Genomic DNA, 424,947 nt, shown 5'->3' on the forward strand with positions numbered 1-424,947 from the left:
TTATGAAGATGTTTTTGCATATACTTCCCAGAAAACTTATATCTGCTTCAAAGAGAATTACTAAGTCAAAGGGGAAACACATTATAAATATAAATATACTGCTAAATTGGCCTCCAAAAAGGCTATACCTATTCACACTCCAACCAACAATCCACGAAAGTAATCATGACACGCTTTCACCCACACTGAATATATCAATCTTTTAAGGTTTTTCCTAAAACTGACTGACCTCCCCCCCAAAAAATAATTTAAAATTGCAATTTCCTTATTACTAATAAAGATGGGCATTCTGTCTCTTTTCTCCCTCCCTCTCTCTTCCCCCCACCTTATTACTTTTTTCTGTAAATTGCTTTTTCATGGTCTTTGTCCATTATCTTGGATTGACTGAGTTTTCTCACTGCTCTATAGAAGTTCCTTATATACTTTGAATATTCTTTGTTATATTTATAGCAAAAAATGTTCTAAGTGGTTAGAAAATGTTCTCAGTGGTTATTTTTCTCTCCCTTTTGGTCATATGTGCTTTATGGTATCTTTTATTGTGCAAATTAAATTCTTTAGTAGTAAAACTTGTTAATCTTTTCCTTTCTAATCTCTGTGCTTTCTACCTTCCTTGGGAAAGTCTTACCCATGTCAAAGTGCTAAAAATTTCACTACTGTTTGTCACTAGTGCTAATTTTTAAATTTTGAAATGTTTTGAAATACCTAAAATATGGTGAAAGAAATAAGATTTAGTAATCTTTCCAATATAAAGTCAATTGTTGTAACACATCAATTAAAGCATTTCTTATTTTCTCAAGGATTGAAAGCGCCCATTTGTCATATGCACCATCCATACTCTTGGTCACATCTCCTAGGCCAGCTCCTTTGGCATCAGCTTTCAGAGAATCAGACAACTCCTAAAGTTGTTTGGAGAATTCATTTGGGCTGACACCCTAATACACACACACACACACACACACACACACACACACACACACATTTTTTTCCTGGTTCTAGATTCCTCATATAAATTAATCTATTTATTTCTTCCTTGCCCAGTACCGCTGTATTTTAATTTACCTTAACTTTATGGTTTAATTTGAAATTTCAGAGTGCAATTACCCTCTTATTTTTCTTTTAGCAAATTTGTTGTGTGTTTCTCTTACAGTTATCAAATTCCATGAAAACTTCTACCATGATTTTAATTTAAAATGAATCAAATTATGAATTTGTGAACTTTTGCTGTTATGAACTTCCCCATGCTAAAATATGGTGTTTTTCCATTTTTTTCAAGTCTCCCTTTTTGTCTCTCACTAAAGTAGTATACTGCAGATAGGATTTCAACACTTACTTACTATTTGTTCTGTTTTTTTCCTGAGATCTTTATAGATTGTTGGTGTTACTATAAATGGTATTCTTTTCCACGGACTTTACTTAAATTGGTTATTCTGGATATATGGAAAATTGTACCAATTTTGTATGTTGACTTTGAATCTAGACAGCTAACATCTTTTGGGTTTTTTTTTTCTTTGTTTATTTTGTTTTGTTTTTCCAATCTTATCATCTTCAAGTAAATACACAGTTATGACTTCTCTCTTAGTGGTCTAACGGCCTTTGGATGTATATGTGAATGTGCCCATGTGTTGTTCTTACCTCGATTTTGATATCAGTGTTATGCTCAAATCATGTTCTCACTTGTTTTTGCTTATAGTATAAATTTTAATTTCTCTTGATTTCCTTTTCAACCTGAAATTTATTTAGAAAGGATTAAATGTCAAAGTGATTAGATTTTTGCCATTCATTTATTTAGTTTTAATTTGATTGCTGATCAAATAACATACTCCTTATCACATCTATTTTTAAAGTAATTTTTATATTTTGTGGACTAATATGTAGAATCTTTTCTTAGTGAGACTGCCTATATATATATATATATATATATATATATATATATACACACACACACACACACACACACACACACATATGGATATGGATATATCCATATACATGGATATATGTATATGGATATATAGATATAGATGATATAGATAGATATAGATATAGATATAGATATATATAAAATGGTTGTATATTCTCAGTTCATGGATACAAAGTTTTCTATATGTTTATTAGATATAGTTTGATAGTTATATTATTTAAATCTGCTATATTGTTTTTTATGATTTATTAGTTAATTTCTGAGAAAAGTGTGTTAAATTGTTTTGCAACAGTTGTAGGTGTGTACATTTCTTCTTATATTTCTAATACTTTCGCTTACATACTTCATAGCTGTGCATCTAGATTTATATAGCCCATATCTATTTTTTGATATAAAATCTCTGTCCTCTAACATTTGCAATATCTTTGTCTCATTTAATACTCTCATTCCAGAAAAATGCATTATAATAATTCATAGAGATGTGATTTTTCTCTGTTAATATCACCACATTCTCTTTTATTTTGGTACTATTTTCCTAGTACATTTTTTTGTCATCTTATTATTTCCAGCCTTTCTGTGTCCTGATTTTCTTTCCCTTGGACGGGTCTCTTGAAAACAGGAATTAGTTGGATTTTCTTGTGTTTTTGTTTGTTTGTTTGTTTGTTTGTTTGTTTTATTTCTTGTTTTACTCAGGTATACTTTGATAGTATTTCCCAATCCAAAACTTGAGACATGTGCCATACATGTACATGGCATCTGATACGATAGCAGAAGATATGAAAATAAGGACTGTTTTTGAAATATGAGGCATATAACTATTGTATATATGTCATGGTGCTTGAGGATTTGACTCTGATAAGACATGTGATCTCCATCATGTTTAAGTTGATTCTGCCAACTAAAGCATCATCCTTAACATATACCTATCCTTTATTAGACATATTCTTTAATATATTTTTTAGGTATATACTTTTATAGCATACATATTCTTAAGCATCTATTTTTAGGACATGAGCAACATAAAGGAGCTCAACTGTGATTTTTGTTCTCTATAACCTCATTAAATTATTACACAGGTGATATTTTTATGAATGAAGGATTTCTTTTTTTTTTTAATTTTTCTTTAACATTTACTTGTTTTTTAGAGACAGAGCATGAGCAGGGGAGGGGCAGAGAGAGAGAGGGAGACACAGAATACGAAGCAGGCTCCAGGCTCCGAGGCATCAGCACAGAGCCTGACGCGGGGCTCGAACTCACGAACTGTGAGATCATGACCTGAGCTGAAGTCGGACACTTAACTGACTGAGCCACCCAGGCGCCCCTGTGAATGAAGGATTTCTAACCAAATGCAAAGAAAAGATCAGAGGCCTTGAAACCAGTAAGCCGGGTAAATCACTTTAGGTGAACATTTTCACAGAAAAACTCAAGAGAAAACTCCTTTTTAAAAAATCTTTATTGACTTTTGAGAGAGAGAGAGAGAGAGAGACAGACAGACAGACAGAGTACAAGTGGGGAAGGAACAGAGAGAGGGGGAGACACAGAATTTGAAGCAGGATCCAGCCTCTGAGCTGTCAGCACAGAGCCCGATGAGGGGCTCGAACTTACGAACCATGAGATCATGACCTGAGCCGAAGTCAGACACCCAACCAACACCCAACCAGGCACCCCAAGAGAAAACTCCTTTTAACTAATATCATAATTTCATGAAGCTATTATTAATCATTTAAGGGGTTATTTTCCCTTTTTCTATAAAACTTAGTTTTAAACAAAATCACATATACCCATAGGAATGCCTCTTTATTGGAATTCATTTCATTTCACTTGATTGCAGTTAGTTTTTTGTATATATGTTGACCCTTCATTCCTTCCCATTCTGCAATCCTCTGTACCTTAGGGCATCATCTAGTGACTTAGGCCCAGGGTATTTCCAACTCTTCATGCAGTATGTCATGAATAAACTACAAAAGCTCTAGTTAAATGATTAGTGAAATGTGTCCAAGGAGAAGAAAATTAGATAAAATCTGCTTCTGCAGAAGGAAAAGGAGTAAAAAGTCAGCTTATTAAATAGCTTTTTTCATTTAGAGGGTATTCATCTAAAATTGAAAGGGCTTTAGACTCTTGGCCTGGACCAGATATGTCCTGACCATGGAGAAGACATGGAAGAAGTGTTAGTCCAGGCTGCTGTAGTTTTGAGATACATGCCCGTAGTTTACAAGGTGAATGGTACATAGAAAGACCCAGAAACAGGCAAAACTGGGAAGGAGCCATGTTTGTCTCAGCATTATTTCTTGACTGGACATCTGGAGTTCTTTGATACATTTCTATATATTTATACATTCACATATAATATTTAATGGGCTGGAATGGCCAAAGGAAGGAGAGGAGAAGGGAGAGAGGCAAGGATGGACATGGGAATGGAAGGAGGAATACAATTTAGAAGTATGAGTTTGGATTATTTAGACATTAAGTTGAAATAAAATTTTTTGAAGTGATAAAAGATAACATGGAGGTGTTTAATGATCACAGAAGGGCGCAATGGAAAGCAACGTCTTAAAATTATAATATGAACATATTGATTAGGGTATATTACATAATCCCAGAGCCTCAAAACACACATTTCAGAAGGCATGATCTGGGAAGGCAGAGTGGTGAAGTGAAAAGTGTGCAGTTTTAGAATGAGCCCGGCCTGGGTTTAAGCACTGAATCTGCTACTTACTTCCAGTAAGCAAATCTCTGCATCTCCTGGCTTCCCTCTGTAGATAGCAGTGATAAAGATGCAAATGGAGTCTGGTTGTTTTGAGATTTAAATGAAATATTGTATAACAAGTTCCTGCATCATAGAAATCACTAAAAAAATAAGTGGAATATTAGTGCTTAATTGTTTGTATGCAAAATCAAATGTCAAGCAAATGGTTAATAAACTTTTTTCTTCTGATTATTAAGTACATGAGATCCCTTCTGAAATACCGTTCATCAGAAAACGGCATGTGACAGTGGCCACCCACAGAGTCCAAGGAACACTGCAAGATGCATTTCCATCAGAAATCCCTTCCAGAATGTTCATGAGGAGACTGTGTTTGAGTTGGCCTAGAGTTTGTGAAGCTAGAAGAGAAAACATTTAGAACTACTCTGTAATAAGCACACCAGATACTCACATATGCTTTACAACAGATCTATAAGGCAGGTCCTATGTTCCCCATGTTACATATGAGGCAATTTCATTTGATTAAAGGGAAGTAATCCCTAATTCCCATGGTTCATCAGTGGCAGAGACAAAATTCATGTTAGACCTTGTTGCAAAGCCCACTACCTTTTCATCACCTTATAATGCCACTGACAGCCTATTTTAGATAGGCGGTATAAATTTCAATTTAGACAGGTGGTCTTCTAACCACTGTTCAGAAAAACAAATGCATGTGCATGCTGAGTTTAGAGAACAGAGTTCTGGGTGACATGTCATCAAATGACAATGACATTCAGAATTCCATTCTGATCATTTCTCTCAGGAGAATTTTAAAGATCAGAGCTCAAAAATAGAACAAAAACAGTAAAATTGGCATGATGCGACAGAACATTGGTAACCATGAGAGTTGAATCTAATTCTCTTCATTTTAGTCTTAGAAACTATTTGTGAAACTGCCTGTGACATAGGTTCAAATTCTCTTTTCCAATGAATGTTTTTGCTCCCAATAGTCCATTTCTAGATGCAACAGATGTTCCTTCTAAATGACTCATTACTTGAAACTTAGAGAAAGCCTTCTGGGACGTCAGCTCCTTTGCTCTCTCTTGATGAGCTTCAAAAAATTCAATGTATATATTTTTTGTGGAGAGTTGTGGGATTTTTTCCAGTTTTCTACATAGGCTGCAAGGTCTGAAGAGTGTGTTGCATTCTGCCATCAGTCATGTGCAGTATATTCACCAGTCATTCCTCAACACTCATCTTCTGTCGCAGTGTTCAAAAATATCCACCTGATGCCCCCACCCCAAAACAAGTCTTAATCTGTGACTTACATCAAAATCGCTAAAATTCATACCATGAAGTACCCAATATTGAAAATTTAGACTATCTCCATTAGAAACATCTCCAAAGACATTCTTTAGCTCTCTTTCCAGAATGAATAATCTTTGATATTTTTGTATCAGAAATTTTGTTGGCTAGGAATATTGTAGATATGCAAAGCCTAGACTAGAACAATGGCCATAGGATTAGAGAGAAATGTATATATTTTATAGATACAAATGGGATACAGTCTATAAAGGCTGATGCATGATTTGATGTACAAGATGAAGAATAAGGAGAAGTCAAGATTGACTCCCACGTTTAGGGCTGGACTGGAGGATGAGAGAGGATTCAATTTTGAACATTCACTCAACAAATATATATTGAATACAGGCTATAGACCAGCATTCTCTTGGGTGCTGAAGGGAAATTTGTAAACAAAACATAGAGTCCCCATCCTCCCGTGACTTACAATCTATTAACATGCTAAGACATTCAAGTGGAAATGTCAGACAGCTGTCTTTAGCATTCCAGAGAGAAATCTCTGCTGAGAGGTGCCATCTGAAAGATCCCTCCACACATGTCCTGTAACTTTACCTGAGACCAATGTAGATTTAATAATCACTGATCTAGGCACTGGAAAAGCATCTATAGACAACACAAAGCCTCTGCTATATTAAAGGTTGCATTCTAGAAACAGACAATAAACCAAGGACTTTATGATGTGTCAGGTGAATATAAATACTACGAAAAAATATAAAGCAGAGTTAGGAGAGAGAGTAGAGAGGTAAGTAGAGATGGTGTTTTAAATGGACAGGGTCAACTTGTCTCTCCCATAAAGAAGGGAAGGGGGGGCCATGCCAAGACTCAGGAAATGGCAAATAAAACTGAGGTGTGTGGTGTGTCCCAGAAACAGCCAGGAGGCCAAACCATGTGAAGCTCAGTGAGCAGCATGAGACTGAGAAGCAATACTAATGGGGTACAGATCCCATAGAGTTTTCCAGACCATGACAAGGACGTTAGACTTTCTTAGTGAGTTAAGAAACCATTGGAGATTTCTAAGAGGGGTGACCTGCTCTAACTTATATAAGTAAGGATCATTGGCTACTGTGTGAAGAGACTTCACGCAGGGTTAATCCAGATAATTTATACCATAGCTCACTCTAAGTAGTTATGAAATAATTAAATGCTTTCCACTTCTGTCCTTTTCCTGCTCTCCCTTTATACAGTTCCCCTGCATACAGTTGGCCTGGAAGGACAGCCTTTGCAGTTTTGGGGACCATTTGGTGTCAGAATCTAACAGGGGCCAGGAAGGCACGCCTAGAGGAAGCAAGCAGGTTCTAGACCGATGGAGGCTTTTAGGAATTAAAGTCAAGGAGACATTTGCAATTCCTTCTACACTTGTGCAGGCAGTTCTGTAAAGGTAGACATTCAAAGCAGAAGTCTCTTCCGGAAATATTCAATTCTGTAGGGGCAAGTTTGGGTCCCTCAGGCACCTGAAGGCAGCAGTGAATAGGGGCTGGATTCGTTGCAGAAACAATAATAAAGAACAGCTCCCCGTGTTCAGCTGGGAATGAAGGAAGGCTAAGGCAGCTGCCTTTCAGGGGAACTCAGGTCCAACATAGGTGTGCAAGAGGAACTCCAAACAGCTGAGCTGTGTGGGGAAAAGCCTAAAAATGAGAAACAACTGAGAAAAAGAAGCCACACTGTGTTTTGCACCAAATTTGCTTATGCCCAGGGAGCTAGGAGCCTTGAAGTTGTTTTGAGCATGTTGGTTCTACCAACAAATAGTTTACTTATGCCTACATGGTTGAAGGTATGTTTGTGTGTACTTTTTAAACCAAGTGTCAATATTATTGTTTGTTTACAGATACAGTTCAACTAGAATCAAATAGAGCTTTTTAAAAGAAAAAAAATGCTTTTGCATTTTCTCAAACCCTTGAGAACAAACCCTTGTTCTCATGTAGACCTTGAGAGTTCTACAAGAATTCCTCTCATTTCTACTAGAGGTTCTCAACCCTGCTACATGTTAGAATCACCTAGGGAAATTTTTATTATTATTTGATGACCCATCACAGAAAGAAAGACAAGCCACAGACTGGGAGAAAATATTTGCAAAGGACATATCTGATAAAAGATTGTTATCTCAAATATACAAATAACCCTTACAAATTAACAATATAAAAATAAACAACCTGGGTAAAAAATAGGCAAAAGATTTGAATGGACACCTCACCAAAAAAAAAAAATGAAAATGAAAATAAGCATATGAAAAAATGTTCCACACCATACCTCATTAAGGAAATGCAAATGAAAACAATAATGAGATATTATTATGCACCTAATAGAATGGGCAAAATCTAGAACACTGACAACACCAAATATTGGTGAGGTTGTGGAGAAACAGGAACTCTCATTCACTGCTGGTAGAAATGCAAAATGGTACAGCTACTTTGGAAGACAGTTTGGCAGGTTCTTTAAAAACTAAACATACTCTTACCATATGATCTAGCAATTGTGCTTCTTGGTATTTACCCAAATGAGTAGAAAACCTATATCCACACAAAAACACATGGATATTTATAGCAGTTTTACTCATAATTGCCAAAATTTGGAAGCAATCAAAATGTCCTTCAATAGGTGAATGGATAAACAAACCATGGTACTTCCAGACAATGGACTATTATTTAGTGCTAAAAGGAAAAAAGCTATCAAGCCATGAAAAGACATGAAAAAATCTTAAATACAAATTACTAAATTAAAGAAGCCAACCTGCGAAGACTACACACTGAGTTCAACAATATGTCATTTGGGAAAGGCAAAACTATTGAGATAGTAAAAGGATCAGTGATTGCCAGAGATTAATAGGGAGAGAGGTATGAACAGGAGACCACATAGGACCTCTAAGGCAGTGAAAATGTATGATGCTACATTGTCGGGCACACGTCATCATACATCCATCCAAATCATAGAATGCATACCAAGAGTGAAGTGTGATGTATATTGTGGATTTTTAGTGACAATTGTGTGTTGATATAGGTTCATAAGTTGTAACAAATATACTACTCTGGTGTAGGATGTTGATAGTAGTAGAGGCTATAAGTAGAGGCAGGGGGTATGGGAACTCTCTGTACAGTTGACCTTCAAACAACTCATGGGTTAAGGGCACCAAGGCCCTGCGCAGTCAAAACCATGCATATAACTTTTGACTCCCCCAAACTTAACTACCAATAGCCTACTGTTGACTGGAAGCTTTATCTATACCATCAACTGTTGATTAATACAGATTTTGTGTGTTATATGTATTATGTACTGTATCTTTGCAATAAAGTATGCTAGAGAAAAGAAAATGCTATTAAGAAAATCGTAAATAAGAGAAAATATATTAACTATACTGTATTTATTTTAAAAATCCATTTACAGTGGGACTGTGCATTTCAAATCTATGGTTATTCAAGGGTCAAATGTACTTTCTGTTCAGTTTTTCTGCAAACCTGAAACTGCTCTAAAAAAGTGTCTACTTAAAAGGGGAAAAAATGATGTCCCAGACCCCATCCCCAAAATTCAAATTCAACCAGCCCATGGTAGGGCCAAAGCTTCAGTGCGATTTTATCTAAGCTCACCAAGTGCTTTTGAAGTGCTTCCAGGTTAAGAACCACCCTGCCAAATAAACACGACAACCAGGTGTCAGGCAGATAAATGATTTCTGGCTTTTGGCTTTCCTGCTGAATTCTAATTAAATTAGTATTTACACAGTTGTTTGTAATTCTCTACCAAAAGGCATTCATAACTTTTTCTCACTGTGGTACTAGCAAAGTGCCAAATGATCTCTCAAATGGAGGAAATAGGAAATTAAAAATTTTAAACAAAGGCTGTAACTTTATGGTTTGTTTATGCCTTTCAACAACATCTATATATCTCTTTGTGTTCATCCCCCTCTAAGGCTTAAAACTTATCTTTCTGCATCACAGCAGTATTTGAGGCTCTAAATAAAGTGAATTGTGGTTTCCACTCTGTCATTTTACTATTAAAAATGAAGGCCATCAGAATAAGCAAATAATGATCAAGGAGAAAATATAAGTACATCAATTGACGATAGAAAGATTTTGTTGGCTGGGGTAGTGACTAAGAGGAAAGGAGTGACAGATGACACTTTCATGTTTTTATTTTTTTATTTTTTAATATTTATTTCTGAGAGAGAGAGACAGACAGACAGAGCATGAGCAGGGGAGGGGCAGAGAGAGAGAGGGAGACATAGAATCCTAAGCAGTCTCCAGGCCCTGAGCTATCAGCACAGGGCCCGACATGGAACTCGAACCCACGAACTGCGAGTTCATGACGTGAGCCAAAGTCAGACACTTAACCGGACTGAGATACCCAGGTGTTCCCAGATGGCACTTTTTGATGTGCACAGAGCATGAGGACTGAGGACTGTTTTCTCTTCCAATTAGCCATGTCTTCCTTAAAGAGGAGTGTCTGAGAAACCTGGTCAGATGATGCTTTGGAAAATTCCAATAATTTGAAGGCTAGGCAGCATAAGTAAATTATTCACCACTTGCCTCTGTGTTGTGCTGTGATTTGCTTCGAGCCACTCTACCTCGTCCTCCTCTGACTAAATGCCTGCTGTACTTATATCTCTAAAGAATAGCTAAATATGGGGGCGCGTGGGTGACTCAGTCGGTTAAGCATCCGACTCTTCATTTCAGCTCAGGTCATGATCTCTGTGCTGAGCATGAAGCCTACTTGGGATTCTCTCTCTTGCTCTCTCTCTGCTTCTCCCTGGCTCATGCGTTCTCTCTCTCTCAAAATAAATAAGGAAACATTAAAAAAAATAGCTAAATATGGACTTTGAAACAAATATCTTGCTATTGCTGTGATAGGAGCCATTCAGGTCATCAAAGGATCCCATCACTAATCAAGCCAAAACAACCTGTCAAAATTATAACATTGATAATACCTCACATTTAATGAATACTTATTACGTGTCAGGCTTTCTGTTAAGCATCTAATATGAATTATCTCATTTAATTCTTACAACAATTATATGATGTAGGTGTTATTATAAACCCCATTTTACAGATTAAAGACAATAAGTTAGCTACGGTCTGACCTAGGGCCAGTCATTGTGCAGTCGAATTAGCAGACATCCCAGTGTGTGCAGGCTTGTTCTAGATATGATTCAAAGTTGGAGAATATATGTTAATTCTCCTACAATAGAAATTCATACCAAAAAAAAAAAAAAAAAAACAAGATTCCCTCATCAAGGTCATATAGACCACAGAGGCAAAAAAATTCCCTGGACTGCTAACAATCCACCAGAAAACCAAGGCCCTGGATCTTAACTTTGTTACATATGAGTCTCATCTATGGAACTTAGAAAATGAAAAGGCATCTCTGGTCCCAGCCTCAGAGACTCTGATGTGGTGATACAGGTTGGAACTTAGGCACTGGGACGTTTAAATACTCCTCAGGCAGGATCAGCTACATAATTTGCAGGGCTCATTTCAAAATAAAAAGTATAGGACAGTTGTTTAAAAACTAAGAAGGTTAAGGATGGCAACAGTGGAACGTGAAACCAAGTATGAAACCCTTCTTTGAACGAGGCCCCATTCAACTACACAGGTCACACACCCATGAGACTGGCCCTGCATCACATGATGTTAATAGGCTAAAAACTTCAAGAGCCATTGGACCAAGGGGTTCCCCATTTAGGCCTCAGTCCTGTAGCTTGGGTGGTCCCACCACCATCATCATCATCACTCCTCAACATCTTCACACATATTAAGCTGTTTGCGAGCATCGCATAATCCTTGCGATAAATAACATTTTGAAAATTGCAATTACATCCCCATTTTTCAGATAAGCAAACTAAGGCTTTGCTAAATTAAGTGCTGTTCCTGGGGTCTTTGAGGAGTAGGCAGTGGCCCTGCCTAGACTGAGACCTGGCCACCCAGGTTCTGGAACCTACACTCTTAATCATCACCCTAACCACAGCTCCATGAGTATGTAGTCGTATGTTTTAGAATTCTCTGTGTAACCCCAGTGCTGGGCAGAAAAGGGAAGATGCTATGCTCGGACACAGCCCCATGTCCAAAAATTCATGTGATTTAATTTATTCTTTTGATACATGTTATTGTACCTTTGTTTATTGTTTTTGCTTTGCTTATCTTTTTATTTTGCTGTTATATTGCATATACACTGGCTGGAATATACTAGACATGAATATACACAGATAGGAGTACAATTTGTATACATTTTCATTTACGAAGCTCAGAAAGGGACTCAGAAGCCCCCAAACCTATGTCTTCTCCAGCTTCTCCACTTCACAACCTCTCTGGGGTGGATGGCGTGTGCAGAGCCTGTGGAACCACTCTAAGGAAAATGATGGCTCCTTAACCTTGACTAAAGAATGTGAAATAGCCTTGTTCACTGACTCCACACAATTCTGCCCATGCACCCCACTCTAAAGATGAAGAGAGGATGCTGGAAATAAGCAGACGTTTATCCCAGGGATCATTTCATTCGGTCCTCAGGGACACGCTCGAGTGTGGCTCTATTTCATCAGTTTATAGTGTACACTTAAACATATTTGTTGACAAGAAGCCCAGTTCATGCAGCTCTCTCAAATAAAGATAATATAGTTTCCTCCCCACTCCCTTTCCCAGGCTGTGTGTGTCACAGCTATTTCTTCTTATAGCCTTTAGCTCCCAGTCTTACAATCATCTGTAACATGAAGGCATTACCTCAGACCATGAACTCCAGAAGTACACAGAATGAGTTCTGTTCAGTTTTGTGGCTTCAGCTTTTGACATAGTCACATACTTGGACTCTAGTGTTTATTAAGTGAACGAATGCACGCCTGAATGAATGGACAGCTTTCAAAAAGAGTGAGTTATGAAATTCAAACTTTCAGCGGCAATAGGAAAATCTTTCAAAGACTTTATTCTCCACCACCTCCCTGCTTTTAGTGACTTATTTCTGCAGCCACTTTCTATTCGTTTTTGACAACATTTCACTTATTTTCATTTATGTTCCTGTGTGGGTTCTAAATCACTCCATACTTTTCCAGTCATCATTTGTATTTTATGGAAATTCTTCAAAGAGTTTGCTTGTACAGCTTCAGAGAGTTGTCTTGGGAACTACTATTTATCTTAGCTTTTGGAAGGATTTTGATTCCTAGCAAAAGGCTGAAGCATGGAAAGTACAAATTCGTTATTATCCAAGCTCTTGACAGTGACTGGGGACTAGAATTATTAAGTTAGTTTTAGCTCACCTTTCCACTTTTCATTTCCTCCTATTTATATTCTCTCATATCTTCTGGTTCTTATACTTGCCAATATAATTTCAAAAGCACTGACTATCACAGACAGAAATTTGAATATATATTCATAATCAATCCCATAGCATTTTTATTTTATATGGATCATCTGCATATTTATGCAATACTACTTTTTTGCAAAGAGATTTGCAAATAAGGATAATCTCTAGTACAAGTCTTCTGCTTTTATTAGCATTTTTCAATTTGTGAGTATTGCCTAACGTAGAGTCACATACTGCAAACTTAGTCTTTCCGCCCAGCCATCATGGATACCTACAACACTGGGTTAATAATAAGGCTTTTTATCCCCAAAGTAGCATCAGCTTCCATGTCTGTGTCCATCTATTTCTGTGATTTCAACATTCTCTTCTTATTTTCTGGCCCTTCAAGGTTTTCTATACTTTCTTGTGAGTCACACACATAATTTTGAAAGTGTTTTGCTGTGGCAGGGAGCTAATAGTCTGTCAGTCCACAATACTGCTGGAAGTAAATGGTCTCATTCTGTGTTTTTAATTATGAACAGGATCCTGGTTTTAACTCCCTCTTCCTGCCCACACCTTCCCTTTGTTTATTTAGGCAACTCTTCTTCACTCTTCAAAACCCAATTTACAAATAACCTCACACTGAAACCTTTCTATATAGAGAATTAGTAACTTCTTCCTGTCTGCCATTTCTATAATTACACAACATTCCCTTTTTGTACTTATCATACTGAAATCTGTTTATATGTCTGTTTACGCCTGCTTTTCTCACTAAGTTCCTTGAGAGCAGAGGCCAAATCATACCTGTCTTTTCCCCGCCAGATTCCTAGTATAGTATCTAGCAGACAAGAAAGTAAGAAAAATATTACAGAAAGAATTTAAGTCCTGTTGCTTTTCTTTAGCATTTATTCATTTTGAGAGAGAGAGAGAGAGAGAGAGAGAGAGAGAGAGAGAGAGAGAGAGACAGAGCACAAGTGGGAGAGGAGCAGGGAGAGAGAGGAGAGAGAGAGAGAATACCAAGAAGGGGATTGACATAGCCCCATGTGTTAAAGAGAAAGCAAGAAAAAGCAAGAGATTAGAAGGCAGGCAGGTGGGAAAGAGGGGAAGGAGAGAGGTAAGAAGGAGGGAGGGAAGAAGGAAGGAATTCCTTACCCCTAAAAATAATTTGGAAGAGAAGACAGTTTCAATCCTATGCTTTTGCATATCTATCCTCAGCCCCATCCCCACCCCCAGGCCTCACTGAAGGGTGCTCTAAGGTTTGGACCAAGCCTGAGATCCTCTGTCAGGTCATAAGAGAGCTCAGGGGCCCCTGGATGGATGGTTCAGTTGGTTAAGCATCTGACTTCAGCTTAAATCATGCTCTCACAGTTTGTGGGTTCAAGCCCCATGTAAGGCTCTATGCTGACAGCTCAGAGCCTGGAGCCTGCTTTAAATTCTGTGTCTCCCTCTCTTTGCCCCTCCCCTACACTCTCTCTCTCTCTCTCTCTCTCTCTCCCAAAAAACAAATAAACATTAAAAAATTAATAATGAGAGCTCCAGTTAGTCAGTGACCTACATCCTAAAACATATACCAAATTATCCAGAAACACAACTTTCTACAGCACTATAGCACTGTGGCACTTAAGTAACTCTTAGGAAAGGTTTAAAGTCAATCTGTGGAGCATTTTTTAGTGTTTGGCATGTTTACTGGGTGTGTGTGCCATGCCATGCACCCACACACACACACACACACACACACACACAAACGATCAGGCCTAAGCTTCTAGACTATGTGGATCTATCATTTTTGACTTAGTAAGTTCCTTTAGCAAGTATTTCCTAAAGATTTTCTATGTCTCAGGCAATGTACTAGTTGCTGGGAAAATAGCAGGGGCTATGGCTGATATAGGCCTTCAGAAAAGAGCTCGCGTAGAAGGTTTGACAGTGCTATCTCCAGAACACCCTGCTTGTAAGATACACCCTTGTCTGGCATGTGAGTACTTGGCTCTCAGAGTGTTCCTAGTCAACAGTTAACTGACCAGGACTAGACTGTGGCTAGAAAGCTTACGCCATACACTTGCTTTCCTTCTGGGCATCCGGAATTTTGTTATGCGCTATGCAGAATGCTTATGTGACCATCCCCCATTAAGAGTTGTGGGCACTATGTCTCTAATGCACTTCACTAGGCAGAAACATTGCACACAGTTTACTTCCTTTTCATTGCTAGGGAAAGAGAAATGAGTTACATGTGTTACCTGATGGGATAGAAAAAACATGGGAAGTCTGAACATGGAGTCCTCCAGACTCTGCCAGTGTCTTTTCCCTTCACATCTCGCTGTGTATTATTAAGTACACAAGTTATAATAAATGTTAGTCATGAATGTATGAAGACAGGTAGCTAAAAAGCCCCTTATATTACAGTATGTGATTTCTGTGACAGGAGAAATTCAGGGCATCATGGAGCACATGGAAGGAACCCTTCACCTATCCTTATAGGGTCAGGAAAATCTTCTGGGATATATGGAAGCTCCCACTGAATCCTAAAAGATTAGGTGGTAGACAGATGGATGCAATTGATCTTAAGATTCTGATACATCCTCAAATATAATATCATATAATAGCCTTTAACATACCTCTCTAAACCATAATTGTCAGGATATGAAAGCTTTAAAGATAACAGAGGCATGCTCTCTCACAATAACAGGGTCTTCCTGGTCCGAATAATGCTGCATGGCAGCAGAAAGTCAACAAATTATTGTCTGCCACTGGTTTAAGAACCTAGGTTTAGCTTATCCATACTCAGTGATCTTGAATTCCTAATTGCTGACTTTCACATCTTTGCTCTCTGACCCCCACTTTGGCTTAGTTTCATCTTCATAGGTAAGTATCAGTTCCTCATCTTTTGGTCTTAGAATAGCCTTATTTTAGTTTTGCCACTGACCTCATGGGGCTTGAAACTTGTAAGAACCCTACCCTACTGTCTAGTTGAGATTGCATAATCATTTAAATGACTCACACCATATACATCAAGTCACATGCATATTTTAGAACACACCCAACAATATTGCCCTACTTTCATTTTCTATCCTGGGCAAATGGCATTTCCTCAGACAGTGATTCTCAAACTTTCATGTATGAAAATCACCTGAGAGGCCAAAACACAGGCCCTACTTCCAAAATTGCTGATTCAGTAGGTTCAGGATGGGGCCCATGAGCTACATTTCTGACAAGTTCTTGGGTGATGCAGAGGCTGTTGTTCTGGGGACAAACTTTGAGAGTCACTGGTGTCAGAATGAAAGGGGAGCCTACGATTTCTCAAACCACTATATGCAGACCTCTGGGGATCTCAAGTGTCCAATAGCTCTCTACAAAATTTTTAAATTTTGTGTATCTATTTGATAAGTATCTGAAGAAAACTAAACATGTGAATGACTGCCTCATTGCTGACTATTGCCATATAATTTTAGCTCCCATATTGGCATTTATGATTATAATTACATTGACACTGAGAATACTTCCTCCATTGCCAGTAATAAGACTGGCGAATGGCTTAAGAACAGAGATGGACTAGACACATAAATGGTGTATTCTTAGGAAAGACCAACTGAGATTATAAATGCTGTTTGGACAGACTTACCAATAATTTGAATAGAGAAAAGGAAAAGGACTGTCACAATTGGACAATTCCATGGCACAAGAAAGCATAAGCGTGTCAAATTCAAAAAAACGCATGTAATAGCAATCAGAACCATATTCTGTTCATGAATGGTGCTTTAGTTCCAGAAAAATGTCAGCTGTCACATAAACTTGATATTATTATTATGAATTGTATTAGAGTGAGGTATTGTTTGAATCCAGATAAATGAATGAATATATCTCTTTTCATTGAGATGCTTTGGCATCATTTAGAAAGAGCAGAGCCCATAATCTTTTGAGCCTTACCAATCATATCATAATCTTATCTGTCAACTTCACGGATAAACTGGAGGTCAGCCTTGTGAAACAAAGGTATATCTAAAGCACCAATGACAGAAACAAGAACCTGACTATTTCAATCTGAAGTTCAAATGCAAGGGAAATCTAATTTTTAAAATCCTCTCTATGAGGTGACAAAAACTAAGGAAAGGGAATGGATTTTAAAGAAAGACATAAAGGAAATGTAAATTGCAAGTAGATATGGGTGGAAAACAGGAGAAGACTGGGAAAATGACCCCCAAAAAGGACAATTAAATAAAGAAAGTCAATGGAAATATGTCTGGGAATAAAATATATCTGGAAAGGTCAAAGACATATTATGTCTTATATTCAATGAGAATATGAAATCTAATTATTATGACAAGGTTTAGACAAGAAACCCATGAATCTTTTTCTTCCTGCTGTGCTAGAATCATTCATCAAAGTTATCTGTATATAAACTTTATTCAAATGAGCTGAAAAACCAGCAATATCATACTGAGTAAACAAATGACCTTATTTTAAAGGAGTAGATATATTTGAACAATTTAACAATTCACAAATGTTTTTGAGTCCTTACATGCCCCAAAAGGGTGCTGGGCACTGGACATACAATGGTGAATAAAATATATGCAATCCCCATCTTAAGGGGGTTTACAGTATTGAAGGGGCTACAGGAAACAAATAACCAAGAAGTTCTAGGACACCAGAAATCATTTGGAGGGGAGATACATGAAACTATGAAAATATTAACAGAGACATGTGACCAGATTTAGAGGGTCAGAAATGCTTATATTAGGAAGCTGGACATGGAAGGATTTACAACAGGTCTGAACTCTATTTTCTTCCTCTGGGGGATGCCTAGAAAAAGATGCCACAGTTAAATCCCTTTGTAAACATGAGACCTAATGGTATATTTTTGGGCATGAGGCAAGTCTTTTTTTATGAAATTGTCTAACTATAGTGTACCTAGTGTGTTTTTTATAACTAAACTTGGAATTTACAGCTCACTAGAAAATGTCGTGTATGCTATGTGATTAATGGAGTGTATACAGGAGATATTCTGCAACTGAAATAGCTCCTTTGTACATATTATTCAAGCATTGTTTAGAACCTCACATTTTCTAATATGCATCCTAATATGGGACAACCAGACTTTGGTAACTTTGTTGATGGGTCAGGCATTTTCATGTTCCACTTTAGTGTTGCAATTACCCACGTGCTCTGAATTTGACAATTCAACCTTCAGTGTCATCTCAGAAATTATAAGATGTGACTTAAAGAATAAGTAGGAGTTAATCATATAAAATCATGGTGAGAGGGGCACCTGGTGGCTCAGTCGGTTGAGCGTCCAACTCTTTATTTCAGCTCAGGTCATGATCCTAGGGCCGTAGGATCAAGTCCTACATTGGGTGGAGCATGCTCGGGATTCTCTCTCTCCTTCCCTGTTCCCCTCTCCCTTGCTCATCTCTGTCTTTTCCTCTCTCTCTCTGTCTCCCTCTCTGTCTCTGTCCCTGTCTCTCTCTATCTCTCTCTCATAAATTAATTAATTAATTAATTAATTAATAATAAATGTATGTATGTATGTATGTCATGGTAAGGGGCATAAAGGGAGATGGGCAAGGAGTGACAGGAAACTGGATTTATAGCAGAATAAATGGTTTATGAAAGAGCACACTTTATGAAAGAGAGGTAAACAAGGCTTATCAAGAGCAGAGTCAAAGATGCAGTGAGCAGAAGGCAGATAATAGAAGGCCCTGTGGCTCATGTAAAGAGGTTGCAACTTATTCCCAGAGGAACAGAACACAACTGAAATGGTTTAAGAATATAAATGATCTGGTTTGAATTTTAGAAGGAGTGCTCTATAGTGTAGAAAAAGGCACTAGAGAAAGGCAAGAAGACAAGATAGGAAGCTATTAAAATACTAATAATGTATCTACACTAAACACTCTAACTAAAAGATGGAGATTGTCACTTGAAAGAATTTACCAGAAAGATATGCATACTGTATGTGCCAAATGAAAATGACAAGTGTAATTTGAGAAGTATTATTTACAATAGCCCCAAACTGGAAACAACCTAAATGTCCATCCACAATGAAATGGATAAATATCTTATGGAATATTCATGAAATGGAATGTATGGCTATATGAACAATAGCTCATACAAAATGAACTATTGGGACCTCATCAAAATAAAAAGCTTCTGCACAGTGAAGGAAACAATCAGCAAAACTAAAAGGCAACCAACAGACTAAGAGAAGATATTTGCAAATGATATATCAGATAAAGGGTTAGTATCCAAAGTCTATAAAGAACTTATCAAACTCAACACCCCAAAAAACCAAATAATCCAGTAAAGAAATGGGCAAAAGACATGAAGAGACACTTCTCCAAAGAAGACATCCAGATGGCCAACCGGCACATGAAAAAATGCTCAACATCACTCATCATCAGGGAAATACAAATCAAAACCACAATGAGATACCACCTCACACCTGTCAGAATGGCAAACATTAACAACTCAGGCAACAACAGATGTTGGTGAGGATGCAGAGAAAGAGGATCTCTTTTGCACTGCTGGTGGGAATGTAAACTGGTGCAGCCACTCTGGAAAACAGTATGGAGGTTCCTCAAAAAAATAAAAATAGAAATACCCTACGACCCAGCAATTGCACTACTAGGTATTTACCCAAGGGATACAGGTATGCTGTTTCAAAGGGACACATGCACCCCAGTGTTTATAGCAGCACTATTAACAATAGTCAAAGTATGGAAAGAGCCCAAATGTCCATCGATGGATGAATGGACAAAGAAGATGTGGTATATATATACATTGGAGTATTACTTGGCAATTAAGAAGAATGAAATCTTGACATTTGCAACTACGTGGATGGCGCTAGAGGGTATTATGCTAAGCGAAATTAGTCAGAGAAAAACAAATATCATATGACTTCACTCATATGTGAACTATAAGATACAAAACAGATGAACATAAGGGAAGGGAAGCAAAAATCATATAAAAACAGGGAGGGGGACAAAACATAACAGACTCTTAAATATGGAGAACAAACAGAGGGTTACCAGAAGGGTTGTGGGGGGGGGGTACGGGCTAAATGGGTAAGGGGCATTAAGGAATCTACTCCTGAAATCATTGTTGCACTGTATGCTAACTTGGAAGTAAATTTAAAAAACAAATAAATTAACAACAACAGAAAAAAGACTACAGTGAGATACCACCGTCAGAATAGCTAAAATTAACACAAGAAACAAGTGTTGGCAAGGATGCAGAGAAAGGGGAAACCTCTTGCACTGTTGGTGGAAATGCAAACTGGTGCAGCCACTCTGGAGAACAGTATGGAGGTTTCTCAAAAGTTAAACATAGAACTACCCTATGATCCAGTCATTGCATTACTAGGCTAGGTATTTACCCAAGAGATACAAAAATATAGATTCAAAGGGGTACATGTACCCTGATGCTTATAGCAGCATTATCAACAATAGCCAAATTATGGAAAGAGCCCAAATGTCCATCAACTGATGAATGGGTAAAGAAGATGTAGTGTATATACACAATGGAATATTACTCAGCCATCGAAAGGAATGAAATCGTGAAATTTGCAACCACAAGGATGAAGCTAGAATGTATTATGCTAAGCAAAATGAGTCAGGCAAAGAGACAAGTACCATATGATTTCACTTACATGTGGAATTTAAAAAGCAAAATAGATGAACATATCGAAAGGGTGAAAAATGACAGGGAAACAAACCATAAGTGACTCTTTACAAGAGAGAACAAAAGGAGGGGTGGAGATGGAGAGAAAGGGTAGAGGATGGGCTAACTGGGTGATGGGTATTAAGGAGGGCATTTGTTGTGATGAGTACTGGGTGTTATATGTAAGTGATTAATCACTGAATTCTACTCCTGAAAACAATATTACACTATATGTTAACTGACTAGAATTTAAATAAAAATTCAAAGAAAAAAATGAATGGAAAAATGAATAACTCAAGTCCAAATGCAAATCCAGTGATTTTTCTTTTCTATGACACATGCTTCCCTGGTTTTATTCTATCTTTAGACAGCCTTTTTACCGATGCATATTGTGTGTTTCATAATCCTTCTATTGGTCATACTTATAGCTGTGGAAGAAAATAACTCTATATTAATGACGATTCGAGGCTTCATTCCATGCTTTTTTAAGGAAAGAAATGTCACAACCTCTCTCAATATCCCATTTCTATCATCATCAATGCTAGAAATTTTTTAAGGCAATAACTATTTATTGGACTCACTGGGGACACTGGTGCTTTGATGCCATAATTTTAAATAAGGAATAGAAAACCAGGTTTTCATCTGCATTGTGTAAATAGTTTGCCCCTGTAAATCTGACTCTGCTACTTCCTGATATTCAAGCTGACAAACTTTCTTCAGACAAGAATGTAAGCCAAACTTCAGGACCCTGCAGTTTAGGTAGCTAATCAAAGCTTCAAACTATCTAGATGCTGAGAGCAAGACATGTTTTCCTATGTGGCAGAATAATTATCTTGACTGGTTGGCCACAAATCTGTATGTATTTAAAGATCTATTCAAAAAGCCCATAAATACAGGCAACATGAAGAGACTACCAAGCAAGGCAGGAAATCCAAAGGTTTCTGTAATTTTTCATCTAGAAAAAGATTTTTGCACACACATAAATCAGTAGGCAATTTACACATTCTCTTACTTCTAACACACTCCTTACCAAAGCTGGGTTTGTTAACTTTACTCAAGTGAAGGGAATAATCTCTTAAGCAGACTCTCATATGTCATTTGTGGGAGTGTATATGGATATGATTTTCTGGAGGTTATGTATCAAAGACTTAAATATTGATACAGAATTCTCTCTTCCACGAGTAATTTCCAAGGACATAACTAAGGGGATATGAGAAGATTTCGCTGCAAAGATGTTAATCACATAGTGTTTGGAGCTGTAAAAAAAAATTAAAAACAACTTAAAAATCCAACTGTACTGAAATGATTGATTAAATTGTGATTCAATAATACAATGGAACATTCTGCAGCTATTAAAAATCATATTGTAGAGGAGCATTTATTTAAAAAGATGTGCTTGAGCTGGAGAGTTAAAACTTTAATTTTTAAAATGGTTTGCATTGTTTAATTTCAAAGATAGATTTGTTGATATAGATAGATGATAGATGGATAGACAGGTAGGTAGATCTATATAGAATTAAACAAAATATTCACAGCAGTTATTTCTGGGTGTCAATATTTCTCTGGTTTCTTGCTATATTTTCTAATTTTTCTATTTTGTGCATGTATTTTGGGACTTTTTTAAGAAGATGTACTCAGTCTACAGTTATTACCTTAGCACACTAATTTGGTCATATTGCAATTTCCAATTGCTACTAGAGTGCCCTTGAAGGGCCAGAGTTGACACAACTAGAAAGAATAGCAATGTTACTAGAAACACTGGGTATGAGGTCAGGGGCATTATTTGTTGAGGAAAGATATGACTATAACAGGCTCTTTTCTTGTTCTCTGTTTTTCAAAGATAGAGCTAAAATATACAAAGCAGGAAATAGAGCAGGGATGGAATATCACTTAGCAATGTCAAGATAACAAAATTTCTGTGGCAAAAACAAAGCTGGAATGGGAACAGGATAGATATAAGCTGTGGTCTTCATATTCAGGCATAATTTTAAGGAAATCTATTTTCATATCCTCAGTTTTCATGAGCACTCTTTCCTATCATCAGATAGATTCCTTCCCCAACTTCCCCTGTTAAAGTAGGTCTTCTCCCATTTTGTATAAGAAATGGCTCATCCTGAATCTAACTGTGCCATTGTTCTAAGGTGTAAAAACATCTAGGGCATCAGCAAAAGATTAGGGTGTGCCTGCAGGAACGTCTCCTTGGTTAGTTAATAAAGATTCTGTCTCCCTATCTTCCTGCATCTTACATATATTTCTGATAACAATGAAGTATATGGTATTAGAAATATGGTAGTAGTTGACCCTTATAAGAATGTTCCAGAATTACATATATTACAGAGTGGGCAGTCACCACCTCTAGCCTTTCCCAGACTCTTTTCAAAAAATAAATTGCTCCCTGTGAGAGAAACTAAGGAGAACAAAGTAAAAAGAGCATTGTTAAAAAGCACTAAAAGCTAAAAATTGCTCTTATAAAATGAGCAATATTTTTGGATATTCATAATATTCTTAAAAGAAAAGTACCTTTTTGCCAAAGTAGTATAGCTTGGTGATGCTCAGTCTTTTAAGAATATTCTCTAAGTCTATTCAATTTTTTAAGTTTAAATGGAAAGTACTTTCACAAATAAAACTTTTATGATTTATTTTAGATTTATGTGCATTATTCAGTGAGGACATTAAAGTGGAGCTTATCAAATTAGACTGTAAAATATTTATTCTAATGATATAACAGTTCATCTTATAAAGTGGTTAATATTTTCTATCCCCTATTAAGTAATATATAATTATATGCCAGTTGCCAGGTAAGTATAATAATAAGAATATTTTTCTTTCAGAAAATACATAGAAAAATGTTATCATTATATGAAAAAATTAAGAGTTATGAATATTTATATATGATTATTTAACACTTCCCAGAAACTCATATTAGAGATCAATACATGTTTAAAAACCCATTGGGAAAGGCACACTGTGTTTGATTTATTATGCTTTTCACAACTACTTATTTTACCTATCCATCACATTGCATTAACACAAATTAAAAATGAAAACATGACATAAGCTCTCGGTTTCTAGTTCCACATGCAAGGAGCTTGCTGGTCGCCACTCCTAACTAACATGTAAAAAGATGGACAAACTGAATAATCAACAACTCTTCTTACCTAAGAACTCTTAGGTATAAGACTTAGGTATAAGGTATAAGAGAAGTAAGGTCACAGAGCACACTACTGCCTGCAAAGTCAGAGAGGATGATGGAAAAACACGGAGAATTGCAGCTTACCAGAGCAGAAACACATGAGCTAAAACCTCCGTGGAACCAGTGCCAGAGCAGGAAACTTCAAACTCTAATCGACAAACTGATAGAAGTTCAGAGTAGACATATTGGAGACTTAAAATCTCCAGGGGGTTCAAGTCAGAGGAGTCTCCCAAACTTTCCCTGTAAGAGCTTGACCAGGTTCTCACAGTAAATATTGGAGAAAACTCTCCCTCGTGCTGCTGGCAGGGTGAGAGAAAAATGAACAGTTTTTGAAATATGCCAGAGTTCTCTGTTCTTCACAAGGTCTGCCCTCAGGACAAGTTTTTAACCAGATCCTAATCTGCTGGGGTGGTATCAGATCTAATTGACCTGGGGGAAAGGAAATATCCAATGCCAGCTGTTTCTAGCCACCCTGTCTATTCCACCTAAGCTGGGGAGTGGTGGGGGTGAGGTGAGGGGATTGTGGGGAGGCCTGGGGGGAAGCAGAATAAGAAGCACTTGTGAAGTGTACAGCCCAGTGGCATAAGCTCATTAAAAGACTGAGACCTAATCATAGACCATAGAAGATTTCCCTTCCCTCACACCACCACATTACTAAAGTCCTGTTTACAGCAGTTTCTTTTCCCCAGTTCATCATGTGTAGTTATCATGAAAAACTTACAAGGTATACTAAAAAACAAAAACCACAATTTGCAAACACAAAGCAGGAATCAGAACCAGACATGGCAGGGATGTTGGACTTAACAGACAGAATTTCAAATCACTATGATTAATATGCTAAGGTCTCTAATGGATAAGGTAGATAGCATGCAAGAACAGATGAACAATGTAAGAAGAGAGGAGATTCCAAGAAAAAAAAAGTAACGCTGGAGATCAAAAACCATAAGAGATGAAGAATGTCTTCAATGGACTTATTAGTAGAAAGGGCACAACTAAAGAATCTCTGAGCTTCAGGATATCACAATAGAAATCTCCAAAATTAAAAAGTAATGAGAACAAAAACTGAAAAAAGGAAAAAAAAAATAACCAGAACAGGATATCCAGGAACTGTGGGACAAGTACAAAAAGTATAACATGTGCATAATAAGAATAGCAGAAGCAGAAGAAAGAGAGGAAATGAAGAAATATTTGGAAGAAAAATGACTGAGAATTTCCTCCAAATTAATGTCAGACACCAAACCACAGATTTAAGAAACTCACAGAACACCAACCAGGAAAATGCCAAAGAAAAAAAATATACCTAAGCATATTATATTCAAACTACAGAACATCAAAGATAAAGAAAAAAAAATCCTGAGAGAAGCAAAAGGAAAAAACACCTCATTTACAGAAGAGAAAAAAATTACATCCAACTTCTCCTCAGAAACCAAGGAAGAAGAGAATGGAATGAAATATTTAAGGTGTTGAGAAAAGAAAACCACCAACCTAGAATCCTGTGCCCTGTGAAATTATGCTTCTAAATAAATAAAGACTAAAGAAATAAAGACTTTCTCCAACAAACAAAAACTGAGGGAGTTTGTTGCCAGTAGACAAGACTTACGAGAAATGTTAAAAGAAGTCTTTAGAGAAAAGGAAAATAATATAGGTCAGAAACTCAGACCTATATACTCTATATATATGCGTGTGTGTGTGTGTGTGTGTGTGTGTGTGTGTGTATACATATTTGTATGCTTATATATAAGTGAATTGAATGACAGCAATGATACAAAGGATGGGAGAGAAGAGTTAGGATTATTTTATTATAAATTACTCACACTGCCTATAAAGTAGTATAGTATTATTTGAAACAGATTTGGATTAGTTGTAAGTGCATATTACAAACACTAGGGAGACCACTAAATAATAATAATAATAATAATAATAATAATAATAATGTGCTATGAAAGGAAAGGGAATCATGTAAAATGCTCAAATAAAATGAAAAAAATTGCAGAAAGAGCGGACAGCAAAAGTAGAAACAATGAACAAAGGCTACAAATAGAAAATGGTAACAAATATGACAGATATTAATCTAACTACATCAACAATAAATTTGAACATCACTGATCTAAGTGCACCAATCAAAAGACACAGATTGTCAGAGTGGATCAAAAAGCAAAACCAAACTATATGTTGTCTATAAGAAACCGACTTTAAATATAATGAACATATAGATTAAAGGTAAGTGAATGGAGAAAGATATGCCACACTAATTAAAAAAAAAAAGCGGGAATAGCTATATTAATTTCAGACAGAGCACACTTCAAAGCAAAGAATGTTATCAGGAATAAAGGTGTACATTACATAATAATAAAGGAGTCATTTCTCCAGGAAGACATAACAATCTTTAGTATGTATGCTCCTACAATGGTGTCAAAATTCATGAGGCAAAAGATAGAACTGCCAAGAGAAATGGAAGAATCCACTATTATATTTGGAGGCTTCAACTCCACTCTATCAGAAATGGACAGATGTAGTAGGCAGAAAATCAGTAAGAACATAGTTGAACTCAACGACGTTAATCAACTGGATATAAAGGACATATATATACTACTTTATCCAACAATAGCAGAATACACTTTCTTCTCAATCTCACATGGAACATTCACCAAGATAGACTACATTCCAGGACATAAAGCACATCTTAACAAATTTAAAAGAATAGGAATCATACAATCCTTGCTTTTAAACCACAATGGAACTAAAGTAAACATCAATAATGGAAAAATAACTGCACAATCCTAAAATACATGGAGAGTAAATAACATACCTTTAAATAATTCATGTATCAGAGAAGAAATCTCAAGACAAATTGAAAATATTTTAAACTAAATTAAAATGAAAATATGACTCATGAAAATTTGTGGAATATAGCAAAACTAGTGCTTAGAGGAAATTTATAGCAGTGATTGCATATATTAGAACAGAACAAAGATCTAAAATGAATCATCTGAATATCCATCTTAGGAAAATAGAAAAAGAAGAGGAAAATAAAAGTAAGCATAAAAGAAATAATAAATATGAAAGCAGAAATTAATGCAATTGAAAACAGGAAAGGAATACTGTGAACAACTCCATGCTTACAAGTATGAAAACCTTGAAGAAATGGACCAATTCCCTGAATGACACAATCTGCCAAAACTCACACAAAATGAAAATGACCATTTGAGTAGGCCTATAACTATTAAAGAAATTGAATCAATAATTAATAAACTTCCAAAACAGAAAGCACTGAGCCCAGATGGCCTCACTGGTGAATGTTATCAAATATTTAAGAAAGAAATCATAAGGAAGAAATCAATTCTATAAAATCTCTTTCATAAAATAGAAACATAGAGAATAATTATTAATGTATTCTATGAGGCATATTACCCTAATATCAAAACCAGATAAAGACTTTACAGGAAAAAAGCGTTCAGACCAGTATCACTCATGAAAATAAATGCAAAAATACTCAATAAAATATTAGCAAATAAAATCCAAAAATGTATATAAAAAGAATTATACACCATAACCAAGTGGAATTTATTCCAGGTAGGCAAGGCTAGTTCAATATTCAAAACTCAATTTGTGTAATGTATCAAATCAACAAGCTAAAGAAAAAAAAATCACACGATTGCATTAGCAGATGCAGAAAAAGCATTTGACAAAATCCAGCACAGATTCATGACAAAAACTCTCAGTTAACTACAAATAGGGTGCTATTTCCTCAACTTGAGAGAGGGTATCTACAAAAAACCCACCATCATACTTAAGGTGAAAACATAGGAACTTTCCCACTAAGATCAGGAAAAAAGCAAGGATGTCCCTTCTCACCCTTCTCACTCATTTCCAAAATCACACGATAAGTTCTACCTAATGTAATAAGACAATAAAGGAAAATAAAGGGTATATTTATTGGGAGGCAAGAAATGAAACTGTCTTTTTTCACAGATGACCTGATTACCTATGTAGAAAATCCAAGAATTGACAAAAAAAAAAAAAAAAAAAAAAAAAAAAACCAAAAAACCTCTTAGCAGTAAAAAGCAGTAAAGCAAAGTTTCAGGATACAAAGTTAATATACAAAAATCAATCACTTTCCTATATATATTAGCAATTAATGAGCAGAATTTGAAATTACAAACATAATACCATTTACATTAGCACCCTAAAATATTAATATTTGGGTATAAACTTAACAAAACATGTATAAGACCTATAAGAGGAAAACTATAAAACTGATAAAAGAATTCAAAGAGGAGCTAAATAAAAAGAAAGATATTCCATGTTCATGGGTAGGAAGACACAATATAGTCAAGATGTCAGTTCTTCCCAACATAACCTATAGATTCAATGCAATCCCAATCAAAACTCTAGCAAGTTATTTTGTGGATATTGACAAACTGATTTTACAATTTATATAAAGAAGCAAAAGATTCAGAATAGTCAACACAACCTGGAAGAACAAAGTTGTAGTACTGATACTACCTGAATTCAAGACTTTCTATAAATCGACAAAAATCAGACAGTGTGATACTAGTGAAAGAATAGACAAATGTATCAATGGAGTAGAACAGAGAGCCCAGGAATAGACCCACATAAATATAGTCAACTGATCTTCGACAAAGGACCAAAGACAATGCAATGATAAAAAGGTAGTCTTTTAATAAATGGTACTGGAACAGTTGGATATCCATGTGCAAAAAAAATAACTTAAGAAATAGAACTTATACCCTTCACAAAAATTAACTCAAAATTGATCAAAGACCTAAATTCAAAGTGCAAAACTATAAAACTCCTAGAGGTTAATATAGGAGAAAACCTAGATGATCTTGGGTTTGGCAATAAATTTTTAACACCTAAGACATGATCCATGAAAGAAATAATGGATTACATTAAAAGTAAAAATTTTTGTTCTGCAAAAGATAGTGCCAAGAGAATAAGAGGACTAACGACAAACTGGGAGAAAACATTTGCAAAAGAAATATCTGATAAAGACTGCTATCCAAAACATACAAACTCAACACTAACAAAACAAACAAGTTTATTTAAAAATTGGCAAAAGACCCTAATGAAAAGATGTTCCACATAATATATCATCAGAGAAATTCAAGTTGAAAGAACAATGAGATACCACTGCACTCTATTAGAATGGCCAAAATCCAGAACACTGACTGACAACACAAATTGTTGGTGAGGTTGTGGAGCAACAGGAACTCTCATTCATTGCTGGTGGGAATGCAAAGTGGTATAGCCATTTTGGAAAACAGTCACAAACATACTCTTACTGTACAATCCAGCTATCGTAACTCTTTGTGTTTACCCAAAGGGGTTGAAATTTCCACACAAACACCTACACCCATATGCTTATATCAGCTTTATTCATAATTGCCAAAACTTGGAAGCAACCAAGATGTCTTTCAATAGGTGAATAGATAAACTATGATACATCAAGATAATGGAATATTATTCAGCACTAAAAAGAAAAGAGCTATCAAGCCATGAAAAGACGTGGAGGAAACTTAAATGTCTATTATAAGTGAAAGAAGCCAATATGAAAAGGTTATATAGTGTATGAGTCCAACTATATGACATTTTGAAAAGGCAAAACTATGGAGACAGTAAACTGATCAGTGGTTGACAGGGGTTAGTAGGGAGGGTCGGAGGAATAGGAGAAGGGGATTTTTACAGCAGCAATGTATGATACTACAATAATGGATACATGTCATTATACATTTGTATAATGTATACACCAAGAGCGAACCCAAATATAAACTATAGATTTTGGGTGATGATGTGTCAATGTAGGTTCATCAATGGTAACTAATGAACTGCTCTGGTGGGGAATATTGATAATGGGGGATACTATGCATTCATAGGGGCAGGGATTATATGGGAAATCTCTGCACCTTCTTCTCAATTTTGCTGTGAACCCAAACTATTCTAAAAATAAAATCTATTAAAAAACAATAGCATGTAGATATATTTTGCTTTATGATTCACAAAGATACCCTGATTATATTTTGCTACATGATTTATAAAAATTGATACCCTGATTATATACAATTTTAAATAAGACTTGACTGCTTTTGGTGATCTATCCTGTAAGATTCATTCTGTAATTTGTTTTTCAGTGTTCATTATAATAGTTGTTGAAGCACATGTGTTAACCTTATTAGTTGAATTAAAAAAATAAAGCCAGACTTTTTCTAACAATGACTGAGCTTAATTTGATTGATTGGTTTGTCAATGAGGACAGGCTTTGTTAATTAGGTTGCAGAGTAGAAATTTTCAGTTAACTGAATGAACTAAACTTGAAGCCTCAGGTTTTGACAAAAATATATTTAAAGCATAGGGAATATGAAGAGACAAGCATTTTATAAAACTATTATATTGGCAACATATATTGAAATTATTATTTCATGGCTCAGTTCTTTCTGAGTGCACTGGATTAAGCCATACTCCTCTAAGGGCAAAAGTAACAGATATAATAAACAGCCATTTGAAAAGTATTGGAAACCATTTTTGGTACAGTTCCCAGAAACTGAGAAAATGAATGACCCCAACAATTGAGTGACAAATCTTTGCAAGTGAGTTGATTTTCAATTATCTGCTTTCAACAAAATTGAAGGCAAACCTAGTAGAATATTCATCTAATATATCATTAAAAATGATTTTTGATGCTAGACCACTTTGAGATGTTTGGTGTGTTACTCAAAAAGTGTTCAAAAAACTAACGAACATCACTATAACAAAATCCATTGCCATTTCATCTACTTATCTATGTGAATTGATGCTGAACCCTCCCTATGCTACTCAAATAATAAATATTTATCTAGGAGTACATTAATTGGTGAAAAAAGTACAAATTATTGATTAAGTGCTTAATTAAATTACCTTTGTTAAATAGCTATCAAAATTATAATATGCACATATTATTTAGATCAAATTGCATACCCCACAATTCAGTGAAAAGATCCAGATCATATGTTTTAATATAATAAAAATTTTTAATTTAAATGTATAAACATACTTTTGTGAAAAATAAGTATGATGAGGAGTCCATAAAAGAATTTTAAGAATAAAAATATGTTTTCTTAACACAAAACTCTGTGAGGGAAGTGAACTAAAATTTAGAGCTAAACGAGAAAATGATGTTCAATTTCCTACAATGAAAAAAGAGCTCCTTTTATTTTTAAACTGATTGGTGGTGGCTATGAAATTGCCATGGTATTTATGTTATATTGGGTACATTTAAAAGAGCATTTTCACAGTTTTGTTTAAAATATGCACATTGAAGTATTTCAGAAATTACATTCTTTACATTTCTTTAATGATTAAAAATTAAAATAATGATTAAAACTAATTACTCCCAGTCTAGTCCTGACAATAGACAAATCCCAGTAGAGGACCATCCTGCAATATATCTGACAAGTACTACTCAAAACTGTCAAGGTCATCAAAAACAAAGTCTAAGAAACTGTCACAGCCAAGGAGAGGTATGATGATTAACTGTGCTGTGGTATCCAGGATGAGATCCTCAGAACAGAAAAAGGACATTAGGTACAAATTAAGGAAATCTGAATAAACTATGGACTTTAGTTTATAATAATGCAACAATATGGGTTCATTAATTGTAAAAAAAAAAAAAAAAGTACCATAATAATGATAAGCTGTTAATAAGAGAAACTAGCTGTAGGAGTAGGGGAATTCTCTGTATTATCTTTGTAAGTTTCCTGGATATATTAAACTGTTCTTTAAAATAATCTTTGAGGCACATGGGTGGCTCAGTTGGTTGAGCAGATGACTTTTGATTTCTGCTCGGGTCTTGATTCTGGGGTCGTGGGATGGAGCCCGCATAGAGCCCTGCGTGTGGGCTCTGCGCTGAGCATAGAGACTGCTTGAGATTTTCTCTCTCCTTCTATCCCTCTCCCCTGCTTGTGCACTCTCTCTCTCTCTTTCTGTGAAATAAAAAAAATAATAGTAATAAAAAATACTCCTTGTTTAAAAATTAATAAATTAAAAATAGATGTAAACCTAACAATGTACAAGAAGGTACATCGTTTTTCAAAAAATATTAAGTGACTATCCACAAGAAAACATTTTAAGCACACAAATTATTGTTTCTGCTACTTTCTAACTGTATTTAATGGGACAAATGACCTAATTTCTCTCTGCCTGAGTTTTCCCATCTAAAAAATTACTTCTTAATAGGATTTTTAAAAGGGTCTTCTTGTAGTCAGCAAATACAAGTGGTTGTTATTGGTATTATTTTTGTTATAAATAGACATGTCAAATCCAGGAGTTGCAAGTAGAAGTTTATTAGTGTATTTGAGATCATAGCTGAGAAAAGGTTACAAGTTGGTAAGAACAAGAAACCCAATTAGATGTTGATAATCAAGAAACATGCATAAAAGGTGTTCTCAAGGTCTGAGCACCACCTTCCCAATATCCTTCTGTTATTCTCCAGTGCACAGTTAGTGCCCAGCCCCTGACACCAAGCACCAGCCCTGCACGCAGCCCAAGGGAACTTATGTCTACTCTTGGTGACAAGCCTTGGGCGTACCCCGATGGGAGATGGAAGTCCAGCCTCACAGCCACTAAGGGCTACAAGGTCAACCTCTATCAACTTTTCCTTCTCAAAACCATCCACCGGGAACTGGATATTAAATTGATAATGTCAAAGAAACTGATAATCAAAATATTGAGAAAAAGGCATAGTGAGGGCAAGGCAAGTCTGCAAAAGCATTCACAGTGCCAAAAGAGCCTTGCAGAAACATTTGAAACACTGCAATTTCACTTGAGTGGCTCCATGTCTGCCTCCGTTTTCAGAATGAAAACTCTTCAAGGGTAGAAACCATGGCTTTTTAAGTTCTTTATCTGCAACAAGCACAATGCCTGGTTGGCCCTTAGTAAATATTTGTTTAGTGAACAACTTTTCCCCCAAAGAGCATTTATCCCAATACAGTTTATGAAGCTAGTGGATAATATTTATGTTCTCCTTGTGATATAAACTGGTAGTGGTAACTGACAGCTCTTACATCAGATACTAAAGTTTTCAGTTCACAGTTACATCTGATATCTCATTTTTATTTTTGCAAATCCTTTGTAGAGCATGTATCATTTACTTTCATTTATGTAAATCATTTTTCCATTTTATGCAGAAGAATGCAAACATTTAAACATCTGCCTGTTTACAAGACACCAAATAATTGTTGTCTGTGTGAAAAAAGTAATTGAAATCCCATCCTGTTTTTACTTCATCACTTTTTTTAGTACTTTGAACAACTAACTTGGAACCATTGGTTCACGCAATCCTTCATTCATCAATCCTATAAATGTGTATCAAATGTCTAAGTTTGTGCGAGGCACTAGAGTTCATCAGTAAACAAGATATAGAGCTCTGTCTACTGGTAAGCACCAAAAACTTTTGCGCAAATAGATGAGATGAGATGTGCTTTGTGTTTCTATGGAATAAAAACAACGTCCTTGGAAACAGGGCCTGGCACAGTAAATGTTCTAGGTCCTTTATATGCTCCATCGTGCTGTTTGCTATAAACCTACAAGGAAGATATTATCCTTAGACTATTATTATCTGCATTTTAAGATGATAGTATACCCACTTTATAAAAGAGGAAACTGATCTGAGAGAGGTAGTTATCTCAGGTTCCATTAAGTGAAGGAGCTGAAATGTAAGCCCACATCTGTTAAATGCTCAAGCCTATCTTTTCCCCATCTTATCTGTGATTTCTAATACAATGATGCCACTTTGAAAATTCAGAATAGAAGAGAGCTTCTAACTCATGCTCTGCCTGTCATGCCCAAGAGAACATACAAAAGTTTCATGTTAGTGCAGCTGCCACGCTGCCTTTCTGCAACCATCTGCCATTCCCCATTTGTTGAGGTGCTTGGGTCATTCTTTTTTCAAGGTAGGACACTTGCCTTGAATTCTAGACTGACTCTTCGCTACTGTCTTCTCTTCTATCCTCTCGCTGGGCCGAAGTTGCACTTTTACAAAGGGCAGAAGATATGCAAGCCAAAATATTGGGGAAGTAGGCAGCAAGGGTGTCCTGATAAAGTGGGAAATGGTGATGGAGGTCCTAGGGGCAGTTGTAGCAAGGAGACCAGAGGGAAGGAGAAACAGTGTCAATGGCAAAGCTCTCAGAGCATAACAATGCTCAATTTGGTTTGGGTGGGAGTGGAAGACTAAACAAATTTACAAAAAGGGTTTTCCTTGAACAACTTCCCTTCCAGTCATCTTCCAAAATAATAATGATAGTAACCTACTGAATTAGTTTTTGCTGTATAACAACACAAAAATTTAGTGGTTTAAAATAATAACCACTGATTTGTTTCAAAAGTCTGTGGATGGCTAATTTAGATGAGAGTCAGCTGAGTGACTCTTCTGGTCACAAAGAGGCTCATTCATTGTCAACTGCAGAGCAGACTGGGGGCCTGCGTAAGGGGTCTTCAACTGTAACTACTGCCCTCTGCTCAGTTAGTTTCCCATCCCCCAGCAGGCTAGCGTTCCCATGGTGGGGGCAGGCTTCCCAGGGAACGGATGGAAGTATTCAAGGCCTCTGAAGAATGGGCACGACCTGCTTGCAGCTATATCCTATTAGTATACACAAGGCATGAAGCCAGCCCAGATTTAAGGCAGGAACAGATAGGCTCTTGATAAGAGGAGCTACAAAATCACATTGCAAGAGGGTGTGGATATGATGCACATGAAGTTTGCATTGTTAACACCAAGCAGAGTAGCTGATTCCAAAGAAAATGTGTCTTATACAAAGAATTTTCAATTTCCAGAGATTCCATTAGAACTTAGAAATAATCTCAGGGTTTTAAACTTAATTTTAACCTTAAACATTCCTCTTTGTTCATTAAAACAACAACAGCAGTAACTTTATTGAACACTCACAATATGCCAGAAGCTTTACATTTAATCCTCTGTATAATACTGCAAGATAAGTTTTATGATCTCTATTTTACAGATGGGAAAACTCAGGTTCAATGGCTTGCCCTAGGTCACAAAGATAATGAGTATCAGGCCTGTCCTATTCTGAGGCTCACACTTTTCTCTCTCTATTACACTCTAAATTGCCATCTGAATACTCCTTTGGAAATTTATTTTGCATCCTATGTGTAATAACATCTGCCCCAAATGCAAAGACCAGAAATTGAAATATTGTAGTGGATATAGTGAGTTGGTGTTACCTATCATTCTAGCCACCTCCTAGCATACCTTCCTTTATTTACTACAGAAGCTAGAAAGCTAAAGTCTGTATTTCCCACAATCCCTTGAGTGTAGGATTCTGAAGGTGATTTCATTGTTTGTGTAGGTGGCTTAGTTTATTTTAATAGCAACTATAAGGTTTCATTTTGGTTCATTTTTAAATTTTATTTTAAATAAAAATTTTATATATTAAAGGTATACATGATTTGAGATATATAGATATATATATATTTGAGATATCTATATATATAGATATATATATCTGTATTATATACATAGATATCTATATGTCTGTGTATACATAGAGAGATATATAGATATGAAGATATACATATACATATACATATATATATCTACATATATATATACATACAGAGTAAAATGATTACCACAGTCAAGCTAATTAGAATATCATCCCACATATTTATCATGTGTGTGTGTGTGTGTGTGTGTGTGTGTGGTGAGAGCACCTGAAACGTACTCTCAGCAAATTTCCAGTACCTGATATAATATTATTAATTATAGTCATTATGCTATACATTAGATCTCTAGAATTATTCATCCTATATAACTGCTCTTTTTTTAAATCCTTTTCTACCAGATACCAAGAGTCCTGTGAGGGCTGGCAGCACATTTTTTTTCTTTTTTTTCTTTTTTAATATAATTTATGGTCAAATTGGCTCACATACAATACCCACTGCTCACTCCAACAAATGGCCTCCTCAATACCTATCACCCATTTCCCCTCTCCCCCACCGTCCCTCCATCCACCCTCAGTTTATTCTATGTATTTAAGAGTCTCTTGTGGTTTGCCTCCCTCCCTCTCTGTTTGACACGATTTTTCCCCCTCCCCTTCTCCAATGGTTTTCTGTTAAGTTTCTCAAGATCCACATAGTGAAAACATGATATCTGTCCTTCTCTGACTGACTTAATTCACTCAGCATAATACCTTCCAGTTCCATCCACGTTGCCACAAATGGCAGGATTTCACTCTTTCTCATTGCCAAGTAGTATTCCATTGTATATATCAACCACATCTTCTTTATCCATTCATCAGTTGATGGACATTTAGGCTCTTTCCATAATTTGGCTATTGTTGAAAGTGCTGCAATAAACATTGGGGTATATGTACCCCTACGCATCAGCACTCCTGTATGCCTTGGGTAAATTCCTAACAGTGCTATTGCTGGGTCATGAGGTAGTTCTGTTTTTTATTTTCTTGAGGAACCTCCACACTGTTTTCCAGAACGGTGACAGCACATTTTTGTTTCTGTTTGTTTTCCCTTTGGTTATCTATCCTCTAGCACACTGTACCTAGCACATAGAATATAGTTCATAAATGTATTTTTTATTGTGGTAAAAAAAAATGCATAAGATCAAATCAATTCTCTTGACAAATGTTTAAATGGACAGTACAGTATTGCTAAGACAGTATAAGCAGAGTATAAGAGCCATGTCGCACAGCAGATCTCTAGAACTTTTTTATCTCGCATGACTGAAACTTTCTAACTATTGAACAGCAACTCCCCATTTCCTTCTCCCTCTTATCTCTGGCAATCGCCAATCTACTTTCTGCTCCAGTTAGTTCAGTTACTTTAAATCCTTCATGTAAATGGAATAATATAGTATTTGTCTTTCTGTGACAGGCTTATTTCACTTAGTATGATGTCCTCAAGGTTCATCAGTGTGGGAGCAGATGACGAGATTTCCTTCTATTTTATGGCTGAATAATATTCCATTGTATATAGATAGATACATTTAATCACATTTTCTTTATCCGTTCATCCTTGAAGGACATTTAGGTGGTTTCCACCTCATGACTATTGTGAATAATGTTGCAATGAACACAGGAATGCAAATATCGCCTTGAAATCCTAATTTCAATTCTCTGAAATAAATACCCAGGAATGGTATTGCCAGATCATATTTTAAATTTGTAATTTTTAAAAAATTTTTTACTGTTTACTTATTTTTGAAAGAGAGAGACAGACAGACAGAGTGCGAGCAGGAGAGGAGCAGAGAGAGAAGGAGACACAGAATCCAAAGCAGGCTCCAGGCTCCAATCTGTCAGCACAGAGCCTGATGCGGAGCTCAAACCATGAACTGTGAGATCATGACCTGAGCTGAAGTCGGATGCTCAACCAACTGAGCCACCCAGGTGCCCCTAAATTTGTAATTATTTTTAATTGTTTGAGGAACCTCTAGACTATTTTCTTTAGCAGCTGCATTATTTTATATTCTTGCTGACAGTATACAAAGGTTCCAATTTCTCCAAATCCTTACCAACCCTCATTATTTTCTGGGTCTTTTCTTTTTATAATGACCATCTTAACAGATGTGTGAGGTGATTTCTGACTGTGGCTTTAATTTGCATCTCCTGATGATTAGAGATGTTGAGTACTTTTTGATATACCTGTTGGCCATTTGCATGCCTTCTTTGGAGAAATCTCTGTTCAAGTCCATTTTTTAAGAGAATTATCTGAAGGGTTTGTTTGGGTTTTTTATTTTGTTTTGTTTTTTGCTTTTTGCTAAAAGGAGTTGTAGGACTTTCTTATATGTTTTGAATATTAACCCCTTATCATATATATGGTTTTAAATAATCTCTCCCATTCTGTAGATTGCCTTTTTACTCTGTTGATTATTCGTTTTTGTCCGTTTGTTGTGTTTTGTTTGTTTGTTTGTTTTTTCAGTTTTGTTACCTGTGCTTTTGGTGTCATATTGAAGAAATTACTGCCAAAACCTGAAGGTGATGTAGTTTTGGAAGTAAGAGTAACTTGCCTAAAAGTGAAAAACAAAAGTGAGAAATATGCCACTCTTCTCTTCTCTCGTTCTGGTGTCGTTTTTGTTTTTGCTGTCAACCAAGATTTTGGAGACATTTGTTTTCCATTGGCTATATTTGAAAAGGTTACAAAGGTTCCAGTTATCACCTTAATGAATGGTGCATACGAGCCATCCATTTTACAGGTATAGGTACAGATTGTAGGAGGTGGTGTGGTTCCAGCTCTGTCAGCAGTAGCAAGAATTTCCTAATCATAGACTATCCTGACTGTGGCAATGGTGGTTTGAGCTGAAATCAACAGCTTCCTGATCACAGAAAAAGCAGCAACATCTTTAAAGGTCCAATATTGCACGTGGCTTTGGGATTCATTCCTGAAAGCACAACATATTATTCGTTGCTTCATCCCACCCAACAATTCTGTAAGCCACTTGATATGCTAGAATAAATTCTTTTCTACATAAATTCACTAGGGTGGATTCCAACTATATAGCTAGACAATTTTGTTCACAGCTGAATGCTGAGCAATGCAGCCATTAACATTGTTACCTGGATTGTAAATATCCTTTTGCTTTAATTTTCGACAGTGCATAAAAGAGGGGAAAGGGGAAAAATAATCCCTCTCTGACCCATAGAAGTTCAAGCTGTAAATGACCTTCACACCTGCATGACTCTCTCCACTCCCACATTTACCGAATATACTTCTCCACAGGGTGCCCAGGGGAGACAGCTGGTAGCATGGTCTCATGGAGACAAATCTACACTTAATAACTTAGAAGCTATGGAACAGATATGCTGACTATATTTAGACCTCACAAAGCACAGCAGGAGCATTTAAATTGAAGCTATGAAACCAAAATTGAAAGGCTATTAGTTCTAACTTAGTCATTTCATCTAGATGTACCACCTGCATGCACCCAAGAGTTTCTTCTTCCACTAAGGATTTCATGTTTAAATTGTGTTTGTGGGGTGGGTTTGAATGTAAACCAACAACAATGGGAATGGAGTCACAGGAAAAGTGATGGAATCCTCAGCTCCTCTCTTGTTGCTTTTATTCCCTCCTCTCTTGGCCCCCACTCTCCTTTCCCTTCTTCATCTTCTCTATATTCCCTTCACTTCGGGTTATACATCACCCCCACTGCTTTTTGTCTCCCTCCTCTCCATCTTTGTCCTTTTATCTATTCTCAATCAAAAGAAGAAAGCAAATTAGGAGGACAAAAATGTCCTGCAAAAGGTAAAGCAAGTTCCTACTTCAACATTGAATATCTGAGTCTCTTCTCTTCTGCTTCATTTAACTATTTTTACATCTAAAAAATGACCCAAATGAAAGTAAATGAAAACATAAGAAAAAGAGAAAGTAGTGTTTAAATGGTCTCTACTACTTGCCATAATAACTAAATAAGAACACTTTTATTACTATTATTATTATTTTATTATTAATTATTATTATTATTCAAAGTCAACTCAGGACGATTTAGCAAGAATTTATTCCATTCCTACTCTATGAACCCTTACAATGGATTAAGAACTGGATAAAACATGATAAATAAGACCCAGTCCCTGCCTTGAATCAGCTAGTAGGAGAAGCATATTTACGCAATTATGAAAAAGTGTGATAAATTAATAATCTAGTTTGAGCCAGCAATCTCAATGTCATCCTTAAGACTTCTCTGGAAGGAGCTGAACCACCCTACTTTACCATATGGGCTAACACACTTCCTAATAAATTGTTATTGGATGTTTCATGTCTCCAACTCAAGTACACCCAATCTAAAACCCCAGAGAGCCTATTTGCTATGAGATATCCAGGGAGCATCTTTCTGATCTTAGCTTTTTACCCACAGAATCTTCCCTAGATACAACTATTTGTGTTTCACAGTAAAATAATATTGATTGTTGATTTTTCCTCCTTCCCTTCCTTCACCCATCCCCATATCTGGTCAAGTGAACAGGTCCCATTTTTTCTATCTTTGGAGAATGTCTTAAATTCATCCACTTCTCTTTATTTGCACTAAAAGTCCCTAAAAGTATCTAAGGTTGTTCTCATTTGGGCTGCTGCAATTAGCTTCCTAATTGGTTTCTGTGCTAGTTATTTCTATTTATCATCCCACCACCTTCTCTGGATCTAATCTAAATCCTTCTGTGTCCTGCTCTGTACCCCAGAAGTCCAGCTCTACAGATTCTGCCAGATTCTGGTCAAAGAAACACCAGCAGAAAATCAGAAAGTAAAAGAAAAGCCAAGGTATTTCTTTTCCTTTCCATCCTTCTTTGGCACTACATTTGTGGCTGAAGATATATCTCCCCTTGACTACAGTCTCTGTGGAACAACTTCTTGCAGCTCTGACTCTCCCAGAGCTCTGGTTCCATGATTTCTCACCATTTCTTTTCCAGGCCAAGGGAGGCCTGAAGCTTTCTGCTGTTGCCAGTCTTTTGGTGCTTTAATAGATTTGCAGATTGCCTTGAACGTCCCCACTCTTCTATAAGTAATGCCTTCACTAAAGTTTCTTGAACCTTCTGAGATGAGATCATTAGGCTATGACCCTAATTCATATAATCTCCTTATTTTCACTCTTCTCCCCTTTCAGTCAATTCTCCAAACAGTAACCCAAGCATGGTCTTAAAATGTAAATGCCATCACATCACTCTCCCACTTAAAACCCTCTAATGGGTTCCTATCACACTTAGAATAACTCCTCACCATGGGCATTAAAGCCTTGTAATCCTTCCCTTCTTAGCATTTCATATTTCTCTGTCAATTATTCTGTCTTTGGTACATCAAAAATACTGAGTTTGTTTCCCCACCTTGAAGCTACCTGTGAAGTAACTGCTTCCTTATTAAAGAATGTTTTTCCTCATAATCTTCACATGACTGGTCCCTTCTTATCTTTCAGATCTCATCTTAAATATCATCTCCACATGGAGATCTTCCCAGAACACCTGATATAAAATAATCTTTCAGTAAACCTGTTTGAGTCTTCTATATATAACCATCACTTTTTGATATTCCTTTTGCTTATTTCTTTGCTTGTTGACACCACCCTTCCACCATCTAGAATATAAGCTGTATCTGGCAGTCTAAAACAAAAAAATAAAATGAATTTATTGGATCATTTTAAAGATACCTAGTAGCTCAGAGAATTGGCAGAAAGATGAAGGAGCAGGTTGGACAATTAGGCTGGAACCAAGGAGGCTCTGAGGGCTACATGTCAGGAAGAATAATCCAGGACATCACCACCAGACACAGCTATGCACCAGTCGTATCGCTTGATATCATCATGGTACCTGACCATCACTGGCATTAGATGCATACACTGTTGCTAGACACTGCCACAGGGTACCTCAGCTGCTCCATCACAGCTAACTTGGGTCTCCTATCCTTGAGTGAGAGAACAAAGGCATCTTCAGGAGGAGACAACTATGTATGATTTAGTGGATAAAACACTGGTTTTGAACTCTGTTACAGCTCTGGCTAAGGATATAATCTAGAGGGGTCAGCTTCTTAAGATGTAGAGTGGGGGGAAGGCAGTGTGATTTCAGAAGAATAAATAGATGCCACCCATCAAAGTCTACTGCGTTTGTTCTTCAGCATCTATGTTTGTCCTTCATCTGGTTAAAAAGTTTATACCTTCAACCTAGGGGACTAAACATCCATCATAAGTTGATAATTTGGCTATACTACCACATTTCAAACATTAGAAATCACCAGTATTTTCTATATCAAGTAATAAGGCAAAAAAAAGAGGGATCACAAAATTATCAATTAATGTAAAACATGGCTGTTTTAGTCCCCACTCCTATAGCTGGTCAAGAAACTAAATTGCCTTCCTCCACTACACAGTCCATGTTTCTTTTACAGCCAAGGTACTTGCAGAGGGATTTTTATGTGGAAGTGTGACCTGTAGGATCTAAGTATTTGGTGGCCTTGTCATTTTGGGTCTGTTGGTATTTTCCTTTGAACAGAACTATTAGACAAGGAAGTATAAACAGGCACCCAAGAGAACCCCTGAGTTCCAAACACATTCCTTCTGAAAGATGAGAAGTCATGTGAAGATCATGGGGAAAAACATTCCTCAAAGAGGAAAAAGCCCTTCTAGGAGATCCAAGTATATATCTTTTCTTATCTTCAATTTTCCGGTTATATATATCTCCAAGAGCCTGATCCTCTGGCCTGCCCAGTAGCCCCTGGCCACAAATAAGTTTTGATCTGTGACTAAGGCTCTCTTTTTCCATACCCACTTTCCAAAGTGAGTTACCAGTCTGATCTAAAGTTCTGCCTATTGAAATTATATATATCCACTTTTACCCCTGTCTTTTGGAGCCTCCATTAAGTAAGGCTTCAGTGCAAGGGCATCTACTCCTGCCTGGTGCCAGTATACCATGCAGATACACTAGTAAGCCAGGCCCACATTTTTTTTCCCTCCTCCAGGAATTAGAGGAATTCTCTGTGACGCTAAAGATATGAGATGAGAGAGAGGCATCAAAGCAATAGAGCCAATAATATGAATCTGAACCACCTGCTTATGCAATTTCCTTATGCCTCTGGACCTCCTCAGACCCAATATCCAATAGCCATTACCATATTATAAGAGAATGTTGCTGCTCCTGTCTAATTTATGCTTCAGCAGCTCAGATAACACTAGTCAATAATGCAGTTTGAACAACTCAGTCACATTATGTTCCATGGTCAGGCTTTAGCCTCTACCAGAACCGAGTAACAAAATTATGAAGTAGGAAATACTATTACTACCATTTGCAGAGGTGAAGAAATTTGCACAGTTTTATCACTAGTTTAAGTGGCAGAGCTAGGATGCAAATCCAGAACCCATACTCTTTATCAGCACAGCATATTATCTAATAGTATTTGATTTGGACTTTGAAAGATGAGTAAGTTTGGGGCAATACTATCCACTTAACATTTTTATTACTTACATTATCACTAAGTCCCAGCAAGTATACTAAATGTGTTCCATTTATTATCTCATCTAATCTGTCTCAAAACTGTATGACATAGGTACATTATCATTACTTTCTTACACAGGAGGAAATTACAACTTAGACAGGTTAAGTAATTTTCTCACATCACAAAGCTAGTTAATGGTAAAACGAAGATTTCATTCCATTCAGTCTGACTCCAGATCAACATGATAAAGCTTGACAGACAAAGCAGAGGAGAAGAGCATTTAGACAGAAATACTAGATGTTAGCAGGATAGAGAATTAATTAGTTTGGATTCACTGTCTGAAGAGCCTTGAATACCAAGATAAGGAGTTTGAACTTCATCTGGTTGAGAATAGGGAGCTACTAAAAGGTAGCTAATTAATACAATTAATACAATTAGGAATTACCACCTATAGAGGGGACCTCTAGGTAAAAGTAGTAGAGTGAATCTGTTTAAGGGTTAAAGTTCATGCCCAATCCTATCACTGCTTCTGGTTATGGTTATCAACAACAGGTCCAGGGTAATCCAGCAGCAGTAGGGAAAGTAAACAGAGCTGAGACTAAAACTTTCTGTGTGTGTGTGAGACATGCTTTAGTAAAGAAAGGACGGTGCTAAGATCTTTAGCAAATAGTTCCAGCCTTGAGGGAACTAACCAACTATTTGGGATGCAATAGCTATCCTGCCTGGTCCCTTGTACTATTTCTGTTTCTGACATGGAGACTCAAGATCTTCCTTTTCTAGAACTTTAACTGTCTCACCACCTGATCCTTCCTGACTCACCAGAACCTTTTGAGCTTCCACTTCTTCCCTGCTCAACCTATAAAAACCACTGATCTTTCCACCCTATGCTTCTTTGAATTTGACCTTTTATCTGGCTGTCCTACAGCATTCATCAGCCACACCCTTTCTGGTCCTATTTTCTCATGATTGGTCTCAAGCTGTCTGTATTCCCTCTGGTTATTTTAATATACTAATTATGATGGAAGCGGTAGAACAAGCTGAAGGAGGAAAACACATGCCACAAGGAGGCCAGATGGGAAAGTTATTGTGGTTCACATATATGGGATAAGAGCCTCAACTAGAAGGGCAGAATAAACAGGAAGCTGCTAAAGACTTTTCAAAGAAACAACTGGATCAACTGACGGACAGATAGAGGTTAGAGGGAAAAAAAGACTTTAGCAGTGAATTTGCAGTTTCCAGTCAAGGTAAGCTGGAGAATGGTTACCATTGAAATAGTAGGTGGGAAGAATGGGAATTCAACAGTAGACATGCTGTAAACATGCTGAGCATTAATGTGGTCCAAGTGCAAATGTCCATTGGAAGTGGAGAATGAAGGACCTGAGCTCAGGAGAGAGATCACAGCTAGCTAGTGATTAGGAATTGTTTACACAGTGCAGGTCAGAGAAGCAAGGAAAGTGAAAAAGCTTTTCAAGGGAAAAAACATTCCACTGTGTAGATTCTTTCTGCATGTCCAGTAGATAAAATGTCAGAGCACTGTATGGCTAGTTTTCCTCTTTATCTCAACTGGTTTCTTTCACTTTTGAGTCTCAGATGAATGTGTGAGAGGGAAAAAAAAATGTTGACAGAGATCATGAGTACCACAAATAGAATAATGCTTCTCCCCAAAATATTTTCTTCAAAAAAATCTCAATTACAGATTTTATCAAAGCATATTTCCATAACCTCTTATAATAATAATGATAATATTTTAAAATATCTCTTATGTTTACAATAAATTTGTTTGGATATTATGGTACCAGAGTGAAGTGATCTAGTTGCTCAATCATTCATTCTAGAAAGATATAATATGAACTATATACATGGATTTTCGTTAGACTGGTAATGTGTCAAAACATGGGATTCATTGGTTTTTCTGATATAAAAATTCTGGGCCATCAGTTATACTCTACCTGAGCAAAGACAAATGAGTCTGGCCACAAGAATTTCCTGAGGAGGCATAATAATAAATCCATTAGAAATGAAATACATTTATAATGAAGTTAGCTTTTGCTATATCAAGGATCTTTTCAATGAACAGTAGAATGCTATCACTTCAAGAGTTCATCTTCTGGTACCTCATTCAACACAAAAGCTCTAAGTAAAAGTTTGTTGTTAATTTGATTGATTGATTCATTGATCATGTATTATCCTTTAAAGCATGTCTTAAGTTTGATTGATTACAACCTATGACATTCAAAAATTTATTTCAGGTATTAAAATAGAGATTTTTCAATTACTTTTACAATCTTAAATTTCCTCTGAAAATAACAAATGATAAAATGGATAAACCTAAGGAAGCCCCAGGGGGACTCCCTCCTACTATTTGGGCAACTTTCTGCCACTCTGACCCTAGGGGGGAAGAAAATGGCATTTCTTTGAAACTGGGAATACTACACTGTTTTACTTCTGCAATGGAATCCTTTGTCTAGTGTTTCCCCAGCAGTATAAATCACACTAAATCAATATATGGGAAAAAGAGAATTTAAATCTGTGCACAAAAACCTCAGATCGTAAATAATAAATTATAACAAAAGAACAAAATCATTGTCCCCACCTACTCCCCACATAGAGACCAGAAGAAGATTAGTCTTTGTCTAAGAAATCAAAATCTTGGGGCGCCTGGGTGGCTCAGTCAGTTAATCCTCCATCTGACTTCTGCTTGGGTCACCATCTCATGGTTGGTAAGTTTGAGCCCCACGTTGGGCTCTGTGCTGACAGCTCAGAGCCTGGAACCTGCTTTGGATTCTGTGTCTCCGTCTCTCTCTGCACCTCCCCCACCCCTGTCTCTGTCTCTCAAAAATAAAATCAATCAACAATCAAAAATAAATCAACATTAAAAAATTTTTTTTTTAAATAAAAGAAATCAAAACCTTAGAAGTACTACAGGCAGTCCCAGCTCAGTTATCAAAACAATGTGCAAAGCAAATACACAGTTCCGGTATGTGCAAGTTTGAGTTAATACAATGCTGCGCAAATCAAGGACTGCCTGTCTTTCAAGGAGAGGCTAGGATCTGAGCTCAGGGCTGAGGAAAGCTGACTTGCTCTACATAATCACTGGGTACATTTGTTTCCTTCTGATTTCTTTCTCTTTGGTCCTGAAAACACAGGCAGGGGAGAAACGAGAGAGAAACCAGACTGATATCAAGAGGCCAGAATATTCTACAGAATGCCAGGGCCTTTAAAAGTTCCTCAGGGGAAAGACTTTTGGAAACAAAGATATCTAATAATTAAATGTAAGTTGCCTGGCTCCCTAGACTTGCATTGTCCGATATAATGGCTACGATAGGTAGCTGTTCCGTACTTGAAATGTGACTGGAAAGAATTGAACTGCACTCCAAGTATAAACTATACACTAGATTTTGAAGGCTATATGAATAAGAAGAAAGTTTTAAAATCTCATTAATAATAATATCTTATTGGTCAAAACTGATTATATTGGTATTTTGGACATATTAAATAAAACATACTATTAAAGTTAATTTTATCCTTTTTAAAATGTGCTACTATGGAATTTTTAATTATATAGTTGGTTCACACTATATTTCTATTGGAGAGTACTGCTCCAGTAATCTTTGCTACATACTCAATGATTTCATGTGAATGGATCTTTGGTGAGAAACAAGAAGGCATGAAATCAAAGACAGCACAGCAAGACGGCATCACAAACTGGCACACACAAGGCACCGCTTTAAAAGCTCTACATATATCGATTTTTTTAAATCTTAATTACAATCCTGTAGGTACAAGGAAGGACTCCATTTTTCAAACTGTAGACTAAGGCACAGAGAGGTTAAGTAGTTTGCCCAAGGATACCCAGCCAATTAGTGATAAAAGAAGATTTGAACCGAGGTAGTCTGACTCCAGAGTGTGTGCTCTTTTCTGACTGCTTTATTGAATTACTCCTTTAGCAGCAGCAAGAACTTAGAATCAAAGAGGACCGTGAGAATGTAAGCATGCTGAGAAACTGCAGAAGTGTATCGTGAATGGGGAAACTTTCCACATGTCCTGTGATGGGCATTTGAGCTAATCTTCCTAGACCTATGTGAGAAGAATGGTTTTGTCTGAAACATGGATGGCATGGAGGTTAGGTTTGCTATAGGCCTTCCATAACACAACTAGTTTGAACACAAACAAGTTCTTTGAGTTTCTGTTTCTCTCCCTTTCATTAAAAAGGTCCTACCTTTGGGCCCCACTCCTGGTATAATTATACTTTCTTATTGGTTGTCTCTAAAAGTCCAAATTAAGTTCTTTCTCAGCAAGAGACTTCCCTAAATCTTTAGGGAAGTAGGGCTATTCCTTTTCCAATCTCCAGACCTAGTACTTTAATTTAGATCAATTGTTCCCTCACAGTCAATTGACCTACTACCTAGCCCTGTGTTTCCTGGACTCCAGCACCTGCAATTCCGTGACTAGCCTTTCTTCAGGTCTACAGTCCCTGTGCCTTAGTTTCCTTTGTTCTGCTTCAATTTCTCTGATGTAAAGTTCTCACTTCTAAATCCACAGATCTTTTAAAAGTTCCTCATTTTTTTTGGAACACTGCTCTGCAGTATTACTGCCGTGGCAACTCTCATTCCCTAAGCAGAACATAAATAACCTCCAGGTGGAGGCAGGACACCAGAGGACGATGTCTGTAGGAAACAGGAATCCGAAGGCAAGGAAAATACAAATGCTTATTAAATCTATGGGACAGTCATGCCTAGAGATCTTTTAAATATGCCTGGAATTCCTACTAACCAGGCACAATAGGGAGGTCATGGTGAATGGAGAAAAGACTTAGACATTATTAAATAGGATCTGTTATAATAGGCCTTTGTCCTTAAAACCCTGTAAGAGGGGCACCTGGGTGTTTCAGTTCAGTTAAGACTCCAACTTCCGCTCAGGTCATGATCTCACAGTTGGTGGGTTTGAGTCCCATATCGGGCTCTATGCTGACAGCTCAGAGCCTGGAGCCTACTTCAGATTCTGTGTCTCCATCTCTCTGCTCCTACCCCGCTCGTGCTCAGTCTCTCTCTCTCTCTCTCAAAAATAAATAAACGTTAAAAAAAAATTTTTTTTTAAACCTGGAAGAGACCTCTTACATGGAACTAAGTAGGTAGATTTGGACTGCTTTCTGATGAATAAGCTTACATCTTTGTGATGGGGTGACTAACTTTCCTTAGAGTACTAATAGACAATGGCCTCATACTCCATATACTAAAGTAAACAAATATTTCTTCCCCTTTGTGTTCCAACATTAGGCATAGCCCTGTAACATTCTATAAACATACCATATACCCTCTAAACCCCATAAATACACCATAACCGAGGAGAAGTCCATCTACCCACCAAACTCACTCCTCCCTGAATTGTCCCCCATTTCAATGGATAACGCCACATCATTCACTATTACTGAGGTCAAAGCCTAGGAATCAGCCTTGATTCTCTTTTTTTTAATTTATTTATTTTGAGAGAGAGAAAGAGAGCAGGAAGGGCAGAGAGAGGGAGGGAGGGAGAGAGAGAGAGAGAGAGAGAGAGAGAGAGAGAGAGAGAGAATCCCCAGCAGGCTCCACACTGCCAGCCTGCAAGGTTCAAACTCATGAACCATGGGATCATGACCTGAGCTGAAACCAAGAGTTGGACGCTTAAGTGACACCCAGGCATCCCACCTTGATTCCTTTTATTCAACACCTCACTCCTAATGCATCAACAAGTTACATTAGTTCTCCCTTTCAAATATTTCCTGTCTGACCATTTCTTACCACCTCCCTTGCTCCCCGACTTAGTACAACCTACCATCCCTTCTAACATCAAATATTTCAATCATCTCCTAAATGATCACCCTGTGTCCCTTCTTGCCTCTCCAATCTCCACACACGGCCAAACTGATCTTTTAAAATTGTAAATCAGATCACATAATCTCCCTCGTTAAATCCCTCTGATATCTTCCCATCTCACCCATGATAAAGTCCAAATCCTTAACATGTCCTGTCCCCTACCCACTTCTCTTAACTCATCACCTACCACTCCTCATCATCTACCTTTTGGCCACCATTCTCTTGCCACAAAAATACTGGACCATTTGTACACCAGGACCCTTATACTCATTCATACCAGTTAGGTCTCTATTCAAATGTCACCACTAAGATTAATTCCCTGATTATCCTATTAAAAATAGCTCTCTATTTGCTCCCCTCCCTCTCTCTTTAGCTCCTTAATTTACATTATATTTTTCATAGTACTTACTATCATCTGAAAATATTTTATTTGTGTATCTGTCTTCTCATTCCCTATGCTGATCCTTGGGATATTATGAACTATATGCTCTGTTCATCATTATATCTCCAGTAACAATAAAATACCTTGCACATAATAAATTCACAATAAATTACTGTTGAATGAGGAAATGAATGCATTTCCTTATCCAATAGAGCCAATTGATGACAAATTATTGTTGACTTTGTCTTAGAACGTTTGACCTTTACTTTTATCCTAATTAATACATGGAATTTTTTATTGTTAAAAAATCTCTGAATTAATTAATGGTGGATATAGGAAAGTTCCAATGAGATCGTTAGTGCCAAAACACAAGTAAAATGAAAATCTATCTGAAAACTTTTCATTTTCTGGTTCTGTAATGTGTCATAAGGTTTCAAACCATCACAGACATAAACGTAGAAGTTAAGGTGATATTTCTGAGGTCAGTTAAGATGAAATTTATTCTTTCTATCTCTTTTGACAATGAATCCACATTTGTCCACAGCTCTTATGGTAATTGAAATGATGGGAGTTGAATGTTATAGTAGGAGAAAAGGTTTTATAAAATGAAAGCCTTGGTCATGTGGCCTTTTGCCCTCTGGCCAAAGAATACCAGGAACACACCTACAGTTGATCAAAGTTTAGTTTATTGATTTGCTCCCAGTGGAAGATTACATACCATGGGGAACTATAGGACATCTCATTAGGGAGGTCTTACAAATGTCCTACAGAATTTGATTATTATTAGAATTTGATTATTACTAGGTTTGTTCGAGCAAGTAGTGGGAGCACGTGTTGGGCACGTCCAAACAAGCAGGGTTTTGCTCTGGATTGCATGTTGTCTGACTACAAAATTCTAGGGCTGGATATCTTAATAAATCTTATCTATAAATTAGAAGAAATGAAGCAAGGCTAAATATGTAATTAGTAAACTAATACTCATTCATATTATGCCAGGGGAATGTTTCACCATTTAGCTTAGACAATGTTCATGGTTTGTCTATTTTTAGACATGATTACAGAGTGGTCGTGTTTTTTCTTCATCAAGACTGCCACAAAATGGCCTTGTAACACGTGTTACTCCTTCTCAATGATGCTTATATCAGAGTGCCAGTTACCCCTCCTTTTCCAGTGAAGGCTTCAGCTCACTAGTGGCAAAGTGGAAGTCTATGGGTCAAATCAGGCCTGAAAATATGTTTTATCTGGGCTGCCCAGGATTTGTAATTAAATTAATTGCCAACATTCAAAATTGGGAAAGTTTATATAAATTAAATCCAAATTTCTGGCTTATCTGGAAAAAAAAATCATGAACTGGCCATATTGAGTATATATTCCTGCCTGGCAACACTCAACTGGAGCTGAGGAACAGGCTTTCATGTGGCCTGCTTCCTCATTTATGTGGGTGTGATGGATACTTGAGTCTGAATTTCTGGTTCCCTTCCTCTCCTTCTATCTCTGCCCCAATATATTATCTTTGCCAGTGGTTTCAACGGCTTCTGGGTGACCCGTCTAACACCTTGGGATCAAATTTCCTGATTTACCTACAACTTTGCCCCCCTTCATCTCAAGTTTCACACTTCTATATTGCCCCTAGCACCTTATCACCAGTAAATCACCTTCAGAATCCTCAAATAACCCTTTGTGACTACAATCTTCATTCCCCCAACTGCCCCACTCTATAACTCCTACTGAAATTCTTCATTTACCTCTTCTAGACTCTGAATTTTTAAGTCTCATCATTTTCCCTGTCCAACACCCTCTCTTCTTGTGATGGCTGCCTGAGCTTGGATTCCATGACTCATCATATCACTCATTTGCAAGTCATCTGCTCCAAATCCAACCAAACACTCCTTGAACTCAGCTATCATCTTCTCTGTGCCCACACTAGGCAGCCACATGCTGCTAGAGAAATCATACAACTGGACTAAATTAGCTACACTTTAAATTCATTTAACACTCATATACTCAACATAATATCAGAAATTTATTATATTTCCCTAGAGTATTCTGGGTTTTTTTTCTCTTCAAGCCTTTCCCATCTCCTCTCTCACCCATCTACCTCATTAATAACTTCACTTTAAACTCCTTAGCATGAGACTCCAAGGCAGCAGGGATTTTGTATGGCTCAGTGCTATTGCTTAGGCTAGGCGTGGTAATTTAATGCCTGGCACACAGTAAGAATTTAATAAATATTTGCTGAAAGGTTATTTCAAGGTAAATATTTTTCCATCATCATCATATCTATCAAGCTTTCTGTATATGTACCCATTCTTCACATTCCCTACTGTTCAATGGAAGAAGTAGCCCTATGGTCATTTGTGTGTTCTGCAATTTAGTCCTTCCTCATTATTTTGAAATGCTTAATAAGTTTGATTTAATTTGAAAATTCGTCCATGTTATCACTGGATATTTCAACATTATATCTGTCAAAGAGCTGTTATAGACAAGTCTCGTATAGAACATTTTATTAGGCTAATTATAATCATTGCTAATAATTATGGAGCACCCAAATTTGCTAAGTGCTGTTCCAACAGTTCTTTATATACCAACCCATTTAACCTTCACAATAACATGAGATAGACACTCTTTTTTTTTTCATCATTTAACTGAAGTGCAAAGAGGCCAAGTAGCCTACCCACATTCTTGTTGCCTAAAAGACGTGAACATCATTCTTATCCACCATGCTCTACTGTCTCCTTTTAAAAAATAAAAGGTGAAAAATTAGTACAAGCTCCCATAGTGACTTAAAGAAAATCACTGAGAAAAAGAATGGAAACTAGGGGATGAGGGGAGGAGGGGGACCTTGATGCTTCTACCTCTAAAGTCATTCCAAACCTATCCTCTCCTTCTTCTCCATTGCCACGACCCTAGCCCAAGCTGCCACTATTTTTTCACCTGGGCAATTTGCAGTAGCCACCCAACTATTCTCCATAATGATTTCCTCACCTCAGAGCAGCCAAAATCACCTGTTTAAAACTTGAACCATATCATCAAAGGATTTCCACTGCATTTACAATAAATCCCAAACTTCTTACCACAGTCTCCATCAAATGCTACATATTCTGGCCCCTGCCCAACTTTCCAACTACATCTTATCCAAATATCCCAACTGCCACACTGAGGAGAAGGAGTCTGCCTTCAGTCTCTGGAACATGTCACATTCTTTCCTGATTCAGGGCCTTTGCCTGGAATGCTCTTCTTCTTGACTGGCTTTTTTGGAACTCAGACCAAAATGCCGAGACATTCCCCAAGCATCCTACACATAGTAACCTCCTCCCTCAAGTTACCGCTTGTCATGTGACTCTTTATTGCCTCCATAATATTTAGTATCATCTGTTTTTCTGTCTCTGTGTCCTAGGCATCCACAACGGTGTCTAGAGTGTGGTTGGTACTCAGTAAATATATGTTGAATAATAAATGAAATGAGATATTTTATGTATTACTTGTAGCACAATTCCACAGTTCTTATATATATGACACTGACCAGCAATTGACCAATTATTGATGTCCTAAAAGAAGCCAAACTAATTTCTCAATATACTTTTTATCTATAAATAGCTCTCATTAAGCCTAAGTCTTCAAGTCTTCTTGTGCTTTGGTGGTTTATGAAAGAAAGTTGCCCAGTTCCCTGAATCATGAGCCTTGTCTTCTCCAGCCACACATTGCTTTTATTGTTGTTCTTGCTATTTATAATTTACTGAAATACATTCTCAGGAGATTAGGTTTTGCTATGACCATCTCTACAAATATCTATAAAGGATGATAAGAAATAGATGTCTTAATTTATCGTTTCCAAAGCATTTGCTTCAATTCAGGAGCAGTTCACATGGCAATGCCCTTTATTTCAATATGCTTTTATTTTTAAGAAATAAAACAGAAACAGTAATTTCCATTCTGAATAATTCTGGTTATCTCTAAATGGTTACTCAGACACCAAGAGAGTATCTGTAGAGAATGAGTAATGTTTTACTTGAAGTCCTTTTGTCAATTAGTACATTTTTAGAAATCAAATGATAAGCTCCTCAGTTTAGGGAAAAAGTAAACAATGGAGTTCCTCTAAATTGTCCAAGATTGTACACCCTGAATCTTTATTTATTCCCCCAATCTTATTTTCCCAAATGGTTTATGGTTTGAGGACCACACCATAAATTTTTCAAGTGCTATACCTGTGAACTCAACGTTTAAATTTTTTTTTTAACGTTTTATTTATTTTTGAGACAGAGAGAGACAGAGCATGAACGGGGGAGGGTCAGAGAGAGAGGGAGACACAGAATCCAAAACAGGCTCCAGGCTCTGAGCAGTCAGCACAGAGCCCGACGCGGGGCTTGAACTCACATACCGCGAGATCGTGACCTGAGCCGAAGTCTGACGCTTAACCGACTGAGCCACCCAGGCGCCCCTCAACGTTTACATAAAATCTACATTATGAAGTAAATAAGACACTTTAGTGGTCTAGTTCATCTAGTATATTTGTTTTTTCCATGCAAGAGAATTTTTACATATGTAGGAATTTGTCCCACATGTTAAATTCCTGAGAGTTAAGTGATTACACAGGCTTTCTTTGGGGTCACCACCATTCAGCTTGTAGCTAATAGGAACTCTACTTTGGGAGCAGTTTGTGATCTCCCACAAAGTCCCTTTTTTATATTTCTGTCATACAGATTATATAAATTAAATCCTTTTCTCATCCACTCAGTTTTTAATTATTAAATTATTACCCTAGCTCCTTTGTGGGCTGTTGAGTAATGCAGAGCTACACAATACCAGAATCATCCTGCCCGTACTTCCTATTCAAGGATGACGTCTCTGATGGTGTTATCAGGAAAAACTGAGATCCAGATTCAGCTCTTTCCCTTTTTGGTTCCTTTATAGACAACTGTTGGCTTTGGGACAATAATCAATATTAGAAATACTCCATCACCCACTACCATGCTAAGTCAAGAAGGAAATAATTTTTTGTTGTTGTTAAAACAAAAGACTGACACAGAGAGAAAATAGAAAAAAATGTTTTTGGCTTTTATAGGTTGGATGCTTTGCTCTGGAAAAAAAGATAAATGTCCAATGATGCTGTAGCTTCCCTAAAACTAGAAAAGTTATGGCATGAAAGCATTCTCTGAATTGGCAAACGGTTTCTTGCAGATTTGGAGTTGTGTTGTTGCATTTCTATTTTTGATAATCAGAGTATCCTTAGCAAATCAGCTTCTTCCTAGAAGGGTAGAGGAAACTAATTGAACCCACATTATAAACAACATTGAGAACAGCAAAAGAAAGACATGAGAGGAACAAGCATAATATGCAGTTGCTATTATTAACATGTGGTGCGAGAAAGGAAATCTCTGCTTGGTAGTAGGTCTATTTGGTGTTCTAAACAGTGTGATGACCACCAGGGACATGGCAGGAGGTGAAAGCAGCCACCCACTTTTGATTAATGAGCTCAGACAGGGAAGTGTTCTGTACCCATGTCCTGCAGTGTGTACAAGAGGAGATTCCAGGGGCGCCTGGGTGGCTCAGTCGGTTGGGCGTCCGACTTCAGCTCAGGTCACAATCTCGTGGTCCGTGAGTTCCAGCCCCACATCGGGCTCTGGGCTGATGGCTCGGAGCCTGGAGCCTGCTTCCGGTTCTGTGTCTCCCTCTCTCTCTGCCCCTCCCCCGTTCATGCTCTGTCTCTCTCTGTCTCAAAAATGAATAAACGTTAAAAAAAAATTTTTTTTAAAAAAGAGGAGATTCCAGGGGTTACCTTTAATTTCTGAAGCCATAGCTACTTCTGGCTGCATTTGCATGGCAAAAGCAAATAAAAATTAATGGAGAATTTTTGTTTTCAAGCAGCAGCTCTAGGGATTTAGGCTTCCCAAAGATCTATTTGTGGCTTCATATTACTAGGACTTTAGTTGCCTAAATTTTCTCAGACCATTCTCATTTTCTAAGATGGCACTCTAGTCGTATGAGATGAAACAAATACAAATGGTTATTTGGAAGTGTATTTTTTACAAAGTCTAGAAATCACATGCCTTTCTTCCATATGCTTCTTCACCATATGCCTCATTCATTTCTCCCCTTCTAAGCCAAGATTCAAGAAGCTGTGGACCTCACTTACTAACTTCACTTCTTTGCTTTATTGCTTTCTTTATTTCATAATCCATTGATCTCTTTTTCTGTCTTTGCCAAGACACTGAAACTGGCAAATGTCACCATGACCAGTACCCCTTTTGGTCATGTTCTTGTAAGCTGCTATTTTGCTGCTTTTGCTCATGTGCATTTCTCCCTTTCTTGGAACTCTTTACTCCCTAGACTTTTGTCACACATTCTGGACATCCTACATCTTTAACCATTCCTTATTAATTTCTGTTGGTTCCGCATTTCTATCTACTCTCTGAAAGACTTCTGCTCTTCCTAACTTCTTTAGTCAATCATTGTAAACCATTTTTATTTGTTTAAGCACTACTTGTGGAAAAAGAATTCACAAATTATATTTCTATAACTGTCCCTTTCTCTGAGCTTGGACCTGAACACCCAACTTCTTGTTGGATGGATACCCCTATTAGGTGTGGTTTTCCCATAGGGGTCAACCTCTGCATAAAAAAAAAAAAAAAAAAAAAAAAAAAAAGTTCATCAGGGCACCTGGGTGGCTCACTTGGTTGGGTGTCTGATTTCAGCTCAGGTGATGATCTCACAGTTCATGAGTCCAAGCCCCACATCAGGCTCTCTGCTAATAGCTTGGAGCCTGGAGCTTGCTTGGGATTCTTGTATCTCCCTTTCTCTCTCTGCCCCTCCTCCGCTCCTGCTGTCTCTCTCTCTCTTTCTCTCTGTCTCTCAAAAATAAGTAAACATTAAAATATTTTTTAAATAAAAAAAAAAAGTTCATCACTTTCTGTCCTCTTTTACAACCAATTTCAATAAATGATAGCAAAATTTATCCAGTTATCCAAGCCAGAGGCCTTGAAAATTTGTTGAGGCTACATGTTACCTCTTTCTTCACCCTCTCTCTCCACCCTTGTTTTATATATACCTCTGATGAAGTGCAAACAAAACCATCAAGACTTGCTGATTTTCCCTGAAAAATAATTTTACTCTCTACTACCTCCCTTGGGGAAAAGACAAATAATAGATGCCAATGCCAGGTAACACAGATGTTGGAATTATTTGAAAAATATTTCAAAGCAGCTATTATAAAAATACTTCAATGAGCAATCCTTATTATATTTTTTGTGATCCATCAATTCCTGAAAGATACATGTCAAATCTGCTATGATTGGAGATTTGTCAACACTTTGAATAAATTCCAGTATAAAGAACTGTAAACCTGTAAAATCTATGACAGTTCCTCAGTCTTTTCTTGTTTATAATAACCTTGACACTTTTGAAGAGCAATGGTCAGTTATTTTATACTTTATTCCTTACATTCTTCTGATGTTGTCTCCTGATTAGATTGAAGTTGTACATTTTGATAAGAATATCACCAGAGTGGTATTCCCTTTGTAATTAATATCTTGGGGTTGAGGGAATAAAACCTGTGCAAATATCCTGTTTCTCCTCAAACATTAGTCCACAAATTTTAGCATTGATTGAAGCTAGCTGATGCTTCTTGTCTGCAATAATTATTACTGTAATATCCTGATGATTATTTTTTTATTCTTCTCATTTCTTCAATATTTATGAGCTGGAATTCTTCTGTAAGGAAGAGCTATCCCTTCTCCCTTATTTTTTTATTTACTGAATAATGTATTTATAACAATATGAACTCATCCGTTTTAATTTTATTCCAGAGTCATAACTGAACACTATTATTATTTTGTTGTTGTTCAAAGTTCAAAGTATTCCAGCTTTGGCCAATGGGAGCTCTTTCAGATTGGCTCCATTGTTTTTCAACATGAGCCTCCACTCCATCCTTTTTTGAGTGTTTCTTTACTTTCTGACACCATAAGATGCTACGGGATAATCTTGTTTTTTCCATGTCTCAGTTCTGGAATCAAGCACATATTCCAGAATTCCTCATTCCTTATATTGGAGAGTGACCCATAGAAACCAAGATCTGGGGGCTAGGTGGAATTATTACTAATGGGATGTCATTGGCCATTGGCCCTTTTAGCAGACAGGGCTTATTTACACACACACACACACACACACACACACACACACACACACACACACACCGATGAATATACACAGCAATTTTATTTCTGTATCTATCTATTTGAATACATATATTAAGAAACAGTGAGTTTATATCAATGCCTCAGATTTCAAAGTATTTAATCCAGTCTGCCTTTCTTTATTTGTAACTTTATTCTCCAGCAGTGAGAAATCTGGTTTGCATAAGCTAAAATATATTTACTTATTTAATGAACCTTACTACATAGACTTGCTAATCCATATGCTGTGGGAAGCATTTACTAACTAAAATACTGGAATTTGTGCAATTCTTCTTGTCTTTACCCAGGCAAAATACTGTCTTGCAAAGTAACATAGGTTTATTCTTTACTCTTCCACCCCTCTCAGTATGGTGATGTTCATTTGCATTTCAATTAGGTTTATTTGTTACAGTTTGTATTTCCTTGAATTCTTTTCACATTCTGGTGGCAGGTGTTTACATGTTTGTATTTGTTTTGGGGGGTTTTGTTTTGTTTTAGCTGACATACAGTAAAATTTACTCCTTATACAGTTTCTGGGTTTTGACAACACAATTTGTTCACTACCACAGTTATGATACAAAACAGTTTATCACCTTAAAAATTTCCTCATAGGGAAGCATTTTTAAAAACAGCAAATTTTAAAAAGTAAGAAGACTAACCATAAATAAGACTATTGAAAATTTGACTTCATAAATATTTTTTCAAGTACTTGAATTTTTATTGGTTTATTTTGTGTTTATATTGTGTTCCTCAAATATCATATTTAGTCTTATAGTCTCATAAGTTGTATTTTAAATTAACCTTTTTGAGGATCATTTATAAAAAAAAATAAGTTGCACCTATTAATTTTTTATTTTTTATTTGAGTATACTTGACACACAATGTTGTATTAATTTCAGGTGTACAATATAGTGATTCAACAAGTGTATACATTATGCTATGCTCACCACAGGTATATATACAACACTATTATAATATCACTGACTATCTTACTTATACTATGCCTTTTATTCCCATGACTTACGTATTCCCATAACCAGAAGGCTGTATCTCCCGTACTCCTTCACTCATTTTGCCCATCTCTTCATCCCATGCCCTCGGGCAACCATCAGTTTGTTCTCTGTAGGTCTGATTCTGCTTCTTGTTTGTTTATTCATTTGGGCTTTATTAGATTCCACATATAAGTGAAATCACACATTATTTGTCTTTCTCTGTCTGACTTAATTCATTTAGATAATACTCTCTAGGTCCATCAATGTTGCCACAAGTGGCACAATCTGATCCTTTTTTGACTGCATAATATTCCATCACACATGCACATGCGTGCGCATGCGCACAAGCACACCTTTATCACATCTTCTTTATCTATTCATCTATTGATGGACTCTTAAGTTATTTCCATATCTTGGCTACTGTAAATAATGCTGCAGTAAACATAGGAGTGCATATATTCTTTTGAATTCATGTTTTAATTTTCTTTGTGTAAATAGTGGAATTATTGGATAATATGATATTTCTATTTTTAATTTTTTGAAGAACCTCCATACCATTTTCCACTGTAGCTGTACCAATTTATATTCCCACCAAATTGTACAAGAATTCCTTTCTTTCCACATCCTCACCAACACTTGTTATGAGTTGTCTTTTTTATTTTAGCCATTCTGATAGGTTTAAGGTGGTATCTCATTGTGGTTTTGATATACATTTCCCTGATGATTCGTGATATTGAACATCTTTTTATGTTTTTGTTGGCCATCTGTATGTCTTCCTTGGAAAATTGTCTACTCAAGTTCTCTGCCTATATATTAGTCAAGTTGTTTGTTTGTTTTTTGGTGTTGAGTTGCATAAGTTTTTTATATAATTTGGATACTAACCCCTTATCAGATATATCAGTTGCAAATATCTTTTCCCATTCAGTAGGATGCCTTTTTGTTTTGCCAGTGGTTTACTTCATTATGCAAAGATTTTTAGCCTGATGTGATCCCAATAGTTTATACTTGCTTTTGTTTCCCTTGCCTCAGGAGACATATCTAGAAATTTTTTTCTATAACCAATGTCAAAGAAATTACTGCCTGGGTTATCTCCTAGGATTTTATGGTTTCAGGTCTCACATTTAGGTCTTTAATCCATTTTGAGTTTATTTTTGAGTATGGTATAAGAAAGTAGTCCAGTTATATTCTCTTGCATGTAGCTGAAGCATCATTTATTGAAGAGACTATCTTTTCCTCATTGTATATTCTTGCCTCCTTTGTCATAGATTAATTGTTCATATAATTGTGGGTTTATTTCTGGAGTCTCTATTCTGTTCTATTGATCTACATGTCTATTTTTGTGCCAGTACCACACTGTTTTGATTGCTATAGCGTTGTAGTAAATCTTGAAATCTGGCATTATAATACTTTGTTTTAGCTTTGTTTTCCGTTCTCAAAATGACTTTGGCTATTGAGGGTCTTTTATGGTTCCACAGAAATTTTATCATTATTTGTTCTAGTTTTGTGAAAAATGTTATTGGTATTTTGATAGGGATCACATAGACTCTGTAGATTGCTTTGGGTAATATGGACATTTTACGAATATCCATTCTTCCATTCCATAAACATATAATATCTTTCCAGTTTTTGGTGTTACCTTTAATTTCTTTCATTAGTGTTTTATAATTTTCAGAGTATAGGTCTTTCATCTTTCAGTTAAGTTTATTCTCAGATATCTTATTCTTTTTGGAGCTGCACCTATTTAAAATATAAAATTCTATAAGTAATTGTAAAAGAGATAAGGTAGAAAGTGAGGTGAGAGAGATCTGAAGTGTGAGAAGCATTTAACAGGCATGGCTGGTCTTGAAGATGAAGAAAAGGGTTACAAGCTCAGGAATGCAAGTGTCCTCTGGAAATTGAGAAGGACCCCTGGTCAACAGCCAGCAAACAACAAGGCTGTGGAAATCCTTTCTCAAATATAAAGAATTAAGCAATACATCACATAAAGGTAATGTATGTTCTCTTTCCCTTTCTCTGTCCTTTTAAAATGTCTATCCCTTGCTACTCGTTTATAACAAAAGTAAACAAGCAATTGCAAAAGAAATGGCCAATGTGACTTAAGTCACTTCCTACTTAAATTCTCTAAGTTTGACTGTTTTACATTCTTAGTGAGAAAGTTTCATTAAATTTGTTCTATGTTTTTTATATTTTTTACATATTTATATTTTTTAATGAAAATTTAAAAAAAAACTCTTAGGAATAGCAACTCTAACCAAATTTTTTTAGTTATAACCAAGACACAGAAATAAAATAAATGATCATTTCCAAAGCCAGATCACATATGCATACATATTCCTTCAGTGTGAATTCTCAGCCAGATTAATTATATAAACAATTGTCAGAGTGAAGAAAAGAAGGCTTTATGGGAGTGTGTCTCCAGAAGATATGTTTTAATGCTGTGAGTCCCTCCTCTACCCCTGAGGGACAGGTGGGTTGCAGGGTGGTGGGAGTATTGCAGGGGTGTTACCTCCTTCACCTTAAGCCTACTGAGAAGTTAGTTTTTAGTGTCAACAGGCACAAACTTATCCAATTGCCCTTTACCCTAAGGTTTTCTCTCTGGGAATTTTATCTGGAGGCTAGGGAAGAGAACTTGCCTTTTTTCACTTCATCAAGATGACAGGTGGAACAGAAAAATGATACTGAACAGAAATGATACTAAAGGGGGATGAGAAAAAAGCAGCTACCTCAGTAGTGGTAGCCTATGAACCAAAGGCTCATAAAGTCACTTCTAGGAATTAAGGAGGAGAAAAGTATTGACAACCAATCATAGAGGTGTTACCGACTACTGTCCCAGGGGGGCCCATCTATTGCCTAGAATCCGAGATGAGAAAGATGTCACTGGTGATCCAGAGAACCTCACTGAAGAGAACATGTGAACCTGCACGGAGGACTTCTTAAGCTAGCAGAACAATATGACAAAGACAGGAAGATGTTATTCTGTCACTCTGCTCTGGGAGAACACATATTCACAGTTATTGCAAAGCTTGATGATTAGATGTTGATCATGTCTTTCCAACTGAAAGATGCTTCTCCACCTGTCCCTTTCAAGTGAAAGCTTTAATTGATTAACATGCATTTAATAAGTGCCAAGTGATGAGCTAGATTCCTTGAGAGATCATAAGAAAAAGATAGCACAGAGGGGGGAAGATGGCAGCTTAGGAGGACGCTGGGCTCACTGCGCATCCTACTGATCACTTAGATTCCACCTACACCTGCCTAACTAACCCAGAAAACCACCAGAAGACTAGCAGAACGGAGTCTCTGGAGCCAAGCGCAGACGAGAGGCCCACGGAAGAGGGTAGGAAGGGCGGAGAGGCAGTGCATGCTGCACGGACTGGCGGGAGGGAGCCGGGCAGAGGGGTGGCCCACCGGCCAAGCAGAGCCCCCGAATCTGGCTGGCAAAAGCAGAGGAGCCGGACAGAGTGTGTTCCGACAGCAAGCAGGACTTAGCATCTGGAAGGTCATAAGTTAACAGCTCTGCTCGGAAAGCGGGAAGGCTGGAGGACAAAGGGAGGGAGAGCTGCTGAGCCCCCCGGACGACAGAGCTCAGTTTGGCGGGGAACAAAGGCGCTGGCCAGTGCCATCTCCCCCGCCCATCCCCCAGCCAAAATCCCAAAGGGAACCAGTTCCTGCCAGGGAATTGCTCGCTCCGCACAAACACCCAACGCTGTGCTTCTGTGGAGCCACCCCTCCGGCAGCGGATCTAACTCCCTCCTGCTGCCACAGGGCCCCTCCTGAAGTGGATCACCTAAGGAGAAGTGAACTAAGCCTGCCCCTCCTGCCCCCGTGCACCTTGACTACCCACCCCAGCTAATATGCCAGATCCCCAGCACCACAAGCCTGGCAGTGTGCAAGTAGCCCAGACGGGCCACGCCACCCCACAGTGAATCCCGCCCCTAGGAGAGGGGAAGAGAAGGCACACACCAGTCTGACTGTGGCCCCAGCGGTGGGCTGGGGGCAGACATCAGTTCTGACTGCGGCCGCCCCCACCAACTCCAGTTATACACCACAGCACAGGGGAAGTGCCCTGCAGGTCCACACCACTCCAGGGACTATCCAAAATGACCAAACAGAAGAATTCCCCTCAAAAGAATCTCCAGGAAATAACAACAGCCAATGAACTGATCAAAAAGGATTTAAATAATATAACAGAAAGTGAATTTAGAATAATAGTCATAAAATTAATCGCTGGGCTTGAAAACTGTACAGAGGACAGCAGAGAATCTCTTGCTACAGAGATCAATGGACTCAGGAACAGTCAGGAGGAGCTGAAAAATGCTTTAAACGAAATGCAAAACAAAATGGAAACGATGACGGCTCGGATTGAAGAGGCAGAGGAGAGAATAGGTGAACTAGAAGATAAAGTTATGGAAAAAGAGGAAGCTGAGAAAAAGAGAGATAAAAAAATCCAGGAGTATGAGGGGAAAATTAGAGAACTAAGTGATACGCTAAAAAGAAATAATATACGCATAATTGGTATCCCAGAGGAGGAAGAAAGAGGGAAAGGTGCTGAAGGGGTACTTGAAGAAATAATAGCTGAGAACTTCCCTGAACTGGGGAAGGAAAAAGGCATTGAAATCCAAGAGGCACAGAGAACTCCCTTCAGACGTAACTTGAATCGATCTTCTGCACGACATATCATAGTGAAACTGGCAAAATACAAGGATAAAGAGAAAATTCTGAAAGCAGCAATGGATAAACGTGCCCTAACTTATAAAGGGAGACCTATAAGACTCGTGACTGACCTCTCTTTTGAAACTTGGCAGGCCAGAACGGATTGGCACAAGATCTTCAATGTGTTGAACAGAAAAATATGCAGCCAAGAATCCTTTATCCAGCAAGTCTTCATTTAAAATAGAAGGAGAGATAAAGGTCTTCCCAAACAAACAAAAACTGAAGGAATTTGTCACCACGAAACCAGCCCTACAAGAGATCCTAAGGGGGATCCTGTGAGACAAAGTACCAGAGACATCGCTACAAGCATAAAACATACAGACATCACAATGACTCTAAACCCGTATCTTTCTATAATAACACTGAATGTAAATGGATTAAATGAGCCAACCAAAACACATAGGGTATCAAAATGGATAAAAAAACAAGACCCATCTATTTGCTGTCTACAAGAGACTCATTTTAGACCTGAGGACACCTTTAGATTGAGAGTGAGGGGATGGAGAACTATTTATCATGCTACTGGAAGCCAAAAGAAAGCTGGAGTAGCCATACTTATATCAGACAAACTAGACTTTAAATTAAAGGCTGTAACAAGAGATGAAGAAGGGCATTATATAATAATTACAGGGTCTATCCATCAGGAAGAGCTAACAATTATAAATGTCTATGCGCCAAATACCGGAACCCCCAAATATATAAAACAATTACTCATAAACATAAGCAACCTTATTGATAAGAATGTGGTCATTGCAGGGGACTTTAACACTCCACTTACAGAAATGGATAGGTCATCTAGACACACGGTCAATAAAGAAACAAGGGCCCTGAATGACACATTGGACCAGATGGACTTGACAGACATATTTAGAACTCTGCATCCCAAAGCAACAGAATATACTTTCTTCTCGAGTGCACATGGAACATTCTCCAAGATAGATCATATACTGGGTCACAAAACAGCCCTTCATAAGTTTACAAGAATTGAAATTATACCATGCATACTTTCAGACCAAAATGCTATGAAGCTTGAAATCAACCACAGGAAAAAATCTGGAAAACCTCCAAAAGCATGGAGGTTAAAGAACACCCTACTAACGAATGAGTGGGTCAACCAGGCAATTAGAGAAGAAATTAAAACATATATGGAAACAAACGAAAATGAAAATACAACAATCCAAACGCTTTGGGATGCAGCGAAGGCAGTCCTGAGAGGAAAATCCATTGCAATCCAGGCCTATCTCAAGAAACAAGAAAAATCCCAAATACAAAATCTAACAGCACACCTAAAGGAAATAGAAGCAGAACAGCAAAGGCAGCCTAAACCCAGCAGAAGAAGAGAAATAATAAAGATCAGAGCAGAAATAAACAATATAGAATCTAAAAAAACTGTAGAGCAGATCAACAAAACCAAGAGTTGGTTTTTTGAAAAAATAAACAAAATTGACAAACCTCTAGCCAGGCTTCTCAAAAAGAAAAGGGAGATGACCCAAATAGATAAAATCATGAATGAAAATGGAATTATTACAACCAATCCCTCAGAGATACAAACAATTATCAGGGAATACTATGAAAAATTATATGCCAACAAATTGGACAACCTGGAAGAAACGGACAAATTCCTAAACACCCACACTCTTCCAAAACTCAATCAGGAGGAAATAGAAAGCTTGAACAGACCCATAACCAGCGAAGAAATTGAATCGGTTATCAAAAATCTCCCAACAAATAAGAGTCCAGGACCAGATGGCTTCCCAGGGGAGTTCTACCAGACGTTTAAAGCAGAGATAATACCTATCCTTCTCAAGCTATTCCAAGAAATAGAAAGGGAAGGAAAACTTCCAGACTCATTCTATGAAGCCAGTATTACTTTGATTCCTAAACCAGACAGAGGCCCAGTAAAAAAAGAGAACTACAGGCCAATATCCCTGATGAATATGGATGCAAAAATTCTCAATAAGATACTAGCAAATCGAATTCAACAGCATATAAAAAGAATTATTCACCATGATCAAGTGGGATTCCTTCCTGGGATGCAGGGCTGGTTCAACATTCGCAAATCAATCAACGTGATACATCACATTAATAAAAGAAAAGATAAGAACCATATGATCCTGTCAATCGATACAGAAAAGGCCTTTGACAAAATCCAACACCCTTTCTTAATAAAAACCCTTGAGAAAGTCGGGATAGAAGGAACATACTTAAAGATCATAAAAGCCATTTCTGAAAAGCCCACAGCTAACATCATCCTCAATGGGGAAAAACTGAGAACTTTTTCCCTGAGATCAGGAACACGACAGGGATGCCCACTCTCACCGCTGTTGTTTAACATAGTGTTGGAAGTTCTAGCATCAGCAATCAAACAAAAGGAAATCAAAGGCATCAAAATTGGCAAAGATGAAGTCAAGCTTTCACTTTTTGCAGATGACATGATATTATACATGGAAAATCCGATAGACTCCACCAAAAGTCTGCTAGAACTGATACATGAATTCAGCAAAGTCGCAGGATACAAAATTAATGTACAGAAATCAGTTCCATTCTTATACACTAATAATGAAGCAACAGAAAGACAAATAAAGAAACTGATCCCATTCACAATTGCACCAAGAATCATAAAATACCTAGGAATAAATCTAACCAAAGATGTAAAAGATCTGTAGGCTGAAAACTATGGAAAGCTTATGAAGGTAATTGAAGAAGATATAAAGAAATGGAAAGACATTCCATGCTCATGGATTAGAAGAATAAATATTGTCAAAATGTCAATACTACCCAAAACTATCTACACATTCAGTGCAATCCCAATCAAAATTGCACTAGCATTCTTCTCGAAACTAGAACAAGTAATTCTAAAATTCATATGGAAACACAAAAGGCCCCGAATAGCCAAAGTAATTTTGTAGAAGAAGACCAAAGCAGGAGGCATCATAATCCCAGACTTTAGCCTCTACTACAAAGCTGTAATCATCAAGACAGCGTGGTATTGGCACAAAAACAGACACATAGACCAATGGAATAGAATAGAAACCCCAGAACTAGACCCACAAACGTATGGCCAACTAATCTTTGACAAAGCAGGAAAGAACATCCAATGGAAAAAAGACAGTCTCTTTAACAAATGGTGCTGGGAGAACTGGACAGCAACATGCAGAATGTTGAAACTAGACCATTTTCTCACACCATTCACAAAAATAAACTCAAAATGGATAAAGGACCTGAATGTGAGACAGGAAACCATCAAAACCCTTGAGGAGAATGCAGGAAAAGACCTCTCTGACCTCAGCCGTAGCAATCTCTTACTCGACACATCCCCAAAGGCAAGGGAATTAAAAGCAAAAATGAATTACTGGGAACTTATGAAGATTAAAAGCTTCTGCACAGCAAAGGAAACAACCAACAAAACTAAAAGGCAACCAACGGAATGGGAAAAGATATTTGCAAATGACATATCGGATAAAGGGCTAGTATCCAAAATCTATAAAGAGCTCACCAAACTCCACACCCGAAAAACAAATAACCCAGTGAAGAAATGGGCAGAAAACAGGAATAGACACTTCTCTAAAGAAGACATCCGGATGGCCAACAGGCACATTAAAAGATGTTCAACGTCGCTCCTTATCAGGGAAATACAAATCAAAACCACACTCAGATATCACCTCACGCCAGAGTGGCCAAAATGAACAAATCAGGGGACTATAGATGCTGGAGAGGATGTGGAGAAACGGGAACCCTCTTGCACTCTTGGTGGGAATGCAAACTGGTGCAGTCACTCTGGAAAACAGTGTGGAGGTTCCTCAGAAAATTAAAAATAGACCTACCCTATGACCCAGCAATAGCACTGCTAGGAATTTATCCAAGGGATACAGGAGTACTGATGCATAGGGGCACTTGTACCCCAATGTTTATAGCAGCACTCTCAACAATAGCCAAATTATGGAAAGAGCCTAAATGTCCATCAACTGATGAATGGATAAAGAAATTGTGGTTTATATACACAATGGAGTACTACATGGCAATGACAAAAACGAAATATGGCCCTTTGTAGCAACGTGGATGGAACTGGAGAGTGTGATGCTAAGTGAAATAAGCCATACAGAGCAAGACAGATACCATATGGTTTCACTCTTACGTGGATCCTGAGAAACTTAACAGAAACCCATGGGGGAGGGGAAGGAAAAAAAAAAAAGAGGTTAGAGTGGGAGAGAGCCAAAGCATAAGAGACTGTTAAAAACTGAGAACAAACTGAGGGTTGATGGGGGGTGGGAGGGAGGGGAGGGTGGGTGATGGGTATTGAGGAGGGCACCTTTTGGGATGAGCACTGGGTGTTGTATGGAAACCAATTTGACAATAAATTTCATATATTGAAAAAAAAAAGAAAAGAAAAAGATAGCACATAATTAAGTTGGAATGGAGGAAATGAAAGGCCAAGAGAGGGCTTCTATGATTTACCCACAGTGAGGAAGGGCCAGGACTGAGTTCTTACCACCTGATCTTCAGTCCAGGTTCTTTCATGTCTGTTGATGATCTTCTACTAGAGATCATCTCAAGACCTCCACATCGCCAGGCCCAAGCTCACCGGTGCAGATGTTTTGTTATTGAGGAAATCGTTTTTCCCCCGCAGAGACTAAAATAAATTCAGAGAGAGCCCACCAATCTGAGCATACATGGAGACCCCAAATAGTGCCCATCTGCCCATGTTTCAGAATGACCAAGGGTCTCTCCTTGGATTTGACTTAACCCTATATTTTTAACAGATCCCTTGCACATACCTCAAATAGTCCTAAAAAGACCAAGACAAAAAATTTGATACATATTTCTACAAATTTAAATTGTTCAAAGGATTATGTTAAGTCTCTTCAGATATTCATTTGTTTTCCTGGTAGTAAGTACAAAAGTAAGCATCTGAAATGAATATAAAAGATTCTTCAAATATTTTTCTTATAAATTCTCTAAAAAAGAAGTTTTCTTGGGGCCGCTGGGTGGCTCAGTTCATTGAGTGGCCGACTTTGGCTCAGGTCATGATCTCATGGTTTGTGAGTTCAAGCCCCGTGTGGGGCTCTGTGCTGACAGTTCAGAGCCTGGAGTCTGTTTGGGATTCTGTGTCTCCCTCTCTCTCTGCCCCTCCCCCACTTGAGCGCGCTCTCTCTCTCTTTCTCTCTCTCTCTCTCAAAAATAAATAAACGTTAAAAATTTAAAAAAAAAAGTTTCTTCCCTCATTCACTTCACTTCTCTGGGCCTTGGTTTTCTTATTAAATGGCAGAGATTAGATTAACAAGTTTCCGATCATCTTTTTAGCAATAAAAATGTAATGATTATAAACTGAAATATTTCTTCATCCCACTTGAACTTCATTGTTTTTGTTGTTTGTTTTTCGTACATTTTCTATTTTGGCTTCCTGAGAAACCTCTGTTTTTTTCTTATTTAACTCACATGCACAGTGAATACTCACTTATCATGTGATCTTTTCCCCAGTAGAGTTCATTGAGATCAAGAATCTTACATTTTTAAAAAGCTTTAAGTATCATCCATTTGCCAGATTAAAAAACAAAACAAAACAAAAACCTGCAGCTAAACAATGAAGTAATCTTTCCAAGATTGTACAACTAGAATTGGAGGGACAGAACTAAATTTGAACATAGCATTTGGGATTCAGGACACTCTCCACTTATACCAGATTTTCCTTCTTTCTGTGAAGAAAACCCCATTCCTGCTCTCTCAAAATACTTATTTTGAGTATGCGTTTTGTTGTTGATGGCAACAACAGTATCCACCTCTGTGTTCTTTGTAATGTGACCTTGACACCTCTCCCAGCCTATCTAGAAGTGGAGTCACTCTCTGCTGAGGCAGGGCAAGCTTGTGAATGCTCCAATAAATAGAATACAGTGAAGTGATGCTCTGTAGCTACAGGGCTCAATCGTAACAGTGATATGCTTCTTCTGAGTTCACAGGAACACTTGGGCTTCAAGCCTTATGCTACCATTTAAGAAGTTTGGCCACTCTGAGAACGCCATACTCAGAGGAAGCCAGGCCACGTGGAGAGGCCATGGGTGGTGTTCTGGTCACCTTCCCTAGTCTTCGATCAACCCAAACCATAGATGTGAATAAGGGAGCCTCATGCTGCCAGCCTCTAACCATCAAGTCTTCCCAGCTAAGGTCCCAGACATTGTGGACAGGCATCATGTCATCCTACTATGTCCAAACTACTAAAGTTCTGACCCTCAGAATCCATAAGAATTATAAAATGTCATTGTTTTAAGCCACCACGTTTGTAAGAAATTTATTACACAGCATTAGAACCAGAAAAACCAAGAATAAACAGATTCACAGAACTCTTTCACTGTGGGATTTAATATCTTGAGAGTGATAACAAAGATGTTAACCTGATCATCCTCCAGATCAGCAATAATAATGCCCTCTTCTTATACCTCAGTAACTTTATGGAGGATGCCTGCTTTTCGCTTTGAGGATCCCCGACGTGGGTTCAAAGTGAATTGCATGCACACCATTTAAGCTGTATTTCAAGTCATATCATGTCCAACATATCCTTCATATTTTAACCACTATGCCATGTAACCAAACACTAGAAAAATTTTAAACCATTTATATTTATTTTTGAAAATTAGTCTCATTTCTTCTCTTTTATTTGGCCCATGGACACTTACACCCCCTCTATATTCAGGAATGAGATTTTCCTAGACAGATTATTATGCCAGTCATTTACTTATTACCTTTGAGATCCAAATCTACTCTTTTATGCTCTACTCTAATATTGTGGGGCAAAGACTGAAAACTTCACTTCCAAACTGCCTTCTCATCTGCCTTCATTTGGGTCATGCTAAAGCAAGCTTTCTCAACCTCAGCACTGTTGACATTTTAGGCTAGATGATTCTTTTTTTTTTAATCGAGTTTTATTGAGATATAATTGATATACAGTCCCATATGTTTAAGGTATACAGCATAATGAGTTGACTTACATATATTGTGAAATGATTACCACAATTGAGTTTAGTTAACATCCATCATCTCATATAGATACAAAAAAGAAAATAAAATGTTTGTCTCCTGTGATTAGAGCTCTTGGGACCTACTGTCTTAACAATTTTTAAATATACCATACAATGGTGCCAACTGTAGTCATCATGTTGTAAATTATATTCCTAGTATTTATTTATCTTATTTATATCCCTAGTACTTATTTTTCTTACTTACTTGTAAGTTTGTACCATTCCCCCTTCCTCCATCCCCACCTCTGTTCTCTTTTTCTAGGAGTTTGGTTTGTTGTTGTTGTTGTTGTTGTTGTTGTTGCTTATTTGTTTGTTTTTATTCCACATGTGAGATAGTACAGCATTTGTCTTGGCTGACTACTTAGCCTAATGCCCTCAAAGACCATCCATGTTGTCACAAAAGACAGGGTTTCCTTTTTTTTTTATGGTGAATAATATTTCATTATACATATATATATACACCACAACTTCTTTACCCATTGATCCATCAGTGGAAATTTAAGTTGTTTTCATGTCTTAGCTATTAAAAATAATGCTGCTATAGGGGTTCCTGGATGGCTCAGTCGGTTAACTATCGGACTTCAGCTCAGGTCATGATCTCATGGCCCGTGGGTTTGAGCGCCACCTTGGGCTCTGTGCTCACAGCTCGGAGCCTAGAGCCTGCTTTGGATTCTGCGTCTTCCTCTCTCTCTGTCCCTCCCCTGCTTGCACCCTGTCTTCTCTCTTTCAAAAATAAATAAACATTTAAAAAAATGTTTTTTTTAATAATGCTGCTATAAACATGGGGATGCATTTCCTTCAGATATGTTCTTAGAAGTAGAATTGCTAGATCATATGGTATTTCTATTTTTAATTTTTTGAGGAATGTTTGTTCATACAGTTTTCCATAGTAGCTGTAACGGTTTACATTTCTTCTAACAGTGCACAAGGATTCCGTTTTCTCCACATCCATGCCAGCATTTGTTATCTCTTATCTTTTTGATGATGGCCATTCTAAGTAGTATGAGGTGATATCTCATTGTGGTTTAATTGACACTTCTCTAGAAATTACTGATGTTGAACACTTTTTCATGTACTTGTTGGTAATTTATAAATCTTTTGACAAATGTCTATTCAGGTCATCAGCCCATTTTAATTGGATTATTATTATTATTTTCTATTGAGTAGTATGAGTTCTTTATATATTTTGGATATTAGGCTCTTATCAGATATACAATTTGTAAATATTTTTTCCCATTCCATCAATTGTCATTTCATTTTGTTGATTGTTTTGTTTTGCAGAAGCCTTTTTTGTTTGATGTAGTCGCACTTACTTATTTCCAATTTTGTTGCTTGTGCTTTAGGTGTCATACCCAGAAAATCATTGCCACCACCCATGTCAAGGAGCTTTTTCCTATGTCTTATGATTTCCAGTTTTACAGTTAAGTCTAATCCATTTTGAGTTAATTTTTGTGGGTGCATAGTATAGGGGTTTAGTTTCATTACTTTACATGTCAGTATCCAATTTTCTCGGTACCATTTATTGAAGAGACTGCCTTTCTCCTTTGAGTATTCGTGGCTCCATTATCAAATATCATCTGACCATATATGGGCTCTCAATTCTGTTCCATTGGTCTGTGTATCAATTTTTATGTCAGTACAATAGTATTTGATTACCGTAGCTTTATAATATCGTTTGAAATCAGGAAGTGATGCCTCCCACTTTGTTCATCTTTCTCAGGATTGCTTTAGCTATTTGGGTCTTTTGTGGCTCCATATAAATTTTAAGGTTTTTTTTTTTTCTTCTTTCAGAAATACCATTGGACTCTTGATAGGAACTACATTGAATCTATAGATACCTTTGGTAGTATGGATATTTGAACAATATCAATTCTTCCAATCCATGAACACAGGATACCTTTCCATTTATTTGTGTCTTCTTTGATATGTTTTATCAATGTCTTATAGATTTCAATGTAGATATCTTTCACCTCTTTAGTTAGGTTTATGCCTAAGGATTTTATTACTTTCTGTAAACTTGTAAAAACATTTATTAAATATAATAAAACCTTGGATTGTGAGTAACTTGTTCTACAAGTGTTCTGCAAGATGAGCAAACATTTCTCTTTTTTTTAACTTTTTAAATTTTATTTTTTTAATTTACATCCGAATTAGATAGCATATAGTGCAACAATGATTTCAGGAGTAGATTCCTTAATGCCCCTTACCCATTTAGCCCACCCCCACCTCCCACAACTCCTCCAGTAACCCTCTGTTTGTTCTCTTTATTTAAGAGTCTGTTATGTTTTGTCCCCCTCCCTGTTTTTGTATTATTTTTGCTTCCCTTCCCTTATGTTCATCTGTTTTGTATCTTAAAGTCCACATATGAGTGAAGCCATATGATATTTGTCTTTCTCTGACTGACTAATTTTGTTAGTCACTTCCATCCACATAGTTGCAAATGGCAAGATTTCATTCTTTTTGATTGCCGAGTAATATGCCATTGTGTGTGTTTCTTCTTTATCCATTCATCCATCGATGGACATTTGGGCTCTTCCCATACTTTGGCTATTGTTGATAGTGCTGCTGTAAACATTGGGGTGCATGTGTCCCTTCAAAACAGCATACCTCTATCCCTTGGGTAAATACCTAGTAGTGCAATTGCTGGGTCATAGGGTAGTTCTATTTTTAATTTTTTGAGGACCCTCCATATTGTTTTCCAGAGTGGCTGCACCAGCTTGTATTCTCACCAGCAGTGCAAAAAAGATCCTTTCCCCACATCCTCGCCAACATCTGTTGTTGCCTGGGTTGTTAATATTTGCCATTCTGACAGGTGTAAGGTGGTATCTCATTGTGGTTTTGATTTGTATTTCCCTGATGATGAGTGAGGTTGAGCATTTTTTCATGTGCTGGTTGGCCATCTGGATGTCTTCTTTGGAAAAGTGTCTCTTCATGTCTTTTGCCCATTTCTTCACTGGATTATTTGTTTTTTGGGTGTTGAGTTTGATCAGTTCTTTGTAGATTTTGGATACTAACCCTTTATCCGATATGTTGTTTGCAAATATCTTCTCCCATTCTGTCGGTTGCCTTTTACTTTTGTTGATTGTTGCCTTTGCACTGCAGGAGTTTTTATCTTGATGAGGTCCCAATAGTTCATTTTTGCTTTTGTTTCCCTTGCCTCCATGATGTGTTGAGTAAGAAGTTGCTGCAGCCAAAATCAAAGAGGTGTTTGCCTGCTTTCTCCTCAAGGATTCTGATGGCTTCCTGTCTTACATTGAGGTCTTTCATCCATTTTGAGTTTATTTTTGTGTATGGTGTAAGCAAGTGGTCCAGGTTCATTCTTCTGCATGTTGCTGTCCAGTTTTCCCAGCACCACTTGCTGAAGAGACTGTCTTTATTCAATTGGATATTCTTTCCTGCTTTGTCAAAGATTAGTTAGCCATACATTTGTGGGTCCATTTCTGGGTTCTCTATTCTGTTCCATTGATCTGAGTGTCTGTTTTTGTGCCAAGGATTTTACTATTTTTGAGGCTATTGTAAATGAGATCACTTTATTTCTTTTCCAGAAAATTCATTGTTAGTGTATAGAAACACTACTGATTTTTGTGTATTAATTTTATATTCTGCAAGTTAACTGAATTTATTGATTATATCTAACAGCTTTTTGGTGGAGTCCAGGATTTTCTATAAATAGTATCATGCCATCTGCAAATAGTGACAGTTTTACTTCTTCCTTTCCAATTCCGATGCTTTTTATTTCTTTTTCTTACCTGCTTGCTCAATCTAGAACTTTAGGTACTAGGTTAAATAAAAGTGGTGAGAGAGGACACCCTTGTGTTATTCCTGATCTTAAAGGTAAAGCTTTCAACCTTTCCCTACTGAGTATGGTTTTAGCTGTGGGCTTGTCATATATGGCCTTTATTATGTTGATGTACATTCCTTCTATACCTAATTTGTTATGAATTGTTATCATGAACAGATGTTGGATTTTGTCAAATGATTTTTCTATGTTTATTGAGCTAATCATATAAGTTTTATTTCATTCCATTAATGTGATATATCATATTTATTGATTTAGGTATGTTGAACTGTTCTTGCATCCCAGGGATAAATACACCTGATTATGGTAAATGATTCTTTAAATTCACTGCTGAATTCAACTTGATAGTATTTTATTGAGAATTTTTTCATCTATATTCATCAGGGATATTGGCCTATAGTTTTCTTTTCTTATAGTTGCCTTTTCTGGCTTTAGTATCAGAGTAATGCTGGCCTGGTAATGTGAGATTGGGAGTGTTCCTTCCTCTGATATTTTGGAGAAGTGTGAAAAGAATTGGTGTTAATTCTTTAAATGTTTGGTAAAATTCATCACTTGAGCCATTTGGTCCTGAGTTTTTCTTATTTGAAAGACTTTTGATTACTGATTCAATCTCCCTTCTAATAATTGGTCTGGTCAGATTTTCTATTTCTTCCCAATTTAGTCTTTGTAGGTTGTATTTTTTTTTTTTAAGAATTTTTCCATGTCTTCTAATTTTCCAGTTTGATAGCATATAGTCGCTCATAGTAGCCTCTTAATGATTTTTTGCTTTTATGCAGTATCAGTTGTAATGTCTCCTTTTTTATTTATAATTTTATTGATTTGGGTCTTCTCTTTTTCCTTTGGTTAGTCTAGCTACCGTTTGTCAGTTTTTAAAAATCTTTTCAAAGAACCAACTCTTTAGTTTCGTTAATCTTTTCTATTATTTTCCTATTCTTTCTTTCACTTATTTCTGCTTTAATCTTTATTACTTCCTTCCTTCTGCTAATTTGGGGCTCAGTTTGATCTTTTTTCTAGTTCCTTGAGTCATAGAGTTAGGTTGGTTATTTGAGATTTTTTTGATTCTTAAGATAGGTGTTAATTGCTATGAACTTCCCTCTTAGAACTGTTTTTGCTGCATTCCTTACATTTTAGTATGTTGTATTTCCATTTTTGTTTGTTTCAAGATACTTTTTTATTTCCCCTTTAGGTGTCCAGGACAAACTTTCTAGTCATACAGGGCCAGGAACTACACTCAGGAGTGGGCATGGCTATTAATTAGCTCTTCTGCCTGGGCAAAATGGAAAGGCCAGCCCCAGTAGCCTCTCAAGGGTTCTCAGTCAGGTTTCCTGGTTTGAAGAAGCCCAGGAGCTGCATTCTGCAGTAGGAAGGACTATGAATTAGCTCTCTTGCCTCAGTGAAACGTGAGAGTCAGCTTCAGGCAGCCTCCCAGGTGTTCCCAGTCAGGCTTTCTGGTTCAGAGGGGCTGAGAGCTGCACTCAGCAGTGGGTAGGGCTATCAATTAGCTTTTCTGCCTGAGTAAAACATGAGGACCAACTCCAAACAGCTTCCCAAATGTTTCCAATCAGGCTTTCTGGTTGGGAAGGGCTAGGAGCTGCACTCAGTAGTGGGTAGGGCTATAAATTAGTCCTTCTGCCTTGGTAGGACAAGCATACTAGTTCAAAGTTCTAAAAGGTTGTTTGTCATCTTAACTCAAGCCAACCTGCTCCTCCAGTTTCCTGGCCGATCTATGTGACTGGGCTCTGCTCTGGGGACCTTTAGCTCTGCTTGCTGAACTCTTTAGCCAAGCGTTGCTGAACTACACGGCTTCTAGGTGTTCCAACCAGACTTTTTGGTCAGTTAGGGCTGGGAGATATACTCAGCAGCAGGCCAGACTATGACTATGCAGTTGGCCTATGTAGCTACCCTCAGCTGTGGGTCTAGGACTATGACTCAGCTCCCCTGCCTTAGCAGGAACAGACCAGGCTCCACAGCTATCAAGACTCTTCATCTGAGAACCCAAACCAGGCAGACCTGCACCTACCAAGTTTCCTGGTCATACTGCACCACCATCTTGTCTCTGCAGATGGACAAAACTGCTGATTGGGACTACTACTTGAACACTGCAGGTAGGAATTCTGTCTTCCATGATCTGAGTGCTGGTTATTGCAAACTCCTCTCCCTGTCTCCATCACAATGAGATTCCCAGTGGTCAAGCCCTACAGATTCCCCCACAAGCCCTGTCTAACAGGACCAGAGTTGGGGTCCCAATAAGTGACCCACAATGCTGAGGAAGCTGCATGTCCACCCTGGATTCTCTTTTCCCACTGGAGGAACATAGGCTCATGGGAGAATTATGTGGTTCTGCACCAGCCTATCTTTGCCTCTGTGGTGCCAGGATGGTGGGGGAGTGGAGGTACTTCAGCCTCACCCCTATGTTCTAGGATTTTCTGTGGTGTCTTTTCCATGGATAGTTGTTAGTTATGTTTCTTGTGAGGTGAGAGCAACATCAGGAATGACCTATGTCACCATCTTGGTGACATCCTTCTCCTGTGTTGGGTAACATTGTGATGGGGGACTTCCACTGTCTGGCCAGAGCAGAGGAACTCCCCATTGTTTACTTGAGGTTCACTGGTCTCTACCATTAGATGTCAATAACATTTTCCACCCCAGTGTGACAACCAAAAATGTCTCCAGAAGTTGCAAATATCTTCTAGGAAATAAAATCATGCCTAATTGAAAAACACTGTACTCCAAGGATACTGAAAGGAGGGACAAATGGAGAAGAACACCTGTCAGCATTGCTTTAGTGGTAGTAGTTGCTCTCATTTCCAGTTTCCTTTAACACTACCTGAGTCAGAGACACTCTTCAGCCCCTCTTTTGGTCCTCAGGGACTCTGCTGTGACCTGCAAGGTAACCCCAACTGTTACTCCAACTGTTAACCCCTAACCCGACTATTTCATCAGCTCCAGGGGGCAATGGTGGAATGGTTTCTTCCTGGAGCTATCACCTCCAGCTTACTTCAGCATCCCCTTGCTGTGCTTCCACCTTCTATCACTCATGTAACTATTTCTTTGTATTAAATCCCCTCTGTTTGAAATACCTAATATAGTTTCTGTTTTCTGAAATGGCCTCTGACAAATAGAGTGATAATGACTATAACTTTGACAAAGACCAACAATATAGGTGGCAGGAGCCTAGGATATTTTTCTTTATTCGACTACCATTTATTAAACATCTATGATTTGACAGGCAGTGTACTCAACTTTGAGAATAAAAGGTAAGCAATAGGCAGTCTCTGCTATCTGGGCAATAAAGAAAAGGCCTATCAAGAGCCAACTGTAGGTGAATTAAGTACCTCAAAATTGTTTTTAATCTATTACTTCATTTGGCAACCCACAGATTGGGGTCAAGAGGAGCACTGTATTTTTTTTTCTTTATTAGTTTTGATTATTTTGGGTACATGTCCTATTTCTTCAGTGTGACTTTTCAATTGAAAATATACTTCTTCTGAAATATGCATGTTTATCTTTACTAAAGCTGAAAGTAATTCAAATATTTTGTAGTTACCAAATCATCCACAAAAGTGGAAGGAGCTTAAAAAATTATGTATTCTTTGTTCACAAATCTTTGTTTGTTGCAACTTGAGGAAATAGGCCAGATTTATTGAAAGAAATTGATGAAGAATAAAAGATACAACAGAGAAACCAGTGATGTTAAATGTTTAAAATTTTACAAAATCAAAATTTGAGACTTCGTAAGCTGAGTAGTGAAGAATTTGAAGACACAAAATTTTTTGTATCTTCTAATTTTATAAGAATGAGTATCTGAAGTAAAAATTCAAATTCTCTCCTTTGCCTGAATATGCCTGGGAAGACCAGAAAAGGACCTTACTTAGTCACTGTCTTAAATGCTGTCTTGATCATTGTTTTGAGACTAGTAACAAATGGGTTTTTTTGTTTGTTTTTTGGGGGTATTTTTTTTCTTACCTTTTGTGATGTAGTAGCCCTGCCAGTGTCTTAAGTAGGACACTTGCTAGCAAGTAATAGAAGCTGAACTCAAGCCAACAAAAGCCTAAAGGAGAATGTATTATGAGGATGTTGGGGGATCACACCACCATGTTGGGTTTCAGGAATATTGGAACTGGACTCCTGAACTTCATTAGGAATTGATATTTTCTCTCCTTGTACTTCTTTACCATTATTTTCTCTCCTTCTAGATCAGCTATCTAAGAAAAATTTCCAAGTTGTATAGGGTCCACCTTCAGCCACCAGAGAGAAACCTGATATGATGTGTTCATTCTCAAGTCCAAAACTATGAGGGAAGAAACTCAGGTTTTAACAGCTTGTGACCAATTCGGTCCACTTAAATTAATATAAGAATAATTATTTTTTTTAAAAAAGAACAAATATAGAGCCCACTTAATAGAGACAGTTAGTAATTGTACCTGAGGACATCAGGAAATGGTAACAGAGCATCTCACCTAAGCATTTAGGGATGCACAGGAGTTCTCTCCAAAGAAAGACATACCATACATACCTGACCAAAGAAACCACCTCTGCAAAAGTACTGAGGCCTACAAGGATCTGGAGTATTGATAGAGCGGTTTTCAGGGTGATTGGAGCTTAAGATGCCTGGTATGTGGAAGCAGGAGATTAAGCTGCAAAGAGCTAGAAGCTACATTGCAAAAGGCTTTATCTGCTGTAAAATTTCTCATATGACATTAAACTAGATTACACAAAAACAGGAGATAAGAGAGATAGCAGATAAAGGGCTACCACAATAGTCTCCAGACTCTAGTCTAAGACAGGGACTCTTAAATGGGGGTAATATTGCCCTCCAACACCCCAGGACATTTTGTAACCAAACTAACATGAGTTTGCTCCTTGATGAGTTACAGGTAGAAACTATACCAGGTGGAGTTGTCACACAAAGGAAACTTTATTTGCAGCAAGTAAGATGATCTTAGGGAATGACAGCCAAAGCTGTGAATCTCCCAGGCAGGATGAGTGGGTTCCTTTTATTTAGGGTTATGATGAATATTCAGAAAGGGAGGTTTTGTCATCGTATGTAGAGGTGGTTATATGATCATGTATATATATTTAGGAAACATGCCTATACATGCATCACATATTATGTTAGTGAGGTTTGTGCTCCTTCTTGGGCCAGAGATTTTAACATTATAATGAGTAGAGGTAACTGTTGGACACTTCATGGTCCATCTGTGCAGGTGTGAGCCGATGGTTGAACTCAAACTGACCAGATGGAGCTTTTCCTGTTGTTTGCCTCTAAAAGATTAGATTAACGTTCCTGTGAAGAAGAGGAGTCGGGAGTGGGGGTCTTATTGGTGACAAAATGGCAATATCCAGAAACATTTTTCATTTACACTATGCAAGGAGTGATACTGACATCCAGTGAGTGGAGGCCAGGAATGCTGTTAAACCTCCTGCAATGCACTAGACAGCCCCCATGACAAAGAATCATCCAGTCCAGAATATCAATAGTGTCCAGGTTGAGATCATGACTGGTCTGAGATCATGGCTATGGGGACTAAATGCTTTTTGTAGAGATCCAAAAGTGAATTGAATGTGGGAGTAAGATCATGAGAAAGGTCCATAGTGACTCTGAGGTAGCTGTCTGAGGAGCTTGGGTGGTCATTGATGCCATTAACTGAGACCAAGTGAAGCAGCTTTTGGGGGATGATAATGAAGCATTCTGACAGGTTCCTGTCCCATTGCTATGATGATGCTACCAGCAAGATGGGGATGGATAATCAGCCAAAGGAGAAATTGTGTGTTATTTGATTATTTAGCATCTCTGCTACAGTAATATAGGGATTAGTTCTTCAGTCTCTAAATTCTCATACAAGTAATGAATGAAGCCCACAGAATAGGGATGACTAGGTGGCTTTGTTGTTTAAGCATCTGATTCTTGATCTCAGGGTTGTGAGTTCGAGCCCTGCACTGGGCTCCACACTGGATGTGGAGCGTACTTAAAAAAAATGTTTTAAGCCCACAGAATATTGGTCATTTTATGGCTAAAGGAAATACTCTTAATGTTGCATTCAGGGAGATGATATTTATGATATTTAATACCACTAATATATATTAAAAGAAATAGTATGTATACTGTTTTTGCTCCTCTGGTTATTATCTCTTGGTTTCCAGACCTTTGGAATAAAGGTATAACAAGCAGGGATTTGAAATTGTTTTATTAACATGCTACTATATCCTTTATTGTATCATAAATATTACTTCTTTATACTGATTAGTGAAATATATTTAGAAATTGACAGGGACTCTCTTCTTGACTGACTTTAGTCAGGCTCCTCCAAGCTCCCTAGGTCTTGATCTTGATGTTCATCTTTGTCAGTCCTGCATCACTTAGTTGTAGAAAGAATCTTGCTAAGGCAGTTTATTATTTTTTTAATATGAAATTTGTTGTCAAATTTGTTTCCGTACAATACCCAGGGCTCATCCCAACTGGTGTCCTCCTCAATGCCCATCACTGACCCTCCCCTCCCTCCCACCCCCCATTAACCCTCAGTTTATTCTCGGTTTTTAAGAGTCTCTTATGCTTTGGCTTCCTCCCTCTCTGTAACTTTTTTTTACCCCTTTCTCCTCCCCCATGGTCTTCTGTTAAGTTTCTCAGGATCCACGTAAGAGTGAAAACATATGGTATCTGTCTTTCTCTCTATGACTTATTTCACTTAGCATAACACTCTCCAGTTTCATCCACGTTGCTACAAAAGACCATATTTCATTCTTTCTCATTGCCAAGTAGCATTCCTTTGTGTATATAAACCACAACTTCTTTATCCATTCATCAGTTGATGGACAGTTAGGCTCTTTCCATGGTTTGGCTATTGTTGAAAGTGCTGCTATAAACATTGGGGTACAAGTGCCCCTATGCATCAGTACTCCTGTATCCCTGGGGTAAATTCCTAGCAGTGCTATTGCTGGTCATAGGGTAGGTCTATTTTTTTAATTTTTTGAGGAACCTCCACACTGTTTTCCAGAGAGGCTGTACCAGTTTGCATTCCCACCAACAGTGCAAGAGGGTTCCCGTTTCTCCACATCCTCTCCAGCATATATAGTCTCCCGATTTGTTCATTTTAGTCACTCTGACTGACATGAGGTGGTATCTCATTGTGGTTTTGATTTGTATTTCCCTGATGAGGAGTGACGTTGAGCATCTTTTCATGTGCCTGTGGGCATCTGGATGTCTTCTTTAGAGAAGTGTCTATTCATGGCTTCTGCTGATTTTTTCACTGGATTATTTGTTTTTCAGGTGTGGAGTTTGGTGAGTTCTTTATAGATTTTGGATACTAGCCCTTTGTCTGATATGTCATTTGCAAATATCTTTCCCATTCTGTCAGTTGCCTTTTAGTTTTGTTGATTGTTTCCTTTGCAGTGCAGAAGCTTTTTATCTTGATGAGGTCCCAATAGTTAATTTTTGCTTTTAATTCCCTTGCCTTTGAAGATGTGTCAAGTAAGAAATTTCTGCAGCTGAGGTCAGAGAGGTTTTTTCCTGCTTTCTTCTCTAGGGTTTTGATGGTTTCCTGTCTCACATTCAGTTCCTTCATCCATTTTGAGTTTGTTTTTTGAATGGTGTAAGAAAGTGGTCTAGTATCATTCTTCTGCATGTTGCTGTCCAGTTCTCCCAGCACCATTTGTTAAAGAGACTGTCTTTTTTTCATTGGATATTCTTTCCTGCTTTGTCAAAGATGAGTTGGCCATACGTTTGTGGGTCTAATTCTGGGGTTTCTATTCTATTCCATTGGTCTGTGTGTCTGTTTTTGTGCCAATACCATGCTGTCTTGATGACTACAGCTTTGTAGTAGAGGCTAAATTCTGGGATTGTGATGCCTCCCGCTTTGGTCTTCTTCAATACTACTTTGGCTATTCGGGGTCTTTTGTGGTTCCATACAAATTTTAGGATTGCTTGTTCTAACTTTGAGAAGAATGCTGGTGCAATTTTGATTGGGATTACACTGAATGTGTACATTGCTTTGGGAAGTATTGACATTTTAACAATATTTATTCATCTAACCCATGAGCATGGAATGCTTTTCCATTTCTTTGTATCTTCTTCAATTTCCTTCATAAGTTTTCTTTTTTTTTAATTGTTTGTTAATGTTTTTATTTATTTTTGAGACAGAGACAGAGCATGAGCAGGGGAGGGGTGGAGAGAGAGGGTGACACAAAATCCGAAGCAGGCTCTGGGCTCCGAGCTGTCAGCACAGAGCCCAACACGGGGCTCGAACTCACGGACGGTGAGATCATGACTTGAGCTGAAGCCGGACACTTAACCAACTGAGCCACCCAGGTACCCCTCCTTCATAAGCTTTCTATACTTTTCACCATACAAATCTTTTACATATTTGGTTAGATTTATTCCTAGGTATTTTATGATTCTTGGTGCAATTGTGAATGGGATCAGTTTCTTTGTTTGTCTTTCTGTTGCTTCATTAGTAGTGTATAAGAATGCAACTGATTTCTGTACATTAATTTTGTATCCTGCGACTTGGCTGAATTTATGTATCAGATTTAGCAGACTTTTGGTGGAGTCTATAGGGTTTTCCATGTATAATATCATGTCATCTGCAAAAAGTGAAAGTTTGACTTCATCTTTGCCAATTTTGATGCCTTTGATTTCCTTTTGTTGTCTGATTGCTGATGCTAGAACTTCTAACACTATGTTAAGCAACAGCGGTGAGTGGACATCCCTGTCATCTTCCTGATCTTAGGGGGAAAGCTCTCAGTTTTTCCCCGTTGAGGATGACATTAGCTGTGGGCTTTTCATAAAGGCTTTTATGTTTAAGTATGTTCCTCCTATCCCGACTTTCTCGAGGGTTTTTATTAAGAAAGGATGCTGAATTTTGTCAAATGCTTTTTCTGCATAGATTGACAGGATCATATGGTTCTTATCTTTTCTTTTATTAATGTGATGTATCATGTTGATTGATTTGCGAATGTTGAATGAGCCCTGCATCCCAGGAAAGAATCCCACTTGATCATGGTGAATAATTCTTTTTATATGCTGTTGAATTCGATTTGCTAGTATCTTATTGAGAATTTTTGCATCCATATTCATCAGGGATATTGGCCTGTAGTTCTCTTTTTTTACTGGGTCTCTGTCTGGTTTAGGAATCAAAGTAATACCGGCTTCATAGAATGAGTCTGGAAGTTTTCCTTCCCTTTCTATTTTTTGTAACAGCTTAGAAGGATAGGTATCATCTCTGCTTTAAATGTCTGGTAGAATTCCCCTGGAAAGCCATCTGGTCCTGGACTCTTATTTGTTGGGAGATTTTTGATAACTGATTCAATTTCTTTGCTGATTATGGATCTGTTCAAGTTTTCTATTTTTTCCTGTTTGAGTTTTGGAAGTGTGTGAGTGCTTAGGAATTTGTCCATTTCTTCCAGGTTGTCCAGTTTGTTGGCATATAATTTTTCATAGTATTCCCTGATAATTGATTGTATTTCTGGGGGATTGGCTGTAATAATTCCATTTTCATTCATGATTTTATCTATTTAGGTCCTTTCCCTTTTCTTTTTGAGAAGCCTGGCTAGAGGCTTATCAATTTTATTTTTTCAAAAAACCAACTCTTGGTTTCATTGATCTGCTCTAGAGTTTTTTTAGATTCTGTATGTTTATTTCTGCTCTGATCTTTATTATTTCTCTTCTTCTGCAGGGTTTGGGGTGTCTTGGCTGTTCTGCTTGTATTTCCTTTAGGTGTGCTGTTAGATTTTTGTATTTGGGATATTTCTTGTTTCTTGAGATAGGCCTGGATTGCAATGTATTTTCCTCTCAGGACTGCTTTTGCTGCATCCCAAAGTGTTTGGATTGTTGTATTTTCATTTTCATTTGTTTCCATATATTTTTTAATTTCTTCTCTAATTGCCTGGTTGACCCACTCATTCTTTAGTAGGGTGTTCTTTAACCTCCATGCTTTTGGAGGTTTTCCAGACTTTTTCCTGTGGTTGATTTCAAGCTTCATAGCATTGTGGTCTGAAAGTGTGCATGGTATGATCTCAGTATTTCTATGCTTATGAAGGGCTGTTTTGTGACCCAGTATATGATCTATCTTGGAGAATGTTCCATGTGCACTTGAGAAGAAAGTATATTCTGTTGCTTTGGGATGCAGAGTTCTAAATATATCTGTCAAGTCCATCTGGTCCAATGTATCATTCAGGGCCCTTGTTTCTTTATTGACCATGTGTCTAGATGATCTATCCATTTCTGTAAGTGGAGTGTTAAAGTCCCCTGCAATTACCACATTCTTATCAATAAGGTTGCTTATGTTTGTGATTAATTGTTTTATATATTTGGGGGCTCCCGTATTTGGCACGTAGACATTTATAATTGTTAGCTCTTCCTGATGGATAGACTCTGTAATTAGTATATAATGCCCTTCTTCATCTCTTGTTACAGCCTTTAATTTAAAGTCTAGTTTGTCTGATATAAGTATGGCTACTCCAGCTTTCTTTTGGCTTCCAGTATCATGATAAATAATTCTTCATCCCCTCACTTTCAATCTGAAGGTTTCCTCTGTGTAAAATCAGTCTCTTGTAGACAGCAAATAGATGGATCTTGTTTTTTTTTATATCCATTTTGATACCCTATGTCTTTTGGTTGGAGCATTTAATCCATTTACATTCAGTGTTATTATAGAAAGATATGGGTTTAGAGTCGTTGTGATGTCTGTGGTTTCATGCTTGCAGTGATGTCTCTGGTACTTTGTGGTCCTTGCAACATTTCACTCACAGAATCCTCCTTAGGATCTCTTGTAGGGCTGGTTTAGTGGTGATGAATTCCTTCAGTTTTTGTTTGGGAAGACCTTTATCTCTCCTTCTAGTCTAAATGACAGACTTGCTGGATAAAGGATTCTCGGCTGCATATTTTTTCTGTTCATCACATTGAAGATTTCCTGCCATTCCTTTCTGTCCTGCCAAGTTTCAGTAGATAGGTCTGCCACTAGTCCTATTGGTCTCCTTTTATAAGTTAGAGCCTGTTTATCCCTAGCTGCTTTCCGAATTTTCTCTTTATCCTTGTATTTTGCCAGTTTCACTATGATATGTCATGCAGAAGATCGATTCAAGTTATGTCTGAAGGGAGTTCTCTATGCCTCTTGGCTTTCAATGGCTTTTCCTTCTCCAGATCAGGGAATTTCTCAACTATAATTTGTTCAAGTATACCTTCAGCCCCTTTCTCTCTCTCTTCTTCTTCTGGAATTCCTAGGATACGGATATTGTTCCATTTGATTGCATCACTTAGTTCTCTAATTTTCCCCTCATACTCCTGGATTTTTTTATCTCTTTTTCTCAGCTTCCTCTTTTTCCATAATTTTATGTTCTAATTCACCTATTCTCTCCTCTGCCTCTTCAATCCGAGCTGTGGTCACCTCCATTTTATTTTGCACCTCATTTATAGAATTTTTGAGCTCCTCATGACTATTTCTTAGTCCCTTGATCTCTGTAGCAATAGATTCTCTGCTGTCCTCTATGCTTTTTTCAAGCCCAGCGATTAATTTTATGACCATTATTCTAAATTCTTGTTCTGTTATATTGCTTAAATCATTTTTGATCAATTTGTTAGCTGTCTCTACTTCTTGGAGTTTCTTTTGAGGAGAATTCTTCCATTTCATCATTCATTCAGTCCCTGTGGTAGCTCCAAACTATAGGGCACTTCCCCTGTGCTGTCTGGAGTAACTTGTATTGGTGGGTGGGGCCACAGTCAGACCAGATGTCTGGCCCTAGCCCACTGCTGGGACCACAGTCAGACTGGTGTGTACCTCTCCCAGGGGCAGGACTCACTGCGGAGTGGTGTGGCCCCTGTCTGGGCTACTTGCACACTTCTAGGTTTGTGGTGCTGCTGTGATAGGATCTGGCCAAGAGCATATTAGCCGGATGGATCCACAAGGTGCACAGGGGCGGGAGGGGCAGACTTAGCTAGCTTTGCTGTCGGTGGCCCCCCGTGAGAGGGACCCTGCAGCATCGGGAGGGAGGCAGGCCCTTCAGAGGGACAGAACCACAGAAGCACAGCATTGGGCATTTGCGTGGTGCAAGCAAGTTCAGTGAGGGAAACTGGTTCCCTTTGGAATTTCGGCTGGGGGATGGGAGAGGGAAATGGTGCTGGCCAGCACCTTTGTTCCCCTGCTGAACTGAGCTCTGTCTTCCGGGGCTCAACAACCCTCACTCCCGGTGTCCTCTCACCCTCCCCACTCTGAGAGCAGAGCTGTTGACTTTTAACATTCCAGATGTTAAGTCCCACTGGCTGTCAGAACTCACAGAGTCCAGCCCCTCTGCTTTTGCCAGCCAGATTTTGGGGGCTCTGCCTTGCTGGGCAAGCTGCCCCTCCACTGCCCCAGCTCCCTCCCACCAGTCCATGTAGCATGAACTGCCTCTCCGCCCTTCCTACCCTCTTCTGTGGGTCTCTTGTCTACGTTTGGATCCAGAGAGTCTGTTCTGCTAGTCTTCTGGTGAAGACTATTTAGGCAGATGTGGATGGAATCTAAGTGATCAGCAGGACGAAGTGAGCCTAGCATCCTCCTATGCTGCCATCTTCCCAGGTCTTGCTAAGGCAGTTTACAGAGCTACTCCCCTCCCTTTCTTGATATCTGATCATCTTGATATCTGATGAAATTCCTCACCCCCAATCCTTGACATCTGATTACTTTGTCTTGCCTTTAGCAAGAATCCTGTTAGGGTTCCCTCCCTCCTCCTGATGTTTCCCTCTTAATTAATTTACATTCACTGATCCCTGCATTACTCCTTGGGTATAAATCTCCACTGACAAGGATGTATTTGGAACTGACCCCAATTTTATGCTGAGGTCTCTTTTTCCCTACTCCAGTAATTCCTGAATGGAATCTGTTTTTACTTTTTACCTGCTGTCCAGCTCTGGGTTTCTTTAGCAATCTCATCCTAAAGTACAAGTTTAAGCAATCTCAACAAAGCAAAGCAAATACTTAATATGTACCATTACAATGTTATGGGGTCATATCAGTTAGGGACTAAGCAGGAAACAGAGCCACCGGAACTTGTAAAAGATTTAATTTAATGCAGGGAATTGGCTACATGGGCACTGAAGAACTGAGAAGGTAAACAGGGCATACTAAGGCAAGGCAGAGATTCCTAAAGCAAAACAAAAAAACAAAAAACAAAAAAAAAAAACAACTAGGATTAATACTCATAGGCTAAGGGGAGAGAGAGGAGGAGGAATTACCAAATCCCAGGGGCCAGGGATCACATGGAAGAAGCTAACACCATGGTATATCTAACCATCAGGAAATGGGGCAATTAAGGAGACAGAATGTACCAGATAATATCACCCAAGGCAGAGAAGACAGGGAAAATACCTTGGCTCCTCTCTTAGTATACCTCTGATCCCAAATCAGTGTTCCCCATTGGCTGATTCCCCGCTGGAATCTGGGAACCTAGGGAAATGCAGACTGCAGAACTCCACACACTTGCAACAGAAGAGCAAAGTGTGGGGAAGGCAAGAAATGGAACTGAGGCTGGAAACACTCCAGCCTGGTAGAGTGGTTCATTCAGTATTTAATTTTTGCAACACTCAGTGAGGTATTGTTACCCACCTTACAGCTGTGAAACTTAAGTTCATTAAGAGAGAGACCCAGGGGGAGAAGTCAACATGGCAGAGAAGTAGGGGGACCTGAAGTTCCCTCCTCCCTCAAACACAGCAGTATTGAGGCCAGAAGTCTTGGAATTCCAGGAATCCAGGTTACAGAGTGACCAAAACATATCCAGGGGCCCATGGGGACAACTTGGTGAGCCATAGGTGCATTATTGCGAATTGGGAGAGATAAAACAGGTTGTGTAGGCACAGAGGGAAAGGATACCCTTCTGTGGAGAGACAAAAGGAAGAGGAAAAGAGGCTGTGGAAGTGTAGGACTGTATTTGGACAAGAAAAAGACCTCCCCAGACCATGGGCCAGGGTATGGGAAAAAAGAAAGAACCAATTTCTAACACGGTCCAGAGTTGCAGGACTTTCTCTGGACTAGGGCCTGCCACCCTGTACATGCACCTGGGGAGGGAGGGAGCCAGCCCCAGTCTCGGGAGCAAGCTCAGAGAGCAGTCCTCTTCCTTGAGTGCTCTGGGAAGAAGGTATATAGTGGCTCCAACGACAAAAGAGACCCTGTAGGTGCCTGTCAGCCAGAGGCCCTTTGTTGGCTGGGCAGAGTAGCAACACCCCTGAACCAGGGCACGTGGAATGGGATCCTTTAAGGCATAAGGGCTTGAAACCCAGACAAGTGCCTAGGGGGTGCGGGAGACTGGGGAGTTGAACAAACCAGCCAGCTTGTGCCCACACAGCACTGTGAGGACTGCCTGAACAGAGTGGTTTGGGACACTAGACCAGGGAGGAGAGACTGGGGTATCACCATTTTTCTCCCCGTCACTAACAGGGTGGGGCTTATGGGAATGCACAAGGGAACCACAGTGGAGGCAGGACCCACCTACACCAAACCACACCCCTCCATGCCTGGTAACTGCATATCTAACAGAGCAAGATTGACACTGACTGAACCAGACAGCCCCTCCTCCAGACCAGCACAGCCACTGGTTCCAAAGCACCATCAGATTTTTGGTCCAGCAGTTTTGCATTTTCTGATTTGATCCTTCTCTATTCTTATTATTCTGGTTTTTGGTTTGTTTCAGCAGACATTTTAAATCTATTCTTTTACACTTCTTCTGTATCTCCTTCGTTATTTTCCTCTCTCTCTCTCTCTCTCTCTCTGTCTGGTTTAAGAGGTATAGTTTCTCTGACTCTGCCTGGTCATTGTTTTTACCTTTTCTTTTTCCCTGCCCCTGTGTTTTCTCTCTTTGTATGGGATAAGTCTTCTTCCACCCCACCATACCTTTTTAAAGTTTTTTCAGGGTTACTTCAACAAACAAAATAAAGCACACCTGGTGGAAGGTCCCAATCACCACTACAAGTAGGGAGAAAGAGCAACCAAAGTCAAAACAGAGAGCACACAACATACTCCAAAAGCACCTTCTGAAGGACCAGGCCCTGGAGAGTATTTGACCCCTTTTTAAAATAGTAGTGCTCACAGGTGTAGGACACATAGCAAGCTATTAAAAGATGTAAAAGACAGCCAGCGAAAATGATGAAACAGAAGAATTCGCCTCAGAAGAAATTCCAGGAAGAAATGACAGCTAGAGAATTGCTCAAAACAGATGTAAACAATATATCTGATCAAGAATTTAGATTAATAGTCATAAAAAGGCTTGAAAAACATAGAAGACAGCAGAGAATCTATTGTTGTAGTGATCACGACAAATTAAGAAATGTTGTAAATGAAGTACAAAGTAAACTAGATGCAGTGATAGCAAGGATGGAGGAAGCAGAGGGGAGAATAAGGAAAATAGAAGATAAAATTATGGAAAATGATGAAGTCGAGAAAAAGATAAGAAAATACTAGACCATGAAGGGAGAATTAGAGAACTAAGTGATTCAATGAAACATAATAATATCCATAACATAGGTTCCAGAAGAGTTCCAGAAGAAGAAGAAGAGAGAGAAAGGGGTAAGAGGTTTACTTAAACAAATTATAGTTGAGATCTTCCCTAATCTGGGGAAGGAAAAGGACCTAATCCGGGAGGCACAGAGAACTCCCTTCAGATTTAACAGGAGTAGATCTCCATGGCAGATCATAGTGAAACTAGCAAAATACAAAGATAAAGACAGAATTCTGAAAGCAGCTAGGGACAAACAGGCCTTAACCTACAAGGGTAGACACATAAGGGTAGTAGCAGACCTGTCCACTGAAACTTGGCAGGCCAGAAAGGAGTGGCAGGAAATATTCAATGTGCTGATTAGAAAAAATATGCAGCCAAGAATCTTTTATCCAGCAAGGCTGTCATTCAGAATAGAGGAGAGATAAAGGCTTTCCCAGACAAAAACTGAAGGCGTTCGTGACCACTAAACCAGCCCTGCAAGAATCTCTAAGGGGGACTCTGAGTGGAATGCTGAAAAGACTACAAAGGACCAGAGACATCACCACAAGGATGAGAAGTACAGATAAACACAATGATACTAAATCCATATCTTTTAATAATAAATCTGAATGTAATGTGCTAAATGCCACAATCAAAAGACATAGGGTATCAGAATAGGTAAAAAACGAAGATCCATCTATATGCTATCTGCAAGAGACTCCTTTTAGACCTAAGGACACCTTCAGATTGAAAGTGAGGGGATCTATCATCTCTGGAAGATCTATCTGTCATGCTACTGTAAGTCAAAAGAAAGCTGGAGTAGCTATACTTATATCAGACAAACTAGATTTTAAACTAAAGGCTGTTACAAGAGATGAAGAATTACATTATATCATAATTATGGAGTCTATTTATCAAGAAGAGCTAACAAATGTAAATGTTTCTGCCCCCAACTTGAAAGCACAAGTATATAAATCAATTAATCACAAACCTAAGCAATCTTATTGATAAGAATATAGTAATTTCAGGGGATTTTAATACTCCACTTACAACAGCATCTAGGCAGAAAATCAATAAAGAAATAATGGCCTTGAATGATACACTAGACCAGGTGGACTTGACAGATATATTCAGAATTTTTCATCCCAAAGCAGCAGAATATACATTTTTCTTGAGTGCACATGGAATATTCCCTTAGGTAGATCACATACTGAGTCACAAAACACCCCTCAATAAATATAAAAAATTTGAGATCATACCATGCATATTTGCAAATAACACACTATGAAACTTGAAATCAACAACAAAAAATTTGGAAAGCCTCCAAATGCATGGAGGTTAAATAACATCCTACTAAATAATGAATGGGTCAACCAGGCAATTGAAGAAGAAATTTAAAAATATATGGAAGCAAATGAAAATAAAAACACAAGAGTTCAAATCCTTTGGGATGCAGCAAAAGCAGTCCTAAGAGGAAAATACATTGCAATCCAGACCTATCTCAAGAAATAAGAAAAATCCCAAATATAAAACATAACTTCACACCTAAAGGAACTGGAAACAGAGCAGCAAAGGAAACCCCAAAGCCAGCAGAAATAAACAATATAGAATTAAAAAAACAAACAAACAGTAGAACAGATCAATGAATCTAAGAGCTGGTTTTTTGAAAGAATAAACAAAATTGATAAACTCCTAGCCAGACTTCTCAAAAAGAAAAGAGAGAGAATACAAATAAATAAAATCACGAATGAAAGGCGAGAGGTCACAACCGACACCACAGAAATACAAACAATTAGAGAATGATTTGAAAAATTATATGCCAACAAACTGGACAACCTGGAAGAAATGGACAAATTCCTAGACACACACACTACCGAAACTCAAATGAGAAGAAATAGAAAATTTTAACAGACCCATAACTATTGAAGAAATTGAATCAGTTACCAAAACCTCCCAATAAATAGTAGTCCTGGGCCAGATGGCTTCCCAGGGGAATTCTATGAGACATTTAAAGCAGAGTTAATACATACTTTTCTCAAGCTGTTCCAAAAAATAAAAAGGGAAGGAAAGCTTCCAGACTCATTCTATGAAGCCAGCATTACTTTGATTCCCAAACCAGAGACCCCACTAAAAAGGAGAATTATAGGCCAATATCCCTGATGAACATGGATGCAAAAATTCTCAACAAGATATTAGCAAATCAAATCCAACAGTATATTAAAAGAATTATTCACCATGATCAAGTGGGATTCATTCCTGGGATGTAGGGGTTGTTCAATATTCGCAAATCAACCAATGTGATACATCATATTAAATACAAATAAATAAAATACAGTTTTTATTAATAAAAACCCTCAAGAAAATTGGGATAGAAGGAACATACCTTAACATCACAAAAGCCATATATGAAAAGCCCACAGCTACTATCATCCTCAATGGAGAAAAACTGAGCGCTTTCCCTTTGAGATCAGGAAGATGACAGGGATGTCCACTCTCACCACTGTTGTTTAACATAGTGTTGGAAGTTCTAGCCTCAGCAATCAGACAACAAAATGAAATACAAATCATCAAAACTGGGAAAGAAGTCAAACTTTCACTTTTTGCAGATGATATGAAACTCTACATGGAAAACCTGAAAGACTCCACCAAAAAGCTGCTAGAACTCATATATGAGTTCAGCAAAGTTGCAAGATATAAAACCAGTGTGCAGAAATAGGTTTCATTTCCATACACCAATAATGAAGCAACAGAAAGAGAAATCAAGAAAGCAATCCCATTTACAATTGCACCAAGAACCATAATTTACCCAGGAATAAACCTAACCAAATATGTAAAAGATATGTATGCTGAAAACTATAGAAAACTTATGCAAGAACTGAAGAAGCCTCAAAGAAATGGAAAAACATTCCATGCTCATAGATAGGAAAAACAAATATTGTTAAAATGTCAATACTACCCAAAGCAAACTACACATTCAATGCAATCCAAATCAAAATTGCACCAGCATTCTTTTCAGAGCTAGAAAAAACAATCCTAAAATTTATATGGAACCACAGAAGAACCCGAAAGGCAAAGTAATGTTAAAAAAGAAAACCAAATGGGAGGTATCACAATCCTGGACTTTAGCCTCTACTACAAAGCTGTAATCATCAAGACAGTATGGTATTGGCACAAAAACAGACACATAGACCAATGGAATGAAATCAAACATCATCCAATGAAAAAAGACAGTCTCTTTAGCAAACGGTGCTGGGAGAACTGGACAGCAACATGCAGAAGAATGAAACTGGACTATACCTTACACCATACACAAAAATTAAAAAATGGATGAAAGATCTAAATGTGAGGCAGGAAACCATCAAAACCCTAGTGGAGAAAACCGGCAACAACCTCCTTGACCTCAGCCACAGCAACTTCTTATTCAACACCTCTCCAAAGACAAGGGAAATAAACTTCTGCACTGCAAAGGAAACAATCAACAAATATAAAAGGCAACTGACAGAATGGGAGAAGATATTTGTAAATGACATATGGGATAAAGAGTTAGTATGCAAAATCTATAAAGAACTTATCAAACTCAACACCCAAAAAACAATCAAGTGAAGAAATAGGCAAAAGACATGAATAGACACTTTTCCAAAGAAGACACCCAGATGGCCAACAGACACGTGAAAAGATGTTCGTTCAACATCACTCATCAGCAGGGAAATAAAAGTGAAAACCACACTGTGATACCACCTCACACCAGTCAGAGTGGCCAAAATGACAACTCAGGAAACAACAGATGTTGGCAAGAATGTGGAGAAATGGGAACGCTTTTGCACTGTTGGTGGGAATGCAAACTGGGCAGCCACCCTGGAAAACAGTGTGGAGTTTTCTCAAAAAAATTAAAAATAGAATTACCCTACGACCCAGCAATAGCACTACTAGGAATTTACCCAAGGGATACAGGAATGCTGATTCATAGGGGGCACATGTACCCCAATGTTTATAGCAGCGCTTTCAACAATAGCCAAAGTATGGAAAGAACCCAATGTCCATCAACTGATGAATGGATAAAGAAGATGTAGTTTATATATACAATAGAATACTACTTCGCAATGAAAAAGAGTGAAATCTTGTCATTTGCAACAACATGGATGGAACTGGAGGGTATTCTGTGTGAAATAAGTCAGTCAAAGACAGATATCATACATGTTCACTTCTATGTGGAATTTGAGAACTTAACAGAAGACCATGGGTAAGGGAAGGGGAAAAAAATAGTGTCAAACAGAGATGGAAGCAAACCATAAGAGACAAATACAGAGAACAAACTGAGGGTGTTGGGGGAGGGGCGGTAGAGAGTGGGAAATGGGTGATGGGCACTGAGGAGAGCTCTTGTTGAAATGAGCATTGGGTGCTCTATGTAAGCAATGAATCATGGGAATCTACTCCTGAAGCCAAGCACACACTGTATACATTGTATGTTAGCTAACTTGACAATAAATTATACTTAAAAAAAAATAATAGGGGCATCTGGGTGGCTCAGTTGATTAAGTGGCCAACTTCGGCTTGGGCCATGATCTGGCGGGTTTGAGACCCGCATTGGGCTCTGTGGTAACAGTTAGGAGCCTGGAACCTGCTTCGGATCCTGTGTCTCCTTCTCTCTCTGCTGTTCCCCCACTCGCTTTCTATCTCTCTCTGTCTCTCAGGGGTGCATAGACATTTAAAAAAATTGTTTTGAAATAAAAATAATAATAATAATTTAAAAAGAAAAAAAAGAGAGAGACAGACGCTAAGTCACAAGGCCCATAAAGGGGTAGATCTGGAAGTTTTATAAGGTGTCTCTCTCCTGATTCAAAGGCCCTGCAGCTTGCTAGGCAGAGACTTGAACATCACAGCCATGTTTTCTATGCTGTGAATTCTGATTAACAGTTCCACGGAGGTCTGATAGGCTTTTGGGAAACAAAATAGGGAGATCATCTAAGTCATAGAGTAATAATCTTACAATGCAAGGCTACAGGACCTAAGAACCCAGCAGCAGACCCGTGAACCTTTTTATTGAACAGAACAAAGATTCTGGCTTAACTGCTTACATAAATCATTATTGTTCTGCTTAATGGGGCTGCCATAAACCTAATAACCTGAAGGATTTGAAAGCAATTTAATGAAAAATACACTGGCATTTTAGAGGAAAGTAATTTGGCCCAGGGGGACGGTTTGGATACAAGGTAGATTTATCCTTTGTAGTCAACAATAAGCCCTGTTACCTGGGTGAAGTTACACATTAGCACAGATGAGTTTATCTGATAAGCTGCTGCCAGCAAAGAGCAAAACCCAAAGACATGTAGAAGGGCACAAGAGAAGTGGTTTTTATGGAGTCTGAGAAGAGGTAAGGGGGAAGGAAGGAAGATTAGCTGTCTTGCAGAGAGATAAGGACTCCCTCAAGAATTATGGAATTGCTAGGGAAGCTTATTGGTTTTGTTATTTGTTTTCTTGTTTATTTATTTAGGAGATTTCCTATGTACTTATTAAATGCGTATTACATGATCTTCTGGTTGTCAGTCCATGTTAGAATGTGATCTCGTATGGATCTAAAGATTGAGTAATGTGGAAAACTGTTCTTGGATGATTGTACAACCGGCATCCACACATTCTGATCTTTATAGCCCGAAGGGTTAGTAGGCCTCAGACAATCCATGGTTATAGCTATTTCCCCTGGAGCCATATGACAGTGTTTAAAATTCCTGATTTACGGCTCTTTGTACTCTTTGTACTTGGGTGTTTTATTGCTTGCTTGTTTGTATTATGGAGACCAGCTAGGCTCTGAATCCTCCTATGGGCTCTGTTTGGCCTCCTCTAATCTAGTATCAGGCCGAATCCCTACTCCACAACTGAACCTTTAGAGAAACTTGCTCATTTAGCCACAGTGATTAAAAAGAGATGATTGCACACACACACACACACACACACACACACACACACACACACACACACAAAGATGAGCACACAAATCAAGTCAAGCCCATCTGTGCCATCAGCTGATTTTTTCCAACTTAAGCTAATCACAAAGCTGTTAGGATATAATACTGTAAAGTGTTGACAGTCACATTATAGCAGATGGAGAAATCCAGTGAGCATCAGGAGAGAATGAAGCTGATACACTAGCAATAGAGAATCAATAAAGCATGTGCGTCAGTGGTGTTTAAGTTCTCCTTCAAGCTCCCAGGTCCCAGATTCATGCAGCTCAAACCCTTTCAACAAGTGCTTCTGTCACTTACAATCAAATTCCTTGCTTAAAATAGTTTTTAATGTGGGTATAAAGCTGGTGATTCTAATGTGAGTGAAATTTCCTAACCACCCTCCAACTCTGTTCTGAACCCATCACTTATGAAAACCAAAACCATACACAACCCCTCCAAAGACATTAGTCAATTCCTGCAAAGTTTACATTATCTCCACCACTCCTGCAATGGGGACCCAGCATTGATGGGGGCCCAACATCCTGCATATTTCATGTATCACTCCATGAACAAACCCCAGCACATGACAGCCTCTTCTATCAACAACCTCTCTAAAAATCACATTTGTGAGTTTAGAAGACTGCACTACAGGTTTGATGAAGGCTGTGTCCTGAGGCACAGCCATGTTGCATATCTCATTGCCTTTTAACATCATTTCATTCTCTCCCATCTCCTACCCTTTTCTTTCTCCTTTTTCCCTTTCTCATTAGTAATACTAAGAAAATTAAATCCATTTCCCTGTACATGGAGATTTATTAATCACTATCTGTTGCCTTTACATCTCACTTATTCAACTTCACTTTGAATGTCTTTTTTTTTAAAATAAAACATGAATAAAACTTTATAACCCATAACAAGGGGATCTGGTGGTATAGTGTCAACATTCATTCATTTGTACATTTTTATTACTAATTTAATGTATACCAGACAATGGTAAAAAATTTCAGTGGTTCCTGTTGTCTGTTAGATCTGTGGTTTTCAACTGTAATTGATTCACCTAGAAACCTGTATTTGTCTTCCAAGATTTTATTTAAAGTTAGTTAACATGATGTAGTATTGGTTTTTATGGATAGAATTTAGTGATTCTTCACTTACACGTAACACCCAGTGCTCCTCACAAGTGCCCTCCTTAATACCCATCAACCATTCAGCCCATCCCCACCCACCTCCTCCCAGCAATCCTGTTTGTTCTCTATAGTTGAGCCTCTTATGGTTTGCCTCCCTTTCTGTTTTTATCTTATTTTTCTTCCCTTCCCCTATGTTCATCTTAGTGAACATATGAGTAACATCATATGTAGTTGTCTTTCTCTGACTTATGTTGCTTAGCATAATATACTCTATTTCTGTCCATGTCATTGCAAATGACAAGATTTCATTCTTTTTGATGACTGAGCGATATTCCATCTTACATACATATCACATCTTATTTATCCATTCATCAGTCAGTGAACATTTGGGTTCTTTCCACAGTTTGGTTATTGTTGATAGTGCAGATAAAGAAGATCAGGGTACATGTGTCCCATCAAAACAGTATTTTTGTAACCTTTGGATAAATACCTAGTAGTGCAATTGCTGGGTGGTGGGGTAGTCCTATTTTTAACTTTTTGAGAAAAACTCCATACTGTTTTCCAGAGGGGCTGCACCAGTTTGCACTCCCACCAACAGTGCAAGAAGATTCCTGTTTCTGCATTCTCACCAACATTTGTTGTTTCCTGAGTTGTTAATTTTAGCCATTCTGACGGGGGTGAGGTGGTATCTCATTGTGGTTTTGATTTGTATTTCCATGATGGTGAGTGATGTTGAGCATTTTTTCATGGTGTCTGTTAGCCATTTGTATGTCTTCTTTGGAGAAATGTCTGTTTATTTCTTCTGCCCATTTCTTAACCAGATTATTTATTTTTGTTGTGTTGAGTTTAATAAGTTATTTATAGATTTTGGACACTAACCCTTATGCAATATGCCATTTGCAAATATCTTCTGTCATTCTGTCAGTTGCCTTTTAGAGCTGTTGATTGTCTCCTTCACTGTGGAGAAGTTTTTTATCTTGATGAAGTCCCAGTCATTCATTTTTGCTTTTGTTTCCCTTGCTTCAGGAGATGTGTCTAGTAAGAAGTTTCTCCAACTGAGGTCGGAGAATTTTTGCCTGCTTTCTCCTCTAGGATTTTCATGGTTTCCTGTCTCACCTTTAGATCTTTCATCCATTTTCAATTTATTTTTGTGCATGGTGTAAGAAAGTTGTCCAGTTTCATTCTTCTGCATGTTGGTGTACAGTTTTCCCAATATTTGCTGAGGAGACTGTCTTTTTTCCATTGGATATTCTTTTCTGCTTTGTTGAAGATTAGTTGGCCATACATTTGTGGGTCCAATGCTGGGTTCTCTATTCTATTCCATTGATCTATATGCCTGTTTTTATGCCAGTACCATAGTTTGTAATACAGCTTGAAGTCCAGAATTATAAGGACTCCTACTTTGCTTTTCCTTTTCAACATTACTTTGGCAATTTGGGGTCTTTTCTGGTTTCATACAAATTTTAGAATTATTTGTTCTAGCTCCATGAAAACTGCTGGTGTTTCCAAATGTCTTATTAGGATAACTTCCTAATAAAATTCTCTTTCAAAGTCTGATGGTAGCTAGGATTTTAACATATTGTATAACATTTTCTGCTAATTTCTTTTTAAAAAGTAAAGTTTTGGATATTTGAGGTAATAAATCATACCCAATTTCATATTCTACCTTATTCACCTCACTTTAGACCATAAGCATTTTCCCATGTGAATAAAAGTTCTTCATAATAATATTTAATATCTTCATAGTATTTTATTGTATGAATATATGCTAGTGTACTTACAAAATTATTATTTCCATCTGAGTGAGGGTAAAAGCATAATAATGATATCAATATATAATTGTTTTTAAAATATGATTTTCAATATAATTCTTAGAGAAAATTAAGGAGTACAGTTGCCAAAGCCTCTCTTTAAACCACTTATAATGCTTATGGTAATGTTGAATTTTCTTATTTATTAAAAGTTACATTTCCAACTCAACCCTTATATTTGGTTTTTGATGACAATGAACTGACTGCAGTTTCTAATTTCACATCAGTTTAAAAAGTTAGTATGCTTGCCTTCAGACCTAGGATCAATACTGGTTAACATCAAAGTGAGAACACTTGCTAAGGGACAGATGAGTTGTACTGCTTTCTTTAGCTACCTACAATGAGTCAATTCTTAGGAGTCATCATTCCAGAGTCCTACCAGGAATGCTGTAGAAACCACTAGTTAAATTGCTACAAAGAAGTTCACTCCTTTCAAAAATCTGTCACTGCATCCGACTCTGCAGTGGGCAGATTTGACAAATAGGTCAACAGGCTCTCCTGCTTTCTTAATGACTCATGGATGCTGGGTAAATCTGGGGGCTTAGGTGGCTGCTATCTTTGTAAAACATGGTCTTTGGGTAATTAAATAAGTACCTTTAGCCCAGTATTCAACATAGATTGAAATTATTCCTTGAGAACTAAAATACTCAAGGTTAAAATAGGGGGGAGACGGGGAGCCAAAACCTGGAGAAAAGAGAATAAAAAAACTATGCAAGAAGGATTGCTTAATGAAGGTTGTTCAGAAGCAGTTGGATAGTAGTTTTTCTTCTCATCATCCCAAACTTTAATGACCCTGTTAGGCCTCATTAGAATTATCATATGGCTGGGGCAGGCCATTTGTCAGATCACTGGGGAAACCATTAAAAAGCATGCCCCTGGAAGAAATTCAAAAGCAATGGTATGGAAACCACAATTGAAATTATCTAGACCCACTGCAACAAGCATGGGGTGAAATCATGAATTTCTAAAATCGTAAACCAAATTTTCTCATTGATTAAACATTTTTAATTTATTTTTTGACTTAAATATGTTTAATTACTCACTTTCCCAAAGCCTCTGTATCTGAAGATATTGAATACAGATAACCCCAAGAAAAGTTAACCAAGCAATAAAATAAAAGCAATAATTGAGAAATATAATTATGTCCAAAATTCCATCTGTTTAAAATCCTAGAGACTTGGGACATATATGACAAGAAATCACCACCACCACCACCATCATCAAGAAGTATGTGGACAATTCACTACCTGTGCATGTAAAGCAGATTTAAAAAGTGGTTAAGAGCTCCCTAGAGTCCGTACTGCCTTGGTTCAAATCCAGGCTCTGCCACTTACTGCTATATAACTAAGGCAGGTTACTTAAATTCCATGTCCTAGTTTCCTCTTTAGTAGAATAACAGGATTGTTATGAGAAAAGAGTTAATATGTAAAGTACTAGAACAATGGCTGGTACATAGTAGGTGCTATTTACATATTAGCTGTAATATTGTTATTACCTTTAAGAAATAGATTTTTGAGGGGCGCCTGGGTGGCGCAGTCGGTTAAGCGTCCGACTTCAGCCAGGTCACGATCTCGCGGTCCGTGAGTTCGAGCCCCGCGTCAGGCTCTGGGCTGACAGCTCGGAGCCTGGAGCCTCTTTCCGATTCTGTGTCTCCTTCTCTCTCTGCCCCTCCCCCGTTCATGCTCTGTCTCTCTCTGTCCCAAAAATAAAAAAATAAAAAAAATAAAAAAAAAAAAAGTTGAAAAAAAAGAAATAGATTTTTGAAATGCTTGTGGCTCCTATGTACTTTAAGGCAAAGATTCCAACCTGTAATTTAGATGAATGTTTTTTTTTTTTTAAGATTTTTTTTTTTTAACGTTTATTTATTTTTGAGACAGAGAGAGACACAGCATGAACGGGGGAGGGGCAGAGAGAGAGGGAAACACAGAATCGGAAGCAGGCTCCAGGCTCTGAGCCATCAGCCCGGAGCCCGACGCCGGGCTCGAACTCACGGACCGCGAGATCGTGACCTGAGCTGAAGTCGGCCGCTTAACCGACTGAGCCACCCAGGCGCCCCTAGATGAATGTTTAAATTTAACATAGTGTTGTTAGTCTATCTTCTATTTCAATATCCCAAGGGGTTTATTTGTTGTTTTTGAAAGAATTTTCTGTCCTTAACTTACAGAAAGTTTTCAAAGAAGTTTAAAAGGTTGGACCTCTAGCACAGGATGTCCCAACTTAAAGACGATGTATTCCTTCTACAACTTGCCCCTAATCCTGAGTGTATGAATCTAAGCAGTCTGGTTGCAGTAGCCAGGTGCTGAATCACTATATCATGATCTATTGCTGCTATTACTAACGTGCAAATATCTAGCCAACTTCATTCCATCTCCCCTCATCCCTGAGACTTTCAGAATCAAGCTTTCTGGTTTTTTACCAGTTGCCCCTGTGAGATAGTCTACCTTACTCCCATATAACTGCACCCACTTTGCAGCTGCTCTCAGATATAGTGCTTCAGTGTCACGTACTGTGTCTGTCCTTGGAGAATCTCTGGCTTCCAATCTCATTGATTCTCTTTACTCCTAACACTAGTGCCTACAGCCATGAAGAGAACCTTTCTCCATGCTTCTTAGGCATCAGGAGCTCAGTTCAGGGTTCTTGTCCCTTTTCCTCACTGGTATCCCACCACTAAATCATCTGTCTACACTGCTCTTTACCCTGTTCCAGTAGCAAAGGACAGGTGGAAAACCCTGATAGCTAAGCAGAAATCTGACTAGAAAACAAATGCAATTATTCTTCTTTGATACCTCCAAGCTTTACAAGGAATTCTCAGCATCTCCTTAGGGAGGAAAACTTGTCAGGAATTCTCTCTCTCTCCCTTCTCCAACTGGGAAATTTCTCTCTCCATCTAAGTTCTCTAAAATTACCTAGAGGTAGTAGGAGTATGAATGCTGGTAGTATAGGTTCTGGGAACACTGGCCTCTCAGCAAGCCTTGGTGCCCTCAACAGCTGGTTCCTCAAGGCTACAAGTAACCTGCTTAACAATCTTTATTCTCTTTCTGTGAGCTTAGAAGCCAATTATAGGGGAAAAAACTTATCTAACATCCAATATCATGCTGTTGCAATTATTTCTTATTTATCAGTTGTGTATTCTTTAAGACACTATAAAGCCTTTTGAGGAAACCAGCATATATGGATAATTAGGCACTCTATATAATCTATAATCCTTACAACTCTGTGGGGAATGTATTATTGTCCCCATTTTACAGAGTAGGTATTGGAGAAAAGCCAACTCCCTAAATCATGTTTATTTTACTAAACAAAACTTGAAGATCTGTGTTCACATTTTGATATCTTTGACACTTAGCAAAGTTACTCAAAAACATAGCATATTTTCAAAGTTCATACATGCTGTAGTATGTATGCCTTTTTGTTGCCCAATGATATCCCACTGTATGGATCTATCACATATTTATCCATCCATCCATTTGTTATACTTTTGGCTATTATGAGTAATGCTACTATGAATATTTATGTACTAGTTTTTATTTCTTTTGGGTTTATACCCAGGCTTGGGATTGGTGGGTCCTATGGTAATTCTATGCTTAACCTTTTAAGGAACTGCCAGGCTGTTTTCCTTTTAGCTTTCCATTTTGTTTGCCATTCTTGATTTCTCAGTTGTTTTTCCTCCTATCTGGTTCCAACTGGGTTCCCGAAGTACCAGTAAAATCTATTATACCAACATTAGAGGATACACTTCATACTTTTATTACCTTGTACTTCCATTAAGATATCCTCATTCTTTTTTCCTTTAGCAAGGTATGTATTTGCAGACAGAGAAAAACACTGAAAACATATGTGCTATTGAGTAAAGGACCAGAGAAGAATAACATTTATTTCAGAGTTGTTCATTTCATAATTTCAGTGACTGAATTAACATTGCATGCCAAACCACATTTTTCCTGGGGGAAATACACATGGCAGGTAAAAGAGCAATATTTGTTTTAATGTCAAGAATATATTCAATCTTCTTCAATATTCCCCTGGTACCATTTTTCCAGAAATAAATACCTTTAATGGATATTTTAGCAAGCATTGAAATGAATTTCAAATTAAAAAAAATAATTATAGAAAACATTTAAATGGCTTAAAAATACAATATTCTACAGATTTTTCTCCCATTTAGAGTAAATTTGTAGTGTGGGCACATGGAAAAAATGGCAAAGTCAGAAAATATAGTTTCAGAATTGAAGGATCTCATAAATCTTTTATATTCCCTCCCTGGTACCAAATAAGTTGTTTTCTAAATTTATTTTCATAAATATACATTTTTGAGGAGAGTAGCAGAACTATTTTGACATGGAAAAAAATTTCCCCTTCTCAAAAGCACTTGTAATTTATTTAAATACCCATATTTACTGCTGCTGTTGATAAAAACATAATTTAACTATCATCCATAAACTCAGATGTAAAAATCTAGAATAAAATCTCAATGTGAAGAGCATAGTTACATATTAAAAGAATTTCTCATCTTGGAATCAGGCTTCTTTCGACCAAAAGTCTTAGGCAAAAAGATAACTTATGACTCACATTACCCAAACATCCAAGAATAGATCTAGCTTTATACACCACTAGGTACACTAGATGATATAATCAGGGTCTATTTTCTCTCACACAGCCTCTTAGCTCCATCCCTCTGTTGGTCCCATATTTTGAGACATTCTCAACTTACTATAGTGACAAATTTGGTTCTGTTTATATCGCTTCATTCTCCTATCCAGCAGCATGTCTTTGTGCCAGAAGTTACAGTAAATGCTCATCGTGAATCATTGGTTCTGAATGAATCAGGTGTCCTTTTATGAGCCAATCATCATAACCAGTGCATGACAAAGTACTGATTAGTTTAGCTTTAAGTAATGGTGCCAAGAATGGAGCCAGTGACATACAAGCACATGGTTTCAGAAAGAAATTATGGGATAGCTACCAAAATAAAGGGGCATGGATACTGATGCCCAAAATATAGGAAACGTGTACTAAAATGCTATTGCAATACAAGTTATTAATAAAAGAATAGAGTAAAAAACATGATTATACCAATAGAATGACATTTTGATAAAATTCAAAACCTAATCCTTAAAATTTTAATAGCATTATGGACATAATTCATTGATATAAACTGCACATTTATTTTTTTTTAATTTTTTTTTTTAACGTTTATTTATTTTTGAGACAGAAGAGACAGAGCATGAACAGGGGAGGGGCAGAGACAGAGGGAGACACAGAATCGGAAGCAGGCTCCAGGCTCTGAGCTATCAGCCCAGAGCCCAACGCGGGGCTCGAACTCACTGACCGTGAGATCATGACCTGAGCTGAAGTCGGACGCTTAACCAACTGAGCCACCCAGGCGCCCCTAAACTGCACATTTAAAGCATACTCTTGAATAAAGTTTGACTTACATATTCCCTCATAAAATTATCACAATTAAGACAACACATCTACTACCTCAAAATGTTTCCTTATGACCCTTTATAATCTTCCTTTGACCCCTCCCACTTAGCAACCTCTTATCTGTTTCTTATCAATATAAATTTGTTGGCACTTTATAGAATTTTATACAAATTAAGTAATTTAGTATATACTTTGGCTTGTTTTACTCAGCATAATTATTTTCTGATTCATCCATGTTAATTATATCAATAGTTTATTTTTTATTACCATGTCACAGTCTATTGCATAGATATCTCACAGTGAATTTATTCATCTGTGATGGACATTTGGTATATTCTCAGGTTTGACTATTACAAATGATTTGGCCATGTATAAGTCTTTGCATGGGAATATACTTTCATTTCTCTTGGGTAAGAGAATGGGTAAGTGAAATGGTTCAACCATGAGGTAGATATGTTTAACATTCTAGAAAATTGCCTATTTTCCAAAGTGATTTTCCATTTCACAATTCCAGTCAGCAGTGTATGAGAATTCCAGTTACTCCTTGCCAATGCTAGATATGGTCAGTCTTAAATTTGAGGCATTTCAATAGCTATGTAGTCATATCTTATTACGTTTTCATTTTGCAATTTTCTAACAAGTAATAATGTTGAGCATCTTTTCATTTGCATATTTACTACTCCTATATCTCCTTTGACGTGATGTCTGTTTAATACTTTGGCCCATTTAAAAACATTTATTCATTTGATTATTTTTTTTAAGTTTATGTATTTATTTTTGAGAGAGACAGAGCAAGTGAGGGAGAGGCAGATAGAGAGGGAGAGAATCCCAAGCAGGCTCTGTGTCAGCTGACTTGGGGCTCCAACCCACGAAATCGTGAGACCATGGCCTGAGATAAAACCAAGAGTTGGACACTTAACAGACTGAGCCACCCAGGTGCTCCTCATTTGATTATTTTCTTACCGATTTTTGATGAGTTTGAGTGAGTTATTTATAACTTTGGATACTAGTCCTTTATTAGATAAGTGATTTACAAAAGTTTCTCCCAGTCTGTGGCTTGTCTTTCATTCTAAATCTTACAAAGAACATAATTTCTTAAAGTTCAATTAATCAATTTTCTCTTCAATGGATCTTCCTTTTTGGTGTCCTAAGCAAGAAATCTTTGCCTAGCCTCATGTTACAAAGATTTTCTTTTATTTTCTAGAAGTTACAAAGTTAAAATGTAAATTTTAAATCTATGATCCATTTTAATTTTGGTACAAGGCTGTTTCTTATGACCATTATAATAAATTACCACAAAATTGGTGACTTAAAATTATAGAAACATATACTCTCATAGATCTGAGGTCAGAAATTAAAAATCAACATGTCAGGAAGGCCATACTCTCTTTGCATGATCTGGAGGAGAATCCATTATTTGCCTCTTCTAGCTTCTGGTGGCTGTCAGAATACTTACCTTGTGGACATCACTCCAATTTTGGTGTGCATCTTCACATAACCTCTTCTCTGTGTTTATAATCTCCCTCTATCTCTTTCTTATAAAGGCACTGTCATTGGATTTAGGGTCCACCTAGATATCCAGGATAATCTCTCCATGTAAAATCTTTAACATCATCATTTTTTCTTTATATGGTAATATTTATAGGTTTCAGGGATTATTACCTGATATTCACTCTAATAAAAAGGTGAAAATAGATATCCAATTGTTCCAACACCAATTTGGGAGATGAAATTATCCTTTCTCCAGTGAATTGCCTTCATATTTTTGTCTAAATTCAATTGATCATGTATGTCCATATATCTACATCTGTACTTGGACTCTCCATTTTATCAATCACTTCATCTGTTTTGATGCCAATACCATGTTGTCCATTGTCTTGATTACTATAGCTTTATAATAAACCTTAAAATCTGGTGGTTTAAGACTTTTTTATTCTTTTTGGTATTCTAGGTCCTTTGTACCATATTTTACCTAAAAAGAAAAAAGCATGTTAGGACTGTTTGATTGATTGAATCAAGTCTATAGATAAACCTGTGGAAACATCTCACCACAACTAACTGTGCTACCGTTTTTACATCAGTTTCTGATTGTTGGTTGGTAGGATATGGAAATAGTTGAGTTTTGTATATTGATATTGTTTCCTGCAACTTTAATAAACTAACAGTTGTAGTAGTTTGTTTTTATTTTGTATTTATTTATAAATTCCAAAGGATTTTCAACACAAATGATCATGTTACATGTGGAGAAAGACAGCTTTACTTCTTTTCAAATCTGGATGTCTTTTATTTTTCTTGCCTGAGTGTACAAATTAGAACCTGGTAGTACAATTTTGAATAGAAGTGGTGAGAGCAGACATTCTTACCCTGTTTCTGATCTTGGTGGGAAGGATAGGGGAGTGCAGCAGTGGGGAAAGCGCTAAGTCTTTCACCATTAAGTATTATGTTACCTGTATCAGGTTGAAGAATTTCCCTTTCATTTCCAGTTTGCTGTAAGTTTTTCACGAGAATGTTAGATTTTATCCAAAACTTTTTAAATACCTACAGATAAGATCTTATGTTTGTTAGTTTTTTTAGTCCATTGATATGGTAAATTTCATTGAGGTGTATTTAAAATCTAAACCAAACTTTCATTGCTCAGATAATCTCTACCTGGCCATAATGTATTATCCTTTTTATATCCTTTACATAATCCTTTAAGTTGCTAAAATTGTGATAAGAATTGTTGCATTCATGTTCATGAAGGATATTAGCATATAGTTTTCTTTTATTGTATTGTCTCTGCTGGGTTTTGGTATCAGGATAATGCTGGATTTTTTAAACAGATGGGGAATATTCCCTCTTTTTCAATTTTCTAAAAGTTTGTGTAGAATTGATATTATTTCTTCAAATACTTGGTAGAATTCACTTGTGGTGCCATCTGGTCTGTGAGTCTTTGTGGGAAGATTCTTAACTATAAGTTTCATTTTAGACATAGATATAAAGCTTCTTGACTCAGCTTTGGTCACTTGTGTCTTTTAAAGAATTTGTCCATGTTTTCTGAATTGTTCCAATTATTGGAATAAAGTTGTTTATAATATTCTCATATTTTAAAATATCTGTACAATTTGTAGTAATTTCACTTCTCTCATTCCTTTATATTGGTAATTTTTTAATGAAATTTATTGTTAAATTGGTTTCCATACAACACCCAGTGCTCATCCCAACAAGTGCCCTCCTCAGTGCCCATCACCCACTTTCCCCTCCCTCCCACCCCCCATCAACCCTCAGGTTATTCTCAGTTTTTAAGAGTCTCTTATTGTTTGCCTCCTTCCCTCTCTGTAACTTTTTTCCCCCTTACCCTCCCCCATGGTCTTCTGTTAAGTTTCTCAGGATCCACATAAGAGTGAAAACATAGGGTATCTATCTTTCTCTGTATGACTTATTTCACTTAGCATAACACTCTCAAGTTCCACCCAAGTTGCTCAAAAGGCCAGATTTCATTCTTTCTCATTGCCAAGTAGTGTTCCATTGTATATCTAACCACAACTTCCTTATCCATTCATCAGTTGATGGACAGTTAGGCTCTTCCATAATGTGGCTATTGTTGAGAGTGCTGCTATAAACATTGGGGTACAAGTGCCCCTATGCATCAGCACTCCTGTATCCCTGGGGTAAATTCCTAGCAGTGCTATTGCTGGGTCATAGGGTAGGTCTATTTTTAATTTTTTGAGGAACGTCCACACTGTTTCCCAGCGTGGCTGCACCAGTTTGCATTCCCACCAACAGTGCAAGAGGGTTCCCATTTCTCCACATCTTCTCCAGCATGTATAGTCTCCTGATTTGTTCATTTTAGCCACTCTGACTGGCATGAGGTGATATCTGAGTGTGGTTTTGATTTGTATTTCCCTGATAAGGAGCGACGTTGAACATCTTTTCATGTGCCTGTTGGCCATCCGGATGTCTTCTTTAGAGAAGTGTCTATTCATGTATTCTGCCCATTTCTTCACTGGGTTATTTGTTTTTCAGGTGTGGAGTTTGGTGAGTTCTTTATAGATTTTGGATACTAGCCCTTGTCTGATATGTCATTTGCAAATATCTTTTCCCATTCTGTTGACTGCCTTTTAATTTTGTTGATTTTTTCCTTTGCAGTGCAGAAGCTTTTTATCTTGATGAGGTCCTAATAGTTCATTTTTGCTTTTAATTCCCTTGCCTTTTAAGATGTGTCAAGTAAGAAATTGCTGTGGTTGAGGTCAGAGAGGTTTTCTCCTGCTTTCTTCTCTAAGGTTTTGATGGTTTCCTGTCTCACATTCAGGTCCTTCATTCGTTTTGAGTTTATTTTTGTGAATGGTATAAAAAAGTGGTCTAGTATCATTCTTCTGCATGTTGCTGTCCAGTTCTCCCAGCACCATTTGCTAAAGAGACTGTCTTTTTTCCATTGGATATTCTTTCTTACTTTGTCAAAGATTAGTTGGCTATACTTTTGTTGGTCCAATTCTGGAGTTGGCAAAAATGGAGTCAAGCTTTCACTTGTTGCAGATGACATATTATACATGGAAAACCCAATAGACTCCACCAAAATCTGCTAGAACAGATACATGAATTCAGCAAAGTCGCAGGATACAAAATTAATGTACAGAAATCAGTTCCATTCTTATACACTAATAATGAAGCAACAGAAAGACAAACAAAGAAACTGATCCCATTCACACTTGCACCGAGAAGCATAAAATACCTAGGAATAAACCTAACCAAAGATGTAAAAGATCTGTATGCTGAAAACTATAGAAGGTTTATGAAGGAAACTGAAGAAGATACAAATAAATGGAAAAACATTCCATGCTCATGGATTGGAAGAATAAATATTGTTAAAATGTCAATACTACCCAAAGCAATCTACACATTCAGTGCAATATCAATCAAAATTGCACCAGCATTCTTCTCGAAGCTAGAACAAGCAATCCTAAAATTTGTATGGAACCACAAAAGACCCTGAACAGCCAAAGTAATATTGAAGAAGACCAAAGTGGGAGGCATCACAATCCCAGACTTTAGCCTTTACAAAGCTGTAATCATCAAAACTTTAGCCTTTACAAAGCTGTAATCATCAAGACAGCATGGTACTGGCACAAAAACAGACACATAGACCAATGGAATAGAATATATTGGTAATTTTTCTCCTCCTTTTTTCTTTTCCTGATGAGCTTAGCTGCAGGTTAATTTTATCAATTCTTACTAAGAACCAAGTTTTGGTTTCATTGATTTTCTTGATTCCTATTTCATTGATTTATAATCTAATAATTACTATTTCTTTTTTGCCACTTACTTTGGGTTGAGCTTCCACTTTTTCTAGTTTTTGAACTTGGAAGCTAAGGTCATTGACTTGAGATCTTTCTTCTTTTCTAACAAAAGCATTCAGTGCTACAAATTGCCTTTAAATACTGCTATAACAACATCACAAATTTTAATAGTTCTCATTTATATTCATTTTGAACACTTTCTGATTACTGTTTGATATTTTTTATTTGAATTATTTACAAGTCTGTATGTAATTTCACAGTATTTGGCGATTTTCTAAAGGGCTTTCTGTTACTGATTTCTAATTTAATTCTATTTTGCTCAGAGGACATGTCTTGATACTTCTTGATTTATCGGGATTTGTTTTATGGTCCAGAACACAGTCTATCTTGATAAATATGATGTTTGCACTTAAGAATGTTTATTAAGATTAAGAATATTACTCGGGGCACCTGGGTGGCTCCATTGATTAAGCATCTGACTTCGGCTCAGGTCATGATCTCGTGGTTTGTGGGTTCAAGCCTCGCGTCAGGCTCTGTGCTGACAGCTCAGAGCCTGGAGCCTGTTTCGGATTCTCCCCATCTCTCGGCCCCTCCCCTGCTCATGCTCTGCCTCTCTCTGTCTCTGAATAATAAATAAATGCTAAAAATTTTTTTAAAATAAAAAAAGAATATTCTGTTGTTGGATAGTATGTTTTTATAAATTTCAATCAAGTCAACTTGGTTGATAGCATAACTTGAATTTTCTATATCCTTGTTGATTTTCTGCCTGCTTATTTTTATCAATGACCAAAAGAAGTGTATTCCAATCTTCACTGTAATTATTGATTTTTTGCTTATTCCTATAGTTTATTAGTCTTTGCTTTGTGTATCTTTAAGCTTTGTTATTAGATACATAAACTTTAAACATTTTTTTATGTCCTCTTGCATAACTGACTCTTGCTATGAAATGGTCTTCTTTATCCTTGGTATAATTCTTTGGTCTGAAATTGATTTTGTGTGATATTATATAGCCACTCCAGATTTATTTTATAGTGATTATTTCACTAAGTATATACGAATACACATGTAATATACATTACATATTATCACATATGTATAATTTATACCAAAATATATTAAAATGGATCCAATTGTACATGTTAAATAAGCATAATATTGTGTACAAACCATACTTCAGTAAGGTTTAAAATTTCCAGTATAATTAACATGGTGTTGTGTTAGTTTTAGATGTACAATAGAGTGATTCAACAGTTCTGTATATTACTCCATGCTCATCATGGTAAGTGTACTGTTAGTTCCCCTCACCTATTTCACCTATCCCCTCACCCACCTCCCCTGCCAACCACCAGTTTTCTGTTTTTAACAGTCTGTTTTTTTGGTCTGTAACTTTTTTTTCTTTGTTCATTTGTTTCTTAAATTCCACATAAGTAAAATCATATATTTGTCTTTTTATGACTGACTGATTTCACTTAGCATTATACTGTCCAGATCCATCCATTTTCCATCCAGATTTCATTCTTTTTTATGGCTGAGTAATATTCCATTATATATAATGGTGTGTGTGTGTGTGTGTGTGTGTGTGGCACACACACCACTTCTTTCTCCATTTATCTATTGATGGACACTTGGGTTGCTTCCATAGTTTGGTATTGTAAATAATGCTACAGTAAACATAGGGGTGCATATATCTTTGAATTAGTGTTTTGGTATTCTTTGGGTAAATACCCGATAATGGGATTACTAGATTATATGGTAACCTGCTTTTAATTTTTTGAGGAACCTCCATACTATTTTCTACAGTGGCTGCACCAGTTTGCATTCTCACCACCAGGGCACAAAGATTCCTTTTATTCTACACCCTGCCAACATTTGCTTCTTGTGTTTTTGATTCTAGTCATTCTGATAGGTGTGAGGTGATACTTTGTTGTGGTTTTGATTTGCATTTTCCTGATGATTAGTGATGTTGAGCATCTTTTCATGTTGGCCATCTGTGTCATCTTTGGAGAAATATCTGTTCATGTCTTCTTATCATTTTTTATTTTTTATTTTTTAAGTTTATTTATTTTGAGAGAGAAAGTGTGAGTGGGGGAGGGGCAGAGAGAGAGGGAGAGAAAGAGAATCCCAAGCAGGCTCCACACTGTTAGTGCAAAGCCCAATGTGGGGCTTGAACTCACAAACCATGAGATCATGACCTGAGCCAAATTCAGATGCTTAACCAACTGAGCCACCCAGTTGCCCCATCTTCCCATTTTTTAATTGGGTTATTGAGAAGTTTTTGGGTTTTTTTTTCAGTTGAGTTGAGTGTTAGTGGAGTTATACATTTTGGATACTAACCTCTTTTTGAACATGTCGTTTGCAAATATCTTCTATTATTGTTTTGTTGATTGTTTCTTTTGATGCATAGAAACTTTTTCTTTTGACGTAGTCCCAACAGTTTATTTTTGTTTTTGTTTCTCTTGCCTCTGGAGGCATAACTAGAAAAATGTTGCTATGGCTGACGTCATTGAAATTACTACCTGTCTCTCTTGTAGGATTTTTATGGTTTCAGGTATCACATTTAGGTCTTTAATGCATTTTGAGTTTATTTTTGTATACAGTGTAAGAAAGTGGTCCAGTTTCATTCTTTTGCATATAGCTGTCCAGTTTTCCCAACACCATTTATTAAAGAGATTTCTTTCTTTTGTATATTCTTGCCTCCTTTGTCAAAGATTAATTGACCATATAATTGCGGGTTTCATTCTGGGGTCTTTATTCTGTTCTACTGATCTATGCGTCTACTTTTATGCCAGTACTGTATTGCTTTGATTACTGCAGCTTCGTAGTATATCTTGAAATCAGGGATTATGATACCACGTTTTGTTCTTTTTCAAAATTGTTTTGGTTATTCAGGGTCTTTTGTTGTTCTATACAAGTTTTAGTATTATTTATTCTAGTTCTGTGAAAAATGCTGTTGATATTTTGACAGGAATTGCATTAAATGTGTGGATTCCTTTGGTTAGTGTGGACATTTTAACAATATTTGTTCTTCCAATCCACAGGCATGGAATATCTTTCCATTTGTTTGTGTCATCTTTAATTTCTTTCATTGGTATTTTACAGTTTGCAGAGTACAAGTTTTTCACATCTTTAATTAAGTTTATTCCCAAGTATTTTAATATGTGGTGCAATTGTAAAAGGGATTCTTAATTTCTCTTTTGGTTATTTCATTATTAGTGTATATAAATGCCATGAATTCTATATATGGATTTTGTATCCTGCAACATTACTAAATTCGTTTATCAGTTCTAGTAGGTTTTTGATGGAGTCTTTAGGGTTTTCTATATATGTAGTGTCCTGTCATCTGCAAATTGTGAAAGTTTTATTTCTACCTTACCCATTTTTATGCCTTTTATTTATTTATTTTTTTTGTTTGATTGCTGTGGCTAGGACTTCTAGTACCATGGTAAATAGAAGTGGTGAGAATGGACATCCTTGTCTTATTCCTGATCTTAAGAGGAAATCTCTCATTTTTTCACCATAGAGCAAAGTGCTAGCTGTGGGTTTTTCTTATATGGCCTTTATTATGTTGAAGTAGGTTCCCTTTAAACCTAGTTTATTGTGGGTTTTTATCATGAATAGATGTTGTACTTTGTTGAATGTGTTTTCTTTATCATTGAGATGATTATGGTTTTTATCCCTTCTCTTTTGATGTGATGTATAACATTGATTGATTTGCAAATATTGAACCACCCTTGCATCCTAGGAATAAATCCCACTTGAGTATGGTGGATTATTATTTTTTTTAATGTTTGTTGGATTTGGTTTGCTAGCATTTTATTGAGTACTTTTGCATCTGTGTTTATCAGAGTTCTCTGCTTTTTTTTTTTTTTTTGTAATATTTTTATCTGGTTTGGGTATCAGGATAATGCTGACCTCACAGAATGAATTTGGAAGCTTTTCTTCCTCTTCTATTTTTTGGGATGGTTTGAGAAGAATAAGTATTAACTCTTATTTAAATGGTTGGTAGAATTCACCTGTGAATCACTCTGGTCCTAGACTACTGTTTGTTGGCAATTTTTTTTTATTACTACATCAGTTTTATCCCTAATAATCTATTCAAATTTTCTGTTTCTTCATGATTTGGTAGGTTATAGGTTTCTAAAAATTTATCCATTTCTTTTGGTTGTCCAATTTGTTGGCATATAATATTTCATAGTATTTTCTTATAATTCTTTATTTCTATGATGTCAGTTGTCATTTCTCCTCTTGCATTCTGATTTTGTTTATATGAGATTGGTCTCTCTCAGTGTCTCTCACTCTCTCTTTGAGTCTGACTAAAGTTTTGTCAATTTTGGTGATCTTTCCTAAGAACCAGCTCTTTGTTTTATTAATCTGTTCTATTTTGTTATTGTTTCTGCCATTTATTTTGGCTCTAATCTTTAATATTTCCTTCCTTCTATTGGTTTTGGGTTTTGTTTGCTCTTTTCCTAGCTCCTGTAGGTGTCAGGTTAGGTTGTTTATGTGAAATTTTTCTTGCTTCTTGAGGTAGACCTGTATTACTATAAATTTCCCTCTTAGAACAGCTTTTTCTGCATTCCAAAGATTTTGGACCATGTGTTTTCATTTTCATTTGTTTCCATTTATTTTTTATTTCTTCTTTGAGTTTTTGGTTTCCTCAGTCATTGCTTCATGTTATTTAACTTCAATGTAGTTGTGTTCTTCCCAGATTTTTTCTTGTGGTTGATTTCTAGGTTTATAGGATTGGGTCAGAAAAGATGCATAGTATGACTTTAATCTTTCTTAATCTGTTGAGACTTGTTTTTTGGACCAATGTATAATCCAGTTTGTTCCATGCGCATTTGAAAAGACTGTGTATTCTGCTGTTTTAGGATGGAGTGTTTTGAATGTATCCATTAAATTCATCTGGCCCAATGTGTCATTCAAAGCCCCTATTTTCTTGTTGATTTTGTTTGGATGATCTATTCATGTAGGTGAGGTGTTAAATTCCCCTACTATTATTTTATTACTATCGATTACTTCCTTTATTTTTGTTATTAGCTACTTTATGTACTTGGGTTCTCTCATATTGGTGGCATAAATATTTACACATATATTTGTATATTATATATAATATATATATTTTATATATAGTTATATTTTTTGTTGGATTGTTTCCTTTATGATTATGTAATGTCCTTCCCTGTCTCTTGTTATAATCTTTGTTTTAAAATCTATTTTGTCTGACATAAGTATTGCTACCCCAGCTTTCTTTTCACTTCCATTTGCATGATAAATGCTTTTCCCACCCTCTTCATTTTAGATCTGCTTGAGTCTTTAGGCCTGAAATGAGTCTTTTCATAGGAAGCATATAGATAGATGGGTCTTGCTTTTTTATCCATTCTATCACCCTCTGTCTTTTGATTGGAACATTTAGTTCATTAACATGCAAAGTAATTATTAATAAGTATGTACTTACCACCATTTTGTTCCTTGTTTTATGGTTGTTTTTGTAGTTCTTCCATGTTCTAGTTCTTGCTCTTCTCTCTCATGGTTTGCTGGTTTCCTTCAGTGATCTACTTGGATTCCTTTATCTTTATTTTTTGTGTATCTATTACTGGTTTTTGATTTGTGGTTACCATTATGTTTATATATAACATCTCATACACATAGCAGTCTATATGAATTTGATGGTCACTTAAGTTTGAACCATTCTAAAAGCACTAAACTTTTACTCCTCTTCCCCCAGTATGTAGTGTCATACTCTACATCATTTTATTTTGTGAATCCCTTGATGGATTTTTATAGATATACTTAATTTTCCTGCTTTTGTGCTTTCTAATTTTCTTACTCCTGTTTATGGTCTTTCATTTCCAGAGTCCCCTTTAACATTTCTTGTAAGACTGGTTTAGTGGTGATGAATTACTTCCACTTTTGTTTGTCTGAGAAACCTCTCCTATTCTGAATGATAGCCTTGCTGGGTAGAGTATTCTTGGTTGCAGGTTTTTTTCTTTCATAACTTGGAATATATCAGGACAATCCCTTCTGGTCTGCAAATTTTCTGTTGAAATATCAGCTGATATAGCCTTATGGGATTTCCCTTGTATGTAACTTTTTTCTTACTGCTTTTAAAATTCTCTCTTTATCACCATTTTTTGCCATTTTAATTACTATGTGTCTTGGCATGGACCTCCCTGGGTTGATTTTATTGGGGGCTTTCTGTGCCTCTAAGATCGAGATTCCTGTTTCCTTCCCCAGATTGGGAAATTTACAGCTATTATTTCTTAAAATAAATTTTCTGCCCTCTTTTCTCTTTCTTCTTCTGGAATCCCTATAATGGGAAAGTTCCTACGCTTAATGGTGTTGTTGAGATCCCTTAATCTCTTTTCATTTTTTATTCTTTTTTCTCTCTCTTGTTCAGCTGGATAGCTTTCTATTACTCTGCCCTCCAGGTTGCTGATCCATTCTTTTTTCTCTAGTACTATTTATTGAGTACTTCTTCTCTGATTGGTTCTTTTTTAAGCTTTCTATCTCTTTGTTGAGAGTCTCACTGAAGCCCTCCATTCTTTACTCCAGTCCAGAGAATATCATTGTGACTATTACTTTAAATTCTTTATCAGGTATATTACTTATATCCATTTCATTTAAGTCTCTTGCTGTGCTTTTTTTTTTCCTGTTCCCTCATTGGGGACATACTCCTCTGTCTTCTTATTTTGCCTAACTCTGGGTCTATTTCTGTGTGTTAAGAAAATCAGCTATGTCTCCTGCTCTTGAAAGTATTGGACTTACAAAGCAGAGGTCTTGGAGTGTCCTGCACTACAATGTTCCCTGTTTACCAGAACCTGGCAGTTCAGGGTTGTCATCCTGTGTTTTGCATGCACCCTACTCTTGTGGCTGAGTTGCATTTGCCCTTAGTCCAGTCAGCTGCAATGGCTCTCTTTGTCTATTGTGGCAGGGTTTGGTTCCTGTGTTAGTGGGCCAGTATGGGACTGCTTTGGGCTTGAATAGGGTCAGACCAGGCATTTGCCAGAGCTGCAGCAGCACAGAACTGCAGGGTGCTTCCCTGGTGTTGTCCCTGAGAAGTTGTCATTGTTGGGAGAGGCCTGCAGTCCACTGCTGGGACCACAGGAAGGGTGTGTGGTGGTGGTTATCTTCTCCTCTCCCTGAGCAGGAGTCACTTTGTGGTGGTGCTGACCCATCGGGGCTGCTTGCACACTGCCAAGCTTGTGACACATCTTTGGATGGACTCATACCAAAGGTGTTTTGGAGGGGGCAAGTCCATAGGAGAATGCAGGGCTTGAGGCATGCAGTGTTAGGTTGGTGCTGGTTTGCTGTGGGAGGAATCTGAGATGGGGGCAGATCTGCACAAGTATGCAGGTCCAGGGCATACTGTTAGCAAGCTAACTAGAAAGTGTTCAAGCTATGCTCATTCCCACAGGTGTCCATGTATCTAGGCTGTGGGAGGGGGTGGGGAGTGAGAGGAGAGCCCCCCCACCCCCCGCCAGCTCCTTTGTTCTTGGAGAACTACCCATCAGCATGGGCCTCAAGATTAGCAGACAAATCTCCCTCCTGTACCCCCAGGAGTCTTTCAATTTGCTGTTTCTGTGCTGTATCTAAGTGGGGCTGTTTGTGGTACTGCCTCTTCAAGGGCAGGGACAGTTTCCTGTCACTCTCTGGCTCTCAGAGCTGACCCCATGATTTGTAAAGTTCCAGGTTTTAAGCCTCACTGTAAGAACTTCAAAAGTTAAGCCCCTCTGGTTTTCAAAGTCAAATGTTAGGGTGTTCATCTTTCCTGTGCAGGTCCCCTGTGCCTGAGGTGCCTGGTGCAGGGCCTGCTCCTTTTGCCTTTTGTGCCCATGGTGTCCCTCCTGTGGACAGTTTCCTGAACACTTTGGCTCTGAACCATGTCTCTGACCTTCCTACCCTCTTCAATATGGCCTTTTCTTTACATTTAGCTGCGGACGGTCTGTTCTGCCAGTCTTTGGGTCATTTTCTGGGTTATTTACACTGATGTGGGTTTTATCTAGGTATGTCCATGGAACAAGGTAAGCCTAGGATCCTCCTATGCTACCATCTTCCCCAGAAGTCAAAAAAGTTCACTTTAAAAGCTGATGCAGGGGCACCTGGGTGACTCAGTCAGTTAAGCGTCCAACTTCAGCTCAGGTCATGATCTCACAGTTCGTGAGTCTGAGCACCACGTCAGGCTCTTTGCTGACATCTCAGAGCCTCGAGCCTTCTTCATATTCTGTGTCTCCCTCTCTCTCTGCCCATCCCCACTTGCGCTCTCTCTCAAAAAATGAATAAACATTAAACAATAAATAAAACAAAAGCTCATGCAATGACATGTATGAACATCTGAAATGGTAATAATTATACATTTTGGATATCAATGACACAGTATAGTTTTCTAAAATAAAAATTTTCAATAATTTTTTTAAAGAAAATTGAGTATAGCCCTTAATTATAAATGACATTCAGAGTATGCACATACCTCTTAGACTTTACATCAGTGTGTTGCAAATAGGTTACAGGTCACCTAGATATTTAATCCCTTGGTCCTTAGATAGCCAAGTCACTTCTGGCCAAGAGCACCCCTAGTGTGCTATAAGTATAATTTTCTGTGTGCCATGAAGTGAGGGGAAAAGGCTAGAAATCTACATTGTTTGGACATAGTATGGGGTACATGTAATAGATTTCAAAAATGGTTCCATTTCCTCGCCTTCCTCATATCTAGGTCCTCTGCCATGGAACTTTGCAGGGTACTCCACTCTAACTCTGGGATAAGCTATGTGATCTGCTTTGGCCAGTATGATATGAGAAAATGTGACACAAGCAGAGGCTTGATAAATACTTGTGTAACTGATCTTGCCAGTCACATTCTGACACAGTCATATTGTGTGCCTGGGTTAGTCTGCTGAAGGAAAGGACAGGTGGAACAGAACCTCAAGATGGATGTGGCTGGTAATGGATCCAACACAAGTGACTTCTCTTGGAACATGGCTTGCCTCCTTTTAAACCCAAAACACTTGTTCAAAGAAAAGTCATGGGGCTGGCTGTTTTTATTTCCTTCCCATGGTAGAAACTTAGGAAACAAGGCAACATACAATCTTAACTTTCCTATTTCCTTTGAGGCACTAAGGGATATTTCCCTCTTTAATATATACATTAACGATTCAAAAAATACGTTTTTATGAACAAAGAAAGAGTTCTCACAGGCATTATCTATCCTTTTGGAAAACACACAGATCCTGTTGTAAATTGCCCAGGTGTTAAAATTTAACTGCATCTTTCTCCTATGAGAAAGCGGAAAAGTATTACTTACATACTGGGTGTCAGGGAGTTTTCAGACCCATAAAGAGGGATGTAACTTCAAGCTTTTAATAAACATTGATATATACTATTCTAATGTAAAAATATTACAATTTAGTTACTTCCCTAAGATGGAAATTTAGATTTCTCCAAATTTTTATTAGAAACATCACCACAATGCATATTCTTATATATACTGCGCTGGGCACATGTTGAGTGTCTTCCAGTATTTCTGGGATTATGGAAAATGCACTATTTATTTGAATACGTATTTATAACTGTCCTTTGGTACCCACTGACACTCCCACCAACAGTGTAGGAGAGTTCCCATTTTCCCCCACCTTGGTCAATATGTCATATTCTAAAAATTTACATTTTTTACCAATTTCCCTGATTACTTGGGAGACTGAGCATCTTTTTAAAAGTAAATTGGCTATTAATATCTTTTATCTGCTTCCCTATTTTGCAGTTTATTATGAAAAAATAGTGTTTTGACATTCTAGATTATTCTAGATTTTAACCCTCCTCTATTATGCGTCGACAAGTATCTTCTCTCAGTCTGTTTTCTTTTACCACTGTTATAGAATCAGGTCATAAAGAAATTTTACATTTTATAATCCATTAGTTTCTCTCATATTTTTGTTTTCTGGGTCTGAGATTATACACATTTAAGTAAATAAAAAAATATGTCTATTTACGGATCCAATGATATACCAACTTGTTTACCACTTCATAATATATCTTGGTACCTGATTGGTTACCTTTTATCTTCATTGTTTTTGCTCATAATTCCTTCATACTAATTTGAGAGGGGCTATTTTTCATTTATTATTCCAACATTCTAATATTAGGCATAATTTTTACCAGCTAAATTACATTTACTTGTTTGGTAAGACACCCTTAGTACTAAGATGTAATTAAAATATTCTTCCAGTAATCAGCAATGACTAGTACAATACTAGTTGTATTATATTATTTGCCATACATAAACTTACCATTTATCTCTTTAATCACATTTATAAAATGTTAGAAATGCCTGTGCAATGGTGATTTAATCTGTATAGTAATTTCCTTTGTATGCAGAAATCTGACAATTGTATATTACTTGAAAGCATCAGTTTTTACCATTCTTAATTTTTGAATTCCCTTATCCTCTTTCTCCCCTTCCTATTGGCAACACTTCTGCCTAATTCTTGTATGGGTTCCGGACTTGGTCAGACTTCTTTCTTAGAGAAGCACTACTCCACTTACCCCCTCCCACTTTTTTTTCCTCCAAAGAGAAACTTTACCTGGAAAACTCTGTAAGGTAGACTCTTTGTCTCTTTATACTTAGCAATGCATTATCCTCAACATTGGAAACATGAGGTTATGGTATATAGTTGATGCTTACTAAATGTTGAAATAATGAATTTTTTTTTAAAGAATATAGGGTTTTTAAATTTTTTTTTAATTTTTGTTTTATTTTTATTTTTTTCAATATATGAAATTTATTGTCAAATTGGTTTCCGTACAACACCCAGTGCTCATCCCAAAAGGTGCCCTCCTCAATACCCATCACCCACCCTCCCCTCCCTCCCACTCCCCATCAACCCTCAGTTTGTTCTCAGTTTTTAAGAGTCTCTTATGCTTTGGCTCTCTCCCACTCTAACCTCTTTTTTTTTTTTCCTTCCCCTCCCCCATGGGTTCCTGTTAAGTTTCTCAGGATCCACGTAAGAGTGAAAACATATGGTATCTGTTTTTCTCTGTATGGCTTATTTCACTTAGCATAACACCTCCAGTTCCATCCACGTTGCTACAAAGGGCCATATTTCATTCTTTCTCATTGCCACGTAGTACTCCATTGTGTATATAAACCACAATTTATCCCTTCATCAGTTGATAGACATTTAGGCTTTTTCCATAATTTGGCTATTGTTGAGAGTGCTGCTATAAACATTGGGGTACAAGTGCCCCTATGCATCAGTACTCCTGTATCCCTTGGGTAAATTCCTAGCAGTGCTACTGCTGGGTCATAGGGTAGATCTATTTTTAATTTTTTGAGGAACCTCCACACTGTTTTCCAGAGTGGCTGCACCAATTTGCATTCCCACCAACAGTGCAAGAGGGTTCCCGTTTCTCCACATCCTCTCCAGCATCTATAGTCTCCTGATTTGTTCATTTTGGCCACTCTGACTGGCGTGAGGTGATATCTAAGTGTGGTTTTGATTTGTATGAAATAATGAATATTGTTAAGGGACTCTTAATATGAAAAGCACGTAAAGTACTACTTCATTACTATCATAAATTCCTGCTCATAATTTATGATAAAAATCGACAAAATACGAGGTAGTTGTATTATGCCATACTTATAGCATATGCCTTATTATTTTTTTAAATTTTAGTTAACATACAATATTGGTTTCAGTAGAATTCAGTGATTCATCACTTGCATACAATAGTGCTCATCACAAGTGCCCTCCTTAGTACCCATCACTCATCTAGCCCATCTCTCACCTACCTCCCCCTTTCAACCCATAGTTCTCTATCATTAAGAGACTCTTGTGGTGAGCCTTATTTGTGTGTTTATTTTTTAAAGTGTAGAAAATTGTTTCAGTTGATTTATAGGCTTATGGGATTCTTAAAACATTTCGAGAAATCAGAGCTTAGAATCACTGCTCTGGATGTATTACTCTAAGATAGGTCAAGATGCAAAAATCAGGACTACTTATCCTGATAGTTTCCAATTCAACATTATGTTAAAAATCACAGGAAGAAAAGAAAATTTATTACTACCTGGAACTTTGTGTGTATATGCATACATACACACATAGCCATATGGTTAACTAAGGAGCACATTAATCTGCATTTTTCTTATATTTCCTAAGAGGGTACTTATGATCCTTGGGGAAAATTTTAAAGATTTAAATCTCCTGTCACATAATAAAGTTTTTAATAATTCACTGTCTCAATACTCTTTTGTGTCATTAAGTTTTACAGCACAGAAAAGTTCTGGAAATACAGTTTTGTGTCTTGTTTTTCTGTGTTCTGACCTTATGATGCTCGAAATCCAGGCCACCTCATTCCTAAATACTAAGAGCACTGTTAGGACTCTGGCTTTCATTACCAGTTCTCTGGACTTCCCCAATTTTTTTATGTAGCATCCCAATACTTCTCTCTAGGAAACTGCATTTTAAGTGTTTAGAACATGCATGTAATCTCCATCTTTTTCCTCCAAAGTAAACACTTTTCCAGGTAAATGCAAACCCCAAAAAATCTAAGGAAATGAAAAACTACAATTCATGACACAATATATTTAATGTATAAACAAGGTTATTATTTTTTTTTTAATGTTTATTTTGAGAGAGAGAGCATGAGCAGGGGAGAGGCAGAGAGAGAGGGAGACACAGAATCTGACGCAGACTCCAGGTTTCAAGCTGTCGGCACAGAGCCCGACGTGGGACTTGACTCAAGAACTGTGAGATCATGACCCGAGCTCAAGTCGGACACTTGACTGAGCCATCCGGGTGCCCCAGGGTTATTTTTTTTAACTGTAGAAGTTTAAGGAGAACTACCAAGATAAATCATAATTTGTATGACAGACTATCACATTAATGGCGCCAATGAATTATACCTCCTGCTGTGTTCCTGTGCAGTCCCTCTCACACGGACTCTAGACTTGACCGTGTGACTTGCTTTGTTCAATGGAAGAAGAGCAAATGTGATGGAAACACAGGCTTGATAAGCTCTTGTGTGTCAGTCTTGCCCTCTTGCAATGTCTGCTCTATCACAGGAATAAGACAAGTCTAGCCTACTGGAGCCATGCAGAACAGAGACAGCCACATCAGTGAATCATAGATTTTCAAATAGTCTTGTTTTAATGAGTTTTGAGGTGGTTTGTTGTATAACAATGGATAAGAGCCACACTTTATGGAACTTTATCATCTCTCTTTGTCTATCCCTGTTGGAAGAGCAAATGAATAAAAAATAAATGGAAAAAATTTTTGGATAAAAACCCCAAATCTTAGTATTTCAGCAAACTTTAACAATACTGGACCTGCTGTACTTCTGTTCTATTTCCCCCCTCTACCTCAGCTATTCAGTCCACTTAAATGAGTATTTACAAGAACCAACAGTTTAACTGTAATCCAAAAGTTCTATAGGTACAGAAGGAAGAAACTATCAATGAACAAAGAGTATGTGATAAATATTTTTATTTTTAAACACTGAATTGTACATCTTTCATATAAAAGATGAAATTCCAGACTTTTTAAAAAAATCATTCTAATACTTTACATTTTTTACAGAAGTAAATTTTCTCTAAATTTGCAGCTTCATTCCATAGCTTTTATAGAATCATAATCTCTTGAATATACTTCCAATTTCCTTTAAAAAATAAAAAATTCATATAAGATAGTTTATTTAACATAGTAAAACTTAACAGGTTATAGTATAACTACTAAGCTTTCTGGCTACCACTGAATACTTTTCTCAGTACAGAAAAGCTGACATGTTGGGGTGATCAATTCTCTGTATTTACTTTTATTAAAAACAGGTTTTTGGTAGTGAGAACAAATAATCTCTCATTTGTTGCCTGAAAGCCTAAAATAGGATCATTGGTTTCTAGGCTTGCTACTTGCTGCTTAGCAACCTGCCCTACTTGCCGGCCTTCCTTTCTGTTGTAAAGTACAGTGGACATGGGAGTGGGCTGGCGGTAGATGAACACTCGACGAAGGCACTCACACAGGGCTGCATATGAGTAGTTTGGAGCACAAGCAAAAAATTTTTTGTCTCTCTTTGATGCTTGGACGTAGCCTGTTATGAAACAAATAAAAATCCATATATTAAAAAGAAGGAAAATGTGATTACACATTTAGTATTTCCCAGTTTTTATTATAAATTAAAATGCCTCGATAAAATATACACCATAAATATTCAACAGTGTTTGAATTCTGAACCGTTAATGACTACTTACAATTTCTCCCAATTGGTGCCAAAATAGAGCTTTAATTCTTAAGGAACAAAATAGGTAGGGTATTATCTCTTTAAGAAAAACACAATATAGTTCCTTATTTCTGTGAATAATTAGGACACTAAAAATCTAAAAATCAAAAGGACTAAAAACATGTCAAACTGTCTTTAAATGCCAAATAATTAAGCTCATCAATCACAGATGTGGATTACAGAATCTTTTTTATCAAATAAATGGGAAAATATTTATAGGATACCACCATAAAGTTATTTCAGGAGTGTGTTCATAATATAGCCCCCAAGCCTAAAAATGCTAATGTGACAATGCATTCTCTTATTATTTCTATAATGTTAGTGGTATTTTTATACACCAGTGCCCACAGTGTAACAGGATTTTGTTGTACTTCAGCTCCCAGAAGTAGAACCTTGAGATCACTACAAGTTGGAATGAAAATTTAAGCATCTAATTTTAAAAACTTAATTAAAACATCCCTTGAAAACTAATTAAACTCTGTAAAATCTTATTCTTGTCTTTTAAAAAAATTATCTTTACAGGTTAAAAGGGTATTTATGTTCTGAAGTATAAATTAGTATTTTCAGACTGGGACATGGTTACTGAACGTTATAACATGTGGGATAAAAACAGAACACTAACGTAAAGTGATCTCATCAAATAACGAGCAAAGGAACTCTAGGTAGAGCACAGGAAGATCAATATTGGTTTTATCATTAAACAGGGTTTGAAGAGGAAACAGTGAAGAGGATGTAGATACCTGAGTATTTTAGAATTAGCTCTCTGGGCTAACCTTGAGAAAATTAACAATGTATATAATGTCTCGAGACTACATATCAAATGTAATGTTGATTTAACTTAAGCAGAATTCTAAACAGACTTAGGGATACAAATGGAGAATCTAAGCATATAAAAATTATGTGACAGAGATTTCCTTACTGAAAAAAGAAGATTCAGAATTAAAAAGGAGGAATTATATAGAGGCCAGAAATTTTATATTCAAATTTTTCAATAAAACTCTTTATTTCAGGTCATAAAAATCCATTTGGAGTCTGAATTAACCAGCTTAGCAGCCTACATTATTAACTATAAAGGATAATTGACCAATCTCCTCTATAATTAAGGTTGTATTCAGAATATATAATTTTACTTCCTGTTCCCAGTTTAAAATAATCACTCAATAAAGCAGTAACTGTGCCTAATTTATATTAAAAAAACTTCTCCCTGGGGCGCCTGGGTGGCGCAGTCGGTTAAGCGTCCGACTTCAGCCAGGTCACGATCTCGCGGTCCGTGAGTTCGAGCCCCGCGACGATCTCGCGGTCCATGAGTTCGAGCCCCGCGTCAGGCTCTGGGCTGATGGCTCGGAGCCTGGAGCCTGTTTCCGATTCTGTGTCTCCCTCTCTCTCTGACCCTCCCCCGTTCATGCTCTGTCTCTCTCTGTCCCAAAAATAAATAAAAAACGTTGAAAAAAAATTAAAAAAACAAACAAACAAACAAACAAACAAACTTCTCCCATACAATACTAATATAGTTTGACATAAAATGAATTATTGCGTAAGTCTACAATTATGTATCTTACCATTTTTCAAGCCCTAGTTTTAAAATGCATTTCCTTTGAGCAATTCTATGATGTTTTTGATGATTACTCTGAAGAAACATGAATACAAGTTCCATGTAGGGTATTGTCAAACCCACTGTTCATATTCTAATACCGCATAGCTTATTTGGAATAAACAAATGACTGATTAGAAGAATCAAGTGGTGAGATAACCACTTTGATTTCTATTCTGTGCTGATCTTCTGTACAAGCATAAAAATAGATTGGTTCTGTCCCAAAAGTACTAACATTCATCAACTATAGTAAAAGCAACCAAATATAGCACAAATCAATCCAAAGGTAATTAAGACAGCTCAAATTAAAAAAAAAAAGAAAAAGAAAAAGAAAAAGAAGAAATGAACTTAAAAAAAAAACGACCCTAATTTCTGACATAATGGAAAATGCTGTCAAAGAGCTTGCTTTATACCTAAAGCATTGAAAGTTGCAATGTGCTCCCACATATCATCTTGTTTGCTGGAGTGTGGTTGCCAGAGTAGGGCATCAACATCATGGCGTAAACAGAAGCAGGGCATTTCTTTAGGATCCACTATGACAGAGAAAAGGTACTGGTTGCTTCCAAGATTCACCTAAAATAGTGACAAAGAATAATTTACTCAACAAATTAATAATGATAATGATGATGCCAATAACTGACACACAGCTCTATATGTCAGCAAGTTTTCTAAACTGTTTATACAGGCAGTTTGATTACCTCTTCAGAAATGCCCCTGGGAGAAATGTGCTACTGTTATATCCATTTTAAAGTTCAGCAAAGTCACTTGCCCAAGGTCAGCCTGGTAATAAGTTGTGGAGCTAAGACTGAACCCAGCATCTATGTTCCTAACCACTACACTATACTGCCTCTTAATTCTTAGTATCCTAGTTTAAAACACAATATAAAACACTCATTTATAGGCAGAATACTTTTTAAACCACAGAATTACAAATATGAAGTTTACAAATGGGAACTTGTAACAATTACTAAGTACAATGATAGCTAAGATTTATGAGCATGTGCTATATATACAAGGCATGTTATAAATATTAATTTCAACAATCAACACGCTTGTTATTATCTGCACTTAAGAGATAAAAGAACATGGAGAGTTTGAGAACTTGTTCTAGGATACAAAGAAAAACCACAAAGCTGAGATTCAAACTCAAATCTGTTTACAAATTATTTAAGTTGATGTACTGTTTAATTTCAGTATCAATGTCAAGAATGTTTATTATGCTAATAATTTTTATTGCAATACTCATGACTAAAGGAATTCATTTTTAATACAAAACCATCGGACTGAGATTTATATTTGAATTCTACCTATAGGAATACTTCTTTTAATGAAAATAGGTTGAAATGATATTCTGTATAGAAATGTTATCATCAGTTAAAAATGCCTAAATACCACACCAACAAAATAACATCAAATGTAGAAAACATGCATAGTACTTGATAAATATTGAATTGCTTTCATGAGTTTCAGGGAAGACTGGAGAATAAAATGTTGGGTTCCAATGAGAGAGACCTGACCTGTATTCAGTAGGAAAAACTGTGAAGTGGCTCTCCAGGAAGAGGATTTATTGGTACAGCTGAGCAGGCATAGGCTCCTGGTCACAGGAGAATTCTGTGACAGAGCAACCCGATTTCTGTTGCCCCAGCAGTGCCTGGGGATAGAACTTTTGTCTTCCTCAGAAGGGGAAGAGGATGGCAGACAGTGTTCACAGACTATACATGTTTTTTATGTAAATACACCTACAACGATGTTTACTGTAGCTTTGTTTATATAACATTGAAACACTTAAAACTGGTACATTTTTCCTAGGAAAAAAAAAATGGGCCCCCTATTCTGACTTAAATATTTCTTCTCTTCCACTCTCACTTACTTTCTACCTATCTCCATTAGAGTCAAAGTACTACATTTTGTTTATTTTTGGGAGAAAGAGTGAGCACGAGTGGGAGGGAGGGGCAGAGAGAGAGGGAGACAGAGAATCCCGAGCAGGCTCTGCACTGTCAGTGCAGAGTCTGATGTGGGGCTTGAACCCACCAAACTATGAGATTGTGACCTGAGCTGCAATCAAGAGCTGGACCCTCAACCAAAGAAGCCACCCAGGCATCCCAAAATCCCATTAAAATATTTTTCTTTTGTTTATTTTGAGAGTGAGTGAATGGCGGAGAGGGGTGAGGGTCAGTGGGGGGAGAGAGAGAGAGAACCCCAAGAAGGCTCAACACTGTCAGCATGGAGCCCAACATGGGGCTTGGACCCATGAACCGTGAGATCATGACCTGAGGCGAAACCAATCAAGAATCGGATGCTTAACCAACTGAGCCAGCTAGGCACCCCCACCCCTGCAAAAGCCCATTTTATAGTAATTATTATTATTTATTTTTAATTGAAGCATAGTTGACATATAATACAATATTAATTTTAGGTATATGACATAGTGACCCAACAATCATATACATTACAAAATGCTCACCATGATTAGTTACAAAAGTCACCAAAGTTGTTATAATTTGATTGACTATATTATTCCCTATGCTGTACTTTTGATCCCTGTGTGTACTTCTTAATCCCCTTCACCTATTTTGTCTATCTTCTAACCCCCATTCCCTCTGTCAATCATCAATTCTCTGTATTTAGGAATCTATTGTTGTTTGTTCATTTGTTTTGCTTTTAGAGATTCCATATATAAGTGAGGTCATATATTTGTCTGACTTATTTCACTTAGTATAATGCCATCAAAATGCATCTATGTTGTCACAAATGGCAAGATTTCCTTCTTTTTCATGGATAAAAAGTATCCCATTGTATGTATATACATATTTTTAAAATCCATTGATCCATCAATGTACACATATTGTTCTCCTATGTTGGCTCTTGACTATCATAAATAATGCTACCATAAGCATGGGGGTTAGTGCTTTTTTTTTGATTTTGTGTTTTTATTTCCTTTGAATAAATACCCAGAAATGGAATAACTGGATTATGTGGTTATTTCTATTTCTAATTTTTTGAGGAGCCTCCATTCTTGCATTTTGCATAATGGTTTCACCAATGTACATTCCAACAAGGAGTGCACAAGCGTTCCCTTTTCTCCACATCCTCACCAACACTTCTTACTTCTTTTTCATACTGGCCATTCTCACTGGTGTGAGGTGATGATTCCCTGTGGTTTTGATTTGCACAGGGCTCTGCGCTGGCAGCACAGAGCCTGCTTGGGGTTCTCCTCCTCTCTCTGTCCCTCCCCCACTTATGCTGTATCTCAAAATAAATCAATACACTTAAAAAATAAAATAAAATGGGCTTTGGGAGAACATGCTGTGGTGGTGATTAAGAACATGGGTTTGGAAGCACATCTGAACTGAAATCCCAGTTGCCATTTACTAGCTTCCTAACTTAAATCTCTTCACCTCTTAAGTTTGAGCTTCCTCTTCTATAAAATGGGATCGTATTCCTAATTCTTAAGTAGTGAAGCTTAAATAAGGTAGTTGGTAAAATAATAGAAAATATGTAAATATTGTGTTCTGCCTCTGGGTCCTGGCACACAGTTCCTGAAACTCTTATAATTTCCTAAGCGATAAGAACACTAGGAACATCTTTTGTTGTAATATTTGATCTTTGATCCAGGTTCCTGACACATAGCTGCTAACCCCTTGGTATTTGACTCTAAGTTATAGGAGTGTCTTTTGTTCTAACGAGATGACTCTTGGTGGGCTCCAGGATGGCTTCAGGATAGGGGGTGTTTGCCAGAAAGACCACACCATGATTAGGAGCTTGGAACTTTCAGCTCCACCTCCTAACCTTTAGGATAGGATCATGACTGATCATGCCTGTGTGATGAAACCGTCACAAAAGTCCCAAAAGTACAGGCTTCATAGAGCTTCTGAGTTGCTGAACACATGGAAGTACTAGGAAGATGGCATGTCTGGTGAGGAAATGGAGGTTTTGTGCACCTTCCTCTATAGTTTGCATCATGCATCTCTTTCATCTGGATGTTCATTATTATCCTTTATTGTATTTTTTATAATAAACTGGTCAATGTGCATTTTGTTAACTGTCTTGGCAAACTATAGAACCCAAGGAGAGGGTTGTTGAAACCCTGATGTATGGCCAGTCACAGGTATAGATGAACCTGGGATTTGGACTGGCAGCTGAAGTGGGAGTTTGGGAGAGTCTTGCGGGAGTAAGGCCTTAGCCTGTGGGATGTGACACTACCTGCAAGTAGATTGTGTAGGATATCCTACTAGTCTCAGAAAACTACTTGATGTGTGGAAAACCCACACATCTGGTATCAGTAATGTTCTGTGTGGTAGCATTGTGAGAGTAAAGGAGAAACACAGGGAATTGTTTTTTTCCTTATACAGTTGTAGATGCATATCAACCCAATACTTAATGCATAGTAAGAAAAGTGTAAATTTTAGCAATTCATTCTATGTACAGAATGCTTGAATTTGGAATTCAATAATAGGCTTTGGAATTAAAGTTTCAGGTCATTAACTTTTCAGTCTGGCCTCGTAAAAATACTTTGTTTCTGAACAGACAATCTTTTTCTTGATACTCATTTTTAATTTAATTTGGTAATAGCAGTTATTAGAGGTTCTTTAAATGTCTTTGACATTTAATCTTCAAAAGTCTTTATTTGCTAAGTGTTCTACAAAGAAAAAAAAGTATCAATTGACTACTTGAAATGCATTTCAAAATTTTCTCTAGAGAATATTTTACTAATTGTAGTTTTCACTAGTACTTTAAAGATAAATACGATCTTTTCTTTAATAATCATGAAAATAGAAGGAATGTGGAATTGTATTTTATTGGCCAGTTTATGGGTTTAGGATTTTTTTTTAAGGCAATAAATTTGGCATTAGCAAAGAATGAGTTTTCCAAATTAGTAAATTGTCTAGTGTAAATGAGTTCTTCTCATTTAAGTGCTAGGACTATGTTTCAAGCCTTTTTTAAATGAAATCTTGCTAAAATTTATTATTTGCACATCTTATATAGAACATTCTGAACAGAAAGTAACATTTTATTGATGGTTGAATGTCATCAGGGTAAACATTAATGTATATGTCTATGATAATACCCTTAGAGACATCTGAAGTGAGTAGAGCTCTTTAACACTACACTAAGTAACCTCAGCCTTCTCCATTTTAAAAACGTATTTTCTGGTTATGCGTGGTTTGTTTTTGTTCCTTCCTTCCACTGCTAATAAGCTATTGGGGGCTACTTCTTTTGTCAGCATTTGCCCAAAGCAGCCATCCTTTCCTTCTTTCTTATTTGCTGTCCCATTTTGCTCTTGGATACCAAATTGTGACCTTGGGCTTTGTGGTACCTGTTCCTGACTATCCAGGGAAACTTAGAGCATCTTACTCTTGACTCTTACAGGTAATTTGCCCATGCCAGGTAAATGGATAATGTTTCACTTTCCCCGTTTTGTCTGCTTCAAATATTTTTGTTTTTCTGCATTTTCTTATGCTGATGCTTTTTTTTCTATAGGATCATACAAAAGTGCACTTGATTTTAAGTGTACTTTTTTAGTTATCACACTTCATTTTCATTTACTTAATTCACTTAGCAAAACTAGTTACTTTAGTTAGTAATCTTAATACTGATTTGTTTTGCTTTTGGGTAAAATTATGTAGTGTGGATTTTTAGAGTTTGCAGGGAACAGAGAAAACCTCTGGAATTATCTTGAGTGGATGTTTAGCATGAACATATGTCAAGATCATAGGGAACAGTGGAAACAATCAGATCTCATGAAGAACTGGGTCATTCTACAAACAAATGCACTGGCAAGTCAGGTCTAAAGGAGAAGTGGAATGTTGTTTAGAAAATAGTACCTAGTTTTGATGAACATGTAATCTACTTATCTCTTGAGAACCAAATGTCCCTTGTTCTGTACTTCACTGTGGTGTCATTGTCATCATATCACCATCTTCTTTCCTTCTGCTACTCATACCTGTATCCACCTCAGTCACTTACTTTCTACCTCCTACCATGGTTTCTACTTACTTTATTCCCTCTGGGTATGTCTTTTGCCCTTCTGTTGGCTGAATAATTGTGTTTATTGTTCATTTTGGCATTTAGACTTCCCAAACAAGATTATTTTATTGTTTTGGCCAGCCAGCATCCAGTATGGGAAGCACCTGTTCAAGAAAACACTTTAATCTTGGATAAAAGATGGTTGCCTCTGAGATGCCCACCCTTGATTTTTTTTTTTAGCATAGGTCAGAGGAATGGAGTTTTACAGTACACAATTTGCCTACTTGTGTATATGGAACCTCTTGTGAATACTGAACCATCACTAATTTACTGATTATAAGTTTAAGTTCTAGGCTTTTTAGGCATGTTATTGATAGTAAGCAAAGGAATTCCAGATTCTGCCTAGGATGAAGAAAGCTGGAAATAATGTCACTCCAAATGTAACAAGAAAAGGCTGGGTAATTTGTAGAATCATTACTTTTAAAAAATTCATCAGAGAGCTGAGGTTACAAGGAAACCAACTAGCTTGAAATCTGAGGAAAACCAGGTGTCACCAAGGAGATGGGCTAGGAGAACTGTTCCATCTGAGCATAGAAAGAAGAAAGAACTGCATAATTGAGAATTCAACTAACAAATTGCCAAAAGCCTAGTGTGTGACAGCAAGTATAGAATTCTTTGGATTTACAGATTTTCTTACGGTCCTTGACCAGTTCCTAGCAAAAAAGACCAGGAGAAAGGGAGCTGCTCTGATGGTGCCGAGTTTTAGGAAGGAAGTGTATTCCTCTGTGGAAAAATCAGAATGTCCTTCTTGGATTTTTTTCTGTAAGTGTCAAAAGTCTTAAACCGCTGGGAGAGAGCATTAAATCTTAGCATCCCAAAGGCTCAGAAGACGACCTGTTGCAGATGAGGCGAAAAAAAATTAAAAATTTTTAAAAACACCATCTCTGTGCCTGGAGGAGAAATTAAATCATCCTGGGCCTAGACTATTACAAATTTTCTAGAGGAAGGGCAGTAGCACTAAAAAGTCCCAAACCCTGAAACCCAAGAACACATGGCCCAGGACTGAGGCTGAGCCAAGAGTCTGAACCCCTCATCCATGCAACACCCTCCACCCCCCAATCAGGCTGGGAAGCACCAAGTAAGTGACAACAGCAGTCTACCACTAGAGAAGGAGTAAGAGCATAGAGAGACTCTCTCTGAGAGGCAGATGTACAGTGAAAGCCCAAAGCTTAGGGCAGAATAGCAGAGTTGGGGAAAATCTTCCATCAACTCAGCCTCCACCAGAGTGTAACTTAACACTAGGGGAATTTGAAGCGAGGGATGCACTGAGGGTAACCATAACAACAAAACTCAAGGTTAGATCAGCCTTTTTACAACCCTCCTGTCATAACTACCCACACTAATGACCTAGCAGAAGTACGTCCACTCCCAGGCATAAATACTATTTACCTCAGTCTCTACTGTTCTCACATCCAGTATTCAATCAAAAATTGTAAGGCACAAAAAAATGAAGAAAGTAAAAACATCCCACTGTCAAGAAACAAAGCAGACCAGGTAACCAGATTCAGATGATCTATATTTTGGAACTACAAGACAAGGAACTTAAAATAACTATGGATTTTAAAAAGTTTAATGGAAGAGATGGGTTATGTACATAAATAAATGCAGAATTAGAGCAGAGAGAAACTGCAAAGGGTGAAAAAAAAATCCTAGAGGAAAAAAACACAGCAAGAGAAAAAGGCTTCAACAAACTCATCAGTATACTCTATGGAAAAAAGAATTAGTGACCTTAAAATAGCTTATTAAAAATTAGTAGAACCTAAACCAAAGTGGGGGATGGGGCAGGGATTAAAAACAAAAAACTGAGCATCTAAATGCTGTCAGGCAATATTAAACAGTCTAACACACATCTGATTGGAATCCTAGAAGAGATATGGAACATTCACCAAAATAGACCATATTCTGTCCTATAAAAAACACATTTAAAAAAATAAGAATCATAAACACAATGTTCTCTGAGCATAACAGAATTAAATTAGATATTAGTAGGGGCACTTGGGTGGCTCAGTTGCTTAAGCATCTGACTCTTGATTTTCACTCAGGTCACAATCTCTCAGTTCATGAGTTCAAGCCCCACATCAGACTCTGTACTGACAGTGCAGGGCATGCTTGAGATTCTCTTTCCTTCTCTCTCAGCCCTTCCCCACTCACACATGCTCTCTCAAAATAAATAAACATTTAAAAAAATTAGACATTAGTAAAAAAGAAAAATTTGGAAAGCCCACAAATAATCTGGAAATTAAACAACATGTTTCTGAATAACCCATGAGTCATAGTGGACCTAACAAAGGAGATTAGGAAATTTTGTACTGAATGAAAATGAAGCATAGTACATGTGAGATGCAACTAAAACAATGTTTAGAGGGAATTTTATAACATTACAGGTTATATTAGAAAAGAAAAAATGTCTCAATAGTTTAAGCTTCCACCTTAAACTAGGAAAAGAAGAGCAAACAAAATCTAAAGGAGATAGGCAGTACAAAATTTATAAAGGCTAAGAGCAGAAATCAGTGAAATTGAAAATAATTAAGAAAAGCAATGAAACCAAAAGCTGGTCCTTTGAGAAGATCAAGGTAAGTCTCTTGCCAGAATAACCCAAGGAAAAAGAAGACAGAAATTACCAATATCAGGAATAAAAATGTATATAAAGGTCCAAGACACTAAGTTGTAATAATGAAGTAGTATGAGCAACTCTTTCATATATTTGATAATTTAAGTTAAATTCCTTGAAAGACAAGCATTACATTTCACTCAAGGAGAAATAGATAACCTCAGTAGTCCTGTATCTGTTAACAGGATTGAATTTATTGTTAAAAACCTTCCAACAAAGAAATCTCCAGACCTAGAATGCTTCACTGGTGTGTTTTACCAAACAAAGAAACAATATCAAACTGTTCCAGGAAACAAAAGAAAGGAACAACTCTCAACTTATTTTATGAGGCCAGCATTACTCAGAGCCAAAGATATGACAAGAAAAGAAAAGAGAAACCATTATTCCTGATGAATGTAATGCAAAAAATCTCAGTAAAATATTAGTAAATCAAATCCAGTAATAAGTAAAAAGGATAATACATCATGACCAAATATAGTGTATCTTGGGAATTCAGGGCTGATTCAGCACTCAAATTATCAATCAATGAAATTCAGCATTATCAACAGACCGAAGAAAAATACTTTAGCCTCCATTTATGATAAAAATGCTTGGCAAACTAGAAATTAAAGGCAACTGCCTCCATGAGGAACCTAGAATTAACACTGTACTTTATGGTAAAAGACCAAATGCTCCTCCCCACTAAGACTGCTAACAGGAAAGGGTATTTGCCCTCATTACTCCTAGTCAGTATCATGCTGGAAATCCAAGCTATTGAAGTAAGGCAAGAAAAAGTAGGAAAAAGCATACAATGGAATATTACTCAGCGATCAAAAAGAATTGAAATGTTGCCATCTGCAACAATGTGGATGGAACTGAGTGTATTATGCTAAGTGAAATAAGTCAATCAGAGAAAGACAAATATATGATTTCACTCATATGTGGAATTTAAGAAACAAAACAAATGAACACAGGCGAAGGGAAGAAAAAATAAAAGAGAGGAAGGCAAACCATAAGAGACTCCTAAATACAGAAAACAAATTGAGGTTGCTAGAGGAATACTGAGTAGGGAGGATGGGCTAAATGGGTGATGGGCATTAGGGAAGGCACTTGGGATGAGCACTGGGTGTTGTATGTAAGTGATGGATCACTAAATTTTTCTCCTGATACAATTATTACACTATATGTTAACTAAATTAGATTTAAATAAAATATTGAAAAGCATAAATAATTATCAAGAGATTCTAATACTATCATGAGAAAGTGAAACCAGACTTTTTTAGGTGTTATCCTAAATCACTGTTTATACACAATTCCTTTAGCTACTCTTAGTTTGCAACCTTTGAATAGAATTATAAGCCTATTTTCCTATCATGGCCACTGACCAACTGAGGGATCAAACATCTTTTAGTGGCATTTTTTTTTTTTTTTTTTTTTTTTTTTTAGTGGCATGATCTACTTACCTATGGGGAATACTAGGCAGGCTGGAATTTATTAAGTGAATATTATACAATCTCTTACTACACAGAGAAGAATTCTAAATTATTTACTTCATCTAAAGGGTATGTTTTGTCTTACAGTACACTATTATTTGCAGTTAGTATCATCAGACTAGTTAATCTTGATTTTAAAACTTCCAGAAACTTGGTTTTGAGTATATTTAAAGCATCCAAAGCTTATTTCAAGAATAACTTGTTCACTTTTTATGGGCAGATCTACAAACTACTGAAATATATGCATTATAGGAAAGTATAAAATTGAAAGTGATGGGCATACAGTTAGAATTATAGATAAAATATAATTTATTTGACAATACAATGACAAACAGAATAATGAATTTTGCATTTCTTATTTTTGAAATGGTGCAAGATTTTAGAAATTTGTCTCTAAATATGCTAGATTAACACAGAGTCAAGTTTTTTTAATAGCTATTCACAAATTTCTCAGGCATATAATTTTTTAAATGCTTTATGATTTCCATGAAGATCACTCTAAAGTTGCCGTGTTTTTCCCCATTAATGTTGCTCATTTCATTTGTTTAATTTGGGATGACTATAATATTTAAGGCAGAATGTATAGAAGATGCTTAGAATGGTAATAAAGGATATTTGCATTTACTAAGGTCTTTCTAAGTGCCAACCCCTGTGTAGGTGGCTTGAAATATATTTTACTCATTATAATAATTGTGAAATAAGTACTATTATCATCATCATATTTATAGAATAAGATAGGGGCTAAATATCTTACCCAGAGTCATCTCAAAGAACATAAAAGGAAATGAGGTAAGTTCTACAGGAAAGGTATAAATTATTGATGCATCATTTCTTTTTATTAACACTGGAGAAAGTTCTCTTTGAATATGGCATACAGTACAGCATAGCTCGTTTTATTGTGCTTCACAGATGCAGCTTTTTTTGTTTTTACAACGCAAAGTTTGTGGCAACCCTGTGCTGAGCAAGTCTATTGGCGCCATTTTTCCAACAGCATTTGCTCAGTGTCTCTTAGTCACATTTTGGTAATTCTTAACAATATTTCAAACTTTTTTTATTATTGCTGTATTTGTTATCGTCATCTGTGATTGGTGATCTTTGATGTTAACTACTGTAATTGTTTTGGGGTGCCACAAACCTCACCCATACAAGATGAACTTAATTAATAGGAAGGCATCTTAAAGGCTGAGAAAGGCCAAAAGCTAGGCCTCTTGCCCCAAATGGTTAGCCAAGTTGTGAATGCAAAGGAAAAGTTCTTGAAGGAAATTAAAAGTGGTACTCAAGTGAACATACCAGTGATAAGAAAGCAAAGCAACCTTAACTGATAGAAAATTTTAGTGGTATGGATAGAAGATGAAACCGGCCTCAGCATTCCCTGAAGCCAAAGCCTAGGGAGACTCTTAACTCTCTGCAATTCTTTGAAGGCTGAGAGAGGTAAAGAAGCTGTAGAAGAAAAGTCTGAAGGTAGCAGAGCTTGGTTCATGAGGTTGTTTCACAGGTACCTTAGTTGTCTGTGTGTTTTCTTTAGAAAAATGTCTGTTCAGGTCCTCTGCCCCTTTTTTAAAACATTAGTTTTTTGGTGTTGGGTTCTAGGAGCTCTTTATATATTTCGGATATCAATCCCTTATTGGATATATCATTTACAAATATCTTCTCCAACTCAGTAAGTGACCTTTCATTTCGCTGATGATTTCCTTTGCCATGCAAAAGATTTTTAGTTTGATGTACTCCCAATTGTTTACTTTTGCTATTGTTTCTCTTGCCTGAGGAGACAGATTGAGAAAAATATTGCTAAGGCTGATACATAAGCCTTTACTGCCTATGTTTTCTTCTGGGAATTAAATGGCTTCAGATCTTATATTTACATGTTTAATTCATTTTGAGTTTTTTGTGTATGGTGTAAAAAAAATGGTCTAGTTTCATTCTTTTACAATGTAGTTTTCCCAGCACCGTTTATTAATTTTCCCCATTGTATAGAGAATATACATATTCCCTATTTGTCATATAATTTGTCATGTATTAATTGACAAGATCAGCTTGGGTTTATCTCTGGACTCTCTATTCTGTTGTACTAATTTATGTATCTATTTTTGTGCCAGTACCATACTGTTTTGATTACTATGGCTTTGTGTAGTATAGTTTGAATCTGGGATTGTGACACCTCTAGCTTTGTTCTTTCTCAAGAATACCTTGGCTATTAGTATTTTGTGAATCATACAAGTTTCAGGATTTTTTTGTTCTAGTTCTGTAAGAAAAATGCTATTGGTACTTTGATAGGCATTTCACTGAATATCTAGATTACTTTGAGTATTATGGACATTTTAACAATCTAAATTCTTCCAATCTATAAGCATGGTGTATATTTCCATTTCTTTGTGTTTTCTTCAATTTCTTTCATCAGTGTTCTATAGTTTTTAGAGTACAGGTCTTTCACCTCTTTAGTTACATTTATTCCTAGGTATTTTATTATTTTGGTGACAGTTTTACCTTTTTTTTTTTAATTGAAGTACAGTTTAACATCTAATGTTCTATTAGCTTGAGGTGAACAACATAGTGACTTGACAAGTCTTTATGTTATGCTATGTCTACCACAAGTGTGGCTACCATCTGTCACCATACAGTGTTATTACAATACCATGGACTATATTCCTTATACCTGTACCTTCCATCCCCATGATTTATTCTTTTCATAACTAGACCTGTTTCTTCCACTCCCTTTCACCTATTTTGGCCACCCCTCCCCTTTTCACCAGTTTGTTCTCTGTATTTACAGATCTGGTTTTGCTTTTTACTTATTATATATTATATATTCTACATATAAACGAAGTCGTATGGTATGTTTTTCTCTGTCCGACTTACTTCACATACCCTCTACGAATGTCCATCCGCATTGTCAAAAAATGGCAAAATTTCATCCTTTTTCTAAGATTTTTTAAGTTTATTTAGAGAAAGAGCAAGCAAAGGAGTGGTGGCAGAGAGAAGAGGAGAGCGAGAATCCCAAGCAGGCTCCACACTGTCAGTGCAGAGCCTGATGCAGGACTTGAATTCATGAACCATGAAATCATGACCTGAGACAAGGTTGGATGCTCAACTGAGCCACCTAGGCACCTTTTTAAAATTTTTTTTTTTTATTTTAGAGAGAGACCACGAGTGGGGAAAGAGGGGAAAAGGGAGAGGAAGAGAATCTTAAGCAGACTACATGTTCAGCACGAAGTTCAATTTCACAATCTTGGAATCATGACCTGAGCCGAAATCAAGAGGTGGACGCTCAACCAACTGAGCCACTCAGGTACCCCCAAGATTTCAAGATTTCACCCTTTTTTATAGCTGAGAAATATTCCAGTGTGTGTGTGTGTGTATTCACATACCACATCTTCTTTGCCCGTTCTTCTATCGATGGACACTTGGGTTGCTTTCGTATCTTGGCTATTGTAAAAAATAATGCAATGAACACAGCAGTGCATTTATCTTTTTGAATTAGTGTTTTTGCTTCTCTGGGTAAATATCAGTAGTGGAATTACTAACTTTTACTTCTTCCTTATCAATTTGGATGACTTTTTCTTTATTTTTCTTGTCTGACTGCTGCAGCTAGAATTCTCAGTACTATGCTCAATAAAAGTGGCAAGAGTGGGCATCCTTGTCTTATTCCTGATCTTAAAGGAAAATTTTCAGTTTGAGTATGTTAGCTGTGGCCCTGTCATATATGACATTTACTCTGTTATGTTCCCTCTATACCTAACTTCATTGAAATTTTTTATCATGAATGGATGCTAAATTTTGTCAACGGCTTTTTCTGCATCTATTAAGATGATCTTATCATTTTTATTCTTCATTTTGTTGATATGGTTTATCTCATGTTGACAGATTTGTAGATAATAAGCCATTCTTGCATTTCTGGAATAAATCCCACTTGATCATGGTGAATGATCCTTTTAAGGCATTGTTCAATTTGATTTGCTAGTATTTTGTTGAGGATTTTTGCATCTATATTCATCAGAGATATTGGTCTAATTTTCTTTAAGTGTCTCTGCCTGGTTTTGGTATCAGGGTAATGTTAGCCTTATGGAATGAAATTTGGAAACATTCCTTCCTCTTCTATAATTTGGAAGTTTGCGAAGAGTAGGTATTACTTTTTCTTTAAATTTTTGGTAGAATTTTACCTTTTGAAGCCATCCATTCCTGGACTTTGGTTTTTTGGGAGTTTTTTGATTAATGATTCAATTTCACTAGTAGTTATTAGTCTGTTCAGATTTTTTTCTTTCTGATTCAATCTTGGAAGATTGTATATTTCTAAGAATTTATCCATTTGCTAGGTTATTCAATTTGTTGGCAAATAATTTTTTGCCATCGTCTCAGTCCTTTCTATTTCTGTGGTGTCAGTTTTAACTTCTCTTTAATTTCTGATTATTTATTTGAGTCCTCTTTTTTTTCTTGATGATTTTGGCTAAGGTTTATCAATTTTATCTTTTCAAAGAACGAGCTTTTTGTTTCATTGGTCTTTTTTTTATTCTCTATTTTAATTGCTTCTGCTGTATTCTTTATTACTTTCCATCTACTAACTTTGGGCTTTTTCTTTTTCTTGTTCTTTCAGTTGTAAGGTGAGATTGTTTGATATTTTTCTTGTTTCTTGAGATAGGCCTGTGTCACTATAAACATCTCCCTTAGAACGGCTTTTCCTGCATCCCAAAGATTTTGAACCATTGTGTTTCTATTTTCATTTCACACAAAGTACTTATTAATTCAAAGGGGAAGATGATAACTTGGGAGCAGGGAAACCAGGTGAATACCACCCAATTAAATTTTATGCCATAATAGTACGGAAAATTGCCATGAAGTTCTCCTTCATGTTAGACACTAAAAAGGAAATGCCAGTTATGTGGTATTCCTGGCAAAAATGTAGCCAGTCAATCTGATCTTGAGGAAATATTGGAGACAGTCCATAAAAGGTACAAAATAAAGTCAACAACATAAAGACTGGGTAACTGGATGTTCCAAATTAAAGGAAACTAAAGAGACATCACAATTAAGTGCAATAGGTTTCCAAATCAGGGGAAAAAAATTGCTATGAACTATGTTAGACAAAAGTATTATATCAAAGTTAAATTTCCTGACTTGTATTGTGCTTATATAAGAAAATGCCTTCATCTTCAGTGCACATGTGAGATATCAGGGATGAAGGGACATGGCATGTGCAACTGTTCCTAAATATTTTAGCAAAACGGAGGTAGAAAAACAAAGAAAAAATAAATGTGACAAAATGTTAAGTGCTAAAATCTAAGTGAAGGATATTTTTATGGGTTAAGCTGTATCCCTCCCAAAGTCATATGTTTAAGTCCTAACCCCACAGTACCTCAGAATGTGACGTATTTGGAGACAGAACCTTTAAAAGGGTAGTTAAACTGAGTCATTAGGGTGCGTCTTAATCCAATATGACTGGTGTTATAAGATATTAGGAAACAAACACATGCAGGGGGAGGACCATGTGAAGACTAAGGAAGACAGCTATCTACAAGCCCAGGAGAGAGGCTTCAGAACAATCTAAACACGCTAACACCAAGATCTCTGACTTCTAGTCTCCAGAATTTAGAGACTATAAATTTCCATTGTTTAAGTCACCCAGTCTGTGGTACTTTGTTATGGCGGCCATAGTAGCAAAATTGTATAGCTTAAATTTTTTTGCACTATATCAAATTTGACCAAGTATTAGAAATTGATACCCCAGGGAATGTAAGAACGTAAAGGGATCCTGAGACCAAAAAGCTTGAGAACCATAGGCTTAGATACTTTTTATCTAAATAGTATTTCCTTTCTAAATGTATTTCTAAATACATTCTTTCTAAATGGATTTCCTTCCTCTGAACTTCTGATCTCATTCTTAATATCTTTTGGAAAGAATTAGTGTATCAGATACATGCCTTTTGTACTAGCTTTCATAATGACATTAACTTAAAAGAATTATTTCCTCTTTGCAACTCCTCTGCTTCCAGTCTTGATGGCTTTATTTATCTATAAGTTGCAAATACTTTTTTCAGCTATTTAAATTTTCTGTTTTAAGCAGTATATGATGAATACCATCTCAACTGATCTTAGAAACTCACTGTAATTTAATTTTTAAAAATATCCTATCACCTTTTGATTGCTCAAGCCTGTTTAATTTGATCACTACAGATTACTACAAACCACATATGTAATTTTGAATTTTCTAGTAGTCACATTAAAAATAAAAACAGGAAAAAGGAGTCTTAGTAATATATTTATTTAACCAAACATATAAAAACTATTATCTCATAAAAATTCATATAGAAGTGTTAACGTATTTTATTTTTTATTCTAAGACTTCAAAATCTGGTTGTGTATTTCACACTCATAGTACATCTCAATTCAGAGAAGCTACAATTTCAAATGCTCAATAACTACTAGGTGGCCAGGGGCTAATATTTTGTATAGTACAGATCTAGAGAGAAGCAAAAATAACTCATCAACTGTATTTGAATTCTGACTTGAGTTTTACTCAAGTGACCACATCTTCTTACTTTCCTTTCTCAAATTTAAAATTTAGTATTTCTCTTTTATTGTGCTGCTGCATATAGTCATTCACTATTTTATTTTCAAAATGCTAAATTCTAACCCTGATTCCCATTTCTTTCAGGGAACTTCTATTTTGAAAAATCTGTCATTTACAATATAGAGTTCTGACCTTTTTCTTACAGTATTGTTTCCTAAAACTATAAGGACATATACTGACCTTTCCATGTACAGCCAAAGTCATGAAAAATGAAATCAAGAGAGAACTTGGAGTAAACACTGCAGAAAGAAGTACAAATTGTTGATAAAGTACTACTTGATTCCTAGAATGGATGTAGCAGTGAACATCTGAAATATTATAGCCTCCTTTGTTTCCTTCTTCCAATGACAAGCCAACTGGTACCCCCCCTGGGTATACCAAGAAACTACACATTTGACCAGGTAGACCTTGATTTTGATACAATACACTCACAAGCCAATTCTGCCTTTACAAAGATGTACTTATTAATTCGTTGGAGCTATTCCATTTATACCCATTCCACTTATACACAAACAGCAATGTTTATACATTTTTACTTCAGACAATCTTTGCATATTTATGCAAAATGTCTAATAACAGAAAACTGTAAAAAGAAACTTTGGTCTCTGGTCTCAAAGACCAAACTTTGGTCTCAAATTTAACCCAACTGAGACGAAGACAAGATATTTAGGAGATTCAGTTCAAGATGGCAACATAGAAAGATCCTGAACTCACCTCCTCACATGGACACACTGAATCTATAGCTATGTATGGAACAATCTCCTCTGGGAAAAAACCCATACCAAAGCAGTCAGACATAATCTCACCATAAACTGTACCCCTGTTATGGTCACCTATAATCAGGAGGGAACCTGAAACACTGAGTTACTCCCTGAGGAATGACGGGTTTAACCCCACATCAGGCACCCCACCTTTTGAGACCTGCACTTGAGAGATGAGCCTCCATAACTTCGATGTTTGAAAGCCAAGGGAGCTTGAATTGAGAAACTGTTAGTAAAGGGCCATGGGGCACAGACTCACCAGTCACAGAGGCAGCTGACTGCAAAGTACCCAGATTTTCTGTAAAAGAGGCTCATTTTAACACTCATCTAGAGACACATTGTAATATTCTCAAGGGACAGACACCAGCGGGTGTCATTCTCCATCTGCCTCACTCCAGAGCACTGGTACCTCTCAGAAAGGAGTTGTACCCTCTTCTGGTGCCCCAATTTTTGTGGCTCCCATCCAGGGGAGACCTCTAGGGCACCTGGCTCTGGCAGCTAGTGGGGGTTTATACCTGCAGGTCCCATAAGCCCGTACAGGACAAAGAGTTAACTGGCTACCATCCCCAAGGCCAAAGCACAGAGGCAAAAAACTGCAGTATCCAGTCTTTCTGTAAAAAAGGCCCATTAGCTTATCTTCACTGCTGCAGACCAAGGGGGCAGGTTTCTCATTAAACACATCTAAGAGCTGGTTATAACTCTCTAGAGACCTCAGAAGGTGGGTGCTACCTTTGCACTCTCCTTCTGCTGTGCTCCAGGGCACAGCATTTCCAGAAGAAAGCTTGCCCACACATCTCACACCCCAGTTCTTAATCTGGTGGTCTCAGTTTTTATGGCTGCTACCCAGTGGATGTCCCCCCTAATTGCCTATCCAGTGGAGCTTTTATTTCCAGGTCCCACCTGACACTAAAAACTGGAGATACAGTTCTTGGCCAGCTACCACCATAAGGGCACTGCACTAACAGAATGAAACCTAACCCAAGTCTTTCTGTGAAAAAGGCTTATTTGCTTGGCCTGGAACCTCAGCCCCAGGGACGGACTTTTACTTTAATATACAGGGGCTGAGATACTCTTGGAGACGGAGACCAGCGGGCATTATTGCACTATCCCTCTGCATTCTTCCAGAGTGCCAGGATCCCCCGGAAAGATACTTGTACACTTTCTTGGCACCCTGATTTTTATGGCTGCCACCCAGGGGACACCTCTAGTTTACCTGGTTCTGGCAGACAGTGGGACTTCTGGTTAGGACTATATATTTTGCATACCTTAAAAGCTGTTGCCTGAGGCTTCCAATCAGTCTGAATGTAGGTGCTGACTGAGATCCTCCCCTTAGGGACACTGACAGGTCTTGGTACACCCCTAAATGCTAGGAGCCACTGAAAGTAAAATAGACTGCTTGGAATATCAAAAAAGTTTGAGAGAAAACCGAGAGGTAGGGAAGAGCTGAACAATAAGGTTCACTTCCTACAAGAGACCATTCCTTCAAGACCTGGAAAGCTGGCTGTTTTACCTAAGGCAGAGTAACCAATACAGAGTGAGGAAAATGAAGAAACAGGAATATGTTGCAAAGAGGAAAGAACAAGATAGGACCTCAGAAAGAGATCTTAATGAAATGGAGGTAAGTGGTTTGTTTACCCAATGAGGAGATCAAAACAGCAGTCATAAAGATATTCACTAAGCACAGAGGTATGGATAAACAAAGGGAAAACCTGGGGAAGGAAGGGAAGGTTCAGGAAGCCCAGAAGGTTGGGCTCCAGAAAGTTTGAAGTAATATGAGCTCAAAAAGACCTACACCAAGACATGTCATGTTTAAAATGTCAAAAGTTAAAGACAAGGATAGAATCTTGAAAGCAGGAAAAGAAAAACAACTTGTTATGTATAAGGGACCGCCACCACCCCACCACAACTATCAGCAGTTTTTTTCAGCAGAAACTTTGCAGGCCAGAAGGCTGTAGCATGATACAATCAAAGTGCTGAAGGAAAAAACACCTCCAACCAAGAATACTCTACCTGGCAAAGATATCATTCAGAATGGCAGGAGAAACAGTTTTCCAGAGAAGCAAAAGGTGAAGGAATTCATCAGTCCTAGACTGGCCCTATAAGAAATGTCAAGGGACTTCTTTAAGCTGAACAAAAAGGATGCCAAATAGTAACAGAAAACCATATGGAAATATAAACCTCACTGGTAAAGGTAAATGCACAACAACTTTCAAAATCTAATGTGAAGATAGCAAGTTAATCACCTAGAAAGGTAGCATAAAAGTTAAATGACAAACGTTGCAAAAACGCAACTACAGTAATTTATTATGGGATACACAAGATAAAAAAATATAAATTGTGACATCAAAAACATAAAATGTTTCAGGGAGTAAAAATGTATAGCTTCAAAATGCATTCAGACTTAAACTGTTATCAACATAAAACAAACGGTTATAAATCTAAGCTTTTAAATATAAACCTCATTGGGGCACCTGGGTGTCTCAGTTGGTTAGGTGTCTGACTCTTGATTTTGGCTCAGGTCATGATCTCACAGTCATGGGACTGAGCCCCATGTCAGGCTCTGTGCTGAGCATACAGCCTCTCTTGGGATTCTCTCTCTGCCCCTCCCCTGCTCGTGCACATGCTCTCTCCCTCTCAAAATAAATAAACTGAAAAAAAAAAAAATGTAAACCTCATGATAACCATTAAGCAAAAACCTACAGTAGATACATAAAAGATAAAGGAGTTTAAGCATACCACTATAGAAAATCATCAAATCACAAAGGAAGACAGAGAAGGAATAGAAAAACTACAAAACAGCCAGAAAATTAAGTAGCAAAATGGCAATAAGTACACACCTATCGATAATTAATCTGAATGTAAATAGATTAAATTCTCAATATATAGAGTGACTGAAAGAAAAAAATAAGACCCATCTATATGCTGCCTAGAAGAGACTCCCTTCAGAAGTAGACACACAAAGTTGGAAGTGAAGAGACCGCAAAAGATATTCCATTCAGTGGAAACCAAAAGAAAGCTGGGGTAAGCTATACTTACATCAGACAACAGACTTGAAGACAAAGACTGTAATAAGAGGCAAATCATTAAATAATGATAAAAAGGTCACTCTAACAAGAGAATATAACATTTGTAAATATTTACGACACCAACACAGGAGCACCTAAATATATAAAGCAAATATACATATTTGCTTTACTGCAGGTAAACTGCAGGGATGAGGTTTACTTCAGGGCTGCAAGGAGGGCTTAATATCTGAAAATTAACGAGATATTCCACATTAACAAAATTAAGAATAAAAATTGTATGATCATGTCAATACATGCAGAAAAAGCATTTGACAAAATTCAACATTTACAAAAACTCTCAAAAAGTGGGTACAGAGGGAATATAACATAATAAAGGCCATATATGACAAGCCCACAGCTAATATCAAACTCAACAGTGAAAAGCTACAAGCTTTTCCTCTAAGATCATCAACAAGAAAAAGATGCCCACTCTTACCACTTTTATTCAACATAGTATTGGAAGTCCTAAGCAGGGCAATTAGGTAGGAAAAAGAAATAAAAAGGCATCCAAATCAGAAAGGAAGAAGTAAAACTGTCACTATTTGCAGATGATGTAACATTATATAGAAAACCCTAAAGACTCTACCAAAAAAATGATTAAAATTAATAAATTCAGTAAAGTTGCAGGATATAAAGGTAATACACAAAATGCTGTTGTGTTTCTATATATTAGTTACATACATACAGTATACATACATACTGCTAGAAAGAGAAATCAACAAAACAATCTCATTAACAATTTCATCAAAAAGAATAAAATAGGGATAAATTTAACCAAGAAGGTGAATAACTTCTAAACTGAAAACTGTTAAAACTCCAATGAAAGAAACTGAAGACAAAAATAAATGGGAAGATATTCCACATTTACTTATTGGAAAAAATTGTTAAAATGTCCATATTACCAAAGCAATCTACAGATTCAATAAAACTATCAAAATTCTAAATGGCACTTTTCCAAGAAACAGAACAAAATCCAAAAATTTGTGTGGAACCAGAAAATATCCCAAATAGCCAAAGCAATCTTAAAAAATGTTTCCTAAGTTCAAACTATACTACAAAGCTATAGTAATCAAAATATTATAGTACTGGTATAAAAATAGACACAGAGTCCTGGGGCACCTGGGTGGCTCAGACAGTTAAGCATATGACTTTTGATTTTGGCTCAGGTCATGATCTCATGGTTTGTGGGATTGAGCCCTGCATAGTACAGAGCCTGCTTCAGATTCTCTCTCTCCCTCTCTCTCTGCCCCTCCCCTGCTCATTCTCTCCCCCCCCCCAAAATAAGTAAATATTTAAAAAAGTAAAAAATAAGAAATAGACACAGAGTCCAAAGGAACAGAGAGCCCAGAAGTAAACCTATCCATACATGGTCAATTTATGATAAAGGAGCCAAGAATATACAATGGGGAAAGGACAGTCTTTTCAACAAATGGTTTTGGGAAAACTGGATAGCCACATGCAAAAAAAGAAAACTGGACCACTATCTTTACATCATACACAAAAACACACTCAAATGGATTAAAAAGTTGAACATAAGGCCTGAAATTCCTAGAACAAAACAGAGCCCGTGAGCTTCTTGACCTCAGTCTTGGCAATGATATTCTGGAGCAAAAGCAACAGAAGCAAAAGTAACAAGTGGGACTATTTCAAACTAAAAATCTTAACAGCAAAGGAAATGGTCAACAAAATGAAAACGCAACCTACTGAATGGGAAAAAAATATTTGTAAATTATATATCTGGATAAGGGCTTAACATCCAAAATTTATAAAGAACTCCTGTAACTAAATAGCAAAAAATAATGCAATTAAAAAAAATGATTAGAGAAACTAGACAGACCTTTTTCCAAAGAAGACCTAAATATGGTCAACTTGTACATATATGAAAAGGTGCTCAACAACAGTAAGCATCAAGAAACGTAAATCAGGGGTTCCTGGGTGGCTCAGCTGGTTAAGCGTACAACTCTTGATTTTGGGTCAGGTCATGATTTCATGGTCATGAGACCGAGCCCCATGTTGGGCTCCATGATGGGCACGAAACCTGCTTAAGATTCTCTCTCCCTTCCTCTATATCTTATATCTGATGGTGGCTGGGGGATGGATTAAGGGTGTCAAAGGTATAATCTTCCATTTATTATAAATAAGTATAGGGGATTATAATTTATAGCATGATGACTATTAGTTAATACTGTACTTAATATATGAAATTGTTAACAGAGTAGACCTTAAAAGTTCTCATTATATGAGAAAGAATTTATAGGTATGTATGGTGAGAAAATTTAACTAGACTTATTATGGTGGTCATCTTGCAATATATACAAACAGCAAATCATTGGTGTCATCTTGCAATATATACAAACAGCAAATCATTGGAGTTAAACCAGCAATTAACACTGAACTGTGACTAAACAGTTTGAGTATGTGCAAAATGCTGGAAATGTTTTATCAAACATTGTCTCTAAAAACTGTGGTACAATGAGGGATTATATGTACATTTCTTAACTTTCTGATGATAGAACCTACTTATAAGAGAAATCTATCATGCATGCTCTTTAGGAACACATTTTATGAAGAAGTAAGGTCACACAAGTCAGTCAGAAACACCAAAATAAATAAATGAAAAAATTCTTCACAAAAGAAATAGTCAAAGGTAATATCATGAAATAGTCAACAGTCAACAGCAAAAAAAACAGACTAAAAATCCTGTATCTTGCACACCAATTAGTAAAGATCAAGCATAAAAACGAAAGGACAGGTAAAGATGCAGTGAAATAGGTAATAACTGCAAACATTATTAATGAGAATATACAGTGGAAATTGACTTGTCAGAGTCTTAGTCCAGGACTCATTAATTTGACTTCTATAACTCTATTAGATAAAACCCCTGAATACAGAAATGGCTTTACATAAAGAAGGGATTCTTAAAAAATAGCACATAAATAATGCAATTGGAAAAAATTTACTGAAGATACATACTATAATCTCTAGGACAACCACTACATATACATACACACATGAACACCAACAATAACATTGTATAGTATTACCTAGCTGTTAAACCAGGTGAGAACATAAAGAAATATGTCATAATTTCAAATGAAAAAATGAGGTTATTATAAATTAGTTGTAACCACATATAAAAACCTAAATAGAAAAAAGCTTACCACAAGATATCAAATATGCAACAGTACCAAAATAAGGCAACAGTGTTTCATTAGGGATGGTGATATAAACTGCCACTTCATGAAGTAATGAGTTTTAGATGATAGCCACCCAACCCCAAACACCAAATATTATAAAACAGTCAACAGTAAAAAACAAACCAAAAACAAAAACAGACTAAAAATCCTGTATCTTGCACACCAATTCGTAAAGATCAAACAAAAAGTTCAAGGGTTTTCTTGTCATTTACTTTGCTGTTCAGCTTTGCAATCAAGCCAGGTTTGCAAATTATATGTGTGGCCAGTTAATTATTATCTCCTATAACTTGTACTTATTCATAAATTTTTAGAAATGTGATGATCAAAAACTTACCACATGAGTAGTTTTTAATGTAATGCCATCGAATCTGCATAAACTGGAGCTCTCTTCAAAGAAAATATCACATTCTTCTAACTCTTGAGCATTACAAGGAGGTTTTTCTTTATCTGGATTTGGATTCTTAGACCAGAAAACAAAATAAACAAACCATCAACAATAAGAGAATGGGTTTCTTCATACTTAAAATATCAAGATTACAACAGTAATTAAAAACTAAATTTCAGACCCATGACTGATAAATCCTAATCAACAAAACCCAGAAATGACAGAATGATGAAATCACCACAAAGACATTAAAACAGTTATTACAAAATCAAGGATGTACAGAAAAATACATATATGTTGAGAGAGGTATGGAAGATATAAAAAAAGAACCAAACTGAACTGTAAATATGAGAATATAATATCTGAAGTGGAAAGCAAAAAAAGATGGGACTGACAGCTAATTAGACACGGCAGAAGACCTGTGAGCTTGAAACACAGCAAGAGAGTCTATCTATCTAAAATGAAACACAGGACAAAAAATAAAAACACAACTGCAGTGACCTGTGGAACAAATATCAAATGGTCTAACACATGGGTAACTAGAAGAGGGCATGAAGAATGGAAAAAGAAAATTGAAGAAATGGTCATTAAATGATGAAAACTATAACTCTATAAATTGAAGAAGGTCAAAGAAACATCTAAAAAAACCCACTGCAAATCACATTATAATGAAATTGCTGCAAACTACTAATAAAGAGAATATCTTAAAAGTAGTGGGAAGAGGAAAAAACACATTATGAACAGAGGAACAAAGATACAAATGACAGCCAACTTCTCATCAGAAACTATGCAAGCCAGAAAACAATGGAGTATAACAGAAGTTCTGAAAGGGGGAAAAATCCTATCGACATTGACTTACATACTTACCAAAAATATTAAAAAAGGAAGACAACCTAAGTATTTTTACAGCAAACAAAAGCTGAGAAAATTTACTCAGTAAACCTACACTACAAGAAATGCTAAAGGACACTGTTCAGCCAGGAAAAAAATGACAACAGATGGAAATATGAATCAACACAAAGAAATGTAGAACAGAGGAAATGTGTAATATGTGGGCCAATGTAAGACCCCCCCCCATATTTTAATCTCTTTAAAAAAGAACTGACTGATTAAAGTTGAAATAATAACGTTATTGAGTTTATAACATGTAAAAATAAAATGTCTGATGAGAATAATAGAAAGGATGAAGAAATGGAAATCTATTGTGAAGCTCTTTAGTTACAGTGAAATGATGTAATAATTTTTGAAGAAAGATGGTGATGAGTTAAAGATGTACAGTGTAAACTCTAGAACAACCACTAAATACACACATACACACTAATACAAAAACAAAGGTGTAGCTAATAATAAGCCAAAAGTAGAGATAAATGTAAGGAACTTTTAATATGTTCCATTGCTTAAATGCAAGAAGCACTCTCTGGCCTTATATCCCTCACAGAGTCCAAGGATCACAATGCTGAAGTGATAAATTGCACATACACATGCATTATGAATTATGTATACACATGTATGTAACAGAACCATAATTCTACAACTGACCAAATGTCCACACACCTCGTTTGCCAAAATGCAGTCATGTTATTGAAAACTTGATGAAATGACCTGAGAAAATCTCTGAAACTAAATCTCTGGAGTTATAGAAGTGATAGAAGATGAACCTTGTCCGTGGCCACCTGGGATTTGGAGCCACCTAGTTTAGTCAGCCTAAGTATCAATGGAAACAAGTGTGGTTGCTATGATTGGCTGGGAAGGCAATATCAGCAATTAGCTGGGGCCATTTTTTCAGCGATTCAAAAATATATATATGTCCAGTAGCATAGAGAAAGCACCCTCTGCACTCCTCCCTCCTTTCCCTTTTCCATTAACTATATGTTAAAGATAAGAGGACAAAAATGAAAAGTTCAGGACTATCAGGGCGCCTGGATGGTTCAGTTAAGTATCCGACTTCAGCTCAGGTCATGATCTCACGGTTTCTGGGTTCAAGCCCTGTATTAGGCTCTGTGCTGACAGCTCAGAGCCTGGAGCCTGCTTCAGATTCTGTCTCTGTCTCTCTCTCCCCCTCCCCTGCTGTCTCTCAAAAATAAATAAAATGTTCAAAAAAAAAAAAAAGTTCAGTACTATCAAGGCAGCCAGAATTTAACAGGACAAGTTTACAGAGAAAGGGGAACAGCAGAGAAGAGAACCCAAGATTCTGCTACTTGTCTTTAGGCATTTACTGATTTTCAAGCTGTGCTGGAAAAGACAAGTGGAAAGAAGCAGGCAAGGGGCTCAAAAGCTGAGTGCTGATATTAATAAAGTACTTGGGAGACAAAAATTAGAGATCAGAGCCCACACCAGAGAAGCCCTGGTAAACATCCTAGACTTTCAGTTGAGATTCATGAAAAGTTCTGCCTTGGAAGAAAGAACAAACAAGGAATAAATATCAGCCACATAAAATACTGAAATACAGCACCAAATCAAATCAACCTTAATGGGATTAAGAAGACAGGCTGAAATTTTGGAGGAGGTAGGTCAAGTAGTGTTTGGAATAAAGTATATAGCATTAAATGCTTTCAACAGAAAAGTAGGTTAAAAAAAATCAATCATCTAAACTTTCACTTTTAAAAATAGAGCAAAATAAATCCAAAGTAAGCAAAAAGGAGAAAATAATCAATGTAATAACAAATGAAACTGGAAACTGAAAAAAAGCCAAAGGAAATAGATGCCCAGTATAATCCTGTATTTATTAAAGAAATTAAATTCATGGTTAAAAACTTCCAAAAAAGAAAACTCCAGTCCAGACAGTTTCACTGGAAAATTCTATATTTAAAGAAATAATGCCAACTCTACACAATCTCTCCCAGAAATAGAACAAGCAGGAAACACTTCCCTTTTCATTTGACATCAGCATTACCCAGATACCAAAACTGAATAACGACAGTAAAAAGAAAAAACAAAGACTACAGACCAATATTCCTCACAAATATAGATGCAAAACTCCTCAATAACATATTAGCAAACCCAAACTGGTAATACCTAAAAGGGATTATACATCATGACCAAGTAAGGTTTACACCACAAATGAAGTGTATTTGACAAAATTCTATATGGCCTTTCATGATTAAAAATTCAGTATAATAGAAGAAAATGTCCTCAACACGACAAAAATAATCCGTACTTAACAGTGAAATATTCATTTTTCCAAGCTTACAAATAAGGCAAGAATGTCTGCTTTCACTATTCACCATTTCTATTTTACAATGGATTAAAGGTTCTAACCAATGCAGAAAGATAACAAAAAGTATAAAGATTTGAAACACGCAAGACAGCCTTCAGCTGCAGATAACAAGATTCTATGTTTTTCCCAAATACACTGGTGTTCAGACATAAATAACTTACTCATATATACCAATATTCACTTGAAATAATCAAGTTTAAAAGGCAGTTAGCAGCAATAATCTACAATATCATAACAAACCCCACTACTGTAACTATATGATTATATCCCAGAGCCCTATCACAAAAAATACTTGCTGAATGAATGAACATAGGGCAATGCAGTCTGCATGGGCTTGTTTTAACACCAGGGCTAGATCAAAGTTTCACAGTCTTACAAATGCTTTCCAGTGATCCTGAAATTTTTTTTTTCAACATTTTTTACTTTTGAGAGAGTGCAAATGGCGGGGGGTGGGGGGGGGTGGGGGGGTGGGGGCTAAGGATCTGAAGCAGGCTCTGTGGTGACAGCAGTGAGCCTGATGTGGGGCTTGAACTCAAGAACCATAAGATCATGACCTGAGCCGAAGCAGAGCACTCAACTGACTGAGCCACCCAGGTGCCCCCTGAAATTTTTAACTATTGCTGGCAGACATGAAAGTTGGTTTCTCCATTTTGGCCATGTTTTCTTTTGACAGAGACATTTACTTTCAATATTCTAATTTCCTTTCTACTTTAGGATATAATTAACCCTATAGTATAAACTACCTCCTAACAGTTTTTTCCTCATCACTCTAACTCCAAATGGCAATAAGTCAGACATTGTACATGTGCTGATATAATTTTTGGTGAATAAACATATAACTGAAATTCTGGTATAATGTTTTATTCAATTAAAAAAATTTTTTTAATGTTTATTTTTGAGACAGAGAAAGAGCACGAGCAGGGGAGAGGAGGAGAGAGGAAGACACAGAATCTGAAGCAGGCTCCAGGCTCTGAGCTGTCAGCACAAAGCCCACACGGGGCTTGAACCCACGAACCATGAGATCATGACCTGAGCTGAAGTTGGACACTTAACCAACTGAGCCACCCAGGCACCCCTGCTTTATTCAAATTTTTAACATTATCTTAAAAGTTATCAGATTGGAACATTTTCAACAAAATGTCACAGTTGAATGAGTAGTGTATTATCACTGTAATCATTACAATGAATTATTTTGTCAATCATAATTAATTGTAGTATATATATACCCCTGTGATATCCTAAGATAACCTAGAAAATTTTACGATGACAAGAAGATTATTGGCATAGGTATACAGTAAAATCCTAATTTTGTCCCTGCCAATATCGGTCTGATTCTTCTAAAGGAGAATATATAATGTATCTATGTGTGTGTATACATATATATAAATATACACATGCACATCCACCTTATACAGCAATCCCACACACACAGATATGTATTCACATAGTGTAAGGAATGAATATTAGAATTTTAACCTACATTCAAACACCAGTCTGTGCCTCATCCGTGTCTCTAACATTAGTAAATGTAAAATAATGTTTGAAAAACATGGCACAACCCTCACATAACATACTTCCGGGCCTTTGGAAAGTCACCCTACTATTACAATTGCTTACCAGTTCTTCAGAGGTCAAATGCATCAAACGTTCAGCTATTGCAGCACACTGGGCTGAGTCTCTTATAAACTCTCCTTGTTTATCACCAACCACTAGCTCTGGCCATGTTAGTCCTTCATTCTTTTTAATCAAGAAAATCTCCAAGCTAGAAATTAAAAGAAGTTACTTGTAACATGCTTAATGTTACATTAACCAACTATACAAATTATATAACCAACACCAACCAGAAGAATCTTCCATTGAATCTACCCACCCTGGTGTCCAGAAGATACCAAAACTTGTGTTCATTTTGGTATTGCATTTGATAGAAAATCTATAATCCAAGGGTAATAATTTATACTTACTAAACAATCAAGAAAGTACCACTGGAAATGGTATGCCACATGACTTGATGAGAAGAGTGATTGGCAAGAGTAAGACCACCTAGAAAATACTGTTGTAGTCCAGGTATGCAGTGTATTACTGAACTTAAGAGACAGAAATGCAGGCACCAAGATTCTGAGATATTTTACTAGGGAATGGTGGTAACGAGGATGGTGGTTGGGGCGGGCACGTGAAATTAACTGACTATAACTAAAGGTACTTCTTTATGCATGAAGCCAATAATTAGCTTCATTTTCCTAAACTAGTAGCCATAATATATATTAATGTAAACATCAGGCAGGTTAGATCAGCACAAATATCAATTCTTAAAATACAGATTTTAATGAATTGAAAAGAAAGTAGAAATTAAATTTGGTAACATAAGAAAAAAGTTGTTAATGTGGTCTGTATCAAATGAAAATCTAATTCTGTACGTTTAAGCCACTGAACAAATTCCAAATACACTAAAAGGGGCCTATCACGGAACACTGAGATTAAGGTTTCATGTGGCAGGAAAGAGAATGAGAGCTGAGCCGGGGCAGACCGTGGACATAGGAGCACAGGGAGCTGCCCCACGTGCCTCTTGAATAGGAAGAGAAATTCAAGTAATAAGCTGCTTTAGGCGCAGCCGTTGCTAGAACACAGAGAAAAGTGGGGTGGTGGTAGCTGTCCCATAGGAAAGCAACCCTTCCCATGTGCCACCTTTGGTACACGTGTGCCATACTAACCCATGCCCTGGAACACAACTGCAAGGAAATAATTGCAAGGACACAATAATAACTATAATCATAATTATCAAATAGAACATGCAAACTTATCAATTATTTTTCAAGGCTGTTATTATCTTCACCTCATGAATTAATTACAGCACTTTTAACTTTTTCTGAAACTACTTATTTTGAGACGACACAAAACATCTTTTCTATGTAATGAGTTCCTATCATTAGCATTAAAAATTACCATCATAATCTATTCTCTAAAAGAGAGCTAATCTTGAAAAGGATGATGATGATGAAGATAATAATCGCGACAGCAACTCATACTTATCTAATGCTTCCCATATGCCAGGTGCTGTCTTAAGCACTTTACATGTTTTAACTCACTGATTGCTCACCACAACCAAATAAAGTAAGTACTATTTTCATCTTCATTTTACAAAGTAAGAAAAGAAAAGCACTTAGAGGTTAAGTAACTTGCCAAGGTCATGAGTTAGTAAAGCAGTGTGGCTCCAAGTCAATGCTCTTCACTACTGCACTATTCTGCCTCTCTGAATAAATACATGTAAATATTAAGGAAATTTTACCATGACCAGAATGTATAAATACTGTTTTAGTCAGCTGCTACCTAAAGAAGTTAAAAACAGTTCACACAATGTCAGTTATAGAGAATTTCTGAACCATCGTTAAGTTTGCACGCCTAATCAATGCAATCCTTTAAGCACAACTGCATTTCTACATTTTAAAATTAAGATCATGTCCTACCATCCAGCCAAAAAGAACATATAACCCCATACATTAATAACCTACAGACTAGTTAACAAATCCTTCCAAAGTGAGAAGGAACATTAACCATTTGAAAATGAGAAATATGAATAATTTAATCAAGCACAGAAAATCATGTTTTTAAACCAATGACCCCACCTACACATCACTGTAATTATCCTTTGTAATGTAAAATAGTAATCAAGTACCTCAAATTTAATGGGAAAACAACACAGGTTTATGCTCATGTATTAAATGCTGAAACTATTTGTGTGAGGTCCAGCTATTCTAAACCTTTGCTAAGTTGATGTTTGATGACCTACTTTAACAGTATGTTATAGCTGCTTTGCCAATTTAGAAATGCTACCCTCAATCTCTCTCATGCACATAAAATATGTTTAAGTAGAATATAAAATGTTTCTTAAAGAACCGTTCACATAACTAAGCTTTTAAAGTATATTAAAAAGTGTAAAGGGAATTAAGGGTACACTTATCATGATGAGCACTGAGTAAAGTATAAAGTTGTTGAATTATACTGAACACCTGGAACCGATATAACAGTGTATGTTAATTATACTTGAATAAAAAATAAAAATAGGGATGTCTGGGTAGTTCAGTTGAGCGTCTGACTCAAATTCAGCTCAGGTCATGGGATTAAGCCCCATATCAGGCTCTGCACTGAGCGTGGAGCCTGTGCGGGATTCTCCCCTTCTCTCAAAATAAAAAAAAAAAAAAAAAGTTTTTAAATAAAGAGTAATTTTATCAGATTCTGTTACGAACTCAGTGTGTTAGTATGCCAAAGTTCATGAAGAATGAACCAAAAACCATGTGTTTTACTGTGGTAACCTAGCTATAGTCAGATGGTGATTAGTAGACACATTAGATTCCAGGGTACTTCTCATCTGGGTGTCCTTTTCCACATCTTCTTTACCCAGGTAAATGGATAAACTGTTAACAAAATCAGGTATTTATTCAATTGGTATAACTGAGTATTGGTCAGGACTCTAGAAACCACTTTTATCACCTTGAAAGGTGAGATTGTCGAAAACTATCATGTCCATGAGATTAGACTTTAATCTAGCTCAGATCTTTCACTCTCCCTCTGAAACAGTAATACTTTCCTGAGAATTACAATAAAAATATTTTTGTAAACATTTGCAGGAGTGATTATGAAAAATGTGGAAGGACTGCAGTGATTATTTAAATATACCATGATTAAAACTGGTTAGCAAGAATTATTAGAACAGTTAAAAAAAAATCCATCCAAAAAGAGAGAAAGACAAAGCATCAGATTCATGGAAATCATTATTCTTTTTTTGTTGAATTCACTGAATATTGGATTCTTAGTTCAATAATTCTCAAAAAATTATAAACAACATCATTTACTCATGAATGTATTTATCTTACCACATTAAAAAAGAAAAGTCGCCAAATTTCCCCATCAATAAAACGAATTCAGGATATAAAAGCATATAGCTTCAAATTTTTTGAACTAGATACCTATTTCTCAGACTTCCAATATTTAGACTCAAATCAAAGACTCATATGGGTCCTATATTACAAATTGAAAATTATATTTAAAGTAAAAATAACTAATTTTAACCCACTTCTGACCAAATCTGACCATTTCTTTTTTTTTAATTTTTTTTTAAACGTTTATTTATTTTTGAGACAGAGACGGAGCATGAATGGGGGAGGTTCAGAGAGAGAGGGAGACACAGAATCTGAAACAGGCTCCAGGCTCTGAGCCATCAGCACAGAGCCTGACGGGGGGCTTGAACTCACGAACCGTGAGATCATGACCTGAGCCAAAGTCGGACGCTTAACCGACTGAGCCACCCAGGCGCCCCCAAATCTGACCATTTCTTAAATTAAGTGCCCAAAACCATCTATTAACCCATCACAGAATGTAATAATTACTAATAATCTATAATGAAAGATTTACAAAGGGGCAAAAAAGTAGGAGCAAAGGGTTATAGTTTTATAAGAAACTTAATCTTTACCTATTTTTCTGCATATTCCTTTCACTGAGGTTTTTACAGACTAAATTCAGATTTGAAGTATAGAATTCATGGAATTTCACAGATGCATATACCCTTATAACCCAAGGAAGCTATTCAATCATCCAGAAAGTTCCCTTGTGTCCCTTTTCTAGTCAGTCCCCCTACACCCTAGAGGTAACCACTGTCTTGATTTGTATCACCAGAGATGGTTTTGCCAGTTTGCCAACTCCATATGTTTGGACTCACACTGTATGCACATTTTTTGTCTCTGGCTTCTTTCACTCTGCATGTTTCTGAGATTCATTCATACTGCTGTGTTTATCACACCATTCTCTTGTATCGCAGAGTAGCATTCTATTGTGTACTACTGAGTACTAATATCTAGTAGAATTTCTGGGTTACTAAGTGGGTATATATATGCTTAGCCTAAGAAAATGCTAAACAGTTTGCCAAAGTGACTATCATTTTTCCCTCCCACCAGCAATGTACAAGAGGCTGGTGATCCACATTCTTATCAACATTTGATACCATAAGCTGTCTAGTTTTAGCCATGCACTGGTGTCTCATCTAGCTTTAATGTGCCTTTCCCTCTATTTTTTCATATGCTTAACTAGCTATTCAAATATCATCTATCATGATACATCAATTCAAATCATTCGACCATATTTAAAATTGGGTTATCTTTTAATTATAAATTTCTAACAAGGTTTCTTATATATGGAGAATGCAATTCCTTTGTTTTATATGCATAATGAAAATATTTTTTTCCCAGTCCATGGCCTGGTTCTGTTTTCTTAATGGTTTTTTTAGAAGAGAAGAAATTCTCAGTTTTGCTGTACTGAAAAGTTCTGTTTGGATAAGTTGACCATATCATCTATTTCTCTTGTGTCTTGCACACACAATTACAAAAAAATGTACATGGCTAACTTACATTAAAAAAATATTCTCTATAATTTTCAAAGAAATATTGACTCCACTTGTAGGAGTCCTCCATATATATTCCTGCACACATGAAATTCTTTTATATACACATGAAAGCTATTCACTGTAGCAAAACACTGCAGTCAAAATATCGAATAAAGGACCATTGTGGGTGACAAAGTAAAATATCATAAATAGCCATAAAGGAGAATAAAATAAATCATTATATATACATTATAGAAAGTTCTTCAAGATTTGCTATTGAAAGTCAACAAAAGCAAGCTGTAAAACTATGTATAGTTATGTTTTAAAACCTTTTTTGTTCAAAAAACAGACATATATCTGCTTGAATATGCATAAAATACCTGTAGAAGGAAAACTATGAACAGTGGTTATGGGCATGAGGGGAAGGATGGCTGGAGGGTCTGGGCTGGAGGGAGCCTTCACACTGTGTACCCTTTTATGTATATTAAAATTTAAAGAATGGGAATGTATTATCTAGTTGGCAAATTGAAGTCAATAAAAAGAGATTTTTCTCTTAAAAAAATTTTAGAGTATTAATTAAAACAAATAACCATTTTTATCCATTATTACTGTTACTACTGTCATTTTTCCAGAGCTGATAATAAAAACTCTACCATAGAATACAAACTATAACTTTACTAGCATTTTTAATCTTAATGATAATCATGTATTTTGATACAGTAATTCCATTTTTAATCTGTCTTAAGAAAGAATCAGCAATACAGACAGACCTATTGTAGTAGTAGTCAACTTTGGTGTAACCACTGTAGAAGGGATAAGAAAAAAAGAAAAAAAAATTTTTAAATATAAATACAACTCTATCTGTATACCTATTATCTTTAATCATCCATGTACTGCTGTCTTGATCAATAGATGAATAGAGATTTCCTTCCAAAAACCTCTGACCCTTCAGCACAATGTTGATGTGATCAGGCAAAAACTGTACTTGAATGTCCTCCTTAGAACTGCCTTCTGGAAGTTGTATTGTTACAGTCAAATCATCTTCAGTCTGTTGCCAGTAATACAGAGGTTCTATTGGGAAAAGAAAAATACATTATGTAATAAAAAAGTGGAGACCAGAACACACAAAATGAGACACTGGAGCACACAAAAGAACACCTATCTAAAGGAATCTTAGCATAATTTCTACTGATCTTCTTACAAAACAAAGTAACTATAAACAAACACACACAGATCTTTTGGGGGAATTTTCAGAGTTATAACAACTGCACTTGACATTTCCTCTTCCAGGCTTACCTAATGCTGCAAGACATAAGCACTCATAAAATACTAATGACAGCAATCCTTTACCCCCATTCATTCTCTCCCTGCCTCCCAGTTTTCCCTTTTCTTCCTCCTTTCTCTTCCCTTTACACACACAGCAGATTCCTACTTCAAAGGAGTAACAAATATGTCATAAACCACTGTCTGAAACTTTCACCATTGCTTTGATTTGCCCTAACAATGTAACTCTGTGATACAGAAGACAACTATTATTTGGTGAGATACATACCCACATAAAAATAAAAGATATATTTATAAATTCTACTCTGCAACTTTGTGCATGAAAGCAATTTCACAGGGAATTCAACGGCTGCCAGTGTATTTTGTCCAAGTTCCCAATAAAAGTATCCTCCCTTCACCTCCTTCTTGATCTCCTTGGCTTCTCTTAGAAAAAGCTTTAAACTCATCATGCTACAGGTTGAAATACCCATAGGATGAAATAAGAAAATAGGGCTTAAATGCAAAAAGAATAAATATTTGCTAAGAAATAAATAATTATTTGCTTAATGATATCCATAAACATTAATCTGTCCACACACTCATCAGAAAGAAATATAACATAGTGGTTAGTAACTAGTACTCCAGAGTTGACTAGTCCTAGGTCTTGAATCTTGGCTCAACCACTTATTAATCTTGGTATGCAACTTTATCTACTACCCTCTTTTTCCTAATCTGTAAAATAAAATAACAAAATATGACATTATCTCACAGAACTGTTAAAATTTAAATGAGTTAATGCATATAAAATATTTAATATCAATCCTGTTATTACATATATTATAAACTCTCAGTAAATTCGGGTTATTATTCTTTTCTGAGGGGGGTATCATTCTTTTTATTTTTGTGCTGTTTTGTGTAAAAATTTTGTAAGTACTAGCTATGCTCAAAGATATAATAGTAAGTGTGATGTATCTTCTTAAAGGGTCACTTCTATTTGATGTTAAATAAAATTTAACAAGCATGATACTATAGGAATAAGCATAAAAAAATGCATAAATTTTCAGGATAAAATTGTTACTTTGGATTAATTTCTAACTTGCATCATATTCCTTTAAGCAGGCTCTTAGATCTTCTCTGTTATCTCTTTAAAAGTACTTTTAGTATAAATTCACTGAGAAAGTTTGAACTACAGCTTAAAAGATTGATAACTATAAGCTCCTTAAGGCAAGTTACCTGTTTTACTCAATTTTCTGTCCACCACAAAAGTTAACGAGGCAGTTTATATGTAACAATGATTCAGTGGGCAACTTCTGACAGATATGGAAAGGGGAGGAGTCTGCAAAATCACATGAGCTTCTAGTAAAACTTAAAGTCCATGGAAATAGACTAAATGGAAAGCCAGAATTTTTTAAGCTTCTCTCCACTAAAAGTTATACGAACAACTAAATAATTTTTTCAATTGTTGGTTGCTAAGTGCCTATGTTTTGGAAATTGTTTTAAGTCTAAGAAAATGCTCTTACTTATATCATTATGACAACACCAAATTGGCAATAGACAATATCAGTCTTCTTGAGGTTTATAGAAAATGAAACCCATATATATTCTCAGATGATTACTTAAAAGAAAGCATGCTATAATTGACAAACTATCCATAATTTTTTAAAAATTACATTTCTCCTTTATAGGTAAAGTGTGTTTATTACAAGGTACACAGAAAAATACAGGGGATTTGAGGTTCACACTAAAAGGGAAGGAAAGACGTTAATGGATTCAGAAGGAAATCAAAATATAATGTGAGATGTCAACAAGAAAAACAACACCTGAACTGATAGTTATGATTTAAACAGATGTTGTATCCCTCCTACGCTACAATCTGTCTTGGAACCACATAGTTTCAGGTACTAGGCAGAATGTTTCCAGAGATTAGGGCATTCTTTCATTTCCTTTGCAATTGCTCACCAAGAGTTCTAAGGGGCATGTGGTCTAGAGATATGAATAGCTGTTTTGGCTAAGCTCTAGAAAAGTTTAACAGTATAATTAAGACAGAGTAGAACTTATTCAGAGAGGGATCTTAGAGATAATCTAACATTAAAATACATCACATGGGAAACCAAGTTGTTAAAAGGCTAAATAAAAGGCCATCAAAGCACAACTCTCTTATTCAAAGGTGCATATCATTTATGAACCTGTGGAAAATATTTTTAAAATATTTATTACATTAATGTTTTCAAATACTTTTCTTCTTTTTTTGTCTGTTTGTTTATTTATTTTTGAGAGAGAGACAGGCATGAGTGGGGGAGGGCAGAAAGAGAGGGAGACACAGTATCTGAAGCAGGCTCCAGGCTCTGAGCTGTCAGCACAGAGCCTGACATGGGGCTCGAACTCACGCGCCCTGACATCATGACCTGAGCCAAAGTCAGATGCCCAACCAACTGAGCCACCCAGGCATCCCTGTTTTCAAATACTTTTCAAAGAATTTTTTTCTTTAGAAAGTTCTAAATAAATATAGTGAAACTTATTTTTATTTTATATAATTAACAAAAAAGGGACATTCAAAGATTAATATGTATAATTGAAAATATTGCGAAAATCTCAAGTAAAATATACTATTCTCTGGTTGTAAACATCAGAATTATGAATAGAAATGATTACGGGGGATATTCTCTTGAATGTAAGAGTATTCTTCCTATGTAAATATAAATTTTAAAGACTTTGTTACTGTCTTCATTCTAAAACATTAACTTCATCCGTTTATTCATTTAATATTGGAAAAACTTAACAATTAGGCCCTCAAGAACTTTTTTTTAAAGCTTAGTACTAAAAATTCAGAACACGTACACTAGTATATACCTATAATCAACACAGTTTAGCTTATTTTAAAAGATTAATATATTCAATACTAATATGCTAGCTTCACAAACACCAATAACAAACAGACATTATTTATTCATTTAATAAGTATTTACTAAACATCTCATAAAGCCATAATTTTTTAAAAACATTTTTGGTAATTATGAAATTACTGATTAAAACAATTCACACTATTTAGGTAGCACATTTTACAAAAGACAATTCTGGGAAATACAAAGGAAAATTAAGCCTCTATCTAGTCCTGGTAGAACCCATAACCTAACCAGTAAGACAAACCAGACATAAATGTACATAAACACACATGAGCTCTATGAAGATGAACACTAAAATTACCTTTGATTTTCTCAGACAAGTTCTCATTCTTATTTTCTTCAAGATCTTGACAAACATGTACAAATGTGAAGGACTTGTAGGAGACAATCATCAGACCTTTCCCATCAGGCTCAATAGCGGCATAATGCGGCACTGACTTTCCACGGAGAGTATCACGCTTAATGATTTCATATTTTTTATTGTCTGTAAAAAAAGAAAGTATTTTAGAACAAAAAATTATAAATAAAACACTATATTATAAAATATCCTGAAAATATTTGTATATTAATTTTAATTAAAATTAAGTATTTTTTTTAACATTTATTTATTTTTGAGAGAGAAAGAGAGCACAAGCACGGGAGGGGCAGAGGGCAAAGGAGACAGAATCCCAAGCAGGCTCCAGGCTCTAAGATGTCAGCACAGAACCCAGTGCAGGTGGGGCTTGAATTCAGGGACAGGAAGATCATGACCTGAGCCGAAGCTGGACGTTTAACCGAGCGACCCAGGCGCCCCTAAAATTAAGTATTTTAAGTGTACTATTAAAAGGCATGCTATCAAGAGTCTTTTCATAGGGCTAAAAAAGTTTATAACCTAATTTTCTATAAATTCACCCCTACTTTAAAATACCAGCTCTGATGAAATTTGCTCTAGATTGTGCTTTCCAATGTGGTAGCTACTGGCCATGGTGGCTATTTAACGAAAATTAAGTAAAATTTAAAATTCAATTCCTCAGTCACATTAGTCACATTTCAAATGTTCTACAGCCACACATGGGTAGCTGCTACTGTATTAAATGGCACACACATAAAACATGTCCATTTTGCAGAAATTTCCATTGGATACCAGTGCTGTAGACTTTAAAGTGACTGACTTACCTAAATATCAGCTTCTGAATGATCTACCTTTTCCTTTACTACAGCCTTTCTACTTCCCCAGCAGGTACATGATAGGCATCTGCTCAAAAGAGCCACAAACGAAGGATAAAGTAAAGGTATGGTGTGGACTATTTTTCTGCTCATTCTAGCTACTTAAGGGGGTTTCCTTAAAATGAAACGTTTATGGTAGAAATGATTCAGACCTGTATGCCTAATGAATCAAGCATAAATGATACTTAATTTTTTTTAATTTTTTTAAATATTTATTTATTATTGAGAGACAGAGCATGAGCATGGGAGGGGCAGAGAGAAGGGGAGACACAGAATCTGAAGCAGGCTCCAGGCTCTGAGCTGTCAGCACAGAGCACGACACGGGGCTCAAACTCACAAACCACGAGATCATGACCTGAGCCAAAGTCGGACGCTTAACCAACTGAGCCACCCAGGTGCCCCAATACTTAATTTTTTAAAAAATGTTTATTTACTTAGAGAGAAAGCATGCATGTATACTCATGGGGAGGGGCAGAGAGAGAGAGGGAGAAAGAATCTCAAGCAGGCTCCCCGCTGACAGCACAGAGACCAATGCAGGGCTCAAACTCATTAACTGTGATATCGTGACCTGAGCTGAAATCAAGAGTAGGACAGTTAACCAACTGAGCCACCCAGGTGCCCCAATACTTGATTTTAAGATATAAAATTTAAGATATGAGATATAAAGAAAAGATATAAAATTAACTGTATCATGAAAATTACTGGTAAAATAACTGAATTTATTCTTGAAAACAGGTTTGGTTTTGTGTGTGCCCTTACCTTTACTTACACTGTTACTCTATTAGAGTGAGCTGTACTACTTTAACAAGCTTCACAATAAGTAGTCAAAAACTGTAACCCAATGTCACGTGTTATACATAATGATACAATCTGTTTTAAATATATGTCCTTGTTTTCCTCTAAATCTTCACCTACATTCACCTTCATTTCACACATATTTAAGAAAAGACTTGTAAATTTACGAATGAACTAAAAACTCCTATGCTTCCTGCACAGGTACGTGTAAGGGAAAGAGTCCTACTGGACTCCAAACACCCAGACTTAGATACTACATGGTTTACAGGGTGGCTTTTCCCAACATGTGTGCAACAGAAAATAACATGTGGATTTCAAGTGAACTCCATGGTTAAATGAGCTGGGAAATGCTTGCTCTAATTGTCTTTTTTTTTTTTTTTTACTCAACATTTTTAGAATCTTCAACATGTTTAATGTGAAATAGGGCTATTATATGCCCATATTTTCAATTTAACTACAAAACATTGTTTATCAAATGTTCCCCTCAACACAGTTTAGAAAAGCACTGCTGTTATATTCATTGAAAAAGAAAAAGGAAAAGAATAACAACTATATAAATAATACTTAAGGGGGTGAAAAGAATGAAACCTTAAGAAATGATATGAGAGATGCTGGGTGGCTCAACTGGTTAAGCGTCTGCCTTTGGTTCAGGTCATGATCTCATGGTTCAGTTTGAGCCCACATCAGGCTCTCTGCTGTCAGCACCCAACCTGCTTCGATCCTTTGTCTCCCTCTCTCTCTCCCCCTCAAAGTTTCTCTCACTCTCTCAAAAACAAACATTAAAAAAAAAAAACAAAAAAAAAAAACACACAGATCCCCCATGCAGCCAAAAATCTGCATATAACTTTTGACTCCCCAAAAACTTAACTACTAATAGCCTACTGTTGATTGGAAGATCTACTGATAACAAAAACAGTCAGTTAACATATACTTTGTATATATATTATACACTGTATTTTTAAAAATAAAGTAAGCTAGAATAAAGAAAGGGTTATTCAAGAACTCATACGGAAGAGAAAATACATTTACAGTAATGTCCTGTATCAAAAAATATCCATGTATACATGGACCTGAACTCTACAGTTTAAACTACACAATTTAAACCTATTGTTCAAGGGTCAACTGTAATTTAAGGCCCGTAAGTTATGTAAGTTAATAAAAACTTAGAAAAAGGGCAGAGAGTCATGGAAACAAGCTCCCTTAGTTTTCAACAATAGTAAGAACTAAGCACTGGTGAAGAACAAGGCCACACCATTAAAGGAATCTTAATTAATACAGTGAAAAATAATTTCTAATGTCCAAGTTAGAAGTCTGATAGTTAAACAGCCCAAGAGTCAAGACTTTTCTACAATTTATAATTTACATTTAATTATATATATAATCCTTGTATGTGATACATATACACATTAGAATATATGTGTACAGTCTTGCATATACTGAAATTATACACTTTAAATTCTTTCAAAATTACGTAAGAATGTCTCCTTTTATACAAAAAGGCATAACTGACTGTGGAAGTTATTGTTTCTTTTCTTTTTTTTTTTTAACATTTATTCATTTCTGAAAGGCAGAGAGACAGAGCGCGAATGGGGGGAGGGGCAGAGAGAGAGGGAGACACAGAATCGGAAGAAGGCTCCAGGCTCCGAGCTGTCAGCACAGAGCCCGACGCGGGGCTCGAACTCACGGACCGCGAGATCACGACCTGAGCCGAAGTCGGCCGCTTAACTGACTGAGCCACCCAGGCACCCCGCAAGTTATTGTTTCTATAACAATATATACCTGAGGAGAAATTATCTATAGGAATTCATCCCACTAGATGTGGGGTATTAGAATCACAGCAACAACAGCATTTACAGGAACAGCTTTGCATTTCAAAATCTACTAAATGGCACCAACCCCTGTGGATTCACATCGTAGTTACATTTTACCTTTATTTTTCTTACTGATAGTGACCCACTCCAAAGAAACGTAGAATCCACTTCCTTTCATATCCAATTCTTCTTTCTCTATTCGAAGAAGTAAGGTAGTTATTGAATGTTCTTCAGCGTTCATCAATGAGATACTGTGAATTATGATAAAAGGATTCCCAAGCTCTTCATTAAACATAATCTAAAATAAAAAAAGATTACACACACACACACATAAATGTACATATTACAAACACAGCACAGCGGGAATGCACAAAATTCTGACAATATAACAACTAATTGGATGCTATTTATTACAAGGAGTAGAAAAATGCGAAAAGCCTTTAAATAAAGGTTGCAAGTTCAACTAATATTCTTTGAAAAAGAACTTCTGAAAGACACCTATTTATTTCACAGAGAAAACTGGCCAGTACTCTTGGCTTAAAAACAAGGTAAACAATAAGGCATCCAAACAGCATCAAAAGGAGAAAGAGAACTAGAAGTGACCTCCTAGAAAAGAATTACCAAGTTACAGTGCTCTACAGAAGAGAAGCAGGTCTCCCTCGTCTCTTCTCCTATCTCATATATGATTTATTTTTCCTTTGTTCCTCTTACTTTCTGAATATTGTGCATACTGGTGCACAGGTGTGCGCATGTGCGTGTGTATGTTTTTTTCCTATTGTTTTTGTTTTGGTTTGTTCCTGTTTGTTCCTGGAAGTCTGCAAAGGTCAGAGGCAAAGGAATTGGAGAACATATCACTAAAACTCTTATTTCTCTAAAACAAAAGATCCCATTTACATTTAAAAGTTATAATAAAAAACTTATAATTCAACAAACTCTATTTAAATAAAGTTTCTTTTTAAAGAGCAAGTTTAGGCATCATAGAGACATAAAATCTTAAATTCTTTTTTATATCACAACACATAATCTAAAAGACTACTGTATTTTATTTAAGAGTAAATAACAAATCAAAGATATTTTAAGACTGTCGGCTAAGCAAGATTTTCAAATAAATGAGTTGAAGGAAAACATCCAAATGACAAAAATTAGTTTAAAAAAAAAAAACTTTTTCTGGGGGGGGGAAATCCTTTTATCTAGAATCTCTTACTATCTGTTCCTAGTTGAAAGCCTTATAAAGAAAAGTGTGCTTTAATGTCAATTTCCCTAAATGTTTGAGCACCTCTTCTCAAATTATCCAAATAGTAGACCTTTGGAATCCATTCTACAGTCTTCCATAAACAGAAAACAGCAGTAACAACCAAAAATACCTCACATACTCAAAACTGAGATGATAAAGATAGGTTTCAGTTGGTTGACATTGGGAGACAAAAAGGAGGAAGGAAAAATGGTTGAGTTTTGTCAGGTACAAATAGCTAGTTTATTGCTTCCTCCTCTTCTCTATCTCTCATGTGAGTGAAAGGGGTGGAATGAGACCGCGGAGTCGATGTCTAAACTTTTATAAATGGTTAGGCTGAAGGCTCCTGTCTCCTTAACGAGCCTAGCAACTCAAACGTGGTACTGCTGATACACAGCAACCCATCATACTAGAGGTAACACATCTGTAAAGCAGGCAGTCTTCCTATCTCCCTTTGTTTCTCTTCCTACACTTCAGTCATCACTGCCCTTCCTTGGCCCCCGTATGCTCTACTGTGCCCCCTAACCACTCGCACCTTTAGCCTCCTCTGTTACACTAATTTCCCCAAAGTCTCAAAACTCTCCTAAGTTGCTTCTCTTAAAGTGACCAGTACTCCACAGTATCCCTCCCACCTCAGTGAAAGCCCAAGTCCAAACCCTATCCCATTCCCCCTCTTCCCAGACCCCAGTTAAAACTATTACTCACTGCAAACATCTCAGAGTGTGCTTATTTCATTACACCAGCGTATACTAAAGAGGGCATGAAGTAGATTTAAATTTATGATTTAAAAAATATTACTAAAAACTAATATGCACCATGGGGATGTACACAGCAGAAACCAAATAAATTATAAACCCATATGAATTTCCTTCTGGCAGAGTATGTGGTGCTATTTTTAAGCTGAAGGTGAGTTCGGTCAGTGTGTCTCTTCCTGATCAAAACCAACTGAATCCACAGCTTGATAATAATAAGTTCTCATTCATATCTCTCCTGCCCATCACTTTCCTTCCAAGTGTTTCAGGTAGCTATGCTATATACCACACTGCCTCAGTAGAAAGAAAGAAAAAAAGAAAGAAAGAAAAAGAAAGAAAGAAAGAAAGAAAGAAAGAAAGAAAGAAAGAAAGAAAGAAAGAAAAGAAGGAAAAAGGAAGGAAGGAAGGAGAAAAAAAGAAAAAAAAAATTATCACTGGAGGCCAAAGCAGAAAATGTCACAATGTCCAATTAATATCTGAATCTGCCACTACAAAGGCCTGCAAAGGTCCCCTCTAAACAGGGTATCGTTGTTCTGGTTATTTATCATGTTTTTTGTTTAGTTTTTTGAATTACTACAATTTGGTAGTATACCATTTAATATAACTTAGGAAGGTAAGCCATTTGGTTCTAAGGCCTTCTTGGTTTTTCTCAAATAATTAAAGCCTGATCTTTGTAGGTATCTGATCTGATAAAAATCTTTTATAAGATATAAATATATTTATTAAGTTCATGTTTGTTTACCTGGAACTAAAGGCCAGCTGCTGAGATTTAGAAAGAAGTATCACAATATACTTATTAGTATAACTCTGTGTCATTCTTTCCCACCTTCAAAAACTGTGGCTCTGGAGAAATTAATTCCTTACTTACTAAAATCCTAATTTGCCCCTTAGATTTAAAAATGTTACATTGTTGGGGCGCCTGGGTGGCTCGGTCGGTTAAGTATCCAGCTTCGACTCAGGTCATTATTTCACGGTTCGTGAGTTCGAGCCCTATGTTGGGCTCTGTGCTGACAGCTCAGAGCCTGAAGCCTGCTTCAGACTCATGCTCTGTCTCACTACCTCTCAAAAAAATAATTTTTTAAAATATTACATTGCTTTAAGAAAACTGAAATAGGGGCACCTAGGTGGCTCAGTAGGCTGAGCGTCTTGACTTCAGCTCAAGTCATGATCTCATAGTTCGTGAGTCTGAGCCCTGCCTGCTTCAGATCCTCTGTACCCCCCCCCCTCTCTGCCCCTACCCCACTGGTGCGGGCACGCAAGTGCAGACTCTCTCTCAAAAATAAACAAACAAAAGAAAAAAAAAAGGAAAACAAATAAAAATAGTATCTTAGAGACTGGCACATTACTATATGCGTATCACAGTGTATTTTTCTAAATGGGGAATACTCTGGTCAACTCACTGACCAATGGCAACTTACCAGACAGCAAGCAGAGTGGTTATGCAGAAGTGTGCTGGGCTTATAAAGATATCAGCAAATATAACATGAGTAAAGGAGAAAAGATATTCCAATGTAATTTTTGGCTATCTCTTCTTCAAGAAGGAGGCAATACCAATGCTTAGGGTACTGCTTTACACACATATAAAGCACTCAACATGCGATGAAAATATGAATGCAATTCTTGACAACTTGCAACAACCCCTGATCAAACCAGAAATGGTTAACGTATCAGTTGTGTAAAAGGTACATACTATATAATTAAAAATTTCCAAAACATGATATATTATAAAAACAAAGAGATCACATATAAGCTATGCCCAGAAAGTGTTATTTCAAAATCACTAAGGTCTATATTATATATACTTTCCAGACTTTGCATAAGTCTTAAAAATATATAACAAAAACCGCACCTCCCATTTCTCAGAAGCACTATTTCCACGTTCACCTGTACCAATGAGATACAATCGTCCAGTTCCATCTGACAAGGTAACCCAGGTAGAAGATGTGAAATGGATAGATGCACAAAGGCGATTGTCGTAGGTTGTCAAATCTGTGGGAAGTCGAAACACCTCTCGTGGTTTTCCTAAAGCAGTATCCTAAAAAGAAGCCCAACATTATTAATGAATCCTTCCTCCCCTTCATCCCTATACACAGAATAAATATCTGCAGTGTACTGGTTAGTCTCTTAAGAGAAGGTGCCTAGAGGATGAGGTGTACTAGCGACTCTCTTCTAACTAATAAAATATGACTGAAGTGATGGTATGTGACTTCTCAAACTTGGTCATAGTTTCTATCACATCTTCTATCTTGCTCTCTTGGACCCACATGGAGAGGGCATAAAGGCTCCTGACAATAACCAGCACACAGTGAGCTGTTTTGGGAGTATATCCTTCAGCCCTAGTTGAGCCTTGAGATCACAGCTCTCCAGGCTGACATCTTGGCTTACAACGTCATAAGAAACCTTCACAGGAACCACCCAGCTACGCCACTCTGATTTCTGACCTACAGAAACTGAGTGAGATGACAAATGTTTTTTATTTCAAGTCACTACATGTTGAAGTAAGATACTACACAGCAACAGACAACTAATACATTGTAGTAATCCGGTCTTCATTCTTCTCTTTTTTTTAATTAAGTTTATTTATTTATTTTTGAGAGAGAGAGTTAAGTGCAGGGTGGAAAGAGAGGGAGACAGAATCCCAAGCAGGCTCCACACTATCAGTGCAGAGCTCCACGTGGGGTTCAAACTCAGGAACCATGATTATGACCTGAGCTGAAATCAAGAATCAGACTGAGCACCCAGGTGTCCCTCTTCATTCTTAAGTTTAGAGTTAACGATCAGTATTTTTAACTAACTGGAAATACTACATCATGTTCTAAATGCCTCCCTAGACATCAGCCTAGACATTTAGACTATTAACAACTTAGGTTATTGTTAACATATTTTTACTGTTATCTATATCCTTACCATTTAAAGCTGTAAGATGGCTCCATCATTAAAATGTTTTACAAGAAAATATATAAAAAGGTCTACATTTCTGGGGCACCTAAGTGGCTCAGCTGGTTAAGCATCCAACTCTTGACTTTGGTTCTGGTCGTGATATCTCAGTTTGAGTTCAGGCCTTGCATGGGGCTCTGCACTGACAGCGCAGAGCCTCCCTGGGATTCTCTCTCTCCCTCTCTCTCTGCCCCTCCCTTGCTGGCGCTCTCTCCCTCTCTCTAAAAATAAGTAAATAAACTTAAAAAAAAAACCAAAAGGTCTACACTTCAGGAAACAGACTTCACCTTATACATCAAAATGTACTCAGCTCAATAATTTGTTGGTGGTGGTGGTGGTATAGCTTTAGTTTTCAGTTAACAGATTTTCCTACAGGCCCAAAATAATTCTTGATTCATGTATTTCATTTTCTGTTCCTATAATTACTTAGATCTGTGTATATATTAACAAAATTTAAGTAAACCATACAAAATGTTGTTACTAGCCACAAGTTTTGTAGTGACCCACTGTCTTTTTCTAAAGCATCCAGTTTAGTTTTCTTTGAAATGGCACCTTCCCTTCTTTTTGTATTCATATTTTACTGATTTACACAATACTGATTAAATAATGAAAATACAATGACAAGCACAGCCGGCAGAAGGATTTTAGAATGACCAAATCTGAGTATTAGTGATGTAAAACTTCACTAGCAGAAACAGAATTGTTATTAGCATAGAAGTACTGAGTGGCCTACTAGCAGTAAACATTAAGCTTACTTTGGGCTTCAATCAGTATATTAAATAGAAGAAATAGAGAATACCAGTTACTCCAGTCACTCAGTTAAATGGAGTCAATAAAGAGATATTTTACTGCAGGTTGATGCCTACGTAGGCATTTAGAACATCATGCGGTATTTCCATTTAGTGAGAAAAAAATGGAGCGGTCAACAAATACTAGAGATTTTCTGGAAAAAAATTACTCTCCCCGACAGCGTGCACAAATTCCACATTCCAGATAAATTAAAAATATAAATGTTTTAAAGAAAAAGTAAAGTAACTTTGTTAGAAGATTAATCATATTTTAATCTCAGGGTGGAGAAAGTCTTCCTGTGAAAAATAACAGACATGTAGGAGACAGGGAGAAAAATATTTGCCACAAAAATAACACAGGACTAGTATCGATAGCATATAAACAGCTTTAACAACTCAACCAGAAATACATTATCACTCAAAATGTTTAACTGGAAAAAGAATATGAGTAGGAAAACTAAGGTTAAAAAAAATTAAGCAGAAAAAAAATCACCTAATACAAGCCCAATCCTATAATCCTTTCTAACATCCTCTTACTGAAACACTATGTGGTTCTCCATGGTGTGGATTCTCTTCTATTGTAAAACGTCATAAATACGTGTTCAACTACAGATGAGTACCTGGCATCTCTGTCTGGAGAGCATTGGTGAAGGAATGGAAGGAATGGTTAATTGTAAAATTCCATCCTTTGGAATACCAAACAACTGTTAAATACACTGAAGTGGATTTAAAAAGATCTCCAAAATAGTAACTGGAAAAAAAGGATGCAGAATATATACAGTAAGAATCCATATATGTTTAAGGAACTAAATGTTGTGGTATGACAGCACAGAATAAGGTGTATACAGACACACGCTAGTCTGTTAGAAAGGAAAAAAAGATCTTTACACAGAGCTTGAGCCTGTTAAATCACTATTCTTCACTTCATACAGAATCATGAAGGTTGTTTTAAACCACTTTTATTTTTTTTTAATGCTTATTTATTTTTGAAAAAGAGAGAGAAAATGAGGGGGGAAGGGGTAGAGAGAGAGGAGAAAAGAGGATCCAAAGCAGGCTCCCGGCTGACAGGACAGAGCCCAATGCAGGGCTTGAACTCATGAAAAGCAAGATCGTGACCAGAGCAGAAGTCAGACGCTTAACCAACTGAACCCCCCTAAACCAATTTCTTTTAAATGTAAGGTTACAGATAACTGAGATTGCTGGAAGTCTAATCATCAGATAAACGATTTCATATCCAATATAATGACTAAGACATTCAAATATATAAATATAAGCTAAAATAAATTAAAATACAAAAGAAAACACAGTATCTCTCTTACATTAGTTAAATGATAGTTTAAGTGAAAGCAATCTGAATGTTCCTAATTTTTGAAATCTAAGTCTCAAAGGGTACATCTAATTTTAAATGGACTGTATGCAATAAAAATATTTTCTTCTGTAAATCTTAGAGTATTAAATTATTTCTGAATAACTTCCATTGACAGTTTTACAAAGTGTCCTCATAATAATGCTTTATGATACTGGCATCTATAATGTTTTAGTCCCACCCAATCATTTTCTTCTTCCAGACCAAAAAAAAAAAAAAAAAAAAAGGTTTATTTAACTATATTCAAACCTATTGAAAATAATTCTGCAGTAACATTTCACAGCTGAATTGCAGAAGAATTAAAATTTCATTGATGAATGGAACATTTACTAAATGACTACATGTACAAGTGTTATATTAAATAAGTGCTTTGACTTTTTGCCATCTCATTCAACTATTACAAAATCTTACGAAATTGAAATCATTATGCACACTTTAAGAGAAAAAGAGCTCTGTTCAAAAATATTAAATAATTTGCCTAGAATTCCACTGGTAAGAAAATGGCAGGGCTAAGATTCAAATCCTGGTTGACCCCAGTCCAAAAATTGTCTCTCCTGTATTCCACACTTTCTTGAGAAGAAACCACTATCCAAGTTTTTCTAAACAAATGATACCTCAGATCTCACTGCAATTTCTGGAATACTCCCCCCCCACACACACACAAGAACAAAGCAAAACAAAACAAAAAACAAACAAAACATTATGAATGCAACTACCATATTCAGTTTTTCTTCAGGCTAACACATTATATAAAATTTTTAATTAAATTCCTGGGTAAATAAAATGTAATACAAAAATTATAAGGTCAATATAGTGTATATAAATGACACAGTAAATCATATATGAACTGTATTTAAGAAATGGATGTATTTAAGAAAAACATCTCTAAACAGGACTTTGAGGGCCTCTTAGTTAACAGCTAAGAAGATGAGGTTTGAATTGACGAGGCATTTTTCTAACACACATACGTTTACAGAAAGCACTACCCAAGTTCAAGGCAAAATGATCAAGCAAAATTAAGCAAGGAAGCCATTTACTAGTATTATTACACACGGACATTTAAAATTTTGCCCTTTTATAAGGAAGTAATCTTTTCTGGAGAAAGGCTTTCATCACTAATAACTGTTAAGCTTATTTGAAAGAAAAACAAAACATCCTTTTTCCTTTTCCCTTTCTCTTTTTTATGCTAAAGCTTAAAAAAATGATGTTTCATTAAGTGGAATTTGAATGAATAATGTCTCTATATAAAACAAAACTTTTAATAATTCATGAAGAACATATAGTTCAACCTTACTCTTCCCTTTTTATTTTTGTCTTTAACCGGGTAAATAAGTGGCTCCCTATTAATAAATGCAATTGTAGAAAATAAGGTAAAATGCAGGTTTAGAGATGCTAATCTGGAGACACTGGCAGGCACCTCAGCTAGACTAACAAGCAGTGAAGGCAGGCATGTCATTAAGTCCATGACAAAGAAAGCCTCACAAATGCTGGTTTCATATGGAATCCACTAACTCTCCTCCCATTCTAAGTGCAATTTAAAGACGCACTATGAGATTACACACTTCTTTAAGATAAACAAAGTAGTTTTTCAGAAAAATGGAAACATAAAGACTGAATGAATTCTCTAAATATTAAGAAACAAAACACATTATTTAAAAAGAGGTCCTAATACCTAACAAAATGACAACATAAGAATTAAATTTTAAGAACTTTTTTTTTTTTTTTTTTTTTTTGCTTTCTTAAAGGCATTTTCGACTTCTTAAAAGCACTCTTCCACCCAACTGGCATTTCTATAAAATTGAGGACTATAAACACACAAATCACACTGACTTGGAAGTAGAACACCTCTATAAACCTGTGTGTTGGGAACTGCTGCCATCTGCTGACTCCTGACGACATCTCAAGGTCAGACACGTGGATTTCCTTTTAGCGCAGATTTAACAAAGGGGAAGTGGGAGTTATTTATAAACCAGCCACAGCAAAAGAACCTCTCAGGGTTTTGTGCATGTGTGCCTTTGACTCAAAAAAACAAAACAAAACAAAACAAAACAAAAAACAACGACAGAAACAAAAACACAAAAATCAGACAGAAAAATGGGTATCAGAACAACTTTTCTGCTTAAAAATAAAAAAAAAAAAAAAAAAGCAAATGTGTAGCCAGTGGCTAACACTCTCCACCTTTCTCCAACACATAACTTCAAACAGCAAGTCAATTTCTTGCTACTGATCTGAAAAATAAGCACGGTATTCTTCTACACCACAGTTGCAGAGTTTTTCAAAACTTGGTCACTGATGGGACTCCTGGGTGGCTCAGTTGGTTAACCATCTGACTCAGCCTAGGTCATGATCTCTCCATTCCCGAGTTCGAGTCCCGTGTCGGGGTCTGTGCTGACAGCTCAGAGCCTGGAGCCTGTTTCGGATTCTGTGTATCCCTCTTTCTCTGCCCCTCCACTACTCACGCTCTGTCTCTGTCTCTCTCTCAAAAGTAAATAAACATTTAAAAAAAAATGTGGTCACTGGACCACAGTCATTTAACATACCTGATAAAATGCAGATTCTCAGACCATGACCAACCTAACATACTGAATCAGAATCTTGAAGAACCATAAACTTAAATTAGCCTTTCTTTTTATCAATTACTCCAAGTGATTCTGATGTGCATTACATACACTTTGAAAACCAAAGACAAAAACTGAACTAAGCAGAAAAAACTAAAACAATCCCAGACATGGGTCTTTAAAAATAAAATAATAAAAATATCCTTCTAAAGTTTGATTAAGGAAAAAGAAAGGACAGAGAAAGGAAAAACAGAAGATAATCTTAAGAGCATGAACATGCAAATTTATAGCAACAAATCTGAAAACTTAAAAAGAAATGAATGATCTTCTCTAACAAAAAAATATATTACAAAATTACCCGGAAAACAGAGTTTGACTAAACCAATTACCATAGAATAAATTGGATAGGTAATTGGAAGACTAACACTGAAAAGGACAAAGGGATAGAAGACAGGTCCAAAAAGGATCTTTATTTAACATATAAGGAATAGATCATTCCAATCTTAAATTGTTCTAGCTCCAGAAAGCTCTCCTTTAGGCCAGCAAAACTTTAATGAAATTCTGACATATTCACCAAAAAAAAAATTAAAGAAACCACTATAATTTGTGAAAGTACAAATATTTGAAAAATAAAATATCAGAAAATAGAAGCCAATATTGTATGAAAAGAATATATTCTTACCAAAAAAGGTTTATCCCAGGAAATTAAGCAATTTAATAAATGTATCAATTTAATTCACTACATTGATAATTAACGAAAAGCATATAATCATTAACAGTAAGTGGGTGCTGAAAAGCATTTGATAAAATACAGCGGAACAGAAACCGAAGGAAGCAACTTTAAAAAAATGAAGGGGCACGTGGGTGGTTCAATCGGTTAAGTGTCTGACTTTGGCTCAGGTCATGATCTCATGGATTGTGGATTCAAGCCCCACATAGGGCTCTGTGCTGACAGCTCAGAGCCTGGAGCTGCTTCAGATTCTATGTCTCCCTCTCTCTCTGTCCCACCCCCACTCATGCTCTGTTTCTCTCTGTCTCTCAAAAATAAATAAGTGTTAAATAAACAAACATTTAAAAAAAATAAAATAAAATAATAAAGGCTATTTATCAAAACCAACAGTATTTTCTTAAGTGAATTTAAAAGCCATTATAATTAAAATCAAGAGCTAAACAAGGATACCTGCAACCCCCATTATTATTCAACATTGTTCAGAGGTTCTATCTTGTAACAGCAATAAGACAAAAATGGAATAGCAGGGGAATGTTATTTCCATGTTCAAAAACATTAGAAAAGGAGAGATAAAACTGTTTCTTGTTGCTGATGATATAATTGTACCTTTTGAAAACCTAAATGGGAGTAAGTAAAAATTACTAAATTATCAAATAAGGTGGCTGTTATTTCAATGTTTATACAATAAGCATCTAAAAAATAGCAAAACTTTATTAACAATGGGCTGAAACCTCAAAATTCTTAAGAATAAATTTAATAAAATGAGCATAAAGTCAAAGGAAAACTATAAAACTCTTACTTAAGGACATAAAAGCATACCTAAATAAATTGAAAGACATACCATGTTCTGGGGTGGAAAAAAAAATCATAAAAATACCATTTCTCTCCAAAACAATATAAATTCCCCACTGCAGGAAAAAACTGGAGATTTCTCTAATTTTAACTAGACTGACTCTGGCCACCAGGCCCAGCTAAACATAGGGGTAAAGAACTCTACTGAAAGAAAAGAGGGGAATGAGTTAGATCCCCACATATTAAAAGATGGTACCACAAACTTTTTCCTTTTGCTTGCATCTCAGAAAACAGGATCATGCCTTATACCCCTCAGACAAGAACCTAGAGGACTCCTCTCTGGGGACAACTCTCCAGCCCAGGAGATAAACCTGCAAAAACTAAAATTTGGAGCCAGGGATCCTCAAACATAGTGTCACCTCACCAGCTGAAAAAAAAAAGGTATACGGTAGGTCTTTTCCATACAAGATCTAATACATTACAAGATCTAATAAATTAATATTAGAGTGTGTATTATACACCTTTTCTTTCTTTTTTTTTTTAAATGTTTATTTATTTTTGAGAGAGAGAGAGACAGAGTGTGAGCAGAGGAGGGGCAGAGAGAGAGGGAGACCGAATCTGGAGCAGGCTCCAGGCTCTGAGCTGTCAGCACAGAGACTAATGCGGGGCTCAATCTCACAAAATGTGAGATCATGACCCGAGCCGAAGTCAGACACTTGACCGACTGAGCCACCAGGCGCCCCTATTATACTGAATAATTCAAGGACCTTAGCTAAACAGAGAATGCATATGAAGTGCTCAAAGAGTTCAAGGATGAGATGATAAATGAGAACTATGAAAGAAAGCAACTTCTTGAAAGGAAACTTTCAAGCCCTGTGTTCTAAATTATGATACCTTATTGCTTGTCAATAAAAATTAAAAACAAAAACTTCCTAATTTTATCAGGAAGCTAAACAAACTTAAATATACATTATACATATGGAAAGGTGTATACTTTTTTGAACAAAAGAGATTGTTATTTCAATGTCAAGTTCAAACTGGGGAAGCAAGAGAAAGAAATTCAGTTGACCCTTGGACAATGAAGGTTTGAGCTGCAACAGTTCACTTATAAGTGAATGTTTTACAATTCAGTACTGTAAACCTATTTTTTCTCTTATGATTTTCTCAGTAACATTTTCTTTTCTCTAGCTTACTTTATTGTAGGAATACAGTATACAATACATACAACATATAAAATATGTGTTAATCAAGATTTCTGGTCAACAGTATGCTATTAGTTAAGTTTTGGGGGAGTCAAAACTAGTACTTTTCTATTGCACAGTGGAGGAGGGGTTTAATGCTCAGATTCCCAGTGTTGTTCAGGGTCAACTGTAGTTCATATTCTGCTGTGAATTAATAAACTGGAAGAGACTATTTTGTATGATGCAGAATTCCCAGTGCCTATGACAATGTGTAACATATAGCCGGTATTCAATAAATATGTTGAAGATTCAGTGAATAGTACAAATCAGACTATGTGACTGAGTTAGGCTCTGGAAGTCAGTATTCTTAGGGAATTTACAGATATTAGATTTGTCTTCCTAAAAAAACAAAACACAACAGAATCTAAAAAATATAAAAGCCCTTAAAGTTAAAAGACACAATAAAATACAAGTTATGCATATGTAGAGTATGGGCATGTATAATCATGTATAGGTAATAATACACTGCACATGTATGTCAGGCATTTGGCTCATATGTACAGACTATCCTAGTACATAGTGTATATAGAGTGTGTATGTATACAGTGTTTTTATTTTTAATGAGCCTATAAGTAGAGAAACTAAACTAAATAAGGAATTGTAACTAGTTATTCTAATATGTCCACAGAAGCTAGCAAATAGGTCAGGAAAAGGGATCAAAGACATATTAGTCTTTGTCCAGATTCCATGTCAAATAAGCACTCTTATTAAAATTACAGTATTTGAGGGGTTCCTGGTGGCTCAGTTGGTTGAGCATCCAACTTCTGCTCAGGTCATGATCTCACAGTTCCTGGGTTTGAGTCCCACATTGGGCTCTGTGCTGACAGCTCAGAGCCTGAAGCCTACTTTGGATTCTCTCTCTCTTTCTCTTTCTCTCTCGCTCTCTCTCTCTCTCTCTCTCACTCACTCTCACTCTCTCTCTGCCCCTCCCCCACTTGTGCGCATGTGCACTTTCTCTCAAAAGTAAATAAACACCAAAAAAATTTTTTTAATAAAATTTTTTTAATTTACAGTATTTGATTTCCTTTGAAAACTTTCCAATGGGAGAAGAAAACTATATTGACCAGTCCACACTGCTTATAGGATTTCAAATGCTACCATTAAACTTTCTTTCCACATTTCCAATCAATCTTGTGATTTAAATTGGAAATTAGTATCCCAAATCACAGTTATCAACAAGTAAACTGATAAAACCAAGCTTCTGGCCCAAAACTGTGACCCTACCATATCCTCTCCCAGCCAAGCATAGTACAAAAATGAATCAAAGAATCAATTATCTTTTTAATATTTCTCTTGGCTTAACACATGACTGTTCCTCCCTCCCTTCACACCCTGGCTTCTGCTCACCTTGCCATCCTCATCTCCAACCAAAGCCTGCATACATACTATTTTGGTCCTTCCATACATACACTGTGTTTTAGCAAACCAATCTAGAGTGCCTGTAGTGCACACATGTGCCTGTGGAAGTTTGCTGAATGTGCCTTTTAAGTCATGTGCAGACACAGCTGCCTCAATCTGCATGGCAAATTAACTGATCCTTCAAAATTCTGTTAAAGTGACAACTCCTCTGAAACTTCTTGGAACACTTCATCTCTCAACATTTATCATTTCCTCCTCTGTACTAGGTCTGCATCTTATCCCTACTTCCACTGTTACATGTTATCAATTTATTTGTGTATGTGGCTACTAAGCATAATAGCATTCAATAAATGTTTGCTGAGGAATATATATAAAGTATATATTTGTAACATATAATAGATATTTATACGTATAATAAAAATATATAACTAAGTATATATAATATAGAAGTAAATATTTATTATTCAGTAAAGTTATTTATCTCAATAAACCAGACTCATACCTGAACCCAGAGAAGAAATAAGAAGAGGAAGATCCTATCAAGAATGAAAAGACAACTACAAAGGATAAGAACAAGCTTTAAACAGTTGTTGTTATTTCAACAAACATACTGACCAAATCTTCTGCTTGATGGCAGGATTATAGAAAAATAAGAAAAACCCAGGGCCTAGACCAAGGGTTGGCAAACTATAGTCAATGAGCTTGGAATGCAGTCACATTCATTCATTTACATATCGTCTAACGCTGTTCTCACACTACCACACCAAAACCGAGCAGTTGTGACATAAGACTGTCTAACCTACAAACTGTACAATATTTATTATTTGGCCCTATGCAGAAAAAGTCTTGCAAACCTCTGGCCTAGAAGGAATTAAAAGTCCACATAGATCTGAGAGCCAATGGTTTGAATATTCCCAGAGGAGCAAAGTGAGGATGTCAGGGAAAGCTTAATAGAAGAGATGGTTTGCTAGGTCTTAAGTAAAGACCGGGAAGCAACCTGGCAAGAACTAAGAAAAAATGTTCCAGGTAGAGTTAATCACATGAAAAATGAGCAGAGGACAACAGGATACAGGGCATGTCTCAGTAACTGCAAGAGTTGGTATTGCTAGAGACTAGTGTACAAAATGGCAAAACACAAGGTTGGAGAGAAGAGCACAATAAACTGTATATACCAATGAGGAGTTTGTATTTTAAAAATAGATCACTTTGTGTTTACACTTGCTAAAAAAAATAAAAAACAGACATACAGAAAAAACAAACTACCTCTGGAAGGACACACCGGACTCTAATAAAAAGAATTTACAAGAAAACACAAATAAATGGAAAGATATTCCATTCTCATGGATTGGAAGAATCAATATTGTTAAAATGTCTATACTACCCAAAGCAATCTACAGATTCAACGCAATCCCAATTAAAACTCCAATGGCATTTTTCACAGAAATACAACAATCCTCAAATTTGTATGGAACTACAAAAGACCTCAAAAAACTAAAGCAATCTTGAGAAAGAAGGAACAAAGCTGGAGGCATCATGCTTCCTGATTTCAAAATACTTTACAAAGCTACAATCATCAAAACAGTATGGAAGTGGAGGTCAATGAGACAGAACAGAGTCCAGCAATAAAATCACACATATATGATCAATTAATTTACAATGAAAGAGCCAAGAGTATACATTAGGGAAAAGACAGCCTTTTCAATAAATGGTCTTCAAAAAACCGGACAGCCACATGCAAAAGAATGAAACTGGACCCCTATATCATACACAAAAATAAACTGGATTAAAGACTTGAATGTAACCTGAAGCCATAAAACTACCAAAAGAGAACATAAGTGGTAAACTCCTTGACATTGGTCTTAGCAACGATTTTTTGAATCTGACACCAAAAGCAAAGGCAACAAAAACAAAAATAAATGAGTGGAACTACATCAAACTAAACAGCTTCTGCAAAGCAAAGGAAATGATCAACAAAATGAAAAGTCAACCTAGGGAATGAGAGAAAATATTTGCAAATCATAGGGTATCAAAATATATAAAGAACTTATACAATAGCAACCCACCCTCCCCCCCAAAAAAAATCCACAAAAAATCTGATTAAAAAATGGGAGTGGTGCCTGGGTGGCTCAGTCGGTTAAGCGTCCAACTCTGGATTTCAGCTCAGGTCATGATCTCCCAGTTTGTGAGTTTGAACCCCGCATCAGGCTCTGCGTTGACAGCACAGAGTCTGCTTTGGATTCTCTCTCTGCCCCTCCCCTGCTCTGCTCTCTCTCAAAATAAATAAATAAACATGCTTAAAAAATGGGCAGAGCATCTGAGCATTTTTCCAAAGAAGACCTAGAGACAGCCAACAACTATATGAAAACTTGCTTGATATCACTCATCATCAGAGAAATGCAGATCAAAACCACAATGAGATTACCACTGCATACCTACCAGAATGGTTATTATCAAAAAGACAAGAAGTAACAAGTGTTGGAAAAGATGTGGAGAAAAGGAAATTCTCATGTACTGCTGGTGGGAATGTAAACTGGTGCAGCCACTATGGAAAACAGTATGAAGGTTTCTCAAAAAGTAAAAATAGAACTACCCTATGACCCAGTGATTCCACTTCTGGATATTTATCCCAAGAAAATAAAAACACTAACTTGAAAAGATACATGTATCCTTATGTTCACTGCAGCATTATTTACAATAGTCAAAAAACAAACAAAAAACCTAAGTGTCCATCAATAGATGAATGGGTAAAGGAAATGTGTCATTATATAAAAAGTGGAATATTTTATTTAGCCATAAAAAGGAATGAAACTTGCCCTTGGCGACAATATGGACGGTCCTTAAGGGCATCTTGCTAAGTGACATAAGTCAGAAAAGACAAATAACCTATTAATCTTACATGTGGAATAAAAAAAAATTCAATCCATGATTCTGTAGATGCAATGTAGAGGTGTGCTAGAAAGAGCAGAGAGCAGTTAGGAAGCTATTATCATTCTACTGACCGTTTAAAGCAAATACATTAACAATCTATTGTGGAATTTACAACATATGAAGTAAAATATAGGACAAAAATAGCTTGAAGGGTAAAAGGGAAATAGAAGGAATTACTACCATAAAGTTTTAGTGTTAGAGGCAGACTATTACCATTTAAGGATGAATACTACAATCTCTACATTAACCATTAAAAAAAAAATAATAGTACAAACAGGTTTAGATAAAAAGCCAAGAGAAAATTAAATGGAATTTTAAGAAAATTTGACTAATTCTAAAACAGGTAGGAACAAAGGGATAAAGAACAAAGAACAGATGGGACAAACTGAAAAGACAGGAAAATGGTAACATAAACCCAACCATATCAGTAATTACATTAAATATAAATGTCCTAAGCCCTTCATTTAAAGGACAGATTGTCATGCTAGATACAAAACAAGACCCAACTATATGTTGTTTATAAGAGACACATTTTAAAAATAACAACACTGTCATGTTAGGATGGTTGAGTGGTCTAAGGCATCAGACTAAAAACAACAACACTGATAAAGTGAAAGAAAAAAGACAGAAAAAGATGAATACTACTAATAAAAAAAGCTATCACACTATATTAATATTGGAAGATTTTAAGACAAACAAAAATCATTCCCAGAGTCTAGAGATAAAAAGGGCATTTCATAATGCTAAAAGGACAAATCCATAGCAGACAAAATGTTTGTGCCTCAATTAGCATGATTAAAAATACATAAAGCAAGAATTAAAAGAAAAAATAAACAAATTCACTGTCATAGTCAGAGTTAATACTTCACATTAGAAAAAGCAGACATGAACAGTTACATTAATATTGATTTATAAAATCCATTAGAATTGTTGCTCATTGGTGGGTGTGGAGGGGAATAATAAGTGATAAGAACAAAGGGAAAAATTAAAATTGAATTAAACAGAACAGAGCTTTATATAGATTAACAATAGGATTCCATAGATTAAAGATATGTGTACCTCAATTCTCTGGATATCAGATTTTTTTTTTTTTATATTTGTTTATTTTTGAGAGACAGAGAGAGACAGTGCTAGCAAGGGAGGGGCAAAAGAGAGAGAGAGAGAGAGAGAGACAGAATCAGAAGCAGGCTCCAGGCTCTGAGCTGACCTGAGCCAAAGTCGGACGCTTAACCAACTGAGCCACCCAGGTGCCCCTGGACATCAGATTAAAAATGAAAATTAAGAATCAGATTTATTGGAAAATCCTCTTATTACAGGTATTTTTCTTACCAGCATCACTGTTAAATTCATAACTCTTCCAAGGTTATCAATGTAGTAGACGCTGTCTTGATACCATGAATCACTGTGTAGGTAATTATACATTCCAAAAGCATGCATGTGTTCCAGTGTATATTGATCATCTCGAAGTTTTACTTCTGCCACAGCTGAAATACAAGAAGAATAAACATAAATACAGGTTTCACTTTTGATTATTTCTTTCTGCAGAATGCTCACAAGGTGAAGAAATCACAGAATGCTAATCACAAAGGCTTTAAGAACAAATTCACTATATTATTTATTCTAAAACAATTTTTAGACACCCACTAGGCACTGTGTGTAGAGGATAAACAATGAATCAAACTGGCATGATCCCTGACAGTGGCCATAAGAGATAGGGTTTTTCATGCCATAACATCTTTTCTTTTAGGCACCTCTTCCTTATAATTATGAATAAAAAGAATGGGGAAATTCTAAAATTGGAGGATTTCCTGTCTCTGGGGCAAATATTAAGTCCATTTTATGTAGAGTTTTTATAGTTTTTAAAATGCTTTCACCTCTATATCTCTATATCTCATTTCTTTCATCTCTATATCTCATTAATTTTTTTTTACCACACATTAAGAAATAGAGAATGTTTTCATTATTTTGTTTCATAATTATGGAAATAAATGTAAGAACAAATGGTGATTTCTCCAATGTTTTATCAAATTTTTCCCAAGAGTACAGAACAAAATATTCTACCTGGACTAGAAACGAGGCTTCCTGAAGAACAGTGTTTTGCACTGGGCATTAAGCGATTTCCATAACTTTATTTTACTTTTCTCCACCTTTATTGTGATATAATTGGCATATTACACTGTGTAAGTTTAAAGTGTATAACATAATATACTTTATATACGAACATATTGTGAAATGATCAGCATAGTAAATTTACTTAACACATCATCCGTCACCTAGTTATTTTTTTCTTGTGATGAGAACTTTTAAGATCCACTCTCTTTACTATTTCCATAATTTTATTCGGCTAAATGTAATCTCACTCTACCTTCCTTCACATGCAGATAGGAACCCTTACCACTCAGGGCTGCCCATGACGTAGAATTAATTTCTGCTCTGACAGAAAATATAAAAGTAAACTATGCTGGGCCAATACCTTACCTTAATATAAAACTCAACTTACTGTATTCTAATTTCAAGTGTTTTCTTTTTTTTTCCATAATGTTCATCTGTTCCTACTTCTATTACCTGCTTTGAGGCCTGGCCGACTTATATTTATTCTCTGATTCATTCAGCAATAATTCAATAGGCACCAATGACACAATGATGAGCAAAGAGCACAGAATCTACCTCTTCAGCACTCATGATTCAGTAAGGAAATGGACATTAGTCAAATAATTCATAAGTAAATATATAATGAAACTGCAATAAATGTTTGGAAGAAAAAGTTACTGGGTACCATAACACTGGGCACTGATCTGTGGAGGAGGCGAATTAATGAAAGCTTTCAGAAATATGACCCACGCTAGAAAGGATATAAGGTAAAGTTAACTTATGAAGAAATATATCTACACACACACACACACACACACACACACACACACACACACACCCCTACTTATCATAGGCAGAAGGAAAAGCAGACAAAAGCAGGAGGAAAAATTTGTGTTCAAAGAAACAAAAGATGGCTAACTACAAAGCACCATGGAGAACTGTACAAGAAAAGGCTACAGATAAACAGCTAGGGAACTAGGAAGGAATTGGATCATGAAAGACCTTGTCTTTATCGGTAAACTTAATGTAATTCATTTAAGAGTTTTTAAGCAGAAGAGTAAAGTTCAGATTCAAATTTATAAAAGATTACTTATAAGTACAATATGTAACACAGACGAAAGCAAAGCAAGGTAAAATCCACTGTGAATATTAATAAAGGGAACTCTCACTAGAAGTACAGAAAGAAGGGAGGCCAGAAGGGGGAACCCCCACCACTCAACATCAGTTACAGGAAGAACTGGCAACTGCAGACCACAACAGAAGAATATTCAATAGAAGAATCTTCAATTACAGGCCCCAACAGGGAAAAGATATACACTGCATCTCCTACAAGAAGCGGGACTACTCTTGTAACATAGCTAATGAGAAATCAACATTACCCTGTAGTTTTGCTGTTCTCCAATGACTTTCTTTTATTCAAAACAATTCTTCCCAACTTCCTCCTCCTTCTCCATAAAATAACATTCTTCTCCTTTGTTTGCTGGACTTGCCGATGGTTTTGCCAAAGTTTGCATGTCCCGAATTACAATTCTCTAATAATCCCAAATAAACCCATTCTGCTGATAAAATAACTTGGGTTTTTTTCTTCAATTTTTTTTAAAGTTCATTTATTTTTGAGACAGAGACAGAGCATGAGTGGGGGAAGGGAAGAGAGAGAGAGGGAGACACAGAATCTGAAGCAGGTTCCAGGCTCTGAGCTGTCAGCTTAGAGCTCAACACGGGGCTCGAACTTAAAAACTGAGAGTTCATGACCTGAGAGGAAGTCGGATGCTTAACTGACCAAACCACCAGGTGCCCCGGGTGTTTTATTTTCAAGGTTTATGCCATAAAATCATTATAAATTTAGTTATGGATTTGATGAAGGTTGAGGAAATTGCTATTATATGATTCAAGGAAGTATTTATTTTATAAGGAACAGTTAGAAGTACATATTCCACTGATTAGGAGGGAAACAATCACCAATTCTTGGTTTTCTAGCACCACTGTGTGGATGAAACTCAATACTGCAAGAAATGTACATGGTAAAATAATGGCCCAAAGCAATAATACTAGACAATGACACGACAAATACATTTACTTCATATCTGTGCCAAAGCCCCCGGGCAATCCCAAACAAGAGGCTTCTTAGCCCTCTGCCTTATTACAACCTCTCATCTGTGAACATAAGGATCTGGAAAACTATTATTAGATGACTATGATATAGTCTAAGTCTTTTGTTGTTGCATTCTGACAAGATAATTTATGTAAGTTATTTGGACACAGAAATGAGGATTGGGCATATTACATACTTAATAGTTTGTAAAAGCTGTTAGTATATAGAAAAAAGCTGCATCTCTGGCCTCAAATGAGAAAGGTGAAGTTATCATTGCATTTTTCATGTCAACCACCTTGAGTTTATAAAAGGAGAGGCAGAGTAATTGAAAGGCAAAAGCAGTGGAAAGCCTCCCAAGAAAGGAGGGGGAAAGCAAGGAGTATTAAATCTCTGCTGGGTTCGTGGAAATAGTGGAAGGGGAACCTCTTTAACAGAAGGCTAAGAGGCCAGAGTAGTAAAAATTTTATTATTTATTATTATCTTGCATTAGAAATAAAAGAGCTTTGCTAAAAATTCCTTCTCTTTCAGTCTTTTAAAAAGAACTTAGGGCCTGACAAGAAGAAAATTTCCCTTAATCTTTACCTAAATTTCTTTTTTTTTATGTTTTTATTTTATTTTTGAGACACACAGTGAGAGCGGGGGAGGGGCAGAGAGAGAGGGACAGAGTCTGAAGCAGGCTCCAGGATCTGAGCTGTCAGCATAGGGCCCAACGTGGGGCTTGAACTCACAGATGCGAGATCATGACCTGAGCCGAAGTCAGGCACCCAATCGACTGAGCCACCCAGGGGCCCCATCTTTACCTAAATTTCTTACAAAACCTGTATGAAACCTCAAAAACCTGTATTTCTCATTCATAAATTATGTACTGAATATCTACTATGTGTACTGTGCTTGGCAGTGGATATAACACTAGTAAGTATAAAACAGACATGATCCTTGTAATGGCGTTAACAATGGTTACAATTACTGCTTCTTGTCCTTTCAAAATACACTACTACATTGAACCACGTGAAATTGCCAATATTCAACTCTTTTGACCCAATTAAATATGATTCATTCTAATACCGATAGAAGCAAAGTATAGTACTTTTAAAAAAGCAGGGGTAAAGGCAAAGAACATTAAATGTTAACTTACGGAGGTCACTTCTTAGATTATTTATCTTTTAATCATACCCAATGAATTAAGTCTTCTGGCCAAGTTACTTACTGAGTTTGCTATTTGTGTATAAAAAAAGATAAAAATGCAAAAAAAAACAACAAAAAACAAAAAAAAAAACAAGAGTACAGTAGCCCCCCAGCCCACTCCCCTTATCTGCAAGGCATACGTCCTAAGATCCCCAGTGGATGCTTAAAATCAGATACTGATCCCTATATATATTGTTTTTTCCTATACATACATACGAATAATAAAGTTTAATTTGTAAATTAGGCCTAGTCAGAAATTAATAACTAATAATAAAATAAAGCAATTGTAACAATATACTATCATAAAAGCTACATGAATGTGGTCTCTCTCTCAAAATATCTTATTGTACTGTACTCACCCTTCTTCTTGTGATGACTTGAGATGATAACATGCCTGTATGATCAGATGAAGTGATGTGAATGACACAGGCACTGTGATATAGTGTTAGGCTACTGCTGATCTTCTGACAGTATGTCAGAAGGAGGATCGTCTCTGCTTCTACACTGCAGTTGACATGGGTAACTGAAACTGTAGAGAGCAAAACTAAAACTGTAACTACTGTGCAAGTCTGTATCATGAATTCTGAAGCAAGATTTATGGAACACAGCAGAAATAGAATTCAGAGCATTGTTCCCACTAACCTATTTTATACAATGTTTCTGCAAAAATTAATACAGTCATCTACCACTCTTCCCCATATTTTCCACCCTAAGAGCAGATATCAATTTTACAGTAAACTCTACATAAATCCAACAGTGACATAGCTCTTTTCTTCCTTTAGTCCAACTATAGCCTAAATCTTCACCGGCTTCTATTCTCCCTCCCCTGAAGAAATAGCCCATAGATCATTAGAAAAGGCATGAGCTTTGGAGTCTGATTTGCCAGTGTCAAGTGGCTTTATTAAGTTACTAGCCTTTCCACCCCATCTCCTCATCTGTAATGAAAATCAGTAATACTTGTCCTATGAAATTAGTAACAAGCTTAACTTTAAACATGTAAATGGTATTCTAAACAAATACCATACTTTTTATATGGTATATATGAAGAAAGAAAAGTGTGATTTTCCTATTTCTCTTCTGCTGTCCAAGGTTAATTCTCACATGGTTGCTTATTATTCCATTCTCTTCTACCTCTTCTAGAATTAGAGAGAAGTTTTGGGCACTCACACAAGGCTCAGAACTGTGACTGTTACCAACAGGAAGAATGGAGAAAACACCTAATTCACGGGATAATGGGTAGAATACACAGAAAAGTACTGTCTCAGTAGTGGGGAATAATTAGCCCTTGACTGAGCATTGCTCCAGACCAGTGTAACAAATCATTAAAAAGACTAAATGAGGGGCGCCTGGGTGGCTCAGTCGGTTAAGCCTCCGACTTCAGCTCAGGTCACGATCTCGCGGTCCGTGAGTTCGAGCCCCGCGTTGGGCTCTGGGCTGATGGCTCAGAGCCTGGAGCCTGCTTCCGATTCTGTGTCTCCCTCTCTCTCTGCCCCTCCCCCATTCATGCTCTGTCTCTCTCTGTCTCAAAAATAAATAAAACCTTAAAAAAAAAAATTTAAAAAAAAAAGACTAAATGAAATTAATGTTTCCAGTAACTCAACTGTAACCCAGAATCAAGTTCAAGAAGATTTAGAAGAATATAAATCTATTCTCCAGCCAACAAGGTAAAATTCACAATTTCTAGTGTCCAAATGTTACTCGGCAAAGAGGAAAAAAAAAAAAACAAACCACAATGAAGAGAATAATCAATCAACAGAAGCTCAACATAACTGATACATAAGTTATAATTAGCAGAATAGAACACTGAGTTATTATATTAAAGTACATTCCATTGTCCAAAACAACAAAGACAAAAAAGACGTAAAATGTACATTCCATACATTAAAAACAGACATGAAAAATGTAAAAGATGAAAACTACAACATCTATGATGAAAAATACACATGATGGGAATAACAACAAATCAGACACTGCAAAACAACAGTGAAGCTAAAGGCATGAAAATATAAATTATCCAGAATAAAGTAGAGGAAAAAAAAGAATGCAAAAAACACACAAAAATCAAGAGCACTGATAACCTGGGGTCAATTTCCAGCAATCTAAAAATGGGCAACTGGGGGTGTGTGGGTGGCTTAGTCGGTTAAATGTCTGACTCTCAATCTCAGCTCAGTCAGGATGTCACAGTCCATGGGATCAAGCCCTGTGTCAGGCTCTGTGCTGTTAGCCCAGAGCTTGCTTGAGATTCTCTCTCCCCCCTCTATGCCTCTTCTCTGTGTTCTCTCTCTCTCTCTCTCTCAAAAATAAATTTCAAAACAATAAAAATAAAAGATACAAATGGGCAACTGGATTCCTTAAAATAAAGAAGAGGAAGAAAAAAAAAATAATGGCTGGACATTTTACAAACTTGAAAACTATAAACCCACAGATCTAGACAGACCAACAAACTCAAAAGCACAACATTCATGAAGAAAAAAAACCACAGCAAGGTAACGTAATCAAACTGCTCAAAAGCAATGCAAAAGAGAAAAAACACATGTCATGTATAAAAGAATAAAGATGGGAAAACACCGGCTTTCTCATCAGAACCAATAAAAGCTAGAAGAGAGTGGGGCAACATCTTTAAAGTACATTTGACTTTTGAATGACACGGGTAAGGGACACTGACCCTAGCACCTCGAAAATCCACATATAACTTTTTGACTCCCTGTAAACTTAACTACTAATAGCCTTCTGTTGACCAGAAATCTTACCAATAGCACAGTTAACACATATTCTGTATATGCAGTATATACTGTGGTCTTAAAATAAACTAGAAAAAACAAAATACTATTAAGAAAATCATAAGGAAAACACAGTTACAGTCCTCCACTATATTTACTGAAAAAAGTCCACATATAAATGGGCCTGCATATTTCAAACCTACATTATTCAAGGGTCAAATGTACTGAAAGAAGAAAAGGTATAAACCTAGAATCCTACATATGGCAAAAATGTCTTTTGAAAATACAAATTCAATAGCATAAAGGCCAGGAGGAAAGAAACAGAAGTATACTATTTTAGGGTCTTATATTATGAGCAAAGTGCAACATCATTTGAACATACCATGCAGTAAATTAAAGATGTATTATATTGGGGCACCTGGATGGCTTAGTCAGTTAAGCATCTGACTCTTGGTTTCCACTCAGGTGCTGATCTCATGACTCATGAGTTTGAGCCCCACATTGGGCTCTGCACTGGCAGCACAGAGCCTGCTTGAGACTCTCTGTCTCTCCTTCTCTTTGCTCCTCCCTGACTTGCATTCTATCTCTCAAAAATAAATAAACATTAAAAAAAATCTTTAAAGATGTATACCATTAACTCTAAAGCAACTAGTAAAATACAAAGAGCGATAGCTAGTAAACCAAGAAATGTGATAACAATGAATTCTTAAGAAAATACTCAACCCAGGGGCGCCTGGGTGGCTCAGTCAGTTAAGTGTCTGACTTGGGCTCAGCTCATGATCTCACAGCTGGTGAGTTCAAGCCCTGCGTCCAGCTCTGTGCTGACAGCTCAGAACCTGGAGCCTGCTTCTGATTCTGTGTGTGTGTCTCTCTGCACCTCTCCTGCTTGTGTTCTGTCTCTCTCTCTCAAAAAGAAATAAACATTTAAAAAATTTTAGAAAAGAAAAAAAAAGAAAATACTCAACCCAAAAGAAGGAAGAAAAATGGAAATGGACAAAATGAAAAAAAAAAAGGAAAATTCCATTTTCCCAGAGTAGATAATACAAACAGAACACCACTAGCAAGATGAAAGATCAAACTAAAAAAAAAATCAATAATCACATCAAATATAAACAGCATAATGAAAAGGTAGAGATTGTCAGGCTGAATAAAGAAACAAGACTCAACTATTTCTGCCAGTAAGAAATACATGTTAGATACTAAAACACAAAAGGTTAAAAGTTAAAAGGTGGAAACAAATACACACATTATGGTAATATTTAGCAAAAGAGCTGGAGTGAGGACATAATAATCAATAGTGTTTATGCAACATAACAGAGCTTCAAAATATATGAAGTAAAAATGAACAGAACTGCAAGAAAAAAGAAAAATCTACAATCGTAGTCAGAGATTTCAATATCCTTCTCTTACGCAGGCACGAGGTAAAAGTAATTATGCTGAGTAAAAGAAACAAGACAAAAAAGAATACATACTGTGTAATTCCATGTATGTAAAACTCTAGAAAATGCACACTAATTTATAGCAACAGAGAACTAGCGGCAGTTGCTTAGGGACTGAAGGGGTATGTGGAGGAACAGAGTGCTAGTAACAGAAGGGCACAGGAAGTGCCCATTTTAAGTAGAGGAAGATCTGTATAAAATAGATGCCTAGAGGGGTGTCTGGGTGGTCAGTCGGTTAAGCATCCGACTCTTGGTTTCAGCTCAGGTCATGATCTCACCGTTTCATGAGTTCAAGTCCCAAGTTGCGCTCTGTGCTGGCATCGCAGAGCTTGCTTGGGATTCTCTCTCTCCCTCCCCCCACTCATGCTCTCTGTCAAATAAATAAATAAACTTTATAAAACTTTTTGCTTGTTCTTTAGCATAGAAAAACACAAACTGGAACGCCTGGGTGGCTCAGTCACTTAAGTGCCTGACTCTTGATCTCAGCTCAGGCCATGATCTCATGGGTTCATCTCATCAAGCCTGCGTTTGGCTCTGTGCTGACAGCATGGAGCCTGCTTGCGATTCTCTCTCTCCCTCTCTTTCTCTCTCTCTCTCTCCCTCTCTTTCTCTCTCTCTCTCTCTCTCTCTCTCTCTGCCCCTCCCCTGCTCATGCTCTCTCTCTCTTTCAAAATAAATAAAATTTGGGGAGAAAAAGAAAAACACAAACTGACAGTTGTACTGTTTATATAGCAAAGGGAACTTTAGAACAATTTGCTAGTATTATTTAAAATAAGAGAATAAAAATAAGCCAGTACTAAAACTCCTCAAGATGAGAGCACATCTTCAACCTCAGATTCTAAATGCAAAGCTTCACACACCATCCACTAATGTTTTTGCTGAAATAATGTAAACTCCTTGGGTAGTATAAAAGAAATCAAGTTGCCAAGAGGAGCTCCTCAATCATACCTCACCATCTCCAGAAATGACAATTTTTAAACAAACTAATCTCGGGGCACCTGGGTGGCTCAGTTGGTTAAGCGTCCGACTCATCATTTTGGCTCAGGTTCGACGCTCAAGGTTTCATGGGTTTGAGCCCCACGCAGGCTCTGTGCTGACAGTGCAGAGCCTGCTTGGGATTCTCTGCCTCTCTCTCTCTCTCTCTCTCTCTCGTTCTCTCTCTCTCTCTCTGTGCCCCTCCCCAACTCACGCTATCTCTGTCCCTCTCAAAATAAATAAACTTAAAAAAATAAAAGAATTAACCTCTTCATCATCATTCTCAGGTAGTAATTTTTTATTTTTAAATATTTATTCATTTTTTTTTTGAGAGAGAGACAGATACAGAGCATAAGTGGGGCAGGAGCAGAGAAACAGGGAGACACAGATTCTGAAGCAGGCTCCAGGCTCTGAGCTGTCAGCACAGAGCCCGACGTGGGGCTCGAATCCACAAACCATGAGATCATGACCTGAGCAGAAGTTGGATGTTTAACACACTGAGCCATGCAGGTACCCCACCAGGTAGTAATTCTTAATGCAAGCCCCTCACATAAACTATGGCAAAAGCCTCCAAACTGGTCTCCCTGTCTCTATTCCTCCAATCTCCCAAATTCGGCTGCCACAGATCCTTTTTTTTTTTTTTTTAAACATTTTATTATATTTTTTGAGAAACAGAGAGAGACACAGCACAAGCAGGAAAGGAGCAGACAGAGAGGGAGACACAGAATCAGAAGCAGGCTCCAGGCTCTGAGCTGTCAGCAGAGCCCGACACGAGGCTAGAACCCACGAACCACGCAATCATGACCTGAGCCAAAGTCAGATGCTTAACTGACTGAGCAACCCAGGAGCCCCCAGCCTCCACAGATGCTAAGAGTAAACCACTCAATCTCTAAATCTATCTGCTTTCTACTCTTAAAACCCTAAATGGCAGCTCATCACCACCTCCAATTGTGCATCCTAAACACAGATTCCAATACCAAAAATGGTGAAAAAAGGAAAAAACAATGACAACTTAGGAACTCGTTAATAAAGTTAATGTATTCAATTTAGAGGACTATTGTGAGAGTTTGCTTCCTGTTTTTTTGATGTTCAAATATCCTTTTACTTATGAAAGAATGGGTGAGGACATCACCGTGTTTAAGAAACATCTCCACTTAGGATGTATTATGCTAAGCTAAACAAGTCAGTCAGAGGAAGACAAATACCACACCATTTCACTCATATGTGGAATTTAAGAAACAAAACAGATAACATGGGAAGAGGGGGGAAAAGAGGGGGGCAAACCATAAGAGATTTTTAACTATAGAGAACAAACTAAGGGTTGATTGGGGTGGGGGGGGTGGATGGAAAGGATGGGCTAGATGGATGATGGGTATTGAGGAGGGCACTTGTGATGAACACTGGGTGACATGTAAGTGATGAATCACTAAATTCTACTCCTGAAACCAATATTACACTAGAATTTAAATAAACACTTGAAACAAACAAAAGAAACATCTCCACTTAACAAGTTAAAAAGTTGGCAAATCTTTGACAGCTGAACTTTATTTTTATCTATTTTTTTTTTTAATCTTCATTTTTGGGAGAGAGAGAGAGAGACAGAGTGTGAGCAGGGGAGGAGCAGAAAGAGAGGGAGACACAGAATCCGAAGCAGGCTCCAGGCCCTGAACTGTCAGCACAGAGCCTGACGTGGGGCCCAAACTCAGGTACCGTGAGATCATGACCTGAGCTGAAGTTGGACGCTCAACCGACTGAGCCACCCAGACGCCCCCTGAACTTTATTTTTAATTGTAAAAGCCCATGAAAAGAAATACTGACTTAGACACACCAGAGGTGTAAAGTCCACAAAACAAACAGTGCCCTCATCTATCTTTCTAACTCATCTCTCATTCCCCAGATTTTTTCTTCCAGCAATACAGGACTGCAGCAGTGTCCTACACAAAACCCAATTACTCTTTCCCTTTTTTACTCACGCTTTCTCAGGAATGGAGTCACCTCAATAACAACTTCTTTTCCTCACTCATTCAATTTATTGAGTACCTATAATCTTAAGCGTTAGGGATACAGTAGTGAAGAAAAGAGAAACATTATCTTCATGGAGTCACAGTCTAGTGGAGGAAAAAGATATCAAATAAATATAGCATTAAAAACTATGATAATACTGCTTTACAGAGAATGGAATGAAGGAGAATGAAATGGCAGGAAAGCTAGTCAATAAACTACTATAGTTAAGGTAAAAAAATAACTGATTTGGACAAGGGTGGAGGCAAGAAGTCAAATCTTGAGCTGACTGTACTTGCTGACAGACTGAACAAGGGGATAAAAGAAATACTTCATGACTCCAATATAAGCAATTATGTAGACTTGCACTAATAGTTCCAATTTTTTATGCCTCTCTGTCTTTACTATGAGTTTGCTATACTGACTTTAAGGTTGATGATATGACTTGCTTTGACCAATGGGACAAGAGCAAACTTTTTCCTGGCAGCAGCTTATAAAAGTGCCTGTGCACTGCTGGTTTTCTCTTGGAGTAAAAAGCCTGCTAAAGAATGAGACCACATGGAGAAAACCTAACTAAGTAGAAGCCATCTGAAATAATCCTATACCAATCTATAGCCAGAGAACCCCCAAACATATGAGGAAGCCCAGCCAAGAGCAGAGCGACAAAGCAGATGCATAACTGAACAAAAATGCAGGAATAAGCCCAAGCCACGACTAGAAGAACCACCTACCTAACTTACAGACCTGTGAGCAACAATAACTGCTTACTCTTTTGAGCACTGAATTTTGGGTGGCCTTTTCATGCATAAATTAAACATGATGGTACCATTTACTGACACAGGGTGGGAGAAGGAAAGGAAGGGAATGAAAAGAAAAACCAAGCTCATTTTATCTTACCTGAGTCAACTCTTACCTATTCTTAAAAACTCAACTTAGATATCAACTTCTCCAGGAAGCTTTCCCAGATCTCGAGGCTGGTTTGGAAAGATACTTAAGTACTAACATTGTGTTCTGTACATAGCCAGATCACTGCCTTATCAGACTGCTCTAAACTTATCTGTTTATATTTTTCTTCCCAAGTACCCAACTGCACTTTTATGTTACAGACTGTACCTCATTTATCTTGATAATATCAGCAGGTAACATAAAACAAGGTCTTGGTAGAGGTTTCTGAATTTTATAAATCAATTAATAAACACTTATCTGATAAAATTTATTAAGTCTAGATCAGTATTTCTCAAAGTGTGATGCACTCAACACGCATCAGAATCAGTAGAGGTGTGTTAAAAATGCAAATCTCTGGGCCCTTTATCTTTAACGAAAATACCATTCATTACCTTCTAAGAACAAGGATGAATATTTTGGTCAGCCTCAAATACACACAAATAGAAGTGTAGGTACTAAATCAACGTTTCCTCAAAATTTCCTAGAGATATTCTCTAAGATAGTGTCCTTAAACTGACAGCACCTATGCAACTGAAAATGCTCTGAATTGCAATGGCGTTTCTTTCTAAGAAATGAATCTCCGCCATCTGGGAGGTCCTCCAAAGTGTGGCTTCTCAACGCACACGGTTACCGAGGATGCTAGAGAGCGAAAGCGGGGCCCAGGCCGGGAAGGACAAGCGCCCAGAGGCCAGGCAGCAGTTGCGTGACGGACCCTGGAACTCGGGCCGAGCCAGGCGAAGGAGACTCCCACTGGGTTCCGGGATGGGCTTCCCTCTCCAGAGGCGGCCATCCCCGGTCCACGCTAGCCCGACGGGATATACGGAAGGTCCCGGTCGCCTTGCTTGCCCAAGACAGAAAGGAAGAAAATGAGGAAAGGGTCCGGCTGCCAGCAGCCGAAAGTGGGGAGAGTGCCGGGGGTCGCCGCCGCCTCCCACCTGCGTCAAGCTCCAGCTGGTAACAGGGCAGCGGCTCGAGGGAGAGCTTGTAACCCTCGAAGCGGGGATCCAACAGAGGTCTCTTCACGCGCAGAGAGCAATTAGCAGCCACCTCCATAGCCTTCCTAGGTCGCAGCGTGAGAATTAATAAAGCTCTTGTTGAAAGGTCCGCGCTTCGCTCGTAGCACCGAGGCTCGCAGGCGGCGTGGTTCCCATCCCAGAAAACACTGCGGTGTGGGGCGCCGTCTGGGAAATGTAGTGTCCATGCGAAAGTTGACTCTGTTGCATGCCGGGCTATGTAGTCTTTCGGAGACTTAACGCCCGCGCGACTGCAGGGTATGGACTTTCTTACCCAGAGGGCTGAGCTACCAGGAGGCGGCCCGCGCTGGTTAAATTCTCACATTTATAGGCAGGGTGGCGAGACCCCGCCCCGGAAATGCGTGTTTTAGCTTTCTGTGTGCTTAGGTGCCCGAGCTACTGAGGGTCTAAGTCCGGGCAGCCGAAGAGTGTGGTAGGTAACGGTCGTCAGCGCAAGGGTCATTTCGTCGCTGGGAAGGGACGGCCCTCGCCCGCGGTGATGGTGGTGAGCTATGCCCGTGGTCCTCAGGGCCGGGACCCGGGCCCAGCCCAGGCTCCTTTCGATGTGCTGTCTTTCGTTAGCTTCCCCGACCCGCGCTCGCGGGCCTGTAGGGCTCTCCGACAGGGCGTGCAACCGGAGTTGGCCTGAAGCCAGTCCACGCTTTGTTTTCTGGCTCCTCCCCTCCCGCCTCTCCCGCTGTCTCCGCCCTATTCTATTTTCCCAAAGAATGTCTGAACTGGGAGGGATTCCCCTAGCGCCCTTGTTTTACCAGTGAGAAAACTGAGGCCTTTAAGAATTGACTTGTCCAAGGTCACTATCCGTATTTTAGGGGCCAAGGCGAGATCAAGTTCAATATTCTAGGAATGGTACCGACTAGACCTTAGAGTTATTTTGAAAATGTTAGCCTCCAACGACATAAGCAAACATTACTAAGTCCTTTCTCAACCCCTCCTTTTTCCTGTTCCACTCAAAAAAATTTTTTTTCCCAACTCAAAACTCATTGCCAGCCTGAGTTTTCACATAGGCGAAGATGGGAGACAACAAAAGTAGTCCCGAGTTAGTGACAGATTAAGTGCAGTAATGTTACTGTATTCCAAGTTTTTACATTCTAACCTTCTTCTACCTTTTTTTTTTTTTTAACTGAAAATTGAGAATTTTCTGTGTTGGGAATTAGTTCGAGATTTGTTTTCAGTTCTGATGAAGAGCATACACAAACACATACTTGGAGCTACTTTGAGAGTTGTGTTTCTGGGTGCATCCTAGTGAAAAGTAAAGCACTTAGAACCTAATCTGGAAATTTTATTTTTCACCAACAGTACTTGATCTTTTATTGGTATTTAGGTTATATGGCTTCCCAGAAATTTTGAATGCAGTTAAAGTGCAGAAATTATTAGCAGTCAGTTATGATGTGCTGTTAAAGTGTTTGGGGGCTTCTCGGGTCAGAGTACCTGAGTTCAAATCCTGCCTTCACCACTTTCTATCTTTGTGCCTCAGTTTTCTCAATTGTAAAATACAGATTATGTTAATAATTCATACATAAAAAAATAAGTTTTGGGAATTAAATGAGGTTAAAAAAAAAAGCCCCAATGTGTTAACCCAGTACTGGGCACATAAGTGTTTCATAAATGTGACAATAATTATTATTATCTAAGGACTCATTAATAAAGGGTATCTGGGGGAAGAAAATTGTGAGTTAATCAGTATGACTTATTGGGATGCAGTAAACGATATTAAGAGTAATGACATTGTTAACACAATGTTGAAATCTATCACTCCTTCAGTTGATAGAATGTTAAATGTTAAATGGGATGCTTACCTAGAGGATTTAGAAGAAAATACTTTGTGGGTGTTCTGTATCTGAAAATACATGTTGATGTTCAGGTTAGCAAGATGAACAAAGATGCGCAGATGAGAGCAGCGATTAACCAAAAGTTGATAGAAACTGGAGAAAGAGAACGGTAAGCAATGGATTGTGTTAATAAATTACATTTAACATCTTTAAGTTACAGTTATTTTAATGTAAGAATCTAATATCAAGGAGCAAACTGATGTCAATGGAAGGAATTACAGAAAATTGAGATTATCAAAAGTTTCAATTCCTAACATCCATAAAAAATAGGTCTGTTCAGTATTGCATGACTTAAACGAAAATGAGTTCTCTAAAAAGATGAACAAGAAATGACTGTCAAAGAATGTATCATCTAACAGAGAAGAAAATATACCCAGGTTACTGCAGTTTTTAATAGGGAGATAATATGATAGAACCAGTTTCAGTTACCAAACTATTAATCTCAGAGCAGCTGTGCTGTTCTTACTCTCTGAGACATTCTTCTTCCCTGATCTTTAATTCTAGCTCATCTTTCAGGTCTTAATTTAAATATCATCTCTTACAGGAATCCCTTAAGTCCAAGATGCCTTGTTCTATCCTAGCATTTAATCACATTGTATTATAACCACCTGCTTTGCTTATTTGTGTCCTGCAGTACACTCTCAGTTCCTTGACAGTAGAACTACCATTGTATCCCCAGCATTATGCCTAGCACATAACTGACCAGGTAAATATTTGAAGAATGAACAGGTGTAGAAGTACTAAGCAGAGGCTCAGGAATCAAGAAAGGCTTCCAGAAGTAGGGTGAAAGATTGCATAAGAGAAATATATTTAAGGAAGAGGAGAGATCTTTCAACTGTACTTGGGGGTTAAAGTAATCAGTTAGAGTAGTATAAGAGGTATTTCAGTTCTGGGAGAAAGATTAGCAGTTCTTCCAGCCAGTAAAGCAGAGAAGATATTCAAGGAACATGGAACAGAATGTGCAAAGTCACAGAGATTTGTTACAACATAATAATGTTCTGAGGAACTGTAAAATTAAAGCTGGCAGGTAAAGTATGAAAGTGATGTTGCTGGAACAGTAGACAGGAGGAGTAGATTTGGTATAAGTCAGAATTCTTTCATTTGTAAATGGTAGAAACTGAACTCAAAAACTTGCTTAATCAGTGGAAATATATAAGCTCATCTAACTAAAAAGTCAAGAGCTTGAAATTACTTCAGGCTCCACTGGGTCCAAGCACTCAAAAATTGTTACCAAGAATATGTTTTTCTTTTTCTTTCTCAGCTCTCTTTTCCTCTGTGTTGGCTTTATTCTTAAACAGACTACCCACAAGGTGGCAGAGATCAGCAGTTCAGGATTCACATCCCTCTGGCTCAGACTACCTTTCTCCTAGTAGTTCCAGCAAAGTACCTGGCTTGATTACCATCTTACTTAGGTACATAGGCCAGTTATGATCAGCCTTGCCTGGGTCTCATTTCCATTGCTGGAACCCTGCACAGATTTATTACACTGAGAGTGGTGTCAAAGAAAGGGCAGGAGGGGCGCCTGGGTGGCGCAGTCGGTTAAGCGTCCGACTTCAGCCAGGTCACGATCTCGCGGTCTGTGAGTTCGAGCCCCGCGTCAGGCTCTGGGCTGATGGCTCAGAGCCTGGAGCCTGCTTCCGATTCTGTGTCTCCCTCTCTCTCTGCCCCTCCCCCATTCATGCTCTGTCTCTCTCTATCTCAAAAATAAATAAATAAACGTTAAAAAAAAAAAAAAAAGAAAGGGCAGGAAAATGGGTGATGGGTTTGCAAAAACATCTGACTTTATCCTTGGGTGGGGGGAGAAGTTAAAAGATTCTAAGAAAGGGGATGACTACATCACATTTGCTCTTTAGGAATACTATTCTGGCAATGTGAGGATAGCCTTAAAGGGCTAGAGATACATTATAGAAGAATGTGTTCGCAGGTTATATCAGGTTAAAAATGAAAAACAGCAAAAATGGAAACAAGAACTTAAAAATTTTTAAAGTAAAATCAGCAGTCCTCAATATGAGAAATGAGGAAGAAGACATCCAGAATGGTGCCTTGGGGAACTGAGACGATAGTATTGGCAGTAATGTGTAAAGGGGATTATTTATTATTATCTGTCTCTTCATTCGTGCAGCTTAAAGTTACTGAGTTTCTAGCATATGCTATGTCCTGTTAAGGTGCTGGTGATACAGTAGTGAACAAAATAAAGTCTGTCCTTTCATGGAGCTTACATTCTAATGGGAGGAGACAGACACTACATCTGTTTTATGTAGATGGTGGTAAGTTCTAGAGGAAAAATAAAGCAGAGAATAATGGGTTGTGTATTCGAGACAAAAAAATAAAGAAGGCTTCACTGGTAAGAAAGCAGAAGGATATGAGTGAATGGGGAGGATTTCGAGAGCCAAGGATCTAAGACAGGAGCTTGCCTGGTTTTTTGAGGAGCACATAGAATTTCATCAGCCTGAGTAAATTGAGTGAGAGGAAGAAGAGAGACCTGGGGAGGGGGAAGATCATGGACGGTTATTTAGGCTAGTTAGGTTAGTAAGCCTAACAAAAACTTGGAATTTTAGTCTAAGTAAATTGGGAAGCACTGGGCCATTTTGAGCAGAAGAAGGAGAGCGAAGTATATGAGCAAAGGAGTAGGGGGACAAGTTTAGGGGCATTGGTAGTGGGCCAGTCCAAGAGAAGAAGATGGCTTGGACTAGGGGAGTAATGGCAAAGATGGTAAAGAAAACATCTGGATTGTAGGTGTATATTTAAAACTGGAACCAGTAGGAATTGCTCCTGTGGATTATACGTATAGTGTTAACAGAGTTGAGTGAAAGATGCTCCTAGGTTTTCTAGCCTGAGGAACTTCAGGGTAAGCGTCCAACTTCAGCTCAGGTTAAGCCTGAGGAACTTCCGTTAAGCGTCCAACTTCAGCTCAGGTCATGATCTCACGGCTTGGCTCGGCGGTGTGAGCCCTGCTTTGGGCTCTGTGCTGACAGCTCAAGCCTGGAGCCTGCTTCTGAGTGTGTGTCTCTGCCCCTCCACTGCTCAAGTGTGCATGCTCTTGCTCTCGCTCTCTCTCTCTCTCAAGTATAAATAAACAAAAAAAAAAAAAAAAAGGAAGACCTAATTAAATACCAAGATGGAACTGTCACATAGGGGATGTCTAGGAATATTGAAAGAGAAATGGTTTAGTTTGGGACATGACGTGTTGAAGCTGAGACATGATTTAGGTTAAAGACTGAAGACTTGTAAGAGTGGGTATGGCAAAAGGATAGGAAATATTTTTTTATACCCATGATGCAGTTAGTTGTAATACACACCATTATTTTTTTTAACCTGTAGGGAAAAAGAAAATTCTGCCAATTAAATTATGACAGGCATGGGGCGCCTGGGTGGCTCAGTCGGTTAAGCGTCCGACTTCGGCTCAGGTCATGATCTCGCGGTCCCTGAGTTCAAGCCCCGCGTCGGGCTCTGTGCTGACAGCTCAGAGCCTGGAGCCTGTTTCGGATTCTGTGTCTCCCTTTCTCTCTGACCCTCCCCCGTTCATGCTCTGTCTCTCTCTGTCTCAAAAATAAATAAACATTAAAAAAAATTTTTTTAATTATGACAGGCATACCAATTACTGAATTATTAGAATGTGGGGGAAAAACAGGCTTAGAATCAATGAAATACCATACTTAGTATATAGTTTGGAAGCTTGTTGGAAAAAAATGAGGGGAAAGTTTTTGAGGTTAGAAATATGGGGAAGCAAGAGAGCTAAAGGAGAAGAGTTTGTAGTCAAAGAATAGATTTTGAAGATTTTGAGGTGCACCTGCTTCGAGTTCAACTAAAACCATCTAGAAATTGTACAAGACTCACAGTATTCCTGTTGGTGGAGAGGAATAGAAAGTGTATGAGAAGGCCAGAGAGTAGAGTTTCTTGAGAAGTACTTCTCCCTCATCCACTTCATTTAACTTTATAATGATGAAAATGAGGTCCAGAGTCTAAATTATTTGCATAAGATCAAAAAATTAGTAATAGAACCAAGATTAGGCCACAATTAGAGTTTTTGTGTTTAGAAGGCAGGGAATTTTTAATTGAACGTTTGAACTTTTGCTTCAAACATCCTATTGTGCATTGTTGAAGTTTAATATGAAAATATTTCTTTTTCAACAGCCTCAAAGAGTTGCTGAGAGCTAAATTAATTGAATGTGGCTGGAAGGACCAGTTGAAGGCACACTGTAAAGGTAATCAGTTTCATTTACAAGATAAACTAATTCCATTGTTCTTGTTGGTTTGGAGTTCACTAGAAAAATTATAGGCAGTATTTTAAGATCCGTTGAGTGCCGAGCATAATTTGAAACATACGGAAAATTGAATCTTGTAGTAATGATTTCCTCCTTTTGTCTCCTTTTGGTAGATGTATTTCCTGAATCTTTAGAAATTTTCTTTGTATTTTTTGTAACCAAGTGAGGCAAGATTTTCTCTCTCATCAGAGTATGGAATCCAGCCTTTTTCAGTGTCCCTACTCAAAGTGAAACATTAATTATTCCTATGTTTTAACTTTATAACAAATTGAACACTATCATTGGCAGACTTTATAGGAATTACATCTCTGGCTTTAACAATATTATTTTTTGAAGAATTTACCTACAAAAATCCTAGATAATTACACTAATTTTTTAAAATGTGGGGTGGAAGCTTGTTAAGTTACTGGGTGTTGATGAGGATACCACTAGATAAATTATACATGTCAAGAAGATGAGCCTCCTTTTCTGGCTCAGCTTTGGTATAATGCAATTCTGGATATTTTCAATGAACTCCCATTATATTGCAATTGTTTCTACAATTAATGATAATAGAAACTATTTATATCATTAATCCTAAGAAGGTAATGTGGTGAGTTAGTAAAGGCATAGACTTTGAGGTCATACAGACCTTCACTGGAAGAGAATACAGCTGGACTTCAGCTCATGTTTGGATGAGTATTTAATCTTTAAGCCTCAGTAGGCTCACTTGTGAAGTGGAAAAATGCCTGGCCCATTAGATTGTTGTGAATATTAAATGCTGCAAAACACCCAGCACATAGCGTTCCAATAATGTTAACTCCTTTCCCTCTTCTTCTTTTGGCCTAGCCTAGAGAAGAGAAATGAACAAAAGAGTTGTTCTATAGTTTAATTTAGGGATATGAAATTACAAGTTAGACTCAAATAATAGCTTTTACCTCCCTCCATACGTTCAGGAACTGCTATTATAGTGAAATAAGATCTGTACAGTTCTAAGTTTCCAGCTTTTTACACATTTTAGATTTGACTTTACAGTTTGAATTCATTCTGTTATATTTGTTAAGTTACAAGTGATTTAGCTGAGAGATGAATAGGTTTTTAAGATTTTGATCTGGTGAATACTTAATGTGTTTAAGGTTGAACTAAATCTTCAGTAGAAAAGAAAAAAAGAAGTGTCCTCTTTTTTTTTAAAGACCAGTCTGCACTCTAAAAACATGATCTTAACCCTTCCTCTATGAAAATCTTTCTTACAGATAATGATTTTAAATGATATGATTTGTTTTTTGCTTTTGCATAAGAGGTAATTAAAGAAAAAGGACTAGAACACGTTACTGTTGATGACTTGGTGGCTGAAATCACACCAAAAGGCAGAGGTAAGGAATACAAATTTTGTGGACGGAAACGTGTGAAGACATTTTTTTTCTCTCTTGCTGGTTCAGTTTTTCTTTCTTTTTACAGGGAAAAATACCCTTTCTAAAATTATTTGGGTACTTGAACTTTCCTCAATGGGAAAGATAATTGGTACCTGCCTCTCTAGCATAGTCTTGAGTAATAAATATGATGAGAAGTATAAAATGTTTTTGCACTCTAAAACAGTATAGAAACATAAGTTCATAATGGTTGTTAAGACAGATAGTTTTTAAAATATGGGATTTTGTAGGGTCAAGTATTACCTGAAGCTAGGATTCATAAGTTTTATTAGATATGGCCCGATTTCAGTAATCCAAAGTTTTACTCTAGCCCCACAGTCAATGCTCTGCTGTTGTTTTTTCTTTTTAAAAATAAGTAAAGTTCTGGGGCACCTGGGTGACTCAGTGAGTTGAGCATCCAACTCTTAATTTCAGTTCAGGTCATGATCTCACTGTTGTGGGCTCCGTGCTGAGCATGGAGCCTGCTTTGGATTCTCTCTCTCCCTCTCTCTGCCCTCCCTCACTTAACGCTGTCTCTCTCTCAAAAAAAAAAAATAAACATTTAAAAAAGAAAAGTTCTGTCTTATTAACTGTCTAATTAAGAATTGGGCAGCTTCAAAACTTCATATTCAGGGTAACCTGTATTTAAAATTCACACTACAAACATCTTTATTTCCTTTCAGAAGGCAAAGGAAGGAGAGGAAATATATTAACATTGGTGATATGTAATAAATACTGAGTTAGGAGTTACATTGTTACCTCAGATGCAGCTATGTTATTTTCATTTATTTTGAGAAAGGGGTTTTTCTGGTCATTTTAAGTGTAAGCAGATAAATTAGATGATTCATTATCTGTTTTCTCACATAGAAATAGTGAAAAGAATTTAAGTGTGAAAAGTAAATGAGTTTGAAAATTATTGCTAGAGAATACTAATTCTCTGAACTATCTGCTGGGAAAGAGCTACAGAATCCCATCGTCCTTTCCAGCCATCTGTAGGCCTGTTCACAGCTAAAAAAACATGACTTTTTCATCAAGCATGTCTCAGGGAAAAGAAAAACAAAACAAGAAACAGTATGTATTGTTCTCCCCACGAATTTACATTTTAAAATCATTTTCTCCAATTTCTTTTTCTATTTTCTGTCTGTAATTTATGTTTAATCTATTAACATTTAGGAGCTGGTTATACAGGATGGAAATTTCCTTTGCTTCTCTTTCAACACTTGTATCCTGGACATTTCAATCCCGTATAACTCCACTGCTGGAAAATGAACAAATACAGAACAGAGAAGTCAAAATAAATCCTTTCTTTTATGTTCTTAGTCTTCTTTTATAACAGAAATATTTATTTTCTTTTTTTAAGATACAGTAGAATTGACTTTTTCTTAGTGTGCAGTGCTGTGAATTTTATACACATGTGTAGATTCACGTAACTACCACCCCCTATCCCTCAAGCTATCCTTTTATGGTCACACCTTATCCCTAACTCCAAGGCAACTAGACTGATCTAGTCTCCATCACCATAATTTTTATTAAAGTATGTTTAATGTACCTACTGATCCCATTTCTAGTGATCTTAATTATGTAGCCTTTATTTCTCAGAGGCTTAAATTAAACAATTTGTCAAGGGGAATAGGTGTCTTATTTAACTTGCATACTTATTTATGGAATTCACTATACAAACGTTGAACTGTACCTGAAGTTTTTAGTTTCCTTTAGATACAAGCAAGTAGCATTAGAAGTTCTGGTTCATTCCCGATTGTCCTTATTTATTAGTAGCCACAAAAGGAAAACTGATAGTGTAGATTCGTGTATTGACATTTAATAGTAATGAAAATTTCAAAGAGCAGGGCTTTTTTGTTTTTCATTTTTAGTTTGATACTCTGAATAGATAATAGTCACATGGTTCAACATTGAAAAAGTAAAAATACCATAAATGTAACCCCTGTCACAGTTTTTGCATCTTTGCTGAGTCAGAGAGTATGTGCACTTACTTCTACAGTATTGCCAAATTAGCTGCCCAAAAATGCGGTACCAATTTATATTCCCCACCAGCTAATACAAGAGCACCAGTTTTCCCTCAATCTTGCCAGCACAGGATACTACCGACCTTTGGTTTTTAGCCAATATGATTGGTAAAACATGGTATCTGAATGTGGTTTTAATTTACATTTCAACTATGAGGCTAAACCCCTTCTGTGTTCAAGAACTGTGTTCCTCCTTTTCTTTATCTCTTTTGCTTGTTTTTCTTTTAGTCTGATCTTTTTCTTATCAATTTGGAGAAATTATATAGTAGAGAGGTCAGCCCAATTCTGTAAGTGTTTTCCCACTTTTATCTTTTGCCTTTGTTTATGGTGATTTTGACCAACTTCTTGAATTGTCACTGTTGCATTTAAACCAAATTTATTAACCTGCTGTACCTCTGTATTTAAAAAAAGCCTTTTCCACTCCTAGTTTAAAGAATTTTCTTATGTTTTCTCATCGGTGTGCAGTGTAGTTAGGTATTGGACAGTTCACTCAAATAATGAATTGCAAATATACTTTTTCAGGTATCTTTACCTATTTCTTTATTGAAGCATGTGGGTTATTCATGAAATTATTAGTTCAGAATAAGATATCAAATATCAAATTGACATATATTAATTGGAATCTTCTTACTCTTATATTTTATTTTTATATTTCAGCCCTGGTACCTGACAGTGTAAAGAAGGAGCTCCTACAAAGAATAAGAACATTCCTTGCTCAGCATGCCAGCCTTTAAGATTGAATTAGATTGTGTCGTTTTGTGGTTTTATTTCTGAAAGTAAAACTTGCCATAAATTAGGAATCAATTTCCCAAAATAAAATCCTTTTTTGTATGATGGTATACAGTTTTCAGTAATGATGTATACATTGTATTGATTTTTTTCCCTAAATGTGTTATTTTAATAAATATCTCATGAATGAGTTTGAAGTTTCCTTGGATTTGCGAATAAAAGGGACTTTATTAATAATTTGCCAGATTTGTTGAAAAAGTCAGCAATTAATACAGTTTAAATGTTAAGTATGTGCATATATCTGTGCTAACAACCGAAGAGAAGTAAGCAGGCTCTTCTATTGTCTGGATGTGGTGTATTCCTCTTTTGAATCTCTATGATATTTTATAATACATGTCCCATCTTGTACTACAGATGTCTAATTTCTGATTTGTTATAAATGCTGAGGGTTGGGACTGGGTCTTAATCATCTTTATGTGCCTTCCTTATTCCTCAAAGAATTTACCATCCTATTGGAAGAGAGAACATTTGCAAACTGGCTTCATACCACGCTCCTCTCACATACTCTACTCATCTGAACTTTGAGAGCAGAAGCTCTAAATTGCATCCCCACATACTAAGGTCAAGAAAGAACTTGCTGGGAAATAATCTCCACCTGTAGCTTTACTCTGACATCAAGATTGCCAAATCCAATGGACTCTTACCTATTCTTAATGTGACCTCTGCTGGAATGAGAATGTTGACCATCCTGCCACTTGGAACTTTCTTCCCACTCCTCACATTGTGTTTTCCTACACTGGAAGTTCCTTCTGTTTCTTGTGGATACCTTTTGCTGTATGGGACTTTAAATAATGGTGTGTTTTAGTGCTCCCTCCTGGGCCCTCTGCTTGACTAATGATACACTTTTCCTGGGCAAATCCCAGGACACTTGGGTTGGACTGTGGCTTCAAATATAAACTTGGTGATAAATGGTAAATTGTATCTCCAAACCAGACTTCAACCCAGCCTCCAGACCCGAATACCCAACTGCTGTGGATCAGCTTTCTTGGATGTTCCATAAACACCTTAACCTGACCACATCTAAGACAGTGACTTCTTTTCCTCCAATAACTGCCCTTAACTGTGTTCCTTATCTCTGTGAGTGGTACCTCCCAGATCTACAGATTAAAATACTAATTCAGAAGGTAAGAGGTATGGCACAAGATTTCTCTATTTCAGACAGGTTCTCAGTCAAGGTTTGTGCTGCTGAGGGAGGACACTGTGTAGCAAGGTTGTAAATTGTCCACTTCCTGCCCTCTTGACTGCCTTAGGTCAGACTGATAATTGCAGTAGGCTCCAATTTTAGTTGTCCATGCCTCCTCCAATGACTCTTCCACAGGATTACCTAAGTGATCTTACTAAAAGTCAAGCCTCATCATTTTTTTCTGCTTGAAATTTCTCAGCGGCTCTTAGTTTACAGAGTAAAATTCAAGCTTGACCATAGCACGTAGGTCTGACATTTACTTATTTCTAGTCGCTCTAAAGAGTCCCCAAAAGAATAAAATTACTTCATCCCTCAATAATTTTGAAAATCCATCAACTTAGCCATTTTACTTTCATTCCTACCTGACCTTCAAAATTCAGCTTGAGTTGTTGCTAAAACATTCTAACGTTCCTTTGCTTTCAATTCCCCACCCCTTTTTTTCTATAAGAAGCACCTGTGCATAATTTCTCTTCACCACAGTGGTTCCTGAAATTTACATATATCTCCTGGAGGAAAGGAAACATTTTTTGACTTTGAGTGATATTTGTGGATAGATGGACAAGGAAATGAACATTTATAGGAGCACAAAAAAAGATAATACAATTGGGTATAGTTGAGAAAAGACTTCATGTTAATTTTTGGTTCACTGTCCCAGAGGTATAATTTTAACTTTCCAATGAACTTGTATTTTAGGTGTAGTCTGAACCAGCTGGACCTAATTATGTAAAGTGACCTCTCTCTCTCTCCCTCACACACAATCAAAACCTACGCAAGAGAGTTTTTGTTTCATCTCTTACAATTACATCTCTTACAGTTACATCTCTTATCATTACTAAAGTAATGATAGTTATGTTCATTTTTCTGTTGCCCCTTATCAAAAAGGAAACAAATGGTACATCAAAAGTGTTAAAAACAATTCTTATTTCATAGTACTGTGTATGAAAACAAACCAAAAATTGCTCATGAAGATATTTAGTAGCTCAAAAGGAAAATGAAAACAAAATACTTTGAAATGGAACAACAAAAAGCTGAATTGAAAATACTTTATAGCAATCAAAAGTACCAAAGAGCATAGTTTTAAAATCGTAGTGCCCAAAACTTCCCACCTCTACCCCACCACCTCTAGGTTTCTTTGACATCTCAGAAATGTCTTGTTTGCATCCAGCATCATTGATACCTTTGAAACTAACTTCTTGACTCACATCATTGGTTTATGTAAATTAGGAATACATCGTTTAAAGATCTTGCACCCTTCCATTCCCAATGTCAGGAATTCGATAGGAGATTACTGTTACGGGGCTGAACTGGGTGAGTGAAATACTAATTAAGATTACTATAAGCTTCTCCTGGACAGGATTAAAGAAGACCAGACTAAATTATTTATGTAATCACTTTGCTTTGGCATTAAGAGTGTATCATTTGGTTGAGCAGAGCCAAGCTCAAGATGATGCTGGAGATTGGTAATTAGATATGGGACTTTTCATAACTTGATAAAAGGCTCCATCTAACTCAAGAGAATTGTGACAGCTGCTCAGTAGCTGATGTTGGAAATGATCCAGTGTGTGTGTGTGTGTGTGTGTGTGTGTGTGTGTGTGTGTGTGTGGTGTGAACCCTTCTTGTAAATGGCTATCTCATGTTACTCAGCGACTTCATAAAACCCTTCATATTATCATTAGAAACCACACAAAAGTCATTGGATGAATCCACCAAGAAAACCAACAGGTGCAGTCAGGCAATTCAAGTTCTAGTTTCATCTCTGACACCGAATTATCAGGTAAGACTGACTCTTCTGCCTCAGTTTTTTCATCTGCATAATAGGTCTGATATTATCCAGCAAGAATTAAAATAATTACAAAGTTGTTAGTACTATGAATAAAATAGTCATAAAAGCAATATGGATTTGAGTTACTCCTAGGAAAAACTCTAGAAATCTGTAATTATTTACCATGTGTTTTCTGGATTTATACAGATATATGAATTACAATGTATGTGGAAAATAGCTGCTTTTATTTTTTCAGGAATTTCTATATACTATTAATTACCATGATAATACCTATAAAAATGAAGATAACAAACATGCCTTTGGTTGTAATAGATTAAATTGCACTCTAATAGTACTTAGGGAGGGTTGAAATTATCTGTAGTCAGTTTTACCCTCATTCTACTATTAACCCCTGTATGACACAGACTGTATACCATTTATCTTTTGATCCTAAGTGCCTAACAGAATAAATTCTTGATAAGTTCTTTTAAAGATATGAATAATAAACGCAACAGAGAATGAAATTTGGCATGTGCCTATTTATTCCAGACTTCAAATTGTGCTGTTCTGTTGTCAGCCACCAGAGGGCACTTGAAGCCCGTAGTTTGGTTCCATCCGGGGCTCTTCCTAACTCCAGTGTGTTCTCTTGACAGGCCTAATTTCAATTCGGGCCAGCCAGATTTTTCAAGATGAAAGTGCTATTGAATTAAAACTTAATGTGAGGACCTCAGAATGTGGTTCTGGTATAAATTAAAATGAAGCTACAGTGAGATGCGTTGCTTTACTGGTATCATTTTCTGAAGTCAATCCAGTGTTTCAGACAGCAAGTTGGATTTAAATAGCATATGCCATGACTGAAATAGTTCTGTTTCAGCTATTTTATCAAAAAAAGAAGGACAGTAAATTCTTAATAAAAAGTGAAAGAAAATCTCCAGTGTCTTATTTCCCTGTCATTGTGGTCCTCTCTCATAGAGTCCTTTTAGACGGGAATAATACTCATATCTTCCTTTTTCATACTATGTTAGTGTTTAAAAAAGGAAAGTATAAGTAGAACATTATATAGTGCCAAAACCCTGTAGACACTCAATGAATGTTGGCTTATGATGATGATGGTAAAGAATGCCAGTTAATGAAGGCAGATAGATTCTGTACTTGGGGTTCAATGTCGCTCATAAAATAATGTTGAGTACAGGAACTGGTGCCAGTACTTAGGGCATTCATAAATGCTCTGGCATAAATGCTCATAAATGTTCTGATCACCAGAACTGAGTGATAATAAATGGCTTTCAGTTACTGCAAACCTTCCGAATCCAAAATTATCTGTTGAGGGCACATCTTTAAGAATTTATCCTTTCTAGGTGGCTATTTACATCCAAATTGGGTTTTGACAAAATAAGAGGCATAATGTCAAGTAATGAAAATAGAGACGTCCATCAAGCCCCAGCCCTTCCGATGTGCAGGCGATTTGGGTAGCGATATATATTGTGTCATTTGAGGAGCGTTCAGTTTGGCTAATATAGCATGTGAGTGGTACTCTGGTTCTCTTCTCCGAAGTATCATTGATGTGCTTGGTGATTTCATTAGTCACTTACAAAGTTCTACATGACGGTTGCCTATCATCCACATGATTCCTTTCTGCTAGGGATGCTGAAAATATAAAAAAGCAGGAGAATCACAGAGCTCCTCTTAGCAGGTATAACATAAAGTCAAAGTTATAGGAAAGGACTTTACAAGTCCTTATGTATAATACATGCTGTACTTCTAGCAATGGGGCTCATGAAACAGTTTTGTGTATGGGATCTATCTCCCAGATTTTGTCTCATGCATAAACATTTTTGGCAGACCTAGGTACTGAAAAACACAGATGTATTCACTGATCAGCTGCTTTTCCTATGTTCCTGACCCAGTTCTTTCACAATATGGAAACTTTGTAGAAACCTCCAGTTAACCAACTATCCTTTTATTATTATCCTCACTCCCTTCATGGTCTCTTTCCCTCCTTTTACCCATTGATGGTAAAAGTTGATGGTTTATCATTAGAACTCCTTTACAATTAACTTTAACTTCTCTCACCCTTTTTCCCCCCAATCACACACAGTCCTGCTTAAATGTAACTACCCTGAGAGCTTACTCCCTCCACGTATCTTATCCCCTGAACTTTGTGTTGAAGAAAATTACACAACATTCTGATAAGTCCTATTCTAAAATAACAACTACAACATTCTGAAGTTGGCCTAGGCTAGTCAAAAATGTTAATGTCATGAAAGAATGAAAGGCTATAAAAATTGAAAAGGGAAAAAAGCAGGGTGCCTGCGTGGCTCAGTCAGTTAAGCATCTGGTCATGATCTCACTGTTAGTGGGTTCAAGCCCCACTATGGGCTCTGCTGACAGCTTGGAGCCTGGAGCCTGCTTCCGATTCTGTGTCTCCCGCTCTCTGTTCTTCCCCCAGCTGAGCTCAGTCTTGGTCTCTCAAAAATAAATAAAATGTTTAAAAAAAAGGGGGGGGGGAGCGGAGAAGGAAAGAAATGAAGATCAAGAATTGTTTTATGTTTTAAAAAAAGAATAGATATTTGCATTTAAAAAATTTTTTTAAACAAAGTTTATTTTTATTCATTTTGAGAGAGAGAGAGGGAAAGAAAGAGAATCCCAAGCAGGCTCTGCACTGTCAGCACAGAGTCCAATCGATGCAGGGCTCAAACGGTCAAACCATGAGATCATGACCTGAACTGAAACCAAAGGTCGGATACTTAACCAACTGATCCACCCAGGTGCCCCCTAGAGAGATATTTGTCTTTAAAGCGATGTGACAGTCTTATTAAACAAAATTATAAAGAATATTATTAGGACACTTGGTAATTTTTAAACATGGGCTATAATATCAGTATTTTAAATTTCCTGAATGTTACATTTGTATTAGGAGGAATGACTTTGTCCCATGTTGTAGTATTTAGGGATGAAGTGTTACATCATAACAAACTTTCAAAGCGTTCAACAACAAAAACAAAAGTATATATACTTAATATGGAGAGAATGATAGACACTGTTAATCTAAGAGAAGGATATACTTATCACAAACAGCCTTGAAATTTTTCAAAATAATATTTTTAAAAGAAATAATGGTCACAATTCTCAAATGAACACTTTTCGCTGCCCCCAAAATTCTACCATACTTCCCTAGCCTACACTTCCCACTCCCCCAAATGCCTGTTTCACACTCCTCTCCCACAGTAACAACACTACTTCCTGCTTTACCAACAAACAGCAGAAATCAGACAAAAACCCAGCATCATCCTATCACCAAATCTGTCAGCCTTCCTGAATCTGAATCCACTTTCCCCACTTTCCTCCACTTGTGCTCTGGATCCCAGCACTCTCTCTTTCTTGATAATTTATTTCCTGAGGTTACTCCTCTCCAAAATTTTCCAACAGAAGTTTCTCCCTCTATTTCATCAACGCTTACAGCAGAAATTTGGCCTGGTAACTTGCATCTTTTACAAAAAACCATGTCTTGGTCACAAATCTCCCTCAAGGAACAGCCTCATTTCTTTGCTCACATTCAAAGCAAGGAAGACTTCTTAAAGAGATTTTTTTGTTGTTTAATATTGAGAGAGAGAGAGAAAAAGAGAATGTGAGAGGGGAAGGGACACAGAGAGAATCCCGAGCAGGCTCGGTGCAGGGCTCGAACCCACAAACTGTGAGATCATTACCTGAGCTGAAATTAGGAGCTGAATGTTTAACCAGCTGAACTACCCAGGCACTACTGTAGGAAGGCTTCTTAATTGAGTTGTCTATACCTCCACTTCCCACTCACTCACTCAATTTGGGGTTATGGAAATTGTCATTTCACTGAAGCTATTCATGTCAAGGTCAAGAGAAACATCTACCTTAATAACCTCTTAGCAATAATGGTAACAGATGACCACTCTCCTTGTTAGACACATTCCTCTCTTCTTTCCCATGTTGCAAAACTCTCCTACTTTTCTCTTAACTCATGGTTGCTGTCTCTCAGTCTTTGCTAACTTCTCAAACCCCAATTATATGGCCTAAGTTCTTCTCTGTCTCAGGGTCGTTACTGCTTTGTGTTATTTTGGCACTCAAGTGAAGCCTATCAATTCTTTCTCATAATAATATATTAAAATGCACAAAATAAAATTCTTAGAGTTACACAGGAAACTATATTAAAGTATAATTATAAATATCTTTCAAAATAAATGCACAATATTCATCTTTATTAACACAAAAATAATGCCTTATTCAAATATAATTCAAATTATAATTCAAATATAATTCAAAAATAATGCATTTCAAATATAGGTAGGCTTAAAATCACATCTTATTTTTAAAATACCAATTTAAAGGCTATTTATTTCTTAGCTTTTATAAGAACATTAAGTTATGAGGTGGTGTTTAACCAAGCATATATATTACATATGATATTTATATGATATATTGGACATTCCATCAATTTCAAATTTTTGTTTTAATGGTTATAAGTACTGAAAATATTGATTACTTAAGAGACATTTTTTCCTTTTTTTTTGCAAATGGAATGAAAGCTTCTTCAGCTCACTTTGCAAAGCCAGGAAATCTTGTCTCAAAGAACACCAGGATTCTTTTTGAGTTACATTTCAACTATAATAAGATTTGGTCCTAAGATCAAAGATCACAGGCTAGGACAATATCTTCAATAGAGTTTATTGAAAAGAAAAGGATTATGGATCTCTGGTTCAGCTTTAGTATTATCAAGATAAAAGTAACTTCTGAAAGAATCAATAGTTTCCCATTGTCCCTAGATTTCTCTTTTTGAAGAAACTGACAGCCATCTGAGGACGAAGCACCTTCTCTAACATTTCAAGGTTTGGAGGGTGTCAGCCTTGCTTCTGGTTGCCTTGCTTCCTGATCAGTTGCTAATCCTAGTCACCTTATGATTTTTTTTTAAGTAGAAGGCACAATAGTCTTGAAATGAAAGTTTTATCTCATTCATATGGTTAAAAATAACTGTCAGGGGAGCCAACTCATGGATAAATCATTTTTTTTCAAAGTGTTCCAAATGTGGAGTGTTTTGGCTTTTAGAGAAATTAAAGCCAATGGTCTTTAATTCAGATAAGCATTTAAGTCTTGTTCTCTGGGAATGCCAATGAACTATTTGGTAAAGGTGTCCTTCTTAGTCTGAACCTCTCTCTTGACCAATTTTTTTTTTTTTTATTTTTTGTTAACGTTTTATTTATTTTTGAGACAGGGAGAGACAGAGCATGAACAGGGGAGGGTCAGAGAGAGGGAGACACAGAATCTGAAACAGGCTCCAGGCTCTGAGCTGTCAGTACAGAGCCCAACGCGGGGCTCGAACTCATGGACCACGAGATCATGACCTGAGCCGAAGTCAGCCACTTAACTGACTGAGCCACCCAGGTGCCCCATCTCTTGACCAATTCTTAAATGCAGTTAATTATTCAGAGTAATTATCAGAGGATAGTGTTGATAACTTTTAGAGTTGTTGGCAAAGGATTTTAGGAATAGTCTTAATTCTTAGTGCATGTCTATGTTAAAAAACAAAAAGTGATGACATCACGAGGTTCTTCCTTTCCCATTAAGGTAAGAATATTGGATATATTACCAAATATCGCTGCAATCAGGAAGGAAAATAATGCTTTTTTTTTTCCAATTGAAGTTTTGTTTGGAGAAATAATGTTTACAAAAAACAGAGCGATAAAACTTTTCACAACTTCAAACCTGTCAACAACCTTGCCCATTTCCAAAAGAGACTCACAGAATAAGAATTCTTCCAGCCACATACTCAAGGGGAACAGGGAGGCTGTCAATTTCTCCATTTCTTGTTTCAAGATGTTAAGATATTTTTATAATTCTACCCTGAATGAGAACATTTGACATGAGAACCTCTCCTAGATTTCTGCTGGTTTGGGAGCTTCTGGGTAAAACCTGAAACTAGCCCCTGTACATGGAGGGCACTTAGAGACGGAAGAAAGAAGCAGGCCACTTCAGACAGAAGTTTTAATAAGCGGGGAACTTACATATGAGGCCTGCCTTGGGCAGCAGAAAAACAAGCTGATTTCTGCACTACCTGCCATAATCTTAAAAGTTGACATAGAGATCTTAACTTGGTTCAGTGATATATTACACAGTCCAGATGGTCTCAACAGTAACTCACTCTCTCAAGGCTGCGTTCCTGAAAATAGTTCCCACTGTTGGAAATGGTGGGCAGAGTGTGCATTCCAAGCCTCTGATTGCCTGGGTTTAAATTGTGGGTCAACTGGTGGTCACATCCCCTCTACCCACCTACTCCAACAATTTCCTCTGTTCCAGTCCAAAAACCAACTTGAACATTTTCAGTGAATATGGCTGAACCAGAGTCTCTCCAATTTTATAGGATGTTAGAAACAAGAATTTTGTTAAATGGAAATTCCAAATTTCAGAAGTATCCTAGCTTTCATCTTGAGATTTTCTTGCATGAAAAAAAATAATCCCTCTTAAGAATTTTTACAAATAAAAACTCTGGTGGCATGATCCATGAAAGAACTAATCAATAAACATGACTTCATTCAAAATTTAAATTTCTGCTCTCCAAAAGGCACTGTCAAAAATTGAAAAGACAAACTACAGACTGGGAAAAAATATTTGCCAAAGGTTTATCTGATTAAGGACTGTTATCCAAAATATAACAAAGAATTTCTTAAACTCAACAAGAAAACAAAAAAACAAAACATGGGCCAGAGACCCCACCAAAGAAGATCTACAAATAGCAACTAAGCATGTGACAAGATGATCCACATCATATATCATCAGGGACATGCAAATTAAAACAATAAAGAGATGCCATTATACACTTATTAGAGTGGCCAAAACCCAGAACGCATTGAATGCTGAGGAAGATGTACAACAGGAACCCTCCTCATTCTATTCCTGGTAGGAATGCAAAATGGTACAGCCACTTTGGAAGACAGTTTGATGTTTTTTTACAAAACTTACTGTACTCTAAACCATGCAATCCAGCAATCACACTCTTTGGTATTCACCCAAACGAGATGAAAATATCTACATAAAATATCTACATAAAATCTACATAAAAACCTGCACATGGATATTTATAGCAACTTTATTCATAACTGCCCAAACTTGGAAGCAACCAAGTTGTCCTTCAGTAGGTGGGATGGATAAATAACCTGTGGTACATCTAGACAATGGAATATTATTCAGCACTAAAAAGAAATGAGCTATTTAGTTCATTAAAACTTAAAGGCATACTACTAAGTGAAACTTAAATGCATACTACTAAGTGAAAGAAACCAATCTGAAACCCAAAGAATACAAGGTCAAGAGTGAACCCTAAATTACAGACTTTGGGTGATAATGTATCAGTGTAGGTATATCACTTGTAACAAACGTACCACTCTGGTGGGGGATGTTGACAATGGGGGAGTCTCTGCATATGTGATGGCAGGAGGTATATGGGAAGTCTTCATACCTTTTGCTCTACTTTGTGAAACTAAAGGGCTCTAAAAAATAGTCTGTTAAAAAACAACTACACTGTAGCCTTTGTGTCCCTTACATGAGGTAATAAATACACAACTAATACACTAGCAACTGAGATGGGAAGAATATACTTATGTTGTTATGGGTCCAATAATTCCTTTAAGTAGTGATGAGCATAAATGATGTTTCAAGATACCTCCAACAATTGTAATATTATAGAAGAATATCTGTGATTTCCAGTGATATCACAGACACCAACGACACTACTGTGGTTTGCTGTCTACGTTAATAATTGAAGGGAATGCAAAATAAAGCTGTAATATTTTTCCCCATCAAAGTTCACAGCTATCTGCCCTCTGAGATCTTAGCCACTCTTGTGGCTTCCAATTCCATCTATGTGCTGCTGAATAAGTCCCAGGTTTTATTTGTTTACTTAACTAGGCATTTACACTTGGTCTATAAGAATAGTTACCATTGTTGAGGGCTTCCTATATGTTAAGCACTATTATAAGCATTTTACATTTACTAAGTCATTTACTTCCCAAAATAATACTATCAGTAAGTTCTATTCTCATTTTACATAACAAGAGACTTGAGGACAAAGATGTTAAGTAGTTTGTCCTGGCTACTGAGTAGCAGAGTGAAGCATAGAGCCCTGGAGGGCTGCCTTCAAAGCCTGCGCTCCCAGCCTGTAAGCCAACCCTTCTCCTAATCAGTACTTCAAACTCAAGTTGGAGAAAACAGGGGTGTGGCTCACTGACCTCAGAATGCAACTCCTCCAGCCTTTCGATACCAAAGTAAATGATCCACCATCCACCTAGGCATTAATGCCCCAAACTTAAGACATCATAGGTTTCCCTTGCTCCACCAATGCATTCCAAAATATAATTCCAAACGTAAATAACAATGCTATCTTTAACCTATACCCAGGCATCTGTCCATTTCTTAACAATTCCAATACTTCCTTTCTTTGTAAAAAAAATGTTTAATGTTTATTTATTTTGAGAGAGAGAGAGAGAGAGAGAGAGAGAGCAAGCAAGCAGGTGAGGGGTAGAGAGAGGGAGACAGAGAATCCCAAGCAGGCTGCACACCGTCAACACAGAGCCCGATGCAGGGCTCAAACTCACGAACTTTGAGATCATGACCTGAGCCAAAATCAAAAGTCAGACACTTAATCGACTGAGCCACATCCAGGAGCCCCTCCAATACTTTTTTTCTAATTTCATCCTCATTATCTCTAGTCAAGAACACTACAATAACATACTAACCAGTCTTATGTCCATTCTTGTCCCCAATTTAATCCCTTACTGCAAAGCAGGTATAGTGCATTTTCTGAAACATAAATCAAGGTTTAAAACTTGAACAACTGCTTCCTTAGGTTTTAAAAGCCTACTTTATCTTGCCCTCATATCGCTTTCCAAACTTACCTCATGCTTCCTTCCCCCTCATTTGCTATCTCCAGTTGCACTGGCTTTTTGTTCCTTCCCAGTTATTTATTTAATTGTTTGTTTATTTGTTTTTAGTTTATCCTTATTTGCCATTATTTTGAAAGGGAGAGAAGAGGGAAATAGAAATAAAATCCAAGCCATCACTTAAAAATGTGGCCATAGGCACTGTTATTTATGTGTCATTGCATCATGGCATTTGATAAAAATGTTTCCTGATTTTCTTGAGATATGATGAACATATAACATTGTGTTAGTTTAAGGTGTACAACATGATAATTTGATATATGTATATATCACAAATTGATTACCACAATAAGATTAGTTAACACGGTCATCTCTTCATATTATTATAATTTCCACAAAAATCAGGAACAAGACAAGGATCCCACTCTCACCATTCCTATTCAACATAGTACTAGGCGGCACCAGGATGGCTCAGTTGGTTAAGGATCCAACTCTTGGTTTCAGCTCAGGTCATGATCTCACCATTAGAGAGACTGAGCCCCATGTCGGGCTCTGCGCTGAGAGCATAGAGCCTGTTTGGGATTTTCTCTTACTCCCTTTCTCTCTGCCCTTCCCCCACTCATATGCATGCATGTGCGCTCTCTCTCTCTCTCTCTCTCTCTCTCAAAATAAATGAATAAACTCAAAACAACAACAACAACATAGTACTAGAAGTCCTAGCCAGAGCAATTGAGCAAGAAAAAGAAGAAAAAAAAGGCATCAAAATCAGAAAGGAAGAAATAAAGCTGTCACTATTTGCAGATGACAAGATGTTATATATAGAAAACCCTAAATATTCCACCAAAAAAAAAAAAAGCCTATTAGAACTAATAAGCAGATTCAGTAAAGTTTAGGAAAAAAATCAACATATAAAAATCAGTTACATTTCTGTAAACAAATAATGAAATATCTTAAAGAGTAATAAAGAAAATAATCCCATTTACAATGGCTTCAAAGACAATAAAATACCTAAGAATAAATTTAGCCAAGGAGGTGAAAGATCTGTACACTGAAAATTATAAGACATTGATTAAAGAAACTGAAGACACAAATAAATGGAATTTTGTTTTGGTCTCATAAACTGCAAGAATTAATATTGTTAAAATGTACATACTACCTAAAGTCATCTTTAGGATGACATCTTTAGGGATTCAAAGCAATCCCTATCAAAATCCCAAAAGCATTTTTCACAGAACTAGAAAAAGCAATCTTACAATTTGTATAAACTACAGAAGACCCCAAATAGCCAAAAGCAATCTTGAGAATTAACAGAGTTGGAAACATCACAATTTCTGATTTCAAACTATATTACAAAGTTATAGTAATCAAAAAACAGTATGGTAATGGCATGAAAACAGACACATAGATCAATGGAACAGAGACCCCTGAAATAAACCACTGAATATACAGTCAACTAATATTGGAAGAGGGAATCAAGACTACTCAATGGGGAAAGAATGATTTCTTCAATAAATGGTGTTGGGAAAACTGGATAACCACATGCAAAAGAATGAAATTGGACCTCTTACATCTTTCCAGTTCTTACTCATTCTATGTTTGTTCCTTATTTAAGATAATTGCTCTAGATGTTACCTCAGTTGAAACTTTCTTACTTGACTGTAAGCTCCATGAGGGCAAGGACTTTGTATGTCTTCCTCATTGACACATTTCTATTACCTAGAACTATTTTTGATGATCAAGCATCCTTAATAAATATTTGTTGAATAAATGCATGAATATATATATATATATATATATATATATGAATATATATACATGCTTCTTAGTGAAAATATAAATTAAAACAATATTTTATTTGAGTTTATTGGAGTTTAATACACCTAACAGAATGCTGGGCAAATAGTAAGTGGACAATAAATACTTTTTTGATGAACTGAATATGACCATTATATTGTTAACCTACTTTCAAAGTAATACAAATTGCTAATTATCAGCAATACTTGGCCAGGAAATACTGTGGAGTGTTTCAAAATATAAAGTCAAGATTGAAAGCTTTTTGTTTACTTCAAAACAAATAACAAATGGTTATTACCATTTGCCAAGGGCATATAAGATGTTGATTTGTTCTCAGTTCTGTCTAGGAAATGTCTTCTCAACTAGGATTATCCTAGCATGTAGATAGCTATTTGGGGAAGGGAGGCTTAATAACGTTGTGTCTAAAAAAAATTGGGGTCAATACAGTTTCCATATTTAAATCTCCTGTATAAGGTTTTGGGAAAATAAGAATTGCCAAATGACTCAGCCCTCTGAGAACACTGCCCCACTGGTCCTTCACCTTCACCTTATTAAATATTATACCCAGTGAGGCATTTTTCAAATTGGCCTGTATCATTTTCCAGGGCTTTGCCCTTGACACAAAAGTATGATTTACTAATAAAAATGTTTTCTTAATTAGAATTTGGAGGGGGGGGGTTGCAAACAAAAGTAACTAACTGGAAAACTTAAGCAAAAGGAAATTTATATAAAGAATAATGGAAGCTCCATATTCTCACAGGAAACGTGGCAAATCAAAACGTGGAAACAGGTAGGAACCAAGCCACTTTCTTTCTTTTTTTTTTCAATGTTCATTAAATTATTAATGTTTATTCACTTTTGAGAGAGAGACAGAGTGTGAGCAGGAGAGGAGTGGAGAGAGAGGGAGACACAGAATCCGAAGCAGCTCCAGGCTCTGAGCTGTCAGCACAGAGCCCAACGTGAGGCCCAAACCCACGAATCAGGAGATCATGACCTGAGCCAAAGTCAGACTCCCAAGGGACTGAGCCACCCAGGCGCCCCTGTACCAAGCCACTTTCTAAGCCTTGGAGGAAGGAACCTCAGAACAGTCCTGTGTGAACAGACCAGTCAGGGCACCTTTGAGGCAATGAATGAATTCCAGCATTTACTCTCTCAAGGCTCCTCTGCCCAAGGTTCAAGCTCCAAGGAGAATCTGATACTCTGGGTTCCCCCCACCACACATATACACACCTTGGGTCACCAGACTACATTTAATTGGGAAAGAGATTATTCCACAAAGGAGAAATTGGGATGATGTTTAAAAGGGAGAAAAGATAGTGCTCCCCACATAAAAACTGTCTACTTCAAACAACAGAAACAAAATTCTCAAGGCATTAAAAAACAAAATAAAACCCACATGCTTGCCTGAGAACAAAGGTTTGTTCTATCAGTAGGTTTTAGTCTCTTTACCCCTTTACATTTTTCTAGTTTCCTGACTTTTTATTAGAGAATGCTGCCAACAGTGTCACCTAGTGCCGGCAAGTGCCTTAAAGATAAGTGAGTAAAACTACTAGCTTTCCCAAATTGCCTACTCTCATGCCTGCACATGCACACCTCCAAGTAACTGGAGAAAAGACACCATTCTTGTTGATTTCACTTTAATTCAAGACTGCTATGACCACTAGTCTGATTGGCTGCCTGCAGGGAGTATTTTCCGCTGAACTTTTGACTCTCCAACTCTTCTATCTTGTGGTGGATAGAGTCTAACATGGTCCCCAAGTAGCCCTATTTTTTCAGGAATCTGCTCCAATCAGGATTTCACTCCTGCCATTTTACTATAACTGTTCTTAGAGTTTCCAATAAGCTCCACATTGTTAAATCCCAGGGTAATTGATAGCCATTACTTCTTCCTCCTTGAATACTTCACTACGTGGCTTCCCAGGCAATACTCTTGCCTGATGTCTCTGCCATTTTTTGGACCACCCTTTCTCAGTCAGTTTTGCTTGTTTTTCCTCATCTTTCCTACTACTCAATATTGGAGTTTCCCAAGGCTCTGTCTTTAGATCTTTTCATCTATATTCCATTCACTAGATGATCACATTTGGCCTCATTATTTTTAAAATATATGCTCATGTTTATCAGATTAATATTTCCAACCTGAAGTTTTCCCTGAGCTTCAGATTCAAAAACCAAACTGCCTATTTTACATCTCACTTGGAAATCTAATAGATCTTAAACTCGATATTTACAAAGGTGAGCTCTTGATACACTCTTCAAATATACTCTTCCCACATTCTTCACCGCCTCTTAATGACCTCCATACTTCTAGATGTTGCGGACCAAATCTTGAAGTCATGTTTGCCCCTCCTTTTTTCTCTTACCCTACATATTCCTTGTCAGCAAATCCTATCGACTCGGTTCTTAAATATACCCACAATCTGACCACTTTTCACTACCAACACTGTTACCATCCTTTTCCAAGATACCATTATTCTTGCCTGGATTATTTGCATTCATCTCTGAATTGATGTCCCATCTCTGAATTGATGCATCTGCTCTTGCCCTAGTGCAACTAAACAGTATCTGAGTGTTTCTTTGAAAACATAAGTTAAATCATGTCATATTTTAGCTCAGTATTCTACAGGGGGTTCCCATCTAACTCAGAGTCAAATACATGATCCTGCATGATCTGCCCCACCTCCCATTACTTCTCGGTCTTCATATCTTATATACTTTGACTTCCCTCTTCCTTACACATCAAAACACACTCCCTCCTCATGGCATTGGCATTTGTTCTAAAATGACTGCAATGCTCTTCTCCCAGATGTCCACATGGCTAAGCAAATTCCCTTTAGACCTTCAGATCTTTACTCGAAATTCACCTTCTCTGTGACAATTTCCTGGTCCTTCTATTTAAAACTTCATCTACTCAATCCACCCCCCTCCCCACAATACACATGTGATATACTTCCCTCCTTATTTTTCTCTCTCCAGCATGTATCACTTTCTACATACTATATATTTTACTCACTTATCTTGTCTACTGGCTGTCTCCATTAAGAATGCAAGTTATGTGAAGACAGAGCTTAAAAACAAAACAAAACTAGTGCCCTATTCCTACTGCCTACAATACTGAATATTTGTTGAAAGCATACTAAGAGAACCACCCTATTTTTGTAGGTACCTCATTTTGTTCATCTCTCATAATTAGTTCTATATTCAAAATCAGGCTCTCACACACAGCTCATTTTCCAAGTAAGGTGAATTCATAGTGAACCCTTTATTCCTTGTAGCTCTGCAAGAGTTCTTACTAACTCCCTATACTTTCTCATTGCTTTCAAATTGAAGGATAAACAAGTTTATAATCTGTCTCTTTTTCACCATCAAGGCAGGTAGGACCAGGCAAAATGAAAATGAGGATTCCCTCATTCCAAAATTATTTAGGACTTCACAATGGTGACAGCATGGATTAAATGCATGGGACCTATGAGACTGCACGAGTCATATAACCATGATGCTGGCCCTATTAGTGGGGCTTTCTTAGAGCTGGAATTTTTTTTAACTTAAAAAAGAAGCATGGGATTTAGTGATCAGAAGCACCTTCCCCTGTCAATGGTCCATGATGAATCTGTATTACAAAGGTTTAAATATTCTAAAGATAAATACAATTTAAATCATTAGTTATGGAAACTACATAGTCATTTTTTCTGGTTCTAAGTTGACTTTTCATTACATAAATTTTCATCTAGTTATAATTATTTATTGTCACATTATCCTATCCACTTATATTAATATTTTAAGATAAAAGTATCACTGGTGAGGGGCGCCTGGGTGGCTCAATTGGTTGAGCGTCTGACTCTTGATTTCGGCTCAGGTCATGATCTCACAGTTTGTGGGTTCGATTCCTGTGTATGGCTTCATGCTGGACGTGTGGAACCTGCTTGGATTCTCTCTCTACCTCTCTTTCTGCCCTTCCTCCCTCTATCTCAAAATAAATAAATAAACTTAAAAAAAATCACTGGTGAGATCTTTTGCAAGACATTGATTTATCATCTAAATAAGAACTTTTAGTTATTTATTTATTTTTATTTTAAGTAGGCTCCACAGCCAACATGGGGCATGAACTCACAACCCTGTGATCAAGAGTCACATGCTCTACTGACTGAGTCAGGCAGGTACCCCATAAATAGGCACTTTTAAAGTGAGAAATGTTAAAGATGCTCATTTATTCAACAAGAGTTGAGTATAAAATCTATATATGCAAATTACAGTGCTTGGCTTTTCAAGAAATTTAGGCATTATGTGGCAGAAAGTCAGGCTTTTTGTTGAAATATCAATTTTCCTAAAACAAATTAGCCAAATGATCAATTTGCTAAATGACCAATATGCCAAATTTACCAAATTAAATGAATGCAATTTAACATAAATAATTAGCAGCTTGAACAAATTGATTTTGGTTACTGATGGTGAAATATATAGAAAAATTATACACACATTTTTGAGTCTCACAACTGGGTTATGAATTATATATGGATATGTGTATTTTATATTTATATATACTTGTTTCATACATATATGCACTTTTCCCTATTCACTTTATTGATATCCAAAACATAGAACAGTATTCCTCCTTGTTATAAACAATATGGATTCCTTCTATAGGAGGACTTTCTATAGAAAAGTCTGCCTATTTCAATGGTTCCTGGTTATAAACTATTCTAGTATAGGATATGGGACAAAGTTTTTCATTAACTTCTGATTTATTTGTTAACACTTTTGAATGACATTTACTACCTTTTTAATAGTAAAACCACTTAAAATATTTTAGTATTATTTCACCTATTCCTCATATTCTTTTTTAATATATAAATTCAGAAGCATCTGAAAACAATAAAAATTTTGAATTAAATTGTATTTAAATTACTTTTTAATGAAATCATCTAAAGTTTAATTTAGGTTAACTTAATCTAATTCTAATTTAAAAGCAGCAGAAAGAAATCAAAATTAACCAAGCAATTCCAACTTGTATTCCCACAGTACATTTTATTTTGGTTTTTGATAATGAAATATATATACACTTCTACACATTTCACAGCTAATAATTTAAAGTGAGTATTTTTGAAAATGCTGCTAAGCAATTCTTGATAAAGCTGGTAATTATTGCTATATGACATTGCAGTCTTCAAATTTAAGTTTGGCAAATAATTAATCAGCAAATTGGCATTCAATGAGCTGATTTTCTGCTAATTGACCAACTTCCAGATAGAGGAGGGAAGGGTGAGTAAAACCTGCAGAAACATCAATTTTCAGGAAGAAGAAGTAAGAGAAAAATAGAAGATGGAAATGATTGGAGAGGTAGGAAGAAACCCAAGACTCTTCAGAGGAATGGAATTTCAAGAAAGATGTTACCAGTGTCACATGCTACAAAGAGTTCCCAGAGGCAGTGGTACCTTGCAGGCACTAGTTTCTGTGGGATGGTGACATGGGGAGTCAGTTTGCAGAACATTATGAGATGAATGTAATTAACCGGATCTAACAACAAAAACATTCAACCCCCGATGAGCTAGGTATAAACTCTTGAAGAGCAAGGGCCTAATATTATTATTTTTCATATTTTAGAGTTCTCGCTTCTATTTCTTCTCTCTTCCCTCCCAGCTAGAGTAGTCAGGTTTAGTAAACACAGGATACTGAGTTAAATGTGAATTTCAGATAGATAATGAATAATTTTTAGGATGAGTATGTCCTAGGCATTGCAAACCCTCACTAGAGGTGTGCTAAACTGGGGGGCAGTGGAGGGGTTAAGTGCATTGGCTCTGGAGTCACTGCTTGGTCCTCACTGCACTTAGCTACGTGGCCTTGGGCAAGTCACTCAAAGTTTGGTGCCTCAGTCCACAGCTTGGAACAATGGGGATAACAATAGTAATTGTCATTAATTTTAATCGTAAGAGTCCTTTGGGGATTATTGTGAGTTGAAGTCTCTAAAGCACTGGGCATGGCGTTTGGGACATGCAGAGAAATCGATACATATTAGTATGATTGTCAATTAAAGGATCAGCACTAATTTATATGAATGTGAAGGGGGAAAAACGAGTGGGGTTTGTGCATTAGGTGGACTTTTAGGCCCACCTGGTGATAATAATTAAAGCAGACTGGCAAATGAAAGTGTGTAGGCCTAGAATTGAAGGGGGGTGGGGAGTGGGGCAGGATTCATGGAAAACTTGCCCATTGATCTCTGTTGCCAGATGAAGTGGAGTCATTACACTCATGGGGACAGCCTTCAGACGTCAGCACCCAGGTTTGCCTGTGGAGGTCTGATCACCACAGACCGGTCGGGGCGGGATCAGTTCTCCCGCGCAGGGGAGTGTATCTGCGTGCAAATCCCAGAGGTGCGGCGGGACGGCCCGGGGCGGGGCGGGCCTCGGGTGGCTGAGTTTGTCTGCGTGCGTGGGAAGAGCGTGGCGCGCGAGCGCGTCTCCGCCCGGACCCGAGCCCGACACTGGCTGCAGCTGCGAGTGAGCGGCGCGCGCGGACTCTGAGGGGCTGGCGCGGCGATGGGACACCTGTGGCTCTTGGGAACCTGGGGCCTCTGGGGGCTGCTCTTGTGCGCCGCGGACCCCCGCACAGGTAACTCATCCCGGGCACGGTCCGTGCAGACGCAACCCCTGATCCCAGGGGTGGCGTGGGAGAGGCGGGACTGCCTGCCACCAGCCCTGCGCCAAGGCTGCGAGTGCGGCTGCATGGCGATCCTGCGGACCTGGGACCTGCAGGGCAGGCCTAACAGAGAGACAGAGACAGAAGAGAAGAGGGATTGCTCTGAAGTCTTAAGAGTTCCTGCGTGAATTATGGAACCTCTCCGCCCCCACCCCCAAGTGACTCCATTGAAAAAGACACTGAAACTTGGGTGGGGATGGGGGACACAGTCTGAGTCCTCTCTCTTCTCACTCTTTTTGGGTCCCTTTCCCCCAAGGTATGGAGAGTAGTGCCCCCCCCCCCCCCCCCCTTAGGATAGGAATGGATCTCTGTGACTGGTGTCAGTCACTTTCAGGGGCAGCTGCCCTGTGCCTTCAAAGTAATACCCAGGAGAGAGTTGGAAGAGATGATAAGATAAGAAATTGGAGTTGTCCGTGGAGATAACAGGAGGATGAACCTGAGATAGGTGAGGAGCAGCACGGTCTTGGAGATAGGGTTCAGAGTCCTTACTGGAGTTTCCTACTCTTGGCTGTGAGCTGGTGGGAGTTATAAATGTGCCTGAAGCAGGATCAGTCTTGGAGCTCTTGGCAAAGTCAGACCTAAAGTACAGACACATCTGAAGTCCATACTAAACTTTTTGCATGCAGGAATGGACTATACGATTATAATTTCTTTAACCTTTTCTCATATATCCATTTTAAACAGTAATTTGTGTGGCCTTTCTTTTTGGTCTCCGCTTAAATTTTTCCACCTACTTTGAGAATTGTTACTGAATCTTATAAGTACGATTTGTATAGTTTAAGCAGAAAACGAACTCTTGTAGCCAATGTGTATCTTTGAGTTGTTTTAAAGCATACTTCCAGTTCTCCAAAGAAGCAGTCCACTCAGTGACCTTGTGTATGCAGAGGCCTCTCCCTGTTTCTAGACCTCTTTATCTTTCCCAAACTTGGTCCAGGCCAGCTATTCACATTGGCCCTGCAAGATGCAGCCAGGGTGCCCCTTCTTTCAAGAAGCCAGTATGACCCAAGCAGTGTGGATGAAGTGCCCCTTCTTAGTCACCCATGGCCCCTGTGCTGTCTTCTGTGTGCTGTCACTCTGTGCTGTCTATCCTAACTTTTGGAAAGTTGGGACTGTCAATACATTTGTATATCCCCAGGAACCTTACACCATTCATTGAATGAGTTAGGGACCATTAGAGTAAAAACTTACTATCATCAGGAGGCTGAAAAGATCCCAGAAATTATCTTCCCTAAAGTCTTACGCTGTCACAGAAAACAATTTCTTCTTAAGACATATCATTACCTTTTGTACCTGGACTATTCTTTCAATTGACCCAGCTTTGCACTTCTTCTGTGCTCTTATAATGAACAACCCGTTTCTCCACAGTATTATTTCTGCAGCATTGTCTGCTGCTGTGTGGGCTGCTAACTGTAGTTATGGAACTGTAGTTAGTGAGCACTACATGAAATTAAGGGTTGGAATAAATCTTTTGTAATATGATAGGTAAGAGTGATGAGAATGATCATGTATTATTCCCACTCTTTGTGGCACCTAAGATAGTACTTTGCATAAAGCCAATGGGTATTAATTAAGTTAATGACTTAGTTTCTGTCAAATCATTGGTTAGTAGTAGAGCCACAAATAGAATATGGGTGTATTTACTTTCAGTCCTGTATCTTCATGATGTTTTTCTTTTAACATTGTAATATGTGGTACCATTTGATGCTTGAAATGAGTACTTGATGCTTTTACTTCCACACTGTAATATCTTTCAGGTGGCTCCAAAATTATTCCCAAAGTCACAGAAATAATACCTAAATATGGCAGCATAAATGGAGCGACAAGGCTGACTATCAAAGGAGAAGGTAAGGTTGCCTCTTTTTTTCTTTTTCTTTTTTTTTGGCCAAGGTTCAAGCATTTTAAAGACTATATCACATTTAGAGATTTGTGGTTTAAAAAAAAATCCATAAGAGTTGTTTCTCCATTTGGCCAGAATATTAACTCTACCCCTTTGACAAGTAACAAAATCCCCAACAATCTCTACCATCCTGATCATCTGAATTCATATTATAATCACTTGCTTAATTTAACTTCCAAGATCTGGATTATAATGACTGAACTGAAAGGAACATTTTTTTAAAAATGTTTATTCATTTTTGAGAAAGCATGAGCAGGGGAAGGGCAGAGAGAGAGAGGGGAACAGAGGATCCAAAGCAGGCTCCGCACTGACAGCAGAGAGCCCAGTGTGGGGCTCCAACTCAGGAATGGTGAGATCGCTACCTGAGCAAAAGTTGGACGCTCAGCTGACTGAGCCACCCAGGTGCCCCCAAAAGGAAAATCTTGAATCCACCTTTGCAGTTATTTGCTTTGTTCTTCATGGGTCTAATAACATTTATCTTTATCAAATATAACATTTGGAGGGCTTGGGAAGTAGAATGTTTAATAAGAGGCTGTGATGGATAACTAGAATGTTAATGAAGGCAGAAAGGCAATTAAAAGCAAAACTTTGGATGGCTTCTCCTGCCACCCAATCCTTTTCATATACTTCATCAAAGCATGGGTTATGTATAACTTTCTCCTTGCCTGGTCATGGGTGGAAATATAGTAGGCAATCAGTGAACTTCTTTAATGAACAACTGTTCCTAAGATTAAATATATGGTTCTTTTAGTCCTAAGGCCTTTGCATTCTAAATAATAGTAATATTCTGTTCATGGATTTTTGAAGGATAGGAAAGAAAAGCATTTTTGAAAATACAAAAAGCTATTATTTGGTCTTTAAAATAAAAAGACAAATGAGAACCTTTGGGAGTTAGAATGGACAGAGCAACACATTTAATTATTCTGTCATACATACTGAAATGTCTTTCGATACTTCTAAGTAACATTTCTGCAGAATTCGATCTCTCAATGACATATTTAAAATGGTTTATGCCTCTAAATTGTGAAGAATATATTTTGGACTAACGTTTGATTGTTGTTGTTTAGAGCTAAACACCTAAAGCCAATGTATTTGCTGAAGACTAATTTAAAAGAGGCTTTATCCATAGTTTCCTTGTATTGTAAATTGCTGTTAAGATGTGCTTGAAAGCTATTTGGTTCTTAACAGAGTTTTCAAAGCCATAAAGAAATGCCCAGACTAAAACAAAGCAAAACACAACAAAATAGAACAGAACACCACTCAACTATTTCTTTCTGCCTTGAGACCTAAACTTTTTCTGATCTAAAAACCATTCTTTGAGATTAAGGACGTAGACCCAGATGGCCCTTAGTTATAAATACAAAACAAAACATTCTATTCTTAAGGTGTTTTGGAAGAACATCTTTATGAATTTAGCTGTAACCTTTGCTCTTACATGGACTTTCTGAGTCACAGTGTATTGTGTGCCACTCGTGTCATGGTGAATTTCTAGTTTTCCCATCTGTCTCAATTGCTGGATGCTCTTGCTAGAGATAGAGGATCATGGGATAGTGAAATCCTATTTGAGTTGCAGATACCTGCATCCCCACCTTGATTTGTCTTCCCTCTTCTTACTTTACCCACGTACTGCAGGTGACTAAAAATGTGTTAGCATATGTCTTTCTCAGAGGCTGAGTCCAAATACTGTTTTATGTAGGTTTTCAGGGCCCATGATATATACAGAATGTGTATAGAGCAATGTAATGAATTTACAAAACACACCAGACTTCCAAAGCTAAGTGAATGTGCTACTTGAACAAACTTTTTTGAAGAACTACATACACATACTCCATCAGTGCTCTCTAGCCCATATTTCATGTTTAGAATTGCATGCAGACCTAATTTATTAATCACACAAGAACACTTTCTAAATGGAATTGTCACTGCTAGATGATTACCTAAATGTTGGTCCCATATGACTATATAAATACTTTATTTTTGTAAAAGTCATGGTGAGAAAATTAAATGTTATAGAAATGTTCGACTTAGAAAGTGAATTCCTGAAATTCCACCATCTAGAAAGGTCTACTGTTAATATTTTGGTGTATCCATGTGACTTACGGCTATTTCCACATATCATATTCACCACTGCAGGCAGAAATTTGCTGCTGCATTACTTTGTTCTAAAGGCTAGGCTTCAGGAGCCAAAGATATAATTTTACAATTATGTGGCCTAAGTAAAAGTGTTTTAAATATTTTTGAAATATTTATTTATTTGTGAAAGAGAGAGAGAGTGAGACAGAGTGCTAGTGGGGGAGGGGCAGAGAGACAGGGAGACAGAATCTGAAGCAGGCTCCAGGCTCTGAGCTGTCAGCACAGAGCCCAACGTGGGGCTTGAACCCACGAACCACGAGATCATGACCTGAGCTGAAGTCTGGTGCTTAAAAACCCCTAAGTAAAAGTGTCTTGAGCAATGGCATGATCATGGAAATAATTGTGTCTCTGTCTAGGAGGCCTACTTTGATGAGGAGTGTTATCGTTTTGATTAGTTCTGGAGTGTTTCTAACTTTCTTGGCCTTGTTACTTTATATTCATACCTTGTATTTCTCAAACGTCTTTTTTTAATATTTCTCTTAAGAAAGTGAGTAAGATGGAAGGAGTAGTATTTTACTTTTGGCTTTTTTTTCTAGAGATTTCCCTATTACATATATTTTTGTCTAACCGAAGTATTGAATTATATAGTTTTTATAATGTTATGAAAACACAGGGACTTTTTGGTCCAGTCTGACTGGCTTTTGTCCCATCTCTGCCCCTTCCCACTGTGTGACTGGGGCTGGTTACTCCTCTAAGCCTCAGCTTCCTCATCAGTAACATGGGATATTAATTCCTACTTGTTGGGGCTGTTGTAAATATTGAAAAGGATGATGTATCTAAGGTACCCATAGATACTATCTGTTCCGTAAATTAGAGCTATTTTATTTTTATTATTTTTATTTTATTTTTGCATTTATGTTATAGGTTTGGTTCCATTCTTTAGGAATCATCCTTCATCACACTGCACCTTTCCTTCTCATTGTTTTGAATGTTACAACTTTGGAGTAGGTTTATATGCTTTCAACTCTGCTTTGTTTTTAACTAGAGAAACCCAAATAGCCTGCATTGTGCAAAACGACTACTGGCCTTAACAACACTGACATTTTCCATGATAGCAGCACAGGCTGCTATCAGGAGAACCAGGTTTGTGTGCCTGGCAAGTCTTATCTCCAGTTTTTCTGCAAAAGAAAAAAATACATCAACATGCCAGGAATTTCCATCTGAAGCTTCAACGTTTTCTGTTTCCAGGGTACACCCAACCCTTCCTGTAATCTTTGTGCTTTGGAGTACTTCCAGAGGTATCTTCTTCATACTCAATTATTTTTTAGAATTATACTTTTATACTGAAATTCTTTCCAGAGGGGATTCTTTTTAACTCTTTGGAGTTAGCTAAAACATTAGAAATATTTCTATAGTTTTTTTAAGGAGAATTTATGAGGATATTTACAAATCTTACAGATTTGGCCTATGCTTTCCTATAGATTTTACTCCTGGGAGATATGTCTATATATGTGACATAAATACTGTATAAAATTTATGTATGACATATATGACATTAAAAATAAATGTGACATTAAGCATATAGATGACATTAAAACAACTCCGAAGCAAAAAAAACAAACAATATCTTCTTTTGTCGGTTTTATTTTTTACAATTGTATTTGCCTTAAGAATGCTTATGAACAGATCTGTGTTACCATATCAATTATGTGACATGTGCCTAATAGGAAAATAAATACATGCATCACATCCTGAACCACACCACTAGTAAAACTTTCCATGCTTTAGTTAGTTTCCAGCAGCCCTTCTGTGTATTTCAAACTCAACAGGAACTCCAAAGATAAGCATTAGCTGGCAAAAGGAAAGAACACGTTTTCAAGTAGCTAGCTTTCCTCTGTTTTCATGTATCTTTTCAAAATTCCATTTTAGCAGTAACTGCCATCCTAGAATCAAAGCTTCAGATTCAATGCAGATATCTTTTACATGTTAAATTGATACTTATATTTGTACTTTAGCCTATGTTGGATAAGTTCTGTTTGTTTACGGTTTATGCTTAGAGGAAGAAAGCGGTATTTATTGAAATCCCTCCCCTTTGTTGAGTTCTGCTTATGTTTTCTATGTTTAAAGGACAGGAGAAGAGCTAAGAACATAGAGTCTGGAGGAAGTTATGTATGGTAATGGGTAATAGCTTTGTAATGAACATTTTTTAATGTTATTTTTCTCCCAATATCATGTGTGCCAGGTTGACATCTACAATTAGATTCAAATCCTAACCACCCACTTATTCTGTGTTATTTATAAAAAGGAATATTAATACTGAACTTAAACTTCAGGATTTTTGTGACCAATAATAAGAGCAAATATCATCTGAGCTCTTAACATGTGAGCCAAGCACCAAGCTAAGCAATATATACAATCCTTGGTTAGTCTTCCTACAATCTAATAAGTATGTTATTATGTTCATTTTTCTGATGAGGAGACTTAAGAATGAGAGAGTTTATGTCTAAAATTCTAATGCCCAAAGTCATACAACAAGGACATGTGGAGCTGGGATTTTACCCAGGATGTCAGGGTTCCTTTAAAAGCGCTATCTCCTGGGGCAGCTGGGTGGCTCAGTAGGTTAAACCCCAACTCTTGATCTCAGCTCGGGTCCTGATTTCACTGTTCATGGGTTTGAGCCCCGCATCGGGCTCTGCGCTGACATTGCGAAGTGTGCTTGGAATTCTCTTTTCTCTGTCTGCCCTTATCCTGCTCATTCTCTCTCTCTGTCTCTCTGTCTCTCTGTCTCTCTGTCTCTCTCTCTCTCTCTCTGCAAATAAATAAACTTAAAAAAATAAAATAAAATAAAAATAAAAGCACTATAGTCTAACATGTAGCTTTACCAGAGCTGGGGCTTTGGGGCTTTGGCATTTGATGAACCTCTGGAACAGTGTAGTCCTACTTCCAGTCCTACCTTAGACAAGGCAATATTCATGTTTTCTCATGGACTTTTTAGAACACCGAAAATGTTCAATACTTTAAAAAGAAGTCACGCCACAGATATCTGTCAACCCCAATTCAGCCACTTCAACTATTAAAGGTTGTTAATTGTGAGCACTTGTGGTAGTAGTGATTGTTTTCTGAAACAAGCTGCAAAACTACTGACAATTTAAAGCAAGTACTTAATATTTATTTTTTCTAACATTAGTAATATATACACAGGATTTAGAGTTAAATCTACATCTTTGGGTTTAATATTTTTCGTGGCTTGCAGATTTTAAGTTTATTATGGTACTGTGGGACAATATGCTATGTAGGTGATTAGGTTCTGAAATTCAGATAACTTATAAATTTACATTAATGACATGTATGCAAAGGAAAAAAATTCATAATTAAAAAATATTAGTCATCAATTTGGCAATAGTGCTGTTTTAATGTTAAGCACTTGTGATAGTTAGAAAAAAAATAACATTTAAAAACGCACATACTTTTTAAAACTAAGAATTTAGGAATTTTAGATTTTGAAGTGGTCAACTACTGCTCATTTACTAACTTAACTTTATTCCAGAAAATATTATAACATTAACAAATTCATAGATTCACTCTGCATGTTAGAATACTAAGTATCTTTTAAACATTTTTATTAGAAGAATATTTAATTATAGGACTTAATCAATAGAACATTATCCAATTAATCTTAACCAAAGATATTATTTCTTGGGTTATTTTCAAAATTGAATGTTATTCCAACTATATAAAATACTTACCTGTGGCATAAAATTACTTAATGGATATTTAACTACTTCCAGATCTAGTCTGGAATTTTCATATATTTATAGTAAGATTAAAATAATTTTCATCAATTAAAAAATAATTTTCTACTCTGTTTCACATCATCTATTTCTCTGGTTCTATTGAATCACACCCATTAGCATGCAAACATACTGTTATTTCACCAACCTAAAAAAAAAAAGAGCAAAATCATCAAGTTTCCTCTTGCCCCACAACCCCCTTCTGGCTACCACCCACGTCTCTGCTTCTGTGTACAGTAAAACACCCCCGAAAGGTATAAGTTTCTCTTCACTGATTGTCCTCCAATGTTCTCTTGACCCCATGCCAATTATTTATCCATTGACCACTGAAATAGCATCTTCACTGCTGCCCCTTGTCTATATTCTCAGAATAGAAGCTAGTGAATCTTAGAAAATGTAAGTCACATCACGCCCCTCCTCTGCTATGAAGCCTCTAGTGCTTTCTCACTCATAAAAATAATCTAAATGCCTCAACTTCTGGTCCCATGTCCTGCCACTCTTCTCACACATACTTCTCCAACCGTGCTTGCTAATTCTTGAGTCCAGAAACATGTTCCCAGTATAGGACCCTGAACATCATGTTCCCTCTATCTAAAATGCACGCGCCATAGATAGTCTCCTGGCTTACTCCTTCCAAAAAGCTTTCTTGACCATTTATGTCACATGCCTCCTATATCCCAGAAACAGGGTTTGAAATCAGAAACAAGAAGGTCTTGGAAACAGGCATGTGAAGGGGCTCATGGTATGAGCACAAAGTATACAGATCTGTATGTCTCAAGTTAGTTCCTGCAAGAGAAGATCCCCCACAGAGGAAACAGAGCAACCACGTTGATGGAGTGACCATTCAGGAACTTCTCTCTTTGTCCACCTCAGTGCTTGTGCAATGGGCCCATGAACAGAGGGGCCATGAGGTGAAGGCCATGGGCCAATACCATGGACTCCCTTTTCCCGAGGCTAAGCTGCTCACTGCAGTTGCTGAATACCTGACCTGCCAGTAGCAGAGACCAATACTAAGCCCTCAATAGGGTCCATCCCTCAAGAAGTCCACCACCTATTTAGTCACAAGTTGATTGCATTACTCCCCTTCTCTCATGGAAAGAACAAAGATGATTATTGCAGGAACAGACACTTCGGATATAGATTTTGCCTTCTCTATCCACAGTGCCTCTGCCAGTTCCATCTTAGAGCTTCCAGAGTCTGAGTTATTGCCATGAAATTCCACAGAATAGTGCCTCATAACAAAGAAAACATTTTATAGTGAAAAAGTTGTAATTATTGGCACATGACCACAAAACCTGTGTTACCCTGAAAGATGTGGCCTAGTAGAATGATGGAATTGTCTATAAAAGATAAGTCAGCTATAAAAGGGGTCTATAAAAGATCCCAGCTAGGAAACAACGTTCTGTGGGGTGAGATGCTAGCCTCCATCATATGCCATATGCATGGAGCCATGGCAGATACATGCTGCTGTTTCCCAAGAGACAGAATACTTGGAGCTGGGAAAAAATGGTTACTCTCTGTCAGTATTGCTTCCAGTGATCTGGAAACTGAATCTGTGCTTTCTGTCCCTACAGTTTTAGATTCTGCTGGATTATAGAATGCTTTTTCTTTCTTTTTCTTTTTTTCTTTTTTTAAGAGAGAGAGTGTGTGTGCACATGAGCTGGTGGGGTAGGAACAGGGAGAGAGGGAAACAGAAGATCTGAAGTGAGCTCCATGCTGAAAGCAGAGAGCCCAATGAGGGGCTCAAATTTACGAACTGTGAGATCATGACTTAAGCCAAAGTTGGACACTTAACTGACTGAGCCATCCAGGCACCCCTAGAGAATGCTTTTGCCAGGGATCCCTGTATGGCTTCCACTGAACTGAAACGACCACTACTACTTGATCTGTTTGAATTCATCAAACATAATTAGCAGACTACTAGAGATAATCAGTACTGATGATCATGGAGAGGTAGGGTTGCTTTCCCTAATGGAGATAGGGAGGAATATGTCTGGAATTCAGGGTATTAATGGAGTATCTCTTGGCTTCTGTGTCCAGTGATAACTGTGAATAGGCGATTGTGGTAACCATAGCCTAACAAGGGCAAGGCAATTAAGGGCTCAGACCCTCAGTATGAAGGATAGTGTCACTCCATTAGTTGAAGTACTGGTTAAGGGTAAGGAAATCTATGTGTGGTAAAAAAAATAAAATGGGTATGGTAAGTATTCATTATAGCCTCAGGAACCATTATGTTAGTGTGGTGTGTATCTTGCCCCACTAACCTTCTGGTATTAAATCTTTAACAGAGCTCTTGGCTTGAAAATGGATTGTACTTAAAATGTGGGGCATAAGCATGTCTATATGTTGTGAAGAGTTGACTGTACGAGGTGTCTTTTACACTCAGCTTCACATCCTCTTGTTCTCACCTCTAATGCTAGCCACAGCCATGGCAAATAGTCCCTCATATACTTTGACAAAGTCTATGCTTGTAGCTCTTGCCTTCTGTGCCCATAGCATGTCTTTGTCTATTGTCCCAGGGCTTCACTGATGCAATGACTTGGGACATTGGAATCCATATGGCATGTGGACATATGTGCAGCCCGAAAGTGCAGGAAAAACCCTTTTCCCCTAGGGAGAACTCTCAACTAATGCGGACAGGATTTGATGAAGTGATGTTTCTTGCCATTGATTCTTTGATTCCGAGTGGTAGTCTGTAGTTTCCTTGGAAGTTTCCAGCAAGATTGAACCCCACTTGTGCTTTTGGCTCAGGTTTTCTTTCTTCAGGTTTTATTCTTTTGTCCCAAAAGGGTCATCACTTGAATAAACCATTTGCTTGCAAGTTCTCACCTCAGACTTTGCTTTGTAGGAACTCAAAGTAAAGATTCCATCCCTTATAAAATAGTGTTCGCCTCATCTACTCTTCCTACCCCATCAGGCCTGCTTGGTTTCATAGCATTTATCCCCAGCAGATACAGCAATTGGTGCACGTCTGTTTTCTCCAGCCTTTCACACCCTACCACTGGAATCTAAGCTATTTAATTCCATGCCTAACAAATAATACGTTCTCAAGCATTACTTTTGTGGAGAAATGAATTGAAAGCAATTTTTTATGCTTCCAAGGAGGATTATAATCTTGGGATAAATACAAAATAGGTTAACTGCTTACTTTAGTACTATTCCTTATTATTTATTGATGATTCAGTACTGAATGACAATTGTTAGATCTTTGAAAACAGAATTCCATTAATAATAATTCAGTGTTTTTACCTTTCCAGGTTTTGCTCAAGCAAACCAGTTTAACTATGGAGCTGATAATGCTGAGTTGGGAAACAGTGTGCAATTAGTTTCCTCTTTCCAATCATTTTCTTGTGATGTAGAAAAGGATTCAAGTCATTCAACTCAAATTACATGCTATACTAGGTATGTTTTATACTACCTTTAATAAGAATATCTTTCTCATATACATATTAGTTTTATATAGTTTTTTATATAATCTGGATATTAATAATATTTTCTGATGATCAGCTGTCTTTATTTCATGTAGTTTAGACTATTTTATAACTTTATTGTATTGAGTTGTAATGCTCTTTCCACATATTGGCACAATAAGATATATTCTAAATCTTCTCCCAGGTTATTATAGCTATTATCTTATCATTGTTGATCCCTTTTAGAAGATAAATGGCTACTATTAAATCATAATGATTCTCCTCAAAATATCAAAATTATGCTTTCCTGTCTGATTTGATTAATTTTGTTCAAAGTCTTGACATAATCATTAAGATTAAAGATGATCCTTTTGTAGAGTGACATTTCAAGTTCTTTACTATCAGCCCAAAATGATGTTTGTTATTAGCAACTTAGAGGAAAAAATTAATCATTATAAATGGCAACTTTTACTAATAAGACAGGTAGCATGTATTCTAGAGGATTTCATCTACATTGAGCTTGTTGGCTATTTTTCAGCAGCAAAAACTTTCTTAGAAATTTGATCAAACTTTTTAAAAAGCAAATCATAGCATAACTGTACCAAGGTGACAATGATAGCGTTTCAAGTTATTATTCTTACATTTGTTAATACATTTGTTTTCCTCCTCAGTAAGCACCAGTGCACTTAGAATAAGCATTTGCCTGAGGTCCATGATGCTAGAATCTGCAGTACAGAGTTCAGGATGGACCTCTCTCCATAATATAGAATGGAATTCTAATAATATAGAATGGAATTTAGCTGTACGTCAATTAGAATTTTTGACACTTTGTTTTCAAAAATGACTTGTAGTCTGGGGCAGTATTTTTTATTGATGGTATACATGAAATAAAAGGGTCATTGCATTCCTTCATTTGCTTTGCAGAGCAATGCCAGAAGGTTCCTACACCGTGAGAGTCAGTGTGGATGGGGTTCCTGTTACAGAAAGTAATACCTGCAGAGGTCGCCTTGACAGCTGGGCATGCACCTTCAATGTACATGGGATCTCCTCTTTAGCTTAACGGATAATCGATCTCGTGCTTGCTTTCTTGCAGAACTGGGCTTTTATTTTTTAATTTTACAGATTGTTATCTTTTCCACATTTAAAAAATATACTAGCAGGTAGCTAAGGATAACTTCACTCAGTTTTAATTATCTTCTATAGTAGTGGAATCTCTTTTATCATTTATTTGTTTCCCTCTTTAATTTTACTATTGAATTAAACTTTTAAACTTTAAATTGTTTCCTCACTCATACTCTTTTTTCTCTTTCTCCATTTCAACTCTTAGTTTGATTTTCCTTTTCTTATTGTCATTGGATTCACCTTCATTTTAAATAGCCTATTTTTCCTTTCTTTATAATTTCTAATGTAAAGAGATGAAATATAACTGCACGTACCATAGAAGTCATGCAAAATGTAATTACCCTATATAGAGTTATTTACAATAATACATTTCTTCTAAGGATAATCCATATATTCTTAAAAATTATGTGTGTCTATCAAAAGTATTAGAGTTTCCATCACCCTTGTGGGCTCCCTGGACTTCTGCTCTCTCCCAATTCCAATCATGTTTGTCACAATTCTTAAGAATTATACCTGCATTGCTCTAGAAAGTTATCATTAGCTTAGTTACTAAAGCTTACTTTGATGGACTTTTGCCAGGTTTTGCTTCTGTTTATGAAATATGCTTTGTTATTTTTTCTCCATTGGCTTAAATAAAAGGAGGCTTTCTGTAATTTTATTTCACCAAATTCCTAAAAGTTGTTACCAGAGAACCTTATTACTAGGGTTTGACTTACACTGATAACGAAGGATGATTGAATGTGAAAATTCCAAGCTAAAAACATTTTGAAATGAAAGAAGATTTTTAGTGGCTAAGGAAAAGATCTTGAATCATCAGAATAATATTCTAAACTTTATTTTCTTATATGTAAAAAGATATATTTTGTCAGTCATATTATGGATATTGTTTAAATGTAAATAATGTAAGGAGCAGAGATATTAGCTTATTGACAGTATTATTTTACAGGCAAAAAGTTTCAGAACCCCAACAATAAAGAGCATCACACCTTTATCTGGAACTCCAGGTCTGTTATAAGACAGCTGAAATATTTTTTTTGGTTTGTGGTCTTTAATTTTTAGTATATAAAATTATTATATCTGATAATTTATAAGTAATATCTTTTTTATTAAAGTATTTATTTATTTTGAGAGAGAGAGAGTGCACATGTGTGAGTGCAGGAGGGGCCGAGAGAGGAAGAGGGAGAATCCTAAGCAGGCTTCTCACTGTCAGTGCAGAGCCCAGCGCGTGGCTTAGACTCACAAACCGTGAGATCACGACTTGAGCCAATACCAAGTTGAACGCCAAACCGACTAAGCTATCCAGGTGCCCTAAATAACACATTTCTGATTGTACAATAGCTCTCAATATTGTCTCAAAAATGATTTTCAATGGGTGCATATGAATCTGCTATAAAGTATTTAACTATACCCCTATCGGACATTTAGCTGGCTTCCACTTCATTATAGTTATAATTATACCAGTGTATAATCCCAACAGGAATATGTGAAAATACCCTTTTCTATACTCTTGACAATTTTAAGTACTAATTTTTTTCAAGTATTTATATGAAAAATATAGTAGCTTATTTCTAATTTTTCCAGTTCTTGATTTATGCAGTTAAATTTACTCATTTATGGGGTGCCTGGATGGCTCAGTCAGTTGGACGTCCAACTTCAGCTGGTCATGATCTCACAATTTGTGAGTTCAAGCCCCACATCAGGCTCTATGCTGACAGCTCGGAGCCTGGAGCCTGCTTTGGATTCTGTGTCTCCTCTCTCTGCCCCTCCCCAACTGTGCTCTGTCTCTCTATGTCTCTCAAAAAATAAATAAATGTAAAACAAAAATAAAAAAAATTACTCATTTATGCATATTTATTGACCATTTGTATTTCTTCTTTTATAAATTACTTGTTCATCACATTGGTTTAATTTAATGCTAGTCAATTTTTCCGTATTAAGTTACAAAAATTCTTTATATTTTGAAGATATATATATCTTTATGTGGAAAGTATTTTTTTAATTTACCATTTACTTTTAAATTTCATTAATGGTTTTTCCTGTCATTAAGACATTTTTTATTTTCTAAATTAAATCTATAGCTCTTAACCATTGTCATTTCTTCATTCATTTTATGCTGTAGAAGGCTGTACCACCCCAAATTATATAGATATTTTATAAATTTATACTTATTTTTCAAGAGTTTTTATGGTTTTAGTTTTATATTTAATTTTTATTTCTCTTAGGATTTATTTATTTTTTTTGGTAGAGATCTTATTTATTTTTTCAAATATGTCATTCATGACCCAGGCAGTATTTATTGAATAATTCATTCTGTTTTTCATGAAAAACTTCTTTAATAAATACTTTAATAAATACTATCTATAAATACTTACAGATAGTGCTTTAATACCATAAATACTCATGTTTTATTGTATTTGCTAGAACTTTCAGAACAATGGTAAACAATAGTGATGAACATGGGATATAAGTATCTGGATGCCTGTTTTATTGGGAATACCTCTGATGTTGGGTATTAAGTGTATGGGTGTATGGGTAGATAATCTTACACAGATTTTTTTGTTTGTTTGTTTTAGGCACACTAATAACTATCCAAGGCAGAATCTTCACTGATGTCTATGGAAGTAATACTGCATTAAGCTCAAATGGGAAAAATGTTAGGATTTTGAGGTAAATTTTTGATGTGGAAACATATGCTTATCATGGTATCTCATGATGTGATATTCCAGAATTAATGGTTGGTCCAATGATATTAAAAATCACTACAATGTGATGGGATTAAGCAGTGTATTTTCAGCCATATTAGAGGAAGAAAAGTAGATTATTAGGTGATTCATCCATCAACATGGAAGCAAAGGGCCAATATGCCATTCTTTTTTGGTTTGATGTAATTCTTTTTTTTTCTTTGATGGATATTATTAATGGAAGGAACATGGAGGCAAGTTCAATAGTAATTGAGTTAGTCATAGAACTTCATTACTGGATAACTTGTTACCTAATCTAACTGCCTCAATTTTATATATATGTAGCTGTGCAGCTTGGAGGTTTATAGCTTAGTCAAGATCAGCGGGATGGGGGAAGACGGGGGGAACCGAAGCCTCCTAATATGCAGTTTGGCCCTTTTTCTTCTACACCATGGTGCGTGGGAGAGTGCTGAAACTGAAAATAGTTAATAACTTATAGTGACAGTGTAGGATTTGAACACTGGTTCCTCTGTTTACCAGCTATGGACCAGATGGTAATATTGGCTACTTACCTAATATCAAGAAATAATTGTCCACATTTTGGACCAGAAACTAGCATTATCTTTCTGTAGCATAGGTGTGCTACACCTGTTTCAGTCCTGCCTTGGAAGACATAAAGCCCTCTTCATTTGCTATAGAAGGAAGTACAGAATCAGTACTATGGCTTTGAAGAGGCTCCATGCTTATCGAATACATGTATAAAATGGATAAATAAATTAGATAACAGTTCATACAGCAATTAGAGGTTTTTTTAAATACTGAAAAGGTGATATATATGTATACACACATATGAGTATATAACTGTGTAAAGCAAGTAATTTGAAAGGTTTTACTAAATGAAACAAAGGTAATTTAGGTGGCATTCTGTGAGGTAGAACTCAAATCACATTTGTATGTATGTGTAATACTCTGAAAATGTTTATATTGTTTCCTTACATATAATAAAATAAGTACTAAATAGAGAAAAAAGTACTTAACATTTTGTATAGATAGTTTAGCATAAAGATTTTGTTTGCTTCCATATAGTTGAATGCCATGAATGGCTTATATTCTAATTCTTAGATGGTATTTTCTAAGTCATCCTTTCATATAATAATGCCAGGAAATAGAAAGCTTAACTTTCAAGAAGATTCCTTTTTTCGCAATTGTAGCTGAAATTTCTTGTGTTTAGTACAGGGGAATGGATAGAAATTATTTCATGAAATCACAGGACTGCAGTCAGCAGCGACCTAGAGATCAGGCTACCTAGTCCTTATATCCTGGAGACCCTGAGATACTATATATAAATGTAGAAAAACTTTTCACACATCTATTGATGTGAGAGGTGAAGAAGTTCTTAGAACTGCATCTATCTCATTTCTACCATCTTAATTGTGACACCAAGTACCCCCAAAGCAGTTTACTGGGCTTGATTCCCTTAGCAGAGAGCAGTGGCCATGTTCTGAGCAGGAAGTCAAGACACCAAGGTGTTTAAGCTGCTTCTGCTTCTCACAGGTCTTGTCAATTCAGCCTAATCTCCAAACTCAGACGAGGTACAAATTATAGAGGACACACAAATAACTAACGGACTTGGTACCCACTAAGGAGATTTTGGTATAAAAGATAAGATGGAAAAAATTTTATATATTTAAGGCCAAATAGGGTAGTAATCCCACGGATAGAGAAATCCAGATCACTGTGGGAATCACTGGGCATGGTTAAGAGCACCTGCTGGAGTCCACCTGCCTGGGTTTGAATCCCGAATCTATTCCTTATGGCTGTACGCTTAAGCAAGCTACTTAACCTTCCTGCCTCAGTTTTTTCATCTATAAAATGGAAGAGTAATAGTTACTAACCCATAAGATGGTTGTAAGGATTAAACATAGTAAGTGCCTATAGGTGTTCACTGCTAAATTTATTATTTAGATGCAATAAAGTGGGAGGTTAGAAGGAGAATATGAATCCATAAATCTCATACTGGGTACAGTAATTCAGTGTACTTGTATTACAAACCTAATGTAATGATAAAAGATTAGTGTGTAAGAGTATATTAAAAAGTGTAAAGTTCTCTGCAAACTCAAGTCCTAACTTTAAGAGTTCATGTTTGTATCTGCACTTACTTTGAATTTGGGATTTGTTGGCACGGAAGCTGGGTGGTTTGTTCTGAGTGCAGCAAAGAATACAGTACCAGTCATGCCTGCAGGCTTCCAATAGCATCGGGGTCTGTCATCCTTAAAGCAGTAGGTTGACCTGGTCATCTAGGGAAATGCACAGGCAGATGTTTCCCTCAAGCCTAACCCTGCCTCTTCTCAGCTTTTTTTTTCCATTCCAGTGGCATTGAGGATGTTAGTTCTTCTTTTCATCCTGATTACTCTGTGGGGTTTCTGCTGTGGACCTTGTGTAATTCCTACCTGTAGGAATTAAAGGAACATACTTTGTATTACAAAACACAAAATTCTGTTTTGTATTTGACTTAATTGAACTTCTGATGGAAGAGTTCCCATTATCTGTTTCCACATTTTCTGTTCCTGTGGTATTATAACTTTCTAACACACCAAATGTATTATGATTATCATGTTTGTTATCAGGTCTTTCCCAGTTAGAATGTCAGTCCCACAAGGGCAAGATTTTTGTTTTATTCCCTGATGTGTGCCAGTATCTACAGCAGAGACTGCAACATAATAGATGTACAATAGGTGTTTGTTGAATGAATGAGCGATGGATAATAATAAGTGATTGTGAGAAAAATATAAGGTGTCAGCGAGCTTAGTCGGAGGAGAGCATTTTGAAATGACTTACTAAACATAACTTGATCTTTTCCAATAAAATATTTATACAGAGTTTATATTGGAGGAATGCCCTGTGAGCTTCTCATACCACAATCTGATAATTTGTAAGTAATTCAAATAATTTTATTTAGAATATGAATAGTAGGTATAAACATGCCAGTGTAAATAGTAGTATCTAGCAATACTGTATAGTTGAATACTCTAAAATACGGTTAAAATTATAATATTTTGTACGGTAAATCAGCAGTCATTTATATAGTTAGATGTAACCTGATATCCCCTATTGTCTCCAGTACAGTATGATATGAACGACTATTTAGATTAGTATGTTTTAGGATATTTTGAGAAATATCTGTGTCAAATGACTATTTCATTTGGTAGTATTTAAAAATATTTAAAAGGAATATCAATGGGGATAGCCAAGTTAACTACAAAATAATTATAAACTGAAGCTTTATTCAAGTATCTTCAACCAAGGCTGGGAAATATTTTCATTTTACAGAAATTTTTGTTGTAGCAACAGTTTCTGTCCTGATAGATATTCTAAAGTCCATAAGATGTTTTCAAGGAAACAGTTATTTTATTTTATTTTACTTTATTTTATTTTATTATTTATTTGACAATAAATGGATCTTTATTATATAGATACTTAAGGGAAATACAGTATTTAAGAACTCTATTGTCAATCTAAACTTTGTAATTAACATATATATTTTATTAGGTATGGTCTAAAACTAGATCATCCAAATGGAGACATGGGTTCTATGATTTGTAAGACGACTGGAACCTATATTGGTAAATGTTGATCATCATTCTTCATAATTCTCAGAAATGCCTGACTGACTCTGTTTCCTTGTTTCATATTCTCTTAGACCTCCCCTGCCCCTTCATCCCTTTCTTTTCAACATTTCCTCTTTACCTTGGCTTCTTTTCAGTTTCATGTAGGCATGTATAAATTACCTTTTTCCTAAGGTTTACATTGAGGGTAAACTTCTTCAGATTTCTTTTTTTTTATTCTTCTGTCATCCAGAAAATTCCATTACTAATTTAGCTGTTTTCCCTTTAGCCTTAATTTTTATGTTGTTTTTTTTCCCCCTTGGTCTATGTACTCCAGGCACATAAATCTTTCAGTTCTTTTTTTCCAGTTTTATGTCGACATAGATCACTATGTAAGTTTAAGGCATACAACTTGATGGCTTGATACTCACATATTGTGAAATGATTGCCACAGTAGGTTCAGCTAGCATCCATTATAATCTTTAGTTCTAGAATGAGCTTCACTTCATTCTGTCTCAGAGCCTTAACAAGCCTCCTCCCATCTTGAGAATTTCCGATAAAATGTCATGTCTTCAAAACAGCCTTCACTGATGCCCTGCCTTCCACTCTCAAAGTTCACTCTCCTTCTCTTTGATAGCTTTATCACAATTTTTAGCTCTCTGTGTCATTGCGCTTGGCTCTTTCCTCTACTGCACAATATGCTCAGTTTGGAGAACCGAGAGCTCACCCTGCATCTCTCATCTCCCTAGCAGAGTGTCTCCCCCAAATAAATAGCTGTTGAATGAATCAAGGAAATTTGAGGGGTATATGGTTATGCATATGTTCTTTTATCATCCTTCATTCATTATTATATTTCATCAGGTTTTTCTAGTTATATTTTTTAAAAATTTAAGTTTATTTATTTTTAAGAGAGAGAGAGAGTGTGTGAGTGGGGCACAGGCAGAGAGAGAGGGGGACAGAAGATCTGAAGCAGGCTCTGTGCTGACAGCAGAGAGCCTGATGTGGGGCTCGAACTCACGAACCATGAGATCATGACCTGAACTGAGGACAGACACTTAACCGACTGAGCCTCTCAGGCACCCCTCTAGTTACAATTTTGAGACATCTTAGTGTGTATATTTTAAAATACTTCTTTCAGATAATGTCTTTGAGGATTAATAAATGGTTGTATAATTACAGTTTTAATTTTAAATGTCTTTACTTTGGTTTTAAATCAGCTTTATAATGTATAGTTATTGTTCTCCTGTGATTGGGAATTTAATTGATTGTGTATTTTAATTAATTCCAGGTCAACACAATGTCAGCTTCATCTTGGATAGTGATTATGGAAGGTAGGTCATTTTGTAAATAATAATTTTCATAATTGAGTCAACTGGGTAAATAAAATAAAAGTATATATTTACTTTGTGCTATAGATCCAGAGATTAAAGAACGGCTAATCACTTTCTTCTCCCAAATTAATATTTAAGGGGTCTGTAACTCCCTTTCTCCAGTTTGTATCTCAGACACAGCCTTTCAACTGTTGGGAAATCTGGCATTACCTAAAACAACAAAATAAATCTTTGATTGTGATATTGAAAAGGGTTCTTTTATGTCTTACGGCTTTTCTGACTTAATTGTAATTCTTTTGATAACTGAATAGTTCAGTTTTGATGTGAACTAATGTAAGAGTAAATAAAATCCCACAGTTAATATTATCGCATAAAGGTATTCATTTAAAGCATCAAGACATACAGAGTGATGAAAGATGGCAGTTACAGCTCTCAATTGTCCATCTTAGCACCAATGTTAATCACTTATAATCATGATTTTTAATAAAGCTAGAAATCATCTTGGAATCAATCAAGATTTTATTTACTCTTAACATTAGTTCACATCAAAACTGAACTATTCGGTTATCAAAAGAATTACAATTAAGTCAGAAAAGCTGTAAGACCTAAAAGAACCCTTTTCAGTATCACAGTCAAAGATTGACTTGTTGTTTTAGGTAATGCTAGATTTCCCAACAGCTGAAAGGCTGTGTCTGAGGCACAAATTGGAGAAAGGGAGTTATATGTAGATATCCTACATCCTAATTTCACTAAGAAAGACTACCATATGTTTATAGAAATATCAGAATATGCAAATCTCAACACATGTTGCAAACCTCATATTACAGATAATAAAGAACATTTAGTCGCAGGCATGGTACTAAGCACTTTACATAGTCTAGTTGAATTCTCCCAAGAACCTATGAAATTGAGTGTTACCATCTCCCCTGTGTTGCACACTGGGGACAATGAGGCTCAGGAATGTTGAGTAATTTGCCCACGGATATTCAGCCAGTTGGAAGGAGTGCTGGAATGTGAACCCACACAGCTTAACTCCAGCCTCTGAGCATTCCGTTCCAGTGCTCTGCAAAGAGTGGTGGAGGGTTACAGCCATAGAACCACCATTGGATCACTACATAACATCCTGATCCAGAATTCTTTGACCATGGCAGGATTACCCCACCTCTCTGTGCATTTGTAAATGTGTGGGACATCTGTTGGCTGTCACACTAACTGGGGCATGCTAATGGCCTTTTATGGGCAGGACCAAGATGTGCCAAACCTAAATGAATTATTCTGCCCAATGTATCATAGTGTCTTCCAATGAGAAAATGAGCCAGTTAACAGAAATCCAAATAAATCATACTATCAAGCCATCCAATACTAACATAGCTGTAGTAGATCAATAATAGGATAAGTCTTTTGATTTCTTTTTTGTTTCTGAAGAGAGATGAATGATTAGAAAAGATTGAAAAAAGATGAAAAAGATTGAGAAGAATGGCAATATTACAATCAAAGTAGGTGTTATTCCTCACAGACTGCAAAATAAGGATGATGTTTGATCCTTTCATGCATAGAACCGTAATTGAGTTGGTGAGACCAAATCCATTATCATTGTATTTGAGGATCATCTGGTTCCAGACATCCAGAAGGAATAGGTTTATAACAAAGTGATGATTGGACTGCATACTTTATTATAGACCAATACAGACTGGACCAAAACCATGAAGAATATTATTCAAGGGCAGACCATAGTGGATGGCATGTAAATGGTACTATGACTCACTGTTGTGATTTCCATGGGGCAAATGACATAGTGTCCCATGATTTACCAGCTTTTTTTTTCAGCAGGGACAGTACCTACATATGTATATAGGCAATAGGATTTTATTGAAAAAATTAGAAAATCATGTTAGAAGCAGTAATTACTGAGTTTTAAATGATTTCTTGAAACATATTTGCTTTTTTTTAATGCCACTGCCATTCTTCTTCAGGTGAAAAAGATGAATTCTTTGTTCTGAGTCTGTGTGAAAGGTATTAATTACCAAATCCATCATAGATTTCTCAGAGAAATAATTATCTAAAAATAGGTTTGAGTGATCAAGCTTGAATGTGATTGATAAGTATATATAAATCAGCATGTTGCATTAACAAGCCCTAAACTTTCAATTTTAAAAAGCCAGCAAATTTGCACGTAATATAGGCAAAAATATTGCTTAAAATAGTTGATTCTGTGATCTTGGTGTATAATTCCTTTTTTTTTTTAAAGCCAGTAGCTTTTCTTTTGTATTAATGTCTCAGAATTGAGGAAACTGTGTTTCTATATAAAACAATCTTAGGACTTTAAGGTAACTGGTAAAAATATGGCATATACTTTTTAAAAGCCTAGTTTTACGATTACATGGCATTAAAAAGTTAAATCATTTTATAAATTAAAAAATCCATATTTTACAAATTTCAGGAGTCTTCCTGAATATCAAATGAACCAATTAAAGACCATCGTGGCTTCCATTCTCTATTTCTTTTAATAGTTCACCTTCTCTCCTCTATTACCCCAAGTTCAAACAACAGCTGTTCCAAACTGATAAGGTTCAGATGAGGCTGTCTTAATTGAGAAATGCCTAGTCATTATCAATGAATTAGTGAAAATCACCTCAGTGTCATACCAAATAAATTACATTCAAATTTTATTTCAGGAGGCAATTTTCCCACCAACTTAAGAAGCAGGGTTAATTTTTCAGACGCAAGATCTGGCCACAGACAATATTTTTGGAGCTGGCATCATTTCAGATCTTTGAGAAATCAATTGAAAGGCTTATAGCATACAAACATGAATCCAGTATGAACTTCTTAAATAACTAATTTAGCATTCAGTATTTGCAGAGACCCTTTAGTCTTGCAAATGTGGATCATAGTGCTTGGGTCAGATTTGTAGTTCACTGCTGGTCTCAACCACAAGATTTGCCTTATCCTTTTAGATTCTAGTTTGGTGTGTTAGAAATATAATGAATGGGCTTTCAGTCTTAATACTTGAATTTCTTAACTTCTCTAATTATGAATTACATTGAGGTAATTAAGGGAACAGCATTTAATTTCTAGGATCAGATTCCTTACCGTCCATGCTCTCCAGGCTATGAAAGTGCAAATCTTATGTCTGTCAAAAAATGTGAATAAGTTCTATGTTTGTGAAGGGTGACTTAACTCTGGTGCGTTACTGTTAACCTGCTTTCATTCATTGTGCTTTCATGCAGATTAGTGAGTGGCAGGAGAAGAGAACTGTGTAGGATACAGGATAGGAGCCAGAGGTCAGGACTCAACTTGCCTGACTTCAAATTCTATTTCTACCACTTACTCCCCATGTGATTTTGAGTAACAGAAGTAGATTCTCTGACTTGTACCTACCTCATGGGGTTAATGTAAGGATAAAATGGCATAATAAGTTTAAAGCTTAAAAAATCTTAGATTAAAAGCTTAAAAACCTTAGCATGATATCTGATAAGTGTTCAGTAATGTTAGTTACTCTGATGTCAAATGGGTTATAAGAGAGGAGAGACAAGGGCCGTCAACACAAGAGTCTGCATGAAGGGTGATCCTATTTTTTTACATTAATATGAATTCTTTACTGAGGTATAATTTGCATATAATAAAATGTACATAATTTAAGTGTGCAGTTTAGTAAGTTCTGACAGATGACTACTTGATTTGTATACTGTTATATTTATGTAACCAATAAGTACATCAAGATATAGAACAATTTTTATCTTCCCAAAATGTTCTGTCCAGCTCTCTTGCAAATTATGACATGATTTATATCACTAAAAAAATAACATTTTCCTAAAGTAAAGTTTATTTTAAAGTAAGGATTTTTACTTTTTTTTTTTACACAGGAGTTTCCCACAAAAAATGGCATATTTTGTTTCTTCTCTAAATAAAATTTCAATGTTTCAAACATATGCAGGTATGTGACCTGTGTGTGTGTGTGTGTGTGTGTGTGTGTGTGTATGTGTGTGTGTGTGTGACAGAGAGAAAGAATGAGAGAGACAGAAGGGGGATATGTGTGCTTTCATCAAATCGAAGATAATAATGATTTAAGGGTACTATATTAATTTATGTATTGCTAAGAAAGGAAAAGCACACAAGATGGGGAGCCTAATAGGAAGCCCTGACATTAAGCTAAGTCCCTGAAAACTATATTTTAATATTTATTTATTTTTGAGGCAGGGAGAGAGAATGTGAGTGGAGGAGGAGGGTCAGAGAGAGAGGGAGACACAGAATCTGAAGCAGGCTTCAGGCTCAGCACAGAGCCAACGTGGGGCTTGAACTCACGAACCGTGAGATCATGACCTGAGCTGAAATTGGACGGTTAATGGACTAAGCTACCCAGGCACCCCTGAAAACTATATTTTAAATAGAAGGTTGAAAAACCAAGGGAAAGACAGAAGTGAAATTTGCATGTCTCTGCTTGGGCTGTGGGTTGAGGGAGGAAAAAAAATTCTCCACTGTCAGTTTAATCTACGAGGCAGTACTCTCAGATTTATGGTCTCGGTATGGTCCAAAAGAATCCTCAAGCAGATTATAATTTATTGTAATTTACAGAAATCTCAGGTTGGTAGACTCCTAGGAGAGTGTCAAAAGCAAACACAAACCCTCCTGGAAGAATTACACTTCATTCCAGGTCAGGAGTGATTGATGGAATGGCACATTCAGATTTCAGAGATGTTCAAACGTGAAGAAAAGTGTCTTGGAATCAATCACATATGACATATCCTGGCTTTTTCTATTTAATGTGAAACTCACATGTAAAAATACAAAGAACTTTGATAGATAGAACTAATAAGAATAAATTTCAATAAGAATCTACCATATATCATGCACTGGCTGTTTTACTAATATACCTAAAATTTTTATATATGAAGCCAGAAGACTTCCAATCATAGTTAATGCATTACCATATGAGAAAAATACAAATATAAGATGTTGGCCCAGAAATAGAAGAAAAACTTATTATTTAAGAACATAGGGGTAAAGAGGCTGTTCTCTTGCCTTCCTGTGTTTTTTCTTTGTTTGAATCAAACAACTCTGCTCAGCCCAGGTTTTCCTTAATTTCTGCATCCTCCATTACCAGTATCTCTTTAGTACCAGTCAGCACTAAAGACTGGTTCCCACGAGATGTAGGTCTCTGTGAGAGCCATATTAATTGTCCTTTTTGCAGGGTTGCACCAGAGACCAAATTGAAACATTTAATTCATTCATTTAGTAATCCAGTGCCTGTGCTGTGCTATGTGCCAAGGCTAGGTAATCTAGAAAATTTATAAAACTCAAGCATTTGGGTTTATGTGTAATGTTCATGAAATTTTATTTAATGTGTTTCTCCTCCCTCTCTCCAGAGGTCACTATGATTTCCCCATCACGAGGAAGCATTCAAGGTGGCACCATGCTAACAATAAGTGGACGATTCTTTGATCAGACAGATTTCCCAGTCAGAGTTCTAGTTGGAGGTATTTTTTATGACTTTTAATATATTACATTATAAGAATAGATCCTGGCTTTTAAATAATTTGTAAGCAGAATAATAGTCTTTTTTCAATTAATGTCTTACATTTATTTAAGTTTATTTATTTATTTTGAGAGAGAGTGCAAGCTTGAGCCAGGGAGGGGGAGAGAGAGAAAGAATCCCAAGCAGGCTCTGCGTTGTCAGCAGAACTGTGACGTCATGACCTGAGTAGAAACCCAGAGTTGGACACTTAACTGACTGGGCCGCCCAGGCACCCCCTTAATGTCTTACTTTTAAAGCTGAGTATTTTCACATGGGCATTTGGTTTTGGGGCTTGATACTTTACCCATTGCTACTTTTCAGTGAGGGCTATTTCTTGCAGCCTTACCTGACCAGGACTTGGGCTCTGAGTTCATCACCAAAGGACATTGTGTGGTAGCATCGTAGTTGCCATCCACAAATTCCCCACCATACTTTGAGACACATATACCCTCTATTTAGCAAACTTTTAAATGCCTTTCTTGAACTGTTGTATAATTCTCAGGGGGTTGGTTATGGGGAAATGTAAAGTACATGGGGATACTCTTCTCATTCCCTTTTCACTGACTGTGTTTTATCTGGACATCAGGAATCACTGATGATGTTGGCTCTGGAAAGAGCATGAATGTGTTCTATCTTTACAAATGTACATAGGGCTTGGTTCTCTCGTTATACATCATTTTTATGTGTCTGTCTGGTTGAGACCAGTTCAAGGCAGGGAGCTGTGTAGCTCAAAAGGAGATAGAGGATGAATGTAATAGAGGGGATCTGCCCACTTGGTCATAATGATCTTACCTACCTTGATGAGCAGAGGACTGCATGTCTGCCCATGCAATTGGGTACATACTTTTTCTGATACAGCCCTCTGCCATGGTACTTTCTACTTGTAAGGAATATACCCATGAGCCAACCAAAATGTGATTTGAAGAAAAGAAATTAATATAAAATAACCTCATCTAACATTTATATCTCTATCTCTATGAATCCTTACTGGTCACCTGCATAAATATTAAAACTGAGGCAATAAGATTTTTAAATATCATGTATGTTATTTTGAAGTTTATATATAAATGTTTCAAATATTAAAACCAAGAACATAAAATATTTTTAATTTATATACTGTGTTTTAGGATCTGATATTGTGATACAGTTGACATACAAATATAACTATAGCATGCTAAATTTTTATGGTACTTCATTGCCATTAATGTGGCAACCAGGTTTAAGATTTTAAATCCTCAGTAATTCCTTTTTCTTTTAACTTGTTACTTTTTTTAAAAGGTGGGTTTTTTTTGCATTTTTTTAAATATAATTTATTGTCAAATTGGTTTCCATACAACATCCAGTGCTCATTCCAACAAGTGCATGCCTTAATCCCCATCAACTATTTAATCCATCCCCCATCCACCTCTCCTCTGGTAACCATCAGCTTGTTTTCAATAGTTAAGAGTCTGTTTCTTGGTTTGCCTCTCTCTCTCTCTCTCTCTCTCTCTCTCTCTGTTTTCCCTTTGCTTGGTGGTTTTTCTCTTAAATTCCACATATGAGTGAAATTATATGGTATTTGTTTTTCTCTGACTTACTTTGCTTAGCATAATACTCTCTAGCTTCATCCGTGTCATTCCAAATGACAAGATTTCATTCTTTTTATGGCTGGGTAATATTCCATTGTGTGTGTGTGTGTGTGTGTGTGTGTGTGTGTGTGTGTGTGTGTGTATACCATCTCTACTTTATCTTTTCATCACTTGATGGACACTTGGTCTGTTTCCATAATTTGGCTATTGTAGATAATGCTGATATAAACATTGGGGTGCATGTATCCCTTTGAATTAGTATTTTTGTATTCTTTGGGTAAGTACCTAGTAGTGCAATTGCTGGATCATAGGATAATTTTTTTTGAACATTTTGAGGAATCTTGTTCTGTTTTCCAGAGTAGCTGCATCAATTTGCATTCCCACCAACAGTGCAAGAGGTTTCCCCTTTCTCCACATCCTTGCCAATAGCTGTTTCTTGTGTTGTTGATTTTAGCCATTTGACAGGTGTGAGGTGATATTTCATTGTAGTTTTGATTTGTATTTCGCTGCTGATGAATGATGTTGAGCATCTTTTCATTGGTCTTTTGGCCATTTGTGTGTCTTCTTTGGAAAAGTGTCTATTTGTGTCTTCTTCCCACTTTTTAATTGGATTGTTCATTTTTTGGGTGTTGAGAAATCGTCAGTAATTTCTTGAAAATAATGATTTGTTTATGTATCTTTCCCTTGCTCCAAACAAAATGGGCTAAGTTGGTTTAATATACTGTTCAAATGCACTGTTTTCTAGTTCAATTACCTTGCATTCACAGAGCGTTCAAAATCATGACAGGTAGTGTTGAAGTATGTTTTCCGGGCCACCAGGAAAGACTTGGAAAAGATACCTTCCTCCATTTGCTAACCCTTGCCTCACTTTTCATGGGCTGTGATTCCCATGTCAGTAAATACTTAATGGACTCACCTTACATTAGGCTCTGACTGTGAGGGACACTTGGAAGTCTAAACCATAGACTCTTTGTTCAATTCAAATTGTGCTTTTGTATAAGTATAATCATTCTCATTTAGACCCTGTCTGTTTTGGTTTCAGTCTGCCTGTGAAAATACCATTTACAAATTATTATCTCTCTTGTTTTCATTTGGAGAACTTGGACTATAGGGCCATTTTATTTATTTATCTTACCTAAGAGGGCTGGGATCATCTGCTATTGCAGATTCTGAACATCATGAGTTTATTCAGCACCTTTTCTGTAGGAGACAAAATAGAAAGCTTCACTTTGGACTCAGAGTGAAATCTCTTACAGTGACATAGTTTTATCATTTTTTAAAAATTTGTTTCTCAGAAATTACAAAATTTTCTAACTCAGGCTTGTGATGCTTTGCCAGGAAAACATTACCATGTAAAAGTATGACAATTAATGAGTGATAAGCTTTCATGGAGAACATATAAAGGAAAGCTTTGTTTCTTTGCTTATGCAACTTGGTTTTTATCAAAAAAGTATTTCAAGATAAGCTGATTGTGATTTACATTATGGAGCTCTGTAGTAATAGCTTTACACCTTGCTTCTTTCTAGGCCAAGCCTGTGATATTTTGAATGTCACAGAAAATAGCATATGCTGCAAGACACCCCCTAAACCTGATGTTCTCAGAACTGTATATCCAGGTAAGTTACCAGAAGAGAGAACAGCCATTTCTGCATTTATGTAAGAAGACATATATCATTAGGGCTTTAGTACATTCAGGCTGCTAAAACAGAACACCATAGACCAGGTAGCATATAAACAACCAACATGTGTATCTTACAGCTCTGGAGGCTGGGAAGTCCCAGATCATGGTACCAGCAGATTGGATGAAGGCCTGCCTCCTCATAGATGGCACCTTCCTGGGTCTAGAGAGCTCTGTGGGGCCTCTGTTATAAGGACTCTAATCCCATTTATGAGATTAGGTCCAATCTCATGACCTAAACAACCTCCCAAAGGCCCCCCCTGCTAATAACATCACATTGGGCATTAGGTTTCATTATACAAGTTTTGGAAGGGATACAAATATTCAGCCCATAACAATTAGTAACAAAAAATATTTGAACTATTTAGAATTTGTGGTAAGAATTATAATAAATTTCTTCCTAGTTTTTGGATCAGGAAATATTTGCATTAAAATAGCTGCATCAAAGCTGCACCATGCCTAAATTCCTCAGACACCCTACTGAAAACAATACATCTCTATTGAATGAGTTCAGTGGTGAGTTTATTTAAAATTAAATGAGATTACTAAATGTTGGTGCAGGCTACATGGAGATTGTATAAATGCCTTTCTGTGGTTAAAAAATAAATGGGAGAGGTTAAAGCCTTACTTGTCTGGAATGTTTTAAGAGTGATAACGGGATGGGAGAAAGGGGACTCAAAATTCTTTCCAGACTTTGGCCTGTGACCAAAGTGACATCTGCAGTGATAGCACTGAGAGGCTGTGCCTGGATCTGAGGGTGTGTTTCTCATATCTTGTGCACAAAGTGAAATTGGTTTATAATTGTATCACTGGTTGGTATTTGGAGCCAAGAAAATTACATTTATCAGCCTCTTAAATTTCCTTGTTTTGGATGACATTAGAAAAAAATGACCAGTTTCAGAAGAGAATTTTGATAATCACAGTTGGTAACTTTAAAGAGAGTTGTGTATATCAGAGCACACTGCTGGTGCAGAAGTTTCAGACGCACAACTTCTCTCTGAACAAACTCCGCTGAAGAGGAGGAGCCTTTGTTTTCTAGATCCAGCTGCTCCAGAACAGCTTAAGGCTGCTGAAAGAAGGCATGTGTCTGATTGTTGTGTTTCAAGGAAGAAAAAAAAAAAAAAGTGAGATGGCTCCCTTATGATTAGGAAAAAACTTTTAATTACAGAGTTTACATTGGCAAGTGTAGGTTAACTTTAATGATAATTCTCTCTGATTCTGTCCAAGAAGGAGATGAATTCATAGCAGATGTAATGTCAAAAAGAAGAACAAATAATGACAAATCTTAAAGCCAACACTGTCTGTTCCTTGATTACTTGTAAACCATTAGTAGAGTAACTTTTGTTAGAGTAATCAGGCAAAGGTTTTGAAATCAAATGGTCTGAACCGTGAAGTTTTGAGATTTAACTATATAAAACAACATGAGTCATGTCATAGGTAATAATTATTATATTATTATCTTAAGTAAAGCACTAATATCTAATCCCCATAGCAACCACACAAATAGTAATATCACTCCTATTTTACATATGTAGAATCTGAGGTGCAAATATATGAAGTAATCATAAATAAATTGTAGACTATCTTAACAGCACTCTAAACTGTGGATACAGGTATATGTACAGGTATGTGCAATTGTTTCGTTAACATGCATGCTCTAAAAATGTGAATAACAGTAGAATAATCTATAACTACCACCCACATAGAGGGCCATTGAGACACCACATCAAAATTCTGATGAGAATACTTTTTTGTTACATTCAGGTGGGAGAGGCCTAAAGCTTGAGCTCTGGAATAATAGTAGGCCAGTACATCTTGAAGAGATACTTGAATACAATGAGAAAACACCAGGGTACATGGGTGCCAGTTGGGTAGATTCAGCTTCCTATATCTGGCCTATGGAGCAAGATACATTTGTCGCACGCTTCAGTGGATTTTTGGTGGCTCCAGAATCTGATGTCTATAGATTCTACATTAAAGGTGATGACCGTTATGCCATTTATTTCAGCCAAACTGGACATCCAAAAGATAAGGTAAGGAAGCCACAGAATACTATTCAACATTACAAAAGCGATATGGCAACCTTTATATGTATCTCATCTATTCTAATCCAAACCAATGCATATATTAAAAAGTTTATGAGAGATATTTTCATGTGATTGGGTTCTTGGCTGTTTTAACATGTGTTACATGAACTATAAAGTCATCATAGAAAACCCATGGCCTAAAAAAAATGCTTTACTGTATGTAAATTTGCTCTAGGAAGGGAAAAACATGCATATTTCCTTTAAATATCATTTTAATTATGGAAGAATTATAACCATACTTAGGCAATTTGGGAAAGAGTGAAAATATTTCACTATTCTACTACATCTATTTCACTGTTACTTGGTCATGACATTAAAGTCTATCATTTCTTTTTGTGTCTATTTTGTTTTTTTTCAATAAAAAAATTTTTTAGCATTTATTTATTATTGAGAGACAGAGAGAGAACATGAGCATGGGAGGAAGAGACAGAAAGAGGAGGAGACACAGAATCTGAAGCAGGCTGCAGGCTCTGAGCTGTTAGCACAGAGCCTGATGCGGGGCTCGAACTCACAAACCGCAAGATCATGACCTGAGCTGAAGTCAGACACTCAACTGACTGAGCCACCCAGGCACCCCAACTTTGTTTTTTATATACATAAGATCACACATCCAATTTCATAGTCATTTTTGTCACATATAAATATTTTCACATTTTATTAAATAATTTACACAACACAATTTTTAATGACTGAAAAGTGTTTTATTGCATGGGTTTACTAAACCTGTATAACTTTGTGCATGTGGATAAAGTTTTTAGTTTACTTCTGACTTTTCATGACCACAAATAATACTCCGTTGAACATTAGTGTTCATTAAATTATTCTGCATTTTTAAAAAATTTTTTTTCAACGTTTATTTATTTTTGAGACAGAAAGAGACAGAGCATGAACAGGGGAGGGGCAGAGACAGAGGGAGACACAGAATCTGAAACAGGCTGCAGGCTCTGAGCGGTCAGCACAGAGCCCGACGCAGGGCTCGAACTCACGGGCTGTGAGATCATGACCTGAGCCGAAGTCGGATGCTTAACCGACCAAGCCACCCAGGCGCCCCAAATTAGTCTGCATTTTAATTATTTCTTTAGGAGTTTTCATAAATGTGAAACTAATGAACCAAATCAAAAGAACATTTTATGACTCCATGTACATGGCAAGATTGCCCCCCAACCTGGAGGAACAAATTTAAATTGTTGCCTGTAATATATGACTTCTAATTTTACCATAGCTTTTCAGCACGTTTCCTCCAAAGATAGTATAATCTTTCCTGATGGGAAGCCCAGAATTTTCTCAATCTGGCATGTAGACCCATTTAGTGACCTTGGCATCTTTCAGACCTACTTTTGGTGATCTCTTGTAGATTAAACCCCTAAAACTTCTCCACAGAGCAAGAGGATGTTTTATTTAACAATATCAACCTTCCTCCTGGTATATATCTTTCTATTTTCCATCGCAGTACTAATTGTGGAAAAGCTGTGGTTTGTGTGTATTTATGGTATAGTGGTTCTGATGTTAGGTAAGGGTGGAAAGTATGAAGTGAACTTTGATAATTTTTAAACACTGGATTTCACCATGGATAACAGATCTTAGAAGAAAAATATGTAGTTTCACATTTTCTGTTCATGAAAGTTCTAGGACTGACAGAAATAATAAATGATAAACAAATGCTGAAAAGTTTATTAATAAGTTCTCCTCTCTCTCTCTCTCTCTCTCTCTCTCTGGGATAAGGTGAAGATTGCGTATCATTCTTCCAATGCCAACAATTATTTTTCCAGTCCAACACAAAGTTCAGATGACATTCATCTTCAGAAAGGAAAAGAGTAAGGTTTTTTTAATTTTCATTAAACTGTTATGTGGTATTTAAAAACTGTAAGTTTATATCTAAAAACATTGTCAATTTGTTTTATTGGTAGAAATGATGTTATTTCATTGGCTTAATTTATAATTGGTCATTCTCTATAATTTTATTAAAAATTGCTTCTGTAGTTCCAAGAATATTGACATTCATTTAACCAGGGAAATTTGAAATCTAAATATTTCTGTTGCAGAAATTATAATTTTGTGAAATTTACTTGATCCTGTTCTTAGTTTCTTACTAGGACCTTTCAGTCAATTCAGCCATCTAAGCTGAGCTCTTGAATATTTCTAGAGAAGAAACATAAAACCACATGAATTATTAACACAGCTAACATATATTTAATATTCACTGATTTAGATATTGGGCCAGGAAATTTAATACAAAAATATTCAAATCTACTCCCTACCCTTAAGGAGTATATCACTTAGTGCTGAAAGGTCAAGTCCAGGGAGAAAATGAGAGTTTCATTCAAATATGAGATACCATTCAATAAGGCATACAGGATTCCTGGAAATCAAGAGGTAAAAGACATGATAAATTCAAAGTAGCTAAGTTACACGGAGATCTAAAGACTCCGTGATATCATCTTCCATTTATCATTTGTATGTGTTAGGTTTTGCTGCATAAGATACCACCCCGCCCCCCCCAAATTTTGTAACTTAAGCAACTCAATTTTGTGATTGGCCAGGCAGTTCTTTTGGTTCTGTCTACTCTAGTTGGTGATGGATGGCCTAGGATGGCCTCACTTATATATCAGGAGCCTCAGTTGGCATGGCTGGAACTTAGATATTTGGCATGTCCCACTCCACATGGTCTCTCGCCTCCCAAGCGCTACCCCAGGCTTGTCAAATTTGTGAATGGGTTTCCAGCAGTGAAGAAAGAAATTCCTACTGTACATAATCTTTTTAAAGACTCTGCTTGTATCACTTTTGCTAATATCCTATTGGCCAAAGCAAATGGCCAAATCTAGATTCAAGGGGGGTGAAGAAATAGACTTCACTTCTAGATGGAAGGATATTGTTGTTTTTTTCCCCCTTCATTCTATCACACCATCTTTCCAGATATTGACAGCACCATGAAGATCTGTTGGAACTAGACAGAGAGGGTTGGGATTAAAGGTACCTGAAAGCAATTACGCTCAGTGTTCTCACTGAAATCTTAGTAATAATGACATGGGGAAAGTGTTCCATTCTTTCTATCCTCCTCCTTCTACTATCACTTCTTTATGTACTTAAACACTTGCTTTTTTAACCAGGATCAGTGGGCCAATTCAGGGTAAACGGAACACCTAATTAATCCCTACTGCTATTAAGTGTTAATACACTTTCAGGCTTTGCCTTGGCCGTGGAAAATGCATTTAGTTTACCTGCTTGGCAGGAGCGTAGAGCTTACATGAAAGTGAGCCCTAATACATCTGCTGTCTGCTTTCTGCAAGGCAGCTTGGAATTTACACACTGATACTTATAATGATGGCTGTGAATTTTGAAACTGAGGCCACTGTACTGGGCTTATTGCACAGTGGTCCCTAGACCTTTCCAAAGGTAGCTGCTCATTTGCCAAATTCATCCTACTCAGTTAATATAGCCCCATCTCTAAGTGAATTTCTTTTTCATTACCCTGTTCTACTTTGAATCAGTTACTAATTTTTAATAATCCTTTAATCTTTAAAACTCTCTTAGTCTCTGTTATTCATATGAACAAAGAGAATTATATTTTTTACAGGATTTTGTGAAGATTAAATATGATGTCTATAAAGTGCTCAGTTTAGTGTGTGATACATAGAAAGTGCCTAATTAATATTTTTAAGCTGCTAACAGGGTACAGAATTTAATGGTTCTTCTTTGAGCCCTACTTCTTTTTTTTTTTTTTAATTTTTTTTTTTAATTTTTATTTTATTTTTGAGACAGAGAGAGACAGAGCATGAACGGGGGAGGGTCAGAGAGAGAGGGAGACACAGAATCGGAAGCAGGCTCCAGGCTCTGAGCCATCAGCCCAGAGCCCGACGCGGGGCTCGAACTCACAGACCGCGAGATCGTGACCTGAGCCGAAGTCAGACGCTCAACCGACTGAGCCACCCAGGCGCCCCTGAGCCCTACTTCTTAGTATTGCCCACATTCATTTGGTAGAGCTGGCAAACAGATTCTCAGAGCAGCCAAGAGCCTGATGGAATCCTCCTGTATCAGTTCTATGAGGAGGATGACCCAGAGCCTCATCATCCTAGAAAGATGAGAGGTGATAAATGTCCCTCATTCAGTCTTTCATGAATTGTGAATATTTATTCTTCATATACAAAAGGGTATCTGTTAAACGATGTGAGGCAATTTAGAGGAACTCCCAGCTGGCCTCTCCAAAGATGGGAGCAATGGTGACATTGATTGAGATTTAAGTAGGTAACCAGTAGCTTTTCACTCACCTGTAACAGCCAGTCAGCAAATGCCTTATCCTGGACATGCAATTAGATGATCCAGCTTGTTGGAGAGGCCATGATCAATCTAATCAGTAATAGTTTCCTGAAGCAGTGTTTTATTTCCCCAGTTATAACTGGAGTCATTATTCAAGGAACTAGAAAGGAACTTCCATCCCTGACAACATTTAACCACTCAGATACAAAACATGATATGTCTAAGTTTGCCTGTTATTTTCTTATACACATTAGAGTATTTAAACTCTGTATGCCTTCTGTGTTTTATGCCAGGGAGTTTGCATTATAATCTACAATGTAATTTTGTTTTAAGCTCCTTGAGGATAGGATAGGCGAATGTATCTTTTTTCAATAAATATTTATTGACAAAACTGAATGAATTAGTCACGAATGGGGACAGCTCTGTATCTCTAGTGCAGATACCCTACATAATTCATTTTATTTTAAAAAACTGCCATGAAAGTTTAATATTTAAAATCAGGGATACTACAACATAAATCATTTAATAGGCAGGTATTTTATATAGTGTTGAAATTTTATTCATTGGAAAAAATTTCATATTTTTCAGGTACTACATTGAAATCTTGCTGCAGGAGTATAGACTGAGTGCCTTTGTTGATGTTGGCTTGTACCAGTATAGAAATGTCTATACTGAGCAACAAACAGAAGATGCAGTAAATGAAGAACAAGTTATCAGATCCCAGTCGACAATTGTCCAGGAAATACAGGTTTGCTGTGAAGATAGATCTGCTTTGTAGAAAGTTAACGTTCCAATATAGCTCTATTCAGTTATTAATTTTACTGTGGAAGATACTACTTGAGGGGAAAGCAGTCATGGAAAATTATTGACTTGTGGTTAGAAGTATCTGTATTATAAATGAAAGAGGCTGTTATTTGATAAGACTGAAACTTTAAAATATTTTATCATTTGCAGTAAAATAGAGCAATAAAGAAGCATTGAATAATTGACTATCATGCTTTTTAAATGTGCTTTTCTATACAGTGAAGGTTTTTTCTTTAACTGGGAAATAGGTTATAACATTGGAAAACTGGGAAAGAACTACTGCAAGGAGTGAAGTTCAAAAGATAACAGTAACCAGCCCATGTGTGGAAGCTAATTCATGTTCCCACTACCATTATAGATTAATCTATAACATGGAAAGAACTGGTAAGTTGCAAATAATAAAGGAGATTTCATGTCTCTTCATTTAGAGATGAAATTATAAAAATTTAGTCTAGTCTAGTTCTTTCTGGAAAATATTGTTTTAATAGTGTGCTAGACAAAGAAGCTAAAAATGTATTATGAAGAAAAACCTTTGGACTGGGATAAAAAATGGTATCAGTAAAAACAACTTCCTGGTATATACTATCATTTTCTTTTGTAATGATCACAATAAATGTATATCTAAGTGCATAGAAGGATTTTATGTATCTGTGACTCACAGGGATAAGTTAAGATAATAAGAATTAAATTCATCATTACAGAGAAGTAAATATTCCAATTTCTCAAAAAAAAGCTATGAGATACTAATTTATCTGTTAACAAAAACATTGAGTCTCTATATTTTATAATAAACCTGAAAATATAAGTTTTCTATTTCTGTTAATTGTTTCAATAAGTAAATATTAATGGGTGATTACTGTTTTCCAAATAGCTTATATAACAATAATAACAATGGTAATAACAATGCTTATTACCATGGGAATATTAAAACAATAAAATACGATCCTGATCTTTAGGAAATTACAATCCAATGAAGTAGTCACTATTATTGAACTCAAATTACTTTCAAAACACAATTTTATTAAATGATAATATATGATACAGACTACGGGTGTTTTAAAAATTCAAATATAAGACATCAGTGCTGGCTGTGGTTAGTGCAGAAAGATTGCAACTCTTTTCTTTTTTTTTTTAAATTAAGGCCCCTAATCATTTGCCTTTTTATTTTTATTTTTTTTTTAATTCATCCAAGTCTTGGTACCTGGTGATGCTTCTGACTTCATACTGCAATCAGCTTTAAATGACCTCTGGTCTATAAAACCAGATACAGTTCAAGTAATAAGAACACAAAACTCCCAAAGCTATGTTTACATGGTAACGTTTATATCAACTAGAGGTAAGCATGTATCTCATTTTGTACTTCTGTAAATTTTTCTCTAAGAAACAAATTTATATTCTCTAAAGCTCCACTGAAAAAATTAAAAACTCCATACTACGTGGCAATGAGAAAGAATGAAATATGGCCCTTTGTAGCAACGTGGATGGAACTGGAGAGTGTTATGCTAAGTGAAATAAGCCATACAGAGAAAGACAAATACCATATGTTTTTACTCTTATGTGGATCCTGAGAAACTTAACAGAAACCCATGGGGGAGGGGAAGGAAAAAAAAGAAAAAAAAGAGGTTAGATTGGGAGACAGAATCAAAGCATAAGAGACTCTTAAAAACTGAGAACAAACTGAGGGTTGATGGGGGGTGGGAGGGAGAGGAGGGTAGGTGATGGGCATTGAAGAGGGCATCTTTTGGGATGAGTACTGGGTGTTGTATGGAGACTAATTTGACAATAAATTTCATATAATAAAAAATTAAAAAAAGTAAAAAAAAAGTAAAAATTCCATAAAATGGCAGAGAAAGAAGTGGATTCATAGCCTTGATCACTTTTAGGAGAAATAGAAAATAAATGGTCAATTTTTTTTTCTATTGTAATTAAAATTTTAGTCCTATTTCAAGGAATGTACAGCTTCAATGCATGAGAAACACTATATATACCATAAATGCACTATCTGTATAATAGGCTACTTCATATTTAGAAAAAATAAGCAAAGATATGAATTCTGGAAATGAGCTTTAAGTAGTTAGCATGTCTTAGGAGACACTAGTCTAACCAGATCTTGCCTGATGAAAGGATTCTGTGGTCAAATCCACATGGGAAACTGCATAACCCAGCTTATCCTTGAAGATTGACAGGTCTCATTAGAATAATAAAATCCCTGAGAATTCCTACAGTGAGAAAAAAAAAAAAAACATACAAAAACAAAAACTGAAAGAAAACATTTCACCTGTGTTTAAGACACCATTTACCAAAATTATTTTTACCTCTCTGTCCTTTTCAAGCAATAGCTATTAACTTCCTATTAATGTTTTGCATTTTCAAGTCTTAAAGTCAAGTTTAACGACCAAATTTAGTATTTGGGCTATGTAGTTCAAAAATAGGTCCCTGAATATGTATGTGTTTACTTTTCTTTGGGCAATAATTATGTTCCAATTCATTGTTTATTTCTCATTTTATAAAATTGTTTAATTTGCTTGTTGGATGGAGGGCAAAGAATTTCATTTAACATGAATTGAAATTCTAAAAATTTCCCAAAGTTTAGATTGTCAAAAATGCTGTATAAATGAAGATATGGTGATCCTTGTTCTCCGAGGAATACATCTATAGTTCAGAGAGAAATTTTACAGCTTCAGCAGCCTTAAGAAATATAGTACCAAAATCATAAGTACCAAATCAAATTCTAGGACTCTACCCACCAGAGGTCAGTGGGTTTCCAATGGTGAAGCATCTTCCCAAAGCAGAGATAAATCTGAGGACAAGCCCTTATTTCTCTTAAAGTGAGATTGTATTAACAGGCCTCCCAAGCCTCGGGCTATTTCCTGGAATTCAGTTTTGTACTGTATTCATGTTTAAAGAAAATAGCAATATCCCAACCTAGCCCTCTATACTATGATAATGGTACTGGGACAAAACGAAAAGAAGTTTTGGAATATCCCACTGGTCGTTGATCTTTACCTCATGGTCCCAATACCTCCTTTTGTTTATCCCATAATACTTTATTTTAAGCCATGGATATCAAACCTTAAATGAATAGCACTTTACCTGCTATTTTGCTGTTTCTGCTACGGCTAAATCTTTAGCTCAAATTCAAGGATCCACATCTTCCCCATTCATCCCCCCTTTTTTTGTGATAATACAATAAAACCAATTTTGTTACTCATGGATATATTGGTATTTTATTAAATTAACATCTTCAAATCCTATTTGGTACTTCATCACAGGAGACTTTGATCTGCTTGGTTATGAAATGATTGAAGGGAACAATGTCACCCTGGATATTACAGAACAAATCAAAGGAAAACCCAGTTTGGACACATTCACACTAAACTGGGATGGAATCACTTCGAAACCTCTGACCCCATGGTCATCAGAAGCTGAAGTATGCTCTTAGCTAATTTATTAAATAGAAAGCTATTTAAATATCACCTTTCTAGTAAAACAAAAGAAAACAAAATAAACCCCACACTTTAAGGAGCGGTAATATACTCTTTTACTTGACATGATGTGTCGGAGCCAACCCATAGAGAGTGGAGAAGGGAGGAAACATCACAGAGACACAGGGGATGAAAGGGGGGGTTCTTAGATCTGTGCCAACAGGATCCATTGTATCTCTGTGTGGGGCAGCTGTTTTTGTAGAAAGAATGTTTGCTTGGGAGTTATTGAATTTTGACAACTATCTACACAATGAGTTTAGGTTAATATTTGTTTGATGATTAACATCTTACTTTATCTCCTTAATTCTAAATGCTAATTATATCTGTGCTTTGCAAGAGAAGTAGATGTGGAAATTACAGGAAAACTTGTGAATAAATGTGTACCAATTCCTTTATAATCCAAGATCATTTATTATTTTTAAAATAACCATCAATACAGTCTTAGAGTATCTGAATCTCTTCTTTTGAAAAACAGAATACATTGTATATTTTGTATATTGTATTTGCATATTTTGAAAAACAGAATACAGTGTATAGTTTTTTCCAGTTAATTTTGAGCTAATGGGGAAAACTATTCACTTGGAACCTGTTTAATTGACTGCTAATTCATTTAGGTTTGCCTCATTGCCCTCTTTAAAAAAAACTACTAAACAAGTATGTCTACCTTACATAACAACGGTGTAAGCTAATGTTACCCAATTGGATGTAACTATTGTGATTCTAAAATAAAACTCTTGAAAAAGTCACTAGACACTAAAATTATTACATATTAACTTGAAATTATTTAGGAAATGATCTCATAATGATGGCTGAAGTATGGGAATTATGCAAATGTTCAATTATAACTAATTAGTGGAATGAGTAGTAATAGTATAAATGCTCTAACTCTTCATGAAAAAGAAGTTACTAAAGCTCATATTTTTAATTTAGTTTCAGGCAGCCGTAGAAGAAATGGTTACTGCCAAGTGTCCACTGCAAATTGCAAATTTTGAAGAAGGATTTGTTGTGAAATACTTTAGAGATTATGAGTCTGATTTTAACCTGGTATGGAATGTAAATGAACAGTGAAACTGACCAAATAAGAATTTGTATAAATGCTTGGAATCTTGTGATTCTCTTTGGACTAACATTAATTCCTATTGTCAAATTGCAAAAATAATTTGTTACACATTTATTGGTAAGGTATGCTTTATCATCTCCTTGCATTATAATGTGATTCATTTGTGAAATTCACCACATATGAATTTTCTCGATTAAGGGAAAGTAAGAAAGATGATGGACAATATAAGATCTATAGGGTGTTTTACTTGTTTACTTGGACGCAGAGTATATCCTGTTTCCTCATTGGCTTCTGAGCATATAATTTGTAGTAGAGCTTCCCTTGATTTTTGAGATTACCCTCTGGTCAATTAGTAAAATACTTGTCCTTATTTCTCTCTTGGTGAGGTATAAGAACTTTTCTTTGATGTACAGTAAAGAAAATTTCAGAATACTCTTATCTTCCTAATTCTTATTTTGAAAATCCGAGGAAGCCAGATATTCACCATTTCCAAATGAATACCATAAGAATAAGGACTATATAGGCTAGTGATTTGGTTCAGATCAATACCTTAGAAATAAAAATGAATCCTTAAAGATATTTATCACATGCTTTAAATCACATGCTTTAAATCTGTTTAAATGAGCAGATTTATTAGTGAAAAAAACAAGGAAAATCTTTCCATTTAATTGGCTCTCATTTCAAATTAATTTAATAAACATGCATGTACTTGGGTTCTCCTATCCTGAATGTAGTGCTAGCAGCCTTGGGAATTGCACAGTAATTTACCTATGCTCTTTCCTTTCTTCATTTCCCATCATCATCCTGGCACACATTCTTTGCTCTATCTTACTTTGATTATTTGCATTTCCCAGCACCATCTTCTTACATCCCTGCTTATTTCACTTATTTTACCCTCTCCCTGAAGCTCCTTAGTCCACCTTTCCTTTGAAATGAGTCTTGTTTATCTTTAAAGACAACTCATGTAATGCTTCCTCTGAGTTATCTTTCTTGTTGCTTTATAAGTGAGTTAGGCCTCTCTTCAACCTCATAATTATATAATATATGTATAATACTTCAACATCAGTATTATAATCCTTAGTTCCTTTGTCCCAAACTTCATGGGATAGGAAATATCCCATATAGGGATAGTGTTCTTCACCACTTGAACCTTGAAGATTCAACAAAAAACAAATTAACAAACAATAACCTGGCACATAGTGAACACTGAATGAATATTTGTGGAGGGGTGCCTGGGTAGCTCAGTCGGTTGAGCATCCGACTTCCGCTCAGGTCGTGATCTTGGGAGTTTGTGAGTGTGAGCCCTGCATTGGGCTCTCTGCTGTCAGCACAGAGCCTGCTTCAGATCCTCTGTCCCTGCCTTTCTTTCTGTACCTCCCTCCCTCACTCTCTCTTCGTCTCCCTCAAAATAAATTAACTTTAAAAAAATTATAAAAAAATATTTGTGGAAGGAATGAATAAATATCCCTAAGAGTTCATGATATAAGGAGAAATAGGGGCGCTTGGGTGGCTCAGTCAGTTAAGCGTCCGACTTCGGCTCAGGTCATGATCTCACGGTCCGTGAGTTCGAGCCCCGCGTCAGGCTCTGTGCTGACAGCTCAGAGCCTGGAGCCTGTTTCAGATTCTGTGTCTCCCTCTCTCTCTGACCCTCCCCCGTTCATGCTCTGTCTCTCTCTGTCTCAAAAATAAATAAACGTTAAAAAAAAATGATATAAGGAGAAATATAAGATTTAGGAAATAGCCAAATACAGGTACAAGGGATTATATGATTGTGGAGCCAAAGGAGTGATACGGGATGAGAGCATTAGACTTTCAAAGAAGAGAGAGAATATTTCAAGTTAAAGTGGTGTGGGAAGCAATGGATCCAAGTTGGAACTTGAACAAATTGGGTGGAGATGTGGGGGAATAAAGCAGGACAATAAGTCATGTTTTCATTTGAAATATTACTGTTTCTGTAGGAACATATTAACAGAGGGCAGAAGACAGCGGAAACTGATGCTTACTGTGGTCGTTATTCCCTGAAAAACCCAGCTGTTCTCTTTGACTCCACAGATGTTAAACCAAACAGACTACCATATGGAGACATTTTATTATTTCCTTATAATCAGGTGAACTCAACAAAATGATATGCTAATTTAATCTGTAAAATACCTTGATAATAAAATTTCCTGAAATATAAGACAGGGAAAACTGCTTGTCATGTGAAATCATGTCACATTAGACAGGTACTGTGGTTCACATTCTGGGGGCTTGTGATTTCCTCTTCTGTTGGTTTTCAAAAAAAAAAAATGAAAAAAATATGTAATATCATGCACACTTATTCTGCTTTATCTTATAATTTCAGAGAAAATTACTTGCACATGAATTTAAATATTAAAACAATTAAAAATGTATAATCTCCTCAATATATTTTATTTATTAAGAAGAAACAAAAATGGATAGCCATCATAGAGTGATCTTGGGTATCCAGTCAAGGAGAAGTGAAGGGAAAGCATGAGTAGAGATGGGAGTTTTAGGATAGGTATTTAAGATTAGCAATCATAGTCTTGTTTACCCTTTCTCTGGTTTCAAAATTCTCAAGTTGTGATATACATCCTCAAGTTCTAAGTTCTAAATATATTTGGTATGCTTAAGGTGTTGTAGACCATTAAGATTGGTATTTAACTACCATTTTACAGTGACATGCATCTTTACCTCTAAATGCTTAGCTGCATTCACATCCCAATTAATCCACTTCAGTGTTTATCTCCTCTTTGTGTGTTTGGGCTTTTACATCCACTGTAGAGTTCACTTAGAGCTGGATTTAAATTTTACATTGCTACATGACTAAAGGGAGTGAATTATTTTCATTTTTTAAGGAAACCATATCTAAGAAAACAATAAGGAATTAATCCTTAATTGTAAGGTCGTTCAACTCCACTTCCTCTTCTAGAAAATCTTTCACAATTCTTCTATACCTAATTGGCTGAAATTAATTATCTCTGTCTCTGTGTTCTGAAATATTTTGTATGGAAAATTATCAATATTTATTTACTGGATTAGGTTGAGTTAACTTGAATTGCTATAAAACAACTTAAAGCTAAGATATTATTACTGATTTCTTTTTTAATTTTCTGTGTAGTTATGTTTAGCATACAAAGGATTCCTGGCAAATTATATTGCTCTAAAATTCCAATACCAAGACAGAAGCAAGATTACTAGAAGCAATGATATACAATTTACATATAACTTTACTAATGGAAACAAGTAAGTTACATTCTGTGAATGTAAAATGGAAGTTATAGTACAGTATATAACCTGAACATAAAACAAACCCACTCTTTGTTAACTTTTTAAATTTTTTTTCCACTTTTTGTTAGTTTGGGTTTTTTTGTTTTGTTTTCGAGAGAGAGTATGTACGCACACGAGCAGGAGAGGGGCAAAGAAAGAGAGGGAGAGAGAGAGTCTTAAGCAGGCTCCACACCCAACATGGAGCCTAACACAGGGCTCAATGTCACAACTATGAGGTTATGACTTGAGCCAAAAATCAAGATTTGGACGTTTAACTGACTGAGCCACCCAGATGCCCCACTTTTTGTTAGTTTTTGACAAATGCTGTGCAGCATAGATCTGACTGCCGTTTTCATGCCCTCTACATTAGCATCCTAACAGAAATAATTGTGGCAAAAATAAATAGATTATGAAAATAAGAATTGGTCTAGTGTTATCATCACCCATGACCATTGGAAAGGTAAAACAATGGTAAACCTTATAATTTAAATCATGTATTATTAAATCTAATAATGTTCCCACTTACTGAAGGCAGGTAGAAAGAGACTCCTTTATCACAATATTGTCATTAAGCTTTGATCACTGAAAACAAGGTGCTTTCTAGGTGTGAGCAGAGCAAATAAAATATTTCTTTTTTTTTTTTAATTTTTTTTTTAACGTTTATTTATTTTTGAGACAGAGAGAGACAGAGAGTGAACAGGGGAGGGGCAGAGAGAGAGGGAGACACAGAATCGGAAACAGGCTCCAGGCTCTGAACTGTCAGCACAGAGCCTGACGCGGGGCTCGAACTCACAGACCGTGAGATCATGATCTGAGCCGAAGTCAGACGCTTAACCGACTGAGCCACCCAGGCGCCCCTCAATGAATATTTCAAAATTAATGGAGAAGAGACACTTTTTAATGCTTGGTTTGCCAAAAGTTAGACACATAGAAATGCAAGCAGAGAAATATAAGGGAAGAAGGTAGATGTCTAAGAAAGCTATCTAATGACTATAATTGCCACACCCTCAAGCACAAGTTAGTTCTGCATAATTACGTTTTGTTTTTTATTATTATATCTTCTGAAATTTGTGTCAATCCACTTTTGTATTTCCACATAGAACACACATACAAATTTCACACACAATAGAGTCATAATGAAGACATACACATGCACATATACACCTTTTTTATTTGAAAACGTGTTCTCCAGGTACATTTTGCTATAAACATTCCCTGCATTCCTGAATTGAACAGATTAGATTGACAATTTTAGTTTTGGTGAGCATCACCTGCATGCGTTTGACTCATTCACTGTGACGAGATTTTGGAACATTTTACAGATCTCGGTTCTTTCATATTCGTCAAAGCATCACTCACCATATTGCTAAATAGGTCTTTCCTTTTAACCTGCAATTTATCTGCTGTAAAATACATTTGATAAGACTGATGGGCTTCCTTTACCCTAAATGCTATGATATCTTTAAACAAGAATGTCATGATTTTCAGAGGAATAGGGTTCACTGGGTAAAATTATTGCCAGTCAAGGCAAAGTAAACTCCCCTGCTCCTATTGTGTATTTCTAAATTTGCTTTGATTTATGTTAGACAGGCCACCATCAAGTAGATGTGTTAGAGTTAGATTATTTTTAGTACAATGTTAGTGTTAGAAGTGCCATTGCCCCCCAAGAATTATGGTATAACCTTTCCAAAACAGTGATTTTTGTAGCTATAAATCGGGTTTCAAAATCTGAAAAGTGAAATATGATTTTCTTTTAGAAAACACTGTTATCTAGGGATGCCTGCATGGCTCAGTCGGTTAAGCGTCAGACTTCTGCTCAGGTAATTTCACAGGTTGTGAATTCAAGCCCCGTGTCAGCTCAGAGCCTGGAGCCCACTTTGGATTCTGTGTCCTTCTCTCTCTTTGCCCCTCCCCCGCTCATGCTCTGTCTCTCTGTCTCAAAAATAAATAAATGTTAAAGAAATAATAATAATAAAACACTGTTATGTAGCCACAAAGACAGTGTGCTGTTCACTTAAGTTTTGATAGCATTTGTAGTCTCTTTTTGTCTGATAAAGGGTCCTGTTCAGTATACTAAATTTTCTAAGTAGTAGTTTCTTAAACTTTAGAATTATATAATTAGGGTAGAATTCTACTGAGACCGTAAGTGTTTTTTTTTTCATATTTATTTAAAGAGCACTTTATCTTGCTGTAGTTCCACACACAGTTTTCTAAAAATATGTTAGCTTAAGCTAAGCTTTGAGGCACTGAGGTGGATCCCATGATGAGTTTGGGAACCATGAAGGAAATTAAAATAGTAGGTGCTCAAACAAACTAGTCAGTTAATAATTACAGCAGTAGCTGATATAAAGATTATTGTTAAATTGTGTTTAGTTATTTTGATGGCAATATTTTTCTCTTTGTTGCAAACGCTCATAGCTGAATTGCTTAACTATAACTCATAGAATTCCAATGCAGTTAATATCAAGTGCAAAATCTGAATCTAAATTACACATTTAAGGGGTAATGTGCTTTATGTAAATCACTTACCACTTTTGTCTCGTATCAGGAGACAGTGCAACTCTAGGGAGCTCTTTTGGGAGTAATAACAAGTTCCAGTTTTGCTTCTTGGTATTGAACTGAATTTACTGTTCTATCCTTGACATTTTTTACTAAAATAGTTTACTTTATTCTTGTGTCTCGTTTTTATTTATATGCTTGCTCTACACCAAGGCGCATACTCCTTAATTTCCTTACCTACCACTACAGAATATTTCACCTTCCTGTGGCTATTGCCAAGGCTACAAATAAAAGAAAACCTATATTTACAGTATACAACATTAAGTCTATTACTACCAGTTCAAATTTCTGTCTGCTGTTTCTTGTTATGGCTGCACCTCTGCGCTAATAAAGTGTGTTTAATGGTCATCTTGTGGGAAAAAAAACACTTTTACTCTTTAAGAATTTAGTGCTTTTTTATAGTGTATTGGTTTACATTAATCAACCATATTTCAGCTGGACCTACACTTGCATAGACCTTCTGGACCTCATACAAGCCAAATACACTGGGACAAATTTTTCTCTTCAGAGGATTGGTTTACAGAAGGCATCAGAATCACAGGTTTTCTATGTAGATACAGTATACATTGGACAGACATCTACAGTGTCTGCGTGGGATGGTATGTTGTATCATTTCATATCGATTCAAAACCTCTAAATCTATCTTGTAGAAAAATCTTACCATGGGAATTATTCTTTACTTTACATAGAAACATTAATCTCTAAATATTTGACTCATTCTTTTATCTGAATATTATTTAAATAATATTATTTTTTATTCTAAGGATAAATGTATCCTTAATGAAAACTTTGTCATTATGGCAAGAATTAGTCTTTCTAGTCCTGGATTCTGTTTATAGATATATAAACTGTGACAAATATTTTCATTTTGCTTTGTTTGATTTTTGAGAAACTAATCACAAAGATATGTGTTCCTAAAAGGCAGCTATTGACATTGGCATCTGTTTGGTAGGATTAAACTGAATATTTTCATGGACATCATGGTGATAATTAATAATACTATAAATGAAAAATTTATTTCTGGTAGTCTAAGCATTGTTTTATAGTCATGTCAGTAGACTCCTACATATGAGCTGTGATAATAAAATAATTAAAATTAAACTGTGATCTTTAAAAAAATCAACCTAATTCTAAACAGTCACCTTTAACAGTGACTACTCACATTTTTCAGATAAATTTTAAAATCCTTTCCTTTGGAACTACTTTCAAGTACAAGGTCACGAGTCAACTGGTTAAAATTAAATGTACTACTTTAGAGTCACTTCTTTTGAATCTGCTCTCACCAGAATTTACATTCTGATCAGTGGAGCACATATATAAGACAGCTCACTTGGGCTCAGATGGATGTTGTAGTTCAACAGATAACATGCATTTAGTACCTACTGTGTGCCAGGCACTGTACTAGCTACTAAAGAAATTGCTGTGGACAAGACAGCCCGAGTCCTGTCCTCATGCAGTGCACGTCTTAGCACTACGTTCAGGAACCTAGGACAGAGCAGAGCTAACAGGCCCACAGAAGGCTACATGAAACCCAGGGTTTGGTGGCTTTTAAATATTTTCTTTTACCTGATAAAGCTCATATGTTGACAGACTTTAAAGCTTTATATTCTAGAAGTAAAAGTTTGCCAAGCTCCAAAAACTACTTGTCTTAAGATCTTCTTTCTAAAATTTGATTCTAAACAGCTATTCCTATTCCATGACATGGATATTATTTGATGATTTTCTTTTTTAGCAGCAGAAGCTATGAAATTTTATTTTCCATTTATTCCATGTTCTTTAGAAATGCCAAAGAGAAGACTTCCAGCATTAGCAAATAAAGGGATATTTTTAAAGAACTTTCAGGTGAATCAGACCAAAATTAATGGATCAAGTATTACCAACCAATATTCTGTCACCATGACTTCATATAATTGCAGTTATAATATACCCATGATGGCTGTGAGCTTTGCACAGGTAAGCTTAGAATGTTGCAACTTACTGTTTTCAATTTATGGAAAATTAGCTTTGATCTAATAACCTTTTTTAAAAATTTTTATAAATGGCTGACATTCAGATGGAATATCTTTTAATAGGACAAGATAATCATTCTAAGCATAAATGAAGAGTTAGAGGCTTGTTAGACTTGAGCATGAAAATTCACTTTAAGCATTAAAGTCTTTAAGAAATATATCTATGGGAAAAAACAAGGGGAAACTGTCTTAAGAAACAGATTTAACTAGAATTTTCTCTGTTGACTTAAAAGGAAACGCTATGGGCTCTTTCAGTAAAAGTTTTGAACAGAGATTATTGAAAGAAAATTTGAAATTCTGCAATATGTTCTTAAATTGTTTCTGTTAGAAACACCACTTTTTGCTTGTATCAAAATTGGTACTGGGAGGAAAAAGATAGCTTTCCAGAATTCCAAAAGGACCTGAATAATTTTTGTACTGCTTGAGTTATTTATAGTAAGATCAGTATTAAATACTATAAATGTAAGTATTTTAAAATGTAACGTCCTCCAAAACTATCCAAGGAATTAATATAATTTTCCACAGTGAATCAAAAACAAGTATAATAAGCTCTAGATTGGAGTTAAATAGTAATTAAATATTTTTGTGAAAGTCTCAAAGAGTGTTTTGCTTAATGATAGTCTGATTCTGTGATTAAAAATACAGGAAAACTCTTAAGTATTCCACAAAAGTTGCTTTACCCTATGCTGGCGCAATGTTGTAATCTTAGTATCTTCAAGATGAAATGTCTTGTAAATATGTTTCAGTCGTTTACTCTTAGCTGCACAACAGAATGTAGTATCAGGGGTTTGTGTTGTTAAATAATCAGTGACATCAGCTCCCATTTTTCAAGATTCCTCATTAAAATTGGTAATTGTATCCTCTAGCTTTTGTTATTCAGTCAAAGTTAAATTAAGGAATATGGGACATATGTTTGTGACCTTTTTTAAAAAATTCCAGTGAAAGATACACGCAGTAATATGCACATCTGTTAAATGTTATTTGTACTGATAAATAATCCAGTATGTGCTCTTTTGCATCTAGCTGCTTCTGTTTGATATTATGAGATTTGTGTGTTGCATGTAGCTGTAGTTCATTCTTTGTCATTGCTTTACCGTATTCCGTGGTGTGAATATACCACAATTTAACCATCCTGTTGAAGGGCTTTTGTCTTATTTCCAGTTTGGGGCTATTATGAATAAAGCTGCTGTGAACTTATGTCTTTTGGCAATTATGTTTACTCTTTTCTGTGGGCAGTGAGGCTTAAAGTTTTAAATTCCACAAGATTCACAGACAACCGTGAGGGATCTGAAGCAGGAGGATGTTATCATTTTCACTAGTACAGTCACTGTGTATGAATTTTTATAGCATGTGTCGCTTTTGTCAATTGATTGGCACTCAACGTTAGGCAGGTTTTTCTTGAGTCTGGATCAGAATCTGTGCTGATTATATACTTTGGTATATTGTTAGTTTTCTAGTCCCCATATGTTATTTCTCCAAAGAGATTTCCAGTTTTTTGATAGCGAAGACTTCATCTTATGTTTCTTTGCCTCCCCACAGTGATTAGCACTGTACCTTGAACGGGATGCCTGTTCAATAAATATTTGTTCGTTGAGTGATGGAGGGTACACTCTGAATTAATGAGGTATTACTAAGGTTCCAGCTGATTGCTGCACAGATGACTGAGTTGACTTTGGCCTCATTATTGCAGCTTTGTAGGTATGGCCTGTGTTGATTTATGTGTCTCTCCTTAATGTTCTGAGGAATCCTGAATACCTGAGGCTCATTTATGTCATGTCACGGGATTGTACGATGGTGAAATAGAAATCATGTTAGCTGTTGTTATGTTTAATCATTTTATCAATATTTATTTTGGAAATTAGATAATCACAAATGAGACAGAGAATGAGTCTGTTTACAGAGGAAATAATTGGCCAGGGGAGTCAAAGATTCGTATTCAGAGAATTCAAGCCGCGTCTCCACCTCTAAGTGGCAGCTTTGACATTCAAGCTTATGGACACATTCTCAAAGGTATATGACAAAAGTTCAGAACGGTTGGACAATGCCAATCTAGGCAGCCATAATAAAAATTTTTGTGTATTTCTTTTTAATATGATTTCCCTACATAATTTATATCCTTGAGATTATGTTAGTGACATAAAGCTAAATTATCCAGAACAAATTATATTTTCACTTTTTCTTTATTGCCTCACCAGATATACCAGGTTACATTCCCAAAAGTTTGTTTTTCTTTTATGTCCCCAGCTTACAGGTTCTCTATAAAGTTAATCAATAATCAAAAACAAAAGTTTTTGAGCCAGAGCTATCATCTGAGGTACGTTACTCATGTAATTTTTGCTTCCAAGAGATTCATAAATTCTTGGCCTAAATAAGACACAAATTTCATTTTTACTGTATTGGAGGAGGACAGTTGGCTTACAATATGTAGCACACACTTCATGGATTTTAAGGGTGAAATTGGTTTGTGAATTTTTGACCCCTGCTATTTGCTGTCCCTCTGTTGAATGCAGGCCTTCCTGCCACTGTGTCGGCTGCAGATTTACAGTTTGCTCTCCAGAGTGTGGAAGAAGTGGGACGAGTCTCAGTAACACGGGAGGGAACATGTGCTGGATACTCATGGAACATCCAGTGGAGAAGCACACGTGGAAGGCAGAATCTTCTACAGGTTCCCTCCTCTGGCTTGGCTTTTGTTTGTTTGTTTGTTTGTTTTCATGTGTTGCTGGCTTATTGCATCTTGCCTCATTTTTTTTAAAGAATTGGAGACTGTCTATATTTTAAAAATGCAAACTATAGACTAAACATTAAAAAAAGAGAAATTGGGGGAAGATTGTTCTAAGTTAAGTTGATTCGATGTTCTCTTTCATGGGGAATTGCTGTTGGTACTTAATTTGCTGTCCCCTCTGGAAAGAGACCAGGGATATGTGTTAGAAGACCCTTGATAGGGGCAGGAGGAGCCCAGGCAGGGCTTATAGGTTATCCTGTGTACCCCCAGGTAGCTCCTGTGGTAAGCTGTTATCTAATTACCTTTGCTTAGTTAGAGTGTGAAGGGGGTCAGAGGAGAGGAGTTGGACCCAGAGTATGTGAAGGAGAGGAATCTAGAGGAGTCTGGGAGCTCAGACTGTCAAAAACATTAAAAAGATGATGCTTTTGAGTGATAGTAAGAGTGTGAGGGAGGAAACGGTCTGTCTCATGCACTATTGGTGAGAAAGTGGATTCGTATGATCATTTTAGGGGATTATTTAGTAGAATCTGTATATAGATACCTTCTGATTTAGCAATCTCAGCTATATAACTGTATAATACTGAAATAATAACACAAATATGAAATGATGTAGGCACAAAAGTAGTCACTGTGATAGTATTTGTAATAGTAAAAACCTAGCAACCTGGCCCCATCAAGAGAAGAATGGTTGTTAAAATGACACAACATTAGCCTGAATACCATGCAGCCATATATAGTGTAGACCCACATATATTCACCCGGAAAGGTGTCCATGGCAGAAGGTGGAAGAAAATACAGAAATCTACTTATGGGACCATTTTGAGAAAAGAAAAAAAAATGAGGAGAGAGGGGAAAGAGGAGACCAAAAAAAAAAAAAAAACAAAAAAAAACAAAACAAAAAAAACACCCGTATATAAATGTAACATATGATGTACCTTACATAGACTATGGGTGTGCAGAATAGTAACAGTCATAAAGATATGGAGGTAATTTAAGAAAACACATGGTCTGGAACTAGAATTAGCAGATTCTGTAGCTGAGTGGCTCTCGTGACTGGTCTTCCTCTTGGTATCATTGCTGATGTCTGTGCATTTACCCTCTTGTCTCTTTTCTGACCAGTCCTTCCCTGCTTGCTCATCACTTCTGCTTCTTATCACCACTTTAGCACACACAGGGCCCAGCGTGGAGACTCCTGTCTCTTTACTAGCCACTGTATATATGAGAAGGCTGCCATATTGGCAGAGGGATTTTGAAATAACCAAGTTGTATGTATTGATTTGATCTGATTCATTTTTATCATTGGCAAAAAATATAATTCCACAAATGGATGAAAAACCAGGATAATCAGGGGTGAAAAATGCTGAAGGGGAAAAGTTGACTCTCAGGTGGAAAGAGGTATAACTCATTCAACTATTCAAAAATCATTTATCATAATGGTCACATTTAGGACAATCATAGAACATTTTGAGAAAATAAAATTTAGTAAATTGATTTTCCTTAGACATGCTTTATTATAACAATTCAGGTTGATTTTAGTCATTCAGTTCAACTTGTAATTGATGTAATATATTATAATGCAATCATGTTAGCCCTTTTTTGGGGGGGGTAGATTATGCTCACTTTGGAAGAGGCTCCTTTTTCAAAAAATGTGACTAAAGTGCTTTTTTGAATGATTTTTTTCATCTTTGACTTTTATTCACTTTCAACCTTGCTTAATTAAAAAAAACTAGTACAGTCATATTTATCATAGCCTTTCTAGTAAAATAATTCTGTGTAAAAATAGATTAATGATTCCAATATTATTGGAGAAAAAGCTAATATGACAGTTACGAAGATAAAAGATGGTGGCTTATTCAGACGGTGCATACTTGGAGACCTACTTCGTACACCCAACCAACAGCCACAGGTATTTCTGAAACTTTTCTCATGACCTGTAACATAATTTTAAATATGTACCAAGTTTGTAATACATTAAAGACCTGTTGAAACAGCAGGAATGATGTCTTTATTTTCATCTGAATATTAACTCGATAATATTATTATGACTTTTGGGAAAATTACCTTCCTTATGATAAAAGTGTGGATTTCTAAGCTTGACTACTACCTGTTAGAATTTGAAAATATGCTTTTTAATTTAATCTTTAGTTATTCTGTGAAATAATTATTAACATTCCTACTTTAATGATGAGGAAATTAATATGTAAAGAATGTAGGTGACTTTCACAAGAGCATCCTTTATTGTCCTTCATAGCACTAATCACTGCTAGGGCGTAATATGCATTTACTTCTTTTTCTTTATGCTTATTTATTTATTTTGAGAGAGAGAGAGAGAGAGAGAGAGAGAGAGAGAGAGAGAGAGACTGAGAAGGGAAAGCACATGTTTGTGTGCACAAACACAGGAGGGACACAGAAAGAGGGAGGGAGAATCCCAGGCAGGCTCTGTGCTGCCAGCGCAGAGCCCAATGTGGGGGCTCCATTGCACAAACCAGTAGATCATGACCTGAGCTGAAATCAAAAGTCAGACACTTAACTGACTTAGCCACTCAGGCACCTTGCATTTACTTAAAAAAAAATGTATAGTGCAACTCTCTGTCTCCCCCCCCCCCCCACTAGAATATAAATTGAGTGACAGCAGGGATGTTGTGTTTAGTGTTGTCTTAATGCATTTTAACACTTAGAACTGTGCCTTTGCATACGAGGCACATGTGCTGAATGAATGGTCAAAGCAGAGAGTATAAACAGAATAGACTAATTTTTGAAAACAAACAAGCAAACAAACAAAACCCAATCATTTGTTTAAATCTTGTGTATATTCTCCATAGCTGTGCTACCCGTTCTCTGTTTCTGTGTTTCATTATTTGAAGGTTGAAGTCTATGTCAACGGAGGTCCAGCTAAGTGTTCAGGTGACTGTGGGTTTACGTGGGATTTCATGGCGACTCCAGTAGTCCGGGCCATAAACCCATCTCAAGGTAGTCTCCCGCTTTTTAACTTGGAGTAGAGTGTGGAAGAAGAGTAGCAAAAATGTAAACTAATAATGATTTTTAAATATACTGGTTTCACCACCTCAGGCATGCAGACATTGCTACATAGTTTTAAAAAAAATCTATCAGAAAGCTGTGGAAAGAGCATTAATTACTTACTTTTGAAAAACAAATGACACTTGAAGTTGGACTCGCCAGTCTACTTCTCTAGTTTCACCATGTTAGAGTCGGGTCTCTAAAATTTCACTCTGACGAGGCATTTTTGTGAAATTCTGCTTGCTAGGGTATTAACAGGAATCTTTCGTCAGATGAGACCACTTTTAGGAGATTTAGTACTAAAAAGCTGGTAATGAGACAGCTGCTGTTGAGTAAAAGAAAATAATTAGGTCCTAGACTTGAGAATTAGAGGAAAAACACATTGCCAAGAACTCAGTCTTGGATGACACATTGTACCATATCTTCATATTATGTAATTACTTTAAAAACGTGATTACTCTTTGTGTCTGAACTCCCCAGCACAGAAGTAAACAGCAGGGGCTAAAGATTGTAAGGAGTGGCTTTTCTTTTCAGTCAGAATGCTAAACTCAGATGGTATAATCACAGATTTAATCTTGGTAGCTAGTAGGAAAATTCATTTGCTAATTATATATAACCAAAAAAAAAAAAAAAAGAAAATTTAAAAAATAACTCATCTTTGTGTTGAAAGAATATGTTCTTCAGACTTCTTTACAGTAATGATATTACTTTGGGATAATTCATGTTACATGGGATCAAAACTATAAAGTATAAAAATTTGAATTTTAATTTGGTTGTGGTCCCTTGATATTTATATTTTTACATCTATCCTTGTATCTTATAATGAATTTCCACTTTTACATGTACTTCCTGAAAAAAACTGTTTCTTACTCAAAATAATTAACAATCTAAATTGTTTTTTTGCCATATTTTGATAAATTTTAAAATAATGAAAAGATAAGTATAAATAATGCTGTAAAAAATACCTATCTTCTCTTCACTGAAAATTAATGCATTTAACAGTTTGTCATATTTACTTCCAATTATCAATTTAAGAAAGAAAATTTTATAGGAACAGCTAAAGTCCTCTTGAAACACAATCTCTGGTTCTAGTTCCTAAAGATCTCCCCAGAGACAGTCACAATAATTAATTTTGTGTGTATTCTTCCATGCCATTGTTAATACCTTTTGTAAAGAACACACACACATAAGGTAATTTTAGTGTTTTTAAGCTTGTGAAAGAGATGTTAAAATGTAAACATCAGAGAAATTACACTGTAAATATTATTTGCATCTGACTTTTGTCATTCAGCATTCCTTTTGAGAAATATATGTATGTTTTTATGCATATCTAATTTGTCATTTTAAAATACTTCATGAATATACCAACTTATTTTTGTCTCTGTTGATGGACATCTAGACTGTTTACAAACTTTTGTTTTTACATATAATTGCATTGAGCTTTGTTGTACAAATCTTCTAAGGTGTACATGCTAGAGCTTATTTAGGGTACATGCCCAGAGATAGAATTGCTGGATAATAATTGAGTATGTGTGTATTCAGCTTATTAGATGGCCAAATTTCTCTCCAACATGCCTGTACTTCCAGCATATGTGAGAGCACTGTATTCCTCACATCGATGTCAATACTTAGATTATCAGCCTCCTAATTCTGGTCAATCTGATGGGTGAAAGAAATTGTCTCATCATTGTTTTAATTTGTCTTTTCTCTGATGAGTAATGCATGTAAGAATCTTCTTATTGGTTCTTGGACATTTAGAGTGTTTCTTCTGCAAATTGCTTGTTAACATCCTTTATTTATCAGATTGTCTTTTTTCGACTGACTTGTAGCTGTGTATTTTATATTATGTTTACTGATCCTCTAGCACATCTTCTCCCAGTATGTCACCTGCACGTTGTTTTAGTATCTTGTTTATGGGAACAGTCAAATCACTGATTTATTCCAGTTTACTTATCTTTTCCTTTATGGTTAACCATGATTTTTCAATGTTATTTAAGAAAACCATCTGTACATTAAAGTTAAGATGTTTGATTATGTTTTCTTCTAAAATTCAAGAGGTTGACATTTTTCATTCTTAGCTATTAAAATCCATGTGGAATCCATCTTGTATGTGATGTTATATAAGTAGGGTGACTATACCACTTATCGCCCAAATCTGGACACACTTTTTTTTTTTTATAATATGTGAAGTTTATTGTCAAATTGGTTTCCATACAACATCCAGTGCTCATCCCAAAAGATGCCCTCTTCAATACCCATCACCCACCCCCCCATCAACCCTCAGTTTGTTCTCAGTTTTTAAGTCTCTTATGCTTTGGCTCTCTCCCACTCTAAACTCTTTTTCTTTTTCCTTCCCCTCCCCCATGAGTTTCTGTTAAATTTCTCAGGATCCACATAGGAGTGAAAACATATGGTAGCTGTCTTTCTCCGTATGGCTTATTTCACTTAGCATAACAGTCTCCAGTTCCATCCACGTTGCTACAAAGGGCCATATTTCATTCTTTCTCATTGCCACGTAGTACTCCATTGTGTATATAAACCACAATTTCTTTATCCATTCATCAGTTGATGGACATTTAGGCTCTTTCCACAATTTGGCTATTGTTGAGAGTGCTGCTATAAACATTGGGGTACAAGTGTCCCTATGCATCAGTACTCCTGTATCCCTTGGGTAAATTCCTAGCAGTGCTATTGCTGGGTCATAGGGTAGGTCTATTTTTAATTTTTTGAGGAACCTCCACACTGTTTTCCAGAGTGGCTGCACCAGTTTGCATTCCCACCAACAGTGCAAGAGGGTTCCTGTTTCTCCACATCCTCTCCAGCATCTATAGTTGGACACTCTTAAGAATGAATGGAAAAAACAGTTATGAGTAAAATGCTGAGACAGAGGGTGTACCCTGGAAATATCTCAGCCACTTGAGGATGCATATTACCCCAGACAGAGGAAGCTTATTTTATCACAAGTGGAAAGTGCCCACAAGTATTGTGCAGTTCATCTTTTTACTCGTGAATTTGTGATGGCAGTTCTGTCATACGATAAGTTATCATATAGGGATGCCTGTTTAATTTGTCATAATGATAATTTTCCTTATATCATTCCATACTTCAGACAGATATTCTGCTGCTAATCTCTATCAACACAGATTTAAAATATGAACAAAATATAGAGCAATTCAATGGGAAAAAATTTACCATTGGTAAATATGTGTCTGTTTTCCCTGCTTATTTACCAGCTTATTGTTTATAGCCTTTAGATGAAAATAGGCTTATTTGTCTCTGCAAAACATTTGAATTCATAACAACAGATTCTTTGGTTTTTTTCTTTTTCATATTGTTATTTAAATTGATCATTTTCAGGATCCTTTGAAGAAAGCACAATTCTAACCATAGTAGGCTCTGGATTTTCCCCCAGTTCAGCTGTATTGGTCTCTGTTGGACCAGTGGGTTGCTCTCTTCTTTCTGTGGATGGTAGGTCCTTTGTAAAATTATTATTATTACATTTAATTGTTTTTCTCATAAGAGAAATTAGAGTCAAAGAGCAGTATTAAAATAGTCCTTCTGTAGAGTACCTCTGGGGACATGAAATTGGCAAACTTCTCTGGATAAATGCATTATGGTTTTTTTTTTAATTTTTTAAATGTTTATTTATTTTTGAGAGAGAGACAGAGTGTGAGCAGGGGAGGAGCAGAGAGAGAGGGAGGCCGAAGCAGAATCTGAAGCAGGCTCCAGTCTCTGAGTTGTCAGCACAGAGCCCAATGTGGGGCTCAAACCCAGGAACCACAAGATCTGACCTGAGCTGAAGTTGGACGCTTAACCAACATACCCAGGCACCCCAAATGCATTATCTTTTTAATCTTTGGTTATGACCACAAACTAGTTCTTTCAGTGTTGGACAGTGTGTTTTATCCCTTAACTGTTGATTTTTGTTCTTTTTCCCTCATAAAGTGATTATATAAAAGCTTTCCTTCTTGAGGTGCCTGGGCGGCTAAGTCAGTTGAGCGTCTGACTTTTGATTTTGGCTCAGGTCACGAACCCAGGGTCGTGGGAGCCGCATGTTGGGCCCTGTGCCGAGCGTGGAGTCTGCTTAAGATTCTGTCTCTCAATCTCTCTCTCTCTCTCTCTCTCTCTCTCTCTCTCTCTCTCTCTCTCTCTCTCTCTTTTCCTCTGACCCTCCCCTACTCACATGCACATAAGTGCACAAACTCTCTCAAATTTAAAAAAAAAAAAAGCTTTTTTTGGTGTGTCTCTGGGACACAAAAATATAAAAGACACCACTCTGGTATTCGATGGTGCCCATGCTTTGACAGTGTCACATTAATAATGCAGCAAAGAGACATGGTCATCCTCCCTGACTTCGAGTCCAACAAAATCTCTATCCGTTAACATAAAATTTCAAAATTATTCACATTTTTTACTCTTGAAAAAGTGAGAGCCATGATTGTGTATTTCCCTAAATATTACCTTTCATAATTAATCCTAGGTGTTTTCCTTAATTTTAATAGGATTATATAAGCAAATGTGTCTTTCATATAATTTGTTTTTAATTCAGATACTCTATGCATTCTTGAGATCTAAGTCAGTAATGCATCTGTATTACAAATGTGCATATATTGTTCTAAATGAAGTGTGAAGGATAGATTTTCATTTAGTTTTTGATCACCTTTCTTGATGAAACCTGATATTTTACTTAACATAAATCACATATTTGACCAACAATTTTAGAATTATTGATATAAATGATTTTCCAGATTAGGATTTTAAAATTACTAGTACAATAATCCCCTCCCCACTTTTGGGGGGCCACAGTAGAAATCAGGAGTAAATTGTTCACTTTGCTTTTATTATTATTTCACCTACCTTTTTCTAACAGTGTCTGAATCATAACATCAGGTAGTTGGTAAAAACTTTCGCCCCATTCGTATATGAGTAGTTTTCCTCAGATATATTTCTTGGGATGCAAAAATGAAACCCACTATTTATATTTGCAAATGTAAACTTTCAGTAATTTTATCTTACAAAAACATTTGTTTTATCATGTTTTTCTTTTGTTTCACGAGAAAATGAGATCAAGTGCCGGATTCTGAATGGCAGTGCTGGACATTTCCCAGTTGCTGTGTCCATAGCCGATGTTGGACTAGCACGGAACATAGAGGGTGAGGTACTCTACTTCATTTATCAGAATCAGATCTCACACATCTGGCCTGCTTCTGGGAGCCTAGCAGGTAATAGTTAATTGTTCTAAACAAAGAAAATTGCATACATTTCCATCATTTCGTTGTACTGTTTCTAGAACAGGGTGGAGGGAGAGGAACCCAAAGCCCCCTCATATAGAACAAAGGAGACTCCCCTTTTGGAAAGCACAGTAATTAAATGGCTGACCAATTCTTTTGTTTCTTATGAAGCACAAGTCAGGGTGACTGCTTATACTTACATCTTAGGTTATTGAATTAATATCATCAATTATTACATGTTTCTATAACAAGCTCATCAATTATGTCAAGATAAGATTTATTAGTTATTATTCTGCTTACCAGCTGCTCCATTTGTAACCACAGTCTCAATGGAGCTACTTGACCCAGAAAAAGTTCCAGGAACAAATCGGGTAAAGGAAGCCTGACGCAGAAGATGAAAAAAAAATAACACATTTTTCCTGTCTTGCTTCATTTCCCTTAGTTTGGGATTTTTGCCTTGGTCTTGATCCTTTTGGTGTGTTTTGTGTTTTTATTTCACTGTATTTTTATTTTGTTGGGATTATTTCTGAGTTTCCCTTTTACTTAGCGATAATAAAATTTGGGATTTGGTAAGAGTCTTAGTTGACTTTAATTTCATTGAGAGTCTTAATTCACTTTCAGAACACAAAATGGTTGAGCATATAAAACCAGCATAATTTCTCTTTAGAATGAAGAAGACACTATAGAAAATAGCAGTTGATAGTAATGCCCCAAAACAGATGTTGGTTTGCAAATCTGTTATTTCATTAAATCACTTAGCCTAGTTTCCTTTATGGTTCCGGACTTCAGAGCTCAGGCTATACTATGTGGCAGTGATTACACACACTGAGCCTAGTCCTTGATCTATTTGACGACCCATCCATTGGATGATAAGAAAATTCTTGAAGGATGAGTTAGATTCTTGCCAAAGTTTCCTTTTGGTATTGTTGACCTGTTATTGTTGTTGTCATTTCCTTATGAAGGTGGTACTCTTTTGACTCTGTCTGGATTTGGTTTTAATGAAAATTCAAAGGTGTTAGTTGGAAATGAAACCTGCAATGTGATTGAAGGGGATTTGAATAAGATAACCTGCAGAACACCAAAAGTAAGACATCTGATTTTAGTTGTTTTTTTTTTTTTTCTGAAAACTAATGAATTAAGGGACATCTCAGGAGAAGTTTAAACAAGTGACATATTTACCTAGGAACTGCAGCATTATAGTAACGTTCCTTCACAATTATTTCTTCAGCATCTTTCTGCTAAGATCCAAATAGGTATAATTATATCCACATTCTAGATACCTAACATTTAGAAAGACAGACATAGAAACCAATACTAAACAGTGTGTTCGATTTGAAATAATAGAAGTAGAAACAAACTGGGGGCACCTGGGTGGCTCAGTCCGTTAAGCGTCCGACTTCGGCTTGCAGTTTGTGTGTTCAAGTCCCACGTCAGGCTCTGTGCTGACAGCTCAGAGCCTGGAGCCTGCTTCAGATTCTGTGTCTCCATCTCTCTGGCCCTCCCTCACTTGCACTCTGTTTGTCTCTCAAAAATGAATAAATGTCAAAAAAAATTTTTTTAAAAAGAAGTAAAACAAAGTAAAAATAAAATAGAGCCAGGAGAGGCTGTCAGAAGAGTTTCACAGAAAAATAGATGGCCTATCAGAGCTTGAAGGATGAAAGAGAGTTGATCAGGTAAATCTAAGTATGAAAGAACCTTAGCACTAACAGTCTAAAAAAATTCAGAGAAGCAAATCTTTTGGTTTTTTTAAGGACTATATATTTTAAATGTGTTAAAGTTTCAGTTTGTTGATAATAAATAAATACATAAATCTAATACCAAAAAAACACCCCCATGTGAAGTTCCTTGTGGAATATTGCATCTTAGCACTAAATGGTTGTTCTTTCTCTTAAAAAATAGTGTTTAAATTTAAACCAAGACTCTTGTTTGTTTATTATGTGCACAAAGATGCTGGATACGGTAATTAACATTAAAAAAATTTAGCAGACTAAGTGGGGGTATTATGTAGTTGAAATCTATAGGAAGAGTAAATTAGAGCACGTGTTGGACCGAGTGATGATGAGAATCTGGAGGATAGGGTAAGTGAAAACATTGTTTAGATTTTGTGTTTCAGCTAAAGGCTGAGTGTGCATTAAGCAAATACTACGTGCTGGAAAAACTGTTTTTCCTAATTGGGAAATCTGTAGGTCCTCTATCAGTGAGAACACCAAACGTTTTTCTTAGGGGTCCAAGTATTCGTCTTGCATTGTGAATCCAAGTCAGCAAAAGATATAATAATGTGATTTGTCAATGAAGAGGAATAGATTACATGAGTGTATTTTAAGAGCAAAATGTCAAAACTTTTAGTATCTTATGCTTTATTAATTTAAAAGAGTCACTTGTCCAGAGCATCTTAACTATATTGCAGAGCCCTTAGGAATCCAGTAATATAGATACATTTAAGTTGGTCATAACCTCCCTCAAAACCAGTACATCATATACCTTTATCTAAAACATTAAAACACGTAGCCTGCATTTGACACCCCAGCTTTCTAAATATCTGAAAATTGATTCTGATTCACAACTTTGAAACAAAACATCTTCAGCAGTTTATTTTGAATGGTTCTAGTTGTTTTTAGCCATCAGATTTCTTCATCTCAACATTGAATATTTTCTAATTTTTTTCTTCTTATTTCAGAGAACTGAGGGTACAGTTGATATTTCAGTTATTACCAATGGATTTCAAGCCTCAGCAAAGGATGCTTATAGTTATAACTGTTTGCAGACCCCGGTTATAACTGATTTTAGTCCAAAAGTACGAACAGTACTAGGTAAGGAAAATTTTAATGAGATCAGTCATTTGACATGTGCATGAAAGATATATATGTATATGTAAGATGCATGTTTGTAAGATATATATACATACGTCATCACACATACATATACACCACATATATAAATGTAAACTATTTCTAGAAAGGTTTTTGAAGTATAGTTTCTCCTGCAGTTTTTTTTATTGTTTATTTGTTTTCGAGAGAGAGAGAGGGAAATCGAGCATACATGGGGGTGGGGTAGAGAGAGGGGGATACAGAGGATCCAAAGAAGACTCTGTGCTGACAGCAAAAAGCCCAATGCAGGGCTCGAACTCAGGAACTGCAAGATCATGACCTCAGCTGAAGTCGGACACTTAACCAACCAACTGGGCCACTCAGTTCTTTCTTAAAGCAAAACCAGCCACAAGTTCTATTAGTCTATTTATTATTTCACTTTGAACATGTGTGATAAGGAGAAAAATATTAAGTTTTTTAGAAAGTACTTTGCCATCTTTTTTTCCTCTGTGAAACAATTAGATATGAATTTTATCTCCATATGGCAGATATCAATTCTTGCACTGATTTTTCTTTTGCCCCTGCAAGCGTTAGGATTTCCTAAATCTGATGAAGGATAAGAAATGAGTTCATTTACTTAATATGCAAATTTTATGCCACATAATAAGTGGAATCTTCTTCTAAAACTTCTGTTCTCTTTTAAAATAATAGGAGAAGTTAATTTAACAGTTAAGGGTTATAACTTTGGCAATGAACTCGCACAAAACGTGGAGGTGTATGTTGGAGGAAGACCCTGCCAGATTTTTCACTGGAATTTCACAGATATTAGATGTCTTTTGCCCAAGTTGTCTCCTGGAAAACATGATATCTATGTAGAAGTCAGAAACTGGGGTTTTGCATCAACAAGGTATAGTAATGACCATAAACTCATGGGGTTGTGGGACACATGGGGCTAACAGCTTTGGGATAAGAAAAGAAGTAGCCATTCATCTTCTAATATTTGCAGTTGCTTTCTTCACCCATCTCTATCTCCTTTTGCAAAAGATTCTGAAAATATAAAGTGCAATACGTGCTTAGTTTTGAGAACAATTCAGATTATGTTGTAGGATTCTCTGTAGAACTAGATTTGTGTATATATCACATATTTTCATTCATTCTGGAAATACTTACCGAGCAGTTAGTTACTTGTTCACTGCTGAATTAACAGTGCAGAATAAGAGGGACATGTCCTCTGCCATTAATAATACCCACAATTTTGTTGGGGAGGCAGATTTCAAACACATTACATCAATAACTTAATTATAAGTATGAAAGAGGCTATGAATAAGAGGTTGCAGGTCTGTAAGAGCATATAGTAGAGAGCACTGACTTTTCCTGAGGGACAGGAAAGCATTCTCTAGAAGGTGACAATTAAGCCAAGAAATGGGTAGGAGCTGGCCATCTGAAGGAGAGGATGGAGAGAATCTTTCTCCAGCTTTTTCCTGTAGGTAACTTCTCACTATTTTCTTCCTGGAAGCTGTTTGTTAAAATTTTGAAGTAAAATTTCAGTGCTGGCCTAAGGAAAGTACTGGTTTAGATACTTAGAAAAAGAGAAAACTAAAATTTAGGAATTAAGAAAAAAGCAGGAAAAGCTGAAGTCAGAATAGGAGGAGAGATTATCGCAGCAGAATCTTGAGGTGAAGGAAGATGAGCAAGAGCAACCACGAACGAACCCCAGAACTACATCCCCCCTTTGATTAACAGGGCAGCTGGTTTGTGCTTTTGGCGTGATGGAGATAATGAATAGAATTGATAGCATACACAGCTGGGTGTTTCACTGGCAGTTTAAGAAATACCAATCCAGGGGCACCTGGATGGCTCAATGGGTTGAGCATCCCACTCTTGATTTCAGCTCAGGTCATGATCCCAGGGTCGCGGGATTGAGCCCCATGTTGGCCTCTGCACTGGGCATGGACCTGCTTAAGATTCTTTCTCTTGCCCTTTGCGCCTCTCCCCCCACCTCTTCCTCAAATAAAAAAATAAAAATAAAAAAATAAATAGCAATTCAGTTGCATAGAGGAAGTGAAATAAAAGTTAATACAAAGACTCATTTTACTTATGGTGAGAGCTAGGATGTAGGAGTCTACTTCTATGTATCAGGTCAGAACAGCATGACCTCCTCGGAGACACATCGTCTGTAACAACGCAAAACAAATTTAAAACTCTCTCATTGAAATAGTGGGAAGGGAGATCATGACAAGTTTCCAACATATATAGAATAATAAATTCAAATTAGTTGCATACAACTTTTATTTCTTTTTTAAAATTTTTTTATATGTTTAATTTTTGAGAGAGAGAGAGCATGAGCAGGAGAGGGGCAGAGAGAGAGGAGACAGAATATGAAGCAGGCACTGTGCTGACAGCTCAGAGCCTGACATAGGGCTCAAACCCACGAATGGTGAGATCATGACCTGAGCCAAAGTCGATGCTTAACCAATTGAGCCACTCAGGCGTCCTATTTCTTAAATGAAATGTATGGAATTTCATTTCTATACTCTTACAGATCATGACTGCTGCCTTTATGTTTTACTGTAATGAATATGTAAAATATTTTAAAGGATAGCATATATTTCTTGTGACCTCAGTTCTCATAACCATATTTATTTCACAATATTTTAAGTTCCTCCATCTGAAATTATTCTGCCATGGGATTTTCAGAAAACTAATTTTCATTGTTAGGGAAAAACTATTATTATATACATTATGATTATATATATAGTATGTTGTTACATATGTTATATGATTATATTATTATATATATACACACATACATACAAACCATCCAACCAAATTAAAGCCATGATAATTATCAGATTATCTAGTTTGAAAAAGTAATGTCTAATTAAATACTCAACTTCTTCCTCCTTTGAAATGAGTCATATTCTAATGAGTTTAGCAACAGGGCGCCATGGAAAAGTCACTGAAACATCTACCAATTTTTCTTTTGCAGAGATAAGTTAAATGCTTCTATACAGTATATTTTGGAAGTGACCACCATGTTTCCACAGAGAGGCTCTTTATATGGTGGAACCGAAGTCACTATTATGGGCGTGGGGTTCAGCACAATACCGGCTGAGAACACTGTGCTCTTAGGTAAGAGTTTCATCCTCACCAAAGAGTGTTATCCCTTTTTCTGACTGTAAAGGATGTGCTTATAGGTGCTGAGTTATTACACAAATACTGTTCAATCATGGAAACGTTATTTTTCTATTAGTGTATAAAAAGTTAAGTGTGGTTAAGGTAGTAAAGAGAAATTGAGTAACTTTTTAAATTTTAATAAATATTTTACATTTGATGCATATAAAACACTTTAAAAAGCTAAGGTCTCTGTTGTAAAAATAATCAGTACACAAACATGATAACTATCAGAAAAATATCAAAGATCCTGCTACATAATGTGGAGTTTTTGTGGCTCCTTTACTGTTTACTACTCATACTTCATTTCTATATTTTACAAAAAATATTTGAGAAAAAATTTCCCCCATCTTTTTTCTTTCTAGGGTCCTTCCATTGCAGTGTGATTTCATCATCAGAAAATGTCATAAAATGTATTCTTCATTCAACAGGGAATACATTTAGGATTACCAACAGTGGAGAAGATTCAGGTATCAGCCAACATTTGTATATTGTAAATAATGGAAGCACTTTACCCTGATATTGATTTTATTTTCATTTATTTAATACTTCAAAGTATTCAGAGAATAAATATTGCTATTTATTTCTATAATTGGTCAGTAATTTGTCTATACTTTATCTCTTTGACATACGGGGCTACATATAGAATGAGCCAGTGGTAGACTTGAGTCTAAAACGCTAGACTACAATTGCCAAGATGAGGAATCACCATTCGATTTTATTGCAGTCCCAAACCTACTGAGTGTCTGTTGTTTGTTATTGGTCATAGGTCCCTAAATAAATATTCAAATTGACGTTATATAGATTTTCGCATGCCTCTATGCCTGAGAAAATTATGTTTAAAAAATTGACCATAGCTTTAAAAAAATATTCCATGTGACATTTCTTAACAACTTGTTATTGACTTTCTGATTTTTTTCAAACTGTTTCTTGATCATCAGTTTTGGAGGTGAGTGGCTTATTTTTTTCCTTAGCTTCTCATGATCATACTTTCCATTATTTCTGTTTATTTTTGTTACATGTTTAAATTATGCACATAAAAAATTTAGGATGTTAGCCTAAAAGAGTTTTTTGCTAGTAGCTGTACAAAAATGCAATATTTGCAAAGATAATTATTGAGAATTTTTACTCCTTTTCCTTTTTTCTTTTAAAAATGTGTCTCAATTCTTGCTCCTAGTACATGGATTAGGTTATGCCTGGTCACCATCAGTCTTAAATGTATCTGTGGGAGACACAGTGACATGGCATTGGCAAACACATCCATTTCTCAGGGGAATAGGATACAGGGTTTTCTCTGTATCCAGTCCTGGAAGTGTAATTTATGATGGCAAAGGATTTATGAATGGAAGAGAAAAATCTGCATCAGGTATGTTTCCACTCTGTTGAATTCGTGTTATGTTTCTTTTTCCTAGATATAATAAAAGGATATTGTTTATATTTAAAATACTTTTGTATAAATAATATGTATAAATACACAAATGATTTGTTTGACATTGTATTGCTATAGTAAAAACATTAAAAATTTATAAACCTATTATAAGTGAATGTAAGCAATGTATTTTGTATATCAGAGATGATTTCTGATATCAGAAATGTCTTTCTTCATTCTGGAATAACCAACCAATTGAAAAAGTATTGAGATAAGCAAAATACAAAGAAAACTGGAGTATGTTTTAATCACACCAAACTAGTAGCACGTAACAAACTTCTGTCGATTGGAATCAGCCTTAAAATCAGTATTTCTCCTAGAACAATTCAGTGTAAAGTGTACTGTTAGACTGCCTGTTTTGTTTTATATATATATATAATCACTTTGAACTTTTTCTCATGAACACAAAGTATTGTTTATTTTTCACTGCATGTTGAGTTTTTCTTTAAAATTTGGTAAGTTATGCCATACTTAATGTGGTTTTCTAGAAAAATTAATGCTGGCTCTTGTCTTCCTGGAATGTAATTTCATTATACAAGATGGTTCTTTTATAACCAGTGAATCATTTTTTTACTACTTCCTGTTGAAATGTCATGTGCGTGAAAAATAATAAACCTGTCATCTGCATGTGTGTTTGAATGATCATTTGAAATTTCTTTTTGAGGATGCATTAATTGCTTGTATTTATTACATACAATCTTATTTTATGGCAGGTTCATTTTCTTACCAATTTACTTCACCTGGAATCCATTATTATAGCAGCGGGTATGTTGATGAGTCTCGCTCTATTTTTCTCCAAGGAGTCATTAATGTTTTACCAGCTGAAACCAGGCACATTCCCCTGCACCTGTTTGTGGGTAGCACTGAAGCTACATACGTTCCAGGTAAGAGGGTTAAAGATGGAAACTCTGTTACTCCAGTGACTCAGGGTGTATGTGACCTTTCTGGAGGAGGAGGCTGATGACTAGGTCTAACACTGCTTCTGTCTCTGACCAACCACACGACCTTGAATAAATCTGGACTGTTCTAAGACTGGAATTTGTTCTATAAAATGAGGCCCATGTTAATGTTGTCCTACCATTCTCCCAGAATCCTTGTGTGCCTCAAATGAGATGTAGTGTGAAGAAGTTATGACACTCTGAGGGCACCTGGATGGCTCAGTTGGTTGAGTGTTGGCTCATGCCATGATCCCAGAGTCAAAGTCTCCAGCCCTGCATTGGGTTTCACACTGAGTATGGAGCCTGCTTGAGATTCACTCTCTCTCTTTCTCTCTCTCTCTGCTTGTCTTCCTCTGTCTGTCTGCCCCAATCATGCTCTCTCTTTCTCTCTCTCTCTCTCTAATAAAAAAAAAAAAAAATGGGCCACCTGAGTGCCTCAGTCGGTTAAGCATCCAACTCTTGATTTCGGTTCAGGTCATGATCTAACAGTTTGTGGTTCCAGCTCCATGTCAGGCTCCGTGCTGACAGTGCAGAGTATTCTTGGGTTCCCTCTCTCTCTCTTTTCTCTCTCTCTCTGCCTCTCTGCCACCCACCCCCACTCACACTTTCTCTCTCAAAATAAATAAACAAATAAAAAATAAGGTTCTGACCCTCTGTATGTGCCCCAAAATATATTAAGATGTGAAATGATGTTAGTGTTTTATTTTCCCTATAGAATCTGGCTTTAGAAACATTGAAAAGGAAATTATTTTTATATTCACTTTTCTCTCTTTACTGCACCATCCTTGTCCAGGTCTTTATTTTAACTTTGTATTTCCTGAGCCCGTCTTGTCATTAAAACAAAAGAAAAGAAAAAGTTTTAATGGAATATAAGCCACCACCGTTGAAATAAAGAGTAATGCATTCTGAGAACGGTTCTTGTTTTAGAATATTTATACATGACTTACAGATAGTTCTTTTTATCTAAAGGACCTGTGAGTTTGCACTTGGGAAGCTCTGGGACAGACTGCCTAGCAACAGAACCCCAGTGTGGCCTGAACAATACTGGGGTTAAAAATTCAGATAGATTGGTCTTTGAGCTTTCAAGTTGTTTTTCACCATCTATAAGCAACATTAGTCCATCCGCTGGAACACTACATGAATTGATAACAATTACTGGATGTGGCTTCAGTAATCTCACATGTGCTAATAAGGTAAGAATATAATGATCTCCTTTTTACTACTGTGTACTCAATAAAAGGAAAATGTTTCATCCATAACCTCATAACGTAATTCCTAACCGCTTTATTGCAATATAATTCATATACCATACAATTCACCCATTGAAAGTGCATAATTCAATAGCTTTTAGTATATTCACAGAATTGTGTATCCATCCCCACACTCAATTTTAGAACATTTTACCTTAACCCTTAGACATTATCCCCAACCTCTCCAACCCTTCTAGCCCCAAACAACCATTATCTATTTTCTGTCTTTATGGATTTCCCTATTCTCGACCTTTCTTATAAATAATTGAGTAATGTATAAATAATAGAATGATAATAATAATAAAATAGAATGTATAAATAATAATGTGGTCATTTGTGACCAGCTTTATTCACTTAGTGTAATGTTTTCAAGGTTCTTCAATGTTATATACTATGTTTATCAGTGCTTCATTCCTTTTCATGGCTGAATAATATCCCATTATATAGTATACACATTGTATTTATCCATTTATCATTTATGGGCATTTAGATTGTTTTCACCTTTTTGGCTATTATGAATAATGTAGCTATGACCATTCATGTATGGTCATAATTTAGTTTTAAGATTGATCCAAGAGATGCTTTAATCAGCCCCCCAAATCAGTTTTATGAAGAAAAAAGTTTGCACATGATTAAATTTTTAAAATTCAGTTGCTGTTAATATAAAATTTAAGTTCACCCCAGAGTAATGTATTGACTTGTTTCCATATTCATCTTACTTTCAGGTTACGATTGGTAGCTACCCCTGTATTGTAGAAGAAAGTAGTGATAATTCCATTATTTGTCATATCGACCCTCAAAACTCAATGGACGTTGGCATCAGGGAAATTGTCACATTAACTGTCTACAACCTGGGCACTGCTCTCAATACGCTGTCCAGTGAATCTGATGGGCGTTTTGTACTTTTGCCAAACATCGACATGGTGCTGCCAAATGCAGGATCAACTAGCGGAATGACCAGAGTGACCATAAAAGGCTCTGGATTTGCGGTTTCTTCTGCAGGTGCAGAAGTCTTTATGGGTCATCTGCCATGTAGAGTTCTGTCTGTAAATTACACAGCCATTGAGTGTGAAACATCTCCCGCTCCCCAACAGCTGGTGAAAGTGGATCTTCTAATACATGGAGTGCCTGCCCAGTGTCAGGGGAACTGCAGCTTTTCGTACTCAGAAAGTATCACTGCTTTCATAACAAGAATCCTCCCAAACTCCATCAAAGGACCTGGAGAAGTTCTTATTGAAGGAGACGGTTTTGGCACTGCCTTGGAAGACATTGCTGTTTTCATTGGAAACCAACAGGTCAGAGCAATAGATGTTAATGACAATAACATCACCGTGCTGGTGAGTCCTCTCCCAGCTGGACTTCATCCTCTTAGTGTTGTGGTGGGAAGTAAAGGTGTGGCTCTGGGGAACCTTACTGTTAGCAGCCCAGCAGTTGCATCTGTCACACCCATTTCTGGAAGCATTGCTGGTGGAACTCCTTTGGTGATCACAGGAAATGGCTTCTATCCAGGCAACACCACAGTCACTGTTGGGGATGAACCTTGTGAAATTATTTCTGTCAACTCCAGTGAAGTCTCCTGCAGTAGCCCAGCAGGGATGGTTGGGAGGGTCGATGTGAAGATCTCCGTTAATACAGTTGCTTATCCACCTCTGTCATTTACATACACCTTGGAGGATACTCCGCTTCTCAGAGAAATTGATCCAAGGACAGGTACTCCAATGCCTTCCTTTTATTGTCTTGATATGATATTATCAGTAATATTTACTAGTGTAGAAATGGAATAATGTTTATCTGTGATTATTAAGATGTGTTCTTAGACAATCCACTTAACTCAATTAATACATGAGATTTGAGTTCTGTGTAGTTTCCGTTTTGTGATTATTTTTTGCACATTCTTATGATGAAATTTTTAGTCAAATTCCAACTTCTATTTTGAAACAAAATCCCCATTAACATGACCTGAATTTCAAAATGAGGAAGAAATAGATGGGTATCTAGGAGTTGAATTGATAATTTACGTCATTAATGCTGGTATGGCACAGGAAACAACTGTTAAAATTCAGGGGTAGGTGATCTTACTAAACATTGAGACTTTTTCTATGTATCTTGTTTCCATGAAGCTACAATGGAATACTAACTTATTAACTCAACAGAGTACTTTTTAAGAAGGTAATTGGCCCATTCAGATGGAAAAAATATTATGAAATAAGATTTGCATAAGGATTTAGCATAACTCATTTTTCTAAGCTAAGAATAGATTGAGATGTCTTCTTAATTTTTTTTTGTCATTATTCTATGCTGTTTCTGATAATCAAGGTGTTGGAATGCTTATCATCTACATAATGAATTCTGGAGAGGCAGCTATAGTGTAAAGGTGAGAACATGGCCTTGATGCCTAGGTTCAAATCTTGGTTCTTCTAATTTATAGTAATACAACTTTGGACAATTTTTTTTTAAATATTAGTTTCCTTATACATGCAAGTACCTACCTGATAAGGTTAAATAAATTCATTCATAAAATGTAACTTAGAATGGCAACTTTAATAAGAAAATAATTAAATGTTAGCCTTAAAAAAATTTTTTTTTACATTTATTTATTTTTGAGAGACAGAGACAGAGCATGAGCAGGGGAGGGGCAGAGAGAGAGGGAGACACAGAATCTGAAGCAGGCTCCAGGCTCTGGGTTGTCAGCACAGAGCCCGACGCGGGGCTCGAACTCACAAACCGCGAGATCATGACCTGAGCCAAAGTTGGACGCTCAACTGACTGAGCCGCCCAGGCACCCCTAAATGTTACCCTTTTAAAAGGCTATTTAAAAATAATCTTTTTAAGTTTATATTACCAGAAAATGTGCCAGGTTTGGGTAAGATGTATTCTCTCCCTTCGAGAAGTTTGCTAGTGAAATTTTCTTTGATACATTAAGTTTTCTCATTTAGGAATTTTTTTTTAAAGCGAACATTAATATAGCAATAACATACATTTCCCCATGTATTTGTAATCATTGCAAATGATGAATTGGATATTGGCATGTGTTTGTATTTCTGTGAGCCATTTCTGTTCCATCTTTTTGCCTGAGTGTATCCTTCTTTAAAAAAAAAAAAAAAAAAAAAAGGTTTATTTAGGGACACCTGCCGGGCTCAGTCGGTTGAGTCTGACTTTGGCTCAGGTCATGATCTCATGGTTCGTGAACTGAAGCCCTGCATCAGACTCTCTGTGGTCAGTGCACAGCCTGCTTCGAATCCTCTGTCTTTCTCTCTCTGCCCCTCCCCCAGTTGTGCTCTCTCAAAAATAAATAAAACATAAAATAAAAATTAAAAAATTAAAAATAAAGTTTATTGATTTTGAGAGAGAGAGAGAGAGAGAGAGAGAGAGAGAGAGAGAGAGAAGGAGAGAGGCAGAGAGAGAGGGAGAGAGAGAATCCCAAGCAGCACAGGGCTCAAACTCTTGGAACCTTGAGATCATGACCTGAGTCAAAATCAAGAGTCAGACTCTTAACATACTGACCCACCCAGACACCCCTGAATGTCTCTTTCAAGCAATGTATTTGAAGTTATGGAACTTGCAGACAAGGGAGAACTGAGCTGCTTTATTTACCAAAGAGATAGGCAATAGATCAAACTTAGAACAACACTTCCATTTGAAAGGTGAAAATGCTAGACAAAATTAAAAATTTAAGACTAAAAAATCATTTTTTTGGCTTGTATCTTAAAACTGTTCCTAACATGAAAGATCTTATTAATTTCTGTGGTCTTTAAAATGACCATTTAAATGTCAGTGGTCTTTACTATGGTCAGTTATATGGCCATTTTTACCATTACTACTTGAATTAAAATCAGCCTACTATTTGATGACTCTATGTGTAACAAGTTATGTTGGTTAATATCTATTCACTTATTCTTTAAATATGAAGGCATTCATTTGGAAGAACTATGAAAAATTCCATGTGTTTAATGCCCTTAATGCATTTTTGTGAGAAGGAAGAAGGATTGAAGTACTTTGTTCTTTGTGCATTTATTCAAGGCATCAACATTCATCTATAATTCTTTAAATTAATTCCTTGTTTCTGTATTTACTATCTTATCTATCATAATTTATCAAGTATATATATTGAAAATATTTAAATTAAGAAAAATAATCCATCCTCAAAAGAGTTGCCAATATCAGGAAAGTACTAAAAATAAAAAATTCTAAGCCTCATTCATAAGATATACTCCAACTCACCACCCTGCTCAGACATTCATACTTTTTTTTTTATTTTGAGAGAGAGAGAGAAAGAGAGAGAGAGAGAAAGCATGATCAGGGGAGGGACAGAGAGAAAGGGAGAGAGAGAGAATTCCAAGCAGGTTCCACACTGTCAGTGCAAAGCCTGACGTGGTTCTTGAATCCATGAAGCACAAGATCATGGCCTAAGCCGAAATCAAGAGTCAGACACTTAACCCACTGAGCCACCCAGGTGCCCCAGGCATTCATACTTCTTAATTCTAAATCTTTTTCTTCTCTCTTCCCCTCTTCTGCAGTAGCCTGAATTAACATTAACAATAGCAGAATAACAATGTGCTGGAAAATAATGAATGTTGAGATAATTTATAGTAAATATACTATAGATTATAATATATGGTATAGCCAAACTTTGTATTTTGTTAATATTTTTTAAGCTTTAAAATACTGGATATTATTTTGTTTATGGACGTAATTAAGTATATCTTTCAATGCATATATAAGTACTGGATATATTGTTTTCTTTTTTTTTTTTAAAGGTCCACCAGGAACCCAAATTCAAATCACTGGATCTAATTTTGGTATTGATATCTTGGAAATTTCCGTGATGATAAACAACATCCAGTGTAATGTAACCATGGTCAATGATAGTGTATTGCAGTGCATCATTGGAGATCATGCTGGCGGCACCTATCCTGTCATGATGCATCATAAGACAAAAGGCTTTGCTGTGTCCGCAGTTGTATTCGAGTACCCACTTACTATTCAGAATATTCATCCAAGCCAAGGTAGCCATGAATGTGTAGGAACCTAAAAATATTTTATATTGTTTCAGTAAACACTTAATCTTATTTAAAAAAATATTCTTTAAACACTGCTAAGATTCGTAGTTCCTATAACGCATTGAAGATAGTTTGGTTTATCCATCAAATAAACATGTGCATGTATCAATGAATCACTTGAAAATATTCATTTACTGCCTATATTTCTCTTAGTGTTAACATAATTTTATAAAATCATATTTAGATGTCACTGACCTATAATTACGAATACATAAATATTTTTTTCTATTTGAAAATTATTTTAGTGGTTAAAGAAAGTATAATCAAGGTACTCTTAATTAAATAGTAATTTTGCATTTATGTTTTGACTACTCTGAAATTCCTTTTGACATCTCTGGTAAATAAAATTTTAGTTCCTAGAAGTAGTTGAAATAAATGACAGGATGTAATGTTTACTCAGTAAAGGTTTTAAATTAATACCATCAAAAGGAATTCTGTTGCATTAATATAATATATACTATATAATTTCAGTTCTAAGAATCATTTCATTTATTATAATTTACTTCCATTTCAGGTTTTGAAATATGTACACAGAGGAGGTTTTCATTTCATTAGCTGTGTTTTTCCCTTTTATTTTTCTTTATTAGGGAGCTTTGGTGGTGGTCAGACCATGACTGTGACAGGCACTGGGTTTAATCCACAGACCTCAACTATATTAGTGTGTGGCTCAGAATGTGCAGTTGACAGGCTTAAATCCAATTACACAACACTATTATGTAAAACTCCACGTAATAATGGTAAGTAGTCAGAAAAAAGAGTGGCAGTCTCTGAGAAATGGCTAATGTTAAAGAAATCAGAGTCTAAATTTCTTCTTCTAAGATTTGGAGGCAATTGAATCACCTTTATGACTGTCCTCATTTAAAAAATTTCTTTTAAAAATTTTTTTAACATTTATTCATTTTTGAGAGACAGAGAGGGACAGAGCATGAGTGGAGAAGGGACAGAGAGAGAAGGAGACACAGAATTCGAAGCAGACTCCAGGCTCCGAGCTGTCAGCACAGAGCTCGACGTGGGGCTCAAACTCACAAACTGTGAGATCATGACCTGAGCCGAAGTTGGACGCTCAACCAACTGAGCCACCCAGGCGCCTCTGACTGTCCTCATTTTAAACAATTTCTGTAGAACTTTGTTTTCTAGGTTTATATGTCTTTCAAGACTCATGACCTTTGGGCTAGATTAAATTGTTTATAATAAATTGTGGTTTTTCAGTTTATCAGGTAAACTGAGCATGCCTAATGGAGAACACATTTTTAATTCCTATTGAACTGTTAGATTTCCGTTAAAGATAGGAAAGTATAATGGTTATGAGTGTAAACCGTGATAATGCATTGCCGAGATTCAAACCCAAGCTGTGTCTTTGGGCAGGTTATTCAACTACTCTGTGCCTCAGTTTCCTCATCTGTAAACTGAGAATAATCACATTTTCCTACTTTATTATTGTAAGGTTTAATAAGTTAATGTATGTAAAGTGGATGGAATGATATCTGAAACATGAGATGTGATTTGCTGTTGTTATTATTATTACTCTTATTTATTTTTATTTGGTGGTTAAGAGCCCGGGCTCCCAGGAGCCCCTGAATTTCATTTTTCCACTTACTGTGTCACCTCAGTTAAGTAACTAAACTCTATTTCAGTTCATGCATCTATTAAGTGGAAATATTATTAACCCTAATTCTTGGGTTATCGTATTATTGTGAAGTTTAAACATCTGGCATTTTAAGTACACAACACATTTTAATTATCCAGTGAAATTTAAGATGAAACAAAAGGAATGCTCTAGGTGAATAAAAAATATGGTTTACACACATTTAAAAAAAATTAACAAAATTTGAGGAAGTCTTTATAAACATTTTTACTTCTTCTCTGACTTTTTAAAAAATGTTTATTTTCGAGAGACAGAGGGAGACAGAGTCAGACAGAGTCCAAGTGGGGGAGGGGCAAAGAGAGAGGGAGACACAGAATCCGAAGCAGGCTCCAGGCTCTGAGCTGTCAGCACAGAAACAGACGTGGGGCTCGAACCCACGAAACATGAGATCATGACCTGAGCCAAAGTTGGACGCTTAACCAACTGAGCCACCCAGGCACCCCTGACTTCTTAAACAAAGAATATTGAAGAAAATATAACACTTTTATGAATGAGCTTATTTATCATTTCAACATCAGTTTATATGCTGATTTTTTTTTAATGCAACAGTGCTGTCAAGATTTGTCGAGGTTTTTGGGGCTGTCTTGATGCCAGCTCTGCTTCTTTGTACACTTTCGTACCAGGTGTCTGTGTTCTTTCTGTCTCTTAGCTCACTTTCAGCTGTCAGTCCTTGCTGCTCTCAGCCTGTGTGTCTTACCAGTTCTCCCTCCCTTCCTGCTCTGATTTGTGGTGTCGCATCCTCTAGGGCTGGAAACCACAGGGAGGTTTGTACCATCATCTACAGTAAGAGTCTCCAGTAAAGGGTCTAAGGGGTTTTCTCTTTGACTACATGCATGAATTTTGACATTTTTTGGCTATTGCTAGAGATCCTTATTAATTGAAAAATAGCCTGTGTATATTGGAAGTGATTACAGGAAAAGGAAGATGTTATTGAAAATGGGAGTTTTGGAAAAGAATAAGGGCCTGATGGCAGAACTGTCCTCAGTTCGATCCTCTTCTCATAGGCAGAGGACCTGAGCAAGCCTGTGAAGTGAGTGTGGTCAATGGGAAGGATTTGTCACAGTCCACGACCCCTTTTACGTATGCCATGTCACTGACTCCACTCATCACGGAACTATCTCCCAAGAGAGGCAGTACAGCAGGGGGCACCAGACTTACCATCACGGGATCAGGCTTCAGGTACTGTCTTCACACACACATACATCGGTGTGTATAAGCTCAAGGCATCACTCTTCCTTTCTCCTATGCAAGGACAGTGCTTAAAATACTCACGTAACGTGTACCCATCTGCTCAGAAGTCATGCCTGAGGCACATCCTAGTACTAATAGCCAACATTTATCAACTACTTACTCCATGTCAGGCACCTTCCTACCCCACAGAAACTTCCTGCCTTACCATCTTAGATATTTTTATCCCATTTTATGGCTAGAAGTCTGAAATTAGGTTAAATAACTTGCCCTAAATCCTAGTCAGACCCCAAGTATAAATCACATCTTGTTACGTTTCCCCCACTATCTCATCACCAACCATGATCTGCTTCACTGAGTTGATGAAACATGTCTTCCATCATGTCCATTTCATTGTAAGTGGCCGGATTCCTTCTTCCTAAACATATTCATTATTTGGCTCAGATTTATATACTGCACTGTCATTATTCTTCAAGTGGATAAGGCTGACTTCAAAACCGCAGATCATTTACATCATAGAAGGCAATTTTAATTTCTCAAGTACTTAGTTTCTCAAGACCTTGGACTTGAATTTTTACATGGATATTAAATTCTGAAGTCTTTGAATTTAGTGAAAATAATCACATAAACAAAAGGATCCCTGAAAGTCTTTACCAAAAGTGGCTCTTTAGAGACCAACATGGATTCTTTCAATAAATTGAACCCAGGCAATTTTTCTCCCAGCACTGGAATGCCTGCTAATTTGTACAGCAGCTTTATGTCCTGTCTTCTTTATCTCTGTTTACTTTTTTTCTTAACACATAGTTTGAAGACTTGCTATTGAAAAAAGTGTCAGTCTGCACTTTGATGGATCATAGAGTAAGATCATTATTTTTGCAGTAGTGCATATCATTAATAGGGTTTGAAAATGTTACCTAGAAATTTGAGGGAAGAAAGTCAGTGTTTTGTTTGTCCCCTTTTTTCTTTACAGTGAAAATATGCAGGATGTTCACATCACCATAGCTGAAGCCAAATGTGATGTTGAGTATTCCAACAAGACGTATATCATCTGTGTGACAAATGCCCACACCCCTTCAGGGTGGGCTCCAGTTAACGTCAACATCAGGAGCAATGGCATGGCCAAACTGGTAAAGGTGCTGTTGAGTATAGTACTAATGACAGTAATAGAAAAGTAGAAGAGAAAGGAGAAATAGAAAACATTATGGGAGATGACATAATTTGTTAATGGACTTTGTACTCTGTTAATGTCTCCAAAAAATAACTGAAATGTAACTATGCTAAATTTAAAAATTTTTTTTTTCAACTTTTTTTATTTATTTTTGGGACAGAGAGAGACAGAGCATGAACGGGGGAGGGGCAGAGAGAGAGGGAGACACAGAATCGGAAACAGGCTCCAGGCTCCGAGCCATCAGCCCAGAGCCTGACGCGGGGCTCGAACTCACAGACCGCGAGATTGTGACCTGGCTGAAGTCGGACGCTTAACCGACTGCGCCACCCAGGCGCCCCTAACTATGCTAAATTTAAAGTAACATGTTTTTGTTGCTTGTTATTAATATTTTATGATTTCAGGTTTTTACTTATTCTGGATTGTAGGCTAATTGGTAATTGATTTTTCACTTTATAATTATTGTGAAATAAACCGACAGACAGCTGTGACATATTTAAAGTAGATTAGACTTGGGGCACTTGAGTGGCTCAGTCAGTTAAGTGTCTGACTTCAGCTCATGATCTCACAGTCTGTTAGTTTAAGCCCCGCACTGGGCTCTGTGCTGACAGCTCAGAGCCTGGAGCCTGCTTCAGATTCTGTGTCTCCTCTCTCTGCCCCTTCCCTGCTTGCGCTCTGTCTCTGTCTCTTTCTCAAAAATAAATAAACACTTAAAACTTTAAAAAAAAATCAGGTAGGGGCGCCTGGGTGGCTCAGTCGGTTAAGTGTCCGACTTCGGCTCAGGTCGTGATCTCGCGGTCCGTGAGTTCAAGCCCTGTGTCAGGCTCTGTGCTGACCTCTCAGAGCCTGGAGGCTGTTTCAGATTCTGTGTCTCCCTCTCTCTCTGACCCTCCCCCCCGTTCATGCTCTCTCTCTGTCTCAAAAATAAATAAACGTTAAAAAAAAAATTAAAAAAATAAAAATAAAAAATAAAAAAAATCAGGTAGATTATATTTTGTAACTAATGAAAATGTTTCCTGGTTTAGGTTCCTTCTTGTTTGAGAAGTTGAATGAATCATTCTGATAAAACGTCTGTATTTAAAAGCTTCTCGTATTTTATTACAGGATGATGCTGACTTCCTGTATGTCGATGCCTGGTCTTCCAACTTCTCATGGGGAGGAAAATCTCCCCCCGAGGAAGGGTCTCTAGTTGTTATTACAAAAGGACAGACAATTTTGCTGGATCAAAATACACCTATTCTGAAAATGTTGCTTATTCAGGGTAAATTTCTGACAACCTGCTTATTAGATTCTGTCTATGGAATATTTCTGTGAATAAAATTTAATTAAAACTCATGATTATGAATATTTATAGTGGTATGATGTTTTTAATACAATATGGAATACTGTGTTCTTTAAATTGAACATTATAATCCATTTGTGGTATGCTGTTATTTAGTGTGTTGTAACCATAATCTTTTGATGAAATGGAATGGAAAATATCAGAGTGTCTTGCCTTCTTATGGGTAAGCACCTTCTAAAGTTAAATGTTGTTTTGTGAAACTTTTGTTTCAGTAATAATGTATGTGCATGTGCCTATGCCTCTCCACATGTGGTGAATCACAATAGTAAAAGGTATTTCCCATTCAGAAAAGGACTGGTATAGTGGGCCCCAGGGGTTATAAAATCAGAGAGATTTGCTAAATTCTATGCTAAATGACCACCCCAACTCCCATTGGGTGCCAGGTTGTGACTCTCACCTTTGTCTTTCAAACTACTTTCGTTGTACTTGGGCTTCTCTCTGCTTCTTTATATTCCATTAGTACAGAGGAGGAAATAACCAGAACTGTTACAACTGCATGTAAAAGCAACAATGTTTGATGAAAGTAAAATGTTTTGGGCTTTCAGGTATCAACTTTGCCATAATGGCTTTAGCTGCTCAAAAACCTTTGTATTTTGTTTTTGTTTTAACTTCCAGGATAATAGTGTGTTTCAAGTATTTGAAGTTATTAACTCTTGGACCTTTGGACAAGTAAAGTTTTACTGTTCACAAATTTACATCAGTCTCATAAAAATATATCTCAGCACATTCTTTCATAATGCTAATCAGGCTATAGGTGTTGCTGGTGCAAATTAGTGGATAGGAGTTCAGAGCTAATGTCAGCATTGTAATGATTTCTATAAAAAGCGCTTTTCTTTAATTTTTAGTTTAACTTAACTTTTTTTTTCTTTTTCTTTTCTTTTCTTTTCTTTCTTTTTTCTTTCTTTTTTTTTTTTTTTTTTAAGAGAAAGAGAACACAAGCAGAAGAGAGGGGCAGAGGGAGAGAGAAGGAGAATCTTAAGCAGAATACATGCTCAGCATGGAGCCCAGTGCAGGGCTCAATCCCATGACCCTGGGATCATGACCTGAGCTGAAATCAAGAGCTGGGCGCTTGACTGACTGAGCCACCCATGTACCCCTAATTTTAATTGTTTTTGGCCTTAATTTATATTTTGAAGACTTGTGTTTATAGAACATGTAGCTGCACTATTTAAAAGCATAGAAAATAACAGTGGTCAAAGGAAAATAATCTGTCTAGGGATTTAATTTTCCATCAACTCTTGGGTCTTGTCTGAAATTTTTGTATTTTATATTGCTAAAAAGCTGGAGTTAAAGTGACGTGCATAGTGATAGCAGATAAGAATAAGAAATTAGGGCTGGCTCAGTCCGTTAAGTGTCTGACTTTGGCTCCGGTCATGATGTCACGGTTTGTGAGTTTGAGCCCTGCATTGGGCTCTCTGCTATCAGCACAGAGCCTGCTTCCTCTGCTCCTTCTCTCTCTGTCCTTGCCCCACTCACGCACATGCCCGCTCTTTCTCTCAAAAATAAATAAACTTTAAAAAAAGAATAAGAAATTAAAATTTTATGTGTAATTTGATAAATAGCTTTTAATAATTCCTTTGTTATATTTCAAAATTGTATGGTTCACAGGTGGAACTCTAATATTTGATGAAGCTGACATTGAACTCCAGGCAGAAAATATTCTAATTACAGACGGAGGCATTCTTCAGGTATACGAGAGAACCTGATATGGAATCCTTGCTAACCTCTTTCCATCTCTTTGTAAAATACCACTTGTAAAATGGATGGTTAATTATAACAAGCCCTCACAAGTTTATCTTTATGTAGGTCTCCATTACTAGTGTAAAATCCCCTTTTTGGGAAAATGTCTTCCAGAGTGTTCTTGTGCTTTTAATGGGAAGAGAATAGCATACTATCATAGAGCCAAATTTTAAATAGAACAGAAAAAAATAATAGCTCTGAAATGTGGCTAAAGTCAATCAGTATACTTTCCAAAGATCTGACTAGAAAATGTAAGGTTTATCTTCTGGAAGAAAGATACTAACAACCGAGCAATCAATTTCTCAAAAGAAAGGGTTACTTTTTAAGTGGTTAAAACTGTGGATATTGACTTAACTTTCCGAATGATGCCTGTGAAATCCCTTGCAGATTGGGACAGAAGCATCCCCGTTTCAACACAGGGCGGTCATTACCTTGCATGGGCACCTGCGATCTCCTGAGCTCCCAGTATATGGCACCAAAACTCTGGCTGTGCGAGAGGGAATCCTGGATCTGCATGGTAGGGCAGCCAAAAGGGCTCAGGGAATTGGTCCAGGAGATACTAGGCAGGAAACAAGGGATAACCCTCCTGACAACTCTCTAAAGGAAAACTTGCCAAGCTTCTCCTGTCTTTACATGTCCCCTCTTTGTTCCTCTTTATCTCTGCCCTCCCCTTATCCAGGGCAGGTCAGCCCTTCCTACTACCAAGACTCACAACCCAAGTCACTCCTGGGGACACCATTCTGGATCTTCTCTACACCGTTCTGCTTCTTCCTTTGTATGTGTTCCCACAACACCTTTTGCCTATTTCAGCACCTACCAGAGTACATAGTGATTATTACTGCTTTCATTTGTCTATATACAAAGCATTAAGTCTGGAAGCAGAAGATTGTAACTTCTAATGTTTGTATTTTAAAATGGGCTCTTTCTAAAATATAAGTTTATAGTTGTACTTCTATATGACTATATTCTGGAAAATTACCAGCAAATAAAAATGATTATGATCATGTTTGAGGTATCAGGCTTACTTATTTAAAGGAAGCATGGTGTGAATCCTTTTTATGTTAAAGTTTTCTATGTTGAAATAATCTGTTTCTTTCATAAATTTAGAATGTATAAACACAATCCCTATTATGATAATAACTGTCACCCTGCATTGTGCTAAATAAATAATGTAATTTTCAGAAGTTTACACATTTCATTTGTCTCTAGATTATCAATATAAGCAATTTATATCAACAATGGCAAAGGTAATAGGCTGCTGCCTGTTTTAACAATAGTATCAAATCACATTTATATTGTGTTTTTATAAAGATGATTGTTTTAAATGGAGTATATCATTGGAGAAGGATGATTTTTAGTTTTATAGACCCACACATGTTATCATAATGTAATTGTTACTTTTATAAAGCAAGCATTCCAAATATTTCTTTTTCTTTTTTGAGAAAGGTATAAAATGCCAAGGTAAAATGAACCTTTCCAAAGTTGATTCAATCCAGGCAAATATGAAAAATACATAAAGCTCTCACTATGCAAGAAAACACGTCTTTAGACATACTCAGTCTGGGGGCACCTGGGTGCCTCAGTTGGTTGAGCATCTGACTTCAACTCAGGTCATGATCTCATGGTGCGTGAGTTCAAGCCCCATGTCAGGCTCTGTGCTGACAGCTCAGAGCCTGGAACCTGCTTTGGATTCTGTGTCTCCCTCTTTCTCTGCCCCTCCCCTGCTTGCGCTTTGTGAATCTTTCTCTCTCTCAAAAATAAATAAACACTGATTTAAAAATTAAAAAAAAAAAAGAAAGAAAGACTCAGTTTGTCCGTTGGCTCCAGGTCTGCCTGTTTCTGTGATCTGGACTCGTCTGGCTCATACAGCAAAGGCGGGGGAAAGGACTTTGATTTTACAAGAAGCAGTAACTTGGAAACCAGGCGATAAGATTGTAATCGCAAGCACAGGTCACAGGTATGATGTCTTCTGGGCATGATAACTTTGATTTAGAATAGAGATTTTTTTTTAACTCTGCAAAAGAGGGATGATCCAGAAGGTCTACAACTATTTGATTTAAATTTGAAACCTCTAATAAAGAAATATAAATAGCCAAGTACGTATTTGCTAAATGTTAGCATCAGGTTGAACACCACTGTGTTGTTTTAATTGGTTAATTTCTAATAGGAAAAAGTATAAATTTGAACCTATAAAATGTATACTAATGAAATATTTTAGTTGTTTTTCACAGATAGATTCCCATGTAAGATTTTGCTTGAAAAAACCATTCTGCTATTAAGTCATTTAAAACCTCTGACTTAGAGCTTTAGCTAAATACATTAATGAATGCAAAAATGTAAACGAGCTGCTTTATTTGGGGTCACCAGAGAACACGTTGTCAGGCTGCTGGGGAACTCTTTCATATGTTACAGTCTTAGCAGTGGTTCCCATGGAGCAAGGTTGTTAGTAATGATTGAAACAAAGAGAAGACATTATTACAGATTGAGTGATGATTAACACGACCTTTTACTTCTCTGACATTTTACAATTGAAACGGCCTATGACCCTGAATTTCTGCTTAATTATATATATTAGCAAACGAGAAATAAAAAGAATAAAAATAATACAGCTACACCAAGAATATTGGTGGGGAAAGGGAGCAGGAAGAGCTTTATTTTTGCTTTATTGTTCAAATTATGGGTAATAGCAAAATTGGGTATGGTCGTGCTTATCAGGTAACAAGTAGTAATTTATGGTAAGAAACGGCTAAATTATGTTAAGGTCGTGACTCAATTTAGAATTAAAATTCAAGATGGCATTTTGATTTTGCCATTTTCCAAGTTAAAAATAGACTTGCAGATGTTAGGAAGAGTTAAGTATATACTTAGCTTTATAAGTGCCCTTTTTTTTTCCTGCCTTTGGAAGAAATTTTCATTACATAATGGCAAAATAAAAAGCAGCAAAATGAGAGGGCTTCCGAGTAGAATAGAAGGTTCTTGTTTATAGCTTTTCTGTGTGAAATAACAGGGTAAATTTAGAATTTAGCTTAGAGGTATTTAATTTTAAGGAACAAGAATTAAGAAGTTTCCCACCAAACTGAACTCATTGTTTACTATTTCATTCATACGTTGTATTTAAGAATTTGTAAAAGCAAGTGGTTGAGAAAACTACTAAAATTAGTCAGCCTGGACCCATTTCCCAGCAATACCACTTGCCAGGTCTGCAGCCATAGTATTTCATCTCTGTACTTCAGGAAAACTAGAATGCTAATAGTGTCTATGTCAGAGTTATTGTAAGAATTAAATGAGTTAGTATGTGTAGGCACTCAGAGTGAAACTGGCTCAAAATAAGTGCTGTATAAATGTTAGAGATTATTACAAAGGCATAAAAATTGTGTTCAGGTGCACATAACATATTAAAATGCTTTGTACAACCTTCTTTTCTAAAGAAATCTGTGTATTATCTGAATCCAAGAGAATTTGGGGGAGGCCATCCTAAATCCCTTTCCTATATCGCCTAAGGGATCTTACGCTCTTGGTATACCCTTAGCTCAAGCATCATTAATCCTCACCTCCCCATGGCTTCCTTTGCCCACAGTTCCTTCTCTGAGTCTTTTGTACTTTGGCTTTCTCCAACCACTCACTGTCTTGAAAAATAACTTTATTCTCTTATCTTTTCTAGCTGCTTCCATTTTGCTTAAAAAAATGATTAATTTGCTTAAATATTATGCCCATTTTTTTCATTGCATTGTTGTTATCCTTTTTTTCCCCTTAAGCCCTTACAGTCTAGTTTTGATCTTCACAAAAACTTTCCCAGTGACTTTCTGACTATCAGTATCTGTCACTTCCTGCACATCACCAAGTTCTTTGGGTCCTGCCCTTGAAATGTCTCTTCCATCAGCTTTCCCTGCCCTTAGTTTAATTTAGACTCTGTCCCTCACACCTGGAATATTACATCACCTTCCAATGTGGACTCCATTCCTCTATTTTCCTCCCCTCACTAATTCGTTCTGCATTAATTTGTTAAATCAATCAAACACTGTTCCTGAGTTGTGACAGGCACTGTACTAAGCGCTCAGCACACAAAATGACTTAACCTCTGGGTGCCTTACCTGCAGGAGCAGCCAGGTAGTGGAAAGGATGAAGAAGCAGATAGGAGAGCCACAGCAGACATGATGGGCCTGCAGTGTGGCAATGGTGGGCACTGACAGGGCATGAGGTAGAGTGTGTTGGGAATCCAGAAGAAGGGCTGGGAAAGTTGAGAGAGGTGTCTTTTTACCCAGTTTGCATGTGACGTTGTCATTTGAACTAGTATTTAAAAGAGGAAAAAGATTTGCCAAGGGAGAGATGAGTCAAAAGGGAAGGTCAGGAAGACACAGAAATAACTCCCCTAACCTTACCTCTGTTGAAAACACCAGTCACACACTTCGGTAGATAAGACACAATCAGGCACGGGCACACACGTCTCTGTAAAGTCAGGGGTACTTTCTACTTGGCATCCTTCGCTCTGTGCCTAGAAAACCAGCTAGACACTCAATAAATGTTTGCTGAATGACTGAATACATGAGTGAGTATATTATAGAATCGAGAGGTCCTTTTGCTGTGGCTGGAATTGGAGGTGTTTTGAAGAAGTGGTAGAAATAAGGCTTCATATACTTCCCCTCAGTCTTGTCTTTTCCCTACTCAGAAACTTCCAATGGCTTATCAACCTCAGCACTGTTGACACTTTGGGCCTGACAAGTCTTTCTTGTGTGGGGTAGCCCCTTGTGTTATAGGATGTTTAGAAATATCCATAGCCACTCCCCACTAGATGCCAGTCGGACCCCCATTTGTGACAGCCGAAAATGTGTCCAGGCATTGCCAAATGTCTCATGGGCAGATATAATCATTCGCAGTGGAGGACCACTGAGTGTGATCTTCAAAGTTTTAAGTGAATGGCTTATTTGAATACTTTATAGGAATTAGTCCAGTTCTCTCTAAACAACTGCAGCACTGGGAACATATTTATTTAATTGAAATGCATTTATAAAATTTGCTCACTCTAAGAAAGAGTTAAACACCATTTTCGAATTCCTCTTCAGAATATTGTAAGACATTTAAAAATTTCCTAGTTTATAGATGGAGTGTTCAGAGAGCATAAAAAAATGCACTGAAACAAGATTATGTTGATTTAAATTAATCTGGAAAGGTTTTTTGTTGAAATTTTTACAGACACGGTCAACGAGAGAATGAAAAACGCACCATTGCATCCGTATCTGCTGATGGCACAAACGTAGTGCTCACTGACCCGCTGAATTACACACACTTAGGAATCACTGTCACACTCCCTGATGGAACTCTGTTTGAAGCAAGAGCGGAAGTTGGAATTCTCACAAGGAATATTTTAATAAGAGGATCTGATACTATGGAGTGGAATCACAAAATTCCAGCATGTCCTGATGGATTTGACACTGGTAATTTTAGCAACCTGAGTGTGTCAGCTTGTAAATTGTTTCCAGACATTGTAAAAGTGCTCCCTGGGAGAAAAATCACCCCCAGTTAAAAACTGCTGTTGAAAGAGCATACTAGGTTATGCTCTAGTACTAAATAAACCTCAAATGGCATTTCTCTTTAAAATGAGAAAGGTTTATTTCTCACTCATGTGCACGTGTCCAATATGCTCATTGTTATGATTCTAGGATATAGGCTGATGGAGACTCCACCTCAACATAGGCCTCTGTGATCTCGGGGACAGGGCAATGGGATGGCCAGGGAGTCAAGCAATAGCAGTTAATCACTTTGGTCCTGAAGAGACGTGTCTCTTCCACTCAAGTGTCATTAGACAAGAAATGATTCCATAGCTTACCTCAGTTCTTATATGTGTGCCTGTGTGTGTATGCGTGTATATATAGATAGATAATAGATAGATAGATGCTTTTATGTAATAAAAATACCATTACAATATGATGTATAGTTAAATATTAAGAAATATGGTTTAAAGATAGACTTTTCTTCAGTGGGTTATATTAGAAAAGGTTCTCTGGATTCAGTGTCACATAACCTACATTCTGATTCCAGTTCATGAAACCTAATATCATCCTGTTTAAAATAAGAATGTTTCCTGTTCTGCCTACTTACTGTAGTTATAGGAATTAAGTGGCAATATGCATATTCTAGTGCTATACAAATATAGGATTTGCATTATGTTAATCTCCAAATATTGGGGCAAAGCTTCAGAGATAGTAAGAAAAAAATATCTTTATTAGTATTAATTTAACCAGTCAAATATTTATTTAGTATCTTTGAAAAATGCTGAAATAGGTACCTTAGGGAATGCAAAGGTGAACGAGATAAGGTACTTACCTTTCTTACTCTCTAGAGGAGGAAATGATGTGAATGCAAATAATATCCCAGGATGAGATTAAAATTATGTATGAATAAAAAGGTATAATTAGGTATGGGGGATCTATATAATTAGAGGATTTTGCCATGGTTTTTCTTTATGATATCTTAAAAAATATTTTTCAAGGTGAATTTGCTACACAGACATGCTTCCAGGGAAAGTTTGGAGAAGAGATAGGAAGTGACCAGTTTGGAGGCTGCATTATGTTTCATGCTCCTGTCCCTGGTGCTAGCATGGTAACTGGAAGAATAGAATACGTAGAGGTAAGACGCATTGTTAGTAAATCACAGTGGTTTGCCAAAAGTTATCCATGGCAGTGACTAAGCACTGAACTCCTGCTGTTGACCAGATGCTGCTTATGATCTGGTAGAGGAGACAGAGAAGTAAACAGACAATTTTGATACACCCAATTATTCACCCATTTAAATCATGCCAAAATTTTGTTTATTTTTCTCACACCCCACATAAAATTCGTCAGCAAGTTCTACCCACACAGCCTACAAAATATAATGACCTGCATCCACTCTCCCTCCACTACTGCCACCCAGTCCCTCACCCAAGCCACCGTCGCCTCTCACCTGGACTACTATGATTCCCTCCTAACTAATCACCATGCTTCCACCCTTTCTCCAATAGAATCTCCATGCCACAGCCAAATAAACTTTTTAAAGTATAAATCAGATCTTGCTGCACCCTGTTCCAATGGCTTTATATTACACCTAAAACAAAAAGCCCAAGTCCTTCCCATAGGACCCACACGATCTGTCCCCCAGCTGGCCTCTGACTTTATCTCCTGTGACTCTACCCAGGCTCATGCCATACTAGCTGCATGGGCCTCCTTGTCAAGCACATTTCTGTCTCAGGTTCTTTGCATTTGCTCTTCTTTTTGCTTGGAATGCTCCTCCAGCAAATGCTTGTATGGCTCACATTCATTTCGGTCAGGTGTCTTTCTCAAATGTCCTCCCTTAAGAGAGGCCTTTCCTTACTGTCTTTATTTGAGATAACTGCCCAAACCTGTTTTCCTTCATTTACTCATAGCTCCTGACATATATATATCTATTTTCAATCTCTCTCCCTAGAACATAAACTCAGTTAGTTCAGAGATTTTGTCTTTCTGGTTTTCTACTGATTGTCCTGTAGCTGAAACTGTGCTTGGCATACAGCAGGTTCTCAACTGATTGTTAATGTAACCAATATGTGAAAAAATGAATACGCAAGTTATCCCCAGGAGATTAGGAGCCCCTCTGTAACTTACTCATATTCAGTCTATATAATCAAAATTTAGCACAGTTTTTATCAGATGTTCAGTAAAAGGGAGGAGGATAGGAAGGATGAAATGATGAAAGGAAGGAAGGGAGGGAGAGAGGGTGTGTGTGAGAGAGAGAGAGGAATAGTAAAATCCGTAAATCTATTAAATTGGAGACACCCAGACTGCAAACAACGTATTGAGGGTGGTAGAGGCAACACCTGTATCTCCCTCTTTCTAGGATATGTTACACATATGTGACATCTGAGATATGGACTAAATAAGGTCAGGGTCAATCTGTGTATTGATTGTTAGTAATAGTTTTTTATTTTTAGATGAAAAATGAAAATAAATAGATGCCCTAATATTTTTTCTAACATTATGGGATCATATTACTCCTGCACATTTGCACACGCACTCCCACACACTGGTATCCTCTGTATTAAATTAATGGATTATAGACCTACTGAAAGAAAGCACAGCACAGTGGTTAATAAAAGCACCAACCTAGAATCAGACCACCTTTAATGGAGTTTAAATGGAGTTTTATGACCATGAAAAAGATTCTTAGCCATCGTAAACTTCATCTGTAAAGTGAAGTTGGTGACAAATGGCTACCTTGTAGGACTGTGGTAAAGATTGATCATGCATATAGGACACAGCACAATATCTGGCAATCGGTAAACATTCAAGAAATATTTGTTATTATTATATAAGAATCAGAGTGAAGGAGAAAAATAAGTCTTTGAAAGGTTTTATATTGCCAAACATGGAAGTTTAGTAATAGATTGAGGTGAAAAACAAGATTCAAAGATGGCTTTTGTTCATTCATTCATTTGGTAACAAGTATGGGCTGTTATATATTGAATAAAACAATGTGGATTGAAGGTCAAATAACAGATTTGAAGGATAAACATTAATAATATGGCAGATATAAATGTATCAATAATAATTAATGTAAAATTGGAGATTGTTATGAAACAAGAAAATATAAGCCAGGCAAATTATGAGTCTTTGTGTATCACTAAATAGCTATGATTTCTGGGCTTGACAGATATTCCATGCTGGCCAGGCTTTCCGCTTGGGGCGATATCCAATTCATTGGCACCTGCTCGGAGATTTGCAATTTACATCTTATGTAAGAGGCTGTGCAATTCACCAGGCCTATAACAGAGCGGTTACTATCCATAACACACATCACCTGCTGGTTGAGTGGAATATTATATATGATATCAAGGGAGGAGCATTTTTTATAGAAGATGGTATTGAACATGGCAATATTTTGCAATATAACTTGGCAGTCTTCGTGCAGCAAAGTACTAGTCTTTTGAATGATGATGTGACCCCAGCTGCATTTTGGGTAACCAACCCAAACAACACCATACGACACAATGCAGCTGCTGGAGGCACTCACTTTGGCTTTTGGTACCGAATGAACAACCATCCTGATGGGCCATCCTATGACCGAAACATTTGCCAAAAAAGAGTTCCTCTTGGAGAATTCTTTAACAACACTGTTCATTCTCAAGGCTGGTTTGGACTATGGATATTTGAAGAATATTTCCCCATGCAAACAGGATCTTGTACTTCTACAGTGCCAGTGCCTGCGATATTTAATTCACTTACTACTTGGAACTGTGAAAAAGGAGCTGAATGGGTCAATGGAGGAGCCCTTCAGTTCCATAACTTTGTGATGGTAAATAATTATGAGGCTGGAATCGAGACCAAGAGGATTCTGGCTCCATATGTTGGGGGATGGGGTGAAACCAATGGAGCAGTGATTAAAAATGCAAAAATAGTTGGGCATCTTGATGAGCTGGAAATGGGGTCTGCATTTTGCACAAGGAAAGGCCTGGTTCTCCCATTTAGTGAAGGCTTGACTGTATCTTCTGTACACTTTATGAACTTTGACCGTCCCAACTGTGCAGCTTTGGGAGTGACATCCATCACTGGAGTTTGTAATGAAAAATGTGGAGGTTGGAGTGCAAAATTTGTTGACATCCAGTATTTTCACACACCAAACAAGGCTGGCTTTCGATGGGAACATGAAGTGGTACTGATTGATGTTGATGGTTCACTTACAGGTAATGTTATATTCTAATTTCTGATAATATACATTGGAAATATGTTTATGTTTACACAGAGAGTTGAACTGTCAAAGCAGACTCACATGAGTCACAGATCTTACCCAGCATCAAACTTTGGCAATGATTTAAAGATATGGGTCAGCACTAGGCACAGATGAGACACTCTTTTTGTGGAAGAAGCCCAAATTGTCAGGTGTAGCCTTTAAAAATATCCTTTATCCTTTTTTTTTCCTCTTGCATTTGCACTTTGGTTTGGATTAACAGCAAATTTTGAGGAATATTTATGGGAACTTTGACCACAAAGGGAATTTTTTTGCTTATTCATTTTATATTCAGTTAATTATACAGATAAGAAACTGTTTACATGATTACCCAAATTCTCTAAGCTAATCATGCCCCATCAATGTATATATTCCAGGTTTATTTACATAAGCAATGTAAGCAAACTAGAAATATCCTGCTAAAATACTGTAAAAGAAAGGAATAAGTTACAGGGCTACTGTTAACTCTTTCCTCTTTTTTTTTTTTTTATTTTTTAACGTTTATTTATTTTTGAGAGAGAGAGACAGAGTGCGAACAGGGGAGGGGCAGAGAGAGAGGGAGACACAGAATTTGAAGCAGGCTCCAGGCTCTGAGCTGTCAGCACAGAGCAGGATGTGGGGCTCAAACTCACAAACCATAAGATCGTGACCTGAGCCAAAGTCAGACACTTAACTGACTGAACCACCCAGGCGCCCCAGTCCTTTTCTTACCACTCTAAATTCTGAATTTGAAATTAGTTCAAAGAATATGTTAACTGTAGTACAAAATTCAACATAGAGCATGCCACATTTTCTGTAACTATTCATAATTTCTACAGTTTAGTATCTGTACACATTTTATTGATATATTTGTCTAAATAAGATCACAAGGATTATGTGTGGGATTCTGCATAATTCTTTAAGAGATCATTGACAAGTAAATCTACAGATATTAACAATTTACTTTTGAAAGACTTTGTAAGATGGAAAAAGATTCATCTCAGTATTCAGATAGACTTAGTTCTCAACTATAGTTGTTGACTTTTGACTGTTGTTCTAAATGTGGCTTTTAGAGGGAGAACATTTGGGTGATTCTCATTTATAAAAATTTGTATAACCTTTATTAGTTTATCTAATTCATTCAGCTTGGGTATTTAATGGTAGTTGGCAGTCCATTGGTTAAGAGTACAGGCTCTATGGTCAGACTGCCTGGATTTGAATCCTTCTGTGTATCCTTGAGTAAGTTACTTATCCTATTTCCCATCCTTATTTGGCTCTCATGGATTCTTCAGATCCTGTGTTTCATCTACATCTACAATAATCTCCCTAACCAAAGAATCCACTGCAAAGCTTCCATATGAGGTCCTATTACCCCATGCCAAAAAAATAAATTACCAGGACTTTTAGATTTTGTTACTGGTACTATGGGTCACAGTAGCTATATGTTGTAGACAGTTTGGGGTTTTGTTGGTTTTTTTAGTTTTCTAACATGATACAGGAAACATGCTGTTTATGTCCATCTCCTAGGTCACAGAGGACACACTGTCATTCCATACAGCTCATTGCTGGACCCTTCCCACTGCACACAAGAAGCCGAGTGGAGCATCGGGTTCCCTGGGGCTGTCTGTGACGCCTCAGTCAGCTTCCACCGTTTGGCATTCAACAAGCCTTCTCCAGTATCTCTGCTTGAAAAGGATGTGGTTCTCTCAGACTCTTTTGGTAAGTGAAATACAATAGTTTAAACTAGTAACTTAAATATTTTTCTATTTTCATCATCATCTTTTTGAGTTGTCACTCACTATTTGGAACATGGAAAAATTATAATATTTTTATTAGTCATTATCAGGCAGGAAACAAAAAACCACCCAAAATGGGCATGTGAGGATATGGAATAAATGCATGGACCAGCATGATGTTCTGCTGCTCAAGGAACCTCCAGATAATATTACTACAGAGAGTAGGAAAGTTGACATAGTCCTTGGAGCAAGACGGTAAAAATACACTGTTGTCCCTGCTAGTGAAGGCAGAGCCTTTTGATTATATTTGTTGATTGAAATGGGTTGGAGGGGCATTTGCTAGGTCAATAGCTGTACACCCAGGTGCCAGGGATTATTGGTTCACCGATTTGTTTTAGTAATGATATCATACCTGGAATATCAGATGAGCTTGACATCATTACCTGACTAGGTTGAATTAATTTGCTGTCATTATTCATGATCCCTCTGGCATTTGCACCAGCCAAACAAGTTAAATGAGAATGTGCCCTTTGGTTGAGAGATGCAGGAGCCCACCGAGAACCCCTTACTTCCTCACAGGGAGAGAGTCAGGGGACTAATGAGCTCATTACACATTCCTCTCTGCCTCTCTTCTTCCTCTGCTCCCCACTGTCCAAACTCATGAAGAATAGTGGACAGTAGATCTGCAGGGGAAACAGTAAGTATGAAGCAATTCTTTTATAATTTATTACGATGTTATCAGCTATTATATTTAACTTTTAAAACATTCCTACTAGAGTTTCTTCCTCCTATGAATTGAAAAGGTCATACAGCAACTCTCTGGGTAATGGTTATACCCACTATCTCAGTGGCTTAAAGACATGAACCCAGCAGCCATTCCTTTTCTTGTGATTACCAGATGTCTGGGATGGAGTAACATCACTTAAACTTTTAGAGACTGTGGTACAATAAACAATATTTTAAGCAAAGTATCTATGAATGTTTTCTTCTGATTAAAAACTGAGAAGCTAAAACAAAAAGGAACCAAACACCAAAAGCAAATGAAGCTATTTTGTCTGATGAGATAACACATTAATATTTCCCATTATTATGTTATCAAATAGTTACTTATGATAAAAGTTTTAATCATATCTTCAAATACTTTATGACTGAACATTGGCTTTTTATAAAACGTGGTCTAAGATAATTTTCCAGAGGACTCAGAGATGTACAAACCACCCTGAGGAAATTATTTTAAATATACAGCATAATAAAAAATATATATGCCTTTAACAATTTTTCAGTAGTAATATTTAAACATTTTGAGTCTGTAGTTTAGGGTTTGTTTTTTGTCATTGTTGGTTTTTTGGTCGTGGTGGTGGCGGGTAGCGATGATTTTAGAAGTTTTTATTTGTGTTATTATTCATTTTTTAAAAGTTTATTTATTTTGAGAGAGGAAGAGAGTGGGGGAGGGGCAGAGAAGGAGAGAGAGGCTCCCAAGCAGGTTCCATGCTGTGAGCATGGAGCCCAACTTGGGCTCAAATCCACAAACAGTGAGATCATGACCTGAGCCGAAACCAAGAGCAGGACGCTTAACCAACAGAACCACCCAGGTGCCCCGTTTGTTTTTATTTTTGATTTAAGAAGTCTAATATTTCTGAATTTATGAGACTATAGCTTTCTTGTGAAGTCTCTCTGTGCCTTTTTGTCTGATCCTTTCAGGAATAAAGATTTTTATTTAATTACTAAACTGAACACCTTGGTGGCAAGATCTATAAATTTATCTTTCTGTCACCCACATAGCTCAACACAAGACATTGCGATAGTGGAGACTCAGTAAGCATTGAATTACAATGGAATTAGTTGTAGTACCCAGACCAAATTACAGAGTAGAGAAAACATCATGCCAGGTATTTTCCTTTATAATGTGACATAAAAAATAAATCAATTTTCATAGTCAAGCAAATTTGACTATTTTTATTTTATCTCCATTAAATCCAGATAAAATTACTTAGTACTAAGAATTAAAAACAAAAAAAAAGATCACTTGTTCTCATTTTATATATATACTAAACGAATCAAAAGTTCAACAAATATACTAGAAAAGTGGGAAATAAGATTTGATATAACTTTACATATATCTTTAGATATCTTTATCAAAGGGTCTTATACATGGTGATGTGTGTATCTTTATGTATATATGTATGAATATACATATCTTTATGAATTCATATGTAAAGTTAGACCAGATGGCAAATTAATTTTTGACACTGTTAGTGATACTATAGACCAGATGGCAAATTAATCTGAGACACTTACTTTTAATGATACTATTTTTTTAAATATCAATTTCAAATTTCAGTCCAAGATGCTTAAAATCAACATGCTGAAAATGAATGCATCTGAAAAAAAATTAAGAAAACAAAAATAACTATTAAAAATGATAATTAGTTTTATTTACAAAACAATCATGAAGGAAGTTCAGCTTAAAGTATAATTCCATGCATCAGAAAAACTTTGGTGGAGGTTGGTTCTGCCAAACATAGAGCAAATTCTAGGGGTTGTGGATGATTTTCATGAACTCTTATCTAAGTCAGCTATTGCTTCCTGACAGACTGTCCCCAAACTTAATAGCTTAAATCTACAATCATTTGTTTTCACTCTCGTGTCTGAGGACTGGGGGTTGGGTGATCTTGGCTGTGCTCGGCTAGGATGCTTTGCCTGAAGGTGAGGAACCAGTGGGCTCTGCTCCTCCCCAACAGTTGAATTCAGGTTGTTCCATGTGTGTTTATTCCAGAGCACATGCTGAAAGGAGAGCCAGCTCCCTGGGGCAGGATCTCTGCATTGCAACCAGAGGCTCAAGATGGCAAGGCTCACTCAGCTAGCACTTTTCAAATGGTTATGAGTGTCTGGTCCCCCAACATCAATAGGCCTGAGGAGTCTACACTGCACTTAAGGAAGAGAGAGGAATAAATACTCACTGAATAAAATTGAAATCATCATAGTTCTTCTCATACATTGGAGGTCATTTGGAACTGTATGTTTTCAGGGTCTCTGCTCATGACCTTTTTAAATGCAGTGCTAATTAACAAGCTTAAGAATTAATGAATTTGTTCCTCCTTAATATTGGAACTTTTTTGCCTCATTCTCCAAAGAAAAAGGATGAGAGTTTATTTTATAGTCTTTCTTGTAGCTTCCTCTTCCTAAATTTATAAGGGAAGAGTTTGCAAATTTAGCATAAAGTTCAATCAGAGATGACAAGAGAGAGGGAAGGGAATGGAAAAAATAGAATGTAAGCAATTAATCATAGATCTCTTCTTTACATTGTAAGAATTCTTTTCAAATCTTTAGCTGAAGTTGTCAGGCACTCTCTCATGAACAAGAATTACCAAATTAAATATTTTTTTCTCATAACAGGTAGTTTAGGTCCCAAGTTTGTTGTTCACAAAATTTAGGGTATCATGGCCACTGTTCATGGTAAGTCTGGTGGCAACCTAGATCCTTAAGAGCTTTAAATCAAATCTTTCCATTAGTACTTGTTACTCAGATTTTGTTAACTCAACAAATACAGGAAATCTAATAAAGAATTAGAACTTATATTGACATGCCCTGCAAATGAAGCATCCTGAAGAATTAAGTTCTTAAAAGAATAGCAACACAGTACATATTTTTTAAAAATTTTTATGTATTTATTTATTTTGAGAGAGAGAGAGAACTCACGCACAGCGCAGGCACAGAGAGAGAGGGAAAGAGAGAATCCCAAGTAGGCTCCACGCTGTAAGCACAGAGCCTGGCACAGGGCTCAATCCCACGAACCATGAGATCATGACCTGAACCAAAATCTAGAGTCAGACATTTAACCAACTGAGCCACCTAGGGACTCCTCAAAAGAATTATATTTTAGACCAATAATACTTAAAGAACTGTGTTAATATATTTAAACACTTTTGCCATAGTGGTCATAATCATCATCATGTTTGAATTTTATCTTTCCCTAAGGAATAATGATGTCATCTCAGTTCAGAATTCTAAGTGAGAAAGCATTTTGTATTTTAGTTAAGTGGAATATTAAACATTGGGGCCTTCAGTTAACAAAGACATTTAGAATATAAGTAATGAAATGCTATGTTGACTTCTTCAGAGACTTCCGTTGACTTGGCTAATATTTGACATTTGCACTTCTTGGTAAAAATAGGAATTTTCTAGAGATAGAGATCACTATTATTTGTTTGTTTTGCATTCTGCTATAGGCACAAGCATTGTTCCATTTCAGAAGAAACGACTGACTCATATGTCTGGATGGATGGCTCTGATTCCAAATGCAAAGCACATTAACTGGTATTTTAAAGATGTAGGTCACATAACCAACATATCCTATACATCAACATTCTATGGATTTAAGGTAAAGAGCTATAAAATTCATCTTCTAATAATTATGATTGCATATAACACGAATGCAGCATGGAAGGTGCTTGCCTCACATGCTGACCTGCACACACTTCATGACCCACCCTGAATCTAAGCAGCCAAAAAAAAGGAACCTTGTGTAGGAATCGAAGTCAACAATCTCTGCCATATTCCCATAATACTAAGCTGGTGTCCTTTTATTATCACCATAATAATAACTAGCATTTATTGAGTGCTTATGATGTTCCAGGTACCAGTCAAAGGCTTTATAATTTGTATTATTAAAAATTTTTTTAATGTTTATTTATTTTTGAGAGAAGAGAGAGACAGAGCACGAGTGGGGGAGGGACAGAGAGAGAGGGAGACACAGAATCCAAAGCAGGCTCCAGGCCCTGAGCTATCAGCATAGAGCCTGACACCAGGCTCCAATCCATGAACTGCGAGATCATGACCTGAGCTGAAGGTGAACACTTAACCGACTGAGCCATCCAGGTGCTCCTATAATTTGTATTTTCATGTATCAAACACAAAAAACAACAGGCCAAGTCCTCTATGCCTACCACCTAGATCTATCTGAATCTAACATTCTGTGTATATTTACTTTTGATTTTTTAAAAAAAAAATAAATATTTTTAGATAAAATGGAAGTCCCCTGTTTGGCTTACCCTAATCTTATTCCCCCACTTTCCACCTCTGGTGGTAAACAGTATCCTGAATTGGGATTCATATTCTTCTACTTATACTACAGACGTGTAGCCAAAAACAATACCTATCATTGTTTTAAATGTTTCAAACATTATAGAAATAAAATATTCTCTAGATATGTGTGTATGTGTATGCATATACAGAGAGAGAGAGAGAGAGAGAGAGAGAGAGAGAGAGAGAGAGACTTTTGTTGCCTTAGGATATAGTTAGCATTATTTCCATAAATGTGTAAATGTTACTAAACAAAATATGAATGCAAAATGACAAACTAAAACCACAACTTAGGTCTTAATATAAGCTGTATCTATATGTCATCAAAATTAATGTATATTGTGTAGGATATTACCATATAAAAGAAATCATATTTGGGGGAAAACTTTTATAGGAAGAAGACTATGTAATCATATCTCATAACTTCACTCAAAATCCTGATATGTTTAATGTTCTTGATATGAGGAATGGCTCTTCAAATCCATTGAGTTGGAATACTAGCAAGAATGGAGACTGGCACCTTGAAGCAAACACAAGTACTCTGTATTACTTGGGTATGTGTTCATTGGGCAGAAGTGATTCTTTTATCTAATGCTTTGTCTAAAGGAAGAGAAAAATAGCTTAATGAGCAAATATGCCATACAGTGTCCTGCATATAGCAGGAATCAAGAAATGTTTGCTGAGTGAAAGGATTAGAGACTGAATTTATGTTGAAAAGGGCCTTGACAAAATGAACAAATCAGGAGACTATAGATGCTGGAGAGGATGTGCAGAAACAGGAACCCTCTTGCACTGTTGGTGGGAATGCAAATTGGTGCAGCCACTCTGGAAAACAGTGTGGAGGTTCCTCAAAAAATTAAAATAGACCTACCCTATGACCCAGCAATAGCACTGCTAGGAATTTACCCAAGGGATACAGGAGTACTGATGCATAGGGGCACTTGTACCCCAATGTTTATAGCAGCACTCTCAACAATAGCCAAATTATGGAAAGAGCCTAAATGTCCATCAACTGATGAATGGATAAAGAAATTGTGGTTTATATACACAATGGAATACTACGTGGCAATGAGAAAGAATGAAATATGGCCTTTTGTAGCAACGTGGATGGAACTGGAGAGTGTGATGCTAAGTGAAATAAGCCATACAGAGAAAGACAGATACCATATGGTTTCACTCTTACGTGGATCCTGAGAAACTTAACAGAAACCCATGGGGGAGGGGAAGGAAAAAAAAAAAAAAAAAAAAGAGAGGTTAGAGTGGAAGAGAGCCAAAGCATAAGAGACTCTTAAAAACTGAGAACAAACTGAGGGTTGATGGGGGGTGGGAGGGAGGGGAGGGTGGGTGATGGGTATTGAGGAGGGCACCTTTTGGGATGAGCACTGGGTGTTGTATGGAAACCAATTTGACAATAAACTTCATATATTGAAAAAGAAAAGAAAAGAAAAGAAAAGAGCCTTGAGTTGAATTAAGAACTTACATTTTATTTTTTATAAGAATTTTTTAACGATTTTATTTATTTATTTATGTATGTATGTATGTATGTATGTATTTATTTATTTATTTATTTATTTATTTATTTAAGAAAGTGAGCTGGTGGGGAGAGGGGCAGAGGGGGAAAGAGAGAGAGAGAGAGGGAGGGAGAATCTCAGGCAGACTTCATGCTCAGTGCAGAGTCTTACACTGGGCTCAATTCCACAACCCTGAGATCATGACCTGAGCTGAAATTAAGAGTTAGACGCTGATGGGGCGCCTGGGTGGCGCAGTCGGTTAAGTGTCCGACTTCAGCCAGGTCACGATCTCGCGGTCCGTGAGTTCGAGCCCCGCGTCAGGCTCTGGGCTGATGGCTCGGAGCCTGGAGCCTGTTTCCGATTCTGTGTCCCCCTCTCTCTCTGCCCCTCCCCAGTTCATGCTCTGTCTCTCTCTGTCCCAAAAATAAAAAAAAAATAAAAAATAAAAAAAATAAAAAATAAAACGTTGAAAAAAAAAAAGAGTTAGACGCTGAACTGGCTTAGCCACCCGGGTGTCCCAGAACTTACATTTTATGTTTGAGATAACACCAACACTGTTACACATGGCCCTGACATTTATTTCACAAAATTAGAGGAAATGAGTACAAAGGAAGCTGTCAAATATTTCGTTTCCATTTTTATTATTTTATTATTTGGGGCAATTATAAATATTTAAGAATACATTTTGAGTTCCAGAATACTTGTTTTGTCAAGACAGTTTGCTTCTCAATAAGACATGTGCATTTCATCAGAATTTTTCCATATGTATTGCATACGTTTGAGCTCTACCAAGCTACTATCTAAAGAATATTTTCAAGTTGCCATGGTTTTGTCTACATTCAAGTTCTTTAGTCATCTTATGAATTTACTGTTTTTAAATTTTTTTTTAAATGTTTATTTATTTTTGAGAGAGAGCACAAATGGGAGGAGGAGCAGAGAGAGAGGGAGACAGATGATCTGAAGCAGGCTCCACACTGACAGCAGACAGCCTGATGTGGGGCTCAAACTCATGAACCCTGAGATCAGGAACTGAGCTGAAGCCAGACACTTAACCACTAGAGCCACCCAGGTGCCCTGATCATCATATTAATTTAAAATACTTTCCTTCACCTCCAGTGTCAGGAAGAAATGAACTTCAGCAGAGCCAGCCCATTTCTGGGACCCTGGATCCTGATGTGAAAGATGTTATTATTAATTTCCAAGCTTACTGCTGCATTCTCCAGGATTGCTTTCCTGTACATCCCCCATCAAGAAAACCAAATCCCAGGAAGCGACCAGCCACATATAAGTATACAGGCCTTTTGTTTGTTAATACCTTTGATAGCACTTGATGGTTTTCACACCTCACTCTTGGTTGAGAAAATAATGCCCTGGACCTACACAATGCCTTGTAAGTCACCAGGCATGTCCACACTCATTACTTCACTTGGGCCTTATAACCACCCTGATGAGAAAATGGAAATGTCTCACAAAAATTATGTGTGAATGTTACTGGTAATCTCAAACTTGCAGAATGTTAGATATGGATTGCTAGGCCAACTCACTTATTATATATGTGAGAAAGCGGGCACCAATGACCTTTAGTGAATTATGCGACTTCACAAAACTTTTGATGACACTTTCAGAATAGCACCAGAAACTAAGTCTCCTCATTAATCCAATGCTTTCTTAGCAGGTCATGTCTTCTTTGTCTAGAATAACTATCATGGCCAAATCTTGTAATACAACTTATTTTAGTTCAAATGTTTGATTCCCTAATGTATGTTCATTCTCCTAGTTAAAAATGATTTTTCTGTCTTTGAAACTTACATAGACCTTTACCTTTATGTCTCATGTGAAATGTCATCTCTACCTTGTATTATAGCAATTACCATACATCATGGAACTAGTATGTGATGACTGTACTAGCCTTTAAGACCCTTAAAGGTATGATCCTGATTTTATGTTATTTTTGTCCTTTATGGACAAGTAATCATAAAAATAATGTTAGTGATGATAAAAGCTAACATTTAGTGGGCACTTAAGAGCCTACTACTATGCATCAAGTATGCCTCAATATTTCTTATTAGGTGAATTACATTTCAAAATATAGACATACTACAGTAGCTACTATACAAAAAGAATAATTGAATTTGTTTATATATTAACCCAATCATTAAAAAAAAATGTGCTGAGCACCTGCTATGCCCCAGACACTGTGCTGAGCATTGGGGAGTCCATTGTAAACAACAAAGATGTGGTCCCTGCCCTCATTGCACTCACATTCTATCCAAAGAGATAGATGCCAACATCTATCTCTTTGATAGCAAAGAAACAAAGAAAAGAAACAAAGAAACAAAAGAAAGAAAGCAAAGAAACAAAAAAGTAAAGAGAAAATAAAGCACATGAGTGTAAGTTGTAATAAAGGTTATAAGGGCAATGGTTAGGGGCTGGGACAGAGAGCAACATGACAGGGACCTCCTTTGGGTGGAATGGTTAGAAAGGATGGGAAATTCCAGCTGAGAGCCAAAGGGTGAGGAAGAGAAGACCATGGGAAGGGTGGGAGTGGAGTGTTCTAAGCCAAGGAAGCATCTTGGCCCTGAAGTGGGAAAGAGTGTGGTATATCTAGGAACAGAGAGAAAATCAGCATGGCTGGACCCTGGTGAGCAGAGGAGAGTAGCCTGGAAATATTGTTGGAAACAGGTAGACATCAGACCATTCAGCTCAGGCAGGCAGTTAGTATTAAGAAGTAGAAGCTTTTAAATGATTTTCAGCTGAGAAGTAACATACTCCAAATTGCATTTTGGAAAGACCACTTTTGCTACTCTGTCAGCATTACAGAGGGACAGTGAAGTAAGGCTCATGAAAAGACTCTAGAGAGCTTTGTAAGAGACATGGGCCATCAGGGTTATTGACCAAAAAGCCCTTATGTAGTCTAGGGTAGAAAAAATAGGTTTAGATTGGTCTAGACCAGGATGTGATAGAGGAATATGTTGTTATGCTACGTGAATAAGTCTTATATAAGGGTTTTTCCCTTTCATAGTATGAGTTCTGCTCTCTCTAGAAATGGCTATAATTGGATTTGTTAATTAGTATTATGCAGATAATGCTATCAGTAAAAACAAACAGAATCTTGATCCAGAGCTGGTACCTCAAGATTAGGATGTAAAGCTCTAGCTATTCAACACACATATGCTTAGTTTAAGAAGTATTAGGCTTCATTTCATTGATTATAACAATGGGCAGTAAGAAGAAGAATGTATAAAATGCATGGTATAGTGCTGGTAGGGGTAAGAATGAAAGGCTATTAATCTTGAGAAGAGCTAGATAAAATCAATTATCCAATCTGTACAATGCTGGCCAGGTTATTTAGTTAGAAAGATACAACCTTAAACAAACCTTCCCTAAAATTGCTTCTTGAAGAATAATGTATTATTGTAAGTCTAGCTGCTAACCTCACTTTTAAAACTATTAAAACAAATTTTTATAACAGAATTTTTGATTAACACATTTCTTAATGATAAAATTAGTAATTCAAATGTATACTACAAGTACAGTTTTAACCAAACTGTATATTGACCCTTTTTCAGAATTCCAGAATTAGTATCATAGAATTTTTTTAATTTTTTTTTTTTCAACGTTTTTTATTTATTTTTGGGACAGAGAGAGACAGAGCATGAACGGGGAAGGGGCAGAGAGAGAGGGAGACACAGAATCGGAAACAGGCTCCAGGCTCCGAGCCATCAGCCCAGAGCCCGACGCGGGGCTCGAACTCACGGACCGCGAGATCGTGACCTGGCTGAAGTCGGACGCTTAACCGACTGCGCCACCCAGGCGCCCAAGTATCATAGAATTTTTAAAGTTTTTACTAGTTAAGGAAGCAACCACTGATTGTGAATGTTTTCCAGTAGGAAAATATCATCAACTTTATAATAATATTCTTTACAACAATTTGGACTTGAGGTGGTTTCTGGAAAGTATAGTGATGAAAAGAGGAGACTGCCTCTCCCCCAAAGCACTTTTTATATCTATTTCAGTTTAACATAACCCTCACTCTGGTTGTACACCTACCATCCCTGACTCCAGCCCAGGGGCTTAACCTCATTGACTCATCGTTGCCAATTCACATCGCCAATTCCATCCCTCCCTTCACAGAATCTAACTGACCATATCCTATTTCCCCTTTCCCCATGCAGTAGCACCACATGTAAGGGTCTTTAAATGGACAAAGGATACATTCCTTTTCTTTTTAAAAAAAATATTTTATTTTTTGAGAGAAAGAGAAAGAGAGAGTGAGCCAGAGAGGGGCAGAGAGAGAGAGAGAGAGAGAGAGAGAGAATCTCAAGCAGGCTCCATGCTGACACAGAGCCCAATTGCAGGGCTCAAACTCATGAATTGCAAGATCATGACCTGGGCTGAAATCAAGAGTTGGGTGCTTAACTGACTAAGCTACCCAGGTGCCCCAGGATACATTTCTTTTCACTTTCTGTCATGTGAAATCTTATAAGGAAATTAAGTAATTTACATCTTAGCCAAAATGAGGGTATTACAATGAGGATTTAGTGGGAGAAAAAGTGATTCAGATTGTAGATGGAAAGGAAGTTTTCTTCAATGGAGAAAAAAAAAAGCTGTATATGTAGTCATATGTGTTAAGTGTCCTACCAATTGCACCTATCAGCTCATCTGCTTAGTGACAATGTATAAATTCTCTAATTTACATTCTGTCATCCCCGAAACATCTATTATAGTGGTACACCCTAAGGAGATGGTCATTAAGTATATAGAGATAGTACTTAATGGAATCATTTCTCTTCTCTTTTCAGCTTATGGTCAAATGATTCTTTTTGGCAATCATCTCGAGAAAATAATTATACCATACCTCACCCAGGGGCAAATGTGGTTATTCCTGAAGGTAAGTATATAAATGTAAGTAAATGAAATGCCTATATTTATGTGACGTTAGGATAGATACGACAATAGTTACATTCCACCTTTAAGCAGCACACCTTGGGGAAAGAGCAAATGTGAAGAGATGGATTCTATTATTGTGTCCTGGGTACCAGACCTAGCCTCTGGGTTTTATGTGGATTTCAACCTGAAGATTAAGGATAACATTTCCTGGGAGAGAGAAGAATAAGTCATTGTGTGGAAAAAGGGTTGCAAACTTCAAAACCAGGGCTCACTGATAAGGTTGTCATTGTTTGTATCTACAGGCAATAGTTTATGGATTATGTTATATTTCTCATAATAAAGCATTGTTTTATAGGAACATGGATTGTAGCAGACACAGATATTCCGCCAATGGAAAGTCTCATTATTTGGGGAGTTCTAGAACTGGAAGATAAACACAGTGTGGGAGCTGCAGAGTCTTCTTACAGAAAAGTTGTTCTAAATGCTACCTACATATTGCTTCAGGTAGGAGGAAGGGTCTTACAATTTATACCTTTATTAGTCTAATTCTAGGATGTTGGAGATTTACTGAAAAAATTATAGGGGTGCCTGGGTGGCTCAGTCGGTTAAGCGTCAGACTTCAGCTCAGGTCATGATCTCATAGTTTGTGAGTTCTAGCCTCGCGTCAGGCTCTGTGCTGACAGCTTACAGCCTGGAGTCTGCTTCAGATTCTGTGTCTCCCTCTCTCTCTGCTCTTTCCCCGTTCCCTTTCTGTCTCTCTCTCTCTCTCTCTCTCTCTCTCTCAAATAAGTTAACATTAAAAAAATTATAAGAACATATGTTCCATCGATGTGAATAAAAAACACAACTGGCTCTAACCTATGATTAAGTCCAATATATTTCTGCTGCCCTTTAAACTGGTGGCCACACATTCCTTAGGGAGTAATTATGCTACTTTTTACTGTGAAGTTTGCCCATTTTTAATCCTACGTAGAATATTTGTATTATTGTTAGGTAAAGCTAAACCCACAACTTGCTCCAACAACCAGAGAATCCGATTCCAGGAGTTGTGGAAAAAAATAAAAAATTTAAACCTTTTCTTTTTCTTTTTTTTTAATTTTTTTAACATTAATGTTTATTTTATTTTTGAGACAGAGAGAGACAGAGCGTGAATGGGGGAGGGGCAGAGAGAGAGGGAGACAGAATCGGAAGCAGGCTCCAGGCTCTGAGCCATCAGCCCAGAGCCCGACATGGGGCTCGAACTCACGGACCGCGAGATCGTGACCTGAGCCGAAGTCGGATGCTTAACCAACTGAGCCACCCAGGCGCCCCATAAACCTTTTCTTTTTTTAAGAAAACAGTGTTTTTTAAAATGAATGGACATAGATGGAATTATGACAACAGGAGAAGATTACTAAAAATATTTCAGTTGTTTGGAACAATCACCTCATTCTCTCATAAAGCTCAGACTGTCTTGAATATGTAACAGTATAATTGGTTGAATTGTTCTGTCAGTTTTTATTGTTAATTAAAAAGAATGGCCTAGCCAAAAAGCTGTTAAGTGTCCCAAGAAAATAAAAGTAGTAGTAACTTTTCTTTGCTAAAACTAGGCCTTTACTGCTTTAAAGATATGCAGTATTTTAGTATTTAGATGCATGAGCTTTGAGGTAAATTAAAGGTACGACTGAGTCCTTACCTCAGTTGGGAACCTTGGGTAAGTTATTTGACCGCTTTTAGCAACAGTTTTCTCGCTATCAAGTGAGAATAATAACAGCAATTCATGGGCTTAGTGTAAAGGTCAAATGATATAATGTATGTAAAGCCTTACACATTATGCCTGGCAGAGAATCAGCAAGCATTTAGTAGTAGCTATTATTATCAACAAAGAGGGCTCCTTAAGAAACGAAATAGATGAACATAGGGGAAAGGGGGAAAAAAAAAGAGGGAGAGAGGGAAACAAACCATTAAGAGAACAAACAGGGTTGACAGAGGGAGATGGGTGGGGGGTAGGCTAAATGGATGATGGGCATTAAGGAGGGCACTTGTAGTAGATATTGTATGTAAGTGATGAATCGCTAAATTCTACTACTTAAACCAGTATTACACTATATGTTAACTAAAATTTAAATAAAAATTTGAAAAAACAAAACAATGAGGCCTCCTAATGGGCACAGCTTGGAATTAAGTGTGAGGAGTGTACTTCATATATGTCATATTGTGCTAAAATAAAACGTCATCTGTCCAGTAGCACTAGTTTAGGTCTAAGCAGGTCTCAGCTTTAAGACAGTGCTGACAATAAGTAGCTAGTAAGTCCGACTTTGAAAAATCATTTAAGCAGCCTATCCCAAAGTGACAGGGTTAAATCAAGGTCGCTTCCAGATACAATACTGTTCTTTGTATAACAAATTTCATTCATTTTTACTAGAGGAGGCTACCAGTATCTTTCTAATTCCATTTTTATGGGTGAAATTTTTTTCTGCCCAATTTTTAAGTATTAACAATTTTCTGCTTCACTGCAGGGAGGTAGATTGATTGGTGGCTGGGAAGATAACCCTTTTAAAGGAGAATTACAGATTGTTCTTAGAGGAAATCATTCTACTCCAGACTGGGCACTTCCAGAAGGACCAAATCAAGGATCAAAGGTCTTAGGTATGTATTTCCAGATACCAAAAGTATCATGTCAGTTTTGAAAATCTATTTTTTTTAATTTTTTTAATGTTTATTTATTCTTTTTTTTTTTAATTTTTTTTTTTAACGTTTATTTATTTTTGAGACAGAGAGAGACAGAGCATGAACAGGGGAGGGTCACAGAGAGAGGGAGACACAGAATCTGAAACGGGCTTCAGGCTCTGAGCTGTCAGCTCAGAGCCCGACGCGGGGCTAGAACCCACAGACCGTGACATCATGACCTGAGCCGAAGTCGGACGCTTAACCAACCGAGCCTCCCAGGCGCCCCTAATGTTTATTTATTCTTGAGAGAGAGAGAGAGACAGAGACAGAGTATGAGCGGGGCAGGGTCAGAGAGAGGGAGACACAGAATCTGAAGCAGGCCCTAGGCTCTGAGCTGTCAGCACAGAGCCCGATGCAGGGCTCGAACTCACAAACCACAAGACCATGACCTGAGCTGAAGTCAGACGCTCAACCAACTCAGCCACCCAGGTGCCCTGAGAATCTATTTTAAGACATATGGCACTAAAATACTTACCAGTTCATGATGTTATGGTATCAGCAGACTTTACAGACATTTATTTATAGTAAAGCATTATAAAAATAAATTTAAAAATGTTTAAATAAATCATGTCACACTAAAATAGGTATAGATGTGCGTATTTGAAACCAAAATATAATTCATTGCAAAATTAACATTAATCTCTCCATATGTGTATTATTTCTCCAATCTGGTTTTCTTTATAACTGTCTCTTTTTATAAATAATCATACTTTCTCATATCTTAGTGCTTTTCCCTTAAAAGGTAACTTTTCTACACATTATTCTACTTATAGTGTTAATAATCTGTGAATCAGTTGACTGCCATCAGTTATCCAGTCACAACTGTTGCTGAACTTTATACTTTCCTGTTGGATGTGTATGGCTGTACGTATTCCTATCTGAGCCTGGAAAGTAAAGGAACTGAGAGGGTTTATTTGGTCATGATTAATAACCAAGTTTATTAACACTGCTGCATATCTGTTGGAAAGATACATACAAGCATGTGCTGCAGTCGCTTTGCCATACAATTTCTAAACAGTGACCATCAGTAAATAGGGGCATAAAAAATGGCTTTGACTGAAGGAGTCAGCTCTCCACTGGTAAGTGTTCCAAGGCAGACAAATTCCATCTTAAAAAGAACTTGCTTTTATGTGTTTATTTTTTTGTTTCAAAAGTAACATTTCAAACAACATAAACGATATCAATAAAAAATATTAAGAAAAAGTATACATCTTTCCAATACTACCCCATCATGAGGAAACTAGTATCTAGTATCATGTAAAAAATTAGCAGTTTTTACATGTCTTCTCATGTTCTTTATATATGTGTACATTCATATTGCATATATTGATTTGTGGTTATAGTATTGTGCCTTTTACAAAAACATGGTCAAACTAAATATATTCCTATGCAGTTTTCTTTCTCAGTTAACATGTTATGGATATCTTTCTACGTCAATATTTACAGATAACACTCTGTCTTTTTATAGCATATTACCCTAATGTATTAGTATATTATAATTTATTCCATCATTCTCTTATTGATGTACATTTAGATTTATTCCATTTTTCCAATATCTTCTAGGATTATGGTGGGCATTCTCATTCATGTATCCTTGTGCGCTGGCTTTAATTTCTATGGACCAGATTCCTAGAAGTGGCTCAAAGAGCCAAAGCCATCTTGTATAACCCTGAGCAGATATCCAACTTCATTCCATTCATTCTAAAATATCCAATCATTTATTAAAATGAATGGTTTCATTTTATCTTAGCACCTAACTCAGTACTATGTGGTGAATAAATAGAAGCTTTTCTATTTCAGGGGTGTTTGGTGAGCTGGATCTTCATGGATTTCCACGTTCAATATATAAAACTAAGCTCTCAGAAACTGCAGAGGCTGGTTCCAAAGTCCTATCTCTAATGGATGCTGTGGATTGGCAGGTACAGGAAATATTAAGTGGTGGGAACTGAATACACACAGTGGGTCAACTTACAAAGGTTTCTTTTTTATTCTCATGCACATTTTTTTTCCATAGGATTGATCAGATAAGAAACATATATTTTGCATTAACTTGCACTCAGAAGCTGACCTGATAGTAGGCATTTAAAAATTGGGATTTTAAAGGTCCTTCAGAATATATAAAGAACACTATTTATCTTTAGTTATGAAAGGAAAATATGAAAGTTTTTGAATGGAAAAAAATTTTTTATGTGTGTCTTTCCCATATTTCAGGAATATCAAGTAATAGTTAATTATATTAAAAAAACTGGCAAAATTTAAGAATATTGTACTGACCAGTTTTTAATATAAATATGAATATATTTGCTTTGATCTATTTAATTTCTTAAAAGTATATTGCCTGTGATTTTATTTAGTAACTGAATTAAATTTGAGGAGATGTTGAGATAAATCATAATTTAGAATTCTTAATATCAAACACAAGCATATTTATTTTTAGAGACCTCAATGTATGTTTGTTCTTTCCGATAATACCATGTTGCTAATCAGATATAAATTAAATTAGAATTTTAAAAGTTATTATTAAGAAATAGAAACCTATTTTGAAAATTGTTCTTGAATTTGGCACTTGAATTTTTCTAAGGAGGGAGAAGAGATTGTGATAACAACTACAAGCTATGATTTCCACCAGACAGAAACTAGAAGTATCATTAAAGTCCTGCATGACCAGAAAATTCTGATTCTCAATGATACCCTTTCCTACACTCACCTTGGTAAGTAGCTGTTCTTTAAATAGATATGTAATTAACATGCCTTGAAATGTCCACATTTTTAGTGATCTCCTTTGTAATTACAACTATTTGATTTAAAAATCTAACATTTTTGAGGAACATTTCACTCTGATTGGTACTAGTACCCAAGGGGCACTACTGTATTGGCTTCCAATAGTCCCTGCTATATGCATTCATTCATTCAGCAAATATTCAGCAAAGACTAACATGTAACGTCCCATGGGGGTAAAGTTAGCACTTTCTGTTTTAAGCAAGCTTCTAGGTGATTCTCATCCACGTGAATTTTGAGAACCCTTGAGCCAAGAGAATCTTTGTCCCAATTTGTTTTGTTAACACATTTCTCACCTATAACTGCATTTAGAAAAGCTACAACAAAATGGTAGAACCATAATTCTCAAGGATAGAAGGAATTCATCAGAATCATCTGAAGATGATCTTTCAACTTACAGGATCAGGGCTATCCCAGCACCCACTCTTTCCCCATTTGACATTCTACTTTCATCTGAATCTAAGAAAGTGGTAGCAGAGAGGGGTGTTATGTTAGAAAAGCCATACAGATGCTTCTGGTACTCATGAGAACTTCAGCTATAATGTGGCATGATTGATAGGCAGATGTTTGACGTTCATGGAAAAGAAACTTCAAAGAAATTTTAATGACAGTATTTTGATGGAAGCATATGTATCTATCATTCTATGTCACACATTTTTTTAAATCAAAAGGAAAAAGCTTGTTGACCAACACTGTAATTATAAAACAAGTTGTTTTTATAAGTTTGACATTATAGATTCTTTCATTTAAACTACCAAACATTTATTTCTGTTGAAATACACCTGCTTGCCTTAAAATTTTGAGTAAGAGTTCTAGAAGTGTAGAATGTAATTTAGATTATATTTTACAAATCATTAAGATATAAGTGTATAGACTGCGCTTGATATGCTACTACACATTTGTAAAAAAATGTGATCAGTATAAAATATGCTATAGGAAAATTGGAACAAACCAAAGTTCAGGCATCATAAAAGATAATATCTGTGTGCTTCTGATTATCCATATGACCTTGGACAAATTATTTTACTTCTCTACTTCATTTTCTCAACTTGGCCTTACAACAGTGATTTAATTTATAATTTGAAGTTATTGTTATTATTACTACAATATTGGTATTGTTACTACCAAGTAAACAATAACTTCATAATTGCTGATTATAATCATACTTTTGGTGTAAACAGAAGAAATGCTTTTTATTTATTTCATTTTATAAATTAAAAAGTATTATGGGGGGATCTAAGATGGCAACGTAATAGGAAGATGCTATAGACTCATCGTGTCCCTTGAACACAACTAGATAACTGTCAAATCATTCTGAATACCCAAGAAATCAACCTGAAGACTGACAGAACAAACTCTACAACTAGACAGAGAGGCCACATGGAGAAAGAAAGTAGGAGGTGCAGAGACATGGGTTAGAAGAGAAACGAATCACTGTGGAGGTGCTGTGGAGAGGAGGGAGCCCTGGTCATGGAGAAAGGCAAGAGAGAGCATAGCACACAGGGGTAAGCACGAGGAGAACACTTCCTCAAAGTTATTGCCTAGGAAAACAGAGGGGCTGATTTTCATGAGTTTTTGCAACCAGCAGGTCTGGAAGACTAGAGTTTTAAAGGTATGTGGGCATGGCTTGTATAAAGCCCTGAAGGTTCTACCCTGCTCCTGGAAAGAAGGCAGGCAAACAACCTGGGAGGCAGCTGGCAGAATCTGAGGAATGCCTAAAACACAGGGAGAGACTGTTCCCTCTTCTTGGAGCAGTTCTGTGAAAGGTAGAATTCATGGAGATGCGTCTCTGTCTCAGCCATCCAGGGGCCTCGTTTCCCTTCCCTGTCCCTCAGCATAGCTGCAGAGCCACATACAGCTGGTCTCTGACACTGGCTGCCTGGCCTGCCTCTTCCGAGTCCCACACCCCTGTGCTCTGGCGGGACTGCCCTTCTTGGTCAAGCCAGCCTCAGTCACAGGGCGGTGGGCCTCTCCCTCAGAAGACCAGTGCAGGTCCCCATCACACCATGTTCCTAAAGCCTGGAGTTTTAAAAGTCAGCAGGCTTGCCTGGGATAGAGCCCTGAGGGCACTACCCTGCTCCTGAAGTGAAGGCAGGCAGACAACCGGGGGGTGGGGGTGGGGGACAGACAGTGTGGAAACAACAATCTGAAAAATGTCTGGGACATACAGCAGGGAGATTATTTGCTGTTTTGGGAGTGCTTCCCTGAGAGGGATTGTGCCTGGAGACTCCTCTCTGGGGACAAAGGAGCTGCCTAGCACCATTTCCCACCCCTGTCCCTCAGCATAAACACAGAACCACCTTCAGTAAACAGCACAGCACCAACACTGGTTGCCTAGTCTACTTACACCAGCTCCCACACTGCTGTGCTCTACCAGTATGGCCCTTCTCAGTCAAGTGTGCCCCAATCCCAGCATGGTGGGCCCCTTCCTTAAAAGACCAGCAGAAATTCCTGCCCATACTATGTCTCCTGACCAGAGACTTCTGCAGGGCTTCAGTTCTAGTGGAAGTAGCATCAGGTCTCACTTAACAGGCAGACCAGAGCAAACCTACTTAAAACCCGGCACACTATGGCCAAGTACCAAACACTGCCCACTGCAGGCAAGGAGAGCCTCTGCAGACAACTAGCCTGAAGGATAGCAGCCAAAACACTATAGCAGTGTACATCCAGCAGACACTAGAGACATGATCTTTTCCTCATAAAACCATCTAAGGAGCAGGACACATAACAGACTTTTCTAACACAAAGAAGAAGACAGAAATTTAGACAAAATGCCAAGATGGAGGAATTCATCCCACATGAAAGAAAAAGATAAGGTCACATCCAGAGATCTAAGTGAAACTGATATAAATAACATATCTGATGGAGAATTTAAAGCAACAATCATAAGGATACTCACTGGGATTAGGAAAAGAATGGAAGATGTCAGGAAGGGACTTACCACAGATATAAAATAGTTAAAAAAAAATTGAAATGAAACATGCAATAACTGAAATTTGCAACTGACTGGAAGCAATGAACACAAGAATAGAAGGAGAAGAGGAATGAATAAGTGATATAGAAGCTAGAATAATGGAAAATAAAGCTGAACAAAAGAGAGAAAGAACTATGGATCACAAGAATAGATTTAGGGAACTCAGTGACTCCCATCAAATGTAACAACATTTATATTATAGAAGTCCCAGATAAAGAAGAGAGAGAAAAGAAGGAAGAAAATTTATTTGGGGAAATAATAGAAAATTTCCCTAATCTGGAGAAGGAAACAGATATCCAGATCCAGGAGGCACAGAGAATTCCCATCAAAATCAACAAAGCAGGCCAACACCAAGACATATTGTAATTATATTTGCAAAATATAGTGATAAAGGAAAAAATTCTAAGAGCAGTAAGACAAAAGTGGTCCCTAACTTACAAGGGAGAGTTCATAAGGCTAGCTGCAGATCTCTCAACAGAAACCTGGCAGGCCAAAAGGGAGTGGCATAATATATTCAACATGCTGAATGGGAAAAATCTGCAGCCAAGAATACTCTATGACAGCAAGGCTTTCATTCAGAATAGAAAAAGACACAAAGAGTTTCCCAGACTAACAAAATCTAAAGAACTTTATGACCATTAAACTAGCCCTCCAAGAAATAGTAAAAGGGACTCTATGTGGAAAGGAAAGACCAAAAGTGACAAAGACAAGAAAGGAACAGAGAAATCTCCAGAAACAAAACAAAACAAGTAATAAAATGACACTGAATACATACCTATCAATAATTACTCTGAAGGTAAATGGATTAAACAGTCAAATCAAAAGACATAGGGTGTCAGAATGAATTAAAAAAAAAAGACCCATTTATATGCTGCCTACAAGAGTCTCATTTTAGAACTAAAGACACTTGCAGATTGAAAGTGAGGGGATGGAGAAACATTTATCACACAAATGGATGTCAAAAGAAAGGCAGAGTAGCAATACTTATATCAGACAAACTAGATTTAAAAACAAAGACTGTAACAAGAGATGAAGAAGAGCACTATATCATAATAAAGGGAACACTCCAACGAGATCTAATAATTGTAAGTATTTGTGCCCCCAACATGAAAGAACCCAAATATATAAAACAAGAACAAACATAAAGAACTAATTGATAATAATACAGTAATAGTAGGGGCTTTAACACCCCACTTACAACAATGAACAGATCATCTAAGCAGAAAGTCAACAAGGAAACAATAGCTTTGAATGACACACTGGACCAGATGGACTTAACAGATATATTCAGAACATTTCATCCTAAAATAGCAGAATGCACATTCTTTTCAGGTGCACATGGAACTCCAGAATAGACCATATACTGGGTCACCAATCAGGCCTCAATAAGTACAAAAAGATTGAAATCATACCATGTATATTTTCAGATCACAATGCTATGAAACTTGAAGTCAACCACAAGAAAAACTTTGGAAAGACCAAAAATATATGGAGGTTAAAGAACATCCTGGTAAAAATGAATGGATCAATACAGAAATTAAAAAAGATATTAAAAATACATGGAAACAAATGAAAATGAAAACACGATGGTCCAAAACCCTTGGGATGCAACAAAAGCAGTCATTAGATGGAAGTATATAGCAATACAGGCCTACTTTAAGAAGCAAGAAAAATCTCCAATAAATAACCTAACCTCGTACTAAAAGGAGCTAGAAAAAGAACAATTGAAGCCAAAATCCAACAGAAGGAAAATAATTGAGATTAAAGCAGATATAAATGATATCGAAACTAAAAAAATAGACCAGATCAATGAAGCCAGGAGCTGGTTCTTTGAAAAAATTGATAAAATTGATAACCCCTAACCAGACATATCAAAAGGAAAAGAGGAAAGGGCCCAAATATATAAAATCACAAATGAGAGGATAAATTAACAACCAGTACTACAGAAATACAAACAACTGTAAGAGAATATTATGGAAAATTATATGCCAACAAATTGGACAACCTAGAAGAAATGGATAAATTATTAGAAACATATGTACTACCAAAACTGAAACAGGAAGAAATAGAAAGCTTGAACAAACTGATAACTAGCAAAGTAGTTGAATCAGTAGTGAAAAATCTCCCAATAAATAAATCTCCCATCCTGAGCCAGATGGCTTTATAGTTTAACTCTGCCAAACATTTAGCGAGTTAATAACTATTCTTCTCAAACTATTCCAAGGAAACAGAAATAGAAGGAAAACTTACAAACTCATTCTACAAGGCCAGCTTTACCCTGATCCCAAAACCAGACCAAGACTCCACTAAAAAAGAGAACTACAGGCTAATATCCCTGATGAAGATAGATGCAAAAGTCAACATACAGAAATCTTTTGCATTTCTATACGCCAATAATGAAGCAGCAGAAAGAGAAATCAAGGAATCAGTTCCATTTACAATTGCACCAAAAACCATAAGATACCTAAGAATAAACATAACTAAAGGGGTGAAGATCTGTACTCTGAAGTATAAAACACTGATGAAAGAAATTGAAGAAGACACAAAGAAATGGAAAAACAGTCCATGCTTGTGCAATGGAATAGCAAATATTGTTAAAATGTCTATATTACCCAAAGCAATCTATACTTTTAATCCAATCCCTATCAAAATACCACCAGCATTTTTCACAAAGCTAAAATAAACAATCCCAAAATTTGTATGGAACCACAAAAGACCCTGAATAGGCAAAGCAGTCTTGGAAAAGAAAAGTAATGCCAGATGCATCATAATTCTGGACTTCAAGCTATATTACAAAGCTATAATTATTAAGACAGTATGGTATTGGCACACATACAGACACATAGATTAATGGAATAGAATAGAAAATCCAGAAATGAACCCATAACTCTGTGGTCAACTAATCTTCAACAAAGCGGGAAAGAATATCCAATGGGAAAAAGTCTCTTCAACAAATTATGTTAGGAAAACTGGAAGCACCATGCAAAAGAATGAAAGAGGACCTCTTTCTTATACCATATACAAAAACAAATTCAAAATGGATTAAAAACCTGAATGTGAGACAGTAAACCATTAAAATCCTAGAGGAGAACACAGGCAGTAAGTGCTTTGACATAGGCCGTAGCAACTTCTTACTAGATATATCTCCTGAGGCAAGGAAAACAAAAGTAAAAATAAACTATTGGGACTTCATCAAAATAAAAAGCTTCTGCACAGTGAAGGAAACAATCAACAAAACTAAAAGGCATCCTGCACAATGGGGGAATAATGGCATATCTGATAAAGGGTTAGTATCCAAAATATATAAAGAATTTATACAACTCAACACCTAAAAAACAAATAATCCAATTAAAGCATAGGCAGAAAACATGAAAAGACATTTTTCCAAAGAAGACATCCAGATGGCTAAAAGACACATCAAAAGATGCTCAACATCACTCATCATCAAATCAAAACTACAACTGGTGTGATATCACCTCACACAAGTCAGAATGGCTAAAATTAACAATACAGGAAATAATAGGTGTTGAAGAAAATGTGGGGAAAGGGGAATTCTCTTGCACTGTTGGTAGGAATGCAAATTGCTGCAACAACTCTGGAGAACACTATGGAGGTTCCTCAGAAAGTTAAAAATAGAACCATCTATGATCTAGCAATTGCACTACCTGGTATTGACCCAAAGGATACAAAAATAGTAATTCAAAGGGATACATGTACCCTGATGTTTCTAGCAACATTATCTACAATAGTCAAATTATGGAAAGAGCCCAAATATCCATTGACTGATGAATGGATAAAGAAGATGTGGTATATATGTATATACATACGTACATATATACACAGTGAAGTATTATTCAACCATAAAGGAGAGTGAAATCTTGCCATTTGCAACAACGTGGATGGAGCTAGGGGGTATTAAGCTAAGTGAAACAAGTAAGTGCGAGAAAAACAAATACCATGTGATTTTACTCATACGTGGAATTTAAGAAACAAAACAAATGAATGTGGGGGGGGGGGGGAAGAAAGACAGGAAAAGCAAGAAACAGACTCTTAAGTATAGAGGACAAGCTGATGGTTACGAGAGGGCAGGTGTGGGGGGGGATCGGTTAAATAGGTGAGAGAGATTAAGGAGGGCACTTGGGATGAGCACCGGGTGTTGTACGTAAGTGTTGTATAACCAAATTCCACACGTGAAACCAATATTATGCTATATGTTAACTGGAATTTAAATAAAAACTTGGAAAGAAAAAAATTAAAACTATCATAATTTCAGTCTGCCATCTATGTATGTTTAAGCATGCAAATCTAATTAATTCACACATTTGTGTTGACTTTTGGCATATTAGAAATTTATGTGGCCTGTGAATTACAAAGGAACTGATAAACACAGGTATTTCTCAGCATTGGTAATAATCTAGCTGTCCTTTCTGTTGTAGCTGAAAGATACCATGTTCCTGGAACAGGTCAGAGCTACACGTTAGCAGCTGATGTTGGGATACTGAGTAGGAACATCAAAATATTTGGTGAAGATTACCCAGGTTGGTTCAAGGAATCTTTTGGTGCACGTGTCCTGGTCAGCTCATTCACTGAAAATATGATGACATTTAAAGGTTGGTACAAATTTGAAAGATAACATGGTCTCTTCTATGTTTAGTCATTTCTTAAACAATTGTCACTTCTTTTTAGGATCACACGTGTTTAAAAAATTCAAGTGAGTACATTTTAAAGATCTTACTGGCTTTAATCAATGGGTTGTGAATCAGGCAGTGTCTGATCTAGCGGATAGAAAGGAGCTCCACAGAGCTGTGCAAAATGAAATACTTTTACAGGCAGAAGGGAGCAGGTTACTTGCCTCTAGGGGACGTCAGGGGCTAATCAGGGAGATTACCTAACCAGTGCTGATCAGGTGATTCCTGACTGACTGGTTTAAGATTCCATTTCTGGGAGTGGAACTGTAATTAAGTTCAGTCTCAGTTTGGTGACATGGGGCCGAGCATAAGCAACTCCCAATTTGGGCCTGTTGTCTTGTTTTTAACACATGGGAGAATGAAGCCTTGAGAGGGATTATGTAAACCCAGGTGCTACCCTCAACAACCAAATCCCTAACACTTTTCTACTTATTTTATCTTCATAGACAATAAGAATTATTAAATTAATAATGACCTTAGGTAACAGCCCAGCTTCTCACCCAAACAGAAATCATTTGATAACAAGCACAATAGATCTGTTAATTTTGTTTGAAGGAAAATTTCAAATATATACAAAATTTTCAAACATAGAGAAATGTGTAATGAACCCCAGTGTACCCATCACTAGGTACCACAATGGTCAACTTTGGTCATTCTTGTTTCAACTATACGACCACCCACTCTCTTCAAGCCCCTGGGTTATTTTGAAGCAACCACATACATTTTTTTATTGAGATATAATTGACATAACATTGTATAAGTTTAAGGTGTACACTGTATTTATGTTGATACATTTATATATCCCAATATGATTACCATTGTAGTGTCAGCTAACATCTCTTTCATGCACATAATATGTCTTTTGTGTGGCGAGAGCAATAAAGATCTAGTCCCTTAGCAATTCTGAAGTTACAATACAGTGTTGTTGACTGTAATCACTACGTTGTACATTAGATCTCCAGAATTTATTTAGCCGCAGGCTGCAAGTTTATACCCTTAAACAACATCTTCCTAATTCCCCACCACTACCACCCCAGCTCCTGGTAACCACCATTCTACTCTGTTTTTATGAATATGGCTTTTTTAGATTCCACATATGAGTTTCATACAGTATTTGTCTTTCTCTGACTTACCCCACTTAGCATAATGCCCTCAAGGTCTGTCTGTGTTGTGGCAAATGGTAGCAAATGGTAAGAGTTCCTCTTTTCTTAAATGGCTTAATAATGTTCCATTGTTCATATATGCCCCATCTTCTTTATCCATTCATCCATTGGTGGACACTTAGGTTGTTCCCATATCTTGGGTATTGTAAATGAAGCAATCACATATTATTTCATCTAAAAATATTTCAGCATGTAACTTTAAAAGACTTTAAAAATGTTTGTAAGAGGGGCGCCTGGGTGGCTCAGTCGGTTGAGCGGCTGACTTCAGCTCAGGTCATGATCTTGCGGTCCGTGAGTTCGAGCCCCGCGTCGGGCTCTGTGCTGACAGCTCAGAGCCTGGAGCCTGTTTCGGATTCTGTGTCTCCCACTCTCTGACCCTCCCCCGTTCATGCTCTGTCTCTCTCTGTCTCAAAAATAAATAAACGTTAAAAAATAAATAAATAAAAATAAATAAAAATGTTTGTAAGTATCAGATGCTAAAATGTTAATGTAATTCCTTATATCAAATGATTATTCAGACTCCCCCAATTTATTCTTTCTCTTTCCTTCCTTCCTTCCTTCCTTCCTTCCTTCCTTCCGCTTGCATTCCCTTTGTTCAAATCAGGATCTAAATAAGACCATGCTGCAATTGGTTGTGAATTTTATAATTTTTTTAAACATTTATTTATTTTTGAGACAGAGAGAGAGACAGAGTATGAACGGGGGAGGGTCAGAGAGAGAGGGAGACACAGAATCTGAAACAGGCTCCAGGCTCTGAGCTGTCAGCACAGAGTTCGACGCGGGGCTCGAACTCACAGACGTGAGATCATGACCTGAGCCGAAGTCGGACGCTTAACCAACTGAGCCACCCAGGTGCCCCTGTGAATTTTAAATCTCTGATTCATGTATCTCTTCTTGCAGTTTATGTACAAAAGAACCTAGATCACCTGTTCAGTAGTATTTCCAACAGTCTAGAATTTAGTAATTCATCCCTAGAACTTCACTTGTTCCTGTATCCTTTGTATTTTCTATCATAGGTAGTTTAGAGCTAAAAAATTGATCATACTCAGACCCAATTTTTAGGCAAGAATTCTTCATGGTTGACGGTGTACTTTTCCACTAAGTAGACATGTAATGTATGATTATTCCATTTGTGTCTGGTAAGCTTCTTTTGTGAAGTTAGCAGCTATTAATGATCATTGCCTGGATCTGTTAAATCACTGAGGTTTAAAGTGGTGATATTTTAATTCTACCACTCCCTTCTTATTTGTAATCTAGAATATTTCTGTAAAGAGAAGCTTCCCCAGACAACTATTTGACTACCCTGAGAAATAGTTTATATACGAAGTGTAGGAAAAATGCCTGATTCTGTCCTATTATTACCTAGTTTTGAAGTAGTAAGTTGGTGCCCAACCATTCTCCAAAGGTGACAAAGCATCTTTAATTTTTGTTTGTTATTAGTGTCATTATGAGCTCTGTGGATTTAAACATATTTGGTGTTTTCTAATCCATATATGGATTGTGATTGTTAATCTTACTGATATTACAAATGCCCAGTTGCCATTGACAAATGAAAATGGCCCATCACTGACCTTCAAAACATTTTCATGTTGATGCCTAAGTCCTTTTGATTTAGGTTTCGTTAGCTTCTTCAGTTTCTGATGTGACAAACGCATGTCTTTTGTTCTTCCGAGCCTGAGACTAAGTCATTCCTCCAAGTAATGCTGATTCTTTTATTTGGAAACTGATATTTCGATCCCACAATCTGGGTTCCAGGATTCACTCATTTATTCTTGACTTGAAATGTTTAGCAGGTCTTCACTTGTTCATAATTCTGCCTATTATGTTTTGCAACAGTTCTAATTTTAGAAAGCTTTTATACTGAGCAAGAAGTCATCCCAGTATAGCTTCTACCTGTTGGCTATAATATGTCAACAGGAGCTTAACTGATGGTAACAGTAATGATGATCATGGCACAATATTCCAGGCACTGTGCTAAACATTTAACATATATTATCTCATTTAATCCCCATAGTGCTATGCATAAATATTGTCCCCTTTTAAAGACAGATAAATAGATTATTAGAGGGATGAAATTGCTCTGACCATGGATACTAATCCACACCTGCCTCACTTCAAATCCATGATGGATCCAATACTCATGACAATTTTTCCTTGCTCCTATAAATTGTTTTGTGATGTTATACACATCTATGGCTTTTATAGGCCCAGATGATCTGTAGTAACCATTTCTTCTCTGTCTCTAGCTTATGATTATGTTCTTCATCGTACATCCAATTGCTGGCACATGGGTTTTGAGACAGGCTTTTCCCTTGCAGTACAAAGTAACTCTTCTCCACTGCATTTTATTAAATATCAGTTTTTGAAACAGGAAATATCCTCTACTGTTGCTTATGAGCCATGATTCTCTGTGGCTCTATTTTCTTATATAGAATATAAGAATAATAAAACTTCCTAACTCATAGGATTTGAATTAAACCACAAATTGTCTTTTAAGCCCTTAGTGCAGCACTTGGCAGAGTAATCTCTCATGGATTGCTATTGCTGTTATTACTAATCTATGAAATTGTCTCTTGTCACCTCAATGGTACTTATGACAAACTGATGAGCAGATACTTACAATGCTTATTCTGGAAGGGATTATGTAAAGATAATGCCCTTAAAATCTCTTTAGAGCATCAAAATTGAACTGTTGGGTAAATTATATCTTGTGCTTTATGTCATGCGTTCTCAAAAGGGACAATATCACTACCAAGGGGATGAAAAATGGCTCTTAACAGGACCAAAAAACTTACATGAGCAATGGTTTGTGGCCCCCAAAGAGCCACCATATATTAACAGATATATAGTATATCTGAGGTATTGAAATTTCATGGGGAGGGGAGGCTATTAGAAAAAAGTCCAAAAAGGCCCTTGTGGAGGGCAGTGAAAAAAAGTCCAGAAATACTGCCTTATTTAGATTAAAGGAACAAAGAAGAACAAATGAAATTTCAATGAAAAAGTTTAAAACAAATTTGTTATTTGGAAAATTACAATTCTTATAGCTTACAAAACCACAAATTTTATTATTTCAAGAAAAAAAAATGTAACTCTTTCTTCCCTACCCTGCCAGGAAATGCAAGGATAAGCAATGTGGAATTTTATCACTGTGGTCAAGAAGGCTTCAGGGATAGCACAGATCCAAGATATGCAGTAACATTTCTTAACTTAGAACAGGTTTGTACTTGAATTTTTGTGTATATTCAAAATGAAACATTTTGATTTTGATTTGATTTTCATTTAACTTTACTAAAAATGCCATATCTTAGAATTGCTAAAACTATGATCTAATGTAACTTCCTTAGATACATTTCGCACCAACTTTTTTAGACTCATAGCATTTGATTTACCCACGTCACGCATTTAAAGTCAGTAAAAAAAAAAAAGGCAGAAAGAAAACACAGAAAAAAGGAGCACAAAGGTGAAAGAATTAAAGATCTGTGATATTATTTCATATCTCCACTTTATATTGCAGTGACCAAAAATACTTCCAAATAGTTTCTATTAAACATAGCGGGGTTTGCTTATATTTCTCAAGTGAAAAGTATGTGTGCATATCCAAGCCTCTGTCAAAATAGATGTGCTTAGAAGGCTGGTGATTGAAGAAAAAATGAGAGAGAACATGTTTCTTATGGAAATGAAAAATAATGTTGCAGGTTTGAGGTTGCAGCCCCAGTCCTACTCATTGACTGGTTCCTACAGACGTTTGACTGTAACCCCCTGCCTAGAGCATCACCTTTTTTAATTAAAAAAAGTCCCTGCTTAATCATATAATAAATTATTCTGAAAAATACTTTTTAGTTCCTTAACATTTTATAGGTAATGATAGAAAATAAATGCATAGAAAAGTACTTCAGAATTTTTATCTACATTTAAATATGCATTTTTGCTTTACTTAATCATAATTTGAAGACATGGAAATTTCCAGGATTAAAAGATATACAGGGAAATCATCTTCTTTCATGGAAAGTAAATTGAGTATTTTATTTATGAGCATTTATTTCCTGAAAATCACTTACTTCAAATTTTTTCTTCAAATATATTTAATTTTATTTGTAAAATTTTCACTGAATCCTGATGTTTCATAGATTCAAGATCATGGCTCATCTTATATTCGAGGCTGTGCCTTTCATAATGGCTTTTCCCCAGCAATCGGTGTGTTTGGAACAGATGGAGTGGACATAGATGACAACATCATTCACTTTACAGTGGGGGAAGGTAGTATGATAATATTTTTGTCCAAATAACATGCTTCCTGAGACAATCTTATCTGAAGACTCTAGAGCCATGCTGTTTAATTGATCTTCTTGTGAGCATGGAAATGGCCTATATCTATGCTAATACGGTAATTACTAAACCACATGTGGCTACTGAGCACTTAAAATGTGGCTACTGTGATTGAATAACTGGATTTTTAATTTTAATTGTACTTTTTATTTTTTTTTATAGTGAGAGAGAGAGTGCGAGTCGGGGAGAGGGCAGAGGGAGAATTCCAAGCAGGCACGGAGCCTGTCATGGAACTCACTCCATGATCCCGGGATCACGATCCCAGCCAAAATCGAGAGTCACATGCTCAACTGACTGAGCCACCCAGGCACCCCTAATTGCACTTAACTTGAATTGTACTTACTTTATATTGAAGTAGTTGCATGTGGCAATGGCTATCATAGCCATAGCAGTACAACTCTAGAATTATTTACCAGACCATGATATCGTGTGAATCATCTAATCACCAATAGTTTAAATTACTATGACTCTTAAAATACTCCTCACATATCAATCAAAAAGATTATTCACAAATAAAGGTTACTATTTTTTAAAAATTGGACTTGGTTTTAGGGGGTTATACTTTCTTGAATATCAATATAAAGCACAATACAAACTCATTAATGTGTATAAAATTGATGTGTTTGGTAAAATCTGAGGCAGAGCCTGTCAACCCACATATTTAATAGGCACCCCAGAAGATTTTAATGCAGGTAGTCTATTAAAGAGGTAGAGTTCAAAAGGTGTACTCTAGAATTTAGGAGGTTGATTTGTCAGGCTCAAACTAGAAAATGAATTTCATGGAAACATGAAAGACATTCCCCATAGGACTCATTGCAAATTTTTACGTATTTGAGGGGATTTTATTAATTTTTTGCAGGAATAAGAATATGGGGGGATGCCAACAGAGTTCGAGGAAACTTGGTGGCACTTTCAGTTTGGCCGGGAACCTATCAAAACAGAAAGGATTTAAGTTCAACTCTCTGGCATGCAGCAATTGAGGTAGAGTGATCAGATTTATAGTTATACAAAGGTATACAAAATTATAATTTGTAATTTCTTCACTGAAGATTATAAATTCTGTAGAAACTGTAATTCTCAAAATACTGAAAACTATTTCTTCCTTAAAGATTGGTGAACTAATAAAATAAGCTAAAGAAAGGAGAGAATAAACTTTCTTAAAAGATGTGGAAAGCTCCCACAGCCATTGGATTTTTCTTTGTGTTGATGTCCAGTGGTTTAAATATTCTCTTATTTCCTTGTTTCTCCAACATTAGTTATCACTTTGAAGTTCTGGTACAGGGTCTCTCTGCTGTTAATTGACTGAGTGCCCTGTCGATATTACTACTTTGAATTTAGTTTTCTTCTTCGTAAGGAAAATTAGAGTAATAGACTACAGAATCTTTAAAATCTCTTTCTCATCTAAAACTCTAATGATTCTCTATGCAAAGTTATTTAGTCTAATCGGTATTCTTAGCTGAACCCTTCTTGTTGCTCATAAAGTTTCTTCAATCACTGTAGGTTGTTAGGGGTAGGATGAGAAGGCAGGCAAGCAAATAGAAAGTACAGAGGAAGGGTTTGGAGGAAATAAAGCTCCATCTTGTTTTTATTTTACTTACCTATGCCATAGGAACCAAAAGGAATTTTAAAAATAGCTCTCTTCGGAATATGGGGTAAGGATTGAGTTTTGTTTTTGTGCAACTATTAACAATTACCTTAAAGTAAAACCTAAAATCCTGAAACATATACATTTATGATAATGTTCTCTTTCATCTATTTATAGATGTGAAAATGTCATCCAATGGCAATTCTAAATCTTTAAAGTTTTCTGTACCTTTTGAAAGAAAAGACACTAATTTTACTTTTATGGATTTCACTTGACTCTGTTCTCTTATCATAATATTTAAAAATAAAAGTGCTTAATATACTTTAAATAGTTGAAGTTTTGGCTGTTTCACTGACACCAGAGGCGAAAACTAAATCTTCTGTACTGTATGCATTTCATTTTTTGCCACTTTGGTCTCATAAAATAAAATTGTTCAGTGACTGCCTAACCAGTTTTTATTATAGCAGATTTTATTTAAACTAGTGAGTGCTTCTATTGAATCTTATGGTCTACTGTAATTGCCTTAGTTGTTTTTTTCTTAATAAGTTAAATTGGTAACATAATATAACCAAAGAGTGATAAAATCCTACTAACCTTGCTGTAGTACTGAATTTGGCCCTTGGCTTATAATTATTGAGTGATACCCAGTGGATTTTGTGACTGAAATAAAAAAAAAATATCTTTCATGTAGTTTTCTAATGAAATCTAAGGCATAGTATCTAGTGATGATTTTATACCAAGAACCTAAGGTAATTTCAATACTTCATTTATAATGTAAATTTGGACAGGGTGAATAATGAAACACATTTTTCCTCCTAAAGAGTAGTCATAATTAGTTTTCCTATATATGTTGATACTTGATCTCTTTGTATAGTTGTATAAGAGCCTGACCCATGGCATTTTCTTTATCACTGTGCTAGGTAAACAGAGGGACCAATACAGTCTTACAAAATAATGTCGTGGCTGGATTTGGAAGGGTGGGATACCGTATTGATGGTGAACCTTGCTCAAGTAAGTCTTTTGGCACAGAGCCACTAAAACTAGGAAATACCGTGTTCAAATTGGTTAGAAAGAAATAATTATTGTTTGTTAGTTCAATATATAGTATCTCCTCCTCCAGGACACTAAAAGAAGTCAACAAGCTAAATTATTTGAAGATACCATTGGGTCTAAAGAAAAAAGGAATAGACTTTTAAGGATAATTACTCTTCCATGTTTATGATTGAAAAACTCTAGCAGTCACTTCAATTCTTGATGTGGCTGGTGTTGGACCAGTGAGTGCCTCATCCCACTACTACTTTCACAAAAGTAACACTTTCAAGCATAGAGATACATATCTCTAGGGATATGACACTGTTTCATGCTTCTTCTTTAGAGGAATTAATGTTCACTCTTCCTGTGTTTAAACCTACAAGCATGAAAAAGTCAAAGGGCATAAACAGTTCTCGGATACATTTCTATTAGATGAGTAAAAGTCCAAAATTAACCAAACAACTACTCTTTTGGCAAGGCTGTAGGAAAGCTAGGACATCTACACATTGCTGGTTGAATGACAAATATAACCAACTCCTATAAAGGGGACCAGGGCAGTCGCTGCCAAAATTATAGGAGCATTTGCCTTTGGCTCAACATTTCCACTTCTGGCAATCTAACATTTGCCTCTACAACACTTAGAAAATGACTTATGAACAAAGTGATTCATCACAGCATTGTCTGCTAGCAGGAAACTGGGCCCTGCCTCGTGTACAATAACAGTGGACTAGTTTTATAAAGCCAGACATTGGAACACTAGGGACCTCTCAAAAAGAAGGAAGAAGATACATATTGATGTACTGATATGGAGAGAGAAATCCCCAAAGATATTCTTAAGTGATAAATGGAGATTGCAGAACAATATATATACAATATGGTTTTGTTTGTGATATGCTTTATGGAAGAAAGGAAAGAAAATATGAATATGTAGGGTATTTGTGTTTAAAGAGACACAAAGTGTAAAAACAAACAAACAAAAAAACAAGGTGAGTAAGATCAGGGTGACTGGTGACTTATTATTGTATAATTTTTTATAACCTTTTGGTTTTTCAGTTAGTTAAATGAATTATCAGATCAAAATAAAATAAATACTAGAACTGCAGGGTTCACCTCTTGAGAAACTTAGGGGAAATGGGACTTTCTCTGAAGACTTTATATCCCTTGTACATCTGGTTTTTATATCTCAGTATGGTTGTTTTTAAGATTGTTTGAGTCAGTATTTTTTCTGTAAATTCAAAAATCATTGGGCTTAAGCTAATATTATTCTTATGCAAAATACATTTTGAAGGAATAAAACAACTTCCAACAAATTCCTTATTATATGCTCTTATTAAATATTTTAATTCCCAACAACTTAAAGGTTTTCTTTGACTAAAATTTTACAATATGTAGTTCTTCTGCAACTTGTTTGAAGTAGTCCTGGATTTTTTTAAATCAAAATACTACCTGTGAATATGAACATTTACTAATATGTGTGTTTCACCAACTAATTAAATATTTAGGAATATTTAATTAGTGATATTCCTAAATAATTGAGAGTGTTTACGAGGAAGTTTGGGATTTAGAGAAATTGAAATAGGAGACATTACTGAGGAATTGAGGGTTTATGCTCATGGAATGGGACACCAACCTATCCAGTCCACCTCCCAGGCAAGTAGGAGGCTGGCACCAAGAGGCCCACAGTGAGAGGCCAGGAGGTGGGGAGGGGAACCCTGACCCACACTGGGTCCCAGGGGCAACACTGTGTGGGACCAAGGGAGAGACATGTGAACAGCTTCTTATGGAGAAAACAAAACAGAATCCAGGCAGTTGATAAGTAAAATGTCAATCCCAAAGCATTAGGAGGAAAGGAAAATCAATAGAAGATAGGAAGAAGTCAAACACCAGGAGATTTGGACAAGAGAACTGGTACTAAGTAAAGTTCAGGAGGTGATGCTGCTGTATATAAGGAATCCTTCAATGTATGTATGCATGCTTGGGAGGGAGTTATTAAGGTTGCTGATCTGACTTGGACATAAATAAAGTTTCATAAATATCCACCTCAATTATCCTATATATTTAAAACAAATTTTTTTTAATGTTTATTTATTTTTGAGAGAGAAATAGAGCACAAGCAGGGGAGGGGCAGGGAGAGGGGGAGACACAGAATCCAAAACAGTGTCCAGGCTCTGAGCTGTGAGCACAGAGCCCAGCGTGGGGCTCAAACCCATGAACTGTGAGCTCATGACCTGAGCCAAAGTCAGACACTCAACCGACAGAGCCACCCAGGTGCCCCATAATTATCTTATATATTAATAAAGAGTATAGCGTCCATTTATTGAGGCACTTTATGTGGGTTATTTAATTTCAGTTTGAAACTACTCTCAGTTAGGCATTAAAACGTTTTTTAAGTTTATTTATTTATTTGGAGAAAGAGGAAGAGGCAGAGAGAAAGAGAGAGAATCCCAAGTAGGCTCTGCACTATTGGCTCACAGTCCGACATGGGGCTTAATCTCACAAACCATGAGATCATGGCCTGAATCAAAATCAAGAGTCATATGAACACTCAACTGACTGAGCCACCCAGGTGCCCCCAAAGTTTTTATATATAAAGACACTGAGGTTCTAAAAGGTTAAACAATGTTTCCAAGGTCATACATACATTAATTCAACAGGTAGTTAAATGAGCACCTATCTCTGCATTACCCTCTAGACTCTGGGAATACGGTGATCAATGAGGTAGACAGACACAGTGTGTTCTCTCATGAAGCTTACATTCTAATAGGACAGAGGAGATGGACAATTCATGAATAAGTAATAATAAAATAATTTTAATTGCCATGTGGAGAAACTGAGGTGCTACTTTGAATCAGATAGTCAAAAGAAAGCCTTCTAAGGAAGTGACACTTAACTTGAAAATGGGGTGACCGGAAGGAACCAGCAACAAAAAGGTGTGTAGGGGAAGCATTTTATAAACAGCATGTGGTATCACTTGTGTTTCAAAATTAGCCTTCTTTGAATCCAAACTTCATGTACTTTCTCATGAAATTCATGTTTGGTTTAGTCAGATATAGTAAATTCAGTGTGCTAGCAACTAAACCAAACTTATGCAAATGAGTATACAATCATTCTACTGGTAAAGGGACAAGTTAAATAAGATTAAATACTGAGTAGAGTAAGCCATAAATGGCCAAGCCATAAAAATATTTGATCATGTTTAAATTTGCATAAGAATTATATATAGTAAAACCTTGGTTTGCAAGCATAATTCATTCCAGAAACATGCTTGTAATCCAAAGCACCTGTATATCAAAGCAAATTTCAAGAACCATGGGCTGAGTCGTAATCACGTGACATTTGGCATCATGTACTACTCATATTGCAAAACATCACTCATTTATCAAGTTAAAGTTTATTAGAAATGTTTATTCCTCTTGCAGAACACTTGCAGAACAAGTTAATCGCAATCCAGGGTTTTATTGTATTTAATTTTTAAAAAATTTAACTTTAACCTGTACTGTTCATAAAGCTCTAGGACATGATTTATAATATTCTCCGTTTTCATATTTCCTTCCAAGGTCAGTCTAATCCCATGGAAAAGTGGTTTGACAATGAAGCGCATGGAGGTTTATATGGTATTTATATGAACCAAGATGGCCTTCCTGGATGTTCTCTTATACAAGGATTTACCATTTGGACATGCTGGGATTATGGAATTTATTTTCAGGTAAATGTGATCCAATATGGTGCTTGTTTATCTTGTTTTATGATTGTATTTTGTGCTATGTGACCTACAAGTTGTTTTACAGACCACAGAGAGTATGCATATCTATAATGTGACTCTGGTTGACAATGGAATGGCCATTTTTTCAATGATTTACACACCAGCTGCTGTATCTCACAAAATTTCCAGTAAAACAGTGCAAATTAAGGTAAGAAATGAATACAGCCACAATAAGAAGAAAAGGTGAACGTTTCGAAGTTCCAATAAGAACAATCTCCTTGATGGGGCACCTGGGTGGCTCAGTTGGTTAAGCATCTGACTTTGGCTCAGGTTATGATCTCATGGTTTGTGGGTTCAAGCCCCACGTTGGCCTCTGCACTGAAAGCTCAGAGCCTGGAGCTTGCTTCAGATTCTGTGTCTCCCTCTATCTCTCTGTCCCTCCCCCATTCACAGACACACTCTCTCTCTCAAAAATAAATAAATGTTAAAAAAAAATTTTTTTTTTGAAGAATGATCTCTATGACTTCATAGCTTGGCTAGTCCAAACATCCTCCCCTTGTTCTCATTGTCTTCTGCCAGGAAATGCTGTATCCTTCCCTCTCCTCCATGTTCTCCTCACCCCTTCTTGCTTGCCACCTGCTAATATTGCCATAGTTAAATTTTCATTTCCTTTGTGAAACCTTTCCTGAATTTGCTTAGATAGTATTGACACTTTCTCCTCTTTTTGTTTCTACTTTTTCCCTGGGCATATTTCTGTCACAGAAATATGTCATTATATATAAAAATTTATCTGCCTGTCTTCCCCCTTCCAATTTGACTGTAATTCTATTCAGGGCATAAAATCACATCCTTTCATCTTGGTTTTATGAATGATCCATTCCTCAAACTGAAAGGCTGTGTTTTGCTACAGTGGAATTTAGAATTACCCATTATAATGTTTTTCTTGAAGAAAAGCTATTATTTAAGCTGTACTGTTTGAATTTTTTTTAATAGAGCTCATTAATTGTTGGAAGTAGCCCTGGATTTAATTGCTCTGATGTCCTAACTAACGATGATCCAAATATCGAACTTTCTGCTGCCCATCGGAGCACCAGACCTCCATCAGGTGAAAATTTTAGAAATTTAATTTTGGTGTTCATATGAATGCATATTTGAATTTTATTAACTTTCTTTCTTTTATAACAGGTGGGAGAAGTGGGATTTGCTGGCCTACCTTTGCTTCAGCACATAACATGGCACCCCGGAAGCCCCATGCAGGGATCATGAGTTACACTGCCATTAGTGGCCTTTTGGATATCTCAGGCAAGTTTAAACATAGTCTTGAAAAATCTACTTAATCAAGTTCTATAAAGAATATGTAGAATATATCTCATAATGTTTCACTGTAAATAAAAAAAAATAATGATTAAATAAACTTATATATGAATCTGCTCAGTATGAGAAGCAAAGAAATCAGATTATCAGTCAATTTGAAGAGTGGTCCCCTGCCAAATTTGTATATGTTAAAGAAGTCCCATTTATTTTACCTTCTAAAACAACAGAAATAACACTGGTATAGTGATTTAACATTAATTAGTTTCTATCAATTATAAAAGCCCTTTTATGTAAGTAGGGTTATATATTATTATCTCTCTTTAGAACTGAAGAAATTTAAGCTTATAAAACCTAAGAGCATAGTAACATCTACTGGCTATATTATTCTGTTCCCTTATTTCTTCAGTGCTTCTTCCATAGTTGATACTGCTTTGTGATCATTTATATGCTTACTCCCATTGACCCATACCCTTGCTTTTCCCTCAGGCTTCCTTTTACCCAATCATCCAGTCTTATTCTTTCCAGGCCCCTGACTAACTAGCTGTGTCATTTACCACTGCCTGTAGTCCATGTTTATCCTTACCTCAGACCACTCCACTCTTCACACGAAGTGGATCACCCTGTGTACTACCCAAATTTCTATCCCATAGCAGAATCCACCCACACCATACTCTTTCAAGGCCATCCCCAGTTTGAGCTGAAATGCACAGGCATTATATAATAGAGTGATTCCAATATTGTCCATTGCTCAGAATCTTTTGAATCCTTCTTCTACAGTCTGCCATGACAATTCTTACCATTCTACTTCATTTAAGGTGGAACATTATTTTTCCCAAACTTGGAAAAGCCATGGCAGCAACATGGGAGAATACCCTCATCCATATTGACACTCTCCCTTGTCTAGCTTTATATTCTTTACCCCTGATCTAACACCATCACAGTTTACTCTCCAATATATACTCCTAATTCCTGCCAGTACATGTTACTCAGCTTGTGCAGTTCCTTTGGTATATAACTCCTCTCATCCCATAGCATGCTTAGAGCTTTCCCAGTGAGGCCATGTTGAGACTTGACCAGGCTTACTGCTCTGTTTTCTAGAAGGGGAGGCAGAGACAGATCCTGAAAAAGGCAAGATTTTCCTTATAAAAAACTACCTCTTTTGAAGTCTTGTCAGGATTTCAAACAAGTAGGGCAGGGCAGCTAAGCTCTAATAAGGAAGAAGTGGACCACTTGCACAGATCTGGACATTCAAGGGGAACCCAGAGTTTCAAGGTTGAAGTTCATCTTCTTCTATATTCCCATCCTAACTCAGGGTTCCATTTCTTTTCTATTAGAGCCATGACTTTGAAGTAGGAGACTTGCCAGTCTGAAATTCCACCTTCTAGGAACGTTCTGCTGGTTTTATGATTAGATCCTGAGGTTTGCTTTGAATTTGTGATTGATCACCACAACTTACATTTTCTTTCTTCAAAGCATCAGTGAGGGTCAACAGTTGACTTCTTCTAGTTTCCTTGTAATTACTATTTCCCCTCTTCCACTCAAATGCCAAAGTTACTGTACAAGCCAGAGCAATTCTTTCCACTTAGATATTATCCCAGTTCACCACAGGTGAAATCTTAACAATTGCACTGTTACAGCATTCCAGAGACTGTCAGTACTACACCTACCACCAGTAAGGGTGTCCTCATTCCCATCTAGACAGCAAGTGAACTAGATTCATCATTGCATCATTACACTATATATCCCAGGACCACTTATGGTTCCAGCTGTCTAAATCAGGTGGTCTAAAAGTAAAGCCAGAGATAGGATTCTTGTGCAGGTGGTTTATGAATGATACACGTTCACAAGAAAGGGAGTGAGGGAAGTAGGACAGGGCAGAGGAAGGAGTAAGCAAGGATATGGTCCCAGCTGGAGTCTAGCTCCTTCTTGAAACCTCACAGGGCTGTGCAGTGTGAGCTGTACCACTTAGTTTCCCCCTCTTGAGGCAAGGGAGCCTTCTGTATCACTTGCCAATCAGGCACGGTAACCTTTTGGTGGTGGTGCTAGGAGTGCATAATCTCTTAAGAGACAGAGCTGTCATCTGATCTGATCGAAGGCAATTCTCCAGAGAAGGGGGCAGCTGTGAGTAGTTAGCAGCCAACACAGGAACTAAGGGGCAGTGCACTGGGCCAGGAAAGCAGATCTATACAGCTTACAAACAGTATCCACTACTTTGCTATTTCATTAATATTCATCTACAGGCTCATATTCATGTATATACAATATCATCTTAGGAAAAAAGTATCAGGAAGAGTAGTAGATAGCACGTAACTGATTTAAGAACTCTGGAGTCACCTTTTTTTTTCTCCTATTTTTGAGTTATTGGATTTTAAGTACAATGGAGTTTAAGTTTTGGATTCAATAAATGTTATCTTCTGGTCACACAATATATGAAATAAGGCCAAAAAAACCCAAAAAACAATGTGTCCGTTAGTCTTTGCTGCATAACAAATTACTACCCAAAGTTAGAGTCTTTAAACAACCATTTATTATCTCATAATTCTGTGGATTGGCAGTTTGGGCTCTGTTCAGCTGATAGTTGTCTGCTGGTCTCATCTTGGATTATTCCATAGGCTGCCATCAGTTTACAGGATGGATAGGGAGTAGTTGTCTAAGACAGTCTCACTTCCATGTCTGGTGGTTGGTGCTTGCTAATGGTTGGGCTGGTCTTTGACCAGAGTAATTGGGCCACATTTCTCCTAGTCTCATTCACATTCTGGAAATCACAAGATTCCCCAAGAACACCAAAAGAGAGCAAGCCCTAATACACAAGACTTTTCAGATCTACTTAAATCACAGTTGCGCTTGTCCCATTAGTCACAGCAAATCACATATCAAAGCTCAGAGAAAATATGAGAGGACTATTCAATGGTATTGATATAGGGAAGCAACAATCTAACATAACTAGTGGAGGACTAGCTACCACATAAGGAAAGAGCTCCCTGTTCAAGGTGGTGTTAAATGATGCGTTTGCTGGAATGTACATGAAATGAAACTGATTCTATTACTTTCTTCATAAAAAATTATTTATTATTTTTTTGTTATTTATGTTTTAGGTTCAACATTTGTTGGATTTAAGAATGTTTGTTCAGGTGAAACTAATGTGATATTCATTACTAACCCTTTAAATGAAGATTTACAGCATCCCATCCATGTGAAGAACATACAGCTGGTTGATACCACTGAACAATCAAAAATATTCATACACAGGCCTGATATAAGGTATAATATATGAAATCCCAGTTTTTTTCTTTCCTGTATTTATAGCTTTGCCTTGTCTTTTTCCCCCATCATAGATCTGAGAAAGTTGCTATATTAAAGTAAATATTAATTTCTATAAAATTTTAATCAGCATCATGAAAATTAAGGCTAATGCATCTGTATTTTCAGTTAAATTGAAAAAGTAGGCTTTGATGTGTATATTTTCTCACTCTGTTTTTTCCATACATGATAATACCATCATTCAACATAAAATATTGAGACCAGGTTAGGAGCGTGTTGTACATTAATATCTCTCCATAAATAATCATCAGGAATGAGAGACGTCTCTATCATTTCTTCCCTTTTCCTTACCTCTTTTGTTTCCCATTGCTTTCCAAATATCTTATCATGTTCACTCCATCATGCACTTTGAAATTAAATGTCAGTCATTATAATCACTGTGACTGAGAATATGCAAAAACTTAGCCCAGTGACTTTTTAATCACAAAAGTCAGTGTCAGACTATTTCTAGAAGCTGAGCCACTTAGATTCTAAATCTTAAAAGAAGATAGCCAATAACTGCTACACTTTGTAGGAGATGCAAATCAGGAATTTAGATGTAAGACAAGATTGGAGGAAAGAAATATTTTATGAGAGATCTTTGACCATTTTCAGTATAGGAAGAAGACAAGGAAAACTGCTAATTAGATAGACATCTCTTCACAGAAATGCAGTGTTTTCATAAATAGTTTGACTTCATCTGATTTTGTGGGTTTTTTTTTAAATTTTTAATTTTATTTTAGAGAGAACACACGAGTTGGGGAGAGGGGCAGAGGGGGAGAGAGAATCTTAAGCACTTAATCTTAATTTCCATGCTGAGCGTGGAGCCTGACACAGGGCTCGATTCCACAACACTTTCATGACCTGAGCTGAAATCAAGAGTCAGATGCTCCAAAGACTGAGCCACCCAGGTGCTTATCATCTAATTTTGTTTTGATGATAACTGCACACCTCTTCATTTAGTAATTAATTATTGAACTGTAGTATTTTTGGCTCAATAGAGCCTCCCCCCACTAGCAGATTATTAGCTCCTATTTAGTTATCATTGAATCTTTCAGATGTAATATATAATTTTAATAACTAGGTCATGAAGAAAATACATTTTAAAATAGTCTTTGAGCTCTGTGCTTTTATTAGGATGCTATTGATGTTCTCTCAGATCCCCTTTACAAGGCCCTAGTGCTTTAAATGTTGGCCAATAATAACCTACAGTTGCCCACTTTTCCAGAAAATTGCTGTTAGCCAAACAGGAATAGCCTTGGGGGGGCTAAAACCCTCCCTAACACCACCTTTTTGCAATCCATGGAAAATGACTAGTTTATACAGGAGTTCAAAAGGGCAGCCTCCTTATCTCCAGGTGGAAGCAACTCTCAGTACAGTTAATGATCCAGAGGTACCCCTGAGATAAGATTGAAACTAGCCCACAGACCACAGTCACCTTGTTTTCTTTCCCTTTCCCTATGTGGCTTCTCTCCTTCTTTTTTGATGGTACTCCTTCAATAAATCATTTGAACAAAAATCTATATTTCAGCCTCTGTTTCTTTGCAATACGAAGTAAAGACAGAGCCCTAATCCATAATATAAGTGTGCCACTGGGTACTCTTCCCACAGACTTGCTCACAAAAGCACTCTTCGCATACTTGAATACAGAGAACACATGAACTATGTATTCAAGTCATCTCCAAAACTGTTATAGTACAGTAGTATAGTATAGTAACTTACCCCACATGTCCCCCTTACAGCAAAAAGGGAGCAAGATGCTAAACACTATCTAATAGATCTGAGCTTTCCATTATTATTTTGTTGTTATAACTCTGGAATAAGATGTATTTCCCCATACCATGTAGCACGACATAGTGTAACTACACAATATACCATGTATACTATGCAATGTGCAGTATTTTGCAAATTAAGCACCTATTTTACTATTAGAAACAGCTAACAATCAACACTCCAGGTAGCTCAAGTTGAAGGCAGAATGCCATGTATGGTTGAACTGCATAATGAATGACTTTATAGTATTTCATCTCTTACAGTTTGGGTATTTACATAATGGTTACTGAAATATATAGCATAACAATTATAATCCAAGTATATCTGTTTCTATCTACATAAATAAAAGTCTATAGGAATATATACTAATCTGCAATTGGTAATGGCCTAAGAGCTTGAGATAGGAAAGTGAAGGAGACTGAACTTTTATTAAGTATTTGCATTATTTTATACTAAGCATAGAATACTTATAAATGTTAAAGACCCATGAAAAAAAAATAGGAAGGGAAAAATAATAAAGACTTCCCTGCCAGCACAGGGATTTTGTATGTCCTGCACAACAGAGTAACTGTTCACCTGCTTGATGGGACAGTGTTAGTACACTGTGAGCAATGTAGAAAGATGAAATCTTCCCAACAAAATATGGAATAGCAAAATGGAATTCTAATTTTATATCCTACAGGTATAACTTGTACTTTTGAAATTCCAATGAATTAATAATAATACCAACAGAATGGAAAAGCAGACCTCATTACAATACTAATTATATATGCTACTTGGTCCTACTTTGAATCCTTTCTGAAATGATAAGATTCAATCAATCAAAAACTCTTTTGGATACTCTTTTTTTTTTAATTTTTTTTAATGTTTATTTATTTGTGAGACAGACAGAGACAGAGTGCAAGTAGGTTAGGGGCAGAGAGAGAGGGACACACAGAAGCCGAAGCAGGCCCCAGGCTCTGAAATGTCAGCACAGAGCCCAACACGGGGCTCAAACTCACAAGCTGTGAGATCATGACCTGAGCCAAAGTCGGACGCTCAACCAACTGAGCCACCCAGGCACTCCTGGATACTCTCTTATCAAACACTCAATTGAGTGTTCCCCTAGAAACAGGGGAAGGATACTTAATCTAAATATTCATCTGTTTTACTTTTTCTCCACAGTAAGGTGAATCCATCTGATTGTGTAGACATGGTTTGTGATGCCAAAAGGAAATCTTTTCTCAGAGACATGGATGGCTCCTTTCTGGGAAATTCTGGTTCAGTGATACCTCAAGCAGAATACGAATGGAATGGAAATAGTCAATTTGGAATTGGAGACTACAGAATTCCTAAGGTGATGCTCACATTCCCAAATGGAAGTAGAATTCCTGTAACTGAGAAAGCACCTTACAAAGGTTCGTTGGATATTATTCTGTTAGTCCTCAAGTTTGTGAAACAAAGTACATATGTTTTTATGTTTACTAATTGGGGTACTCAATCAATAACATATTTTCTACTTACTAATCTTACGTAAATGAAAAATATAGTCTGTTGATGCTTTTGCAAAGAGATTGCTTTTCCTTGCTAAAATGTATATATCTGTTTTTCTAGGAATTATTAGAGATTCAACCTGTAAATACATCCCACAATGGCAGGGCTATCGGTGCTATGGGATGGAATATGCAATGATGGTTATTGAAAGCCTGGATTCTGACACAGAAACTCGAAGACTCTCACCAGTGGCTGTAGTGAGCAATGGTTATGTTGATCTCATTAATGGTAGGTATTCAGTGTAAACAAATTAGAGTTACTCAAACATTTGCTATTTATTACATGCATGGAGACATCACATATAAAACTAGCAAACATCAGGATTGCTTTACTTTCTGTTTGTAAGAAAAGATACGTGTGCAGGAGAGATGCTTGACACCTAAACAGTTTCCCATATTAGAAAGCAAGGACAGTTATTGCAAATTGACCATCAGAAGAAGAGGAAAGTTATTCCTTGAGTGATCTTCATACCTGTATTAATAAGGTGGCATAAATATTTGAAGGAAAAATTGGCCTGTTTCCAAAAAGACATTTTGCCTTACATAAATTAAAAAACAGACAGTGTGAAAAAACAACAACAACAACAGATAATGTGTTATTTGGAATACTTGAGAACAGGTATTTCCAGCCCACTTGTTTTTCATTTTCGTGAATCTTTATAAGGCTTAATCTTGAAACAATGTGTTTTGGGTTTTTTTTTTTCTTTTCTTAATTCCTTTGACTGTCAAGAATATCTTGACAAGCTCCAGAGTTTAGGCTCCTTACATTCTGGTCGTGGGTGGCTCTAGTACAGAGGGACGGCAGTGGCCTCCATAAGAATTCAGATCAACTCAGAAGTCCAGGACTTTTTGAATACCTAAGATGAACTTCTAACATCTGCAGAAAACAGAGGGCAGAAACTCATTGTATTACCCTGAAATAGTCAGAGGCCCAAAGATTAGTCCCTAAGAAGGCTTAAGAGTCTTTTAAGTGCCGAAGGGGCCTGTAACCTGCCTGAGAAAGATTTCTGTGCCCTGGCAGTGTCAAAACATGTACTGAAATACCCCACGATTCAACAAAGTGGCCAGTACGCCACAAAAATACTCATTTTTTAAAATGAGTCGAAGAGAATACAATGAGCTAAATCAGGGGTGTCCCAAAGTTACATGATTTCAAGTCTTTCCCCACTTCTGTGGCATCAACAATTTGCCTGGTTTCTCTGGCCTGCAATCAACCCAGTTACAAGTGTTGCCTTTAAATCTTACAAAGCAGAGAGCTTGTGGGAAGAATTTTAGACCAGTCAGTGAATAATGGAGATGTTTTCTAATTACTCTTTTTAAATGGTGGAGAAAGATTTTATTCTATTTATTTTTACATTTTTCTTTTCTGAAAGACAATACAAGCTTTCTACTTACAATAGTGACATGACATTTCTCTTAAAAATAAATTTAAATTTTCATTAAAAAAATTTTTTTTAATGTCAATTTATTTTTGAGTGGGGGAGGGGCCGAGAGAGAGGAAGACACAGAATCTGAAACAGGTTCCAAGCTCCAAGCTGACAGCACAGATGCATCACATAATGTGGGGCTCGAACCCATAAACCGTGAGATCATGATCTGGGCTGAAGTAGGACGCATAACCGACTGAGCCACCTAGACACCCCAAAAATAAATTTAAATTTTTGAAAGTGACTGTCAATTTGAAGAAGTCTTAATTGATAGTAACATTGCAAAAATTATGATGATATTGAAAGAATCACGGAATCATGAGATACACTACATTAGACTGGAAAAAAAATTTCCAAAGATAAAAGTTACTGGATACCACTAAAGTTTCCTTTAAAATTTTAATACTCAATTTCATCTATTTTTAAAATATGGCTTTTGCTACTCTAAATTTTTCATTTAATACATAGAAATTTCTTTCTGTTCGTTTTCAAAACCCACAAAGAAGGTTTGTTTAAAAGTAGAATTTATATTTTGGATGCTAAGAGAAAGTTCATATTCTACATGAGATTCAGAAGTTTATACTGATTCAAAATTTGATTGAAGTTCAGTTATAAATATTGATTAGAATTCCAAGTAAGCCAGGAAATTGAGCAAAGCTATTGAATAAATACATCAAGAAAATTTATCATTCCGTATCTCACTCAACGTTTTATAACCCAGCTGAAGTGAAATAGTTTGCTACAAAGGTCATATTATGCCTGTTCTGGAAATGTCTGGATTCCACTGTCTTTTGGCTTTCTAGAAGGATTATTGAAGTATTATTTCTCAGATCATTAATGATGTTGACCCCCCAGTGGTGCTTATAATCCCAGTCTTTAATAAAAAATGTATTAAAATAACAATGCAGGAAGATTAAAGACTTCATAAAAAACATACTTAAGAGTGTGTCAAATGCACAAATTAACTGATGAAGATGAGTGACTGAAGGAAAAAGTTAATGAATCCATGGGTTAGCCGTGTTTCCAGGTACGAGCTCTGTTTTTAACAAATTAATGGTTAACAGCATATTTCTCACTAAAGAGGCTCCCCACCTGAATTCACATTTAATAAGTAGGAGAAAAGATCAAGCACTTTCTTACCATGTGGCCTTGGCTTTAATATGATTATTAAAGTAGAGATTCATAGAAACCTGTTTCCTTCAAAGACCTTCTAGTGCAAACTCAACACACCAACTTCCCTTTTTTCACCCTGTGCAGTATAAAAGTATGGGTAGTAGGGAGAAGTGGCTTCCCTGCCTTCCTTTTTTTTTTTTTTTTTTTTTTAATTTTAATGTTTATTTTTGAGAGAGAGAGAGAGAGACAGAGCATGAGCAGGGGAGGGGCAGAGAGAAAGGGAGACACAGAATCTGAAGCAGGCTTCAGGCTCTGAGCTGTCATCATGAGATCCATGAGAGTGTGACCTGAGCTGAAGTCAGAGGCTTAACTGACTGAGCCACCCAGGCGCCCCTCTTGTCTTCCTTTTTTTAAGCTAAGGTTTGAGAAATGGCTTAGATCGCTGGATAGATGGGTAGATGGATAATGGATGTAAATGCTGAACCTGACCACTGCAATTTGTTTTTAATACAATTAGTCTTCAGACTTTGCACTAAATATATTCATAATATGGAACATGAACGTTTACTTATGTGGCTTTAGGCCCACAGGATCATGGCTGGTGTGCCGGATACACATGCCAGAGAAGACTGTCCCTGTTTCATAGCATTGTGGCTCTGAACAAATCTTATGAAGTTTACTTCACTGGCACCAGTCCTCAGAATCTTCGACTGATGTTGCTTAATGTTGACCATAAAAAGGTAACACGAGATAGAAATAATTTCTTGAGTTATTGGTGTTGCTTATTGACATACATTTCTATGTGCTAAGGACTTTCTATCCTCCCCTGTTCTCTTGAACATTGTCAGCCCTACAGCTCATTTTCAAGGGTCATCAGCGTACTACTAAAAGTCCTGTCAGTCCAGAAGGTTTCATCAGCCTGAGAGCATAGATGCATACCAAACACCCTTCCCCCATATACACTTGATTCTCTGCTCTACGTCTGAGGCATGACAGTGAGGCCTACGATTTGTGTGATGGGCAAGCAAACCTGAAATTTCACATAAAAATAGTGCACATCCAGAATTGGTCACTGGAATTATATATTTATTTTTCCAGGCTGCTATTTATATATTTCAGAAATACACCTTTGGAATTTACCTGAGAGATCACAGCATGTTGTTTTAAATATCTTCAATCATATCAAATCTTGGCTATAAACTGAATTCAGGTGGGATGATTACATTTATATATATATACCGTGTCAGTGGAAAAGAGTATGAGGTTAAGCAATAGTCTCATAGTTGAGATTTTCTTTTCTCAGAGTATAAGACTCGAACATCCCAAAGTATTAGGAATGTGAAGAAGGGATGTGGATAAGATAAAGCAGAGGAGTAACAAAGAGAGACACCTGCCTCTTCTCAGATGATACCAACCTCATCCTTTCAGTTGCTGGAGATAAAACCTTGGACCCATTCTTGATTCCTCTCTTTGGGTCATATTCCTCATGCAGTCCATCTGCAAGTCCTGTTGAGTCTCCCTTCAAAATATCCAGAATCTGTGACCACTTCTCACCACCATCACTGCTACCACCCACTTTGAGCCACCATTATTTCTTCCCTGGATTAAGGCAGTTGGCTCCCCACGCCTGCTGCTGCTCTGTCTCTGCCTGCTCTAGTGTCTGTACTCACCTCAGCAGCCACAGAGGTACCTCCAAAATATAAGTCAGACCAGGTCACTCCTTGCCCCAAGCCCTGCAATAATTTCCCCATTGGGCTTTGTACAAGAGCCAGAGTCCTCTGACTTCTCCTCCAGCCACACTGGACTCCTAGGTGTTCCTGCTACCTACCACCACCTGGGCCTGTGTTCCAGATGTTGAGTCTGCCTGGAACATTCTACCCCAGGTGGCTAACTTCCCCTCTCTACAGACCCCCTCCAATCCCCCAATGGGCCTAGCCTGTTCACCCCTCCCCAGCTGGCTCTCCCAATTATCCATACTCTGATCTCCCTTTCCTTTTCCCATAGCACTTACTGCCTTCTAACATGCTTCATATTTTACTTTTTATTATTTCTACTGTTTATTTGTCTCTCTCCTCACACTAGAATGTAAGCTCAAAGAGGGCAGGGACTTTTGACAGCTCCTAGAATAGGGCCTGGCTTAGAAAGGCATTCAAGTTTTGAATGAAAGAGAGTATTTTTAATTTTAAAAGTAACTGCAAAGTAATGTGACTGTTAATGTTCTGAGATGTTGAAGATAATTTCAAAAGAAGATTCCCAAACTATGTATAGCTTATTATATTCCTTATTAATTTCTCCCTGCCCTTGTGAAAGCTAGTCTCCTTACTTTATGATTACATCTGATATTATGAGATGTGAAGAATATAAACATGGAAAATGAACAAAATTGAATCAGAGAGTATAGTTATGTTGACTAATTTTTTAGTCTTACTACCAAATTTGTCTCAGAGGTAAGCATTTTTTTTCAACGTTAACTAAATTTGTTTGGTTGCATTATAGAGCACTGCTAAATTCCCTATTTCACCCTGCCCCTGAAGCTCAAAGCCTATTTTGAACTTTTTTACCTTTGAAAGGAAATGTTTCTTTTAGAGATACTCCTTTAGTAATTCTTTCTTACATTATACTTTTCTACTGAGAATCATCAATTAAGAGTTAAGCTATAATGTCAGTATGAATGGTTGAATATAAGACCATTTACAAATTTTAACTCAGTATTTATCAATTCATAAAACTTAGTTTTAGTATTTTACAGAAGATATATATAGTTGAAGGACATTTTAAGTGCTAAATTCTAAATATTGTTTCCTTGTTTTCTTAAGAAATAAAAATGTTGTTTATTTTTAACAGGCTGTCATGGTAGGAATTTTTTTTCACACACTTCAGCGTTTGGATGTCTATGTGAACAATACATTGGTTTGCCCCCAAAATACAATATGGAACCCTAAAAAGAAACACTGTGAACTTAAAAGACATCTGCACACAGGTATTTCCTCAGAAAAATATTTAATTATGTATAAAATTCTTTGTAATGTCTCATTATTAATATTTCTAGTTCCTTAGCCATTGACAAATGAAAAGAGAAAATATTTTTTGCCACGGTCCACCAAATTCTAAGATGTATTCATTTATAGCATATGTGTCCTGAAAGATTATTCCTGATGGAACTCTTATCTATCTGTACACATGTGGATTTTGTGTATGAGGCACATTCGTTGGCCCCCCTGAGAACATTTACATTCTACACGTAGTTCAGTTAATCCTATATACAGAAGAGATTTTGCTTAGAATGTTTACCCTATTTCTGCTTTACTTCTATTTCATAGAGGTCAGAGCCAAAATTAATTGGCAGTCACCAGAAATACTGCCAAGAAAGCTAGTATAACATCAACCAAACACCATGAAGTCAATATAATAAACTGGATTTAAATGAAATATAGGGAAAAGGCTAAACGTCCATTTATCAGTATTTTCAAGGCCAGGATTTATATCTTCTCATTGAAGTCTTTTTGTTAAACAAGGTACTTATAAATCCAATACCTTCCATTCCACATGTGCTACTTATCATTTTTAGATGTGCCCCATAATGTTGGTTAACAATTCCTCAAGTGAGTGCTGTAGGTCATAACATCACCTAGACTTCAGAGTATGAATGGATAACCCATATCTATTACTGTCTATGGAGCAAGTCCTATTTCTACTAATAGTCTGAATAGCTAATGTTTCCAGAAATGTTCCTGTGTGCCAGGCACTGTTATAAGTGCTTTGTATATAATACCTCATTGTTAAATATTCTAATAATAATCCTGTGAGGTAGGCAGAGATGAGTAAACTGAGACAACAGGAGGTGTCTTTGCCACAGTCTCTGTCATAGCTCTGGCTGCCATAACAAAATGCCACGAACTGGGTGGCTTAAAGACAAATTCATTTTCTCTGAAGGCTGCAAGTATGAGGTCAGGGTGCCAGGAGGGTTAGGTTCTGGTGAAAGCTCTCCTTCTGGCTTGCAGATGGCTGCCTACTCACTGTATCTTCACAGCAACAGCTGTGGGATCTCCTCTTATGAGGGCACTAATCCATCATGAAGTCTCCACCCTCATCTAAAACTAATTACCCCATCTCCAAATTCCCTTACACTAGGGGTTAGGGCTCTAACATGTGAATCGGGGCAGGGGGCACAGTTCAGTCCATGGTAATATCAGAGATGGTGAGGGCAGAGCAAGGACTTGAACACAGAGAGTCTAGCTCTAGAAGCCATACACTTAACCATTAGGCCATATTGCCTCCTTGTAAGCTAAAAGAGTCTGTGTTATCACTTTCTATATGTAAACAGCTACTCATATTTGCAGCTTCATTTCATTATTTTTAACTCTTTTGAAAAACAACACTTTGGGTACCAAGTACTCTATCATTCAAGTTGGGGAAATAGAAATGATCTCAACAAGGACTATTTAATATAGGGAATTGATTATACAGGTGTTGAAGGGCTGAAAAACAGTATTACCACTGCCTTCTTACAAGATTTTTTTTCTGATATAGCATTGTTTATAAATGAACATTTTTCCTTTGGCACTTAGAATGCAAAATAATTTCCCTGTATTATGAATCTATACATATTGTTTTAGATTACCCAAAATGTTTCATTATGTATGTCTCTGCTTCCTTCCATTCCTGTGAAGACATGAGGAAGTTACCTGAGATAAATGGTGTATGCACCTCTAAATGTAGTTTGAGAGAAGTTTCAATTTATAATATAAAAGCATATTCTTCAGATTCATAGAATGTTTAAACCAAATTGCATCTAGAACTTACACTAGTAGCTCTGAAAGAGATACATAGTGATAATGAAGTGGCTTCTTAATACCAACTGCTATGAATGTCTATTACATTCATAAGAAATATCTTCTTCTTTCTAAAACTTTAATTTATTTTTTTATTAAGCCTCACTATGAATGTGGTAAGAAGCTACATGTCTCATTCTAGTACTATTATATAATTCCTTTGGGCTCTGTTAGAGGATTTATTAGCTTAGACAGTTTTGACACTCTGCCATAAATATATGTGTATGTATATATATATATATATACACACACATATACATAAACACATATGTATATGTGTATATATATATATATACACACACATATACATAAACACATATGTATATGTGTGTGTGTGTGTATATATATATATATATATATATATATATATATTCACTCATTTTATATATATATAAAAATCTCAGTCACTTTTCCAAAAGTCATTTCCGAAGTAGAATTTGTTTTGCATTAAGCAAAGATTTTTCAGGCTGAAATGTAAACCTGTTTCATTGGTATAAAATCCTTCTGAGATATTTTTGTATATACTTCATTTGTATTATATACTTTTCTCCTTAGTAAAAATAGAAGCACTGAGTTGTAAAAGCTCCTTAAGAGTTGATATATAGCACTGCATAAACTAGATAGCTATTAAAGTTAAATTTACATTTTTAAATTACCAAATGCCTTCGGTAAAGCCTTTAAAATTCTGAACATGTAAATAGTGTTCCAGGTACAATACAGGCTCTTGGGTTCATAATTGAATTTTATTTCTCAATTATACTGTATCTATGGCTAATTGTTTTTAAAATAAATTTAATGTATAATGATGATTAACGGTATTGTTTAAAGTGTTGACTTTAACTTTGCATGTCAGTTCTAGAAGTGTTTTTTTAAAGGTGTTACTGTTTTTAATATGCATACTTTCCTATGGAAGAATAATGTTGAACTTTTTCAGAATTTCCTAAATTTAACAAATATTAAATACTACTAAATACATGGTTATTATGATAATATAAAGATTTTTACTGTGCTGTTTTGGCTTTTTTCCTTCATAGAGCAATTCCTTCCTAACCTGAATTCCACTGTCCTTGGTGAAAACTACTTTGATAGAACCTACCAGATGCTTTACCTTTTGGTTAAAGGAACTATACCGGTTGAAATCCACACCACCGCGGTCATATTTGTTTCTTTCCAATTGCCTGCTGTTACAGAAGATGACTTCTATAGCTCTCATAACCTGGTTAGAAATCTTGCCTTGTTCCTAAAGATACCAAGTGACAAAATCCGCATCAGCAAAATAATACAAGGGAAGAGTCTGCGGAGGAAGAGATCCACGGGACTCACAGTTGAATTGGAGATTGGAGATGCTCCTCCTCAGTTCATAAACAATGATACCACAGGTATGAAGAGTAGGTGTTTGAGAGAGAAGAATGTAATAGTATTATAGACCCACGATGACCCTACCAGGGCCTGGTAAACCTGCCCTCAGGAAATCCCACCAACCCCACATCCTGAACCCTGTAAGGGCCTAGAGACCCTTTTCCTACTCTACCCCTGTAATCCCAAACTGTTTTGGAATTATGAAGGAACTATAGCCTCTATTTTGTTATTGTAGCAATTAGTAAATTCAACAAAAGGATTTGAGCTAACACAGAAGATTTGAGAGGTGACATAAGGAAGTGACTTTATAGCTGAGAGATTAAGCATAAAAAGAATCAGTCTATGAAAAGAGAAAGGTAAGAATGTTCAAGTGTAAGGAAATGGCAAACCAAAAGAAGCTCTCCTCTTCATAAGCTGAAAGGACTGTGGATGTTTCCTTAAGGAGAAGAGTAGATCTTTGGAGATGCTGAGCGGTAGTAAAGTCACAGATTTACCCTAGCAAATGCAAAGGTGCGAGAATATGTCTGTCTTTAATTCCTGTGACTGATCCAATCAGTGTCCCTAGCCGTCACCCTTTTCCCTGTCCCTTACTCTCCATACCCCCATTTTCTAGGTATCAGATGAAAATCAGCTCAGCTGTCATATCAGAGGTATCTTTGCTGCTTTAAATTATGTCCTTAGAGTGACTCAGTTTGGGCATTTGGGTAAATGTTCAACCCTTCAGATTTTTTCCTTTCTATCTGTTTAATTTGGTATCTGAATACGGACTTTCCTGTCTTCAGACCCCCATGTGGCCTCTTGCTTTCATAGTCGCTGCTATAGGGTAGGTGGTCGCAAGCCTCTCTTGAGGTGCAACTGTACCGTCCTGGCCTCTTGGCATGCTTCTCCGGCATGTATCCCCAACCATGCCATTGCCTCCAGTAATCAAGCACAAGTCTCAACTAGGCACACTCATCTCCAAAAAGATGAGATGTAGATCCCTGTCAGAGGAAGATTAGCATTGAGCTAATGAAGCTTAAGCTTCCAGGCCTTTCACTTGTACAAGTCATGGGAGGGACTTGAACTTTTAAGACTCTGGGAGAAGGGTCCATTTAATAATGTGGTCTAATCATTGTTATTATAAAAGTTGCAAAAGTAAGCACTTTCCTTATTCCTTTTCTTAAAGAGAACCTCCAAACTATATAAATTTTAGACCCAGAAAATCTGGATCTATCTGATCTCTGTCCAGCATCTTTTTCATACACACCTGGACTCTATCATGTATAAACCTGGGTACTGGGTAAAGTTCTCACCTTCTGTCTCTAGGGGACATGACTCACGGCTCAAGGAAAGCCCTACAACTTGGCAAAGAGGAATTTCACAGCAAAATATTGGGAAGTGGCAAGAAAGATGTGCACGTAGTAAAACTCCTGGCTCTCCATGTCCTTCACATAGTGTCAGGATATCCAGGAATTCCCAGGTGTCTAGAAAGGGGTCCCTCAAGGGATCCCTACAGAGGGGACCTCTCGACAGACAGATTGGTCAGGAATAAAAGCTCTTCAGGTTAAGGACTTTGGTTTCTTAAGGTGGCAGTTAGCAGAAATGGGTGCCTTCATGTGTCAAGCAGCCAGAGAAAATGTGTAAACAGTGCAGGCAGGTCGGACCTGCCACGCTGCACCAAAAACCAGCGAGGACGAGTGGTAATAGTAGTCTGTGGATATGAAGCACCTTTGTACTGCTACCCCTGGGTCACATGAGCCCTCATGCCTGGGAAGCCATCTTGGAGGAGAGTATATGGAGGGAATGGGGGGGAAGAAGGAGTCTGAAAGACTGAGCATTTATTCAGAGGGTCTAAGTCAACCAAAAGAGACCTGTTAAACTGACAGGACTGAAATTCCCTAGGACCACGATTTTGAAAGTGTTCTGTGAGATCAGCTGCCTCCTTCTTCGTGAGCACACTGAGCTTCATGGTTCAGCCTTAATGGAAGAAATGCAGTGCTCCTCGTCCTCAAGGCAGGACTCTGGATCTAGAAGGCACTGGATACCTAAGCACGAGGTGTTGTCAAGATTCAGAGTACACCAAAAATATCCTGCATAGAGTTGTTTTTTAAAAGATCACCCTGACTACAGTGTATAGAATGGAGTGGAAGAAGGAGAGAATGGATACAAGAAGCCAGTTTAAAAGTTGTTTTAGTAACCCCCTTCCCCCAATGATGGCTTTGACTACGATTTTGACAGTGGGGACAGGGAGACTGAGAAATTGGTAACTGATTATACGGTATGGGGGAGAAATGAAGTAGAAGAAGGGATCAAGCCAAAGAAGCAGGCTCTGACAAATGAGTATGGTGAATAGAGGTGCCCCTTCTTAGGTAAGGAGCTCTGTGGGGGCAGCAGGTCTACGAGGACCCGCCAAGCTAGACAAAGACAATAGAAACTACCTGTAGTGTTAAAATTAAACTTGAAAATCAAGGTCCAAAGCAAGTAACAATTTGTGGGTAATGTAGTGTTAATTTCAGAATTTACTAGCAGACATTGTATAGATTCGATGATGCTAATTATCCTTACATTAGAATTCTATTTTAAAAAAATGCTATGTGGCAATAAACTTGCATGATAGTGCTTCACTTCTTAACAAAGAAGGACATGGGAACATATTAAATTAAGAAACATATTTCCCACTATGCTGTCATTCATTTTTCTTGTGTCTATTTTATCTACCTTTGGTTTTTCTTTAATTGCAGCTTAAAAACATATTCTCCAGAGTTCTCCATTTTCCTAAGCTCATTCATATGACTTTGTCATGTTGAGCTCATGTGCAGAGAAAAAGCTAAAGCATTCCATAATTTGGATGGAGGAGTGCAAACAAAAACTAAAGTGAAAAACTCTCATAATTCTATATTCTTAGATCCCATATGACATATTACTGTTTCCCCATAGGTCAGATGCAGTTATCTGAACTCCAAAAAATTGTTGGTTCTCTTGGACAAGCTGTAATTTCAGGAAAAACCAGTAGTATCCTTGGATTTAATATTTCTTCCATGTCTATCACCAATCCCATCCCCAGCCCAAGTGACTCTGCCTGGATTAAGGTAAGAAAGGGCAACTAGAAAAATATATCTTAGGTATTTAAAACATTGCTGCTTATTTCTTATTTTAACTCTTTATATTTCAATGCAATAATTTAGAGAGCATGTCTTTCTAATTAACGTTGGCTATTTTTAATGGTATACTAAAATGATAAAGTAGTTGAAAAAGGAGCATATCTTCTAAAAAATTATTTATTGGTATAAAATGGTATAAAATGTGATTTTCTTTGAATATTTATAACAGTGCTTCATGAATTTGATCAGGGGGAAATATTTTAAGAAAATTAATTTCACATATTAAGCATATTTTTACGCTTATTACATATTACACTTGGCTTAAGATGAATTTGCTATTGACTGTAATTTATCATGTGAAAACCACTTCATCACTCATGACCGTTAATTTACAGGTGACTGCCCAACCAGTTGAAAGGTTTGCATTTCCTGTTCATCATGTGGCCTTTGTGTCCTCGCTCTCAGTGATCACTCAGCCCATGGCAGCACAGCCAGGACAGCCATTTTCTCAGCAACCTGCAGTAAAGGCAGTAGATTCAGATGTAAGTTATAACCCAGAGCTTTAACTGAGTGAAGGAATTAAGCTATAAATTCTGGAAGGTGAGCCAACTTCTGTAATCCTGGTATGCTGGCAACCTGAGGATTTCACTACCCCTTGAAAACTGGACTAAAACCTGTGGATATCATATTTTACTGTTTTAAAAATGTTCCTTTTCAATGAACTTGTTCCACTGCCCACCCATATTTGTGAACTCCTTGTACAGGAGAAGCTTCTACAGATTTCAAATTTGTATTGAGGCATTTTAAATAATATAGTTTTGCATATCTTAAAAAAAAAGCATGGGAACAGGACAATTATAATTCTCTATTACTTTTTTCTTTAGGGTGATTGTGTATCAGTTGGGATTACTTCACTGACTTTGAAGGCCATACTAAAGGACTCCAATAATAACCACATCACTGGTCTTAGTGGAAATACGACAATTCCATTCAGCAGCTGCTGGGCCAACTACACAGACCTTACTCTTCTTAGAACAGGTGAGTGTGCTATTTTGGATCTTCACATATACATCCACAAATAGGGATAATTGAACAAAGCATTCTATAATACTCTGATCAATAAATTATAGAAATTGGAACACTATACCTGCCTTGTTTCAGAGAACATTTCAGATAACATCTAGCTTACAAAAGTATCCAAAACAAAATAGAAATTAAAATAGGTAATTAAGGAAATTAAACAGATAATCTGAGGCTGTGCATCAAAATTATATCATGATTCATATTTTTATCCATTTGTTGATTTTTCTAAATTTTCACTATGCATTACATTTATAATAAAAACAAGCAATACATAGATTTTCAAATTGAAGAAAAGGGAGGATAAGATAGGCTAATATAACTTTAATGCCCCATGCAGGGGTTCAGAGTTGGACTGAAAAGTGAGTTCTAAGCTTTCTGAAAGCCATTACAAAGGAGAAAACATAAGCATTATGATTCCACAGTGCCCATCAGGAAAAACCAGTAAACAAACCAGTTGTTGCAGAGAATTATAACTTGCTCTGAGATCAGAACAAATGTGTCCTATGAATTTTCATAAAGTATACCAAATGAATCTGTATGAAGTGATATCTTCAATATTACAATAAATAGTTATAACTTCCACTGTGATGTTTCTTATATTATCGTTATACGGGTTGATGGCATAACTCCAACTGGTAAAAGCCTTCCTACTGAGGCCAAAACAGATTGTAGACTATCTACTGGTGATAGATTGTAGAGTATCTAAAAAAGAGAAATAGATAAATTACTTATACTTGAGACAGGCTTCTGTTAATCTGTTTACCATTAGTCTGGGCCATTTAAGAACTTTATAGGCCCTAACTTCTGAAAAGTTATATTGGTACTCCCCACTTCTTACCACTGTTCTCTCACACATATATACATACTAAAGGTGAGAATAAAGGTAAAAAGTGAAGAGTAAAATAAGTAAAAGAAATTCCAATAATAGTCTGATTCTTTTCATATCAACCAAATATCAAAGACAAAAATCATTGCCCCTAATATCTTTTTTCTTATTTTTTTACTTCTTCTTGCTTTGATGGTACCCTAAACCAGACAAGCTTGGTCTGCCTACTAGGCAGCAGTATCTCAACCCAGTGTTCGATGGGACTCAAATGAAAATGAGTTGTGATCCTAGACAGGTACCTAGAATGCCCTATACACTTGCTGGTTAAGGGCAGAGCCTAAGTCTTTCTGAGTCAGTGTAAATGGTAGTAGAACTGGGATGCTCTTCTGGGAAGTGAGGCACTTAACAAGAACCCAGGTGAAGAGAAGGTTGCCCACTGCCTCATGAAGGTGGACCCAAATGGTACCCAGTGGCAAAAACCCAACCTGGATGCTATGTTCTTCAAAGTGCCACTTCCAAATAGCAATGTTCCAAAATAACCAGTATCACTGGAATGCTGAAACAATAATATAAGTTTTGGTGTTCTATTGTGATAACAAAATATCATTCCCCTTTTATACACTAAATTTTCCTTCCTAGTGCAAAGCTTCCCTCGAAGTATTTATCTGACTGCTATGGAGAACAGCCATTGCTTCTAATCTCTTTCCTGCTTGCTTACCTGCTGTCCTACTTTCTTACTTTCATCAAGTGTACGGTCTCAGTTCTCTGGTTGTATATAGTAAGGAACACCAACGACAGTCATCTCTTCATTATCTTTAGATCAGTTATCTAGTTTGTAGATTAACCACTATAAAATTGTAATAACAACAAAGCACATGAGAAAAAAATAACAAAGCATCGTTTTTGTAACTCTTTCTGGTAGGCAACCCCCATAGTTACTGGAAGTGGGAAATCCCCTTGCAGATCAGCGGAGAGCCTGACAGTGTGGCCCCACACCCTCTTCTACTTTTAGCTCAATAAGAAGCAAAGCAGGGGCCAAGATAGAGAAGAGGTATGGGTTGTGGTTTCTCACACAGAAAATGGGGATGTGAGAATTAAGTGAGAAAAGGGTGGAAGAAGAATAAAGTAAACAGCTGAATCTGCATCTTTGAGCAATCTGGATAAAAAATAGTATTCCTAGTGGATAACAACATTTGGGACATGTTTACCTGGCAACCTATATGATATAAAGTGCTTGTTTCTGTTCTTATTGCTACATAACATACCAGCCCCAAATCTAATGGCTCAAACAACAACCATTTCACTTGCTCACAACAGCGTGGGCCAGGAATTTGGACAGGGATGGCTTATATCTGCTCAGTGATGTCTGGAGCTTTAGCTGGGATAGCTTGATTGAAATCATATCCCTAAGGTTTTGATTCTGGATTTTAGCTAGGTTCTTCAGTTCTCCTGCAGGGAGTGGCCTCTCCACAAGGCTCTCTTGGGCTTCCTCACAGTATATATAAAACATACTGAAAATACAGTACATTTTAAGAAAAAAATACGCCTGCCACGAAACTTCAGTTTTTTTCAAACTGAAAAAAGGAAAGACTTAAATACGCCATTGTCATGGATTGTAATGGTGGCAGAAAATTCTATAGAACAAGGACCGTCTGTCTTGAAAGTTACAGAATGCACTGGCATTGTTTGTGAAAGCACAATGAGGTCAAGATCTAACTATACTCTGAAAGAAAGGAAAGGAAAGGGAAGGGAAGGGAAGGGAAAGGAAGGGAAGGAGAGGAAAGGAGATGGAAGGGAAGGGAAGGGAAGGGAAGAAAGAAGGAGGGGGAGGGAGGGATGAAGGGACAGAGAGGAAAAGAAAGAAAACAGAAATGATTTTTTTAAAAAAAGATAATAGAAGGAGAGGAATGAAAACTTCAGGGTTGGACAAGAATTGCAAACTCGGTATGGTAGCCATTATTAATGACAGCAGGAGTTGTAGAAGCAATTATGTCAAGGAAAAATATATTGGTTATCTCATGTTCAAAACCGGGGAGATTTAACATATGGATTAAAAAATATTTGGATAAGCTTTTTATGTTCCACACTCTAAAAATATCTAAAAAGTTTCCTTAAGCTTGTCTGCATGGAAGTAAGAAGAAAGGGTCACAATCGTGCAACACAAAAATAGCATCTGACTTAAAGGAAGTGTGAAAAACAGTAAAATTGTTGAATCAAAATGGAGGGCATATGGTTTTTGTTGTACTATTCTTCCAACTCTTCTGTGATTGAAACTTTTCAAAATAAAAAGTTTAGTATTTCGGTATCCACCCCCATCTCCCCCAGCTGAGGCTGAGGCTTCTCTACTGCAGGCCAAGTATCCAGGGATGGAACAGAGGCTCAGTATTTTTACTTCCTTTCCCTACTGTCCCTCATTTTAAGCAGCCTCTCTCTAGTCCTGAGCACTAGGAAGATACCCCTAAGAAGCAAGTACTGATGCTACAGAAAGAAAATCTAGCCAGATTTCCCCTGCCCACAGTTGATGGGCAGTTGGAACTCTGACTCTGAGACCTCCTCTATGCGTGTTTATACTTCAATGAATCTATTTGGCTCAATTTCCAAAAATACTTCATTAGGAATTATACAGTACGTTTAAGTCAATGAAAACTTAACTGGGTCTGTGTGAAAACAAACAAATTATAAAAGGAAGTCAAATTCTATAATGATGTTTCTTCCTAGGAAAAAATTATAAGATTGAATTTATACTGGATGATATTGCCCGGGTGGAATCTGGGACTCTGAGCCTACCAGCACAGTCTATCGCTAGTGGTGTTGGCACCAATGGTGGCAGCAGCAGCAGTGGCAGCAGTGACAGCAGCAGCGGCAAAGCATCGACTGTGGGCACAGCTGCGCAGACAGTGATTGTAGTAATTAGCTGTCTGATGGGAAGAGTGTTGCTCTTGGAAACATTTATGGCCACAGTCTTGATTTTAAACATAAATCTAGGTAAGCATAGTTCAGTTCTTATGTAATGTATGTATATGTCTCCACATACTGAGGTTCCAGTAAATGGTTACTAAACAGAGATCAAGGGCACAACCATTGTGCATGACACCACTGGGAACACAGAGACATGGTCTTGGCCATTGAGAAAGTAATAGCTTCAGTGGTGGAGATAAAGACAACCTTACAGGAAATGTTATTCACATTACATGACAGCATATGGGAATGTGGGGAATGAGAAGATAATGGTGGGCTCTCTTTCAGTTACAAGGGGCAGAAGCTCAGCTTGAATTGGTTTAGGCAGTAAAATGAACTCACTTAACTGAGAAATCCAGTTGTGATTTCTGCTATAACTAGACCTAAGCACTCACATGATGTCATCCAAAAATTATGTCTCTCCATCTCTGGGCTCCATGCTCCTTGATGGTAGTAGATTCACTCTCAGGCAGACTGACCACCCCCAAACCTCATGGCAGGGGTACCACCTGTGTCTTCATGTACGTTCTACCAGCCCGGCAGCTAATGCAGAAAGAGCAAACGTCTTTCTCGACACTTTCAGCAAAATCCCAAAGCAGTATCATTGACCTAGTTTGGGTCACACATCCATTCTTGAGCCAATCACTAGGGCCACCGGGTGCTGTGTACCCCATCCCAGCTAATGCCAAGGTCATTTTTCTCATCTCTCAGGCTGATACTTCTTAGGCTTCTTTCCTTCAAGCTCCACGTCCCTTCAAGTTGCCCTATGTCCATCCATAATGTTACAGATCTGTTCCTCCTTTAAAGTCTTGGGGCTCCACTTACAACTTCTTCTTTTTTATTACTTCTTTCTTGACCTTTTATAATAGCCTCCTGAATTCCTGGCTTCCGAACTCCTCACTTTCAGCCTATCCTCCATATAGCTGTCAGATTTATGTCATGTAGTGATTTGTCATGTCAGATCCTCAAAGATTCCTCACTACATGCAAATTGTAATCAACACCAAAGGTCCTGAAATCAGTTTTGAAGATTTCCTCCTGTGACAAATCATTCCTAGAAAAGATTCTTACCATCCTACGTATTCCCTCCCTTTGGGCTTTCTCTGCTCATGGCATCCTGCCAGGCCTTGCTGAAGATCCAGCTCCTCCACCAGGTTTCCCTTCTTTCTTCCCACTCACTAATACATGTAATTCTCTTCTCCCTTGTTCTCCAGTTATGCTTTGTTTCTACCATTATTATAGCCTTTCCTGTGGTATACTTGTATTAAACTTACACAAATTCAAATCTACCTTCCTTCACTAAATAAACTGTGAGTACTCAGAAGATAAGACCACATACCGTATTTATCATAGGTGCTAAAAATGTGGTTTAGTTGATTTTAAATATTAAAAGGGGGACAAGTCCTGCCTGCCAACATAGGAGGAAATGTTGAGTTGGGGTAATATAGGCAAACAGTAAAAAGCTTAGATTGGCAGGTATTAATCAGTTTGCAGTTGATCTAATAGGGGAATGATGAAGAGTTTCTGACAGATTAATGAGATGAAAGTATCACATAAAGAATACTGATAAGATTTAAGAAGATGAAAACGGTTCTAGAGATTGGTTGCACAGCAGTGTGAACATACCTAACGCTACTTGTCCACTTTAAAAATGGTTAAAATTTGGGGTGCCTGGGTGGCTCAGTTGGTTAAATGCCCGACTTCGGCTCAGGTCATGGCCTCACGGTTTGTGAGTTTGAGCCCCATGTTGGGCTCTGTGCTGACAGCTCAGAGCCTGGAGTCTGCTTTAGATTCTGTGTCTCCCTCTCTTTCTCTGCCCCTCCCTCACTCACTCTCTCTCTCTCTCTCAAAAATAAATAAACATTTAAAAAATTTTTAAATAAATAAAAATGGTTAAATTTTATGTTATATGGATTTCACCCTGATTAAAAATAAAATTTAAAAAATAAGGGTTGATCTATACAGAACCAATACAGATCTCCAAATATCAAAAGATGATAAATATTCTAAGTTTTAAGATACCTAATTAGATTCTTATATTTGAGTAATAATCAAAATCCAAAGAAAGATTTAAGAAGAAATTTGAGATGGGGTAATAATTTAAAAGGATACTGAAGAATTTCAAGCAATAAAAGCCAAGACCAGAATTTAAATTTAAACATAGATAAGGTCAGGATGAAGGGACACATTGAGGCTGGTTCTGGGAGTAGCAGAACAAACTGGAGGCTGGGGTTTCAAGAACAATGATCAAACAGGAATTATCTGTTCTTTCCTCTTAATGGCAGAAATTAATTAGGAGACAGCTGTCAAGGGAGAAGTGTGGTTTGAAGAGACTCAGTCCTGGCCTCTTATAGCTGAATAAGGGTGGGTTTAGAACTAAGGGACAAGAGGGAAATGATCAGCACACAAGTTATTGTATTTTTATGCCAGAATTCTAAAAGAAGCAAAACCAGATGTCCATTTTACAATAGCATGACAGGTACTGCTTGAATTTGTTTCTTCTCAGAAGCATTAAACTATAAGGTATAACTACTGCTTAGTATATCTTTGTGCATTTTGTATTTACTCACTAAATGCATTGTTTTCTAATTATCCTCACTGACTTTCAGCCTGCTTGTTCCCAAAAACTTTGGAATTATATAAAATTCAGAAAATTCTATTTTCAAGTCATTAGTAAATAATATTGTTCCTGGCATTTTCTCCTCCCCCCTCTTCCCCCCCTCCTCTCCCTCCTCCTCCCCCTCCTCCTCCCCCTCCTCCCCCTCCCCTTCCTCCTTCCTCTTTCCTCTTTTGAATGTTTATTTATTTTGAGAGCAAGACAACATGAGCAGAGGAGGGACAGAAAGACACAGAATCCAAAGCAGGCTCCCGGCTCTGAGCTGTCAGCACAGAGCCCAATGCAGAGCTCAAACCCATGAACCTCAAGGTCATGACCTGAGCCAAAGTCAGTCGCTTAACTGACTGAGCCACCCAAGCGCCCCTATTCTTGGCATTTTCTTTAGGACTTTTTTCCTCCGGATAGAAAAATTAATCATCTTCTCCCTTGCTACTAAATAATCGCTCAGTGATCTATCCTTCAATTAAAACATAAAATGATTTAAACACCACTGTCCTAGTCTTGGGCTACTATAACAAAATACCACAGACTAAGTGGCTTTCTCTTGGTTCTGGAGGCTGGAAATTTATTTCTCATGGTTCTGGAGGCTGGAAGTCTGAGATCACGGTGCCAGCATGGTGAGGTGAGGGCCCACTGCTAGGTCACTGATGGCGCCCTCACAGGATAGAAGGGCCTCAGGAGCTCTGGGGGTCTCTTTTATAAGAACACTAATCCCATCATGATGGTTCCACTCTCAGGACTTAAACACCTCCCAAAGGCCCCACATGCAAATACTATCTCATTGGGTGTTAGGTTTTCAATGTAGGAATTTGGGGGTGGGGTGCATTCACACCATACCAACTATTAATGAAATGAAATGCTGGGATTTTTATAACTTTGCATTCTGAATTAACACTTCTATTTGTAAGAAAGTCATGAAGTTCCACTAAATAAAATGACATCTTGAATGTGAAAAATACAAAATATAAGCACCATTATTGTCTCTCCCCAGTTCCACAAAAAGAGTGCATTATTGATTCTAACAATACATGGTCAACTTTGAAATACTAATTTTTTAGTACTGCTTTTGCCCTATTAACCATACCATGAAATATTAGAAATGTTAAATGAATGAAACATATTTTAAACCACACTAGATGTTACTGCTACTTAAAAAAATATTTGTATTGTTTTCACATTTCAGGATGCAACTAAAAGTGTGCTGTTCCGAAGAACAGGCTGAAAACAAAAACACAAGAGCTGCTTTTTACGAGCCATTTTATTGCGCAACAAGAAAAAGCCTATAGCGTTTTCAAGAAAATAAGCGAAAAATATTTTTATAATATATAAAAATGTACTAATTAGCTTTCATGACAAAAATCAAATTTCTTCAAAATATAAGTCTTTTGATTCCTTATATTCATATGTTCTTATTTCATTTAAAAAAAAAAACTTTAAGAAATCTTTGATTTGGAAGCAGATATGCCACCTCCAAGTTGCTATACCTACAAATCATAGAGTCCTTTATGTGTGCAAGAGCTTGTCTAGTTTTGACTTACCCACTTTTAGGTCAGATTGGAAGCATTTTGAATTTGTGTATGTACTGGGGGATCTGACTTCCTTTATCCATTCATGACGCTCTGATTTCCAATGATCTAAACCATTCTAATTTCTTAGGATTTTGGAGAAATGAGATTTGTTTTATACCTTTTTCAGACAAAGTTGCTGATTTTCAGATCTATAGTAATCCTGTAAATTCTAGATTGCCCTGGATTTCTGGGCCTGCCAAACCCTGGCTACCATTCTAAGAGTTTTTGTTGTTGTCTCTGGAGCAAACTTTTGGAAAAAGCCCAAATTATCTCTGCTTACGTTCTTCCCACTCAAAAATGCCTCAGCTATGAGTGTAGCTTCCTACAACCCCATGCTATAGCACAAGAAATACGTATTTTTAAGAGAATAAAATAAGGGAATGCAAAAAAAATCATAATTAATGTAGATAAGTTAACCAAAAGCTCTCATACTATGAAAATTGTACTTTTTACTCAGAAAATTCTAAAGGAAATGCTTAATTTTGAGGAAGAACTATCAATAAAGGCATTGTAGCTATGTCCAGAGCAAGAAAAGCTGATACTCAGAAAAGTTACCTTCCAGCAAGTAACAACACTAAGGAAGCATTGGGAACAGCTGCGAACATTCAACAAATTTCAGACCTTTCTCTTCTGTCTGCCATTTCCTAGTATATTCACCCCACATCATTGTTAATCTTGGTTAAGAAAAATAGTAAACATTTACCAGGTAACAAATCCAAATATCTTTGTATAAATCTGGCATTTTGTTCAGTCAAACTGAACAAATCTATTTAATCAAATCTATCTATCTAGTCAAATCTATTTAGCATTTACTAGATACGAGACATTCTAGTGAGAAGACTACAGGGAATAAGATGCTGTCTCTACTTTCTACCAGCTCACAAAGTAGTTGGGGAAATAGTCCTGGAAAAAGGTAACACTGATGCAGTACAGTATGTGAGGACCACAGCTCAAGGGTGATGCCTGAGATGAGTGTTGAGGAATAAAGCATGAGATGAACCAAGGAAGGAAGAGAGTCCTGGCAGAGGTGTGGTGGCAAGAACGAAGGCTGAACACCAGTAGATGGTGAGTTCCTTGAAGGCAGGGCACTCCTTATGCAGCATGTCTTCCTGCCGTGTAACAAAACATCCAGCACTAGTAGATCCTGATTCGCTGTTTAGTGGACAAATGAAGCATGGAATGTGGGGAAATCAGCAAGCGGTCTGATGTTACTGGAACACCAATCTGACATAAGGAACGGCACCAAGCAAGGCTGGAAGGAGAGACAACAGTCTTCTGTGCCATGCCATCAGAGGAGCTTGGATTTATTTTGTAGGTCCTAGGGATGCAGTTTTAACTAGGTATTAAAATAGAAGTTTTGGCTAGGACACATTTTAAAGGGGGGGGGGGGTGTACCAAACAAAGATGTACAACCTTTTTAAGTAGGTAGCCCAGAAGAGTAGATTGGAGGATTTTTGGAGAGCAGTTTTTTGGAAATAGCTATGCTGAGAGACCCTTTGCAAAGGGGAAGGATTGGATGTACTAGCTTGCAATGCCAAAGCAAGAGACAAGGATTTTAATTAGGCTTATGGAAGCTCAGAGGTTTGAGGCACGCAATGGATTGGTGTCGGACTCATTGCTGTTAAGAATCCTAGACAAAAAGGTTTTAAATAGCCTTCATTCATAAGCTGGCCACCTTTTAAAAAAAATGTTTCTTTGAACAATGCTGTCTTAGAAATTCATTTTTAATTTTTTAGAAATACTTTTTAATGTTAGAAGTGGCTATTTACTGGTATATTAGGATTGTTCTATCCACGATGTGAAAAATTCATAAAAATAAATATAATGCTTCCACTTTGCTCAATGTAAGAAACAGGATAAGTTAATAAGAAAGAAAAAAAAAAGAATGTCTTCCTATATTTCTGATAAGTAAAACATTTATGTCTTGTACTACTGTTTCTACTCTTTTCTAAGCTCTATCACTTTTGATCATTGCAGTGACTCCCAGACGGTGCATCTACTACTACCACTGCGGTGCCTGAGTGGCTCAGTCGGTTGTGCGTCCGACTTTGGCTCAGGACATAATCTCATGGGGTCAAAGCCCCTCATGGGGCTCTATAATGACAGCTCAGAGCCTGGAGCCTGCTTCCGATTCTGTGTCTCCCTCTCTCTCTGCCCCTCCCCCACTCAGGCTCGGTCTCTCTCTCAATAAATATTAAAAAAATTAGAATACTACTAACAATAACAATAAATAAAGATTCACCACATGCTTACTATGTGTCAGACATATGCTGAGTGTTCTATGTGGACTCTTTCCTTACAATAACCCTGTGAAGTCATTGTCCCCTTTTCCAGATGAGGACACTGTTGAAACCTAAAAAGATTTACTAAAATGCCCCAGTTCACAGAGCTTCCAATGGTAAAGCTAGGATTCGATCTACCTCCAGAACCAAGTGGCAACATTTCACTGCTTCTCACTTTTCTTCAAGCACTGGAAAGTGTTTCATTCTGAAGAAGTTTTTCATAAAACGTATTTATGTCTAAGACACAAATTCTAGGTTTATACTTTATGACCTCTATGGCCTCAGGCATGTTCTTAGTTTTTCTCATTCTCGGTTTCTTCACACGTAAAATGTGGAAAATATCTACCTTGCAGTGTGGTATTTGAGGACTGATGATAGCATGTATATGAAATTCAATAACAGTGCCTAACAGGTGGTAGGTGGTAAATGGTAGCCACTCTTGCTATTTTTAGTACCATAATGTTGCCTATATCATGTCAATCCCTGGCCCAATAAATCATTAGACTTATTACACCAGAACAAGGTCTAGCATGTAATAAACACTGTGAGTGTTAATTAAATAGACTCTTAGGCTGGGCACAGGCCACCTAGAATAAAGACTAGTTCCCCATCTCCCTTGCCATTAGGAATGACCAACTTTTGTGTAGTAAGTTATAAAACTGGAAATAATCTTGTGGAATATTGTAGAAAGTTAAAAACTGGCTGTTAGGCATCGCTTTGCCTTTTCTTCATCCTTTTCTGCCGTGTGGAACAAGATGTGTCCTTGGGCCAGGGAGACAAAGGCCAGCCCCTGAGTGCTCAGTTGCAAGGAGCTTGAGTCCCCGACAATGTGGTGCCCTATACCAGCCCTTGCTCTTGCACGGTTTCCTTGTTACTTGGCAGAAATACTAAACCTAAACGACGTATCTCCTGGTTTCAGAAGATTCTTGAAAGAAACAAGAGAACAGGGAATTAATCCTTCCCATCCAGGGATGTGGGCAGGGATAATACCAGGGCAAGAGAATAATTTAAAATATCACATATATCTTTGAAGTTTTTGCCTGTATCCTCCAAAACAGAAGTGCTTAAACCTTGATCTGAATCCATTGCATATTTGGTTTAGGAAGCCTACCTGAAACAGGTGAACCATCACACTCTTCTTCCATGTTCATCAGTGGGCATTTTCAGCTTCCTCAGGCCAGTACCAGCTGCCAAGAAGTGTTCAACTTCCAATGAAGGAAACACTCACCTCTCCAGAGAGTAGCTACAAACACATTTGTAAGACCAAAAGGAAAAGTACCTGCTGTAGGGGTTACAATAGGTATTTGAATACTTGTGGGCAATCTGACCAGCTGTAACAAGCCTCTAGCTGTCTTACTTACAGGTCCTAATAGACTACTCTAATTATGATGATCAGATTATTCTAAAATTAGATAACTCCCTATGAAAAAACTGTTCTTTCAGGCATTCTGTTTACCCATGACAAGCTGATTTTATTAGAGAAGTTCCTCCAGGTTAAGTGTTCTTTATGTTTTTCACTTCTCTAACATGCTTAGCACACGCTGTGCCGATGGTCAATGTTGAATAAACTGTTTCATTAAACAAATGAGTAGGCTGCACAATGAAACTTTTCCTCTACAAGATTTTTGAGATAAACAAGTCCTTCCAAATATTATAGAAATTGCACTTTATCTTCACTTACTGCCTTAACATTTCAAATAACAGTGTATAAAATTCACATCCAGTTAGACAACACAAGTTGTGGTTGCTATGGTAATGGGCTCAGAGCCTATGAGCAGAAAAAAATAATTCCTTTTGAACAAGATATTTATTTGTGTGTCCAGTTACGTGGCAAGAGTATTTTCCTTTGGCTTTTCTTTACAGTAATTTATTCAGGCAGATGACCTTTTATGCATATAAGTTCTCCTGAGGAAGAGAGAAAATAAATATATTAAGTTTTTATATTGAAGCAGTATATACAGAGAAATGTTTTTAATAAGAATTGATGGTATGTCTCACATTTTAAAGGGCCAGACATGGTCACAGGGGGATCCAGGAGCAGCAATTTGAAATGAAGAGACTAAAAAGCAACAATCAAGACACATGTCCTTCCAAGTGAATTTGAATTGATGGACAACAGCAAATCTCTATTTTGAACAGGACCTTTATTGTGAAGAAGCTTTAAAAATATTTATATTAATCATACAGCAAAGTACCAAGCTAATTTGGAGGAAAGAAAAAAATAAAATACAAAAGACTAGTTAGAGATGATTATGAGAATTCTGGTGTGCTAAAATGATAGATACTGAGAAGAAAGAATGGACAAAACTTGGTAACAGATACTATTAGAAGCACAATATCCCAGAAGTAGTGAGAAAAAGCATGGAGAAGGTAGGGTTGTAGGTGCTTTCCTTGTAACAGCTGTTTTCACGTTCTTTTTTTTTTTTTTAAGTTTTTATTTATTTATTTTGAGAGAGAGAAAGAACGAGAACGAGTGGGGGAGGGGCAGAGAGAGAGAGGGAGAGAGAGAGAATCCCAACAGGCCCTGTACTGTCAGCCCGGAGCCTGTTGTGGGGCTCAAACCCATGAACTGTGAGATCATGACCTGAGCTGAAATCAAGAGTCAGATGCTTAACCAACTGAGCCATCCAGGCACCCCTCCCCTTCTGTTTTTAAAATCAAAAGGGCAAAGGAGTTGAGGGATGTACTCAGAATGTAACTTTAAAATTTAGCATTCCTTCTTCTTTCCCCCTTTTTATATGTTACTAACAAACATGTCTATTTCTGGCTGCTGGTAACAGAAAATTCACTCCTCTTTTTCCTGGAAGCACTATGCCCTGCTGTGAGCTGAAAGAAGATTCTGCGAGACTTGAAGATGATAAAACTTTCGTTGACCTTATTGCTTTGTTTCCAACACATTTCCACATACATTATGCCACTTAGTTTGCAAATTAAACCTATAAGGCAGGAATTATTAATCTAATTTTGCAGATGAGAAAACTAAGCTCAAATGTGTTTAAGGCTGAAGACACAATGTCCATCATGCTACAGCTGAATGAATTAGGCTTTCATTGTTCATTCAGTGTTGTTTCATTTTTAAGTTTTCAATTCACATACGAAACAGATTGTGTTATAAACTGTTACTTTATATTGGTTGTCGGCATCTTAACACATTTACCCTTAGAAATAATAAATGGCCTTACATTTCCAGATCTCAGATCACATCTACTTAACTCATAATATAGCTGAACTATATTACAGCTCTAATAACAACATGGACATTAGCCAAAGAGGTATTATGTTGTTGAACCTCACTACTGGAACACAGAAGTGAAGAGTTAAGGGTATCTTTTTATTTGAATCCATTTTCTTTCCTTCCTTCCTTCCTTCCTTCCTTCCTTCCTTCCTTCCTTCCTTCCTTCCTTTTAGAGAGAGAGCACAAGTGGGAGAGAAGGGCAGAGGGGGAGAGGCAGAGAGAGAGAGAGAGAGAGAGAAGTCTTAATCAGGCTCCACGCTCAATGCAGAGCCCAATGCAGGGCTCAATCTCAACAACCACGAGATCATGACCTGAGCCAAAATCAAGAGTGGGGTTGCTTAACTGAGCCACCCAGGTGCCCCTGAATCCATTTCTAATAAAAGACATGGATTATTTTTCTCTATTCCTATCCAGGCCTCTTCTAAAGGTTAAGTTGTTTAACCCTAAATTATTCTTAAACCTTGGGTCTTCCTGTATTTAGCAATAAAAATTACTACCAATTGAATATACTATAGTAATATTTGTGATGGAAAATATTTAAATCCTTCACAGAAAGTCAGTTTTCCTTTAACAGAAAATAAGAAAGCTGCTTCAGACTTTCTGTCTTCTCTATTAAGCAACTGATATTATGTATTAAATGGTGATGATGGATATTAAAAAATAAGTTATAATTTTCCAGAACATTAAAATGTATTATTTTGAAAGCAAGCACGATTCTCTAGAATAGAAAGATCAATAAAACAATCCATTAAGATTATCATCAGAAAATCCTTTGCTTTCAAACGTATCTATTCAAAACTGTCACTCTGTGAGCCGCAAGGCTTTGTTTTGCTTGATCGAGAAATGAATGTGACTTTATAATCTGTATTCAACCACGAACAGCTGCTCATTAATAAAAGGCCATTAAAGTCCAAGTCAGAACAGCAGGTCTAAAATTATGCTTGAGGAAAAAACCATCCCTTTAGTGAAAAGACAGAGAATTGGGTTGGGGAGATCTGGAAACACTGGGCTGTGTTTGCAAGGTCTGCCCTAACTACTGGGCAGCGATGGGAGGACAGTTGACAAAACACTACTCAGACCCACATGGAGAGCTCAGAACAACAAAGCCCATACAGGCTTTGAACTGGGAGATTAAATGGTGAGCTGGAAGTTGATAAAAGTGAATAAATCAAGTTGGTGATTAGGGATTGGGCAGGGGCAAATCAGAAGCCTCAAAATGGGCAAAGTGTCTGAACACAGAGCAGGTAGAATTAACTGCAACCCATGGAAGACAGGCAATTCAGAAAATTTTTCATATACCAAGTCTATGCCTTATCCTCCTCCCACTTGACATTTGGTGGTCCCTATTCCCACCCCACCCAAGCCTTGGGCGGAAGACTGGACCTCAAATTGCACACTCCCAAAGGATGGTCCCCATGTAAGATCCCAAGTTATTGGCAGCTGTGATTCCCAATTACAGAATTACTAGTCAACGACTGAAGATGATTTTAAATGTGATTTCATAGGTATTTTCAAAGTAAACCAAGTCTGCAATCTTTAACAAGTTTTGTTTTGTTATTGTGTTGGAAAAGAAATATTCAGTAACTAGTTGTTTCTAGAAAAATATATACCTTTTGTTTTGTTTCATTTGGAAATGGCAAATTTAATTTAAAAAACCCTTAAGAATAAAAAATATCATAGGGGTATGATAGTTTGAAGCAAAGATATGTGTCTAAGAAAAAACATTTTGAAAATATGTTTTTGTCAAGATGTAGGCTATTTTGGATTATTGATTAGGGGAATCCAAAAAAAAAAAATTGAGGGATTTTGCATTGTTAGGATATAGGCATGTGAAGAGATTAAGGTTAGAATAGGTGTTTAAAAGACTGCAGAGGATTTAGTGGGTTTACGGAGGTACAGTAACTGGGAATGATGATGAAATACTGTACTAGTAGTATAACAGCAGCAGCTGCAGTAATAGCTATTGTGTATGTATGCTTGCCACGTGCCAGGCTCTGCCCTAAGAGCTTTGAACCGGTTAGCCATCCTAGGAAGTAGGGACTATTATGTGCACAGGCTGCTTTCAAGCAAACAGGCTTGAGCAATGGAGTAGAAGAAGGGCCCACAGAGACCCCCTGGCTGAATACAGACAGGCCCATCAGGGGTTCCACCTCAAAATATCCATAGGCCCTAACTGACCAATGGGCTTACAAATAGGCACAATTACCAAAAAAGGGAGAATTCAGTACTTCACCATACCTTCTTATCTTCCCCCTTTAAAAACAGTCCCAGGGACACGTGAGAGGCTCAGTTGGTTGAGCATCTGCCTCTTGACTTTGGCTCAGGTTATGATCCCAGGGTCCTGGGATGGAACCCCATGTCAGACTCCATGCTGGGCTTGGAGGCTGCTGAAAATTTTCTCTCCCTCTGCCTCTCCTCTGCTGTGCTGTGTTGTCCCCTGGCTCCCCTGTGGTGTATTTGAGAAAGTTCTATCTCCTTTGTTCTGCCTCATACACATTTTTTCACCTCCAGGGCCATTGTCCACCTGATCGTGTCTCCACATTTGGGGGCTCCCATCCAGTGGTGAGACACCCCATTATGGTCATGTTACTGATGAGGAAACTGTGAAATAATGTATCCAAAGTTACATAGAATCATTCTAGAGCAAAAGTTATAAACATACAGTTCATCTCTTGGGGATAAACAAGTTAAATTACAAGAAATGTGGTACAGATTGGAGTGGGAAGGGTACTTACAAAGTAAGTGGGTAGGTGAGTGCTGGTTAGGTGACTTAAATGATTGTAGTAAAAAAGAGATAAAAAACCAAAACATAACACGAACTGCTTTCAGCCTCTGACCACATAAACTATTGCTTTGCGACAGTGGAGCAGATAGTTTTCTGACGGCCCCTCGCCCACAACAAGCAAAGAATCCCGGCCTTTTAATAGCATACAGGACAAAAACGGACTTGAAAGAGAGAACCATAGAAAGAAAGAAAATCATAGTTTGGCAGAATGGCTAGCCTGCGCTGCAAGCGACGAAAGAATGCAGGAACAAGGTTAAGTGCCACTTTTTAACTCCTAATTAAAGGGAATTCAATAACTTGGAGGAGGCCAAGTCCTGAATTAAACTAAATGTTTCGCCACCTAAAGTGGAGGAATGATTGAGACCTGGCTTACCGACAGCCAAATTACCCTGAGACAGCCGCAATTCCCCCATTTTGCAATCTAAATACTGCTCTCCCTTGATCCCATCTGGTAGGGGGATTCTGTAGGTTGAACGAAAAAGGGGCTTGGTTGGAGCGGAGGAACTCTGCACAGAAAGTAGAGCAACACGGAAGGAACCCAGTCGTTCTGAGACGGAACAGTCCGTACTGCCAGCAACAGACACAGAAAACCTACCCGTAACCTAGCCTCTGCCACAGACACGCCGGCCACCGCTCTCCCCGCCCCGCCGGCGCTCATTGGCTTAGCCCGGTCGCCGGACTCGCAGTCTCTTGTCTATTGGGCCAGACAGGACCTGGGCGGGGTGCGGAAGTGAGGGCCCGGAGACCACCGAGAACCGCCTTCCAGGAGGGCGAAGTGGGAGGGGCTGGGGGAGTGTTTCCCGAGGAGGGGGCGGCCATGGCAGCTGCGCGGCGGCAACGGCGGCTGCGACGGAGCGCGCGCCCGGCTTTGAATGAGCGGGGCTGGGATTGAACGGGCGGAGCGCGAGCTCGGGGAAGCGACCGGCAGCGCGCGTGCGCGCGCCTTGTGTGCGCGCGCGGCCCGCGGCAGCTCGGAGCCTCCGCCGGGCGGGCGGGGAGGGGGAGGGGCAGGTGAGTGTGTGCGGCTCGCGCGTGCCCGCGAGGGGCTTCCCTCCGCCACTGCCCCCCGATCCCAACCTGGGGCTGGGAGGGGGGTCTTCTGCCTTTCCCTGGTCAGCCTTCTTCTTCGTCCCGCACTTCCTGCCCTCCCACCTTCCTTTTCGCCCCTCCACCCGGTTTCTCCCCTCTACGGCCGACTGCCACTCTGGGGTACTGTTTCCGGGTCGGGGTGACCTCTGGGGTGAAGGAACTGCGACTGGGAGCAGGCCCTGGGCGTGCAGCCCTCACCACGCCGCGCTCACGCGTGGAAGGCACGCCTGCGGGACGCAGGCGCGGAAGCCCTCGAGTGTCCGAATGGGCCCCCCCAGGTCCTTCCTGCCCTTCTTCTGCAGGCCTTGCTCCTTCCCAGATTTTTCCAAAATCCAAATCCCAACCTACCCCTGCACCCACTTCTAGCGATTTAGAGCGTTTCTCTGAGCGCCGTTTGCATGGCGTTGGGTTGTGTAACCTGAAAATGCTCTTGTTTTTCTCATCTGTACAGTGGGTATGATTTTTTTTTTTCATCAGCCAGTTTCAGGTGGGTGACCATAAGTGAAAGCATTTTAGTCATGAATCTCCTACCTTTTGAGTCATTCAGGAGACCTTAACTCTATCAGCCCTCCTTGTTAAGAGTTCGGGTGTCACATATTTGAGGGCCTTTAAGTGGCAGAGATGGTACCTTCAGCGTTCCACTGTACAACCCACTCCCACGTTCCACTTCTAGTTCCCTTTCTCTTTGGTTTTTCACATGTGAGTTCAGGTAAATTTTATTTTTGCAGTCTTGTGATATTCCTTAACCAACTTGAGACTTACCAACTTAATTTGAGGCTGCTCCGTACTATACTAGATCGTATGTATTTTTTAAATTTTATTTTGGTATTGAAAAATTTCAAAAATATGTTTTTAGAATTACAGCAATTGAAGACTTAATTTATTCTGGTGTGTACTAACATAGATTTTGGCTTGGCGTGTTTGACAAATTGTGATCTAGTGACTCTGCTGAAAGGGTCTCGCCGGCACTTTAAGGGTTACAAGGAAGGAAGATACATTTAATCTTGTAGTTTCTAATGCAGTGTTTTTTCACAAGTGTGGATGAATCTTTCTCTTGACTGAGTGGAGTTCTCATTCCTGTTGATTTCCTAGAGATGTTCATTTCTCCAAAAGCCCTGAGGATAGGTTGCTTCCGAATTCTGATTCTTTTCCTGCTGTATCTTAATTTTTTGCATTTTCTTACTAATTTTAAAGGAAATTTTAATTTAAAAATCAGGTTTTATTAGCATTTTCAGTTTTGAAAGTATTTTGAAGTAACCAAACTGCAAAGTAGCCTAAGATGCATACTTAACAAGTTGATGACCTTTCAAAAATTAAACTGAGACAATAAGTACAAAATTAAAAGCTTTGTCAAATGCAATATGCTGTGGGGAGAGCCTGGGCTTTAGGGTCAGTCTCTAAATCCTGAGTGAGTGAATCTGAGCTTCACTGTCAGCCTCATCTGTTAAATGGGTATAGTGGAACTTAACCTCCTTTGTCCTTAGGAGTCCAGCAACATGATAGAACATAGATTGTCTACAAATATGTCTTGAACATACTGAATACTCAAGGAATGTTAATTTTCCTTCATTCAACAAATATTTGAGTACCTGCTATGTGCTTATCTATTGGATAAGATCTAGAAATAACAACCTGAGCAAGACTGATGAGTCCCTGTCTCTTTGGTCCCTTACATTGTCACAAGCCTGTGACAGTTGAGAGCAAACTAAAGGTTTCTCTGTACTGGGTCAATAGTTTTTCCCATCACCCAGGGTAGCATCTGTTAGATAGTAGGTGCTAAACATATATATTCGTTGAATTGAGTGGGCACATTAAGCAACTGTGGGTCTCAACAATATTCCTGCCTGCAAATGAGTGTAATTTATAAAATCAGAAGTATAGTTAACTTGAGTGCATTTTCCCGTTTCATTGCAACTGGTTAGAAAATTTAACCTGGAAATTATAATATCATCACTGTGTTACTAAGAATGTGCATTGTTAGTGAGGTGTTCTTGGCCTTGGAATTAAATAGACCTCCGTTTGAATCTGAGTCATTGGGTGTAGGAACAGGGAAACATGGGCTTACTCTTAGTGCTTCAGTTCTATGAAATGAGAACAATATTATTTACCTCATAAGATGCTTTTATGCGTTAAGAGATAATTTTTAGATAATGCTTAGCATATAGTAGCTGGTCAACGAATATTGGTTCCTCTCTTTTGATAATCACAAAAGCAAATTTTCCACAGAATGAAGATATTCTTCATTGCTGGGGAGAGAATTCTATTGTCAGTAATAGCCCCACTTTCTGTTTTTCTGTTGAACAAAACTTTATTTTTATTTTAGAGAGTGAGAGTGTGAGAGGGGGAAAGAGACAGAGAGAGGGAGGGATGGAGGGAGGGAGAGAGAGCAAGAAAGAGAAAGAGAGAATCTTAAGCAGGCTCCACGCTCAGCAAGGAGCCCACCTAGGGCTTGATCTCTCAATGTTGGGATCATAACCTGAGATGAAATCAAGAGTCAGACGTTCAACTGAGTGAGCCACCTAGGTGTACCTGTTGAACAAAACTTTAAATTTTAATTTCAGTTACCATTGAAATCGGCCAAGTTGACAAATACTGAACAATGACACCCAACAATATTTGTGGCAAGGTGATGACAGTGGTTGCAAAGGTTCTATATGAAATTTATTTTCAACTGTGCGTGCATGTATATATCCAGAGACCCACACCTTTCCCCAGTCCTTAGATATTAAATATCTTCTCCCTGATAGAGTATTTCCTCAGTTCTTTTCCCTTTTCCCCCAAGTGCCACATTCCATACAGTCTCTTTTCTAGTTATCTTTTTTTGTTATAATTTTTCTGAAATTTTAGCCTAAATTTTTATTTAGGGAAATTTGCTTTCTTTTGGTTGAGAGTTTTATTTTTGACAAATCAGCTTTAAAGTGAAGCTTTTGTTCATCTTAACTAGTCAGGTCATTCTGTTCATAATAAAGCAGTTAAACCTTTCAGGTCTGTCTTTGCAGCTGATAACTGAAGGTACTAGGTAAACAAGATTCCCTCGGGAAAGATGGTACAGGGCAGATAAGGTATATAGAAAAAACTCTAGTACAAAATATAGAATATAAGTACTGTAAGAGAAATATACTGGAATTAAGAAAACTTGATAATAGCCCAGCAAGAAATAAAAAAGGCTTATGCCAGGGAGATTGCAGTGGAAATAGAGAAGAATATGGGCAGTACTAGGAAATGGAATAAGGCCTTTTGACAGTTTGGACATCAGAGACTAAGAGAAAGGAGCAGTCAAAATTATTGCATTTTTTGAAATCCAGCAAACCAGTAATTGAGGGTTTTGTTGACAGAAATATTTAAGTTACTTGAATAGTTAACTTCCTAATTTTTTTTTTTTTTTTTGGTTCATACTCTTTGAGTCACTATTTTTTCCGTCCTCTCAATTAGTAAGCCAACTCTGAATACAGGCATTCAGTAAATCATTCCATTCATGTGGAGATAAGGCCTCCGGTTGTACAAAAATGTATGAGCATTGCTAAGGGAGCCTTTTGGAACTCTGTTACTATAGGGTCTACTTGGCCTTTCTGCCTTTTTAATTGTAGAAATGAAAGGAGCTAGCTGTGTGTTTTGCCCTTCTTTGAAGGGACTGGCAGTAGTGGCTCTATAGAGCAGTTAGGTCAGGTACCATAAGAGTTGACTTGTATTTCCTTGTTTGCTTGTGTTTCTTTTTTTAATAGTTTATTTATCCTGAGAGAGAGAGAGAGAGAGAGAGAGAGAGAGAGAGAGAGAGAGAGAGAGAGAGAGAGACCAAGAATCCCAAGCAGGCTCCATGCTACCAGCCTAGAGCCTGATGAGGGGTGGGGTGGGGTGGGGCAGGGTGAGGTGGTAGGGAGGGCTCAAACTCCTGAAACTTTGAGATCATGACTTAAGCTGAAACCAAGTCTGAGGCTTAACCTACTGAGCCACCCAGGTGCCCCCTTGCTTTCTGTTTTTGTTTTGTTTTTATTTGTTTTGAACTTTTATATTAAGGCATAACATACAAACAGTATATATAGTATACTGGTGTTGTTACCACTCAGATTGAAATGTAGATCTTAGTTCCCTTATGCTTCCATACAACTCCTCCACTAGAGGTGACCACTATTTTTTACTATGTTCTTTTTAATTTAATATAATATCTTACTAGTTGAGAAAACGGTTACATGCTGTTTTCAAGACTTTAGGAGGTTATTACTCATATCTGGTAATTAAAAACAAAGAATACTGTCTGCTTTAATCCATACATGAATGAAATATATTTTAAAACATCAGGTTATTCATAGAGGGATGGTGTATTTATCTAGGAAGATTTGAAACATATTTATAAGTTTTATTGCCTATCTTTAAAAAAAATTTTTTTTTAACATTTATAATTGAGAGACAGAGTGAGACAGAGCATGAGCATGGGAGGGGCAGAGAGAGGAGGAGACACAGAATTTGAAGCAGGCTCCAGGCTCTGAGCTGTCAGCACAGAGCCCGATGTGATGCTCGAACCCACCAACTATGAGATCATGACCTGACCCAAAGTTGGACACCCAACTGACTGAGCCACCCAGGCGCCCTTTATTGCTTATCTTTATAAAAAAAAGTCAGCATTTTAATTTTGGGTAGAAGTAACATAAAGCTCTCTCTGATTCCATGATAATTATTACTTAAGTGAGGTTTCACCCTCTTTTAAGTAAATATATATAGAACTGATGTCCAAACATAGTGTTTATGCTTTTTTATTTTGGAAAAAATAATGTATCAAATTATGTTTTCATTTGTTTTATCAAACCATTCTACTCCAAATAATGGTATTAACCGACTGTAATGATTGTTTCCCAAGTTGTTACTAATGGACTCGGAGGCAGATGAGTTTTAGTTGTGTGGCTTATTGCCTCACTTTGCGCAGAAAAGTTAATTTCAGTGTATATTAGTTTGCTGATTGAGGCCATTAAGAAGTTGGATGATATACTGATATATTCAAATTATTCCAACATAGGAATCCTATTCTAAGTGCTTACTTGGTAATTTTCCTCCTGTGACAAATAAAAGGCAAGGAGCCGCTAAAACGCGAAAATTGCATTGTCAGAAACACTGCTCTGTGTGTGTGTGTGTGTGTGTGTGTGCATGTGTGCAGTTGTAATTTCTTCTGATTTGATTTAATGTTATTTGCTCTACCTTCCGACAGTGGAAAAATAGTCATCTTTTATTGATTAGTGAACTGTATTTTCATTTTCTGTCTTGTATTTAGAGACTCTGAATGTGGAAATGTTTACTCATTCTCCTTGGCAATTCATTCTTCTCATCACTCCCAGTCCCATCCCAAGATACTACTGATCCACTTTCTGTCACTATAGATTTGTTTGTATTTGCTAGGGTTTTTAAAAAATATATGGAATCATATATGTTTTCTGTCTGGCTTTTTTCATTCAGCATAATTATTTTGAGAAACAGCCATGCTGTTGCTTCCAGTAGTAGTTCATTACTTTTTATTGCTGAGTAGAAATCTACTCTATGTATATACTATGGTTTGTTTATTCATTCACCTGTTGACATATATATTTGGGTAGTTTCCAGTCTGGAGCTATTAAATATAAAGCTGCTGTTCTAGTACAAGCTTTTGTATGGGTACGTGCTTCCATTTATCTTGGGCAAATTCCTAGGAGTAAAATGGTTGGGTGACCTAGTACGTGTTTGTTTAACTTTGGAAGAAACTGCCGACTATTTTCCAAAATGGCTATACCATTTTACATTCTCACTACCAGTGTATGAGAGTTAAAGTTGTTCCACATCCTCACCAGTACTTGGTATGGTCATCATTTTTTAATTTGATTAATTTTAATAGGTATAAAATGGTTTTAAACTGTGGTTTTAATTTGCATTTCTCTGATGATTAATGTTGTTGACCATTATTTCATATACTTATTTATCATTGTATATCTTTGGTGAAGTGTCTGTTTAGACCTTTTGCTCATTTTTTATTTTTAAATTTTTGTTTATTTATTTATTAATTATTTTTTTAAATTTACATCCAAATTAGTTAGCATATAGTGCAACAATGATTTCAGGACTAGATTCCTTAATGCCCCTTACCCATTTAGCCCATCCTCCCTCCCACAACCCCTCCAGTAACCTTCTGTGTGTTTTCCATATTTAAGAGTCTCTTATGTTTTGTCTCCCTCCCTGTTTTTGTATTATTTTTGCTTCCCTTCCCTTATGTTCATATGTTCTGTGTCTTAAAGTCCCCATATGAGTGAAGTCATATGATATTTGTCTTTCTCTGACTAATTTCGTTTAGCATAATACCTTCTAGTTCCATCCACATAGCTGCCAGTGGCAAGATTTCATTCTTTTTGATTGCCAAGTAATACTCCATTGTATTTATGTACCACATCTGCTTTATCCATTCATCCATCAATGGACATTTGGGCTCTTTCCATACTTTGGCCATTGTTGAGAGTGCTGCTATAAACATGAAACAGCACACCTGTATCCCTTGCATAAATGCCTAGTAGTGCAATTGCTGGGTCATAGGGTAGTTCTATTTTTAGTTTTTTGAGGAACCTCCATACTGTTTTCCAGAATGGCTGCACCAGTTTACATTCCCACCAGCAGTGCAAAAGAGATCCTCTTTCTCCACATCCTCACCAACATCTGTTGCCTGAGTTGTTAATGTTAGCCATTCTGACACGTGTGAGGTGGTATCTCGTTGTGGTTTTAATTGGTATTTCCCTGATGAGTGATGTTGAGGATTTTTTCACGTGTCAGTTTGCTATCTGGATGTCTTCTTTGGAGAAGTGTCTATTCATGTCTTTCGCCCATTCTTCACTGGATTATTTGTTTTTTGGGTGTTGAGCTTGGTAAGTTCTTTATAGATTTTGGATACTAACCCTTTATCTGATATGTCGTTTGCAAGTGTCTTCTCCCATCCTGTCGTTGCCTTTTAGTTTTGCTGATTGTTTCCTTCGCTGTGCAGCTTTTTATTTTGATGAGGTCCCAATAGTTCATTTTTGTTTTTGTTTCCCTTGTCTCTGGAGACATGTTGAGTAAGAAGTTGCTGCGGCCAAGATCAAAGAGGTGTTTGCCTGCTTTCTTCTTGAGGATTTTGATGGCTTCCTGTCTTACATTGAGGTCTTTCATCCATTTTGAATTTATTTTTGTGTATGGTGTAAGAAAGTAGTCCAGGTTCATTCTTCTGCATGTCGCTTTCCAGTTTTCCCAGCACCACTTGCTGAAGAGACTGTCTTTATTCCATTGGATATTCTTTCCTGCTTTGTCAAAGATTAGTTGGCCATATGTTTGTGGGTCCATTTCTGGGTTCTGTATTCTGTTCCATTGATCTGAGTGTCTGTTTTTATGCCAGTACCATATTGTCTTGATGATTACAGCTTTGTAGTATAGCTTGAAGTCCAGGATTGTGATGCTTCCTGCTTTGGTTTCCTTTTTCAAGATTGCTTTGGCTATTTGGGGTCTTTTCATACAAATTTTAGGATTGTTTGTTCTGGCTCTGTGTAGAATGCTGGTATTATTTTGATAGGGATTGCATTGAATATGTAGATTGCTTTGGGTAGTATTGACATTTTAACAATGTTTGTTCTTTCTATCCAGGAACATGGACTCTTTTTCCATTTGTTTGTGTCTTCTTCAATTTCTTTCATAAGCTTTCTATAGTTTTCTGTTTATAGATATTTCACCTCTTTGGTTATATTTATTCCTAGGTATTTTATGGTTTTTGGTGCAGCTGTAAATGGGATCGATTCCTTAATTTCTCTTTCTGTTGCTTCATTGTTGGTGTATAGGAATGCAACCGATTTCTATGCATTGATTTTATATCCTGCAATTTTGCTGAATTTATGAATCAGTTATAACGGTTTTTTGGTGGATTATTTTGGGTTTTCTTGCTCATTTTTAATTGAGTTATTTGTTTTGTCACTGAGTTTTGAGAGGTCCTTATATATTCTGGATAACAGTCCTTTATCAGATATGTGCTTTGCAGAGATTTTCTCCTAAGCTGTGGCTTTTCATTCTCTCAACAGTGTTTTTGAATTTTGACAATTCAGTAACTTCTACAGTTATTAATTTTGATGTAACCCAAGTTATTGATATTTTCTTTGATGGATGGTGCTTTTGGTGTCCTATCTAAAAACTCTTTGCCTCACTCAGGGTCACCACGATTTTGTCCTTTTTGTTTTTGTTTTGTTTGTATTTTTTGTCTTAGAAGTTTTATAGTTTTAGGTTTTGTATTTAGATTTTTATTCATTTTGAGTACTTTTTTAAGTGATGTGAGATATGGATTGAAGTTTGTTTTGTTTGTTTTTGTGTCTAGATGTCCAGTTTTCCCAGTGCTATTTGTCAAAAAGACTGCCCTTTCTCCAATGAACTGACTTTACATCTTTGTCAAATTTCAGTTGTCCCTATATATATGGGTCTATTTCTGTACCTTTTATTCTGTCAGTCTTGACTCCAACACTACACTATTTTGATTACTGTGGGTTTATGTAACAGGCCTTGAAATCAGGTAGTATTAGTCTTTCTACTTTGTTCTTTTTAAATGTTGTTTGGCTCCTATAGGCTTTTTGTATTTACATTTGAATTTTAGAATTGTCAGGTTTTAGAGAAAAAAAGCTTGCTGAGATTTTGTTTGGTATTGCATTGAATCTATAATTTGATTTAGGGAGACTTAATATCTTTATTTATTTATTTATTTATTTATTTATTTAATATATGAAATTTACTGTCAAATTGGTTTCCATACAACACCCAGTGCTCATCCCAAAAGGTGCCCTCCTCAATACCCATCACCCACCCTCCCCTCCCTCCCACCCCCCATCAACCCTCAGTTTGTTCTCAGTTTTTAACAGTCTCTTATGCTTTGGCTCAGGGAGACTTAATATCTTAACCATGCTGAGTCTTCAAGCCCTGAAAGATCTTTTTAAGTTAATTCAGGTCTTCAGAATTTCTCTAAGCGATATTTTATAGTTTTCAGTATGTAAGTCTTTCATTACATTTGTCCTAAGTATTTCATATGTTTTGTGCTTTTATAATTTTTTTTAAATTTCAATTTGTAATTGTTTGCTGTTAACATATAAAAATATGGTTGATTGTAGATTCCATTGAATTTTCTAGATAGACACACACTGTTTTCCTTCTTCCTTTCCAATCTGGTTTCCCTTTTTTTTTTTTTTTTAATTTTTTTTTTTAACGTTTTATTTATTTTTGATACAGAGAGAGACAGAGCATGAACAGGGGAGGGTCAGCGAGAGGGAGACACAGAATCTGAAACAGGCTGCAGGCTCTGAGCTGTCAGCACAGAGCCCGACGCGGGGCTCAAACTCACAGACCGTGAGATCATGACCTGAGCCGAAGTCAGCGCCCAATCGACTGAGCCACCCAGGCGCCCCTCCCTTTATTTCCTTTACTTATTGGATTGCACTTGCCAGAACCTCCACTACAGTGTTGGCTAAAAGTGGTAAAAGGAGACATGCTTGTGCTATTCATAATCTTAGGTATGAAGTGTCCAGGTTTTCATCATTAAGTCTCATGTTATTATATAGGTTTTTCATAGATGTCTGTGACCGGGTTGAGAAAGTTCCCTTCTATTCCTAGTTGATAGTGAGTTTTTACTAGGAATGGATTTTGGGTTTTGTCACATTCTTTTTCTACCTCTGCTGAGATGAATATAGGGTTTTTCCTTTTTAGTTTGTTAATATGGTGAATTACATTTGATTGTCAAGTGTTAAATCAACCCTACATTCCTGGGTTATTCCCCACATGGTCTGAGATATTATCCTTTTATATATTGTTGATTTTGATATACTGATTATTTTGTTAAGAGTTTTATATTTCTATGCCCCTCCGCCCTTCCCTCCCTCCCTCCCTCCCCCCCCGCCTCAAAAATAAATAAACATTAAAAAAAACTTTAGGAGCATCTGGGTGGCTCAGTCAGTTAAGCGTCCAACTTCGGATAAAGTCATGATCTCACAGTTCGTGAGTTCAAGTCCGTTGTTGGGCTCTGTGCTGACCACACAGAGCCTGGAGCCTGCTTCAGATTCCATGTCTCCCTCTCTCTCTGCACCCCCCCCCCCATAAATAAACATTAAATTTTTTTTAATTACCAAAAAAAAGAGTTTTGTATCTATGTTCTTAAGGTATTAGCCTCTAGTTTTCCTTCCTGGTAATATCTTTGGTCTGGATTAGTATCAGTGTAATTGCTGGCCTCAAGGAATGAGTTGGAATTCATTCTCTCCCTTTCAGTTTTCTGGTAGTTTGTGTAGAGCTGGTATACTTTTTCCTTTTGGTTTGGTAGAATTCACCAGGGAAGCCATGTGGGCCTGGAAAAGTCTGAACCACAAATTCAGTTTCTTCAATAGATAGATTTTCAGGTTATCTATTTCTTCTTGTGCTTTTATAACTTGTTTCAAGGAATTTGTCCGTTTTCTCTTATATGTCCAATATAGGCATAAAGTTGTTTGTAGTAAAAGCTGTTTAATATCCGTAGACTTTCTGGTAATATCACCTCTTGTTTATGATATTGGCATCATTGTGTTATTAGGGATGTATATATTTTGGATTGTTACGTGCTTTTGAGTAACTGACCCTTTTATCATTATGAAAGGACCATTTTTATGCCTGCTAATACTATTTTCTTTGAAATCTACTCTCTGACATTGAAATAGTCACTTCAACTTGTTTTTGATTAGTGTTAGCATGGTATATTTTCCCCCATTCTTTCACTTTTAGCCAACCGTATTTTTATATTTAAAGTACATTTCTTTTTTTTTTTTTTTAATGTTTTTATTTATTTTTGAGACAGAGCATAAGTGGGAGAGGGGCAGAGAGAGGGAGACACAGAATCGGAAACAGGCTCCAGGCTCTGAGCTTTCAGCACAGAGCCCACCGCGGGGCTCAAACTCACAGACCGTGAGATCATGACCTGAGCCGAAGTCAGACGCTTACCTGACTGAGCCACCCAGGCGCCCCTAAAATACATTTCTTGTAGGTAGCATACAAAGATCTTATTTTTTTAATCTAATTTAATAACCTCTGGCTTTAAATGGGATGTTAGACAATTGGCATTTAATTAGAATAGGTTTAAGTCTTTCATCTTGCTGTTGGTTTTTGACTTGTCCAATCTGTTATTTGTTCCACTTTACCCTGTTTTCTGCCACCTTTTTTTTTCTTTCCTTCTCTTCTCTCTTCTTTTCTCTTCCTTTCCTTTCTTTCCTTTCCTTTCCTTTCCTTTCTTTTCCTTTCCTTTCCTTTCCTTTCCTTTCCTTTCCTTTCCTCTTCTTTTCTTTTTTTCTTTAGAGAGAGAGTGCGCCAGCCAGCATGAATGGGGGAGAGAGCAGAGCTGGATGTGAGGCTCAGTCTCACCTAACTGTGAGATCATGACCTGAGCTGAAATCAAGAGGTGGATGCTTAACTGACTGGAGCCACCCAGGCACCCTCTGGCACCTTTTCTATTGACGATTTTTTATCTCCTTTGTAGGCTTACTAGTTTAACTGGAACTTGCCCCTTAGAAAATATGATTTAATTGATTTACTAGGGTTAGGTCCAGGTATGATTATTTCTTTAAAGAATCCCAAATACGTGAACCACTGGACTAGATCATCTCTCTGGTTACTTACAAGTTATTAGCTATGTGACTTTGGGCTAGTTATTTGACCTCTCTTAATCAATTTCCTCATCTATATAAAGGGCATAATACAATGTATCTATCTAAAAGTTAAAAACATTTAAAAATATTTGTGAATAGTACTGTTATGTTCATGTGGTTCAGACTTCAAAAGGCACAAAAGACGGTATACTGTTTTATGGTTTTTTTATTTTTTATTTTTTTCATAGAAAATAAAGATAATTGGAGTTGAATTAAAAAACATTCTGAGAATATTGAAAATTTAACTATTGAAAATTTAAAAACCTAGTTTCTCAAATTGTCAATATGATTTACATTTTAATTTTAAAATTCACGGTGTTATATTTGTGGTTTCTAAAGAAAAGTAAAATGTGTCTTATTTTCACAGCTCATAACAGGATCTTTCAGCTTGACTTCAGAATGGGAATATAGCATATGAAATCAGCTTAATGTATTTATTTTTGTGCTTTTCCCACAGGTTTTGATTCCCACCATGGCTATTACACAGTTTCGGTTATTCAAAGTTTGTACCTGCCTAGCAACAGTATTCTCATTCCTAAAGAGATTAATATGCAGGTAAACAAATTTTATGTTCAAATTGATCTGTTTATCATTTTGCTGATTTTGGATACCTTCATAATTATAAAAAGACAGGGCAGACGATATTTAAGCTAAATAACTTGATTATAGTATTCATTCATTATTCTTTGATATTTTAAAAAACATTTTCTCTACTTCAGATCTAGAAAGTGGAGTTTTACTTCTTTTCATTCTTTCAGATTCTTACCTCTTCAATTAAAATCACATTCTCATTCCTACAGAATTTCAGAAAAAAGCAAACCAACTTATAATAAGAGAGTTTATATGTACATAATTATTTCATTACCAGAATGTTTTAAGGTGGTTAAGTGGAATTAGGCATAAGTATTTCTTTATACACCACAATATGAATGTTGTTTTTATAGTAAAAAAAAAAACAAAAACAAAAACAAAACTTGAACAGAAAAATCCCAAACAAAACAGTTTTGTTTTGTTTTGTTTTTAATCTCTTAAATAATATTCCAGAATGTGGAATGTGGACTACTTAGTCCCAGTCAGTTAAGTCATTCTGCTTCAGTAAGTCATCCGGAGATTGGAATTCCTTCTGTTTTGTCATGCTATGTACCCTAGAGCTGCAGTGCTGTATGCTGAGGTACTTCAGGGCTTCACATTAAATTCACAGGGGTATCATCAGGATATTTTTACATTTCCAGCAAAACACACAGTGAATGTGTTTTAGTCAGCATCTGTTAACCCTGCACAAACTACTAGTTCGAGGTAGTTCACATTAGATCCTGCAGCTGTTTTGATGATATTCTTGAATGTTTGAGATAAGTTTTTGTTTACTTGTATTTTTGGTGGCCTAGCTTTGCAAAGCTAGGATTTAGGTTAGAATTAAAGCAAGTACTGAACCAGAATTAATGTGGAAGAGAAAAAGAGGATGGTAGTAGCCAATCTGATTTCAAGTTTTGAGAAATTGTGTCCAGTAGACATACACACATTGCATTAGTGATTGTGGATATTTAAGAATGAAATAAAAATATTTTTCCTTAAACTTATTTATGGTGTTTTTTCAAATGGCTACTAAGTAGTTAGGACATACATAAGTATTAAATTGTTTGGTCCTAACTACTTAATTAGTGGAACTGTTAGGGATTTGTTTTGGCCTAGGGGTACTGTGAAAGAAAAAATACTGACACACAGAGTAGGGTAGTCAAAAGAGGAAGTAGAAGGCTGTTTGTTCCTTTTGTGGCAGACTTGATTTAGAAGTTGCACACAACGATTCTGTTCTCAGCTTATTGTCCAGAGCTTAGTCATATGGCCACCTAGCTTCAAAGGAGCCAGGAAATATATTCTCTGGCGAAATGGCCATTTATAACTACTAAAACTCTGAGGATTAAGGACATTTATTGTTAGAAGTAAAGTGAATTGGGATTTTTTTAAAAAAGAGGTCCATAATATGGCAGTGGAAATGAGTGGACGAAATAGAGTGAAGATGATCACTGGAGGAAGAAAGGTCAGGAAAGAAATGGAAAATTTAGGTGATTGTTGAATTCACCCAGGAAGAGAATGGGATTTGGGAAATAGGGAAAATAGTGAACTAAGTGCTGAGATCATCAGAGCATGAGGAGGAATGGCCAGAAATTCATGAGGTAAAGTAGGATAAGAATTGGCATTAATTGGGGTGCCTGGGTGGCTCAGTCGGTTAAGTGTCTGACTTCAGTTAAGCATCTACTTTGGCTCGGGTCATGATGTCATTGTTTGTGAGTTTGAGCCCCACATCGGGCTGTTTGCTCTCAGCACAGAGTCTGCTTCAGATCCTCTGTCTCTCTCTCTCTCTCTCTGCCCCACCCCCCCACAATGCCTTTTTCTTTCTCTCAAAAATAAACAAACACTTAAAAAAATAAAGCATATCTTTGAAAAAATAAATAAATAATGGGCATTAATTGCCAGAAGGCTAGAGGTTAACAGAAGATAAATTATAGGTGTTTTTCTCTTTGCATATGTATTTTCTAAAACTAAAACACTTTTAGTATAAGAAATTGCATTTGATTTTTAAAATATTAAGGATAATTGTTGCCATTATAAATTTCACTATAATTCTTAATAATAAATATATTTAGGATTGATTGTATGTTCATTCTGAAAGAAAGCTGATTCATTTTATAGAATAAGCTTTTCTTAAGTGTCAGGAGGAACCTAGATCATGTGTTATAAAATACTGGGTTTGCATTATAAATTTAGTAGTAGACTGTATTATCTGTTTATCCTTTAAATAAGATATGATTTCTAATCTTGTAGTAAAAATAGCTAACTTTACCAGTTAGCTCTAAGTGGATGTATAGATTATTTAAAATGAAGCAAGTGATTAATCATTTGTAATAGCTACCAATTTTTTAGTGTCTTATTATATACCAGGCACTGTCTGGTGTCTAGCCGCTGGAAATATGTCATTTAATTAAATCTTCACAACAACTCGACAAAAGTAGGTTTGAATACCTGCATTTTACAGATGGGGATGTTGAGGCTGAGAGGTTAGTTGATTCTAACTAGACTCATAATTAAAAGAAGTAACATTGAAAACTATGGTTTACATAGTTTCCTTATTAACCCATGCTCTTTTTTTTTTTTTTAAGTTTATTTATTTTGAGAGAGAGACAGTGGGCAAGCAGGGATGGATCAGAGAAAGAGGGAGACAGAGAATCTCAAGCAGGTTCTAAGCTGTCAGTGCAGAGCCTGACTCAGGCCTCAATCCCAAGAACCGTGAGATTATGACCTGAGTCGAAATCAAGAGTCAGTTGTTTAACTGACTGAGCCACCCAGGCACTCTGATAACCTGTGTTCTTAACAACTGAGTTACAATACGTGTCTTGTTTAATGTAGTGCTTTTCCTACTAATCCTTAAAACTTACCAATTACAGTTTAATTCAACCCAGTGATTTTCAAACTTTTGAATAGTTTAATAGGTAATCTTACCAAAAAAAATATATATATATATAAGACAAAAGCCAAGCCATCTTGTTGAAAATGGCATAGGTGTCCCAGAGCTTCACCTACAGAGCATGGTTTGAAGAGAAAGCATGGTTTGAAATCACTTGGCATTTTTGTTTTTGTATTTATATTCCTCCTGAATTTATCTATAATTTGAGTCCTAAGCCAAAAAGCAGTTTTCTCCAGTCGAAGATTTTAAAAATATTGAAAAGATACCTGATGCATGCCTTTTCTTTTCATAGTTTAGTGAGCAACTGTTAATTATTAAAATAAATAATCGCAAAATTGTAAAAGATCTTTTATAAGCCTTCAGTTACTGTTTATAATTCTTTTACCAATGCTTGTTCTGGTAGTTATTAAAATAAATTATTACATTTTCATTTTAGATCTGGTAGAGGACGGAAATTAAGTGGAGACCAAATAACTTTGCCAACTACAGTTGATTATTCATCAGTTCCTAAACAGGTAATTTTTTTTAAGGTTGAATAAGGGTTCCAGAACCATAGTTTTTAAACTGGACTGCAGACCATTAATTAGTATGTCATGAGGTTAATTTGGTAGTCAAGTCAGGATTTTTGTTATATTTTTTAATCCTAAAATCTTTTTTTGGTTCTTCATAGTATTTTCTGTTACTTTGCTGAGATTTTCTATCTTGTTTTTCCATTGATTTCAAGAGTGTTTGCTATTGCTTGTTAAAGTTTTTTTATAACTACTTTAAAGTCTTAGATAATTATAACATTTATATTATCTTTCCATGCAAGTTGAAATTTATTGATTGCTGAATAATTTTGAGTTGTTTCACAGACATTTTGAATATTACATTTGAGATTCTGTCTTCTATAAATTCTATCAAGAATGTTGATTTTTTTTTTATCAGGTAATCAACCTGGTTAAGCTTAGGATGCAAGTTTCAATATTCCTTCCATGGACTGTAGCTTTAAATGTCAGTTCAATTTTTAAAGCATTTGCTCTTGTTTTGGTTTTGGTTTTTTAATGGATAGAACTGATTAATTTCTAGTAAAAGTAAGTGTTTTTTTAAACTTTTGGTTTAGTTTTGGTATGTGTTATAAAATTTGTATTTTCCTTTTGGTCAGAAAGTTTGAAAACCAATTGTTTAGACAGCCTATAGTTTTTTTTTTCTTTTCTTTTAATGTTTATATATTTTTGAGAGAGAGGGAGACAGCGAGCAAGTGGGGTAGAGACAGAGAGTAAGGGACATGTAGAATCTGAGGTAGGCTCCAGGTTCTGAGCTGTCAGCACAGAGCCTGACAAAGGGCTCGAACTCATGAACTACAAGATCATGACCTGAACTGAAGTTGGTTGTTTAACCGACTGAGCCACCCAGGCTCCCCTAGAAAGCCTATTTTTCTAATAAATGATGAATTGAGATGTTGATTAGGTTACTCCTTTGTGACTGACAATATTTGTCAATGAAATGTAGACAGATGTTGAAGAGTGGACGTCCTGGGATGAAGATGCACCCACAAGTGTAAAGATTGAAGGAGGGAATGGGAATGTGACGACACAACAAAATGCTTTGGAACAAATGGAACCTGACTATTTTAAGGACATGACACCAACTATAAGGAAAACTCAGAAAGTATGTTAAAGATTTGTGCTTTTGGAAGTTAAACTATTAAACTGCTTTTCAGATTCCTGTAGTCAAAATTAGTATAATTGGTATTTGTCAGAAAGCCTCTTTCTGATGATCAATTTGTTGTGTTTTCTGTCATATTAAACAGGTTGATATATTCAACCTGCTAGACGTAGATCTAGTAAGTTGTACCCCTACATCTGTTAAAGTTTTATAAATATTACTGAAATCCAACTGTAGACCAGATTCTAGATTCCAGTCTGTTCTGTAGAGACTAAGCTGAATAAGATAAAGTTCTGACCTTAAGAGAGTTCACAGGTAGCGATGTCTACAAACTGATGGGTATAGTTTCCATTGTTCATAACCATTGTAAAACTGATGTAAGGCTCTGAGAGCACAATAATTGTGAGCTTATGTTAATCTTCCACACTTTAATTAATCCATTTTGAGTAGGATATGGAAGATCACTTAAAGGTGGAGGGGAATTATTGGGAAAAGAACAGTGACTGATTATTTTCCTTTCTTTTTATCAAAAATAGTACATATACTTAAAAAATTAAGTTAAAGAATATAGAAGAACTTTTAATGAAAAGCAACAAACTTCTGTCCCATCATTCCCCATAGCCAGTTGTACTTCCCATAAGCAATCGCTCATAACTTTTCCTGTTTGGGTTTGTAATGTTTTTTATCATATCTATATATAATATGATTAAGTTGCTGTGTCTTGATTTACCAATCACAGACATTGTCCATTGGCTTCATACTATCCTAGATGAGGTTTGTTTCATACTACTCTCACTACTATTCCCCCTCTTCCAAATATTATGATGTTATTATTCCAGTCTACCTCACTAGTCACTCTGATATTTCAAAAAAATAAATAAGTAAACCTATTTAGAGTTCCATTTCTTGTTCAGTCATGCATAGAAAATATTTTTTTAAATATACTTTATAAAAAGAGGACATTATTTATTCCACTCTTCTCTAATAGGGTTTCTTACCCTCTTCTACCTCCCAACCAGTTTCAGCTGTAAATTTATTTTGACAATTTCAAGGCTGATAACATTTACATTCTGTAATCATGATTGTTTTTGTTAAGCTGTTCAAATGTCTCAGTGCTGAAAAGCATTAAGTTGTGTATTTTTCAAGGAGTTTGAGTTTCTTAGTAGATGAATATCTTATATTTTGGAAGAATACTGCTGTTCTTAATAGAAATCCAGAGTATTACACTAGTACCTGAATAAATTAATTAGACTGAAAATGTTTAAGCTACACAGCTAATACTACTGCCTTGAAAGAGTTAATACATTCATCAATAACCATATGCTAAGAGAGCTTTTAGAAAGATGTAATACGTGTTCTTATTTAATACAGTGACTAAAAGTGCCAACTTCTATTTTATGGGGCTAGTGAAAGAAAAAGAGGAAAATTTATTCTTTTTAGAAAAAGTAAAATGGAATTTTTATTAATATGTAAGTGATTTGTATGACAATTGCTTAAGAATTTTGATACTCTTCAGAGATTTAAAAAAATTATATTATAAATTTTAAAAGAAGAAAGGCAGGAGATATTTAAAATAATTATAAAATACTTTGGTCACTTAATTATCTTGTTTCTTTTTACATGATATGTAAAATACTCCTGTAATTCTGTTTCAATTAATCTTTCAGATAATTATTAAGAAGAGAGAACCATTAAATTTTGCCATCCCAGATGGTAGCACAGGTTTCTCTAGTAGATTAGCAGCTACACAAGATATGCCTTTTCTTCATCAATCTGTAAGTATGTAATAGTATCTAGATAAGAGTTTGTTTTTATTTGTTTTCTTGAAAAGAGAAGAAAAAAAATCAAAATGAAGTGAACATAATATTTGTATTTCTCTGCTTTGAAACAGGTTTAGCAGATTGAGAGAGATTAATCTGGAGTTTTACCAATCTTATCCTTTTATGAGATTGTAAATTTCATCAGCAACTAAGATCAGAGTCCCACTGTATACATAAAAGATCGAGACAATATGTTACTTAAAAATATGACCTTTAGGGGCGCCTGGGTGGCTCAGTTGGTTAAGCGGCTGACTTCGGCTCAGGTCATGATCTCAGGGTCCGTGAGTTTGAGCCCTGCGTCGGGCTCTGTGCTGACAGCTCAGAGCCTGGAGCCTGTTTCAGATTCTGTGTCTCCCTCTCTCTGACCCTCCCCCGTTCATGCTCTGTCTCTCTCTGTCTCAAAAATAAACATTAAAAAAATATATATATATATATGACCTTTGAAGAGATTACCACTGAAATTTAAACTTAAAAGCAGGTAATTTTAAGTGAGTCATGAATTGTTTCCCTAGTAGAGTATATTTACATTTAAAGTGTAAGTTGACTTATAGTTGGTTTTGACTTGAATGCATCAGTTTTAAGGACAAAAGGAGTAAGGAAAATACATAACTGTTTCCCAACCTTGGAAGTATCTCAGAATCAGCTTTGAATTTTTTTTTTAATGTTTTTATTTATTTTTGAGAGAGAAAGAGAGAGTGAATAGGGGAGGGGCAGAGAGAGAGGGAGACACAGAATCCGAAGCAGGCTCCAGTCTCTGAGCTATCAGCACAGACCACGATGTGGGGCTCAAACTCATGAACCGTGAGATCATGACCTGAGCCGAGGTCAGACACTTAACTGACTCAGCTACCCAGGCATCCCTTTGAATTTTTTTTTAAAAACACTAATGTCCAGACTTCTCCCCAGATCTAAGCTTTATCATGCTTTGATTAATTATTGATTAATTTATTATATTAGTTATTGTATAACAGCCCCACACTTAGTGACTTAAAACAGTAAACATATGCTTTATCTCCTACAGTTTCTATGGATTGGGAATCCAGAAGTGACTCAACTGGTTGGTTCTGGCTCAGGGTTTCTAATGAGTTTCCAGACACATCATTAGCTTGGGCTGTAGTCATCTGAAGGCTTGACTGGAACTGGAGGCTTCATTTCAAAGGTGGCTCATTTTACATGCCTGGCAATTTAATGATGGTTGGTTGCACAAAGCCTCAGTTCCTTGTCACGGATCTCTCCACAGGGCTGCTTGAGTTTCCATATAACATAACTGCTGAGTTTTCCAGAACAAGCAGTCCTTGAGAGAGAGAGAGAGGACATGCAGAGATGAAGCCACAATGCCTGTTTGTGACTTAGTCTTATGAGGGACACACTGTCACCTCCAATTATTTTATTCATTGGAAACTAGTCAGTAAATCCGGCCTACATGCAAGGGGAGAGGAATTCAGCTCTACCACTTGAGGAAGGAATGCCAAAGAATTTGCAGACATATTTTTAAACTACCACCATCTTATTTGTTTGTTTAAGCTGCACAGGTGTTTCAGAGTACCCTCTCTTTGGAGGACCCATGTTTATGTATGTTTTTAATTCATTAATCAAAATCTGTTCCTACTAATGTGAGACAATGTGTTAGGTGCTGGTAATATAGAAGAAAGTAAGCAAAACAGGCAGAGTCCTTGCTTCAAAAGAGAGCAGTCTGTGGGGGAGTTTCAGTGTTAAATAAATGATCACAAATGATCACACATAAATAATGCAGATTTTGATAACTGCTGCGCAGTTACATCATGCTATGAGAGCATAATAGTACCATAGATGTTTCTCTAAAAGAACATAGCATGTTTCTTATTTTATATTTCTAAGTTTTATACTTTATTCATATATGTTTGATCCATATTGGTAAAGTGGTTCAAATTTTTCCAGTGAATTAGTAAAACGTTTGCCACTTAACTGGAGTTATAAGTTATTATAACACTAATATAGCTCATTATGAAGTTGTAAATATGTAATTCCTTAGAGTTGGAAAAGGTAAATAGGGTAGGTGGAGAATCTCCAGTGCTATTTCCACATATTTTCCTCCAAGCAGATGAAATAAGGGAGTATTGCTTAGGAGAGAATGGTAATCTACTGCACTTTGTTCTCTGCTCCAAAAATAACGTATCACCCATTCTACCAATTAGGCTTCTTTGAAATTCCACATTCTATTTTTTTTTAATTTAGTCATCTATATTGTTTTGATAGCTTTTTATAGTAAGGATATTAACTTTTTTCTGTCACCTTTAATAACTTTTTAGTTTGTTGTTGGCTTTATAATTTGGTTTGGATGTTTTTGATTGGCAGATACTTGTTTTTATGTAACAAATCAATCTTATTGTTTAAAACTTTTTTACTTAGAAGGCCATCTTTACTAAAGGACCAGATATCACTCTTTTTTTATGGTCTTAGGAGTTAACTTTTTAAATATCTAAATGTTTTATACATAGAAAGTCAAATATCTCAGTGGAAAAATGGATATGAAATAGACATAGCCTGATAACGAAGAAATGTTCTCAAAGAAATCCAAAGTAAAATAATAAGACACAATTTTTAAATCTTAACAAAGTAGTGAAGAAGAAAGAAGGCTGTTGGCCATATTGACAGATGACAGGAAGACAAGGCTTCACCTGCTGCTGTTGGTGGGATAAATTGGTATAACTTTTCAAGAGGGTCATTTGTATTTGGTTCAGTGGTTTTAGTTTTTTTTAAATTTGATTTAGCTATTGTAATTTTAGAGATTTATATTAAACAGATAATCAGAAATACACTAAAAAATTTTTAACAGAGGGAGTGCCTGACTGGCCCTGCCCATAGAGCATGTGACTCTCAATCTTGGGGTTGTGAGTTCGAGCCCCACTTTGGGTGTAGAGATTATTTAAAAATAAAATATTAATTTTTTTTTTTTTTTTTTAGCAGAGGATGGTATTACATTTACAGTTAGGAGAAAACCATACAATTTACTTCATTTTTAGGTGTAAGCGCTCAAAAGAAAATATAATAAATCTATTCACAGATTGACACCAGTTATTTTATGTTCATAGTCACTTCCACATCTAAGTAAACATTCCGGAATGAGCATTTTTATTGTTTGGTGGAAGAAAAAGTGAACTTTTAGAGGTCTGGCCTGGGGAATAGTGGAAGGTAGTGGCTAGCCTACTGGTATCAGGTAAGTAGGACAGGCAGAAGGAAGCACAATGTAGAAGTACTCTGGTGAAGAGTAAATTTTGCCTGATTTATTGTGTTTGCCTTGGACCCACATAGTAAGAGCCATTGAAAAATCTGTATGTTACTTGTGCTTAAATGAAAATGCCTGTGCCGGCTTGGAAACTTCAGTTCCTCAGGTTGATCTCAGCACAGCGTAGTGAAGCACCTCTAATCCCGTCTCCAGTCAGTCTGTCTCTTCTCTTGTCCCCACCCCACCCTGTCAGCTCACTGAAAAGAGAGAAACCGAAAGAAGAAATGTTCTATTCTTGTCCATTCCAATTTAAAGTAGGCAGAAAAAGAAAAGTCAGTATAAAAGGACTATGCTTTAAAACATAAAATAGGAAGAAAGCTGGACCTGCCCAGGACTGCTGAGTACTGAAAGTCACACATCACAGGAAACCCCTGAGTTCCAGGCAGACCAGGGGCCAAATCATCTGGGCCTTTGATAGGACATGAAGAAGACACAGAGGAGTGACAAAATCTGAGTTATGTTTTAAAAGATACCCTTCTTAGGGTGCCTGGGTGTCTCAGTCAGTTAAGTGTCCGACAGCTCATGTCATGGTCTCGTGGTTCATGAGTTCGAGCCCCACGTCGGGCTCTGTGCTGAGAGCTCGGAGCCTGGAGCCTGCTTCAGAATCTGTGTGTCGCTCTCTCTCTGCCCCTCCCCTACTCATGCTCTGTCTCCGTCTCTCAAAAAATAAATAAATGTTAAAAAAAAATTAAAAATAAAAGATACTCTTCTTGATCCCTAACGGGAGAAAGGAGAGCTCTTTACTCTCATAATTTTGTTTTGTGTTTTGTTGTAGCCTGAATTAGGTGACTTAGATACCTGGCAGGAAAATACCAATGCATGGGAAGAAGAAGAAGATGCGGCCTGGCAAGCAGAAGAAGTTTTGAGGTATTTTAGTAATATTTACACTGCAACTCGAGTAGAGGAACCAGATTTGTTCATGTTACATTCAAAGTCAAGAAAGCTTATTCTGCCAAACATTTTATTTTTCTTAAATCTTTCTCACTTGAGCTTAGATAATATGAGATTTTTTATTTCAGACTACATATACTATTTTACATGATTAAAACTTCACAGAAACCAGAAATTTAAAGCATTATAGAAACAAAAGAGTAATAATGTTATTAACGGCAAATGAGATCTTTTTCATATATACATCATTTACTATTTGCTTTATACTACCTTCCTTCTAAAACATAGTTACCTTTTGAAATGTGAGCCACCACTGTATATTCCTCTAAGTCAGCAATTCTACCTTTAATTTTGTTTCTCTGTGGCCTAGAATAGTGCCCATCACTGCACATTTGAATGGCAATGTATATAGCACTCTACATTTGTATATGTATCTTATTAGTTGATGTACTCGAAAGCCCTGTGAATTGTAAATAAGTATGTCAGGTACTGCCCATTCTACAGAGAAGAGAATACTATTCTAGAGGTCTTCAGGTTTGTTTTCGTTGGTGTTTATGTTCTTATCTCCGTGTTTTTGTGAGCAATAAATATAATTCTTGCTATTGCTGCATTAAAGAGTAAAGAGAAAATTTACCCTGAAAGAGTTTGTGACCATCATCGCTGATGAAAAGCTCAGATATTTAAATGTGGGTAAATTATTTTTGTGTTTTTTAAAGATATAGCAAAATACATTGATGTAAGTTAATTTTAAAAGATAGTTTTTATAATAGGGATAGAAAATAACAACTGATTTCATTGATTTCATTTTTGTATTTCTGTCTTTATCAATTAACTACAGTTACCTTGAACAGACAGCAGAGGGTGCAGTTAAATAAATGAGAGTTACGGCTTTTTTTTTTTCCTTTTTTTTGGTCTTGTCCTTCCTATTTTAAGCACTTTTTTTTTTTTTTTTAAACAGGGATGGGTCACATTTTTATAGTAAAGTTATGAGAGTTTTAAATATTTAGCTTTTACTTAATCATTATTCACTGTAAAGGAATTATTTTTTAAATTGTAAACAGCCACATTTATGTTGCATACATCATCAAAAAAGATGTTACTTTTTTTTTTTACTCTATTTTTGGATAAATCATAGATATAGAAGTCTGAGTGTTTTAGAATAAACAGTGGTCATTAGCCACAGGATAAAGGAAAGGCCATTCATTCTGAATCCAGTAATAACGAGAGCACTGTACAGTTTATGAGTTCACAAGTATCCTAACATTCACTGTACCAAAACATTTTTTTCCACCCTATCCTCTTGCACTCTGAACAAAACAAGACAAAAAAAACCAAAACCCTAAACTTAGTGTTTTATGTTCTATGACAGCTTAGGAGAAGGGGCCTATCAGTCAGTAATATATATGCTTCATGCTGCAAGTTGCGTAAGTTAGAGTCGGAGAGACATGAAGGAGTCATGCGGTTTATTGTCCCCAGAAGAACACTGCAAATTGTTAGTGTATTCACACTCCATGTCCTCTGACTCAGTCCATTTCCCATTGCCAATTTAATACTGCCAGTACTGTAATCAATTTTGTTAAGGAAGAAGATTCCTATACTTTAGAAATTCCAGGTGTGTATCTGGAGAGGAAAAATAGGTTTTCTCTGCAGTAATCTCTAAATTGCTTCATTTTCCAGGAACATTAATTGTTGATATTTACACTTAAGCTAGTAACAAGGTGAAGGCTTATTTGTTTGCAAACAGCCGGCCCTTTATAATTCTTTTCTTATCTTCCTTTTTGCCACTGACATTTTGACTGTTTTAGGGCAGATTATCAGTTTTGCTTGAAAGGTATCAGAGCTAGTGAAATGTAGATTTTTTTTAAAACTATTCTTCCAGAACTTTGTGAAGGTCAAAGTATTGCCTAAAATAGCTCTGTACTTGAATTTTGGTCATACACCTCTCTGCTTACTCCCACTTACAAATATGATGAGACAAAGATTTCGCTTGCCAGAGTCGGCTTCGAGCTGCCCCATATATAGGTAATCCACACTGGATTTTCCTGTTTTATAAAAGCTTGTGTTGCCTATGCCACGTACAACTGTGACCTACCACTTCCCTCCTCAACCTTGCATGTTTTGACTTATTTTCTCATACCCTCACCCAGAACCAGCTTCGGTTCTTTTCTCTCCTCTCCATCACCCCCTGCTACTCTCACTCCCCACATGAGTCAGTCAGATGACAAAAGAGAGGCTGGTGATTCTAGGTCTGTAGAGTCAGGGAGGAGCCAGGGAAGAGGTAAGGATCTCCTAATGTATACTCAGTAAATACCCACCATTCTGCCCCTTAATCAGTAGAGCTGGCCAAGTGTTAATCTGTAAATAGATTTCTAGCTTCCAGTTGGAAGGCTGGTGTGAAGTTTCCATTTTCTTTGGGCATTGTGTTCTGCACATCTGTGTTCTTGACTTCCTTTAGCAGAGTGTTTTTAACTATTATAATAATAGAAGATTTAATCCTCAACATCAGGCTTTTCTGAATGCTATCAAAAAGAAGGTGTGGTGCAGTGGAGGTGGTGGTTTAGTGAAAATAATCTGAAGAAGAGGGATTAGAAGATGTGGGTTCTTTTACTTAAGTTTATGACTTGGGGCAAGGCACTCGGCCTTTGTTCTTCATTTTACTTATTTGTAAAATAGAGATAATACTCTTGTTTTCCAAGCTTTGTTTTAAGGATTAAAAGAAATACTAGTTTTGAAAATCTTTGAAGTTTTCAAAGCAGTGAGAAGAATGAAGATTTTTTGAACTTACATTTGATGATAGCTATTTCTTTCTGGAATTTATTTGCCATTTTACTTGTGTGGTATTTTCTAAAAGTAAATTCAGGACTGTGTTTCTCTTCAGGCAGCAGAAGATAGCAGACCGAGAAAAGAGAGCGGCGGAACAACAAAGGAAGAAAATGGAAAAGGAGGCACAGCGGCTGATGAAGAAGGAACAAAACAAAATTGGTGTGAAGCTTTCATAGCAAATGCTCTTCACACATTATAGTGCCAGGAGGAGAAATAGGAGTTCCACAACTCGAGCAACATTTCGAGGGATTTCAGAGTATTTTCAAGAATACAAACACATTGCTTGGTTTTATTGCATTCATCTGGCCATCTAGGACACCAGGATTCTCTCAAAGTACCTTGAGCTCTTAGTGATTGAGACTCAAAAGAAGAAAAAGACCTATGAGGCAATATTTTTTTTCAACATGCTCCAAGTGTAAGACAATTGTTTGCTGTAGAGAAATTATTACAAATGGAATATACCAGTACCTCTTCTAGCTAGTGTTTCTAGCTGAATAAATGGGTGTAAATAATTTTATGGTGGGAAAGAACTCTGCTCTCTATAATGCTTTCCTTCATTGTGCATAATGATAAAATAAATAATTTTAAATATTTTTTTGTTTCCATGATTATCTGACCTAAATCAGACAAACCGCAGGGCTTTAACTTCTTTATTTTTGTTGTCAGAAGCTGGTGTTGACATACATTTCCTCTAAATTGAACTGGTATTGTTTATGTTTAATATGACATTAAGGGATTTGATGACTTTGGTTTTCAAGAAAATCACATTAAATGCAGTACTTTTATTTATCATATATATTTTATACATCATTGTTTCTTTTAGACGATGTTGTAATGTTATACATATTTGTAATTTATATTGCATGTATAAATTGGAAATCAGCAAAAGGACAAATTTGCATTATTATAACTTGTGAGTTTTAAAAACTAGTATTAGTAGTTTTTCCCTTTCGTTAGAGATTTTAAGATGTTACAGTGTTTTAAGTACCTTAGTCCCTTGCACAAAAGCCATTAAATTCCAAATGCAGAAAGCCTTCAGTTCTAAAATTTCAAAGCTTTTAGGTGATTTCTGTATCAATTTTTTATATCTGACATAATGCAGTTCACCATGTTGTTGGCTAAGATAATATTATGGATTCATTAAATTTCAAACTGAGATAGGAATAGTATTTTTATTTTTGGGTGTTGACTGGCTCCAAAATCGTTTCAAGGAAAAAGATACATACTGTGTTTACGGGAAAGAAATAGATTTGATAGTTTAAAATTCCATTAATTTTTCTCCCCAATTAAAATACATCCAGTCTGATTTTCTATGGCTTTAGAATTTTTAAAGATTTTTACTTTCATAAAAGTTGTTGCCCAAAATTAACATTCTGTGGGGTTTTTTTTAATGTTACAAGTACTCTGATCTGTTAGAATTTAAAATATTTCATAGTAAAATCACAGACTATATAGTGAGATCACCCTGGGTCCTTATCCTAAGCTCCCAGACTAAATATGATTGTAGAATCAGTTGAAATTTAACTTTGGTAAAAAGCTGCTTTTTACAGTCCAAGCCACATTTTCAGTCATTAGGTTTATTGAGTTTCTGCCAATATACTCCCAATTATATAGAATTAGACTTAAATTTTTAGTAATAAAAGTATTCTCTTCCCTTATTTGTATTTATTTATTTTTGTTCATGGGAATGCTACATGATTTCTCTAAATTTGGCGTTCATAAAGGATAACCTCTCTTTTAGCACAATAAGTTTTACAGCTTTTTCCCAACAGTTGACAAGTATTGAAGTCTGCTGTGGTCATGACTTTCATGAGTGTGGGATTTTGTTTTTTGTTGGTTTTTTGATTTTTGTTTAATTAGAAGTAAAAACTGGTTAGAAATTATAGTTTGTATGATTAATTCGAGATTTTTCTTATGGAAAGAATGAATAACAATTCTGGGATTTTTTTTAAGCCTCTTTTGATATGTAAACTGAATACCTGTGTTCAGTTTGGGTATAATATGGTCCCGAAAGAAGTTGTGTTGTTAAATACATATGATAAACACTTCATGGTAACAAACTGGCTCTTTTAGCTTTGAAATTTATAGTCTCTGTTTTTGTTTGAATTTTAATTAAGAATTACCAGTTCTAGGAGCTTATTAGTAAAAGTAAAAAAGAAATATGGATAGTCATATATAGAATTAGTGAAGTGCTACCCATTATTTGAATTATGCATTTCATGTATTGAGGTACCAAGTAATGTGCAGACATGTGAAACTTTGTTTTGTGTGTGTGTGTGTGTACACACACACACACTATATATATGTATACGAACTATGTGTGTGTGTGTGTGTGTGTGTGTGTGTGTGTGTATGGTTTCCACTTATTTTCCTCTTATTAAGCTGTAGCTAGGGATATCTTCTAGTTGACTCTTGGCTCTTTTTTAGTAGCATAATTTAACTGAGTCAACATTTGAGAACTTAAAATTCAGCATTTAAATTCCTCAGTTTTGAGGTACACTTGCCTCTGGCCAGTATGGTGACTATTCTCAGTTGAAGATTGGTGGTTGGGAAGAAGGTGGTAGCTACAGAAACTGGTATCTGGATCAAGCATCCAACACCACTCTATATGCTACCAGTATAGTGCAAATCTAACCATGGCCAGTGTTCCAAAAAGCCTAAGTTTTGTCATGAATGATGTAAGTACTAAGGGATGGTCTGGGCCTGATATATCTAACACACATCTTGTTTAATCCTGTGTAGTTCAGCTTTAAGATAACCTACTGCAACTATTTTCACAGTCTTTAGCCCCTTGTTTAAAAGAAGTCTTTCATAAGGTGTGTAAGAAAATTAAGTTACTGTGGTGAGTAGTCTCGGCTGAAACCACATTGAGGGGTGGGGGTTTGCTTCCGGGAAGAAGTTTCTCCCCTCCAGTGAATTGGAGTGCTGAAGAAGATGGTGGGTCCATGAAGAGCTTATTTCAGTAGTGAATAACTTAGTAAACTTGTGTTTACCATTTACAAAGATTTTTAAAATTTGAGGTCCTCTCTCCTAATAACAAGGAGCCTTTTTTTTTCTTCATGTAATTTACTTCACTTTAACCAAAGTTGTTCCAAGGTTATAGGATCAACTTGTGATTCCTTTTGTATTCAGCTGTTTTTCACTTTGCTTCCCACCTCTTACCTGCCATGCCCCTTAGTCATGACCATTGGGCATGCTCAGTAAGTAACTGAGGTAAGTTTTGAGAGTAGTAAGATGCTTTTCTTTCTTTTTTTTTTTTTTTTAATGTTTATTTTTGAGAGAGAGCGCGTGAGCAGGGGAGGGGCAGAGAGAGAGAAGGAGACAGAATCCAAAGCAGGCTCCAGGCTCTGAGTCGCCAGCACAGAGCCCAACTCCCGGCCTGAACCCCGAGCTGTCAGGTCATGACTGAGCCGAAGTCAGACGTTTAACTGAGCCAACCAGGCACCCCAGAGAGTAATAAGATTCTTTTCACCAAAACTCTTGGTTTTCTAGAGGTGGAAACAGACCCTATTCTAGGAACACACTTTCCTACACACACCTGGCCCCCCAACACACACTTTTCTACCCTGACTACCTGCTACTGACCTTGCTAATTCACCAGCAGGATCTTTTGCATAGAAACTTTCACTAGAGGGTTGCCTGGTTAAGCATCCAAATCTTGATTTTGGCTCAGGTCATGAATTCACAGTTTGTGAGTTTGAGCTTCATATCATAGTTTGGGGCTTGCTTGGAATTCTCTCCTCTTGCTGCCCCTCCCCTGCTCACTCGCTCGCTCTCTCTCTCAAAATAAATTAAAAAAAAGAAAAAAACTTTCACCAGAAGTCTGTGGCCAACCAGTCTGTGGCCTTCCTTCCAGGAACTTCCAAGGATATTAATGATTTGCTATGTATCGATCTGATTGCACCAATTGTGAGAGCTCAGAATTCTCAGAGTTGTAGCAATGGTGCAGTATTAAAAAAATTGCCTGAGTTTGCAAATCATTTGAATGGAGATGGTGGTTTTAAGTACTGAGACTATTATAGTGCCTGGCTCATACATAAACACTCAGCAAGTGGTAGTTGTGAGGCCCTGTACACTTTCCACATTTTGCTGTGCTCTATTGGCAGCCCCCTTCCTGTGGACAGTGGGAGTTGACTGATTTTGCCATATTACTTTTAATATACCTTTATGGTGAACTACAAGTTTAAT

At 36.7% G+C, this 424,947-nt stretch overlaps 4 protein-coding genes across 8 annotated transcripts; 3 read left to right on the forward strand and 1 right to left on the reverse strand.

Annotated features, from left to right (window-relative positions):
- Positions 1-122,385: 122,385 nt before the first annotated feature.
- NUDCD1 (NudC domain containing 1) lies at positions 122,386-197,730 on the reverse strand. Its single transcript, XM_019467848.2, has 10 exons — positions 197,494-197,730; positions 184,440-184,594; positions 170,261-170,446; positions 166,546-166,726; positions 162,918-163,100; positions 159,320-159,521; positions 153,698-153,842; positions 148,813-148,938; positions 125,197-125,356; positions 122,386-123,003 (listed from the first exon to the last, which is right to left on the reverse strand). The coding sequence occupies exons 1-10, from the start codon at positions 197,609-197,611 to the stop codon at positions 122,711-122,713; spliced, it is 1,749 nt and encodes a 582-aa protein (XP_019323393.1). The 5' UTR covers positions 197,612-197,730; the 3' UTR covers positions 122,386-122,710.
- Positions 197,731-197,892: 162 nt separating this feature from the next.
- ENY2 (ENY2 transcription and export complex 2 subunit) lies at positions 197,893-208,901 on the forward strand. Of its 2 annotated transcripts, none has more exons than XM_019467850.2 (5): positions 197,893-198,004; positions 199,454-199,530; positions 203,556-203,626; positions 204,964-205,038; positions 207,756-208,901. In XM_019467850.2, exons 2-5 carry the CDS (start codon positions 199,463-199,465, stop codon positions 207,830-207,832), a joined length of 291 nt encoding a protein of 96 aa, XP_019323395.1. In that variant the 5' UTR covers positions 197,893-198,004; positions 199,454-199,462; the 3' UTR covers positions 207,833-208,901. The 2 variants fall into 2 exon arrangements, with proteins under 2 accessions (XP_019323395.1, XP_019323394.1); XM_019467849.2 differs by having other exon boundaries at positions 197,928-198,076.
- Positions 208,902-227,889: 18,988 nt separating this feature from the next.
- PKHD1L1 (PKHD1 like 1) lies at positions 227,890-385,624 on the forward strand. Of its 3 annotated transcripts, none has more exons than XM_019467844.2 (78): positions 227,892-228,129; positions 229,971-230,060; positions 239,235-239,379; positions 240,312-240,420; positions 241,456-241,513; positions 243,083-243,176; positions 246,069-246,122; positions 246,740-246,813; positions 248,084-248,126; positions 251,993-252,063; positions 253,493-253,603; positions 256,736-256,825; positions 258,652-258,920; positions 260,697-260,788; positions 263,817-263,976; positions 264,281-264,416; positions 265,225-265,368; positions 267,305-267,462; positions 268,448-268,561; positions 270,536-270,685; positions 271,699-271,823; positions 274,842-275,005; positions 276,187-276,359; positions 278,278-278,425; positions 278,926-279,080; positions 280,921-281,043; positions 282,002-282,107; positions 285,513-285,623; positions 287,213-287,377; positions 288,349-288,470; positions 290,064-290,196; positions 290,905-291,100; positions 293,183-293,325; positions 293,733-293,837; positions 294,545-294,733; positions 295,510-295,680; positions 296,704-296,927; positions 297,710-298,694; positions 301,742-301,990; positions 302,632-302,781; positions 304,694-304,868; positions 305,848-306,010; positions 307,147-307,303; positions 308,993-309,072; positions 309,512-309,641; positions 310,952-311,081; positions 314,315-314,556; positions 315,612-315,748; positions 317,786-318,815; positions 320,366-320,557; positions 324,804-324,955; positions 326,051-326,210; positions 328,284-328,455; positions 331,970-332,058; positions 332,413-332,561; positions 334,556-334,685; positions 336,567-336,685; positions 337,348-337,477; positions 344,955-345,128; positions 349,482-349,585; positions 350,497-350,626; positions 351,555-351,676; positions 353,201-353,291; positions 356,870-357,018; positions 357,101-357,223; positions 358,009-358,120; positions 358,201-358,317; positions 361,425-361,590; positions 364,567-364,799; positions 364,996-365,163; positions 368,057-368,214; positions 370,319-370,454; positions 373,341-373,685; positions 376,582-376,733; positions 377,141-377,287; positions 377,630-377,783; positions 381,373-381,639; positions 385,412-385,624. In XM_019467844.2, the coding sequence occupies exons 1-78, from the start codon at positions 228,057-228,059 to the stop codon at positions 385,420-385,422; spliced, it is 12,768 nt and encodes a 4,255-aa protein (XP_019323389.2). In that variant the 5' UTR covers positions 227,892-228,056; the 3' UTR covers positions 385,423-385,624. The 3 variants fall into 3 exon arrangements, with proteins under 3 accessions (XP_053752108.1, XP_019323389.2, XP_019323390.2); XM_019467845.2 differs by having other exon boundaries at positions 305,848-306,004; XM_053896133.1 differs by lacking the exon at positions 381,373-381,639 and having other exon boundaries at positions 227,890-228,129.
- A 9,252-nt stretch (positions 385,625-394,876) lies between these two features.
- On the forward strand, positions 394,877-421,917 carry EBAG9 (estrogen receptor binding site associated antigen 9). Of its 2 annotated transcripts, none has more exons than XM_019467846.2 (7): positions 394,877-395,109; positions 407,311-407,408; positions 410,750-410,828; positions 411,805-411,963; positions 413,628-413,735; positions 417,821-417,912; positions 420,815-421,917. In XM_019467846.2, the coding sequence occupies exons 2-7, from the start codon at positions 407,326-407,328 to the stop codon at positions 420,933-420,935; spliced, it is 642 nt and encodes a 213-aa protein (XP_019323391.2). In that variant the 5' UTR covers positions 394,877-395,109; positions 407,311-407,325; the 3' UTR covers positions 420,936-421,917. The 2 variants fall into 2 exon arrangements, with proteins under 2 accessions (XP_019323391.2, XP_019323392.2); XM_019467847.2 differs by lacking the exon at positions 394,877-395,109 and adding an exon at positions 395,561-395,674.
- Positions 421,918-424,947: the final 3,030 nt, after the last annotated feature.

This window comes from Panthera pardus, unplaced genomic scaffold (genome assembly GCF_024362965.1).
Source record: "Panthera pardus isolate Hobbes unplaced genomic scaffold, ASM2436296v1 HiC_scaffold_7, whole genome shotgun sequence".
NCBI classification, from domain to species: domain Eukaryota; kingdom Metazoa; phylum Chordata; class Mammalia; order Carnivora; family Felidae; genus Panthera; species Panthera pardus.

Bases quoted from the DNA above. Each gene is read 5' to 3' on its own strand.
- PKHD1L1 (XM_019467844.2), top strand. From the start codon at position 228,057: ATGGGACACCTGTGGCTCTTGGGAACCTGGGGCCTCTGGGGGCTGCTC. The intron at 298,695-301,741 runs GTACTCCAATGC...TTTTTTTTAAAG, and splicing joins AGAAATTGATCCAAGGACAG to GTCCACCAGGAACCCAAATT. The intron at 373,686-376,581 runs GTATGAAGAGTA...GTTTCCCCATAG, and splicing joins CATAAACAATGATACCACAG to GTCAGATGCAGTTATCTGAA.
- NUDCD1 (XM_019467848.2), bottom strand. From the start codon at position 197,611: ATGGAGGTGGCTGCTAATTGCTCTCTGCGCGTGAAGAGACCTCTGTTG. The intron at 184,595-197,493 runs GTGGGAGGCGGC...CTTGTATTTCAG, and splicing joins CCAGCTGGAGCTTGACGCAG to CTGTGGCAGAAGTAAAACTT. The intron at 159,522-162,917 runs GTAATTTTAGTG...TTTTCCCAATAG, and splicing joins CTTGTCTGAGAAAATCAAAG to AACCTCTGTATTACTGGCAA.
- EBAG9 (XM_019467846.2), top strand. From the start codon at position 407,326: ATGGCTATTACACAGTTTCGGTTATTCAAAGTTTGTACCTGCCTAGCA. The intron at 407,409-410,749 runs GTAAACAAATTT...TTTTCATTTTAG, and splicing joins CTAAAGAGATTAATATGCAG to ATCTGGTAGAGGACGGAAAT. The intron at 413,736-417,820 runs GTAAGTATGTAA...GTTTTGTTGTAG, and splicing joins TGCCTTTTCTTCATCAATCT to CCTGAATTAGGTGACTTAGA.
- ENY2 (XM_019467849.2), top strand. The intron at 199,531-203,555 runs GTAAGCAATGGA...CTTTTTCAACAG, and splicing joins GAAACTGGAGAAAGAGAACG to CCTCAAAGAGTTGCTGAGAG. The intron at 203,627-204,963 runs GTAATCAGTTTC...CTTTTGCATAAG, and splicing joins GTTGAAGGCACACTGTAAAG to AGGTAATTAAAGAAAAAGGA.